Source organism: Bombus affinis, chromosome 7 (genome assembly GCF_024516045.1).
Source record: "Bombus affinis isolate iyBomAffi1 chromosome 7, iyBomAffi1.2, whole genome shotgun sequence".
Taxonomy (NCBI): domain Eukaryota; kingdom Metazoa; phylum Arthropoda; class Insecta; order Hymenoptera; family Apidae; genus Bombus; species Bombus affinis.
In genome coordinates, this window is record NC_066350.1 from 9,436,546 (window position 1) to 9,890,219 (window position 453,674).

General features: G+C 39.5%; 27 protein-coding genes, 5 long non-coding RNA genes, 1 other non-coding gene and 1 pseudogene across 76 annotated transcripts; 24 read left to right on the forward strand and 10 right to left on the reverse strand.

Annotated features, from left to right (window-relative positions):
- The first annotated feature begins 777 nt into the window (after nt 1–777).
- Nucleotides 778–9,593, forward strand: LOC126918318 (uncharacterized). 6 transcript variants are annotated; one of them, XM_050726061.1, is made up of 5 exons: nt 778–955; nt 2,820–2,910; nt 7,405–8,020; nt 8,972–9,247; nt 9,348–9,593. In XM_050726061.1, the coding sequence occupies exons 3-5, from the start codon at nt 7,418–7,420 to the stop codon at nt 9,429–9,431; spliced, it is 963 nt and encodes a 320-aa protein (XP_050582018.1). In that variant the 5' UTR covers nt 778–955; nt 2,820–2,910; nt 7,405–7,417; the 3' UTR covers nt 9,432–9,593. The 6 variants fall into 6 exon arrangements, with proteins under 6 accessions (XP_050582018.1, XP_050582019.1, XP_050582017.1 ...); XM_050726060.1 differs by having other exon boundaries at nt 779–955; nt 7,418–8,020; XM_050726062.1 differs by lacking the exon at nt 2,820–2,910 and having other exon boundaries at nt 7,418–8,020.
- Nucleotides 9,594–9,689: 96 nt separating this feature from the next.
- Nucleotides 9,690–14,696, forward strand: LOC126918320 (uncharacterized). Its single transcript, XM_050726067.1, has 6 exons — nt 9,690–10,027; nt 10,677–10,963; nt 12,181–12,252; nt 12,319–12,405; nt 12,678–13,041; nt 13,546–14,696. Exons 2-6 carry the CDS (start codon nt 10,907–10,909, stop codon nt 13,854–13,856), a joined length of 891 nt encoding a protein of 296 aa, XP_050582024.1. The 5' UTR covers nt 9,690–10,027; nt 10,677–10,906; the 3' UTR covers nt 13,857–14,696.
- Nucleotides 14,697–16,111: 1,415 nt separating this feature from the next.
- On the forward strand, nt 16,112–24,561 carry LOC126918319 (uncharacterized). Its single transcript, XM_050726066.1, has 10 exons — nt 16,112–16,294; nt 17,909–18,092; nt 18,814–19,118; nt 19,707–19,775; nt 19,861–19,945; nt 20,282–20,508; nt 21,025–22,078; nt 22,207–22,237; nt 22,822–23,703; nt 24,335–24,561. Exons 1-7 carry the CDS (start codon nt 16,193–16,195, stop codon nt 21,079–21,081), a joined length of 1,029 nt encoding a protein of 342 aa, XP_050582023.1. The 5' UTR covers nt 16,112–16,192; the 3' UTR covers nt 21,082–22,078; nt 22,207–22,237; nt 22,822–23,703; nt 24,335–24,561.
- Nucleotides 24,562–25,629: 1,068 nt separating this feature from the next.
- Nucleotides 25,630–28,756, forward strand: LOC126918325 (uncharacterized). Its single transcript, XM_050726074.1, has 3 exons — nt 25,630–26,308; nt 27,918–28,271; nt 28,523–28,756. The coding sequence occupies exons 1-3, from the start codon at nt 26,129–26,131 to the stop codon at nt 28,607–28,609; spliced, it is 621 nt and encodes a 206-aa protein (XP_050582031.1). The 5' UTR covers nt 25,630–26,128; the 3' UTR covers nt 28,610–28,756.
- A 331-nt stretch (nt 28,757–29,087) lies between these two features.
- On the reverse strand, nt 29,088–42,292 carry LOC126918321 (tetraspanin-9). 2 transcript variants are annotated; one of them, XM_050726068.1, is made up of 5 exons: nt 42,124–42,292; nt 35,283–35,394; nt 31,200–31,391; nt 30,929–31,111; nt 29,088–30,534 (listed from the first exon to the last, which is right to left on the reverse strand). In XM_050726068.1, the coding sequence occupies exons 2-5, from the start codon at nt 35,343–35,345 to the stop codon at nt 30,199–30,201; spliced, it is 774 nt and encodes a 257-aa protein (XP_050582025.1). In that variant the 5' UTR covers nt 35,346–35,394; nt 42,124–42,292; the 3' UTR covers nt 29,088–30,198. The 2 variants fall into 2 exon arrangements, with proteins under 2 accessions (XP_050582025.1, XP_050582026.1); XM_050726069.1 differs by lacking the exon at nt 42,124–42,292 and adding an exon at nt 36,528–36,747.
- Nucleotides 31,387–35,401, forward strand: LOC126918329 (uncharacterized). The gene is made up of 2 exons (XR_007711309.1): nt 31,387–33,940; nt 34,225–35,401. It is a non-coding gene; the product is annotated as an uncharacterized LOC126918329 (long non-coding RNA).
- Nucleotides 42,293–42,696: 404 nt separating the features above from the next.
- LOC126918323 (protein THEM6) lies at nt 42,697–44,817 on the reverse strand. Its single transcript, XM_050726071.1, has 3 exons — nt 44,421–44,817; nt 43,171–43,385; nt 42,697–43,038 (listed from the first exon to the last, which is right to left on the reverse strand). Exons 1-3 carry the CDS (start codon nt 44,563–44,565, stop codon nt 42,802–42,804), a joined length of 597 nt encoding a protein of 198 aa, XP_050582028.1. The 5' UTR covers nt 44,566–44,817; the 3' UTR covers nt 42,697–42,801.
- Nucleotides 44,818–44,962: 145 nt separating this feature from the next.
- Nucleotides 44,963–49,264, reverse strand: LOC126918322 (protein THEM6). The gene is made up of 4 exons (XM_050726070.1): nt 49,108–49,264; nt 47,885–48,099; nt 47,227–47,412; nt 44,963–47,070 (listed from the first exon to the last, which is right to left on the reverse strand). Exons 1-4 carry the CDS (start codon nt 49,262–49,264, stop codon nt 46,960–46,962), a joined length of 669 nt encoding a protein of 222 aa, XP_050582027.1. The 3' UTR covers nt 44,963–46,959.
- Nucleotides 46,921–52,124, forward strand: LOC126918326 (uncharacterized). The gene is made up of 4 exons (XR_007711306.1): nt 46,921–47,066; nt 47,220–48,851; nt 49,089–51,338; nt 51,551–52,124. It is a non-coding gene; the product is annotated as an uncharacterized LOC126918326 (long non-coding RNA).
- Nucleotides 52,013–54,783, reverse strand: LOC126918315 (probable tyrosyl-DNA phosphodiesterase). The gene is made up of 6 exons (XM_050726054.1): nt 54,609–54,783; nt 54,450–54,533; nt 53,267–54,371; nt 52,631–53,173; nt 52,356–52,560; nt 52,013–52,288 (listed from the first exon to the last, which is right to left on the reverse strand). The coding sequence occupies exons 1-6, from the start codon at nt 54,631–54,633 to the stop codon at nt 52,157–52,159; spliced, it is 2,094 nt and encodes a 697-aa protein (XP_050582011.1). The 5' UTR covers nt 54,634–54,783; the 3' UTR covers nt 52,013–52,156.
- A 30-nt stretch (nt 54,784–54,813) lies between these two features.
- On the forward strand, nt 54,814–154,137 carry LOC126918312 (transient receptor potential-gamma protein). 9 transcript variants are annotated; one of them, XM_050726048.1, is made up of 20 exons: nt 54,814–55,182; nt 75,534–75,587; nt 93,433–93,475; nt 129,053–129,309; nt 135,139–135,269; nt 136,469–136,730; nt 137,922–138,070; nt 138,563–138,758; nt 142,141–142,311; nt 142,813–143,047; nt 145,830–145,950; nt 146,397–146,675; nt 147,699–147,832; nt 147,922–148,051; nt 148,616–148,811; nt 148,885–149,079; nt 149,199–149,424; nt 150,489–150,863; nt 151,098–151,565; nt 152,129–154,137. In XM_050726048.1, exons 4-20 carry the CDS (start codon nt 129,169–129,171, stop codon nt 152,290–152,292), a joined length of 3,573 nt encoding a protein of 1,190 aa, XP_050582005.1. In that variant the 5' UTR covers nt 54,814–55,182; nt 75,534–75,587; nt 93,433–93,475; nt 129,053–129,168; the 3' UTR covers nt 152,293–154,137. The 9 variants fall into 9 exon arrangements, with proteins under 9 accessions (XP_050582005.1, XP_050582006.1, XP_050582003.1 ...); XM_050726046.1 differs by lacking the exon at nt 54,814–55,182 and adding an exon at nt 57,366–58,150; XM_050726047.1 differs by lacking the exon at nt 54,814–55,182 and adding an exon at nt 58,174–58,500.
- A 721-nt stretch (nt 154,138–154,858) lies between these two features.
- LOC126918313 (spondin-1) lies at nt 154,859–166,547 on the reverse strand. 4 transcript variants are annotated; one of them, XM_050726053.1, is made up of 12 exons: nt 166,388–166,547; nt 160,897–161,085; nt 160,049–160,233; nt 159,622–159,813; nt 158,633–158,922; nt 157,477–157,880; nt 156,839–157,010; nt 156,419–156,668; nt 156,109–156,292; nt 155,505–155,668; nt 155,278–155,442; nt 154,859–155,169 (listed from the first exon to the last, which is right to left on the reverse strand). In XM_050726053.1, exons 2-12 carry the CDS (start codon nt 161,075–161,077, stop codon nt 155,089–155,091), a joined length of 2,268 nt encoding a protein of 755 aa, XP_050582010.1. In that variant the 5' UTR covers nt 161,078–161,085; nt 166,388–166,547; the 3' UTR covers nt 154,859–155,088. The 4 variants fall into 4 exon arrangements, with proteins under 4 accessions (XP_050582010.1, XP_050582007.1, XP_050582009.1 ...); XM_050726050.1 differs by lacking the exon at nt 166,388–166,547 and adding an exon at nt 164,642–164,856; XM_050726052.1 differs by lacking the exon at nt 166,388–166,547 and adding an exon at nt 164,089–164,259.
- LOC126918328 (uncharacterized) lies at nt 158,380–158,816 on the forward strand. Its single transcript, XR_007711308.1, has 2 exons — nt 158,380–158,507; nt 158,570–158,816. It is a non-coding gene; the product is annotated as an uncharacterized LOC126918328 (long non-coding RNA).
- Nucleotides 166,548–166,682: 135 nt separating the features above from the next.
- Nucleotides 166,683–175,484, forward strand: LOC126918316 (uncharacterized protein KIAA0930 homolog). 2 transcript variants are annotated; one of them, XM_050726056.1, is made up of 9 exons: nt 166,683–167,171; nt 169,226–169,545; nt 170,404–170,667; nt 170,747–170,846; nt 170,938–171,243; nt 172,122–172,313; nt 172,663–173,223; nt 174,900–175,049; nt 175,302–175,484. In XM_050726056.1, the coding sequence occupies exons 1-9, from the start codon at nt 167,051–167,053 to the stop codon at nt 175,340–175,342; spliced, it is 2,055 nt and encodes a 684-aa protein (XP_050582013.1). In that variant the 5' UTR covers nt 166,683–167,050; the 3' UTR covers nt 175,343–175,484. The 2 variants fall into 2 exon arrangements, with proteins under 2 accessions (XP_050582013.1, XP_050582014.1); XM_050726057.1 differs by lacking the exons at nt 172,122–172,313; nt 172,663–173,223 and having other exon boundaries at nt 166,686–167,171.
- On the reverse strand, nt 175,473–180,593 carry LOC126918317 (arylsulfatase B-like). The gene is made up of 9 exons (XM_050726058.1): nt 180,342–180,593; nt 180,119–180,271; nt 179,365–179,538; nt 178,544–178,756; nt 177,726–177,975; nt 177,033–177,212; nt 176,674–176,940; nt 175,962–176,235; nt 175,473–175,859 (listed from the first exon to the last, which is right to left on the reverse strand). Exons 2-9 carry the CDS (start codon nt 180,227–180,229, stop codon nt 175,691–175,693), a joined length of 1,638 nt encoding a protein of 545 aa, XP_050582015.1. The 5' UTR covers nt 180,230–180,271; nt 180,342–180,593; the 3' UTR covers nt 175,473–175,690.
- Nucleotides 180,594–180,614: 21 nt separating this feature from the next.
- Nucleotides 180,615–187,073, forward strand: LOC126918324 (uncharacterized). The gene is made up of 5 exons (XM_050726072.1): nt 180,615–181,789; nt 182,542–183,094; nt 183,652–183,985; nt 184,750–185,116; nt 185,657–187,073. The coding sequence occupies exons 1-5, from the start codon at nt 181,679–181,681 to the stop codon at nt 186,173–186,175; spliced, it is 1,884 nt and encodes a 627-aa protein (XP_050582029.1). The 5' UTR covers nt 180,615–181,678; the 3' UTR covers nt 186,176–187,073.
- A 466-nt stretch (nt 187,074–187,539) lies between these two features.
- On the forward strand, nt 187,540–188,695 carry LOC126918170 (uncharacterized; annotated as a pseudogene).
- A 302-nt stretch (nt 188,696–188,997) lies between these two features.
- Nucleotides 188,998–358,127, reverse strand: LOC126918311 (AF4/FMR2 family member lilli). Of its 15 annotated transcripts, none has more exons than XM_050726027.1 (19): nt 357,792–358,127; nt 353,181–353,719; nt 294,817–295,003; nt 259,573–260,115; nt 256,206–256,265; nt 246,123–246,218; nt 242,892–242,928; nt 218,519–218,552; nt 202,787–202,841; nt 202,533–202,585; nt 201,587–202,103; nt 198,792–199,564; nt 197,770–198,655; nt 197,547–197,686; nt 197,252–197,449; nt 197,087–197,194; nt 196,913–197,009; nt 196,530–196,824; nt 188,998–196,437 (listed from the first exon to the last, which is right to left on the reverse strand). In XM_050726027.1, the coding sequence occupies exons 2-19, from the start codon at nt 353,240–353,242 to the stop codon at nt 196,328–196,330; spliced, it is 4,251 nt and encodes a 1,416-aa protein (XP_050581984.1). In that variant the 5' UTR covers nt 353,243–353,719; nt 357,792–358,127; the 3' UTR covers nt 188,998–196,327. The 15 variants fall into 15 exon arrangements, with proteins under 15 accessions (XP_050581984.1, XP_050581989.1, XP_050581988.1 ...); XM_050726032.1 differs by lacking the exon at nt 357,792–358,127 and adding an exon at nt 357,477–357,574; XM_050726031.1 differs by lacking the exon at nt 357,792–358,127 and adding an exon at nt 356,944–357,085.
- LOC126918327 (uncharacterized) lies at nt 357,426–360,633 on the forward strand. Its single transcript, XR_007711307.1, has 2 exons — nt 357,426–357,522; nt 357,600–360,633. It is a non-coding gene; the product is annotated as an uncharacterized LOC126918327 (long non-coding RNA).
- Nucleotides 360,634–361,108: 475 nt separating this feature from the next.
- LOC126918631 (cytokine-like nuclear factor N-PAC) lies at nt 361,109–382,989 on the reverse strand. Its single transcript, XM_050726734.1, has 10 exons — nt 382,861–382,989; nt 382,727–382,763; nt 381,743–381,831; nt 381,537–381,663; nt 381,240–381,341; nt 380,870–381,061; nt 380,070–380,243; nt 362,605–362,715; nt 362,067–362,511; nt 361,109–361,976 (listed from the first exon to the last, which is right to left on the reverse strand). Exons 1-10 carry the CDS (start codon nt 382,893–382,895, stop codon nt 361,777–361,779), a joined length of 1,512 nt encoding a protein of 503 aa, XP_050582691.1. The 5' UTR covers nt 382,896–382,989; the 3' UTR covers nt 361,109–361,776.
- Nucleotides 369,905–377,585, forward strand: LOC126918630 (leucine-rich repeat and immunoglobulin-like domain-containing nogo receptor-interacting protein 2). The gene is made up of 4 exons (XM_050726733.1): nt 369,905–370,922; nt 371,320–373,121; nt 373,415–373,697; nt 373,924–377,585. Exons 2-4 carry the CDS (start codon nt 371,329–371,331, stop codon nt 374,572–374,574), a joined length of 2,727 nt encoding a protein of 908 aa, XP_050582690.1. The 5' UTR covers nt 369,905–370,922; nt 371,320–371,328; the 3' UTR covers nt 374,575–377,585.
- Nucleotides 382,990–383,410: 421 nt separating the features above from the next.
- On the forward strand, nt 383,411–385,822 carry LOC126918644 (NEDD4 family-interacting protein 1-like). Its single transcript, XM_050726764.1, has 6 exons — nt 383,411–383,588; nt 384,014–384,160; nt 384,222–384,362; nt 384,458–384,581; nt 384,664–384,849; nt 384,919–385,822. The coding sequence occupies exons 1-6, from the start codon at nt 383,562–383,564 to the stop codon at nt 385,020–385,022; spliced, it is 729 nt and encodes a 242-aa protein (XP_050582721.1). The 5' UTR covers nt 383,411–383,561; the 3' UTR covers nt 385,023–385,822.
- Nucleotides 385,823–386,014: 192 nt separating this feature from the next.
- On the forward strand, nt 386,015–386,086 carry Trnaq-cug (transfer RNA glutamine (anticodon CUG)). The gene has a single exon. It is a non-coding gene; the product is annotated as a tRNA-Gln (tRNA).
- Nucleotides 386,087–386,448: 362 nt separating this feature from the next.
- LOC126918636 (peptidyl-prolyl cis-trans isomerase D) lies at nt 386,449–389,139 on the forward strand. The gene is made up of 7 exons (XM_050726746.1): nt 386,449–386,586; nt 386,656–386,808; nt 386,940–387,077; nt 387,156–387,454; nt 387,535–387,669; nt 387,744–387,998; nt 388,064–389,139. The coding sequence occupies exons 2-7, from the start codon at nt 386,724–386,726 to the stop codon at nt 388,280–388,282; spliced, it is 1,131 nt and encodes a 376-aa protein (XP_050582703.1). The 5' UTR covers nt 386,449–386,586; nt 386,656–386,723; the 3' UTR covers nt 388,283–389,139.
- Nucleotides 388,894–394,915, reverse strand: LOC126918629 (uncharacterized). 3 transcript variants are annotated; one of them, XM_050726729.1, is made up of 13 exons: nt 394,797–394,915; nt 394,407–394,558; nt 394,080–394,238; nt 393,898–393,999; nt 393,637–393,833; nt 393,312–393,395; nt 392,902–393,197; nt 392,648–392,740; nt 391,941–392,141; nt 391,268–391,870; nt 391,053–391,185; nt 390,751–390,970; nt 388,894–390,670 (listed from the first exon to the last, which is right to left on the reverse strand). In XM_050726729.1, the coding sequence occupies exons 1-13, from the start codon at nt 394,807–394,809 to the stop codon at nt 390,092–390,094; spliced, it is 2,832 nt and encodes a 943-aa protein (XP_050582686.1). In that variant the 5' UTR covers nt 394,810–394,915; the 3' UTR covers nt 388,894–390,091. The 3 variants fall into 3 exon arrangements, with proteins under 3 accessions (XP_050582686.1, XP_050582687.1, XP_050582688.1); XM_050726730.1 differs by lacking the exon at nt 392,648–392,740; XM_050726731.1 differs by lacking the exons at nt 392,648–392,740; nt 392,902–393,197; nt 393,312–393,395 and having other exon boundaries at nt 393,641–393,833.
- Nucleotides 394,916–395,129: 214 nt separating this feature from the next.
- LOC126918647 (probable RNA-binding protein EIF1AD) lies at nt 395,130–399,904 on the forward strand. The gene is made up of 3 exons (XM_050726790.1): nt 395,130–395,288; nt 399,266–399,538; nt 399,608–399,904. The coding sequence occupies exons 2-3, from the start codon at nt 399,272–399,274 to the stop codon at nt 399,806–399,808; spliced, it is 468 nt and encodes a 155-aa protein (XP_050582747.1). The 5' UTR covers nt 395,130–395,288; nt 399,266–399,271; the 3' UTR covers nt 399,809–399,904.
- On the forward strand, nt 395,295–399,259 carry LOC126918624 (DNA polymerase subunit gamma-1, mitochondrial). Its single transcript, XM_050726723.1, has one exon. The coding sequence runs from the start codon at nt 395,398–395,400 to the stop codon at nt 399,061–399,063; it is 3,666 nt and encodes a 1,221-aa protein (XP_050582680.1). The 5' UTR covers nt 395,295–395,397; the 3' UTR covers nt 399,064–399,259.
- Nucleotides 399,905–400,508: 604 nt separating the features above from the next.
- On the forward strand, nt 400,509–407,076 carry LOC126918632 (neuropeptides capa receptor-like). 2 transcript variants are annotated; one of them, XR_007711382.1, is made up of 7 exons: nt 400,509–402,028; nt 403,896–403,986; nt 404,067–404,266; nt 404,353–404,604; nt 404,684–405,008; nt 405,109–406,414; nt 406,498–407,076. XR_007711382.1 is itself a non-coding variant. In XM_050726735.1 (6 exons), the coding sequence occupies exons 1-6, from the start codon at nt 401,743–401,745 to the stop codon at nt 405,350–405,352; spliced, it is 1,398 nt and encodes a 465-aa protein (XP_050582692.1). In that variant the 5' UTR covers nt 400,509–401,742; the 3' UTR covers nt 405,353–407,076. The 2 variants fall into 2 exon arrangements, 1 of the variants encoding a protein (XP_050582692.1); XM_050726735.1 differs by having other exon boundaries at nt 405,109–407,076.
- A 117-nt stretch (nt 407,077–407,193) lies between these two features.
- LOC126918642 (neuropeptides capa receptor-like) lies at nt 407,194–413,605 on the forward strand. Its single transcript, XM_050726761.1, has 4 exons — nt 407,194–409,925; nt 411,360–411,450; nt 411,557–411,753; nt 412,287–413,605. The coding sequence occupies exons 1-4, from the start codon at nt 409,667–409,669 to the stop codon at nt 412,598–412,600; spliced, it is 861 nt and encodes a 286-aa protein (XP_050582718.1). The 5' UTR covers nt 407,194–409,666; the 3' UTR covers nt 412,601–413,605.
- On the forward strand, nt 413,309–414,284 carry LOC126918171 (pyrokinin-1 receptor-like). Its single transcript, XM_050725808.1, has 3 exons — nt 413,309–413,366; nt 413,500–413,845; nt 414,023–414,284. Exons 1-3 carry the CDS (start codon nt 413,309–413,311, stop codon nt 414,282–414,284), a joined length of 666 nt encoding a protein of 221 aa, XP_050581765.1.
- A 1-nt stretch (nt 414,285) lies between these two features.
- On the forward strand, nt 414,286–421,390 carry LOC126918626 (germ cell nuclear acidic protein-like). Of its 2 annotated transcripts, none has more exons than XM_050726727.1 (10): nt 414,286–414,612; nt 414,688–417,568; nt 417,653–419,187; nt 419,286–419,344; nt 419,441–419,639; nt 419,715–419,890; nt 419,962–420,323; nt 420,390–420,502; nt 420,568–420,675; nt 420,792–421,390. In XM_050726727.1, the coding sequence occupies exons 3-10, from the start codon at nt 417,659–417,661 to the stop codon at nt 421,084–421,086; spliced, it is 2,841 nt and encodes a 946-aa protein (XP_050582684.1). In that variant the 5' UTR covers nt 414,286–414,612; nt 414,688–417,568; nt 417,653–417,658; the 3' UTR covers nt 421,087–421,390. The 2 variants fall into 2 exon arrangements, with proteins under 2 accessions (XP_050582684.1, XP_050582685.1); XM_050726728.1 differs by having other exon boundaries at nt 414,725–417,568.
- A 266-nt stretch (nt 421,391–421,656) lies between these two features.
- On the forward strand, nt 421,657–429,739 carry LOC126918625 (ubinuclein-1). Of its 2 annotated transcripts, XM_050726724.1 has the most exons (12): nt 421,657–422,003; nt 424,017–424,136; nt 424,233–424,334; nt 424,411–424,674; nt 424,749–424,908; nt 424,986–425,418; nt 425,482–425,643; nt 425,747–425,827; nt 425,981–426,016; nt 426,537–426,650; nt 426,925–427,104; nt 427,182–429,739. In XM_050726724.1, exons 1-12 carry the CDS (start codon nt 421,809–421,811, stop codon nt 428,473–428,475), a joined length of 3,141 nt encoding a protein of 1,046 aa, XP_050582681.1. In that variant the 5' UTR covers nt 421,657–421,808; the 3' UTR covers nt 428,476–429,739. The 2 variants fall into 2 exon arrangements, with proteins under 2 accessions (XP_050582681.1, XP_050582682.1); XM_050726725.1 differs by lacking the exon at nt 425,981–426,016.
- Nucleotides 429,740–429,881: 142 nt separating this feature from the next.
- LOC126918639 (REPTOR-binding partner) lies at nt 429,882–450,895 on the forward strand. 6 transcript variants are annotated; one of them, XR_007711383.1, is made up of 8 exons: nt 429,882–430,858; nt 431,017–431,283; nt 431,360–431,564; nt 431,651–432,276; nt 432,359–432,638; nt 442,154–442,362; nt 443,554–443,647; nt 448,577–448,698. XR_007711383.1 is itself a non-coding variant. In XM_050726753.1 (7 exons), exons 3-7 carry the CDS (start codon nt 435,558–435,560, stop codon nt 449,657–449,659), a joined length of 366 nt encoding a protein of 121 aa, XP_050582710.1. In that variant the 5' UTR covers nt 433,113–433,834; nt 435,349–435,418; nt 435,497–435,557; the 3' UTR covers nt 449,660–449,754. The 6 variants fall into 6 exon arrangements, 5 of the variants coding, with proteins under 5 accessions (XP_050582708.1, XP_050582711.1, XP_050582710.1 ...); XM_050726753.1 differs by lacking the exons at nt 429,882–430,858; nt 431,017–431,283; nt 431,360–431,564; ... (1 more) ...; nt 432,359–432,638; nt 442,154–442,362 and adding exons at nt 433,113–433,834; nt 435,349–435,418; nt 435,497–435,578; nt 449,444–449,492; nt 449,580–449,754; XM_050726751.1 differs by lacking the exons at nt 429,882–430,858; nt 431,017–431,283; nt 431,360–431,564; nt 431,651–432,276; nt 442,154–442,362 and adding exons at nt 449,444–449,492; nt 449,580–449,733 and having other exon boundaries at nt 432,490–432,638.
- On the reverse strand, nt 431,335–434,184 carry LOC126918648 (uncharacterized). Of its 2 annotated transcripts, XR_007711386.1 has the most exons (3): nt 433,986–434,184; nt 431,813–433,113; nt 431,335–431,707 (listed from the first exon to the last, which is right to left on the reverse strand). It is a non-coding gene; the product is annotated as an uncharacterized LOC126918648 (long non-coding RNA). The 2 variants fall into 2 exon arrangements; XR_007711385.1 differs by having other exon boundaries at nt 431,335–433,113.
- Nucleotides 450,896–453,674: the final 2,779 nt, after the last annotated feature.

Below are 453,674 nucleotides of genomic sequence, written 5' to 3' on the forward strand. Positions count from 1 at the left end.
ATGTCACTTAAAAGCTAATTTTGAAATAATTAAAATATTTTCTATTTCTTTTTCCACTTTCATAACAATTTTGTTATCTCATTAAAATTAGAACTATCAGAATAGTGAAAATGATCAATTCATAATTTTTCATAGAAATTTGATAAATTTGCAACGTCGGATTTTTGAAGATTTGAGTACTTTTTTTGTAAAATATTAAGTTGATGTGTATATTCCTTCCGCCTCCTGGTTCATCCAAGTAAACTACCAATGTTGCAATAAATATAATAAACGCTTTTTAATGATAAATCTGTAGATATTTACAAAAGAGGCACAATGTGCCAGCACATGGATGGATCTTGTAAACCAAGTTTATGGAAGACTTACTTTGACGGACAAAACTTATGTAACAACTTGGCATTCTTTCGTATACCTCTCGAATTTGGTTTCTTCGATACACGTCTCATATTTCACCTGTCGGTAGATCTGCTACTAATATTAAAATTTGCAAAACTAAAATTATTGCTAATAGTTTAGCCCCCGTTTACGTAAGAATCGTTTGTTACCTAATTTTCTGAGAAACAGGTCTAATGGACTTGTCATAGAGCACACCGTCATCAGGGGATATTTAGGTGCGTCATCATGAGAAATTGTCCTTCATGCGTAACGCGAGATTGCTGGAGAAATGGATAATGGAATGAGGGACGCTAAAATCTCGAAAATCTGTTCCGTTGCGGTGATACACGCGAGGTCTTTCGTAAAAACGTGAACGACCTTCGGTGCTGATTCGAGATATTGAAAGGAGGAGAGACTCATCTCGTTAGTGACGGGTCTGCCGTCCGACAAGATGCACTTGTTCTTACGCGTTCGATCGCCACGTTATATTTCTTCGCTGTGCCACGAACATCGGTTTACATTGCAGAGCTGATACGGATCTTGCTGCTTAATTGAACAAGTTTGAAGAACTATTGTCAAGGTAAAGTTGACAAGTGTCTAAACGCTTTCATCCATTCTTAGTTTTTGATCTTACCGTAAAATACCATTCTACTTTTGAGAACTAGTGTCAAGGAATGACTGAAAATTGTTTCGATATAAGAGATTTTTAAATTTTACTATTTTGAAAATTGTAGTCCTGATAGGATTGACAACTTTTTATATTTAACTCTTTCTAATTCGACAAATTTTAATACGCTTTAACTAGTGACTATGGTACACCTGTACAATGAAATCCTTTGAAACGAAGGATTTTGATTTGAGAAGAAAAGAGTTATAAATGAGTGCACATTTATTTCTACAGTAGCTTTCTTTCATTTGTTGTTTTTCGTCGATTATAATAAGATACGATTTTCACACGACCAATGTCGCTTTAGCAGTGCTAATGGAATGTAAGAGATTAACAGATTTTCACTAAATGTCACTAACTATTCAGGGTGCTGTGAGCTTGTAATTAGTACAATTGAATGCAGAATTTGTCAAATTATTCACTCAGTAATCGCTTTGTATTTGTTTATCAAATATTAGCTATGTATTTTTCAGTGTCATAATGGGTAATTTTTTATTTATCAAATCACTTCCACCTAATTTTTAAAACGAACTATCACTGTTGTCGATATACAGTATTAATATGTAAATGAAAGTGATATTTTTCAATTTTCCTGTTTCCTTCGCATTTTCATTCGTTATAGAAAATAGTTATACCGAATTCCTAGACAGGTATCGAGGTCAAAGCACCTACGATCACTGTTTCGTGAGCAATTACGAGAACGTTATGTAAGAATAGATTTGACCACGCTTTATTATACAACTTGATAGCCAAAATACCGTATAGGTCAAATTCACGCAAAGAACTGAAATCTTTCTTCGTGGCAAACACGTTGTTTCGTAATGTTGTAGGCCTATATCTAAGAATCAAGAATCGTCTTGATAACCAGTTGATATTTCTCTAATTAGTAAGAAAAGATGCATCGATAAACGGCTCAGAAGCTACGTTGATCTGCGTCAAAAATTATATAATAATCAAAAAAGTAGAAAAAACTGTGATTTTAAAAAATATCAGTTTTTAAAATTTATCTTAGAATTTGTTACTCTTATTTACCACATTGATCGGTTCTATAGATTGAAAAATAGGAGGAAAGCGATGTTGTTATGAACATATTACTTAACGTTTTGAATGTTTATCTCAAAATTTACTATTATTCATAGGCACTATTTACATATTTAGTAGAATTTAGTAGTATTATTTGTTTCAGAATTCACTGCAGTATTATTTATGTTAATTATAAATAAACCTACAGAAGTAAGACAATTGTGGACTGCATACGTATATGCAAATTCATATTGAAACTCATAATTAAAAAATAGGAAATACTATTACGAGTTATACGTTAGATATTATTACGAACATTATCCTTCGGATTTTTATCTCTTCGATTATATGTTTGGTGCGTTTTATACACCGTTACGCTTCAAATTTCTCGTAGATTCCTAAACATTCAGAATCCACTTGCTTCGTGTACCTGTGTCACGAAACTGAGAAATTTATCAAAAGTGGTACTGATCGCATATAATTAAATTTTCTGAGAGACTCAAATATACCGACACATGAGTGACACGATAAATTGCATACTTATTTTTCCACGTTGCACCTTCGTGTCACTATATTCGGCTGCTGCAAAAGATACCAGACTTCAGTTCGTGACCAGCGTCCTGATGTTCTCTATATCGAACTCGATTCCCGTAACTTTAACACAGCGTGTAACACTTGTAATTCACTTCGAGCTTCGTGGTTTTTTCCTATTGTGATTAGAAAATTATATTAGCCATTTCCTGTACATTTCCAGGTACGTAACAGGATAACAAGGAATTGCATAAGGGTTCGTGAAAGAAGACGGTCAAGATTACGCAATAAATATTTGTACGCAGTAAATAAAAGTAAGTAGATAGTTCACCTACAATGGTATGTTAACTTGGACCAGTGAAGAAAAGTTACAGGGATATTTCCTGTACTTTTGAAAAAGGAGAGTTTTGTTGATCTTGTTGTTTCGAATCGACGCTCTTGAAAAATGAAGTTTAACGATTTAGGGTTACTTTCTATGATTGCAGCGAAAGATGTCTAGCGTAATTCAGTGACTCTCTGTCATTTAATTCGTTCGACTTAATCTCCCAAAAAATTAGATTAGACAATTTAAAAAAATTTTTTTGTTACATACAATAAAAATAGAAATGAATTTTGGCGTAATTAGACTAAGGATGTTTATGCAAATTGATATTTTCAGAAACACGATTAAAGAATTAAAAGCTAAGCACATATTTGTTTCGGCCAGTAAATTTATTATAATTACAAAACGAAGATTAGAAAACAATCGATAAATAATATAACGAGTACTATACCTCGAATGCTTTACCTTTGAATTTCCCATAAATGCATAAACATGATTGAGTAATTATACGAATCGATTGAAATACAAAGCACGATTTTTAACACACAATTACGTTCCGTGGTTCCATAATTCATTGACATTATTCTCACGATTATCGAAATAATATCGCTGTTCTCCGATACGTTACTATATTTGTTCCCTCGCTAAACAGTCCGCTAATCGTAGACGTCTGAGCTCGAAAAATGACGGACGATTGTAAAACTAATTTCCATATAACTTCAAACTCCGAATCTAATTTACTCTAAATTTTTGTCAATTCCACGCATGCTGAAGACCGCTGACTCATAACGGGTGGAAACCGCGTTGCGTAACGTATGTACATATATAGATCCTTGGATACATAAGAGAGATTTAAAGCAAACGTTGAAACGCTTGCTTACATAAAATTTGGAACGATAATCTATCTTGAAAACAAAGCTTTATAGGAAACCATTTCGATTTACTTTTACGCAAGCAACTATTTGAAGTAAAATAATAGAGTTACGAAAGAGAACTTTATGGTATACACCTTGTAACTTGTTGACTTACTCTCATTATTAGTTATCAATTATTATGCAAGAAAGTTGTAATATCCCGAAAATTTATAACCGCCAGTATGGAAATACACAAAATTTTGGCAATTTCGATACTATTTCGCAGTTTATTTCCCATTCTAAACGTTTCGTTTCCTAGTACGGTGAAAGAAAGACGCGTGACAACTAGACCGTGGAAAGAATAATTTGACTGGAAATTGCATCGTATCCGCCCTCCTCCAACATTTTCTTCCGCCAATTTATTAACTCTGGCGTTCTTTTTTTAAAACTCGAACTCTTAACTTACGATAAATAATTCACGTTCCGAATCAAATATACATCACTCGTCAGAATCTCATAATTGAAAAAGCACTGAAAAGTGCAACCAACTATAATGGTAAAAACGCGAAACTTCATCAGTGATAATGTTCGAAAATAATTACGTCCGCGTGGATTTCCATTATCGACGGTAAGAAAGTGCATCGCGGGCATAATAAAAATGAAGTAACACGTCGAGCGAGGCATTTACCATCGATTTATGTTCAAGGAAACACGTGGTCGCGCGACGGCCAAGAGTGAAAGTGAAACATGATCTGTGATCCACGTGCTTCTGATGCTCGAGCGGGGCTAACTTACAAGTACCGTATCGACCGAACCTCGGACAGCACGTTTCTGCTCCAGCATGTCGATCGTTCCAGTGAAAGAAATTTCGTAATCGCGGACGAAAAGTGGCGGATAATTCGACGTGTGTGATTGAGTGGCATCAAGCATCATTGAACGAATGCCAACTCGAAGGATCGAAGTTGACGCGAGACAGTGGACTCTAATAGAACCACCATCGAGATTTTTTGTGTTTGCTTTGTTCCATTATTTCCTCGATATATGGGAAATTTGAAATCGGAATTGAAGATTTCAGAGGAAGAAAGTATTCGGTCAATATTGGGAGAATTTGAGGAGTAATCCTTTAAAGTTGATTATATCGACTAAAGTTGATTTCAACGATTCGGTTTATCGACCGAGTCCTTTCGCGCGATCGCATAATCGACAACGCGATAACTCGTGCAACTTCTGTAGAAAGTCGATCGTCCGGTTTAATCGTGATCACGGCAAAAAGGAAAAAAGATCGAGGAGCAACCTTCAGAAATTTCAGAAACTGTCAGAGACCCGATCAAACATCCATAGCGTCGTGTGTAGAAATATACTATTGACTATACGTGCCGGGACATCTGTTCATATTTAGTATAAATTCAGTGCTTTAATTTTCTATTTATTTTATTGTAAATCTGTTATGTCATACGCGTCATGTTACGGTCAATAAGCCTGAATAAATGTAACGATTATGTGTGTTAATACTTTCGGTCGACGATGTAAGTAAACATTTCTGACAAATCGATCAAGTTGAAATTAATGTTTGTTTATACATATTAGTTACATTGTTGATACAGAACAGCTATGTAATTAAATATATTCTATATAAGCACGGTATAATGATACTAATTTAGAAACGTATTATACAAATTATTCTAGAATGTCTCTATTTGTATGCTCGCCACCTGTATTTGTCCTCGGCTGTCATTTACATGTCTGCAAATCAGTCAAACAAAAAAATTACTCAAAAAATATTCTTCCTGTTCGAACATAATTTCCGTGAAAGGAAGTTGTCTACTTCGTTATGATAATTACAGCCATCTCACTGGAAGGTTATTACTTACAATTGAACGACATATATAAGTATAATCACTCGCGTAATTTAGATGCACCGACGTTGCTTCATAACCATTACGACGATCATAAGGTACTACGATCTCGAACCAATTACTCGCTCGATCAACGAACAAGTGTTCCGATTTCACTTAGCCCAGGTGTATGTTATGATTACGTAACTGATTTTAGACTTCCTTAATCATTTCATGCATCGACCCGTTACAAAATATAGAGTCCAGAGTGTAAACGATTAGAAACGATCGAGAGCAACGAATGTTCGCGAAACGTAAAAAAACTTGACGGCCTCGCGTTCAATTTCAACAAAAATAGACATTCTCCAACTATCTCGTGCCAGTGTTAACGAAGAAATAAACTGGAATGATAAGAACAAACAAGAAATACCTATCGGTTAAACGGCTTTTTCATTGGCGCGGAACAACAAAGAACGATGTCTGTTGCATCACATTCGAAATTCGTTGGTCAATTGATTTCGAAACTGTCGAAATATCGCTGCTAGTGAATTCCCTGCACGCGTCAACTCGAGGTTGCGTCGAAATGGAGCACAAGGGGAAGTATCTAACCAAGGAGTCACGAAAAGCCAAATTCCGATCGTCGTTGGACAGTCACGCCCGATCTGGCACAAAGGTTACAACCGTTTCATCGTCGAATCGAATCTCACTCGTTTGATCGATCAAATAAAACACATAACCGTTGTTCGATCGCATTTACCGGTATCTTCGGGAGTGCAAGAAAGACTGGAAAGTGCAAGAAGTGAAAGCGCGAGGAAGGTTCACGGGCATTCGGTATTTCTGAAATTTTCCACCGACTTCAGACACAAAGCTTCGCATTCTGTTTTCACGCGTTAATTCTCAACGAGGTTTATGCGTGACTCATAATCGTACGTTTCAGTAAAAACATCGCGTACGATTTCCCGCGTTTCTTAAAGACGTACCCCCGTTTGTCAATCGATAGTACCTTTTAAATTGAATCCAATCGTATCACGAATACGAATTGCTTGGTTAGTCGTATTATTGCTATTTCCCTGACGACCATTCGTGCCACGCTTACGTGATGGGAATCACGCGACCGATGGAGATTCGAGTTTTTAACGACTCGAGTAAATAGCCAACCTGTTCTGGCAGTCGCGGTTTCATCGCTTTTCCGATTCTTTTTCTTCTTCACGAAAGTTTCGTGGCTTAAGTGAAACGTCGAATCGATTCTCCTCGCGTGACACCCAACGAGTTCTTCGCGAAGAAAGTACGTGGCGTAATTTCGCGGAGAAGTTGTTCCAAGTCTGTCTACAGAGTGTACCTTAAAACGAAATTTACATTTTTGATAGCCTGGTTACGTGTTGCGGATGAATCATTCACAGTGAATATGAAAGGTGAATGGAGTATTTATTAATTCATTGATTGAACTCGTTTCACTGGTTTTCGAAGTGTCAGAGTTAGCATTCTCTGTTACAATTAATTACATGGCAAAACAATGTTACCTGAACGGCTGTGTACTTGTTGCTGAATGATATTAGTAGCGTCAGTGTCGCTTCAGCACGAATCGTATCGATATCGTTCATTCGATTCATCAAAAGTAAAGATCGACTCTACTTTGTTCATTGATCGCTTTGGATAACGATTTTGGATGAAATACAGATGAAAACGATCTTTACTTCTCTCGCTGTGAACGAATCATCCACGATACGTATTTAAAGCGTGCAATCTAGATTTTCCTTTAGACATTTTCCACGTGTAAATTCTGTGACCGATTAACAGCGTTTAATTGCAGATGCAGGCGTCGTCGATGAATTTATTGGCAGCCGGCTTATCGCTATTTTGCTTCGTGCATCCCCTCCATGGCGACCCTCAAGGATTCTATTCGACGAATTATGAGTCCTACAATCCTGCATTTCACATATCAGACCCGGTGCACCGTGTTGCACAATTTCCTGAACGATACGATCCTCCGAGCACTCGGAAATCTTCACTACGCGTGGCACAGTATAGAGAAACATCCGAGGCCACTCCAGAAGAAGATCAGTTTGAAAAACCTTTGTTTCTGCTGAGTTACTCTAGAGGAATGACAGAAACGGAGCAGCCAGCAGTATATAACAGGTATAGTGATTTTGGGTCGGGCGATCGTGAAGAGAAAGCGAAAGAAGATAGAACAAACGTTGAAGACGAAGATAAAAAGAGTGACTTGGACGAGGAGGCAATTATAGAAAAGATGAGGATTCTAGATCGACTGTTGTCTGAGGATTCAGGTGAAAAAGATTTTGATACGAATGTAATTGGAGACAAGATCATCTCGGAAGAATCGAAGAGGGTTGTCAGAGAAGTGAAGAAGAAGAAGCCGGGATTGTTTTGGTCCTTGGCAAAAATCATGTTCGAGGTAAGGCATTTTCTGTCTAGATATGTATAGTGTATAGTGGTTAGACTATGGATATTTGAATTTTCCGGAAGACAAATTTATCGACGCCACTTTTTGTTAATTTCACAGTATTATCCAAATGTATGATTAGTACTTACTTCTTCAAAGGTAGACCAGAAATAGAATAAATGTATATTTATCAAGGGAATGAAAACAAATGATCGTAAATCTAAAAGAAAATTAAAAACAATAATTTACGTCACACATCGTTGCTTTCTTTCGTTTCTCAATTTACGAAGTTGATCGATATCGATCGATTTATAACAGATAAAGTATACTTGTGTAAGAGTGTATTCTACATCCAATGGTCACGACAAGTTCCGAGTTTCCCTCCAGGATAAAATCGTACGCAAAGAGATTTTAATAGATCGGTGATGACATCATGGTAAATCCACATAACCGGACCATTCAAGTTGCCTGGTATGCGGATGTGCATTTTCCCCTCCCTCTGTTACAAGGAAGAAAAAAGGATAATGTGCACTTAACTACGTATGGTCAGTGAAAGTGCGGGTGAGATTGTGCAGATGACCACGATAGCTAGTGACTCGAAGTCACGTAACTGTCGAGTGTCGAAGGTTTGATCGTTGGGCGTGAGAGAGTTTAGAGGTGGCAAGCAGTCCAATGCACAATGGACTGAAATTGTGAAAACATGAATTGTATTCTCGCAGCGCTATCATTTATACGTTATTCGTTTATGCGTTATTTTACACCATATATTCCGATTCTGACAGTATTTTTTTTACTAGAAGGAAGAATTGTCTTTCTTCTCAAGTATATATGTTTGTTTCGTTGCGCGAAAAAATCCTAATCTGGATCATTAAGCAATCTGGATAATTCGCTAAATAATGAGTTATGTTTTATATTTACCAGTAACAAAAGCTGAATTGTAAAAGAAATTCCTAATGCTTGCAGGCAATCAGCGACACGACATCAGCGATCAAGGAGATCGCCACCATCATCAATAACAGCATCGCTCCGGATTCGGCCACTGCTAGTAGCATGATGAAAGGATCCCTAAAGGATGCAGATTCATCGAACATGACCAACGTCAACGGAACAGAAACAACGACATCAATACCCACGACCACGCCCTTTGTCTTAACTAGACAAACGCTACAGAGTTTAATCAGGCGAAACGTCTTGGGGCTCGTTAAACTTTTTAATATCGAATGGAAAGACGCATTAAACGTAAGACGATTCTTTCAAGTCCTTCCAATTTGATTCTGATTCTAATGATCAATTTATCCAGCCATTTGACCTATTCATATTTTGTCTGTACATTTTCCAGCAATCGGAAACAAATGTGAAAGAGTTCCAGAGGGATCTAGGAAACCAAATAGGCAGTTTCTTTCGTGACAGAAGGGACACTTAAAACGACTGATCGCATTAGGACATTTCTTATTCGATAAAATTCCTTCGACAGTGTACATCCTCCAAGCATGTAGCCAAAGATCGAACATAAGTTTAACCGACTAGTAATACGTGTAAAAGACCGTTTCTTTTTATAATTTGAATTAAAGAGTTGAAAGCGAAAGCGAAGATGTTTCATATTGCCATAAAATCATCTCCAATACTATTTCCAATAGTGCGTCTCGTAAAAGAGCCAAGGACAAACGAGGCTGTTTCAAAACGCACAAAAGATCATAGGTGTTTATGCTGGTTCAAGTTACATCACTTTCAAAGATCATCGTCCGATATTTATGTAACGCGGTCCCACACGACCTACGCGCTCTCGTATTTGTACACAGGTAATCAGTGAAACGGGGTTTTAACAGTTCTCTTGTATAAAAATCAGACGAAAATTCGAGAAGAGGTAAGTAGAAAGCTCGTTTGCCTGAATTCGATTGGTTGACACGCGGCGTGGGACCACTGGGTTCGCCCTTATATGTGAATCAACCAGACGGATCAAGAACTACACGATCGGTGCTGTTCCATGGATCACGAACAGTAAATCTGTTTACAATAATTGTAAGTAGTATTCTTAAAACGTTTCTTTGAACGTAATTTCTTTGAACGTATTTTTACATATTCACGATTGATAATTTCGTTGGCATACTAAAACAACGTGTTACGAGGTTCATTAAAGGTTGATTAAAACAGGAAGAATTTAAAGTTTGCTTTCATACATACATATGTATATTGATTTTATATCGCTCATTATCTTGTATTGAAAATACACAACAATATTTACTTCTTGCTTCTCTTTCTTTAACAATATTGGTTAAAATTTGTTTAAATAATATAAAGTGAATACATTACACACATTATAAATTCATACACATTACAATAACATTTTCTTAAATTGTATAAAGCAAAATATGATGTACGTAACGAGAAATTTTTATTCACCATTGTAAGATGATGATCTTACTTGACTTTCTTCAGAATCATTTACAATTGCTTCGCATAATCCTATGTTTCAGAGTAAAAAGAAATAATAATTCATCAGCTGTCCTTAATGCGTTCGTAATTTTCGTTTGATCGTCGAACTTCTATGAGAATTTAGCTGTTGCATCTGTCTGTTCGTGTTCATACATGGATTTACTGTTGCTGTTACTGTTACTTTCATGTAAATAACTAATTCCGCTTACGTTGTTGCATGTGCGTAACACGATAGCTCGGTGAAAGAAGACAAAAAGGAGGGGCTAAATCGTGTGTAAGAAGATTACGTAGAATAGAAAGGACCACTGGTCAAAAGGTATTGGATCCGTGGAATCCTACATCGTGATTGGTTGATACTTCGCGTGGGATCTTGCAATCATCCTTATAGATCGGAGGATCGTCGACCTGTTCTGCAGTTTGCAGATCACGAAGATTCTTTGACGGTCGTATCAAAGTGTTAGAACAATGCTTGGGATAATCTGCGTTTTCAACGCTATCTTGTATGTGACAGCTTCGGAGACAGTAAGTTCTGTGCTTATTTATAACAATTTGTATCTTGTTATTTTAACACGTTAAAACCTTCAGACCTGTTCAAACGATGGATTTTACATCGTCGTTTTTAGTATAATAAACATACTGATTATTTTCACACAAATCAATATTGGCTTTCTTTAGACTTATCTTTGTTATCATGACATTATAGTGTAATTGCAATAATAATATAACTCAAATATTTTGGATCTTCGATAATAAATTTCAGATCTTTCAAGGAACATTGAATCGCAAGCGGAATTTTACTCAATAACATTAAAAAGAAATAACAATTCTCTTGAAACATTTTCTCATTGGATCTTCGACTGCTCGATTCTTCGGTGAATTTTACAAAATTCTTCCGGTAAAGACCTCACACGCACGATACACATTTTTAACACGTACAGTCACATCTTCAGTTGCCACTATGCATGCTAAATCTTCACGTGCATTCTCTGAATCGTTCTTAATACAAAACCAATTAGTTAGAGACAATACAATACAATACAAAACAATCGTTGGTTCTTAATCACTTGTCATCTACGCGAATTCTCATTTAACATGGTTTTTATATTTTAATTCACGTATTAATAGGTAAAGTAATAATAAAAGAATTTATCTTTCGATACTGTGTAACTACTATAATTTGAACCTAAACTCGTTGATATTTTCAAATGAAGGAAGAACATTGATCTGTGAAATTTTCAATCTTCCGGTATGCGATAGTAACGCAAATAGAAATGCAACAAAAGAACAATAACGTCTGTTCAGAAGGCACTTTGGCATTTGCATTAACACTTATCGAGCAGAAAATCGTTTGACGCTCTATATGTAGAAAAGAGAAAGTTACTATGTAGGCATAATAGCTGTTTAAAAGTAATTCAATACACATTCTCGTACGGATAATTCTACCCGCATTTGCGACTTTATAACGTGTGGGATTATCTTTATCGTATCTTCCGTTTACAGCACAGTTCAAATGTCAAAACATACTATTATAAGAACAACTTTAGTGAATTAAAATGCTACAAAATTTCATCGAAAGTTAGTTCCCTCTATACTAAGATGATTAAAAGTTGTTTTATTGTCGTTTTATATATCGACAAACAAATATGTTATTCTACGTCATTATATATTATTTGCTTAAATAAAAATAGTTTAAACATAATATGGAAGCTTGATAATTGAATTTAAATCTGTTATTTCAGGTGATCCTTCAACGAATGAAACGTCAAAATGATCCGAGTGAAAGTGGTCATGTGATAGACAGTATTTTTAACGTGAGTATTATTTAATCTCTCTTAAGCTTCTCGGTGATCCAATAAAAATTGATTTTAACGCTTCAGATCCCAATTACGGCGATCAAAGAAACAGGAGCCGCGGTGCAAACTTTTAGCCCAGAAAATTCTAAGGCCATCGATAGTATCTTAAAGGTATATTTATATTCCGCTGACTTATATAACACGTACTCGTCGTAAATACAGTTTTCGTAAAAATCCCTAAAATATAGTTCTTTCAGTTTCTTTTAACAAAACAAACTTTCGGTGTGCATACATATTCGTGGATATTCATCAAACAATAAAATTTTGCTCTCGCATAACACGCTCCCGATATGACACAGTTCGAATTTTTGTGTTTTATCATGTTATCTATATATTATCCCAGTAATTTCTTTGAAATACAAATCTTTCTTTCTTTTTCATAGATCCCTGTTTCGACCTTAGAAGCTGTTGGGGCTCTAGTAAAACAAACGTCTGGACAGAGACTCCAGAATGCCGAAGAGTTGCAACGAATACGCCAAGAAAGAAGAGAGAGAATATTAGCTCAAAGGGAACGACAAAGGTTCCAAAGAGAGCAACTTCAGCAACAACGTTTCAAACAGCAACAAATGAAGAGAAACGTTAAGAACAATAACAAAAATCTCTTTGGTTTAGACGCCTTCTCCTTCCTGGTTAGTAATCATGGTATCTTAGGTAGTATTCAAGGTCCGTTTGGCGGGCACAGTGGAAATGGTGGTGGACATGGTGGTCATGGTGGTCATGGTGGTCATGGTGGTCATGGAAATCAAGGTATACATTTACTAGTATCGAGTATATATCTGTACTACTTGACTAGGCAAAAGCGAAATCTCTGAAAAAAATTAATAGAAAAGGGAAAGACAAAGGTATATGTACGATATCTTTAACTATTAATCGAACAATTGTAATAGGAGATTTTTACAAAGAGGCGCGTTTTTCTATCGTTAACGAATTTCTTAAAATCGAGATAATAAGAAAGAATAGTGAATTGTGTGTTGATATATGCGATTTCTCGTTTTAATGTTATGCCAAAATTTTTCTGAAATATCTTAAAGTACAAATTTTACGGAATTGCTAGAGAATATATTGTGGAAAATTCTGCAAAGAAATTTTATTGCAGTTTCTGATGAGAGTCATTATATAGAACCAGAGAATGATGTGCTGCTTTTTTTTACCGTTTATATATTTGTTTATAGGTCTTAAAAACTTCGTTTTTTTCTGAATCAAACAGTACAACTATAAATCTACAGATGGTTCGTATAGAAATCTTTATAGGTATCCATGGAGGACAGGGAAGTACAGGTGGTTACGAAGTCCACGAAAACGTAGAAGAAGATACAAATTATTCCTGGCATGGGATCACCGCTGGGTTTGGTACGATTTCTGGCTCTCGACCAACTAGCACGCATATTTCCATACAAAATAAAGTCGCCCCTAAAGATAAAAGACCAAACAAGTATTACGACGATTTTCGAATACAGAACAAAATTGCTCCGAATAAAGAAAGTGGACTCGACTATGAAGATGATCCTCCACTGCAGAACAAGATTGCGCCCAAAAGCAGCAGAATATCGTTTCAATCATAGAACAAATTTATCAGACAGTGAAATGAATTCAATCTTTTAGTTTTCTATCACGCGCAACATACACTGCCACTTATACTCGTAGATAAGTATTAGGAATTAGGACATCTACTTCTAGTATTTATTGGAAGAAGCAAATTTTACTTTGTCTAATATTTTATATTACAAGGCTCGTGTAACGCAATTGAAATGACAGATTTATAATAAGATAAGTAGAATATAGAATAACAACAATGAAATGAATTCGATTACCAAATGTCCTAATACCTACATACATGCGTATGTATGTCTAGCAGTGCACGTTACTTTAAATGTTCTACCATTGTAAAGCGAAGTGACATCGAAGAACAGCAGAGTATCGTTTGACTCGCAAAAGAAATGCAAAGCGAAATGAATTTGATTTTCTGAATTTTCATGATTATTATATAACTTATATTCATTTTTATATATCACACGCTCGAAAACAGTTGGTCGATAAGTACGTGAGTCACATCGCATCGTTTATGTAGATAACGAATGACAAAGTGTCGTTGCTTAGAGAAAACCAGAGTCGTTAAAGCAAACCGCAATTTCATCGTTGGGACGATAATTGGCGACCGAACGACAATGACTCGTTAGATTTTCACGGCAGCTGCGCTGTTTCGCCCACGAATTTCGAAGTCACGTATGTACCACGAAAGACTCCATGGCTACTACGTGGAATGTTAAACGAGTCAATCCTGCGATACGGAAAACATTTCGAATGTAACACCTCCCATGAATAACGAAAAGATGCGAGGATAAGCAAGCAACCCGTGTATCCATTATGTATTCGAATAAAATACAACTTCATTTTGTACATAATTGATATTCCACATCCTGCATGAATCCTCGTTATAGGATAAATATTAAACGAAGGAAACTAAATCTCAGTATCTGATGATAGTCGGATTTAATGAATAATGGCGTGACTGGTAGTCTTGTTTTTTTATTTATATGGCTCGGGCGTCATAAGCACATAAATGCATATAAAATAATAATCAGTCCACGCATTAACGTTAAATCGTTTCGCTGTATTAGCATATGTATAAATACAGCGTTGGCAAGGTTGAATGATTCATACGATCGGTTTCACATCTATCATTCGAAGGAATCAGTATCAGAAATTGAAAAAGTATTTCTAAGTAGTATACGAGAGATTTTTAAGCCTTTTGTACTAAACTGTGAATTAAATACCGCAAACGCTCAATCATTGGCATTCTGAAAAGTATTACAAGTTGGCATTGACAACGATTATGCTGGTTTCGAAAACGGAAGTTCGTCGAATTATAAGATTGAATCTTAACGTTTGAACCATAACTTTGGATTTGTATAAACCACCTTATTATTCAAGCAAATAAGGAGAATTTTAAAAAAGCTTCTGACATTAGAATACTATTAGTCATGTAATTTTATGTTCTTAGATATTTATTCGAGGAATTATGTTTACGTTTGATTCAACTTTGATCTGCTGTATCAATGTCTAATTTTCCTGCATCTTGTTATACTTTTAATTAAGATCGTTTTAGCGTCATCCATCTATTTCGTCAAGAAAATAATCATTTATAAAAACCTTTGCTTCTTCTTCACCTATGTGTTGAGTCATTTTAGCGGAAATTTCTCCATCACACAAGTGCATAGTTATTTCACGATTGCAGCATTCCCTTTCATTAAATTGTGAAGAAATTACGAATTCTTTAACCATGAACACGTTAATTGGTAATTTATTTTCGACGTGAAACAATGCAAATTTCCAACGCTAAACTAAAAGTGAAAACAATAAATCGAGAAACCTTCCGAAAATATTTGAATTGCTTTCTAAAAAGGTACAATACATTTTGTACCGCACCAACTAGCAATCTTTTATTATAAAGAGATATTCAATTATTTTCATTAATAAATCGAGGAAGAATTTGCGTATTAAAACGTTGAAAGCCTATTGAAACTTCTGTTGAACTTCCCCCATTTGTAAAAATAAACAACGTACGATACTGTCTTTTCGGGGATGTACTTGTTAATTAAGACAACTTACTGAAACTTATACAAATGCCAGCGAGACTGAAGAAGGAAATGAATGCGTGGTGATTGTATTCAGATTGTCCTTAACCCCGGCGTAATTATAGTTCATTCGGTAGAGAATCGTCGTATAAATTAGCTATAAATTTACATTCGCAAAACGAGTTGCTCGGCTACTTCTTAAGTCTACGTCAGACTTTATCCCTTCCCGACGAGAAGGTGAGCCAGAGATGTCTTCGAGGTCTTTTTAGAAGTCCGTAGTAAGTGCGTTAGGTAGCCAGTTGTGCGACTCAGTTGAAAGAAAGATGCTGTGCTGCAAGGTTGTTTTAGTGTTCGTAGTTAGTCTAATTGCATTGATCACCGGAATGCCTCAAGATAGCGAAAATAGCGCCCAGAGTTCATTCTCGGTGAGTTTTCAACTTTATCGAATTAATTATACAAATTTTCATTGTATTTGCCTAGGAACAATTCACGTTCACGTTTGCGATACGGACGGTTGTGAGACAGCAATTTATCGAATTTTGCATTGTAACTTTGCTTGGAATTTTGAACGAACAAGTGGAAGTTTAATTGGCAACTCGCGGAATTGGTGCGTTTGGAAATTTGTAAGAAAACGAAGCTTTGGAAAAAAAAATAGGAATAGAAATTGAAAAAAATTGTCACATTTTTATTGAAAAGTTCCTGTTCATGCTCGATATCGATATTTACAAAAGGATTAAAAATAAAGAATTTACTCTAATAGGAAAACAAAATTATTCAGTTGTTCAACCAGCGAGTATAATTGGAGATGATAATCAAAGCTGTACGATATTTACAACCTTTGCACATGCTTAATTGTATACCTAATGAATTGTTTTAAAAAATGAGCAAATAACTCTAAGCGAGCAGCTTTCTAATATTTCCAACTATAACGTAACAATAATTAGACAACGTGCCACGACGTCCATTGAATCTTTTTGTTTGGACGGTCATAAATGGTGACGAATGAATGACAGCGAATAGAATGTACAAAAAAAATTTGTGAAAAGGGGAGAGTACGGGTCACTGATGGCGGAACAATATTAGGTAATCAGCAAACGCAACCACGATCAGGGAAAAGATTGCGGAAGTATAAAACCGAGTTAAAAGTTTGCGATGGTTGTATGATTGTTCGAAAATATTGTTTAAATTTGCAAATAATTGTAGTGAACCAAGGACTAAGTTAAAGTTCGTTATCAAGCCGACAATTTAGCGAATTTACATAAATATCGAATAATCCTGAAAAACTTAGAAAATATACAAGTGGTATAGAAGCAAATTGTACTGAGCTTGTAATTGTTTAAGAAAATTGTTTCATACTAACTACCACCTATTTGTTAAATACATAGATAATGTGCTTAAAAGCCTTCAGTAAGGCTTATCGGTCTAATTATAGTGTAAAAACGTTTATAAACTTTACAACGAGGCATTATAAATATAATGTAGATAGTTCGATAGCAATTATTAAAATGTTAATACCTGGAGAAACTTATCGCTGTAATTATACAAAAATGTTAGGTAAACTGCGAATTTTGATGCACCCTAGTGACTAAACATGTTAGTAAAAATGCATACGATGCACTGTACATAATATGCAAAACTATATATACAATTTCCGAAGTACGGTATTCGCCATAATATTTAATAAACAAACCAAATCTCTGCATAGGTCCTCTAGCCGAATTAATAAAAATATGAATTTACATATTGCACCCTTTAGTTAAATTATCCTATTTAGTACTTTTCCATTCTTCGAGATATGTTTAGATGTACAAATTTCTCCGCGTATTTCATCTATTAAGTAAAATTATATTAAAGTATATTATCCAGGTTGTTCATTGAAACAACTAAATGCCTTAAATAGTATGGAGAGAAACAAAAAACATTTTAGTTTTCATTACTTTCGAAATGATCGATATAGGATAATTTAACTATAGACAGTAGCATAAATATTCGCAGGCTAATAATAAAACAATAAAAAAACATCCCTTGTTTCTTCGCAGCTTCCATTCGTTCAACTTACAAATGGTGGAATCCGATTCAATTTGGGCGGCTACCATGCCCAAGCTGGACTGGGCGGTTTACTAGGCGGAAGCAATGGACTTCACGCTAGCGTTGGAACACCCTGGGGTGGCCATGCGTCCGCTGGTTTGGGTGGCGCAATCGATGGCAACAATGCAAATCTTGGCTAGTACAATTCCATCGATACGTCTTTCTACTTTTCCAGTAGAACTTGTAAATCTGTCGCCATAGACGTTTATACGAATTTCATCTATTTGAACGAAACTTTAGTTAGCGCTCGATTAATCCGTCAAGTGGCATAAACGAGTCAAATTGCCATTCGGATTGCCCATCTCTCGAATATAATAATTCCTTTATTTACAGATTCCCTATTTTATTACGTCGCGTTACTTTCTACTAAAAGTACTTTGTATTACGACTATAATTTTTCCAATTTCATAATTAACATCTTTATGCGCGATGTTGCATACACGTAACATTGTATTTTAATACGATACCAAATGATAAACGTTAAATTAACTAAACGATAAATCCATTTGCTTTCGATAAAACTGATCCATCATTCTGGTGTATCTCGTCTTCTTTTCGACCATCTAAAAAGACAATTCTCCTCAGACGATGGAAGAGGGATATTGACATTTCGAATTCTCTACCTTATGTAAACATGGACTATGATATTAACAAAAAATCACAGAGCGTAAGAAGTCAGCTCCTATTATATCATCTCCAATTATATACAGATATGATTTTTTTATTTCTTGATAGATTCTCAGAAATAGATATTTACCGTATCATAAATATACTGGAAGTTGACCTCTGGACTTCCATTTTTTTTCTCCATATAAGAAGGCGAAATGAAAAGTTCATGTAGTGAATCGATCAACAGGAGGGGGTCTGTTCGCGAGGGCAGGCCTTGGAAACGGAAGACACGAAGCTGCAGCGGGATTAGGCGGCTTGATAAATGGAAGTGGAAGATCGGGTCCTGGACTCAGAGGAGAAATATTTGCCAACACGGGAGCTCATGCGGTTGGAACATCACCAGCGTTTCCTAACAGAGGACCAAGCGACAGACAAGATGATGGAAATAATAAACCAGGTGAAGATGAAGGCGATAGGGGCCAACCAACCAGAGGACGTTCGAATATTCAAATAATCTCTCGTTCTGGAAATAAGAAAGAAAAAGTATTGGAGGTGCGTTAAATTATTATTAATTGTTCATTGAGTCGTAATTAAGATGTTTGCTGTCAGAGTTACAAATGTGCGACGTTTTAAAAGTAATTCAAATTTAATTGTAAAATGTGAAATAAAGAAATATATACAAAATGTGTGCAAAAGTTTCTGGGCAAATAAATCTACTTTATATTCGTATAAAGGAATAATTAATTCGTACTGTATATAGTATAACTGTATAGTCTTATTTATTTATTATACTGCTTTCTCTTATTCGTCATAATCCTGTACCTAATATTAGTTAACAATCTTTTAAATATCATTACATTAGGTAAGATCACTAGATGATCAAGTACATTGGGTAAATATCATTACCTTACATTAGGAATATAAAATAAGAGACTGACCTGACCGGGAAGTCTTGCACACCACAGTATATAAATGACGTGCTTCGTTAAAAAGAAAGAAAAAGGAAAAAGAGGAATAAATCTCAGACAGTAAATATATAGTACGAAAGTACAAGAAAAAGGATATGATTAGTGGTGTACGATTAGCAAACAAATTATGAAGTGTTGAGATATGGAGGGTAAAATTATCGTTAATTTGTAGACAGTGGCTGTGCCGGCGGAATCTGTGCCAGTGGCTTTTAAGCAAATTGACTCCTCGTCGAAAAAAGAGGTAAAACACAGTTGAATTAATGGCATAAATTTGAAGGTTGTTGCTCTTATATCGAATTAATAATCTGTAAATACAATTACATCAGATACAAGAAGCACTAAACCTTAAACCGCTATCTATCGCCGAGGTTAATCCTGTTTTGTCCAGCGAGACGAATGATATACGCGTTGGTGAGAACAATCTTAGTTAATTAATAATCTTAACTCATTAAGGATCAACCAACGGTTTATCATAATGTTATAATTATATCAATTTCTTTACGTTCCATAAGGTCGTAAAGTCTATGTGAAAAAAATAACTAGGATAAGAATTTTTAGAATTCTCGTTCACAGTGACGTTGTTCGAAAATAGATTTCCGTAATGGAAATTGATGGAAAAAATAACGCTGATAAAATATTGCGTCAACGTAACGTTGCCCCTTAATGAATTAATACGATACAATACAACATAATACAACACTTGTCCATAATATGACACTTTTTATACATTTGAGATTTATTTTTTAGTTCGACTAACAAAAGTCCTTCCACGTCACCGTAGAAGAAAGTTATGGGAATCGAAGAGACAGGTTAATCAAGAACATTCAGTCCTGATAGAGCCGCAGGGTAATGCCGATTCAAACGTTCAAAACATCCAGAAGCGTCAAGCGATTTATTATTCCGACCCTACACCTACGCGAAAAGTAGCGGTAATGAGGACCAAAAGTCCAGGTTTTTACGATGACGTATTTCAGGTAAAGAATATGATTATCCTTATTTTTCTATCTAAAAGTATTCGGACGCTTGTTTGTTTCTTACACAAGATGAATTTTAATTACTTCAATGATATTATATATATAATCAGCATAGCAGTATAATAAAATATTATAACGCGATTAAATTGATTTTTAAGAGCCAATACGTAATACCAAGACTGGCATTTATAATTGTCGGATCTTGTAACGCTATTCTGTCACTTGGTAAACATTTTATATTTGGATTCTATCATTTTTAAATTATAAATTACATTATGAAAATATCTTTCAAGCGGATAGGATGTTGATGCAAAAAGTGATATCTAAATAATCAATTTATGGGGTAAATAGTAATACATATTGCTTTTGTATTGTTTAATACGTAATTTGAATTTATAATTTGTTAATTCCTATTATTAATTCATCAACATCAGTATGTTCGGATACTTATAGAGAAGGGTAATATATGATATAACGAAAGCTTCCTTTATTCACTTAAGTGTTTCCTTTTCACAGATACCGATATCAACGCTGAACGCTGTTAATCAACTGTTGAATAATAATGCCGGCTAAGCAATGTCGTCATGTCGCGTCAATTTCCTAATCTCCATACATACTTTTACATTGTAAGACTTACTGGTAGTGGAAAGAGCTATTCATTAAAAAAAGATATAGATGCGTTGTGTTTAATTCGTCAGAATTTTCTTAATAAAGTATTCTAAACTGAACTCTCCTTCACTGTTTATTCCCATCACCCCAGATCTACACTGCATTAATAAATCAATCGAAAATAATCTACTTTATTCTGTAAACATGAAACCTATTATAGTATCGTGAAATAATCGTGCAAAACTCGATGAACTTAATAAGACAAAGAGTACGAACTGCAGTGGAGGTAATAAAAGTAGAAGTGCTGAAGGGATGAGAAATCCCCATGGGTCATCGGGCCCATCGACGTGCCCGTGGCCCTTTTGGAAAATCGAGTACTTGGAAAGGCGAACGCGACCATATTTTGGAAATGGTTTTAGTTAAATAATTATAATTTTCTGCTCTATCATTTGTAAGTAAATATACGAAATAAAATTCCTATATTGCTAAATTGTTGCTTCTTTCCTAAACGTGTTCCCAAGTGAAGAGTTTCCAATCGCGAAAATTGCCGTTATCTTACTTTTAGGCGCTCATATTCGATAAAAATCGCAATTATGTTATGTAAAAGGCAAAATATGCGTGTGTTCAGAAATTTCATGGAACATACAAATAGTAGCAGTAATGATGTTTGACAAAGCCAAGGTCGAGTTTTTGGATATCAATGCTAATTTCCGTACAATGACAGCTGTTATGAGGTATTTACTGTTAATGATTAAACAGTGTGATATCGACCGGCTGATAACTATTATATAAATATGAACGAGTCAACCAAAAAAGCGAGTACTTTCAAAGAGCCGCTTTCTGTATTTTCGTCGCAAAGTCATACGAAAGAACACAGCTCGTCAATATGAGAGTTGTACTGTCTTTATTCCTCTCTTGCATCCTGCTTGGATTCTTGGCCGGAGTAGGCAATAGTCAGCTGGTAAGATTTCTTTGAAACAAAATAGTTACTATAACGAAGACAATTGCAAATTGTATTTCGAGATTTGTGTATTATTTCTTTTTGATGCTGCTTAAGAACATTGTCATTGTGATATATTAATATTTCAGACTGGACAGGGCATCCTTTCTCCTGTACAAGGTAATGGCATCACTCTGTTTAATAAATAGGATACTATTATTTATGAGCTGCTTCTTCGTAAAGCAATATATGTATATATATATAAATATATGTATATATATGTATCTTATTGATATTGTTGGATGTAGCGTTTATTAGCTTGACGCATCTGAAACGTCGTTTTTTCAAAAATGTTCGCATTTTACGGATCGATACTATCTAACAACCAATGATATTTTACAATAAATGTTAATCGAATCGAATGATTATTAATTTATTATAATATTACGGATACTTCTAAATGTTGAAATTTAAATGTGCAGAAATATACAGAAGCATATAATATACGGGAATATACTGAATATCCAGATAAACTGCTACGATAGTTATGAGACGTGCCTCTATTTAGATACTACTCCTTTAATGATATTCGTAAAAATTTAAATAAACATCCAGCCAATTTATACGCTTTTGTGTATTACATACTGCGAAAGCACCCGAATAGTTATAAACAGTGATATTCGAACAGAGACATAGTTAGATTTAACTAAATTAATTAATAGGCAATAAATTAAGCAAGAGGAATGTTTTAAACAATTTTTTAGGAGTCCTTGGTAACACACTATCCGGAGCCCCGACCCTCAACGATGCCCTCACTAGTATCCTTGGACCTCTTTTGGGTGGTAACTCCAGCATAGGTAATAGCTCTGTGCCTTTTAATAAACTATCGAGTTCTAATAAAAATTAAAAAGAAATTCTGAGCTTTTCGTGCATCAATGAAATTCGTAATCTTAGCCCCTTAATAATTTTAGTCCACTGTACACGATAAATTGTTTCATACATCTTAGTATGATTATTAAAATATTTCGGAAAACTAATGAAATCAAAATCTAACATAATAAGTTATCTTCTATCACGTGTAAATCGAAGCGTCGCTATCCATCATTCATGATCTAACTATAGTTAATCGTCAAGAGCTATATACGTTTATGATATTATAAATGAAATTTCACTCGAATACATTATTTTACCTTAAATATGAATAAAATCAAACAAATGCTATTAAGGATTTTATTATTATTTAATATTAAATACAAAATAAATAAGTTATTATTTGCAATAGATATAAATAACACTATTTACGATAATATTATTAAGGGGTGATAATATTAAAATAAAATTCAATTTCTCTTCATAATCAACTTTAAAGGAAGTTATATAAAAGACTTAGAAAGGTTTTCTCAACTAATACGTTAATATAATGTTAATGTAATGTTTCATGATCACATCTAGGAGACAGTAGCCTCATCGGAAGCCTGACTAACCTCTTGAACAGCCTTGAAAATGTGTCGCTCAGTTCATTACTTCAAGGTATTTTGAATGGAGATCTTTCAGGACTGGAAAAACTACTTGGACCTATAATACAACTCTTACAAGAATTACCTATAGTTGGCCCACTCATAGTGCTCCTATCACAAGTATTGCGCGTAAGTTTTGTATTATATTTCGTAAATTTCTTATAATCTTATTAAATAGTCGTTTTTAACATGTTATTCACTTTGATCATTCTTATTTTAATAAGCGAAAATGACGTATTTTCTTTAAAAATGTGTATTCGTTAACAAATATGGCATTGCCCACCAAGTGTTTGCAATATGATTGCCAAGCTTTTATGGGTTTATTGCACACTAACACAAACTGTTCACAAACTGTTATTAAATCTACTAAAATATTTTCTATATGTACTTCAGTGTATTTCGTAACTTCGAAGAATTATAATCGTCCATGAAATCGTCTTCGCAATTTACATCTTACAAAAATGGTCATTTTCATTGAAATAAAATATATAAGATGTAGCCATATACATATTTGTTTATTATCATATATAAAACAATAAGAAAATGGTGAAAAAATACTTCGCAATGAAATTTTCTAACGTTCTATTTCATTAAAAATGACCTTTTTATCGAATGCAAGAAGAGTTTTTGAATGACTGTACGTGTCTTAGGAATATATTCACGAAAAATATGCAAAACGAACGAGGATGAGATGTCGAATTATTCATAAACATCAGTGAGCACGCACCTTAACCGTAATTTTTGTTTTTGCATGTTTCAGATTCCACTAACTCTTGTCGCAAGTATAGTCGCTTTATTACTCCAGCTCTTGATAATTCTCTTGAACGTAACGAGAGCTACGAGTGGTTAATAAGTGTCTTACACATTAGCATTCGTATAATTTAATTTGGATATGCATATTCATATATTATACATGTTACAATAAAATGTGCATTTTGAAAAATAAAATTCTATCTCAAAAGTAAAAAATAAACATTTTCTCTCCCATTTTCCGTTCTAATATCTTCTTGAGGACAAGTCGTCCAACATCGATCCTTTAATTCCTATAACTCAGATCGTGATTGTGATATAAACTTTATGTTACTTCTTCTACTTCTATCCGTATTTTAACACAAAGGGGTTTATATTAAAATATGTACAAAGTGCATTGGTTTCATTAATTTCAATAATAAACGATACAGTGGTACGCGAATGTGTCCGAACACTTCGACATAGAAACCTTCTATAAATATATTATGCGAATTTTCTGTAATTTTATTGGTACTGTAATAACATCTATCATGATTATATTAATGAAATTCTAAAGAAATTTGACAATAATACATATACGGAAGCTTCCAGATATTTATCACAAGCACACGTCATTTCGCACAAGTCAGCAAAGTATTCGGAACAAACAATTATTTATTAAACAATACTAGTAAGCCACAATGGTTTTGGTAAAGACACGTTCAGCACTAATTCTATGTTTAAAACTACTACGTATGCGTATGTATATTAATTTTTTACTAAGTGTACATTTACAAGTAATCGGTCGATATCGCGTACCTCGAATGACTTAACGCTCAAGGTGGAAAAGATTTAATAGATCGAGTGTTAAAGTAATCTAGCACCGTATTTGCACTTGTTGTATAAAAGTAAAGTGTGATGTTATGAACACTGCAGTGGTAAGATCTTGTTGGGAGTGAAGTATTTGACCCGCACGGTACGCTGTCTGATGATGAACTGTCCTCCTACGTTGCTGATTCTCCCTACCAGCCGTTGGGTTTCGTCTGTCCAACGTAACTTTTCGGCTGGGTTTTTCCCAGAGTTTTTTTACCTGAAATCAGAGTCATTAGGTTTACAGCTCGGGGAGGACATGTAATTCAGAATTTCCTAAAGAAGGGAATGGGCCTGTCCGAACTCAAATTTCGCACTCAAAATTCCGAACAGTAAGTAAGTTGTAACTCCTATATAGGCGATCAGATTGATTTCAGATTCTATCAATAGTAATGAAATTTCCCTAAGTTTTCTATGATACACATAACGTGTTGAGAAAAATCTTGGTAAAAATAATGTTAACTATAGAAGTGTTTTCGTGATTTACTATACGTATTGCGAAGAAATTTCACTTATGACGTCATTAATATAATTTTCGATGATAGCTTTCGATAGTTGAATGATTTTTCTTTCGATATCGAATTATTTGATTGCAAATGAGCTTTCGAAGAAACACGTACATACACGGTTGACGGCTGTTTGTGTGCCTTGTTTCTAGATTGTGAAGCAGATCAAAAGAGAAAGTAAAAGTCTGTCGTAAGAGCGTAAACCAACTTTATAACCGACTACAACGTAATGTGTTAGTCGCTGGATGACTGCGATACAAGGAACGTCCTATGCGATAAATCTTCAGTTCTGTTCTAATTGTCTTCGTTTCGTACACGGTAAAACGATTTTCTGGCAAGAAGTAGAAGAAAAATCGCGTCGTGAGTATACTTCCGCAACAAAGTATCGTCACTTTCATTTAAGAAAGTGGAGTTGCTAGTAACGAAGAAATTTTCTTTGCAGAACAACGATGTGGGGGAGTCTTGGAAAACGAAGAACCTTGAGATTTTGTATTTTGATACTTGTCTGTTGGTTCGATTTATCGATCGGATTACCCGTGGAACAACCAACCAGATTCACCTTAAATACGGGAGATACGAATTCGAGAAATGTTGCTACAAGGATAGTGTCTAATTACGCGCCAGGCGAGGTATGTGCGTTTATAGTTTTTTAAAGGAATTTCACGAAGAAAGGCCACTGACCATTTTTAACATAGAGAGAGTTTCACATTCTTTGAATAAATTACTCAACTGTAATCTAAAATATGTACACAAATGAAAATGAGGAAGGTATGTTGTATAAAGTTTTACTGTAAACGTTTTATTATAAAATTATATGCAAATATTGAACACAAATTGGAATACAGATTTATTATAATAATTGATGCTATATTTTCAAACAAAAGTTTCAGTATTCTAAGCAATCAGTTTTCTAAGTAGTAATAGTAATAGTATTCTAAGCAATCAAAAGTTTTAGTATTCTAGCTGTTGATATTATCTATCAATCACTACGAATTATATTATGCCGCATGTTGGCATCATGCCAATAAGTATGATATCATCTATGTCACATAAGATTTACTTTTCGTATTGTTTAACTTAATTACAGCTTTGTAATGAAACGTTTAAAGCTATATTTTATATCGTTTACTGTTCGTTCTTATTTCTACTTGCACAGATTGTCCTATATTTATTTATCTACTATAATTTTAATGCTAGAAAAATAGTATGCGATAGTAGTAAGAACACTCGCGATAATCAAACATTGGATTAAGATTACAAAATTTGGTATAGAATAGCGGTTAGGTAAAAATTGTGTTTCGGTTTTTGTAGATTTTAGGCCGTATCGCGGACGCGATAAGAATTGGCACAGGCAGATTTGTGAATTCCGTCACATTGGCCCGAAACATCATAACCAGTCGGGCGCAGGTAATTGGCGCACTGACTTCGATATCGCATATCATCGAATTGTCTCCCATTCTAATAGGCTTTTTTAATACTGATCGATATAAAAATTCTATCAGTTTGTTCCCTAACAGTGCCCTCAGGCGATTAATAATATCGTCGATATTTCTGTCAATAGTCCTCATTAAGAGTGCGATTTGTCGATAAATATTGACGATATTATTAATTGTTCGAGGGCACCCGAAAAAGAAAAAACTCATTTGTCTTAAGCAATCAACATGAAATTTAATTAATAACCTTCAATTTGATATTATGATCGTCTCTTCGCCTATCTCATCTCTCTAATTACTGTTATTGAAACATACTCTCAATCCAATCGCAATCTAATTTTCAGTACTCTGATCATTTCTCCCGACGAAAGGTTCGTCTAGATCTTTATAAAACTTGGGTCAGTAAATAACCTGTTTAAATATCGATAAAACTATCGCTGTGTCTCGGAAGAGAGGAAAAAAGCATAAGACATGTACGTCGAATAAATCGATTCATCTCTCGATACAGTTTCACCATTTATCGTAAGGCTATTTTTTTTCTAATCGCATGTGGCAATAACGAATAACAAATCAACCTGACTCGAAGAGAAAATCGAGGTTGAATCGCGCGTAGAACTCGGCTAATTAGCACGAGAAGCGCGGTAATCCGTGAAATATGTCTTAGTATATAGGAAAATATCACTGGAACGTTCACATAACATTCATGCTATCATTAAACTCGAGAATTGAGAAATTGTAACAATATTCTAGCAAGTATAAAATATTCGAACGATAAACACGTTCCATAAAATACTTTATGGAACAGGTTTTGGCCAGAGAGACACAGACCATGGCGACAGTGGTAGTGCAGAAATCGGTGGCCTTGAACTACGAACCAATATCCTCGGCAACGACCCAGTATCCGCCAGTTACGAACACTCGACCAAACGCGCGCGAAACTGTGAGATTGGAGAACGAAAATGCGCAAAGTCTATTAGAAAAGCCAATTTCGAAACCTATCGCGAACGTTTTGGAATCTTTCCTTAATCCTACACCATTGGTCGATGGTATCAGAGAGGAGGAAAAATATGGAAACTCTGGAGACAAGTTTATCGGCATTGGTCGGACTCTGGTCGATGGATTCGAGAAGTTTAGCAATTTTCTGAACGGTGTCGTTGACGTACGTATATTTAAATGTAGAATATTAACCCTTTGACGAAGAAATATATTTAGAGAATAATTAAGATTTCTCGCGTTTTTTTATGTGGAATTAGAAAAATTTTTAACTTTCTATAGGGAATAAATATTAATAATTGCGTGTAACGATATATAAGAAATAAAAAGTATTAAGTTTGGCGGTATGATTGAACGTAATAATTAGAGAAAACGTTAACCTCTTCTGAATAATAATATATCGATAATTATTTTTAGTTTCCACGCAAGACTGTCAAAACGAGTACCCAGGAAATCACAGACTTTTTAAATAAAATAGGAGCTCGTCTGGTCGGATTAGAGTAATGTAAATATCATAATTTATAAGATCGTCTTATTCGGTGTTCTAATTGTTTTTTTTTTTGTTTTGTTACTCGAATAAACTTGTTTGTTTTTTATTGCGTCGTTTTATGAAACACAAAGTGATTTTCCCGCCAGTTGATTAGAAAAACACATTAGACAATGTTAACGTTGTGCGATATGTATATCTATAGACTGTAGATATTTATGCAAATTCGTATTTTTATAAATCCGCATAATGACTTGGGAAGTTTGTTTCGCCTACTAAATATGTTAGCAAATATTTTTAACTGTTTCATGCATTCTGCACGTATTTACGGTTGTAAATTTCGCATAAAATCTATACATATTTGCAGTTTGGTAAATGGAAAACGAGAATGTGTGATCCGTAATGTAATTGATAGCACAGTGCTTGAAATCAATTAGCAAGAAAATTATCTTGTATCTAACGTGAAAGATGGTTATTAAAAATATTTGAAGAATATTGTCGCATAAATATATTATTTATTATTCGAACGATATAGGTACGTACAACGTAACGTCGTGTCGAACATTTTGTAGCGTGATGCAATGTAAACGACTTTTGCAATATCGTAACAAGCTGCACTCGAAACCACGCTTCTTCAAAACAAATATTAGACTTCAAGTGCTGTTAAATTATCAACTACGCGATGATGTTTTATACGATCAAATACGGTAAAAACGAGCTATCAACACACCCGAGGATTTAAAGCTAAGCGAAAGGAAAATCTTAGAAATTGCAGGTTCCACGGGTGTGTCGATTCGACCTTAAACGATAACGAGTAAAAATAATGCTCACGTTCGCACAACCAGGCAGCTTTTTAACAAATAGAAGGTAATAAAATATTGACAAAAAGATCATCGAACATAGCCTCGTTGTACGAAACGTAATTTTGGTAATCTCCGCGTGCGATCAACGTTATCTCTAATGAATAAACAGGTTCGCATGCAAGGTAACATAAAACATTCGCATTCTACGATATAAAATTCTCTCACATACTAACGATCTAACGTTCTAACGATCGAAAGTCGATTAAAATGATGTGATAGTAGTCACTTGTCGGATCGTCCTCGACAGTATGTCGTCGTTATTCCTATAAATCGAAGGTATTTTGTTAAAAACTCGTCAAGCTGGTCCTTTAGGAAAAGCAATCATTCATCGAAAGTAACGAGTCAAGTAATGGCGCATCTTGTGCATCTTTGAAGCCGTGCTCGTTTATCAACTCGTCCTATTATCTCTTTCGCGGATTAGCAGAAATTTCACGACCTTCGTAACGATCTTTAACGCTTACGCAGAGTCGTGATGATTCGCAGTGATCACTGGTCCTACTCAAATTCTACGATAGAAAAGGAGTCTTTTTCGCCTCTTAGCATTACGGAATAGCATCGAAGGCAACGAAGGAAATTTACAAGGATCCATATCTCGCTCGAGGAGTAGCGCATGCGACAATCGAAATCTTCTTCAGACATATCACGAAGAAGATCGTGATTATCGCGAATGTAACGTGTAATATATAATTGGTTGAATTCGATGGATCTTAGACACTGGTTTCGTCTAAGATCCATCTGAAATTCTAGGTGTTCGCAGTATCGTAACTCTTGTACGTGTGGGATGATCTCTTGTGTCTGACGGTGCAGAACAAGATCATGCTGGCCACCTGTCCGAATAGCTGAAGGAAAGCCACAACAAGACCAACGGTTCCGACCACGTGAAGCCTAGTAACTAGCCACATTTGAATAGCTGTTGCGCAACCTTCTTGATACCAATGTTCCTTGTTTCGTTCCCCAGGGCCAAGACGACCGCAATATCGTTCCCTCTGTATGCAACAGGAATCGGGTACGCGGTCTTCCGTCGGCCATGCGTCGATCCGGAACCAGTCGGTATAGTCTCGTACACCGCAGCAATGGAACTAAAATTGTCGCAGAAGATCAATGAAAAATTAGTGAGATTCGATGCAGTTGAGAGAAATTGTTTATATAGTTTGACAGAATAATGGTATGTACACCGGTCATAATAAATATTGGTACGCTGTTATATTTATCGTACATACATATTACATATTAATTAATTAAGTTCAAATATCATTCAAATGTCATATCATTTAGCAGTACTTTCATGGGAGTACAAAAATTTAATACTGTGGAAGTGAAGCATAGAACCTGATAAGAAATGCTTTGTTGGTATGTGCCAATACTTTTTGCAACCACTGCAAATATGGCTTTGAGAATAATAAATATTTAGAATAGTTCCAGTCTCGAGTCGTTAATCGTAGCGTTAACGTAGACATACTTGACTGTCCTCACCTCTGTATGTATGTGGTCCCATATAGCAGGAAGAGTACCAGGTTCCCTGGTCAGATTATAATGTTTTTCAATACCGAAAAGAAGCTCGTCCTTCAAGCTTTTCGATAAATGTTCTCTAAAGATGAAGGCCAGAGTACCCAACATGGATTCACCGAGGAACATCAGTATAACCAAAAAAAAGTACTACGAAGAGAGAAAAATTAGAGAATGAATATCAAAGCAAAGGTGATACCCGTAGGAAAGTGGGGACGGGGTATGAGAGGCTACGAACCGTGATTAACATGCATCTCGATTGAAACCATGCACCACAACATCCGAAGAAGGCGATGACGAAGGTCACACATCCAGCGGCCAACAGCAACGAATCAGCTGACGCGAAACTGTAATGCGGCACCAAGGTCGTGTATCCGGAGTAAGCCAATCGTAGCCACAGGCCTGCACCCAAAATTCCACAAGCGCATAACTGTAAAAAATGTTAAACGGGTCAGAACGACATTCTGACCTGGATGCTCTCCACCATGACACGCATCTTTCTACGTCGATCATCCTCGTCGACTTTACATTTTTACATAAATTTAAAATTAACGTATAACTCTAGAAATACCAAGATATGACCGTAAAGGTCATCTTGACCCAGATCGAAGATTGCAAAATCGCTAGTCGTTCTTCATTAACGAGTATCGAAATTGATCTTTTATGCAATTATATTGATTTTATATGCAATAGAAAAAATGCAGCGAATCATACGGATACGCAGATAATTATTTTCTAGATGATTATTCTGCATACATTCTGAATTCAGAAAAAAATGTCTCAAAGCGAGAATCAAGAAGAAAATATCGTTGACAGAGCGGCCTCTTCCTGACGGTTCGACGCGCAATTATGCAGGCGATATGATCGCGTGTGCTTCCGTATGAACGTTGCACGCTGTTGCGAAAGCTCTTAAATCACGAGGTCGAATGTAAGTTCCAGCTATGCGTGCTCGTTCGACCTCCAACCGCTGTGTGTAACTTTCAATCCTGTCGTTTCTGACACCTTGGTAGTCGCTCTCGAAATCGGCAATCGATGAATTATGTAGAAGAGAAGGAAGATCGACGGTGGAATGTCGACGTTAGTGGTTTTCACGCTTGGTGAGAATCTCGATTATTCAGCGGGTATACATAATCGCGAGTAAAAAGTGGGTCGACAACGAGAAAGCACGCTCGTCTTGTATTATAACGTTAATGAAACTCTAATGCAACCAGACGACCCAACAACGTTTCTTTTCACTGACGAGACATCGGTGTGTATCGTGGACAGCAATTGAAACGCCGCAGCTCGATTTACACGCGTATTTCCTTCCTTGTGCCGGTGGCCGTCTCGTGGTTACTGTCTCAAAGGGGAAATTGCCATTCTGGTCAGGTGAAACATAGTTTCTATATACACGTATAGTATACGTCTAGCTGACGTATTCGGTGACAGCGAGATTAGAAGGTATATTGACCTTTCCTCGGAAATTGTTACGGTTTAGTAATTCACCCTCCCTATACTGCCCTCCAGGCGAGATTAAAGCCGTCGTTGTGCCGAGTGAGGCCACCCGTCATTTACGATTTCTACCGTTCCTTTGTTCAACTGGCTCAATTTTAGCTCGTCGTCTGTAAATCTCCATCCCATTATATCTATCTGTAAACCTCTACCCCATTATACCTGCCTGTATTGTTCGAATGAATGGTGCGGCAGCTTTATTACTACGCGGTTCAAAGCTAATATCATCCTGAATCAGACGTATTTTCGCGCTTTCACAGTCTGCGTCTTTGTTGAGATTGATATTGCTATTTCGAACGATTAGTGGTATCGAAATTCTATTCCTTCAAATGCTGTGTTCAGCCTTCATTTTATACATTATTTTGTCATTTAGAGTATTATATTTAAGTGCAAATTGTAAATGTTCCAATATGCTAACAGAACAGACTACGATACGTGTATCACGCAATAATAGAATGTCCGCTAGTAGCAGATATCTGTTCTTGTCAGAAGTAATATTATCGTAATCTAAACAGCCAATGAAAATGACAAAGATATGGCTTCTCACAAAGTAGCACTCGAGGCATTTCAAAATTGACTCCGACAGTTTCACATATAAGAAGAACGGAGCTTCATAGAATTCTTTATGTCATCTTCAAGTACCAAAACAAACCAACGATCTTTTGAATCTCTATTTGAATAAATGAAATCTGGCATCACAAAAGTGATCATTTTTATCTTCAATAGTTTGCAAGTGGAAGACTCTATTGCGCTTATGAACAGGGATGTACTAAGATCGAGCCAAGTCCAGAGTCCAGATAGGTAAACTGGTTAAATAGAAACGTTGTCGACAGAATATTCGTCCTCGCTGCGATATATGGAACCGGCGTAAATTAACATCAGCGTGGTAACAACGTGCCGCATTATCCAATATAGTTAAATTAGTTCGAACGAAGTATCTTATGCGTCGTTGCTCAGGATCGAGACGAAATCGACTGATGCTCGACCGACCCAATATCCCAGCCACGGTTCGTCGGCGAACAGCATCGCGGCCAACAGATCGTGGCCGCGTGGAATCAATGGACGAACGGTCCAGTCGATCGAACGATTAAACTCCCTTCGATTTACGTCGTCCACGAAACGAGTACCGTTAAGTATCTCTCGTGGATGAAATGACCGTGCAGAGTCTCGATCGTCGACTGCTGATTAGCAAACCGACTGCGTGCCCGCGCGAAATTACAGACGCAATTTCAGCGCAGACGCCTGGAATCGTTCGAGTGTGCAATTAAGGACACGAGATACGTAATGAGACCCGTGGAACATTGAAACCTAGTACTTCTCGACTACACGACGGTACAGGAATTTAAGATGAGACGACGACGTTAAGGAAAATAGCGTGTACCTGAGATATAGGTCAATTGGGACGTGCCTCGATGTTGCGTACTAGAAACAATACTTTAATCTTTAATCTCAACCAGTTGCCAATTATCTTGGGATATCTGATATAAGGTTCAATAAGATTTCACTACCTGACTTAGATTATGAACTTGTCCTAATTTTTCACAAATTAACACGAGCATGCTAAAAGGACTAACAAAAATTAGTGTCCGATAAGTAAGATCATACGGTAGATATCTATCGACTTTAAGAAGTATTAACATTCCACTTTACTCGAGGTCCCCCTGTTCATTTCGAGCACAAGTTTTCGAATTGAAATCTCCCATTCATTAATAGTATCTCATTCATTAGGCTTCGGGAAGGTAATACGATTTTTACGACGTTCTTTATCGTAGAAATGTCTGGTGTACGTCTGTGTAAATCCAAATGTACCTCGACAGTAATGAAGAAACGTACGGCAACCGGTGTGCACAAGTTGAAAGAATTACAAGGAAAAACCTTGTCGGACGAGCGTCTGCGAGCGTCTTCTCGGGTACCGTAAGTAAGTTCATAGCTCATAGAGCACGGTTCAATGTCCTATTTAAGAGTGGCGTGCGGCGGGGACGAGCGATTTCAAGTGGCACAATAAATTCGAGAGCAGAGACAGAGTTCGTTGGAATGTACCGAGAATGACAATGCGCATCGATTTAATCGCATGCGTGGGCCGTTCCTCCTGTTTCTGTTCGCGGTCTTCTGCTCTACGTTGCGCAGCATCGGCACGAATAGCGATGGAAATTAACTTGGTCGATCGTGTTTCTGGGTTCGCGAACGTGACACGCTTACGGACGTGTTTGAACGGCGTTGTTTTCGCTTCGCGCACCGTCTCGTCAGCGGAATCGCGAACAATATTTATTTTTAACTGTGTAACGAAAAGAGAGAACGCTTTTATGAACGTGACGAACGATGACGATAGAATAGAATCGGATGTTGCATGCGGTAATTATAGTTCCATGAAATCTGAATAAATCCCGATGATGACGATCAGGCTATGAATGGAATATTACGTTATTTATTACTTTGTATCAGATTGGTGCATATAAATTGCCAAGTTTTTTAATGGAAACATATAACGAGCGTTGAAGATAATCTCATCGATTGTCGAGGTTTATTAGTACAAATTACTCCTCTATCCTTCTTAATATAAATTATTTCAAAGAAAACTATAACAATTCCATTCCAAGAATATTTAGATTCGTAGAAGCAACGATCCACACAAAGCTAAAGTAATAATTGAGATAATCACTAGTTACTTTGTGGAAATATACAACGAGTCGTACGTGAATTACTTTGATTAGACGCACGAAGGATTGATGAAACTATGTTCAAGTTTTATTTGAAAAAACACGTTACAAGCACCAACTTATGTAAGTAACTTCTACTTGATGGATTAACAAAGACAGCAAGTGTTACGTACCCAAATGAGAACGTTGAGGGAGCAGAAAACGTGCCTGATGCACGTGTATCCTGTGCGGCCCATGCTTCGATCCCTCGCAAAGTCCTCGCGACGAAGGGATTGGCAGTGTTTCCTAGAAACACGAGGAATGCGTTGATTCTCACCTGAGAACTGTCCCGAAGCAACTTTTACCGTCGCTGACACCTGTTTCAAGGATTCAAAAACACGAACCCACAAAGACAATCGCGAAATCGAACATGCGAGCGTTTGGTTAGCGCGCCGCGAATTTTAATTGGGCTACGCACGTATTAGCATCGATCGGGTCGTTAGCATTCGTATTTGTTGGTCGTTAACAGCGCTCAGGAAACTTTCGCTGTTTACTCTCGCGTGAGTCACGATCGATCGGGATCTCGATTCGCAAACCACGCTCGATCGTGACCGGGTAAACGTTTTAAACGAAAGACGCGGGAAGATCGAACGACGAGGTTCGAGTCCGGCCAGGAACTGAGCATCGTTTTGGATTACCGGGAAACGCGTTTACCACCAACGAAACAAAGTAGAGCAACAAGAAAGAGAAAAAGAAGAGGAATGGCAGGCGAAGATAAAGCTTTACGAGCACGGGCGACGATTACATATTCCTTGTAAAGTCTGACAGTTAATGCCTATGTTCTACTTATGTTAGTTTATTGCTGACTTGATGCTCGATGTATAATGAATTGATCCTTTCAATGTTGATTAAAACGAGGATGTGCAGTAATAGTTGTGTTGCTGCGTGTATAAAAATTCATCGGTAAAATCAGTCTCTGTGGATTTTACGTGTATTATTTTTATGTACGGGTTTAATATATGAGATTGATTTTAAAATAGAGAATAAGTTAATTGTCCATATATCATCGTAACAGCTATAAATAGACTGCGGATGTTTCTACGTTCGTAAGAAGTTTAATATAGAAAAATATGCAAGGTATTCAAAATATCGAATGATATTTAGTGGATAAGGAATACTAATGCAACTATCATTTAAATTCTACATTCAAAATTAGTTACTCATTATAGTATTTCACCAACTCGAAAGATTCTTATTTATAGCCTTCTTTAATTCTCTTTGTTAAAATATGAAATTGCGGCATAATAAATATCGGCAATTTAGCTATAAATTTAAACAATAAAACAATTTATATCTTTTGATACGCTCGTATAACGTGCAGTTTCAGCTTGAAAGATTTAAATATGAGGAAAGGAAAAGAGAATCGGATATCAACTTACAATCAACTTTCGCCGTCAAAGTTCTCATCCTTATCACACAACGATGATTTCAACTTTTCGGCATACTAGTCCGGAGTATTTTAGCTGAATTATCAACACAAAAAACACACGTGAATCAATTAATAGATCGTACCGGTTGACTGACCAGCCTGACCGGTTGTCAGGCGATCCTCATCGGACGAGGATCCGTTCCGGTGTGTTCGGAACCAGGTTGATACGATTGGCTGTGGCCCCTTCTGGGCCTTCTAGGTCCCCTAACGGGACACCCTGCCGACAGCCAGGCCTCTTACCTATACACAATCCCGATCACGATCGCGCGGGTCCACTTTGTGGTGGAGGTAACATCTATGGAAAGGTATGCTCACGCGAAGACGTCACTTTCCTACAAACGTCCACTGAGTAGCAACCGAGACGCTCAAGGTCGTCGGAAATCTGCGATCGTGTTTTCCTTTCGATGCCTGTCGCGTGATTGATATACGTAACCAATGTTTGCAAATGATCAAACGATATTTCTACTCTCACAAATTAATACGTTAGCTGTTAAGAGAATTGTGTTTTATAGAACGATATATTTTCACACCAATGATATCGAAACGTTTTTACAAAATCTGATTGGCATAAGATTTGAAGCAGATTAAATCAAAATCACTGGTAATCTAATTTAAAATTCGAAATTTGAAAACAGATTATTTAACACTCTCGCTGTCATTGACGTATACATTGTGACAATTCACAAATTACGTCGATAATAATGCGCTCTTTTCAATTGTGTTTATATTTTCACTGAGTATTCATCACTGTCAACAGGAAAAGGAATTGTATCGCAACGGTAATTACATATTCGATACTCTTACTCATTAATTCTTGCCAGTTACTCAATTCTAGAAAGAATATATTGTTCCTGGGAGAGAAAAAATCAAATTTCAAATTCGACGGATTCCTACGGACCGTCGATAGTCCATGTGGTGTCTAGTGTTGATCACCATCTATTCTCGCAACATTCAACGTATTAACCGTCGTTAAAAATCGATTAAGACCCATAAACCTGATGCTTGCCGTTCGATTATTACGTTTGTAAAACTGTGGAAATAAGAATCTCTATGGCGACATCGAAAGGCAAGTTAGAATTGTAAAAGCACATAAAAGATTCCACTGAATACGGTCACGGTATCAGAAATTGTGATCTCGGAAGCATAGTGGCAGCATGTTTGACGCATTTTTTTCATCCATTAAACATAGCTCGTCGCGCGCACGTGTAAGCAATGGATCGAATAGCGCACGTCCTCGACCATTAAACAAAAGATCCGCGCCGCGATTTTCCTCTCGACACTTTGTTTTAATTAATGACAACGAGAAACTGACTTTTTCCCTGGTAATTAGCAGTGACCGATTTCACTGATTTACACGGAGTTTCACCGGCCATTTTCATGCAATTGTGCGACACGCTAATACCGTTAAGAATAGTACAGACGATTTATCGAACTCTCTAATCTAGCACAAGAAACGTTGCATTTATCTACGCGTGACGATAAACGATTTAACTGTACGAACATTGCGACGCGAATTTCTCATCTGCACGCGTTCGACTGCGTTCCTTTGTACAGGTGAGGCGTTAGTCGAAGAACCGCGAAAAAAGGGAGACCGTGACACAGCTTATCTCAAATGGTCGAGTGTGACATTAATTTCCCTCGGTTCACCGGCTTCTGCGTGTCAAATCGCGCAAATAACGCGGCAAAATAGAATTCTCGCGCGTGTAGAATTGCGATGCATTGTTTACCGAGCGTTCCACGCGCGTCGAAGAAGGAACGCGTAATTTATGTTCACAGCGAGAATGAATTTCACGATCGTCGATTCGATTTGTTTTCTTGTCACCGGCGATGTGCATCTTAGGCTCCTGACTGTGCGTTTACAATGGTTTCGACTTGGACGACTGCCACTTTTCGTTATTCGCATAGTTTTGATAGAACGGAAAAATCCCCACTCCTCCCTCTTCTATTTGAATGTCGTTATCAGCATGGGATAATATTGATTCATCTTATCGCGTAACCGAACTCGCCGTGCAATACAGGGTACCGTTTGTTGCGAATGGCGCCCGTTAAATAAACGAGAATTAAAAACGAGTTCAGGGCTGGTTCGATGTTTGCAGCGATAAATCCTAATATTCTTCGTAAGCTGTATTCGAAATAACTGTTGCGAAACTCGCTTCTCGAAGCAGGAAGAATTTCGAAATTATAGGTACAGATGGTAAATCTGAAATCTTCCTCTACGAAATTCGCGACGAACATCGTAAAAGAATTCGCTGTAGGTATCAGTTTACGAGAAAAAGGCACATCTGTGACGATAGAGTGACTTTTGTATATTTGAAGAATTTTCATAAATAAATAGCATCCTACTGGAAGGCTGTTTAAGATTTAAAAATCTAAAGGAATCAAGAATTAAACGATGAAAGATGATCAAATTATAAATTTCTGACTGTCGGATAATCATTCGAAAATACTATAGACATCATTACGATGGTATAGTAACATAGTCGTGAGATTCGACATTTTCGATATTAAAATCCCACGTTTATACGCATCGCGTCATTAAAGGTACGAACCTGACAAATCGTTTCGTTAAGTCATCCTTTCGAGATCAGAGCGTGAAAATTTGCCGAAGATAACGCGTTCGGTTGAGATTCGACGATAATTCTCGAAGAGCGGGGTTGATCTCGTACTTGAAATCAATTCGTACGAGCGAAATGGACCCGCAAACGCCGCGGCTAATGAACAACGAAGAGAGTGCGAGGGGGCGTAGGAACGGTCCCCCTTACCACGACTTCCTGCCAATTGCGGACAATTTGCGATCATCTATGACCCTCCCCGTTCGTCGCCCCGTCGACGTGAACGGTGTGGACGGTGCTTAAACCGTAAAAGTTAACGCGGCACGACTCTTTATCTGTCGTTCCCTTTTTCGCATGGTGCGCCGCTCTTTCTCGCTTTACATGATACGTGCCATCGACGACGGCCGCGCATTAACGCGTCCTACGCGGCTCACTTCCCACGTGACGTAACCGAGGAAAGGAACGACGAGCACGTTGCGTTTCCAACACATCGCTCTATCATCAGCTCTATCTCCGTTCGTGCGTGCAATTTCTGCAACGAGGTTAGTGCCGATCGCGATCACTATGCTCGTTGCATCGAGGTTCGCGTTTTTCCGTGCTACGAACCACGGCAATTCGTGATTTTCCAAATCGAGGCCTTTCAATTCGCTATACGCCACGCTTTCTTATTCGCAGATGAGTTTATTTCGCAGGTTTCCTACTGTTATGATGTATTATTAGATGTTTAAGCCGCAATGAGAACGTGTAATGGTTTAACCGAAACTTTACGTTGTGTATAATCGCTATTAGGATAGAAGGTGTAGCGCAGTTGTCGAATTATTTGAAACGAGGGGATCGTTAAAGAAAAAGGCGGCGCATCAATTACGGGAGGCGAAAGGTGAAACTGACAGACCAGCGTCGTTATTCCTAATTTATTACGATGTGCTTGTTAATCGCGAGTTGATATGCGTCCGCGTATACGCTTGTCCTCCCACGTGATACAGCGGAGGATCGAACAAAGGACCGCGTATAGGCGCCATCGTCGTTTCACATCCCCTAATCCTCCGCAACCTAATACGTGATCGGCTCGTCGAATGTAGGTTTATGTATATGAACGGGCAGGATTAAAACTTTTCTCCTTCGTAAAGTAAAGAAGAGATTTATGTTCCCACGAGGGTTCCGTATTTAGATTTTTAAACTTGTTAAGAGATATAGATCTTCATTTACATCACCTATAAGAGGTCTCGCGTATATGTAATGAGAAAACGAACGAACGAATCGATCGAAATCGGAAGTGATCTTTCTCCATTGTTTTCCGCGGTAAATGACAAGTGGAAAGCTTCTAGTAGGCGATTAAAGTGAGAAAAGATTTCCCACGAGCGCGAAAGAAAGCGGAAGATAACAGCGGAGGAGCGAAAAGTATCCAGTGACGATTGTTCCGGGAAGAGGAACATGGGAAGAGAAATCGACGTTCAGCCGGTTCGCACGATCGATTTCCTTGGTGGCGCGATTACATCGCGCGGATTATCGAAACGGTCTGCTGCGACATTTAATTAACTGTTTCTAATCCCCGAGTGCGGAGAGGATTACGGTCCTTGATCTAGAAACTTGTTCTAATCGGGGATCATTAATAACAACGAAGGCTTTTGAACGTGTAGTTAACAACGCTGACGCGCGTGTATCATCGGGACAACCATCGTTAAATTGGCTTCACATAATGATTTTCATTCTATAATAAGAACAGTAGTTTACAAATTTCATGAGAATGGTTGCGAAACTAAATTTCAGAAGTGTAATGATGTCAGACAGCAATTACCGAAGAAGATTATGTTTAAACGCAATAATCTCACGATTATCAAGCAATTAGGCTATAAACAAATTGAGATAGCGTGCCATGAACATCAGGTAGCAATTTGTGCATAACCGCGGGGCAGTGTCAGTTCGCTACTCGGTTAGAGAAAATTGTTTCTCATATAGTCGCTTAGGAGGAGAAACGTGGGGAGGTGCGACGAGAATAGTGTCATTGGACAATTCGCATTAGCATGATTATAAGAATCGTTTATAATCATTATTATGTAATGCATGATCTCGATTGCCTTACGTAACACGCACGAAACTGCGTGTTTTGCCGTGTTTCACAAAAACGCTTGTTCCCTAACAAACTGTTTCTTAAAAGAAATTTATTTTATAGAAATTTTATGAAAATTGCACGAGTTAATTCCACGAATTATATCATTGAGATGCCACAGTCCAACGAATAAATTCTACCATGCTTGTAGATGGTGTAGAAGCATTCCTTATCTAACGTAGAGTTCGCGACAAAATTTCTAAGAGCCTTGACGGGGCTACCAATTTTCTGCACGAAATCCGGCAAGAAGAATTTCATAGAGAACCGGTTGTCTCGAGAGTTTGAGAATCAGCGTTCTAGAAACAGAAGTGAAGGAAGTCATAAATTTTATTTTCCATGAAAAATATCTTATGAAACGAGAAGAAACAATAGAGAACGTATTAGCGTAGGAATTTTCCTGACTGAATTGCATAATGTTATCCGTGTGGAGTATGATGTCTGTCGCAAAAGATATCGTAAATGAAATGCGCCTTCTATGTGGAGACGCAGATTTTTTTTAAAGTGCGTACCTCTGACTGAACGAGTCAATGGAACTCGTTAAACGTAGAATAAAAAAGTGAATCAGGGCAATAACGCTTTACGATCGTCACGATTATTCACCGGTCAGCGTCTTATTTAAATTATGCCTGTCGTGCGAAATTCTGTAAAACGATACATTCATTCGGGTCCGCGAAACGACGCGATTCTTATAGACAACATGTTAACTACCACTTTTACCGCGATATAACAATAAACCTGAAAAAAAACGCCCGTTTTATTATTTATTTTCATGCACGGAATGGAATAAATATTACGGTAACAAGTTCAAGAGGGTTGCGCGTGAAGTTCAAAAAAACGGAAGTGTCGAGGGCCGGAAAGCGATACGAAACACGAAGAATACCACTTACAGGTGGGATGAAAGTGGGAACGGTCCAGTACTGCGTTGTTGACAGGACCTGTCACGAGCTCTTCGACACTGAATGAATCACGAAAGTTCATGGAAAGTGGAGTCAAAGGTCGGCTTGTGTTCGCGACAGGTTTCGAGTTCTCGGATCGACTGCACGTCAGGAACGCGCACAACTCTCGCATATCCGTTCTCCATCGGGCATCGCGAAACGAAAGTCGCCATCTGACGGGAGCCGAAGGAATTGAACAATATGAGAGAACAGTTTACCCGAGTAGAAAGAGCCGTATGACGGTTATGACACGCGGATAAAGGGATGTACTTTTTTGATATTATTATCTTTCGTTCTGATAATTATTCCTGTCATTCCACTAATGACAAAAACAGTTTACGTATTACTTCCTAATTTGTTGCTTATTTACAACGCTTCAATTACGCACAATCGAGAGAAACAGAAAAATAAGCTTGTAAATAAAGTTGGGTTGGCAACTAAGCAATACTTGGCAATACTATCACAGAGACATCAAACGATCAATTAACGTCTAATTGCATATGAGAATTAGCGATTATCATATCGTTAACAGAGAAATTTGTTTATTCAAAACACCTTAATTCAAAATAACATAAAAAATGCAGAAAGTACACATTGAGCAACAAGGGTGTAAAACGAAGAAGGTCGTCTTCAATTATCCTTCTTATATCTCTGAGAAGACTCTTCCATAGAACTGAGCCATAATTCTAAATCCTTGGTCAACGCGGGCCGTTGCGCGTTTGGTTCGATTTCAGTGATTATTTCTGTAACTGGAATCTTCAAACCTGTGATAGTTTGTCTGCTAAGAACAACTGCACGTACGAAGTTATCCGTCAAACTAATGAACTCGTGTTCCAGATAGAAGTGCTTATCTTCCCAATATATTAGCTGCGAAATTAAAACAGGTTTTTCATTTCATGACATTACAATACATGTAATTATATGTATATTAATATACAATTAAGGCTAATTTATATTATATTATATTATTTATATTATATTGTATTATATTCTTCTAACCTTCGTGGTAACTTTATAAGGCGTAAAAATGGGAAGAGCTCGACGATACCGAGTCGACGAAGCTCCTTGCACTGCACCTCCACCTCTTTTTGCAATGGCTGCGTAAATTCCAGTGCGATCGTAATAATGGAAACGTGCAAAATCCAGTTCACGAAGGTATCTGGCATTATTCATGTGCTTCAAAAACAAATCCACGTCTTGTGTTGTACATATTCCTAGAGAAATGAAGAAAAAATTCAATCTGCTCTCTTTCAATTTTTATCGATAAAAAAGAAATATTTACATACTTGTCAATCTATTCATTTGAATATATGTATGCAATTTTATATTTTTACACATTACCTAACTACATTGTATATGTTTGTTACACATCATTATTTATTATATCATTATTTTATTATAATCTTTACGAATTACTAGTATCAGTATTTATTTAATCGGATTTGGCGTTTGGGGCAAGTAAAATTGTAATTTGATGCCACGATACCAGAAAAAGTAAAGAATAAAAAAGTAGATAGGATAAAGTCATTCTTCATATTTTACTTATGACCTTTGATAATAATTTAACATTTGAAATATAGTGCGATCACAATTTCATTACAAATTTTTCTTGTTATAATAATATCTATAATTTTCTAGTACTATATAATTTATCTATAATATATAATATAATTTATATATATAATTTATACGTATTCTGCATAGGCATGAAATAAAGAATATCTGAATTTTCAAGTATGAAAAATGTCTGGACAATCATACTTGAAAAATGCTTGCCTTTAAATTCTTTTAAAATGGTGGGGGTCCCGCTTTACATTCACCAAAGATCATTCATTGACGTAATTTCCATTATTTTTATTACATGTCATGAGTGTGCCTATTAAACACGCGACCGAACGCGCGTTTATCCATGCTTATTAATACTTTACTTTTCATACAAAAAAAAAGTATTTCATCGAATAAATATTATCCTGTATCTTATCTTGTACATTGTAATGATCAATGAAACACTTATTGTTATATCATCAATTTCGCCACAAATCGATACCAATAATAATCCAAAGAAGAATACCCATTACTAAAGGATGTAGTTCTAAATAGATCGAATAAAAAAATTAAATATAAAGAAGAAAATAGTCGCGAACATACTATCATAACCTATAACCTATTTATCATAACCCATAGTAGCATCATAAAACTGTTGAAACTAGAAAATATAACCGATAGAAAAGATGTTATATGATTATTACCATAGATAGTAGTAGTATCGAAAATCTTCTTTTTCTTCTGTAACAGCCTGCCCGAACCTAACGTAAACAAGATCCTGAGGAAATAATTTACGTCAAAGAGCATGTAGAGAACAAGTAAGATCGTGACGAAGCAGGCGCACACCATTTTTCTATAATGCTTCCGGAAGACGAGACGTGAAAGGAGAACAAACAGTTCTTGACGTTCACAAAGCCACAGTCCAAGCAAGACTGCGTGCGGTTACCATGAAATTCCAAACTGCGAGGTCGCTTCTTACACTGTAACCGGTTCCTCATTCTATGACGTTTCGTTGTAATCGGAACGGTCTTTGTTCGCCGCATGTACGGAAGCATTCCAAGCGATCAAAAGACGATAACGAACGCCCAATATTTCGAAGATTATGATATTTTGTCCTCTTTTATTATAGTGAATTTATAATTGTGAACAGATGACAACTCGATGGCTCGTTGTGAGAATTTAATCGATCGATCGTTGATGATCGTAACAAATGAATAAATAGGTAAGTCAATAAATCAACGATTAATATGATTTAAGAGACTATGCATATATATCAACAATTCTTATATAAACTATATATAAACTGAATTAACTAGTGTGGATGGAAATGAATATTCTTTGGCTGCGCTAATCAGCATAATCTTCATAAGGATGATGTCGCGTTTAATTCAGAAAACCGAGTAGATACGATTTCTAAAAATATATATGCTATTCCTTTTATATATCATTATATCATTTCTCGGACACATTAGCCGTGAACATGTGAATGCCCTGACTGTTTATGATATGAAAATGAAGTACACGAAGTCGTGAACTTTGCGTGAAATATTCAACGCGACACGCATGCATCGCGTGACCTCTTTTTTAAATTACAAAATTTTCGATTCAACTTCCGTTGCCAAATTCTTGTATCGTCAACAATTACTATATCGTTTTGATCGAAATCGTTCTGAACAATAAAGAAGAAAATAATATGTGCTTTCCAACGAAGAAACATTAGCCATCTAAGGAATATTTAATATATAATCCTGGGTAATGGTATTTTCAACGACATGATCCAACATAGTATTATGTGACAAAAATGACATTATTATCATCTAGAATTATAATAACGTTTTCACGCATAGTACGTGCACAATGCTATTTAGCTGTTAGAGACTCGCTACGTCGTCGGCTACTTAATAACCATACTACGGATACCAATTTATTTCGAAATTCAAGTGGGATACACTTTATGGATTCACTCATGCAAATGGCGTCGGTAATACGGATTGTATATAAGGATTTCAACAAATCGATCATATGCGAGCTGCTTACAACCAACTCGCAATTTCGCGGACATTCTATATATTACTAGAAACATAATAATAACAAGCAAGTGAAATATATAATAGAATCACAACAAACTGATGCATGGCAAACACGGTAACCATATCGATAAGCGAATGTCACAGTCTGAGTGCTCGACAATCGCAGGCGCGCGAATATCCACCATGATTTATGTGAAGGCACCTGTAATACGTTATAGAGGTATAAACATTCGCCGCTTAACGCGCTTGTAAATATATTGTTGTTCTATCTCTACCATTCTGCAGCAAAGCAGCTCCTCGGGAGAATTCTACATTGTTTTCTCGTGGAAATCATTACCGGCGCCAGTCGCTAATTTATATACATATATTTTTGTATATACATACGTATATATTTATATATACATACATATATATTTATATACATACGTATACATATTTATATATATATACATATATAATATATATTATAATAAAAAATGTAAATAACATCACGCGTCTCGCGATTACTTTCAACGGAGAATATTTAACAAACGGTGCTCTTTTTAATTTCGAAAGCTCCTTTGAAGTGGATGTAATCGGTCTACAATCTGTAACCTTATCCTTCTAACAATCCGTTCCACGGTTGCTAGTAAGACTTTTGGTAAATTATTCTCAAAGTCATTGAATTCATTGGCATACCAAACAGGTTGTTAGCAAGTTCCTCCCCGCACGTATGAGGAATTTAAAAACATCGTGTCCGATAGTCACGTATATACCATTGCCTAGTAAAATAATTTTCGCGTCTCTGTTTGGCCTTTGTACTGTAGATTTCTATTTCTCATCGAACCGAAAGTATTTTCTTTTTCTTTGACATTAAATACATATATACGATTACGCATTCGAATTGCGTTGTAAATAACGCTGAGCCAACTTTTAGGTAGACAAGCATCAACTTTTAAGCTGCCCGATCATTCACCACAATTCTCAACCGAACCATCGGGAATGCAATTGGTAAAAGCTCCAAACTTAAGTCGTAATTTGTTCACCAAAAAAATTGATTCGACGTTATCACGCGCGTCGTTCGAACAAGAAAGTAACTACTGGAAGATTCCATGAATGCGTTCACGACCAACGAAAGCTGGCATCGATCGAATCTTCGACCTTACACGGTTGTAGTCGAATAGACGGAAGTGGACACGGCGCCATTTGCGGAGGACGCCGTATCCTCCTTTTGTCAGCAATTCGTCGTTGCTGCTGAGTTCTGACGAAGCATCGCCGAAGAAATTTCGTTACTTTCCAACCACCTGGCGACTTCCGGTGGCATCTGCGGTCGGACATGAGGTATCTATAACATGTATGTTAATTAATTTACATATTTGCACTCCAGGCAAATTATTCAATTCAATTATTCAATTGTAGTTACTCTTTCAAAGATTTTAGGTTTTCTTATTTATAATGAAGGGGAAACTGAAAATTCGTTAAAATGTGTTAAAGATTTTACCTGAGTTACACCCGCCTCCACGTTACCGTTCTGCTTGACGCCTCGTTCCATAAGGGAACCGATCACAGCCTCAGCGCTACAATCCAAAAGCCTTTGTCTGCACATCGCGATGGCCCTGACGAATCCGTCGCTGGGAGTGATGAACCGATGTTCCATGAATACGGACTTCTCATCCCAATATATTATCTGCAAGGAAACATGCCACGAAAACATCGAATGGTTAAATAGGCAAAGTTACTTGTAACAACCTTATGGGCGCAATTAACTCTTCTCCTTTATAATGGAAAAGTGTAACCGGTTTTGATTTGATATTCCACTTGCACCATGATAAAAGTGATAGCGAGAATACATTTTGGATACAATGCGTCATATGATCATCGGAGTGCATACAAAACTATAGTGGCGAACACTTGGACAGCTTCGACTCTCTAAAATAGTACCAGCAACGATTTGCACACTAAGTGTCAACAAGTTCGTTTCCTTCTCGGTCTTATCGGTTTTCCTAGAAGTTATCGAGAACAAATGTTGATAATCGACCGGATACCGAGATCTCTGTGTCGAAGAATCGTAAAAATTTTCTATAGTTTCTCAAGTCGATCAGACAGAGAATAACGAACGTGACTCTGTAATACGATTTTACGTGATCAAACTCGCATACCTTAGAAGTTATTTTGAAGATGGACAGAGGTTTCAGAAAGCGGCGATAACGAATGGTCGACGCTCCTTGTACAACACCCGATCCTTGTGAACAGATCTCGCGATAGAGGCTCGTCCTTTCGTAAAAATCCGCCCTGGCGAAGTCGATCTCGCGAAGATATCTCGCATTGTTCATGTGATAAAGTAATGTGTCCACATCCGTTGTCGTGCAAATACCTGCGAAAAGTAAACTAGTACAACTAGAAAAGTAAATTAATACAACCATGAGAGTAAATAGAATGAGATAAACGATGATTATTCTTTTATTATGTATTTTTCAAAGAACAAAAGGTTAAAGTTGAAGTTAAATAGGAATTTTCAAAGGTTCATCTTATGAATTGTTTTTGACACGCAATTGCGAAATGTACGTTGCGATTTTTCATGACGGTCAAGAGAATTAAAGATGCATAATTTCAGCCGAATAATGACTATTCGCAATCGCGTATCGTGCCTCCGATTAAAAGAATACTTGAGAAAACTTTTCTGATTTAACTAATACGATTAAAAACAATTAACTAGAGATTTAAGAAGGTAAGATGGAAGATATGGAACAGGGAATGATGAAAAGGTTGCTTGAGTCGAGTCGTTGCAAGGACAGATAAATAAAAGATCAGTATTTGCTGGAATATAATAAGCATATTAAGTATCCCGTGTGTTTAATATTCTTTGCTTGTTCCGCGTGTCATGTAAGTCCTGACAAAAGTGTATGTTCTTTCGTAGGTAATTTCTGGAATTCAGACCACCGTGTATAGGATGAGAACGCTACTGAAAGAAAAGACGCATACTGATAAAACACGTTGCAAAATTTACGTCGTTTACATTTCGATCTGTTGGTCCAGCTTTGTAGAATTTCGCAGCACAGTACTGCACAATCAATACTCGTACGGATTTGCGACACGAGCAACCAACCGGCCAACTGATCGCGCATGGTAGGTCAAGGTTTACGCGAATGAGCCCAAGATAAGTCAGTAAATTGTAAGGATTCTGGACTTACGTAGCGACAAAGATGCATAAAATGCATTTTCACGGAATCTCTATATTCTTTAATAACGTTTCAGTTGCGTCCTATCGATAATACTAGCTTGAACGAAGCAGCATTGTACACCAAACATTTAACATCATTTAACATCAAATCGTTAATCATCGTTATTTCTAATCTCATTCAGGGTTAAGCAGGCAACGTACCGTAAACGGTGGTCTCATCGAGGATATGGACCTTCTTCTTACAGAAACGTGCAAGGAACACGGTCAAGCACATACGCAAGAAATAGTGAACTTCTATTAGGCCATAGAGCAGCACGATAGCTCCAAATACACCAGCCAACACCCAGCAGGTTATCATCCTGATTAAGTTCGCGATTCGCACGTCCTCAAATTCGAACAGGAGTATGATCCCCGCGTGGACAGGCTTTGGAATTCCTCCACCGTCGGGAAGCCACACTCCACTTTATCGATTCGTCGTCGATTCTGACTGCGTTTCCTGGCTCGCTTCTCGCCGATGAAAAGCCAAGTTGCTCGATTAGCATGTCAAAGGATCGTAGGTGGATCGACGCACCATGACGATCAACCTTAGTTCCAAATACATCGGTACATGCCGGACGACCATTGAACACATCAAGAGATAATGCAGCCCGTGTCCGGCGTTCTTTTATATACGAAGCACCTCGGACCTGAAATGCCAGAAGCAATACCATTTAAATATTCAGACAAAATGTATCGAGTGTCACGTTTCCATGGAGTGCGTTTCTCATTGTAATCGTGCACATGGAATATTCCACTCGAGTCGTGCGATGCGACGTTTTTAATGCTAGGAAGCAAATATTCAATAAGCAAGATAGTGATTTGATTATCTTCTTCTTGACAACGATCACTCTGCGGAAGAACTCGGCAGGCGAAGCACTTTGGAAACTAACAAAGTAATAGAATGTCCGAAATGTACACTCACTAATTAACAGTGTAAATATTGAGAATACGCGTTTGGTATGATCACGCGATGCTTTCCTGCCAAGTGGCAGGGGATCGTTGACGAATAAGCGGCACATCAAAAATAGGCATCCGATGAACCGCGCGCGTCTTGCAACGTTGCTGATCGTTGTACGCCGATGAATAAACGGAACGGTGACGAATCGCAACCGTGCAACAACGACACCATGTAGTAACATCCACTGATGTAACGTTTAAACGTAGAATTTCTGGCAGTACGAATATACCGTGGAGACAATTCAAAATTCCCAGCGAAAGCTACTTTCGATACTTTCCCCCTCAAGAGGTTGTGCGATTGTCACGCGAAGCACGTTTTCATTGGCCGCGTTCTTCCAAAATATTGTCCCGAAACGTCGGTCTTCTCTGTTGAGGTTCGCAATGCGTCATTGCGGTATTGCTTCTTCCGAAATCGAAGGTGTTTTCCCAATTGATGACAGATAGTTCTTCTATATCACAAGATTCTTATTGTTTAGATCGGTGTTTAAGCTTCCGACGTTTAAGCGCTCACTAGCTTTCGTATCGATGCTCGCTTCGACCTACCTAGCGGCAGTCTGTCAGGTGGAATCGCCGAGGACGCCCGATGACTGTCCTGTGCCTGACTATTCACGGCAACACGAATCTGCACATGCTTGTCTACTTATACACGCACGCACACAAGAAACACACGTACACAAGTACAGAGCTAAGGAGTATGCGTTCGAGTCGACGACATCTCACAAACTGCTGATCAACGCGTTCCCGGGTTCGATGTCGTCGTCGGCGTCACAGGCGCCGGAACGTCCCTTTCCAGAAGTCGCATCTGCGCCGAAGACTTCCAACCATGATGCCGGTTCCTAGTGGGAGGCGACACTTCGTTGCGCGTTGACGTCAAAATCCTTGCCGCTTTTCTTAATGGCAAACCAATTTACAGGCGTGTGTTATGCCAGGATGACGCCAATCTTGCTATTTTGAACGCCTCTGCTTTTACAGGGATTTTAAAATATAAATTTGAAAATTATAACATAAACAAGTTTCTTTAAAACGGTTCTTCTTTACGATTAATTGAAATGTTGTACATTGAAATCTCCAGTTTTGAAAGCGAAGATAAATTATAAGATTCTATATAGTGGATTTTATAGTGGAAAAATAAAATATCCTTGAACTTTGAGTCTTACAACGATGATTAAGGAGACAAGCGAGGTTTTCTGTTATATTCATTGCTAAATCATATTGATTATATCTACGTAAAAAAAGAACGAAGCGTATCGACGCAATTTTCCCAATATCTATATTAATAAAGTATAATAATTATAGGACACTAAGGGACAAATATAATGTTAAATCATCAGAATCTATCTAGAATAATGAATCTTTCTCTTTTTTCTCGTTTCTATGAATTGAAAACTCACCTAAAATTTGTTTATTAATATGGCACAAAAATGTATACAATATAAGTATGTATTTGCGTCATCGTCGAATGTATTTATGAGTATAACATACTTTATGACGTATTAAAATCACGGATAATTCAAACGATAATGTTCATCATGAATCATCCTTTTTTAGCATTTTATGCTTTATTTACTTTCTTCGTGAAAAGATTATTTCTAAATAGAATTTTTAATCTTTCATATGTAAATCTTTTTCTGTTATTCTTTCTTTTTAGTAAATTTCTTAAGGAGTATAAAGAATTCGTTTCGCTATCTTGTGTGACCTCGTCTTACGAAATCAACATATGCCAACTATATGTAATTGATACGGGGAAGAAGAACAAGCAAAGCTTCGTCAAACGTTGTTTGAAGGCGGGGCATGCACAAGCAATACGATGTTACGTCGACAAGGTGCTGGTCAGGAAACGCTTTCCTGCTGATGTTTTATGGAAAACGCGTGATCCACGAACGAACAATCACGAAATCGGCACGAATCACGAGCTAATCAATAAATATCTCACGTACGACGTGGGAATTTCAGACGTCGTAAAATTTCTATTAGCCTACCAGAAGCCTCATAGAACCATTACATTACATTCTAAACTATGTTTGCAATGGGACGACGAAAAGCAACTTATGAAGCAAATAAAGTGTAGTTCTCTTCTTTTTTTGTAATGTCAAGTTAACATATACGTGTATCAAAGCAATTATTATGATGTTTATTCTAAAAACAGTTATTTGTACAATAATGTCCTGTTTGATACTCTGCTTAACGAAAAATATAGAGAGAAATAAATACATGTAATTTTCGTGCTATAGTATTCTTCGATTTTCAGATATTACTAGCTAGAAAAAAATTCAGTAACAAATGGTTTATCCTCACTCCCGTACCGAGTTAGAGGTAGATCGTACGGAATAGGGAAAACTGGAACACCAGCTTCTTCTTTTTTGATAGGAAAGGTAGTTGATCCAGTCTGTAAAAAGATGATGTATACTTGAAACGTGTATAAAGGATATGTAAATAAGAATACGTTTACGTACAACAAAGTGCGGAATAAATATAACGCCTGCTTCGTAATTCAAAATATGAAGGGAGTCGACCCTGACTATTCCCCATGCGGCTTTACTTAAATTAGCACTAGTAAGAACGAACCAAGGAATCTTTTCTAAATTAGGCGAAATTCTTGTGTATGTTTTTATATGAGGTATTGCTTTATCTCTAGCGGTTCGTGTAGCTTTCCACTGGCTGAAATATTTTATATATGCAGTATGTACATGTATAAATAGAAATATATAAATAAAAATTAAGAACTTACTACATATAGGATTCTAGCCATTCTTGTTTAGAATGTGTTTCAATACTGTATGGCAAACAACAAGATCCAACTTGACAATCAAAACTTTGTTTGTAATTGTTTATAGAGGGATAAATGAACTGAAAGTTCGGCTGGCTCTTCAAACCTGGTGGATTTTCCTTTGACATTGAAGATACTATCTCTTTCTGAATCCAACTTTCATAATTAGGACCGAAGCTACCAATACTCGAACTCTGAGCAACTAATGTCCATTGTGGTGCATCAGGAGGTAGTTTTGCATGTTTAGAAAGAACTTGACCTAATTTTCTATAACCCCAATAATCATATTCCACACCTGTGTGTTTCCCAGGAACAGATGCCAAGAAGAATACATTTACTGAAGAAAAATTTGCTCTTCTCACAGCAGAAATCCATTCTGTTAAACCTCGTTGTTGGTATTTGTGCAAGTAACGTTCTAAATCCCTCTTGAATCCTGTTGGTGATTCTCCATCACTGGGGTTTGCAGATTCTGCCAGCAGTGGAAGATGTGGCGATATCCAAACTCTAATCAATAACATTGAAGCAACTGTTTATCGATTAAAACAACTTTTCTCCTTAAAACAAGGACAAAATGACTTCTAAAATTATTTAACCAACCCTTGTGTTCTATTCTCCCAATCACATGAATATAAATTTGCGGTAGAAACCACAACCCGTATTCCATCATCTTTGTATTTTAGGATCATGACTTTAGTATGATGACAACCAAACTTTGTTGGTATCCACACAGGTATCATAGTGATATTCAAGCTTAACTTTTCTTTATCCACTCTTGATCCATATACAATAGACATATCTGTGCGTTGTCCAGCCAATAAATATTGCAAACATAACCACCCAACATCAACCATAAAATTAATATGCAAACTTTTTACAATTTCCCCTAAACTGATGTCTAAGATCTCAGGAAACGTTATAGAAAACTGTTGATTATATGTTTCTTTTGATTCTTGGATTCTTGTAAGAAATAAGTGATATGGAGCTGATAAGGCATATTTCATACCAAAATTTCCTGGTTCTACCACGGATACTTCAAATCCTTGTTGTTTCATCATTTTAATTGCTCTCTCTCTGACTTCGTTCCTAGATTTTATAGAATTGCATAATTCAAGTCTTTCCACCAAAGATGTGCCTTTTGAAACACTAGAACTTTCCATATTCTCTGAACTACTACTTGTATCTTGACCACACTCTTGTACCTGTCTAGTATGATTTAACTTTAATTTCTTTCTTTCCTTATCATTGTCACCAAGGATACTACTATCTCTCTTTTTATCTTGCAATCTAGGTTTGTGTATAGATTCTTTGGTTATCTTTAGATTATCCAATTCTTCTTTCATTTTTGAAACTTTTCTCTGATTATCTTTTTGATTAGAAGACATAAAAAGTGCCTCTGCTTCATCATCCATATTTTTCAACTTATTTTCTCTTCTCTGAATCATTACTTGTTTATGTTTTTCCACTTTATCCTTTAAAGTTTCAGGAACTGGTTTTCCATTAGTGACTTTTGGCCTCTCACTATTTATTTTGGAGTTTGATGCTGTGTTTGAAGAACTACTTTCATCACTATTTCTGTTTTTTCTTAATACCAACTGCAAGATCTTTAATTGGTCTTTCAAAAGACAACGATCAGAACATTCAAAATCAAGTTTCTCGGGAACTCGTATTTCGCCTTCTAACTGATTTACTACAATTTTTTCCACTAAAACAGATCATATGTTTTTCTTTGATCACGGTTGAATACTTAAGATAAAACTGACAAGAAACATATGAAACTTACAGTGTGGATGTGACATCTCGTTGAAATGAATTGGATTCTTGCGATAGCATTTTTCCATGTAAGGACATTGTTTCTTGACTGAAACTTACACAAAACAGTGCAACTTTTTAAATTGCACAAAATTAAACCTTAACCTCAAATCAGTTAATATATGCTTACCATTGTTCATAAAAGTTGTTGCCATTTCGTGATATTATTTAGTTTGCAAAGATGATAGTACGAAAAAGTTATCCTTTAAATGTTACATAAAACAATAACGTGTAATACTATCATAATTTGTTCCGTATCCGATCAACTTCTATTTCAAATTATTGACGAGAACGAGCAGATGGCACTGTAATCGACATGGCGTAAGTGTAGTTCGAATTGAAATTAGTTTCGATTTAAACTTCTTCACGTCCGCGCGTCTTAAAAACGTGGTTTTAAAAACATGTGAAAGTCAACGTAAAACCAATAATTTGTTAACACTACTCATTTAAATTACATTCACTAGTTTATACCAGGATGAGACAACACGAGTATTTAGTATTATTTAATTAATCCTCATTGTTAAATAATGATATGCCATATGAACTTCAATGAGCGCCAATTTCATTAATCAAGATGGAAGACATACAACACGATGTACAATATTCAATACGATCGCCGATTGGCAATATTTCATACAATCGATCTGTAATCTGCTGTAAGATATTTCCAAACATCATCGAACAAGGGATAAGGAACGAGAAAGGTAATTTGATAAACCCATTTAGTATCAATATAAAGTTAAGGTATTAATAACATCGATATAAAGTACAACAAAATGAATCGTTGTTGGAAAGCGATTTACATCGGCGCCATTAATACGTCTCAAACGCGACATTGAGAAATAGCATCTTAAATGCGATACGAAATGTTAGAAAGCGAGTCTCAATAAAACGATCGAAGGAAAGCAAGTGATGAAGGAGAACGAAAGACGTAGTAGACGGGGGGACGATTAACAGCGTCTCGACGCGTAACAGCGCGTCCTTAACCGATGCAACGTCGAGCACCAGGGTTAAGTTTCAACGAGGAAACTTACCGACCGCATCTCAGCGCGCTCGACACTCAGCGAGCGCCTCTTGGGAACAAATTGCGAAGACGAATTTCCATTTTTTCCAAGAACAATTAATAGCCGCGGAAAGAATCAGGATAGCGGTCTTAAAAATCGGTCCGCTTAATATGCATGCGCATAATTTACAGGGCGCCACTGCTATTGGAATGATTAAATTAAAGTCGCCGCCAGGGGGTGGAATGTTTTTCAACCGACGTCCCGCGCACAAAGATGATTTGTCTGGGGAAAATATTAAACAAAAACATTGGGGAAGCGTCGAAAAATTTGCATCGTTTGATTAAAAAATGGGAAAGTGGATATTTTAAAAACAGATCACGATAAAAGTAGGTGATCTTCCCAAAAGAAGTTGGATTTTTTAAATAAATGTTTTTATATATCTTGTCGAAAGTTCTTCAGATGAATTAACGTTTAAGCTTCGGTTCTAAACGTATCTATGCGATTAATAACAGTTTCTTTTACTTGAAAATATTAAAGAATAGTATACTTAAAATAATTTGCTACGAAGTACATAGAGCGTATAATCTTATTCAAAATGATAGTATTTCTATCGAATATCTACCCTATATTGTACAAGCTGTTAAAACACTCTAAATTAGTTGTGTACTTTATCAAAGTAAACAGCTTATCCTTCGTTTCGAGTCGCTTACGTTTCGAGACAACGTTCACGGTGATAAATCGAATGAGCGAAATAGGAAACGTTTCCGACGTCAAAATACAAGCAATTCGTTCGTAAGTCACCAGGAAGACGAACAGGCAGCTCGGCGAAATTAACAGTTTGCTCCTTTAGTCGTAATTGTTTCTGGAAACGTTTGCTTCTTGGATTATGGCTCGATCAAGTGGAGAGTAATTGGAAGGCGCTTCGACGTCGAGAAGCCAACACTCACGTCGAATCGATTCCTCGTCGAACATTTTATATTCGTTAGACAGTACATTATTTCCAGCCAATACTTGCATGCGAATATCCTGAATTCTGTAATATGAATTTTTCTAAATATTTTACGAAATTCTATTCCCAACACGGAAAACAGGACGTTCTTAAAAGCGATGCGGGTGGAATTAACGAGTGAACGAACGAGGACAAGCTTATTCAAAAGATACGACGACGACTGTCGACCTTTTTTTAGGAAGAAAGAGCCAAGAAAGGAGTGGCAAAATAAGCGAAGATTGGATTATCTACCGTCAGATTCGATAGTTATCAAGTTCCAGTTGAAACTTGTTCACGATTCGTACGACGCCGTGGCGGTGCAGCGAACTGAAGCTTTTTCCCTTGATCTCCAGTTTCTACTGTAATTTTCATTTTATATATTTTTATATATTGTAATAATAAATGGCCATAGGTTTACCAAAAATACACATTGAAAGGAAAGATAGGAAAATAATAGAATAGAATAAAATAAAATACAATAATGTAATAAAGAATGAAATAAAACAGAAATTATACAATAAAGATACAATGAAATAAAAGAAGACCGTGGATAGATATAGAAGTGGAAGCGAAAAACCGAGAAATACCGTCAGTAAGTGTCCGAACAAGAATGAGATTAAATTCTTACAAATTATTAACCGTTGTAATGAACTACTTGAACCCGTGAACGGGAACCGGATAAAAGATCAACCGTATTCGCAATATCATTGGCGTAGTTACATATTCTTGAAATGAGATCGGAAAACTTCAGATTCGTAATTTCACCTTCGTATTGTCACAACTTCGATACAAATTATTAATCAAATATTTAACAATATTAAGCGATAACGAGGTACCTTATCAGGGGTTAATAGCTAGCGAGAAACATCGATATACGTACATACCCTCGTAAAAAACGCGGTGAAGCGCTAGTCATAGTCTTTATCATCGGTCGTTCGGTTCTTGTGCGCATCGTTTTCATCCATTTTCTATTACGTTCGTTGAAAATGGACATCAAGAGACGGAGGGATAATCTGCCTTAAAACTACCACGAAACACGCATCGAGACACGAACGAGTCTCGCGACGAGTCCATCGAATGTACTTCGGTACCAATAAATAACAACACAACACCGTCGAATGTCACGCGGCAAAGGCAGGGGCGAACGACGGAGCAACCGAAAAGTGGTATCCGTCAGGCTTGCAGGATGTGGAGAGAAGGGTGGGAGAGACGCCGTGCGTCGAGACGCCTCGGTCCGCTCAGTCACCGCCCAGACCGCGCCGCGAGCGATTCATCCGTCGTGACTTTCGCGTGTTCACGCCGGATCTCGTGTCAGTGACTTTCGTTGTCTTTAATTGTCACTTAATCACCGTCTCTATCTCGCGAATGAATCTTAACTCTCGGCACTCCGATATCGTACGTTTTAGCCACGTGTTGGCGCTTTATCGTCGATTTTCATTCAAAGATTGCGGCTACCGGTGGCCCCGGTTAGAACCGCGTTGATCCAGGCGTCGCGTGACCGTGTGATCTACCCGCGTCGAACAGTGATTCCCTCGCATCGATCACGTGAACTGCAGTGTAAGTTAGAAGTGGTGCCGTGGTGGAGTCGGCTGGAACGCATCCTGCGGAAAGCGGTTTCCTCTGGAGGCACTCAGAAAGCAATCAAGATCCATCGCTGCCCGGAAATGCCAGAAAGTCAAGGTCGCTTTATTTACACCGTTATATTACCGATTCGTCGTTAACAGTCGGTTTCGCGCGAGCCAAACGGAAGTCGCCTCGTGAATCACTCGTTATTTTCGATCGTGTTATTGTACGCTTGTTTACGCGCCCTTCGTATCGTACATTGAGAAACTTTTAAAGTAGTTGGATCGAAAGTCTATGATACGTTTAGTGTATTGGTCGTCGCAGCGACAGATTATCGTTGTTGTATTTTTTTTTTCTTTTTTCCTTTTTTCTTTTTTCTCGAAACTCGAGGAACGACGAGACAACTCTGAATGGTAACGTTGAGACCATAATGAATTGAATTCCACGATACGGCGAAACTCGACATGGTACGGAAATTTTAACAAAATTATCATTCAGAGCATGAAAGACGTAGCGATTCGGTAGTGAGAACGTTTCTCTCGACCTCGGTATTGCTTGTCATTTTCGGATCATGCCGATGTCAAGTTTCGAAAACGCGGATACCCTTCATTTAAAATACGCAACAAATTGTTACGAGTTTCAAAAGTTTTAAAGTATAAAATTCGTAAGCAAGATTTATAACGAGAACGAAGTTCTCTGAAAGAAGAGAAAGTTTAAAATCCATCGTTGTTGCAACGTTGCAGTGAAAAGCTGCGCGGGTTTTTACAACACACTTTGTAATTTCGAATCATTTCACCTTGAGAACTTACATCTGCTCGTTATCGATAAATCATCGATCACGAATGAAATTTTTAGACAAGTGATACCGTGAATTCTATTTCGCTCGAATAATTTACAAAATATCGAATGAACGATAAGAATGACTGGAGAATATATCGATACTTTCGTCCTACATTCTTCGGGTTTTCTTCATTTTAAACCTGTTCATTTTACGAACGAAAGTTTGACACGAGGAAGATACAAAAAAGGTCTATCGTGTTGATTGAACTGTTACGGTAAGGGGGATGACGGGCTAAAGTGATCGAATAACTTTAATTAATTTTGACCGGTTAGCAATGAAGTCTTGCCAAGGCTGTCCGGATCGTAGTAACTGCGTGGAAGTTTATAGAGCGTAGAACGATTAATCACGGATATCGAAGGAATACGGTCCATGCATCGAAAAACGATTCGACGAAAGTTTCGTTACTCAAACTGTACTTCAACTGTATACGTCATTGTTTATATGAAAGTGTATCGAAATACGAGCGAAAGGGAATCGTGTTATGCCGCGTGCATGCGAAAATAAATCGTAGTTTCCGATGAAATACCGCTCCAAGTTCCATTCGATAGTCGAAACGTTAGTATTTGAGTATCCTCGATCGATTAAAAATATTAAAAATATTATTAATGATATAATCGAAAATCCTTGCTCTCCGTGATTATATAATAATTTAATTCGAGGTCGACATTTACACAGGCGCCCAAAACGTTGTAGAATATCAAGGTACTAATTAATGCAAATTATGCAGCATTAGGTGATTATTTCGTAAACAGATTGCGATAAATCGCAAATCTTTTACTATATTTCGAATAAATATATTTTTTAAACGATAAATTATCTGCTCTGTTTGAGACTCATTTCGCGAGATATATTTCCGTCCTTCTCTTTTTTTTTCGCGATTGTATTTTTCCGTCATACATACGTGGATTTATCGAACTGTTTATTTGAATTGGTATTTATTGAACGAACAAAATGGAATTTATATTGGTACACGTTATACCGCGTTTCTTACTGGACTTGGTCTGTGTTGCACAGTGATGCATCAATCGATAACGATACAGAGTATAAAAGTTACAAACATGTCACAAATCATAGTTTGCATTCTCTTCTTTTACAATTTTATCATGCTAAGTCAAATAAGACAATGGGAACACTCGTAATTTAGAAAATTTATTTGCAAAATTTCATTTACTTTATCAAAAAATTTGCTGATTTACTATCACGCCAAAAAATTGATTAATTCTTGTAACTTCTTCGATGACTATACGAATTTGTTACGTGAACGAGGAAATTTATTAAGCGATATATCGTAAGAAAAAATGTCACTCGGAGAAAAGTCTTTGAGATGAATTGTGGGATATGGAGTGGTTCTTTAGTTAAAAAGTTCCAACTTGAAAGTGGCCATTGTAAACGTTGCCATTGAGAAAAGCAAGCAGAAGGAACGCGTTCGATAGAGACACTCGAATCTTCATTGAATGCTCTAAGCGGATCGCTCGATCATTTCATGAATAATCGGCCGTAATGGCAACTAATTTTTGTATAGGCTGCCGATAATTCTTCAGCCATCTGGAGAATTCCGGCATTAAACCGGAGAAACGTTGTAGATAGTTCACGTGAAGTGGACTCTCGATCTTAAGCACGAAGCTACAAATATCCTGCGATGTTTTCTTCTTCGAAACTTGTATTTCAAATAAAGTTAACATTTAATATCATCGAACGGTTGGAGAGAAAGCGAATACCCAGATATTGTTAAGTTATTGTATAAAACAGCAAACAAGTTTGGAGTGAAAGTTTCCGAAATATTTTTCCACGTTGCACTGTAAAAGGATTAATATTTTAATATTCTAATACCACAGCGAGAACTTGGTCGGTGTAACGCTTACTCGCGGACTTTTACTGTCTCGAAACGATATTACGATCAACATCGTACTGATTACAAAAATGTTTGTTTACATAGTATGACAGGGCGGACATGAATTATGTATATTCAACTTTCATAGATCATTCGGTTGCGAGTTATTTTTTGTTGAGAGGAAGAAATGCGAGCACCGGTATTGCGCCATGTGGCAAATTGTTACGTAATCCACGCGGATTCATCCGTTCGCAATCCTACGAAACACAAGGGGCATCTCATTCAAATTCAATTATGAAGTATCTTTAGATATTTTCTTCCTTTTCTCCTAAAAACATTTCCGTACCGAGAGTAATTTGAACGTAAATGTAAATAACTCTCAATCGACAAAGCGGAACAAGGTAATCCTTTAAAAAGCGTGGGTTATATTCGTTTTGTTAAGAAGTACAAGCTTCTCGTTTTAGTACAAAGGTTCGAACACCTGAAACCTGGTTACGCTGGTCTTTGCGTGCATTTCTTAATCGACCTGCACGATCTCGAGTTTAACCCGAAGGATCTCTCCATTGTCTGATGAACTACCTCAAAGACGGCACGCCATGAATAAATTCATCTTGGTAATCACCGTCATTGTTTCGCTGTGCTCGGTACAAACAGATCGAGTACACCTACATATCTCTGTTTCTCGGCAGACTTAAATGGTATAATTAATCACGTTAATTTCGACAGTTCTCTCTTCATTCTTTAGACGTCAGGTATTATCGTAGATTTTTAACCCGCTCGAGCTCGTTAAAATTCGAAGCATCGATGAAAGGAGAAATTGCCACTGAAAATTTTCACAAGAGAAGTCGAGAGGCACGTTGAATGCGATAATGGAATTTCGAAAATGGAAAATGTCACAAGGAATCACGCACCCAAACTGACATACTCTTGAATCGAAATCAGATGCACTTCAAATCCATCTTACGGAAAAGTGGCCATTTGCATTTGTACCGTACGAAACAGGCCGAACTGTCTCGCGTCGCAGTACCATCGTTCCAATACTTTTCTCTAGCAGATACTTTTCTCTAGCCAGAGTCAAATTTTATGGAAGTACGTATTATAGAGTTTTCAATGGCCTAATTCCATCAGAGGGGAATTTAAGGCTTCGATAGACGTAAGTTTGCGAAGTAATTTCTGTGAAGAAAATCGCAACACGTTTCCTTGGACGCACTCGTCAATAATTTCACCGTCATCGTGTCGACAACGGCGAACCAGTTTATCGAAACCCTACGTTCCCAATGTATTTTATCTCGGTTTTCCCGGTTTTAGTTTGTTTAAAGCATTACGGCGTAACTTGAACTTTTGATATTTTATTTGACCACACGCCTGCCCATTTATATACAAACTTCAATCTCGAGATATGCGTTCGCTCTGATCGACTACGACATGTTTACACGAATTTACCCGACATATCCCCAGGTCGTCTGACCACGTTACGTTCCTCTGTATCTCTGTCGAGCTGCTACGTTTGCGAAACTCGTTTCCTTTCAACTCAACATCCACAACGTTTAATTCTATGTAAGCTTAGTTAATCGTGAAACGAACAGCTCGTTGTTTCTCTCTCTCTCTCTCTCTCTCTCTCTCTCTCTCTCTCTCTCTCTCTCTTTGACATTATTCTCTATATGGAAAGAGCATTTGCATAAAATAGTAGTAATTTAAAATAATATATCACTTGGTTCATGACATTGCCGATTACGAGAAACCCATATAGAACTGTATACTTAAGCTCCTAAATCTATAACACTTTAATTCGTGAAACAAATTGTGTAACATTGTATTTTTTAAGTGCCTCCATGGTGAACATACTTGTGAAATAATTGAAGTAAAATTCAGAAGTTGAAACATGGTACTCGAATTAAAATAAAATCTCTTCTATCGTCAGTTTTGACTCGTGAACGATATAAAAGAGTGTAGGATATTGCCCTACCTACGTCTTGTCTTTTGATACCCGATTATTTGCTGTAATTTGGCTGTACGATAATTTTTTAGACTACAGAACGAGCAGGCACAACTTCGTACTTCCTTTTCAACGTCGTGCACAAAAGTGCTCGTTAAAATACCATGAAATGACGAGCCGAGGAAAGAGAAAAGGGGGAGGACACTCAGAGGAACTTTAACCGTAGCACCTTTTCTTCGTCTGCTATCTTCTTACCTTATTCCTCTGCCGGACTCTTACTATCCTATTCTCATTCTACTTCATCGGTTGAATCGAGGTTATCGGAGCGCTCAATTATTTGGGTCATTCGAGACTACCGTTTTCCACTAGCATCGAGCATATTCCGTCGTGCACCGAATACTTTGATAGAAATAGGTAACGTTTCTGTGATAAAACGATGCCGGAGCATATTTACCTAGGAAAAATTTCCGAATTAATTATTTAATATTAAACAGTGTTACGAATTTTTCGAACGATCCTTAAAATTCTTTTGTATCTATTTGCAGTGAAGATATAATTAACGAGAATGTGTCTTGAACTCGTAGTAACAAATATCGTAGAGATGTCTGGAAGTAGATGTTTAATACGACCAAATGATCATCGTGCGATATATTATGGGCGATTTCACAAGGGGAAGAAACGCAATATAATTGATTAGTTGCCGAAAATAACTATATTTCGCGTAGGATAGAGGATTGAGCCATGGAACACCGTATCGTTTATTACGTGTAAGTTAAAACCTGCGGGATATAATTTAACCGCGCGTCTCTACGCTTCGCTCTCTAACGTCGAAAGACCTTGCGTCGATAGATAAAGAAATGGTACCCTTCAGACTTTTCTAAAATTACCGCGACACGCGTCGCCCCAAAGAAATTTAACGAGCAAAATGATTTGTTGCTTAGAATTGGAGCAACACGTATTTACGAGGCACAATTTTCCTTTCATTTTTCTCGCGCTCGTATCCTATAAAAGCTTCCGGTGAATCGTCTCGTGTATATTGCACGTACACACGGCGATATTCCCGTTTTCGAAGCACACATTTTTGTCGCACTCGACTTTTCTCCATCGTACCTACTCGTTCTTTCTTCCAAGCGAAATTTAAGAAAGTTACAGTTCGATCGAACTCACTTGACCGATCTCTCGAGCACAGCTGGCTACCAACGGGGTCGTTTCAGAATGGCAAAACGCCGTCTACCATTGCACCCGGAAATTAAATGCCACATACAGGTTACAGGAAGATGATTGCTTCGTCCTTGACACGGTGCGGCATATACCGCTTATTTGCAGCCCTACGAAATTACGAGTCACATGATCCAGAGATGACGATTAGTGCGAAATAATTCCGGCGCTTGAACATGCCCGTAATAGATGCTCACGGATCGTATGAGCACGACGCATGTACGTAGCAGTGTGTACATAGTGTAAAACACGGATAGGTACACGTACTTACGCGTGTGCTATCTATTATATCGACACGAAGCTTCGATACACTTGTACGTTCAATGTCATGGTGCTCGCACGTGCATCTATCGCATAGCTATGTATTTGCATGCGTGCAATTTACAGGTAGCAGTCGATGCGTATGCAAATTAGCAGTCAGGGTAGTTTGTTACAACGGAAATTTAAATTTTCTGGGTGGGAGGTCCGGGAAATATCATCATTGCGTGGCGTAAAATCGCAAGTGAACGGTGAACCACGGGGTAATTCTGAACCGCTGAAGCGAACTTCTGCCGCTTTCGCGATGTTTTACACAGTGTTGGAAAATACACGTGTACTCGATAATCGGTCAACGATATGTTTCGATAACAAGCTGTCACGTATGAATTAATTTTGTGGTAGCAATTTCGCGTGATCATCAGCCGGAAATCGTATCGAGCGTCGCACGTCGTCGTTATAAATTTTATTTTATTCGCCGCTCGTGCAGCGAGTTGGTCGAGACCTCTGAAACCATGCGATTGCAAATTACATTATGCCATTACATAAATTTCTGAATGCAGTCAGACTGGAATCGATGATTTTGCGACAACAAAAATTATTCATCCGCTGTTTCGGCGTTGACGACTGTACACAATAGAAGTAAAATTTCCAATGTTCTAATTACAAAGTCTCGATTAACCGAGTTAAAATTGGATAGTCGTATTTCTCGGATAATTGAACGACTGAGATTATGACACTATCTTTTTTTATGAAAAGTGATAATTTATTGCTCGTTATTATATAATTTCTTTCCAATCTTTCTGAGCTATACGTGGCTAAATATTGATATCCTTTTACTTTTAATTAACGTAAGCCATGGATATACAGAGTCCAGATGTATTTATTTCTCAATTTCACTGAAATTTGTCTACTTGTTGAGACACCTGAATAATTTCCAATTACACCTTTAATTTTTGGTGCCACTAATCGTAAATCTTGCAAGGGTTATAGATTTTTGCAAAATTTGCGACAGTTTCTTATTTCTTCTCAGTTTCTGAAGTATTCCTTGCTGTATTCCAACACTCAATACGATACGTTTCCTCTTTAATGCCATTGTATGATGTGAGATATTAACATAATATCATAACAGAACAGGCAAGATACGAGATCGTAGGACAACACGAGTAAGAAATATCGTTTAGTTGATAGGACGTTCGGTTGGAGGAAAGTTTGCGTACTGAACATTCCATTGTATTATAGAACTGTTGAGAATTGTGTATCTTAATTACCGAAATAAAAGTAAAGGAACACTAAGGTTACACTTAGAATTCATATTAAAATAGCTTTAGATTTATTTAATAAGCGATCCCCAGGATCTTCGCCGATATACATTTGCACGTGTCTCAGCACTTTGTCTCACCATTATCTGTTTTTCGAGACGCCGCGCATACACATACTTGCACACACTCATATTCATGTACGTGTGTCACTACTACGCGGCCAATCTAGTCTAGCACACAAAATTAAACATATCTGAATAAGAACGATTCTCGATAAAATCGTATGCGTCATTAAGAATGAACTGTACGATGTAACGTGACGCGTGACGCCTTCCGATCTTGTCACGAGTGATGCAAAACTTTCTATGGAATCCATTAACGCGGCGAAAGATGCAATTACGTTTGCGCGCGGAGCAACCCTAAGAGTAACCGCGATCTCGTCTATTTCATTTTATTAAGGTTGTCGCGCGTGTTCTTCCCCCCTCGAACTCTTGATTCATATTTAACGGTGATATTAGTCATTTGCAAGTTCAAAGAACCGTGCCGCCTGTTCCGGTATCTACAGAGTGTTTCAGAAAGTTGCAAGAAATTATAAATAAGCAAACAAAAAGCTTTAATAAACTTAGGTATCTGTATTCATACTCGAGCGTCTTGTAACTCCAAAACTAACGATATTTAACCCACGTTCGTTGGGACCTTTTTGCTTGTTTTGATGAATACTCAGTGCTCCTGATGTTTAGCACCAATTACCAGAAACAGTTTGTATTCTCCTAATTAGTTACACAATACGACAACGCAACGACAGTTTCAATGAATTTAACGAGTTAGTAACGCAGAATTGTCCCACGTTGCAAACAAACTTCCTCAACTTCACTTTGGATATGCACGAGTTTGAAGGAAGAACTTGGATGGAGTTAAACGTTGCAATAATCTAAACATCGCGAATCCTTTCTGTCCTATCGTTTGCCATCGTATCCTAAACTTTAGCAGTTAGCGAACCGTAGGACGAGTTTCGGAAAAGAACCCAAGTTATTTTTACTCGAAATAATGAAATTCTCTCGAATAGAAAATTTCTTTGAATTGTCTCGATTTTAGTCGAGGTTGAATTACGACGGTTCGATATCCAACTCGATCAACGACTCATTCAACGAAAGGGTAATAAGGTAATCGCTGTAATCGAACGAATTCCCTTTCTGTTTACCTTCTCCGTGTCGAATGTTTGAGGATGCGGAGGAATCTCGCGAGGAGTCGGCAGCGCCGGCGAGTAGCTAAACGTCGACGCCCCAGAGCGACGCCATCCTCATTGATTCCACACCAACCATTTCACAGCCCTCTCGCCGCTCTTCCTTCAGCTCGTGTCCTTAACTGGTTTCGTTGCCCGCAACCTGCTCCTTCGTCAGCCGCGGGAATCCCTTAACATCGCTGTAATGCGTTTTGAATTGGATCGATGGGTCGGGGAACTTTTCCGGCTGTTTGGCCGAACTTTCTCAATTTTCATGAAATTCTGTCCTCCGTTTAAGTCGACGATCAAATCGCGCACGCATGGATGAGAGAGACGAGGCAGAGATGATTCTGAATTAAAGACGAGCAAACCGAACGATTCGAATTTCGTCGTGGATGAATCATAGGAACGACACAATCGTGTTCGAGCATTGAAAAAAAAAAAGATAAAAAAATAAAAACTATTATCATCCCTCATTCTAGTGGTCGCGTTACTTTAAAATCAGTCTCTGGTGAATCATCCAATTTGCATTTGTCGTTATATCGAGGTTCGTTCTCTGATTCTGGTCACGCGTTACCGCGTGCTGACGAAATTTCAAAAGGAACATTTTCGTTGACATCGCGGTCTTCTGTCAGAAGGAAGACTTCGAGAATTGTCAAGGCGATGAATAATAAACGAACGGGCGGAGTTACGAGCGGGATATTTGTAAAATAAAAGACCGGCGATATTCGGGTGACTGTAATTAGCTTTGACTCTACCAAATAACGAGGTCTGTTACAGACAGCGTTGCAGGCATAATTGCATTGCATTGGTAAAGGGAAATTATATGCAAACCTGAACTGGAAATGTAGTATCGGGAAAGACGAAAAGAGTTCTCGTTTCATTTCGAGAAATTTAATTCGAGTTTCATATATATGGAAACGAGACATCGTTAAATAATAAGTCGTGTTTCTATAAAATACGAAAAGTCTAACTTATTTCTTTCTCTTGTGATCTTCGTATAGAATTAAGTATAGTTATTTTAATTATAGTTATATAAATACATTGAAACGAACTTTATGAGTAAGACAATACAAGCTCTTACGAAACATTTCGTTAAAGAGCGGTACGTCGACTACTCGAAATAGAATGCTGTAATTAAATAGTTTTCTCTCGTTAAAGGACTGATCCTATTTATCGGTTGTTATCAGAGACGCAAATAATATAACGTTCGTTGCAATTATCGGTCTTCGTTTTTTGCATCGTTGTCGCTGAGTGGGAAGCGTATGCGACGCGTATCACACTTATCTAATAATCAAAGATAAATGGCCATCGCGACGCATTAGCAGCGATATCGATTCTGTAAACGAGAATCAGCAGCGAACATTAAAGCAGTCGGTCTCTCATGCTGACTTTAAAGCTCGACTTCCTAGTAGCAGTTATTCATTCTGCGAGCTTCATCTCGAACTTCGTCACTGAATTACCGATTCAGCGTGGGATCGACCAATGTTCGGTCGCGTGAACCGGGATAATCTCGGTCGGAATTCCGGACAACCGAATTCAAAGCGATTTAGAGCTTAAAGTATTTAATCCGACAGGTGACGAGCGTTTGAAATTTCCGTGAAATCAACGACGACGCACCGTGTTGATTCCTAGCTGATTCATGAATATCTTTTCTTTATGTTTTTTCGAAACATCGCCATCCACTGCAATTCAGTGGCACGCAACAAAACTTGTTGCTCTGGAATCAGTCCAGCCAGACAACCGCAATTACTCTTTCAATCGATCACGCGTTCCGCCGCGGACAGGCCGAACCGAATACACTTTGAACGCGACGATCGATGATTTCAACGCGATTCACGAACTCTCGGAATTTAAACGACCGCGCAACCGTCCCGGAAACACGGTCCACCGATCTTCGGAAAAGGTGAAGCTGTCACTGACGAACGAAAAATAAATCGCTTCTCGAATTTCTCGGGGTCAAGGTTTACGCAGCGATCGATTTTCCCATCGGTTGTAGCATATTAAAATGAGAAATTCGTACATAGTAGAATCGCCGTGATACGAATTGTATAATGATAATTGGGCGACAATACTGTTTGGATAAGAGAATTTTTCATAATAATATGATATAACAACAAGCATTTAGCAGTCGGATTAATCTAATATTTATGACAAAATGAAATGAAATAAATAGGTATCTCATAGCTTATAATATTCATTTTTAAATTTCTTTTGCTTTACTAATAAGTATGATTTTAATAGTCGAGTCTCGTAACAGTGTTGAGGAAATTTCAAAATGTTTCCTATAGTACACGTAATGTATTCATAAAAGCTTTCTACGTACATTCGAATGCCTTCCTGCATTTGCATACCGTGTTCTAATAGGAAGTATGCTGTTGAAACAATAAAACGTCCAGATAACGGCTGCTTCGGTAAAGAAGATCCTACCGTATTCACAATTTTTCTCCTAAATTCGCATCAGTTCGATAGAATGTATATAAATGTACGTGACACGATATATCGTAATTTGTTGTCAAATATTTTACAATTTCAAGTCAGCTGGAGATATTTAAATATCTTATTGATCTTCCATTGCAAATTTCCCTGAAATTCACACGCGCCAATATGAATCACGATTTATCCTTATTCTCGTGCCAGTAGTGCAGAAAGCACCATTTCCGGTTGTACGCGTCGCTCGTTTGTTACCAAGTGGACTGTAGTGATGCGAAGATTTTCGGCAAGTCCTTTCCCATTTTATTTTTCAACTTACTCAAACGCACACGCTTCTTCGTTTCGGTTTGACACTGACAAAAACGATACTCAAGTGTTCGTCAAAGTTTTGTTACATTGCTCGTTGTGCAAATCTGTACGTGCAAACAGAAATAGGAAATGAAAATTCTGCATTAGTTTCTGTCTCTGGTATATTCGAAGAATCGGATAAATGTGCACACGTATTGCGTGCGTGTATTTATGGATGTGCCAGGATAGCACCAGGGGGTCCCACGAGCGTAGAACAAGGGAACCAAAGATTCGAAGAAGCGGAATACGTCTTCGTGAAACATACTCGTGAAACATGGAATCTTGTTTGTTCGGAATTCCAGAAAATATAGGTTGCCGTGTCTCATCAGTAATGTGAATAGAAAATTCAGCGACCGTGCAGCGACGGCCCAGAGTATCGAAAACTATTCGTGGAATGTTTGAAAATGAGTACGCATTCCGGCTTTTTCCTCCGACCTTCGACTCCGATAATGAGAAGATCAAGAGACGAAGTTTAATCAATGCAAACCATACGATTTTAATCACGCCTGGAATCGTTCTAGGTGGGAAGTTTGTCTACAGGGTGTCCCGTATACCTAACCCCTAGTACTATAGATGGTGATTCTACATACAGAAATAAGTTGAAAATATAGAGTAACATTTTGTTTTCGTAAATGGTGTTTCCTTTCCGAGAAAATTAAATTTGAGAATTTATCAGTCACGCATGTACCAAGGTAATCCTTAATTAAATGAAAAAAGGCTATTCTACATTTTTTGATTATTTTCGTGTGTAGAATCACGTATAAATGGATAGCGAAATACGTAATATTGTGAACGTTTTTTATTCGCAAGGTGAGAATACAAACACCTCGTGCATGTCTTCTCCAAGTTTATTCTTCTATCCCGTTATCGATCGCCCTGATCTCGACCATTAATTAAACGAAGTTTGGACGAACAGAATGAAGAATTCCTTTAACAACGTTCCCTGCGGCTCTTTTGCTAGAAACGTCTCTTTTATCAAGCAGCCAAGTGTACGTCTTAATCTAGGCACTCTTACTGTATCTCTGCTGGTTTTATGAAAATAAAATTTAATATCGGTGCCCGTGTAAACACAGTTTCAAGTCCCGCTGACACTCTATGAAACATGCTGGTAATAATCCTTGTACGGGACCTCCTGCCGTGCCCTTCTTGTCTACGACGACATTGTAATCAGTCATTTAATATCCACCAGGGAGAACCTAATTTCTGGGAGTCGTGATGAAAGATCTTGCGGCGCGGTGTTGTCGATTGATAGGGAGCCTTTCTCGATCCTATCGGGTTAAAAGAGAATTTTCTTGTTGTTCTCTTACCTCCTACCAATTTTATATGAGTAATAAAACCAGCGGCAGAAATTTTATCGAGAAATTCGGAGTATTCCTCGTGTTTCAAAACGTTCCACTTGATTGACAGAGGTCGAATAAAGAGAATCGTTAAAATGTTATTAGAAGAATCGCGTTGATAGACGTTCTAATTACACGTTATTATATCTGCCGAGAAGATTTAACGTTGACGTTTGAAAAACAGTAAATTCGACTCGATGTAAATAAAACGGACGTTCGCGTGTAATATTATATTTAACGTTGAATCACACGAGTTCTTTCTACGGATAAGTCACTCTTTCTCTCTCTCTCTCTCTCTTTTCCCATCTCTATTTTCCACGGTGATATACTATACGAATAAATGTTGACTATAGGACGTTGCATTGTATCGTCACGTTTGCACGAATTAATTAAACAGCTACTTACAATTGCGCAATTATCGGCAGAACTGGAATCGATCAGGGAAATGAGTCGTCAGCGTCGAAAGACGGAAATATACGTCGCATCCGTGTCCGTTTGATTCGTTTCGTGGCGCCGGCCGGATCGATTTTTCAATCAGATTGTCCCTCGTGAATTCGTAAACATTTGTAAAAGCAATAATTCCGATAAATCGTGCGCGTGTTTCATCTAAATGTCAAGCTACGTAGAAATTGGATACTTGTTCCTTTTTCTTCGTTATTTTGTAAACTTTCGTCGCCTTATTAGTCGCGCTCGTTTCCTCCATTGCAATCGTATTCTTAGCACCGAGCAAAAAACAACGAGCTCGATCGATTGGTTCTCGATGTTCTTATTCTTCGCGAGAATCGCAAGAACTTGGCTGTTTCTTGGGCAAACTATGGCGCCGACTAACAGTAAGACATCGAGCGATCTGCTTTTTACGATTGTCACCTTTTGCACTGGAGAGCCAGGGGATTAGAACAACGTTTCACTCGGCTGTATCGGCTATTTCTATCTGGATACTTCGCAAACAGTAATACACTTAAACGTTTCTTGAAACAAGTCGCCTGAGTATACAGGACGATTGGAGTCTTGGTACACAGAACTCGTTAAATCCACGTGTCACACGTACCTACCTTCCTTTTCTCAATTCTCCTTTACTTTTATGGCAATTGTCCGCGATCTTTCGCAGTAATTACGGTTTTTCGAATTCTTGGTTACTGATAAAAATTAAGCTTAAGCCTGTCCACTCCGTTTCATGGTATTTCGAAATCGCGAAGATTCATCTAAAATTTTCGATATCTTATGAAATATCGATTATCGAGATAATACAGAATAGCTTCTTTTATTATGCTGAGCTATTTAGAATCTCAAGTAGATTTTATATCCTATACGATCTGAAATTCATTCGAGCATCTACTTGAAGATATCGTCGTGGATCATGCGTTTCTGTGTACGTACCAACAAAGCTTGTAACCTTCCAATAACACTCGCTACAACAGTGCGTTTTATTGGCTAGCACAAATGTTTGTCGTGAAGTGGAACTTCTCTCGGACACAGTCGGCCAATTTTCTTCGCAAAACCGACGAGACCTTAAGGGTAACTTATGGGAAAAATCGTCTAATGGAATGGCATCGCGACATAGCGCCATCTCCGCTAACAAAACAGCCTCGTTCATCTCTGTTGGATACACAAGAGTCAGGTGCACGATAAAAATCTTTTGATACACACGGCATGTATCTAGTTTCTATGTATACATACACATTATTATTTCTCTGGCTGATAAAAATGCGACAAAGTTTTTCATAAACGTTGTTTCATTTAATGAAGAGTTTAATAAAAGAAGGTTATTTAAGAAAGGATTAATTATGGGAATTTCAATATCGACTTATTTCTTACATATTCTACAACGTGTAGAATGAGATACATGACATGTTTCCATAATAATTTGTCTTATAATAATATTATCTTTGTGCAAACATGTTCATCGACAAATAAAGTCAGGCAAAATAGGTGGAGTACCTTTTTCGTCTACGCAATGTGCCTGAACTCGATATATATTTTTTGTCCGATTAATTATTGCTCGATCATACATTTCCTTTGCTTTGGCACAATACATAGTCGTATAATCAAATAACTGTATTACGTGTGAGAGATCCTGAACATCTCTGATCGTGAACTATCTTGAACGAGAAGGAACACTTTAGAATAAAAATGTAATAATTTCTATTCTGCTTTTCAAAGAGATCATCGGAAAATTTTTAATTAATCGAGATTTAGGGATAAGCGATCGCTCCGTACTCGATATACTAATAATTGACATTCCACTGCAATATAATTCTGCTTTAACAAATTACATCGACATTGAAATCTCTATAAATAATAGGCTGGAAGGAAATCCAGAAATTCTTTATTTATCGTAGCCATTCTGTTAATATTTGAAACGTTCTAGCTCTCAGACGATACTTTGTTTAAACGATCTCGGATTACAAACGCTTCAATGAAACACTGTTTTTGAGACGAGTAGCTTTTCTTCAAGTTCGTCACGCTCTCAATAATGAATCTTACGAGCTCATAGCGACGCACAGTTCTTCGAGTGTTTCTCCACCTCGAATGCCTGCAGCAACGTATATACAAGCGTTAAGCTCGGTTTCCTTTCTACCTTTCCTTTGTTCTGCTTTACGTTTAAGTGCTCATATTAATATATCTCTATAACCTCAATTTTCTTGGAAATGGAGAAACGGGTTGGTTATTTCAACAAAGTTGTTCTATGTGGTTAGGTGCACCTTGCAAAATTTTGGATTTCGTCAGTGAATTTCACTAAAGTAAAATATAGATTATTCGAAGTGTTATATGTACGTTGTATATCAACGTGCTGTTCCAAGCTAAAATTATAAACCGTAATCTTTCACTTTTATGAATTTACGATGGTTGCTATAGTTCCTGGGACTTGAATCATTTCTTGTAAAATATACGAACGGAAGCTTGTTTTCGTCATACGCTAGTAATTTTACAAAAATACTTGGTTTCTGAAGTCGCCTTAGTTTCTTAGTCGCCTATATTTTTAATGTTCATCGTTGAAAATTACAATCTTTTCTCGCTCTAACAATGGTATATGCATTATTTCATGTAAAATTCTAATTTTAAAAAATACCTACATTGTCTCTAAAATTTTCTTCTATTTTACTACGAACGTTACGAATAATCTAATATCTTAGTCGTAGCTGTAAATTAGAATTTTTGTTCGTAGCTTACGGTAACAGAAAGAAATCACGACACGTTGGTGAATCGACATCGCTAATTTCGTAGACGTTGCAGAAACATAATGGCTGATTTGAGAGAGTAGGTGAAGGCGTTGAGGAGAACCGTTGAATGAAACACGAGAGCTTCACGTGGGCGCTCGTGAGTTCAACAACAGCTGCGGACCATCCAGCAGCGTGTACATTGGTTCAGCCCTCGGTGGCTGAAATTGTTCAGCACGAAATTACCGAGCTCCGTTTCGTCGTTGGTACTTCCTGTTGCGGTGTAACGCCGCTATTTCCACCGAGTTTTGTTTGGCGTGGAAAAATTTGGTCTAGAAAAGTCGCGTGAAGTTTGTCACGATCCGATTTCTATCGTAATCGTAGATTACCACGTTCCAAAGCAGGACAAATTTGATTCTTTGAAAAAAATATACAATCGTTTCTTTCTTATCTTTCTTCCCTTTACGTCATTAAGAAATTAGGCAAAGTATTTTCCTTAATTACAGCACGATATTTTATCGATTATCATTGTTTCTTCGTTTCTTCCTATTGCCTTTATTTCCTCAAGAAATTAGGAAGATTTATTGGAGTACGCCGATATATATGGTCATAAAAGACACGGACATATTTTGATCTGTGGATCCACTGCGAGTGATGCGCGAAAGAATAGTTTAGTCTGAGAAATTATTGAAAACACACCGTAGAAAGTACGTCAGCTTAGCCACAAGAGCGTTATAATTCTGTCTAGTTTTCACTTCCTAAAATTAAGCTAATAAATACGCTGAATAATTAAATAGTTTAGCTAAGAAACACGAAGCGTTCCGTTTCTTTTTGTACACTGGTACGCTTGTTCTCACCCCTTAATCTTTTAAACAATTAGGGAGGAACACCAGCGGAATCGTTTGGCTTAAGTCGATGTTTTGCCGATTATTATTCCTCGTTAAAGGGATGATCAGGGAAGATTGCTAGATGGAAACTCAATGGTGTTCTCGATAGTTTAGGTTATCCGGTCGGTCATAGGGCAATAATTTGGTTGAATCTCGGAGTTCTGTAGTTCGTGATCCGAGAATACAAGCCGCTCGTAAAGTTCCTTTGGTATCCCGCTAGCAGTTTCAAAGCCTTCGGCTTATACCAAGTGCCAGGCAAAGCGTAAGATATAATCATGAAGAATCGACGAGAAGAAATGAAATGCAGCTGCATCCATTTTCCTGCACTTCGCTCCTTGATTCGCTACTTTATCTTCGTTGTATTGGTAAACGTAAAAATTTCATTTAGATTCTATTCGCTAAGAAACAACGAAGATAGGTCTGGTGGTGGCGAAAGACCGGTCGAACGAAAAGAAAGTTTTGTGCTCCTTCTCGCGTCCCGATACTCCTCGTTTGTCTTTGCCATAACGAATCCTTGAAAGGAGCGTAAAGCAAACAGAAAAGAACGAAACGAGTGTACAATAGGGAATCGCGAAGCTGTTATTGTGTCGGTTACTTTAATTCCGTCGGTGGATAAAAGTTTCAAAATAAAGAGTCTCGAAATAATGTCGACTTCGAAATTGGATATGCTGCAGCACGCGGCTTGCTTCGTATCCTATCGCCTCGACTGCATTCCCTTAATTACTCGCGCGGACGGTGTACTAATTAACAGAAACGCCGTTCTCTGTTCTAGGTGAGACGAGGACGTGAGGGCTGATCCGATGAATGGGGCTCAGCTCTGGCACAGGTATTGTCTAGAAATAATTTCGAAAGGCAGCTTTCCTCGTGGAGAGGTAGCGAGCCAATTTGTATATCGTGATTACAGCTTAAACTCAGTTCCTGGATATTAGATTCTTACATCGATATCCTTTCGTGCATCTATTTCGTCGTAGTTTAGAGAGTCGATGCAATTACGCCAGCAATATAGGTCACATCACCCTCGAAACACATGTCACTTTTCCATTCGTTTCGTCTCCCTTGACGATGATATATTATCACGCGAGAGACACTTGATTTTTAAATTTATATTCTTTATAATTATCAAACATAATGCTCTTACCATTTAGGTGGCACGAAATTTCCTCAAACTTCTGCCGTACGTTGCGTGTAGGTTGCTGTGTAAAAAATAATCGTGCGCGGGTGTCTTACTATCGCACGTTAGCCGATCGCTACGCGATTCACTGGATCGAACTATACATTAACAACAACGTTACATTTACATAGCCACGTACACACCAGTTAATAAGTATTGGGACACGTGCTGATTTCATACGAAGCATGTCAGTCGATCTAAATTATCAAGAAACCAATTGATCGATCAAAATTCTATTTCCATGCAAAGTTGTGATTTAATACGTGCGCATAGCAAGAATTTGTCAAAACTATTTCCAAGCATTGCAGCAACGTAGTAACCATTTAACAATTATGCGTCGATCTCATAGTTTTTCCATTCTATCCAAATCCTGTTGAACAGATTTTACGTGAACCGAAACGTTTTTGTAAATAATCACGATGCTTACTCGCGGACACGACAAATCAAGTCAATCTTGATGGAATTTCCTCGAAGATTCACGGATCGTGAAACAGTTAGAAACGGTAGACACGGAATTCAAAGAGATTCCATTGGAGATTGCGACAGAGGCATACATATCGAGTTTTGGTTTACGAACTAGTGGCACTAGCCAGTATTATTCTCTCCTACTTGAATACAATGCTCTGCACAACAGGGGTGAGAAACGTATTGGACAGTGGGAAGAAATATCAAATTACGGATGACACGTAGCTCTTGCCAAGTGGAACGAAAGTCAGGTTCATCGAATCGATCAAATACATATGTATGTGCATACATATGTATCAAGCAACGCGGTCGTTTGAAGTGATCCAAATCGTAATCATATTTCACCTTAATTCCATCGCGTCGCAGCTTTTCGAAATGTTTGTAAATTCAATCGATTTCGGTAATATAACGTTTTTAATGCGGCTTATTCGTAACCCTTTGACGATGCGTTACTACACGTTCTCTTTGATCAGTTGGAATTTCCAATTTCTTTAATCCGATCGGGGTGAAAAACAAATAGACTGTAACAAAAACGTTCTATCTGCATTATTCCAGGAAAACGAGATGCGAATCGGAAGGAAAGAAGGCCAGGTACGTTTGGCCCAAATCACTGCGAACGGTTCTAGCGTAAAACAGCGAATAGAGGGATGGGGGAAAGGGTGGCGGGATTTAAATCTAATTTGCGATATATGTATAAGGATGGCGACGAGAATCTCTGTAAAAAGCGTGGCTCGATGCCTCTTTTTCCGAACGACGTTGTAAGAAGTGCACTTGGGCTGTTTTTTATTAATGCGGAAGCAGCCTCAGACCCGAGGCGTCCCTAAACTCTCTTTAAATACACCGCCTCGGGTTGGAAATATCTCGGGTTGGCATCTCTAAAACACGCTCTCGTAGCGGGATGCCGTGACCGAGCGTGTACTTTGAAAAATTAAAAGACCGAAAGTTTGCGGTCGTTGCCGTAACTTTCGTATCGTATTGTCATTTACATTAAACGGACTCGAGCTTCTGGCATATCTCGAGCACTTCGTCGCATTTACAACGCCGTCGAAAGAAGAGTCTTTCCCCATCGCACCTTCTCGATTGTCTTAGAAAATAAAAGAGTAGCGAAGAAAGCTTTTTACCTATGACGCTCCCTTTCTTCCTTCAGCTTCCTGTGTTCCCTCCGTCTCATGTTTTCCGTTCTCCTCGTTGTTTTCATCCTTTTGCCTCGGCTCTTTCTTCTTTCGTCGCGAAAAGCAAAGGCGTATAACGCGCGATACTCGAAGGAGTTACAGGGAGAAAAGGGTCTGGATGGAACAGAAAGAGAAGCACGAAGCGAAAAAAGCTGGAAAGGACGGGGGTACGTGGCTTATCTTGAACTCGACACGCTGAAAGCGTTTCTGCTGCTTTTACTGCGCCGCTAGACAAAGTTGAGTGGCAGTAACGTAGTACGTGCTATGGGTTTTCTCCCTTCCTGCGTTTCCTTCCAACCTTTCGGAAGACGCGACGATTCAAACTCACCGCTGAATACGAGCCTAATTGGAATTGAAAGCCTCGTCCGTGATCCCGTATTCTAGTGGCATGCGTAACGAGCGTTCTTCCTCGATGAACTGCCCCATTGATCGATACGTGCGAAACTATATGATCTTACGTCAATGAAAAATCGGCTTCCTCAAATGCAAGGATACGTGTGATCGATCCATCAATAGCAGAGTACCACAATGATAAAAATATTGGATTGCCGTTAGTTTTTCATTCGTATTAATCCCTTGGTACCGATACGAACTTCGTATCTCGTCTGATTTATGCGTTTATGTACATCGTATGATACGTTTTTTAATTCAACAGTGTTGAATTTAAATATTATTGAAGTATTTCGAATATCATTTCACTTATACTAATGCATTTCGTGCTGATTATATTAAAAATATAATCTTTTCTATATTATCACTTTAACGGAAATTTTATAAAAATAGGCCATTCGTTTTATACGACGTTCTTGTATTTCAATTTAAGATCGTTTATTAAGAGAATTGCTACAACCGAGACGGTACTCGATATCGATATCGATAAAAATAAGGTGTACTGTTACGTGACCGATGCATGGTAAAGCGATTTCACGAAGAAGATGTATTTTCAAGTGATTGGCGCGTAATATATTCGCGGAGAAAGAGCTTGTCATTGTTCTGTTATCTGAAAATTGTTACCCGAAAGTTTGCCACTTTGCAAGAGTCTCGCAGTCGCTGACATCGAGGGAGTTAGATATAAAATAAAGTAGTAAAATCTTTCTTTAACGGTAATATGATAATGATGGATCTCGAGTTTTCAATGATACTCTCGGCTCTTCAACGATCCCCAGAAGACTCTCAATCGTATAGCAATTTTAAAGATTTCACACGCACGACACACATTCTTGCCACGTGCAGCCAAATGCCCACGTGCAACTAAATCCCCACGTGCATCCTCTCAATCGCTTCTTATTTTAGCATAACTCACCTCACTAGCATAAGTCGTTCCATCGTTAGTCATCTCGCACGAATTCTCAGCCTCTCGTAATTACGGATTGAAACATTTCTTACATAAGCGTTGTCGATATCTTCGAAGGGAAGAAGGCCTCCTTTTCTCAACAATAAGCGTGATAAGCGTGACAAGCCGATTAATTACGCAAGGACCACGTTTAAACGTAGGGCGCCGAGTCAGGAACAGACAAGCGACAATAAGGACGAATAAGGACAGAAATTGCAGACTTGTCGTTTGAAACGATCGCGAAGGGAAGATTAATTAGCGAAGTATAACGCGGACTGATTTTCTTGATGGTTTCAATTATTCGGTCGCAGGCGGTCTCTCCTCATTGTCCCGTCAAACTGACGGAGAGTTCGAGAAGAATAGCTGAGAGAGGGCAAAGTTCACTCGTCGAACGGTTTCCGTGAGAAATCGAAGTCGATTCTCGAATAAACAACTGCTGGCCACCAACACAAATCCGTTGTTGATTGCAGCCATTGTGTATTCCTGAATCGTGTCCTTCTATCTTGTTGAACGCTATTTAACTGAAAGGTAGTTATTGCCGTGGCTCGATAGGAAATCAAATCGGAAACTGACAGGTTTGTTTCGTTTTGATGTTTATTTTTCGGCAAATGCTACGAGCACGTGCCTTCCGGCATAGACGAGCGAGCAACTGTGAAACGAAGCTCCGCAGCGGAATCTTTCTTCTCGTTTTATTGTAACCATTCGTTTGGCAGGAAACGCCGGTGAAACTTGAACAAACTCAAGCAGAAAACAGCCATCTCTTTTCACCGGAAATATTTCATAAGCCTAAATCTGCGCGGATCTTGCTTAAAACGCCTATTTATGCAATCCTGTAGCTGAGAGCCAGGCTTACATAACTGTCATTCTGTTAGGTCTCGATAGAACAGAAAAAAATACGGTATTCGCGTATTTCTTGTCGTAGAAATGTAGCGTAAACTGTATAAAAACTGGCAGCTTTTCATAGCATAATATTTTGCGATGTAATATAAAAATTCACGTATTTATATTTATTTTATGTGTATTCTCGTAACTTTCATCCTTTCTTGCTCCAATACCAGTACAAAATGCGTAAAACTTTCATTTTCCAAGCTTCACTGTTTTCGAAGTATGTTAACTGCGTCGCACAATGTAATTAGAATTCTATTAACTTAATGTTAATGTAGCATTTAAATTCGTTTCTGTCTTGATGCTCGATTTGTTTGCTCCTCTATTTTCTATTTATTTTAACTACAAACATTCCAGTTAAATAGATGTTTGTTTTATCCTCTAAATTTTACAACGAGCACTTGCTTTACTTCACACAGTTTGTATACACATTTTTGTATAAATATCAAATTTCTCACAAACGTATAATTAACCGCGATTTAATGACTCTCGATTCACCAGCCGTTAATGGGTTGCAGAAAGTTCCAAGATCTTGCTAAAAACGTATGAATTTATATGTGCCAATGTTCTCCCAGTAAAATAATAATTTTGTAACTGAAAAGAATGAAATTTGGAAAGATTCGCAGAAAGAAAGTTCGAGGGAACGAGATTGTAACAGAAACGCAAACTCCGTTATCGCCCTTTGTTCCTGTCACACTGATAACGATATTCCTCATCCATCCGCATGTTTCTTTTGGTGTACGTCGAAAAACACGTATTTCCTTTCGTGAAAGTTGAAAATAAAAGGGGAAAACCAATTGGGACAAGTGTGTATGGCTTCGTAAAGTATTGCGGTTAAACTCGGAGTTGTCGCCGAAGGATAGAGGGTGAACTCGCGCACGATTTATTAAAGTCGCTGGGAAGATTTCCGCGATGTTAACTTGCCGAGTTTCTTCGTTTATGCTATACGGAAACAGCATGGTTCGTGTGATAGTTTCTTGAAACTTGGACAAGAAAGTTGCGCGCATTTACCAACCGCGAATACGGTGGCGACTTTTGTGAAAGATCACGCGCGATTTCTGCTCATTCAGCGATGATCGTAGACTCGCGATTTCGTTTCACATTCTTCGTGTTCGCGGTGAATCGCGAACTACGAAAACGGTTATTGGCATCGTTCCACTGCTTTTATATATTGTAGTAGATAATAAACTTTATTACTTAATAAAGATATTCATGCGTGACACGGTTTAGAGTATTTCTCGTAAAGATCGTGTTATGTTGGATCGATACGAGATAAAATTTGCTGAAATTCTGCATACTACCGACGATAAATTTAACGGCGTGTAATAACAAGAAATTCCACAAAGTATCAATAACTTTGATATTTCTATTCCCGTTTATTAGATCGATCTCTGACTCTATTCTGTGAAAAAAAAGAAAGTAACTTTATCTGAAATATGTATTAGGAATATGATAATACTTTAATATTGAAAACGATATTCGTTGTTACTTATCATTGCCTTTCATCTGGCCATATATTTATTTCGTTGTACGAAGAAATCTTTTTTTTTTGTATCCGATAACTTTGTCAAGTTCGTTGTAAATGTAATTTCTTCGTCAAACGAAACTGCGAAGGGCATTGTGAAACTTGCCATTTTTTCATCAAAAACTAGTATTCCAGTTTGTTTAAGAGGAAGTTCCATAAAGTGTTGGTTATCTATGCTGCACCTCGTTCGTAGTTACCTAAACGTCTAACGATGAATCGATAGTTTGTGGATGACAGTTCTGGCTGTAATTTATAAAGTAGGCGTCGCCAGGCTGGAATAATTATAGGATGACTGTGACATTGCATGAACCGCGTAATCCGATGCAATCTGCGTCGTTGTACTTTTACTTTGTCGTTGAAAGGATCGTTTAAACGTGACTCGAAGATTTTCGGAAATTTCGAAGCAATTCCGTCTATCTATATCAAGAAAGAGAAAGATAAAACGTAATATTTGTTAGTTCTTTACTTCGATTCTTTCGCGTAAAACATTTCCATAACAAGATCACGATACATAAGAAAATACGAAGAGATGAACGATAAATCATTGGCGACGCGCCAAGCTCACTGCAAACCTATTTCTTTTACACCGAGAGTCGGTTTAATACCAATTATATGGAAATTATACCGCGACCATCGAATTTAATTATATTTCAGCCGCGTCGCGTTTTACGATCGGCCTGTTCGTAGAAAATCGACCGACGATACGCCCTCCAGAGTCATCGTCTTGTGCTTTACGACGTTTCGTTAACGTAGTCTGAATGTCCCGCCAGTCTGGCTCGTAACTTTTCAGTTTAGGTACATTGCCCTGTAAAAGATGGAAAAGGTTTTATGAAATGAAGCGTCCTTGGAACTGGAATCATTAAGACCGACGAGAAACTTAAAGATAATCATGCACTTGTAGAAATGTTGCATATATTATATTACGTGTTACACGCGATTTTAAAATAAAATAAATTTTATATACGACACACAACACTTTTTTTTTATTTGGAGATAGTTTACAATCAATTCTCATTGAGAATTATACGTAAATTAGCTGACTGCTACTATAATGTGAATAATAAATAATTATCGTATGTTTGATTTTAGCTGAATCTAATGTTTAAGTCTGAAGGATAATGTCTTTTTAGCCTGCGGATCTGATCCGTCGTGTCAGGTAATTGAGCAACTAGTTGGTTTTGGTCTTATGTTATATCTATTACTGAATTTGGATATTTCTTCTTTAACTGTAGGTATCTTAAACTCGCGATTGTTTCGTTGGTTTCATACCAAGGTGTATCTATGAAGGATCTTAGAGTTTTTGATTGGAATCGTTGAAGAATTTCTATGTTGGAATTACTCGCTGTTCCTCATAGTAACACACACATGTATAAAATATGGATAATTCATAGCGCGAATAAAAGTTTTCTCTGTTAGAAATCCAAACACTTTCGTTAGCCATTGTAGATAACATTATTGCAACGTTATCGCATTCTGCTTTTGAAAATGATTGCATCGTCGATAGGTCAGTGCACCGCTTTTATTTGACGACGGATTTATTGTCCCTGTAGAAGTACACGTGAAAACGTGACGTGACGTAAGTACATTTATGTATTTCACATCTATGTATTTGGTTCGGTCGTGTTTGTCTTCTATAGAATCCGTTTGAGAAAAGCTCATTAGCAGCGAGTAATCTGTTCCGTGATGAACTACGCGAAAAGTCTGACGACAATAGTAAACAGGAAGACGCGTTAGATCGTGGAAATTTAACGCGTTTTCGATTGCTCGACAAAGCTTACGAGATCGTAAAACGCCTCGGTTTTATGTTCCACTCGATTAATACTCGGTAGCGCGAATTTAACACGGTTGACACGATCAGTCGTAGAGAATGATTTACGAGCAGCAAGAAAGCAAATCATTTCATTCGTTCGATTTACACGGTTGAATATTTTTACTTCTCTTGTAACTGTATTTGCGTGTATAACTACTGCTCAAAGCTATGTGGACGTCCGTTTGTATTTTCAAATAAAATATCATTTATTTACACAATTACAAATAGAAAAACCGAGGACGATTTTATTCTTCAACCCTTTGCACTCCTATGTCGAATGTGACTCGACATCAGTTTTTATCTCAGGAGTTCCTTTGTCAAGTCCCACTCGACATTCTTTCAGTTCCACCTTTTTTGTGAAACGTGCGAAAGAAAACCAGGACTGCATCCTGGAAATTGTTTCAAGGTATATCATACACTTGAAAATTACAAAATACAACAATAGTGTGAATAAAACTGGTAATTAAGTAAATTCGTTTCTTCCTTTATTTATTTCAATTGCCTTATCTTTTAGTTAAAGTAAATTTCAAATAAAACACTTAAAAGCGTTAGGAGCTGTTGCTAACGAAATTGAAATAAAATTCGGAGTGCAATTGGTTAATAGAATCGTCATAGAAGTAAATTCTTCTCGCGTGATCAGACACTCGATGCATTGGTACCATTCGGACGTTTCTTCTGAACGAAGCGTTCGCGTATTTAATTTTTTATAATAGAAGATTTATTTGTTTGGTTTTTAAATTTAAAATATATTTCATGTATCTGTGATTCCATAAGAAAATAATAAATGTTGCTTTAGATCGTACTATTAATTCATATATTTCAGTAACATTCATACGTATCGTTAATACAAATCAGCCGTAGTATCCATATTATGAATAGAATTCGTATTCACAGGAGTTTCCGAGAGAATCGACGTTTCTTTCTTTAAAGATATCGAGCATGCATTGTCTACGAGGAAAACGTAAAGATAACATTGTTGCACGCAAACAAGTTTAGCGCATTGGGGATTCGTTGATGGCGGTACAAACCGGATATGGAATTTACGGATAACAACGTTGAACGTTTCTCGTATTCAAAGTTTCGCGTTTTTTACGATTTTCCTCGAGAGATTTCTCAAGGAGGATGCACCAGCAGGTTCTTTACTTTTCGTGTTTAAAACCAAGCAAACAACCTCTCAACGTTTCGTAAAAATTTCGATGAAACGAAATATTAGTTTATCTTGCTCTTCGTCTCTGGCGACAATATTTTTATAGTATCTACTATTTTATAAATATTTTGTTAATATTTTCAATAGCTAGCAAGTTTCGGAAAATTGCATTTGAAGATAGACCGTTCCAAATTGACAATCTACAGTAACATTATTATCCAGTAGAATAATTCAAATAGGATTGACTTAAATGAAGAGGTTTTAATGCAAATGGAAAAATATAATCGTATTTTTCCTGTATCATATAATAGACAATTTGTGCTGTATTTCGCCTATGTACACGGTTGTGATTGTACATGTATATACGGCTATACGTGTATACCACTAAAATGATTAAGTATAGGTGTCACTTCAGTAACAACAAAAATCGATAATAAAATATTTCTTTCGTTTCATCGTACCGTACGACGACACGGGTAGTCTTTCAAAATTTATCATTGGCGACTCTAATATCATCGTTGTAGTTCTATACCTGAGCACCTCTAATATCGACCTACTGCCAGGTCCAGTCTCGTAATGTTAACTTACGTCCACTTCTGGATCGCTTTACGTTCTATCGTTTTTTCACAAAGCTTAGACACGTGGTTCGATATGAATATCCAAAATGGTTCGCATGAAATTAATATTCAGATCGAGGTCTAGCCATCCTTAGATTCGAGCGGGGTTTTAGCTTAACCGCGTCTAGCTACCATCTGAAATCCACTGGAATGCAAAAGGTGCGGCCGAATTCTCTGCGGAGTTATTAATTCTCGCGTTTCGATTCCGCCGCCGTGTCTGATGATGATTACACTGGAACTGTAATTGTCCTAGCAGCGTCGGTAGAATCCATTTCGAGAGCGGTGTAAAAAAAGAATTTGACCTAGATAACGTAATTGATAGACGAGTCCCTACTTCAAATGAACAATATTTTCCATGCCCATTTTCCATATATATATATTTGTTATCTTAAAAATAAAAATTTCGATCGTAAACGCGACAATAAAACAATTACACGCATCGGCAGTTCCAGTTTTTAGATAAATGTGTTTTCGATGAAAAAATGACTAACCGATACGAATAACTCAGCGTTCGCATATAAATGTAGACAAATAAATTACAAAAAGTACTTCCTGCGTTGCTGACATCTCGAATTTCCTTCGTTTCTACCACGCACACGTGCGAATAGATAGTTGTACGTGCGAGTTCGTGCAATTTCCATCCCATACGATAAAGGTTCTTCCGCTGCTGGCGAGCACGGCTAGCAACTCGAGATGAAGACGTTGAATGCTTAAGATGAAGTTCACGAGACCTTCGGCTAAATAAGCCTGTCACTGCATCGTGAAGAATTACGACCTCCTTGTTAAGCCACTGGCTTGCGACCTTATCGTTTACCCATCGTCTATAATGCTCTTGTTACGACCCTTAATATGTAACCAGAATATGGACCAGGGCAGATAAAATATCACGAGAAAATATTTTCTACTTTGAAGATGAACGAAAATCAAAATAAAAGAAGAAGATGAAGATTTTGGAATTAAAAGAATTACAAATTTGGTTATTAACATCTGATGATTACACACCTGCTGAGAAGTTTAAAAATCTTCAGTTTCTTGTTTGTAACAAAACTTTAGAATTTAATGTATCATAAATTTGAAATTTCATGCATTTCCGAATAAAATTCTTGATATACCAACACATTCTACCTTCTCTTTCGTATAAGCTACTAAGTTAAATGATGTTCCATCGACTATTTCAATGTTAATCTAACTTCTCTTAGTTTTGAATTTCGAATCCGTTTTTGTCCGATAGTATTAATAATCGTAAATGCGTTACCATTTCTGTTATACTTGGTACGTCTCTTGCAATTTTTAGATAAAACCACAAACAATCTATATTTATACAGAATACCCTGAAATATCTGGGGAATATCTATATGATCGATTCTAAACATATAGAAATATTCAAATATTCAAATATTCAAAGATTCAAATATTCAAATATTCAAAAATTCAAATTTTCAAATTTTCAAAAACTCAAAAATTCAAATTTTCAAATTTTTAAATTTTTAAAAATACAAATTTTCAAAAATTCAAATTTTCAAATTTTTAAAAATTCAAATTTTTGAAAATTCAAATTTTTAAATTTTTGAAAATTTGAATCATTGGATATTTGAATATTTGAATTTTTAAAAATTTGAATTTTCGAAAATTTGAATTTTTGAAAATTTGAATTTTTTAAAATTTGAATTTTTGAATTTTTGAATTTTTGAATTTTTGAAAATTTGAATTTTTGAATTTTTGAAAATTTGAAAATTTGAATTTTTGAATTTTTAAAAATTCAAATTTTCTGATATGTTTCAATACCGTTTCTTGGAAATTCAATCTTATAGTCTTGGTATCAATGATTCGAAACGCAGAAGTCTATTTGTCTGACTAGTAATAAACATAGTCGATGGACGATGGATGATCCAGATGGAAACTGTACCTCAGGGAAATTCTCGACCGCTCGAGCCACCGAATACGTCGATTCATCGAACGGTTCATAGGCGAAAAATTCGTTTCCAAGCGATAAATATCGCAGCGATTTTCCAAGGTGCACGTTCCACTGGCTGCAACACTTATCGAACGAACCGGACGATCGTCTCGGTAATGTTTGATTTATGGCAAAGAATCCAGCTGTACGCGCGGTATCTCGGCACGAGGCTGCGTTTCCCTATTGTTGCGATTCCATTGTATAGTTTATATTACATCTCTGTCCATTCTTCACCGTGCCACTATCGTTTACTTTTATCCCTCGTTTTTTCTTCACTGACAAAAGATCTTATTTTCTGAGAACACTGATTGAAGGGAAACTTCGTTTACATTTATTTATTTATCTAACCATTTAATTTAAACCTTTGGTGCTCCCGGTGAGAATAAACAGAGCGCAATAACGTGGCATGCGGTTTATTTTTGAAATTACGATTAGTTATAATTGTAATACGTTGACGACATCTACTAACGCTTTCATTTATGTATTGCGCGTGTGTGTTATATAAATCTTGAAATCTCTGCGTTGCACTATGTAATAAAGCACGACTGTCATAATTATATCGATAGAATTTCAAAATAAATCTGAAAATGTATATACAAGCTGCAACATATTCACTGCGTATATATACTTGTATATATACTGGTATTTGTAAAAAGTTAATATACAACGGGGATGATCGTCTTAAACATACGGCGAGTGTTAAAAATAAATTTATATGTTAAGACTGACTTACGATTAATTCCAACTTTACGAGTCACCTACGATCTAACAACGATAACAGTTGGGAGTTGATGTTGAGACGATTTGTAGGTTGTTAGCGGATGCAGAAATCAGACCTTGGCGAATGCCTATTAAACTAAGTTCAGGGGAATGCACATTACTTTGATAAAGTGAAGGAAAAGATTATACGATGCGAAATATGACACAAAGAAAATTCCAAAGTTGCAGCGACATGATAAATCAAGATTCGAGATTATTAACGTCCCGGTTACGTTTGTTATTCGGTTGATTTTATCCAGAGGATCCGGTGAAGAGACGTTCGGTAGGTTAGGCTCGTTTCTCTTCGTTTTCGTGTCTCTTTCAGAAATACCCCTCACGGTGTCCATTTTCGACTACTATTTTCTTCGGGTAGGACGTATTTCATGTGTCAACGCGAAAAGAAAGAGAAATGTTCTTTGTCAACTGCAGCCACAGAAAATCTCAGCTTGGAAGGATAGAATCTTGGGATATTCAATAAACGTTCGTTTATTGAATATATTCTGGGCGTTTGTAAATCGTCTGGCATCGTTATATGCCGAAATGGTCTTTATCGTGAATCGTCCTACGAAAGAATGTCGTAAACGTGTTATATCGTTTATATCATCGATAGAATAATAGCCGCGTAGATTTCTGTTTGAGTGGATGAATTGTTGCGGTGGCGCCAAATATTCAACTGTAACACAGCTCTCTTGCACAATAACTTGCCAATCGATAATATCGGTGAATTGTTAAAACGAAAATTCTAGATTATAATCTTTTATTTTACAATGTTCGAAATTGTATTTATACGTTTTATAATTTTACGTTAAATGGTATAATCAGTTGGCTCGCAATTTGTAAAACGCATTGCACGTGTGAAATTTTATTTGTTTGATTACCAAGCTTGTTATTGTATCATACCGATAACTTGTAATTTGCTAGTTGTAAATTTTCACTAATTATTAAACCGTGGATGTTTACGCGTGTTAAATATGCAACAGGTATTTATCCATGAAACGCGACAAATACGCATAAAAAATATGCAAACGATGTCAGCAACATGTTCAATATACAAATTATAAATCGAACAATACCATGTCGAATATTATCTATGATAAAATCTTTCTTTTACGAAAACTTTTGCAAATACCTCGGGTAGGACAGTATAATGGAACAAAGGTAGAAATTTAAGCTTAATGACGAAGCAAATGAACCTGGTGGTGGTTTAAGCGTAGACGCCTCCCTCTTCGATTTTAGAACGATCGAAATTCCAAGGATATTTTAATTGCGACCGAATAATGACTACAGGATTTCACGGTACTCGGGACCGTGGTGAAAAGCTTTACACGCAGTAAACCGCATTTCTGCGAGTTCTCGTCGGCGCTATCGCTCGATCTATCGACACGCTCGTTTGAAAAGCTGTCCGATAACAAACGTTACTGGGAAGAACAAAAGATCGAACGAAGCGTAGGACGTGACGACCATACTCTTCCTGTAGCAATAATTGTACCTTGATATACGGTATGACCCAATTAATGGCGAAAAAATTGCAGTCAGAGGCAATGGTATGGCAACGAATGATATATGTATATCGAGTTTCTCATGACCATCGCGATGTGAAATAAATATCAGCACTATCAGTTGCCTCTGATATCCTACAATTTTCGTCTGAAATATTTCCCCATACCTTTCATATCTTCCGAGACATTCGATCGTCTCTATTTATTTCTTTCGTGAGAGTTTTAGTCCATTTTTCTTTGAACAATAGACGCGACAATGTAATATTGGATCGTTCTAAACTTCGTAACATTTATAGCAGTCGATGTATTCAATATTCATATCGTTTTAATCCTAATCGTGTATGACATATTTAAACACGCATTGCAGATTTCTACCAAATTTTGCGAAAACGAAAAATCTGCTAGTAATCGCTTTAACTGGTTCGACATTTTCACCGTTAAATGTAAACTAGTGGATGTCACTGTGTAAGAAATCGCAACAAACAAATCTCGAGGGGAATTTATTCGATTTCGGTAGCGCTATAAATCTCGATGTTCCGACATTCGGTAAGTTCTCAAACAGTCGAAAGATCGGAGGTAATAAATCCCTTAAATGTTTCACCTATCAGTTCCTTGCTTTTGTGCCGATTTTCTGTCATCGTTATCGGCACGTTCATTTTCTTGAAAATGTTGTCGGACCGTGCATGATTAATGAGAAAAGTTCACATCCTGTCAATCGTCAACAGTCGTCCTCGGAATAAGATAATGTTCGTCCCCTTCCTATCCATCGAACGTACAACATTTAGCAGATAAAAATGACGAAGAATCGTTATCATCGCTCGATCGATCGTTAAACTCGAACGTATGCTATCGTCAATTTCGCGCTGGATGCTCCATTACGATTCGACCTTCTTTACTCTCCGCTTTTCATGATCGGTAACTCGCAATTAAGGATAATCGATCGTCGAACTGGCTTGCAGTTTGTTCGCTAGCGAGTATATCGCGCTCGAACACAGTCCAAATGAAGAAGAGGCTGGAAGTAGAAGCTTCGTTTACACATCGTGTAATGCTGATGTTTAATTAATCATCGATCCAATGAGATTTAATAACTGATACTCGTCAAGAGGATTTAGCTGAGAAATTATTAGTTCAAGCACCGCTAAATCCATAATTGGCGTGCGTTTAATATTTCATTTAATCGTCTCACCGCTGCTTTCACCGACGTTCCGCGGGTAATTTTTCACAGTTATCACGGAGACAGCCGAGACAGATAATAGCCAGGTGCTGTATCTACGATCACGGTAATGAGGGTCGTCGGTGATTAATTTTTAAACGACATAATAGCCCTCACTTCCGATACAAACCATCTCATCCGCTGCTACTTCAACTCGGTGGAAGACAGAAAACGAAAATGAAACGCATACTTTCATCCAACGTTGGCGTTAATGCGACATATCATTTATCATTTCCTTTTCGGTTAATCTACGTTGCCAAATTACGCTTTCCACCATCGTAGTTATAAAAGAGAATCTCAAAGACGTGCTTAACATTTTTCCTTTTTTTTTTTTTTTTTTTTGTCATTATTTTTTCTTCCATCTGAACCATACAATTTTATGATGTTTGAAGTAATCGAAGCATCTTGCAGCAATATGACATATTTTCCCTTCAATTGCGGAAACTATTTTTTCCCATTCGTGGGTTTTTATGGAATATCTATTATTTTAACGTATTTTCTGTAGCTTAATAAGATAATATGTAAGCCACTGTACGTTTCTCGGTAATTTTGCGCGTATACCTGGTACATTGCCCTAGAATCTACGTATAACGTTTATACATTACTTTACCGACTGATCCTTAATGAGTTAACTCGTTCTTATACGATATAATTACTCACACAGAGCAATTAGATCGATGTCTCGATGATTCGAGAGTTATCTAGCAAAGTGACAAACGACGTGGAAATCGGGCTTTCTGGGTGGATTAGCTTGTTCGGTATTTTCACGAAGGGCTGTACAGGACCAGACGAGAGGATACGGTCCTAATCCAAGGAAACGACGAGACTCTCTGGTTAACGGTCATGGAAACGATTTCTTATTGCCGAAACCGGTGGGAAAGCCTTAAGGAATTATTCTCACATAATACCCTGTCAGGGCGGAGCACTATTCAACGTAATCGTTGACTTTCCACCGAAAAATACTCGACTACCATTATTTCATTGTCAAGAATAACAGAAAAATTATAGACAGAGTACTATCAATGAATTTTTTAGTCGTTTCAGTAGCAAGCAGTTTTTGGAAACGCGTTTAGAATATTGCAAACTAGAATATTGAAAGAACAATTTTGATCTTCCTTGTTTTACTTTATCGGCTATTTGTTGTACTTGAAAAAGAGACAAAAACGTACACAATTCATAGCGTTAGGATTTCACGAGACAACGTCAACACCTGAATTTTTGCGAATAATTTACTTTGCATCTAAATGACAACATTTGTCTGTGACACTCGTCGTTCGCGATCCTCAAGTCCATGTCTGCCAGTACAGCCGGCACATGTCAGCCACCTTATCGCGGCCAATTTTGTTGTATACATTTTATCGCTGTTTCTTCCCCTTTGTCGATTCGCGAAAAGAAACGCGTCGAATTTTTCAAGATGCGTCCATCGTATATAAAAAAGTTAGCTTGCAGGTGGAAAAGGAATTTCAAAGACGCGATCGCGAAGTAAATATTTCATCGAATCAACGTAGGAACGTGCTGTGTCGATATTCCTTTGCTTTACATCTTCGTTTCCCATTTTATTTACGAAAGATATGTATTTGCAAGAATTCTGCTCCGTTTTCCATAAATTCGCGTTCTATCGTCTACGATGAAATCCTCTCCTCAAAGATAATTTCGAAGATAGTTAAATCTACGATTTTCTAATGTCTATCGAGGTAACGAAATTATTTTACAAATTGACACGCTCGCCGTGGATCGTATTATTCTATATAAAAACGGGTAACGAAATACAAATAAGAACAAGACACGATAAATTTATGTTTATCGATTTTCTATTTTTTGCATCGCTCGATTACTAAAACATGACTAAATCTCTATAGACATCTACGATATTTATACAAACGGAAAACCCAAAGCCAGAGAAAAAACAATATTTGACTTAATTAGAATAGAGTGCAATATTTGCATAGAGAGCACACAGACATTTTTTCCACAGTGTTTTTAATTTTGAAATTGCGATTCTTTGAAAAGTCGTAACCACACGACCAAGCAAATATATCACGTTATAAACTTCATAGTTTGTACAACAGTATTAATTTAAAAAAGGTATCCATTTTATTCGTTCTACGAAGAAACGAAACTAACGAGTCGATCAGGATTCCTGGGAACCTTCGAAACTTTAACACGCTCGATTTAGCCGAAAGCCAAAGCTGATCGATGCTCCGGATACGATACTCGGAGCTCTAAGGCGAGGGATAAAACCGTGTATCGATTGGCGGTGGCTTCTTTCGGCCACAGAACAGGAAGCTTCTTTTTCCAAGAGACAGCGCTCCTTCACTGTGCACGAGCCAGTCAGGAATTTCGCACGGCGGCGCACGACTTCGAAATTCCTTTCTGCCGGCTTCTATTTCCTACCGGTGCTGGCTCTGAATAAACTCAGTTTACCTTCAGAACCCGAGGGATATGTTTTGTTTGAAAGAAACGTTTGCCATGGAACACCGAACAAGAACCGCTCGATGGAAAATTTTCTTTCCTCTCTTTACGTTCTTGCCGGTGTTAACGAGATACGAGGTGCAGTGTGATTCAATTGCAGCAAGTAACGATGTATTTTACGCCCCCGAAACGGTCACAAACATTTCAAACGTTTACACGCGTATTTATCGCTGCTAGTTTCTCTGTTCGCGAATCCGATGATTACAATAAATCTGTTTACAATTGTATCGGGTAAATAGTTTGAGTAAAAAATAAACATTCGCGGAACTTGCCCACAAGGTCGGGTCGGGGTAATCAAACGAGGAAAAAAACGGTCGAGCATGATGAAAAATATTTGACTATCGGCGAAAATCGGTGCCGCCATTAGGAAATCGATAAATTTTCTTCTCCTCGTAGAATTCTATCGCATGGTAAAAGCATTTCCCCTATTCCATCCATTTGCCTTCTCATCGAGAGGATATTCCATCGAACGTAGTCCATTAACAGGGAAATATAAAAAAAAAAAAGGTTGCTGTGCAGCCAATCACGCGTTGATGTGATTTCTATCGCGGAGAAACGAGATGGGGAAGGTGTTTTTGCTCGTGGCGATTCACACGAATCGTTTGATACGATCGTCGATGTTTAACCCCCGTTGTTCTTTCTGTTTCAGTTTTCCACCGAGGGAAATCATGACAGGAACATACCGACGATCGGTGAGTACGCACAGTACATCAGATCCTTTTCATACGTTGCACGCATTAGTTGTTGTTTACCGGGCCTCCCTACAACGTTCTATATACGTTTCGCGTTATACGGTTCCCAAAGCGGAAAAAGTAAACTGGATTATTTCTTGAAGTAACACGATTAATTCCATATGGAAATAAGTATCATGGAATATGCGAAGTCTTCCATATCGTACAATTATAATTAATAATTACAGTAAGTTATTGTCGTAAGCGAGTAACACGAGCACACCACGATAGAAAACTATTATAACGTAACACGACATTCAGTTTGGAAATATACGCTTAAGACGAAGTACAACGAATTCAAGTATTCTCTGCAAATTATGATTTTCCAAACAATTGAAAAGGGTATACGTTTGCATGTTAAATGTGAGTGAGGCCTGGGACAAAGTGCTGGAGGCAAACGCAGCAAAAAGTGACAAATACCGCTCTTGACATATTTGGCATTCTTCGGCTTTCAGATGTGTTATTAGTACACTGCGTTTCGTTTCGACGTTTCCTGTTCACCTCTTCGGAGTAGGTTCGAAATAGCCCATTTTTAACGAAACGTAACGCACTGGTAACACGATTCACATCCGAGAAATCACAAATGCATCGCCTAATTATTATCAAGGTGTAAAATCTACAATACCGTTCTTCGTTTGTTTATCTCGCAACAATATGCTTCTGCATAAAGTCCGTTTAAGTAATTCTTAAATCGCATTATACGCCGATCGGAGTATGAATTTTCCCATCGCCTTATACGACGTCATATTACACTTATCTCGGTCTTTCGCATACGTACCCTTACTGTAACACTTCTCGAACTCTCGACAGCACAGGGCACGGTGGTTTCCTCGTGGACTTTGTTTCACGTTGCATGTTCGGTGGCCGCGTTGCATTGATTTTTCCCTTAGTTCGTACACCCTCAGCGATCCCTAGTAAATTCGCACGATGCACTCGGGGAACGCCCACTAGCGCGAGGCTGCACTGTGATGTCGACCGTGCAAACGTTTTATCGTCCGAAGGAGTTCGAACACGCGCGTATATGCATAGACGAGTCTCCTGGAGCGTTGGCTCGATTCTGTTCGTGTGTCCATAAATTACAACGATCGACGGAGGACCGAGGTAAAAAATCGTGGCACGTTCATCCTCTCGTGTTACATTTACATTTGCATCTGGGACCCGTTGTATGGTTCCCACCATTTGGCTAAATTATCGTTGGAAATTGGGTGTGCGAACGAGGACGCTAAGAAGTCGACGCGAATTACCTGTCGGCACGAACGATCGTCTGAAAATATTATCAGAATATTTCGACCGGTGCTGTTTCGCCGATTCAGTTTCCTCCGACGGGTAATCTCGATCGACTTGGACGTCGACGTGGCGAAGAGCGGGAAAAATGATTAATGAAAACCAGCCTTTCAGATGCAACGTTGCAACGATTCGAAAACCTTCCACGAACTAGCCCTTATCTCCGGAAGCCAGGTCATTGCCTGAGGTCACGCAGCTTTCGAATTTTCGACCGATGAATCGCGTACTCTGGCAATTTCGTCCCGTTATCGTACGAACCTATTCATTTACTCAGGACGCGTGAGGTAAATCTTCGAGCGAGCATAGAGCAACCAACACTTTTTAACCGAAATCTAGTTCTCTCGTGAAACAGTCATAGAAATTAACAATAGAATCTCCCACTGTATTCCATTTTGAATTCTCTTACTTATGCGGTACAAGCGAAACTGATGAGAATCGCTTAAATGTTTGGAATATCCCTCTACTATTTACCTAACCTGCCGTTTCATCTTTCCCTCTCTTTATCTCTTTCTCTCTCTCAGCGTTACGTTTAAATACAATTTCAACGCACCTCTGAAGACTCTGAACGTAGCGTGTGGCTATGTATCGGGGGCAAAGATTAGAGAGACTCGAGCAGAACATCGAGGTTGGAACCACGTCGGAAGAGACATGAATATTTGGAAGTTTGTGCGAGAATTCGCGGAGCACGGCATCGTATGAATTTTCAACAGTGAAAAACATTGCATATTCGATTAGAGACGGGGTAGATCGATAGGTTGGCACAACGCGGCCGGCATAGTCACGCCGTGTGTATTTGATACACGCCGTTGATCAGAATGAACGATCGTTTCGACAAGAGAAATGGTCGCAACGTCTTATGATAATATTTACGGCGCAGTATACAACATATGGAATGGTCGATTTTGAGCCCGGTTTAAAGAATGCTTGCCCAGGAAATATTTCGACAGGATGATTCCTCTGTCTGTGAAAATAATCGTGCATATTCTTTTTAAACGAACCGGCCACGGTGTTCATCTATTATTAAACGTTATTTATTAGAGGATGCAAACCATTTTATGTCAACGAAACAACGTTTTAATTGTTTGCCGCAGAATTTAACGACAATCGCTTTATCCCTCGCCACGCCCACGCTATTCTCACATCATTTGTTTTCTATCTGCGCGTAGCTCCGAGCGTCGATATGATTTTCCCAACGTCGCCATATAAAAGAAAAAGCAGAACGTGAGGGATATACGGTGACTCGGTTGTAGACACCTTTTACGAATATACTATCTGTGCTATACGAGACTCGATTGTCACGATCGTATTGGTAAGGTTTCAAACGAATTCTTATGCAAGTTCAGTGAAAACCAGAGATATACTCGTCGAGACAAACAATATTTTAACGAATTTAACATCACGAACGTAATATCATTAAAAGCAGTATTTGGGAAATTTTGTTTCAATTAAACTCGTGTCAAGCTTTTAAACTAGATATAAAAACAATTTCAGTAATGTAATATTATTCGATCGACAATATACCGAAACTTGTAAATACGATTCATTATCTTCTCTCCTTTTAGTTTTCATATATTAGGTTGTCCGAAAAATGTCTTTCTTTCGTAAACGTGTTTTTTTACAACAATGCACCTTCATACAAATATGAAACTAAGTCTGTGAAATGTCGCGGTATTTATCTCAAGAGAACAAACTGGGTCGTACGTAATTCGACAAAATAATATAAAACAAAAACGCTGTGTTTATTAATTCCTCATAAAACGAAAGGAACTTTTCGGACAACCAACTTCGTCGGATCGTTTTAGATTTTTATCAACATAATCACGACAGCCTCGTTACAATGTTAACAAAATGTCACAATGTTTTATATAGCACGCACTATGTACACATAAACGTATTCTATAATAAGTGTCCAAATGGTTTCGTGAGCCGGTGTATCTATAGTTGGAACGTTCGATGTTACTTGGGGCAGTCCGAAACTTTACCAGGGACGGTAACTGAAAAAAGAAACGGGGACAAAGGAAGAAGGTTCAACGATGACAAAGCACGAAGAAGAGTATCCTGAACGCGAAGTTTCGTCGGTGATTTAATTTGGTCGCAGCAGAACGTCGGAAACTGAAATGCAACGGGAAAAAAGAAGGATATAATCTAGTTGGTTTCCGGGGAATTTCGTTGGCCTGTTAGTAGCCAATACCGAGCTACTTCCTCGGGGACTTCGATCACCGAGGGCTGGTTAGCGTTACGAACGACGGAAGACGTTTAAGGGTGTTGAACTCTAGAAAATATACAAAAACGAAGAACATTGGGGCGCTGGGTTTCAAAACAGCGTTGCTCGAAGACACGGTTAGGTCACCTACAGCGCAGAGGATACAAATTCATGGAAAAGCATTGCGTAACTTGTTTATTTATGCATTCGTCTCTTGCGAGCTTGCCGCTCGATAGGAATAATCGGTTGGTAGACAGTCGACGGTTGTTTTCAAAGAATTTCGGCTTTTTGCTTCGCAGGATTCTGTTCCAGTCTAAAGTACAAAACATGTTTTTTCATATTGCTACTTAACTCAATAGAAGTATGTCAACATAGACATATGAAGGTTTGCGAATATATAAAAATAGGTGTTATATTGACAGATACTTTGTTGAGTAGGTCATACGTTTTTTGGGGATTTAGAATAACTTACGATTCCGCCTGTCACCGTGTGCTTACCTTGTTTTTTACAACGTTTCACAGTCTGACAAGAACAATCAGTAATTATAGATCGCGTATCTATTGTATACGTTTTTGTATAACTGAAATGGAAACAGTATACTTAGCATATAGTGTCGTGAAATATTCAGAATGCTAATAGCGTGATGGTCATTGCAGAAAAAATACGTAACATTATCAAGGGACAAGCGTTTGATTACCAATGACAAAAATTCAGTAACAATCGTACACAGGATTTTATTCGAATATCTTTTTTACGAAGACAAATTCTTTTTGCATCAAGAATTAATTGCAAAAAAATGGGAGCAAATGATAATATATCTAATAATGTAGGATAAACGAAATTATTCTGCGACTTTTTCGAAAGACGAATTAAGTGTACGAATAGATTCTGAAAATATTTTATTCAGAAGAAACAAGTTGGAATAAAATTTCGAATATTCGTAGTAATCGTTCTAATTCGAAGATCAAATCACTGTGAGCTATAAAAATACGTGCGAAACCCGGTACGGTTTCGCAAGTCGCAACTTTGGAATCAGAAAACATGTACCCCGGAATTTGACGGCTGCGATCAATTAGAAAACGTAGAAGAGGGTTTTAATCCGTTGATTACTCGATTATCGATTTCTAGCTCATGGTTGTATTTCGAATTCCATGCTCGCAATTCCAGCAGTTCGCTTCGACAAACTTTCGCGATCAGCCTTACGGTAAACGAAATTGTGTAGACGTACCGAAGAATATATCAGGCAAACGTAACGCGCGAACGAACGCGGCAGCACGACGGATCGATCTTGCGCAAACGGAATTCGAAATTCCCAACGCAGCTGCCTTTCGAAATACGATAAGATCGCGAAGCATTCTTTGGATAAATAAATAGAGAGTTAAAGCGGATAAGAATGCCTGTATATTTAGTTGAAATTTCCCATAAATCGTCGCTATATGTTTCCGATGCTCACAAAAATATCTCGAACACTTGTAGAAACCTTCTACGATATAGACACGACACGCGCAATTATATTTATATGAAAAAATGAAATTTTTCTATGATGCGCGTACAAATATAATATCTTCGCGAAATATTGTATACTGGATGGTTCATTTGGTAAATTAATGGCTCGCGAAATACATATATATAGGAGAATGTCAGTGAAACGGAACAGTGGGCTAGCGTGCAGCCTAATTTGCTGCTAACGGACGCCATCGATTTTGTTAAACTACCGTTTCGAGGGAAATAAACCGTAATTGCTAATGTATCTAAATATACTGCTGTCGATTACTTCATTATCTCGTTGCAAAATATTGAAACGAACGAAATTGGATGAAAAAACACGATGACATGATCGATCACCGCGATAGATCATCTGAGTAGTCTGGTACAATACACAGATAATGAAATTGGTAATCGTAAGTCGCACAACAGCTGCAAACCTACCCATAGGCTTATTAGTTAATTGCCGAATGATTATCACTTCGCGAGCCACGTAATGGCGTTGCCGCTCGATTAATCCTAATTAACGGTAACAGCTTGCGTGGGATAGTCTGACCATGTTTCTCTTGCCTTGCCGTGAAATAATCCCAAGGTTTTAATTGCACGCGAAGCGAGTCGCGCGTTCGGTGAAAACACTGTTCCAACGAATTATACATCTTCGACTAAAAGAGAGAGAGAAAGAGAGAGAGAGAGAGAAAGAGCTCCTTTTTTCTACCTACCATATTGCTGGTCCTGGTATTCTCGTCTACCGTCGCATCTAGGCGGAGAGTGTGCAGATTTTTAGCGATGCGTCGCGAAACGTGACGACTCGGTTAACCAAATTCACCGCAGCATCTAATTAAACTTTCAACTTAAGTGGTTGGAATTCCGCCAGTTACTTTACTTCTAGCAACGTTGCGAGACGCGTATGCGTGAATTGTCAGTGAATTTCGAATTCGCAAAGCGATTCGATCAATAGCAGGAAATGAAAGCTTAATACTTGTCGACGAAAGTCATAGATTTACGTCAAAGCGAGAACGAAACGCGTTAATTATTTCAATCCTATAGCCAACATTGTGTGGCGTGTGTTACTCAATCATTAAATTGTGATCAATCACAACAAGCAGAAGCTTAATATTTACCGAGGAAAATCACCGGTTCTATCGTCAAAGCGAGAAAGAGACGCGACTATGTAAATGTAATTAAAACCACTTTACGGACCTTCGTTAGCAAGAAGTTGCTTAAAAAAATCACTGTTTCTTTGGCCCATCCTCGTGTACTAGAACACGATCGTGTTGGAGCATCCGGAAACGTGACGTCGCACCCGGAAAGCTCCAAAGTTCGTATTTTAATTCGAAGTTTTCGTAGTCAGCTTTTAAATCGTTTTGTCCTACGACCTGTTTAAATACCCGGGCATCGTCCAAGCGGTAACTTTTTCCGCGAAAAATCGGTTTTTCGTGAAATCAAATTGCGAACTGTGCCACTGTTTGCGCGTGATTAAGAAAGAATTTAAGATTTTTAAATGGCAAAAATCAATTTAGTTGGCCAATGACGAGTTGCTGTTAGTTTTATCTGTATATAGTATTCTAGTCATAATTATTCGAAAGATACACTTTTTATTTATTGAAGCAAGGTTTAAGTCGGTTAATCTTCGACGTCCTTAAATTCAAGTTTGAACTTTACATGGAATGTTAGAGATCGGTGTAGATGATAAAAGGCCATTAACTTGCAATAAAATAACGAAGAAATGAAGAAAGATCGTGTACTTTAGATCCAACAAGAGAAGATATCAGAAGCAAGAAAATGCACAGCGAGAAGAGAATTATGATATAGAAATGAATAAAGTAAATACCAAAATGACTTTCGCAAATACATATACGCACACTATCGAATTCCGATAATTCCAAAAAATACCGATAGTGGCTGCAAATTAACTTCATGATAATAAATCATATTCTCATACAAAACTGTGCTTGTTGAGCTGTCAATGTACACAATGTATTTTATTGGTTAGCACTCCAGTAATAAGACAAATAGTCTTTTCGAGTTTTATGTCTTTTGTTTTTTCAGATAAAAATAATTTATAACTAAATTTGACGATTTACAAATTAAATAAGGAATTTTCCCTATTGTTGGCACATACGATTCTTCGTTGCAACAATGAATACTGATATGATTGTGACTAGAAATCATCAATTCTTGTTATCGCTATGAACGATTCTGTATGATTTATGAACGTATATAATCTACGTAAAAGACAAATACGCTAATGATGGTTACTAATGATGGCAAACGTTTCGCAAACACAATCGGTTTATAACATCGTTGTCGTCGCGATTTTTCTTTCACACAAAGGTAGCTCGAATTTCAAAAAGGTATCTCTGCGGTCGACATAGCGATATATCGTTTTCTCTATTTTTCTCTCGTCCATTTTTGGCCGCGTTGGAAGATGAAGAGATACATAAAAGTTTTTGTTTCTCTGTAGTTTCCGAGCAAACAGTACCGAGCTACACGCGATCTACAACCAAAGCTCTTAGGAATTTCCGTAATTGAAGCAAGTGCCTGCAATTTCTAATAATACAATGTACGCATAACCATTTCTCGTAATAGTGAGTTAGTTAGTCCGTTGTTGATTCCCTGATGAGTTACAAAACTTTTGTTTCTCACCTTTTACCCTTTCGTTCTTTTATTACGACCTAATATAATAATAATAAACCGATATATAATTTAATTTATTCCTTAGCGTAACAATAACGAACTGACACTGTAAATGAACATCGATATTACAATATATACATAACAATAATATTTTATAACGATATAACAGAAATATCTCGCAAACTATCATATTCTTCATTCAATGTGTAATTATTATACCTATTACAAACAAGCGATTAAAACATAAAGAGTTTCTCAGTTAACGAAATAGTTGTGTAAGCCTTGACAATTACAAGCACCATTCTTCTTATTACACATTGGCCTTTTCATCGTTCTAAATAATAAAATCGTTGCATTTCGATTTATTCGTGATTATGCAATCGAAGTCGATCTTGTCAGAAATAATCAAATACCCTGGTATTTTCGAGCAATAATATATCCATTTCGTGTAATATGATATATTATAATATAACCTACTATAATGTAATATGCAAATTATTGAATTAATGTCGAGTGACTTTGAATTTGGAGTAATAACATACAACGCGGTGGACATCTTGACGCGACGTCGAACGATTTCGTCGCGCTTGCTCGTGCCAAATCGGAAATAATAACGATTAATCGGGGTCGTTCTCCAGGCAGGTGAAATATGCGAGCACGAAGGTCTCCGCTTCGTTGACGTGGAATATATATCCCGAGGGAATTATGCTTCGAGAACGTCTGCAATTACTATGCCGTGCGAAACATCGCAGCAACTGAGAACGACCGACAGCAGAAAATTCGTGATTCGGTTTGAGCTGAAATTCGGTTTAGCTCGTCGCTTTAACAGCGAAAGAAGTAGCTGAAATTCCGTTACATTAAATTGAGTTCTGGGAAATGTTCACAACGGAAAAATCTGCCGCGCTACTCTATAAATTTTTATCAAACATCGAACGACACTTTTTAGAACCGGCAGGAGGGATTGGATTAAATCTTTATTTTCGTGATGTTGATGGATACGCGAATTTTTTAGTCTCGTATTCTTGAATGACTTTGCTGTCTACTTTCACGTAAATCGATAGTATCGATACAGTGTAATATCTCTAGTAACGATACGATATATATAATCCATAAAATCAATACTAAAGGAACTTCGTTATTAACGTAGGATAAACTGATTGCATAAAATTAATTTTGTTGCTAGTAAAAAATGATCCACCATTGAAAAATACGATTTTGCTTTTGAAACTTTCTCCGAGTATTGGTTTTCCTCCAGACATAACTCATTTAAAATAATATGCGATGTTTCCTTAAACGTATTACACGTGTAATGCGATATATTTATCATTGAAACAACATATAACACTTTGTAAAAATATTCATTGAACAAAGTGTGAACACGACCGCAAGATTACAGCTGCAGCTTAAATTTACGTAATCGTGTCAATCGACAGTTGAACGTTCATTTTTTAATTGTGCATCGAGATTTAATTTTCTATAATTTTTATAGTAATCTTGTAGCATTCCTTTTGTCCATAGGAAATTTGTAATATATTTAATCTTGGTATCTTTTAACGCTGCTACAGTAACAAATTGTGGTAAAAATTCTAACAACAATATTTCTTATATATTATTTGTTACATGATCGATATAGTAGCAACAATAGTTAAAAATCTATGAATCCTAAAATCACGGTAATCGAAGAAAGGAGTGTTGAGAAATATCCGTATTCGGAAAATCTCCTCGATTCTGTTATTTTTATATATGAACACAGAGAACAACTGGAAAGACAGTCGGGGCACGAGTCACGTTCGTTTTATTTTCTCTATCCTTCGGACGTGACAACCACACCGAAGAGGAAAAACAGATACATACAGATCAAAGATATGGGTAAAAACGTTTTTCCTCCGTTCGCTTTTCGCTTCGAATCGATAAGCCACCTGATAGATTGAACCGTAAATTAAACGCAAAACGGGAGAGGAACCAGGCGAATCGAAGCAAACGCGATGATAATTGACCGTTCTATTGCCAGGGTCGCGCTCTCGCACGTTTAATTAGAAAAGTTTTGCCTGGTTGCGAGAGACTAACCAAGGGATCATAAAAGCGATTAAAAATTCAGGTTGGCGAGAATTGTAAAACACGATCGACTTTAGAGATCGGTAAGAATGGTCGGCGTTCTATTAAATTTTCAACGATGCCATCAACTTGTTAGACAATCGTTGATTCAGTTAGTTAGAAAATTTCTTTCTCAAGGTAATTACCAAACCCGTTAGAAACTTGAGCTTGTAGGTCTACAACTTTTTAGTTTACGAAACAAACTGTGTAATCAAAATTGTTCCGTCGCGTGAAACGGTCCGTGCGACGTCCTTCATTGTCTGACCGTTAAGGCCCAAGCATCACTAGACAGACCCTCAATAAACCTAAGGCCCCGCCATAAACCGAATCTTATTAGCTTGCAGGTAATTGAAATAGAATTGGAAAGTTCACTTTTGAAAACCGTCGAAAGTAAGGTCAGAACACTTGCGCGTGTTTTATAAAAGAAATAGTCATCGGATAGCTGTTGGTATTTTTGAACTAATTATGCAGACTAATTATGCAGATATGATTATGGTTTTATTCTGTAGACTCTCACACGGAATTTCCAAATATTCGCTTAATTTTCGAAAATTCTGATTGTTCGTTGCGAATTGCTGGTTTAACGGAATTTTACGATGGACAAATGATCGCCGCTTGTTAGAAATTCGGCACGTGGTGAATCGGGTTTTAATTGTAGAAACGTGACAGGGGCGGACTGGTGGCCAAACAGTTGCCAGATCACGCTATTCACTTTAGCAATGCTGGCATTTATGACGTTATAATTATAACGTAAACCGGACTGCGTGCTTTTGCAACCGAATAGAGCAATTCTCGCGTGGTCATTAATTTTCAAACTCATTACGCCTTTTGACGATGGATTGTCTCGTTTAACCTGCTCCCCACAGTCGTACAAATAATCGATCGAATTCCATTTAGCACCGGTGAAACTAGCAATCCTAAACATTTAGATAGATATTTACGTAAAGATATTTACCAGAAGGTAATTCATCAGTTGCGTTATCTTCGCCCGGTAATATATGACGATGACGCGATAGTTTTGATAGCTTGGAATTAATGTTCGGTTGAATTAGGTAAGCACGATTCGTCCATTACACGAGATGTTACTTCGTGAATGTACCTAGCCCACGTAATGCATTTTCCATTCGAGGATTGAATATACGAGATGAACGAACGATTCCACATACTCCGCCGATGGGAATCGTGCACCGAGCCGCTAATTGAACGAATAATTTCGTAACGCAGACGACGATTAATGGAAGGGCCGTGTAACACAAAAGGTTAGAGCGCGACGAGACGCGGCCAAGTGGAAACAGACGGTGACGCGTCAGACGTGGGAACCGAACGAGACAAACAGAAAGGAAGTTATCGAATTCCTAAAAGTTTGTTTCTTCTCTACGTGAACTGTTGTTTCGTTGCTGGCGCACCGGGGCTGCTTGTAAATGAACGTTAAACAAACTGTTCCTGGGGAAGAGAAACCGTGTGAAAGCAGCTTCGTTGAAGAATAACAGCGCGCAGTAGAAACGAATAGCTTGTAGTCAGACGAGCTTCCAAGCATTAACGCGAAATACCAAAACGCATGGCGAAAAAGCGTATTCAAAGGCATAAAGATTCAATCGCTACATTCCTCTCGCTTTTCTCAGAATAAGCTTTCCTATTCGAATCGATCAGATTTTCTTGCAACGACCTTTGTCCTTTTTCTCCAAAGTACGAAAGCTGCTTATAATCTTTCCTTTTGCGAGAATGAGAGCCAAAGATTAAACAGCGAAGACTGTGTCTCCGGGGATAACCAGGGTCAGACGAAATAACGCCCTACTGTGTTAAACTTGATGAATACCTTTTGCGTGTCGACGGAGCAGGTTACAAAGGGCGTTTCACGACATTGGCTCTTTGCCAGGGCATAATCGTGCATCTACGGCCACCAACATGCCACCAATGCTACCAAGCAGAGTGCTTCGATGACGTGTATATACTTTTTCTCCGATATTCGTTGAGTGCATATATTAAAAATAGAACGGAGGAAAGCGTAAACTCTGGTGAGCTAGTGAATCAGTACAACTGGACAGTAGGAAGGAAGGGAATTGCGATGCGACAGGATGCAGCGGACTAATCGATGCGAGGGCATTTCCTAGGTCACCGGTTGTGATAACGTGCTCGTACAGGCTAAACCTACGCGCGTTTCAAACGTGTCTCCGCATCAATCGTCTCGATGATAAGTAGCCCCGAAATTTCCGCCACTATACGCTATTCAAGCTTAATATACGATTCATCGATTACCTTTGAGACTGATATTGCCTGTGAAACATCAAATGAAGGATTTCCCTGAATCAGCAAAACGTCTGTCTGTCCTTTGTCACCGTGCGTTACGAAGGCGTTGCCGATCGAAGTAGAGTTTCGGAGTTTAGCACCGCCACGGTTTTCGAACTTGTACGTCCAAATTTCGCCGCTGTTTCAACAAAAAACAATATGCAATCGAGACAAGAAATCGTGTACATTATCTGATCGTAGGAAACTTATCAAGATGTAAAACAATTTAAATTTTCATCAGTACTGTAGTGAAACACGGCTGTCATGGTTGTATCGATAAAATTTAATGGCTATCTGGAAATGTATATAGAAGCTACGCAGCAAGCTTAAACATAATCCTACTTTAAATTTGGCGAAGATATTTATTTTCACGGTAACCCAGAACTCATAGACAAACGTATATTAACTCGGTCGAAAAATTGCCCCTCTTTTCACAAACCTTGACTATATACGCAAGCTACCGTGTTCTAATCCAATTAGTGTACATTCCGAGTCTTTTATCACGTCCATCTGCGTTTATCCGAAAGGTGTACTCGGCTTGGAGCGTCAGCCCGTATGATAAGCGGTTTCCCCAAGTCACGTCTTATTCGTGTCCGGTCTGGAAAATTATAGTGGTTTCTGTATGAGTATATGTATATATGTATGTTTACAAGCGTAACACGCAGTGGGACGCAGAACAGAGTTCCCCTTTAAATCTGTCCTCTGCTCAGGTTGCTAATTTTCAAAATGAAGCTGGCTACAGGAATCGTGGGAAGATCCTTGGCGGATGTGATGCTGGGTAGGTCACGTACTAAGCTAACTAAGAACGAAGCAGAATGGTTCGTGAATGGATAGACGTTAATTCGAACACAGGATCCGATCATTAGAGAGAGAAATGGTAACACTTGGCAAGACGAGGTTGGCTATGGTAATGCCTGGTGAATCTGGGTCAATCAGTTGATCGTCTTTAGTTAAGGGGATACGAAATAGTGCAATTAGGCTTACCTCCCTTGCAATTAGGCTTACGTCACGCGGATGTCGAATCACGTCTGCCGACAGGATTTTCGTGGCACTCCGCTGCCGGCAGCAGGGAGAAGTTAATTTGCTACGAGCGAAGTATAGCGCTGTATTTCGCTTTATTCGTACTCGAAAACAAAGAAAATGCAAGAAGGAAAGCGAAGAAAGAGGATGCAGAATTCTTTCAGTTCAACCGCGGTACAGTGGGTTTGTTGATTTAATTGTTTGACGTTGTTGAAAACGCGTGAACGACCACCTCTTTACTCGAAGCGAGAACCAGGAAAAAGAGAAGAAGCTTTCTTCCCTCTGTGGCGATATAAAAATTTCAAGCGTTCCAGACGATCTGTTAACGAACCGCGTGGAAACGAGGGATTTGTACGCGTTGGGATTTTCAATCCCGATGCTCCCTTTCTTTCTTCCCCAATATTTACACTCGTTTCAACACAGCGAATGAAACGGAACGATGATATTATGTATTCGTCGTAGCTGATTTTCATTTTTCAAGAAGAGACGAACATTCGGTTTCCTAACCTCGGTGACTGCATCCCATTCAGGATAGAACGAATTTTCTCGTCGACTCGGTTCGAGCGAAATTTATAGCTCCGGACGTGAATCATCATCGACTGAGAAACGCGGCTCTACATTGGCATGCGTAACTTTAGCAACTGATCGTATTTCGCTCGTCACTCTCAACTACCTGGAATCAAACATCGCTTCGACTCTGCCGCAAACCCGTTGATCTCGATTTCTGCAAGTGGCAACCGGGTAAAACCGAAAAAATTACTTTTCCGGTTGGTATCCTCCGTCATCTGTTATCGGCCACTGTTTACCATTTTAAATCAGATCTCTGTATCCACGGATATGAACGGCCGATGTCCTGTGGAACTATTGGACGCGATAATCTACGGTGACATGATAAGTCGCGGAATATCAACCTCCAGAGCCAATGAATTTTCTGCTTATCTCGGCGCAAACGGCGCAGCGTGAGAGATTAAACGCCGTTAAAAGGAATTCAATTAATCTCGCGACAATAATGTTCGTTAAAGAAGAATCCAAAATGAGATTTTGCTTTACGTTGCTAGGCAGTAGTAAATTCGGTTGTTATGTTCCGTGTAACGACACTTTATGAAAATTGCTTCGCGGAAACGCACGCTGGATTAAATTTGTAATTTCCACGTACCTCGCATTACGGTGAAAGTTTTGTTGATTCCTGTCTTTATTGCCATGAAACAATAGCTTCAGAGAGTTTATCTTTGAATACGCGTACAACTTTGTTTTTGGTCTCGTTAAAAACAAAAAGCTTTCTGCCATATTTCATTATTCAAAAGTATAGCTCTGAATAGGAAAAACAATTCAACGAGGTGAAATAGTAACGCGATAGAATTACGATATCAATAGGTGCCATCTTTGCCACCAGATTTCGATTCATATAAAAATTTCAGTACCGGACAATTATTATTAAATTATACGATCGATTTTACGTAGATCTTATATAATGACATAAACTCGTAATACGACTTATATCTACGTTTCTCTTATCATCTTATCAATAGGAAACCTGATTAACTCTTTCATCGTTGACAAGTATAAATTATTAAGACTTGTAATCGTTACAACTGTTATCTATTATCTATTTCGAAATCACACGGAGAATACATATTGTGCAAAAGGTAAATAAAAAATACATAAAATCCACATAAAACGGCATTTTGTAAGTTTTATAACATAGCTATTACAGTACATCATCGTTTAAATAGTAGAAGGGCTAAACACCATGAAACACATTTTCTATCTAAAGTTGCAGAAAATAATTAAAAGACGAACGAAAATACCTGAAGAATAAACGAAAATAAAAGTCCTGGCGAACTACGAATATAACATATTACACAGATTGCAATATAATGGCTGCTAAAATTCTATTTCGATGTTGCTAAAATTCTCCTCTTAACAACTTTTACAATATCGCACTTCGCAAGCTTTTACTTTCGAAAAGTGTTTATTTCAATGATATAACAATATCGCACCTTGATTGGAATCTTTTTACGATCGTTGTAAATATTAATCGATCAGAGTGCAGTAGAAGCTATGAAGTATGGATTTGATTGTTATTTCTATGAAATTAAAAAAGGATGATACCTGTAGATACTTAGAGAAATTGACGGGTTCAAAATCTGGTTTCGTGGGTTCCGCGAGTTTATATCAATTTCCAGATGGAAGAGGATTAAGCTGGCATCTCTCTAGCAGGCTGGCACAGGAATTGGCGAAGTTTCTCGAAGATAATGGAGGCAGCTGGTGCAGCTCGTATTTCAGGCCTCTATCAGCGCCAGTCATCCATGCGTTCCGTATTTCAGAATGATTCTTCTGGTAACAAGTCAACGAATTTCGAGAAGCTTGTCACGCGTTTCGAAATTTTAATTGGTCGTTGACTAACTGAAAACGACTCCGCTTCTAGAGGATGTTCCCTCTAATTAATTAACTTGACCACGTGGAATCGAAACGGGCGAACGCGAACGCCTGAATGAATTTTCCACGAGCACGTGAAAGAGTCTCGCAATCAGCGCGTTGTTTCAAGAAGTATGAGGTGAAATGCACCTCGAAAGTAATAACGAGGCCTTTTCGCAATAACAATATCCTCTGAATCGATGTGATTAAACGTACAGCTGTTTGACGGCAGATTTTGGATTATTTCTGCTTAGAAACGTTTTTTAGGAAAATTTTATAAATATTCGTCAGATTAATTTGCAACTTTCGTAAGTTTACTTCACTTAAGAACGATAGAGTCTGATGAAATTAATCAGTTGCGTAAAATTGTTCGTCCTAACTTTGCCCGTTCTTATCAAGATGTTCTTAGCCTGTTAATCGGATCGATTCTTAATCGATAGTTTCTATAATCATGGAATTAAAAGTTTATAAAGGCGACTATATTGCAGTTAAATTCAGATCTTGGCAATATTCGAGTAAAATATCTGGAAAATAATCATCTAAATGATATTTATCATCGTTACTTCTGATTATTCACTCTTATTACAGGTTAGTTAATTTGAGTAAATAAATTTCTGTTTGATTTATTCTATTTGGCTGTGAAATGAGATAATTCCTTATTTTATTTGGCATTCCGCATTTGAATAAATGTTTCCTGAAATAATTCTATTATGTCAACTTTATCAAATGCGTCAGGCATACAAATTTCCTCACAGCACAGCTCGCATATGCTTCATTCAAGAATAACCGAAGTTAAAATACTTTTGAGAGGAAATACCGTTAGAGTGCAAAATAATTTGGCTACATTGATTATGATTGAAACGTACGGAAAATACGGTAGTTAAAGTTGAGATTAATATTAAAATCTAAATTATTTGTTGCTCGATTTGAAAATTCATTATATTTTGATATTTCTTGATAATTTAATATTGGTTATAATACTCGATGGTTTTGATATTTCAATCTAATTTATTTAAATTAATTTCATTTTAAAGTAGTTCAAGCGATTAATTATTTCAAATTAAATAGATATGACAGATAGAATTTAACGGTAGTGAAAAGACTCGTAAAGGAATAGAATATCTATGAATAAAAAATGTATTGCTCTCAAGAAGTTGGCGATCTGCATAACGAGATAGCTCATCTTCTCCAGTTAACAGGTTAATCAAATTAAACTCGCGCTTTAGCTATAGTTGCCCCGAACTATAACATCTCCCTTTACTTAAACGATCATTAATTAACTGGTCTTGTACCAATGTACCAATTGTCAGATGCAAAGAATTCGTTTCCAATTCCAGGACGTGTACACCCAACTATCAGGTCTGTAAGTATGAAACCGGGATTTGCCTATAGATGGCCCTAGCTGATAATGTAGTTAATAATGTAGTTAATTAATTAATGTAGTTAATTAATAATGTAGTTATCACTAAACTGCGTCATTGATGCTAATTGATGTTTTTGTTGACATCTCACAAACATTTTCGACTCAGAACAATACAAGTTTCATACAACAGCATAGTTTGTAATAGCGTTGAACATGTCGAATTTTGTGCCTGGAAACTACGATTTGCGGACAGCATTGATTTTCTGTTACCATTTGAAGAAAACTGCTGAAGAATCGCATCGAATGCTTGTCGAAGCTTACGGTGAGCATGCTCTTGGTAAATCACAGTGCTTTGAGTGGTTGAAAAAATTCAGAAGTGGCAATTTTGACGCGAGGAACGAAGAACGTGGAAGACCACCGAAAAAGTTTCAAGACAACGAATTGCTGTTAAAACCTGGCTGTTGAAACAACTGCTGAAACAACTGAAAAATTGCTGTTGAAACCGTTAATACTGAACGCTACCGACAACAAATGATCGATTTGAATCAAGCTTTGCGTGAAAAACGACCAGAATATCAAAAAAGGCAACACAAAGTAATTTTGCTTCATGATAATGCACCATCACATACAGCAAAACCGGTCAAGGAAACGATTGATACGTTCAGTTGGGAAATACTTTCGCACGCAGCTTACTCACCAAACTTGGCTCCGTCCGATTACTATTTATTTGCATCGATGCTTCTCAACATTTCACGAAAAACCGAAACGCCTTAAAGCGCAGAACACATCACATAACTTATGCATAAAATAACACGGCTGCACGCTTCTCAAAGAAATGCCTAATTATCAGGCGCAATTGTACAGCATTCACGAGAATGAGCCGTGTTTTCCAACCAACTAGCGTTTTCTACGTGACGATCAACGCTACGATTCTCAAGGGGAAAAGAATAGGATCGCGGATGATCGATCCATTTCCCACCGGATAAGATCATCTTACGAGTGGTGAAGCTTTCAGAAAGTGAAAAGACCACTATTGCTCGAGCCAAATATTGAGACGCTCTTGAAACGTTCCCGAACACGGAACCACGGTTAATGTTACGTATACTATCTCGAGAACGACAGCTTTTAACGTTCCAGATTTTCTAGTAAATCCATACGGCGGAAGAGATCGTTCTTTTGACGACGCGTTCTTTATGTTCTTTATTTACGAATGAACATTTTATTTCATCTACTACGAGCTGTGCTCCGATATACATACACAGGCTTGCTGTCAAAGAAATAATGCAAACGCAACGCAAAAACATTATCGTCTCTTCTGATCATCTATTTTCTTCCTCCCCTTTGTCCTCACTACTTCAATAATAATTGGACACGTATTGAATTTATACAGTGAACTCTCTATTTTTAAAACATTGGAACAATTACAATTTTTCTTCTATACTCGGCCAGGATCTTCAAAGTATCAGGGGCTATTTGCATCTTGTCAAATCCAAGGAGCGATATATGTATTTTATTACAATTTCCATGACTATTGGAACAAATTCTTACGCAGTTACATAGTAAGCAATATATACGGTCGTTTCATCAGATTCTACGTTCCATTTTTATGGAATCAAATTTTTGCAGTCATAGGAAATACCGCTGTAAAATGGTGTGAATTTTAATATACTTGAACTTAATTAATTGATGTGTAAATGCCATAATAAGTACGATAATGAAAATAATTTCGAAACGGTGCATTTGTATAACGCGAAACGAACGCTCTTTCGTAGACTTTTCCAGACAGTTGTCCGGAAAAGATTCGGCAGCATGCAAAAACACAATTGTACGCGTGGATTAATAGTCAGGAAATTTTGTCATAATTCCATCCCTTTTCTTCTCGTTTCTCATTTTCCTTGGTCGAGGACACCGTGCTCTTGGAGTTTTGCGAGATAAAGAACCATCCGGTGGTTCACACTAATCCTTTCGAGGCTTTGCAGCTGGGGAATTCCAGCTTCAGACGTGAAATTAATTTTCAGCGATGGAACAGAAGAAGCGTATGATCTGTTCTTTCTTTCGTCGGGCTGACCTGTGTACGTTCTAATTTCACGAATTACTCGTCGAATGTATGGCGCGGAAAATGAAACATTGATAATAAGCTTAATAATTGATAACGAAGAATAACGAAGATTCACGAACGATATAGATCGATCGAATTTCAAGCGACAACATATGTACGTCATAGAATAATTTGACGAGAAAAATCGACAATAATATGATTAAAATTAATTTTTTTAATTTTTAAGTATGACGCATATAGGCACAGTGAATCCTCCTATGACACAGTTAATTCGTTCCGCGTTGTATCGACATCGTATTAAGCGAATGCAAAACAGCGTGATGCAAACGTTCACGCTGTATGAGGGTTTATCCGAGTCTATTAATGCCGTGGTATATGGAAGCGTGTAACAATTTTTCCACCGTGTTTTTATAGTACCGTGCTGCAATTTTCGAAACCGTGTTTTCGGAGTATCGTGTTATAAAAGGATTGAGTGTACTGTTTCGTTTCACCTTCTATATATAATAATGTCTCTTTCACTTTCACTATTCTGTATATTTGCGCATATTATGTACATTATATACAGTTTTGCCTTTTGAAATTTATGATATATATGTATAAACATCAGCAGTCTACTAATGAGCGTCTCGTTCGTCGTTGATTTTTTCTAATTTTCTCTAAACAATACTAACTTTAAAGAAGAAAAACAGAGCAAACCTCGAGAAGATTATGCAAAATCCAGAGCAAACGATATTTCCTGAAAAAAAAATACTAGATATCGAGATAGTAAGAAAAAAAGAGAGAAGTAAAATAGTAAAAATAGTATTGAGAAAGAGCGTATCTCGATATCAAGAGTGTATGGATTCCAACAATATAATAATAAACTCGCCCTAATGAAGAACATGATATATTTATTATAATCAAAGAAAACGAACGTCTCCTATGTTACAATTTAATAGTTTGCACACACACGACATGCGTATATTCGTAATATACGTACACGAGAATACCTTGTATTTCCCTTGACGCTTAAGCGGATTAAAAAAGCAAACAGATGGATGAAGTTGCCGAATCGAATATATAGAGCTTCGGGATTTTTTATCGAAGCGATCGTTTTTGTTCGCATTCTTTCTCGCCAATGAGACTGGATATTGGAAGATGCGAAGAATCAGTGGAAGGAAATAGTCGGAAAACTGTCTCGCGAAGCTGTTCCTTCCCGTGACAATAACGTGATACGTAGCGTAATGGTTTTGCGGTTGAAGGACCAATGAGCCGATACGGAGAGAAAGAGAGACGCGTAGTGGTTCTCTGTCTCGCGAGAATTATTAGAGACTAAGTGAAATTTATCTGCGGTACAAGCCAATAGAAATTGTACCCTGATTGGAGCGCAACCAGCTATAAAAAAGAAAAGAAACGAGGCTAAAAGAGGATTAAAACGAAAGTCAATCGGAGCTTCCGCGGAGGTCTTTTAAAAATTAGATGCTCGTGCTCCTGACGTTTAGCGGGACATCGATATTTGACATGCGGCGGTGATTTGAAATTCGTCCACACGGGGATAATCGGTCAGCTTTTCGTCGATTACGTACCCATCATGTTTCCGTCGAACAGTGACCCATTTTTGGACATCGATGGGAACAAGGTAGGTGACCAAGCAACAGCAAAAAGTGAAGCAAAACTACGCTGAATCTGTAACGAAATTAAATTAACTTCCAAACCTGATGATAGTGTGTTCTAGCAGTGCTCGGTAAAAACACAAAGCAATTGCGCTGTTCCCTTTGATATCCTACAACGGGCGTCCGATTAAAATGCAATTTACGACTAAAAGGTTAAAAAAAAAAGAAAGAAGAAAAAAGACAAAATTCGGTGGTTATATCTTGTTGCGCGGGAAAGGACATTTTTTTCAGAGGACACAAAATGGGAAACGAAGAAACTGACAAGAAATGAATGCGTGGTATCAATACGCGGACACGTCGAATTTCCACCGATACGCTGTACAATAATCTACGCTGTAAAGAAGCGAGATTTATCTTTCGGCGAGGTTCTAGTTTGCATTTGGGCAAACTTGGTGGAACATCGTGGTCCGCCGGAGAAAAAAAATTGTTTAAGATAAAAGTCACATGAATCACAAGCCGTTCCATGTACCGGAAATTCCGCGAAATGGAGCTTCTCCCGCGATAACTTGGACGTTTTAGCGGTGACACACAATGGGTCGACGATATTCCGGTTGACGAACAGTTTCTGAACTTTCACGGTCGCGTGCTTTTCAACGCGCGGAATTTCGAAACGGTGATTTTCTACAATATCGCGGGTACACAAAGTCGTGACAGCACTGGGATGTAAATCGAATACGTTTCAGCACTGTGGCGAACACGATACGCGAGATAAATACCGGTGAACAAGCTCGAAAGAATTTATTCCGGTTAATTGATCCATGAAAGTAAAAAGCATATTTGATATCAATAAGTTAATCGCACGATTGGCGAACTCAACGTTTGGAAAAGATTGGATTATTCACACAGCTTTCCTATCGGTATAATTAGGTTTCCTCTGCCTTTTATTCCTGCTAATCCGATTAGCGTATCTTTAGCTAAATGCTTGTTGAATTTCTCTTTCACCAGGAGAGGGTTTCCAATGTGTCGTTCTCCCTCTTTCCTGGCGATACACTCGTGCATTAAAATGTCTGTGCAGTATTCAAACACATCATACGCGTCATTTATACATAAATACCTTTAATGTAGGTAAATAATATTCCAATTAATTTTCCTTAAGAATTTAGAGACTTAAGAAAAATAAACGTTTTTTAGACGATAGAAAATTATCAAAACCATAATTTTTATGCGTTCAGAGAACCAGCCTAAAGCACTGTGCCGCTTTTGAAACGTACGATATCGAGATTTCTCCGTTTTTACGCCAAGGAAAATCAATTTACTCGTTCGTCGACACACACGCCGCTTTCCAAATATGATTTATCCGCGAGCCATCGATTCTTCATTTGCCTCTCAAATAAGCCATTTTACTGCTTCGCATTTTTCCTCCTCAACGTTTCTTATTACATCTGTGGATTTACACGAGTTTCGTTCTCTTCTCGGCACTCCTTACGGATGAGAGACAAAGGAAATAGAAAATAAATTGGAGCTCGTTAAACCGATAAAATTTCTCGACTGTAATGCCAACTGTAAAAAGGATTCACGCGAGGGATTTTAGGAAAAAAAAAAAGAGATTTTGGCTAATATGCTTAGCTCGTTCGGGACGAACGGACGAAACGAGGGCGCAGCAGTGAATAAAAAGAGAAAAGAAAAGTACATCGTCCCAAAGGTTCGAAGCTGGCAGAATTTCAATTCTGGGCGGACATTTATTGACTAGTGACGAGCGCGAACGCGCGCCTCAAATTTGGCGATCCCACGCTCGTGACAATGGGAGAAACGATGAAATATATATCGTGTTCGTGCCATCTCCATGCGGAAAACTGTACAATATTTGTCACACATAAGTCACGATTATATTATATCGTGCTGTTAGGAAATGTTGAAGTTGGAGTTCCAAAAAAATTCTTTTTATTGAAAAAGTCCTCATAAAGATTCAATATAAATTCTTGAATATACCACGTTTCAAAGACCCGATCATTTTCATTTTTTAAAGGATCATCTTCGCTTGAACGAGCACTTTTCGATGATTTGTGGGATCAATAATTACTAGATAATTAGAGACCACGGTACTGAAAACTTTTCACTTCTACACCTTTCCAACAAGTGTACCTACGAGACAAAACACAATCAAAAGAGCGAAGAAATTGATACGAAGAATACTAAAATTTCCCTTATAATTCTATATAAAAACGCTATTACTATCTATTAGGTCGTCCGTAAAGTTTCTTTCGTTTTATAAGAAAATAATGGATGCACAACATTTTTCGTTTTATATTATTTTATCGAATTACGTACGATCCATTTTCTTCTATCAAGATAAAGATCACAACGTTTGATATATTAGGTTTCATGTTTGTATAATGATGCATCGTTGTAAAAGACGTGTCTGTAAAAGAAAGAAAAATGATAAAATTGGAACAATCGTTCTACGTGTAATCTATGAAAAAAGGACATCAAAAGCGTTCAGGTATTTCGGTTATCAGACGAGCGTGAATATTTTGATTGCCAATGCGAGAGTTAAGCTGGAAAAAGAATGAAACGAAAGGCCGCGAAAAGCCTGGATTTTCGAATCGTCCAACGTAGACCGAGGATTTTCCGCGCATTATTTATGTATAATTTCGAGCGTCTCCGCAGGATCAGGATTTCATTACGATATATCATCAGCTTATACACGTCGGAGAAGAACGTCCAGTTGACGTTCGCGGACCGTAATCCGTCAACAGTAATTCGTATTCAAATAACACGGCGTGCGTGCACCTAGGTACACGCGAGCGCTTCGCAAAAATCGTTGAGAGCCAGAGGATAATTCGCATTAATGATTTTTTGCATGACGCGCGACCATTTTATTTTCCCACGGAACGACAAAAAAATGTCAGACATTTGAACGCGCGTGCAGTCTTCCGTTTTCCGGGAATTTCATTTCCATGCAGATTTCACGGGAATTAAATATTCTCCTTTATCACAGTGATAATAAAGCGTCGCGTCTATTTCTTTGGCTACGAGCTAACGTCGGTTCTGCCCAAATGCATCGCGTTTATTTTATCGATGCTCGTTATCACGGACTAATCTCAGTTCTGAAAATTCTATAGAATTAACAGCGCGAAACCATCGATTGCCTGTATAATTCAATGGATAGAACGTAGTTTTATACGCAAACCAGTTATCCATCAATTAACTTGTTTTTAACCCGCCACTCTGACACTTTAACGTCCAAAACTAATTGCGAACTATAATATTATAAAAGCTATAGGTGAAAAATACGATGAATATATCTTTCTAAATCTATGGTTTTTTATTTGCATATTTGATTAAACTGGAGATGACATAATTGAAAATCTGTAGGGCTTTGATATAGATTTAAATCTTTTAGAAATAGCTGACAAATTGACAAAGTTTTGTTGATAAATAGTAAATTGTCCAGTCTGTGTAATACTGAAATTCTGTGTTAATTCCTGCGACGATTTACCGATTAACCAGATTTAAAGGAAGAAAGAAAAGTTGGAACATAACTCAGGAGAATTTATTAAGCGTATTTTATTCAGTCGGAATGACGTTTCGAAAGAAGTTGTATAAACGTCGTAACTATAGTTAGCTCGACTCGAGAAGACCGTGCACTCGGTTTACGCCCCTTCTCACGTAATTTCCTTTAGCAAAGTAATAACTGTACCTCGTAGACGCTTCTTTTACCAAGTTCTTCATCTTTCAGCTTTTTCTTCGGCCGACATTCCACTGAAACATACCGTCGGAAGTCTTTTGGTAAACACAAAAACGATAGCTCGATAAATCTCGCAGCTTCATTTATATTCCGACGTTCTTTGAACCGCTGCACTGCCTCATTACGATGGCTCATACGATGACTTTGACTGTGGAAACGTGTCTCGCTTAACTGACGGATGCTGATTTACGCGAATAACTTTGGTTTACGGCGCGAACGTCGGATTTCGCTTCAAGGGGACCGTAAAACGGAACAGTCGATGTTAACTACACAACTCGTCGTTCCGTAGACTGCCTTTGGGGGTAAAACCATTATTCTGTTGTCGGTTCCGTGATGCGAGCGATCCGCTGGATACACCAGATGTTTACGACTGCTTAAAGATCAGAGACTGCAGAAGGTCGAAAGAAAGAAATTCCGAATTATTTTTTCTCGTCCGAGCTTCAGCATTGTTTGAAATCAAGATGAGTTTATGAACTTTCAGAACTTGTTTCTTGCGTTTTGACACAGCAAACTCAGTGAGATCGATATAGAAATGATAGATAGATAGACAGAGAGAGGGAGAGAGAGAGAGAGAGGATGCTTAAGACAAGCAAGCTAATTAAGTACGTTAGTTTTATCAAAATTTTCAATATCGACATAGAGAGAATATTATAATCGAAATTTCGGTATATCTCGCACACAGCTATGTGTCACACATAGCTAAAAAAAAATTATATAATAAATATTCAAATGCTTCCGTAAGTTACTGAACGTAAGGCAGATACAACTAAGCACATAGTTGTTCTTTGACTTCGCTTCAAAGTTTCAAACTCATCGCTCTCCGAAACTTTCTGCATTTCCATTATTCTCTACTGTGAGAACTCCGAACCATTTTGCTTTGCTCTACAATTTTCTTTCCTCTTATACAATGTACATACTATCGTTATTTGTAACTCTTAGATCGTATATATATAACGAAGCTAAAATCCTCACCTCGTATTTCTGTACTGATAATATGATAACAATTTTAATCGTTCCAATTTGGCGCGCGTGAATTTCGAAGCGCAACACCGAAAAAGATTCAAACGCGGATCAATTTTGTGCACTTCGCAGCGGTAACTAGCGATTATGACACGAAGCAACGCGATGCACGAAATTGGCAGCTATTAGCGAGGCATAATTAGCAACACCCTTACGGTTCGTCCGATTACTCCATCGCTTTCGTGCAGAGTATTCGTTCGCGTGCACTCACGCTGCTTCATTTTCTCTATGTAGCCAGACACGCACACGATCGGCTAATTACAAGCGAATTCGCCCGTGGAATCACACACGAATGGATATGCTCGATCGTTCAGCGGCTAGCAAGAGACCCTTGTAATGCCAATTTTCTCGCTTACGAACTCGCGTGCGAGCGCATCTACCAAGAATTATCGCATAATTCGTCGAATTCTAAGAGTAATATCGCAGATGGCTGGGTCTCTCAATTTTCACCCATTACGATTCATCGTATTATAATATTAAGTCGTCCGAAAAGTTTCTTTCGTTTTATAAGGAAATAATGGATGCACAACATTTTTCGTTTTTTTATTATTTTATCCATAATCCATTTTCTTCTGTCAAGATAAAAATCACAACGTTCGAGAGATTAGATTTTGTGTTTGTATAAAGATGCATCGTTGTAAAAGACGTATCCGTGAAAGAAAGACACTTTTCGGACAACCTAATATAAGAAACCAACGAGAAAGTACGATTTCTTGGTAGTGAGAAAATTATTAATGAAGTGGAATCATCAATGAGTTGTTATTTTTCTAAAAAGAAGATTCCTTTGTATCGATCTGATCGACAATTTCCTAAGATTCTACGTAAAATTTGTTAAATAATTGTACTTTTTCGAGTACTTCCAGAGATTCCCTTCAACGCTACAATGTGATAACATACATTTGACAACAAGTTGGCCAAGTAATGTTTTATTTTTATGATTTTATCTTAAAATCAAAATATGAAACAAAAATAGCACTATATTTTCTATTTAATAAATTTTCTGAATATACAAAGTTCTACGCAGCGAATCGTAGATTCCAGGGAGGCCAAATATTTGTTTCGCGTAGAATACACAAACAGTTTGTTGCAACTTCTTTTATTTCTTATCTCCAATTGTAAAAGCGAGAATAATATTAGACACAAAATGGATCTGTAACGCTTATTGGAGGTAGTTCTACGTTGACATATTATAGAGCCCCATGGATTTACAATGTTCCGTTAGGAACGAATAAACTTAATAATTGTAAAAAGAGAGCGTAAACAATGACAGATCTCAATGTAAATTCTAAAAAATTATGTTTCTAATCGTTACGTTTCTCCATTCGTTTCTCGATTCCTGGTGTTGTTAAAACCACCAATGTGGCTTCTGAACGATTTATACACAAGTTGATAGGGATAAAAGATTTAACTAGAAACCAGTGGTGTTGTACAAAAGTAGATTTTCTGATAAAGAGGAAGACTCGAGACGGTCGGTCGAACTCTCGTGCTTGATACGAGATAAAGACTTTTCAACCCTGTGACGTTTCCCAGAAGCAACGTCAACGTACACGCGAACACAGTTTCCGTGAAACGGTACCTTGCTCAAGTACAGGATGTGCAACAGGTGCAAAACACGTAGGCTCAGTTACTGCATAGGCCAATCTGCAGTTCCGTCCCACTTCTGATCGCCGATTAAGTGGCAGATTTCGCAACTTCGACGACGCGTTGCCATTAATCAATTAACCATGCATTCTTGATGCTCGTACTACACGTTCGCGCTTCAATATCGTATCGACCACAATTTTCTCAAATTCACGTTGAGATGCTCCAATCAGTAAATGTTTCAGTAACGAAACTTGTTAAATTTGAAGACACACAGGGGAAGAATATGATACTTCCTCTATCTTCTGTAGAGCAATTTCAAAACTCAATACCCTGGCGACTAATTTCATATTACTGAAAAAGATTAGTTTTTAATTTAAAAACTAGATACGTGTACTTGTTATCTATCTACGTGTATTTGAATTTATTATTTCAAAAATATTAACAGTAATAGTTATTGTTGAGGTTGAGGTTGACTGATTGAAGAACGAGTGAATGAATTTGTAATAGAAAAGAATATTGAAATAATTAAAGGTATAAGTATAATGTATAAGTTTATGCTGATTCAAATCCTTGCCCTCCTAATGTTACCAGACAAAAAGAATGATAGGAAGCACGTTCATATATTTATAGCAAAGGGACATTACCAAAAAAGTTAAGCTTATAACTTTGACTAGAGGCTATAGGGAACATAAATAGAAATCTGTTTATCAGTTCTTTTGCTCTTAGACCTTACAGCACCATAATATACACTCAAGGATACAATAATATGCACCGCTTCTTATTTAGAATATTTCTGTATAATAGCAGTCTCCAGGTCATGAATGTACATAAATAAAGGTGTAGAGTTTTTCTTGAAGTAGTTACTTCAATAATTATAATTATTTATATCTATTATGACTATATGTATAAGAATAGTTTTATTCCACTGTGGTTTTATACAAAGATTCTTGAATTTTTCACTTATTTCCCCGAAGAAATATACCTTTTCGAGTAAGAAATTATTTTTCTTTTCAATTTATTGTTTGTATTAAAATATCCTCTTCTCAACTTCAAATGATCCATAAATCGGAAAATCGATAAATACAAGGTTTGTCATGTTTCTCTTCGCGTGGCCTTCAATTATTAGATACGATATACTAACGTATACGAAACACGGTAGAAGCTTGTTAAAATAATCTTTTTCTTCGCAATGAACAGGTACTATTTACTAATTAAGATGTCAAAAAAGTATGGGATTAACTTGTTTAAATTGTTGCTGGCGACGGCTCCCCGAGTCACAGGAAAAATTAGTGACCGGAAGACTTCCTAGAGGTACCGAGGGTGCTCTGACCGCGAAATGTTGCGAACCGAGTAAAAAACGACCTCATACGTAATATCGCGTCTTCGTGGCTCATTTCGTGTGGGGAGAATTTACTGCCACAAAATTCTCGTGTATGAAACATACAGGATAATAGTGCTACGACCTCGAGGGATAGCTATGAAAAATACTTGCACACACGCGCGAACACGTATGCATACATTTCGCGTAATGTGGAAATCTCGAGAAGAACTTATCGATCATCGTTCTCAAAAATGATGTACCAATTTGTCGGTCGAAAATTCTTCTTATTCTTATTAACGCGACGAAGCATCGGCACGCCGACCAATTATTTTTGATCCGACATACACACATCGTCTCTCATTCAACGTGTTCACGAAAGTCACCTATCCATTACGGTCCTGTGCATGTTCGTACACACAGGTTTATCGATCTAGGTCTCAGTGGAAACACGCGATTCACGGTAAGCTCAACGACCCGTGCGGGTTCGAAGTTCCAACGTCGAGGGAACCGCGCGCGAGATAACCACCCTCTGAATCATGTGGCTCCCTGTTGCCCCGCTTTTAAATGATATCTTTCTTCTTTCCTCCTCTTTTTTTTCTTTTTTTCCCCCATAATTACGTAGTTTAGTGACTTTTCACAATTTTGACTTCGGTATATCTTTTTAAAACTTTATCTTGCGGCTGATTTTGGATTTATCTTCTTATGACTTTATCCTCAGCATATTATGGCTGAAATTTTACCAAATGCGAATTCTGTTGTAACATTATCATAGTAAAACGTTTAATTCCATTTATTAAATTTTTAATTACACGCGATAAGGGTGAACCCTTGTCTAACCATACTCTTTAAACGCTATATCATATCGTCTTCCCTCTTTCTTTTCCTTTTTTCTTTTCTTGAGCGGAAAGAACGACAATTTGAAAGCAATTGTAACCATAGAAATAAACAGCATCTTATTCAGAAAGTTCATCATTGTCTGTAATCATGGACCAAGCATCTCCTCTTCTACAAATAGCGTCCTCGTTGCATATAAATCCGATCTACGTTCTTCCGGGCTTCTTTCCAACGGGTTGAACGCTTCCAAACGTATTTAAAAAGTTGCTATTTCCTCGAAGTTTCCACTCGCTCGATCCGCACAGTACGAGAACTGTTGCTCGAGGTACGTTTTGTTCAGAGTATTAAAAAACTACCTGAAACTTCTCTCCGCTATTTAAGCAGACTGTCTTTCCTCAGAGGGAAGTACACAAACGTGTTGGACGATTAAAGGTTTGGAAAGCATGCCCTGTCTCTCTTTTCGCTGGAAAACCGAGACTATGCAATCTCATAGGCTTGGATTTCCAAGAGCTGTTTACCTGTTTAGCTGTGCTGCAGATGTTCCATTTTCGATAGTTACGCAAACTCATATTCGGCATCAGGTATTTACGAAATTACAGCTACCCGACCTCCATACTTCTCATTATCATTTAGACGTTTGTAAAACCTAATTCTGAAGGTGAGCTATCTTCTAGGATGGGAGTATCATTGTTTTGATAAAAATAAATTATATCGTTTATATTATTATTAAAATACTAGTATTAAACATTATTTACCAAGAAGAATGTCGTAATTAAAAATTTGCTTTAACATGTTCTTTTAAATGTAAACAAGGGAAATCTTTTGTATCAAACACAATCTAATTTAATTTGTAATTATTACTAATTATTAAGAATAAAAATTTGAAGGAAATATTCTATGTATATAAGTGGTTCAAATTATAAGAAATTCAAGATAATTCAAGATAAATATCGAGAGAAGGAAGATAATTTTATCGTTAAATTATCAATGATCATTTACTTCAAACTGCCTATGTCAGATTGATTCTTTGAAGAATTTACTCTTTAACAAACCGACGATATATTTGTTTAATGTTCTTCTATTTGGGGGAAATTATTTTCGCAAATTAATATTCACAGTATGAATGCGACGTTTCCCTGAGCCAGCAATTAAAATAAGCTACGGGCAGAGGAGCACAATGATCATTAAGAACCTCTGGTGTAAGTTATCATCCATGCATAATGCCGGTGATAAAATTCACTCGACTGTGGTCAGCGATCTTGAATCAGTGAAAAATGGGAGCAGTGGGAATTATCGTCGAGGAAGGGATTCGTTCTCAACTAATGACTCTAACAGTCGGTGGAAAAACAATTTTCCTCTGGTGGTCTAGTCGATCGAACAGGATCGAACATGAACGGATGAGGCAGCGATCGAGTAAATCTTCAGTTTAAAATAACGACGTGTTTTATTTCTGTTTGGGTCGTTAACGAATTAGGGAGGATTTCGACGAATGTAAATGATATTTACATTTCGTAACGACGCGCAACGCGAGAAGATATTTAGTCCGCCCTTGTAGCTCGTCAGATATTTCACTATTATCTTCGTAATTACGTCGAACGTATGAAAAATGTTAAATTATGTAAAACAAACATATGGACGTAAAATTTCACGACTAAATAACGAGAGATCTTTTACTATTATTTTAATTCGAATCGAATTTCTACTATTTTAACCTGTTTACTTAAAATACCCTATCAGGTATCTTTTATTTTTCTGATTATTTTATTTGAATATAGAAACATTTTTAATCGAATCGAAAGAAGCTACGCATAAATAATAATAAATCTTTATAACAGGATATTCTAAACCTTTTGAAATTAATGATACAGTATATGTATTTGAAATTATGATAAATTTGAAATTATATAGCAGAGCAACTCTCGAGATATGAAATGGATAGGCAATTTTTGGGAGGTCGTTGCTTCTCGATTTCGATTTGTTTCGCAATACACGCACGGCCATCGTCCTGAGATTCACTCGCATGAAATACAGTACACACATACATACACAAACACACATATCGTGCCTTATGTAAATCATCGGTTTCTAACGATCTCGTTGCGCAACCCCGCCGCAATGGCGCGACGCTCGATAAACTCACGATGAAACCTCGCCGCTCTCATGTGATACATATTTACCCTTGAGATTAATAGCCGCAAAAGGAATTACTATTTCGATCACTCTCGACTGTATATCCTTCCTCGGTTCAAAGATTTTAGTTATCCTTCAAACAAAATTGAAGATTAAGATGAATCGATCATTTGACAAGCCACGTTCGATATTCCATCGTAATTAATTTACATTCAATGGATATTACAGATATACGTAAAAGATGTAAATAGTTTAGATATAAAAGTAAAATTTTTGTTTCTTCCGTTATATTAGGTTGTCCGAAAAGTTTCTTTCGTTTTATAAGGAAATAATAAACACATAATGTTTTTTGTTTTATATTAGTTTATTTAATTATAGACAAACGTAATAATAGGAATAGAACGAAATGGATCATAGCTAATTCAATAAAATAATATAAAACAGAAATTGTTGTTCATCTATTATCACCTTATGAAACGAAAGAAACTTTTCGGACAACCCAATATAATTCTTCATACACATATCGATCTAATTTCTTTCATACAAATTTCACACTTGATGAAAATATCGTTTATAACGATAGTCGAATGATATCTTAAAAACAAATGGGATGGAAGCTCGGTGAGAAACAGGCAAGGAAACGGTAGATTCCGCTTTCTCAAGGAGCACATACTGTCGAGCAATCACGCGTAAATGGACTGGAAGAATTAGAAAATCGTTTGGTAACGATAACGCGGTATTGAAAGCAAGAAAGCCGTTTCGTTACGACACACCACCGACATAAAGCGAAATGGCGCTATTTTATCGAACAATGCGTTTGTTAAACGCAACCGAAACACCATGTGACGATCCTCGATTGTTTCTCCACAATGGATCCTGTTCCATGTTTGAACAGCCGACGTTATTTTCGTAAAACATCGTTCCATTGAGAAGAAACGCTACACGTCGCAGCCGAGCGACGTCGATTCATCGAGCGAATCGGCATTTTTCATTCATGAAAACGTCACACACCGTTCAGGATAGCATTATTGCGTCGTAATCGATGTCTCTCAGCAGAGAGCACGAAAATCCAGAAAATTACGTCGCAATGCTATCGACGCGCAGCTAGTACGCGTGTATGTTTGCGTATAACCAATAAGGGTGAGTGTATTTCGCGATCCATCATCCGTTCGGATTACCAACAGGGCGTATCTAGTTCCGTTGCGTCGGTTGGTTCGTCGCTTTGCTCACCTCCTCGCAATTGTCTGGATAGCGGTATTTCGTGCTCAAATTAAGAACAGCGTTTCATCGATATTTTTAAAGAAAAATTTATTGTATGTACAGTAACAAACTTTTCAAAAAGTATAGATTTTTATTTTATTCGAAGAAGGTACTGTTATTTTACGAAGAGAAATAGTTTCTATCGCTGAAATGATGGAAATTTGTATATCGACTATTTGATATAAAACTGTATTTTTCATCATAAAATTCGATTATATTTCTCTGTAGTAGCATGTAGTTTTATTTATAGTAACAAATATTATTCTATAGAGAAAAGGACGATGAGGAAGTACTTGAACGTCGTCGTGATTAGGCTGAAGACATAACTACTAAAACATATATCTACGATATAATTAAAAACTATAGAAATGTAATTGCTATAGCAATTATAGTATTGGACGATATATAGGATGAAGCATTTGAAACAAGTCACCTGAATATCTCGCTTTCTTTCGATGATAAAAATAAATAGATATATATATAGAGAGAGAGAGATACGAAAAATTTGGAATGATTGTTACAATTGTTTCGCCTGAGTAAAAGTTCGTTCAGTAAAAGACTAATGCTCCAAGGCTGACAACTTAGATAATAAATAAGGTTTATGAAACGAGAACATTTGGATAACTTATTGAACTTAGCGTGAGTTAGATTTTAATTCTCTGGTGACAAAATGACAAACTACCGAAAGTAGGTCCTTTGGCTTTTCTGTTCATTTATTCGAATCGGTTGATTTATTTGCATTCCAAATACTCAGTAACTTTTAAGAGTTTTAAAATCTTTTTAATTGAAAAAAATTTTCTTTGACAAATATTCTATTTTCTTCTCCTCAAAGGTTTGTATAGCTGTTGATGTGCTTATGTACTAGGCTTTGTATTAATTGAAGAGCTTGGAAGGTTGACTGATGGAATCGTTGTGTTCTTCAAACGATGCATGCGACTATCCGATACGATTTCCTAAAAATCATAAATTATTTATGATTGCAATAATACTAAGCGATTTCAATAAAATTTTCAACATGTACATAACCGTCATAAATCTTGAAACCGTATTGTTTAATTTAAATTTCGATTAAGACCTGGATTAAAAGGTTACAAAAACTGACCTATACTTTTTTCTTCGCAATTCCGACCAATGCAATTTTTCCAAAACATTTTTGCACGTCATCTAGTAAGCTAATCCTTCTAACTTCAAAAAAAAAAAAAAAAAAAAAAAGGAACAGTTTGGTCCAATTTTTAAAAATTTATTCTGTTTTTAAAGAGTATCCGAATATATGTTAATGCCGGCAATAGAATTTTACCTTTATTTTTTCTAGGACAAAAATTCCATCGCGTAAATTTTTATAGCTATTTAAACATTTACATGACTCTTATTATGCCGATCGATCCAATTGTATTAAAAAAATTTTAAATATACATTTTCCACAACGTTTCTCGTCCATTTAATCATTGGTGATCATATAGATACTTTCAGTAGTTTAATTTTCCTGCACGTAGTTGGCTATCCGAATTCTCGTTTTTCCCATATCGGAAATGCCTGTCAAGTGGCTGCAACGAATACGTTCGGGACACTAGAATACTTCATGCGACCATTTTTCAAAATCAGTGTAGAGTTAAAAGCGGCAGTAAGTGGCAGCCTAAGTTTATATACTCTCTTTAGTAATAAAAAATGAAGTTTCTTATAAAAAAAATCCTACATTTGTCACCCTTAAATATTTGTGTAAAATCTTTGTCGAAGCTTAAATAGTTATAAACTTTGCGCTGTTTAATAGGGTATAGGATTTATAAGGATTACAAGATGCTCGCAACGCAATTAAACAATGGAAATACGTTGATCGGTATGCGTAAAACTATAATTCAAATCTATTGTTTGAAGTCCTATAACGACTACATGGGACAATCAGTTTCATTTTGAATTTCAGGATTTTGGCTCGAGAACGTTGCCCTCGATTGCACAATTATTTGAAATAATATCGTGAATCTTGAAGTTTCGAAGGATTGTCATTTCAAAGGAAACGACATTTTTTGGGAATGTTGCACTTGAATAATTGAATTTGAACAAAAGGCGGATTTTCAGGCCTGTTGGATCCCCGCCATTCTTCCGCGCACGCTTTATTTGTATTCCCGCCGATATAGCGATTATGTCTGACATAGTAAAATTAGTAGAAACGTTCCACGTACTATTCTGCTTAATGTCGAATACGTAAATACATTCTGGGATCGAATGTTTCCATTTATTGGATATAACATCAACTCGAACACTGGTGATGTTTTATTCATACGTAGAAATTCGTATTTTTGCGAACATAATTAAAGACGTGTTTCGTTTAATAAATACAAAACAGAAACTTGTTTTAATTATTATATCCCACAAGGAGCACTTCAACTGGTGAAAGGAAATCCAAATAAATAGGGGCCTGTACCATCTACTAAATACATACCATAACGAGTACTTTATTTTGAATTTGTTTTGTATATTTTTGCATACTGTGTACATTCTATATGTTTTCTACATGAAATAGTGAGATAGCTGAGATAGTGATTTCTAATAGGAATGATACTATTGAGATATGTATAATTTTGTGTGCTAGGCTAGATTAGCTGTGTAGTAGTGACACACGTATGTGAATATGAGTGTATGGAAGTATGTGTGTGCGCAGCGTCTCGAAAAACAGATGAATGCAACTGTTCCATTAGCAGTGTGGTATAGAAGATGGTGAGACGAAGAGAGTGCTGAGATGCGTGCAAATGTATATCGACGAAGATCATGCAAATCATTTATTAAATAAATCTAAAACTATTTTAGTATAAATTCTAAGTGTAATTCTAGTGTTCCTTTACTTCTATTTCGCCGATTAAGATCCACAATTCTCAACAGATACAAAGTCAATATTGATATTATTGTTCTTCTCAACGGAAAATATATGTACATTGAAGTGTTAGGGATGGAGGGTGGAGAATTTATTATTGTCATCCATGAGTCATCCATGAGCCTTTGGAACGATAGAGATAAAGGGAGAGCAGGCAATCTGTCACTGATGAATTTCTGTTTTCATAGACTTCAAAGTTAAAGCAAGGATACTTGACGTTACTTTTCTTTGCAAAATATAAAGACGAATTTTGGTAAAATTGGAGAGACGAATTTGAACGAATTAGATATTCCAAATTACAGGGAAACGAATGAGTCGATTTGTCTGTTTCAGAAAGCGCGTACGAAGATGAGGAGCATGGCGCCAGGGGCGCGAGATCCCCTGGTGAAAGTGGTCTCGGCGAAGAAATCGGTGCTCCTGACGATGATTGCGCAGATCTACCTTTGAGGATGGATATTAACACGATCAGGGGTTGGAACTCGGGCGCCAGGAGCGGTTTCCTACGGGGCATCGGGCAGCGCGTGAGCTTCGACCCCGAGGCACCGCCGCTGCCGCCGCAACCTGCAAGAAAGGTCGATGAAAAGGTCAAGGTAGGTATCTCTAACGTTACACAAGAAGCTACTGTTTATGACGAACAGTAACAAAGTATTCTGTTCAACCAACGAATAAATTAATGCTCGTGATGGTAACCAAGTCTCCATCACTATTTTTCCTTTAACACTTTTTTTAATTAAACCGGCACAATGAAATTGATGTATGGTTTGTCAAAGTAAATTTCAAACGTTTATAATTCGCGATACAATTATTCACGAGTATGTAAACTAATTAGAAATCGATCAAAGTTAATTGGAAATTATTTACGGTCATGGTAGATTAATAGAGACAATCAATTTTTTAATTAGTTACGTGTAAACTAGGTGACCATGTCGATAACCTTCGTATTGAATTAATATTAATAAAAATCTACGTTATTGAAGGAACCACGGTCTATCGTCGATCTTGAATAAATTTTTTACGTTCGTGCGAAGATGTCGCAGAGCTTTTATGCAACCCCTTTCTCCATTGAATAACGTTTTAAATACTGAAGCTTAAATATATTTATACCTTTAATTTATAACTACGTTAATACTATTCTAATATTTTTATTTGGTAGGTTCTCTTTAACTTGCCTAGAGACATATCACCATACAGAAAATCGAAGAATTTTCGAGAAGAACAAACGTAATTCATATTAACATACATAGAATTATATTATAGTTTCAAATAACTTTTCGTCTAAATTCTATAAAATAGCACTTGTTTGAGTCACACAGATAAGAAACTGTGAAAATGATACCATCGTTCTGTCTAGTCTACAGAAAGACTACACCCAAACAAGGCTGAATATTTTGGCTGTCAGCATGAGGGTTAATGGAGTTGCGAAATGTTCAAAGTAGAACGAGCGTTTGACAGAGGAAAGGAGGTGAACAGGCGAATAAAAGGAAGCAGTCGGACGATAACTGCGTTACGACGTCGACCCAATTTGCGGAAGTCGCTATTACGAATCAGAAGTTCCCTTCCCGTCGCAGTCTACCTTTTTATTGCCTTCTCGAAAGTCCTCTCGAGAGAGACGATTATGTTCCGAATCCCTGCGAACGAATCAAGCTGTCGCTGGAACGTTCTGACTAGTTCCTCGAAAGAAACTCCTACGCTATTTCGATGATCGTAGATAATCGGATTCGACCGATCGACAGATGTAATTACGCTGTAAGGACAGAACAGAAAGAGATCGGCGCCAAAACTTTCATTCTTAATGCGTCCCTCCATTCCATTTCGTCTGTGACCTCTGTACCACTCAAATCATCCATTCCAACACTGTAGATCGGAGATCAGAGAGGAAGATGAGCAAGCAGCAAAAAATTATTTTATCGACGCTACAAGCAGCTGAAGATAACGCGTACGCTTATACGCGCGCTTTTACGAGTGGTCCGTGAAGCTTTTGTTTTTATTGCGTCGTAAAATCTCTATCGAGTTAATTTCATGGCGGCAAGCGGTATGGTAAATGTACTGGACAACTCGTATTTCGTGAAATCAAACATCCTCCTAACAATTCCAGTCTGGTAGTTCCAATACGCGTTTTCTAATAACAGTTAGATAGTTGAGTTTCTTAAACGAAATCGCCGTCCAAAAGCATTAGGACACGTACGTTCTATTTCTCATTCTTCCATCGATAGCAAACGAAATTTCGCAATTGGTTTCTGCCTTTTATTGGTTCGTAAACGTCTTCGATGAATCTCTGCTCGTCAAGCTGCTCCACCAAAATCCCGTGGTTTTACCCGATCGAAACCAATCTTCCACACTTTTGTCTCATCTTCGTGCTATTCCGCACACCAGCGATCTATCATATTCACCTTTGTTTCACGGGACAGCGTTTGATTCACGGCGTGGACGCAATGCATTAGAATCTCCTGCCTCTCGCAAAAAAAAAACCACCGGGAAGCCGCAAGTAAATCATACGACGAATACTTGAACATGACCGGTCGACACGGGAATGGAGCTGCTTTAAATACAGGTCAGCAGAAGCTCGTAACGACTACGATGTCCTAGTCAGTGATCGCTAAGAATAAAGGTCTTCGTTTATTTAAAAGTACAGCGCATGTGTATTTAACGTATAAAATTTACTCTTGCCTCATTTAATTTTAATTTTGAAATGAAAATAATGCCAAAAATGAGAATGATGAAATAATGCATCTTCTGACGGGTACACTGGAGCAATCAAACATATAGACTCTTATAAATGTATGCATTTCGATCTTCAGATGTTTCATTCATCAGAACCGCAATTACAATCTTAATAGAATTACGGAAGAAAATTCTTGATAAAAGTTGGCTGAAAAGGGGCGGAGGTTGGAAAATAATGAGGCTACCAGGTAACGGAGGGATGGAGGTACTCGGCGGAATACGCGTGAGCTCGCGATTACCCCTCTCGGCTTCAAGAAGATGACATACTGTGCCAAGGGCCGACACTGACAGCGAACGAGTGTTTGCCGGGGCGCACCCTAATTGTCGAGCCGCCACACCCTCAGCAAACATTGTCCATCAACCCTCCTCCTAACAACCATCTCTCTATCGGCCCCTACCACTCGACCCTTTTCCATCGGGACCAGATATATGTACATATATACGCACATTGCACGTATACGCGGTGTCCTTGGTGCGAAAAGACGTGGATAGCTGTATGATTAGAAACGGAGGGTTACTTAATTGCTGGAGACGCCGGCATTAACCGCAGGATCTCGTCTCGCGTTACCCCCCACACTATTTCATTTCCGCCTCCATTGTACATGTGTTTGCGGATCGTCGTCGTTCAGCAAATATCAGAGTTCTACGTTTAACGTCTTTGATAAACTTCCTGACTCTTGCCTTGGCTCCTTAACACACGGTCGATGTCGTATCGGTCAGCTGATAAATAAATAAAAAATAAAGAAACCGTTGGTAAAAGCTCGGTTATTGATTTCTTGTAAGGACGTCAAAGAGTTGTATCTTCGAGTAATAGGGAAGTCTCTGGAAGGAGACTTCGTTAGGATCCAAAAGTGGAAGATTGGAGGATTTGTAAGACGTCTTCAACCGTAGATCGATTTATTGTAATGTACTTTATGGTAACAATCGATTAATCCTACAGCATCTCTTGGGTCATGCCCCATATAGTCGTATTTCTCTGTCGTCATGAAATTTCTTAAGCTTGAGAGAAACGCGAGAGACGCTTCTCCTTTTGATTTTCTGGGTACAAATGTTCTAGAACGCTAAAATCAGAGTGAGATTGAGATATGAAAACTCGAGGACCGCAGCAGAGATAAGTCAGTGAGAAGGCGCGAAGAAAAGTGGCTTAGTTAAAAATCCTGTGTGGGGTTCATAGAATAGCGAAAAGACTGATGTGTCGGTGAAATGTTGTCTATGTGCCTAGTCATGCTCGCCAGAGACATAACTTTTTTACTCGGTCAATCTCTAATGAGAAATACAATACTTTGTCAAGCGTAATGAGAAACCTGTGGGAGGAAATATTAGGTTATCCCATAAGTAGCGTCTTGTTTTCTGGAACTATATTCCAACTTTCTGCTAACTTTTTAATTCTCTCCTTGAAAAATTGTTGCGATCTCGATCGAAATATTCAGTTATCCCTATGAAATTTTTCATTAGTATCTAATTATTATTAATTAGGTTAAGCGAATCCAATGAAATAAAAAGCTTGTTATGCTAAGTACAGAGAATGGTATAATAATTTTCAATTATACCTTTCATTTTTATTCCAACTCTTTCATTTATTGAACCTAATATCGTCGATGCTGTTAGGTTAAATTAAATTTCACCAGTTCCCACACTCTTGGCATTACCTTAGAAATTCAAAACGCAAGATAAAAAGTTACTCATGTATTTAATTAATATCACGCCGATTAAAGGATTTTGTAGAAGAGTAGAAGTTCTGTCGATTGAATTTACCCACAAACATACCATTTGCGGTCGCACAATACCTCTTGTTCTGAACAGTATAATTGAAGGAGCGATAATAGCACTGCTACGAACAATTACACCGTAATCGCTTGACTATCCAGTCCTGGCTTTAGCTTACATATGTCTTATACTATCTTATCTTATATATTAGGATTTCATTAAGAAAAGCTCCGAGAATACCCGGTTTACAAGAAAGTATACAAGCATAGAGATTAACTCTTCCTTTGAATAGGCCGGTGTAGGAAGAAGGCATTGTTTCCGCTCATGTTTGATCTTTACGTGTTGTATCTGATATTCTTTCCTCGTCTGCAATCTAATGACAAGCATAAAGAGAACTTGCCTCCTAACGAGAGGTTTCCACGATCGAACAATGAACGGCTATCCGAGTCGCTAATTACTCCCCTTGTTCTTCCTACGATCGTCCCAATTTCAGCTGAATCTTCGATCAGCCTTTCCATACTCACCCACGCTCCTGTACATCCCTCGATCGACGCTACTGTTCCCTTTCGGTCATTTTCAAGCGAATCGTATTTCTCTATGGTTAGAAAATTTCTTAAATTTGAGAAAAATATTAAATTATTTCATAACGTCATGTTTACACGTGGCCGAACTTTTATTTATTCATAAAACTATTACCCCATTAGTTTCACACTTAACTAAGTTAGAACTTTACATCTGCACACATTTTTATGATTAATAACGATTTTGTTAATGCCAATTACAGTTCTTTTTAAATTATTGTCACGTATAAACTAAACTTTTTAGAGGTAAGAGACGACATTACGTACGGGATGACTTAATATACGAAGCGAATCGGTATTTTTATATCGATACACTGCAAATATACACAGAAAATATACTTTAAAAATAAATAAGAATTTTTGAAATTAAGTTTATACCGGGAAGGATAGGGAACACGAAGAAGTAGAAAATTGGAAGAAAAACTAACCATAATCCTTTCACTGCCTCTTAGGAGAAAAACTTTCAGAATCCAGTTAGCTGTTACCTCTCGAGAGTATCGAGTTTAGGGTTAAAACTTCAAAGTTCCACGAAATTTCCGAAGTGTCCGATCCCCAGGTAACACACTCAACTCTGCTCGTACCCCGCTAGTTATTTCATTATATTCGCCTAGTTCTACATCCAGAAGTTCGATGACGTCGTATCGGTTTAAATCACGTCGCTTCTCTCGATCCACGATGCAGATCCATTCGCGCGCACGTCGTTCACTTGGGTGACTATATCCAACGTTGCGGTACATTTATCATCCTAATTTCATCCATCTTTCATCAGAGTTTCGTCCGTCGATCAATAACCCGTTACCCCTCGAGTTTCTTGAGGAATCGATGGTTTTTGTTATGAAAAGTGGGATTGGGGCAAAGTCCAGCAAATTCCACTGAATAATATATTATAAGTAGACGTGTATTAGTACTATATTGGAAAATATGGTACGTCGGTGTATTCAGTACAATATCGCTTGTGGAAGGTGTGTAAGAAAAACAGTGGACGACGGATTTTTATGCATTTCTGGGAAATTTGAAGGTGCACGTAATATGAAAAAATATATAAAACATGCAAAGTATATACTTTGTTAAATTACGTTCTGAAAAATATGAATTTGCACAAAAATCCGCGTTCTATTGATAACGTTACCAATTTATGAGAAATAAGATCGACTTCGTTACATTTTTCACACACCATGCGTATCGTAAATGTTCACAAAAAATAAAGAAAAATTGTAAATATAATACCGAAAAAAAGGATGTATCGCGATACTGAACGAAAGGAAAACATTGGCGGGTAGCGACGTGTTTTGATTAATCCTGCCGCGAGGATGAATAGCACGGCGGATGAAATAAAGCTACGAGAAGCTTCATTTTCCGAAACGTGGACGCAGCGACGAGACTATAATAAAAAGTTACGACGGTTTGCAGAGGCACAGTATCCACGGCATGATAGAGGAAGAGAACGTGGTGAGACCGCATCAGGAAATGGCTAGTCTGTCCTATCAAGAGAAGAAGTACCTTCTCGCGGTGGAACGTGGAGACGTTGCTTCTGTCAGAAGGTGAGACTTTGGGAAATCAAAATCGTACGTGAGCTGGCAACGTATATTTACGTGTTAATGGAATTATATTTGGGGAGTGGAAATTTTGGAGGCATGTAGCGCGCGTGGATTATGTAACAAGAATAACGAAGGGGAGAATCCTTAATGTCGCAAGACACTCTGGAAAAATTCACTCTCGTACACGTGCCAATTTTTTCTCCTCTGTATATATATATATATATATAAGAGAATTTTCAAAGCCCTTCGAAATCCTAGTTACATCATCGAACGTTCGTATCTCGTGGTTAATCATTCGCAAACAAGACACGTCTTATACCAATTATATCCAAGTCTGGATGTAACTGATCTTTTTTCCACGGAGAGTTTCAAGAAGTTAGGGTCAAACTTTAAGAGTATCCATATAAACGAGCAAAAATGTCTTAATAAACAGAAGTCGATATATCGTTATTTTCGAAGTTGTAAGACATGTTTCGAAGTTGTACATGTTCGTAATATGAACATATGAAACTACGGATACAGATAACTCGACGAGACACTCGCATAGATGCATATTTTTGTATAGAAAAATTTTCATTCCCAAATATACATCCGAAATATGAATGTTCAGCGGGCTAGAATCGGCAAGAAGCAAGGTATTGTTTCGATCACTTTCAACGCGACTACAATGGTTAATTTGAAAGGCGGGAAGAAACGGCGCGTAAGAGTATCGCAATCGTGGCTTTTGTTCAAATGAACATACACGCGAGCTGGTTGAAATCCGTTGGATCTAGAGTTTAAACGTTAAACAGGACAAGAGATCTCGCGAGGGAAGGTCAAACGCGCAGCGTATACACATATGTATATCGCGTCAGTGTGCCAACAAAGGATCTAATTATCCTACGAACAATCGTCCCGTGATGCTGAAACTTCTCGGAATTCTTCACGGCGTTGCTCGTTTCGGCGCAATTAATACCGATTGCGATGTACGAGAAAGTTTCAGCGGTCGTGGAATTCTCATTTGGCTCGGTCTCGGGAAACAGGACAGCTAAATACGATTGCCAAGTCGATCCGTTCCGGTGAACGTAATGGGAAAATCGTGAGCTTCGTGTTTGAAATAAAAGAAAATAAAAAAAAGAGAGAGAGAAATAGAAATGGTAAAACGAAAGAAAAAAAATAAATAGGAAAGTTAGTAGGTAGGAACGTGGTGGATGTTGTTTCAGGATGTTGCAGAGTGCTCACGAAACCGAAATGAACATCAACTGCGTGGATCCATTGGGACGTTCGGCGCTTCTAATGGCGATCGATAATGAAAATCTGGAAATGGTGGAGCTGCTGATCGAGCATAAAGTCGACACGAAGGATGCGTTGCTTCACGCCATCTCCGAGGAATTTGTCGAAGCGGTCGAGGTACTTCTGGAACACGAGGAAAGTCTTCATCGAAATGGGGAGCCACACGTTAGTCGCTTTCATCGTCTAGTATATGTAACTGTATCGATCCAAGAATTTTTTATGCTTTTCTCTTTATCAATCTGTAGAAACTAGTCGCGCGCGTATAAAACGTTCCTTTGAACATTTTTACGGTCGTGTATAAGACGTTCTTTGAACAATTTTTCCTCATCTCTTCCGCTCGAACTTTCCTTTACTCTATCGGAGACACTTTGATTTCGTAGCAACAAGCTTCGCCTCGCAATTAAGCGGTGATTGCATTTTTCCGGCTAGGCAATTTCGTTTCAGTTATCGAAACTCCCCCCTGCTCCGTAATTTTCACCGTTGGTTGGTTTCGTTCCGCGCTTAGGCGACCAACTGCGGCGACCAGACGACTCAGCGCTACGGTTAAGTAGATTCCATCCGAGAAATAAGTCGACCCACATTTTAATCAGGTAATCCGAAGAGTTTTCCGTCGTTGACCGTCGCTCGCAACAAAGCGTGTCTCGATGAAAGCATTTCTCGATGAAAGCCAGCTGACCGAATCTCATTTCCGTCAGAGCTTGAAAAATCGCTTGCACCCGTATACAGGCCAAATTCACGCCAACTGGACATCGGGGAAAACGGGAAAATAAAGACGAGAGGGTCGCGGAATTGTTGACGAGAGGAAGCTTAATCAGCTTTTATCCCTCTTTTCCAAGGGAGGAATCGGCTTACTTTACCATCGGAAATAATTATCATGGTCCCCCTTGCCTCTATCGCGATGTTTTATTAGTTTGCCAAGCGCGTCGATTATTAAAGAAGCAGGGCAAGTACGAGAAAGATGATCTATCGTAGTTATTTCAGAATGGAAAAACGAAATAACAGTTTCATTATCGTCGCGTGTCGCAACATGAGACCCATTTCGTTTATTTGTTTCAATTAATCTATTAACCCTAATCTCTTGAACGTAATCTTCTTCTTTATGTCCTTGCTATTAATTTCTAACGAGTTGTTTCATTCCTACGAAAAAGAAAAAAAGAAATAAAATATATTACATATATTTGAAAGAATTCAAATCAACTTTTTCAATCCACGTAACATCTCTCTTGTGCTTACCCTGCAAATTTTTTATTATACATTTGCTCGCGTATTCGTCGTAAGATTAACGTAAATTCGCGATCTACGAATTTCTTCTACGCTCTATCTAAAGAACGATTGCTTCATATTGCAATATATATAATATAAGTTTATACGTTTGTGTTCCAGAGCTGGGAAGCGCTGCCATCGGACACCGCAACCTTCACACCAGACATTACACCCCTGATCTTAGCCGCTCATAGGGATAACTACGAGATTATTAAGATCCTGTTGGACCGCGGATCCACGTTACCTATGCCACACGATGTTCGTTGCGGGTGAGCAGTCTTCAAACAAAGCTTCTTTCATCCTCCCCATAATTACGAAATTTTCTTCATAAGTAAATCTGACGCGAGAAGCTGTAGACGTGAGAAACGTAACAATCCCTTGTTAAGTATACGTTTCACGTTGATTAATTTCCCGTACTGGTTTAGCATGGCATGCGATATTCGAGCGAAGCCCGCGTATACCAATCAGTTAGGCTATCTACAACGCAACCTTTACGCAGCCAAACATAATCCCCAATTCCTAAGCATAGAGTGAAATTTCACTTCTCTCAATAATATCTATCGTAAATACTACGTCTATCCTCTTACACGAATTCCTAAGCATAGGGTGAAATTTCACTTCTCTCAATAATATCTATCGTAAATACTACGTCTATCCTCTTACACGAAACTCAACATCCGAAAGTTTACAAACAGAGCGGAAAATCCCTAACTAGAGTCATAATAATATTGATTACGATGATGGCATTTATTCATGAGCAGGTGCGACGAGTGTGTAACATCGAGGAGAGAGGATTCTCTGAGGCATTCCAGGAGCCGAATAAACGCATACAGAGCTCTAGCATCGCCGTCCTTGATCGCTCTTTCCTCAAAGGATCCCATCCTAACTGCGTTCGAGCTCTCTTGGGAACTTCGGCGACTCTCGTTCCTCGAGCACGAGTTTAAGTGCGAATACCAGGTGAGACAATTAAGTAACGGTGTGTATTGCCTCGGTAAAGACGATAGGGGATAGAAAGTCGATATAGGAAAAGAAAGGAATTCAACGTTTAATAAAACAATGTTAAAACGATGTTATCGACGTGTTTTTTTATGCTTTGGAAAAAGAGATTAAAATCGATATACTGGAATTCTCCTTCTAATAGTAAGGGTGAATTGAATCGTGGCATGGAACAGCGTAACTTTAACTTGATGTAAGAGTGCAACTCTAATGGAAGAGTGCCACGACAAGATAACTTGCCTCTCCTTTCAAAGGATTTCGTCTTCGATAAGCAGAAGGCGATGTTATTTTGTCTATAGTCTAGTTACCATACTTTCGATTTTATTTGATGTTCGTTTAAAGTACCCGATTACGCCGGAAAATAGAATCTAACGTTCAATTTAACCATGGAAACGCGACGCTCCCTCCCCCCGCTTGGAGAACGTATCCGTGAAGCCACAAGGGGAAGATTACATAAAACAACCGTTGAACTTCGGAGTTTGCTCGCTTCTCAACCCTTTTGGCCCACTTTCCTCGTCGTTCAATTACTTCTTCTGCAAACCCATCTACGAAACGAAATTTACCGTAGCGTATCTGCCCTACGTTCTTTGCGCTGCTAATGATCGGAAATATTTAAAAAAACCTGCTTATTTTTAACAAGTTATATATTTCAATTGTACGATTATGGATAAATAGAGGTACGATGATATTATCCTTTAAAATCATCACAGCTCCGTATAATAAAATATTATGACGCTATTAGGTCGGTAGGTCGAACCAATTGGTTATTATGGAATTATCTATGTTACAATTTTTTCATTTCTGAATTGAAAGGTAAATTAAGGTGGGTCTTCTAAACCTAAAGTAAATACCATTTGTGGTTAAATAATTTAATTAATAAAATTTGTGGTTACACGCTATTATGACGCTATTAGATCGGTTGGTTAAACCAATTGGTTATTATGGAACTACTTACAATTTTTTGGTATCACAATTGAAAAGTAGATTAAGTCGGTCTTCCAAACCTAAAGTAAATACCATTTGTGGTTAAATAATTTAATTAATAAAATTTGTGATTACATGTAGACAGTAAAATATATACTTTATCGTCATGTTTTTCAACGAGCAATTTAGTGTTTTATAGTCTGACGACCGAGAGATCGACATTTAATAAATATATATCAAATACACGTTTTGTAATTCGATTCTAAAACAGTATTGCTGATTCGTCATTAATTTGTACGCTTCTCATATTGATACCATAAATCGACCAGTGTCCAGATACTTATGAATGTGAATAGTATACATACTACATGATACTATGTGGCTAGAAAAAAAAAAAAAAAAAATACAAAAATATTTTCCCAGATATTATGGGTAGGATCTTCTAAAGATATAACGAAAATGGTGCACGAAGATGAGAAAGTTAGGGTTGACATAAGCTTGCGAAAGAATGTGGCGCCACGTATATGTATTCCTCCGACGTAGATTGAAACGTATAGGTTTCTTTATAAGGTCGTATAAGTCGTATATTATTCCCGTCATTTATTTCGTTTGTTCGCGCGGGAAGGATGCTTTTGCCCCGTAGAGATGTTCCAGACTCTCAAATGGAAAATTCGCAGATCACCGGAATTCATGAATGTAGAAAGGAACAAAATAAATCAATATAATGCAAATCGATGCTTCGCAAAGATATCTATACAGGTCTTGTACAAATTGTTTATTCGGGATCCTTCCGGCGAATCTGACATTTAAGCTGGCAAATATCGATGTCGACACGAGTCGGGGCACGCATGAAAGGAAATTAATACGAAGAAACGGCTCGTGCATTTTCCAGTACGACGCGGTCTGCTTATTTCTGTCGGCCATCTTTGTTGACGCAAAGCGTCGTCTTTCTCGCGTTGTAAACGCGATCGTTGTTAATTCTTGTAAACAGCTCGAGCGCACGTGGTCGTTTTCGATTCACGAAAGTCTCGAAATACTCGCGAGTGTCCTTCCTCTAAACTACTCTAGAGAAAACGAAATAACACTAGGCGAAACGTCTCGATGAAAGTTTCATGGTCGACGCGACGACGGATATTAATGTCTCGTTAGCTTGATCTCGAAGTACATGGCCACTCGCAGATATTAGCGAACGTTTGAACAGTTTGGTATGGCGCTTTGATGTCATAAATGTTTGCTTTGGCGCGTAACTCCAGGCGGAACAGGGCTGCACCGGATTCCTGTTCGTTCGCACGTTTCTATCTTTTCCGAAAAACGCGCTGTATTTTCTAGTTACCAGACAATGAAAATTTCGTCGGATAATGAACGCACAATGAACATTACTTAGAAATACTTTCAATGTTTCTTTTATCGATCGCGAAAGATTGCGCTTCGAATTTCGAATAACGATCGAACGAAAATAATTCATCGTCGTTGGCGGATTGATTAAGCCTATAATGAGATTGGCAATCGATTAACGAGAATGAATTATAGACGACCAACCCTCGTCCAACTTTCCTTTCTCGTGGCGCGATAAAAACTTCTCGCTTCTCTTTTCGGCCCTTTTTTGTCGTATCGAGCGACGGTCTATCGTTTGCCGGCCATCTTGGATCTCCTTTTGTCAAACTATTATTTCACGAGAATATTCCATGGAACATTATACGGAATGTCTCTGAAATCACAATTCTTTTATTCTTACTTTGTGTGATATAGCTGAGTCGCTCGTTTCTTTCAATGTTCAACATATTTTCTTCTTTTTTGATTGCCTAGCCGATTAAACACACCCGTCACTTTGTACCTATCAATTTAAATGCAATAACGTTCGAACAAATTGCTGCAGATGATCGTTTAAATCTTCCAAGCGATCGACGAGCACTAAAGGGAAATAAATTACCGACCGATTTCTCCCTATCCTTCGTTCGCGGGAATAAAGTTTCCACGAGATTACTCCGCGTTTTTTCGAAGGTCTCGAATCGCGCCGAATGGCCGATTGTCCCCCGACAACTCGATTGACAAACGACCTGTCTTCGATCTGAATCTTTTTATCGCTCTTATTCATGCTTCTCTTCGCAATTTCCCTCGAAACGAACGATACGGGCCTCCAAGTGTCCTTAAAATTCGATACAGCTTCTTTTAAGAGCCGTTTTCAAGAGCCATCGTTTTCGAGAAAAACGGCGTCACCCGTATACGTTTGAGAAAAAAGTTTCGCTAACGAGGTCGCAGCTTACTTGCAGAAGCACCGCCGAAGAAACTTCCGTCAACGAAAGTAGCAACGCTTCTGTAGAGAAACACCGGCGAATAATACCGTCCTTCCGCGTTGTTGACAGAACTTGTTTCGCGCCTCGCGTGCTCGCTTCTCGAAACGGCAATGTTGCGATTCTAGGAGCTTAGAAGACAATGCCAAGACTTTGCTACTGCTTTACTGGATCACACTAGAAGTTCCTACGAGCTGGAGGTACTCCTAAATCACGATCCCACCGGGCCAGCGTTCGAGCACGGCGAAAGGATGCACCTGAACCGGCTGAAACTCGCTATTAAACTTCGGCAGAAAAAGGTAACTGTTCGAACTTTTATATTTCTCAAGCGAATCGTAAAAGAAAAAATTGTATATTATCGAAAAAAAAAGATTGCTTGAATAGAATCTAACGCGAATAATGCATACGATCAAATTGCTTTTAATGTTACCGCGATCCTCGAATTTTAATGTCTCAATTAGACTTTCGTCTCGATCAGTGAAAAATCTTTCGATGTTTTAAGAAAATCTTTATACGTTCACCGATGGAAAAGAAGATATTATACAATCCATAATTATTCGTTATTATTTTTTATTATTAACCAACAAAAAAATTCCAAAATATCAATATCTCTCAACGCCAGTAAGGTACAAAAGATTAAGAAGATTGCACAAGAGCGAAGTGTAGATATAATGTCGTTAGATCCTAGATGGATCATTCGCGATGAGTCCTAATTTCTAAATTAGACCTTAATATGTACAATTTGCTAGTTACATGACCGGAAACTGTCGACCGATATTAGATTATCTCGAAATTTCCAGTTCGTGGCGCATCCCAACGTGCAGCAGTTACTCGCATCGATTTGGTACGAAGGTCTTCCAGGCTTCCGAAGGAAAAACATGGTCCTCCAGGCGCTGGAGATCGTCAGGATCGGCGTCCTCTTTCCTTTCTTCAGCGTTGCATACATCATCGCGCCCCACAGCGTGGTCGGCCAGACCATGAGGAAACCGTTCATCAAGTTCATCTGTCACTCGGCCTCGTATTTCACTTTTCTTTGTAAGTATCTTCCTCCTTTCTACCAAGTTTTGCCTCGTCGAAACGCGAAGACATGGCTTGTAAACGTGCGAACCTGTTCTGCGAACGTGCGAACGTGCGAACGTGACGAACGTGGCCAACGACTTTTGATTCTTGAGCCGAATCCTCATTCAAATGCCGCACTGTGCGTCGCGTCGATCGACTACATCTTGCTTCATCACTGCTGCAAGCTGTTTCCAGCACGTTCTAAAATTAACCTCGATCAAAGTTGGTTCATGACTTTCTCTTTTTTCCAAACAGCTGGCTCGCTCGTTTCCTTCAGGCGTACGAGAATGCGTTCAACCTCGTTCCTCTCGGAAACGTATTTTACCTTTCCTCACGTCAGCGAATCAAACGCAGAGACCCGCTTCTAAACAGTTTACAAATACCTCTCATGGCAACCGCGATTCGCGAATACCTCTCACTACCAATAATAGCAGAGTGCGGTAATGCTCTAAATTTGAGACATTAACCATCATTACGGGGAAACGATAAACATTTGAAAACGGGAACACCCTTAATCGAATTAAAGCTACCGAATCCCACCGCAAAATTATAGTATACAGCACTGAATCGGGGACACTCGGGACCTCCGACATTCTTTATTTCCTTAATATGATAATTAAATGGCACGAATGTATTCCATAATGGTAAATTTTATTAGATACGAGAGCGTATCTATACTGTTACTTTGCCTCGCGTTTTTCTCCCCCATTATTCAAACTTTCGAGTAAATACTCGGAATTTTTATCAAGATGTTTCGTGACGAAAATGGTCACAGGTTTGAATACAACAGCAGTTAGAAACTCGGCCGGGGAGATTCAGTTAGAGAACGGTCTAGAGAGCGGCATTCAGATAGCTGAAGCAAAGGCAGCAAGTTCCAGGCCAGGTTCCAGGCATTCGCGAAAAGCATAATTGACCTCGAAGTTAAACTAACGATATTTTGAGTCACGGGAAGCGCGGCGAGATAATGTACTCCTCGAGGACGCGACCAAGGCGTAAGGAATTTCGAGAGATTATTCAGGAATAAGCCAAGTTAATCTCGTCGACCGTAGTACGTGGTTAGTCCCGCACACATACGAGGGTAATATTTGACCCGATGTGATCGTGGAGATTAGCCTGTATGTAAATCGCCGAATCCAATAGCTGTTTCTATCGTTTTTCGATCGGTAAGTGATCTTCGAAGAAGATCAATCTACGATGTTGCACATCTGTTCAGAGTGATTTGGAGTTTCCAACACTATCGTACGAAGTTGTCAAGTGCTTTAAGGCGACATACAGATTCGATACACCGCATCGTCCCTATTATCGAGTTTGCCTGAAACAATGTTACGCAAAGATGTAACTTGAACCCATTATAGTTGTAAGCCTCGCAATTACAGCAATGTCTCGTAGAATTCTAATAGACCAGTTTAGAGTTACGTCACGTTGCTAACACATTTCGCTGCAATTACATAAAAACGTGTCTTTCCTGTATTTCCATTTTTCATTTTAACTGTCGATTACATACGATGACTGTCGCAACGCGATGTACCGAAGGTTTCGTTAAACCAGCTTTATTTTTGAGAAATAGAATTGTAGCACTACGACCATCTACGAGCCAGCACTCAGACGGTACGTGAGTAATTTAACGGATTTTCGATGCCATGCATTTTTAACTTCTCCGCGACACTTTCCCATAGTTCAGTAGCCGAGATCCTGTCATAAACTTTTCGCAGTTTCCAAATGGTCATGCAACGACCAACCTAATGGTTTCCGCCACATAACTCGTACCCCCTCGAATATTCCACAGAGGTGTACGTTCCCACTTCCTCGACGAGCATCCCCACGTAACACTTGGTCAATGTCCCCTTTGCACGAGTACAACGTACGATGGAAGATAGATACGAGGTACAAAGAATACTGAAACAGCGCGCATCTTCGGTAAAATTTCAGTCATACCTCGGAAAATCCCAATCATATCTCAGCAGAGACAAGTTAAATCGCTATCTCTCTGTAAATCGCTTCGCACGTCGCGAAACCTTTTACGTATCATGATAGCATCACTATCTCATATATACCTATATATATATAAGCATGATGCATACATCACTTGTACGTAAATACGTTCGAAAATCACAGTCAATCGATCAATCGATCTATCTTGTGTAATCACGCATCACACGCGCAAACATGATTGGTTATGCCATTTAACCGAATATGCACCCTTTACATGCTCGATTATGCGACATAATTATACACACGAGTTGAGAAACGGTAGGTACAAGTTGGAAAACCACACTTTGAGATATTTGAAGAAATAGCTATAATATTCATGGTATGGTATCACCGATTCCCAATTTAAACACGGATATGTTCATCCAGATAAACGTTCGCATATGTTGAATTATGGTATTACATATATTTTTCACAGAATAAAATAAAACTCGAATTTGCACTGGTTTTTTAACTTAACCCATTTTTGTTGAAAGGAAGTGTAAGAAATAAGATAGTTCTTCGAAAACAAATTTCTTCGTCGATCCTTGTCTTATGATACACTTCACTAACTTATTATACAAAAGATTAAACATTTCCGACTTGTATCGTTTAATGAGTTTTTACAAAAATTGGTATAACCAAAAAGGTACCCTTCGTATCAAAAAAAAAAAGAACGTGATTTTGTGTAACGAAAAATAAAACGACAACATTAAATAGTCATATTCTTATATGACCGAAATGAAATAAAATGTCATTATAAATAATATGAATTCACATTTGTCTGCAGTCATGTTGATTCTGGCTAGTCAAAGGATAGAAAGCGTGATCGGGAACTGGATGGGTCACGATGTCATAGAGCACGAACCAGCACCGACGAAAAGAGGCGCTGCTCCGACGATCGTCGAATGGTAAGACAATATTCTTAATCAATGTTTCTCTGCGTTCACGTGGAATCGGACAAAGCGATGCTAAATAAAAACGCGGCAGATATCGATTGTTATTTTTCCTAAGAATATTTCCTCGGTGCGCTGGAAACTCAATCCACTCGACGATACCTTGCATCATCCTTCCACTACAGCTCTAGCTTCTACTAAATTCTAGTGGCGCAACCCAAATAAAACTGACTTCCCAAAAATAAACACTCTCGGTAGCCACCCGTCCCTCGTGGCACCTCTTGAAACGACTTCTTCTCCCAAACTGACAGTATATTATTCCCTGTAAAGGGAATAATATACGTGAAATTGGGAAACGCATTTCTCGAAACGCTTTTAAGTTGAGCCAGCGATACTCCCAGGAGAAAGCCGATTTCGAGAAAATGGGGAGAATATCGACAAACCTGTACGACGTATCGTAGGTTCATCCTGGCCTGGGTATCCGGCCTGATTTGGTCCGAAGTAAAGCAGCTGTGGGACGTCGGCCTCGAGGAGTACGTGAACGACATGTGGAACGTGATCGACTTCGTTACCAACTCCTTATACGTAGCTACGGCCGCGCTCAGGGTGGTCGCTTACTACAGGGTGCAAAAAGAAACCCAGAAGTCCGGATCCATGATCGAGCTGCAACGCGAACAATGGGATACGTGGGATCCAATGCTCATATCCGAGGGTCTTTTCTCCGCCGCCAACATATTCAGGTCTTCACTGAATTTATTTTCTTCATCCTATTCTTTCTTGCTAAAAACATTTATTTGAATTATTGTTAAAATTTTCACGTAGTTCACAGAGCCAGATATTTAACGAATAATTGTTTGATGATGGATTGTTTGGAAAATTCGTAGAGAAATTTGGACACAGTTTGAAAATTGTACGTTATAGAATATATCATTTCTTTTGATAAACTTTTAATACTAAGTTTCTTGTAGTGTCTGTATACGTAATTCTCTCGGCAAAGAATTTATTGACACAGTCCTTGCGTAGGCTTCTGCAATATTTCTTTTCACAGAATAAATGTCCTGTAAAGATATGGTTGATATGTAGAAAACGAGGAAAATTGTCGATAAACGTTTAACTAATCCATTCGATGCACAATAGGAAACAGGATTTTGCAAAATTATATAACAAATAGTTTTCTCCAAACCTTATCAAACGTACGATATATAGAATAAAATAAGTTAAATCGATTGCCAAAAACGCTACGAATTCTTCAAACAACCCAATACCTACTAGCCAACACTGACTCAAAATATTATATTTGAGCACAAATCATAGAAAATTTTTATAAATATATCAATTTTGTTGTACGAAACTTTCTAAAATATATCATGAACATTGGTAACCAGGCACGACTGTCATAATTATATTGATGAGATTTCCTGAGCCATTGTTCATGTTCAATAGAAACTAAATATGTAAGTCCTCAAATTAGCAAGTATTTTCGTTAATACCACAACTTTAGAATGTTCTATTTCAAACAATTACATTATTTGAAATGTCACTTGGCGCCAGCAATTTTCTAACGCATAAAATTTCACGGTTACGTGTGAAAAGGGTAATTGAGAAGTACTCTAGTACGCTTTGGAGAGTTCTTTGCACGATATCTCGTGAAATCCCGAGAAATGTAATTAGGCAGCACTCTTTCAGCATAAATTTCAATTTCACGCTCTTCAGTCGCACATACGATCAAACGCAACGCGACTGGTCTATCGATCTACTTGCAGCTCTCTGAAACTCGTCTACATTTTCTCCGTAAATCCTCACCTCGGTCCACTGCAAGTCTCCCTGTCTAGGATGGTGATGGACATCATGAAGTTCTTCTTCCTCTATGTGCTGGTGCTATTCGCCTTTTCCTGCGGTAAATCTCCGTGTCAATTCCACGGGTCGATCCGTGTAAAAACCATGACTGAAATAACTCTCACGAAACGACGTTATTCGTTAACTTAGGTCTAAACCAGCTGCTATGGTACTACGCGGATATGGAGAAGAAACGGTGCCCGACCGCGATGGCTTATTCTGGTAACACCAACGTCACGACCGATTCGAACGCTTGCATCGTTTGGCGTAGATTTGCAAAGTACGTGCTACTTTTTGATATAGTAACTTCTAAATGAAGATTATGAATCTTGTTAAGTATAGATGTATTAAAGAAATATGTTGAGTATAATCTAATTGATCTTCCGATTTTGATGTTATTTAACGTTTGTTGGTTTACAGCTTCATATAACATAATCGAAAGGGGGAGCAATCTTTCCGATTCAAAAATATAAAATCTTCAGTAATAAATGCAATTTTGTAAAAGGAAAAGACACTAACCGCAATATCTTCTAAGTAGCAATGAGCAATACTTTCGAAATCGATATTTTTGATGTAAATATTTTTCAAGAGAACCGCGTAAGCAAATTTAATGAAAAATCAATTTCGGTGATACAAAATTGATTGACAAGATAATGTATTGTACAGAAAATAAAGAATGCGATTTATCGTGTCTTTCTCTACAATCTACGAATTTCTTAATTAGATGATAAAGTAAAAAACGTGGGAAATTATATTATACCCCACATTTGGGGGGCGACTTAAGAAAAATTATATTAATTAAAGTTGAAAAATCATTGGGACATGATCGTTATTCTTTCGTCAGTTTGTTCGAAACCGCGCAAACGCTATTCTGGGCCGTGTTCGGACTAGTCGACCTCGAGAGCTTCGAACTGGATGGCATTAAAGCGTTCACCAGGTTCTGGGGCATGCTGATGTTCGGCACGTACTCGGTGATCAACATCGTCGTACTATTGAATCTATTAATCGCCATGATGAACCATTCCTATCAGTTGATCTCTGTGAGTTAATCTTTATCTGTTTGATCGTCGTTGTGACATAAATAGAGGACATTTCCTTTGTCATTGGAATCAGGAACGTGCCGATATCGAATGGAAGTTCGCCAGGAGCAAACTCTGGATCAGCTATTTCGAGGAGGGTGGCACGGCTCCACCACCGTTTAACATCATCCCGACTCCGAAGAGCGTTTGGTACATGGGCCAGTGGTTGTATCGGAAGCTGTGTGGCCATAGCAGAGCTGCCAAGAAGGAGCACATGAGAACGATCAGAGTGAGATTAATTCGAATTAGCTTTAAATCAAAACGTTGCTAATTTCATCACCGGATATTCGATGGAACGTATCATGACCACAAACATTTGGTAATTTGGTAATCTTGTTTGTCTAATAGAGAAAAGTTAAGCAAGCATCGGAAAGAGACTTTAGGTATCAAAGTATTATGAGGAATTTGGTGAGAAGATATGTGACGGTGGAGCAAAGGAAAGCGGAGAGCGAGGGTGTGACAGAAGACGACGTGAACGAGATTAAACAAGATATCAGCGCTCTGAGATGCGAATTGATCGAGATTTTAAAAAATTCCGGCATGAACACGTCCACAGCCAGTGGCGCTGGAACTGGTGAGCTCAGTTGCACGATTGAAACAATATGATAACTTTATAGACACTAATTGTGTATTTCGGTTTCGTGTGATAGTCTTGTAGAATTTGTAATATTTCATGGTATCCTACTATAATCTGTAATATCATACATAGTGTTGCAATATATATCTATGATGAAGGATACTTATAAAGTCGATTTTAGACGCTAAACTAATAGTTAAACTGTTGTTTGAGGTTTATTCTTTATGTTATAAACAATTTCGTTTTACGCCAGAAATAGGACTGGCATCGATGAATCAGCTGACGCATCTTTCTTTCTGTCTCAGTTACACTATCAAGCGAAACACGAGTTTCTCACTTTGAAGGAAAAGAAAGAAATTAAATATAACATGCGAAATTCAACTTTGATTTATTGTATCCTAGAGTTATGAAGTGTAAGAATGCTAGAGGAAATCTGTTTATATCATACGTATTTTTACACATATTTTTAGCGTAAAATAAAATTATTTACATCTTAAAAGATATGGCTCAAATAATAATTTTGTACATGAGTCTTTCTCGCCGTGTCTAGAATCGACCCTCAAATAAGTATCCTCCACATATTTTGTGACACTCTGTGTAGTATCCTATGTTTTCATAGAATTCTCCGTTTCTATCTTATGTTCCCTATGCACGATCCCTTGGAGTTATGTTCGTAAAGCGTATCAAGTTGGTGGAAGCCTTATATCGTGACACGACTACGACATTAAGAAGGGGTTTGCTAGCTTCATCCTTCGTAAATGAAAGTTTCGAAGTTCGTTACTGGAACGCTATTAATCATTCGGTGAACCCCGGCGGTATAATTAATGCAATCAAGGATCGTTTGGCGCGAATATTGTTTCGTAGCTGGTTGGTTCGATTTAATGTATAACGGGAATACTTGCCAAAATCCAAGTTACGAACAGACGCTTATCGCATTAATGTTGTTAACGAATGAACGTAATTAATCGGTAACACAGACACGCACAGGCATTTGCCAAGACCCTTTCAGTTTTTTGGTAGCTGCTTCAGAGTAGTCTTTGGTTTTTCTCTCTGCCCCATAGACGGTAGCCTTAAAGAGCTGTCCATAGGTGCGGGGGGTAAGAAGAATCGTCAGAAGGAGCGACGTCTAATGAAGGGATTCAATATCGCCCCTCAACCCAGTGGAAGTGGCAGTCTACCGCCGGTTGACGAATTTACAGCGTCGCTGCAACAAGTGCAACAGGAAAACTCCCACGAGATATTTGGTTCGACCTTGAGCGGGATATTTGGACCAGGCGCCACACCAAAGAAGAGTCCACATCACACCAGTACTAACAGCGTTCCGGGACTCGGTACGAGCAGGCAGAGTCGCAGAATTAGGGGAAGTTCCAAGAAGAAGAGGTGGGAAAACCTTATCGAGGCAGCTAAAGTTCGAGGAAGAGTCTCGAGGCTAATTGGTAAGTTACGTGATAAACTGTATATTTATAACCGTAAAAATAATTATAACAAAATTTCACTTGGTCGGTTCATGATTGTACACGGTTAAATTTTTTAATTAAACTGTCATTATACCAATGTCTATATATTTATGAGAAATTTAGTACTTTTTGTTGTATTTAGAGAATAGAATGAATCTCGATTTAGAGTATGTTTCCATAGTTTGCGAAAAGCGACTCTTTTTGATTTCTCAGGTAGATCTCGTTCAGAGGATTCCGTGTACTCGCCTGCTTCTGAAGATGGCGGTTCAAGATCGGAAGGATCGTCGGACTCAAAATCATCATTGGAGACCCCTGGACCCGAAGTCCAGGCCACGCACCATTCCCATCACGCGCATCATTCGCATCATCACGAAGGACATCACATGTTCGCTCATGGTCTAGGCGCGCTGGTGGCACTCCGAAAGAAACGAAAGAACTTCTCAGACTCCAGGGCGTCTTCGGGAATGAGGAGCAGCAGCGGTACGAATCCGATGTACCCGATCACCTCGGTTCTCGTTTCGAAAGTATCAAAGAAACAACAACTACAGAGAGCCAGCAGCGTACCTACTAGAGGACCGGAATTGGGTCAACAGCCGATTCCACCGAGGAGACACGAAGGCACGCAAAGTCAGCAGCCTAGTATCGACACACCTGAGGGTGTCAACGCTAACGAGCAACCTGGTGAGTCCCTATCGTAGTTTTAACGTTTAACATCGTTTAACCCTCGTCCGGTGGTGGCTGGATCGCTGTAGTCTTTTTTCAGAAATCTGTAACTTTGAAAAATATCGAAAATTGGCATTGGATGTCTTTTTACTTTTGTTCAACGCTGCAACATTATCGTATATTATTTTATGGGGAAGTAAATCTACGGAATATTTTTAAAAAATCCCAATCGGAGAAAGGGAATTTTTACCTCTACAATGTACCTAACTGTACTTTGCAAAGAAAGTTACATATAACTCTTTATCTTGAACGGTAGCAAACATGAAATATCTCTATATATTACGATCGACTCAGGACCAGTACGATCGACGAAGGTTAAATAACCTTGAGCCACTCTTTTTACTTTGATACTTTGACTTCCAATAATCTTCAAATGGAACAAAGTCGAAACAATTCAGATTTTTACGTATATCTGGTAAGCTATCAAAACGATAAGACGATGCTAGAGTATATTTGCACAGATACGAGCATAAGTGAATTCTAGCAACAGCTAGAAGATGTTGTTTGTTTGTGTTGCGAAGTGGTTCCGGCTGCTCCGCTGACACCATCAACGACGGAGGAGAGCGTGGTCGCGAGCAGTTCTCTCCCAGCGACCATGAAAAGGAACGGATCAGCGACGCAGCTACAGCGGCTTCCGGGTATCGAGCCGATATCCGGCCACGATGTATCCGGAGGATGGCTCTGAGGAGATTCAACGATCGCTCCGCAGCAACGTATCACGTACTGGAATCGATATTTGCGCGTAGGCGAGTTGCATTTCCACTGACCAGCAAAGGCTGGAACGACGACATCGATCGCGAAAGAGGATCGCGTAAGATCGCGTGGTCGTCGGCACACGCACAATGATGCCTTTTTGGCGACGACGCATTTCGCCGAGACAAAAAAAACTATATAGATATATATGTACATGTATTATTTAATAAGCGACGTCGCCCGTGAATCTCGAGCAACGCGAATTCGTCGACCCATCACGGCCCCCTTTACTTCGATGTTTCGTGGGAGAAGAAAAGAATGGGAGAGAGCCTAACTATAACTTTAATACGAGCGTCTTTCACCTAACGCGCCAACTTTCTCGTTTCCGGGGAAGAAAATTAACTTTCGCGGCGCTTTATGTCGCTCTGAGAAACAAAGTTTCTGAACACGTTACAGACCGAAAACGCGCGGCGCTTATCTTTCAGAGAAAAAATGTTTCCCCGAAAAAAACATCGCGAAGATTTTCATTAAAATTGTCCAAGTTTCCTCGCGTCGATCACGTCGACCTATATCGCGTTCCTAATGATCATACCAACGTAACTTATCATTTTCACGTGCTCGCGCCATCGGAGTTAATCTCATCGTTGCCCGTGCGTAAACATTATCACCGATGATTTTATACCGTGAGAACGACGATCGGAACAGATGATACTTCCACGGAGATGATTTCGATCCGTTCCGTATCGTCTAACGACCTACTATTACTATACTGTTATTACTATTGCTACTACTGCCAGAACGGAAGGGGCAAGTGGGTCGACGATAACTAACCTAGTCAGCACTAGTCGGACGATCTCATACGAAAGAAGAGGATTGCGACGATCGGTAGTTGCGTTAACATTTTACGGACGATTATAATTAACTCAGAAAAACTGGAAGAATCGTTATCGTCGTTCACGTTAATGGACTGGCGAACATGTCGAATTTATGCATGCCGCTTCAGGAAGCTGGTCTGCTGAAGATCGGTGCTCTTTTACAATCTTCTCCCATTTTTTCATTCAACTAGTCATCTATTACTGCTTTATTTTATCATTCAACGAACTCTAGTCAATGATCCGTACTCAACCGTATAGTGTATTTTTTTTTTCTTTTTATCTTACTCTTTTATTCTGACGAAGAAGCGATTATCATAAGGGAAAGGAAGGAAGTAATCGAAATTTAGGATACGTTTCTCCCGGTCGATATTCGTTTCCGGAATTTCTAACAACTATTGTAGAATCTGCTGACAACGATAAAACGGACGGCAGAATTGCACGAATCGAAAAACTTCGAACACGACGATTTCTTTTCTTCCCATTGACAAAAGGGAAGCGTATCCTAGCAAAGACGATTTGCTGCGTCCGCGGTAATCCTTTTTCCTTTATTAGCGGTTTACGAAGCAGGGAGGACGAGATAAATGTGTCACGACCAAAACAGAACGAGTCGTAGCGTAGTCGAGTAGAGGCCTAAAACAGATTAAGATCCGTACTACTTCCTAGATATTACGTGTACGTATGATAATAATTGTAATTAATGTGAAGCCGGTGTCAGGAACGCGGAAGAGAATCTCGTTATCCAAAGGATCCACTCGAATTTCCATCGTCTTCGTATCCTATTTGAGTTCGCGAGCCTGACAGACCGTACGTAATTACTATACCGCCTACGTGTATTATTTATGAGATTATTATTGTAAATGTAAAGTTAGATGTCCACTTGGCAAACGTCGTAGTGAGTGTTATCTTGTGAAGCGGTTATCGTTGTAAAGAAACAAACAAACAAAAAAAAAGAAAAGAAAGAAGGAGACAAATAGAAACGCGAAACAAGGTGAGAAAGAAGCATGCAGTGGAACGAGAGTACACGCAAAACGGAACCAACGTTTTATTAACGACCTAAGCCGGTTGAAACAATAGATCGTAACTCGAAGACGAATCATAGAATTTAGCGGAATTTTTTAACGATCGAAATTAATATCGTTTCCGATAGCACAGCATTCATCATCAGAAGTCAGATATTTTATAGAGAATACGCGATCTGTTAGATCGGGGGCAAGAGTGCAGAAGTATAGGAGACCTCGAGATTAGCCATTTTGCAGCGTTATCGTTTCGTAAATATTTGTTGAAGCTTGATTAAAAATATTTACAAAAATTATAAGAGTTTCGTAAAGATATACGAGTTTCTATAACTGTCAGGGTACGATTCGAATTATTGTATATCGATGTTGAAGAAAAAGAAAGATATGTTTAACAGATAAACGATTATTATCGAAACTAATTGAAATTAATATTGAGAAAAGCTTCTGTGCTTGTTTTTGCTACATGGCCTACTCCGGACGCGCGTGAGTTTCCCATCGGACGTATAAAACTCTTTCGGTTGCGAAAGTTTCGTTTGGCGCTGTTTGTTAAACGAAGAGAGAAACATATTTGAACGCAATACGGGAGGTCCATTTTTCGATTACGTTCGTTTGCGATCATAGCCCAGCGTATTTGAGAAACTCAAACTGAGAATAGAGAGATCACGAGTGACCATTAATAAAATACCATTTATTCTGATACATCGGTTTCTTTCATACCTGTCATATCATATACAAGCTAATGTTATAATCTGCCACCAGAATTCATAATTTTAGAGGAGAAGCAATACTTCTTTACAAAATTTTTTATATAAAACCGACAACTTTTTTTACGCGAAGTCCCAAATACATATTTCATCTTTTATTCGTCGCCAAAGTTTATCGAATTTCTTCAAAGTGTTACTCGCATGGCGCTAGCTGGCATCTGTATCGCCGCTGAAGCTTCTTGGGACAAGGATTTCCTCCGTTTTGCGGCTCTTGCTGGAAATTCCAAATATCAATTAGTAATTACTAATTACAATACGATGATAATAATTAATAATAATAGAAGTAAATATTATCATTTTATTCAAAGTTTATCCGACTCACCAGGATTGTACGATAACTGGTAACACGGCCTGTACCACATGTAACGCTACAAGGTGACCAAGGTGACCACTTGCTCACACGACAATCGACAGGTTCTGCGTTAGGTATCAGGCCATTTCTAGCGTCAGCTTCACTGATGGGCTGCCCGCTAAGAATGTCTCGTACCTGGAATTAAATGAAGATTTCGCTTTAAGAATCGTTCACACCAAACTAATAAAAATACTCACAATACGACAGGTATTGTTGCACTCTTCGGCAGTCAAGAAGTTGTTCCTGTTACCACGACAACCTCCATAGCCAAAGGGTACGCACATCAGTTTCTGAGGAACGAACGCCCACCTCTGGAAGTAACCCCTGCAGGGTCCAGGATCAGCTTGTTCCATACAAACCACTGAAATACAATAGTAAACCAATGTAAAATTCCATTCGTCCAAACTGCTCCTATTGAAATGAAATTTTGGATAGAACGCAATTAACTCTTAATGTATAAATCCCATTCAAAAATATTTGGAAAACGAGTCTTGCAAAATTATTCGAACTACAATCTCTAGTTAAAATATCCTATTTAATATATTTTTCGTTTCTCAATATGTACTGAAATATTTTAAGTTCCCTTTACCCTTTTTACTTTTTAGGTGAGATTTTATTATACAAACTGCGAAATAATTATTAAAATATTCTAAATTAGGCAATGAAAAACAAAGACGCAAAGAATAATAAACTTTCAGTTTGCTCGATTATATCAAAATGATAGATAGGATACTTGAATTAAGGAGAGTAAAATACTGCACCCGATTTACACGCCACTTTCGAATTTTTCTAACATTTTACCTTTTGCAGTCGCCATGTCGAAAGTACAGTCAGCCTGCTCCAAACACGGACGTTGCTGCAGCAATTCCAATTTAGAGGAGCAATGTTGCTGCTGTGACGGGTCTACCATCAACAGTCTGGTTCTCAATTTTACCCCCTTTCCGCAAGAAGCGCTACACGGAGACCAATCGGACCACTCAGTCACCTGAAACAAATGTTACATCTTACACACGAACTAACCATGATTCAACGTTTGAATTCAGTGCTCAAGACACGCTACAGGAAGCGCTAAAGGAACTAAATCTTTACAACCAGGGCGCAGGTAGCATACCTTGCACGTAGGATCGATCTGTTCCTCTAAGCCAGGCACGCACGCCGCTTCCATACATTTTTCTTTCTCGACAATGGAAACGTGAGGACATCGTTTACGACCCATACTATTCTGGAATCGTCTTGTTCTCATCTTCAGCCCCGGACCACACGTAGAGGAGCACTCGGACCAGGAACCCCAATCAGTTGTCTCGCAAAAAGGATTATTAAGAACCGGCAGCAAATCAGTATCGTCTGTCTCCTCCTCTCCACTAAAGTCAGTGAAATAATAAATTTATAAAAGAGACGCGTACAATTTATAATTTAATTGACTAATATCATTGTGCAAAACTGAGGAAACATCGAGGAAATGTTTACTAACAGTAATTTCATTGTTTGTTTAAAACATATAGAGTTTCCAATATGTTTTCCATATACTTACGGGCATTCCGGGATCGATGAGACACACATTTCCTTTGAAACTAATTGCCTGTTGCACTTGAACATTGCTGCTTTTTCAGGCATTAGGTATGACCTAGTACGCATTCTCAGTCCTTTGCCGCAAGTCACCGAGCAGCTTGACCAAGCTGTGTACTCTGTAGTCTGACATTCGGCTGAAAATAATAAGAAAATTAGGTTAAACGTTAAAAGGCGTAAGTAAGTATGGTTTGTTAGAAGAGTGACTTAATTAGGAAGAGTAAATTTCTCATGAAATTAATTTGAGTTAGAAAGAAAATTATTAATAACTCGATCATTTAGCGACGAACAAATTTTATTTCTTTTACAATTTAAACAATAATCTTTACGCTTTGAGGCACTTTATTCCTAATAAAGTATCGTTTATGTATATTGCTTATTGTCAAACGAAAGATTAAGACAATCTCCGAATTCTAGCATTCTTTTTATTAAATAGCATAATTTTGTTAGTTGACATAATAACATTCTCTATATTCTAGAAAATAATTTACATTTAGCGTTAATTATCAATATTTCTAAATTAACAATTTTTCTTAAATATATCACTCTTCTAGCAAAACGACTATACTGCAATTAAATAAGAGGACATCGAATGTCGCCTACGTCTAGAAGTATCCTCGGTGTTTTCAGCTACCTCGAGCTGCGTGACTTGTTGCTGAAGAATTTGCTCGTCGCAACCCCGCGGAATAATTTTCTCTCTGTTCAAATACAACCTGGCTAATGGCTGCATGGGCCTTCCAGTTGGGTCGTAAAACGGTGATCTGGGATCTTCAGGGTACAGAGTGGTGATTGGTTTCATCTTCTCGCGCGGCTTTGTTTCAGAATTGGGCGACATGTAGGAGATTCCATTGTCAGTGCCAGCGTCCCACGGGTATAAATCGATTATCTCGCTTTTGGTCCAGGTACAGTCCTTTCTGCAGAGATTTAGTTTACTAACACCGACGACCCAATCTGGAGAAGGGCCAAGCATGGAAGCTGCAGATATCATGGGATGTAGCCTATCCACTCTAGAATAATGTGAAATAGAAATAAGATTAATTAAAAAAAGTTTTTAAACATCAAGGTCTTCATGGCCCGGGTTTCTGTAGTTAATACTATTTGTATTCAACATAATCGTGTCCAATAAGAATATTATTTCAACGTTTCGCTGGTATTGCAGCCACCTTCTTCGTGTCAATTCTGAAATTGTCATATTTTAGTACCTCTACATAGCTGGATATTCTATATGAAGAGCGTACGGAAAGATAATAATAAGCGTATTTTTGTTAGCATTTTTATCCTGATGTTACTTATTTATATTTAATGAGTGCTTATCAAGATCATCTTTTAATTCCTTGACTTATATTTAAAACAAGCTTTGCTGATGTTTCTCTTTCTACAACTAGGCAAACGAATATTATATAGCATCTTTAATTTCTGTTCAGTACATTTCAACTTCTTAGCAAAATATTCATTATATAACACAATTGCTGTAAATGTATTTATAATTATGTCGTAGAAGAATTATGTTTAGTTAAACCATAAAGTTGTAGAACATTAATAATACTGATTTCAAAATATCGTAGGTGAAGAAGTGAAAAAATCTGGCATGGATCATTTTTGTTACGAGCCCCTCAATTATCCAATTAATCCAGGTAATATAGTAATAACTATTGAAGAAAAGTTTTTCCATTTTTTTTCATCTTTCTTTTCACAGAAATTGTTACAGAACACCAAGATACCGTGCCAACAATAACAGCCAAAAAATGCAAATAATTACTTGAAACTGCTGGTAGTATTGCTGTTTACGTTTGGGTACCACAATCCAGCAGCTTTGATGAGCGTTTTTAATTTATTTCCGGTCTGAGCCCTGAGCTCAGATTCTACTCCTGATGCGGATCCCCACTCAGCTAACTGCCGGAAGCCATCAGTTGCGATGTGGTCCTTACCCCAGAAGGAAAATGTCGGCACGTGAGAAGCACCGATTAGGTCACTGAAGTGGGTCAACCAAATAGAAAATGGAAAGTCTTTTGGATGAGTCACGTTTGACCAGAGTCCTTCCATTGTCAACTGAAACGCGAAGGTAGAAATTGCTGAGAAGCCATCTAGCTTTCAAGCCTTTACGAAGTATTACGCATCGATTTTTACGAAATTGTGTATGGTATAAATACCGACTGATCTCCGTGAGATCGGCGCCAAGTGATTTACAGCACAATTTCTCACGATGACAGTTTAACGTACCATTAAGTTCCTTTCTTTTCTTATCACGTTTAAACGTGTTTACAAGAAGCGCAATTTATCTTTATTACGAGATACGTGCTGACTATATCACACATTGTTAACTATCATACAGTATACTGAATACAATTTTATGAAATTCGATGCTTCACATCTTATGAAATTCTTCTTGCATCGGTCAAATTTAGTCTTTAATTAAGCTCTGTTACGGTATTAAATTTCCTCAGTTTTTCAATTAAAAAATAAGCAAACTTCCGATGTGTTTGAATGTCAAATTTAAGCTTTCGAATATTAGCTCCAAATTTGAACAAATGAGTCTTGGCAGTCGTCAACATAATGTGTTACTTTAGAATTTGTAACTAGTTGCCGAAAACGTTTCAAAGTCTTTGGGTAGATACTGATTGCAAAATTTAAAAAAGGATAAAAAATTATCCAAAGGACGTAACAGGGTTAAATTCTCGCAATTACACAAATTAAAACAAAATTTTAGTTTCGAACCACGTTTGCCAGATATTCGGCCAGCTCACTCACCGAGTATTTTGCCTCGTCGCAGGCGCAGCACTTGTCCACATTGAAGGTCGCGGTCTCGGCTGCTTCCATTTCGCAGAAGGTCTTGGTTAGGCCAACGTCCTCGGCGTACCATCGCACGCTATTCTCCAGTACCATAGCTGTAAAGATAACGCATCCTGATCCTGACGGCGGTGCCTTCCACATCACTTGGATCTGTGCCAAGGTAACAACGTTTAAACTGTCTCGTTGCGGAAGCTCGCGGACTCTGGCCACGATAACGCGATGGAATCAAACATCACCGACCGTTGGCCAGTAGCCAACCAGAAATTTATTTGTTATCTATCTCTGTACATTTTCACCAACATAAGGCTAGGTACCAGACGTTTAAAAAAAGGAAGCTAATTCATATGTACGCATAGGCATGAAGGCTGTATAAAGGCTAATTCACCTCTGTTTTCGGATAATCGGAAGCTTCCGAGATGGTGTTGACACAGTCTTCGTTGAACGTGGTCAAAGAATCGGAAAACAGTTGAAAGTATCCTACTCGAGCGTTAAGATTATTTGGAGCGTGTTGAGAATTCACCGAGAGCGTGAAACGCGTGAACTGTTGCAGCCTCTCGTGCGTTTGTGATCCTGAAAACGATTCGAATTTTTAGAGAGAAACGTTAAACGTGCGGCGAATTCCTTGAAGAATGACAAACGCTATTCCGATCAAACGGAATATCTATTTGACCGGAAACTTTACCCAAATATTCTTATAGACTTCAAGAACTGTTCGTGAGTTTATTACAAGCAGGAAACGATCGTTTGATCATAAAGCGTTTGTGAATATCTCGTGAATATCTTTGTTGCTGAGCACGCGCCTTCCAAGCGTTCATTCATGGCAGGTCCAGTGCTCAGCTGTTCACACTTTTCGGTGTAAACACTGTAGGATGGATGAGTGGTGCTGAATATTTCGAGATTGGTAAAAGACAGAGTTAGATATGATCGTGGATGACACAACGAACTCGATTCATGGAGATCGACGATCTACGCATTACTATGCAGTTACTACTATAATACGAGGCTACATGCTTCTGTTCAATCTCCAGGCAGCCCGTGTACAACTCATAGAACAGTTCATAAACATTTCTGGTTAGTGTGGACCCAACTCTAGAAGATTATTTACTTTCTGGAATGTGTAGATGGTTAAACAAGAAACCTTGGTGGTCGAGCAGGTTAAATTATATGGTTGTACGCTGTAAATATCGCGATCTTTGAAAGGGAAGCCAATAAACACGGGGTAAACGTCGTTACCTTGCAAACTGATCGTGTAAACAGCGTTGGGAATATATTTGTCGGCCTTCCCGCTAACGAGTATCCTATAGCCACCGTCGCCCGTAGTCCTCGGAGCGGAAGTTTGTTCCGCGGTCGGACGCATAGGACATCCGGCCTGTACCGCCATCACCAGACACGTTGTCACGGTCAGGAACAACATCGTGCAGTCTGAAATGATGGATGCGTTTCAGATCGGTTGTGTCAAATACAAATTCTCACGCTGGCCAAGTGTAGTCATGCTGACTCGATAACTTGCGGTATCGGTCATCTGGTAATTATCGTTCACATAGAGACTAATGAGGTATATTAATAAAATGTGTAAATAAAATAGATAGGTCATTGAAACTCGTATCGTTTATAACTATATCAAATCTTGTCTAATATGAAGTATACAAAATTTGAAGATAGTAACGAGTTAGATGTCTAAGAATATACCAAATACGCGCGATGAAAAATACCGAAAATATTCAAAGTAAAGCGTTCTTTAGAATATTAAAAGTGTGAAAGAAATCTGCGTTTTATTTTTATAATCACACTGATAAAAAAAATCGATTTACATAAACATGCACAAATTGTTTATCACAATAGCACAGTGTAGGTGCATTCTCCAGAACACGTGTCATAACACAATCACAAACAGGTTGGTGCCTCTCTTTTGTATCGACAGGTTACAGAAGCCTTCCATTGAAAACGCAGCAGTCGTTAGAAAACGAACGCACGCTCGGGTAATCACCTGTGCAGATTCTAAACGACAGGGAGATAGAGATAAAGGAATCCCGCATGGAAGATACGCGCGTGTTTAAAATAAGAATTTTAATTACAGTACCCGCATCGTACGATTACGCGATAATAAACTCAATAGCAGTTATAATAAAGCAACGATAAGTATCGCCGCTAAAATGTAAATAAATATGCAAATATCTATGAGCGCTCCCGAGCAATTAGTTTCAAGATATTACAGATGAACCGTAGCGTTTACGGTAACGGTATCGTTCTGGTGTAATTGTTGTAGGAGGTTCAGACGATAAAAGGTTTAAAAAAAGAAATGACACGCGTATGCCGGAGAGATCGAAGCGAGCACAATGAGCGGGCGGCTAATGATCGAGCAGAGGACTAGAGAATCTAAAGATGCATCGGATTACGCGCCAGCGTGTCCGCGAAGTGGGTCGGGAGTTCGAACCGGCTCTCGAGATCACCACTCTCGACATGTAGGTGTAGGTTTCTAGAACGCTGGACTTGCTGTGGATCGCAGAAACAGGGACACGCGAAAACCGTCGCGTGTCTCTGTTTCGGGGCGGGTTCCACCTTGTAGATTTTAGAACATCGATCTTCAAATACTTTCATTCACAGAGAGGTTGCCAAACGAGTTACAGAATGGAGGAAGAGATCAAGTGTGGAAAGTAAAAGTTGATGAAGAACTAAACGTAAAAATTTGAATGCAAGTGCTGGGCAACGAAGAAACTTTCAATGTACACTACAGTTCAAAATTATTTACATACTTATTGATTTCTGACAAGATTTATCTTCATTATGGATATACGTATGAATTGAAGCGGAATTATTTTATTCTATATAATTATGTCTACAGCGGTTAAGGTATAAAATATAACGATAAATATAGGTGCAACGCAAGTCCCAAAATTACTCGTAAAATTCGATTAAAATTGCGTAGTGTGACATTTGCTAAAATTCAAATGTCGTCAAATAATCAACCAAAAGCGACGAAATAATAATGAACAGTAGTGTGTATATTATTAAATCGAAGTAGTTGATGTTACAGAGAAGAAAAAAAATGCAGCGATAGTCAGTCTTTAAGCTGAAGTAATTGCCAGTTAGAACGAGTTAGAATAATTTATGGCTCGTTCTGTTCTTGTAAACATCTACGTTAATATTCTTCACTTAAAAAAATAAATTTTTTGAAACTATGAAAATTATAATGTACAATACTATGGATGATATCAATGCTATAGAGATCCTATAAAAATTTACGTTTAATCGATCCGTACCTTATCGCTCGATCTTTTTAATCCTTTTTATATCGCAAATTTTTGCTCACCTCCAAAAACACGATAAAAATTAATAATAGATTCCTGGATCGCTGATATCACACGTTACTGCCGTACGAGTCGTGAAAAGAAAATGATCCGCGCCTAACGGCGGCGAACTGTAGTTCACCACCGCGAGCTCAACGCCCCTGACTGATTTCGTCGTGACTCACGACGTCCATGTGCAATTAAAAATAATAATCGTCGTGAAGTCACGTAATAAACGTGAAACGACGTTTTTTGGAACCTCTGAAAATTAGTGAAATGATCTTGAACCATTTAATCTGCTTGGAACTACTTAGTTATCGAAAACGAAATTGGCGATTACGCAAGCAGCTCGTATTTGTAAATTACTTGACTGTCCTCATGCCGCAAATATAGCAACCGAAGAAAGATAAGTAGCTGATTATGTAACGGTTGTCGTCTTATGCGAATATTAAAAAATTGTATGCAGTAAATAAAAAATGAAAGAACTATACGAGATGTTAGATATCCAAATGGAACAGGAAGTGAGGGAGTTATATTAATCAACAGAATAATACAATTATTCAACGTAAATATGAAAAGAAGGGAACAGTCAAATCTATACAAGACAAGATTTTAGAAAGTGAATTGTATATACGTAAAATTTGTATGGACATAACTAAACAAACGAAACACAAGCGCAGATTTCTTTCATCTATTTAAATGATCTCGAAATCCATTAAAATCGGTCGACCGAATTTTACGTATGTTTAATAATTTCATGCATTTATGGGAAATTTAATGGTGCAAAACGCACAGAATATCGAGAAATATATGCAACACGAAAAATATAGTACTCGTTATCATATTGAATTAGCAAAACAATTGTCCAGTTGGATTTAATATTTTCAATTATATTCATAAAAGTATAACTTTGAGTAAATATCTGCGGTCTGATTAGACTATTTTACTTGAAAAATAAGAAACGTTTCTTGAAATTGTTTATGCAATATTATCAAATCCTTGTATCTTACGTTGCACATTTAACTATCTCATAAATGCAATCTGGTTATCACTGAGATGAACTTCTATATCGATCAACAATCACGTCGAACGATTGAATTATGGGACTAGACCCAAGGATTTCTCTCAGCCAATTTACCCGAGACTCCAGAGAAATTGCGAGCACAATGAAACTAGTCCTTCTGAAACTTGATTACACAGCTTCACGAAAATACGGAACACCGCGTAAGGTTAGGACCGATGAACTCGGTACGTCGAATGAAATTAGAACGATCGAAATGTCGGAACAGAACGAGACGCAACTTCTTTTATGAGGCTCGCCCTTTCACGCGCGCTCACGATTCCGCTTCGGGGTGTTTCGCTTACGGCAAAATTCGAAGTGGTTTACATTTCACCAAGAGACGATTACTTAACGATGTTCGGATAAAAATCGACGTATATGTAGCGGACGTTTCGTAACGAAGTTGCTCGCAGCTTCCACGCTCTTTTGCGATCAACGAACGGATTTTCTAATAATTAGCAAAACTATGAAAATTAATAATTATAAATGAGAACGAGCGAAAAAGAGATGCTTGGAGTTAATAGAAATCGTTCGAATAAAAAATATCACTTTACGACGAATATCGCTGGAATCAGTGAATTAATTGAACTTGATAGAAACGAAAATAAAAAGAAAGCGTGAAGCAACATACCTGCTATACCACTGCACATGTTGGTGATTTTCTGACACGATCACGCAATCTTTTTTCAGCGGACAGACAGAAAGAAGCCGAAACTGTAACGCGTACAGCAGAGCAGCCGAGATGTTAAGTAAAACGGGAGAACGATCGGACACGACTAAACGAGATGACGAACCGGACAGCCGGTATCGCGGGCCAGGAAAGTTAGCAGCGACGATTCGAAAAATATCAACTGCGGAAGCTCGCCCGCGTGTTCGACTTTGCTGATGTGAATTCTGTGTAAATCAACCATCGCTTTTCTTTGTTTTCGTAACTTTTCTTAACTTTTTATTCATTAAAATAATTTCCTAACTTTCGGTTTGAATATTTTTTAATTAGGTAAATGAAAAAGGACAAAATGAAAATAAATTGCTAAATAAATTTCGATAATACAGACATTAAGAGATGTTTGACATGTTCAAGATCTTCCATATGGATCAGGATAATTCCTATTCAAACATTGATTGACCCGTTTATGGGTAAAGCGCGTCTCCAAAAATCATATTGTAGGTACACTTTTTATGGACAATTTTTTATGAAATGATCATGAATCTCTTTTCCATTTATTTGTTATTTTTAAAACAAGCTCCAAAGAACGTGAACAGTATGTTTTTCGTAAATATTGTTTGTTACGTATAATTATGTCACTTGCTTGATCGATAAGGCACGTGTTTATGTTTCTTCTATGATAGATAGATAGACGTATATCGCTTTCCTGCAAACTCCACTTTCATTTCTAAAATCTAAATATATCGAGAGTGAAAAGTCAAAAATCATGAATCTTATCCTCCAACGAACGGTCACGTATGTGACGCATTAAACTGAAGGACTCTAATCGGCAGGCATTATCTGAAGTCATGAGGTCAGTTTTGGGTCGTCGTATCTTATTAAAAACAGCTTCCTGATAACGTGTACCAGATAGCCACCCACGTCTGCATTTATCAATATTTTATTCTTCTAGTTAACTAAAATTAATCTTTAAACACTCATTCAACATCTTTGAAACGTTTCATCCCTCGTGTGAAATAAATCAAGAAAAAGAAATTCCAAAATCTTGATTATCAGAGCACTGATTAATAGGACGATCGATTATTAGAACACTGATTAATGAAAGCGAAAGATTTGGAGATGATCTCTTAGAAAGAAAGCATTGGCAAACAACAACGAAAAATTGAAACAAGTCATTATACTTTTATTCGAAAGTTTTTCTTCGATATTACTATTTATGAGATATATTGAACAAATGATCGGCCATATGAAGGCAAAGTTATCCAATTGTCCGAAAAATTCGATTATACACAGAAACATGTGCCGTGATTTTCATGCACTTAAGGGAAATTCAAAATTGCAAAAATGCATAGAATGCGGGTGATGTAGGAATATACATAAAATATTCTAAATAGGATACTAATAATAATATTCAACGCGTTAAATAATTTTCTACGTGAGTTCCATTTTTCTAACAGGGTTCGTAAAAATAAGAATTGAAGCGTTTGCAGCGATAGAAATAGCAGTTCGAATATTTAGATTACATTTATCGAAGAGATAAAAGATACAAGTTTAGAGAAGGACATTGAAAAGTTTCACATTCAAAGGTATAAAAGCTCATCATTACGATCGTTAGTTGACTACGAATTTATACGTACATGTATTCATTTTAGCAGGTTTTAAAAAGTGATTTGATTTTGCTTGATCATAAATTAGTTTACGTAGGCTTACCCAAATTACTGCAAGATCGAGTTGTCTCCTTATTGCAATAGTTCCATCAATTTGCATAAATATACGCGGTCTAATTCAATGGCCATTTTGATGACCAAGTTTCCACTCTACCATAGAAACCTCTCCGTTTCTCTCTTCGAATCACCTGCACGTCGAGTTAAAAGGAAACTCTATTTGAAAACAGCGCGTCGCTAGCGCGAGCAAGGCGTCACCGCTGCTCGCATGCGCGGAATTATCGAGCGGCTGGCGAACCGAGAGCGCGTCATCGGGTTTGCTGGCTATTCATCTGTCGTAGAAGCGTGAACTCGAGCGTGTGGTAGAGGTGTAGTGCAGCAGCAGCAGCAACAGCAGCAGCTTGCCACGCGAATCAACATCGTCTCTACTAGCGCTCGTTCCTCGAGGAAAGATAAAAGCGTGGCAGTATGGCATCCTCGAGAACATACACGGAAGAAGCGTGGATCTAACAACGAAGAAAGACGCGATGCCGATTGTAGCCGGTTCGCGATGACCTCTACATTTCCGTTCGACTCGTACGTGACTGCGTCCCTCGATCAGCCGTGATTCAACGAAACGCGCGCGTCGCGACGCGGTGCTTTTCCGAGTGTGATCGTGGCGACAGCTGGAACCGAAGAGGAATCGCTGCTTAAACCACGAGGGCTAACCATGGCTACTCTGGCGGGCAGCTCGTCGTCGGGCCTCACCAGGCCACCGACAATGCTGGAGCAGCTTCTCGAGGAGATCAACTTCCAAAGGACCAAGGAACTCAGGCAGATGCTCAAAGATGGTTCGTACGAGTTCGTATTTAAGTTGAAGCACTACTCGTTCGGTTTAAGGGACGTTTAGGGAGGTTTAAGGCGATAAGGTTGGGGAAGCGGGTGAATGCACGCGACGAGGGTGTGTTCCTGAAGGGACCGGTGCCTTTGTTTGACAGACGCTGCCAGACGAGGGTGATTCCACGATCGATGAGTGTGTGTAAGGGGAAAACGAGCGAAACTGTTTTGCGTATGGCTTGCCTGTTTCGTTGCTAATCGACGATTTTTCAAATCTATTTTGGGAGACTCGATTCTTTATTTCGTTCTTCGCTTAGCACGCATGAGTACTTTGCTAGGTCTAATAGATAATATAGGTGCGTTTAAGTTGTTATAGCGGGGCGGAGGAATAAATTTAAATAAGTTTGCATTCTTAATTACGATGAAGCGAGGTCGAAGGCATTTTCAGCGATACGCGCTTCAAAGCATTCTCGCAACGTTTTATTCCATGCACGTAATGCTTTTTAGAGTCTAGTATTGTTAGTTTCTCTTTGTTTCCCATTCGAAATCATTTATTTTTGGACCGACGATTTCCTTTTCATTCGTTTCTTTTGTATCCTCGAACTTGTACACTTTCTTTGTTTTCGTTGCCTATTGTTTATCGGAAGTTGACGATCTCAAGCTACGATTTAGTCGTGCGAAAGATATACGCTAGGAACGACAAGTAATTATTGCATATACGTTCATTCTATAAATGTAAGATGACGCGACACGGTATCAATGAGCAATTAGATGCACGCTGCGTATATAACTCGATTCACAAAATAACAAACATCGTGTCGCGAAACATGATTAGATTTTCTATTTTACGAATAGGAAAGATGTTTGAAGTGGCGTGTAAACGTACGTAGCTAGGCACTCGATATCGACGAGGATGTTGTTAATGAACATATTTATATAGGATCATGAGCTATTTCCGCTTTAGCCGACGATCGGAAAAGGCCAACTTTCATCCATGTTTTTAATAAAAGCTCGTACAGCTTTAATAAAGCAGATAGGGAATCGGTGAGATGTCAAACTGCCAATAGAGGCTGCGATTAAGTCCTCGAGGAACATTCTTATCGATTATCGATTGCCTTTAGCGAGATTCGTTCGCTCTTAGTTCCTGCTTAATCGAGGATTATTTTATCTCGTTGCACCTTCATAGATAACTTCGAATCGCTCGTTTTATCCCTGTTAATCTAAAGTTCTACCCTTGTTTATACGAACTTTCGCCTTTCTGTTTCCAGAGATACATTAAATTTTTTAAATATATTTCATTCTTCTAATTAATCAACTTATTCATTTTAACGCTACTTTAGCTAGTTTAATCTTCCTAAATAGTTGCTTTATTTATTTTTATTAATTTTATTTTAGTTCTTTTAGCCAATATTAAATCATTCTACAATTTTAAACCGTTTATTTCAGAAGGATATAATTCTTATCAAATCGAACAGTTCTACTTAAAACAATTTTCATAATATCGGATGCACGATTTTTGCAACGTATTACAAAAACATTGATCCTTTTCCGAATGGTCTGTGGGAAGTTTAAAAAACATTTTTTTTTTTTCATACACAAGTTATTACTTGGATTTTGAGAACCGAGAATATTTCAAAATTATTCGAAAGAAATACCTTGAGCTAAGAAGCTTTAAATTCCAGAATATACGATATTGCAGCGTGTGGAATCTGAGGCGCATAGTATGAGTTACAGACGACAAGTAGGTTAACGATTCCAAATGGGATCCCGCGACCGCGAAGAGATAATTGCATATATTATACGTAACAATCCAAATCTCTAAAGGAAAGATATTTTCAAAATATTCGAACGTATTTTCGAACTACAACGATGTTTTCGATATCCTTGTTATTTCCTGAATCGTTTTTCTATAAACAACTTATTAAGTGAAAGGAAGAAGTAGAAATTAATTGGCAAATAAATTAGAGGAATATATTGCACTGATATAACCGTAAAGTCAGCTGTCTCTTTATATTTTTCATGCAGATTTTTAGGACGACTTAATAATTTCCTGTTTATATTCCTGCAGACTCGGGTTTCGTGATACTTCAAGGTACAACCTACTGGACGGACCTGTTTGTCAGGCACTTCCTCTTCCAGGCGGAGCATACGATCGACGGCGACGATCTCCTTTTCTTCGTGCGCAAAAAACACGTGAAAACATCGTCGAGATACTTACCAAAGTTCGAAACGGAAGTGGACGTGTTCCGAAAAGACAGCAAAAAATTACCGATCGGCGATCCTGACATCGATTGGGAAGAAACCGTGTACCTGAACCTAGTCGTGCACCAGTTCGACTACACGCTAACGTTAGCGATTTGCACAAGGACGAGTCCCAAGGAATTGCAAGTGAGTCGTTCTTTCGTTCCTTGCGTTAGAAAAGGAAAGGGATACTACGATATAGCAGAACTTTATTCGTTGCAACGATATTTTATTTGCTGTCCCATTAATCTTTACGTAGAATTGTTATTACATAAAAACCGTTTCCTCTCCGATGCGCCCAGATAGATGAAACTCTATCGTAATTTATAAGCAACATAGAATATTAAATATCAGAAGAAGTCATACAGGAATTATGTACTCTTCTGCTCACAGAGTTTGTAGAACAATGTCTTTACTGTTATCTCAGAAAATGCTACGACTATTTGGTAGCGACTATCTATGAATAGATTAAATTTCGCCAGTCTACGACATACTGTTTGCTTATATGGCAATGTCTTTGGTATAGTTATGTTTCTTTCGACGCGTCTTAAACAAACCACTTACAAATGGGTGAAAAATCTCAAGAAAAAAGGGAAGACATGGTAGATGATGCTCGCCAGGGTTGACCTTCTACCTGGCATACCGATGAGAACATTGAACGTGTTCATAAACTTGTGCTGTCAAATCACCTTCGCTGATCGCTGAAGAATTTAATGTTAGTTTAGAAAACGTGTATTCAATTGTAAAAAATGATCTAGAAATGCGAAAACTTGGTGCTAGGATTGTCCCGTGGTTTGCTGATGAAACTCCGATGAGATTCTTGAACAGGGTAGTATTTAGTCTAATTTGTTCTCTCTTTGTTATTTTACTTGTAATCTTTATTTATTTACTTGATTTCACATTGCAATTTTATGCCAAAGCTTTTCTTAAAACGTTATTGCGTCTCGAAAGCAGGGCGAAATTGGCTCATAGAAAATCAGCAGGGTTAACGAATAAATATTTCAGGTATTACGAAGACACTCGCAAAAGGTTTACGCAAGCCCGAGTCGGCGGCGAATGGACGCGAAAGGAGATCTCGAAGAGATGACGTACCCGCATATATGTTTCATGGTGGACAATTTCGACGAAGTTTTCTGTGATATTCTAGTCAGGGATGGGGAGATGGTGTGCGTGGAATTGGTTGCGTCCGACAGGGAGGGCGCCATTCAAGGTGTCATTTTTCTCGGGTCTATCAGATACGACGCTTTGAAGAAAGTATATGACGCAAGAGTACGTTTCATTAACAAAGTCATGCTAACCAACTCGTTACACCAGCTATTATTAACAAACATCGCATTTTGACTTTCAGTCCAGTCTCAGTACCAAAATGGCGCAGCGTATGACCTTTGGCTTGTTTTCTGGCGCGGCTTCCCAACGAATAGAATTCGTTCGAATGAAGGGACCTCGTGGTACGATTATCAATAGGAAACCCTTCAACAAATCGATCGATCGCTTCTAGTTTTCTATGGAAACCTGAAAACCTTCGTTGCTTGTTTTCAGGCAAGGGGCACGCGGAAATGGCTGTGACGAAGCCAAAGGGTTCAGGCGCGGAGACACCAACTTCGGAACCTGGCTACTGTGCCACGGATTCCCTCTGGGACGCTGATTGGGACGACGCCGAGGAATTATTTATGTATCGACATCAACGAAGGCTATCCGACCCAAGCGCCAATTTGAATAATTTCGTCCGGGGTGGTTGGAGAACGAAACCAGACACAGCTGCAACGAAAGCCAGGTCAGAGAACGAGGGTCTGGACTCGATGGCCAATGGACTGAACGAAATCGAAGCTGGAGACGTTCGAGACGGTAACTACAAACTGTTATCCTTTCATGGTGTCTAGTCCAAGTTCGACGAAGACGGGACGGAAGTCGCGGATGAAGATAATAATCTTACTTATTTACCTTTTCCCTGTTCTTTCTAGTGCCTGTACCTTTCAGAGTCGACTGTGCATGCTGTTGTGTTACGTATCTGTGTATTCTGCACATATTTTTCTTTCGATAGTTAGTTGATCCTCTTAGGAGTCGGTCTCGATGATACATCGATCTGTGATTATTATTCGAAGAATTTTTGTTTGATCTTTTTTCTTTTTCTAGATTTCCTTTTATTTAGTTTTTTTAGTTTAGATGATTACGATCGAGACGCAAGAGTTCCGTGTTTCCAAGAACGCTTTTCTTTACCACGTCTCTGAATATTTTTGGATTATTAATACGAAAGGTGTTCGTTTAAGATCGCGTACGTGATGATCAGAGGCACTTTCATCTTCGTGATTGTTTTTTCTTGCTGCCGAGACGCGAAGCTCGAGATCGGTTCGAAAGAACCTAGTTGACCCATGCTCTTGTATTCCTTCAGACCACCAAGTGCCACGAGACGCAGTGGTTCGGTACATTTCGCAGATAAGATCGTTCGAAAATCTCTGAGAAACGAACAGAGATAAAATACGTGAGATTTCGTCGAGAAGAAACGGCTGTAGAGCACCACCACCAACACCACCACACGCGAATCTCGTACGCTTGTCGCGAAATGGACGATTGAGCTAAAAAAATCAGACAAAATAGAGCCAATGAAAATTCAAAGATAAAAAAAGAAAACAGAAACAAATCGAAAAAGAAGCCAAACTGAAAAGATATAGAAATACATTGTCTCTAATCTGTGTCACGTGCCTTTCCGGCTCTTTCCTTTGTAGCCGACCTACAGGATAGCAGCTGGGGCGGCCGGGGCTCACCAGGAAATCACAGGAGTCCTCAAGTCAGGCGACGAAGATCCCCTTTCCTTTCTGGCAGGCAACAACGTCCCAAGCAAAAGCAACGTAACTCGTGGGAACGTACCGAAAATGAGAACTCGTCGAATCACAAGGAGGCCTATCACGAAACACACGGTGAGCGTGCTCCTGCGTGTTCAAAACGATTGTTCTTCGTCTCTCGCGTTTCTCGTCTTCCGAAAGAACTAACTCGAACACCAATAAACCTGAAAACAATCTCGATATCAACCAATCTACGAGAACCGATTAAAACGATAAAGCCGGCAAATCTCAAATCAATCTGGACGTCGTCCAATCTATCGTACAATAACCGATCGAATAGAGCCAACGAATCCCAGAGCAATCTCGATATCGTGTACTACGTTATATAAGAACCAATCAAAACGATTGAGACGAAGGGACGAAAGAATCGTGAAAACGCGACACGAGCGCGCGCACAATGTCGAAACGAATTATCTGGTGGCAGGCCTCCGCAACCACCAACACAACCATATCGAAGTGGGTAGCGAGATACTCGTGCCAGCAGCAGCTTGTTTGACTGACGACAACGTGAGACAGAAGCTGGACGCGGGCGCGATTCTGGTGCATGGCAAGGAGGAACTACCGTACGAGGAGGACAATAACCGGAAACGAAGGCCATACAGCACCGGTCAGATTAATCACGAGCGGATCAACAACCTGGAGAACGACGAGGAGCATCGACGACTCAGCGACGACGAAGTGGTCAGGGTACGTCGGACCGATGGTCGCCGGCGTCTTCGTTCGGCTGGCTCGGATCACGAAGAATACTACACTGGCCGAAACAAGAACAAAAACGACGAGCAGATGAGAGATAAAAACGCGAACGCCCGTATTACAAGAGGCAACCTGACCACGCACAGACAGAGCGCCACTCTGCCTAGAAGGAGGCGAAGACGAGCATTGTCCGGCAGCTTCGCAGGCAACCCTCTTCCGCCGCATCGAGTCACACCAGACGGCACAGCTATCTACTATTGGTGCGAGCTCCCGCGCCGCCCCGGCTCACAGGGTAAATTCTTCTTCCCCCTGCCCGACACATCTCTACACCCGATCACGCGCCCACGCGTACAGGACACGGGTCTGCTCTGTGAACGACCGCTTTCTTTTGCGGAATTTACGAATTAAGCCGAATTATTACGGAAATACATGGTTAGCATAGATAGGTGGGAACGATTTTTTGGTTTCCCTAGAGGTAGCTAAGTTCCGTTTGATAAGCTTGTGTAACGCTAAGGTCTGTTTGAAGCGCTAGAAGAAAACGTTGCATAACGTTTAATAAATGTAATAAGACAAGGAACTTAGTATAACAGCCCGTTTGTTTAGAAATAGTTATTTCTAGACAAGAAAATTAGATTTGTGTTGAGAATTGAAAGACTGATTAAAGGGGAACTGAAGAGTTGCATAGAAGTTAATACGAGTAGCTTTGTCCAGAAATTCTTACTTCTAAGTAGGAAATTAGATTTGTATTGAAGATTGGAAAACTAAGAAGCTAACATCGGAGAGAGAGATTTAAGAGTTGCGTAAAAATTAATAATAGGAGTAGCCGCGTTATTAGAAACAATTATGCCTACACTGGAAGATTAGCGATACGCGTCGAAAACTGTAAAGTTAGAATTAACAATTTACACTGGAGAGAAATTCAATTTTTATATGCAGAGGATAATGGTCGTTCATCGAGCAGCTCGTGCAACACCAAAAAGCAGTCATGTTGTCCATTGTACTCAACCCGTATTCTTGTACATTCATACATTCCTAGTTAGGAAGGTAAACTTGTACAGCCATGCTCAACAAATGACTGTGTTTATGAGGATGGTGAAATAACAATGGCAACGGGGGTGCGATCAATCGACTATTATTGTCGGCGATTATTGTTGGAACAGTCGTGACGGTGTTCACTAGTGCTGGTGGTGGTTTCTAACAGTAATTTATAGGGTGATTAATTTTATACCTCGCGGCTCTAAAAATGTCGCGATGGTAACGAATACGAAATAACGTGAAAAAAATAGCGACCGTTTTCGTTACGCGAGTTTCACCACCGGTATAAACATAGTCATCCACGATGAGGGACAAGTATTCACTGACACCGATAGAGTCGAGATAGAAATCGTAGAATGCGAACTGTCCGTGTGGTAGTAACAACGATTCACCCTTTCTTTCTGCTTCACAGCGTCCGATCATCTTCGGCAGTGCGCGAACAAAATATAGAAAAAGAGAACTACCGAATAAATAAACAAAAATGAAACGAACGAATAATACAAAGAAATGAGATTAATAAATTAGCAACAAATGCAAAAAGAGGAAAAAATGAAATATCGAACGTTGTGCGCAGAAAGAAGAAGCTAGTGCATCCCTGTTTCGTATTTATTTATTCTGCGCACCTGTAGCTAATGTGCATCATTGTAACACCTCTACATATTTTCGTGCTACACCTTTTCACCTTTGCGAACAATTATTTCAGCCATTCAACGTCACGAATTTAAACAGCTACCCGATCCTCGACCCCACATCTGATCCTTTAATCTTAATTCACTTTTGTCGATCGTCTAACCAGATTTATTTCCTGCGATTGCTTTCATATAATTTATCGACACGAATCATTCCAGGATCTTAATCGTTGATCGAGCCTCTGACCTAGTTCGATATTCAGAGTTATTAGCAATAATCGGTTCGTTCTCTGTGTGTTAACAGAATTGGACGACGGCGCTTACAACCCTCTGTGGACGATGCGAGGATTCACACAGACCTTCCATTTCTGGAAAGAGACCAGACGGGCCCAATCCGTTCCCTTGAACGCGTTTCTTACTTATATTACCCTGCCATGGTGGAGTATTGCCAAAGGTACGCTATTAAAGATACGACAGACTCATAAAGGAAAGAAATTCCCTGGAAGGAATATGGAATTGTTTGTTTGTTTCTGATAAATCCAAGACAGTCATAAAAATAGCATTGGCCAAATAATTCACGCATGTAAATAAAATCGTATTAGCATTGCGTATCAGTGAACTAGAGAGGGAAGTAAGTAGATTCCTTCTCAGGGAACATGTTTTCAGTTCCGTGCAATAAATAACGCGTGTTATCGTGTATTTACAGATATTCTTGATCATCGAGAAGGACCTATTCTGACGTTCTAGCCAACACAAGGACGTCCCATTTTCATTTCGAACAAATTTCCTTTTCCCATTTCGCTCCCCACTTTATACACACTTGGATAGAACTGTGGCCCGACAAGATCGAAGTGTATAGATTAAGGAATAAACGAGATACTATTTATAATCCCGCACCTGTTATTTTATTATCTCCATATGGGCAGGATGATGGTCTAGGGCTGACAAAGGCGACCGAGGAAAAATCATTAATAAAGATTTCCTTCGAGATGCATTTACCTCATAGTCCTGCGTGTCTAAAGATATACGAAGATACCAACGTACTTTGCCAAACTTTAGTCCTTTATCCGTTTTCTTTCTCCTGCTCGTGTAGCTTCAGCTGACATTATTCGCGAATACGTTCAGATAGTCACCGAAATTAGTCCACGTGTGATCCCAATAATCTGGATTCGCTTTGTTATCCCATGGCAGGTTGCCAGGTAATATCGCAGTGGCGTTTAATTTACGTAGCTTGTCTTGCAGCTCGGTCACGAGGGAAGGATACCTTAAATCCCCCCAAAAATAAGCAAATCGCATCATTAAGCGCGTGTCATCGGTAAAAGAAAGACGTTGAAAACGTTGATATTATAGAAATTGTCTCACTCACTTGTTTATAAGATTATTATCCTCGCAAGGGTCCTGTTGGACATTGAACAGACAAGGCGCCTCCAGTGGTTTGCATAGTGGCAAACTATCATTTTTCGGAGGACACTTAATCATAGCATCTTCCCGAAGCCTGCGAATAGCGTCTGCAGACAAAGCCAAGCCGGCGCTGGCCACTGCTCGACCAGCTGTACTTCCGATCACGCCTCCGATATCATAAACCCATTCCCTTCCGGATGGGCCATACCAACCGTCCCATTGACCATTATAGGTAGACCCTTAGAACCCAGAAAATATAATAATTAAATAAAACGAATTCGGATGAAATTGAGAAGTAGAAACCATAATACACGGTAGTTTACAAAATTTTCCGGCCACATGGATTTTTTGTATTCTAAAATATAATCTTCCAATATTTTCTAAATCGAAGTATTGTGATATAATCTACTCCAATACTATAAATATATGTATAATATTTATATTCCAATATTTTCTATTCTAATAAAGAATTTTAACTGATATTATAAAACCATATAACAATGCTTATTTATTCAACTGTTTCTTTTTTTTTAACTTGTAACGCTTATATTATATTATTTCGAAATTTCTTCAGGTATCGTTCTGGAATATAAAGAGAAAGGATCGATCGACCGGAAACTTTACCACGCCATTGCAGCTCCCAATTTCCTGATGATAAAGCTACAATTACTTTTTACCCTGAATGTACTTCCAGTCTCCATACGTGATTCCTGCCACTCCAAAGATATCGTCGATATTATGAAGAACCATTTTTCGTGGCGATTCTGTGTCTTCACTCAGCGCGTACCATAAGTCCATCCCGTCGATGCTCAAATTAGATGGATTTCCTCCAGCAGCTGTTATAAGCGTTGGCAACCAGTCACTGATGTGAAACAATTGTCTACTCACTCTCCCAGGACGCACTAATCTTGGTGACCATAATAAACCGGCTCCCCTAACGCCTCCTAATAAGGATAAATTGGTCGTTCAATTCTATATTTGCTTTATTTTCTCGCATTGGAAAATCGTATACAGGTGAGTGTTCTTTCAGTAATACCTTCCCAGAGAGTGTTTTTTGTGCCTCTCAGAGGCCAATTCGAAGCGGCGTTTAAATTGAAACCGGCCGGTGGCCCGCCATTATCCGTGGAGAACACGATCACGCTGTTTTTTAGCATCCCCTTCTTGCGAAGCGCTTCGACCACCTGGCCAACCGACTCGTCTAGCTTGCTCAGCATACCTGCAATAAAGTCATCATATCGTTTTCTGAAAAACAAGATTAACGCTGCAATTGTCAGAGTAATCGAAATAACGACTTATAATTTGGAACAATGTATTTTCAAAACTAAGCATAAGTGCAAGCATACGTGAACGCTTTCGTCGATTTGTATAGCAAAAGAAAACACCAAGTTTCAACACATTCGTCTCGACCGGCAGACTAGTTACAGAGAAAATTCGGATTACTACTCTTCCTTTTTTTTTTTTTTTTTACTTTCCATATCGCAATATTATGCGATAGCTCCAGCGAAGAATAAAATGGTCCTGAGTCTTTCTACTAGTAATTTTCTAATTAAAGAAATAAATAAGTAATTTTATTTCTATTAGAAATAAGTCAGTGTCAACACACTTAAGGACGGTAATGTACCGTATTCTCATCTCTCGTTTTATTAGTACAAACTTCATGCCTTGGTCATCGATAATCGTAGTGTTAAAATTATACGTGGATTGGTAAAAGAAAGCGTACTCTAGTTACCAGCAAAGCGCCTACGCTCGTAGTTGAAGATATTGGTGAACTTGGCGACATCTTGGTCGGGTACTGGCAGAGGATTGTAAGAATTTCCGGAATGTACAGCCGCGTGAGATAAATAGAGGAACATCGGACGACTGGCGTTATGATCATTGATTAGTTTCACTGCCTCCTTCGTGAAAATATCCGTGGAATATTGGCCGTGGAGATCCCAGGCTGAATTTAATCCCCTCCTCATGTCTAATCCCCAATATGGCTGCATTCAAATTAAATTGTACAGTATTCTCCTCCTTTAACGATTTAATTTAACCCTTTGGCGGCGTAATTAAGTTAAACGAAGAATTTAGAATGAACGATTTAGAAAATAATTGAAATTTCTTTCTCCTCAAGATTTTCCACGTTTCTACTATCTGATACAAAGATATCATCTGTATCTGATATTTTCTATCAAATACAAAGTACGTAGCTCAATCTTTTACAAGAAACGAATGCGTTACTTTTAATGACGTTTAAAATACACAGTGACTATGGAAAGTATTTGTACTCCACCGCATTTATTCATTATCGTATTCGTATGATAGTTAATTAGATCCAACAGTAATAAATTTCGTATCGTTTAATAAAATAATAATTTCGAAACGTAGAACCTAATATCAAAAAAAAGATCCTAGAAAATCCTTCCTTGGGGAATTAGGATATGTAAAAATACTTTTGCAATCATTTTTCTGTATACGTAGTACATTAACGCGTGTATAGTATATTTGACGGTTTGTCCGAGTCTCTGTCGGGATACGCTGTTAAAAGATGCAAATTAAATTACTTACACTTTCCACGGCACTATGATCAAAGTAATCATGATGACCGCTCCAAAAGCCAATGTGCGAATCGAATCCTCTATACATAGGCGTGTATTCTTTCGTGTAAAATCCCAAATGCCATTTACCAACGATGTGCGTGCTGTAGCCAAGTTCTCGAAGATATTGCGGTAAAAGCTTCTCGTGAAGAGGGAGTCCTCTCGGCTCGGCGCACTTCAGAACCTAATTCCACGCCATATAACTTTAATTATACTCCGATTTCTCGGACTTTCATAATTAAAAAAGGCGAACCTTGTCTCACCGAAATACCAATTTTGTAAGGTTCCGTAATACCAACAGTTAAAGGTCAGCCATGCTTTCGTCGTAAGTATGAAGTCAATGGAAACAAAGTGAGAAGTAAGTGAGATCGAATAGTTGGTGTAAATAATTTGTAAATATAATAGCGAAAATATAACAGCGTAATTTTCATAAAAATTCTATAATCCGATAATTAATATCTAATTTGTCTAAAGTCAAACAATTACTGTCGATAAAGTTAATTATATTATCTTTCGTTTCACTCGACTGTCAAGTATTCGATTTTTAACGCAGATCAGACAATACTACAACTGACTCAATTTCGTTATTAAAAAAAATAATTCCGGTTCAAAAATTGTTACAAACACAGCAACGCGATGTTCTCTTCTCTTCATGGAACGAAACTGGTATTGTCGGAGTGCAACGAACCACAGTGGAATTAATGCTTGCGGTTGTTAAATCCTCCTTAGCGCAACATCGTTTTATTTACAAGCCGATTACGCGCTTGAATAGTTAATGACGGAGCCGCGTACCCCATGTTGCATTCCTGTGTGAATGGGATGCTTGCCGGTCATCAAAGCGCTCCTGGACGGTGTGCAAATTGGAGTGACGTAATAGCGGTCCAACAGCAAGCCCGAGTATGCCAGAGCATCGATATTTGGCGTTGGGATTTGTCCCGATCCGTGAAATCCGACGTCGTTCCATCCCTGTTCGACGGATTTAATTAGGCGCGACAATTAAAATATTCATCGAACTGTTTCAACGGTAATCGACGTCTTTGATATATCGAAGTGTTTGTAACTTGTATGTTGGCTTCTATAAATTTCGATAATACAAAAAATGTACAAAATGACGTAAGTTTTTCGAGTTACATATCCTCGGAATAATTTATAGGTATAAATAAAAGAACGAGTAAACGAGTATACTTATTAGCATTGGAATTACATCGACCTTCAATATCTAGATGATTGTACAGGTTTCATTACGTAAAAACACGATTAATATTCAATTATCAAGAGATTAATAACTTACTTCTGCAAGTTCATTTATTACAAGATGACGAGATAATAATCGTTAAGGTGATTTGAAGAAATAGTTTTAAGACGAATCGTTGCCATTTTTCTCTACTTTTCACGTTATACGGTTCATCGATGTGGTTTCTTTCTTTTCATTCTTTTCCTATTTTATACCCATAGAGCAACGTGAGAAAGTCTCTTTGATAGAAACCTGAACCACTCTGTACATGAAGCTTATAATAGCAAATGAACGAAATGACTGACAGCTCACCAGATCGTCGGCCAAAATGAAAACGATGTGGGGCTGTACTGCAGCAGCCACGTGACAAACAACGAAAACTGTCAGGTAGAACCACGACGCTGTTCCTCGAATCGCTATCATCCTGTCACGATGCCGGTCGTCCACTCTCAGTCTTTCGTGGAACTGTAAACCGGTTTCCTTGAAGATACTATTTTCGTTCTCGACGATCCAGTTCGCTAAAGAATCGCCTCACGATCAATGTATCTGTCTTCCAATAATTGACTCGGAAGTTTAATCCTCGTGTCCAACGACTTGCTATCTACACGTAGGGAAAGTTTCAAAGCTTTGCACGACACGGCGCGTGTATGACGGAGAAAAAAAGCGCGATAAACGACAACCGTGGCAAACTTGTGATAACAGAGTGATAAACTCGCGCGCGTAAATGAAAAACAAACAACTCCCTCTCCTCTTTATCCGGAAATCAGCTGAAGAAGCGAGCACTCGGGCCGACGACCGATGCAAAACTGTCCTCGGCTCGTCCTCTTCTTAGCGACGATGGTGGGGTTGGCCTCCCACTTTGCAAAACCGTGTTCTTCGTCTTTAAAACGTCCGCGGTTGCACGACGATTTCGTGGGTTAGGTCATTGACACGCTCAGGTTGAAACTACATAGAAATTTCTAAGCAGAGCTCGGTCATAACTCGGGGTTCTACCCTTTAGCCGAGTTTTCTTTATTTGTGAAGAATGGTCGTGTTGCGTTGTAATTATATGCGAAGCTTGGAGAACGGAGATATCGTAGAAACCATCCTTGTTTCTCGACATGACTAAGTGTCAAGATATTTCTGACAAGAAAGTTCCTGGAACGGGAAGTGCAATCTTTGAACAGTTAGAAAATCATACAGGAGGAGAATAAATAAAATTTTGCTAATAGACGAAGTATTATATGATTTTTTTTTTTTTTTTGTAAATAAAAGAGAAAAGAAACAATGGAAAGCAGAAATAAGAATTGTCTCTAGGAAGAAAACGTTACATTTTACTATCAGTTGAATTATTGTGTAATTACAACGTGACACGGGCATTTTTGGTAAATAATGGAAACACGGATAAAAATGCCACGGTCGAAAATTGTGAGTGATCGTTATCGAGCCATTATTATATGTGAAAATGGACACAGGTCAATTTAGATGACTATCAGATGGAACAATTGTTAGGAAAATGGTAGGTGCCTAACAGGAAAGGGAATGCTATTCGGTGACGTGAATCAGTACATTGTTTGTCGTTGTACCGTAACGATTAATCCCGTGAGACATTGGGACGTATTAAATAAGCACGTAACACGATGTTGTAAAACAGAATCTATTAAGTTGACTCGTGATTTCGACCGATGGGAATTATACAAAGTTATTGAATGAACAGTGCAGTTTCATTCTTAGCGGCAACAATTAAGTCCGATTAACGTTACTTGACCTAACGTTGTAAAGTGCAACTCCGACTTTGTTTGCCTCGTGCAGTTCGCGCATGATTTTGCAAAAAAAGTAAAGAAGCTTCCGCGACGACCAACCGTGTGTTATTAACACACGAACACGCGAACTATGGCTTTGCTTACTTGGAAGTCTTGGAACATTGTCTTATCAATCTCTACGGTGACTGCCAATGCGACCATTGGAAATAAAGTCACTTACAACGAGCTGATTGATAAAACGGTACTCAAGTTATAACTGCAATGAAAAAATAGATTGAAGCTTATGAAATGTCCATGTTATTATAGATTGATGGCTTTGCCATTAATTGAAAAAAATGGACATTTTGTATGTTTCAATATCGATTAAAGTGACGATGTTGGCGACTAAAATGCCGCAATAACTGCTCAGCAGAACTTGAGAAGAAATATGAATCAATTGCCTATACCGAGCGTTCACGGATTTATTAGCCAGCGTTTGTCTCGTAAAAAGCGTGACGAGAACGACCAACGGTTGAAAATGAACTACGTATTTGCGATAATATATTTTTTCATTTTGTAATTGCATTATTTTTTTTAATGGAAACCTTCCCTCTCTTCGCATCGTAGGAATCCAATCCTCTCATAGTTCTGCATAAAAAAGTATTAAAGTGACATATCGATTTAAAATGCAGTTGAACTTTAATTTTGTAGAATATTATACGAGAAACGACGTAATGCAGAACTCTTATATTTATGTTTTCTTCATCTTACACGTGATAAATTCTTTAACACTCTGTATAGTCTTGATAGTTTATATTTTTCAATGTCATTATATGATACACAGGCTCGAAAGATAAAAGGAATGTAAAAGGAATTTCTCTTCAAAGACGATTATACATAACGAAATTAGTATGTTACGCGTATGTTGGTCTATCAAAAATACGCGATATACGATATCATATATCATACGAAAATAATCATACGTATATAATCATACGAAAAGTGCACTTTCAGATGACAATCATTCGATCATGTACGATGTTCCATGCAGACGACGCTCTTCTATTAGCTGGCGAATACGATGAATTCTTTCAACGATCTCTACTCAACGATCTACCGGTTGCTCTAATCTCCGAATCGAAATCAACGGCATTCGAGATGTTCACTCTGGGCAAATATTCGTACACGATATACACACAGTTCTCTGTGATATATTTGCTTTGGAAATTGAACCAATTCATCGTGGTTGCATCCTCGCAGCCAATGCTTCAATTGCTTCTGCAAAGGATAAAGGACTCTGGTTGGTCGAACTTCCAGGGTTTCCATATTCTGATAGACAGGAAAACCGAGCAACGCGGCTGTGTGAACGCTTACAATTTCCTGTGGACAGCTTGGGAATACGACAGACTTTCCACCATATTTCTGTGCATCGATCCGATCGAAGGAATCGTTCTTTATACTTTTAATCCCTATTCGAGCATGGCGCCTGAAGTTTGGAGCAACGTTGGACATTTCCATGGGCGCAGTGAACATCCTTGGATTTTATTGAAAAAGAAATACCACGATGGTGAGTCGCTTAACTTGTAGCTAGATCGCGAACTCCGTGTACAAATTCGACGCTATCGACGCTACTGAAGAGATAGCATTTATTGTTAATTAGACATTTGCCTCGTTCTCCATTTTGAATATTTTCACACATATTTATTAGGTCGTCCGAAAAGTTTCTTTCGTTTCATAAGAAAATAATGGATACACATTTTCCATCTTATATTATTTTATCGAATTACCTATGATCCATTTTATTCTATCAAAATAAAAATCACAACGTTCGACAGATTAAGTTTCGTGTTTGTATAAAAATGCATCGTTGTAAAAGACGTGTCTGTAAAAGAAAGACATTTTTCCGACAATCTAATACATACTGTGTGCAATCGGTACATTCTTGCACGTTTAAGTACATTCGTCGATATCGCGATAAAGCAACAAACTAGAGAATAATCTGGCGATAAACTATCCAAACAAAAATTTTTATTACTACGCGATAATAAAATTCATTAAGAAAGTAACAACGTTTAGAAAATAGTATGAGTAGATTCTAAAATGATGATAAATTGAATGTGAAAGATTGGAGAACATGCGAGGACTTGATGTTCGACAAAACGAAAGATCTAACCGGGTACGAGGTGCGAACGAACGCCATATCCTTCGAGCCGCATCTTCAAATAGACTCAACTAAACGAGGCTTGGAACAGTTCTCCGGTGACAATAGCGAAATCCTGAAAATAGTGTTCAAGAAGTTGAACGCGAGCCTTCGCGTGCGTGTGTACACTGGGTCTCCGTATAGTTTAGGAGGAATTGGCAGTCACGGAACCATGGTGGGAATGATGGCTGACTTGGCTACTGGTGAGGTGGATATAGGAATGAACGCGAGGAGCCTGTATAATACATGGAAGGTCGAGTACGTGTTCCTCCAGTTTTAACCCTCCGTAATGCTATGTGACTTGGAATGATAGGCACGCATACGCTGCTGTTCATAAGTACGTAGAAGCTTCGATGAATTTTTATTAGCCCTTTCAGGGTCGTGTCTCCTTTTAGTCTGTGAGAAAAAATTAGTTTTTTATCTGTTATCGATAACGCAAATATATTGCGTTATTCTATATGTATAGCATATTTATGGCGTAACAATCGAACAAACCAAAGACGACGAAGACTCCTGCAATCGCCAACTATAAATAAACTTTAAATAACGAAACTTATATTAGGTTGTCCGGAAAGTTCTTTTCGTTTTTTAAATAGGAGGTAAGTATAACATATATTTCCTTTCTTAAATAATGTATGATTCTTTCTTTTCTACTACCATCTCTCCGTCATCATCTTCTTTTGCCATCTCTCCGGAGGCCTCATAATGCCATTTGTCCAAAATTCTCTTGGCCTACTTTTAAAATATTCCTTGAGATCGTTTTTCACTTCGTTTTTAATTTCCTCGTCGTATATTAAATTTTAAATTAACTCAAAGAAACGCGATCGATCATGATTCTTCTCTTCCATAAATTAGCAAAATTCTATTTATAATTTAAAGCACGTGAACGTTGTACCGAGAGGAACGTTCGAACGAAAGAGATGCATCGAATGTCTGACCATGTCGGAAGAATCTACTTGAAAACGAAATGCAAGGAATTCTCTTTTATATCGATAACAAGATTGCCATGTGTTTTATTGCAGACACACGTATCCTCACGGGGACGACGGCCTTTGCGTGTTCACGCAACGAGCAGGAGAAATATCAGAGTTTGTCAAGATCATGTCCTTCCTATCGCCAGTTATACACGCGGCCAATGCTGTTGTGTTCGTGATCGCCCTTCTGGTTCTTACAAAATACCAGGGGTTCGTAAAAGCTAGCATGAATATAATACGTTTGATGACTTTTGGCTCCGTACATAGATTACCCGGAACCAATTCCACCAGGATCTTCTTCAGTAGTACGTTCATATTGTACTTGATAATGAACGCGCTGCACCAGAGTCATTGGGCTTCGTTTCTTACTATTCCTGTTTCTCTACCAAATATTAGAACATCGGAGGATCTTAAGGTACTTGTATGATCTTAAGCAAATTAGGAAAACCTACGGTGTACCTTGTATGGATACTTGAACACCATAATTTTCCAGCATTTTAAAAGAAATATCGTAACTGGACGAAACACATACTTTATTTATTTAATCCTACAGCCACGGATGATTCACATATTTTCCTGTAAAAAAAAAAAGAGATAGTGCACGAAATTTATATATTATAAGTTTATCACAGAGAGACTCTTAATGCAATAGGAAATACCTCGCGGCTAGAGAATTAATCACGTACTTTACTAAATAACTAAAAGTAGTATTATTAATGCGAATATTAACGCGAGTCACTGTATTTATAATTGAGCCGCTTATTTACGACAACGACTGACTACACGAGACAGAGTATAAACGATATCGATGAAATCATATAACCGGTGCCTTGGCATTGAACTTGAAAAAATCTCGCGAAGTGGTTTTTGCATTGCATTAAGGAATGAAGTATTTTAGCCTGTGAAGAGCCTCGGTTTTCTAGTTTTAATATTAACGAAGTTTCATCGTTCGCAGAAGTCTGGCTGCCAAATCTACGGATCGATATTTCACGGTCAAGAACTTCAGGATCCTGAACTACAATCACGATTCCACAAGGACACCTACTATGCTTGCAAGGAGCACGTGCTTCGATCGCAATGCGCCGCCTGCTTAGGTGACTGTCTTCATCATTACGTGAGAATCCAGAATGAAGTGCGCCTTTATCGATCTAAAAAAATACAGCAGAACGCGCTAGTGTTCAAGACCAGAGAGGACTGGCCACTGCTTGCTTCTGTAACGCAAATGATTCAAAGAACGGTCGAAAGTGGAATTATAGGAAAATGGCAGAAGGCGAGTATAAGAAAAACGCGTTGGGCGTGGAAGAAAAGGCAACTGAACAAAAATAAAAGCTTCAAGACTTTGGAGATGCATCATGTCTTGTTCAGCTTCTATATACTGGGCAGTGGATACCTTTTAGGGACTGTGGCTTTTGTTGTGGAGATCTTTATGGGAAGGAAACGAATTGACAAATCCTCAAGAAATCGAAAGCATTGAACGAAAAGTAGATTTTCGATGTTAAAATTGTTGTACGCAGTGGTCTTGAGATGATTTTGTATCGGGAGAACATAATATCACAGGAGGTGGCACAATTTCGACGATTCTTGGAAGTGACGTCACATCCCAGGAATTTTTCGGAATTTTCGAGATTTGGTTCAATTACAACTATGTATCAGAAGGACATGATTTCATAGGAAGTGGCATTATTTCGATAAATCATAGAATATCATATCATTTCTCGAAATTTTAGAAAGCTATCTTGCTATCTTTGTTATATTGTTAGCGTGACCTTATCTATTTCTCATTTTTATATTTTTGTTTCTTGGTGAATTTTTGTGAGATTGGATAGTAAAGCGGATAACTAACGAGACTGTGGAATGCTGCTAAACTACTCTGACCTATCGAAACTCTTTCCAAATACTTTTTATATAATTTTTTCTACGATAAATAATCTCATTTTTCATTGTATACTCATTTCCAAGAAGATCGTCATTGTTGGTTGCTGTTGATTGCTTTTCATTGCTTGCAGTATCCTCATTGTTGTTTTTATAATCGATACAAATAGAAACAATTTATTTCTATTACTTAATTACACCTTTAAGCAATCTTTACGTTTTTTGCTCTTACCTTTCACCGTTCGAATGCACATTTCTTCTCTTGTCGTGCATATACAGCAAAAGCACCGGAGAAGACAGCACATAAAGTCAAATATCTGTAGAATTAGTATCATACGCAGCAATTTCACCTTTCTAAATAAAATGTGTCATACACGGACATGTTCTATCACATAAATGGCGAATTAAATTTATTGGTATAAGTTATTACTAAATATATAGACGACAACATATATAATAACTAATTTTATAATTGTATCATGTAATAGCACTGCTTAATAAAAGAATTATTTATTAACTTTACTATTACACATCCGATTGTAAATTCCTTTCGCGCTAATATTGATATTATTAATTATTTCAATACTTAGAAAAATTTCTTTAGCGAGTAACCAGTAAATAATTTAACAAATTGGAAAGGACACAAAGGAATTTCTTCGCAAGAGAACAAGATCTTTCGAACGACTAAGTAATATGGGTAATTTTTCATCAATTTACGAAGGATAAGAAAACAAAATATTAATTGATAAACTTCGCTTTTAAAGTTCTCTCGTGTTCCCTAATTTTACCATGAAACGCAAAAATATTAAAACTTTCAAAATGATTCTTTTCATGACAACCCGAAACTAGCGCGGTTCCAGCGAATTTCTAAGTTGAACAACCTACGACAATTTCGACTTGGCAAAAACCAGAACACCGAGGTATTAGAATTGAAGGCAGTAAATGTGCACAACCCTTCGACGCTGACAATCGATCTTGAACAAAGAAGAGACAAGCGTGTTAAGCGGCCTAAACGGCATAGTGGCCGAATTACATTTGCCGAAATTGTACGCCAACCTGAAGTTAACCGGCTACGCGAACAACGCTCATTGCTACAAGTTGCTGCCCCTGGTGGCGAACGGTGAATACGACGTGTTACTGAATATTCAGTACGCCTCCAACAAACCGAACATGACCACCACCTATCTACACGTCAACTCAGCAATCAGTATTCCGACCAGATAACCAGATAACGAGACAGTCTACGCGAGGATCTTGAACTTTATGAATTCTATGTCGTACTGCGAGCTATTTATTATCGTACGGTATAATTACCGTGTTTATTTTTAAATGTTTTACAAATCGAGGAATAGCACTGGCGAGTTTAAAAGTCGTACGACTGGCGTTAAATAATTCTATGTCACATTCTCGTGAACGAGTTCCGTGGAAGGTTCGTCCGATCACGGCGTTTCTTCTATTTACGTTATCTTCGATTACGTTTCAAAGTAATTTATCTTCTTTGTTGATTTAGCCGATTCTTGCATTATATCCGTAGATTCTGTAGATTCTGTAAATACTTTAAGGGCAGCTCAATCTCAGTCAACATCTACGGATATGTGCGAATATGAAAACGCCATTTTTCACGATCTACTGTGTGTACTCTCGGATCATTGGGATTCGTATCATGTGAAAAAGCAGAGGAACGTGACTTCTGCTGCGGATAGGTCTTCGAGGTTATCGAGGATAGCTTTCGGCTTGGAAGTTTCACCTTTCGAAACACGGGACAAATGCTTCGTACTCGACGTAGGCGGTGCGATCTGATCGAGAGACGCGTTCAACTCGGTGCTGATGCACTTGTCGCGCAGTGGATTAATAGGATCGTCGGTGGGGGACAAGGTGATGACCAGATACGTGCGCGAGTGCAAGAACACTAAAGAGGATGAGAAGAAAAGTTACGATGCGATGAAACTGAAGCAAGTCGGAACTCTGCGCTTTATATTGTGACTTTCGGACGGTGTGCTTCGACATAGGCATTTTTCATGAAGATCTTCTTGCAACTTGGCGACTGAGAATAGCACAGAAGAAGAAAAGGAAAAAAGAAATTCCCATTTCTCCATTCATTGCTCGAGGTATTCTTAAATAAGTTAAACGAGTGCTTTGACTCGGTGTTGATCACCTTGAATATTTTCGGCGCTTTCGATCGCAATGGAAAAGTTATTTTTTATGGGTAAATGTAGTGTTTGTAACGTCCTTCTCTGTTGCGGATTATTCGAGGCCAACTTTTAGGGCTCCGGTAAGTATGATCTTACACCCCGAAAATGATCGCTGTTTATTATAAAACTTCAAAGACGGACAAAGTATTCGAATGGCAGAATTTCGAATTCGTTTCCGACAACAAACGATAATAATAACTCAGGGGTTTGAAGGGATATCAAAGAATGGATCTTAATTGGTCAATATTGTATTTATTTCTTCAGTTTATTTTAAACAATTTGTTCATTCGAAGGACCTCGTAAATCCCCCGTAAAATGAATATGTTATATGTTTCTTTTTACAATTTATATCATATACACAATGATAGCAATAATAATAATAATAATGATAATAATAATAATAATAATAATAATAATAATAATAAAATTAGTAATAAAATTAATAATAATGATAAGAATATAATGACAATGACGGTGATGATGATGTCAACTAATAATAATAATCAATAGTCAATCATAATAATAATAATTATCATTATTATTATAATAATCAGATTAATTGTAATGCAAGCCAAAGGCGCAAAACAAACAAAACGTAGAGTATACGACATAGTAAAACCGTCATCACTTTTCTTTTAGTCAACGGTTATTTATCTATCTTTTATGTACGCAATTTACAAACCGTTTGTCAGCTGCGCATTATATCTCTCCCCCCCTCCTCTCCTATCCATTTTGTTGCAATTATATTCTTCCTCCCCTCATTGTCTCTGCATTCCTATTTTTCTCTCCATTCTTTATTCTCTCGTTTGAATCGCCGTGTTTGCGTTTTCTTTTGTTTCTCTCGTTTAGCAAAACAATCTCACTCTCTCCCTCTCTCTCAATCCGCTTAAGCTGAGATTACTATAAAATAGATAAAAAAGCCCTGCTCGCAAAATATCTCGCAAATATATCGATATATATATGTATATATATGTATATATGTATATATTGTCACGGTCTTTCTTCTTCCCCGTTCTGTTTCATTCTCGTTTCCTTTCGTTCCCTTCCTTTCTCCCCCGTCCCTAACCGTAGCTCGTTAGCGCGTATCAGATCAGTCTCGAGGCGAATCTGTCCGACATGAACCGATATTATTTCGGTTCGCAATCGCGATCTTCGCGTTTTCGTTCGAACAAGATCCAACAAAGCGGAAAGAAAGAGAAGACCTCTGCCCTCGAGTCGCGCGATCGACCATAGATCTCAGCCTTCGTTCCCCGAAGTTCGACCGAATACCGCGAACACGACAACCTGTACAATTTTTCTGTCAAAATTTACTAGCCAACTTGTTCTTTATTTCTTATCCTCCGACGCTTTCTTAACATCGCGTTTTCTCCGTCGTTTTCTCTCGTTCCCGGAAAGATTCTGTCGATTGAACCTTTGCGGTTCATTTGCGAAGCAATTGGAAAGCTTCGCTGCAACTGCGTCGATAATATGCAACGATAATATTTCGAAACTGTGTCTTGTGTATAACAGTCCTACGTATAATTTTCGCTATCTGCAAAGTGTTAACAAGGATGTTACGATCGGTAAACGAGAAAGCTAGAATCCAATCTGGTCGATCGCGGAATTGTGCGTGGCAGTTCCCCACAGATCGCCTGACAATCGTGAACGTCGTTCGTCGAGACCGGAAAAACGATGCTGCGTACGTTCACGAACCGTACGGGTCAAAAGATCGAACGATCCGATCGACGCATTCGCACACCCACGTAACACGGTCTCACTGCCCCTCGATCCTGTTCTTCAAATTCATTTCCATTCCTATCAAAGCGGTAAAGGTTAAGTGGTTAAGTTAGCTTAAGTAACAACTAAAGGATTCTTCAATGGTTAATGCTCTTTTGTTTTCTTTCATTGCTCGTATTAAGCCTGTCGATCAGTCCATTCTTGTGTTTCGTGGTTGGGGAGGGTGGTTTTGGATCGAGTACTTATGCTAGATCGATCAACGTATTTTTCTTAATTTCTCTCTCTCTCCCTCTCTCTCTCTCTCTCTCGCTCTCGCTCTTTCTCTCTCTCTTTCCGCGAATCCCACCGTCTCTCAGCCTTCCGCGCCAATAAATACAATAATTAATTAATCGATCAATCAATCAATATTTAATAATTAAAATAAATAAAAAGCAAGTAAGTAATTAGCTTTCGTTAAGCGAATTTGGTCTCTCCTTGGTGCGGTTGCCATTCTATGTCTCTCTCCCTCTCTCTCTCTCTCTCTCTCACTCACTCTTTCTCTCTTTATTGCTTCGTTCTCCACTTTTTTGTATCCCTTTCTCGCATGATACACTCTCATAGACACACTCTCTCTTTCTCACGGCCTCTCTTTTCTGTATCCATTCACGCTCTCATTCGTCACTTTTCCCTTTCGATCCTACGAGTCTCTCTCTCTCTCTCTCTCTCTCTCTGTCTGTTTGCTTGCTTGCTTGTTTGCTCGTTTCGTTTGCTCGTCTGTCTGGCCGTCTCTTTGAGATGATCTCTATCAAATGTGACCGATCGACGCGCGATTTCAATTTCTCTGGCAGCCGAGCGGGACCCTCACGAGTGAAGGGTAGAGTCTACTTCGGAGAACGAGACAGACTAGAGTTCGCTAGAGTCACTAGAGCGTCGTTCGGAAAGTAGAGGCGAACGTTAGTGGAGGTTACTTCCTTTCTCTCTTTTTTTTTTTTTTTTTTTTCGAAAGAATTATTGCGACGTCGGCTCACTTTGGAAGACTACCCTTCGAATCGTGTAAAGAGTCCATCCTGTCACGCGTCGATCGTACTACGCGGTATGTTAACTAATTAATAAATTGCTTGTGCATTGCTCGTTACTACTTAGTAGTGTTCGGCTGCTCATCACCGTGAACGCGAACTCTCCCGCCCTCAACGCGTCTCTCTATCCTCCGTGTCGTATCAATGTGTATCATACAAATATAGGAATACGGCTCGCGAAAGACGAAGATCTGAACGACATTTGAAATGTTCTCTCGTTTTCTCTTGTTCAGCCGCATCTTCCTCTACGCACTGGTATCTCAAGGTGGAGAGCGAATTTTCTCAACCACGAACGTTCCTGGAGGACCAGAGAGTTCTCCTGTGAAACTGGAGCAACGCGTTTACGGAATCGGAATTAGGTACTACACGCGATACGACCGTATACGAGAGTATAGTAAAATAATGATCGTATATTACTATTAATATAATAATATAATTATGATTGCATGTCTCTATGTTTACATATATGGTGGTAAGTGGATTTTCTCCTGTACGAGTATGTAAATGTTGTATATTTGTGTGCGTGCGTGCGTGTATGTTTTCTGTGTGTGCGCGCGCGCGTTTACATGTTCGTGTGTATGTTTCGTATGTATACATGTATATAAATATATTACAGTTTTACGGCGTAGCGGGTAAAGAAGACAGAAATCAAACAGTTTTAATTAACAGAAACATTTTCGACATTATTATATGTATATCATACATATGTATATTATTATACGCTCGACATATCATCTTTCAATTATCGAATAATCGTTTCTGCTGCTGTGGTATGTATAATATACAGTTGTCATTGCGACATACGTTGTTTCAATCGGTTTCCTCTTTTCTTTTTCTTTCTTTACTTTTCTCCCCCAAACTCACCATCTCTCGTACGCGCACGCACGCACGCACACAAGACACGCACCTCTTTCTCTCCTTCTCTCGTACTCTCATACCCCATTCATTCCTATAAATACCTCAAAAATTAATAACGATAATAGTACCAATATAAATCAATAATAATATAATATAATATAATATAATATAATATAATATAATATAATATAATATAATATAATAATAAAGATATAGATAATAATGATAATATATAATAATATATAATATAATATATAATATAATATAATATATATAGGCGACGATAAACTTTCATTAAACCGTAGTGACAAAAGTTCATGTAGTCCCATATATAAATCGATCGTTATTGATCGGTTCAAAAAGAAGAAACTAAAAGAAGAAAAAAGAAACAAAACAAGAGAATGGATGGAGAAAAAGTGGAACCACGGAAGCGCGCGTAGACTCCGGATACATAATCTCTGCCACCCATTAAAGGAATACCTAAGCGTGGCGATATCAAAACAGCAGCACCATTCGCTAGGTTTCTTTTTATCTTTGGAGGTCGGTAGGAACGTAGGACTTGTCCAAAACGAACATTTCTCTGCGCGACGACCGTTAAACATATCTTAATATAAAATAATAAAAAAAGAAAGATACTTTATATTAAAGAATATGAAAGACTTATACAGAAGAAAACTAATCGTAAAAAACGCGATATTGCGATAAGAGAAGAGAAAACCACGAAAACAAATCGGCGAAATAAAACTTAGTGTTAGAAAAACAAAATTTTAAAAGAAAATCGTTTAAAAAGGGATTTAAAAAAAAAAAAAAAAGGAATTTTTAATTAATAATGACGCTTTACGCCGATCGACAGACGTTGCACCCTGCAGAACATCCATCCTCACATACAACTAATTTCTCGATAAAAGCGCGGACACGTTCGATTTCATTGCAACAGTCGAATTATACGTGTTGCAAAGTTCGTTCGAAATTTTCGACCTACACATCTGTATATATGCGGTTGCATTGTATCGCGTACTCGTCTTTACGTTTTCACAGCATGAGCTGACGAGAGCGAAAGGCCTGATATTATACGTATCCACTATAAATATGTGTCTCGAAAATATCAAAACTTTTTTTTTTAATAGACCTCTTTTTTTAGTTTCTTTTATCCTTCAGTCCGTGTGCACGCGCACACGAGGTATAAAATTGTATCCCGTGAACCATTGGACCGCGCTTAGTAACTCTATATGGGCCCCCCTGAGTCTCGTCAACTCGTGTTCGATCCCTTTGTCACGGTTCCAGCATTTTTTCCGCCGTGTTTGCTTCTTTCATTCCTCTTTTCTTTCTTTTCATTCGTCCGTTCATTTATTTTTCCCTTTTACTTGCACCCTACTCGTAGGAAAGCGTTAGCAATTAATTGACCGACAGCGCATTATGATCAAACGTCTCTACGGATTATAGATTGGTCCAACATCTCTCACGTTCCGTATTATTATTAGAAACTCTAACGGAAAGGCTCCCGGGAGTTTTGGAATTTAATTCGATTCAATTTCGATATGTTTTAACTAATTGTCGAGATAAATTGCTCGTTATGATCCTGGTCCGAAGAACGATTTATTAACTCCCAGTTGAATGCTCGCTCGTTAGTCAATTGACTGCTAACACGTTTCCACTTGCTATTTTCTTCCTGTTCTCGTCTTGTTACAATGGTCTGATCAAATCGAATTCGCCGTTTTATCGAGAAAAGTAAAACGTTTATCTCTTCACTTTTTTCTTCCTTTTACACTCGATCCTCGTATACTTTTAAGCCTACATTCTCATAGCTGCGAAAATATAGGAAAAACACTAAATTGCGTGCGTATCTTGCGACATAACGGTTTTTCTTCTTTTCTTTTTTCGTTCTTTTGTTTAATTTTGTCGGTGACGGAACAACGAAAAGAATAACCGATTCGCGAGAGGCGGATGAAGGGTGGTCAATTGAATCGAACGTAAAAGATACAACAGTAAAAGAATAATAATAATAATAGTAGGAGCGATAATAAAATGTATATATGTACAAAAAAAAAATTTAACATAATACAATCATTTCTGAAGAATTGGACTTCGGAAAAAACTTCTAGGACAAATTCGGTGGACATGTAATATCTTGTGTACGTGTATTTTAATATTTTTATCTTTTCTTTTTACCAGAAATTTCTTGATTTTCGATAACATTTGTGGTAGCAAAAATTGGGGCGGGCCGGCCTGTCGCGTCCGATTTAAACGTCGACAGGTCACCCTCAAGGCGGCGGCACTCGCAAATACCTATTTACAAAAATATACACATGAGCAACTTACTTATCCATTACGCTTGGTATATTTTTTATCTTTTGTTGTTTTCTTCTTCTTACGTCTCGTGTAATGAGAGTTACGCGCTATTTTTTCGTTTGGTGTCTGTTCTCGCTTTCTTTGTTTCTGTCATTTCATTTTTTTTTTTCTTCCTTTATAATCGCACTATTTATAATGTAGTGTATGCACTATATATCATTATCTGAATATTCTTTTTTTTTCATCTCGTCACTAGAACCTCTACTTATTCCCCGGTTAATTCTAAGTAATGTAAATAATATGTATTGGTTGTTTTGTTTTTTTTTCTGTTACCGTTTAACTTTGTTTTTCCTTGTTGCGTATTAATTATCTAATCTAGATTATCTTTTCTCCTTCGTAACCTATCTACAAAAAAGTGTCATGTCTTTCGTTCACAGACGTTAGACATCATAATAGTAGTAGTGTTGTATCGGTTTTGGATCAATCTGTTGATCTTGTTGCTCGCGGTGCATCTCCACCGAAGAGAAATGCATCATTACACTAAATTGTCCCGTCTCTGTCTCTCCTCCATTTTCTTCTCTTTTCTTCTATCTCACCTAACCATCACGAATCTCACGATCGCCATATTCTTTTGTTTTTGTTTCCTTTTTATTTACTAAAAACGAAACGCCGACGCGCGTGACGCGATGGTTCTCTTTTCATTAAATATATTCGTATCTATATATTTATAATTATTTATATATTTATATAGGTAATAAACTATATGCATATATATATATATATATATATATCCTTGTGTATTCGTCGCATTCGAATCGCCAGGACGAAACTCATGCTTCAGGTAACGTCGGCTGCGGCGCACCGTAAAGCGAGAACACACGGGCGCTTCTGTGGCACTTCTTATTCCTTTTCCATCATTTCTTTCCTTTTCAGTTCATTTGCTTCTTTTCCTTTTGTTTGTCGATCTCATCTGTTAACTTACAAAAATGATTTACTCCGAAAAAAATAAGGACCAGTATTTCGCCCTCGTTTCTTTCTTCGTTTTTTTCGAACGTATGTTTCTTCTATTGCTTCGTTTCTCTTCCGATTTTACATTGCTAGTCCATTCTCATCTCGAAAATAAGTAACGCGTGCTATACACAGGATACATGGGCTCCCTCTATGACCGATCACGGATCCTTATTGATCCTTCTTCTTTTAACTTCTTTCACTGTTAGACGAATAACTCTGAATTGACTATAAAATTGGTGCTAGGAGTTTTAAAAAATGCCAGGGCGCCCATTCACGAACCCCCGAACGAAGAAACATAGTGATTAGAGCTATCGAATATAATTATATCGAAGACAACGGTCTCTTCGCTGCTCCCCAGACCACCTTCAATCCTTGCTCCCCACCAGAATAGTCCTTAATCATTGAGAATATACTCGACGTCTCCCGCTGTTTTGTTTTTTTTCTTGCTCGACAATTTTCTCAACGAGCGTTACGTTACTATAATCACACGATTGCCGATCTTCCGTACGTCTTCCAAGTCCACAAAGATCGTTTTATATATCTTTACGTGTACATCGTTGGGTACGTGGCCATGTTTTGTGGGAGAGAAGTAATATAATTAGGGGTGGGCGGTCTGGGGCTATGCCACTGTGGTCAGAGATCTCGAAGCTTCTTTATACCGGCTTGAACATAGCGCACCAGATCACGCAATGAACTTTTCAATGTGAGGGGTCCCAATTTTTCATCCAGCTCGATGAAGAAATCTGCAAATACAAAACAACAATACAGACACTTTAGCTATATATCCCTTGAATACGGAAATATGTATATGAATGATCGAATGCTCGAAACTCACCTCTATGCATATCTGTCACCAAAGCGTTTGCCTGGTCCCACAGTTCGAGACAGTTCAGTAGCAGGTTAAATTGGTAATTTTGCTTATTCATAGCGTTATAAATAATATATGGTACACTAACGTACGACGGAGCTGCCTGCGGTTGACCCGAAGCAGCTCCCCGATTTGCTAGTTCGCCGCTGCTATATCCGGAACTCTGACTGCCGACAGAACCCACAGAACCAGCTGGTGATGGTGTTGGGGATAAAGAAGGCGTTCCTTGTCCTTCTGCTTGTACCGGTGTTGCCTGAGCAGCCTAAAGATAAGATAGTAAATATAAGTTTTATTACATAGTCGAATAATTTGTTATTTTATGATGAAGCGTTCGAGTCCGGCACACATACCTTTTGATGGTACTCGTTGAGAATTCTTTGGGTCTCTTTGATTTCGTATTTACGCATCCTGTACAGCTTCAAATATATGAGGGATTGACAAAAGAGACTAAAACAAACGAGACAAAACAATGTTTTTGAAACACGCATCAAGATAGACGAAAAAAGCTCAAAGTGCGTGCTCACCTTAGAATGACCAGCTTGCTATGTATATTACTCTCTGTCGAGTTGCTCTGCTGGCTCTTGAACTTAGAGGAGATGTATCTAAGTAGAGCAAGCGGAAATCGGAAATAACTTTAATTAGGGGATACTCTTTGTTCTAGTTCAAGGCTAATTTTGCGATATACTCACTTGATGAGACTAAGTGTATCCTTGTACATGGTGAACGATGCCCTCTCCGTGAGAGCATCCGCCTCCATGGCATTTCCAGTGAGCAGGAAACAGAGAACGGCTTCTAGGTAAAGCATACCCTGCGCCGTGAGTTCGCATTCCTTGTCAGCGCTATGCTTTAGCCGCTTCGCTTCCATCAGGTACTGATTCTGGTCCCTACTAATATGCAAACATACGAAGTAAATTAAGGTGTCCATCCTATCGGTGCAAGTTTAGCGCACGTGGTTTTAACCGAGGCAATGTAACATTCACTTACCACCTCTCCTGGTCCTCCAAAACTTCATTCTGAGGATTAAAGTAGGAATAATATACTCGCTGAGGCGGAGGTGGTGGCGGTAATAAACTGGTGTCAATTTTCTCTTCCCGTTCGTGGTTCGTTGGTTGTATTTCACTTTGCTATTCAACAAAAATGTCATCGTTTAACAAACTTGAACGATGTTAAACGAAATGGGAAATGAAAAATGTCATTTATTTAATACCTGACTCGAAGATGGCCTAGGTGTAACTGCTCCGGCATCAGAATGTTTCCTCTTTCTCTTCTTCCGCTCTTTGTGTTCTCCCGACTCTTTCGTCTTAGTCTCCGTGGAACACACAGTACCGAAACTGGACACTGAACTACAACTCGGACTACGTTTCCTCTTGGACAGGCTACCCGCACCACTACCACATCCACTAGCACCTGCACAGACGACACCAGCCCCGAGACCGATGCCGCAATTACTCTTCGTGTCCGATATAAGTTCGCCCTTGATCACAGCGCGATTCTTAAGGTCACCGTCGACCAACAATGAATCACCGTGAATCCTCGTGTCGGAGGCTAGTTGTTGAGGCGGTGGCGTATCGACAATCTCCCCTTCCTCCGGCGTAGGCGCTCGAGGGGGTTGTAAAGTCAGCGTCGAGGCTTGTCTCGACGACGGCCTCGTGTCCGGAAGTTCCGTGCGTTGTCTCAACTCTTGACCTCTCGACAACTGTGATACATGCGGAAGTTTGCTCAGGTCGATCCTGCAGAGCAAACTTGGCACACCATTCACGTAGGTGAGCGATGGGAAAGACTGAATCAAACTGGACGCCTGTGACGATGGTCTCTTGTACGGACTGTCTCCTCCTGTCGGTGTATTCGCAGAGGTGTATTCCTCCACGTAGATGCCACATTTTCCTCCGCCTTTACCACCTTTCCCTCCTTTACCTCCGACCTTTCCTCCTCCCATAGAAGATGAAAATACTTTCCGAAGAGTGTCACTCTTCTTCTTGTCTTGTACATTACCCGCGTCCTCTTCTTGTAACTTCGAACCTGGGCTGTTATCGCTGTCTGAATTTTCCGGAGAAGTAGCTCTAGTCGGTGGTGCCCTTGGCCTTGGGGGTACTCTATATTCGCAACAAATCAAATTCATTAAATCTTTTTACTTAATTCAATTTTATCGTACAAGCCCTCTTGCACAATAATTTATCACTCCTTCACATGTGCAAGAAGATCCTGTTCCATAATATATAAGACACTTACCTGGCAACCTGAATACGATTTCTCACGGACAACTCAGACTCGCTATCAGAATCAGACCCGCCACCGACATTGGTCACCCGTGAGTTGGACCTTCTAGGTTTCGCCTTCGCGGGACTCTTTCTCTTCTCTTGCTTCTTCGGCGAATCTGCCAGTTTACTCCTTTTGATAGGCATTCTTCTCCAGCGTGTATTATCATCATCGGAGGCACTGTTGTTTTTTCTATTTGGCGGACGTTCGTCTTCGCTGGAAGACGCACTCAACTTGGATTTTTTCTTTTCGTTTATAGGGACTACTACGGGTGACACCCTGGTCGGTCGATCGCTATCCGAATCGCTAGAAGCTCCCTGTGATCTGTCATCGCTTCCATCATCGCTGGTAGTTATGGTGGCTTTCGAAAGAGGCGCCTTCTTCTTGGGGCTACCCACTCCTCTCGTTCTGCTGCGAGATTTACCACTTTTCAGATTTTCTTCTGGTGTTGGATGACTACCTTTTGCATTCTTGTTGGTAAGCTTTCTAGGACGACCCGGAGGTCGACCTGGTTTCCTGGTGTCCGCCACCTTTGCTTTCTCTGGCTGAACAAGATTTTCCTGCGCTGGCTGACTTTTCTCTTGATCCGAGGGACGATCACTGCTGTCACTGTCCAGTACACTGATCATTGTGGCGTTACGAGTGCTTTTCAGGGCCTCGTCGAGCTGCCAATCGTGAGCTGCCTTTTCCCTGTGCGTTCTAGCGTCGGTCGTTGCCACCGGAGAACCTTCTCGCCTATTGCAATCCTGTAAAAAGTAATTCTCTAATGTAACTGTCCTGATACCAGTGGGCAAAAATATATTTAGATGGAATGCCCTGACTCAAAAAACGAGCCAGTCTGTTACGAATGTCCATTGAAGTCCACAGCGGGACTCAAAGTTGGACAAAGTTTGATGAGGTACTACGCTGAACTCGGTTAAAGTTTCAGAAGATGATTATGCTTCGTATTTCCATGTATTATGAACTTGCAAGCATAATATAAGTTTATGATTATGTCTTAACGCACACATCCAAACACCAACCACTGTGAATTATATCAATTAAACATGAAACACTTAACCTCTTAACAGACACATCTTTTTCGTTTTACTAGTGGAAATGATTAAACGTTTTTATAATGGAAATGAGGATGAAAATGAGGATACATATCTGTCGTTAGATGTATACATACTTTGGTAAGGATGTCATAGCTCGAATCGATGTAAAGATCATTAATTAAAGAAATCAACTAAGTTAAAGATAGTTCAACTATAGTAAAAGTATTGTAACAGATGAGACTAGGTTTCACAATGAAACACAAATGAAGCAGCAATACCTATAACTCACAGGATAACTCTCCAATTTCCAAGAACTCTTACTGAACTCGTACAACTCTCTCACCTCTTCAACAATTTTTACAGAATTCTTCGGGTTCTCAATAATACCGAACTTTTAGGAAGATAACATATACAACACACATTCCTGCCACGTGCAGCCACATTTCCACGCGATACTCACCTCTCGATCGATACTCTAAAATCTATAGTCTAGATTCCAGATTTTGAGTTCCTTACTCTAGAGGTTGCAAAGTACTTTTGAAAGATCGTTATGGCTTTTTCGAGTTGAAGATTTTCGAATGTCTATATACCGTTATTGCGTACGCTCAATAATCTTAAGGAATCATCACAAATTTTGGCGTTGTCATAGTTAGGATCCTTCAGAACAAACAGATATCTTTTATTTCAAGTGTTCCTTAAATTTATTGTCTGTTTGAGGAAGATATAAGAAAGTTGGGTTTTCCTACGTTCGGTATATCCTGCTAGCAACTTTCTCTCGAGGGCGGCTTAGACCCTTCCTTGTCCAACAACCTTATTTCTATACAATCAGAAACAATGACTATTACTCTTCATATACCTATCCAAAATTGTCATGAACAAATCCGATGGTCCTGCACGCTAGACATCCATCACTAGCTTTCATCCGCCACAGCATTGTCACCGAACTTCACTGGTTTTACATCTTTAGATCAGTCAATATCTCTAGATTAATTTTCTATCTTTAGTACAGTCACATCTCTTGATCGAGTTCTACCCTTAGTTCAATCGTCTAGTTAACTTATACCTAAACGCACCGAGCGTAACTATCTGTGTCTACAAATTGTTGGAATAAACTGCAAATTGTAACCCGTTAACTTAGTGTATACTCAATTCAATCTCCTCTATTATCCTAATCGAAATAGCGGATCGATCATTTCGTAGCGTCGATTGCATAATCGTAACGGGAATTTACGACTCTTGTTGATGCGCTTCCTCGCGATCGCGTCTCTCCGTGAACGGTCGAACAACCATAAATAAATGTATTGCGCTTATATCAACAAGAGAAAACGAGTTATCTCATCGCTTGGTAGCTAATCAACTAGAAATATACTTTCTTTATTGAAAAATTCCCTGTTTTGTGTCTGGAGTCTACTAAAGATAAAGCCTGTTAAAGATATCATTGCAGATACAAGCGCAAGGACTAAGACAAACCTAATTGAGATAGACTTATCTTTGTTGACTTTTAACTCTGTGATTACACCCGGTTAATAAGACGAAAATATTTCATTGAGAAAAGAAATCCAGTTGAACAAAAATCGAGAAATTCTGCTCTAAGTCGAACGTTCGTCATCCGCTCGATCCTCGTTCGTTCGTCATTCCAACGAATTCTCACTTTCGCAATACGAAAGCATCATGTGTGTTAAGAGGTCAAAAAACACCAACATAGATGTCAACTGCAGATGAAAACTATACCTGAGCTTGCTTGTTTTCCGAATTCTGTTCCCCGTGAGACATGTTGGTCTTATTGAAGAACGAACTGAGATTCCATCTCGGTTTTGATTCCTCGATCGCAGGCGGCGGTTCTTCGATCAAATTTTCGTTCTTTGGTGATACCGATGGAGGAGTGGAAGGGCCTTTGGTAGGTTGGGTGCCGGTTTCATCCTCAGAATCATCGCTGCTGTCAGATCCGGAATCAGAGCCGGAATCAGAGCTTGAACTGGCGCTACCGGAACTCTGTGGAGCCTGAACGGAAGGACTGGGTGGCCTTTGATGCGTCGTTGGACTTGGAGTGCCTTTCGATTGCAACGGGCTCACCGGTGGAGGTGAGAGCACTTGCTCAGGAGTTAATTGCTTCGGCGGTGACGCAGGTCTGATTGGACTCAGTTGTCTCGTGGGTGACAGAGGACCCACCGGTGACGGACCCATGGGTGACATGGGTGCCAAGGGTGGCGGGGCTGGTGTCATCGCTGGTATTAGGGGTGTTGATAAACTGTAAACATTAGTAATAATATTCTAATAAATACAAATTCGTGAAATGTTCAACTTTACGTCTGAGTAAATAAAATTTGTCGGTTCTAAACTTAAAACTTATTATTGTTATTTTTAGACTAAAATATAACAAAGCAGTTGGAATTATTTGTTGTTTAAAATTGCTCCTTTTCTATCTTTAATCTAACTTAGATTCCAAGTTCTGTTCGTTAATAGATTGAGTTGTTGAACGTAATAACATGGTAAAAATAGCGAGAGTAATAAATTCAAGCTGAGGAATAATATAGTCCTTGTATACCGTCCTGGTAGGATGATAAAATAAGTTGATAATTAGCTATAAATAGGTGGGCGCATTAATTTTGGATGGAGATAATGGAACCGTATAACAGGAGTATTAATTAGCGATCGTATTGATAAACGGGATACTTACTCGACCGTGAGGTCTGGGCTTCTGTTTCCCCTTGCCGTTCGCGATGACGTTTCCTGTGGAAGAAAAACGGAACGATTACCAATTAATTTTATAACATCACTGTGATCGCGATCTTCAGCCGCGTTTCTCTCTAACCGAACTTTTAATCCAACAATTGTTACAAGTACGAATTAATTAATATAAATGCTACAAATTCAATAATAATCCCACAAAATAGAATATTATGGTATTCAATAATTTAACGATATTATTACCTTGTTTGTCTCATCGTCGCTGTCCTCGGATAAACTCAAGTCCCGCTCCAAATCCCTGTAACAAGAATGAACAAAGATTTTTAGTAAAATACCAGAAAATAAAAGAAAAAAGAAATTAACGACTTTATCAAAAGCAGCATACAAAAAAGAAGTCCAATAGGGCCATTTTCATCCATTAGCGAGTGTGCAAAGATCATTATTTTTATAAACATCTATAATTATCCAAGTTTTTGACTTTTAAAGAAAATAAATATATCTCAGTGTCTTGTCTAGAACAGCAGCAGATTATACTGCAGTTATTGTCGTTTGAAAGAAGAACAAGCTTTCACACGCATTTCCCAAAGAAATTATTCAAATCCCCAGAAATACACTGTTGCAAATCTGTAAAATATTGTATGTAGATTGACGAACTGCTTAATCATTTTAACCACTGTTTTAATTAAGGAAAAAGAAATTTTAGTATTTCTGATGTTAAATAGAATTGATTGTTAATCGTTCATCCGCCGAGTAAGGCTCGTTAATCGCGACAGCGTATTATACGAAATCATCGGGAGTGGAAACAGAGGCGGAAAAAAAACGAATCGAGCCGGTTCTCTTCGAACGAAGCACTTTCGATTAGAATCAACAAGAAAAAGAACGCGGACGCGGAGAAGAAACGCGTGCCGAGTTCACCGACGCGCGGTGCAACCTGTAGAACACGAACGACGCGAGAGGCTTAGGTAGGAAACAATCGTTCATTGATCTCTGAAACCGCTGTTTCACTTCGCCTCTCCGCCGTTGGCTTCTTTGTCACTCAACAGCCCGCGTGTTTCTTGCTTTCCCTGCTCACACTTTCGCTTTTGACTTCCATTAACATCCGATCGGTACAGTATTCGATTATGTGGTACACATACCATTATACGATCTAATGCAATGTATGATATCATATCATTGTACGAAGCGGAGAATATTCTATTACATGACACGTTATAAATTGGAGCGATATTCGAAAGACGAGGTAAAATTTACTGGATGTGAATTCGTAGATTTTTATAGCGCGATACCCGTGTACTTTCTATAACTTTCGTTTTAGTGGACGCTGGATTATTCTTGTTATAAACGACGAATATTTCGTTTCATAGCGATGGAAATACTGTTACCCATATGAGATAATTAATATAATATAATTATAAATATAACTGAGAAAGTAGGAAACATGAAATGCTATACATTAAAAAATAGAATGGATAAAAGTTTGATGCATTTCTACAGATACATCGAAAATATTAAAACAACAAAAGATGTGAGATCACAATACCTCGTTTTATACAATGCGCAGCAAAATACCAAAATTACTGTAGTAAGTTTAGAATCGTGCTTGTAGATTGCAGCGTACATGATGTACGTGGAACGAGAAGTTTGACACTTGCATACCAATGTACGTAACCAAAGGTAGCAACATTCTAATTTAACCGGTGAATCGGTGAACGACAATAGCAGTGCGTCGTCAAGCATCGTAAACGCGCATCAGCGAGCGTAAAGAAGGAGAAAAATAAAGAAGAGGGTCCTTTCACCCTCGATCGGCGAGGCACGCGAGAGGCGGCGACGCCACTCTAAGAACGGGTAAAGTGCAGCGAACAGGGGGGGAATGGAAAGCAGCGAGAAGAGTAGCTATGGGGAGGCAACGAGAAAAGAGAGAAGACACGGTCTGCGAGATAAAGAGGGAAAGTATACGCGAAGCACCGAACGCGGATGTACGAAGGTTCATCGACCCTAAACACGCTGTCCTGCGCGTCCTCGTCGATGCCTATGGATATGGCCGACTAGCCGTGCCTAACCTCGGGTTTAGTCTTCTCTCTGCTTTCGTGAATTTTTCGTCTAGCGGGAAAAAAAGCAAAAAGAAAAGAAAAGAGAAAAAAAGACCCTTTTCGTTTTATCGTGCCACGTCCTCTCTTCCTTCGCTCAACAGGCAACACACGGAATAGTAGAAAATTGTCGAATCGTGAGATCAAACCGGAATTCCATTCACCCTTGGATTTTATTGATTTATTAAACGAGATTCAGTTAGAAGTTTTGATTGACTTTGAAACTACAACGAGCTTCGAAAGCTACGGGTTGGAAATGGTGGAATAGCAAAGGAGAATAAAGTGGCAAAATCGGCGAACGAACACACGGTTTAACGATCGTGGATTGCGACCTCGTGGGAACCCTTTCAATTTCGACGCCATGCCGTTCGTTACCTTCGACGGATTCTTCGCCTCCCCCCCTCGGGAAACGACAGCCGCTTTATCTTCTATCGGAGCGCGAAAGAACCAGGGAGGTACAAACTGGCGTTTAGCAAAGTTCAACGATCTTATTCTCCGCAGATTTCTTCTCTTCTTCTTCTTCTTCTCCTTCTTTTACTTCTTCTTGCGAACGTTCCGCGTGTCGGAACGATATGATAGTCTGAAGATCGGGACGAGCTGCTTTAAATTGCTCCAGGTAGCGAGCCAAGGCATATATACATGTACTATATATGTCTGTAGAAATCAAATTAAACATTTTGTGATAATATAAATTTAGAACTTTGTTTATCGGAACTTTGGTGGGTACAAGCAATTCGTACAGCTAGTTTCTGTAATAACGCACGACTTTGATCAAAAACGAGATGTTTCGATAAGAATCAAACACGCTACAAAGTCCAATTTAATTCTAGCAGATAGTGGAGAGTTTCCTGAATACATCGGTGCAAGAAAAGTTGTCAAGTTTTCTAGATATCGCAAATCAAAATTCATATTTGGCAATGTAATATTGATACGTTCGCGTTTAGACAAGTGTATTCAACCTGCGGGAGTTCGTTTAAAATTCATCCAAAATTGCTGTACGATATTGTACCAAGAGGAATTTTTGACGGCTATTCATTAGGAGAAACTGAAGTTCGAATAAGGGATACATGGATGGACCGAGTTTATAGCTCGGGAAGAAGAGTTCATGACCATTCAAGGTTTAGAGCGAACGTGACAGAATGCGTGCTAAGAATGTCTACGTAGTTCGTTTGAAGTGAGTGAAAGAGATTGTAAAACAGAGGATACAAGGACATAGATACATTGCCGAGTTAGTTCTTGAACAGCAGTCATTGTGTCGGAAGCTGATGGCAAGGCGAGAAGGAAAACGGTACTCGCGGTTGGAATCCATTTCCATTTGTCAGCGCGTTAACGCGGCCCCGTCATTGCGGAAAAGGAGCAGAACCTGTTTGCCTGAACCCGGGGAGGCAGACCTTCTTTAACCTCGCGTGATCCGCCGCGAGTTTGCAACGAGGAACAGGCCAGCCGCGTATACGCGCGAGAACAGCGAACCAGCAACACAGTGGCGACGTAGTCGCGTTACGAAAAGGGAGCGACATATCCGGCTCCTTTGGGAACCGGCGCGAATCATTTCCGGAGGAAAATGAAAAAGAAAGGTCCATGACATTATTACGAGGTCGTCCTTTCATCGAATTAAACGCTTTGACGACGGCCCCGTGTAATTGGCAACGAAAAAGAGACCGGAATTTCTCGCGAATCTCTTCGGATCCCTTCTCTCTTGCTGGCTGCCGTTCAATGGAATATTTTATTCGTACGGGAAATCCGGTTATCCGGTTTCGTTGGGATTTAAACGTTTGGTCTTCTCGACGAATCGCTGGGATACGATCTATTTTCTATCGCAGGGCCGTTCGAACCAGATTCGTCTCGGGCCTCCGATCGATTCTCTCTCGGAATTCACGCAGAATGGACACGCCACATTGTTCGGAGGACGAGGCTCTGAAGATAGGCAGATAGAGAGAGAAAGAGAGAGTCACGCGTGTCCATTGTCTCGATAATTGAAGCGTCGCTAGACATTTACCGGGAACGAGACGAGAGGATTTTAAAAAGAGGTAGAACGCGATTCAAGTGCACGAGTATACGTGAAGAGAGGCACGAGGCGCCCATTCGGATCGCTCCAGCGAACAATCGTTCGTCGGTGTTCGCCTATTATCCATTAGCTCATCTGCCAGTCTCTATCAGTCCGCTCTGGCGACGGCACGTGCTCCTGCCTGCCTGGAACACGCTCGATGAATCTCGGCCGCAAAGAGTGCCACCATTGCGAGAATTAATTAAGCCGGGTAAACGGCGAGGAGCACGTAAGCAAACGAACCGCTTAGAGCGCAGTTTACCTAATTACTGAATCCGAACGGTTGGGAACCGAGTCGGAAACAGGTTGGAGAGCAGACTAGCATCGTGTCGCCGACTCAGGAAAACGGTGATTTCGCGGATTTACAGAAATTTTTTATTGTAGTTTTTAAGAATGGTTAGTTCGAGCCGTTTAATCTTTAGAGTGTTCCGGCTGGATATATAAATTCGACGAAAATTATCATTGGCACCTAAGGACGAATTTAATCGCTTAGACTGATATAACTTGAACCACGATATGGCAAGATTGTCGATCAAATTATTGAACGATACTTTGGATTACAGGTCTATTTAGATTCGTACATTATACTTTGATACGAATGATATTTAATGAAATATGCGTACAAAGTATCATTTTGATTTCTAATAACGTTAAACAAGATTTCAAGCTGTATACGTCTTGCGGAAGAGATTCGATAATGATCATCCGTAATCTCAAGATTACGTTACAAGGGAGAGAGATCATCGAAATCGACGACTCAGCGAATCCAAAAGAGAACTACAAACAGTTCGTAGAAACAGTAGACTATTGCAATTAAAGCGATTTTCAGGTGAACGATGAGGCTCACGCGGCGCTTCTCCGTGTTGCGTAATAATTAAAGCTAGGAGTGCGCCTCGGACGAAGCCGTGGATCGCGATGCGCCTGGTAGGCAATTCGTAAAACGGGAATCGCATTCCTCGTTCCATGCGCATTTATAGACGGTGGCGGTCGCAGACTGCGACAGTAAGTTCTGCTAGCTATTAAAACAGGGACGATGAGACGCAGGAAATATGGAAGGAGGTCGCCGGTGATGTAGAAGGCCGATGGAGGACGATGGAGGGTGAGAGCGGTGGAATCGTTGGAGGTGGCGATGAAGTATAGAGGGGAGAGACCAGAGTGGATAGAAGAGAGAAAGGAACGAAGTCAGTGGTAGTGGCACGTAGAATTTCACCAGGCAGACTAGCAAGCTGCCTGTTGCGAATAACTTCGGAAGTTCCAGCATGTATACCAGTGTGTTTCTCTCTCGGTCTGCTATTTCCTCTCTCGTTCTTGTCGCGGCAAAGCCTTCTGTCTCCTCTTAACTCGACCCGTCTCTTTTCGTCCTTCGACGCCTCATTCTGTCTCTCTTTCGTTGCATACTACCTCCCTGCCTGCCTCTCTGCCCGCACCGCTAGCTCAGTTCCTCCTCCCGTATCTCTCCTCGTTCGTTTTTAACCCCCTCTGTACGCGTTATCCAAGCCTCGCCACAGATATATACTCGTTGCGTCTCCGTCACCAAAACCTCCCCTCGCGTCTCAACCCCCTCTAAGCTCCCTTTTTAACCCCTTATTACTTCCCCTTGCTCCACCCGCGATTCGATTCCGTCTCTCTTTCCTCCGCTCCCTCCCCCACACAGCCCCCTTCTTCACCGCATCCTCCACACGGTTTCACCGGTTATCGGTGTCTCGTTTCGGCTCGCCTTCAACCCCTTACTCGCTTTTTCCCTCGTCCGCTTTACCTTTTCTGGTTACACGCTATCTGCATCCGAGTTACCTTCACGAGCTGCAGTCGCTACACACGCTACCTTACTCCCACCTCAACCAGGACCGCCCTTTCTCACTTTGCGCGTCACGAACGTCTATCTCAGCGTCTTCGTCCTGCGTCTCTGTCCTTGCTACCAACCCTTCAATTTCATTCCCTCCTACCACGTAGTTTCCGGATACGCCGCATGTGCGAGCACGCCGTCTGCGAGAAGCCACCACGCATCTGTCGACCGTTTTTCGATGGGGGAAAGCACGCGTACACCGACGACGTCGAACGAGGAGCCGCGTCGACGATAATTTTGGTGCGAGCAGTTGTTTAAGCAATTGATTTCACGATAGGTGCTTTGAGACGTAGTTGTGTGTTGGTAAAGAGTAGCGACTTTTGCGGGGAAATTATTTTACTTGTGTTATAAGAGCACGATGGATTACATGGGGAAATACACACGAACAGGCTGACGAACGATAAAAATTGACGCGCGGTTAGATCTCTAGAACGTGACCTTCACAGGGTTTTTTCAGAGCCTTCGCTGGGTCGAATAAATGTCAGCATGATCTGTGCCCTTTCTCAACTACCATCTCAAACATTTTTATATCTTGTACATCTTTCCAGTTAAATTGGATATATTAAATATACAGTATGTATCCATGCACGATAGTCATATTGCCAATCAAAGGGGTTGTTGCAATAGGAAACAGCTCCCACAGGCCTTTCCAATAATTTAAGTAAATCAACAAAAAACAATTAAAAATCAAGTACATAGATGCTGCTTCTCAAACATGTTATAAATTCGTAGTTAATATTTCTAATAATAAACTTTTGAACTTTTGAACACAAAACCTATCCTTTCTCTTCCAATAAATACGATTTCAATAACGATAAACCGTTCCATGTGCCAATATTATTAATTGGAAAATTATTGTGCAGGAGGATTTAGTTTGTAAGTTAATATCGTGTATTCGATATCGCGCGAAAAGAAATCGTTTAAATCGAGCCTAGATCGTTAGAAGCAACACGAAAAGGGATGAGTATCAATGGTGTCGGCAGATTCGAGGCGATGCGGTAGAGAGAGTCAATGAACGCGACGAATCCAAGGTACATAGGATTAAACGATTAGCCTTTAATCGTCGAACCATAGAATTGTCAGAGGAAGCTACGAATCTCGTCGACTATGCCTGGAAAAAGAATCGCGGGACCGACCGCGTACAATACACCGGGGGAAATTGAATTTTTCGCGTAGGATAACCTTCTCAGAATTCACCACCAGCGTCAAACGCAGGCCACAAAACACCCACTGCTTTTTGTTATGAAATTCTTGAATGTCGTGGCTGTTCAAAGTTTTCGGGGTGTAAGATGTGTTTGCAAAGAATTTTATACCAAACGTTTCGCTAATATCAGTGGATATGAAGCCGTGGAAGCTACATATTGTAGCTGCTGTGCTATCTAAACGACGATATGACATTTCTTAGTTTCGCGAATACTTCTAATATTTATTTATCGTCGATATTTTCAGAGACTTAAAATTACAGCAGTTAAATTACAATTGTTAAATTACAGCAACTGCTGAATCAATTGTCAAGAAAGATACCAATATCTAAGTCAAGTCCAAATGTTCACGTTGTTTATTTGATAAAAGAAGATAAGTGTTCACGAATTAAGTGAATACAATTATAGATCTTTTAGATGTAATAATTTTTTCTTTAGAGATCTCCTATCTTTCTACGTGCTTTTTCGATTCTTTTCAAAATAAATTATATCGTATGTACATTCGAAGAGCACAGGAAAAAACGTGATAAACTTTTGTGTTCTATAGTAAAGTAATCTTAAAAGTCTACGCGCTATCAATCGAAACCGTACTTCTGGTACTTGTCTTTTATTTAATCTTGAGAGGATTACAATGAATATTCGCAAATTCAAATTTTATTACGTTGAATCAGAGGATCTATCGAACGCGAGAGATACCGATTAATGCCAATATCGGCGATAGCTGAAGTATTTAGATAAAAGAACAGTCACGTTCATCAAATTTTCAATATACTTTCAACATAAAGCACCTGAACAATTTGATTATCTTATTAGTTGCATATGAGAACGTATTGTGCCGAAATAGGAGACAAGACACGAAATTTACCTAACGCGTTAAAAGCGAAAAGTTGGAGGAAAAAATCAAATTTAAAATTATCGATGGTCTAGAATCCAAACTAAATTTATATTACTGAGAAGTTTCAACGAGGCAAACGGCGGTCAAAAGTAATCCGGTAGCGAGAATTGCAGCGGAGCTTCTTTGCTTTTGCAATTAGCAGTCGATAGGATTTAATTCTCTCGTTGTTTGTGACACGCGTGTCGCTGGTCCGTCGACGACCGAGTTAATTTCGTGCCGGCCGCGAAAATAGACGCGCGCGCTGCAAATCAAACGGTACCCAACGCCCCAAACGCTGCGCCGTCGATCGACGCGACGTCGCGACGGTGAAAAAGTTGCGTCCTCGCAATATCAGCGCGAAACCAACTATCCACCTGTCCCTCCGCCCTTCTATTAATAAAACTCGGTCGGTTTTACGGGAAACCGCGGCTCGTTTATTTCAACGAGGATCGTTGCATTGTGCAATTCTAACTTATCCCGCTTTCATCCCCTTTTCAAGAAATTTTTAGCGAAATCTGTTAAAAACGATGACATTCTCGATCGCCAGATAGATATAGCGTGAAAATAAATGAAAGTTTCATGGTAATTCGTTCTAGTAAGGGAAATTCGTTTCTGACAAAGATGATTAATTGCTATTATTTGCAAGTAATTTGTGAGAATTCTTTCTCTGTGAATAATTTCCTATTATCAAAAGTACGAGTCAAACGTTCTAGGATAGGATCTATAATTTAACAAAAATTAGCTCTTGTTAATTATTGACGTTGTCAAGCGTATTTACGGGAAAAGTGTTAATACGAGCCTTAGAATAGTCTAAAAGCGTCAGTTATAAACGTTAGTATGTGAAATCGTCAAACGTTCTAGATAATTAGATAAGATTGTCGTAAATTTGTTAACAATAATTTGTTGAAATGTATTACCGAGTAAGATACATAAAGTACAGTGATTTGAAGAAGTATCGCGTGCGAAATGGTTAACCCATTAAGCAACATTTCAATTGCAATATGTTTTCGATCAATTTACATTATCGGATTCAGTTTTTCCCGTAGTGTGAAGGGAAATTCCAAAGATCGATCCAATTAATCTTTATCGTCACTTAGATTCTATTATTTCCTTCAACTATATTCTACGATTTAATGAAATTTAAAGAAACTAAAATACATAATCGCAACGATGAAATATTATGAAATTGCTTGAATCTTAAGGGATCGGATAGATCGATTCCACGTTTATCGGAAGTCGAATCGCGAGAAGTTACAACGTAAACACTGAGAGCAAACGAATCGACGTACGGAGGGTCGGGAAAATGGCGTGCATGAAACGCGAGCGTATTTCGCGTTTCCACGCGAATCGCATAATCAACGATGCGCATCGTCTGTGTATCGTCGGCTTAAACGGCTGGATTCCGTGAGAACGAGGTTCGAGATAAATTGAATAACGACACGCTTGTTCCAGTGAAATTGCTTAGGCGCAGCGTTCCGCATGGCTCGATTTAACGCCAATAAAACGATATCCAGCAACGCGACCCATCGTCGTTCCACTTTGTCCTTCCTTTGTCCTCGATGCCCGTCGACCGAGAACTTTTCCTTTTCCACCGCCCTCTCTGCCCCTCCACGGTGAAAAGAGACAACGAAAAGAGTAAGAATTTCGGGGTGTTCTCTCGGTCGCGAAGAATAGCGTGACAGAGAGGGATAACGAGATTCCTCCGACCATCGATGACGGCTCGACTGTTTTAAACGGAGCCGGAAAACCAGTTAAGAGCGAACAAACGGAGTTACGGGCCGCTGGGAGCCGCTGCTACTCTATCAACGATCAGGCTAATCCGGTTTAATCCGCGTCTTAGTTAACACCATGGAAAAGCCGTGGCACGTCCTTAGAGACAGACGGTTAAAGCTTCTTCTCCCACGTTCCATTTGCGCCCTTTCTCCGACTGCCCGCTTCAAGTCACGACCTTCCACGCATACATTACAACCCCTAGGGATTTCGTACGACTTCTCTCAAGAGTACAAGTGGTGGGAAGAATATAGAGAGGTTACGAATTGAAGCGTTAAGAAGACATAGATATCGATTGGTATAACGGTAGCTAGACGTTTGTACACGTGTATGCGCGTAGGTAGATACTATAGAGATATGTTTATCAGATGTGAATCAGTGCTCCGAAGAGGAAACGTATTGAATTTCCGATTAGAAATGTCATTTGTGAATCGATATTTAAAGCTTCTACTGACTTAAATTTCACTGTATTAATTCTCCGTTGCTTCTTACTCTACGGTAACTATTGTATCGCAGTTGTAGACTACGTGTACTCGACTGTACTACACTAGTTGTAGACTATGTGTACGTGTATTCTATATCGGTACGTAAGTAAGTACTTACACTTGGATTAAATTCAAGTTACTGCAAAATCTAACAGTATCCGGATACTTACGATCAATAAGTTTTCTTTCCGGTAGAGGTACGAGTGATGTTCGTAGAGAAAAACTACAATTGGAACTAGTATCGAAAGGCGTCGGTTAAAGTAAAAAGATTAATTGACTCTATCCTCGGAACAAATCTTTGCGAGGAACAAATACGAGACGAGACGAGTGTTAGTTTTGCTAAAAGTCATTCTTACGAGAGGTAACAAAGACAGTTAATAGAGGGTGTCTAGAGCTTTATCCCATGGTTAAGTAAGTATCACGGAGTTTATTATTTTACCTGATAACCAAGATCGACGAGCAACGGAGATTCTTTGGAAACTCGCGCGACACGAGTATACTTTAATCGAGCCAAGATCCCGGCCCGAAAGGTCAGAAGTTAATTTGATAATTTCGATTAATTTTACGAGAAGAAGCTTATCCCCAGGGTAATGATCGTCTATCCCCCCTCAACGCCTTTGCTCGCATTTCCTCGGCATGAAAATTGAATTTAAGGAATTACGCGGCGTCGTTTCCATCGAACGACAGAGTTTCCATGAATCCCATTAGCCCTTCCTGTAAACGATACTTCTAATTAACCGACTCCGACCGAGTCGTCACGATTGAACGTCGCAGATCTTCTTCCATGGGTTCGGTGATTTATTAACATTTTCAGCGGTAAGTATTGAAAATGTAGGTGTGTGAAAAATGAAGTTTGTTTAACGAGGTAAGAATTTCTCCATTAGATGGTATACTGTAGAATATAATATAACGTTGAATGTAACATTTATCAAACTATGGACGGAAATGGAATTTGAAAATTGTTGAGATTACGTGTTAAAGACAGTAGTAAAATACAATGTGCTAGGTTAAGCCAGAATTTACATCTTAAATTTACCGCCAGTAAGATGCAAAATTTCATTTTTAATTTTCTTTCTACGACGATATACGTACTACAAGACACGAATAAGCGTAATTATTACGATATAATATAGCACTTATAGGTAGAACGTAAACTCCGACGAATGGACTTGGACACTTTCTATATTGCAAAATGTCATTTAGTTTCTATAACTGGCGAATACTTATAAAATTCACTGTTTTGAGAAAACGGAAATATCAACAGCAAATAACTATGTATCTCTATTTGTACGACCATGTCGTTGAAAGTGTTAACAAGTAATCATACAACGTATACCCACTCGAATCGCGGTAGTGATCGAGTTTAAAAAATAAAACGATGATATCGATAAGTATTGAAGTTCTATGACATCAGCTGCGATTCCTCGAAAGATCGAGCGGATAGCCGCAGATTATCATTTTCTAGAGCCATAAATATGCGAAACATGTTTATCAAGGCGAAGTCTACGTAAGTATGCGAGTAGCTAAACCAATAAATCATTTGCACGCAAACGTGATAACCGTCTGGCTAGAAAAATAAGAGAGATCAGCGAAGGAAAAGACAAAGATGGGAAATAAAAAATTGTCGTTTTATCACGACTCGAGGCAGGCAACGAAATCCCTTATCGTTTTGCACAGAGTCAGGAGCCCAACGTTATCGGAATTGGACAAGGCCGTGGGCCGGTTGACTGATAATGCACGAACCTTATTGCATATCGTCGTTCTACTACAAATATCGTCTCATTCCTTGTTTCGTCTTACCGCGTAACGGGAATCTGAAACGTCACCGAATTTCTATCCGGCAACAAAATTTTATCGTGAGATTCGTAACAGAAAAAGTTCTCGTCGAGCTTCACGACTATTTGAATAGAAACAAACTTAGCTGATCGGGAACTCGCAAAGTGATTGAATAAATGTTACGCAATGTTGTTTGGCTCTGTAAAGTTATTCCATAAAAATAACTCTTATCGTGATTTCACAACTTTGTAATTTAATTAAACACGTCGAGGAACGAGATTGAAAATACACGTCAAGATTTATAATACACAGTGTCACGTGGAGATTTAACTGCACGTGGCAAGAATACACGTTGTACGTGTGGAATCTTTAAAAGTGTGGTACGATTGAAAATGTCAGTGAATCGTCGATAGTTCGGAGACTCGATTCGCGTTTGAAGTCACTTTCTATTTCTAGCGAATTTTTAATTACTTGACTAGTGTAGCTATCAAATGTAGCACCATACATTTCACGTCTCAAATGCCATTATATTCGACCTTATTATTAATATCTATATTCAAAGACGGTTAAATATATCGTTATATGTATTGAATAAGCTTGCAATCCAACGTCTAAAATTTACCGTATACTCGCTGAAGAATTGGCAACGAAACAAAGTAAAAGAAAAAATCAGCGAAGCACCTGTTTATATAATAATTCGATCTTAGAGAACCATCGTAGAGACACGATGGCGATTATGGCCCAGGAAGTAATTAGGGCCGATGATACACGTCCGACTACTATATCGCGTGCATACAACCGATCGGAGCCCTCTTAAAACGAGGCGTCGAAACGGCGTGTTAATTCGAACGAGCCGACGCGTTCGACGATTCACCTCTTCCTGATTGCCATCGAACCTTTGCGAAACGCTTCATCGAATTCAATCCGCCAATCTTCATTACTCTTTGCGATTCTGACACTCTTTGACGAACTTTAACGCACCGATCGTCGCAAAATTCACTAACGAAGTTTAGTTTTCTACTACGAATTTATGTTCCGTCTGATATATAAATCACGAGACACTAAAACGGAACAAATTTATAAAATGAGAAAAAACGGAGGTTCGTAGGTGCTACGATCCGTTGAAAACGGACAGTACACATTATTTTTGCAGTTAGTTGTGGTTTTCGATCAGTTTTGCGTATTACAAAAGCTACAAGCATTTATTCATAATTGAAGAGTCGATACGTGGACGTATCGTAAAGGCGTTGATACATGCAAAACGAAAAAAGAACATTATTCGTGTTTCTATACCTTTTACTCTGTATCATATACTGAGTGGTGAAGAAAATATCGAGCTTAATTTTTCAACTATTTTCGTGCGAATATCAAATCGTTTAATGAATCATACACAAGGATTAACGACGATAGAAACCACTACGAAGAAATTAATTGTACCATTGCTTGAAACGATTGCAATTAATAACTCCTTTCGTTACACCGAGTTATTCGATGATTTCCACCAAGGAAAAACCGAATCTATTATTTTAACGACATTGGCATCACATTTACATGCGTCTTAACGTTGTAAACGATGAACTTTGCATGGTGCAAAGTTTAACCGTTAAGAAGATGCACCGTATGTAAATCTCCCACATATGTAGAAATATAAATATATAGATATACTACCACAGAGCATCAAATTGCACATCTGGCACGTGTTAAAAGACTTTAGATACGCTTTGATTTATAATTATATTAAATTATATTAGGACGAGTTGGCGAGCTCGCGAAAAATAGAGAATCGCGTAAATAACGAATCGAATTTTGTTTATGCATCATCGAATTTCGATTGTGGCGAGAAAGTCACGTCTATCGACAAGGATACGACCCAGTTCTCCATCGAGGAAGCCTGGTAGTGTTATTAAGGGCAGTTACGGTGTTCGAAAACTCACGACCAACTGTGACGCAGCGGAGAAAGAGGGATGAAAGTGGGAACGTGTCCTGCCTACCGTTCCGGGGATCGTTAATTTTCTTTCTGCCTCGATAGGAGGATGAATGCGCCGATTTCAGGAAATTGTCCCGCCTGATCTATAAAGATACCGTCCTACTAATCTTCCGCGATATTGCCCCGATTACGCTGACGCCTAATGCAGCGAGAGTTTTCACGCGTGTACTCAACAGTATATCGAATTGTATTTGTATAAACTACATATAATATATATAGTATATCATATTGATCGCATACTTTTTATCGGTGTTCAATGACATCAAATTATCGTATCATTGTACTTCATCGAAAGTTATATTTTGCGAAAGAATTGAACGAAAAATTGTGAATGTTAAATGTATGCAAAACTTTGACAAATCTAATCTACTTTATTCGTTATTTTATATATGTATACTTATGCAATATGTGTATAATTGTACACGATTGTCACAAATCTGGCGACGAGCACTATTTTGTCGCTACATATGCATTGCTCGTTATTCAATAATGTTGTGCGCGCACTATGAAAACATCTGCATCGAGCATAAACGCGTGTGGGTGTCATCGCGCGTTTTCCTCCGATTCTAATTCACATTTGCCAAAGTAATCTTCTACAAAACATGTTCCTAGCTTCGGCAACGTTATGAAGAGTATTTTCAAAAATTCTATTCTTGCTTATATGACGAAGGATCGCGAAAAGAATATCGAAAACATTGAAAGTTAAAGTCTCAGTCAGGCGACGACGTAGGAAGCTACAAAATATGGTGCACTTTGGTATGCAAACACAACAAGTATATACAGCAATATACAATTCTGATTAATCATTCACGAGGTTACCGCGATTGCATACTGCCAGTAAATATTACGTAGTCGGCGATTTCATCTCGGATTGTGGTTAAGAACCGACTCTATCTTCTAGGGTCCTTGTCACGAGTTTGCTAACAATATTTACTGTTTACGATAGAGTATATCATAAATAGCTGATCGTGCGTATCATTCGAAATAGCATGGTTCACGAAGGACAGAACAGAAAGGAAAAACAGTCGATTGCACGAGGAAAATGCATTAGACGGCGTTAGCTATGCAATCTTCGTTAAACATCGACGGTGCACTGTAAATTATACTAAAGAAACGCTTATGGAAATTCCCGGTCGAAAATCGTGTTGATGGTGAAAGATACGCGAGACTGCGGAGCGGAAGTTTCCAGGTGGGACGAGAAAACGGCGACACAGCTTCCTGTCGACACGTGGGAAACTTTCGAGCATCTTCGTCGCCCAGTTAACTCCAACGTACACGATTACGACGCGTCTATGTTCTTCTTTTTCCCAGAGTTTCGCGTTGCAACACTGTTATCGTTTACCTCGACGTAAATAGTCCGGCCGTGTTTGCCTTAGCACGCGAGGTCCCCCGGGAACCGTAGGAAAATAGCGGAAACTGACGTTGGATGCTAATCAAAAAGCAACGAGGAGGTATAAATATTTGAATGAAAAAACGATGCGATCGAAGGATGGATTTAATTGAAACGCGCCGATAAGATGGCACAGTACGGGCGCGCGCATAATTAATCTCGTCTTTGACGGATTAATTCTCGTTAAACCGGTTCCAGAGTGCGCGTCTCTAATATCTGGCGCCATCTATGCTGCGCGATATAGCGTAGCGCGTCGAGTGGATTCGTTCGTTCCTGGTCTCGTTAAACACGTCCTCGAGTGGAACGAGATTCGCGAAAAATCCGCATCATCCATCAACGTTCTACCGGCGGCATTCGTGATTTTCTCGTAGATGATTAGCTGGCAGGAATCGATAGATTCCATAGAGAATAATAAAATGCAACGCGGCGATTTTAATGCCACGACATTCTGACTGCCGAACGGATGATCGATCAAGTATTCAAGTATAAACGTTCAAGAAATCAATGGAATACTTACGCCGATAGCCTGCTGGCGGCTTGTCTCTCGCGCTCTGAAACAGAAAGAAAAAGGGATGGTAATTAGCATCGGCTAAGTTAATTAACGTCTGATTATCGACGACCAAGGACAAGCGACGAGACGGAGGCAACCAAACCCGATCCTATCGTTTTGTCTAACATAATGATATCGTTATGTGGATATACGTCCACAGTACATCTGACAAGAAAGCGATAACCGCTCCATTTGTCGATAACGGATGCAGGAAAATAGAAAAAATGCGGTCGCTTACGCGATCGGTCAATCGTTTACCTTGTCCTTGATTTCCGATAAGCGTGACTCTGACGCGAATTTTCTGACGTTGAATTGAAAATAAGTACGCATGCATACATTATAGGTGCACAAGTTCGCTGGAATCCGGTGCTACCTTGCTCTTTGCCAGCGATGCATCTTAAATCAATTACTTATTACGCAAACGCGCGCAAACAGCATGCATAATCACGCTCGAATCGTTGAATTATAACTGCAACGATCGTTTCTAACTATACCACGGCAATTTTCACATCTACCGAGGGAAAAATTATTTTCATACGACGATCGTCCTCGACGACGCTCGTGATAGACGGCTTCTTTCATCTTGCTCGAACTAGCGGACATCAATTGTGGAACTGTGAAAGCAATGGTGCGCGCGAGGGAACGTAAAATTTTTCGAGAGATCCCCGAGCGAGGATCAATTCGTTCGACGTAACTTTTCTTGATGCCGTTGCACGACCAGCTAGCTCTCTTTCCCCTCTTAGAAACGCAACGAGCCAATGGAGAAAGAAAAGAAGAAAGGAGCTGTGACGAGCGAAGAGAGAAATAGAGAGGCAAACGCAAACCCGGTCGAGGAGGCATTGCGTAAACAATGGAAAGCGGCATGCACGCACGCACGCACGTATGAACGCACGAAGGCAAGCAAGCACAGCATGGGAAAGGGGCTACGAGCCGAGGACAGGCTGCTGGGACTGGGTCAAAGAGAGGGAGGGTGCCACCAGGAAAAGGGGAAGCTCGACCTCGACAGAGAGGGTTGCGCGTCTTAACAACAGAATTGCCACCAAATTCGATCGTAACAAGCTGCTTTCCACTTCGATCGAATAAAATTTTATTTCAAGATGTAATCGAGAAAGTGAAGATTTTAACCCGTTTAATTATTCATTTCATCATTTGCATTTGGATTATCAATCTATTAGACGTAATAATTTTTGTTAAAAATAAGTTTCGTTATATTTACACAAATACTAAACGTAATCTAATTAATTTGTTTCTTCTAACTCTTATTAAGTTGTAATATATAAAATGGCCGTTTTCTTCATTTCAGATAAATAAAAATTAGTGCTTTTCGTTCGAGTAATTGTATCAAAAGAAGTATTTCATAGAGATTGGGGGTGTAATTTTATGCGCGATTGACATTTATAGTAACGAACGTAACATACGTATAAAGAAGAACACTTCGTTTACATAACTCGTACGCGATATGCATTATACTATTCCTATCTAAATTAATAACACTGCGCCGTGGCATAAAACATTCGCTAAATCGTAATGGATATTCAAAGGCTACATTGCATCGTCTGCAAAAATAGACCTAAGATACGTCCGAGCATACGTGAGATACGAAGAAAAAAATAATTTCAGTTAAATTGTTGCAGAAGCAATTTATAAATGCACCAGTACTGATAGAATCCAGACAAAGACTCTGAAATGTTCGATCTGCCATTCCAAACGCTACAATCTAATAATTTATTTCTAATTATAGAAGATTCTAGTTAAAAGAAAATTCAGCTGGCAGATTAACGAGGAAAATAAACGTCGCCTTATCCGCACGTAGAAATATTCTTGACGGACCAAATCCTTCGACTGTATGACGTTTCATAGATGCACGCATGTATGTTGCGTTAATGAATTCCATATGTAACGCGATTAATATACGATTACCAAGTTAGACGCATCGCGATGTCCAATTAGAGGTATGATTTATCACACGATCACTGGTCGAACGAGGGACGCGCTCGCGCGAGCCTTACAACACCGCCGATCGTCATAACTCTCTCTCGTTTCGAACAAAAGCTAGGAAATTCCCTGGCAATGTTCCACCGGCTAATTATCACTGTTCGCCGTGGTCGCGAACCCCCCGTGAACTATTCGAACGGATCGCCACGATTAATCAATGACACGCGCATATCGTGCTCGATACTCGCTCGCGAATAATTAACGTCCAAGTATCGCGAGGATGTTGCATAATTCCAGCGATAGCGTCACGTGCGATGAAAAGTCGTTCTTCTTGTACGTGTTATGCATCAATTACCTACTCGACGATCTTCCTATCTTTAGTCGTTATACAAACTTTAATTTAACGTTTATCGACGATGCAATTTCTACTTTACCTTCGATGATATACGCTATTAATCAAAAGTTCCCAAAGACTTGCTTACTTTTGATAAAATGTATTTTAATTATGCGATTAGGAAGAGATCGAATTGCAATGGTCTTATTCTTTACGATCGCCATAGCTGCGTATAATAGCAACGTATCGTGACTTGATCGAACGTTTTTGAAAGTCACGGCCATTGTCAAATTTCATGCAACTATTTTGTTACTTGGCAAACTCTTTGGATTCGGATTCTTGAATATCTAAACTACGAACTGTGCTAAGAAAATTTTTCTAAACCGATACTAACTATGACGATAGTAGTAGTAATAGAGATATAATATATTCAAAAAATGTTTCTGTTGGAAAACTATGCATAGAAGAATGCAGAAATTGACGTCATAGCGTATCACGTGAAGTACATCAATTATTTCCTTCGTATCATACACGTTGAAAAGGCAAACATTCCTCATGGCGCGATAAGATGTTCGAAAACGCAAGTCAACGATGCGATTCGACGATTCACACCTGATAACAGAAAATAGTTGACAGCGTCTTGAAGTAACTGGAGCTGGAATCCAATGAGCATGATTTATCGTCCAGGTTGCTAACGTTGATGATGGTTCATATTGCTCACGATCGTGCGTACACGCGCGTTTCACGCACCGCTTTTCCACAGCTCGCGATCAATCTTCCCTTCGCTCGCTTTTCCCCCTGCTTTTGTCCACCGCCCGATCGGAAATGACGGCAGCGCTGCGTGAAATCGAACCGACCGCGTTCATTGATTGGCGCGTATGCAAATCACGTCACTTTCGACTCTACCGCACTGTTCCAAGGTCGTTGCGTCTATAAACGCTTATTCGATCCGTACATCGCTATTCGACATCGATCTTAATAATACAGCTTCGCGTTGATACTACACGCTGAATCTTCTCTTATTTCCTTATTTTTTTAACCTTTTACCTCTGTTGTATTTTTATTTCTAACGATAAAGTGATATTCAAAATGAAATCGATCTTTTTCGAGATTTACTTATTAACGTTTGTTTTAAACTTGTATTGGACCGTGTTTTCGCACAAAAGTATGTGACGCGAGTCGGTATAACTCGAGGGGATGTTTCACTACGAATATCGTGGTAGCGGAAGCGTTTGATCGACCGCGTACACTCGCAGTGACGCGCATCGGTTGACTGAGGCTCGGCTCGGGGCCCGCTAGGGCCTGGCCCATCGCTGCCAGTTGAATTAACTGCTGCTTGCTTTTCTGCCTGCTGGTAGTCGCACACGCGCCAACCCAGGACCTCTCAGCCCCGCAGCTTGCTGAGCAGACGGTCGCTTCACCTGCGTACCGACGCCTTTTGTTCAACTCATCCCTCTCCCTTTCGAACGCCCCTCTTTACTCGCGATCTTTCGCGTTCTTTCTTAACTACCAGTCGTTTTCGTCCACTACCCTCGTTTCATGTGTCTCCTCCGAGCACACTCGTCCCGTTTCTTACCGCGCTTCTATTTTCTTACGTAGTTTTCGTTAATACTCGAAGCGTTAAAACGATCCTACGATAAGAAATCGATCGAAAGTTCCAATGATCGAGAATGATTCTATTTGCTGCCCACAGCCATCCTTATCTCCTTTTTTGCTGGTTTAACACACTCGTTCGCTTGTATATTGGTTCAGTCAAAGCGATCAATCACATTTTTTCCATTTCAATCAATTTCATTACACAAATAGACGATTTTTGTTCGATTCTCCAGAGACAAACAATTCCAACCATAATCGTCAATTCTCTGCACTTTTTAAACCATGGAAATGATCTATGCGGCTTCTGAACAAGTCGCTAATGCCCAATATGTTTAAACGATCGTACGATACGAAATCGATTGAAACTTTGAATGGAAAACGATCGGCAGCTTTCTCGACTTCTAATCTCGTACATCGTAACGAAATCATTTTTTCATTTTATGCGCTTTTACCAAGCACCGTGAGTTCGACGTTCCATCAGATTGCCATAAAAGCAACTATCGATCAGGATATAGCGCACGGTCTGTGTTTATGGAAATGTGTGCGTGCGCACCATCCGTAAAGGATCGGAGCGTGTGTTATTAAGGTGTTCAGTTAGCCGGCACACGCCTCGGCGTATGGCAGGCTGGTGCACCTGTTTCAGCAAAAGGATCTGGTTGGACCACCTTACCCTTCGATTCTCTCTCTCTCTCTCTCTCTCTCTCTCTCTCTCTCTCTCTCTCTCTCTCTCTCTCTCTCTCTCTCTCTCTCTCTCTCTCTCTCTCTCTCTCTCTCTCTCTCTCTCTCTCTCTCTCTCTCTCTCTCTCGTTTGCCAGAGAACGCTTTCTACCCCGTTGTTTCGTCCGCTGCTCCTCCGATCTATCTCGATCAAAATTCAATGAGACGATCACGGTCGATCGTATTAGCCGAGGCCAGAGAGCGCTTACACGAGAAATTAGGTTTTCCTGTGCACCGTCTTGGGTTCTGGATAGACGAGCCGGGTCATTTTTTTCCAGCAAAAAGTCGATTCTCAACACGACAACGCAACGGTCGTGTTGCCCGCGCTGTCTCCAACGTATCGTTCGTTTCGTGATTCGAATCGAGTTGCTCCAAGCATCCATTTCTCGATCCATCGTGATTTAGTCGCTCGCGAAGAATGTGTAACGAGTGCCTTCGTATTCGTTCAATCTTGCTACAGTATATGTATTATTCGGTCGGTGTACGTCCTTGTAGAATATATAAAAGGATGACTTTATACAGAGAGAAATATATCGTAGGGTTTTATAATGAGTTTCTGTCGTGATTCGAATATCGCGTCGCCGAAGAAGAATCCACGGCACCGGCTAACTGCGACGATTATATTCCTTCGTAGCTTCTAATGAGAGTCCGATTGTATTTGCAAACGCTTGTGCAACAATGGACGATTGTTCTGCACCGCGGACGGATATAATTCTCCGCTGCTCTAATCCTTTGACTTTCGTTCAATTGATTAAGCGTCAGGATCGGGGAACAGCGTGATCGAAGCGACTTACAATTAGCGATGTGCTCTCGAACGCTTTGAGTCGCTTCGAACATGCGCGATCGCTCGTGCAAGTCTTTGTGTAATTCTGACAAATTATTGTTAGTCAAATTTCATCGAATTTCACAGCAAAATTAATTTGTTATATGCTAAGAAGGCCAATTAATAGCCGTCTTATAAGTAAATCTAGGTTCCCACGAAACATTAACATAATGTGGGTATAATTTGGAAAAGTGAGATTACACACGAGATTGCACAAACATAATTCGTCTTCTTCCTATTTGTGCAAATGTTTCTGGAAAATAATAGCTTCTGCTATAAACTAGTTAATGTTACTTCGCGCGTTGGGAAACACATATTCTACTGCAAAAAGATATTACACCAATGAATGATTATACCAATGGCGACCTATCACTACCGATCATGATCTCTGAACGTGATTCGAAAGGATGATGGTACGCAAAACCTTCGAAAGATTAGATAAATCTAAAATGTTGAGTTTTTAAAGTTGCAGCGAGTCTGGAAAGTCTTGATTGGTCTAAGTTTTGAAAGTTTAATGACATTCAAGACTTCTAAGATTCTCGAGTCTTATCGAAACTCCAAAGACTCGAGATTCAAGGCTTATTTAAACTTCCAAGAAGTATAAATATCGAATTATGTTCGAAATGATTCGACATTTCACACTATCGTAAACTTCGAATCGCGCCAGAACTAACATTCAAACAACCATAGCTGCTTTCGACTACACTTGCACCCCTTGCTACAAAATCTTCTATCTAATATTTTCTCATCTTTCGGGATACGTTGAAGTATTCGAAACTACCATGTTTTTCGTGTTTCAATTAAATTGCATCATACAGGCTATTACGGAAAAGCGATTTAACGTCTTAAATCAAATGAATAGAAACAAAGATAGCACGCAGAAAGTGATAAATATGAAACTTCAGTTTTCTTCGCTTGCAAACTGGTAGATATGACATTTTAACTAAATAAGGTAATACACCCATCGTAAATTATTCAATCATTTTCTAGACATCTATTTCGGCTACGATGAAGATAAAATTGTTACTGGCGTCAATGAACCTCCGATTTGGAACAAGGAATTGAAAAGGTTTCGTTGGGAAGAATGAATCGGTGATGACACTTCCGGCAGCTACGTGTCTTTGGTTCGGACGATAACGAGATTATCGAAGTAAAATGGTGTGTTTTAACGAACGTAGACGAACGAGTCAGCCGCGAATAGAAATTCTCGTGGGCATGAACGTGATGTGTCCGATAGGACAAAAGACGCCGAATAGGGAAACGATGAGATTGATCGTTAAGGCGACCCAGATTCCTTGAAACGCAACAATGTTCTGGCTCGCTTGCCACGTTACCTGGAAACACCGCCTCGTTGAAAAGTCAGCGTGAGGCAATCGTTCGGTTGCACAACCGATCGATGACAGCCGGGCTTCTCTCGGTTATGACGGTTAATTTGCATCCGTCGAAGGATGTTGAGAAGACAAAGGGAATCGAAAAATCGAAGGCGAGCCTCGATCGATCCCTCGAGAACACTTCCAAAGCAAACGTAGAAAGAAACTTTAAATAAACATGTTGTGGCGTCACGATATCGAATAATTTTCGATGTTATCGAAAATTTATGAGAGAAAGGAAAAAAGAAGGGGAGGAAAGGACACGTGAGGTTTTGGAATTCTCTCTGGAGAAAAGAAGAAAATCGCAGGAGAAACGAAACCGACAGGTGCCAGAGACAACCTCGACCCAGTTTAGGGTCTCTGTAGGATTGCCCTAATGCGAAATCGTCTGAAATGAACGCTACGACAAAGTATCTGATCGAAATCTATTCGAAACCAACTACGACTGTGTGTCGCTATGTCCCTCTATTTACTCAACGTTTACATAATTAGTAGAACCGATAACCTCTTTATCTGTGACAAACTCGTTCAACAAGGTTGTCATTAAAATGGAAAAACGACGAAAACAGCACACGCAAATAGAACGTATGTCCATTAGAATTTCTAGTAGAACGAAAAATCGTCACAGTTAGACCGCAGGTTGAAATTCGGGGAAAAATGCAGTTCAAAATAGAACCGTGAATAATGGAGCATTATTGCGATACGGCTACGTCCGAAAGTCCCGCATAACGAAACAAATTGTTGGACAATGAGCAACGAAAAACGACAGGATCGTTAGATTCATGGTTCCGTAAGCTTCTACAAAATGTCAGTCACAGTATGTAAACGCGACTTCCTTCAAAAGCACGCATCGACGTATTTATTAAGGAGGTCGACCCCCGGGCGTCGGAGGATCTCGTAGGACGGAAGCTCCTTTCAGTCAAAACCGGAAGTTGCTCGAACTCCGAGAGGAACTTGCCGCGAAGGAGAACCGCTCGCACTTGCGGCTAACTTTCCAGTTTCTCAACCGAAGGGAGTTCCGAGACGAGTCCCTGGTTGCGCATCGCGAATGAAGAGCAAACATTTAACTGGCGCTTGCAACCGCGAAAGCCTCTGATATCGTGAAAGAAATCACGCCGTTTAATAAGACTTCCTCTAGGATTCGTTCCGGTGTATCTTTTCTTTAGAATTCTAGAATTAATTTAACGTTAATTACAATACGCTGGAAAAATAACTCGCTAACGTGTAACTTATCGAGTTTAATAATTGACGTGTGTACATTGCTGTTCAAATGTCTCAAAACAATTATTACGTCGGTTCCAAAATTAAAAAATATTAAGCACGTAATGGAAAAAAAGAAACAAAAAATTAGTGATTTTAATGGGACATACGTTGGCTACAGAAAGTATTTGCGCACTATTGTTTTATTACAGTATCTACCCATTAACTAATTAGGCAGGGGTACATTTTTCGTCTAATTTACTCGTGTCTTTATATAATGGCAGAAGTTCGATACGGAAATGAAATGTACGGAATCTGATTAAAAAAAGAAGAAATGCTTCACTGGCACAGATATAGAACAGCTTGTTTTTTCGACAGGTTCGTATAAATGGACTTCTGCTATAAAATATGCAACATGGATATACTGGTGATATTCAGAGCATAAAATGAATCTCTATTCAGATTTCATTTCTGCGATTGTCTTCATAAAAATACAAATTTACACGAACACGTGCACCTAGATACAACCGTGACTACGCGCCATACTATCGCCAGGATCACGCATACTTACATATATCCATTACAGGATACTAGGAGAAAAGTCGACTCATGCCAAAGGACTCCATGAAAGTTGACTCGGCGTTCCGTTCGGTTAATAAACTCGTATTCGACACACGTCAATGCCTCCGTTTGCCGGCTATTCGGCCACTATTTTACCCCCGTTTACCGCGCCAACCACTAACCAACGGGTCTCGGTGACCGCCACGCTCCGCCACTTCGAGACTCGATATCACGGAACTGGGTCAACCGAATGATGTATTATCGAATGCGCCGTTCCATCAAGCCGTGCGTTCCACGGGGCAGCCAGGTAAAAAAATAATGCATCCCCCCGCCCCTCCCTCAATCATATACATACGCGCCTACGGAACCAATTCGATCGATCTTAACGCTCGCGTCCACCTTCGAGTTCGTTTATTTATTTGCTTGGGACTGAATGGATCGTTGACCTAATAATATATTGATTTCGACCGCGTGTGCACGCTCGATTGACCAGCAATTGCTAATCATCCGAGCAAATCCAATCGAAGGGGTAATACAGCCAGCGATATTAGATTATAATCCACATAATGGGGTTAACGTAACCATTCAGAATGTAGTGTAAATTGTTCTTGGAAATGTAGTTGCAAATCTACCGATCTCGTCGGATTTAATTAAATTTCGGACGAACAGACATTCGAAGGACTGCACTTACGTAAATTAAGACACCTCGTGTAAATCAGAGAGCGGGATTTCCCTCGTTCGAAATCTGAGAAAAGACGGGGAAGAAGAGCCTCGACGGAGTGAAAAGTTCTGTACAAAGAGTTTGTAGAAGTTTGCTCGGAGTCCCTTGGTTCGAGAGCCGTGGCTCCAAGTCGAATAAATTAAAGAAGCACGTCGACGCGAGTGTTCGCACACGGATTGATGGCACGCCAAGCTGCGGCCGGATCGCCGGATTGCTTTTGGTTTGGCATTGAGCTTAACCCGCGCTTAATCGATACCACACCGAAGGTCGTACGCTTCCGTGGCGTCTCCGCTTTCTACCTTTTTCTCTCCTGTGTTCTATCCTCGTGCCGCGATTCAACGGGCACACGCGAACCCGTCGCGTGTCCGCTCCTTTGATATCGCGATACGAGATTGGCGTCAAAAGCCGATCCGTGACCCGTGTTCGAATTAAGCGCCCGTAGATCATCGATTTGATAGCAAGGACGAGAAAGGTTTTTTTTAATTAATTACCGAACGTTACATTTAAATATCCGGTTATCTTGTTGAGCAAAATATGATACCAAATTCTCCTAGTTCCTATCGCAACTGTCATAAAATTTGTTTGATGTCAAGATATCAAATATTCTAGAAGACTGTAAAAGCTGCGCGAAGGAATTGACCAGACAGGACAAAAAATTTATCGAAACTCGTCCTATTCGATGAAGTACTAATTCTGCAAGGATAAACTGTAAATTCTTTCTCGATTTCGCTATAAACTTTTCAATGAACCCGATATATCCAATAAAAGCGAATGTGAACTTGAGGTCTGAATGAAGTTATTTCCAAGTCCTGGAGCCTTCGTCATGGGAAACGCGTACCAATGATCCGTAACTCGCCATTGAAATTCCATCGTAACTTTCGCGCATATATTCTCGTCTCACCATAGAATTGGCCGATTGGCTGAAAGGCAAACCGAACTACCATGAGGAAGAATCATAAGCTAAGCGAAGGGGGAAAGATTAAACGAGCCTGAAGAGTTTTAATCGAGCCGTTTTGCATTTCCTTCCTATTCTCTACTTCGTTTCGTTCCCCTTTCCTATTTTTCTTTTTCCCTTTCTCCCTCGTTTTTTTTCTTCCCCTTTTCTTTTTTTTTCTATAAATCTCCATCGACGACGGTCGACGAGGAGAAAAACGAAGATGCTCGTCGTTTCGACTCATCGTTGACTTCCGCTCGATTTGCATTCGAGAGCTGGCTCGATATCTGCCTTATGAATAACCAGCCCGGCTCGGGTCAGATCGCCGGCAAAGGGTGAACATCTCTTGCTCGTCCTGCCCTCCCTTTCCCCCTTCCCAAACTCTCCGCGCGCATCTTTTCATATAAGATTTCCGAAGGAAAATCCTTCCCGTAGACAGCATACCGCGGCGAACGAGAAACGAGCGCAACGGTTCGAAGAAGCAGAAAGGATCTCAATGGCTCGTCCCTATTCACCTAAAACTGGGGATATAAAATAAATTTTGTGGGCTTAGGCAGCCGGTTGCCGGCAAACCTTGCCTGAATGCCAAGAACCGCGGCGAAAATACAGAAAGCAAGAGGCCAGCAGCCACGGGTGAGGAAGGGTTTCGCGGGATGTTCTTGAAAGGTTCGTTTATATCTTCGTAACGGCGAATTATTAAGAGAAAAGAATTCCCTTCGCGTTCTAATTGCTAAAAGAGCCCTCCAATTAAGACGAAAGAAAAGGAGAGGAGTGCTCGCCCTCTCTCGTTTCCTTCTCTCAGTCTCGCTCGCTCTTAATTAACTTCTCGACGCATGACAATTCTTCCGAGCAAAAAAAAATTCATTCGATAAACTGAAGACGCTTGAATCGAGCCGGGCCAAAGCGACAAAGAAGACGATCCACAGACAGTTAGTTAACTACCTTCGTTCCAAGCGTGCCATTCGTTGTCGAAACTTTACCAGATGTAGGAGACGATTTCTGCTACCGACAATTTTTGCCACTGTGCTTCGAATGCTAGAAATTGGTAGACGAAATATTCGAATATACGAATCCAGGAATTAAACTCATCAACCGTTGAAAAGTTGAAAAGAACGACGTTACTTTATATATTTTGTATCATTTACTTTGTTATTTACGACTGTTTATGAACTTGTACAAGAAAGTGATTCATCTTTTTCCTCTGTTCTTTAATTTATTCGTTTCAATTAAACACCAACCACATGTTCAGATAATAAGAAGATTGAAAAATTTAAGAGGCACGGGATTAATCGGCTTGGCTTTCGAGAGGATCGCGCGACAAATATCGAATTAGCGGCGAGAGGGCAGATCCGTTTGACCCACGATTACGCACGAGAAAGTCGCAGACGTCCGTTTCCGTGGCGCGATGCATGTGTTCTGGTCTCGTGTGCAGTCTTCTCCGATGGATTCGTACAGGAACGGGAAGGAGAAGGGAGAAAGAGAAGGTAGAAGAGGAAGAGACGGAGGTGGGTCATCGACTTCGTCGACGTGACGCAACATACACCATGCGTCGAGACGCTTCGGCCAAGCGTATCGGCCTGGTAACCTCTTCCTTCCGGAAGTGGCCCCTCCCGTGTTCGCACGTTCGTTTCTCCGCGGAGAAAAGAAACGCGCGAACGCTCCAGATACATTGCACAGCGAATTAAAATCCTACGGAGCCCACTAAATCACAATTGTAAATAAGCCAACTGGTCAGAAGAATATATATACTTGGTCGAATCGAAAACACCGCTGCATTATTCGTTTCCAAAGCTATTATTGAATCGTGACGTACCGCCGATGATTATGCGTCGAAGGTGCGACCCGAACGCGACTGTGTTTCATACGAAAATCGTGATTCACCATTTTCGTTGGCTCACCAAACTATATATAGATCTCGAGAAGAAGTCTTTTCTTGGCGGAAGTGGCTCCCTTTCACGCCATTTCTTACGTCGTTCGAATAGGTGCTCGAATCATCGAGACAGCGATTAAATTTTAGAAGGATACGATTCGGGCGCGAAAAGTGTCGTTGAACTTCTCAATTGAAACGATCGTACAATACCTCGACTTTTGTCTGAAGGACTCTTTTGAAAGAACGATCGATTCAGGTAGAATAAAAAAGGATGCAGGAATCGATGTATTACGGTGAAAGAAGGAAAAGCGTGGCGGTCGATCGGTGGAGAACCGTGACGCCGGTATTCCTTTGGCGGTGGCCGCGAGAAAACGAGTGCATCCTTTTGAAATAGCGATGGATGCGACGACTCTCTCCCTGGCGAACACTCGAATATCAGTGAATAGGTTAGCAGGGTTAAGAGTAGCCAACGATCGAACGCGTGCATTCAGAAGCGAAAAAAGGGACGTTGGAGGTGAGCGCGAAGGCCGTTTTAAGCAATAAAACGCGAACAAGTAAACGACTCGTGATCGAATCCGCAGGAATAGATCAGCTCGAGGATAAATAGGGCGAAGAAAAGACCGGAGGAGACGAATCGACGTGGTTCGGGTATAGAGGGTGCGAGAGGTAGAGGGCCGTGGAGGTGGATTTAATCACGTTAAGTAACTCGGAGCTGCTTGCTTGCCTGGTTGCTTGCTTGCGCGGAGACTGATTCGAGGGTGTTGGCGGGCAGAATAGATAGGAGGCAGAGGAGAGCCGCTAGGGTAGAGGATGGATATGTGTTATCGACCCCTTTCGCTTCGCCTCTCTTCTTCTCGTGTCCCTTCGACTATGGCCACCCTTTTTTCCGCGCTCTTCTGCCGCCACTGTTCGCACCCTTTCTTCTCTGTTGCCGCGCACAAAATCGTTCTCCCTTTTTTCCTTTGCCGCCGCCGCCGCTTGTGGCTCGCGCTCGATGAAAGACGAAATGAAATTCCGCGCGGATTTCGCGTATAAATTCCACCACCTACTCTCCCACTCGCCTCCGCCCACACTCTTACCATCATCGCCATCGTCAACACTCTCCGACCGGTCTGTGAAAAGGAGAAAGGAATCCTCGAAACTCTTTCTCGTTTCGACTCCGTGTTCCTCTCCACACGATCGTTAACGATCCTTTCTTCTGCCATACTGAATGAACGGCCCCCTTTTAGAGAGGCGTCGCGTGCCACCCTACGAAGACCGCGTGATCGATATCGTATAAACGCTTCTGTCTCGTCTTTCGCGGTCGCATTATGCGCACCGCTCGCAGTCTTATAATTTATCGGGAGCAAAGCGGTCGCGAGAGTCTCCGCAGTCTTTTCTCGCAAGACCTTAGAAAATTTGAAGAGGATGACGATGGAACAGCGGGAAACGGGTCGAAGGGGTTGAAAAGACGGCGTTCGTGTCACGGGACTAGCGAAAGGGCGCGCTTAACAAGAGACGGGAACGCCGGAGAAAAGGAGAAAACGAGAGTCGACGAACCTAACCTTTTGGTCGAGGCCGAATCCGACGTTATTAGGAAAATGGACCTTCTCTCCTTCTTTGATTCTCTCTCCTTCTTTATCCCTTAAACCCACTCGACAATAAACTCTCTTTTCCTTACTAGCGTGTCTACGTTCGAGTTTTTAACGTCTGGCTCGGCTCACCGCTGGCAATTTGCTCTCGTCGAAGAAACCAGGCAAAGGAACAACTTTTCCACTCGATCGAAGCAATCCGCAACACCGTATACGTAGATCGTACGGCCGTGTTAGTCGAATATGGTTAAGCGGAAAAGCCGTCGGTTAATAAGAGAAGCACGGAGATACTGGCATACGCGGATGTCAAAGGAGATGACGACGTCATTTGCCGAGAATCCGTCCACACGGATGAGCAGAAGTAACGCTGGAGGCGCGTCATCCCGCAGTTACGCGATCAAACACTACAAATTAGCAGGCATCGCTAGCAAACGTCATCAGCGTGACAGAAACACGATCTAACCGTGATCGAGATACGCCAACGTTCCAATGACATAACCATCGCTGCAGGCTGCGACGACGGTCGTAACGCGATCTACCACCTTTGTTCGCGTCGACGAATTAATCTCGCGAATCCAATATTCCATTCGAATAGTTTCACGAGAAACGACTAACTAACGGGACCGAAAAAGGAACGCAGAAATCACGAGAATCGAGGAATGAAAACAAAACACGCGATTCGTTCGTCGTGATTGTTATTAAAAAAATAGATGAAATATGTATAAAACGGGATAGGTTATATCTCTAGATTTCACCACGACTTTTAATCGATTAATGACCCTAAGGAGAATCGCGTCGAGATTGAGAACCAATAATTTTCAAACTAGAGTTCCGTTACATTTTAGGCTCAAGTACTACGAATTCAAAATATCGCGTATTTAAATTCTCGCTAATTTTTATTTCAACAGCTTTTCTACCGTCCATAAAATAAATTGAGACACGAAAAAGATACGATAAGCCCATTTCTGTTCATTTTCTGAGTTTTACGTCATTCGTTAATTGGAATAACAGGAAGTCCTTTAATATGAAATAATCGAAGAAGGGGATACTTTGATATATTTGCAGATAATAATCCTTATGAAATACACGTCCATTCGTTTCTCTTCGTCTAAGAAACGAACTTAATCGTTACGTTAACTTAATGTAATTAATATTCGTGATATCTCTTAAATGTTCGAAAAGACGGCAAAACCACATACACATGTAATCCCGAAATCAAACGAAAAGATAATTTTGTAGTGGAATTACTCTCCTATAGAAAGCGACGTATTTTTCACTCGAAAATGAAATCAAACGAAATGAAAAAAATGTAAAATAGAATAGACGTGGAAAAGGATGCATTGAATTAGTCTTAATCCGGAGGCCGATCGATAGTGGAGATAACAGGAGGACGTATCTTTCGGCTGGCCCGAAACTCATGATTTAACGACTTCATGTCGCACTGTATAGCATAATTGGACAAGTAGGTCAAGCCGCTCGATAGTATACAGAGGTAACTGACAGCGCCGTGGGGAAGAGGGCTCGATATTCAATATTTAATTTGGCTCAGCACGTGTACAACCCCTCCGACGTAAAGCTACCCTTCACGAGGGTTTGTCCCGACGCTGGTTAACGCCGCTTACGCTCGGAAGCGAGCGAGGACTTGGAAAGTAATTCCAAGACCGAGTCACGAACTTTATTCGCGGCTCGTTCCCTCGTGAATCGACCCAACCGGAGAATTCTCGAGAATGGACGCGTTTATCGACGCGTAATCGCAACTTTAACTACTGTCTTAACTGCAGTACACGCGGCCGTTTCCCAAAGAATTTCCTTCTACCGCTCGGAGGATCGATAATCCTCCAAGGAGCAGAAGTAAACGAAACCGTGGAGAGGACAGTGGAGAGGACTTCTTTTCGCTGCTAGAAATAGAAATCTCCTATAATATTCTAGGATCTGTCTCTGATTACCTCGACGACGACACTTTTATCGTGGACGCGCGTGTTAGCTGCGTGGCACCTGGCCAGATTTATCGGGTCGATCGAATATCCCGCATTAAACCGTAATGGCTGTTACACGCTCGTAATCGACTCGACGAGCACGCACACGGTGTATCAATTTTCGATCCAGCCTAGTCGAAGTGGCGCCTGCTTCCACCGTGTAAGTAACACACGTCGCTAAATTCTTGGACGAATCGACGTCGTAGATCATGTATATTATCAAGACAGAAATTAGACCTATTTGGAAACTACGAGTAAACAAACTCATGGTTGATTGCTGTAATTACGGGTCTTTTATAAGTCTCGCAGCAATCAACCTCTCGTAAAATTATTCCACGAATGTTCTGAATAAACCTGAGACCGAATGCCTCTGTTCGATCGATGCGGTGTATGTCAAATTGTTGTCGTTTCCTGTTTTTTTACTTTTCTCGCCATAGCTCCTACCTACGTGTTTTATATCTCCATGTTGCTACCTGGTAAAAGACAGAAAACATAATTTATCCCCTGTCTTTCCCCTACGTTCTTCGATTGTATCCATAGAAATATGAATGTGCATAAATGTCCACGATCTATTTACTACCCGTTAATCAGCGATCTGACCACATCAATCGAGGATTGACATTACGAACGTTTGCCATTTCTTATTCGAGGTCAGCCGAATAAAACCGACTCTCGATTAATGGAAACCGAAACGAACCTGGCGCATTGTTCCTCGTTACAATCGCTGGTTAATAATTCGCTCGATTATGCTCCCGTATTTCACGGGGATACTTTATCGGTAGCAGCAGGCAAACGTAATTGCGATCCCGATTAGCCGTCGGCGAGACGGGTAATCGAGCGACAATCGGGGCAAAAACGCGCGGTATCGATCGCTCGCGGGACCATGAGATAGATACAGCGTGCATATATTCATGAACTGACATAATGATACACGCACCGGGCCCGTGGACACGTGTACACCGCTTGTAATAATACCAGCTGCACCAGCGGGCCGTACGACGCCCGACGAATGGCTCAACAGGTATCGATTCAGGCAAATGTCAAAGGTGTGCCACTCGCTGAAACTGCATTTTCCCAATAAATTAGCCCGCCAACTGGTCATCCTTCGTTCTATAGACTTTTCGAATTTAACCGCGAACGAATCGCGTCGTTTACACGCGATGCATGGCATCCGCGTGGCTTTATACCGATCTGTTCCCTTTTCATCGATCCACCAAAGTATTCTATTTAGTTATTAACGAATAATCGAGCGAAGTTTAGAATTTTTTTTATCGCGATGAATTCGTATCGAAGGTAATAAGACACTAAAGAACGCAGGATCTAATCTACTTTCACTGATCGAATACAACGCGATACGTTATGATTGTTTTTATCGAAGCATACGCGCAAAATCTCGTATTTTTCATCGCGATACGCTATGACACTGATAAAGCGCTAAGAAAGTAATAAAAAGAGATTCCCATCTTTTTCATTCCGACAAGTTCGTATTAATTGCAAGACTACACGCGCGATTATTTCTCGACAGGACACATAGTGCCATCTAACAGGGAGCAATGTTCATGGTCAACTGTTTCATAATCCTGTATATATATTATAGACAATAACGATGAGAATTATTGGCATAGATTAGACTGTCCTCCAAAATCCTGCTTAAATATCCATGATTTACGATTCTTTCAATATTTTTGTAAAATATAACTCGAACGTAATGTTTAGAAGCACGTGTACATTTAGCAGGCTCCTGAAAGGAAGAAAAATAACGCTGACCTTTTTCCACAACTACCAGAAACCCGCGTATCGATAAATACTTACTTTACGAGGCCATCTTGTCGCGAGGAACTACGCGTTTACGATCATGAAGAACGGATAGACCGGTGTCGTGACGAGCTATGACGATAAAAAGGAGCGTGTAAAAAGCGGGGAACATGGACGATGCAGCTGGACATCTAACGGCTATTCTCTGCTACAAAGCAACAACGTCATCGGTTAATGATTCCCTAGCGATCGTCCAAGATTCTCGAGATGTCTCCTCTACCCCTGACTTTATTAAGAAGCGAGCGAAGTTCCGTTCATAGTTCTCGATTGCGTGTGCAACTTCCTCGAAAGCTGTTTTGCTCCCGTCGTAATTACGTCGATGCGTGCTCGTGACTGTCAACGATACTTCCTTCGAGGGACGTAGAATTGGCGGAACGGATTACGTTGCTTGTTAGAGTTTCGTCGTCGGCTTGGTATTGTTAGGGGCGCGTCTTCGTTGATGTAATGGTTAAGAATTATGTCGGATCGTGCAAGATATATTATATCAAGATGAGAATTATCGCGATACCACGGTAGACAAACTCGAAGAAGCTGTCATCAACGCGATCCGTATAATCGCGTGCTCGAGTTGAGATAAAGTCGTTCGCCGAGCTTGGTATTTCGTCCACTTGTCTCACAATTTTCTCGCTACTTCCGCTCCCTTACGAGCATCGTAATTTGCAATTTGAGCTATTTACAGCTCGAGCATCGATAGAGAAACGACGAGCATAGGAATGGTCGAGAAGAGTGAGGAGACAGAGACAGATTGTGCGTTTAATTAGAAGAAAAGAAACGGCGAAGGGTTTATCGGATTCCAAAGACGTGGCCAGTTGGCGTGACGCGTTTCAATTTGTTGGAGCTGGCCGATTCTGGCGGCTGGCCATTATCGTACAGCTTTAATGCCGTTAAAGCAACTTTCCACGCACAATATTAAGCAGCCTTCACATGGCTAGATTGCGATCGTTCTGGCAACGGGCAGATAGTCCAGGAGCACGCGACCGCACACGAAATAAAATAATCGCATGCACTTGGCGCAACTAAGGGCGCGCACTCTCAACTCGAAATAACACCGTAATAAAAGACAGAATGGAGTAAGTGGACTTTATCCTCGATCGAGATCGAATCACCAGATACGCGATATTTTTTCCAATACGACGAATTCCATCTCGCCTCCGTTTACGTTGCACCGCAGTTTCGATTTAAAGTTTCATCGACGGAAGAATGAAATTCTACGTCGGTACGGTGATGTATAATAAACGTTACGTATATTCGAGAACACCGTATCACGAGCGACGAAAGCAACGAGACGGATAAACGAAAGAGAGAAGAAAACCTCGATCAGCGATATTAATTTATTGGTCTCGTTTGTTCTCGTCGCGATCCACCGGCGACAAGACGGCTGAGCGATTGAATATTAAGTGACGGAGCTTCTGTCTGCTTCTCGGCGAACTTCGCCCAAGGGACTTCCTTCGAACTAGAAAACGAGACCGAGAGCTACGACAGCCGCGAGAGGTGCGCACCGGGTACCAGACCAGTCGCCAGGGTGGAACGAGGACGAAACGAGGACGAAACGAGCAACGAAGATGAGACAGAGCAGAGAAGGGGAAAGCAGGCAGAAAGAGACGGCGCGATCGAGGGACGGAATATATACGAGGAATGGAGGAAGAGAAAGAAAGACGGAGAAATACGGAATGGAGAAGAGTGCCGGGGGCGATTTCAATAATTAATGTCACGGGAATTGCCGTACACCGGCGATAGTACTGGCGGAGTTACTACCGCAAACTTGAAATTCCCTGTCGCGGTATTCGAGGCAGATCGGTCCATGGATAATTACTGCGATTATCCCACGGACAAGCCGGCAAAGTCTTCGCGAGTTTATCGGCTCTTACTAATGAAAACTTCGCGAAGTACTCGAGAGTCCCGTGCACGCCGCCTTTCAACCGCTCCGCCCCGCTAATAAATTTCTTTCGAGCAATTGGCAGTTTTCGCGCCAAACCTCTTTGCTTTTTTCCTTGATTTATATACACGGTGTTAAAAAATAGCCGCGTTGACTTTAAAAGATTCTCTTCGAAGAGGCACTCGTTTCGATACGATATCAACCGTATTTTACGTCAGAAGGATTACTTTTACCACCTATCATCGGTTAGTCGTTTTTTACCCGTTTCTGTGAATATAACAAACTTTTAAAGTATGGAACCCTTTTTTATTTTAATAACACACCATACATCGTCGTTTGAGCGCGACTGAACGAAATTTCCAAGACATCGATACCATCGATTACAATTCACCGGTCTATTCGAGCAGAAGAAACGGCAACAGAAGAACCAAACGTTTCGACGTTTCTCGAGCGTTGACAATAGTGCAGCGAGATATTACTTGACCTAGGACACGTCGATAGACAGAAGAAAGGCGTCGATCGGCGAGTGTCCTGTCTCGATCCGACGATAGAACCATGGAACGGTTCGTTCCCATGGAAACCACTTCGTCTCGTCGTTCTCTCGCTTATTCTTCTCGACGTATCGCGGCAGACGAAAAGAGGAACGCCAGAGAGGAGCCCGCAGAAGGACCAGGAAACGAGGGAGACGCGCGAAAAAGGAAAAATATCGTCGGAAAGCGGGGGAGGGGGTGAAAAAGAGGGTTTACACAAAGAAAGAAGAAGACAGCAACCACCGTGGCACAACCAGACCACGACTGAAGGTGTAGTTGAAGAAGAGCCGAGGCGCTGCTGCGTGGCTATTTGTTAGGAGAAGCTGTCGTTGTACGTTCACCTTCGTTCTACGAGCTGTCACTCGCGTACTTTCGCGTCTAAATGGGGAAGAGTTCGTGACGCAACATACAGAAAATACGATGGTTGTCTATTTAACACCAAACCTTCCGACGATCAAAATATAAACCTCGTATCAAAGAAATCAAAATGAATTGTTTATAGAAAAGAAAATACATAATATTGGGTTGTCCGAAAATTGTCTTTCTTTCGCAAACGTGTTTTTTACAACAGTGCAACTTCGTACAAACGTGAAACCAAGTCCGTGAAATGTCGCGGTGTTTATCTCAACAGAACAAAATGGATCGTACGTAATTCGACAAAATAATATAAAACAAGATACGTTGTGCGTCTATTATTTCCTCAAAAAAGGAAAGAAACTTTTCGAATCACCTAATACATGAGAAAAAATGTTTGTCCGTATTCTTTACAATCGTCCAAATCTTTAAAAAATACAGCCCTCCAATCTTATACAATTTCTACGAGAAATTACGAATTCGCGATCCACCACATTGATAATTTCCAACATTAATTGTGCCTAAATATGCTGCTCTCGAAATCGAAATTGGTCGACTCGCACTTTCCGCTAATTTCTTCGTTTCATTATTCGATTCCCTATGTTACTCGAGCTAATATCTGGCCAGTTAGCAAAACACTGCCGTATCTCCAAATCTCTATACATTTCAAAACGGAGATTCAAACGAGAAGTTCAAGGGTGGTCGAGGGTAATTCGAGCGTTTGCTGAAATCACGGAGGTGCATCGAAAGCCAAACGTTACGGTCGAAAATGAACGTAGGAACCCGGGGCCTTTTAGCCGTAGCGGCGCGCTGCCTAAAAGGTCGTCGGTCACGCGATCACACCCTCGCTCGTTAACACCTATACAGAGAAGAGAGAGGCATAGGCGGGGAAGAGTACAGGTGGATGAATTCGGCGCGGAAGCGTGCCGCTGGTAGGCGGTTGGAAGCACGCGCATTACAATTCCGACGCGGTTAACGCGTTCCCTCCTCTTAATCAGCTCGAGACGTCCTCGAGTCCGTTCTCCCTGATAAAGAGGAAGCCACTGGCACGTTCGGGGCAAGAGGTTAAACGTGGCCCGACCTCTCTGCCGTGTCGGTGGGCGTTTCGCCGCTTGCGCCGACAGGGCAGGAAGTGGCCGCGGAGAAATATACCGGCCACCAAGGTAAATTAGGAAGCTAAAGGGGAACCGGAAGCGGCAGATTCCGAGATTAGATTCTGCCAGTCGTCCCGTAAAAGTCTAACGTTCCGCTGGATAATCCAAACGATTCTCGTCCATTCGAGGTACAGCGGTGCGGTCGCTTAGCAGTGGCGGATTTGCAATGATATTTCTGCAGAAATGCAGATATCCGAGCAGGTGGCTTGCAGAATCCTTTTGCACATTAATTCACCAAATAGTGGTATTAAAGAAACAATTTACGAGTCGTTGGTTACGTTTCCCATTTACTATTTCACAGAATTACATGATATAAGATTATTAAGAGACTCGCGATTTGTAAAATTTGCTTGCAAAAATATCATTTGTTCCCTTATCATACTCGTTACTCTTATGGAAGAGAATTTATTAACACCATTAACTTCTAATTAACGACTTGTAAAATTTACTAATAAGTCGGTAAATTTAGTTAGCTTAATCGTGCAAGAAAAATTCATCGATGTTATACGAGAGAGAGAGAGAGAGATTAATATTAATAATTTGCGATTTTTCGCGAATGCGAAATTTAGCGATGAAAGAATCGACCAGCTAATTAGTTCAAAGGAATAAAGCGGGAGAATCGAGAAGCGTTGATTTTCGAGAATTTGATACGCGGGATGCGTGGAAGTCGCGAGGTCGGTTTACCGCGCGCGATGAGGCAAACTCAAATATACGAAGCGAAAAGCAAATTCTCAGCCCGCGGCCCGCGAGGGACATGGGGTGTAACACACGCGCGTACACGTTCGTAACGGCGACGATAATAGGCGTCGCAAAGTGGCCAGTGTATATTCGAGCATCGACGTCAAACGGAAGGGAGAGCCGCCACATCGAATGGTTAATTCATGAAACAGTATCCCTTGCTGCTCCCTCGCCCTCTCACGAGTTTGAACGCCCCCACCAGTCCGCGTGCGCATCGTTTAGAAACATTCGAATATCAATGAATCCACAGGTTTTTGCCCTGGACCTCGGACAATCTGGCGCGACGTGATTCTCCATTTTTGACAATGGTCTCCGTTATACGCGTGGCAAGTCGTGACGTCGGCCAGCACGCGAGTAGTCAGGCCGAAAGCTAACTAAATATTTGGATTTTCGTGAACAAACATGGGATCTGGTAAAAATTTTGTGGCGCGCGCCTCGCATTTCACGAACCGACGGTTACGTAAATCGGAAATTTGTAAAACGTGACCATTCACAAATATTTTTTTGCATCTCGGTTGATCTTCTGTCGCGGTGTGTCAACTATCTATCGGCTCTTTTTCAGTTGATTTTTATTTTGTAATTGTTGAAATAAAATCTAAATTTGTTGGATTGTCGAAGCACTATAGCTGAACAGACAATGAGTCATGGAAATATTCCATCACGCTGTCATCGTCGCCTATCGGTGGATTTGTTCATTCATGAAAATGCGTTTGTTATGACCGAGCAGCGAATATACCGTGAGAGAAAAATTTGAAATCGCTGTATGTAAACGATGTGTCGAATTGAAAGTAATTGTCAAAACGCAATTGTGAGTTTGCCATCCCCGTAATATAAAATTTCGATTAACATTACAGATTAATAAAAGGTTAATAGAAGATTTGGAATAAACGTAGTCGGAAACAGGGTTTGAAATTTTTAGTCCGTAATGCATTCATCTATGCGCATAATAATTATTATTTCAAGCTTAATATAGAATTAAATGAGATTCAATCAGCATTTAATTTCGTTCCGCCTCATACTCGATCAGCTATCGACAACCGCAAGGAAAAATTTACGAACGAATAAAGAAAAAACTGAACCAAGTAAAAATATGTTACGCAGTGAATGGACAACGTTTCATTTTATATCTGATACTCGATGAAGCATAAATCACACGACAGTCAGCCACAGCACCTGTGTTACGTGCCTCTAAAAAAGTTCTAGATGTTTAAGGTAAACAGTTATCGAATCAGCTGCTGTAACGTAAATTTTCCGCGCGTCGCCAAAATATATATTTTCCCACCGTCTGTCCGTCCGTGCGCATATAAACGCGTATAACCGTGTATACGAAACCGTCGGAGTCAAATATAAATTTCCCCGGACGGTGAGTTAATGGAAAAGGTCAGTGACTGCGAAACGCGGCTGCAAATTGACGTTCGGGCTTTTTGCGGATCGCAATGAATCCACAGGTTTTTCATAGGCCGTGCTACTTTGTTTCCAACGGGGGCCGTCACGCAAATAATTCCTGCGGTTTTATGAAAATATTTCACGTTGCAAAGAATAATACGAGATTCGCCGGTTGAAAAGGACCGACTCGCGAACAACGCCGCGTGCAACGATTAAATTAGCCCGCGGCAGTTTCGTCATGACCATTATCGTGTCTAAAGTATAAAAGCAAAAACAGTAAATAAACTTAAAAAAGAAGAAAAAAAAGGGGGAGAAAGAAGGAAAAGAAGAGCGGAAAAGAAGAACAGGGGAAACGAAGTTAAACTGTTCCGAAATATCCGTTTCCGAGCATTCATCGTTGTCACGCACTGCACCGCGGATAATCAGACTCGTTTCGTACGGTAATAAAAATCTCTTGTTTCGCCAAAGTTAATTACGTAATGGACTATAAACGTTAAACAGCCGTTGACGAAATAAGACCACTTTTTCTGCAAGCCTCGACCAACCGTTTACAGACCGCTGCTCTTTTAAAACGGAATCTACTTTACGTAAAATCTCGTATGGAACGATCGAGAGTGTTTGACTAACGCGAAATCGCGTAGAAAACGTCGTAGTCCGTTCAAGCATTTCCAACGAGGGGATAGCTGGTAATACCGAGAGGCTTGTTATCGTCAGCCTCATAATGGGATAGCTTTTTGGCGCATCGGATAGACTAGAGTCGCGTTCGAATGGAACAGGTAACAGGATTGCCGTCTTCGATCGCGCCATCGAGCATTTCCACTCGACGGGGGATTAGCCCGAAACACGAGGCATGCAATACACACTGGAAACTTTACTTACGAGGCTTCGTGGCTTCCTGCGGCGTCACCTCGGTCAACTGCAAAGAAAAACACCGATTATTCAAAATTGATAATATCAAACAGGAAGGGCGACCTACAAACGTAACTTCACGATCGAACTGGCCACGTCAAACAACGATTCGAATTTAACTATTTTCTACTCTATTAGAACGAATTTGGTTACAACTATGGATACATCGTGATTATATGATTATATATTTATGGCATACATTTTCGAACGAACTTTCCAACTATTTGAAGGATTCGAAGATCGAAATGAGACTAACTCATCCAAGATTTTGTGAATTTGATAGGAAACTGCAGCAAGTATATTTCAAATCATAGCGTGGAAGTAACAAAATACGATAATAATATTAATGTCGAGATTGTTGAGATTATTACTATAATTAGAGAAAAAATTACGGGTGTTTCGTTATTATTACTTTCATAAATTACTACTGTACTCCTAACAATTTGTATATTCGTTTTATCTGAAGAATTCGTCGGGACGCTGATAAATCTGACCAGTGTAACCATAGACTAACGTACAGCTCCATTTTTGTGTCGTGAAAGATATTCCACGTGAAAACGTACCGCTTTAATGTTTTTGCCAAGACTTCGTTTACGCTAGGCTACTATTGATCGATCGATCGACTCGATCTACCTTAACTTGTTCGCAACAGTCCGCGTAAACACAATGTCAACCAAGTTGAAACGGCTTGTAGCCATTCAACCAGAAATAGCCCATTCCTCTATTTTTGGTTGAACGACCTGGTCATCTCAACTGTAGTTGCCTAACGTAAACGTGGTTTTAGCACGTCGCCATGTTTTACGACTATTCCGTGGGAGATAAAATTCAAGAAGCAAACTGGTCGCGGCATACGTCGGGAAATTTCGTCGCGCGAAAGCTGGCTGACCGTTTTGATCTTGCGAATTTCAATTAATCGCGTCGCCTCATAGCTGTCGGACGAATGTCAGCAGTGTGGAAAACCGCGGGCGCCCACGCGATTCGGCATCGTAAAAAGGAAAACACGAGCCTCGAGAAATTAATCCGCTTTTCACCAGAGAAGCTACTGATATCTCGCGGCTCGTTTTCCCCTTTATCCACGCTGACTCTCGCGCGCTTCTCTTTCGTCCTTCCTTTCTCCGTTTCTTCTCTTTTTTCTTCTCGCCGGCAACGACGGAACGAAACGAAACGGCATTCGGCAGCGCACGAAACTCTTGACACGAAGCCAAGTGGCACGAAAGCTACAGCTTGTTCGACTCGAAAACGCCGGCATCGATCGATCGGACTCGCGTTCTTCGCCGAGCGTTTTCAGCGGCCGCGAGCGTGGCCTGTGGACGACGAGGAAACCGAAATTCCGCGTTTAACAGGCCGCACCGGTCGTTTTCTAGAACGGACACACGGGCATTGCGCGAAAGCCGATTTATCCGCAACGAAAGGCGTCCGTCTCGGTCGAGCGCGAGCTTCTTGACACAGTGCCAAGTGGCACGAAACACTTCTCGGTCGCTCGATACAATTCGAAACGTTTCCACGATCGATACGCGTCCTAAGATTTGCTACGGCTTCTCTGTAATCAACGGGAATGCGATCGCTCAATTTCACGCGACTCTATATACCACGCTATGTTCACACAGCACGGCTCCTAAGTATCGGGGCAGATATAATAATCTAAGTAAACTCGAAAAATCATTGGGAATTTATCGAAATCCTTGAGAATTATTATTACGCCTAAAACGTTAAATTATGGTTTAAAGATGCACGTTATTCAATACTGTAATAAGAATGTTCGCAATTTCATATGTCGGATTAGGGTCAGGATTATGGAGAGGGGCGTTTGATGAATTCTCATTACAATTAGCCATTGCCGTGATACAATAAAGAGTTTACTAGCACAGGCTTATCAACAAGATTAGGCACTCGTAGCACTAGTAACAATGACCTTAGGTTCGAAACGAATCCGCGGTCACGGGATGATAAACGTATGTTTTCGCACAGTTCAAGTCTAACTCTTTGTTAACTAGATGTGAGGTATTCGCTGGTTGTAAGGTGGTACTGTCATGCGTCGATGAGATCGTACGAAAGAACGAATCTCCGTCTCGATGATGCCGTCGAGGAAAACTATAATGGGTGTGTCTAAGGACATGAGATCCTCGGATTCGTCAACGAAAGCTTTCGTTCCAAAGGTGAGGGAAATTAGCGCTGTTGCTAATTGGTCGATCTCCATATCGGCGTTTTGAAAGAGATGCTGGCCGCCCTTGAGGGGAGGTTGCTGACGGGGGGCATCGTTCGTGGAAGATAGGTTTCTCCTATCTTCCCGTAGTTGCAACAAAGTCTATTTGAAGGACTTCGCTTGACTAAATCTTAAGATCTATAGCGGGTCCTCACGTTAGCTAAACATACACTACAAAGGCATGCCGACACCCGGCGATCATCTTACCCGGAGGACAAAATCTGCGTGTGGCGGGCCGCGGGATAGAAACTATTGAAGTATTTACTGCCACGTGTCGCTACGACTATTTCTTTTAAGGAGAGATATAGAGTTACTCTGTGCCTTTGTTAAATAAAACGTTCATCCCTTTGACCGCGGCTACGTTCGGCGACTGATTGTCGCCTCGAGCCCAAGCTCATGATCATAAATCTCGAATAATCGGAGCGGCATTTGTTTAATCTAAGTTACAACGTTACGGTATTCCCGCGAATCCAAGGAGGGGTTCCGGTGTTCTTTCATCTCCGACACATATAATAGAATTAATTCTCTTCTTGTCTATGTATATCTGTCTATATAATTTTGATATTCAAATGATACGAGTTTTTTTTGTTATTTGGTTCTATACACACTGTAGACGACTTTATCTTGAATTTAGTAATTTCGTGTACGCTTCTTGGAGTTTCCTATTTCATTCGTTCTTTAATCTTAAGATTTAAATTGAAAAATGATTTATTATATCGTTGCGATTCTTCGAAATAGTTGTAAGAAACGTATGCCTTTCGCGTGTGCACGTTGGATCGCGACTCTGTATGAATATAAAGCTCTGATCGATTAGTCGTTCGCTTGATATTTTACGCTCATTATCATGCTTCGTACGAAACTAGCACGTGTCTCGACAATACTTGCGCACAGATCTCTGCGTATATATAGTGTTTAATGATGCGCAACAATGGGAAAAAGAGCGTTTATCTATACTGTAGCAAAATTTGTTACACGAACAGACAGAATCTAAAGCTCACCTTTACTAGCACAGGATTGAACATGAACTTCGACTCCGGCTCCTTTCTCGGCGTCTGGGCGATAGCCGACAGAGGCGTGGGCGGCATAGTCATTTCCTGAAACAGAAGCGATCGTACGTCGATTAACGTTTAAGCCGACACACGAGTGTAATTCATCCTCGACTCTCGTCCGCAAAACACAATTCTCAACATCGACACGTACATACTCGGAAGAAACGAAAGAAGAAAGAGCAGAGGGAAGATATGTAAACCGACTCGAATGCAGAGAAAACACGTCACCTTTTCTTTCGTCCATTGTCGGAGCCGCGAAGAAGGTGACCCTTTTCCTTTCATCGCGGCATCGCGTCAGTGGTCGTGGGCTTGTGCAAGTGGTACATCTCGAAAACGAGTACTTTTGCGTAAGACCGAGCGCATCTGGGCCACGATTACGTCAATGGGCACCGGACCGAGGTCCACGAATTCCGCGTATGATCAGCCGCGACGACCAGGTACTCGGAACTCGTGTCTATTAACGTAGTGGGCCGTGGTCTCGAGTTCGTGAACACGTGCGCGCGCGTGAGCGAACGAACGAACGTCCATACGCACGCCGTGCATCACGAGGATGGAGTGGAAGTCGCAAACACGCGAACAATGCAGTCTGGTACATCGGCATGGCGCGGCCTGAACGAAACGCATTTCCACCGGCGAATCGTCGGGACCGATTCATTGACCCGTCGAGACATCCGTCGACGCGAACAAAGACCGACGAGACAAAAGCCTCTCGTTGGTGTGCTTATATTCTTCCTACGATCAACGACAGAGCTTGTTTACCGGCGTTACACGGCGAATTATGCAGCCGTGAAAATTCGACCGGTTCGAGTGCTGCTTCTTCGTACGAGATTCGATCGGAACGCGAGACGATTTCAACGCGTTACCCGGAAGTCCGATTTCCGTGTTATTCCCTTACTATGGTAATGAAAAATAGCCAAAGAGAATGTCCATCTTTTCTACGACTCGAACTTGGACATGATGATAACGTACGTCATCAATTCTGACGATTTCTATATCAGTAAACCTTACGCTTACAACTTGCTTCGAATCTCGATATCTGAATTTTGGATAGATATCGCTGTTTGGCGTCGATAGTGGGACAGTCGAAAAAATTGCAAATTTCCTCCTATCGAATAGAAAGTCTACGTTGTGTTTCTATTTTTATCACGTAAAACGACATATTTACAATTGCATCAGTTTTGCGTCAGAAGGATATTAAAGACAACTAGACATTGTAAAATTGGGAAATACAAAACTATTGTTTCTGCGTTATTTCTATACGCCTTCTTACGAGACGTACGTGTAGATATCTATCTTCGCACTTATATGGTAAATAACATTATTATAAAATGTCCGAATAACCGAGTGAATCTCTTCATCTCGTATTATTAGAGTCCGACTAATAAAAGTTAATTCTCGGGAAAACTGAAATCGAGTATGCTCGTTTATCGCTTTGTTTAAGCTATTCCTATATCGCGTTCAACTATTTCTTCCTTAAACGTGGAATTTATTCATGATACAAATAAACGATTGCATATATTGATTATGACGCATTGATCCATTATAAGTACGCCTATTGCTGCAATTGTAATTACGTCCGATAATAATTCCGTTAACAGAGGCTCGGCTATGAATCTCCATACTCGAAGCCGAGTATTAACTTGTTCGTATAGCCAATATACGATAGGACAAAGTTCTACCGTTCCCGATACAACTTTGGAAGACAAGCTCGCGAAAGTTCGCGCCTGTTTGTTCCTGCTTCGATGACAGAAACGTGAATATCGAGCTATCCACGGTTCGTCGGCGTCTACGTGCACGTGCACGTTGTAACCGTGACACGGCTTAGTCGACGTCGCAATCAAAGTCGCTTTTAAACACTGCCCACGTGAGAATCACGCGCTATGTAACGCACGTGCGTCGAGAAACGTGGACGTGGATGTCTTCCTCGTTTTATTCAACGTGGGAAAACGGACTGCATCGTCGACGATGTCGACACGAATGTGCGTCCTCGTGCGACGTTCGTCCCAACCGACCAAATGCGCGACGCGTGCGATGTGACGAGAACTTTGAGTGCAGAGACGGAGAAACTGTGTAAAGTAACGTGAGGTTTTTTAAAGAGTCGCATTAGCGCAGAGTGTGCGTTTCGACGAAAGATCTCCGGTTTGAAGTGGATGTTCCAGAGGGTCCTGTATGTCGTCACAGGTTCTTGAACATCTCTACCGATTTGACGCGCGATAAATTGGAAATCTGGCCCGGCTGCTTGGCACCCACGCGTATGAATCGAAACAGATCTTCGACCTGATGGTCCACACGTTTCCACACCAACGAGGTTTCTCCTTCCAAGGGGGCAAAGCGATTCGATTGAAGAAATTCATTGTAAAAAGCAACGGTTAGTTTCTTATCGGTCCAAGTTGCTTTCGATCGAACGATCTCCGGTTTGTTTTTATCGACAGTTTCACCGACAATTTTATTTTATCGATCAATCTTATCGACAGTAACAGCGAATTATTATTATTATTATTACGCATAATGCTAAATTACAGTTTATCGGACGCTCAGCCCTACTGCGATCCTTGAATCTTTATACTTGGAACTTGTTCTCATTTTAAATCTTAATTAAATACGTCTAATATCTGTTGATTGTTCGGAAGGCTGATAAATGTTGTTTCTGATCATCGATCTTTCATTCGTTTACACATTTTGTTAACTTTCATGCATTGTTGTTACAAATCGGCTACATTGTCCGAATATGAATGGTAATGCGTGTACATATGTATCAGCGTATTCCAGCAACGTTGAATAGGGTTTTCATCGTTTAGCAATCGAGTTGGGAAATATGCAGCGTCCGCGGAAAAACACGGCGCAACGATACGCGAAATATTGTATATCGCATATACACAGAGATATATAGATTGTCCTGCGAAAAAGAATAATGCAACCGCGGCGGGATCGCTCCACGATCATGCATAATGTATCGCGGCGCGTCGTGAATATAACGGTGAACGGCAATGGCAGCGTTATCCTTCGAGCGGAAACGCACGGCAGAACATCGTTACCAGTTAACGTTCCGATATTTTTCCGCTCCACATTTTCCCACCAACGAAAATCGCGTCATCGACCGTCCACACGAGTGTTGCGTTAATTGGCGCTGTTGCATTTCGATCATGCGTATCATCGACCGACATTCGCAGAAAGGACAATGGAAGACCAAATCTATGAGACGACTGTATTCTCTCTGATATGCGTATGTTTACGCGTTTCTGATTGTATCAAATTTTTAAAGAGAATAGATGCCATTAAACCTTTGATAATATGGTAGAAAAGATGAACTACGATCGTCAGCAATTTATCGAGAGAAGAAAGAAAGCAGCCATCGCCACAGGCTCGTTTTCCTTATTTCGTGGAAAACAAAGAAACAATTACGATTTTCAACGATAATTGAATATCTGCAACGAATAGATTTAGTATTCGCACGCTATACGATTCTCGTATCATTTTGTATCGCTATTAAAAATAATAATAACAGGAAACGTGTAACTAAGTAGCTACCGATATTATCATAGTGTACCGGAAAGCGTTAATTAATCGATTTGTACAATGAAAGGCCGGTACGCGAATGCTCACGATCTACAGAAGAGAAAACAGGAGAGAAAAGTTGGTGAGTTAACAGAGAGAAAAACGCGGTCGAACCGAAGATGCGATTCGCATGCAGAATCGTTCGCGGCTGTCGATTCAGGGATGCGAACAAACGAAGAAAGAAAAGAAAAAAGGAAGAATGGAGAGAAAAGAAAAAAAAAGTAAAAGAGACGAAACGAAGCGAACGAACTGGTGTCGTTAATCGCGACTTATTATTCTCGCTCGGCCGTGTGCAGCTCCGAGACACGCGTGACTCGCGTACGAAATCGTCCATTTGCATCCCGCCGCTCGACGACCACGGGCACGACGCCGACGAACGACACACAGGGCCGAACGAAAAAGGACTCGACACGTTTGCCAAGAGGAGAGAATTCTCCGGGGGCTGAGTCACCCTCTCCGCGCGACGTACCATTTCGTGCGAACCAGTTACATTCGCGGCCAGCCGCTTTATTCCTCGTGAACACGAAACGCCACCGCGAGTTATGGGGATTCCACGAGCCATCTAATGGATCCGTGGGACCACGATCGATGGGATCGAAACGTTGAACCCAAGTCGAACGCAGTACTTCCCAGAAGAAAATCGACCGTTCCAAATTCAATTTCCTTTCCTTTTACCCTCGCGTGGAACATCTACACACCGTCCTTATCCAGATATTCCAACTTATACAGCTCAAAACGATATTGCCGGTTTACTAATGACGTTTAGATTAGAATCGCCGAACGATCGAACGAATAAAACCGGTTGATGCGAAGAAACTTCCGAAAATTTCGAGAACAGCTACGGCTACGATAAGATAATCCGCCCTCCGCGACAGTCGCTGAATTATTTATTCCTAACAGGCGAGAGAACAAAGGGGTTCGATGATCCGTAGCGTGACTACGAGCCGGCCAACAAAATCGCATGTATCGTCACAGCTAGGGCTATTTACAAAAGCTGCGCCTCGACAAGGGGTGAAGGAACTTGAATCAAGAGGACGAAGGCGACCCTCCGCTAGTAATTTGTCGAACGATAACGAATATCGTTTGTTTTATTATTGACCATTCAGTCTTTTCGAAATCATGATCGTAGAATGGGGATACGTACACATTCCTGTTCATAAGTACCAGGATATCTATAAGACGTAATATTTGATCCGGAGAAACGGGGGAAAGAATTAAAAGATTAGACTTCTGCATTCATCGTTGCGCAAATGGCAGGCAAAAATTTGCCCAAACTACTTGCGTGAAAATGGTAAATATAACTGTTGTTTTCGGTTCCTGATCCTAATGAACGAGGGTGTATTATTGGTGCGTCGCACGAGCACCGTAATGCAGTTCGATAATTATGCTGGGCACGCGAGGAGGATTGAAAACCCGTTAGCGAGTGGTCGACGCTCGATGCAGTGGCTGTCGAAGGAAACTCGCAAGATCGCATTTGCGGGACCTTGAGCTACGAACAGTTTCCCTGTGCTCGCCTAATGGACCAACGGGAAGACCATGGAATCGAAAATGCCGATTCGCCGTTGCAGATCGATCGTCACGTTCAACGCGTATTCCATTTTCACACAGAGGATATATCGCGCTGCAACTTTTATTTATCCCCCGCGATCAACCCCCCTGTGAATTTACGGCGCGCCATCACCATTCCCGATGCAATCCTTTATTTCAGCCATGGTTTTTCCAAACGTCGGACAGCCTGGCTCTGTTTCTCGGATAAATATTATCCTTGTCGAATATTCCATTCGACGAACGCGACGGATTTTTCCAGGGAAAAGAGGAATACGGGCGCGTATTTTTATCTCGTCACGCGACGCAGTCGTAATGGCATTCCGTGAAACGTCTCTTCCAGAGGTCCCGTGAGATCGTAGGTGAACACTTGCTGTTTCCCTTCGAAGATGCACCCTAACGACCGATGCGACGATCAGTTTCATTCCATCAGGTCAGATGGAAGCCTCGTTCAGATTAGTCGAGCGATTGGAATTCAGCCATCTACCGAAACCAATTCATCGGTGCCACCTTGTCGTATACTTGAAATCCTTTCGAGTTTCTATTCTTCTTCCTGTTTACGATCTTAGCTTATGATCGTCGGATTTAACAGTTTCGTTCTTTATGAAAATTCTATCGTTCTACGATATCGAAAAAAGACGTGTATGAATATAATAATAAAGAGTGACAGATTATTCAGTGATAAACAATGTCAACGTGTTCGTTCGGCTTAGCGGCTTTATACATCCGACCTCTCGACATCTGCTCTTAGAATCTTCAACAAAGACTACTTTTCTTACATTATTTCTTGGTCTTCTCGGGGAGACGACCCCCATTACGCTCGGATCACGCCACCGTTCGCGCCTATGATCACATATGCCGCATTCTTTTGAAACAAGCGACCGAAATCGACGTTTCTAGAAGTCGCTGCTTGGATGCGCTCGTCGATACATTGTATGTCCCTCGTCGGGCAGACAAGGTGATCCGCCTGCGACATTGTAGGACTACCATACTAAAACCTCGCAGCGTAACAAAACGCACACCTCTCTCTTTTCGATACTACATTAGTATAACGGACGATATTACGAAAAAATGTTAAAGGACGAGGAGAGACTTTGTACGTTTAAATCCGAAAACGGACAATGTTGATAATACGAGTATTTCGAGTAGCTTGAAATAGACTAACTTGACTAATCTGAACGAGTGTATGGCGTCGTTAGAAGGGTAACATTTCCATCGTGAAACCAAAATGAAACTAAACGGTACTTCGTCGCGAGATGATCTGGAGGGTCGGGCGTTGGGTATCGAGTCTCGACTGCAAAGCATTTGGCTGCGAGTTAACTCGATCAACCTCGAATTGACCTTATTAACTCGGTCTAATTGTCTTCTCCCTGCGTGTACGGTTAACCAACCGATCGTGTTCCGGAGGGGGATGGAAAAGCGAAACCGGAGAGAAGCTAACGGTTCACCAACTAACGCAAAAGGGAAAAAACGTAACGAGAGGCTGGAAGCTGGGAATCGGCGATCGAATGCGCGGAGAGAGCCCGACGAACCGTGCGCGTGGGCCGAAAACTGGATTAGCCGCGATTTATAGGGGCTACACGGGAATCGAATTTAAGCTGGAAAAAGCTCGAACGCGAGATCCTGCGGCAATGGCGATCGTCCGGCAAGAGTTTGCTCCCTAAATATCGCCGTGGGCACGAGGCCGTCTAGTCAACCGTAATGGAAGCTGAAAATCTCTCGATTAATCGACGAACAGAGTAGAAAGAGGAACACCGCAGGATGGAGGTGGCTCGCGGAGTCGGAGACGGAGGCGGACAATGTCCGATATAGGGGTTGAGGGTTGGGCGAGGGAAAGGGACGATAACGGTGGCGAAAGAACGCGATATTCAGGATCCACGCTAACGGTCGTCGTCGGCGAGCGCAATTAGCAGCCGCATTTACGATGCCTACTGGCGCAACTCTCGTATTTTCCCACGGGCAGAGCCGTGAGAATAATTCATGGGCCTCGACGGTGCTTCTATACCAAACGGCTAGGCCGGTCTGCAGGAAGGAGGATACGGCGGGAAAAGGGGGCACAGTTGAACCCAGCGGAGCTACAACGTCGACGACTGCCCGGTAGTATCGTCATAAATTCGCGCTGAAAGTGGAAAAGCTCGGAGAACGGTAACGTCGACTCGATTCTCTCTCTCTCTCTCTCTCTCTCTCTCTCTCTCTTTCTCTCTCTCTCTCGTTGGAAACACGGAGCGAACGGATGTCCCGTTTCGCCGACGAATCTGCGAGACTTTCGAGTCCCTGCTCCTCTGACGCTGTTGAATTATGCAGACGTATATCGATTCGATGATGAATGAAAGAAACGCTGGTCAAGAGAAGGCTGAAACGGAAAGCCTTAAACGTTCTACATTCGAGAGGATATTCTTGTTCGAAGAGATTAAAAAGTTCGTTTCGTTTCATTGCGGTTTCAAGGAAACGACGCAATGCTCGAAGATGTATTGTTGGAAATGTACAGAGTGGTTGTCACGATTGCTCCATGTCGAATGAATAATGTTTTCCGAATTTGACACACATGTAAAATACATGACCTTTCTTCCTCCGTACTACAGATATATCGCTCTTTTTTTTTTTTTTTTTTTTTTTTAAAGATTTATTCCGCACTTCGCGGTTGTAAAAACGACATTTTGTCGAAATACACTTCCTTCTTTTTTTATTCTTTTTGCTTTTCTCTATCGGAATGGATAACGACACTCGTACGGATCAAGATTTCCTTTGACGTTACCGTTTCTGATGAATGTTTAAAGCGACACATCGCAGAAGATTACAATACCAGCATGCATTTACCTAGTGACTTAGTTAATTTACTTAGTTATTAACAGGAAACACGGTAAAAGTCCCATTGCCGACGACGCGACGTTCAAGAGTGAATTAAGAGAACGTAGTCACGAAAGTTTCTACAATCGGAAAACGATCTATTGTATGACAGCCTGATAAACGCTTGCCTAACGATCTACACGAACCAACATTTCCCCAATCATATCCTACAACGATTTCCATCAAGAAACATACCGTAATGTACAATGGCTACAAAAGATATTTGCATACACCCATATTTTCCCACGAAGTGTTTTTATATCAGATTACATTTCATTACAAATCTTCGTAATCGTACGAAAGTTGCACTACGTGATAAGAAACGTAACTTGCTTGAACCTAGTTAATTGGTATGTAAATACTGTAATAAATACAACGGTGTGCACATACCTCTTGTAACCACTGTACATTCAAGAAACACATGGAAGATACACGAGAGAGGCGTATGAAGAGGAAATTAAACGACATCTTGATCGAAAGGGAAAACGGTTACCGCCCACAGCGACCAGGTATTAATCGATCCCCATGGATGGCACACGGACAAGGACATCCCATCGCTGCCACCATATTTCGATACTCGATCAAGCGTGTCACAGTATTGTAGCTCCATAATGATATCAATTCGCTGATAATCGCTGTTAAGCCGTGTCCATAAATTAACATTGGAGTTGGGGCGAGCTTTTATCGGTCCCGAAACCAGAACATTATAACCGAAAATCTCGTTATAGGGACGATGGACGAGTTAAAACGATGGGCGTTCCGAACCGGACCAGATATTTTGTTCGTGTCTCGTCGAAGGCAGTCGGGAAGATCGAATTCCTAGACTCCCACGAGCGAGCCAGCTATTCCCGCGCCATCATTATTCTCTATTCACGAATAGAACTGGGTCAGCCGGCAGTTTATCAGCCCGATTGCAACCGTGTATCGAGTCCAGCTGTCTGCACCGATGGAATCGGGTTCACGAAACACGCGGGGCAAATTGTTTCGGGCCAATACTCTGGCTTCTGTCTTTCTCTCGATACTGTCGCGTATATATCGTTTCGACGAAAAATTGAAATCTCGAATATCACAGCCACGTCGTCGATCGAACATCACAGGAGAGCGGAACCAGACTTCGTACACTAGCAACGAAGCATCGTCGATTACGGAAAACTTGATCCAGAGGATCACCGGAAACCTAGTCTCGCTTTGCGGTGTTGATTTAAACGGGAACGCGATTGCGCGTCGATGGAGACTGCCGGTAAGCACGGCGGCACGTGACTCGAGGACCTCTCGAAAGGACGAACAGAATTCAGGGCTTTGCTATTCCCGAGAACCTCCTACATTCCATGTCGCTGAAACGTCGTTCGCCGGCTAGTAAAAGTGCCCCGAGCGACTCACCGAGGAATCCTTTGACTCTCTCGTTCCCTGAAATCACGATGCGTCGTTTTCGAGCGTAAGCGCCGAACGAGGAAAACAAACGACGTCTAGTTACCGTCTCGACCAATCAACCAACTCTTGGCTAAATTTTCGATCAGTTTCACGGCCATGTCCGCGGATTTACGAGCCTGAAATAGCTCGAATCGAACTTATGCCTCAAGGACACGTTCCTATAAATAGACACGTCGTTTCGACGTTGTACGAGGCGGCCCGGTTCGGCTTCTTTTTCTTTTCCTCGAAAACGCATACCTCGTAGTCTCGATCGATCGATCGTGGGTTCTCGCGGTGGAAAAGAAAAAGACTGGAAGGTTGGCCGATTCTATTAACGACCGACGACAAAGTTCCCGTTGCCTGTAGGGTGCGAAAGTGTATGCCCGAGCAGCGGTGACGAAAGCCGATACGGCCGAACCAAACCGGTGGGTCGATTCGGTTGAACGACAGCCACGATATGACCGCGAATGAGATAGCGTTGTATCGGCGAGAAAATTGGCTTATCGACCAAGCCGAACTTGCAACGATGGTCAGGCTAAAGGCAAAGTTCGACGTTTGTCGCGAGGAACGCGTACACCGGCAGTAGCGTTGTTTCGTAATACCGTGCTGTCGTTTCGATGTTCAGAAACTATCAGATATCATCAGTAGGATAAGGTTAATTTATCGACCTCTTACCTTTAAAATATTCTCTACATCCGCGGAGCTCTCGGTTGGACCAGGCCTTGAACTTGTTCCCTGAAACAGGAAAGAATGGTTCGATTAACTTTCGTCTCGTTAACCGGTCACCAAGCTGCGCGTGTTTATGCAAATTCATATTATTGATGAATTCATTTTTTAATTAAGATTCAACTCCTTTAAGATTAAAGAAGCAGAACCAGACAAATATTTGTCTCGATAGTTAAATATTATAGCGAGTGTTATAATTTCGGTGTCTTGCATATCGTTTACTGACTTTAATACGTTCTTCTATCTTTAAACTTTGAAATAACAAAGTTAAACTAACGGTAGAATCAAAATGGAATCAATCGGAAGATCGATAAATGTATTTTCTATTCTTCCTGCAAGCTTTGCAACGCTTGCCTTTCTGGGCCGATGTTTATGGAATTAAACGACGATAAGCAAGTCGGACGCGGCACATTCCGCGCGACTGTTAATTAAAACGATTCCAATTCGACGACACGGTGGCCGCTCGCCCGCAGCCGCGCCGTGAAACTCTCATGGAGTTGTTCCCGCGATTTATCACGAGCTCTCGAGCGATCATTAATCAACACTCTCTCGCGGAAAAAAGACGTTGAGAAGAGCGGCCAGGACGCGCGGCGCGTACACCCATTACGAGCGGAGAACGAGTCGTCGAGTAGTCATTGCTGAGAGGAAAACGCGGAGACAATGGAGAAAATCCGTGGACCTGGATGGCTAAAAATGATGGCGGAGAAACGGAGCGAGAAGGGATAGAGTCTGCTGACTATTAGCCGGAGGACACGGCGACGGTGAATCCAAGGAAACGGGATAGTCGCAAATAGGGGATGAAATACGAAAAATTGCGGAAGAGGGTGCTGACGAATCGAAAAAAAAAAAAAAACGAAGAAAAATTCGTAAAATGATTGGATATCGTTTACCTTGGCAACTGTTACATTTTCACGCGCGATAGAAATGTCGTAGACCATACTTTGACGTGTGAAGCACCGATATATGTACACAATATTCTTTCGTACTAGAGCAAGGCTCTTACAATTGAATATAAGACGGAGGTGACTTTCTTGATGTAGCAGACGTGGAATATACTCATGCTCCACTCTCATGCAATTACGGAGGAAAGCTCGGTGTGAGTGTGGCTTTTTGAACGAAGAAAGCGGATTTCTTGCTCACACTTCTCCTTAGTAAACTGAGGGTAACCGATCTGCGATGGCCATTGGTTCTAGTCAAGGTTAAAGAGTGATGAGAGGGGAAGAAAACCTCCTACTAATGTTGCCAATGAGTGTCGTTGTTTAAGGGAAAATATCACGGATTTTCCGTTAGATAAATATTCGCTTATTCCATTAGGTCGCTACCTATTTTCTCCGTAACTTTTAAGAGCGAATAACAAATCTAAGGACCTTTCTAAAAGCCAGCCATAAACTGAAAACATTTCTAGGATTAGAAAATCCTTCAGGACAAACAGATTAATTGACAAATATGTGTTGAAACAATGAAGTTAGTAAGTGGATGTTTTACGATGGGTCCTCTTTGGTTCATTGAGGGTCGGAATGACGATAAGTGGATCGTTGGCTGTCAGACAATGAGGGATGGAGTGCAGATGTCTTACGCGACATAACAAATATCGTTAGCGAAATTTTACGAGTTACTAATAATAATTTACCGATGGTATTATCGACAAATTGTCCTGCGGAACAATACGATCGGCGCTAAAACAAGCGAGGTTTTAGCAGAAAATTTTACAAATCGCGAGGTGTCTGACACGAAACCTATGAAACTGTAACAAAGAAATTTTTAATCTGTAAGTTGTCGAGTTCATTGATACCAATGATGGACGACAAATTATTGCGAGACACTCGCTGATATACAGTACAAATTGATCTTCTCGCGATAAATGAGTTTACGGAAGCAAGTCATTCGTTGCATAAGAATCGAATATTAATAGTAGGTATACTTACGTAACAAAACTAAGAAATTGAGAATAATCGAAGTTGGTCGGCTTGACTTTTAAGAGGCTCGTACACGTCTTATAATACAAAACGTTAAATAAAGTAAATTTCTTGGTAATTTTCCAAGAAATGTAACTCGTGTCTTAATACTAATGACCGGTAGTTTATTTCTGTCTTCGCTTCCCACTTCTCTCGAATGTCACGTGTAATTCCAAGCTAATTTCGCGGATGAAAACGAGAACGACCGGATAAAAGGAAAGAATGGGGGAAAAACGAAGGACCAATAGGGGAATCAATTATCTCGACTATGGCAGAGCGAAGAGAAAACGCCGGTGCTTCTCCGGCTAACTCTAATTGTATAAGTAGAGCAGGGAAGAGAGGAGTGGTACTTCCGGCGTGCTCGAACAGAGAAAACGATAGAAACACGGTGCAGACCGGATCGGAGAAGACTCGATCGATAGTCAATCTGAATGAAATTTGCACCTCGAGGAGTCACGCGTAATAGGGCTCGACCAAACTCGCCCCCTTCTTCCCATTTCTCCGGGTTGTACCCTTCTCCCTATCGCGTGTATTCCTCCAGCGATATTTCTATTGAAAAGCAATTCGTTTCCCGTCAACGAACCTGTCGCCGCGAAGCTTTCATCGAATACCGAGATTGAGAACGTTTCGACAGCAAGACGGGTGGAAAGCAAGAATCGATAATAACCTCTTTATGATTGCTTCGCACCGATTAATGTCCGAAGAATGTTTGATCTCTTGCTCAAAGATCGATAATGGAAACAACTTTTTTGCATTATGATTCTACGCGAAGATTCTCGACTGGCTCTTCGAACACGTAAAATGATATGAACTGTCGTCAATGAATATGCAACTGGGACGTGAACTCAAAATTACAGTTACTGGAAGCACAGACTCGCAACAGAGGAGAGAAAAATCTTGTCGACTAAACGGCCTCTGCGCTATACTACCACAAATAAATCCTTGTTGTTATCCACGATCATAAACGTTTTAACGAGCAGCTCCAGTATTCGATGAATACTAATCGTGCAACAAGTGCAACCGCAACCACCCCGATTCAGTTACCTACCCGCCGATTCGCATTCCGGATTCGTTCAGTGATAAATAGAAAGGGAAGCACGAGATAAAATAGCTGATTAACGAGCGTTGATAAAGCGATTAGAGAAGAAAACGCCGAAGAAAACACACATAATGCAATACGTAGACGTATCCTTGTGCAACGACGACATTTTACTCGTGTAAACAAGAACGAGCAGAAGGACGAGAGCGTGGTACAGAGGAAAGAGAGAGGGAGAGAGAGAAAGTGAACGGGAAGCTATGGAAGCGGAGGAAGAAGCGGAGGAGGCGGCGATGGCCACGAAACAATGGAAATCGATACTCACGTTATCGAGAGGTAACCTGGACAGTCTGCTGCCGACAGAGTGAAGCCTGCTGCCGCTGGAATTCCCGATATTCGAATTGCCAAAGAGCGTACCGTTCCCGGGTGAATTCGTGGGCGGCCCTTTGGCGGGTAATAAACCGTGGCTCCGATGATCGTTGCTGTTACCCCCGTGCTTCACCGGCTGGCCGGGGTAACTACCCCGGCCTCCATACGGCGGCTTTCCATCGGCCGGTTTCACGAAACCGCCGCGTTGATGACTCGTCGACGAGGACGACGCCGAAGTCGACGAGGACGAACCACCAGCATCGGTCCTCGGTCCTCCGGGTTTCTTGAATTCCTGAGAGGAGGGCGAGCTCCTGGAATTTGCGCCAACCGAACTGGAACTCAGTCGAATGCACGCGGCCGAAGGCGGAGCAGGGCTCGGCGGTACACCCTCGATGCCGATCAGCCGTTTCGGCTCGTCCAGAAGATGCTTCACCAGAGAATAGTTGCCTAGTTTCGATTGAATTTGCTGCGTCGTACTGTCTCGGGCGTCTGGACTCACCTGAAATCACAAACATTCCAATTATTAGCATCGGACATTTTCTGGTAATAATTGTTCGAAAGGTTAAACGATCGTGGACGAAACGAGGCGCGTCGTTGAACAAAAAGAAAAATGTCACATATTATATATTAAATATAAATATACGAGGCGCTTAATACAATCTTATTATTATTATTATTATTATTATATGACTTCTATGCGAATACGCGAGGATTCCGAAAGTAGTTCATCGAGTATGAATCAGTTAGGAAGAAATGTCAATTGCCTGTTAATCCCTGGAAGGGGTTAAGAAGTTAAGTGCTACGAAACTAATTTACATTTGATTCCATGCAGAGTAAAACTCTACTTCGGACGAAAGGGATAAAAATAGTACATGATATCACCATAAAGTTTCTGTTTGTTTAAATGTTTTGTCTGTACATTAAATTACGAAAGTTGATCGACGATGCTACTACGTTCGATCATACGGGTCGTAATTATATTCTCTCGTCACGCAGTCGTTGTGAATAGGAAGGAAAAAGTATCGAGCTAGAAAGGACCAGATGATCGTACGACATCCACAAGATTAATCCGTTTGAACGATCCTCCGTGTCTCCCGGCAAAACTGTGCGAACCGCGTGTATACGGAAACTCGGCATGTATATACTATATACAAGCAATAATAATTAATGCGGCGTAACAGTGGCTGGCAAGTTTACGACGGTACCGGAGAGAGGAGAAATTCGTGTTCGACCGGTGCGCGCACCGGTTACATTGTACTGCATAGACGTATACAATATAACAGACAGGCAGCTTCTGTACGCGTTTATGATCCACCGCGTCTCTGCCTTTGTCTTTACGGACAATGAGATGAAATCGTGGTTTAATAAGGAGGCGGAGTGGGCCGAGGAAACCTAACGTGATTAATGAGCGCGCTATAAATCACGTACACTTGTTCACACCGGGACCCTTTTTCTGACCGAGCGCCGCGCGAGCATCGAGTGTGCTACCAGCCGGTTCTTTAACGAGCTTCCGATGCATCGTGCACCTCGCGGAGAGTGCAATTTTCGAAGAAAATCATTAATTCGAGCTAACGCGCGCCGCGAGTCTACCACTACTTCCTTCCCCCTTTCCACCAACCGGATTTTAACCGACAACGAATCTCGTACAGGCGACCAACGAGGAAGAATGGATCGATAAGAAGCGACCGATGAAGAGACGAGGTAACCAAGAAAATAATTGCGAACTGAGACAACTTACGAGAAGGAAGCGTCTACGACCTATTTATTTATTTATATTTTCAAAGTCTTTTAAAATCCACTTGGACGCGACGCGGTAGTCGAATTTGGTAAGCTTTAATTTCTATTCATTTACGGATCGAAATCTGTTACGTGCAAAAATATTACATAAACGATAGACTTCAATTACAGTGTATATTTGTGTAATTAGATCACGATCGAATATAATAGAAAGGAGACAACGACAAATTATATTTTCTGAGCTTTATAGGGTGACAATTTTAAAATTCAGTGCACCGTTAATTAATTATTAATTATTAATCAGAGATTAGACGTAGGTTTCTGTTATTTGAGTATATTTCAAAAACATCGTTATGTTTCTTCATACCACTGAACCTGACAAATCGCTTTCATTTCAAATTGTATAACATCGAAGTATTTCTTCTAACCTCCGAGTAGCATAACAATCAGAAAATCAACAAAAATGAAGTTATCACATATATACATAACATAAGTGTTGAAATCTCTACAATTCTTAAATACGAATACCAAGAAATTACTAGTTTTCTATATCTTGAATAGATAGGTCTGTTAAATGACAGGCTGGAATTTTTTTCAGATGATATTTCAAAAGGATCTCTGAGGTTAGGGTAGTCTTAATGTCTGGCTAATTACGCGTCAGAAAAGGGGTCCAAGCGCAGAGATGACATAAACGTAATACCACAAGAAACTGCGAGGTAAACTCGCCGAGGAATGAAAGAGAGGAACGCTTAGGTGACCAGGTCAGGGACTTCCCTTCCACCCAGACCTCGCTCAATCGCGCCACCTCTTTCCCTCGCTGGTCTCTTTGTCTTTCCTCTGCTCTCTCCCTATATCTTTCCCTCTCTCTCTCTCTCTCTCCCTTTTTCAATCCTCTGTCAGCTTGCTTGCTCAAGAACTCGTCTCTTTCCAAGGAGCTCTCTCTAATCGTGCTCGTTCTCGTGTTCATCGCGACGCGATCATCGTACACGCGAAGCGCCGTAAAACCATCGCCGAAAACGTCGTAAAACGGTGAAATATACGCGGTCGTAACGCGACCGGGCCCCGCGTCGTTAACAAGAAACGACGCGCCATGACGCAAATATTCCCGCAACCACTGCTTCTGGCTAACCAGCCCCTGCCTAACCAGACCCTACACGATCTACTTTGCCACTTTTACTTCAGTATTTTTCATATTCGATCGGACCGTGGGAGAGAGAAATCTATTAATCAGCAACGTGACTTGAAATCTGTTCTTTCGCGAACCGGTGATCAATCGAGAAGAAGCTTGGTAAAGTATCACGGGGTGAGATGGTGAACTTGAAATATGAAATCCTCTCGGCAATTTATGATTTCGGAAAATACCGATCTCTATATACAGCATGAGGCACTTAATATCCCAGTCTTGATTTATATTATTATTTCTAATGAAAAATGTTGCTAATCAAAGTCGAACGATTTCAAAGAAGACTTTGATGTTATTGCTTCGTTGTAGGCTAAATTACTGGGTTCTTTGTTAATTATGACAAAAAAATATTGACTAATTTCTATTAAAATATCATTAGTTTAGTTTTTTATCGCCATCGAGGTACCATTTAACGATAGAAAAAGAAAAAAAAAAGGACCGTTAGAAAATTAATATTCATACTTTTCTGACTATAATGTCAGCACACGATATCGACATTATAATATCGTCTTTTGCAAACCAACTTTTACGTTTTATACAAATATATTAATCAGAACACATAAGAATCGATACTTTTATCGTCCCTTGCTACTATGTACACGCAAACCTAATCTCGATGAGGCGCCAGTGCAATTGGCAAGAATATCCCAGGCAAGTTTCAAGATCTTGAAACGACTTGATTTCCAGGGAACAAGTTCTCGGATGGACGATGAGCTTTGAGGTGATTTAACGCGCAGGCGACGGCTTCCTTTTGCACGCATGGAACCGTTTAAATACCTTGCGACAGAGCAAGCAGAGGCACGATCTCGTATGAGAACAAATCCAACGAACACGTACGAGGACGCACACGGGCTCACGCACGCGTTCTCGGTTCGTGCAAATTCCTCCTGTGAATGGATAAAAGCGATTCACGGGACGAACTATACCGCTTTGATCCACTTACGGCCATGCCACCGTGTATATCCCTTGGCTGATCCATTTTCGAGATTTGTTCGGCGAGTGAACGAGCGTGAACTGCGAATAAGCAAGGACATCTGTCGTTGGGTATTCGAAAACTGTTCGCCATCTCCGAATTCAACGAAAATTCTCGCTTTACGGCAAATTCTTCTCGTTGGCTTTTAATTGACCGTAAATTAACAATTTCGCAACCAAACTAGTGAAGCAAGAATAACGTGTGGATCCGATACGTTTTTGAATAGCACATAGCCTATAGAGAAATAAAATATTCACGCGTCTTCAAACATCTCAGATCGAAATCATAATGTTCTAATTCATTAATTATTCATAGTTATCTAATATCGTAAACTTTTCCAAGTACGTTAAATAATAAATAATATGAAACATGTCGTGTATAATATCGTGTTCGATAACTAACCGGAATCCGAAAGGCTCGCGTTTACATAGTGAAATTTGACTTTACAAAACGAACGAGTAAAAAATAACTTCAACGATAAATCTCGATGATCAACAGTCTCTTTTGCCATATCACCTCTACTACGAAATAATATCTGTACTTTCAATAAATTGTACTTAAATTTTCACGGCGCATCGGTGACGATGCCGGCAATTCTTGCCACTAGGATAAGAGTTAACGTTACCTGAAACTCGTTATCGACGCGTAAAAAGTTATGTGTAGCGATGCAAGAAGATTAAGAAGAAAATATCCGATGAGTTTTAATCAAGGCCACGGCATAGATTTCTTCTGGGAGCGAAAGAGGATAAAAAATATGGTAGTTTTATCTCGTTCAAGAGAGAAAGGCGTAGTCGGTGAGGAGGAAAGACGAGGGCTGCCTGTGCAAGGGTGAAACTTTATTTAACGGCCGCCTTATGCGGCAGCAAAATAGGAGCAAAGCGAGTAACATTGAAAGAGGGAGAGAGAAAAGAGGAGAGAATGGAGCCTCGGCAGTTGGCAAGCGGCGTGCGACGAATAACGCGCTCCTACGTGTGTAAAGCATAGCCAAAGATCGCTTACCTCGCGTTCTGACGAGAAAATTTGCTTTCTTGCCTACGCTATGAAATTAGCAACCGGTCCCGTATACTATTAGCGTGGCTTTAGCTTTCCATCGATTATGTATGAGCGCGCTGCAAGATAATAGCTACGATAATCGAATCGTATTGTCATATTCGACTAATCTGCAAAACTATCGAGTACAACGGTATCTCTTACTTCGTTTTAAGGAACAACGTTGCGTTGAAATATTTCATCTATGATTTCTTTCCAATCAATTTACATCATCGAATGGAGATTTTTTAACGTTGCCACTTCAAAAAGGAATTCCAAGAATATCCGTCATTATCTTTTGTCCATCTATATTTTACGATAGCCTGACGTTTAAAGAAATTGCAATATCGGCAATATGCTGTCGCTCGAGGGTAGCTGCAATATCGAAACCGTGTTTATTAGCTAAGAGAAAGATAGACGCAGTTCAAAAGTGCAGGAATTTATTATTAGAGATACCAGTTGACAATGAAATTTAACACGTTTGAAAAACTTATTTGTTTGATTTATTTTCAGCTGGTTTTTGTTGCCTCGCTCAAACTACTGGCAAATGGAACTTTCTTCCAACGGCTTGCTATCTCTGTCCATATTTCAACGATATTGTCCTTACCTACTTGGAAAAGAAGAGGAAACGAGGAAGCAGGAAAAGATAGGAAAAATATTCGACTCCATCTTTTGTCGCGATATTTACACCACTGTCTTAAGATTCGGTAAGAAACGAAAGAATCTAGCGACGCGCCAAGAAAAGAAAGCACGCCACAACGTCGTCCAAGTACGATTTCTTGTCGGCTATGGTTCCGACCAGGCCAGCGAATCTACCGGAGAGTTATCAATCTTGCCGGTGGCTCGGCATGGCCGGAGTTCAACGCGACAGAAATTACCCCGGAGGCATCTATATTGCCTTCGCGACTGGCAACCGTATCGCGCGCCACGATGTCTCTATAAATTACGCGCGGGAACTCCGAACAGAGTCGACTTTCTCTCCACAAATTTTCATCGAACTTCGTCGAGCTTATTTACGAGAGATTGTAGAAGCACGACAGAGGCACGAAGACGATGAAACGTCGTTGCTGGACATTTGCAAATAGCTTTTCGACGTCGTGGTCTCTTCTTGAACCAACTACCTCTATTACAGCGACAAAGAATTCCGAGTGGCACAAAGGAACGACGGAATAGGTGTTCCTTCATCGAAGGCCGGAAAAACCGGGTCGTCCGAGTTAAGCTCCTTACGTCGGAGGAAATTCAGACGAAACTGTCCAATCCGCTTCGTCGTCGTTGCGCGATTGTCCATGAAGGAATTTAGAGTGTTGATACCGTAAAGTCGATTCTTAATTACTGCTTGTCGGTCTATTCACTGACGTATTTGTCTGTGCCAACAGAATCTACATCACGAACGTCTACTTTCTAAAGGGAACGAGAAACGAACGATGAAAACGTTAAGACGGTTGATGGTTTTGCACGTGATTTTCCACGTCGAAAATCAATTACACGGAACGTCCTGGTAATTATAGTGCGATAGAATCGGAGAAGAATTTGTTGGGATAACGCCCTGTTTTCCAGGAAACTGGTCGTGAATACTCAAATATGCGCGGCAATTAAATTTACAGTTTTGCATTCGACGCTACGAATAACATTTCACATAATTTCTGTTGTCACTAACACGAATTCTAAAAATTGAATAAGACCGATTACGTAACGAGAATAATTATCCGTAATGTTAACGTTGTTCGTAATTGACATAATTAAATGCGCGTTTGTAATTGACATAATTAATTAATCGAATAATATCCAAAACGAATTTCCCCGCAAACGAAACATCGCAGAAGAAAATTTACCCCATATTATCGAGTCATTTACCACACAGGAGCACCCGAATGATATTCGAAAGCAATTTTCTCGAGAACGAAATCTCGTGTAAGAGAATTTATTCCACGTTATCGAGCCGTTATCCTTCGTGCAAGCACCTTCTTCTTCCTACAACGCTATAATTTCTACCATAATTACGGAAAAACAGCCGGTGTACGTAGAAAGAAAAACAAGCTGTTGCTTGTAGCCCCGAAGAAGACCTTCAAGCAGTAACCGACGAAATGCCGCATCGGAAATAGCAGGCAGGGATACGAGAGGTCAAAGGGCGGATAGATAGTTGGCCGGAAAATCCAGACGACCGATGCGCGAGAAGAGGAGTTTCTTGCTCGGGAGGATTTTCGACCGGAGTCGTTTCGTTCTTTCGAGCTTTCCAGCTTCCCTTTGATATTATGCTTGCAACGGCTGCCTCGATACCGCTAGGGATGAAATATCGTCGGAGTTGCGATACCACGACGGATGAAGAGGGATTTTAAACGACCTGCTTCTGTATCCTTTACCTTCGTGCCAGCCACTGCGTACGCATACATGCAAGCGTAAGCGGACACGGCCGAGTCGACGAAGCCGGACGAGGGGAAGGAAGAAAAGCGTACGTAACGAGTAAAATGTCATCCTTTGCGGTGCTCGCTGAAACCGCAGGAGAAACGCGCGTCGAAGGACGTTTACGATGGAACAAACGCCACCGTTGCGGTCAAACGATGGAAATTTCTGTCTGGAATCGCAGCGGAGAAGCGAGAACCGGCTAATGGATCCGCCGATCGGTGGCCACGCCACGGGAAATAAATAGCGATGAGAATCGCGTGTCATTACCGGGCGGACAATGCTCGCGATGGGATCGACACAAGTAATAAAATGACGAGGGAAATGATATACGGTAAATCGAGTCGCGAGTCTCTTCATCGGGTTTATATTCGAAACGGGACGCTGGTTTCTGTTTTCAACCGGAGGATCGAATAAACTCCAATCGAAAACGGCAATCGAGTCGATTGCCGGTGAGTTTAAATAGAAACGTCGGATTAGTCGAGTACCGTTAAGTATCTCTAGAAGCGTCGTAACGCGAGAATAGTTTCGCGGTCGAAATGGAAGTTGGGTGAACGTAACCAGTGAAGTGGTAACGAAATTGCGAACCAAGCAAAATACCCCTTTAATATCGTACAATTTCTCTGTAGCTGACAGCTATATCGTGTAACCCTGAAGCGGCAGCATAATCAACAAACAAAATAACAGAAAGTACCTGGCTATCTAATTAATCTCTTCCATTTGTAATTAACCAACCGGAGAGCCGATATAAACTGGAAAAGTTACCAACTTCCAAGGGTTTGAAAGAGCCTGGGACGGCTCCCTGTCCCAAGCACACCGAGGGGCAAGGAAAAAACCGCAAAGATTTCAACGAGGCAGGTGGATGTCTCGTTTGAGGTTACGCGAGCCACGTACGCCCCTTCTTCCTGCCGGTGTGCTACTCGAGCACGGCCGCTTTCAACGAGCAACAAAGATACTCCCGGGGCTCGCATAGATGCAGTTTGCCGACGGTTCAAACCGACTACTGGCTCCGTTCGCCTCTCTCAGAAATTCTCTTTCCAGTCGGCTGCTTCCATCTGACAGCTGCTCTCCTCGGTCGAAAACTCCGTTCCACCGCGAAATAATACACACGCCATGATAGTAGTACGTAGATTGTAGGCGGCGGAATCTTCGTTTCGTCGGATCTAATCCGAAGCAAAGATTACGTCACTTTTCCCACATCGTCCGTGGTACCATTTCGTTTCAGCGTAACCGCGAAACGATTTTCGTGTATCGTACGTACGTTGCTCGTAGAATCATCATGGACTGATTTTCCTTTTATTTCCAAACACAGAATCTTTCTCGTTTCGCTCGTCTCGCGAATTTAAAACCACGGTATACGTATAGGTATCGTTACGATCGGCTCGAGCACAGAGGTTCGAACGCAAATCGTCTCATCCCGTTCCCACCAAACCACGTTTCGTTTCATCGTTGAAACACCCTTCTTTCGGATTTCCGCTCCGACGCTTCCGTGTCGTTCGATCTGCCCGTCTCCGCGTGAATCGTCGAGCTCGACGTCTCGAATAGAGGGATCTCGTCGAAGCTCGAACGTCGTATCTGTGTATTCAGCGCGCATTGACAATCACGCGCGGATAAATTTCAGTGCTCGATCATCGTCGCTAATATCGGGGGACGAGGGAACACAGAGCAACAGAATGAAAAGCCAATAGAGCGGATCGTTTCGAGAAAGTCGCATCGAAATTAGCTCGAAAGGAAGCGTCGAACGACTCGACCACCTCGTTCGGGAAACTTCGCGTTCTAATTACGACTAACAGTCGAGAACGTAAAAATTTCGTCTACAAACGTCCGCTATATAAATTTAAGTCAACGTACGATCGCGAAAGAGGAACCGTACGTCGTATCACGTTGCTAACGGTTGTTGTAGATAAACCAGTTGGATTTTTACGTCGTTGAACGCAGCCGATCGATCGCGATCATCTCTGAAACTCGCGGTAGAAGGACGAACCGAGTTATATACCGGTAATTAATCAGCGGCCCTTGAGAGTCCAAGGTCCCGAGGCGAAGCTCGCAAACCGTTCGATCCGGTGGCGGCGGCGCGCGTTCGTCGAAGCGAAGCGTTAATTAGCGTTTTATTAGCGGTAAGCTTCGGATCGAAGTCGCGAAGCAACGCTCGGCTTCGTATACACCGGGCGAGGAACACGAAGAAAGCACAGGTGTATGTGTGCGCCAGAACGTAGGTAAGAAGTGGCAGGAAAACACGACCGGTCGAGCTTCGATTCTCTCCCTTTTAACCCTTTGGAAGTCGGCTGCTTGTTTCGCGGTCGACGCCATTTCGCCTTGGTTTTTGCGGGATTAGACGGGGAAATTTATATGGCGGGGGATAGGCGTCGCGGGCGATATACTTTGGCGAAGAAATTTACTGCCTCGCCGGGCCCTCTCTTCTCCTTGTCGAGTCTCGTTCCCACCTTCCCTCGAAACGAGGATCGCGTTCCACACGCGACACGATCAGCCCAGCGACGAGAAGATCGAAGAGGCTCGCGACGACGATCGCTCGCCGGATTCGACTCGATATTCCGCGAGCTCGAATTTATCTGCAAGCTTATGACGCTCGGTCGGTCCCGTTGCTGCGCGATATTAAAAACGCCACGGTTTGTACGCGTTGTTTGCTCTTCTCTTTCGCGCATCCCGAAAGAACGAAAACGCGGTACAATCGAAAGAATGGGTGGAGAGAACGAGCGACGACTACGAGCCAACCAGGCAAGGGTGGAGAACGAGGGAAAGAAAAACGGCGGGAAGAAAAGAGAACAAGAGAGGCTATGGAAAAAAGGGTACACGAATAGAGCTTTTACGCGCGCCAAGGACGAAACACCGTCGTCCGCGCAATACGGCTCTCCTCGCCTCTTTTCCATTTTAAAATGCTACGTGCCTGGCATCGCTTCCTGCGGTTCCCGTCCGCTTCGCTCACCCCCTTGCCCAACCTTTACGGGTCACCCTTTTCTTCTATGCATGTGAAATTCGCATTAAGCGACCGACGACTGTGTCTCTCTAAGCTCGTCGAGGACCGACTCGCGAACATAAGCAACCACTATTCGTCCACCTTTTCTCTTTCCACTCGTTTTTCCTCTTCATTTCTCTCACTTCGATCAAGCTCCATCCATACATCCATCCTTCGGAGCTCGTCGAGTTAATCGCGCATCCACCACAAATATCTTTTTCTCTCGTAACGAGGTGCAAATTCAATTGCAAGTGGCGCGCGCTCTTCACCTCGGTTTCGCAATTCGCTGGCGGAAACGAAAACGGAAAACGCGTAGACGTATCGAAAGGTCCGTGCCAGGATTGCAAACTCCTGAAAATCGTACAAACACGACTGCACGTACACGTACGTTGGCGGAAAAATGTTTAAATCGACGACGATGCGAAATATCTAACGCGCGGTTTGAACGAGCGGAACGCGGCACTACCTTGTTCGAAAGCTTTTCGCATTCTTTTTATCCGTTCTCGGTTGTTGTAACATTGAAAAACGCTTAGAAAAATAACCGACAGATATTTAGACCTGGCTGGGATTTCATGGGAACGGGCCATGAAGGTATTACCTGTCACGCGTCCAGAAGTAATCAAATTCGACCGGTGGCGAGAGAGAAGGACGAAATGTAAAAACGCGATCGGAGGGGAGAAAGCGCGACGAACGCTTTGGGGCTATTTGCTGACGCCCGACACGCTATTCCCGATAGCGGAACGTCTGGCCAACATCGTCCAGACGTTTCCATTTGTTTCCCCGAAATGAAATGAACGCGTTCCGTTGAAATCCTGCTCACCGCCAACCATCGGCCACAGTGTTCTGCGGCGAATAAATTTCCACGCTTTAAAACCTTCGTTTCTCCCGATATCACTGCCGATGCGTCCAGTTTAAACGAACATGATTTTTTCCTCTGATGGAATTTTAGCTATGCTCGTATCGTTCCAGCTCTTTTCTCCCCTTGCTGAACAAATATTTCACCGTTGAACGAATAAATAGAGCCGTCGATAAACACAGATGCGCGTTACGATAGTAAGTTCGTTATCGAGTGGCGAGGACATTCCGCGCGCGATTTACGTCTGTTCCACGACGCCGACACCAGGAGGATCCAATAAGGACCCGTCTGAAATCCGGTGTTTGGACGGGATCACCTTGGGAGAGGATCTTCTCGCAATGACCCTCCGTCGTGATAGCACTTGGAGACATCTCGATACGCGGGACAAGCTTCTCAAACACTTCCATAGAGAGCGAGAGCTCGATGCACGTCATCAAACTGCATTACGTTCGTGTGGGGCTACTAGTACCACCTGTTACTATGCACACCTACGTACAAGCGACTCCTACGCTCACGCGAGAAGCGCCATCGAAAAAAGTCGATCGGGCTTCGATCTCAGGATCAATTTAATTCGTGTCGATAAACACCATGAACCGATGATAGATAAGTTACGTAATACGAGTGAATCTTTTAAACGAGACGAACTATATTTTTTCCTGTTCTTCCTTCTTTTTCCCCCCCAAAGTGTCGTCGACCAGAAGGAAAGACACGACGACGACGACGTACGTTTTGATTAACTTTTTCGCGCTCCCTCTCTAACTTTCGAAGGTCTGTCTCGCTATCCTCCCGGGGGAAACATCGGGACGACTAATTAAACGAACGAGGCAGGAAACGTGACGCGACGCTATTGTCGAGGATATCGGGTTTTTTCGTAGTCGGACTTGTTCGAAGTCCAATCGTAGAGGCACGAGCAGCACTGGTACAAGCCGGCCGATGAAAACTACGAAAAGATTATGAATAGGACATGGGCTCGGTGCTCGCGATCCCAACTACGAAACCGCCTATAGGCGGACAGATAAATCACTCGGTTGCGTCGAACGTAAAACATACGAGGGATCCTACAAGGTCGGTAATCATGGACCAAGAGAAACAAACGGGCCACTCATCATTATGCCACCGTACGGTTGCTGCTAAAGTGGTGCAAACTCTTGCCACCGGCAGCGTCCGTGACTTTAACTGCGGCCTTTCATCGAACCAGAGGCGCAAGGCGCTCGCGTGGTGCGATCGTAGCCGAGTAATCGCAAATCACGCACTCTTATCGCCGATCGGGACGATAACGACGAGTCTCGGGAATCCAACGAGCCAGGGAGAAGCAAACGATCGACCAACGGGCTTGAAATCAACGGGATCGTGTTCGATCGAATCGTGAAATTAATTAGCTTCTAGTTAAGTTCACCAACTTGTAACGCCGTTCTCGCTGATTCTTCGTTGATCCACGCTTCTCGGTTAACGCACAGACGAACGGAAAGTTCGAAACGAGCCGTTTCTTTCCTTCGGTTCGGTTCGCACGTTCGCGCTAGCATTAAAAGATTAAATATTTGCCAGCCGACATCTCGTTTTCATCGCAGCCGTAGCCGGCTTAATTCCCGAAAAAAAATTACGAACGACAGAACGCAACCGAGTAGCGGAGTTTACTAATCACGGTAATGCCAGGATGAAAAGTAAGCGTCTCCATCCATCGGCGACGCTTCGCTCATCCACGATTATTTTTCATCCCTCTTTCCTACGCCGGTCTCGTCAACGACACCAGTTCGCTCGCTCGCTCGCTCCTCCACCTACAGCAGCGACAGCTTCGTTGGTGCGCGCCTCCATCCGCCCCTCGCGTCGGTCCATGACCGGCCGACGTTCTCTCCTCTCTCACGACGTCCTTCGTCCTTTTTTTCCCCCATCCCTGTTAACTCGTTCCATCCTCTCCCGCTGCGAGCGTCGCCAGACCTCTTCGCCACTTCCAACCGTCCCCCCTTTTCCAACCGCGCACAGACACGATTCTTCGCTCTTTCCCTTCCTCTCCTCGCTTTTCTCCTCGTTTTTCATCCAGTCTATCGCTCTTCTTATCCTTCCTCTCTCCTTCACCATTCTCGTCTCTCCTGTTACGTCTCCTCCTTCGTCCCGACCCTCGCCGGAGTTCGTTTCTATTCTCCGTTAACCTCGCGCGCCGCCCTCCTTCGGTCCTCTCGAAATCTTTCTGCCCCGGTATCCTTGCGTAACCCCTAGACGCCAGACATCCATAACTAAACCCGAAGAGGACGAGGGACGGCGAAATTACGCCGGGACCGATCACGCGCACACTTCCCTTCGTATTTATAGCGGCGCAACGCTCTCTTCGGGTCTCGTGTACGACCGAAATAGAGTCATTCACATCCTTTGCATCGGCTTCCACCACGGCAACGTACAATGACATACTTTATAATTCGCCCCGATACCCGGCCAATAAAGCGAATCGACTCTCTGCGGCCCGCAAACAGCCGCGCTCGAACACACGCGTTCTCCTTCGTTCGCTCGACGCGCGACCACGTTTATTTTTACGCTCCAGCGACAACCATACGATACGATAGGATACGATACCTCGCGCGTCTCTCCCCTTTCGTCTCTGGATCGACATTTCGACGATTGCACGGACAATTTCCTGTCTATCTGTCGCTGATAAACGACCAGCCCGCTAGGATGATGGACGTACGAACGAATCTAGTTACCTAACATCGGGCCCCGATGGTAACCAAGGAAGCCCTGCCCTAACGAGAACGTTAAGTAACAGGAATCAGTCTCCGGAACTAATGGGCTAACGTGCACTTCCGCGACGCGCTACGCTCGCTTGCTAATTATTTGTAACGCGGTTTCATACGGCGTTCTGTTCTTTCTCCTCTATTCTTTTTTTTCTGCGTTTCTCTTTCGCGCCTCCTGTTTCCCCTTTCGACGGCAAGTCCCATTCGAGGTCCTGGCGTCTCCTTGCAGAGATGGCCGCGAAACATATTCTTTTCTTCTCGCGATGATCGCGTGTCAGTAGGTCGATCGATACTGTAGGACGCGAGCAAACTTGACACACTTAGCCATTTCGTCGGTCACGTGGACGAACCAACAATCGAAATCATTATGTATCGCGTTTGATGGATACCAAACACGGAATACACCCTGTTGTGGAACGCAGTCATCGGAATTGACCAACGGCAGTGATCGATTTGGTACTCGGTATTGACTGATGGCGGCGGCGCCGGCGCCAGCTCGGTGAAATTACAATTTCGATCGAGGCAGTTTATATATGTAGAGGGCCATAACAGAGAGGGAGAGAAAGAGAGAGAGAGAGAGAGAGAGAGAGAGAGAGAGAGAGAGAGAGAAAGAGAGATTCTGCCATCGTGTTTGAATTTGAACATACATCGCGTTTGCCTTTGCAAGTGAGTCACGGCGTCGCCGTAGGTCGCGGTCTCTTGCTTCGTTAACGGACCTCTCGTGGCTTTTGTGTCGGGCATCGGTTGTTAAAGCAACATTGACAGCAGCTTCTTCAACCCCTCCCGTTTACCTGCTCTTCGTGTAACTGTCTGAAATCGTCGTACATTCACGCGAACGGTCTATCGCGAGAGTCGCTTTCTCGTTCGATCTTTGTCCCACCGCGCGCGCGGTGCGAGTGCATTGACTCGCGATGTCTTGCACGCCTTTACCAACGAGTAAGCGAGCTGCACCGATTCTAGCGACTAGTAGCTAACCTTCCTCGACCACCAACACCGAGGCAATGGTATTGGACGGCGAGATTGGCGTGGAATCGATTGGCTCTCGGACAGAGGGAACATCGTTGAAACGTCGGGAAGCTAAAACCACGAAGGAGACGATGGTGCCGAGTTTGTCGATGTTGAAACAGTGGATACGCGATCGAATCAACGACAAACAGCCATTACGAAAAATCGTCGTTATGCTCGTGCATCTTCTAATCTTTTCTTATCAGTTGTCACGCTTACACGTTTACAAGCTTGTGCGCCTCGCCTTGATCTTTGTACCCGCCTCACTCTCTTACTTTATACATTGTTTTTCTACCTCGTATATGTGTAATACTTCGCATCTCTGTGAATCTTTTTACACCAACGAGTCTCTCTGGCGATAGATTAATCGGCGTAATACGATAAAACGAGGGGAAATAATCGAGAGGATAGAAAAAGAAGGGACGGAAAAGAAGAACGCGTGGTACGAAGCGCGAGAAGAAACAGGGTAGTTAAACGAAAGGGGCGCGTGTATCCGGGAAATTACCGAAATTCACGGTGGACATTAGGGAGGTTAAGCGGGTACTACGACTAAATTCGAACGGTGGTCTCGTGCCAAGGGTGCAATTAATTAACCCCCTAGCATTCTAGCCCTCGACCTCCCATCGGGTTCCCATCGAACGGGACGCGCATACCGAGGAAAGGGGTTCGAGCAACGGCCACCACCGATGTACCAAACTATTTGGGTCGAAGACGAGGCGAATGCAGCGTGAATCGATCCACCGATCCGGAAGAACAAACCGATGAATAGAGAGGAAACGAAAAAGAGGACGAAAGAAGGAGAGAAAGGACGAGCTATTACTAAGCGCAGCCTCTGTAACCATCCTCTGTAACTTGGCGGATAGAGAAAAGAAGGGGTGAAAAAAAGGAACGAGAGAACGAAGAAACTAAGATATCGTTGGATTACCAAGCTTTATAACGAACCGGAGGAAAAAGAAACGAGATTGCACGCCGATGAACCGCCGCAGGAAATAAAGAGATGGAAAAGCGCGGAAAGAGTTTTCCCCCTCGGGAACGGGGAATTATTTGTATACGGTGTGCAAGCATGCATTAGGACAATGGTATTGCCGTTGCAATTATAGTCCCGGCGGTATCTTTTTTTTCTATCTTTTTATTTTTTTTCTTTTTTTTTTTAGTCTCGTCGAGAGAAGAGAAACGGGATGTGTATACCACGAGCCAAATAATTTCGCCGCGAAATTAACGTATTTAGGACGAACTCCCCTTTAATATGCGGCCACGAGGGCTGTACATAAAACGGAGTACGGCCGGCGTAATGCGATTATTATCGTTGCCTCCCACAAGGAAGAAAAATAGCTGGACACCGACCAAGGGAGAAATCTCGCGCGTCGCGTATAGAGGGAAGAAGGGAAAGGAACGAGGAAATTATAAAAAGATCGATCGGCGAGAGCCGATGGCGAAAATCTATTCGCTCGCTGTAATCTCGCGGTCTTCCGCGTAATTTCTTTCCCCGCCGCCGAAATTAATGCCTCGAATAGCCTGCCGTTTAACGCTCGAATTACGAACAACGTTCGTTCGTCCCTTTCTGATGTTCCACCATTGGTTGTCGCGTATTCCCTCCGCGGTCGCGAGCGATAGCCAACGAGCCGGAGAGGTCGCGCAAAAATGGACCGTGCGCCGCCATAATGCTCGTGATTATTACTTGCCAATAAAGATAAAAGAGCGAGGAAGAGAGAAATAGGAAGGAAAAGAGAGGTAAAAGCCGAGAAGAATGGCTGCACCGATCGCAGAAGGTGGTTACCACCGCGCGGCAGCTCTACCACTCTTCTTTCTCTGCATTATCCGGTATCGTAGGTAATTTTCCAGCAACGTGTACCACCGAACGTGGGTTACCAGCCCATTGTTTATATCCTCGGCTAGTTCTCGACTTCGCTCCTCTCTTTCTAGCTCGCCCTCTCTGCCACCCTTTGCCTCCTTCGTTCCGCCGTTTCTTCCTTCTGGCCCACCCCCGCCACCCGTCCTTCTCATCGGCTTCTCCGCCTGCTCCTCCACCTCCTCTACTTCCACCTCTGCGTCCCTCTTGCCTCTCCATCCCCTCTGTCTCTTTCCTTTCTCCCTTAGTAGCTACAACTCTCGTCAAGCCACCGCATTATCCCACCCTCTCACACACCGGTATTGATTCCGTCATACCACCCCTGCCGTGAAAGCCAGAGTTGCTCTCTTTGTGTGTGGCCGTGTGTGACCCGTAGTGTACCGTTGTGTTCGTGTGTATTTTAGCCAGCGTCGCTCCACCCTCGCAAACGGCCCACCACCCCCGCCGTCCCGCTACGGTCGAAACGAACCGGAGAACCCGTCGGAGGCGGTTTCATAAATTACGCTAAATACCAGCGGGTTACGCGACGATACCCGCGTGTGACCGCGCGCGTGTATCGCGGTCACGCACGCAGCCCTTGTTACCACCCTCCTCCCCCCAACAAAGTAGTTTTCCAGCCGATAACTGTGGAACAGGCCGCAACTAGTCGAATACTCTAAGCGATCGAGTAATTAACGACGCCGATGGCGCCCTCGTGGGCGCCAACGTATCCTAAGGAAAAAATGCACGCGGGTTCCGCCTGACGTACTCTACGCGGTAACTTCCAGCGACCAGTTAACCAGAGCTTCCTGTTGAATTATCGCGAACAGCGTGAAATAAATTTTAATTTCGAGCGTCTGCCGGGAAGTTGCGTGCGGGCCGATCGACAGCCAGATAACGTTGTTACGTGTATATAGCTATCCATCTTAGGCTATTACAGTAACCAGCGGAAAATCGAACGTGTGCCAATCGTCACATCGAAACACTTTATTGCCTTATCGTTCTTTCATCCAGGATATCTTTGAATTACGCTGATAGATGAACGTAAATTCTCTGGTGTAGCGCACGCTTCGTGACAACATAGTAAATTGAGTAAACTACGTTAGAAGTTGTAGCCTCTGTAGTATTGGCAACGTTCGAACAGATAATTGTAAACGGCGCTCGAAAATAAGAGTTTCGTAATAGTTCAACGGACTAGAAAATTCGTTCAAACAGCTGCTCGGTTTATAAACTAAATTATGCAAGCAAGGTTCGCAGATGAGAAAGGATAAGGCGTAAGAGTCTAGAAAGAGCGAGCGAAACTAGACACCGCGCCGCCCATTCGGAAGCAACGATCGCCACGGCTTAATTGCTCGTAGAGACGCTTAATTAGTAATTTAATTAGCGATACGGCGCCACAGATAGCGTCACGATAACTCGCGTACTGCGAATACCTTGCAGCTGCGTTGATAGGAACGTGACAAAGCTATCGATTATGGATTACAGGATATGGCTGTCGACAAATGGTGCAGCCACACGAAAACAAATTTACGATCGACGAGGATCGGTGGAAGATCGCGAAACGAACGAGTCGACGACGGGCAATCCTTGCGAAATCAGAAAAGACGAGAGAACGAAACGAGGAATGTTGGCCGGTCTTCGACTTGCTTCGCCCCCTTAAAATTCACCCCGGCATTCTTCTCGCGACAGATTTGAATAATGTAGTAAGCAAAGGGAAAGGGGTGAGGAAAGAATCATGCTACCAACTCTTTGCCTCCATCTCGTCTAGAGAGTCTTGGAAATCCAAAAGTTGGAAGCCGCGTGAGAGAAAGCGACTAGAAGTGGTGGAAGAGGGTAAGAGAGCGGAAACGCGTTTCCGGGATTCCTGGTCGTTCCCCCACGGGACATTAAAGTCATTAAGAGCGATCTGGAAAGCCCAACACCGGTCTTACGAAGCTGTTCTCGGTCCATCGACTCCCCGTTATCTCGAGGATACTCGATTTAACTCGGAGCCGCGATTTACTGCTACGATTACGCGTGTGGAACGCGAGCGGTGTTTAATAACGTTTTAACGCCCACCGGTCTTTTCTTTTCTTTCTCTCTCTCTCTCTCTCTCTCTCTCTCTCTCTCTCACTCTCTCCCGTACCCAGAGGGAAGACGTAAAAAGATTCAGAGCAGACCCCTCGCTTCGACTCGACTCCCGTTTCTTCTGCGATCTTCTAATTTTAGAGGAGCGAACAACAACGTCTGGCCTAGTAGCAAACCTTGGTCGTTTCGTAAACGCAAATAAGGCTATGGTTACGATAAACTGTCATTGCGATGGACGCGTCTAAACGATCGTAAGATTCTTATCGCGATACGGTAACTCACTCGCAGAAATCTGTTATGAATATCTTACGAGTGTCGGATGTAACATTTCCAAATTTTATTAGGAAAAAACAATTAGTTTTATAATGTCGTAATTTATTATCGAACAATATAACCAAGCTAATAATGGTTTGATATTTGTAGAAAAATATCTTCTTTTTCAAACCCGATTTTTAGTTATCATCGTTCGCGAACATTTATCGACGAGGGTAACTCGTGGCCTGAAACTTGTGAAACTTCATCAATAGCACTTCCTTCGTGCGAGGAAACCCAGATGATTCGTTTGTCAAAACATCGATTCGTCGGAACGCGTATTCGTTACAGTCGCAGTCTGAATCGATTTCCCGCAGAATGACGGATCTGTTAACGTTATTCACGCGCGATACCTTGACACGTAAGTCGGGAGAATTATCTTGGGTTAACAGCATTGATTCCGGTGTCTGTCCGGCTCGAGATTCCAACCGATTTTACGGAAAATGACAAACGACCAGTATGGGAAGTTGCGAACGCTAGTTGTATACCGTCGATAATATCGTGAGAGACAGCGCGAGCTCCAGACGTTAGTTTTCCTGCCTTTCGTGGGAATATCTCCTCTGGTAAGAGCGAAAAGCGCGCGAGATTATTTTGCTTCGACGGCCATTCTACACAACTGCGCCTTTCTACGCAACACGGTCAATATCCCCCTTCCCTCGTTGTCTTTGTTTTTTATTTTTTAATTCGCCATGCGGAAAGGATAACACGCGTTTCTGTGTGCCCGATACGACTCGACGAATTGCACGAACTGGCTTCGCCAAGCATTTCCCCGCCATGTGACAGCCCGTTATCGTTTTTGCCTCGGAGCCGGCTGATAACAAGCCTTCGGAAGGACTAATTAATTCCCAGGAAAAGCCCGGACGTTTTTCCCCGATTAGACCGCTACCGACGAAGCTGTTAACTCGTACTTTCGTTCTAACGTGTGCCACGAAAACATCGCCACCGATCTTGTCGGCTAATTAATTTACACCATCGGCAAATAACCGGCCCTGTTGCTAACCGATCTAATGGATATCCGATTCGAGCTTTCGTTCGTGACATTCGATCGAGTTGTTCGAAAAGTTTGTAACAAAATCTAACGAGATTGCGAAAAAGATAATGTATTTTTATGGAACGAGAACATCCTTTCCGTGCGAGGATCATAAGGAGAAAATACGATAGGTTTACTCGTATCGGTTTTTCGATATCGATGTCACTTGTGATCAAAGAGATATATCTATAACACGGAGATGGAGAGAAGTGTCGTGGAACGACACAGGGGCAAGCCAGGTGATGCTCACCGTCACGCGATGCTACATTGTTTTGTTCGAATATGTGACACTTTCCAGCAATACGCGTGCTTAACTGCAACGATTGCGTTGAGTTTCTAAAAAACAACATCCATCAAGATTTCTTGCAGACTTCTTTCCATCTCTGCACGGTATAACATTTTAATGGGAAATAGTGAAGATGGGGATATAATTAGACCCATCTTGCACGAGTTTACGTAAAAATCCCATAACGTTGGTTTACCATCGTAAGTCTAATTTTACGACATTCGATATCTTTGAAATATTCAAGGATCTAACGAAAACTTCTTCCTTAATCCTTAAGAAGGCTAAACAGGCAAATAAAGAGAGAATTCGAGGACTGATCAACGATATAAGACAATTTTTCTATTGTTTTCCCGTAGCACGAGGAAATGTGACTTATCGTAATCCTTCCCCATATTCCTTCGTTGTCAATAGGCATTTAATTAATTTCTCCTCTAACGCACAGTATCGTATCGTACTCTTTCGTCCGCCTCATCGTACGAGCATAATGCTATGAATAAGAACAAGGACAATCTAACTCGGGTGCTCCGCTTTCCGACGAGAATCGACTAGACCCTCATTGGCGAATAATCAACGTGATATCGAAGGTAGTGCGGTGGTGGCGTAATTTTCACGTTATTCGTTACAGCCACGGTGGTTCGTACGGCGATATCTTTGTTACGAAAAACGAGCGATTGCGGCGGTCTCTGGGCGGAAAGTCGCCACGGTTGAGCCGCATTTCCGTCGAAGCGCGCGCGTGTCGGTGCGTGTAGTAGGTGCTTGCTTGCTTGCTTGGCTTACGTGCGTACGTGCGTGCGTGCGTGCGTACGTGCGTGCGTGCATGCGTGCGTGCATGCATGCATGCCGCAGTGGCCGTCTTTGCCGCTCGTTCTCGTCTCTGACCTCGTTTTCACCGTAGCTGTCGGCTCGACTAATCGGATGGCAGACGTCGGAACTCAGCAAGTTAAATTCCTCGCGGTTACGTCCGCTCGCGTCGGCTTTTCTGCGCGAATTTGGTGCAGTTTCCTTGTTGTTTCTTGTTTAAACGAAACAGCGTTTGTTTGTTCCCGTAAGCTTGTAAATATTGACCGTTTCTGTACGTGTTATCAGTGTTCTGTTGCACGAAAATGTACCAACTAATAACATCAGTGAATCGACAAATTACAAGTTGCAAATTGCACACTTCTCCTTTACGATTTTGTTTTCGTTAAGTTTTCGTCGAACGTCATAATCAGATAATTTGCAATTTACGCGATTTACTAGTAAAATTTCATTCGTCTCGTTGCCAAACTTGTTAATATCGGCCAAAGGTATTTATTAACGCTGGTAATTTTCGACTTTCCAAGTTTTGTTAATGATGTTACCTCAATTATGCAAGAGCACGCTTTATGAAGCGTTAAAGCGTTGAGTGGGAAGTTCGTAGCGTTTTCCAAATTTCAAAGTTATTAGACTATTGGGAAATTACGTTAATCGGGAAAGAAATGAATTAAACGCCTGTTAACATTTCTTCAGGCAAATGCGACGATTAAAATACTCGAATCCATTAGACCGCACAAGGTGAAACGTTGCTCTAGATACACAAACTCCTCTGCAGAGTGTCCGTGCCATATAAATGTCGCGAATGTCAAGTGCGATCAAAGGTCACACTATTAGCCTATATTTGTTAACGCGATAACGTTTCGCAACGCGTATTTTCCAAATCATGGCAAAAATAAAAATTACCCTTTCATAGAGTTCGTCCTACAAGTTCATCCTTCAACTACGATGTAAAGCGATCAATGAAAAATTTCTGTATTAAGAATTGACTATTGTATTTTTCCTCGGATGTTTATCATCCAACCATACCTATTTTCCACAATAATAAAAAATTGGTAAAGAAATTCGTGAATAGAAGAGAAGAGGAGAATTCTAGTAAATCTTGCGAGAACCTTCAAGTACAATACCAAATCGAAGAGCACGAGTCAGTCAGACGAAAAGCCGAAGGAAGTCTGAGGAAGATTGAAAAGTGAGAGAGAAACGAGGAAAGCGCAATCGTTGTGGATCTAGCCTAATGTATAATCTCACGTATATCTAACATTGGCGCGCCACTACGATACATACATATACCTGCGTACATATGTGAAACGTGCATTACAATATACGTACGCAAAACAGATAGAGAAGAGAGGACAGAGAGGGAGAGAGAGAGAGAGAGACATGGCATGCACCAATGCAACTACACACGAACGAACATTGGGATTACGTAAACCACGAGGCAGGCATAATGCGATCAAACGACCTACAAATCACGGGCTTCGCTTTCCGCTTAACGCGAGAGCACGACTTAATCCTATAGACGATTGGTAGACGATCGGATGATCGCGAAAGGTGAATCATCCTTTACTCAAATCTGACGACAAGTTAACTTGTCTTTGATGTGTTTGACAATCTTTCCTGCCCATTGATAGCACCTATCGCGTATTTACGATCGATTCGTGATCGCCCTTCTGTCTCTCTGTGTTAGACCATACATCGTCGTCTTTGAACTGAAGTGTCCAGTATCTTCTATCTAAATCTATCGGATTGCGGACGAAATAGCTGTAGAATTACCAATTTGCCAGATCGATGAAATATGTATTGCGAGTGACGATTAGGAGGTAAATCGAAGAATCGATGGGTTTTGATTTAAAGTGGATTGAGAAGTTAGTTGTAAAGAGATCGATTTGGCTAACAGATGCTTCTAATTAGACGTCGAAATAGAAAATTGAGATACGCGTTCAAGTTGATATAGCTATCCGATTTTTCCATTTTTCTCGGCAAACAGATAGATATTAAGGACAAATTACGATACCTGAGATTTCATTGAAGTTCATTGCCGCAAGAAATTCATGTAACTCGTTTCTTCGGTATACCATCGATCGGTTTTCGATGATTGAACGCGGACAGAGGGGCGTAATGAATTCCCAGCTGCCAAAACACGACACGAACCACGGGCAAATGATCGCTATTTGTCGTCGTTCGAACGGCACCTCGTCGTCGTGAGTATCGTATCACGATCCTCATCGTCATCGACACGCAGCCACGCGCAATCATTAAAACCTCGTGGCGAATTACGTAACCCGATACATTCCACGTTTTTCCGATATATTCCGATTTATTCCGGCGAATCGATATATTGCACGCGACGCGAGCTTCCATCGCGAAAATGTATCCAGCTGTTACGCTGATGCGTATGAAAATTCGTTTCTTCAAAATTGGAATTATTACGATTGTTCCTATTGTCTCTTATCGATCACATTAAGGAACAAACAATTCGTTACATACATATATTCAACATTAAAATTTATACAGAAAATATAAAATCCACGTTATTGGTTTCCTGGCTAATTTGGAATAATGGAACTAATCGAAAGTAAGTACTTGGCGATTGGAGAAACGTATTAAATTACTCGCAAAATTATTTTGATTAAATGTCCGACGTTCCAAACTAATTGCACATAACTGAAATTTTATTTGTAGCCCTGTCACTTTCTATACGCCAATCTAATAAAATCAATATTCCGCCGTTGATCTTGCTGGAGTCCTCAAACTTTAATTTCCATTTGAATAAACAACAAAATTTTTAATGTTTTAAAAAGATATTTATACTCAAGAGTAAAACAATAAAGCACACGTACCGATAACAATTTTTCTTCAAGTTTTTCAAACTTGAGGCCCGTTTTAACAGCAGAATGATACAATTACGTCAGAAGCGATCCGAACAACGTAACAGGTTTAGGTACGAACGTTAACGTTCGACTAATTGATCCGTTCCAAACAACGGAAAGACTATAAGATTCCTCAACGAAATAAGAAAGCCAAGATAAGCGAGCATTCTGTTACGAATGTCGACGCTTATATCAAAACGGAATAATTGGAACGTTTCTTCGAAGAAGTCGAGATACGGGAGGCGAAAGTTATCGCGTTAAAAGATAGAGAAACGGAGCATCCTCTGACCATTAGCGATTAAATAATCGAGTTACCGCTTTCGCGAAGATTCTACCGTCCATTCGAGTTACGAACGTCGGAGGACAAATTGTTCGCGGTGCACCGGCACCGGAGAAAAATGGATTGCGCTCGTTCCTGTTGGCAAACAAAGAAAGAGCCGTCGGTTATATGACTCGTATAAAAAGTAGATCGTAATTCTTTAATTGTCCGGCACGTTCGCGATTTACTCTTTTGTTCGTTACGTAACGAGGAGGAGGAGAACGATGAGAGCCGCGTGCACCATGTCGCTCTCGTCCGTGTCTTCTGTCTTGTTACCTTGCTATTATTATACGCCAGGCGTTGTTCATTGACATCGGTCGTTCGACAAAAAACGAACCATTCACGATAAACAACGAATCCATATGTGTCGCTTCATTCTTCGCTAATTACGTATCGCCAGATTCTACTCAGATAAGTGCTAGATTCTTAATACGACCTGTTCCGGTAAATACTCTATCGGCCGTAAGTATCAGGACATCTACCTTTTACATATGACGCGAGAAACTAGCAAATTTGATTTTATTCAGTGTTTTATATCGTATGGATGGTTGTACATTTATGGGAAATTTAAATGCGCAAATATGTACAGAACGCGCGTAATATACGCGAGTGAAAAAATATACTACGATAAAGAATTCGTTAGGATATTTAGAAAGTCCGAGTAATAAATCTGAATATAAGAATGCGAATTTGTATAGAGACGCGCACAGTCCAATTATGATTACGATTTATAAGGCGAATAAAACATGATGCGAGTAAACTAAAAGATTCATAATAAATCGACGAAACGATATAAAGGACGAAAAGCGTTCAATTTGAGCCAAGTATTGGTAGATATTGTAGCAGCAGTATACGTTAACAGGACAGGAAAAAGAAGGAAAAGAAAGGAAATAAAGAGAGAGAATATCGTACGGGCGTTCGATATACACGGTGATTATTTTTGCGGAGATATTAAAGAAGGACCAGGGCAAATTCCGTGCAACAATTTCCGGTAAAATCGACGAATTGCCGGTGGGCGGGCAACCAGTGCTCGGTCCCTAATGAGTACGTGACGGTAGCTAATTAGGTTAATTGAAGGCGTGAGGCACCGACATACTGTCGACGTTGTCTCTCGTATCTTCCTCGTAAACGATCATGGAACGCTCTCCGACCTGCTTCTCGCCGATTCTGATCTCTACAATCCTTTAATTATTTGTTTAATCAAGGGACCGGCTCATCCAATGCCGCACGAAACGCAACTTGATCTACATTTATGTATCATATCTGGATACGTAAGCTTTTCAAATATTAGATTCATCAAATATTGGATTCATACCAGGTCCGATACCTCACGTTAGAATACAAACGTAATTGGGATATTAACAAGAAGAATTAAAAAAATTGTAACTACGATTTATCGTTAAATCGTCCTTACTTCGTATTCACAAAGAATATATAGGCTGGGCGGGAAAAGAAGAATTCCATCGAATTCATTAGGTGACTTATAGTAGCGCCAAGTTAACACTGTAAGCACATGTTACACGTAGACCGTGTGGCGTCGATCTTTTAGAAGGCTACTTGCTGCTATCTATGTATGGAGTGGAAGACAAAGTTTGTCAAAATCAGTGAATGGCACTTAACACGATTTCTAAGCTGTAGGTATTCTAGTTTCTATAGAATCCACGGCTACTATATAAAGCATCGTTAAATACTAAAACAAATGACGTCGATCGAGTGTCTATTTTTTGATTTTAATATCAAAGCAGCCCACTGTTTTTTCAGATTATTTTCCTTCTCGCTAGTTCCTCGCATATATTTTCCAATCATTACCTTTCGCGATCTACGATCTTCGTAAATATATATGTTACTACAACGTGTTACTATTTTTGAAATTTAGACCGTTTAGCAACTCTATTACGTTGCCGTTATTTATCGTTTGACTATCGATTGCTGAAGAAAACGGTCCAACACGATCCAAATATTTGCCGATAAAAAGTGGTATAACGTGAAAATGCGCGAGTCCCGGGCACGCGATGGGGTGTATTCCGCGAAACATCCATCTCGCGTGTAATTCAAAATCGCCGTTTCACGTTCCTACACGCGAGCCTGTCAGATTTCTTCCCCGTCACTGAAAATTCCATTCCTTGCCTTCCTATGGCTTTTCTTCCATGTAATCCGCAATGCTACGACGAACTTTATCGGAACGCAAGGTCAACGAGGCGAGTAAAGTTCCGTTTCGAACTTCGACGACCACGCGATTGTTCGACAAGATCTGTCGAATCAAAATCTCTCCATTGACGAGAAAATACTCTCCTAGTCGAGAAGAAACAGCATCGTTATCCAACTTTCGATCCATTTCACATACCATTTATACAATCCTGGATATTTTGTTCAACTTGCAGTAAGAGTATGCGAGTTCCTATCGATTTGTTCAAATTAACAACGAGTCTTCTATTCGTCCTTCGTGTTCGTTAAAGAGAATTCATGAGAAATTCGTGTGTCCTATTTATCTAATTACGTTACGTCATTCCAAAAAGTAGCATGGGCCAATTTTCACCATTAGCATCAACGATTCTGAAACCAATCTACCGTACCGTTACGGGTAGCCAAAATAAATTTATATACACGTATATATACGTTAAAAAGGAAGATGAAATATTATCCTATATATATGAGAAAACAATAAAGTAATAAAGAAATAATAATAGATGATTAGATTCGAAGTAAATCAAGCGATCCTACCGTAAACTACTACATAGCACTCAACTGTGACCGTTTTAACATTAGCCTTCTCATACCAGTTTCAGAAAATGCTGAATATTTTCGATATATCTTTCGGCACATTCTCGGCGATTCGATGCTTCTTTGCCCTTTAGCTCGACAAAACAGCCACAGGCATGTTTCAGACAGCTTTCGTAGGCGAACGAACGTTCCGCTGGCAATCCACGGTGTTCAAAACGGATTCGTCGGAATATTTAAACAGTCGAAACGCGGTAGACGCGGCGTTACGTAAACGGCGTTTAATCCAACGGAGATAAGCGGCGGAAACATCGGAATCGAAAGCTTTCTAGCCGCGTCAAACGCCTACGGAGCCAAGTTCTTCAAACGAAAAGGGCAGAAGTATGTCCAGATTTGCAATAGGAACGACTCGCGGTTACATCTAGCGAACGTTGCCTCCTCTTCCGCGTGTCGTAGGAAGGAAAGTTGCTGGAACGAGATTTCTACGATCTCGAAAACTTGTTCGTTACAACCCTTGTTTACGACATATCGGAAATATATCCAACGAACGGTCGTCGTAACCGACTCGATAACGTTGACCTACTGCGGCTAAAAGATTCACGTTGCGACTAATCGCTTCTTTCGAACTGGGACAAAGTTTGTTTACTTCGAAACAGTCACAGAGTACCCTGCTTTGATACCACGGATTTGCTGCATCTTTTATCAGAGACTTTTACATTTTTTTTCCATTCATTAACGTAAAAGTAAAAGATTTAAGACGAAGATATTATACAACGGAATAAAGCTCTACTTGAAATAGCAGCAATATCGTGGTATACCACGAACGAAAAACTTCATAGATCTTCTAAAATATGTCTATACACGTCTATAGGAATTCACTTGAACAAGGTTTCCGTACTTCGGTCTTCGATAGTTTTTTGCAGTCTTAACATCTCCATGACTTCTCACGGTATCTTTTGCGTTAACGAACCACTTCCTCGCGAATAAGATGTCGATTTCGTATTTCGCGTACGTCGAACCTTCTAACGTGATACGTTTAACGTGATCGTCGTATTCGTAAATGCCAAACGAATCGAATTACCGCCAAATTGAATTCGCAGTATCCAGGTGACGACCGTTTGATGGCAAAGTTGGCTCATTAGCGTCGCGGTTCGTTTCAGTGTTCGAAAATACGCGCGTTACGGATCGCGAAAAAATAAGAGGATGAAAAAAGGAAAAAGAATGAAACGGGACAGAGATAAGGACAGGCAACTTCTCGCAACTCGACACCTGTACAAGGCGGTAGTATTCTCTCGGTTATTGCGGCAGCTTTCAAGGCGGCGAAGGAGACATTTCCACCTGCTCGCTTCTGTAAACACGTCCGTGTATGCCAGGAAAAAGAAGAAAAGCAACGAACAACCTCTTATCTGCTGCGCGGAAATAAAATGCACCCAGACAGTTGTCAGAAAGAATGCTGTTCGCCTCTAGGACCGTGACGCAACCAAGCTTTTCCGACATCCTACAATCGAATTCAAACGTCTAGTTGCGGAAAGGGCGGACCATTTTTTACTTGATTAAATTTCAGCTGGCGAAGAATGGGAAAACACGACCAAGGTTCTTGTTCGTAATCTTGTTCGCTAAGCACGGTAATGTCACGCTAATTTGCCACCATCGGACCCATCAGTTCTTGAAATTGATTTCATCAACCGACTTCGACCAGATTGGAATGATCCTCTGCGAGTCTTAAATTACGAATTACCAATACATTCTGCATAATTAGCAATGCATCGCTTTAACGCGTCAACCTATCGCTATTCTTTGATCTTACGATGAAGTTGCGACACTGGCGCCGTATTCAGCATCGACTATTAACGCGTAATTTACTTATTTGTCTATTCTCTTCCTTTGGGAATATCCAAAGTTACCGAACGTTGCTCCAATGCTTCAATGATTCTTTCCGCGTTACGTTATTCTAGCTCAAATTCCTACGTTTTATCCGAGTTCCTTTGGAAGGATTTTATTCGAGTTACGTTGGAAACTAGTCGATCGTCGTAACGTTAAGCGACGCCAGAGAAAATCGTAAAAGGCGCAGCACGAAATCTAGAAACCCACGACCTTCGGTCGCAAGGAGCGTTCCATTAATTTGCCAAGCCGGTGAAGCGACACGAAGGTGCGCGCAGTTCCTTCCTCTATCGCGAGTCGGTCGGACTACGAGCGATTTAACGGAGAACGAGTGGCGTATAATCGGCGGTGTGGCGGCTCCGAGCAAGGTCTCCATCTAGCTGGAACAGCTCGTGCGCCCTTCGTCCGGTTGTCGTCGTTTCGCGTTCGTGCACAGCCGAGTGCATTACTGCGGGACATATCGGTGAAAAAGCGAGGCTCCATTCCCTCTTTACCATTTACCCCTTTCGTTCTCCTCGTCCCTCCGCTCGAAAGCATCTCGTTCCCTCGCGGCGCGTTGCGACCATTGCTCGCTCTAAATCACAACTTTTCGCCGTGCGAGCCAGGCTACATGGAAATGCAAATGCACGCCGTTAATCTCGGCAATAAATACGCGCCTGCTGCTTAAGTTCGCGTACGATGTCGCGACATAGTCTCGCCACAGGCGTGCACGCGTCTCCTTTTGCTCTGCCTCTTCGTCCTCGCCATTGCGTCCTTTTCCTTTCTTTTTTTTTTTATTCTTACGCTTCCACTGTCCGGCTTACATCGTGTCTTTATTTCCGATCGCGAAACGCTCTTCCCACTTCCGATATGACGCACAGTACGTTGAAACGACTGACTAACAGTGAAAGAGTCAGTAGATACCGATATTCCGTTAACGCGACGTCTTATTTCTAACCTTCTGAGTGACTTATATTTATTGAATTTATCGAATTGTATTAAATATTAAGAAACATCGAAATAGCATCGTAATCAATCTCCGAGGGTTTGAAAACTTAAAGAGAGAGACAGAAAATTATATAACAAAAGATGGTGAAAATTACGACTTTTCCCCGATCGCGTAACTATTCTAAGAGATTGTGCGTCGCCGAAACCGCACGCGATAAACCGATAAAGAGCGTTCGCGACTTTACGATCTCTTCTCGAACTTCGATTTACGATATCCAAGTCCGTACGTTCCCTCGACGCTTGTCCCCCTTTCTTTTTCGCCGAGATCGTCCTGAATTCTACTATCGAACTAAACTTCGTCGTACTCGTTGCGTCGAGCACTCTGACGTTGCACACTGATTGTCAAAAGTAGCATCGTGTCTGTATACGTTGGAGCTCGCAAGCAGCTTACAAGCAGAAGATAAACAGGCTCGTCGGGCACAGGCGCTTTGATGTAAGGTCGGTGCGAATGATATAGGTAGACTGTAAAATAAGGCGCGAAGTAGTGACATCGACCGATACGGCCGCAACTAGGGTAGCGAATGTGACTTTGGCGAAGAGAATGTAGAAAAATCATAAAGTTAAAAACAGGCTTGAAAATGTACGAGTTTTGAACGGCGGGACAAAAATTTTAGATTTTTAGTGAAAGACAAGGAGATCGAGTTTCCTCGGGAGCGTAAAATGTCGCTTGTTTTACATGTAACTGCAGGTTCGTTTCTACCGATACGGTAATTGCAACATGTGGAATAGGAAACGATGCAGTAGGATCGGTTCACTGTAATTTCAGTGAAAGGTTACAAACAGGAAGTTTAAGTTTCGATTGATAAAAATTATGTCAATATCCTACAATTTAAGACCAGCTAATATTAGACTTGTATTTTTATATTGGACGAATCAATGTAATCGAAATATACAGTTGACCCTTGGACGACTCCGATCTTGACAAATTTTGAATCGGCTGCGTACTTATCTCGAATCGTATTAATGTCTCGAAAAGGATACCAGAGTAGGATGTCACCCTCGTTGCAACAACTATTACAAAATTCGCTGCTGGCGGAATGTCGGAGAAACTGTGTCTTTCTGCCAGCAGTTCGTATTGCGAATCGCGTAACGCATGCACAACTTTTCCGCGTTTCGTTGTTGCGCGCTATGAGTGCATCTAAAATGATATAATTATAGAAATATGACAATAACAATGAAATAAAAGTAAGATTGTCGATCGACGGTAAATCGTTAGAATGAAATTTTCGGCAACTTAAACGTTGTATGTGCGTTATATGTTTGATTATACGGCTCGTTCTACCACGTTCTTCGAGGCTTTGTTACACCGTCGAGACAAATGCAAGCTTTCGTGAATCGGTTCCGGTAGCGAAATAAGAGGCGCAGTCACGTTCGTGGTCGCGAGTGCGCGATCTGGCTGACGAGTTACGTGACGCTAGACTTTCAGATTCGCGAGGAGGAACACGAAGGCCGATTGAACCGATAGAAAGCTAGAAACTTCTCCTTACCGTGTATCTTCCCGTTTTTCCCTCTCTCGCCTTCTAACGTTGCCTTTCTAGAGTTCTTGCGCGCACCTTTTAACGATCCCGTTTCATATCGCGCGAAAACAAGGTCGCAGCGACGTACGCGGGGTGAAAGTTTACTTGGAGTTTCTTCTTCGATTAATCTATGAATTATCCGTGTACTTGGCATCATGCAAACGATGATTAAGGTTATGATTACACGATGGACGCGTGCTTCTGACTGCCTAACGCGTCGCGACGATCAAGTACACGGACCCTTGTGAAACAGGATCCTAAACAGGATTAACGAAAACTCCTTCAGCCAAGATACAGCGAGGACAAATGACTCCACGTGCGGTGCCTTGTATAAACGTCTTGTATAAAACCTAGAAGAATTAGACCAAAGAGAAAAAGCGAAATGTACAGGCTTAAATATAACTGTTACCTACGAAAGAATCCTGGTCCGATTAGGACTATCAGCAAAATTGAATGTATGGTAAACGTGTAAGGTATTCTATATCTTATTAACAAGAACCTAAATCGTAAACTGTGCAATAGGAGCGAAATGGATACAGTGGAACGTATCGTACTCGAGTGTCCTCGATACAGGCAACGTAGACCAGCATCCTTAAAAAGTATAAATATTATAAGTAGGCTTTCTCTTCAAGAAGAAAAACTATTAAGAGATATATATATGTCGGATTAGGGTCAGGATTATGGAGAGGGGCGTTTGATGAATTCTCATTACAATTAGCCATTGCCGTGATACAATAAAGAGTTTACTAGCACAGGCTTATCAACAAGATTAGGCACTCGTAGCACTAGTGACAATGACCTTAGGTTCGAAACGAATCCGCGGTCACGGGATGATAAACGTATGTTCTCGCACAGTTCAAGTATAACTCTTTGTTAACTAGAGGTGAGATATTCACTTGGTTGTAAGGTGGTACTGTCATTCGTCGATGAGATCGTACGAAAGAACGAATCTCCGTCTCGATGATGCCGTCGAGGAAAACTATAATGGGTGTGTCTAAGGACATGAGATCCTCGGATTCGTCAACGAAAGCTTTCGTTCCAAAGGTGAGGGAAATTAGCGCTGTTGCTAATTGGTCGATCTCCATATCGGCGTTTTGAAAGAGATGCTGGCCGCCCTTGAGGGGAGGTTGTTGACGGGGGGCATCGTTCGTGGAAGATAGGTTTCTCCTATCTTCCCGTAGTTGCAACAAAGTCTATTTGAAGGACTTCGCTTGACTAAATCTTAAGATCTATAGCGGGTCCTCACGTTAGCTAAACATACACTACAAAGGCATGCCGACACCCGGCGATCATCTTACCCGGAGGACAAAATCTGCGTGTGGCGGGCCGCGGGATAGAAACTATTGAAGTATTTACTGCCACGTGTCGCTACGACTATTTCTTTTAAGGAGAGATATAGAGTTACTCTGTGCCTTTGTTAAATAAAACGTTCATCCCTTTGACCGCGGCTACGTTCGGCGACTGATTGTCGCCTCGAGCCCAAGCTCATGATCATAAATCTCGAATAATCGGAGCGGCATTTGTTTAATCTAAGTTACAACGTTACGGTATTCCCGCGAATCCAAAGAGGGGTTCCGGTGTTCTTTCATCTCCGACATATATATATATATAAATCATGCATGAGATTAAAATCCTTCTACTTAGAAGAATAAATAGGGAAGCGAGCGAGGCACTACAATCGGAACAAACCGAGGTAAACTAATCTGTCGAACTAGCTAACAGCAAGAGACCACGACTTTAACGAAACATTTAATTCATTGTAGAAACCTAGAACATGATTCATATCTTCGCGCATGTGCACACTTACACGTACATACACCAAGATTGTACCGAACGTAAACTCCATACAAGCTACAAATACTACATACTACTACTACTATATAGATTCTTATGAGAGTGGTTACGTTGCATGCATTTTGACTTAAACGTGTAACCACTGTAGTAATCACAACTCAACAGAATTAACAGAAAGAACTGAGGAGCCAACTGTTTATTCTTAACGTAGTACGAAGACCCGACTCTTTAAAATGAATGTAAAGGGAGTTAGAAAATTTGGTCGGGAGAGTAAGGTGCGTCGCATAAGGCTCGTAATGCGGTTATTAGAGAAGTTTAAAAGTCGTGGAACACCTGTTGAGCAGCGAAGAGAGGTTCAGAGGCGAGAGATGTTCGAAAGGTCATCCACATGCCGTGCAAGGAATCGCATCGATGATTGCCGATCGATATCACAGAAAACACTTCAAACGATACTCTCGTTTCTAAAACACCATCGCAACTTCCCATTTATCTCGATTTATGGAATTTGAACGAATTTGGCTATCGAACGGCACGTTCGTAGAACCTTTCTATCGTTTTTCCTACTTCGACTCGATTTGTCTGATCTTTGATGTACCAAAGGGTTGGAAATAAAAGCGGAGAAACGACGTGAATAGAAATTCAGGTCGGGCTCGAGCGAAATGGAAGAAGCGGCTGCCGATGTTTACGAGCTATGGGAGTAGCTGGACGAGCTTTTTGGCATCGTAACGATCGTATGGGATTTCTCTGTAGACCCTTTAGGCAGCTGCTACCGCTTCGGTATTCATCTTTCGGGGATGAAATCGGAACACCCTGAGGATCCGTTCAAGAAGCGGCCAAATGTTTCCTCTTGACTTGCGTGGGCCAGCAAGAAAAAGGAGGGCAACGCCATATGGCACCTAAATGTGGTATCGAAGCGCTAATACTCTAACGAACCACAATACTAAATCTGGAAGACTGGAGGTAAGTGAGCGACGATATAATCCTCGGCACGAGCTGACTGAATCGTGACTAGGTAAATATCGTATCGGTTTCAAAGAGATGCTATCGATACCAGGCGTTGTAATTAGAAACTTGAAATGGGTTTTACAAGCTACTATGTCGTACGTACATTTCGTAGATGTAAAATTTATCAGATTATATTAAATTGTTCGACAAACGAAAGGGAGTCAGATCGAATCACTGGATAAACTAACGTGTAATCTGTCACGCGACGCGTGACACGCTGTATAAATTATCTGAAATATGTATACATGTTCGTTTCTATCTTTCCAATTATATTTATTTCTATAAATCATACACGATGGACAAAGGCTATGGAAATGTATTGGATGTGATAACATTTTGCGGTAATACACCGCTGAAAACGATCATTACGAAGAATTTTATCGCATCCAGCGAGCAAACAAAAGCGTCATTTTATAGGCTTGATAAATAAACATGTTGTGTGTATGACGCTATAACGAAAGCTATAATTTTTTAGCTAAGCGATCAAAATGTTATCGTAGTCCAAGTGTGAAAGTAAATTATTTAGAATTCATAAAACCATAGTTAAAAATAAATATAGAAATGGATACCCTAGTAGCCGATAATATTTACAGAGCGAGAGTAACAACAGGAACGATCTTCCGTCTGTTTTGATCAGTATATTTACATTACGATCGTCGATCCTTGTTCCCATTCCTTGTATAAAACACATTACCATAAAAGCCTACGTCTAAAATCTAAACTATAGAAATCTTTATCCTTGATTTCGTACAGTGAAATAAGTTGCGAAATAAAAGTAGCAAAATCAACTAGTTTATCCTTACATCCTCCGACCAGAAACGCTCTCGCGAGGACTTTCTCTTGGCGCAAATAAGTAGGTATCATAGTCGATGACACAAGGAAGGCAAAGAAGGAAAATAAGTCTGAAGACTTACCCTGACAGGAGCACGGAAGAGCGGAGCGGCGACAGCGTGTGGATTAGCATGATGGTGAGCGTGGTTGTGGTGGCCATGGTGATGGTGTCTGGTGTCAGGACCACCTCCTGCAGCCGCTTGTTCGGCCTGGACCGACATCGCCGCGCGGGCTTGTCGTTCCCGCTCCCGAAGCCGGTCCCGGTCCACGCTGTAAGTCAAATATTCCTTTCGATTAGTTCTCCGTTGACGTTTCGGGATAATCGACGGATTATCGTTTCCGATTCCACTTTACTGTCGCTTACGAATCATCCATCGACATCGCCGATATGTTATTTTGAATTTATACGTGCGCTGATTGCAGGGTTATTTGCACAATGTTGAAGTACTTTAACGTACGCGTTGGAATATCTAACGATATTCAGTATAAATCGAACGCTTTCGAGTATTTTTATTTCCCACTTTCTTTACTATAAACGTTACTTGTTAAATATAACGTAAAATACTACACAGAGTAAAGTTCAGATTAGTTAAAATTCTCCATTAAATGTAACGACTAATAAATTATACTTATGGTTAACAATGTATATCCGCTTCAATATACAGTACCACGGATTACGGGACATTTAACTTATCCAAAACAGACACGAATATGTGTTGTAACTATACATAATGTAAATGATATTGACACGTATTTGATAACTGTATATATTATAAGAAAAACTAAAAATTATACTGTTCCGAAAACTGTATACCAAATTGATTTTATAGCTCGTGTTTAAAGGTGATTTATGACCGAGCGTGTGCGTATTTACAGGTTGTTTTTATACCAACGAAAAGACAGATCGAGTGTATTTAACTAGAAAATGAGAAGATCGATACAGGAGACACAAATGGACTTCTTCAGCGAACTAATGTAGATACAAGACGCGGTGGAACTGGCGTGGGTCGCGTTGCGTGTCGATGTTCGATATCCGTGACATTGGCTGAGCAAACGTTCTATTTTAAGTGTGTCTTTTTAAAGAAAATTCTATCGCGCTTCTTGCCACTGTCGACCGCAGATATTATCGGCGGAGCGATCGATCGATTTGTCGCGCGAGCGATCACCGCGGCGAGAATCGTCCGTCTTCCGACCGGAAATCGGCAGAGAGCCGGTGTTTCATCGCACGTGTGACACGTTGTCGAGAGTAACTCCCACGTTTTAAAAGAATACCGACAACGATGAAAGAAACTAGGCAAACAGAGACAGGAGAGATTCGTGACGAGCCATAGAGGGAGCAGCTGCAGCTGGCGCAAACACCTGTTTAGTCGCGTTTCCGGCGACGACGACGTCGGCAATTGCGTACGAACGAACCAGGCTCCAACATGGCTCGCGAATTATCGATTCTGTCAGGATCGCCACCAACTGCCAACCGATGGAAAGCTTTTTCCTGTTGCTTCTTATCTTCCACCGCGAAATCGAATTACGCGTTACATTAAAGAAACCCATCGTTGAGAATCGTCGATCGAACAATGAAAACTGGGTCAACGAATCGCTTTTCAATCCCGATTCGATCCGCCGGCCAACCAACCAACGTATTTCCATACGATGGAAACCGGCACGCTCGCAAAGAATTACTAATTTCCGTCCAACGGATATCGATCCGCGCCGCTAATCCTCGTCGCCGCGTTCATTAACGAACACGGTGCGGCTCGTCGGTGCGGTGATTGTTGTCGATTTTTCGCGACCACCGGAAATATCGAGGGGACGGGACAAAACGCTGCAGGAAGATCGCCTCGGGTCGATAGCGCGAGATCGGTGCAAAATTCACAGGACCTGGGACGAGTCGCGACGTCGAATTCACGGTTCAGGATTCAGTCAATGGAGTCTGGGGCCATTGGCCGACGAGTCGGCGACGGGACAGATATTACCGGCGGCGTAGCATCTCGCCTCGTTCCTCCACGCGCCTGTATCTCTCCCCATTACGAGTCCAGATACGACCGATTCCCTGGTTACTAAAATCCATTCCCTTCCTTTTCCCCTCTGCCGATATTTTTGCCAGGCTGAGGACACGTTGCTCTCGTGATTGCTAAAATTCTCCGATAAAACGACCATGCACGCCGCTATAACGACCACCAAAATCCGATACGAATATCCGTGCGCGTATCGCACGCGTACTGCTATAGCGTTTAACGTATACAGAAGACGATAGAAATGCGAGACATAGCGACGAAGTAGAGTCATCGGAATCGGTTGAGAGTCAACATCTTCAAATTCAACGTTGAACTTTGCACGGAGTAATCAGGCTTGTTGTATATTACGAGACATCATTAATCTTCGATATGAGAAGGAATGCGAAAATATTCCGTGCTTCGTGTTCAGCAAGAACGCATATATTGTTAGCGATCAAGAATCTTGTTGCTACTATCGGGAACTGTGTATTTGAAAAGTACGATTATTATGAAACAATATATCGGCATCTGATTTGTTGCGAAATCACGAAATGATTCAAGGTAAATTTCACTTCGATTTACACGCAAAAATCTTACAAAATCTTTCAATCGTAGGTGAAATAAAAAATTTCGATTAAACGATCGAGCAGCGATAAACGATAACAGCTGGTGAGAAAGGATATTACAATGTTCATGATACTCAATTTCCAACCATTGAAGATATCGGTATAAATCAAAGTCGAAAAAATAAGTCAGAACAGAGATCCAGGTTAATTAATAAAAACTGAATTTCTCTTTTCAATCGTAATTTAGTACCCTGTTCTACGAACCTACTGTATCAGTATGCGTATAATTTTACTTATTCGTTTCTTGGAAACTGTGACCTAACGGTGTAAGGAAATAATAATAATAATAAATTTCCTAATCGCAGTTGTAATCTTTGTAACGATTCTACCTTATCTCGCGTTTCTATCTTCTCCTCTGGCAATAGCTTTGGCTGAAAGATTTCGTATCTGTATGGAACGTTCAAAGCTGTAGCGATTTTCAAGTGTCGAGAACTGTTAGCACTGTTTCGACGAGCATTCGCTCATCTCCCGCGCTATAGTTTGCGTTCAAGTAAAATTGGGGCAGTTCCACCAGGCTGCAAGTGTTCAAACCCTCGACGACCTCTTCTTTTTCACGCCCACGCATCCGGCAACCATTTACGCGATTCTATCGTTAAGAGATTTTGGAAGACGATTGCAACGAGAAGCACGGGAAGCCAGCCATTTTATCGAGTGTTCGACAGGTCACAAAGCCGACAATGTTCATCGTGCAAACGAAGCCTGCGCGCTTTCATGATTAACGCCTGGGTAAATGGAAATGGGATACGCCGCCCTCCAGGATTCATGTTCGCTCGGCTGAATTTCCGCCGGTCGGACAATTTTCCAAATTTTCCATCGGCAATTCGGCACGATCGTTCTCGTCGACCGGCGACGTCCATCGACGTCATCGAGTGTCACGACAAATCATTTCGGTCCCGCCAGATTGATCGCCGACTCGATGGTGTCCGATCGTTTTACGAATTAAATAACGTTGCGTGCAGGAAAGAAAATAACGACTTAATGAGTTAACGACTGAAAGAAAACGACTCTGATCAATATCGAATTGTACTGGGTTAGTGCATAAACTCTGTCCGAGTCTTTATTCATATGTAATGGCTGCAAAATGTATTTACATATCGCAGTGTATTTGTTATAACGTTTCCATGAATAATTAATTAGATCCAATTATATTAAATCTCGTATCATTAGGTGTGCAGTATTTTCGCACGACTATAAAAATTCAATGCTGTGTAAATGAACTGCCGCCTGTAATACAATTATATTACCGTAATTCTATATGATTTTTTCGTTTTTTTAAACGAAACGCTTTAGACGGATAAAAAATTCAGGAAAGAAGAAATTGAAAGATGCGGCGTCGATACGATACGATCGTGAATTTTTTAAAAATCCAGCAGCAACATCCTTTTTCCAACGGTACGATCAAATATCTGCCAACGAGTTTTCCAAACGAATCACTTAGCGGCGGATCGATCCGTCCCGGGGCGGAATATCACCTCCGGAGATAATTAACTCGCGTTAATCGCGGTCCGTTAGAAATGGTAACGAAGAAGAGACGATTTAAGAGAGCTCCTGCATTTTCTGCGATTCGCGATGAACAAACGGGAAGAAGGAAGTCGGCTAATCGACAGAGAGTAAAGCCAATAAATCCAATCTTTTTTTCTCCTTCGCGTATCGTAATTACTCGTGGACCGATCGAAGCAATTAATCGATTCATTGTTGATACATTTCATCAACGATAATTATATTCTTCAAGTAAAAATAGCCTTCCTTCAAACACGTAACAGATGTCTGATATCTAATAGAAAATATTGTTAGAAATATTCATTGGACCTCGATCGTTGGTTCCTGTCAAGCAAAAATCGATAGTGGAGCCTCGCAGAAGCCAAATCGATCAACTTCGCCTTTTATTAATTTCCTAATTTCATTACTTTTCTCGTTGATTTCGCAAGTATTCGCTTGATGTTCGATTCTCAGGGAATAAAATGATAAGTTCGACCGTAAGTTCATTTATCGCGGGAAGATGACGGTAAATAACGGTAAATTCTAAGCTAAACTCAGAAGACAACGATCGTAGAACATCGTCATTTTTCCGTACGTTTCAATTTGCCAAGTTGAACGACGTCGGTTTCTGAATGGCTTAGTTGTCTCATAAAGATGTAAATAAATTTCTAACAAATTTTTTAAAAATTCTTCGAACTATTAACTCTTTACCGATGGATTTGCGAAACGCAACCACGAAAATGGGAAATCGGTCGAGAATATTTATCGAAAAGCGCAGGGTCAGAAATCGACCCACAGAGAACGCAATCGGATATCGAGTGGCCGTGCAAGTGTGTATTTTTAATTAAAAAATCGTACATTCACGTCGGTAACGATGACGAATATGAACTGTAAATGGAAAACGTTCCCCAGTTCGTTTCGCGAGAGCGCGTGGCTGGGATGCTCCTCTTCCTCTCTCTCTCTCTCTCTCTCTCCCTCATCTCTCTCTTCCTCTCTCGTTAATCAACTGGAAATTCCAACGGCCAGTCCCGGAATAAACATTTCGTGGCGTATATTTGCGAGTCTGCACGATAACGAGGCGTCATCCGATTTCCCGCGTTCCGCAAGGCACGAACACGGAGACCGTCGCGTCAGGTAGCGATCGATCTACGTCAGCGCAGCGGTACTCGAGCAACCGGTGACGTGCTAACATGCACCATCGTACATAGTGCTCTATTCTCGCGCGAATATCTCGGAAACCGAGCACGTCGATGTTTAAATTCGTACCTGCGCGTCTACGTTCCGCGTTATTTCGGATATCAACGTCTTATAAATTCCATTAAGCGTACGATATCTTTCCTATTGATTCACCAAAATTGGCTGAATGAACTGGTTTTCGATTACCTGACCGCGTTGCTGCGGCGATCGTTCTATCGGTTTGCTAAAGGTTTCGTAGCCTAAATGATATTTTAGGAAACACGTTCGAAGCTTCCTAAGTTTCGATGGTTTAACATTCTTGAAAAACCATCTCTCATAAGAAACTCGTTAACCCCTCGCCCGTAATATCGAGTCACATTTTTGCTACTACATGTTACAGTTTCAATTTAACAAGGATTTTCTCACTTGTCGATAACCGAGAAACCATTCAAGACAGAAAGGGTTGACTCGCAAAGACCGCCGAGAAAAATTAACGCTATCGCGAATGGAACATCGCGTCGATACGCTTGTCCTCGTTTTTGAAATTAATGAAGGGTCGAACAAACGCGATTAAACGTTTCATTATTATCCGATATTGAACGGAGAGTAGAAAAGTTGGTCTTTGACGCAGTGTTTAATTAGCCCTCTCGGTAACGTCGGTTACACCTACGTGACGCACTTCAGTTGCTTTCTACAGCCTGAGCGTCACACATACGTGACGTATTCTAAAACCTATTCGGATCGCCTACTTATATTTTTCTATTACAATATGTGCAAAAATATATGTATCGTATTACGTAACGCGTCGACAATTTGAAACTCAGCCTGACAACAGCGACGTCTTCCTTAGACCGCGATAGCGAAAGGGTTAACACGTACTTGCGACGACATCCGGACGAAAAGGTTACCGTTAAAACAACATTCGCGCGAGGTGAAATCTCATCCGTGGCAACTTCCTAAGAACAGAAAGCATCTGCACGTGACGATGTAGAAGTTTCTGGTGGAAACGGACGGTGAGATTTCATCGCTTGGTTCCACCTTCTTTTTTGGCGCGAAACGTAACGCTGCCCACCGCTACTCTGTTGGGTGGTGAACGCACGTCGTGCTCTTTAGAAGTCCGTCGGTGTAGGCGCGCGCCCGTAACGCGAAGTGCAAACTAGCACGCGAAAGAGTAACGCACACGCGCTCGCGTTCGCGTTCGTCCGGCTGCGCGTGCACGCACACACCGAGTCCTCTACCGCCGTTGCACGCACGTGGCCGTACGTGTGGCGAATTAGATTCGAGCTTAGTTAGCTACACCGGCGATAAACGACCGAGACAGCGAAAGTATCCGCACCGGGGATAGGATGGGAACGACGAACAACCAGCGACGAAGAGCGTACGCTCGCGAGGGAAATAGATGCACGAGAGTACGGAGAGGATCGACAAGAGATAAAGACCGATGAACGCGTATAAGAGCGAGACGAATCGAAAGCGCGAACCGCAGAGGAGTGGCAAGGGGAATCCCTGAGTTGTCGCGTTTATTTTGAGCCGACGAAGGCTAAATGCCGGATTGCGCGGCCGCAAATTCCCAACGATTCGACTACTTTTTCTCTCTCTCTCTCTTTCTTTCTCCCTCTCTCTTGTCCTCTGTCATTTCTTTTTTCCGAGTATCTCGTAATCACCCTCTCTATCTTCATTTTTTCTTCGCACGAAGCCACGCGACGTTAATTACTAATTTTGTCAGCTTAACCATAGCCGAATACGCGACAGAAATTGATTCGCAAACATCGACTGGGAAAATTCCACTTCCGTACAAGGAAATATACCGCGAATCAGCGGCAGAAATCAATCCGCGATCAACTCCGTCGTGTTTACGATTTCCTTTGGAAAAATTGAATCGTTCGAGACAAACGATGAAGACTTGTTGTACCGGCTGGCAAAAGTATTTGAATATGCATGTAACGAACGATATGTATTCGTCGTAGGAATTTTTCAGCTACATATGTATCATACGTGTTGGTTGTTTACAAAGTTATTTATTGCAATACGTAAATTGATAGAAAATTAATGTATAACGTAGCGTCTTGGGCATATAATAGGCGTCGAAGCCGATTCCAAAATAACAGGGTTTGTTAACATAACGAACGAACGACTGTTTAAATACATTTATAATCTCTGCAAAATATGTACTTCTGGTGAATATCTCGCAATTTTTATGTACATTTGCAGACTTTGCAGTCGTAATAGTCCAGTCTCGTAACGGTGCTAATGAAATTTCAAAATGTTTAGCGCACGATATATTGGTAAAAGTTGTTCGAATATTTTCGCGAACCTGTGTATATTTGTCGCCGAATTGAAAACACGTCTGACAATAAAAGGAGGGAACGTGGTGGAGAGACGTTTCTCGTCTTTCCTCAACTGTCATGTCGTCGCAAAATCATTTCTTCCCGTTGAATTGCAATCGGCAAACCCAATGACTCGGTTCCATTGACACTGACACACTGACATCGTTTCACGGTACGACAACCTTCGAAAGCCGCGTTTCGTTCTACGCTCGTGCGCTAATCTCCTTGAACGAATTGAACGGCGCCTCTTGAACCGCAACACGCCTTCTCAACGCCATACACTCTCGGCCGTTATTCCGATCAATTTTCAACCATCTCGAACGCGTTATTTCTCGTTCCTCGTTTACCCGCTGCAAGCTCACGAATATAACACTTTCGACTATTGTTCCGCCAAACGTTCGCATAAACAAACACTCGAAGGAAACACCAGTTCCGCGAATCGCCTGGCTTGAATTATTAATTGCGCGATAGATAAGATCGATCGATCGCGGTTACGTCAATTTTCTAGAAAACATGCATCTTGCGAATGTCACATGGCGCTCGATCGAATATTAACGTCGAAACGCTGGCGAATTATATTGCCTGGAATCTCGAGGATATCGGCTAAACAACCTTTCGGTTCGATTTATGCAATGGCAGTTGTATGTTAATAACGAGGCACGATAAGACAGCCTGCGCATTCAAATTTAGATTTCCACGCGTTCGCGCGTTCCAGCATCGTCGGTTTTCTGGAACAACGATGAAACAGACAAAGAAAAATATATCTTCCAGGAAATCGGTCTCGGATAGGAAGTTTAAGATATTCGAGCATTTAACGACGCATAAATTATTTTCTTGCGCGATTTGGCTAATGTTTTACGGATTTTTAGCACCTCTGATAAAATGTTCGCGTATATTCGTACCTTTTACTATTAAATTCCCATGACTTTGTGACTGAACACTTTTATGGGACAATTACGACGCTCCTAGTACGTATATCCTAGCAAATGCACTACCGCTCGTACCTATTCGAACGACTCGAAAAGTCGACGTGTAATTGAAATGAATAATTGAAATTTAAGCCGCGTGTAGTTTCAAAACACTGTCCATTGTTCCAATAAAGTAGCTATCACGTGCGTTAACAACAAGAAACGTTTGCTTAGCTTTCATCGTAGAAACGAAATAAATCATAAGAGGTGCGTTGTTCGAATTCGCTTTTACGATCAATTTTTAGACATTGTATAAAATCGAAGACCTTCTAAGCGTGTCGTTATTCCGACAAACCGACAATGATTACAGAATACAGAGTATATCGACTCAGTCATGAATAAATTTAAATACAGACGCAGTACTTAAGCTGCTTTCTGAAAAAGTCACCCATTGTTTTACTCTTCGTTATTCACTCGTGAGACAAGTCCGCTATTGTGAAAATTCTGGCAAAACGGTGGTCGACGAGTAAAAAAAGTTTGGAAATTAGTCCGGACGAGCGGACAGTCGGCCGATTAATAGCACGTAACTCGGTCAAAGTTCAAGAACGGTCGGGGCTCATCTTCGCCTCGAATTTTCTTTCCTGGCATTGAACAGAACTGACGGTAATGTCAAGTCCAGGCGCTCGGAAAGCTGAAGTCGCCGGACAGAGAAGCTACGTCTTAACCATTGTCGATAACCATTACATAATGGTCGCTCAATAGCATCGTCCGTTAAACAAAGATGCGAGAAAATATCCACTCTATATCGTTGGGATAGAAATTGTCATTCTCGAGCGATAATAAAATAATAATTGACAGCAAAAAATGTTCATTGCAATTGGAAATATTTAAAACAAAGTTATTTCATCGAACGGCTGTATCGATCTCTTAAAAGAATGTCTCGTACGCTCTTTTCTTCTTCGTTGTTTCGCAGTTTCATGGAATTTTTATTAACTTCGATGACAAAGAGAAACAAGCTCGTTGCACGTGTACAGTACTCACGTTAAACGTTGAAGTAAATAGCTTAATAATTAACGCAATTCTGAACGGTTAAACAGTTACGATAAAAAATTACCAATCTTGGGTCGACCTTCAAGACGAACGATACATATATAAGCATTTGAAATGTAGATTATGGTTTTAAAATGCCGATTGGATATAGCCGCGCTGGTTAACACGTGTGAACCTGATAATTCGTATACCACACTTTGCGGTGTAGCTTAAGTAATAATCGATTAATACAAAAAATTAGGTGTCGGAAAGGTAACGGGGCAACGAAAATATTTGATATTACACGCTTACTATTCGCATTTCTCGGAATAAGAAATTACCATCTCGAAACGTCGATATTCCAATATTTTATCGTCGTTATCGTTGATTAAGTCTGCTATCAGAAATTATCGCGCCTCTAATCTCGCCGCGAAATATGTCGCTACATTCCGATTTCCTTTATGTGTTTTTTCTCTTCGCGATTATTTTGAACAGCCGAGGAGGAATCGGGCAACAAACGCTGCGGTCTTGAAAACCCAGTTTCTATGAAATTCTAGAACATTGCTATTCAATAACGACGTGCGTCCGTAGCGTCGTATCAAAGTTTCTCCTTCTGTGTGTGTGTGATTTCGGTACACGAAATATTATCTATTCATTCGTCTGACAACTACGCCGAGTTGTCCTGAATGCACGAATCCAATATACATATCTACCGATAATACCTCTATCGTCGCATTGTATACGCAATGGGCGTTGATAAAGAATATAATGGGGAAACCTTCGCAATATATTCGCGATTTATGCAATGATAAACGATTATTAACGGCTGATTAATCACCGTACAAATCATCGTCACTGATCGTCGAAATACGAAGAGATACGTGGTAAGAATGAAAGTACGAAGCAATACGAGGAGAAATACTTTTTTAACCAAACTGATGAAAGTGGCGTGACAAAAGAGCAACAGATACATTTTCCCTTTATTGTTAGCCGAAATGTAGCATTTGTTCGTTGTTCAAGACACGTTTGTGGCTTCCCGAAATTTGTCACCTTTGCAATTACGTGCCTATCTTTTATACTACGAATGGAGGTTTTTGAATGAAACGGAAAAACCAAACAAAATGATAAACTTCAATCTCGGAATGGTAGATAGAGCCATTTATCTACGGAAAGTAGTGCTAATCGTTGATAAGAAATACTATTCGATCGCTGAGAGAATCAAATAGATTTTTTTTTTATTAAAAGAATATACGACAAGAAATATTTTAGAAAAATACAGTCTTATCTTTGCGAAAAATTGCCATCGAATAGGAATTGGAAATTTTACGACTTTGTCCATACGAATATTTTTAAACGAATATACAATGCGTCAAAAAATATATTCGATCGCGATTTCTCGACATGTAGTTGCCGCGCAAGATAAGCTCTGCTATAGATACGATAAACCAATTGCCAATGACATCTTCCGCCAAATATTGTAAGTTTTGAAGTACATTTCTGCCAATTCGTACCAAAAAAGTTTATTCGATCTTTAAAATTACTTTCGTGTATATACGGCTTCGCAAAATTTTAAACGTTTCGTGCACCATTTTCTACGCATTATGTTCTCTTTCGGTTCCTTAGTGCGCTTTCTACTCCGCCGCGTGATTATCAATTTGCAAACGATTGAAATCCGACAACGACGAATCTTTAAACGTACTACTAAACACGTTTATCAGCAATCGCATGGACGATCCCCGGTCCAGTGGACCGGCGATAATTTCGCGGAAATCGAGATCGCGGTCGAGACGCTTGATCCGCAAACAGAGCACGCGTGTACTCCACCACTGCGACGCAGAACGACCGATGTTTTCGACACGAGATGATGTTTCTCGGACCAGTGGACGGCCATTTTTAAAAGGAAACCAAGGCTCTTTGGTAGCAGCGTTCTCTGTCACTTACGTAATACCAAGTTAGCGCGCGCCGAGTCGAAAGAGCGAGGGAAGAGAAGCACGAGAGTGGAACGGTGAAATAGAACGAGAGACATCCCGTTGAAGAAGGACGTCGAATCGTGACAAAGTTTCTCAACGATGAACCGTAAAATTTTGCCACTCCACTCCCCGCTACTTCTAGTCATTCTCTATAATCTGCCTTAGTTGGCGATCGACGTCACCGATCAACGGCAAAAATGCAGGAATAGAGGAATCTACCATGTAGTTCGATAAAGATAAGGAAGTCACGATAGGGAAATCCATGACGTATATAACCGCTAGTGAAATAAAAAACGATAACGCCGACTCATCGTCACAGAGTCGGAGATTTATGTTATTTCCGCGCTTTATACACGCGTTCTGTACAGAGAACGTCGCAATTTTCTCTTCTTATTCTTCCTTCTCTTCCTCTTCTTCTCTGATTAAATTAAACGTAAATGAATCGAGGTTGGTAACGCGATCAGCCAGTTCGATCGTTCGAAGGATGCGAACCCGACGACGCGTCCCCGAGGCTACGAACGATCAATCGCGCATAACTTTGGAATCGAAGGTAGATTCAACGAAACGGAGATTTCGTACGGTGCGATACTTGGCGTTATTCCGGTAGCTTGGTAAGTAGGTCTTATAAGTAAGAGAGAACATGAATCATACCTTGGCACGGGCACGTTCTAAAACTGAAATGACGCGTTACCGTCGTTATCCTGTGTGGATCCAGGGTAAATACGTCGAATAAATACCAAAGACCGTTGCGTATCAACGTAAACAACGAGGCGACCCGACCAGCACGCGATGTCAGTGACGACGAAACTAAGAAGGTAACGTGCCGTTTGAATGCGAAAGAACAAAAATATGGCGGCACGTGGTATGATGAAATCGCGATATCTCCGCGTCCGAGCGCTCTTGAAACATGGCTGCCAACAAACGTTTTCACGCGCGACCGTCCGTCGATAATTTTCTGGAATCTACACGAATACTGGCACGAAGGATCGACTGCCTCGATGACCGTGCATGGTACGTTAACGACGCGCTCGTGCCTCTGGTATTTATATCGCGCGGAATCTAGTTTCGTCCGGTGTCGCCGGTCGAAAGTAAACAGACCAACACCTCGAACGTTCTCAACCAAATTTCCTGTTAATTCGGAGAGACGTTCGGAATCCTGTTGACAAGAATTTCGCCGCTATTGAATCGATACACGCGTCTAACCCGTCTATATTTTCCCCACGTGTGCCGCGCGCGCTTCTGTCACGAAACACACCAGCTGGTCACGAAAGTCGTGTCATACTTTCTCCAAAAGTGCTATCGGAAAACTAGGATGTACGATGAGGAGAAAAAACTTGGGATAACACGCGATCGAACGTCGGCGTAGCGCCGACTGCGTCCCACGGCGCGGATATCGTGACGGGTTAATCATTCGTCTTCTTTTTCTTTTCCGCTTCACCGTGAAAAACGTCCATCCCACGCGCAATCTATCGCAGCACCGCGGCCACAGTAGGTACAATTTAATTTATCGTTTGCACGAGAGCAAACGGAACGAAACACGATCGTGTCGCATTTACTGGGGGATGTTTTATTTACTCACCGTGAGTTCAAGAAAGGACCAAGTGCCGGCTAATCGCGGTATCCAAAAATAATCCTAACAAAATTGACTTGTCGCTAGAACTGCGATCACCGGAATCACTAGAAATACCGAGAATCGTGCGCGAGGAAACGGCTCGATAGCCCGCCAGTAACGACGAGATGCTTGCGCGAAAAAACACTCTCATTCTTTCGCCGAACGCTCAAACGATTCCTCGAGCAGAGCGTCGATCGGCATTTCCAGAAGCACGAGAGAGGAGCGGCTAATCCAGAAGCGCGCGCTCCCGCTCGTACAACACACTGTGCAACAACCCACCAAGATAAACGCACCAACACTCTCCTAGGTCAACACCTTTTTCCATTCGACCGACGTGAAGAGAAACCGAATCGCGAACGATGTCAATCGCGAGAACGAATGGAAGAAACGACGAACGACGCGAGGACGTAGTCCACTGATTACGAAGACGAGTCCCCTTCGCGCGGTAACATTCTTTATTTACTTGCACTCGTCGGCCGGACACACGCGGTTCGTTTCCTTCGAAATTCGAATAAGGGTCGCGACACTCGTAATTTGTTTACATGACGCGATTAAAGGTTGAACGTTACGCGGCGACGGCAACGTGACGGCAATGACGAGGATGACTGCGATGACGAAGGCGATTACGACGAAGACGACTACTACGACGACGACGGCAACGACGACGGCGGCGGCTACGTCCGAGAGGTACACGACAATACACGAAACGGCGACGACGTAGCGCGAGTGTGCACGAGACGATCGTCGACGAGAAACTGGCACCTTCCGGTCGAGACGAGGAGAGGGAGAGTAGAAGGAGAGAGATAGCCATAGATACACACGTACACGAGAGAGCACGTACACCGTGACGTACGTGTGTGTGTGTGTGCGCGCGCGCGCGCGGTTGTACCGAGAGAGCGGGAACGAGAGAGAACGAGGAAGAGCGAGAGAGGAAGAAGGGAAATCGCGACACTAGCGACCATGGGGGCGATTCTCCTGCACACGCTCTTTTGCCGCAAAAGCTCGCGCACTACGAGCACGAGAGAAAAAAAAAGTACGCACAGATCTACTGTGTACGAACCTCCTCTCCCGTCTGCCTCCTCTACACCCACGGCAAGCCGTCGTCATCTTCTCGCTCCAACGATTCTTTCTCTTTTTTTCGACCCGTTCTTCCTCGCTCTTCCTCTCCTGCGCGATCTATGTACGCGTGTATGTCCGTGTGATCATCTACGTGTGTACGTTGCACGTATATGCACGTCTATACCCGTTACGTGTTTAATACTCGGTGTGCGTGTACACGCGAGAGACGGAAAGAGAACGAGCCGAACAGAGATGAGGAAGGGTTGACGCGCGTGTGCGAGACAGAGAGGGAAGCAGAGAAGCAAGGAGCGCAGAGCGAAACACTGGAGTGGGAGATTATCAAAATGGCCGCGCGCGCAACTTACTCCACCTCCTCTACTCCTCCGCCACCGCCGCCTATTCCTACGCTTCTATTCCTCCTCTTCGGTCGACCGACACGCCGCGCCGCCTCGCGCGGAAACCGCCAGGCGCTTCGCCGCACGATATAATAGCAATGGATTACCGTGACACTCGTAACGCTACTGAAGCTTCTTACTGTTTGCGAACGTCGTTGACAATACGCACAAAGCGCTGGCGGGAACTTGGCGACGAACGCGCGCAACGATTTATTTCTTCGTTTTTTTTTAAAGCTCACCGAATGGAAACGAGATCGCGATACCAGTCGTTGTACTGTCTTCTATCGTTTCTGATTCACTGACGCAACGATTACGCGTCGAGTCGTCGTACGTCAAAAAGTTCTGCCTCTAAAACGAGAGATCGTTACGCGGAGTTGATACGTTATAAACGCGACTAGTACATCGTACACGCGTCACGTTTGACATTCTCAAAAAAATAAAATCCTACGCTCGAGCGTGCAAATCTTTTCAGTGGTATTAACTCGTGCGGATGCGATCATAATTTAAAGTTTACCTGCGACCGAGCAACGATTCACGAGACTGGTCAAGGTATGTACGTATCGCGTTTAAATCTCTTTGACATTCGAAACAGGCGTTCCCACACATTTGACTAATTTTCGAACAAAGGGCGTTACAACGGGCGACCCCGGCTACGGGGGTGAACTCGTGCCAAGCCGGTTTTCGGAGGAAATTGGCATATTAATTTCCGATAGGTTTTACAGCACAAAAGCCACGCGTATGGAAAGCAGCGAACGGAACCTTTATGAGAATTTTTATCGGCTCGTTTCGAAATCCCTTTTACACGCCCGTATGCCACACACGTTCCCCACAGCACACGCCCATCTGGCTTCCGTCGTTTAAAATAATATCGCGAAACGGTGGGATTTTAAATTTAATTTAATCAGCCCCGATGACCGCTTCCGCCTCCGCGACACCCTCGATTGCGTGTAAATAGTGTAATAACCGCGGTCGCCTCCGTACGGAGTAATTAACGAGAGAAGTCTGCTAGCCAGTTGGGACAGTCGAGGAATCTGGGTTATCGTGGAAACGCATCGGCCGAATTAACTCGTTGTCGGCGTTCCTCAAGTTCCGACTACCAGGTCAGACTATAGCCATCAGAAACTGGCGTCTGTCAATCACGCCGCTAAATTGCCGTATCGGGGCGTAATCCCAATGGTTCCGCGACTCAGCTTCGACAAGCGCCGCTGACAATCGAACGCTCCACTCGATCGACTGGTTAGCTACACTGACCTACGACACGACCGACCACGTTGTTTTTCAAACGGACGGGGATACTACACTACCACGCTTCAACCAGAAAAAGATGAAAAAGAAAAAGAATACGAGGAGGCGTGTTTGTTTTTCCCCGACTCATCGACTCTCTATATATCCCCTTTCTCTCCTTTCTTTCGTCTTCCGACTACTCGACGAAATCTACTCGGTTTATGCTTTCGACCTTTCTTTTTTTATACACGTCCGCTCCATCACAGGGCGACTAAGACGACGTTACAATTTCGAAGACGATGAAACAACTGGTAATCAAGAGACAACGAGGGAAAGAAAGAGAGAGCAGGAGATAAAAAAAAATTCGGTCAGTCAGCGGACAGAGTATCCGAAAACGGAGAGACTTGGCGCGATCGTGGAACGCGTCTCTTCGGATTGCACGAGGCCGCCGCGTCTCGGAAGTCCGTGAAATTCGAGCGAATGCAACGCGGCGGGCGGTCGTCGCGGATGTCAGCGAAATCATGGTTCTCCAGAAAACGCAACCACGCGAGACGATCGTGCTCGTCGTTGACGATTTCGCGGAAATCAAGCTCCCGGAATAAACGTAGCAACTCCGTGGAAAACGAAAGATAATGTCTCTATGCGTGTATACGTGCGATTTACCGTACGTATATAGCGTATACACGCGTCTCAATCGTTTTGACTGAGAGAGAACGTTTCATTGGAATAGATGGAATAAATGGAATACCGAGAACGCGACGTTCGATAGAGAAGAGGTTGGACCGTGTCGAAAATAGAAATACCGACAGGCGGTCGTCGCGCTTTTTAAGAAATCGCTTCTCTTTTTCCCCTCGCTTTCGCTACGATCGAACTAGTGTCGTTCGACATTTCTCCTGTCGTCGTAGTATTTCTTTTCGGCGTTCTACGTTCGGCTAAGAGATACGTGGTAATAATAGTCGTCGAAGCCTAGATGTTAGTCAGTGGATTATTTTTATCGTCGGCTCGCTGACGGGACGATTCGCGTTTTCTTTCTCCGGCTTGCGAGCCTCGATGTTTCTTGAACGATCGCGGCGCACCGACCGACCTTGAATTCAGCCAGTTAATTCGACGAAGCGTGTTCGATGCGCTGGAAGAAACATTCGACGCGCCAATCTGTTCGATACGCCATTTATCTATGTTCCGTTCACCTCTTCGAGCCTTTACGAACAGCATCGCGAGAAACAAACACTCTCGAAAACTTTTCGAAAACAACTGGAGGATATTTTAATCCGGCATAGATGACACGAACGTTGATACTTTGAGGCTGGCGCCTCTCCGCCCGCGTTTTATAATTAGACCTCGAGGGTGTAGTTCGCTCGACGTTACCTCGTAAGCCGGTCCAATACCACGAAAGGGTCGAACGAGAGACTCAGAGGAGCGCGATTCGCGCGAAAGAACGCTGATAATAAGACGAGGAATAGAAGGCAGCAGCGGTGTAATTGCCTTAAACTTGTCCAATTATTTTACACGAGATAACCGAGGAGATTTCCGCGCAGCTCAAATGCACAGCAGCATTTTACCGATCCGATGTCGACGAGGGAACAGGAGCACCGCGCGAGGTTGCGTTCCATTGGCCCAGATAACACCGCGAGTCTCCTCTTCTCGGCCTCTTGCTTCTTAAAACTCCGCCAGTTCTCATTTCTACGGACCCGCGAGGAGACCTCGCGCGCGTCTTCCACTCTAACGGCTAGAATCTAGCTGAAAATCACTTCTGGTCGCTCTGCTCGCTCAAACGAACTCTTGCGTCAGTGGCGTTAAACCGAAAGCAAAGAAGAGAAAAAGAGAGGGGGACAGTATAATCTGCGATTATACTTAAATACATCAGTGAGCGATACGGACGGAAGATTTCGCGGCACGCGAAATACGCGCGCTATCGACCCCGGAGACGGGAGGACTGCAGACGAGGAGTGGCTTTCGACGATACCGCATTGGCAACTCTCAAAGGAGGGAGACACCGCTTTGATGAAATTCAGGGAACAGCGTTCACGGTTCAAAGGAAAACCGTAGGGTAATGTCAGGTAATAACTAACGCGAACCAAGGTAGCCCGTGAGAACCGGGGGCGGAGGTGGCACACGGCAAAGGGAACCACCAGCAGGTTCTCCTCTCTTCTTTTCCTTTTTCACGTCAGCCCATTTCCTGTCTGCCGCCATCATTTTCGGCGAGGATATAGAATCTCTCGATGACCTACTACTCCAGCGGGCGCGCTTGTCTGTCCTTCTTCTACCTTTTTTAGCCGAACAGCAGAAAAGGATGGCCGAAGGTAACGCGAACGGAAGAGATCTCGGTGTTCGCGTGCGAAGTCGATATTCAGCGAGGAAGGGGCATGAAATCCCGTGCAACGGAACGAAACGTGCGTTATCGAATGAACGGTCACCGATTACTCCACGCTGACTCACGATGTACTCGACCGGTCGAAACCGAAAGGCGACTGACTACCGTTCACCGCTCTGATTCTTTTTTTCCAAGACCAAGAAATCGTCGATCGTGTCACTCCCGTGAAACTCTCTTCGATTTTCCCCCGATAATAGCGGAACGAATAGCAACGTACTATATCATCCATATCTGAATTACCGAGTCGATGTTGAACAGTAAACAACTTTCACTTTGTTAACGGTAAACTCGTATCGGCGACGAAAAAAGGAAGAATCGTCTGTCTGGTGACGAACACGAGTTGCAAAATTATAAATTATACAAGGTGCGAATTAAACGTAATACCATCCACTAGGGATTGATTCCACGTACGAAGATAAAGTGGAAAACGTAGAGTAAAATTTCTCCATTTCCAATACCTCGATTTCGAGAAGATAAAATTTAAATGTTCTTTAATCGAGGATTGTGCATCGGTATACGCGTACTTTTGATAAACCTTTTTAATTTCCTCGAAAACGAAACGTTCTACGTAAAAAATTTCTTTTACATTTTCGTCTTATTACTCTCATTCTGTCGATAATTGGAAAACGTAACGTCGCATGAGAAAATCTTCGACGTATTCTTGCACGTTCGGCATCTAGACGACTGTATCGCGTTACGCGAAACATCCTGTACAGCTATGAGATGGTTTATCGGTAGCGATGAATCGACGATTCCATGCGCGAAGAGAGACTCTCTGTTTCCTCGATTACATCTAGACAATGTTCAGCCGTATTTGCACAGGTGCATCGTGCACACCGATCACCATCTTTCCGCGAGACGCGAGCTATTTTAGACGTCGAGCATTCATTAACAAATTCTTGACATTCTCCAGCACGGAACAAAGAGACAATCGAGACTCATTTCCTTGAACTTTCTTTCAAGAGAATTAGCGTTGCAGCTAGTGTCACAGCGTCCCAGACAACGGGATCATCTGACTCGTCGTTTTTACATCGCGATTACGCAACACGCGCGAACATTCCGTGTGTTCGTCCACGCGCGACCGTCTCGTGTTCTCGACTAGTCGAGGATCGATGATAATTCACGAAGAAACGTCGTTGAATTGGTCGTCCAGCGAAAACACGATACGGTCGAACCTCGACGACTCGAACCTGTATAACTCGCAAATATCTATAAGACCGCGATTTTATTCATTCACTTCCGTTTCGCAGTAAAAACCTCTATAAATCGAAGCATAAATTTACTTTATCTTGAATTATTTGCCACGTGTCTACGTGTATTACGTTACCTCGATAACTCGGATCCAAAGAATCCTAACCTCTATAAGTCGTAGTTTGATTACCGCTGCTTCAACAAGTAATGTGTATGTATGCGTATCTATACTTTATAACGAAAGGTCGTATCTCAACCTACACCCACTATATGTTTCTAACCTTTACACTACACGCGTGTCCTTCACACCAGAGCTATACGTAAACTCTCATTCATTATTACAAATAAATGATCGATCTGTAAAAATGAAATTTAATTTTCCCCGAGCTGTTACAATTATAAAAGCATTAGTCTTCGTAAAACGTCTGTTTCGATCATTCTCGTGTGTTAAACCTTCGCTGCTCGAGTAACTCGAGAGAGTTGAGAAAAAGTCTCCGTAATTCGAAGAAGCTGGTCCCTCGAGATCCGAATTACCGAGGCTCGACTACATCATACAGAGCAAACTTATTAGTTCTACAAACGAAGGTAAGAATTACCGTGCGAGAACACGCGAGCCAAACACTCGTCCGTTTCTAACAAACGCTACGAAAACATTAGCAGTTATACGCACCCTCGACGTACGAGTCACCCCGCAGTAGCCGCAACTTTCAAACATTACGTACTTACATAGTTAGGTATATCGTTAGCATTAGAGATTTCTCTGTTTGGTTATTTACGAACACTCGGTATTATCGCGCGCGTTATCGGTGCACGCACGCGCGTAACGACGCCTCGCTCGCATATTTATAACGGCGCGTAACGTGTTATCGACTGGATATCATTTTCGAGGCACGAGTTGTTGCAAGGAGCTTCGTTTTATACTTAAGTGTACTCGTTGCGCTTACACGTGCCACGCGAACACCGTTCCACGCAGTTGCCCCTGTACTCTGGCTACTTAACGAGCGATCGGCACTCGAGAAATCGACGCTGTTACCTCTTGGTGATTTTTCACGCGGATTATCGTCCAAGCAGCCGGGCACCGGGCCAATTTTCAGCCAGTGTGCCATCGGTTCGAGACGATTTAAGCACGTTCGACGTCAGGAATTCGGCAACGACCACTATAGAACCGCGTGACAAGAAGTGCAACCGAACTGTATGCCTAGACAGTGAGACGCGAGCCGAGGATGAAATTAGTGGAAGAAAGCGTGGTCGAGCTGGCTTAACGGCGGTGATCGTTTTGCGATCTGTTTGCCGAGTCGATGATTTGCCAAGTGGAGTACGTGCGGTTACAATGCCTGACGTCACTTTGCTCACAAAGATAATCCGTCGAAGCCATGACTAATCTCGGTAGAAAAATTCCGGATAAACATGACCCTTCGCTACGATTAGCTTCTTGAAAACTTAATTTACAAAACGGAACGAACGTTTTCAACAAAGAAATATAAGCTGACCGGTCGAGACAGTCTCTTTCTAATCGTCGACAAACGACCCTAATATTTCGCAGTTAAAAGGAACAACAGGGTGTAAGGGGGTTTACAAGTCCAAAGTTGAGTCAGGGCCAGGTAATACCAGCGTTGGACCGACGCTACGTTGCGTGGTCCGCATTGTAGAAACGCACCTACACAACGCCTAAATGCAGCCGTGTGTGAATGTATTTCTACGACGCAGGCCACGCAACGCAACGTCGATCGAGAACGCTCGTGTAACTTCGGCTTGAGGGTTCGACAGGAACGCGTATAACAAGCGTTGGACGAAAACGATGGTGAAAATTTAGGCGTCCGTAAATTGCTAAAATTTAGCAACACGAGGAAGGGAAAAGGAAAATAGAAAATTTTACGATCTTCGGAACGAGGAAATCGCGGCTCCTATTAAACAGAGATAAAGAATTATCTAATTGCTCGGTCGAAGGCAATTAAGGCAACCGCTATTAACCGTTCGGATTGAGTGTCTCGTTGAAAGTATCGTTAATACCGAGGAGGAAACAGGTTTCCATGTGGGCGATCGGTCGGCGCGAGCATCGTGTATTTTTCGCGACGTGCGTTCCCTATACGGTCAACCAACGCTAGGATAGGTCCTAAACCGTTTTACTACTCGTTTTTACTCAACCCGTATCTTCTCCTTCTTTGAGCCGATCGAGAAAACTCAAGTAGCCGCGATAAGTTTCGTACGGCCAAACTGTTGCGCCTGTGGAACGCTCCATTTCCGCCTACGTCTTCCCTTCTGTTTCCCTTTCGATTGCTATTCCGCCATCCTAGGCGTTTCCATATTTCCATTAGACTGCCTCTACGAGGCTATATCGTTCGCCGTTGACGACCACGAATCGAATAGTTACGGACGTGGAACGGGAATCGTTGGCAAAACTCCCTAACGGCGGCAAATATCGAATAAACGGTGGCGAACAACGCAACCAGAATGAAAGGATGGGAGGAAAAATTCGTAAACAGAAACGACGATTCTATCGCGGTCGAACTCGAGGTCCCACAGCGAAGGCCTGCTCTTTTCTTCCCTCGTTTTAGTCACAACCTCTCGGCTACGCTCGTGTGGAAACGAATGGAAAGGTCGAGTGTAGTGTATCGATTCCTGGGCAAATATTCGACCGCGTGCTACCGACGATTATACCAGGTGTTTGCCAACATTATAAAAACGAAGGTCGCTCGAGTCGCTACCCTTTCTGCACGTTCAATGGCCACGAGCGTTACCTGAGCGCAAAGTAAAAAGATCGAAACAGGTAAATCTCGGTGAAAGCAATCTCTGAATAACGAAGCGTTTAAGCGGACCGTCGTTGGAGCTGGAAAATTCTTTTCGACACGAGGGCGCGCGAACCAATTAACGGATCTCGAGTACGCGATGCGCGACGACGAAACGTAGGATCGAGAGTTACGATCTTGAAAAGGGACCACCCAATTTCGACCAACTGAGCCGGCCATGAAAGACATCGTTCAACTAGACGACAGCTTTTCTACCTGGTCCCGATGCAGCCGGCCAACAACCAACGAGCCGGTCAGTCTCCGTGAATCATCGCGAAAGCTAAAACGAACAGCGTCGGGGGCCAGTGTACCGGCCAGCCCTTCCGAAAAATTTCGCCACGATACGATCTCGCTGCTTTCAATGGACCAACGCAACGGCCGGACGTTAACCTTCCCATCATTTTGGGTTGCTTCTTACTTTCCACGTCCCTTCGTCCCACCTCCTCGCTCTCTATCCCGTCCTTTTGCCCTCCTGTCCGCCTGTCTTGTAACGTAATATCGCCAAGTGCAAGCAGAACGAGTTCATACAATTGCCTTTTGGCGTTCTTCCCCGCCGATGCGAAATTATGTAGAGACGCATGCGTACACCGTGATTTTGCGCCGATCTTTGCCGCGCTTTTTTCATCTCGTTCTCTCTCTCTCTCTCTCTCTCTCTCTCTCTATCATATACTCACTCTGTCTCTTATATGTAAGTATTATACTATACTGCCAGTTATACGTTTTCGACTATCTCGTAGCGTATACGAGCTGACAAGTTTCCAGCGAACGCGCGTCTCTTCTCTCTTACATCGAGGAGGGAAAAAGTCGGATCTTGGTTTCAAGCGAGTCGTGGCACAACTGTAATTATACCCGTTAATCTTCTAATTATATTCTCCGACATGTCGCTACGTTCCACGCTTCTACGTATGTACACTGTCGTTCGCAAGTAAGAGAGAACACTTTGATCAGTAACATACAGACAGCAACAGATATGCGAAGTTTAGCAAAGCGTAGAAATAAATGACAAATTAGTAATTATACGCATGACTTGCTACATTTTCTATACAATTATCGTAAATCTAAGGTATCTGCCGAGATGTATTTATTATTGACCACGTACGTTTAACATCCTCTTGCGCGTTTATAAAATGTCGATAACAAAATGTTAGTTACGTACACTCTTGTTAATTAAATTAAACCAAGGCTATTGGATTATAACGTTTATCAGTTATTACGCGTTAATACGCTGTATTTTAGCCACCGAGTGACAAAAGAGACGTAGAATCGACGAAAATGAATTTATCGTATTTTTCTCGTACGATCTTCCATTAACATTCTGGCGAAGGATAAACAAGTGCCCGAACACGTTCGAACGCTAGTGTACGAGAGTTGACGGGCGCCTGCAGCAGGCAACGACTTATCCTATTCATCGAACGCGCACACGCGAGCGGATTCTGTTGCACGGATAAGAATTTAATTACGACATCATAAAATAATTGTTCCGTACGCGGGCGAACGGCAATTACGTACAGCCGGTAAGTACAGGTAAACGATAATTACGGTCATTCGGCGTATACGAAAACGTAAGACACGCGGAACCGAAACACGGTGACCTTCGACTTCTACCACTATGATACACATAGGTCTGCACGGATCGCGTGACAGAGGGAATTACAACCTCGGGATGCTTAAAATTCGACGCTCTTGCGGTTAATTTTCACTTACGAGGAAATCGAGCGGCGCCATCTCCGTGGAAGATGCCAGCGCGTCTCCAACCTCCAACACCATGTAAATTGCCAACGATCGAATTAGCCCGGCGAGCAAAGCAAACCGCTCGTTTACGAGCATCGACGGCAGCTGCGGAACGACTCGCGATCAATTTCCTGGGAAAAGTACCGCTGCTGTTCTGCAGCTACCGCGCAAAGATTGCAGGATCGAAACGAGCGATTAAGTCGATGACTTTGCTCGCCACGGAGAGCAACAATGTTCCACGGATAATCGGAAATCAGTCCTTGTTGAAGCACGGTCGACGTTTACCTCGTAGAAGATGCCCGACGAGCACAAAAACGCGGTGTAAGTATAAAAATGAAAATCGTAAGCCTTTACCCGACGATCACGATAATCGATCCCGATTAACAAGGCAAAAGCAAGAAGAGCCGAACGAGATCATCGAGGATTTTGCTCGATCGCGGAAGCAGCAAAAATTTTCTCACTCCCATCGAGCGCATCCGTTGGACGATTGATGGTATTCGCTTCGATATCCGAATGAGGTGATTAAATAGAATAAACGTATCGTAAATACAAACGGCAGTTCCTGCGACCATTCAACAATTTCATCCATTGATACGTCGAACTGTTTAATGAGAGTAATTGTAGTTCGATTTTGATAAACGTAATAAATAATAGGTATGTAGGTACAACAAGATACGCGAATAAAAAAGAAAGATACAAAAGGTAAAATACGAATCTCTACGTTTCATGCTTTGTATTTCAATACTATTTAATATCTCGACGATGCTCTTATTTTAGCAAATAAGAAGAGTTTGTAACGTTTAAAGGAGATGTTTATCGTAACATTAAAGAGGGAGATCACTCGTAACAATCGGAATTTCTTCGTATTTCTTTCGAGACTGTGATGTTTTTTAACGTTTAAAAAAATACAATCGAATCGGAGATGACTGAAAAGACCCAACAGGGTTAATACGATGTATCGGAAGAGTCGTACTAACGGTGTGCGAACGATCGACACTGTCAGGGTTCTCCGAGCTGTTTCTCGTCGTTCCTCGTATAAAATCCAGTCAGCGACAACCGGCAGAAAAGATTCAGCCGTGATACGATACATCGTTTTCGATTGGAATTTTCTCGCGATCTCCGTTAACATAAATATCGTCGAAGGAAACGAAGCAAACCAATTTACAATTACAAAACAAGACGTTGGACGAGCAAATTTTCAATGATGAAAATTCAACTTTCGCGGAAATCTATATTCTTTTTTGAAACGCAGGAACGATCGTTCGCGGCAAAGCAAATACGTTTGATCGTCGCATGAACGACGCTGTTATCGAGACAAAGGGAAAACATGATTCGATAAACATTTCCTCGTCTCCCTTTTTCGCGTCCATCTGTCCTGGCACAGGGACACGCGCGTGACACGCGAAAAATAAGCATCCGCGAATGGAAAAGCGATACGAGCACGTTTTCCCTTCTTTTTTTACCATTTCTCTTTTTCCATCGACTCTTTTTCGTATCCTTCGAACGGGACACACGCTGATAGAACGCGGCGAGCACGTCGCGTCAGCTGAACCATCCCCTAAGTATCAATCGTAGTTCGAATTAAACAGCCGATCCAATTAAAACATTATGCATCGCATCGCACGAAACGGCTACGGTACAAAAGGATAACGAGACTTGTCACATCGCAGGCCTCTTTCCAAAGTCGGAGAGAAAAATCCGACTGGATGGGGAAAAAGGAAAATCTGGTTGAAGAGCGTCTCTCCTAGCTTTATCACGAACCATAGTCCCTAGAACCTCGTCGAGCCGGTCAAAGGAATCAACAGACGATCATGTCAAACAATTATCCGAGTTCTAGTTTCAAAGGCGCTCGATTGAAAATTGATCTAACTTTTATTTGTAAGTTTAAACCTATTCGACGAACTAAGATGCAGTTATTTAAATCGTTTGAATATTTTAAAATTCGATCTTGAACTTTGCACGGAATAATCAAACCTGCTGTGTATTACGATCAGTCATTAGTCCTTTATACTTATTATAACAACGAAAGAACGACAAGGTATCGTGTACTTTGGAAAAAAACGCATTAACGAGACAGCGATTCGATCAACCCTGTGTAGGATTTGAGACAACGAACACGTATTATGTACGTAAGAGTTGATAAAACGAAGAACAAACGTCGTTCAGGCATGAAACGATATAGATACGCTAACTGAATTACTTATGACAACTACGACAGAGAACTTCTTTCTTACTTGAATTTCTTTGCTTTTGATAAGTACGTAGAAATTATATCCCCGGATAAAACTATGGCCATCGAACTGTACACCGTGTATCTCGTTGCTTATCACTGCGCCAGCAACGAGTCAGCCTTCTATCTTCAAACGTAGTCGCTTAAAAATCGATAGTAATCGAATTACAAGGCAAATTACTTAGCTTGTCTCGAACATCTTATCAACTTAAATAACCCTATCTCGCAGTAACTACTTCTTCTTCGTACATTTTTAATTATGAATAATTTTAAAAAAGAGGGCAGAGACAAGAAGACGTAAAAACTGAAACTATGTCAGATGGTAACTACTTGGAAATATGGTAAACCGGCAGTTAGGTTTAATAAATAAACGATTCCGGGCTAGCAACGCTACAGACGGAGGTTAATCGACGGAGAAGATTGCTATGAAAATATTTCAGGCGTGCAGCGGGCACGGTCGGTCTCCCTCGTCGACGACGTTCTCGAACGGACGTCGAGTTTCTCTACCCCCTTTCCTACCCAACTTCGTCGCTCTGGAATAGGGTGGCGAGATTCTAATCCCGCTTCCCGAGGCGTCCTTCGCGATTCTCGATTATACCCTTCCTCCAGCCGCTCCCCAGCCTCGACCAACGGTACTTCTGGTCAGAAGGTAAATGAACTGGGATAAGATGTCTCCGAAGAGAAACCTTAGAAATCGCGAAAGACCTCGGCAGCTTAAACCTGGCTAACGATCGGCGAACAAGGATATGGTCCTCGACGATATCGCGAAACGAACGACGATCCACTGTCATTCTCGGCTAAGTCACACGTACGTCGTTTGGAGTAGTTCAGACGCGCGCGTCGTCTACTTTGTATTTTCAATGGGTAAAATGGTCCCATTTCTATAGCTTACGACACTACCGACCAACCAGTCCATTCGACGAAATAATTATCGGTATCCGTATCGGTCGGATCAAAATCCCAGTGACAAACGCGTTTCGAAGCCGTCAATCGGGCGGTGCATCGTTATTTCTCGCGATAGGCGTCGACAAATTTAAACCACATTAATTAGTAGCTCGATCGATAATGACAAGGGACGATAATTACGATCAGGCGCTGAAGTGTAGCTCGCAAAAAGCCAGTAGAGAGGGAGAGAGAGAGAGAGAGAGAGAGAAGCAAGCTCTATCAGAGAACAAGGGGTTTCGCCAATGAAATGGAGTAATATCGATTTCACGCAAGCCGTGGCCATAGAGAGCAGGATGATTTCGGTGGCGCTCTCGAAAACGTCCAACCAACGATAGACCACCTTGCTGCAACCTATTCTACCAGCCTTGGAACCGTTTCAACTACGTTTGACTTAAAGGTTACGCTTGTTCTTCTCCCCATTCACAACGCTTCGTTCTACTAGGATCAAATGTATCGGGGACTACTGGAATCGACTCTGATCCAAGATCTGCCCACGTGTAACGAGCCACCTACGCTTGATAGCGGCTACCTGTTTCTCAGTATGTTCGTCTCACTCGAGAAGAATGGAAATAAGAAGACGGGGAAAAGGGTAGGGACCACGATGTTCGCAACTTCACCGTGCAAAACGACCAGCTTACGCCGCGAAACCCTATGTTTCCGTTTATCACGGTCAGATTTAAGAGGCGTTTTTCACCCCATTTCTACCCACGCGAAACACGACCTACGTGTACACCATTCTTGCGATCGTAAAGGAAAAGCTGAAATCACGACACCTTCTGCGGGCTATTGGATCGTTCTCAATGGGGAGCTCGTTGATACATTCATTACTGAGATGGAGAAACGCGTTTAACAGGGTTCTCGTGGAACACCCGAGGAACGATGTTCCTACGCATCGATGTACAATAATAATAAAGTGGAAAGTGTCTTGCAGTATCGAGTAGTCCGAGGAACAAAGGGACACTCGAGAAGTAAAAACACGAGAGGAAATAAAAAGTATTCCCTTGGACGGTATGGAGAGACTATAGTCGTTCGGCGACTGGTTCGACTAAATAAAATATAATCGGTATGGTGTGTAATACTCGGTAAAATCGATATAGGGTACAACCGGCGCGTCTTCAACCTTTCATCTTCAACGTCTATCTTCCTCCCGTTGCTCTTTCCATCGCTGCTCTTCCCCTTACGTTTACTCTCTCCCACGCGCGAAAGAGGGAAAAATCGTCCACTTTGGCCGCCGTTCCATTATAGATTCATCGTGCACGCGTACAAGCATCGTAAACCTTTCACGGTCTTTGTTTACTGGAATGGTAACGGAATTGCTCCGTTTCCTCGGGAAATATCCATGAATAATACCAGCCACCTCGTATCTTACCCACCACCATACCTAGTATCTTCCTCGCGAATCACATCGTGGATTACTCGATCACGTTCTCGAAGATTTTTAGCAATTTTTCACGCGATTCCTGCAGCATTTCATCCTTAAACGTGGAAACTAAGAGAAACACCAATGCAACTCTCTGACTCTCAAACTGGTCTTCTTTCTTTTTCTTTGTGTTGTTTTGTTTTTTTAACAGTGTACAAGCAGGTGTACTATTTGATTAGTTTTTAGATACGTACGCTCATATTCGTAAGTATCAAGACATCCGCTGATTTCATATGAAACATAATAGTCAACGTAGTTCATCGATCGGAATATCGCGTATCCGTGCAATCTAAATCAAATCGAAATCTAAATCTAGATCTAGATCTGATTAAAACAGCCATTTGTAAGAGTTACGGTAATACATTAATTCTAGTAATAATTTCTACGTACATTTTCCAATTTCAAAGTTTACCAATATAATCGTAATTGTCGAGTCTCGTAACAGCGCTAATGAAATTTCGATATGTTTCATATAATACACGTGATACAGTCATAAAAGGTGTCTACAAGCGTTCGAATGCATTGGAAAACTCGTACAGCTAGTTTTCTATAGTCGTACAGTAACTCTGCGATGGAAATTACCGTATTTTTTTTTTTCGTACCATAACAATTCTAAATGGGGAATTTTATTCTGAAAACGCGTACATATCGTTGCTTTGTGTTTCTCGTTTGGTCCGAGCATACAATAGTCGTGTAAAACTAATCAAAGGTTGATCGACCGAAAAACTACAATGGACAAATCGTCGAGCAAAGGACAACGAACCAAGGTTCGTCGGATCGATTCGTTCTCGTCGATGCGTAATCCGATTGTCATTCGAGTGATGGTAATACCCCTCGAGGTGTATCTAAGCAGAATAGACAACCGGTAGCTTTCAGTTTCCGAAATTGCAAACGACGAGGGCAACGACGAGGCGGATGAACGAGGTTCCGTTTATCAGAATGTCTTGTCAGCCACAGCCTTTATCGTCGACTATGGGGAGGAGATCGAGAAGGTCGTAGAACATAGGAAATCGAGGTGGAAGGAGATCGTCTGACGACCGTACCAGAGAGCTCTATCGTTGTTACACGAGCATTGTGCGCGTGTGTCACGCGTGAAGATATACCGAAGCGGACAGAGGAACGAATACAGCGAGCAACGTGCGTACAACCGCGTCGAATAAGACGGATTTTATCCCAGTGAATCAGTGTCTCGGGTACAATGCTTCGGATCGACAAACAAAAGGCCCCGTTCTACTTGAAAATGATCAATTATTAACGGTACTCTAAGCGTTTCCTCCCATTGTACTCGCTAATAATAACGCTGACATCCACAATGTTCGAGTAGCCCTAATTACGTGGATATTACACAGATCAGAAACTTGCAAACGCCTGTTCCAAGAATCTGCAATTCCTTTCGAAATCGAGTGGCATTTATTCGATAGAGGCGTTTACGAATTCCCCGCGAGTCTTTTCGTTGGAAGGTACAGGCGACGCGAGCGCGCGAAGCCAGGGTTTTACACCGTAAATTTGTGCTACAAAGAAAATACGGTATATGCGTTGCCTGTGTCGCGACCATCGAGTCAGAATCCCCAGCTTCTCTTCTAACAGGTTTATTATCGATATTGTTGTGTGTTAATTACCCAGCTCGATTAACCCTGTTAAATAGCTAATTTAATAAACGCGATAGACGTCGATTTCATCGCGACCTGCCGATTTCCAACATTACCCTCGCGCTATAGATATAACTTTCTACTCGATCGTGGCCGAGCTACGTATAATCACGCTCTGACAATTTCACCGGCGTTTACGCTCCTGTTTACGATCCTCGGGCAACGCGATAAAGTCGCTGGTATCGCTTGTTCCCCCGGAATTCGATAAAACGCCACGACAGTCTACTGACTGCAATAATTATTAGTTGAGATATCAGCTGGTTGATCTGCTCAACCGGTGCCCCATCCATTCTTCCACTTTTCGACGAAAACTAAGAAAAGGTAAGAAATAAAATCGCGTGTAACGCAGGTCGATGAACGTATTCTCGATCGATTTTACGCGATCATGGTGCGTTTCGATCCCTATGCACATCGACCAACGACGTTTATGTCCGACACCGTGTTTGCAAATACAAAGGCAGGTAATGCGGCCGTGCTGAGCGACTGAACACGTTACACTGCATTACAAATCGCGCGGAAACACGGCTGCGCTCGCACGCGTGTACACGCACGCATACGAACGCGATCGGTTGGCAACGCTGCGAATGCGTGCCCTCCGAACTGATTCTTCCTCTTACTCTCTCTCTCTCTCTCTCCCTCTCTTTCTCTTTCTCTCTTTCTCTTTGATTGCACGCTTTCGTTTACCTCCGATGCATCACCTGGCTTCTTTTCTAACTATATAAACCCGTACGCGACACCGCAGGATCGCATAAAGAACGATTCTCTCGGGTCGACGTTTGTCCCCATCGCCCAGAGCTTCCGCGAACGCAACGACAAACGAGCGAAACAAGTATATCCCGATAATTGTTCTTCGCCAGCGCGCTGTTATTGCTGGTAACGGGGATCGTGATTTTTATCAACGTTCGAGGCCACGAACGGTTTCACGGACTCGAAAAACTACGAAACAAGCGATGAAAAGGAAAATAGACACGGTATTTACCGTTATTTAGGGTGGATTAGAGACGATGAGATAGGTAGAATGCGATCAATAAGGAGATCGATCCATTAAGGAGTAACGTTGCGCTGACACAGCATCTCGTTTACCACTTGAAGGAATTCATTGGCGAAAATGAGGATAAACTTTTCAAGAAGGAACTCGAGAGATCGTAGATGGTACAAAGTGTAACTGCAGATAAATCTTTCTTAACTTTCGTTACAGATTTCCTGAACAACCTGATATTGCACGTCCATTTACACCGGTAGCTATTTTTCATTATAAAAGAGTGAAGTACAAAGGAAATTATTTTTAAAAAGGGATTGATACATCGTGGAAAAATGTATGCGTGAAGGGATTAATCGGAAACTGGTGACATTATCGAGTTGGCAACCCATGAAAATGGATGCCATACGCGCGAAATCACACGTCGGACGCCATCCCTCGCGGTAATAGTTTACACCCTGCGGATCTTTGTGACGTTAACGATACCGTGGATCGAGCGATCGCGATTTAATCGCGCGGTACGAGCAAGCGCGACCACGAAGACGACGAGCCGTGAAATTAGACGCGAAACAGAAACTGGAAGAAGTACGAGATGATTCCACGAGATTGAATTAGATCTCCGCGAGTCGATAGCGGCTAAATTTGCGATAATGGTTCGCGGGACTTTATGGCCATCGAGCGTTTTTCCTCTCTCACCCTCGTACTTCTGTAGACCAATAGGAGAAGATCGACTCCAAACACGTACGAGAGGGCAGGCATCGTGGCTATACGGGGTGAATAAGCAATAAAATCAAGCGTAGAACGGTGCTCGTTTTCTGCATACTTTATGTCCCCTACGTCGGCTCGCTAGGCATTCGCTGGCATACTTCAAGTGTTCTAAAGGTATGTGCAAGTTTTAGATCGGATCCTGAACACGCTCTGCTGTAGGTACGAGCTAGCGAACGCGCGTGCGCGCGAAACCGTGACGCGCGCGTTTTGAAATTACTCACGCGTCGTATCGTTCCGATTCGTGATCAACTTTTTGTTCCACGTTCCGACAGACTGGCTGATATCGAGTGTGACTTTCGTACGAAGGATATACTGTAACGAAGAAGTAGCTACGTTTTTCAGTAATTTAGGTAAAGCATCAGAAAATCAACAGAGAATCGACCAAACTCCAATCAGTTTTTGAAACGTGTTATAAATTTATAATCAGCTGTGTTGAGGTTATTCGGTATATAAAGAGAGAAAAACGCGTGGATAAAGTGTAAGATACAAAATATATATTTAATTTAATAGTGAAATATAGGAATACAATTTGAGCTGGTCCAGATCCGCACGCTGGCAGTGTTACTTTATAACTGAAAACCCCGAAGCCAACGTCGCCTGTCTACTGTTTATGGTCTGCCTCCCTGCTATTCTTTTGTCTATATGCTGTCGATGGCTTCAGCGCTTGAGAAAGCTAAAAAGACCAGATGTGGAGTTTTCCTAGAAGTGGTGACCACTTCAACAAGCTGATATTCGTATTAATAAACTTTAACACTTTTGTATACGAAACTTGTATCCTTTTCTCTCTTCCATTAAACACGATTTAAATATTGGAGCTGCCTCCTCATTACTGCAAGCTCTTAAATTACGAGTTTTGTTACGTTTGTAGGAAAAGTCACGATAGCTTGGAATATTTGAAGAGTAAACGTGTATACTACGTACTAATAATTAACATTCCCATGTAGCTAGTGTCGCGTTAATCACATTTCTTTGTTAATACACGATTCGTCATATCGTTGAACAGTATATTCGTCGTATCGTTGGAAAATTACTCGAGTTTTAAAAAGACACGAAAGCGTTTCTCTGCATTGAAATTAAAACCGTCGAAGCCAAGTAATTCTCATATTTCTAGTTTTTGTCGCGCAGCCATTGGATCGACTAGATATAAATTTGGTTATAGGGGAGGAATAAAAATGAACGAAACAGATTGGACAGGTTACGAGATCCAATATCAAAAGAAACGAACACACACTCGGTGGTGCATGGCGATTGAAATTTCTCATCGCACAAACTCGCGTCCAAACAAAGTAACTTGCACTGGGATCCGGTGTCGAGACAAGTGTCAGCTGGGAAAACGGGAACGCGTCAGAATCTGTTGCTGTGCTGCAAAAACCTGCCACTGGCAAAGCGACTCGCGTACCACCTAGTCGACGCTAATAAGCGATAATTGATTTCGAATCGTCGTTCGATCGGTGAAAACGTGAAATCCAACGAGATTGACGCGACATACGGTTTTGACGTTTAACGATTCTAATTAATGTACATTGATTACTTGCGGATATTTATGTAGTTATGAGAAATTTCATGTAAAAATGTACACGGTACGTAGACAGGTAGAAAATATTCGAAGTACTCGTTATAGTATTCTGTTAATAAAAGAAATTTTCCATCGACACGTTCGCTATCATTGTGAATTGAATCAAAACGTTCATCGTGGATAATATTTTATTTCTTGTATATCTGTACGATATTTGTTGAAAATGACAACGTGAGTTCGTGCTCGCCATCCATATGCAAATGCGCTAGTTATAATAAATAGTAACTAGAAGATAGTTCTAGATACAATCCATAGATTTAATCTATAGGTTTAAGACGTTCTTTTGTTTTTATCTCTAGTCCGTGTACATGTGAAAGTGCAATAAAGGTTTTTCGACTCAGAACGGTGTGATAGATTTATCCAAAGAATAAAATAATAGCTAATATGATCCTACCTCTGAATACAGAAATAACAACAATATTTAAATCTAAAAGCTAAAATTTATATACTACTCTCAAATACTAGATTCTGAATTAAATAATTATAAATTTTTTTTGATTGAATTTGTAGAATGTAAAATCTGTAAAATACCTCGGGAACACATTTGATTCTCGACTTTCAATTCAAATTAATCCCAGATATATTTACACGTGTTAAGCTCTATTTCTTTAAGTATGTTCATAAAGATATGATTTTGTATAGATATCCGCAGTCAAGTAATCAACGATCGTTTGGCCATTGTTTAAATTGTCAGATTATAAGGAAATTGTAGTTTGAATCACCTAATTGCGCGCACCATAGATAGTAACATTGCGAATGTTTTTCTCGGCTCAACAGGTAAGAATCCTATCCTATGTAAACAAGAACAAATCCCCGAATATCGTCGATAACCTCACCAGTTTATTACAAACCATAATACATTAGATGACTGTTGTTTTTCAGTGTCCCTGGACTGCATCATGTGTACAGTTATATACAAACAATGACTAAGGCTTATGGTGACGCACCCTCAAATCGTCTTACAAAACGAAAAGTCTTTTAGAAAGACACGTCTAAAATTACGAAAGCAAAACCTTTCTTGACTTACGTAAGAAATTTTTCGAAGCTAATATACATCTATAACACAAAAGAATAATTTCGTACGTGTTAGGTAGCTGTGATTACCATGAACAAACAGAGATGAGTACATTGTTGAGTACAATAGTGACGGTTGTAAAATCACGACACAAGGGTCCAAGTTCAAAATCACAAGAATCGTTCCAAATCGGAGAGTCGCCAAAACGATGCGATGATTCTTCCTCTTCGATTAAATATTTCCTCGTATCCTAGATAATCTATCCACATGCGCAACTCTCAATCAGTCGGATTGTCGGCGACGAAGAAGCGGCGAGACTTGGAACGTTCTCGTCGTTTCTCCACTTCGTCGCTCGAATTCCACACGCGATACTCCTCTCCGATGGTCGATGCTTCGCGCCACAAAGCACCACACATACTCTCAGAGAGAAGCACGCATGTCTTTCCTCTCGTCTTCCTTCTTTCGTTACTTGCCGCGTCGATACAATTCCCGATAATACTCGAGATGTTTATAGCGTAATTGTGATCGTCGTCTAAACCGAATCAACTAGAATCAATCGTTGGATTGCGAACGTTCGTGGAAATTTATGTAGATTTATAAATGCGATCTAAGTAGAGATTCGCTTCGTTCGCTAAATATTGTAACGAGTACCGTGCATTGAATAATTTATATATCTTTGTGTATTCTGTTGCGCTTTGTCGAGCTGCTATATTTTCTGTAAATTCACGAACATCTATAGTATATCTATTAATTATTAATAAAGGAATGTTTGTAAAAATTTGCGCTAACTTTACTTCGATACTATGTATTCCTAACGTTATTTAATCGTTTAATCGTCGATTTTGTCAATCGTCAATCAATCGTCAAAGATCGGTAAAGATCGGAAAAAGATATTTGGGAAAGTTTGCGAAAACAAAATGGAGGAAGAGATCGGTGAAAGAACATGGATTGCAGGGAAATGCGTATCTAGCGACCCCCACGCGACTCTCAGCAATAGCCGAGAGATAATTAAGTAGGACTCGTAGATGCTCCGCTAAAAATAGAGGCCGTCGTCGGAAGATGAAATCGTCCATGAATTAATCGGCAACGAACAGGCCCTCTCGTTTCACAGCGAGAAGCCCGAAGACAATGATGTACACAAAGAAAAATAATTATGTGGGGCACACATTTCGACAAAAAGATCGGCGTTCGTTTCCAAACGCGTTATCGTAGTAATATTGATGCGATCAACGGGCATCTAACCGTGTCAAGATCGATAAACAAGACGTCAATCTTCTGACTCATCCCCCATAATCGCGTCATTTTACCACCACGACGTGAATATACCTGCTCCTGCATACAATGACGTAGTCACGAATCTAAATCCCCCGACAGCCGGAAAATTCGCTGACACCCAGCACAGCGCCAAGCTAACCCCTATTTACAGCGAGCTGCTACGTTAAACGCGCCACTTTCCGTAACGTATAGAATATCTTATCGGGATAATAGGATATTATCGAGCCAATCTTTTTCGTGTTTTCCTCTTCGTCCATTGCTTCGTTTAGAAAATGTATATACATATCATCGCCGAAATGAAATAATTCTTTCATTTTGAGATCGAAATCGTCATCGCGAGCAATGAGAGCAGTAAAACGCAAAATACAAAGTAGCGAACGATGATTGTACTGTATAAACTTACCGTGGCTTCTTCATGGCTTGTCGATCGGCCTAACTCGGCGTGTCACGTGTTTCGTGTGTACGTCATTGGGAGTCGTCTCGTGGTGTTCACGAATCGCGACAAACGAAACTTGGGTGCGAAATCGACAAATCCGACGATCGAACGTAAAAATTCCCTAGATCGTTTTCGCGCGACTCACGCTACTCGGTGTAATACCCTCCCCCCTGTCTCTGTCGCACTCGTGTCTCTGCGCTGGCTCCTCGCACTACTTTTCTCTCGCTCCTTGTCACATTATTCTCCGTTTCGGTCTTCCTCGTAGCACACGAAGGGACGTGCTGTACGGTAGGGAACGCGAGAAGGAAAACTCTGGCAACGTCGCCTGGCTCACTCGCTCGCTCTTTTGCCTCTTCTTCTCTCTGTTACGTCGTCGTGCTGCCCGTCGATGTACACCCTGTGCCTCTCCACTCTTTTTCTCATTCTTCCACGCTCGTCCACCCGTCTGTCTATCTTCTTTCAACGTTCAACACCGAAAGATTGCACGTACACACGGAGTCAGGACGATACGGCGTGTACGGGACGTAACATACACCGGCAGAGCCACGCTTTCGACGTATGTGTCGAGCGCACCGCGCTCTGAAAGATTTGATACTCCCTTTTTTTCCCCGATTACAACATTCGCGTCACCGCGTCAAACCGCGTCTCGAGCACGACCGAGCTCACGGAATTCCGTGCTTTTTCAACCGATACACATTCGTGTCAGAAACCTCCACCGTAACGAACCGATGTATCACACTGTCACTCTATCTTTCTCCAACCAGAGGCCCGTGCGTGCAGTTTGTCTCACTTCATCGAGACAGAACACAGTGTCTCTCCATCTCTCTCACTCCTTCGGTAATGTTTTGTTTTTCAAGCATACACGCTATTTCCTCAGCACACGAATTAATTCCGATGATGCGAGTTACGACAAGGTCACACCAGCGATTTTCACACGCGCGACGATTCGCGCACCCTTAAATATTCCACCATGTTTCGATGTCACCTTCGGAGGTACTGTCGCTTGCTGGCGGTGGCGGAAGCCATATTGAGATCGCTGTTCGTGACACCGCCAGAGCGCCAATCGGTAGATGGACAAGAGGGACTGCGCGCACGCCGATTGGTCGAGTGCACCTGTTCCGTAGTCGCCATCTCCCGGCATTTCTCGACACCGAACCGTGCACCTTACTTATCGACGGATTGGATATCAGACGAATTTCACCGATGCACTTACTGTGATTAATTTTACGAATTTACATAGAGACACAGACTAACGAATAAAAGTATCGGTTCTTACGAATCAAACAAAGTGAATCAACTGCTTAAAATAGATATCGTAATTTCATTAGACATCTTGTTTTCTCAAATAAGGTATTATTTAAGTAGCAGATGAACAATGATAGGGTATTAGGTAATTTCTGTAATTAATAATTTTTCTCAATATAGACGACAAAGAAACATTTTGACAAATATCGAACTTGATTTTCCTATGCATATACGTATCTTCAATCGTGTATATTGAACTTTATACATCGCGTGATTTTAGGATCGAAAGCTTCTATCGACACGTTTTGTTTGACTGCTAGCAATACGATTTAAATTCCCACTCGTACACGACCTTACCCAACGACACGAATCGAGCATAAATGCATTACACGCGTGATGATAAATATTAATCGTATTCACTTCGAGCCGTTACTCGATTATGCAAATAATCGAATATACTTTGTATACTTTGTATCGTATCGTACGGTAACGGAGTCGCGACAGCCGATGCATGTTATTTTTCGTTTAAACCAATTAATCATGTTGAACGTTCTCAACAACCAAAATCAAAATATTATTTATTAAAGAACGCTAAATATTCGCGGTTCGTCATAAATTTTATAATTTGCATTAATATAACAGTTTAGTTTACGAGAATTCGCGTCGTACCATCGTTTATATAATCTATACGAGACAGAATGAACTTTATCGTCGTTGGAAATGACACTTAATGATAAGATTACATTCATTAATTTCTAGTAAATACGTGTGCAAAAAGCCGGTCTATCGACTAATAACGTACGTGGTACGTAACGTACGTTCTGTTCGGAGTAACGAAATTTTTATTTTCCTTGTTATACAGGAAACGCGTTAAAACCGTACAGAAACAGAACACCAGGAAACATCGGCATTGCGGTTGAATCCTGTTTCATGACGAGAAGTGAATGTACATCGTATCGAGCGTCGTTTGAAAAATGATCATGCTTTCGATAGCAAGTGGATATTATGCAAATGAAGTGGAAAAACCGCAGCCAAATTTTAGCAAATTTAAGATATCTTCCCGGATATTCGTAACTCTGATGTACCTAACGACAAACATATTTCACACTTTACACTCGCTATGTACTATTTATAAATATCCGGATAGTTTGGTTGATCTGTAGCAGCAATGTGTAAATTTCACTAAAATGTACAAATTAATAACAAAATAACAGAAGTATAAATCTAAATCATCTATTAAACAAAACGATAATAATATATTTTACCGTTTAGTACATATATTGGTATTTAAGTATCATTAATAATATTAATTTCGGAAATGTTTCTATTTAGAAGATACTCCTTCTTGATCTGTCTTAGGATTAAGAAAATTTAAAAACTTAATTTATTACTGGGATTAGAATTATATTCTGCTATAGGTACCTAAGACGATTACAAGAGACGTGGTCATTACAGTTCGATTTATCCATAATTCTGTACTTAAAACGTATCTCGTCAAAGACAAACGAGAGTCCGCATACTTTTGTGCGGTAGTGTACTATCTGCCGAATCGATAACTCGTAAGATTATTCGTACGTATAAAATTCCCGTTATCTGATATGTCTCTGCGTTTATTTTCGTGCTTTCGTTTGTGTACAAATATTCAAATCGTGTCGCGGAATCGCTTTGCAACGGTATCGGGGAAAACTACGTTCGAAGCCGCTTAGGAAGATTTCACGCGGTAATAGATCGTCTTTTCTCCCCTATTTCTTATCTGAGAAATAAAAAAGGGAGAAACAGGGAGGATTATGCAAACGAAGATCACAATGTACGTTCTCATTAGGCGACAAATTACTCATTTAGAGGCCAATGGAATCAAGTTAATCGTGATATCTCGTTTGTCTCACGTGACACTAAACCAGGCTATAGAGAGGTGGTTCGATTTAAAGGATACAGGCGCTTGATTAAAGCGAAATTAAAAGCTACTTTTAAATTTCGTAGACGCGGAACGGTGGAGTTGCCAGGGAAACGCCGTGGCGCCAAGTCTTCGATTTTGTCGATTCGAAAGCAGACGCTTCGCCGAGTCGCATAGAACAACGAGTACAGCTTGAAATTCGTGTCAGTTCGTAGGCAAATCGCGTTTGAGGGACGCGCCATCCGACCAGCCATCAAATCGATCAAGTAGGATTTACGCCCTCGGTTGTCGTAAAACACGACGACCAACTTTCCCCATTTCCCCGGCCTACCGCGACACGAAGATCCGAGACACACATGCGCGAATGGGTATGCAACAAGTCTACGCTACTTTGCTACATCTTACGTGCTCTCTACTCTCGACTGCTCGAGAAACGTCGAGGAAGGAAGGCTCTTTCGCGTAAAACCTTCACAACGCGCAAACCTAAGTCAAACCAAATCTAGAATTACATTCGTTACGTTAATCCAAGGACTGACGGTAGAATGGAAGAAATATCGTGAGCCAGGCGGGAAAAAAAGGTACGCGCAACAAGTCTACGCTACTTAGTTCCGTCTTTGCGCGAGGGAATCTGATCTGATCAGTTCGAACTTTGGACGAACGTTGACAACACGGTTTTACGATAAAGAATAAGCGTTTCATTCTGGAGGAAAGATGAAAAGGCGAAAACAGCTTGATTTTTCCGATTGAACTCGGAATTACATTTATTATGCTATGGTTGTACCGGGGACAGGATCGAGAGACGTCAGAGATCATGTAGAAAAGGACATGCAACAAGTCCTCCCGTCAATGGCCTCTTTCGGACGTTCCTCCTCTTTCGATGTTGCCTACGTCACTGGTGACGCACGACTTCCGCTACGTCACGCGTACGCGCCGCCCATCACCGTGTACTATCTCTCCTTTCAGTCCCCGTGTTCACCTCGGCACACACGCCGACCAGATAAAAACGAAATTCCGATTTTCACCGCCCACGAAGAGAGATTCCTAGGCGTCGCTTCTTCTACTTCTTTCATCCTCGAGAGCCGAGCGACATTCTCGCGCAGTTGCTTCTTGCAACGATCGCCCGTTTACGTGGCGATACTTTTGTTTTGCTTTCGGTTCACCGAGCGACTCGAGCAGACCGTATTTTGACGAACGCGAAAGTTACCGATCGTCTTTTTATCGAGACACGTTCAAAGCCGATAAACAAGAGCGGCGGCTCGTTCACCGGTCAGACATCGATCCATTGTTGGCCGGTATACGGCGTCGTTTCCGTTTAAAGGGCTACAGAAAAGAGGCGAGCCAGTGTAACTCGACCTCATTGAAGAAAGCTACCTGAATCGTTTTAAAAGACTGCCACGAACCAGCCTGGCCAGGTTTTTTTTCGGCAAAGAGGAAAATCGGTTTCGACAGGAACCCTTCCAGTATCTTGTTTAATCCGGCGATATCGATAACCTTTGATCGAATTACCTTGACTCCCGCGTGGAGAACACAAACGTTTGAGCCGGCTAACGATTATCTCTGTCAAACGAACGAGTAGATGGAGGCTGTTCGAGACATTGATCTATGTCGTTCCTGACAGGAGAGAAAGACAAACAGCGATCGAATAGAACAATCGTTTGAACGTTTCACGATTAGTGCCGATCGTGATAAGAAGAAAGGGAGAAAAAGAGAGGAAAAAGAAAGGGAGAAGGAGACGCGACAGGGACAAACAAGGAGCTGTTTCTAAAGTTCGAACGGTGCCGCGGCTACGCTAGAAAAAAAGAAAGGGGAGCGCAAAGAAGAAAGGACAGCGAGGTGGAAACAGAGCTAGAAAGAAGGAGAGAAAGAGAACAGGGGGCAGGAGGAGGGATGGAGCGAGTCCCTCTCTATTGATTTCCTGCCGAGGGTGGGCCAACGAAGGGAGGATTAAGTATCGGCTCTCTCGTTGCTGCTTTTCCCTCTCTGTCTCCCGTTTTCCCCTTTCCCCTTTTTCGCTCCTTTACCGGCTCTGCAGCAATTCGACCAGCACTTGCCCGAGACGGACAAAGAGGGACGAGAAGAAAGAGCAACGATCAAGCCGAAAGGAGGAAGAGGAAAGAAACGAAAGAACGAGACGGAAAAAGGAACAACTGTGCGTATTCCTCTTGGCTACGACTTCCACCTTCTCTTTCTCTCTCTCATTTTCCCTCCCACTCCTTCTTACAGCCTTGTCCCTTCTCTCTTCGATCCCACCATGTCCATTCGTTTTTCTCTGTCCTTTCCACGTTGTACACGCGTGTACCGAATGTCGACGACTTTGTGGTGGTAAACACAGCCGCCGTAATGCAACATGGTACACGCTGAAGCGCGAACGTGGTGGGTCCCCGTAGCGCTGGCAGTGGCGACTATCCGATGGTGGAGAGTGCAGTCAGCGTGCTCGCAATAGAATGGTGAGAGTAAGGCAAACACACTGACAGTCATAACGATAGCGACTGCGGTAGGTACGTTGAGAGACAGCGACATCGAATACACGTAGACATAGAGTACATACGCAGATAGATGGTGCGCCAAAGGATATAAGTATTGGTGTCACAAGTACAGCCTCCGTCTGACGCTGTCTACGTTCGATAGTAGCGGCAGCGAAAGTAGTAGTAGTAGCAATAGTATTAGTAGCAGTAGTAGTGGAGTAGTAGTAGTAGTAGTAGTAGTGTAGCGAGTACCATAGTAGGAGTAGTAACACCAACAGGATAGGTGCTGGTAGTAGTAAACTTGCGTACAAGCGACGTGACGTCAGAACCCGAGCAGCGTAACCCATGAATCCGCACCTCGTCCACTCCCTCCCACTACTCCGGGCCACCCTAACCGCTAACCTCCCTCGTGCATCCAGATACTATCGATATTACTCCACTACGCGTAACGTAGACAAATTAATGGAGCAAGCTCGTCAAAGGGGCGGGCGCGTGGCGCCTGCTAAACCGTGATTTCTTCGGGATTTACAGGATCTGCCTCGCGACTACCTCTTCCGTATTTACACGTTCGGATCACACGCCAGCCACTCCGCAAAGATTATCCAGATCATTTCGGTCGATTAAATCAGTCGGTACATTACGTCACGGATATTAATTCTCGAATCCGCGTAATTTTATCCCTTTCTCCCTTCCCCCTCCCCTCACCCTTCCATCCATCCTTTCACGATCGGTATCGGCGATCGGGTTTCACGAAAGATCGTTAGATATATCTCGCGACAGCTTGCAATGAATTTCATAGGCGGCAAAGTGATTTAAACCATAATTCACCGTCGTCTACTTTCCGTTCTATCACCTACCGCCTTCCGCCAACCTAGATATCGCCGATATTAATGGACCGACCGTGGCAAACCAGTTGACGCTGAGTTACAAGGTATCAGAGATTACAGCGATTAGTTTGCACCGTGGTTACCTAGATATTCCTATCCGCTGCTATCATCATTCCCGTGTACAGCGAATTAGTTGCTAACGCACAGACGTCTCTAATAAAAATCTAGCGCTATCGGGTTTGTAATTTGACAAGGACGATTGTCTGGATCGTGAAGGTATCGAAACACCTTCGAATCTACATGCATCGAACTGCATTTTTCCTAGCACCCGGTATATATCGTTGACGTAACTTACGCTACACGAAGAGTCAATTAACGGGAACTGTTTTATCGGATCAGCGTCGATCAAGTTCCGACCACAATGGCGAGGAACGCGAACAGATCACGGCGTAAACGTTGGCACGTGGGATTACGATGACGTTTCAACGAATATTACATTTCATTTACAATTAATAGGGTGTATTTATTTGCGTGGCTGGCGCGCGCACACCCCACAGTCACGCGTGCCAACCAGACGTTATCGATTCAATAACACGCGGCCGAACAATGCCACAGGATCTAACGCGATTCCGTCGCTCCATTTAATACGATTTATCGACGATACCTCGAATTATTCAGCCAATACGCGACGAAGGACGAATTCTTTTGGTAAACTAAACGAACGATTAAATCACTCTACAATTCATCTGTGTTTAATGGGTAATATTCTCACTTCGTTTAACGTAAAATTATTCCCTCCGACTCTTGAAATTAGTTCCACGGTTGAAATTGGAGCGAGAGTTGCCGTTATCATTGACCCGTGATCTTTGACTCGATCGAATACGAAAAATAAAATTGCTTTAGGTATTCGTCCGCTGAAAACTGTGACATTGTCATAATGAAATTGGCGAGGCTTCCCTGTTTCCCGTGAGCCATGAAAATGGCACCAAACATATAGATCTATTCAAACGGATTTGAATTTACCTACATATATAACTCTTTAACATTTTGGTCCGATAAACGACTAAATATAGTACTAGAAATTGTGCGTTCAAAAAGTCATCGCAGTTATAAATGTTAATCTCTCACAGAAAGTTCAAAATATATCATTTTTGTAATGTAAATAAGACAATTATTTTCTAGCACGTTCATTCTGAATTCTCTATCGTTTTATCGCGCGTTCAAGGAATTAATACGAGCATTAGATTCGCTATTTCAATTCGTATATCCAACGTCTCTTATACTGGTCTGCTAATACGTTCAACAAACAAGAGTACTCGGGAGAAATACGTAAGAATCCGCGATTTCTATACAGTGTAGGGCGTTGCTCCGTAATAGACGCGTAGCGAACTCAAACGCGAATTTGCCAAACGAGAAACTTTGCCTTTGCTACAATTTTACTAGCCCGATCTGGCAGTAGTTCCATCGTTACATCGCTTTGACATCGCGCGTTTTGATTCGCCGATAGGTCGTGGACATTGGTTTATCGCCAGCGTCATAACCCTTTAGACACGAAGGAAACCAATTAAAGCAACTACCATACATCGAGGGACGTAGGCCGGAACCGCGGCCATGAATTTACGAAGCATGTTGCACTTACGGTTTGCACGCTCGTTTCACGTCATCCGCATTCTCTGACGCTTCTATTTTTACCTTATTATTATTTTCTCTTTTCTCTCACGTTTCGTTTAGCAATGGACAATAGCGACAGCACGATGCGTCAAAGATGCAACAAGAATTTCGATAAGGGCAGCTAAGGAAACGAACGGCGAGTATCTACCGCAAGGGCTGAACTTTCGAACGATCTTATCGATTTCCAGTGGGAACACGGTCACGCACAGATGCGCAAAATGAATCAAGAAGAAAGGGACGAAACGATAATGCACCGTCGTCCACGATACTGCACCATTGATTTAGTAGTGGTTATCCGAGCTCCCCTTGCACACCGACAATGACTCATAGTTGCTCGTCTGTGTCGTTAAACACGATTCTTCGGCCGCGAATGCATCCACGCGAAGAGATGCTCTTAGAAATTTAAACGATAGCCATTCTGCGCGTCTACGCGCTGCTTTTATCCGTTGCCCCGTTATTCGAGCAACTGCGCGAACCAATCGGTCGACGCTCGAAAACATTCAACGTTGATTCTGATAAGAGCGCTATCTTTGACATCTGACGAGTTCGCTTTCATTCGGATCGTTGTCGATTTGAAAAAAACCTATATAGCGCGTATGTTTTCCCTCGTATAGCGTAGCCACTGAAGCAACGAAGGTAGCCGCAACGTTTAGACGTTAAATAAAGAAATTCCAAGAGAAAAAGGGAAAAGAAGAGATCAACGATAGGCTGTTAAAAATCAAGTAACGAGAGGTTGCGACGTGATTGTGTCCCGAGACATCGATACGTCGAAGATGACAGATGGAGAATGAGGAGGATGAAGAGGAAAAAAGAAGCAATGTCTTTGTCGTGGGAAAAGACAGTGGGATGACCCCACGTATACGAGACATTCTGCCTTGCGACGAGTATGTGGGTCGAGAAATGCCGTACGCGCTAAATATATATCGGGCGCGTACACGCACGCAACTTTTGCGTATCAAGGCGTCCAAGAAGTCAGAAGAAAGAGGGTCATCAGAGGCAACAAGAAAGGATCGTTTCTTTCTTTCTTTCTTTCGAGCACGCGAGAGAAGAGAAAAACAAGATCGTGCTCTATGTCAGATTTTTTCCTCTTTCTTGGCGTTCGCGCGAAAGAGAAAGGAGTTGAAGGAGGAGACGACCGAACGCTGGGTAAAGCGACTCTGCCGCGGAGAAATCGATTCGTCAATCTGTCATGGCCGGGACCTTTGCATCCTTTGCCGGTATGCGTGTTATTTACGTGCCTTCCGAAAATCACGTTCGAGTAACTTTCCAGCCACCACGTGCACCGCTTCCACGAAGCAATCGAAGAGTTCGAAACAAAACGCTCGTCCGAACGAAAACGTACCGAACGAAATGTATTCGCCCCCCAACCATGGTTACGAGCTTTTAATAATAAGAGCATCGCACGAGCTTCTTTACGGTTTCTCTTTCTCTGCTTTTCTCTTTCGCGTTGCACTCTGTCTAGCACGGTGGTCCTTTCCGAGATAGATAGCGCGATTATGTAGTGCGTGCGGCGTCAACGTTTAATTATACAACCCCCGACAGTTAATTAGCAAGTTAATGGAGGAAAAGAGGAGAAAGAGAAGGAAGAGAAGCGTGGAATAGGACGAGAAGGTCATAATCAAGCAGAACGAGCAAAGAAAACAGTATAGAAGCGAGCAGCGATCGTTGGCTCTGAACCTAAATGAGGGAGCCAAGGTTGAGCGCGAAACGATGCCTCGAACGACCGACCGAACGAAACGAAAACTCGCGCAGCTACTTTTAACGTTCGACGGTCCTTTCTCGTTTGTTTACCCGAGAATTTACCGACAGCTGGTAACTGACCTCGTGCAAAACACGAATCACGTTGCTCCGCACAGGGAGACCACGCAAAATTGATACTGATGATGCAATCTCGAGCAAACAGCCGACTACGACAGCGAGACGTGGAAACTCTGTAGGAAAAAAATTTACGTTCTATCCGACTGGAAACATCTGCTTCGATTTTTACTACTTTTCTTTCTTTTCGTCGCATCTGCATTGGAAATTGAAACGATAAATTAAGCGAACAACGATAGACAGGAACGTTCGTGCCACGGATCGTTTAGCGAACGCAGGCTCGGTTCTCGGGAAAATGGACGGCTATAAGCAGATTCGAAAAAGAAGAGTTAAGAGAGACGAAATACAAGTAGCTCTCCTCTGCGATAGCCTGCAACGAGGGTGAAGGTTTACGGCGGAATTATAAACAGCCGAAGGTCGGTATTACTGGGAAAACAAATTATAGCGCTTTCACGCGCGAAAACGCACACTCGCAAGATCGTTGTCCAAATATAAATTGGTGCTTTTTTATCGAACCGCCGATATCGAATTCTATCGATCGCAAAAGTCTGGCAAATACGAACAGAAATCTCAATTAGACGGACGATGAATATATTCCGCGAGATCTACTATTAGCCAAATACTTCGTCGAATACTCGAATACCAAGTTTAGGACAAATATCGTTTCTGATTCGAAAAAGAAACCGGATTAATTGATAAGGTTTCATCCACCCAATTCGTTTTATCCAGTAAATATAACATGGTATCGTAATCGTTCTGTTCTTGTTTTTATCAAACGTTTTCAACGATAAAATTGTTACAGTTACGAGGCTTGGAAACTTGCGAGAAATACTTCAATAAAAACATTTATGATACAGCAATCATGGAAATCGAAAACAACAAAACATTTTCTTCTCTGGCAATTTCAATTTGAAATATTCTCGACAAACAGTGGTGGTATACTACTCGGGATAGAAGAATGCGATGGTATCAAAGGTCAAACACGAGTTCGACACGATCAGGCGTAGCAAGCTAGCGTCATTTGAATCACCTGTGTTTCAACATCTTAAAATTCAATTCTGAACCGTGCACAGAACATTGTATGTTATGTAACATCGTTAATTTTTATACAACTTGTATATTTTAGGGAGAAGAGATATGAAAATCAGGCAAACGATTCGAATAACTTTACGATGACTTCAGTCAACGAGAAGGTATTGCACGTATAAGAACTAATATATCTACATACGCTATATACACGTACTTATGATAATTACAATTGAGAATATTAACATTAGCTAATAAGAAACAAACTGATTACCGTTTGATAAGCAAAAGTTACATGCTTGTAGAAAATTATAGTCGTAAAATTATGTGTCAGTGTATAGCATATATATTACTGTTTATCACAACCAACAATAATAAGTTAGTTTATCTTCAAGCGCAGACTACTTAAAAATTGTTCATAAACAAAGGCATATTACTTAACTTGAATGAAATATTCTTTTGAAACGAATAACCTGATTTTACCTCATGGGACATCGCTGGTCGAATCGACGGTACGTTTGATCGTGGAGTCCAGGTGAATCGAAACAATCGTCGGATAGTTTAACGCAGAGGAGTTGGTCGAGCGGTTGGTTCATTGGCCAGACCACTTGTCGCCTTGAAGGCAGTCTCGCCTGGTGTTACATTCGTATTCCGCTCGTAACGCGACTTGCCCCGAATGCTGATAATTTAATAACACGGCCGTAATTTACGATAAACCGATTTTCTCTTAATTGCTTTATCATTCGCGTTACTGCGTCACCGTCTGCGATCGCTTGCTCGGTCTTTTGGAGCGGAGAGAGGCTCTCAGCCGACCCAAAGTAGGAAACCTCGGAAAGGAGAGAGAGAGAGAAGAACATCCGTGAAGAGTTTCAGAGCGCAGAGACTGCTTCGAAACGTACACGTTAGAGCGTACTTGCACGCGCAAAACCGCCTTACCCGTTACCTGACGGAAACTTTCACTCGCCTAAGCAACGTAAACAAAGCACGCTCGCAAATGACCGTGCAGATTAGATACCTTCAATTACTTCGTCCGAATAGTCTTCGTTCCATTACTTCGATCTTTCCACTGGTCGCTAAAATTATCAAAAGTCTGAAAGTTTAATACCGAGGAAAGCGCGTACGAGGAGTCGAGATTAGATTTGTAATCGAAAACGGAATCGCGAAAGAGGAACAAAATATTATTAAATACGTAAAGTGCGACGTAGGTTTAAGTAATATTTGATTAAAATTAGATTCTCAAAAGATTAACGTTTCCATGTCACGACAGACGAGAGACGAGATTAAGAAGAAACGATAAACTTGCAGCGAAAGGTCTTTTCAATGGTATGGTATACCATAAAGCGTTCTATACTCGGAGTTAAAGGGATTTTGCGTTACTTCCGGACAAAGAAGTTCTCGACCCGAGAACGGAAGGAGAGGGACGGTAAAAGTCGTAACGGGTACGAAACGACTATGGTAGCCCATTACGGGCTTCAAATATTTTCGTGCAGGCGACGCGTCTGAAATAGCCCAACGACCAGGAATTTATTGGGCATTCTCGTTCCAAGATAGGAACAGCCTACCGATGATCCTGTAGATCGAGCGGAACGGACAACGTGGACGGTATTCGCACTTCAGCTGGTTGCAGTGCGAGACTCGCAGAAACGACGAAACGGGCCGAGGGGACCAAAGGCAAAGGGAGAAGGCGTGAAACGGAAAGGGTGCGAGGAGAATCGAGACGAAGAGAATAAAGAGAAGGGTGGAAGCATCCTGAGAACTTGGATCGATGCCGTGTTATCAAATCACGTCCTTCGCTTTCCGTCTCCTTTGCTCCTCGCCTTTCTTTCTCTCGTTCTCGATTGTTTCGTCTCCTACTCATCCTTCCCCCTCTTGCTCATCCCCTTGTTCGCCCTCGCCTCGGCCTTCCCCAACCGAACGTCTACACGAAGCTGATTTATGCTACCACGTTTTTGTATTTCCTCGTGCCTGTTGTAAACTTCTCGAAATGAGCGTCTTCGGCAAACTCGTTGAAAGAACTCGAAATAGAGTGGAATATGTCGCGAGTTAACAGTCGTATTTTCTTTGACAAAGGAACCCGTCTTGTATGCAAACGAAATTCGGCCAGGGTCCCCCAAAGGTAGGTACCGCTCGACAGATGTAAATGAGGGTAATGCCGCGCCTCTTTGCGACCAAGGTGTAATACCTACAACGCGTTTAGACGGTCGGTGAACGAACAGGAAATGAAAATATTCACGAGTCGTGAGACGGTCGAGTCTAGTTTGTTATATCGATCCGTGAGCAAGTAGCATGAGAGGATCGTTAAACGAGTCGATGAAAATCGTCGATTTCTAGTCAAAAATAATGTCGCGCCGATAAAAAAGCTGGTCGATCGACGCGATAACATCGAACTGATAAACAAAAATTTGTCGCTATCGGGTCGATGTGAAGCGTACGGTTCCATCGTGATTCCTAAATCACAACGCGTCAGAGATAATTTTATTCTCCGTTTTGAACGGCAATGAATTCCAACGACATTATGCAATGGAATGCGCGAAACGTGCCGACAGGAGCAACAAAAGTAACGTTTCCCGTACTTGACCCGGATCTTCGACCGCCAATCCAAGGACTTTTTGCTCGTGATAGCCTGTATACGTGTCTATGTGAAACGTATCTTGGGTAACGAGACCGATAACGAGAGACAAATAAACGAAAGACGGGTGTTGGTAGGTTGTTGAAAAGCAGGTGAACCGACTAGCGCAAGAGAGACTGGAAACCGTGGACGAGAAGTCAGAGCCACGTTGCTCAAACCGGATGATTCCCGCAACTCTTCAGGGGCGGGAGAGACCTAACGGAACTTTTCTACGCGATCCTGACGTCACTGAAACGCGAAGAACACGAGAGCCTCGACATTTTTACCGCGCGAAACTGTAACGCCTAACGCGGTGACTCTGTTTCACATGCTTCTGTGCACCGGACATTTCCAATAGCTATCCGAAAATAAATAAGAATGACGCAAAAGAAAATAATTATAAACTTTAGTACTCTTCGATGTCAAACACCTCGATAGGACGTTTTATTTGAAACCTGAAATTTCTCTCTATTTTATAAATATAAGAAAATCTGTATAAAAGAAAAGACATTTTTCAACTTTCAACCAGGTCGTCTCGTAACCAAAAATTTCTATAATCAATTTCAAATTGAAAAACAAACTAGAACCAAAACTTCTCTAACGCGCTCTTTTTCCCGAGAAGAATTCTTCCATACCTTCGTCCCCCTACATTTTCCTAGTCATTCTTCCTCCTTGATTTCTATCTTTTCTATTCTTCGCTCCCCCAAACGACGTTCTCGAAGGGCGTTCAACCAAACCTCGGTAATTGCGTCCTACCGTTATTTAAGAGAAACAAATTACCGGCAGGTAGAATCGTTGGGTAGCAATCTAAACGTGTCGTCTATCGGTGAATCGTGAAATTGCGCGGATTTCATGCAGCTACACGATTACATTTAGAGATTCGGCCGCTAATTGCACGGTGAAGAAGCAGTTGTCGGAGAGGCACGATTATAATGGCGTAATCACGACGAAGCCATTGGGTAAGAAACTATAATGCGGCCGGCTGAGTGCACAAAGAATTACGCAGAAGGGAGAAATAATAATATTACGAAGACCAGACCCAGATAACGTGCTCTAATAACCGTCCACTTTTTTTACCAACTTATCACTAATGCCCGGTTTCATTCGTCCGTTCTCCATTCGATTACAGCGAGTCGATCGTTCCGCCGATCGATGGATAATCGATTCTTTTTCTCAGCCGAAAAGCTGTAAAGATTTCATTCCGCCATCCTCGATTACCTCTTGACATGCGAGAGACCCATTCACCTCGACTAAAGGTAACAGTAAGATTCTAAAGCGTTCTCCGTTAAAAATCATCGCGTTTTCTTCGTTCTTTATTAAACAATGACTATCCATGTATATAACTAGATTTAAAATTTGTATGCGTCGTTATCTCGTACATGTACCTGTATATGTACAACGACCGACATAACGCTGCATTTATTATCAACTTAAAAGCTGTAAGAACAGATGGCTCGTTCTAACGGCGCACGGAAGGCACTTCCACTACTTAAACTTGCAAAGAGGGAAGAAACAGTTACACCTTAAAAGTGGCCCTAAAGGCAAAGCTCGAGGAAAAATGGAGGAAAAAGTCGACGGGAATTGACACACTTCGGCAAAGCTAGCGTTTAAAAATTCGTTTGTAGTAACACGCGTCTCGTTTCACCCAGGCTGATATCTATAAAAGCAGCGAATCGTAACATATTCGGCTCGCGAATAGCAGAAAATTATGAATACACCGTTGAACGGCCGTCAATCCCGGCTAACCTTTACGAACGTCCTTTCGCGTCGTTCGTCGGTGGATCAATCATACACGACGTATAGCTGATAGGGCCTGATATTTTCACTGGCGAGAACGCCATTATAGAACAACTCGGAGGATTTTCTCACGGCAGAAGAAACAGACTGATGAGATCTAACTCGAGAGCTTTTTCAACTCCCTCCTGCTCAGACGCCAGCCTTCTCGTCAACGGTCCATTCAGGGTATATCGTTTATTTTTCAAACTTCCCTTAAGAATTCATTCAGGCATAATAACTTTGTCTCCTCGTATATATACCGTGAAAGGAAATGTTAAACGCAGAAGAATCGACGTTTCACCTTTTCAACCATTCTATCGTATCGTTTTGATTGAAACGATATTCAAACTTCAGAATCTGTTTGCCACTGAAGAGAAAAAATGGCCAGAGAAAAGGGGGAGAAGAATTTTCTTCGGTGATAAAGATGTTGGACGATAGTTGGCGGAGTATTAAAACACCAGGGAATTGTTACCGCAAATCCTGACAGGCTAGGAGGTATATCTGTGCGCGTGTCTATCGAGGTAAGACTAACTCGTATTTTCCCCTTCCTGTGTTCCCTTCCTTCGCCTTCGTTGTATCTGCCAGACATAGAGCGGTGCTCCAGTGCAGTCGCGGCGAAGCGCAATGCTACTGTCTTGTATTAGGGGGCGTTCACATCGCGTCGATAACAGACCAGAGAACGAGGCCATGCACCTCGACACTCAAACTTTCACCGCGAACGAAACCGAGCCAACTGGCGCTCGTTCGATGCTCACCAAACGCGAGAATAATTTCTTTGTCAACCTTCCGTTTTATCGAACGATTAAACGATACCGAAGCTAGCGAAAGAATTACAACAGCGGCATCGATTCTATCGAAGTGGACATATTGGACATATTGCAACTGATGCCTGATCTTTTATTGAAATTTATGATCTAATATCCGGCGTAACGCGCAGGATGATTTAATATCTAGAACGACGATATTCTTTATCGTATGGAGGCGGTTCTTTTCCCTTTTTCACGTTAAGCGAATTTTCAGCGTTATTTTGGACGTACGGTGGTCAATATGAACGTGTCTGAGGCGCAACCGTCGCGTTAGAAATCTGTCGGTGAAAGTGTTAGAGTGCATAGCTTCTTCTACCTGAAAGCCAGCGGCCGTTAGAATGTCCGAGAATAAGCAGCAATGCTTTCTGCGTAGTAAATCGGTCGAGCGGTCGGCCGATAGTCAACGACCAGAGAGAGGTAATATAAACAACTTTTGAAGTTGCCTGACTTTTCACGACCGTGTCTCGCTTCTGGCCCGCTAGATGGAATAGGGATAAAGACAGACGCTGCAGAAGAATCGAGAATCGAGCATAGTCAACGGACTTATTCAATTGCTCGCACATAGTCGCAAAATTTTTTCCGTTGATGATTACAGAGAAACGCATATATACGCAATTGGTTCGGTTGCTTAATAAACGTTCGGCTCATTTTGTCGAAAATGTTGATAGGAATATCGCTTGTATCGAGCAACGGTTGCTTTCTGGCGTACGAATGATTTTGCCTCGAAAACGGCGCTGTTCACGGTACCGTGGGTAAACACCAAGGCTGCCCTCGTATACACGCGAAGGAAAACGACAAGAACAGATCGGTGAGGAAATTCCCTGACAATCGCGATAGTTGCGTGGACGTTGGCGTACCGAGCAATTCTCCTTTTCGTCGGAAGGGTGAAAAAATTTCGTACGAACAAAATCGTTTGTACGGATATCTATGCTTCTATCTTTTCGAGCCTCGCATTGTAACTAAAGTTGGTATAAATACGATTAAGCCAGCGGCGCTCGTTGCGTCAGCAAAAGTGAAAATAAACGCGCCGCGATCTTCTCTGAATTTACCGAAAGTTCATGAAGATAGAGTTGCTTCCGTTTTTTTCTTTCCTTTTTTCTTTCTTTTTATAACGCGATTGCTCTCCGACGATTTAAACGTTGAAACATTTGTTCTCGTGTTGCGCGCGTATTTCTCCTGATGGAACTGCGCGCGTCGCGTATTTAAAATTCAATTATACGACACGAACTAGCACACATTAACTACTCATAACGATGATACACAGAACCATTTCCATTAATTATACAAAGCTATTAGCATTGATTGGATCGTATATTCGAGGCAAATGTAACGCGTGTCGCGTATTCGTTACATTCGCGAACCGCTTGGAAACGAGCAAAAGAAAAACAGGCCGGCAAATCGTTATAGATTTTCCCTACCGACTTTTACTCGCTGGATTATCAACAATGTCGTTATCGTGCTTTCATTATCAACCGTTATCGTGCGGCCAAAGTCGAAGGATCGAGACGAGTTCTATCCGAAGACGAGACTCTCTATTTTTAAAAGAGAGTATCGCCGTGTTCTTTGGCCCATTACAACGTGGAGCCAACTTCGACTAAACAGTTGGCGAAAGCGCTTCTACGGCCTTTCTCTTCGACGAATTATCAAGGATGGCCAAGCTCTCGTTTCCTCCGGTCGTCGTCGTGCCTGTCTATGAGAACTAAAAAAAATGTCTCCTTTTCGCACGTACAGTTTGCTCGAGTTCTGTCGACTTTGTACATATTAAATATTTACGACAATCGGAATTAATAGATTTTCGATCGAGTAAAGTATTACCTCGAAAGTGTGATTTTCGAGATAAGATTATGCGCGAAACGTTTCTCATCGATCGGCACTTTTTAGATTTAACGAAACGACTGATATTTTTAAAAGGTGTGCAATTTTCGAAATCAACGTTCCGAACGAAATACGATAATTTTCGAGACACAAGTACGTCTTAACGAATCATATCGCCGCAGTTTTTTGTAAAGGGAATTTATTAAACGAAGAATAAGAGGTAAGGGGAAAAACAGGTTACTGTATCAAGAACGTTGCATACCATAGGTACCCTGTGGTTAAGATAATGAGAAAAGAAATACGGCGCCATCGGTCGTCTTCCTACCCCATCGGTCTCTCCCTTCCCTTTCACCTTGTTATGTACTTCGCGAACATCACGCGTCTAATATACGACACGTGTTTGCAACGCGACACAAATTGGTAACGTAATAACTTTTGCTAAAGGACGAGTAATTGTTCGAGCCTCCGCATAGCATCATAGATTCCACATATAGAATCGTAGCTTTTGTTTTACGTTTCAGGGTAACAAGGCTCGATGTTCGAGTGACAGACATTTTTGTACCGCTCGAAGCGTTCGACTATTTTTAGAGAGAGTACAGAAATGATTCACCCTGCGCTTAAAAATAGCAACGGAGAGTCATCAAAATATGAATGGTCGAACGAAAATTGTTAGAATACGCATGATATCGTGCGATCTTCTTTTCTCTCGATCAAAGTATCGGGTTATCAGCGTGCTAATTAATTATACTTATCAACGCGATTACTTCGAGTCTATCGACATTCGCGGGAACGAAAGCCCGGGAGGCCCGCTTGCGCGACTTTCCGACGTCCTCTAACCCCAATAATAAAAATAAAAAGACACCGTTACGTTCTGTCCTTTCCTTGCCTAATATCACCTTTCCTCTTTACCCTTCTCCCCCGTGCTCTCTTCTTATATTATTTGTACTCGACCCGGTCGTTCCACGCGTTTGACATCAACACCGACACTGTCAACACAACGGTCATCGCAGTTGAAACCGTTCGCAGTGTCATACGCGGTAAGTACCACAGCTGTTGCCGAGAGGCACGCGACTAAACGCGCCGTGGCAATTAATTCGATTACGCTAAACCAATTTATTTTCATCGGCCAGGAAAATTAAACGATGTCGAACGAGCGTCGCGAAAAGCCGTATCCTTTTTCCCGGAACTCTATGGCTGGCGTGAGATAGCGAGAACACAAAAGGGCGGTGCCATCCAGAAGCGCAGTGTCACGCGTCCCTCTTTCTCTACCCTGTCTCTCGCTCTACGCTGTCCTTTTCGACCGGAAGCCTCCTCTCTCGCTCCGTTAGTCACGCATATAGACGCGCGCTCGCGCAACCCTTCGCGTGCCACGCGCGCGCCAAATCATCGAAACAAACGCGGCCGCGAAAGCTCGTTAGTTGTGTTGGAGAGAGTATACTCGAGCCGGCTTTAATTTCACCACCGAGGACCATTACCGAGTTACGCGCCCCGGGCCAACCGAGTATCATCGATAATACGATAGCACGAGGCACGAGTATCCAACTAACCGTAGCAGCGTGTATACCTACGCAGTGGCAGCATTCTCCGCGCGTTGAAATTTACTTACGAGCCGTACAATACACGTCTGTGAGAGGAAGACGCGGAAAGAAACTTCTCTAACGAATCGACACGATTTAACGAGGTCGCCGGATATTTTGGTCCCGAGGAAATTGTCGCGTTAACGCGTTCCTTATCACCGCGTGTCGCAAGTTCACCAGAAATTTCAGTAAATTCGTCAACAACGTTTTTCCACTCTTCTGTTGTTTTTCTTATCAACCATCAATTTCCTGAGATAAATTCGAGAATCGTTATGGAACGATTAGTCTCATTCGATGCTATCGATGACGTCATCTACCTTCGCCGACTTTCTGTCGGGTGCCACGAGATTTCCTATTCTCGAATCTATGTAAATGCCACGAAATTGTCGTTATCGTTTCGTACTTTGTAACGTACAAGTAATAAGCATCGAGAATATACGAACAAGAAGGTATACGATTTGTTCGTCCATTTCGTGCAACCTCGTCTGGTGCTTGAAAAGGCGGAAATACGGCGGCACAGAGAAGCACGATCATTTTTGCATGGATGACCTTGTCCTACATTCGCGCAGTCCCAATTACGAAATATGTTCCGATCAAAATTCAGTGCTCTTTAATCGATTCGCAATTCCGTCGAAATTCGTTGTTGCAAGTGGGGTCAAGAACGCTATTCTAATCACGCCGTACTTGTTGCGCGTTTATTCGATTCCGCTTCGCTCTCTCTCTCTCTCTCTCTCTCTCTCTCTCATGGTTATGCTTAGAACCGTCGCGTTTCGAGATTTCTGTATCCTCGTTATTCACATTTTTCGAACCAAGCAACCGTAAAGAAATACACGCATATAGGATAATGTCAAACAACGAATTCAGTCGATTTGATGGGGCGACTATATTTTTTTAGGTCGAAACGAAGAAAAACGAAGAAAAACGTTTTACCTCGCTTAATCGGCCTTATTCGCAGCCGATGCGAAAATTGAGATTCCTAACTAATTTTTATGTCATTGTCAATCAACAAATGCTTACATCTGGATGATTTGTACGCCTTCAATTATCTCCGTATTCTTTTATCATAAGCCCTCTAAAAGCCTCCCTAAATTCGTTTGTGCTCGTCCATGCAATTAGCATTTACGACTCTGCCTGGTACCCAGTATGATTCCTTCCACTATTAGCCAAACCGTTTCATTTGCTAGTGTTGCTACCGGATGCAGGATAATCTGTAGTCGAAGCCTACATCTAGCAATAAACCGAAGTACATGTAGGAATCGTCAAATCTTTATTGTTATTGCTTTCTTATAATGTGTTTATGGCAACCTAACCTTGAGGAAAATACCCTGAAGTTTTAAATAATTTCAATGTCTCGTTTGTGGTAGAGGACATCAGTTTCCAATTTTAACGACTATTGGGTTTCTTAACTCAGATCGTTTGTATCATTGGGTACCACTGGAACCTTAAGTCAAAAATAGATGGATATATATACAGTAAGATTTCAGTTAATTGATAAAATATCAAGTAAATAAATAAGGACATAATATAACCAGGTTCCTGTCTCGGTAAAAATAAACATTAATATTACCAAAAACGGTTGCATCTTTGTTTCAACAAACGAAACATCTGATACCAGTCATTTTGATTGGTTGGATAGTTCTAATGTTAATAATTATAAAAATATTAGTATTTATAATATAGTTAAAAATAACTGATGTTCTCTGATATGAAAGCAAAATCATTCAAAGCGGAGAAAGAGCGTGGCCGAACAACGTATATATTTCGTATGTTGATAGCAAAAACCTCGCAATTAACCAAGTGTAATTTGCGTCCACAAACGCTACACTTCGCGACGCTGCCAGTATCACGACCGTCTAACCGCATGCATGCCACAACAAAAAACAAATTAGCGCGATCAACATGCATTGAATGTGTTAAACGGTACACTTGCACGCACACGCCTTGGGAAAATCGTTCGATCGGTTTTTAACGTAAAAGTGAATTCGCGACGGAAATTCGCGAGAGAAACAGAGAGAAGTCGATTCTGACGATCGTCCTCACCGATATTTCTCACACTGTACCGTCGATTGTATCCGAGGAGACATTACGAATTACGATGAATTAATCGAGCAAATTGCTGTTGAATGTTAAATTGATGTTGGTAAGAGTAAGCTAAACGCTGACACTGCATTTCGCGCGATGAGTGCGTAAGCAATACGCCTCGGTCGACATAGTACCCTTTCTAGTTTCGTGTTCAACGAACTTTGTATCATATAGAGCATAGACAATACTTTTTCAGTCGATAATATTATCGTTTGATCGTTATTTATGAATTTTGAAAAATATGTGAAATGTTTAATATTTGAAAGACTAAAAATATTGTCAAATCGCTGATATTTTTGATTTTAGAGGAACGAATTATATGTATATGATTCAACTGTAGCAACGCAGGCTACACGATCGGAGACAGTCGGTCGAACAGAGGCCAACGTATTTAAAAACAGAAGCGAACCAGCAGACCGGTTAGACACCAAGGAGATCAGCCTCTGGTCGAGTAATCGAATAAAATGAATCTTTCATGTCACACTTTTCTCCGGTCATTATCAACGTTCAAGCGAGACACGAATTGTTTATAGTCGTTGTGTACTTGTTCTACGAAGCAACGCGATCCAAATACGTACATAGTTGGGTAAACTGATCTTTAACGCGACTACGTAAATTACGAAAGTCAGATAAAAGTAGGATAAGGTTTGAAAGAGAATCACATAGACTCACCTCGATAAGGTGCCCTTGAGCAGAGGATTCCTGTCGTCATAGTATCCACCGGACAACGACATCTTCAAGTAATCCAAGCAATGGGCACGTGGCACTTTGCACTGACACTACGGCACTGCATCACTGTCGCGTGATCTGTTAACTTTCCATTCACCGTACCGACATTATACTCGATTAACTAGGTGCACGACGCATCGTTTTCCAAAAAAAAGAAAAAAAAAAAAAAGAAAAAAGAAAGAAGTCAAATTCACCAATAACTAGAAAATAATTGACACTCGCGTAAACGCATATCACGGAAACGCGTTACATAGCGGGTTGGGTAACCATGTTTTGTATGTTACGTATAACGACATACTTCACAACTATCCGGTGAGATAACAACCACCCGATACCGTCAACAAGTTGCTAGTACTTCTTGCGATCTGAATCTCACCAATTATCTAGATTGCTTTCTTACTTTTCCTCGGTAGGTCGATTCAATGTTCAGCATCGATCGTCAGATGACACTTTCCGGCGGACTTCCCTCAACTTGTGACTACCTAAACACAGAAATTTTCGTTTAACGAGTTGCTATTTTCAGTCTCTTTCTACGCTACTTTCAAACTACGCATGTTCTTAGTTTTATCTACACACGCACAAAATGCGAACATCGTAGCGGAAACATGGCTACCTATGAAGTAACCCCCATCCCTTTCGTAATATATGATTCAGTTCTATTCCAAATTATCGCTAAAATTTTCACGAAACTGTGTCGAAACGTTAATGGTTCAAAACAAATAGTCGTCAGGTTATTATTGGATCGTCTGTTTGTCGCATTCGACGGTTATTTTCCATTCGGACAGTCGAGGTCACCATTATTACAAACAGTTGGCGCCAAAATCCTGCTACGTTCAATCCGCTCGGGTGAAAGTCCTTGCAGCAAGTATTCGAGGAAACATTGTAGTAGGTCGCTGTGAATTTTCACGCTTCTCGACGAATGCACCAAACTTAACAAACTAGACCAAACGATTCATCGTTCTTACTTCGTCGATCCAGTAGAGTATATCGTTAGGGATACGTCTCGCGATGATGCTCCGTAAATGGTCGAAGAATAACGATCCACACGTGTCTTCCAGCGAAGAAACGTTAAGATAAGTGTCACGGTTGAAAGCGGAACGTGCCAGGTGAGTCCATCGAGCACGTCGTTTATTTATAAACTAAGGGAACTCGAGAGAGAACGCAGGAGCGAGGGAGACCAACGGAGTGTCCCTCGCGTTTCGTTTACCGTTCGTAAACTACAGTCGGCGCGTACTTCGAGGACCACGTGTTACTTATCCGATCTTTCGATTGGCCGTGCGATTTCAAGATGGCGCGACTGTTGACCTGTCAATGCAAATTCATGATCCTGTATGCATTTCTTTTTTTGGAAATTTTAAACATCATTGCTCCCAAAAACTTTCATTATTCGTTAATAACAAGTAAAATTAGTTGAACCGTTCTTTTTTCTCATTTTACTACAACGGACGAGAAAATATGAAACGTTAGGATAATATTAGAAGTCAAATATACATAATATTTTGTAAATATATCGCATTTGCGTGACTATTTAATATATAATTATTAATATGGAATAAAAATATATAGATATGTATATGTAAAATACGTTATTCAGTACATGAAGGATCATCCATTGCAACAGTATGTCATAAGCTATAATTATTCCTTTCTCTCACAGGTTCTGACTCGTCTATGCACTTTCACTGTATCTTCTACGACTCTCGAGTCAAATGCGCGTTAAAATTGTCGACACAATAGCAAATAAGACATATTTTTTCTTATCTCTGAATCATTATTCTTTCTAAGGATTATCTCTTAAGAAATAATTCATACATTCAAAGTATCAATAGAAAGACTATATAGAACATTTCCGATTATTAAATTTTTATCAAAAGTTCTAGTATATTGTACTATATTGAATTGTATATAGATATATAACAATGGCTTTAGTAGGAACGCACAAACCACAATCCTTTTGCGAACCGATGTACCGTTTTCACCAACAATTCAAATGAAAAATATTTGATACAACAAAAGTAAGTTGCTACTCGTCAGTTCATTGTCATTTTTAAACAAATTATTCACATCATTTACACTAACTTTTTAAAAACTTTAAAACAAAAAAGTATAAAAACCTTTTTCGTAGTCTAGAAACTCAGAGTCCATGTTAACCGGATGAATTAAAAAAAATATGGTTGCACGATTTTTTCAACTGTAAACTAAAAGACGTTTTTGAAGGATGGGTAACGAGGCGAAAAGTCGAGGAGTAAAAGCGTTACATGATTCAAGGACGTACGCTAAGTGGGATCGTGATCCAGTCGATAAGCAGCTGTAGGTGCAACGAACGTTGTACCCTTACAGTTCGTGTACTTGTACGCGGCGCTGATCGAAGTAGAAAAAGCGCCCTCACCAACTATCCTGGTCTACTCACGAAAAAAGAACGACAGACTCGAATGCTTACTGGAAAATCGGTACCGTAAGCGTTCCACTTCTCTTTCATTCTCTTTCTCCTTTTGTCTCCTTTCCTCTCTCGCTCGCTCGTTCTCTCTTCCTCTTACTCCTTCTTAAAAGAAAACCGCTCCGGAATCCGCGTCTTGGAATGCGAGGCGACGAGACTTGGCTTCTTAGCACGAACGCAACCTGTCCACGCTATTTCCCCCACTGCGGACCTGCTGATCCTCCTAGCTCGACATGTCCATCCCCACCCCAAAGTCTGAGCGATGCAAACATGATTGCACTCACACCAATGAATATGCCATTTATTTGCTACTTCGTATGACCGAATAGATGCGTCGTTTGCCAGCGCGTCTCGGGTTCTTGTTCATTTACGTATATATACGACGCGTATGAATTTACCAGGAGTAGAAATTATTTCGCTGATTATCTATACACAAGAAAACGATATCCATATGTTGTTTTTCCATGGAATAATACAAAATATTTTTAATTGCATTTACTTCAACAATTTTTTCCTCTTTTTTTTTGAATTCATATACGGGACTCTGAATAAGAATTTTCGTTTTCAAAGCATGAGAAATGTTAAAAAAAACTTAAGATCAATCAAGGACATCGAATGTAGGCAACATTTTGACAAGAAACGATGTAAAGTTCCTACTTAAAATACGAAGGTTCTGCCGAGCACAAATGGAATCTGTCCACGCTATTTCCTCTATCATCTCTCCTACCCGTTTCCCCTTCGCCTCCTTTTCTACGCTCTTCTACCTGGTATAAGTGCTCGTACACCAACGACGCCTGTATCTATATTTGCCGGATCCCCGTCTAAGGTGTGTGAATACTAATACTTTACCGGCTATTGTAAGTACGTACAACACGGTTTTACTTATTTACCCTACACATGTGCACTCGATATGTGTAGATACAGCACGCGTCTTATTTACCGAGCGATAAAGAGAGAAAGACTGATCCAGAGAAAAAGAGAAACAGAGAGATAGCGCCGCGACACGAGCTATTTTTCAAACTCAATGCACGTCTAAGCGATGATCAGTTTTAGCGACGAAACGATCATTTGGTGGAAAAAAAATATATCTATATCTATGAACAGCTCGAAAAAAGTTGGATATAATCTATCATGAATTCTTTTAAAGCTATCGCTATTCTGCTTTCTTCTCTTTTTTCAAAGCAAAGAGTAAAAATCCCAAAACATCAGCGACAATTAATTTTAATCGCTAAAAATAAAAACACGAATCCAACGATACCGAGTACTTACAAACGTATCAGTTTATCCCCTCGATTTCTCAAGTGAAAACGAGTGAATTTTGGCGTCGAAACTATATAAAACAAAGATGAATTTCATTAGAGACTGCCTGTGTGCCTCACTTCACTGTTACAGTACACGAGAATAGGCGCGATCACAAACAGAAATTCTGAAATCTTTTGCTTCCGTGAACAGTGCGACATACGTTGTGAATACACGCGCGAGAAACATACCCCTCCGCCACCGTTTCGCATTGTCGAGCATACAGGCCACGTTCTGTTTTCTTGTGCACAGTCGCAACACCACGGATCATTCCCTAGGAATAAAGTCGTTCACAAGATCGTGCCAAGAAACACTACCAAGAAACCGATCGTTATTTGTGAACATTCACTTCGATCATGCTTAAACCGATACTTTGTTCACGTTCGTTTGTAACGTATCGATATTACCAACATTGATAATTATTCAGATTTTACGAAAAATACGAATACGAATATCACATACGGTGAAAACATAAACGCGCCATCAATTATTCGTAAACGTACCGCACGCGACAGTTTCGCGATTTCTTAAAGATACATACAGCAACTCGTATGTACATGATTTCAATGATCAAAGTACTTGATCGTCTAGAAAGTAACGTTCTACATCGACGACCTTGTTCCTAGGATCTACATAGGCGTCAATCGTAACAAGCATCTATCAACACCAGAATCAAACGCAAAAGCTTTGCTTAAAATGGATAGAGGGAGCTGGCTGCAGTTGTCAACGGCGTACGTGAACAGAAGGCTGGTCGATATGGGGAAAAAAGAATACCGAAAGTGACGATTACCGAGTAACACAATATTCATGATACGTACCGGGAAGAACGATTATTCCATGCGTTCCTCTTCTTTTCTATCTCGAACGAAAAAGAAGCACAATGACAGTTCACTCGCGATAATGGCAGATGCGCACGACGGCCTGTCACGTGGTAAAGGGTAAAAATTATCCGTTTGCACGTGTGCGCCTACTAACGTTTGTATGCATGCTTATACACGTGAATCGCGCGTGCAAGTGTACATTCATAGACGTGTGAATGTATCGCGTCGTTGAATATATGTGAACGTATATGTGTAGGTAGAGCGGTAGGTGTGCAAAAACGTTGCAACAACACGGCGCGTGGACGGTCGCGTCTGGACTGATCGTGGGGGTCGAGCCACAGGTGTCATCAGACGGCGGCTGCTCCACCCCTCTGCCCCCACTCGGCTTCCTCACCCGCCTTCAATCCCCACTCTCGTCGTTACTTTCACGCACACGTCTACTCGTGCCGGAGGAGACGCGTGCGCACATCAACCGGCTTCCTCTATCCTCTATAATCATGCAATATCATTTGCTCTACCCATGGCGCCTATGAACTGACCGAACGGCGGCACGTGCTTTGCATTCTATCTTACAAATGATATGGACAAGTTTTTCAAATTGATCTACATCGCTATTAGAATTAATAGGAACCATTAAGAACTTATCGTTTAATTATTCACCATGCGTTTAGAAATCTGTTTAAGCATCGATAATTCGTCAGTAGCTTGAAATATTACATAAGGTGAAAATCAGTAGATAACCAAGCTATTGTGGATCGAGCATTACTTATCGTATACTGTAAGCACTTCAGAAAAGATGGATACTTGAATTACTTCGGAAATACACACAAAATTATGACAGAAATAGATGAAGAATTTAGGCGGGAAAATAAAGGATGTTAAGTATTACTGAATATAAATGTTCGTAATTCAAATAGATATTTATTCAAAAACCAGTGTATTTCGTGGCAAAATGTATAACGTCAATTATTGACGCGGGAAAATAAAGGATGTTAAGTATTACTGAATATAAATGTTCGTAATTCAAATAGATATTTATTCAAAAACCAGTGTATTTCGTGGCAAAATGTATAACGTCAGTTATTGACGCAATGCTCATGACGTATTCTCACTCACCCAGTCGCACTCATACGAATTCCTCCCTCTCTGTGATTTATACTCTTTACTACTTATATGTATATATATTTTTCTTTATGTTTGCTTATAGAATATTTAATATTTTTCTCTCTATTTATTCATCATTTCTGTTTCAATTCGTATCTGTACACATAGTATCACTGAATTTATCCCTAACACATCTTGAAGAACTGTATTACATACATAAACATATGCATAAAATCAATTTGAGACTAGTCATCCGACACCAAGCAATCTTAGTACCAAAATAGTAACATTTATCTGGTATTGGTAATTTACAGTTGACGTACCAAAATAAACACAATGGGGTTTTATCTACACGTATTACCAATCCTTGGTGTAAAATTGTACGTACCCATACATATTTTAAACAGTACATATAATTATTGATAATAGCGACATAATTGAACGACTTATACATTTCTTGCATATCATGCGTAGGATCATTATACGCATTTGTATTAACAAGAATGAATGCAATGACGCTATGCGTACAATATATCATTGTAATGTTAGAATTATCGATAGTCTAATTACATATACAGTATGTGATATGGGTGCTTAGCCACTGTTTCAGCTATGCGGTACGTAATTTCCCACGCACCCAAATATTTGTTTTTATAAACGAGCTAATAATACGAGTTTTCCTTTCTAATTCGTAAAAGAAATCGCACAACAAATCACTCGTATCGATTTATTAAATTAAAATTAATAATCTGTTGTATAATTGTTTTAACGTTTCTTTGTACTATTTTTATAAAAATATTTACCGATCTTTAACGGGAAAAAGTTTATAAGTAGAACTATTTTCTTAGTTCTTACGAAGAGAAGGAGAAACTTATCGATTTCTCATTGCTAGCAAAGTCAAACTCGTATGATTGGCTCCAAAACAAATTGGCAACCTTTCAGTCGCCCTCGACTTCGTCGCGTGTCACTTGTGAGACTCGCACGACCGTCCTGGGAAACGGAAGCGCCACTCACTTCCTTCCTCATCCAAACGACTTTTTTTCTTTTTCTTAAAAGGATCTTAAGTATATGCAAAGTATGTGCAGATGAGAGAGAACCAGGCTACGTTGTTGTGGAAATTGTTCCAAAAATCATTCCGACACATCCAACTTCGTTAAACACGTGTAATAACCATAAACTATGAAAGTCAGTAAAAAATAATGAATAGTAGAAAGATCTACGTATTAGAAGCGGTTAATTTCTTTTTCTATCGCGTGAAACAAAAACATACTGTGAAAATTGCAACAATATAAAATATATATTCGTGATTGATTAATATAATTTTTTGAAGTAGTAGTAAATAGAAAATATAGCGCATAATTATACTTCGATTCAACTGTAAACACATACATCATGCTCTATACCATTGCTAACATTTAATGCAAATCTACGTCGCATAAGTAATTGATTTAGTCTTAAAAGTTAATGATTAAAGGGACACTCGTTATGTCCGAAAAGCCTCTTCTATATGTCATAATATATATACTATTCAACATGATATCATTTTTTATTTATTTTTATATTTGTAATGATGCTAAGATAAAATAATCTTGCGTTGTCTTCGGCTTAATCTGTGAAGAGCCACGTCGATAAAGAACCAAAAGCTACGGCCCTGTTGGGCGCCGAAACATCTGTAATTTCTAGACGAGACTGAAATTTTCATGGCGATATATCAGAAGTTTCCCAGGACGAATAATTCGATGACAAAAATTGGCCAACAAGTTTCTCTTCATTTTCAACGAAGTTACATTTCGTAAGAGTAAATATATATATAAAACGACATGTTGTAGAAATTATTTTTATATATATATATATATATATATATATAATTATTTTTATATATATATATATATATATATATAATTATTTTTATATATATATATATATATATATAATTATTTTTATATATATATATATATATATATATATATATATATAAAAATAATTTCTACAACATGTCGTTTTATAAACACGTATAATTAAAATGTACAATTTGTCCTTTAAGGCAAAAGTAAAATAAAAATTTGAAATCAAAAAGATAAAAAATGCTGGCCATTCTTTTCTGTCATCTGCTCGCTTCATTCGACGGACGCTTCTAAAATACTGCCAAAATTTCTCTACAAAAGCGAAGACCTCATTTCGGTTAAATTGCACCAATAAAGCATATGATCTACCTTAATCATCCTTTTTATTTTTAACAATACATCCCGTTAATTAGCAGCATAAAAACTTAATTTAATTATGTTATATTACTTAAAAAGAATTTAAATTTATTGTGCAGCCTAATCAAGAGACAAAAAAATTAAAAGCCTTGCTTCCAATAGTATCGTAAGGCACATTTTCGACACGTCCCAAGTCTCTCAAGTTTTCAAGCGGGGGATGTATTTTACGGGGACGAAGCCGGGAAGCGACTCGATAGATTGGCTATTACCCACGCTGTTATCGAGAAAAGTAGTCGCCATGCATTAAAATAAAACGAAACAAAAGATAAAGTCATTCGCCTATGTGTACTCAGAAAGTATTCTTGAAAAAACGTGTAAAAAAAGTACGTCTATATTTATTTTACATGTTCGTCGCATTAATTGCACGACAAAACTAGCATACATCAACTTTACCGTTATTAGCATATGTTCAAATCCATTGGATTTGATTGCATTCAGTTAAGAAACAACAGAAACTTATTCTGCTTCAACATTCTAAGAAATATCACACGACCCATAGTGACTTTTTAGTACATCCTCGACAAATAGCGCACTACTCTTCTCGGGTAGCGACAGGAAACAACGTTAGATATTGCAATAAATATGGTATAGTAAAAGCTTGAACGATGCACGCTCCGTTAGAACCTGGCTCTGATGTAAACAGCGGAGGCATCGTGTTCTCCGTAACCAAGGCGTTTAGCGTGTTTGTAGACTTCATTCGCTGCTGCAGCTAGCGGCAATGGCTGTTCTAATTGATCGCTCATACCTAAAGAGAGTCTTAAGTCTTTTTGCATGTGCTGAAGTGGTAACTGCGTTGGGAAACCACCCTCGATGATAGCTGAAAAATTAAACCACATTGTAGGTATCGTTCAACCAGATCTAAATCTCAATTACGCTCGATCAATAAAGAAAAGAAAGACCGTAATACCTTTCCCTTTGTCAAGAATGGCAGGACATGCCAATGATGTTAATTCCAATACCTCGAGGACATCCTTTTGCTGTAGACCGGCGCGATCTGCTAGAGCCATACTCTCGGCTAAACCAGCAAGAGTTACACCAGCCATCAGCTGTAGCACGAGATTCATTTTAGAAGCATTTCCCACCTCTCCAAGGTAAAAACTGTTTTTCCCCATTGCTTCAAAACATGATTGACATTCGTCGAACAGAGTTCGATCGCCAGCCGCAAGGATCACTAAAGTACCCTCTTGCGCTTGTGTTTTGCTACCCTGTACTTGGGCCTCTAAGTAACGGCCACCCTTTGCTGTTATTGCCTCGGCGATATCTTGAGATGTTTCTGCATCTATACCAGTCATCTCCACATATCCTTTTTCTGGAGATATTTCTGTAAGGACTCCACAATTCCCAAACACCATCTAAAAAAGATTATCCATATTTTTTATATCTGTAATAACGTCAAAAAATCTTATATAACAGGATCTGAAAGATAAGTCACGTTTTTTACTTACGTCTTTGGCAGCTTGAGGATCAGCCACACAGGAAAATGTAATATCTGCAGCGAGCACCACATCGGATGGCGTTAAACCTTGTTCTGCTCCAGCTTTTACAAAATCTGCACACTAACAGAAAAAAGAAATCGTTTAATGTAAATTTTCAAATTTTTTAACTTGAATTTGAAATTTTGAAAACTGATGGTACCAACCGATCGATGTCAAAGCATGTAAACATAATTTTATGTAGCACATTTTCTTGTATAACGAACTAAAGTGATGTATTTGAGTGAGAAACATTCTTGTACTTTACTTTTTTTTATTAAAAAATTGGGGCCCTATTGTTACGGCCTTGATAAATTTTGATTTAGCATCTTAGCGACATCGCTCGGTGCGACATGAGACTACGAACAAAGTCTAACGATAGCGGCTCCGGTAGATGTCGCCACAACGAGCCACTCGCCATTTGCACCGTTATTCTGGTCACGTAGGTTGTCTGAACGGCTTCGAAGCTAAACGTTTCCAAGCTTGCTTGCCACATCAGCAAACGACGCCATTGCATCATCTAAAGATATTTCCCGCATACGGCCAAAAGGTGTATCTACATATTTATTGAGATTTAAAGAATTATAAATTCGTTTAGTTATTCTCGTAACCTAGAAGGAATTATGCTCTGATGAATTTCTAGAAGTTTCGAAACATTCCAATATGTCGAGAATGTGTGATAAATCAATAGAAACCGTTAACATCATATTATCGAAGCAATTATGAAAACATTCATCACATGTAGATATATATATACATTACGATTTACTGACGACAAATGTGGTGATATCTGTACCTTTATTTTGTTAAACTTGACCAAAAACTATCATATATAATACTACATTTTATATGCGAAATAAAATTCTCTTTTAGATTTTCAAGCGTAAGTCGACGCCATGCCTTTACAATATGTAATGGCGTCATTACTCTTTACACGCGATCCATATTTTTCTATCAAATATATTTATATTGACTATTAAATCATATTTAATCGTATTAATATTACATTAGCGTAGTATATGTAATTTTTGTCTTAATTAATGTTTCTTATCGAATTTCGTATAATCATTAATGAATATAAACTCCAGTTGCTGAAAGAATATTCCTGGCATTAACGATTACGTATCTCGGCATTTCTGGATGTGACCAGTCATAAGTCAGTTGTGTTGTCAACAAAGAAACAAGGAACATAAGTAGTTTATTCTTTCGTTCCGGTCAATAAACAATCTTTGATTTGTGGAAGTTAAAATTTTCGAGAGTGGCCGCAATGAAGGTTCGTTTACTCTTATACCAACGAAGCAAATAATTCCGAACAAATTTGTCAGACGGCACAGAAGTAGCATCGACTATGTGAAACGAATATGAAAACTGATTTGCGTCTTCTATTGTTTCGTTGCACGTGCGCAAGAGTAATCGAGCAGGAAGTGTACATCGATCGTATTTTTGACCTGTATTATCTTGCAAATCCAATTTATTTCGGCAACTACATGAAATTATTCATGTAGTTGTTATGTAAAAACATATATAATAAGAAGATAATTTATCATTCAATTGATGAATATAATATGAACATATATATATATATATATTCATACAGTCAAAATATCATGAAAGTATTATTTCTTTTCTATACTTATGGACGTTATATCGTACATATGATTCAGTACGTCTCGGCCTATAGGCGATGTAGTTAAACCGTAAACGATAGAGGACAGACACTGAATAAGTATTGATGAAGAAATAGAAAAGAAGAGGTGTAAAAAATATTCCTGGTCAAGGAACTTTTATTTTTTCTTTCTTTTCTGTGGCATATGTATTGTGAGGCAAAGGTACGTCCACGCGTTCTCAATTGCTTGCATCGTTGCCACGTCCACATTACAATATGAGCCCAAATTGCAAAACTAAAAACTAGATGTGTATCTAAAATAGTTTTTGTTACCAATTTTACTATTTTAAATGTATTTGATCTATGTGAATTAAAATATGCTACTAGTATAGTTGAGTAAGTTGGTAAAAAATGTAAATGATTCTATTTTATAATTTTTATTTTAAACCTGAAAAGTTGTTACAGGTAGAGATATCACTATTTACGCTTAAACGTACCGAGGAATCATATAACAGGCTCAAGTTTATGCAGCTATACATATATACCAATGAATAACCTTGGAGCTTCAATCAACTTGCTTGCTTACTTCTACAAAGCAAGAAATTCAATGATTTTCAAAAACGAATACCATCGATTGAAAGTCCTCAAATTTTGATAACGCGATATCATAATTTAGATAATATTCAAAGCTCGCACCATGAATACATATGAATGATGTATTTTAGGTAATAATGATGTATATGACGCGTAACCGTATATAGATAGGAAAACATTCACTATTCTGCGCCATGAGCGATCATTTCAAATCTACGGAAATTCGTGGGTGGATGGTTATATACGCTAAACAGATTGCTGGTTTATTTAAACGACGGTGTGTAACGAAATACGATGGTACGCTAACTACAGTACATTCCTAGAATTCGTTTAAGTATTATTCCTGCTCGATTCATATTTCGCTAAAACTTTTATCACTCGATTCCAGATGTGCTTGGGATGATTCCAATTTACCAACCTAGTTTTTTCCCTCGTGTATCCAAGTGGCGCGCTTTTTTTTCAAGAAATAAACTGGGTCACACGATGGCAGCAAAGTGTGCGTATACACGTGTCCATCGACGAAGAGAATCGGACGAGTGAACAAGCACGAAAGCAACGTGCTAGAATATAAGTTGCAAAGGTGGCGGATATAGACGCATACAAGCAGTGGTAGAGAGGTATAACGACCTTTGCGGCTCACAGTGAACGTGCGGAAATCATTTGTATAAAATTTCTAATCGCAAAGTTCGCGCTATTGTTAGTCGGTACGCGACGCACGATCAGGAAATAAAATGGCAACAGGAGGAGCGTGAGAACTCACGTAGAGAGAAACGATTTGTAGGTGGAAAGAACTCCCACAACGTTTCAGCAATTACATATCTCGGATAAGTTGCATAGTTGCATGCATGTTTCATGTTGCTTAATAACAAAGAGTGACGAGTGTTTTATAGGTATATTTGTTATTTTATTACTTTTTTAATTATTTTGGAATTATTTTTAAAATCTCAAATGTGTCCTACACCGATTATTATTATCAGCGCAATCAAACCGGAAACTCGGCTAGCAATTAATTTCACCGAACTGCTGATACGACACTAGCAAGAACGAGCATGTCGAGACTAGAGGACCAGAAAAGCGAAGTGGAAGAAGGGTACCGTTTAGTAAGGGAGTAATTAGCGAGTCCCTAGGTAGGTTCTCGTGCAACTTACTGTGGAAATTCTACGGCTTGTTAAATGATGTAGTAGACAGGGTCCAAAATATTTTTGTGAATATTTTAAGAGTAACAAAAAAACTCGTAGAAACATGATATGATCTACTATTCATAATTTAGAAACTTTTAAAAGTTCTCCTGCTTATTATTCAAGGATCCCAGTTGTCATAGATTAAGAGACAATTTTGAGGAGAAAGTTACTTAAGCTTTTACAAAATTCTATGTTATTAAGATAGACATTATGAAGATAAGATAACATTCAAAATGTCGCGATCATATCACAAACAATAGTATCTTTTTCAGATAGAAACGATGCGCATCCCGATAGCTCGTGAGCCATAGTACGGTTAAAACGGGCGAATAAAGAGAACTTGAACGACACAGCCGTTCATTCAGACTATATGTATCTTGGGATACATTGTACTTGGTGTTCGTACGTCCCTGATCGTTCCGGTCTATATCTACCAATCCTAAAAATATTTATAAACGGTAAAATATAATACGAGCAATAAGGTACTATTATCGAGTACCGAACGACTCCATTTTAGTCCATTTATTTGGCTTTCCAATTATGCATATACTTGCAGTCAGATGAATAATTCACCTTTTAAAAATATCAAAATCGCGGTAGACTGGTAAAGGCCAAGGGAAGGAAGGCAACGAAGGACAGGAGCGACTAAAGGAAGCTTCGAAGCGAGCCTGCGCCGTCTAACCGACACGTATAAATAAAGAGTTGGATACCTGCGAGGTTGCCAGATCTCAGTAATATTGATCCACGAACCCGACACAGCCGTCAGCCGGGGGTCATACAGAGACACGTGGCAACATCGTCCTGTTCCCAGCTGATCGAGCTCTACTCACGTCTGCTCAACGGTCGACCGTGTCTCTCCGTTCCTTGGAGTTCTCTCGCTTCCGCACGAGCTCTCCCTCTTTCTCTCATAACTAGCAACCGGCCACTTATCGCCTTGCCTCAAATCACAAGCCTTTCCTTTCTTACATCGCTGCACTCAACCATTCCACTTTAACTCGAATACGAAGCGAATGCTTCCTTCCACTTGTTAACTATACATAGTCGCGAGCGATATTATGCAATAAAGAAAAGCGTTACGCGCCAAACGGACAAGTACACGTTGTGTTTGTTCGCAAGAATAAAACATAGGAGAACCTCTAACGTATATCTTCGATTCTCCTCTACTCCATTCTGCTTTCATCGCAGCAGACAATTTTATGCCAATTTTATACCCGAGTCGCTACCATCGAAGTCGAAAGAACGTCCTTTAAAATAGCTAGTTCTCTTTTCTTCATCGTTACTATCCGTCCGATACCTTTTGACCCTCCTAAACACCATGTGCCAACAGTGTTACGTAACAACAGTACCCAATTTGATACTAATGTAATCTTTAGTTATTTAGAGATTGAGAAACCGGTTCACGTAAATTCGTAAATATATTGGAATTGATGAAATGTTTTGAATCGATGTTTTCACGAATAAAATAATGTTCCGCTTGATATAAAGCAACTCTGTTTATCTTGCGCGATATTCGTGTTTCTCGTTTCGTGATAAACACGATTTATAAAAGCTCTGTAAATGCCATCAATCGACTTAAGGCATTTCCTTTGGAAGGATTCCTTCCTCCACTTTATTTATCGGTGTCATTACGTAACATATTTTTAGTCGATAAATCCATATTTATTTTCCATTTATGTTATCTTCCAATAATATCGAAGAATTATTAATATTGAGCAGTACAAAGATCAAGTGTCACGTTTCGCTGATGGGAAATCTTCTTTCATATTTTTTCTAATTAATTTACTATCGCAATATCACATGAATCGTTCTCTGATAATGGCACTTGGAAATAATAAAAGAATTTTACGTTTCTTCCAGCTGAAGAAATTATATAATGGAAACTAACCAGAGACTTAAGAGAGTAGGATAAGAAACCAAATGGCCCTACCCCTACAGTTGCCTCCCTTGGCCATGACCGACGAGAGAGAGAAAGAGTGTGTGTGTGTGTGTGTGTGTGTGTGTGTGTGTGTGTGTGTGTGAGAGAGAAGTCTTCGCGCAAGCTATAGAAGTTTAGCAATCAAGGTCAAATTCAATCTCGTTACGACTATGCACACAAATCAAGTTTCGAAACAAATTACGAAAACGATCTACAAGGTGTCGCACGAATTACGCAATCCCTATTAATTCTGATTCAAGCTTAGGACATAATTCAATCAAACATTTGCCAAACTCACTCGCTTTGTTATATTTCATTGTGATAAAGCATTCCGTGATTTGTGACCTTGTTAAATTCTGTTTACGAGACACAACGAGGTGAAATTTGAAGTTGAAGCAAAAAAATAAAAAACGAAGTAAGGGAAGGAGAAAGCAGCCAAGGTAATCAAATATAATATACACAAATTGAGGCTTATCTAACATATCTGTAACTGGAGAATATGATAGAACTGTAGTTTCAAGCATTTGTTATCGCGTCGAATACATACATAAGCATATACGAGACTCAACTTCTAAATGCGTCATTAATATCGTTTATGCGAGCGAGTTTGTTTGTTCAAAGGTTTTTTTCATGCGCATCAATAGCGCATAATATTATATATGTACATTTAAATTTATATTTTTTGCTAATTTTAGAACACTGTGTATCTAGGTTGTGATGTTGTTATTAGTGACATTTCTTGCGTACTACACTATGGTTAATTTGAATACCTTTGATATTCATAAACGCGAAAAAGAATTTGTTAGAGATATAGGATTAGCATGCGATTGTTCAATCTACCCGAAGACCGTTCTCTAATGACTAAATTACATCATACTCCTCTCTCTCTACGCTATGCTTTTCTTCTTTACATGACGTAGAAAACTCGCTCTTATTGAGCCCTATTCAAAATTGAACGTTAGCTACCGCTGACGGAGCTATCATACCAAGGTCAATCTGGCAATTGTACACATGAACGGTTTAAACAAGTGATTTACAGGTGTGCGGTGGTTTTATTACGATAACGATTTTCGCATACTTTTGCTCCTTGCTCTAATGTGATTAGTTTTCTTGATAAAATGGAACTACAAACTTAATGATACTTTGCTCGATATCAATTGAAATTTGCATTGTCAGTACGTACAATAATTTGCAACAAATAGTTAAAGTAATGACAAATCGTTTTGTCAAGGTAATTAAAAATAATAAGTATATACCTAGCAAAGGAAAGAACAGATTTCTACAATATGTAATTTCATTACGTAAATGATGAGTAGCTCCTAGAAAAAAAAGTCCGAGTTTTAACAAAAATATCGGTGTTGTAGAAATCTGAAAGTCACCTCTGTTTTATAAATAAAGTGCTATATTTTTCCTATGGTATAGAGCAGACAGTTTTCAATAAACGTTCAGTGAAATATTTTTCTTCAAGCATTCTCTCAGTTGGAGCACTTTCGTTTCATATTTGCGTATCATTTTAACTGAACGCGATTGGTATACAAACAGACACGCTTTCGAATGATCTTTGTAATCGTGAAAATAACAATTATACTGCAAATACATAACGATGTTCTTGCATCGAGTAAAAACTGGGATCACAGATGTATACTAGATCGGTGTCACACGATAACCGAAACGATGCTTGTAAGATTCCAGGTGAAACTAATACCACGAATCTTATAATACTATATAAAAAAGATTCGTTTCGTTCCACGGTCTACTTGTATACGTTAATTTCTATGTTACCCGGAAACATACGTAAGAATCATACTTCATTGTGATTTCATTGAAATTTCCAATTAGAATTTCAAATACTTTTTTTATACTGAAACTGAATACCAAACTAAACTATAGACAATACGCGAAGAGACGAAGGAAATCGTATCGCACGTTACGAAATAAAAATTTCTTGAAAAAGAATTTGAAATTTTTTCGTTCGAGCAAAAGTAGTAGTAGTGACGCTGTTCATCAGAGTGAAAAGATGGCAGATAAAAATGTGTTAATTAATGAGCGTAAGAAGAATACTTAACGAAACCATAGAAGAACATATGCAGTAGAAAACACGTAATAAATAATAAGATTATAAAAGCACGTATCTGAATAGATGTAGTTGAGAATAGATAGAAAGAAATAATCCTGGTAAAGCTAGCGAGGATGTGGGGACAATGGGCAGGAATCGGGCTAAAGGGCTGTGTCTGGTTGTGATCGGGTTCCCCTGATGGGGCGGTTCGTTGAGCGCGGTGCAGAGCGGTGAGGTAGGTTTCGCGTCGGCGCGGTTCTTGGAGCTCGCAACGTTGCCGGTTTTCCGAGACGATGGTTACCACGAGGAGCAGCCAGAGTCGAACGAATCTTTCACAGTCAGTTTTTGCCTTTGATAGGCGACGGACGACGCTAAACGTGTCGCGATGCACGAGTGTGTCATGTGACATACGAAACAACAGTAGAACCTTTGCGTTGCTGTTGCAAAGTTTGACAGGGCCGGCACGTAGAAACAAATAGAGTAACTACACACGAAGAAATAGAAAAAAAAAAAAAAGAAAACGCAACGGAAAACAGCGTGTTATATGTGTGTGTGCGTGTGTGCGTGCGTGCGTATATGTGTGGCTCGTTTGAATGTGTTATCCATTTATATGCGTAGCTGGGCGCGCGCGAGTGTTCCATAGCTGTATAGTTAGCTGTGTGCAACGGTTATTGTATGCTGGCGGATTACCTTCCCGTCCAATTTCGGAACTCTGCAAGTCGTTCCATTAGAGCGCGCACAATTATGTTACCGGCTCAACACGGCAATAGCAGCAACACCACTGCCGCCACCATCAACAAATCCAGTAATTTCAGTACCTCCATAAGACACTGGGCCGGATTTTTTGCAAACGGTTAAGGATATACTACCAGTTAGCTCGTCGCTATCTCAAAGCCGAGACACTCGGTGCTTCGTGGCTTGTCCATGATCCTCGCTTAGGTACGTAACACAATAGAGAAAATACAAATAGGAAAAGAAAAGAGAAGAGAACAGAGAAAACAATCTAAAAAGAAAATAAAGAATAATATCATGTATGTAATAAACACGTTTCATATATTTTTGCAAAAGCATGTGTAATGCGTGCGGAAATCTCATAAAGAAATGACAATGTACGCTTTTACGTTAGCAGACCTGCTCCTCTTCTTGAGAAACTATAAATAATAATCATTGAACGTATATATCCGTTATTACTTGCTGATTCGAAAATAACGCAGAATTTTAAACGAATTTAACAGAAGAGCATTAAAGTCGATCGATTGGTAAATTTTGGATTTCGCGAACATACATCAGGATATGGGAATTCTTGGTTGTATGCGTGGAAATCGTCATATTACAGGTCATAGGAATGAGGGAGCGAGTTTTCACGTGGGACTCGTGGTGGTGGTTAATAGTCCTTCTCTTTGCGGTGCACGTTACGGATACGCAGGACGCAACGTTCATTACGGAAAAAACGTCGCCGTCCTCGCGTGTAGAATGTGCCACGGGTTGCGAGTGCTTGGACAATGGAAAAAGCCTACTGTGCCGGGAACGAAACTTCCTTGGACTCGGTCTGTCCAGGCAAGTCACCAATGTCGTGTTGAGAAACGTCGGAGCCGCTACCATACCCGTTTCCGCCCTCGAGCCAGCGATTCGTCTCAAGAGTCTCGCCTGGACATCGAGTGGAATCGAGAGGATAGAACCTGGCGCATTCCTCGCGACAACGTTCCTCGCACATCTCAACTTAGGTGACAATAGGCTGACGGAATTACCGTCAGACGTCTTCCATCCGCTGCAACAGCTACAGTACCTGAATCTCACCGGAAACCGGTTGACCACACTCCCGCGAGCATCATTCCAGGGTTTGGATTGGCTCGAGGAAATCGACTTGTCACGCAATCGACTCTCAGTACTTCCCTATCAAGTGTTCGCTTTATCCAAGTCTTTGGCACGGTTGGATCTTTCCGGTAATTTGTTGGTATCCTTGCCGGATCACAGTTTCAGGCCCAACAAAAATCTCCAGGAACTCGTCCTGTCCGCCAACAGACTCACCAAACTTCCACCCCGTTTATTTTCCGGCTTGAATCAATTGAAGATCTTGGAGCTGGCCGATAACGAGATCGATACAGTTCCGCGCGGTCTGTTCGGCGATCTCGTATCGTTGCAGCACCTCGATCTTTCTGGGAATCCTATCACGCGTTTGACAAGCATCACGTTCCACAGCCTGTCGAATTTAAGATGGCTCAGCTTGAAGAATCTACCGGTCACGGTGCTTCCATACGATGTATGGCGACCAGTGAGGAAACTACGCACTCTATTGCTTTCCGGGACAAGACTAGAGGCCCTTCGCAACGAAGACTTGAAAGGATTAGATAAATTAGAGACATTGGAAGTGAATAACAGCCCGTTACGCGAGATCTCTCGATGTACCCTGGATCGTACACCGGCACTACGTAAAATCGATCTACGCGATAGCAATTTGACCTTCCTACCGGCAAACGTGGCACAGCTATCGTTTCTGAGCGAGCTGCAACTGCAAGGGAATCCATGGGCCTGCGATTGCCGTATGTTCTGGTTCGTAAAGTGGGCCGAAAGCAAGGAGCACCTACGAACCGTTTTTCAGAGTGGATTTCGCTGCGGCGACGAAATCGACGGTACTGCCGATATCCTTCAAACTCTTCGTTACTTGAAATGCGCACCGCCAAATTTGATATATGCTACGCCCACGCAGCAACATCTTTTATTAAACCCCGTGCTACTCGAATGTGAATTCAATGGCAATCCCACACCGTCATTAACATGGGTTACGCCGACGCTTCAGGTACTGCATTGGAATCCTGATCCAGCATTTCCCGACGCTTTTGTCGAACATCCTCCCGTACACGGATGGGAACAAAGTGTACCGTTTGTTGATGATGGTCGCATACGCATCCTCGAGAATGGATCTTTGTACATAGCGACGTTGCTCAGGCAGGATGTTGGACAATACAAGTGTTACGCGGTGAATCCGATTGCCAATGCCACCACCTATATTAGTTTGCAGATGAATCCAATAACATTAAACAGAATCAGGATCATGAGCATATTGGTAGGCGCTGCCAGTGCGACGGCCTTCCTTCTCCTAACGCTTCTCTTGCAACTGCTTCGTTATCTTTTGCTGAAGTAAGTATTTTCTCCCGTTTCAGTGCAATTCAACACCGATTATTATTATCGCTTGATGCATAAGTGCCATTGCGTTCGAAAATAATAATGCGCAGGTGTGCATCACCTGTGCTAGCTTCGTTACCTCGCGTACCTAGTCGATACTTTTTTTCTCTTCTGCCTTGTAAAATACATAAATGCATTGTATTCGATATATTCAATTGTAACTGCGAATTCCTGTGAAACTGATATCGTACGCGAATTATGCAATTTCTGTCGCTGTATATAAAATCGTTCGTTTCCTCTCGTTTCAGATGCGGCTGTCTAAACTGGTGTATGTGCTGTGGACGGGTGGGTTCCACACCTAGAGCAAAGCAAATTTACCAAATGTTGGATAATATCGAGCAATACAAGAGTCAGCAACTCGAGAGACTACGCGAGAATTACACTCAACAAGTGCATAGAATAAAAGAGAACTGTGCTCAACAAGTAGAATGGATTCGAGACAGCTACGAAGGTCAAATGAGACACATTAGAGACATACGGGACTACGGAACGAGCCACCTTACGGCTCTCAGAGACCAGTATTATGATCAGGTAACGAAACATTTACCGGAAAGTTCGTTATTCAACGTAGAATTATTAAATATCCTCCTCCTCTTCGCATTCGCGTAACGCCATTAGAGATTACTTTGAAACAAAGTTGTATGAGTTCGTCAAGTTTTAAATAATTTCCACAAAGAACGAAAAATATGTCAAAGGAAAGATCAGACGTCATGGCGTGAAAACGTTTCACAATGTTGTTTTTCTGATCTCGAAACAGGTGAGAAAAGTACGGGATTACTCGACGAGTCAGCTCAATTGGGTGCGAGAAAACTATGTCTTCCAGCGTAACAAGATAAGAAAGTTCAGCGCCCATCAGGTGCTAAGACTACGCGAGAGTTACAAGTATCAACAGCAAACACTGAACAAGGTACTAGAGAATCTACCGAACTTGTATTTCGATAATTGTCGGAGCGGCTCTTGCGGAAAGAGCGATTCGATGGTATTTGATACAAAAGACGATGGACCGATCCGTATGGATACTTACTTCAAGGCAAAGATCGACGATCTGGCGAACGGCGTTAGTTTGGAGGATGTCAATAGCGAATATTACACGCCAACGGAACTTTCGTCGACCAGTCCTCATGGAAATATAATGGAGGGGATCCATATAAACTACATCGAGGAGATGGGCCCACCGATTCGATTTGATCCGTTGTACAATGTATCGCCGCATTCGATAATTCTGCACAGTATCGACGAGGACGGAAGCTCACTGTCGGTGTACAAAGATGCAGACAATGCCAAGTCGGTTTTCAAAGGCTTGAGCAGCGAAGTCTTAGCCAAAGAGCCTAAAGAAACGCCAGAAAGTTTTGGTCTCCTTGCACCTAGCTCCAGTTTGCCTGACCTACCGCGTGAAACCAAACTTTAGACGAATTTGATGACAAGTGTTAACACAAAAGGGTACTAACCTTTCTTTATATAGCAAGATTACAATTAAGACGAGAATGTACTGCCACTGGATCATTATGTGAGAAAAATATAAAGAAGTGCCTCTACATCGGTAAGTGAGACTGTATTCGCAAGAACGAACGGTGGTATCTTTCTCTATCGTGGGACTTGTTGAAATCCGATTGTTCTTTGTTCGTCTTTTAAAATGTCTTTTTTGCTCCCTAAAAAATGCTTCAAAACAAAGATATACCTCGATGAACTATAAGAGAAGAACGCCTACGAGTATCAAAGGCTGCGAGTGTCCCTTTGCCAACATCGATCAAGCCAATGATTGTGTGTGCGTGAGTGTTGTTTAAGGAGAACTAAAGAAAAGACAAGAAAGAAAAAAAAAAATCGCGGACAGTTGCCAAGGATTTTTCTGTGATTCGATCGATGACCTTGTAATCTGTCCGCCCTTACACTTTGTGCTTTTTATCATTGTTGTTATCATCGCTCAGCACAAACGATAACAATCGACTACCGTTAGACAAAGAAAACGCTGGAAAGAAACGCAAGATGTCATAGTGTTACTGCCAACCCTGCCGTAAGCCAATTTCAAAATAAAAAGCTAAAGCTCACAAAACAAATTGAGAAAGCAAAAAAGAAAATAAAAGAAGGAAGAGACAGAACTGACGCGTGTATAAACGGGTCCGTACTAATTTTCGCCTAATTGTCAATTTCACTCGAAGGTCAACGATTTTGAAGAAATCGATCGATTCACTTTTATTCTTCTGTAAATAAATGTGCGTGTGACTTTATCAGTTTGCGGAGATGTGTGACTACAATTTTTATGAAATATCGAACTCAGTACCGGTATACACGATCGCTGAAGACTATTCACTGATCGAAGTCCGACGAAACCGATACACTGTTTGTTATTCCGTCTAGATTACATACTCCTCTTCACTTTTTTCTTTTCGCTTTCTATTCCGAAAAATTCGAGCGTCCAGACATTGGAACGTATGTTATCTTTTTCTTACTTCTCCAATGTCCGCGGATATTTTCGCTCTTTAAACCTATCCCCTGTTCGGTAAAATACAAATTGTTCGAAATATAGAAATATATAATGATTTAACAGAAAAAAAATTATCTTTGTCGAGAACAACACAAATACATGTACTTAATTAAATATCATCAGTAACACAGTTGTATCAATCTCGTTCCGAAAAGAAAAACTTTCGAGAAGTATCAAAGAAGATAATAAGTGATATTTCTAAATTCTTTTATCCAATCAAGCTTTTGTTACCACAATCCAACTGATACAAACACGTACAAAAAATTCTAGCAGATCTATAACGAAAATAGCCTTTTCTTAAATATCATACTCTCTATTTTTATATTATCCGCGTCTTTCCTCTTTAATATGACACGTGAACTGAATTTTAAATATCTAATTAAATTATACCGAGTTAACGATTTTATCTCGATTTTAATTATAAAGAGATCATAAAAAATTTGAGGATCCACATTTGAGATATTTGATTACTCGGATACACTAGCTAAAGTGGTTACGACGAGAGAGATCTGTAACCACAAGTGTTAAATAGAAGAATATCCTAATCACGATAATCATAATCAGCTCGAGAACGGCCCTATTATAGGCTTCGAACATCAGACCACTCCTTTTTCTTCGTCTGCTTTTCTATGTGCAAAATCCAAACGATATCGATCGCGGAAAAGAAGAACCGAGCATAGTTAGATTCTCATCATTGGTACGATGTTTTAAATAAGCTTATTAGATAATGCATGTTCTATGAGCTGTTGTACTTCCCTGACAATGTTTTACTCTAATTGGAGAAACTTGGAAAGATAGATCTGTAACCTTTTATATATCCAGAGAACCGTTCGTTGACGTTATATTATCTATTCCGAGTCCCTACTTTATCTATGTGATTAAAGTAACAAAGAAAAGAATAATACAATTATAAAATCTATCAATGTATTTGAAAGTTATAAAAAATTATTTTTTCAATCGTATAAACGATTATCTCCCTTTTCGTACGCATGCCACAAAGTGGTTCGAACGTATATGTACATCGAATTATCACTTCTTGAGTCGTTAGGAATATGCAAATTTTTTTTTTTTTTAGAATAAAATACGCTTAATTTGAAACGGGAAAGTAGAATAAAATTTTTCCCCTGCCATTAGATACAAAAAGTGTCTAAAGGTCACCCCAATTATTTTTTAAATTCACACTAAATTTATCTTGCGTTGTATTCTAAAGTGGATTCAATTGACTGTATATGATCGCAAATCAACCCTTCCAAAGGCACGGTAGTCATAAATTTGCCACCGTTTTCCGCGCCGAGAAGTGGTTCTCAAACGTTACAGTTTGACGCTGTACCGTTAATTCAACCGAAGAAATTAATATCACGCGTGCTATTCGATTTACTGAATTTCACTTTAGAATTTCTAACAAAACTGTGACGATAAAACTATACGATGCCGCAAAAAAGAATTTCATTCTATTATCAGAGTTCTCTTGTACAATAATTTATCAACTAATAGCATTAGCAAATCGACAAGTTACAAACTGTGGATTATAAACTTTTCCTTTACAATTTCAGAATTTTCGTTCACAAACGATAATCGGATAGCTATCAGATAGATTTTTCAAATTCACTTGTAAAATTTCATTTCACGTTACTATAAAAATATTTCACTGTCGTACGAAGGTATTTATTAACATTAGTAACTCGTAACTTGTCAAATTTCACTGATAATATTAGTTCAATTGTGCAAAATAATCTAGGTTACTCCTTTCAAGACAAAACGACTTTCCTGTAACGAATCACGTTCGATAACTGAAAAGATGATCGGACGCGTATACGTAATCAAAGTTGATGTATATATTGTAAGTTTAATGCGTAGAAAATGCTGCGCGCATGCAATCCCGTTTCTTAAGCAGTAGAACTTGCAGTTCGTGGTAATATATGTACGTTGAAACGCAAGAGATCCCGATTTTCTTTCTTTTCAAATCTTTTCCCTCTCTTCTGTGCGTTGAATCGCCCCTCACGGCCCCCACCACACACGTTGCATGCCGGCGAAACGAATAAGACAACTAGCTAACGCATGTAACGGTGCTCCGCCGTTATTTTTGGAACGCTTCAGCGACTTGAAGGAGATAAAATTTTATCATCCCTCGAAAACGGGGACGCGACAGAACACGGCAAAAAGTATACATCACGGGATACAAAGCATCGTGCTGAAGCAAGAAACTGCTGTTACCGTGAATGACGCTGCGGGAAAACAAATTCGAGTCGCGTCTCATGACAGAACGAAGGAAAGCAAACCGATTAGGTGATTGGTGTGGCCGACGTGGATCTTAGCGGTGGTATGGAAACGTGCCACACGCGAGTCGGTTTTTAATTGCCCTTTCCGTATACCGATGCGCGCGTGCGCCGTCATCTTATAATTACATTACGTTTCGTACGAAAAGTATCGCGTCACTCGAATCTCGTGGCAACGTTGTAATAAACTTGTCATTGTAACATTTCGACAGTTTGTCACCTTCGTTATCTAGACATTTTCGTTATCAAAAAACCGGTTTGAACGAAATATAGTTTACATTATACATCGACGTATAATGTTAATTTTTCAAGGCGAAAATCAATATTTCTATTATTGAAAATGCTTTTCTCATAGAAAATTTCATCGAACTTCGATATTGTATATATATATATATATGTTAAAATTTCACTTGTTATCTTCGAATAATTATTCGCTGAAGCGCACGCGATCAAAACCCGTACGAACGTACGTTAAATATATCTGTAAGATCGGGAAATCGAAGAAAAGTTACTTCTATGCGATGAAAGTCTGAATGTTTCTCTTTTAAGCAAAATGTCGTAATACGAAATAACGAAGACTTAATTACGTGCTTTTAAGATTTGCCCAAACGAAATTACGTTAGGTATCGCTAAAAGTTGTTCCTTAAACGTTTATTTTCGATGATGAAATCGGAATTTATATGTCATATCTATCGATCCAAGGAACTGATTATAGGATTATCCATTAATCGTTAAACACTCATTAACGTTCTTAGATATACAAATTAGGTGGCTACAGATGTACTTCATCGGAACAATCACTCGTCAAAAATAGGCTGTGGAATACCACGAGATGATTCGTTCCACGATACGTATTATGTGTAGCAAAATGAAAGATAATGTAAATCGCGCGTGTGCACTATATTTTGTTATATTAAATATTCAAATTGCGCGTAGTTTTTCAATGAACAAAAGTTCCTGCTACGAAAATACGATTTCGCGGTCTTTTCAGTGCTTTTGGTAGTTTGTATTTTTTTGCATATTTTATGCCTGCTACTAAAAACACGTGTTACGAATGCCAATAAGAATTTGTGAAATATTTATTTTTGGAACAATAATACTTGTAGAAAAAAAAATTAGAACATTTTCTTGAAAAAAAAAAAAAAGATTACTTCCACTCTCTTGTTCCTGTATATTTATATATATATATGTATTCCTTCCTTTTCTACACTTAAATCAAAGAAATTACAAATCACCGGGAATATATATATTTTTTCAATATTATGGATTTCGTAACGATAAAATGCAAAGGAAGAAGTCCCAAAAATGTTTCAACTGATACATATCCCACTTCTTCCATCGAATATCACGCGATAGTCAGAGTTATTGAATTACTTTACAATTCAAATAAGTAGGTACCTGTGCCCCTGTAGAATTTTTCATTTTTCGCCTGATAAATAATTTAGTTTTTTGTTACCATCTTAATATTTGTTTTCAATAACAACTTAAGTAGTTTTAACCATAAGCTGAACATGCAGCATGATCAATAAACGAGATTGTTTATCAAAATATCTTCTTTTTCTTTTTTCCCTAACTTCCACAAAACCATTTAAACATTTTATTGAAAAAATAAACATCATTCGCGAAATTTTCCATGACAGAATTGAAATTGTCAGAGCAATAACATCTTGTTAATTGAAGGTAGGATACGAAGTAGGAAAAACGAAACACGGCCATATCATTTTTGCTGACAATGCAACAATAAAATTGATAGCGAAGATCATGTTTAGAATTTGCATAAAATTAGATATATTCAGATCATATATATTCTGCCGAAAAATGAAATTTCAATTTTTTCTTAATGCAAATTCAAATTTTATGTAATTATATGACTGTTTGAAATTTAATTTCAAAATAAAAAAGTATATCAAATATATCTATTTTTCAATTGGTAAAAAATAATTAATATCTTTTAATAATTTTATTGCCTATTGTTCGTATTCAATTTATCATGTTAAAATAAAATTAATCTTATAAATTAGCGTTAATAATTTATATGAAATGTGACCTCTTTTTTTATAATTATGAAGATATCACTTACGACAATAAAACAATCATATTGCAATTGTAACTGCATTACAACATAAGTAAATGAATTGCACATACCTTTTCCTGCGTCCGATTCCATACAATCACGCTGTGTCCACTGTTGATTAGGTTTTTTACAATACCACTTCCCATGATTCCCAAACCAAGGAAGCCAAATTTCAAGTTTGAAGGAAGGATGTTCTTTTCTTTAAGTGTTTGCGACAATGTTTCCACGTCCAAAGGAGGTGTCACCTATTGTATTAAGTAATAACATATTAACGATTAATATAATTTCAAGTACCTATGTAACAGTAAACTACATTTCGAGGTTAAAAAATAAGAATAAATAAACATAACCATCTTCTTTAAATTGAAAAAACATTAAAACTCCTTTAAGATATTAACAAAATTTAAACACAAAACAAATTACTTTGAAATACAATTTAGAACTTGACTGTAATACATTTTTTACAGTTTTCATAATATGATATAGCTTTACAAATACATAGATAATGATAAAAATGATTCATGTATGATTAAAAAAATACATTACTTCATAAAAATAAGATTTTTGTTGATTAAAAATCTGGAATTTGTGTTAAATGATACTAGTTTTATATCGATGGAAAGGAATTAAAGAAGGCGTAATATTGTTGTTGTTTATTTATTTACATGAATGGGTAAAAGTTGTTGGAATTTAGTGCTCTAAAAGACGCAAGTTCCTGTTCCTAGTGAATATTCAATTAAAAATATTTACTATTATAATTTAATCTTTTTCGAATTAAGAATAGTTAAACAATATCATAAGAGAAAACTTCTTTAAAAAAATATACTTTTGTATATGCCAATCGTGGAATAATAAAGTAAAATATACTTACAGGTCTAGCAATATTCGCTGGCCTGTTAAGGAGAGTTGATCCTGATTTTCTGAGAGGGGTAGAATGATTTAACGCAGGACTAATGCTGCCAACTCTATTACTATTACTTGTACTTGATTCTCTCCGTTGCTTTTTGGCTGGACGACGGGTATCACTTGCACCAGAGTCCAATCTTTTAGTTTTTGGTGTTTCCTAAACCAATGGTTTTGTGTCATATTTTGTACTGCATATTAATTCCAGAATATGACGCTTTATATTCATATTAATAGCATGATTTATTAAATTTAATTTATTAAATTGTAATTTCAACGAATCAAAATGCATATATTTTAATTCGATTGTTTGTTATAATATGTAATATAAATCTAACCTTACGAGGTTTGGATGTTTTTACTATATTTTTCTTCTCAGATATGCTCTCTTCTTTAAGCCTATCGAACAAAGAGTCTGGATCTAAGCCATCTTCAAACACCTAGAGCAAATAATACTATAATGAATAATATATAGCTAATAATTTTTTATAAAATTTTTTTTTAATATACTGTAGTAAGCAATAATAGTTATAAGATATTTATAAAACATATCATATTTTTATAAATTTCACTGTATCATATATATCACAGAAACATGTATATTAAACAATTTTCATTATATTCATATAGCTTACCTCTCCATTAGCAATAAATTCCTCTATTGCTTCTACTGCATCTTTAAATGCACCAGACTTACTAGACTTTACCAGAGTATCTTTGTATTCTTGATATGGTTTTATATTAGATTCTTCTATCCATGCGCTACAATAAATATTTATGTAAATTTCAAAAGTTAATATATTACAAAACATGAAAAATAAGTAACTTCATCCAAACTTACTAATTATTTGTTCCAAAGAAGAAAATACATTGAACCGGCCCCTTCTTAGTATTTGTAGGTTTCTTCAAATCCTTTGAAGGATTAGACACCTTAAGATGTCATGGAGAAATTAGTATTTAGAATAAAAATGACAATAAACGTATTCTCCATATTTGGTAACAAAATAAAAGTATAACATCATATTTGTAAATAACTATTAATAATACTCATAAATCTGTATCTCATGTGCATTATATTTCATGTTTTATAATAAACAATTAGATGTTATAAACATAAAAATGCAAATGTAAATAAAATATATATTGGTTTATTCATCGTAGTAATGTACTTATTCAATCAAATTAAATATTTGCAAATACGTAAATTTTAAATGTGTCAGTATTTTTCATTTAAATAATTTAAATATAAATACTGGATAAATACTACATGTTGAATATAATTTAAAGGATAAAATTATTCAATCATTTCAGATTTTATTCATAAACTACATATAAAATAGAAGCAAATAATAAATAGATTATTACGAATAGACATATAATTTATAATCAATTATATGATTTACTCAATTTGCAAATGAAGAAAATCATAATTAGCGCGCGAATATTTTAGAGGGACTGATCTTGCAATAAAACCAAATTATTTGTTTCTAATAAGAAAAGAAATAATTTAAACAATAACTGCTTGGATATATGTAATGTAAACATAAAATTTAGCTTATCTAAGAACATCATGGGTAAATAACATAATTTAGGTTATATTTTTGTAGTCTGCGCGCCAATTTGAATTTAAAGGACGGATATAGTGGAAGATATGCAATAAGAAGTAACAGGAGCATAAAATATATCAATTTATAATAGTATGGTATACAGTTAAGCGGAGCACGAAATGTTCCCGCCAAAATGATGGCCGCGTTTGACTTCGTGGCGCGTACAACCAAGCAAAGTATAGTTAATATAGAACCGTTAGTAGTTAACTCTAACTTACCCGACCAGGCCAAGGCGAAAATCCTTTCATCTTGGCCCTGAAATCCATAAAGATATCAATTATTAATCACCGCCATTTGGATTGCACTATTTTTATTGTAAACATCCATTGATTAACACATAATAAGTACACACCATACAAGATCACCCAGCTTAAATACCTCCGACATAATAAACCTTCCCTATTGCTCTCACAATCGGCAAGCGACTGACTGAGGAGTAGAGCGTCGTTTGTGCATGACGACGTGATCCAAATACCCCCACCAACGTACATGACTCAAATGAATATCTTATTACCATTTTTGGGTTTAGTTAACCAAATAAACTATACCAATATATATTTATGTATTATTTTGACCAGATTTAATAGCTTTGTTAAAATAATAACATTTAAATAGTATTAACTTGTAATTGCTTACTTCCGCTAACAGGAAAAATTCAGATTTGTTAGATTCCCGTCCTACAACCTAATTCTCAACATCGTCTTATGAATAACCAATCAAAATTTGTCTTCGAACTTATAATTATTTTATACAAAATTTGAAATAAATGAATAAAATGATATCTAAAATTAAAAATAAAAATTCTATCAATAAAAGAAATATTTATTAACAAGTAACAGGAAAATATTCAGTGTCTGATAAAGGTATGAAAATGATAGACGTGAAAGTATAAGGAAATCTAAGGTCACGGCGATACAGCCTTGCCAGCTGTCAGCCATCGATTGTAAGAACTTTTGCTGGCTTAGAAAGCAGCAGTACGTACGAAAATAGTATCTTTGATTTCTTCTACGTAATCAAAATAATATACCGCGCTTCGAATAAATTTCACCAGGAATGGATAGTAATATTCATTACAATATGGTATGTTTCATAAATGATGCTGATCGTAATAAATATTTCAAAGGCTCTAATGAACAATTTACAATTTGTCTCTGATTGCCAGTATACCTTTTATTTGGTAAACATATTTCACATGCGTAAAATAATACTTCTATGTATTATAATACACGTTATGCACAAATACTGACATGAAAATGCCGATAAAAACATTGTCCGCAATGATCCTCATTTGTTTTTAAAGAGTGATTTAGAATAAGAGATTAAATAAAATAAAAACAATAAAATAAAAAGAACCTTATACTTTGTTATATTGTTTTAATTACCTCAACACTGGAATTATATAAAAAATAATATTTTTAATCAAAATATAAACAATATTTCATATCTTTAATTATTTGAAATCTTTTATTGATAAAGAATATTAAAGATGAGTAATTTAATTTTAGCCTCCACAAACAAACAGTAACTTAAATGAGGAACCATCATCCCAAAATGAAGTACCTGCACTAGCTGTGTCTGTATCAGTTATACAAAATGATACAATCAATTCGGGAAACATTGCTGCAGCACAAACTTCAATTGAAGACCGTATGGTACGATACAAATTTTGTTTTACATTATGGAAAATTATTATTAAGGAGATTATGATTATAGACTGGAGGAGAAGACATTCCACCTCCAAAGGCAGATTTTTCAGCGCCACCACCTTATGAAGTTGCCACAAAATTACCTAGTTATGAGGAAGTACAACGTGAGAAAACATTGCAAGGAGAACCTTACCCTCAAATCCACATGGTAATTGATTTAATTACATGGTACTGTTACTAATTAATTATAATATCCTTTTAAAAATCAAATGTATATTATACAATTGAATAACATTTTTATAGCCTGAAAATATTAGAACACCAGCAAGGCCTTTAACAATATTGGCTATAGATACTGAAGTTGTAGAAGGAGATCCAGAGAGTACTTTACTTGGCACTGATTTTATGTTCTTTACAGCATTTTTGGGTAAATTGAATAATATATACCTGCATATTATATATATTTTTCTATTACACTTATATCTAAATAATGTATATTCCAATGACAGTTGCATTTTGTTTTAATTGGATCGGATTTTTACTAATGATGTGCTTCTGTCATACAATTGCATCTCGATATGGAGCACTGTCTGGTTTTGGTTTGTCTTTGTCAAAATGGACATTTATTGTTAAACATTCCACTGATCTTGCATCACGTGAAAATTCATGGCTATGGTGGTTGATAATGGGATTTGGTTAGTATTTTGTTATTGACACTACTTCTAAATATTTACATTAATATATGTGCTACATTTAATTTTTAGGAGTTTTGATTTGTGCACGTGCTATTATTCAATATTTGAACATCAAACGTGGTTGGAGACTACTACCTGGAAGTGCTCAGGAACGCTTACTCTTTTTTTATTAAGCCATTAAATTTGCACTTTTATCTAACTTGGCTTTAGAACAAACAGCATTTCTATCTGGGGTTGTATTTATATAATATATAATCTACACCCTCTAAAAATATATATTACTTAATATTGGCTACGTACTATTCTATTATTAGAAAAAGAAATTAAAGTTATTAAGACTATTTGCCAAATTTGCTTATGTATGTGATAAACAGTGCAAGGTAAAAACAGAAATAAGATAACTTCTGCACACTATTTTATGTATTAGTATCACATAGATAAAATAAACTGTAAATTTTTATTGCTCAAATAGTATGGACAATGCTTTAATGTGAAATATTATTTACATGTTGTTCATTTGTACGAATAGATATACATAAGAATTGTTTCGTGACATCTGGGATATATGTAAATTTATTACATATAAAATTGGAATTATGAGTAAAAGAATTTATTTTCTAAGAAGAAACATATAACCATTGTCCGTAGACAGATATTGAAGTATAAAAATTCTAATAGTGATATTGTGTAATACCTTCTAGTACTAGGTAAGCTTCTAGAATTTTGAATATGATCTATATATTGATAATCTGCATTGCTTGTTTGTATATTACTATAATTTATAGAGAGGATCCTTATTGAATTTAAAAATATAAGTTACTCATAAATTATACATATGTGTGGTTATGTATATATGTGTGTATATGTACACACATAAATGTATAAAAGAATTGCTGCGAATCTATATACATTATATGTTATATTGTCAGAAACTTCATTGTTATATACTTATTACAACAATATAAAAAGCTAATATGTCTTATACTTTTTTATCCATTGTTATGTAAATATATTTTTCTGTATTAATTTTTAACTCAGCTTTAAATTATTATAAAATATATTACGATGGTAAAATATACAAAGCAATCAGTATTCAGATACAACTAATTTTTTTTAATAAAAATATTTAACTATTATATTATGTAAGTGAAATAATGGTCTCAGAGGTCCCATGGTGTAATGGTTAGCACTCTGGACTCTGAATCCAGCGATCCGAGTTCAAATCTCGGTGGGACCTAAGTTTGTTTTTGCTATTATAGTGGGAAAAGAATCCAATAGATTTTTTTATGAAATCTTGTAAAATGTTATAATAGTTCTTCATAATATTTTTCTAAATTTTGTTAGCTAAAATAAAAAAGTGAATATTAGAAATTTGGAAATGAGATAACGATAAGTGATACAAGAATTGTTATCGACAGAATATAATATAGTCATATATAAGATCTGATGTAGATGCAATACCACAGTTAAAGTTTTAATATCTGTTGATAAAGGTGCATGTGACATGAAAATAACAAGGAGCTCAAGTGACTCCCCTAAATCGTAGGGCACAAAAAAATGTCACGCTTATTCTGTATCTTTGTGTAATATGAATAAAAACCTATATATTCTCTTAATCTTCACTTTAGTATTTCAATTATATCTAGTAGTCAATTTTGTTGATAATGCAGAATATAATTTCTAAATTCACCGTTTTGAGTTGTAGGAAGCGCCAACGAAATTGATGATTTTACTAAGGTCGGTATTTCAGTTCGTATAACATAAAATTTCATACGATGTTAACTCTATGCTATAATTCATTTGTAGAATTAGAATTAGCTAGCAAACGAAATTTTGAAAACCCATTTTATATATGGATATATATTAATTAAAATATGGGAGATTCGCTAAGGAATCAGAACAGTAACTGTAAAAAAAATCCAATCGTGTTTTTAGATATAGCAATTGAATCAGAAAAAGGTAATGTACGAAGATTAGAATTATAAAAGGATATTAGTCAATTTCTAACTTTCAGTGTTTGTATTATTGTTCTGTTTTACATTTCATTTCATTAGAATTTTAAAAATAATTTATATGATACTATGATACAGCTGGGAGAATTGTGATAGAGCTTTTTAAAGATGTTGTACCTCGAACAGCTGAAAATTTTCGTGCACTATGTACTGGAGAAAAAGGTATTGGAATCAATGGCAAAAAGTTACATTACAAAGGATCAATATTTCATAAAGGTATAACAAAAAGAATTAACTTTTTTTAAAGGTAATATAAAATAATATATTTAATGAAAAAAGTTTTGTATCGTTCAGTGTTATCACAGTTCATGGTCCAAGGTGGAGATATAATAAATTTTAATGGTACAAGTGGAGAAAGTATATATGGAACACAATTTGAGGATGAAAACTTTGTGCTCTCTCATTCATCAGGAGGATTATTGAGCATGGTAAATGAGGGTTATCCAAACAGCAACAGTTCTCAGTTTATAATTACTGTTTCAGCCACGACACATCTAGATAATACTAATGTCGTATTTGGTAAAGTTTTGAAAGGAATGGGTGTTGTATTAGAAGTATCCAGAGCTAAAACAATTCAGGATGTACCAGTTCAGGTTAGCATATATGTTTTACGTAGATATCTTTTGTACCTTGTTTAAATTATTAACAATTATATGAATATTTTTTATTATAGAAAATACATATATTTGACTGCGGAGAGTTGAAACATAATCAAAATTGGGAATTGGAAGAGAATGATGGTACAGAGGATGTATTTACCCCATGGCCAGAAGATTGGGATTATTCTAAAAATATTAAAAGACAAGATGTAAGGATCTTATTATAGGCATATATGCTTAGAAAAGAATTGCTTTTCTAATGAACATTCATGGATATTTATAGTACAAGTATATAATGGATGTTATTCAGAAGATAAAAGATTCGGGAAATTATTATTTTTTACGAAAAAATTATGTAGATGCAGGCAGGAAGTATAAGAAAGCATTACGCTATTACAAATGGATGATGAAGACAGTAGATGTACCAGATTCTTCCAATGAATCAATAGTGAATACTAAAGTAACTCTATTACTTAATCTTGCAGCTGTTAAATTAAAGCAAAAGAGTCATCGCGAAGCTTTAAAGCTTTGTTCAGAGGTAAGATTTAATTGAATTTAGTATAAGTACTTTAAACTATTGTTTAATAACAATTTTTAATTTAGGTTTTACAAATAAATCAGAATAACAGTAAAGCATTATTTCGTAGAAGTCAAGCGTACATGGGACTAAATGAATATGATTTAGGTTTAGCAGATTTACAGCAAGCATTATTAGAATCTCCTAATAATAAAGATATTTTGTTAGAAATTGATAAAGTTAAAAGAGTTATGAATTCCTATTTAGTTATTGAGAGAGCTTCTTGCCAAAAAATGTTTAAATGAAAAAAAGTATTTTATAAAAAAATGTAAATATAAAATTTTTTATATATTTAAAATCATACATACACACATTTTTATATACAATAGTAATGTTGTCTAAGAAACTTTGTAAGTAATTGTAAAAGTAATTGTATGCGTGTTAGCTAAAACTATTTAAATATTTTTTACATAAAGATAGTAGTAAATTTGAACATAATGTTTAAATAAATACTTGTACTTATTTTTAGCTTTCTCTGATTTAAGTATTTTTATTATCCAATAACAATCTTTGTGTAATGTGTACAAAAGAAACAAAACCATAGTATACTGTAATCACATGTGTTGAGAATATTATCGTGAACATTGTTCTGTTAAAAATATATTATTTTCTATATGCCTTGTTGAACGTTACTAAGTATGAAAGGAACATATGAAGCATACTTATATCACATCAAGTATCCGTTTTGTATAGCAAACTTTCTTTATATAAATTCGATCACATTTAATTATTTTTTTCATAACTTAAAATAATGTATCAGATGCAAACTTTTATGACATTATGAAAAAAAATAATGCATGTATAGATTATATACAGAAGTTAATGATATAAAAGTAAATATTGTTATAAACATGTATTCAATGTATATGACTTATTTATTTAACATTTATATTAAGTTCTTAACAATTCTGAGCATTGAAGTGTCTTATGTACGTGACACCTAGCGGACGTATGTCACACAAAATAAATATAAGATATAGTTTTAATAGGAGCTCACATATAGTTTCTTTCATTGTAATAATATTCTTATAGTAGCAGCGATTTATTGTATTTAAATGTTTTTAATAATAAAACTCAAGCAATATACACACATTTAAAAGAATTATTACAGCGCTCTTTGTCATAAACAAAAACTCACGCCTTTTAACAAGTACTTGTTTTCGTTGAAAGATCTTATTTGTTTTAATAACACTGTATACCTATGTAACAAGTTTTAGTTAATATCTACAGTAATTATATGCAGGAGCTTTTGCAGTGACTAGATTAAAAATGTTTTCATTATTACCTACATTTTGCAGTAATATTAATTTTTTCTAGGGTTCATAATTTTTAATAAATAGATAAATAAATAAGAAAATAAATGCATAAAAATAATAGCTATCTAGGTAACATTATCCAAGAAATTTTTTAACAAAACTTAAAAAATGTTCTACTGTTAATAAGGAATGCACTTATATATCAAAATTCTCTCTTGTATTCTTATAAATACTTCAATCTGAGAATTGACGAATAACTTTGGACTTCATGACATTGAATGCATGGTTTTTCCTGTACAGTAATATTTCTATGATGATCTTTTAAAGAAGGAGCAAAGCTTTTTGTGAGACATTTAACATTCTTAATACACACTTTGTACATCGGTGAACTTTTTAAAAGCCAGATATGTGGACGGAAAAATTTCAAAATTGCTTCAATGATCACGATGCACATCATATAATGTATCAACTTAATGACATGATTATTTAAAATTGTTTTTGATGCTTTCTCTTTTTTAAATGTATTTCGTGATAATCCTTTTAATTGTGATGGATTTGATTTTAAAATGTTAGAGACATAATGAAATTAAAAGCATTCAATTTTGTTACCTGAATATAATTAAGACTAGTCTCTGAACCTATGTACAGTGAGTATTTTTAGTTAAAAATGTATTAATTCCATTCATGAGTTAGACTATCTATTGGAATTCACATTTGTTTCTTCCTATTTTTGTTCAAGTCTTTCAACTTTGCACCTTCATTTTGTTTTTGCTTTTTCTATGTCTCCTCAGATTAAAGTTATTCCTTTTCAATTTCTTCTGAATTGTTTCCCGTTTCCAAATTTGCACAATTTTCTGTTGTAATTTCTGTTTCAATAAAATTGTGTAACTCTTTACATAGTGTTTCTTCACAAACTTCACCGTTTATAACAGCATTATCAATTACATCATATTCATGTTTTACATCATGTTCCACTATGTCCTTGAAATCAGGTTCTATAATCTCTTCACAACTTTTAAACATGTCAGGATGTTCAGTTGAGTTCAATAATTCGGGATTTTCATTAGAGTTTAAGATGTCAGTATTAACTTCATCATCTGTCGTATCAGTAGACTGAGATACTTTTTTTAACACATTATCAATTAAATTAGATGCAAAACTTTTATTCTCATTCCCTTCATGAATCGTTTGATGAATTGGCAAAGTTTGTGGTCTATGTGGTCGTGCATAAGGAAACATATTTTCTTCGCCCGCTGGGGTATGAACTGCTGATATTTCCGTTTGTGTTGCAACACCGTTATCAATAAGATTGGCTTTTGTTTGCATATTCGACATACATCGTTTTATTTCTGACATAGAATCTTGTAATTGTTGAACCTAATCATATATCAGATTTTTAAATAACAGAAATGTTACTAATATTCTAAAACGGATTATAAAGATATAATTGATGTTACCTGAGTATGCAACAAATTACATGTTTGTGCTAGATTAGTTACAACGTCTACATTTTGTGCAATATTTTCGTTATCAGTGTTCGTAGAATCTCGATTAGCAGTAGGTTGAAGACTAACAACTTTCTTCCACAATGCATTAATTGCTTGCATTTGTAATAACTGTAATTTATGTTCACTTTCTAACGCAGTTCGAGTAGCTTCCATATCAGTAGAGAGTTTCCTTAAAAAAAAGAAGATTCATAAATTATACAATATTTTGAAAACGGTATTACATTTATTTAACGAGAAAATGAAAACCATACTGGATATATTTATTCGTCCTTATCATTTCGATAGTCTTCAATATAGTGGTTGCTTTTTTATTAAGATTCCTAGTATGATATCCTCTCCACATCCTTTGAATACATATTGCTGCTTTCTCAGCTTCATCTTGATCTATTTTAAAAGTAAAAATGATTAAGCTTCTTAATTTATTAGGAAGACCTATTTTTATAATTATAAAGAAAAGGAGGATCACCTTTATTATCTTCCTGTCTTCTTTGAATAGCTCTATGTCGAATGCTATCTAATTTCGCTTGACATACTTCACTATCTTCATCACTACTTTGAGTAGCATTATCTGCATCGCCATCTCCATTGCTTTTAATGACACTAGTTTTAATTTTATCATTAGCACTCTTTGGCCTTGGTATATTTCTGCCTAAGTTTGGTGAATTTTTTGTATTTCGTTTTGCAGGCAATGTTTTGCTTTGAACATAATTATTGATTTTCACACTATGGGGACATTTAGTACTAGTATTTGTAATAATAGGCTTTGCAATATTTGGTTTTCCAACAGCACAATTTGTTGCTGAACTACTTTTTACAAGTGCATTCGCTTTTATAGAAGTAAGATTTGTTTTAGCCATTGGATTTACTGTATTTATTATGGGAATAGCCTTGCCATCTCCATCAGAAATGAGCTTGCTTGGCATTGTAATTTGACAAGGTGATGTTAATTTGCTTGGTGGAGTTTTTGCTAACACTCGAGAAAGACCAGATGGTGGACGAAAATCTGGACTCATTAAAGACTCAGGAACTGGCACTAATTTTGTTGCAGCTTGCAGAGGACTAGATGTTTCTGAAAAGCAAATGTTTAGTTAATACGTTTTTATTTAAGGAATGAAAACTCAGCAATATTCATTACTTACCTTCTGTATCTTGCAAAACAACCGTATTTGGAGTCTTATTAGCTAAAGTACCACAAAGCATATTTGGATCTAAACTCTGAGTCATCAATGATTCCTGATCTTCACTTAATAAAGTATGGCATGAAGAAACTATAGCATCAGTGTGACAACTAGATACCATTCTATCAGGTGATCTCATTCTCAATGAATTTCTTGATGAACCTAATATCATACCATTCATTTGTATTTGTAGTTAATTTCATGTATTGTTACATATTTTATTGTATTTGAGTTCTTTATGACTAACTTCAATAGCAGAAGCATGCAAATAATATCTGACTAAGGACAAACAATATAAAAAGTATGTGAACTATGTGAAATATATTTCCAAATCGTCAAATACTAATTTGCTAAACAAATTTTCTAATTAGCATCGTTATCACAACATTGCTTTTTTTCATTCTCCAAAGTCATTTGCGCTATAAGCTTAAAAACGTAATCACTTAATAACGTACTATATACTAGGCACAGAAGACATAAACATGTGCACGAATCCAAGACAAAATGTGTTCATAACATACATTTGTACATAATGTATTACATTATTATTTAACTTTTATTTTTGATTAGCTTCCTAAAGTACAGATGATATTTGTCTCAAATTTTTACACATGTCTACAATGCAGTTATAGCCGTGTATGATTAATTTCGATTTTGACTTTGGATACCTTTACAAGGCGAATGGCACACACAGTACTTTGCTTCATAAAATTTTGGTGACTGTAAGCATTTATCTTCATAGTATGTCAACATTGGCGCAACTAGAGAAAATACATTATAACTAGAACATATAGGTGCATGACGACTGGAAAGTGTACATCACTACTAGTCCACGTTTTATCAATGTAACAAGAAAAACTGTACAAAAGTTTATATTATACTTGCAATAATAATGAACGAAATGGAAGATTAATTAACTCACTGGTACGTCTAGGAGAACCTGTCCTGTTATGACTAAGTCTACGCCTAGTAGCCGGAGAAGGACTCATTCCGACGCTACTTAAGCTGTGCACACTTCCAGTATCACTTTGTTGATTTAATTGCTGTTGATGATGTTGTGCTTTACTCAAAATTAGCCTTAGCTTCCTGTCAGTTTCATTTTCTAGGGATTCACCAGAAAGTGGGCAAACAGATGCTAAATACTGTGCAAGTAATGCATGTTCGCCAACACGGAATTGTCTACCGCGTCCCTGAGAATATAGCCACTCTGCTTTTAAACTGAGTGGCCATCATTTCAAGTAAATTTTAATTCTTCAAAAACTGAATAAAATTATACATGTCTCTATATAATATTATACATGAAATGACCAATATGTCTAGAAAGACACCCACCTTTCAATAGGATCAACATGATAGCCATCAATTGATTTCAAGCTCATACACCAATTGATAACAAAAGGTCGATAGTCAAAACCACTATAAGCTATTTGTTAAGAAGCTATAGCTGTAGGTCTACAGTTAGTATGAATGATTTTGTTTTATGTGTACCTAGCATTCTACAAGCATAATATTTTATTGATAAAGAACAATTCTATGTGATGACATTCAGAATAATAAGAAAATATTTTGTAAAGAAGTTTTTGCTATGGATCACTAATTGACTTCTAAGATCTAAATGAAAATATTAACTTAAATTATACAATTATAAAAAGGATACATACTGTTACCTGTCATACTGACACATGGATTATTAGCAATTGAAAAATTGACTACATTTTTCAAATTAGCTAAATGTGACATTTCATTCAAATCTGTAATGTTATTGTTTGACAATGTAAATGTTTCTAGAGAAGTAGGTAAATAGCGTTCACATTGCCTTAATGTTATTATGCGATTGTTATGTAAAAACAGTTCCTAAAATACCGTTAGTTTTAATAATATTAGAGTTAAAGATTACATAGTTTCTTATCAATATTACCTTTAAATTTCGTAGATAAGATATGTCTGAAATATGACTGATGCTATTTTCAGATAAATCTAAATGCTCCAGCTTGGTATTTGTGTGCAGGTGTTCAATAGACTGCAGATTAATAGAATATTATAAAGATTCACCAATTCAGCTATTAGAAGATATATATACCACACTTATATTTATTATACCTTTATATTATTGCCAGCTAAGCAAAGTGTTTGTAAATTTATCATATCCTTTATGCCTTCTATGGTCAAGATACCATTATTTGCTAAATTAAGAGTTACAAGATTATGTAACTTTGATACCCCATACATACGAAGCAATTGATTCCTTACTATTGATAGCTGAAATAAATTAATTATAAATCTTTTAAATAATCGTTTGTTTACTACCTTAAGAAGTATGATTGAAATGTATAGGGTAGAATGAAAGAAGAAAAGTATAAGGACATATATATATAATACAAATACATAAATTTAGTTTTACATAACATATTATCACAAACATATTACCTTAGTAATTCTATGATAAGAATCAAGATTATCGAGACGCTGGAGCTCATTATCGTCAATGATCAATGTGCTGATATCTGCATCTGACGGACAACGAGGAAGTTTCTTCAAACCTTGACCGCTTAGATCGAGTGTATCGCATACTAAGGATTCTAAATAAATTTAATTGTTGTTAATTTAATTAATTAAATATTTAAATTTTAAATAACATAAAATGTCAAAACTGTGCAAAAGTGCAAGACCACAATGAAATTGTACTGTTTTTACGCATATATCAATTAAATTTACAAAACTTGTAAAAAATCGATATGTTTTAAGAATATTTAGGATATTTGTAAGAAAATAGTTTGTATAAAAATTGTATAATACAAGTATTAAATTTTCACTAACCCGTCGAAGCCATGATGAACACAAAAATCTGGTAGACGCTATGAAGATGTCGTCGTAATCACTATAGTATTTAATAAGAACAGATATTTATAAAGTATAGCAATATTAATTTTAGTTTGTATATATAATTTTATGCAGGTAACAGAGGAAATAATACCACACTAATATTTTTTTTAATCGTATTTATTTCCATTAATAATATTTTCATATAATACAGATTTAATATTAATCATGTAGAATCAATTCTTACTTGATTAAAAGAAGATGTAGTTAACATATAATAATATTACGTTTATAAAGTATAGATTTTTCAATCACGATGAACGGTACTTATACGAACAATTTTGAAATTGCGCGTACGAGGATCAAATATGGCGATCTAAGAGTTCAAAATACTTTTGAAGCTACTTCATTAATTTTGTTAAATTTATTGTTTAACATTAACTTGCTTAAAATTTGAATTATCTTCTAAAATATAATTATTAGCAATAGGTAAGTTTTTATTTAATACAATTAGTTAATAAAATTTTTTTGTAACGATAATAAAGTCACGTGTTAACATTGCTATGAAATTACAAAAGTTGCACGAAGTAAATTAATAATGAAACGTCGCATAATTAATATGTGTAATAGACACAAATCTAATGTTATAAATTGTAACGTTAGTGTTACTAAAGGCAAGCAATTTGAAAAAAGAAATATTAGTATTAAGAAATGTGAGCCGCTTCTAACCTTACCAGAGAATATTTCTACGTGTAATCAAAAACATGAAAATGATGTGAATAAAGATTATATAGCTAAAAATTCAGTTGTTTTACCAAATAAATCTCAAGTACGTGTGGAGTACGAAGATTTATCCGTTATACCTAAAAATTTTGAACAGAGTTTGTATCCATTAATAGGTAATGCAAAAAGTAATTATAAAAATTCTTTAATAGAACATAAAGATATACAAACATTAGAAAATGAAAATAATCAGAAACAAACTTATAATGAAAGAACTAATGACAGTGATATAAGAATTAACGAAATCAATATGCAAATGCTTCCAAAATCATTATATGAACAAATATTTAAAAATTCTTCTAAACAAGAAAAAATATCAAAGGAAGAAATAGAAGCTATAAAAAAAGATTTACGTTCGTATGGGATAAACACTGAAGATGCAAGTAGACTTCCTGATGTTAATATTAAAATACCTCCTTTAGAAGGAGATAATATCGAAGAACATTTTTATAATATTTCAAATACACAGATTAAACCTTACATAAAACTTATAAAAAATATTATGAAAGATATTCCTCCAATGCCAAATCAATGGTTATTAAATGAAGGTTGGACAAGATATAGCGTTGATGGAGTACAAAAAGTAGATCACCCATTAGAAGATGCTATTATTTTTGATGTGGAAGTTTGTATGAAAGAAAGCCCCCTACCAACACTTGCAACTGCAGTAAGTAATGAAGCATGGTATGGCTGGGTATCAAAACCTTTAATAAATGGTTTAAGTAGAAATTTTGAAGGTAAGCAGTTTAGTATAGATGAACTAATACCAATGGAAAGTACAGCTATCGAAAATGGTAAAAAATTAAGTTCTTTCCATAAAAAGCCAAAACTTATAGTTGGTCATAATGTATCATATGACAGAAGTAAAATTAAAGAACAATACTGGTTAAAACAAACAGGATTAAGATTTATTGATACAATGTCTCTTCATATATGTGTTGGTGGAATTAATAGTTATCAAAGGACAATTTTAAATTCTAAAAAGGATACAGATGAGAAGCTGAATTTACAAATACAAACATCACTGAATAGTTTAGCAGAAGTTCATAAATTTTACTGTGGTTCTGAAATAAATAAAGAATTTAGAGATATATTTGTAAATGGGACTTTGATAAAGATCAAAGAAGACTTCAATTATTTGATGAGTTACTGTGCAAATGATGTAGTTGCAACTCATAATGTTTTACGCCAATTATTTCCTATCTTTGAGGAAAGATTTCCTCATCCTGTTACTTTGGCAGGGATGTTAGAGATTGGTACAGCATATCTGCCAATAAATTCTAATTGGCAAAAATATTTAAATGAATCAGAGACTACATTTGAAGATTTAAATTATGAAACTAAAGTTATTCTTGCTAAAAGAGCTAATGCTGTTTGTGAACTTATGCATAATGAAAAATATAAAGAAGACTTATGGATGTGGGATGAAGATTGGAGTACGCATACACTTAAAGTAAAAGCACAGTATTCAAAAACAAAGATTAGGCAAGTATGTAAAGCACAACAGACAAAAGAGAAGAAAAAGACAGAAATTCAGAGCTATTTAACAGATGACGAAGATGAAGAAGAAGATCCTTTAGAGAAAGAATTTGGTTATTTGATGGAAACAAGAAAGTTTTTACCTTCAAAGTTACGACATATGCCAGGATATCCTGCTTGGTATAGGAAACTTTGTCCTAAGGTAAATGATGAAAACTGGTCTCCAGGCCCTCAAAACATAAGCATTTCTAAACATGTTGTTCCAAAGCTCTTAAATTTAACATGGGAATGTTATCCTTTGCATTATGTAAGAGATAAAGGTTGGGGTATATTAGTACCTCATACTAATAATTTAGATATCGAAACTAAAGTACCATTAAGACAGCTCTTGGCACACTGTTCCTTTTCTAAAATGGAGGATTTAGTTGATGAAACAATGTATACGACGTTAACCATTAACAAAGAGGTGCAAAATAATCTGCATAAAACTGAATTTTGGCGTAACAAAAATGAGAAACCTGTACCTGAATTATACAACATTTATAAAGGCAGCGCGTTTTGGTGCAATGTGGATATAGATAACTGCTGTTACTTTCTTAAATTGCCTCACAAAGATGGGAAAGATAATAATGTCGGTAATCCTTTGAGCAGAGATTTTCTAAATAAATTTTCAGAGAATGTATTGGCTAGTTCAGATGCCAGTGCTGTAGAAATTTTGAAAATTGCGAGGATGGTTTCATATTGGAGAAATAATAGGGATAGAATTATGTCACAGTTTGCAGTATGGTTTGAAAATTCGTATTTACCAAGTACTGTTAGAAATTCCAAAACGTCCATGCGTTATGGGGCAATTTTACCCATAGTAGCTGTGTGCGGGACATTGACTAGGCGAGCAGTAGAACCTACCTGGATGACTGCATCTAACGCTCATCCTGAACGTGTCGGTTCTGAATTACGAGCAATGGTTCAAGCGCCCCCAGGATATTATATTGTTGGCGCCGATGTTGACAGTCAGGAACTGTGGATTTCATCAATAATAGGAGATGCTTATTATAAAAAAATTCATGGAGCTACGCCGTTTGGTTGGATGACGTTAATTGGTACCAAATCTAACGAAACTGACATGCATAGCGTTACTGCTAAAGCAATTGGAATTTCCAGGAACCAAGCCAAAATCATTAATTATGCTAGAATTTATGGTGCTGGTCAAAAGTTTGCTGAAACACTCTTGAAACAATTCAATCCTTGTATGACGGATAGCGAAGCTATTTTAAAGTCACGAAAAATGTTTACCATGACCAAAGGCAAAAAGGTTTATAGATTAAAGCCTGAATATATTGACGAATTTGAAGACAAAGATTATTCGTCGTACGAGGCATACAAAGTATCAAAATTATACGATAAATCACTGTCGAAGGTATTTGAGAAAGGTAAATGGGTCGGTGGTTCGGAATCCGCAATGTTTAATAGTTTGGAAGAAATTGCTCAGAATCCTCATCCTGTTACACCTTTCTTGAACTCTAGGCTAACTACAGCTTTAGAAAGTTCAACAAACAACGAAAAATATTTACCCACTAAAGTAAATTGGGTAGTTCAGAGTGGAGCAGTCGATTTCTTACATTTAATGTTAGTCTCGATGAAATGGCTCATGAAGGACAATATAAGATTCTGTTTATCATTTCATGATGAAGTGCGGTACTTGGTACCGTCACGGTATAAGTACAATGCAGCACTTGCTATGCACATTACGAATCTCTTAACTCGATCTTTTTGCGCTTCAAGACTTGGAATGAACGATCTGCCGATGTCAGTAGCATTCTTTTCTTCCGTAGAAGTAGATACTGTTTTGCGTAAAGAACCTGATAATGATTGTATTACGCCGTCGAATCCTTATGGCTTAAAAAATGGTTACGAGATTCCTTCGGGAGAGAGCTTGGACGTATGGTCTGCTATAGACAAATCTAAAGGTTCTTTAGGATCGTGGCACGATGTAAAACAGTGAATAATTGTACCGAATAAAAAATATAAATCAAAAGAAATTAAACCAAAGACTAATGAAGCATAAAGTTAATAATCGAATGAAGTAAAACATTACCAATTATAACGATAAATGATAAAGCCCAGAATTAAAACGATTATATTTTTCATTTTAAAATGAATGAATGAATATAGATATAAAATTCCTATTGCGTTTGAATTTACAGGTTAAAATGTCAAAAGCAACTAAACGTAAACACGTTACTAATGAAATTCAGGATTTCACCATCCCTACCGAGATGCAATCGATTGTTCGAATAATACAGTCGCGCGGTAATAATCTTCACGAAGTTGCTGATCCAGCTGGATCTCAATACCTTGTATCGATGCCGGTGAAGTTTAGGAGAAACATCTGGATAAAACGGGGAGATTTTGTCTTGGTAGAACCAATATTAGAAGGGGATAAAGTGAAGGCTGAGATCGTTAAGATATTAACGCGAGTATGGTTAACTGTAAATGCATTTGTACATTAACTACGTAACTTTTTGAGAAACAAATTTTTTTACTAGGAACATAAAAAATGGTATCGACAACTAAACTGCTGGCCCAAAGAATTCGATGAAATTCCCAATTCAAATCAAGAAATAACCGATGGAGAGAATGATAACGAAGAAGACGATCTTTTTGTAAACACAAATAGATTATTGCATAATAGTAATAGGATAGATAAGAATAGTGATACGAGTTCCGACGAATCTGACTCCTGTTAATATTTTTATTATGTTATTGTAAATAATAAAGTAATTTATATGTAAGAAAATGAGAATTTGTTTATTGAACGACATAATAAAGATTTTCTAAAGATATTTGACACGTTATTGTGATATTTGTTGCTAAACGAATTTTCTTTCACCATAATAAAAAAAATATGTCTCCGTTTGACGGAGACGTGTGTTATCGCAAAAATTATCGTTGCATTGTCTGATTAATCTTATCGAGTAGTATGATTTTTGCAACTTGATGCGTGTTCTACCTCCTGTCACAAAATGAAGAGTCCTATTTATTTTTAGTGTTCTTTCCTCTAATCAATATAGGGAAGCTCTCCAAAAAACATGTTTGCTACCGGAACGAATGTTTTATTGCTCCTGGAATCTCAAATAAAGGAAGTTTTAAACGCAAATACATATCACGAAAATGATTATCTTTTTTTACCGCTCTTGTAAATTTTATAAATCGCAAAATGCGTCGTATCTGACTACTTCTCCGTAAATTGGAAATTCTTTTCCTACTAATGACTCATGATCATACATATTCGAGATAATACGATACATATATGCATATGATACAATAAATATGCATTTCTTATGAATTTCTGTACATACAGGAACATGCTTATACATCAACATCTTTCGAGCTTAATCCTCCTTATTCTTTTGTTTCATATGACACTCTACAATGTTAAGAGTAAACTTATCTGTTAAAAAAATCGGAGCTATTATACGTTATTCGAATCTGCCATCAATCTCGGTAAATCATTTGCAAACAATTGTTAGATCATTTTGCCAAATAAAAGGAAAAAGAAATTTTTTCGATTTAATAAAAGTTACATTTACACTATATGATTAGACACAAAATATAATAATAAGGTACAGCTACAAACTCGATTCAACTTCTTAAAATCTTAATAGAATAGCATGGAACGTTAGAACGACTCTCTTATCGCAAAATCAGGAGAGATGAGATTGTTGGGACGAAAGGTGTTCAACGGTATCGTTAAGAATGTTGCGTTCAGTCACGCTGTACAGTAGTCTGCTGTCGACAGCGACGATTGGCTGATATACCGTCCTCCCCTTCATTTCGACCATTTATTTTGATCATTTGTGTTAATGATAGCAAGTTACGCGCTCAAAACACATATCTCTTTCTTGCTTCTCATCGTGCACATGGTTTCCAATTTCTTTCTCGCATTTCTTTTTTCATCTTTTGTGTAGCTATATATTTTACGAGCATTACCAACAAATTATAGACATAAATATAAAGAAAATATAAATATAACCTGTATTATCAGGAGAAATTATAACATTTTGTGGAATTGTTCTAGCGATGATAATTAGTAACGATAAATAATAACGTGTTTCTTCCTTGTTCGTTATGTGAATCGTGTATGTTTGTTTGTGAGAAGATTTGTATCTGGATGAAAAAGAATGGAAATATGTGGTGGTTCATTAACAATAAACGGTCGAGCAAACTTACACCGAATCAAATTTTCATTGAAATGACAAGTTGAATGTCTACGATTAAGTTTAGACGGAGTGAATATTTGAAACAAGTCTACGATATTTTATTATTTGAAGTGAAACAATTTCGTGGGACAACAATTTCGATAAAATTATTGAACTTTCTTCAATTTGTCTTAAGCTGATGACCTACTAATGGTCGACCGATCGTGGTTTGTTGACTCGACATCGAATTATCGAGCCTCGTAGCAGAATGTTTTGTTTATCGGTGATCATTTCGACGATCACGCGTAATACATTTTTAAACTAAATTAAACTAAATGAAACGTGTTAAATTCTAAACGTGTTTCTTCAAGAACACGCAGGTTTCGTTTGAAATATTCGGCGATCGAAGTACAACTTCTTTCGCGAAAGATATCCTTCGAGAACAGAGGAAGAAAATTTACTTGGCCACCTTAAAAATCATCATGGAAACGTTGAATAACGATACAAACGATCTCTACGACTTTTGGAAGGATTTGGACTTGAAGAATTTAACGGAAGACGAATATTTGGCCACGGTACTTGGACCTAAGTATTTGCCTTTGAAGATGGTGATACCATTAACGATAGCGTACGTGACAATTTTTGTGACTGGTATTTTTGGGAACGTCACGACGTGTATCGTAATTATAAGAAATCCTTCGATGCATACGGCCACCAACTACTACTTATTCAGTCTGGCTATATCTGACCTTATTCTACTTGTGTTGGGTGAGTGGCGTTTACGTTTGCCTGTATCGATACTGTTTGTTGCTTCGTTCGGGTCACGTCAATTCTCATTCTCCCCGTTCGTAAAAACAATTTATGAAGGAACATGAAGATAATGAAGTTCGATAGACGTTTAATAAAGATAAGCGTGGACGAATACACGCAACCCCCTGTATAGGTATATCGATTTGCTTTTAATCGACACGAAGAGAATCTATAACTGTATTAGATTTATGTCTGATCTCTGAAATAACGTATACTCGATTAAGTTATTAAATGGAAATAGCATTTCTATTGGAATTGCTAATATTTTTATATATCGATGCTTGATAAAAATAGATCGATGCCAATATACAGGGAAACGTATGGACAGAAATGATATTTAATTTAGTTTATATGTATGATAGTTATATAGATATAATATATGATCGTTTGATTTAGCGAATTTATGTTCGAGCGCATTGCCGATATACGAGCGATTAACAGAAAAAAGGAAGGCAAAAAGGACTGTATCGAGGAATTTATCTACGAACGACGCGTTTAAATTCAGACTGTTTTACCATTGTTTCTTAAGTCGATGATAAAGGCTTTAAATTAATCTTCCTCTAATGTGTACACGAGAGATTGTTATCTGCTCGGTTGGTTGTTTGTTGATCGTAACGTCGTTTATATTTGCGTCATAGCGCGAATTTTTCAGGATAAAAGTTGTGGACGTGCGTGCGCCGGTGTCAAAGTCACCGTTGAATTAACAGATTTAAGATGATAGGAATAAACGCTTTATACGATCATTTATATTTTGCATCGAAATTAACCTGGATGTTCGTTGCTCGAATAACTGAAATTTAAGATCAAGATGACGAGACGACGATAACAATATCATATACATAATTAGAATGGAATTTGACCATCGAGGTGTAGCTGTTGAGTGTTCAACACGTTGAGTTTTCAATCGCATCGTATGAGAAACTTTCCGTACGAATCCTTTTCTTTTTTTTCGAAATAAGGATACAATGGCAGAAATGAAGAGGTCTGTACGCTGGAAATCGTAGACGTCAATATACCGATTAACTTCTGATAAAAATCTTACCTTTTTAAGTTCCGTGTATTCTGTTAAACTTGATAGTGACGTCAAAATATACAAGCATACTTTGTTGTATCTGCTACGCTACGAAAAAGAACTGTTTTCTGTATGTATCGTTGGAAAGATAGAAAAATGTCGAATTCTTATCGATAGGTATGCTGTTCGCAATAGCGATGAAAATCAGCGATTAAAAAAAGTTATGATAAGACGTTCAATGCTTACGCACATTCAGTATGATCGGTATCTGATATTGATTTTGTGAAATACCAAGTGTGACTGCATAGATATTGCTTCTAATTAGCGTTTTCTAGATGACATTCGTTTGAACTCGGAGTAATCATATCTTATTAAATGATTCATTTTCAACGTTTCGGTCCTCTTTGTCCTCCATTGTGAGCGTTTATTAGGAAATAAGTCGTCACTAGATAATTATATCGCTGCATTAATACGCAATTCGATGTCTGAAAGGTTGAAGCAAATAGAAATAGTTTCTCAGACGATGTAATAAATATTGAAGTTGGTTTAACACGAGAGATACAACTTCGCGTCTCATTAACATCGTCATGAAACATTGCGACGTCTGTGCGTTAATTGCCATCTGGGCTTAAGGCAGTCGTAAATCTACTTTCGAGAAAATGAGTTTATGCATCACCGAGAGACTCTTGTGTCTTTTAATTGTTACGGTGCTCGTCGTTCTGGTTTGATACGATTGAAATAAAATATCTCGATCGATCGATTATTATTTGCTTGTTCTTCGATCGTTATCGCGCTCTGTTCGATCATTTTCAGGATTACCTAATGAGCTGAGCCTCTTTTGGCAACAATATCCATGGGTTCTAGGAGTTACTCTTTGCAAAATCAGGGCATACGTATCGGAAGTGTAAGCAATCTATTTTCTAGTCAATTATAAACAATTATATTATAGAAATTTCTCTCTAAAATTTATCTTCTGCTTAATAGATCCTCCTACGTATCGGTTCTTACGATAGTAGCCTTTTCCATGGAAAGATATTTGGCGATTTGTCACCCGCTCCGCGTTTATGCAATAAGTGGCCTCAAAAGACCAATACGTTTTATTTTAGCCGCGTGGTCGATTGCGTTGGTTTCTGCCATACCGTTTGCAATCTACACGAAAGTCAACTTAGTCGAATATCCACGAGGTTAATTAAAAGATTTCATCGCGTTTCTCCGAACCGCTATATATACATGTATATAAAGGAAGTAACGAAAATGTATAATTATTTAGATTCCGGGAATTACTCGGCTAATTCCGCGGTTTGCGGAATGTTGCTGCCATATTTGCCTAATTTCCCTCTCTATGAGTTGAGCACTATTATATTTTTCTTGATACCGATGCTAGTTATTTTGGTGGTGTATACCAGAATGGGTTTAAAAATCAGAAACAGTACAAATCATACTTTAAACTCTGTGATGCAGGGCGCTATTCATGGAGACTCGAGGCAAACTCAGTCTCGAAAATCCGTGATCAGAATGTTAAGTAAGACGTCTTTTATCTTCAATTTTTTACATAATACTTATATTTTCGTCAGATTCGTAACCTATAATCGCTGTTTTAGCTGCTGTGGTTATTTTATTTTTCATTTGTTGGGCACCGTTTCATGCTCAACGATTGCTTTATATCTACGCGCAAGAATCTGACTACTATCCAGACTTGAACGAGTGTCTGTATATCTTAAGCGGATGTCTCTATTACTTCAGCACAACTGTGAATCCAATTTTATACAATTTGATGAGTATGAGGTATAGGAAAGCGTTCAAAGAAACCATCTTCTGCAAAACGAGAATGACAGGCAGGAGAAGTTGGACTACCAGAGAGTCTCAAATATGCAATAGTAATTCGAGCGGAAAAGCGCAAAGCTCAAGTTTCAAGTGTTCAGTGAGGTAGCATGTTCAACATAGTTTTATAAAAACTGGGAATTTCAAAGTGGCAATGCTTTTTCACTTTAACGCCATGTTCAATATCATTGTAATTTTTGTTTAGATATACTATTAGTCAAGCGAAGGAGATGTTTCGATTCACTGCAGGTCGAGAAGGCGTGAATAGAGATGGAAATATAAACGATAATGTCGCTCGTAAATCATACATGCTCAAAAAGGAAGATTTCACGTCGAAGCCCCTTCTCAATCGAACGCACTCAGGACAGCAGGAAGAAAGAAATAAAAGAGATCCTGCACGTAACACAGAAGAGAATAAGTCTGGGTCTACAACCAGTAGCGTTTTGTAATTTAAGTTGTACGTTGTTAGTCGTTAAAATTATTGTACATAATAGTTTTCAGCTTGTTGTATCGTTATTGTTTATCTTATTTATTTTCTGACTGTATTGTATAGTTGCGTTTTTAAATTCATTTTTACTCAATTGTACTTAAGGATTATGTACTTAATAAAAGTTCTAGCGGTCAATTGTGAAAATCGTAATGTACGCAAGTCAAATGTAAATAAGCACTGTTTACCGAGTGACATTTATTTTATAATAGCACGTACAAAAGAGTAAAAATCATGCGAGAAAGGCGAGTACATACTTTAGTCAGTCTGGAAAACTCCGGCAAAGAACGGTATCTTGTGACAAGGAATGTCGACGCTATTAATTCTCTTTATCAAAGGTTCGAATCCTTTTAATGAAACTATTTTAAATACGGTTGATATAAGAAACTGTTTAGAATCTTTTAAAGCTTTCTATTGGGTACTTTATTACTTCATTGGGTATCCAATTTTTTTATTAGATACATCTTGCAACTTGAAAACCTTTTTCTTAACAACGAAGGAAAATTCCCCTTAAAATCTCGCACTAACAATGCAGCGCTATTTACTTTATCTTATTTCAGTTTATTTCCTTTTATCTCATTATTTTTTATAATTTAATGCAAATCAGAATTCGCGCGTCAAAAGGAAATGAATAAAATAAACACAATTAAATATGATCTCTGGAGATCGTATTTATACATCCAACAAATATTTTGATGCGCCACAAAATTATTCGACACGAAATTAAAAATAGAGCAGAAGTTGAATGTGGAGAATAATTGAATAAATAAAATATATGGAAATTATATTATGAAATAATGTATTAGTATATCACAGTATATGAATATTTAAAAATAATAAGTTTCTGATAAAACTTGTCCAAGAATTGTTTCACCAAGGAACGGGTTGTAATTACTTCCTGAAGTTTCGAATTGATTGACACCAAGTTCGAACTTTTAATGAACATGGACGAAGGAAATGTGATAAGCTTACGTCTGTAACTGTGTAAAGTTTGTCGGTAGTCGAAAATCAAAGTTTCGTAATTGTAAGATATCTGCTCTTCGAGTTTACTTATGATCGCAAAAAACTAGCGTTCGTGGTTTATTAAATAAAATTCCGTATTTGCAGGAACAGAAAATAGTTGCTGTAGTAACAAAACTTTTGGTCATCTCATTACGTAATGGAATTAACTTGATCCGAGCTTGTTATTGACTCTGGTAATAAAATTCTATATCCACGAGGTGATTCGAAAAGTAATATATCCAATAATATCTCGATTAAATTGATCTAGAAAATAATTTTGTACCTGATAGCCAAATCAGTTCAATTCTCAACAAAGCAGGAAAATAGCATATTCCTCGTGTAAAAAATGTATTAATTTTTGTTGTATAAAAAATTGTAGCATGCTGAAGTAACGAAAAGTTATTGTTATAGTGGACTGTTGTCAGTTTGCTGCGTTATGTAATATACATTCCATTCTTCTGTTATGATGGAAAAGGAAGAATTGGAGAACTGGAAAGTAGAATAGAAAAGTCTCCTCACCAAATAAATTTTATAAAAGCAATTTCTTGAAACTATCTTTGTAAACTTCTATTTAGAAGACATTTGAAATATAAAACAGCTTGTTTGAAACAAAATTGTTGGAGACCAGAAAAATTCAAGTGTATCTGATTTTAACATTGTAATTAAAATAGTTTACATCATTAAGTCTTTCTCGTTTATGATATAGCGTAAGGAGATCCCTATTATCTCATAAAATAAAGGAATAATAGTTAGATACATGATAGAAAGAAAGCTAAGTGCAGAAATAAAGAACAGAGAGGATATAAAATAATACAATTTCGATAAACATTAGGGTTTTAGTTAAGATATTTCACAAGTATAGAATTTTGTAACTGAACAAAAGAACGAGTCAGCAATTTCTCTGTTCAAGTTGTCAACATGAATGGTGTAACATGAATGGTGTAACATGAATGGTGTAACCTGAATAGAAGTTTCCATATTCGTTTATTATATTCCACCATTATCAGATAATGTTAGAAAGAATATTTCAAGGCCGTAAAAATGGGGACACGCGTCTTATTAGAATATTTGTATTGTGTGACAGAATTGATTATTTTCGTGATAGTTGAATGCTCGTATTCGATGTATCAGTGCGTGTTTCGGACAGTTTTCACACAACTAATGGGCCAGAAATCATTGCAATGGGTAACATTGTTTTCTTAAGCGATGGTAATACGGTTAGATTTCATTCATATTCTGCAGTGCACGCGATTTTATTGATTTTCCTCTTTCCTTTTCAGACGCAACGTTTTCTAATCCACTGTTTATCATCTAAAAACTGAATAAGGACAAAAACGTGGAAACGTAACGCTATTATCTCGGTACACGGTAAGAAGACGTTAAAGGTAAAATGTGAAATATATGTACGTGATGTAAAGAAAATAGGAACTCGCTACGTGTACTAAGTTTCCGTTTTTGTCCACGTTCATCCACTGTATTTAACGATACTATATTTTTAATTTCTTATATTTTTATTAAAATTCAAATTGACGCGTTAAAAAAATTTTTTTAACATCGTGTAATCATCTAGCAATCCATCTAAATACCATACTGATATCGTATATTTTTCAGTTCTCCTTCTACATTTTTATTCTTGGCACGTTGATATTAATCCTCGACTCGTACACTCCGCAAATACAAGAAGTACATTTCGGCTATGAAGAAGCTTTCTTACTCTGCCATTTCCGTCAGATACATCTTCCGAAACAAGCAATTGAGATTGCTCGTCTTGATAGCCATAACAGCGAGCGATATTTGTTTCGGGAATACCTAACTTACAAATCAAAGAAATGCGTGATTCATTTTTTGTTTCGCGATACCGATAAATCCAGCTATCGAACTAGAAAGATATAAAAGAACACTAATTACGGCATTCCGTCATACTTCCCGGAAGAATGTGCAAATGTATGTAAATCATAGTCAGAGACGAATACTTGGAGACAATAAGACGGGAAAAGATTCGTGAACGATTGCAGGGTAAAATGAAAATTCTAAAAACGCGAAGCAAGATTGATAGAATGAGGAAGCAAATTCTTGGAAACAAAAATTGTCACTCACCCATGCGGGAACATCAATAATTTGTCGAAATTAAATTGTATGAAAAATATTTGTACTTAATACGATAAGAATCGAAATAAATATAGCCACGCTTTGATGCCGTAGAGTAATAGTGTTTCCCACCGCTGAACTAGATAAGCAACAATTTTAGCGGATGCCAAAAATACGCATCCTCCGGTACTCGTATTGTTTTCATCGTACAAGTCGACAGTAATTACACGTTTTAACGTGATTTAATATCACCCCTAACTATCCAAGTACAGGATTTTAATAACGATGACATTAAAGCCCCTAACGAGGTTACGTACAACTGGGAATTTTCCTCTAGTAATATCAAATAACATCGGAACTATACAATGTCTTTGAACGACAGCGTTGTATCGTTTTTATTTGCTCTAACTTCTGACGTGGAACGATCGAGCGGCTAAATGTTGAGAGTATATCGAATTATGCGGAACAGACGAAGCGGATAGAGCGAAACATTCGAAAGAACTTCATTTTTCGCGTTAAATCGTGCGACCGTTTATCGTGTTGTCGCGTAGTTCAATTTATCACGGCATTAAATCTCGTTTTATGCTATGCCCTCCTGGTCCTGTTTGCGAAAATATTAAGACGCATCTAGGGGAGAAGTAAGTTTTCGCAGGTGTTACAACTCGTGAAATATGCGTATGCGCGAGCAGAAATTTCTCTCGGTAATCAGAACGATAAAATTGTCGTTAAATATTTTGAATCGTTGATTTGGCGAGATGCGCGTGATTTTATTGGTCGAGTTACGATGCGGACTGGTTTGCGGGGGTTAAAGTGGAGTGTTGGGTGCGTAGTAGATGGGCGCGTGGTGCAAAGGTGAGCAACTCGAGAGACGTCACTCGTTCACGATCTGGCGAACGGTGCGCTTTTAAGATCATCCCTCGCATGGGGAAGGGAGGCGTCAGCGTTATTATCGTTTTCCACACGTCATTGATTTCGGCTGGAACTGTCGAGATTCGAGCAACAGATGAATTTATCCTTTGCCGACGAATACCGAAGGGATTTCTATGAAGCAAATATCTGTCATTTATGAGAAGACCATTAATTGTTTTCGAAGTGAGGGAGTACGATTATTGTTGCGTGACTTAAAAGGGAACTGAGGGCAAAGTGATTTATTTTTATGGCAAACGGTGATTAAGATTCGTGAACGATGGATGTGTCGGATAAGTATTCGTTTTACGAGAACATTAGCGACGAATTGGAATACTTGGAAAAAATACGCGGTCCCAAATATTTATCTTTAACGTTGGTCGTGCCTGTCACCCTTACGTACGTTATCATCTTCGTAACTGGATTTATTGGCAATGTGATCACTTGCATCGTTATATGGAGGAATCCGACCATGCAGACACCGACGAATTATTACTTGTTCAATTTGGCGGTATCCGATCTGCTGTTTTTAATATTGGGTAAGTTTAAAAAATGTTCGTTACTCGTTGTTTTTTCTATATTTTTTTTTCTTTTTTTTTGATACTTTATTCATCGCAGTTAATGCCGATTCGTAAGTATAATCGAATATAATTTACGATAACTGCAAATCGAATCAAAGCGAATTAGTTTAAAGAAATATTCGGACGAAATGATACTTTAATTAGAAACTTAATTAGACATACAAATTGTGTATAATTTTACGATTGAGAAGTATTTTAACATGGTATTAAAAACGTTAGAAATTGTCTGTTTTTAACTGTTTTACGATAGTCGTGATTACCGTTGATTACGTGCAGTGCCGTTGCAGCTCGACCCACGTGTAGATAACTTATCGAATCCATTAGTTGTGATTAATTCATAACTAGTCGAGACAAATGTGATTCATGATTCATTGATGAAAAATTATGCTCGCGTATTATATATTTCCGGTGGAAATGGCGACTGATATACGTAATGTAAGATAAGAGGTATATGTATCTATGTAATATACATTTATACTTGACATACTATTCAATCCCTATACTTGCAATCATAAGTTACATTTTATTGACATTTGATCACATTTGTTATCTACTAGAATTGTATTAAAAATAAGAAAATAGAAATAATTAGGACTTCGAGAAAATTATGTAGTTAAAAATTTTTTAGTCGTCGGAATCTCTGATGTACAATGTCTTTGCCAGCGTACAGTATAAATTAGAAAGTCTATTTAACAAGAGTTTTATGTATTATTGCCGGTTGCGAGGCGATATTTGCAAAATAGTCACGTATTAGATGTTAATTGTCGGTTAATGGGTTGTTCGATGTTCCTTGCTGTGATTAAAGGTTCCACTTACGATTCCATTCGTTATTCGTTACGATTTCATTTGTATCTGGTGCTGAATCGCGATTCCCCTGAATAAATTAATTTGCATCGCAAGTAGCCTTACAATTAATTTACGTTCACTGATCTTTGATTTTCGTCCGATGTCACTGTTTTATAATTTTGTATTCTCTTGTCTCTTTTTTTTTAATTCATCGAACTAAAGCGGCAATTGAATTCGAATCATTGCAATTGTACAAACTAACGTATTTCGGAAAGGAATTTCATGGATAAAATCGTGAAAAGAAAAGAAATAGACTTTGTTGGAAAATGTTTTTCATTTAAATTATCGCATTATTGAATCGGCAGTTCGTAGCATCCCGTGTTCTTAAGTTGTGAAACTTTCAATTATTCGTAAATAGGTCGATCATGAAAGGAAATTGAACGAATAAACTCGATATAAAGGATATTTACTTCACGAGCACGATTTTATCTTCATTTTGCAACATGGCAATTTCGGAAACGGGGCGTGTAATCAAAGAAAAGCACGAATCCCTATGAAAACAATTACAGTACGAGGGTAAGCACGAATTTTCCAATTGATTTTCAGGTTTACCCTTCGAATTGAGCGTATTTTGGCAACAATATCCATGGCAATGGGGGCTAGGCATATGTAAACTGAGAGCGTACGTCTCCGAAACGTGAGTCGACATAGCACCAGTCAAAGAATAGCATACTTTGAACGTTATACAAGATGACGTAAAAAAGTCTTGTTTTAAAGCAACTACAAGAATTTTCTTTTTAAAGGTCCTCTTACGTGTCGGTACTAACTATAGTGGCATTCTCAGTAGAAAGATATTTGGCAATTTATCATCCTCTTCGTCATTATGGAAGTGGTCTGAAGCGTTCTATACGATCTATATTTGGTGCATGGTTGATATCTTTGATTTTTGCTATGCCATTCGCTGCTTACATTGATATAGATTACGTTGAGTACCCACAAAGTGAGTTCTTGCAAAGCTATTTGTTATTCTGCATTCTTTGTGGCTTTCGCAGGCTTTACTATACCGCTTGTAAAGTTGCTACCAGAAGTTTCAGCATTTTCTAGGAGTTCTTTAAAGATTTAAACAAGTAGATATTTGAAAAGGTATCGATTTTACATTTGAATTACAAATCGTATTAACGCAATTTTACCATATATTATTGATACGATGTCAGGATAGATATTTACTCAACGTACACTCTGTAAACTGTATTCATGCGTTCATGAACCGAAAATGTAATCAATAAACTGATGAACGGTTTGGAAAATCGGAAATGTCAATCGAGCAAATGAGAGCAAGAAATTCGAGTCAAAAGCACTTTTCGACATGTACATGTATTTTGTGCGCGTTTCATTAATTTTCGTATCGTTCATTTTCCATACGAATTTGCTGATACAAGTAATTAAATACGCGAAATTTTGTTCTTTCTATTTATTCTTCTCTTAAATGGTTACTTTCTCTCGTTGAAAATATCGCTTGGTTTTGATTTCCAGACTCGAAACGAAACTCGGAAGAATCCGCGATTTGCGTGATGCTGAAGGAAAATATGCCAAATTTTCCTCTTTACCAGCTTAGCTGTATCTTCTTCTTTCTCATACCCATGGTGTTTATCGCGGTGCTTTACGTGAGGATAGGGTTACGAATACAAAGTGATACCCTCGCGCAAAACGTCGAGGGATACGTTCATGGTGAAACCAAACAAGCCCAGTCACGGAAAACCATCACACGGATGCTGAGTAAATGTTCTATTTTAAATAAACATCATCCCGTCCTTTGTTCCTACGAAATGTTAATACGCCCCTCGTAAATACGTTAATCAACTTCGTATACCTTTGTCGCGCGTGTAAATATATAGAACGAACTGATTTACCTATGAAGACAGCCATTATTCCGTATAGATGATATCCTATCAAGGAACGTGTTCAGAGATTGATGAGGAAGCCGACGTGGATGTCAAAGTTTCTCGACAACGCGAGATCATCATAGCACGAGACAATTTTCACCTTGTCGATAACACGTTACAAAGGTCGAAAGTACTAACATTCTTGCGAGTTGTAACGTAGTTGAAAATTTCATTACCTCGTTTATTTACCCTCTTCCTGATCTTTCTATTTAATTCGTTTGAAGGAGAAGAACACGATAAGACATATTTCTCATTTCTTTCTTCTTTTTTTTACAGAGGAACAGTTTTATAGACTTTCGATGAATCCCATGTTATCGAAATTGCTTTTTAACTGGCTTTAGAGTTAAACGTGTGTTTTTCTATCCACTTAAAAATTTTCAAAATATTTCTCGTCATCATATTAAAACGTTGAAGATAGTAAAATATATGCATTTAACTTGCACGAGCTTCCGTTAGCTTATCAGCTAGTTTTAATAGAGTTTAATATTTGTTTAATAGATTTTAATAGTTTTAATCTCTAAACCTAACAGGTTGTTTTCGCTCTTGATTCCATTATATTACAATTCTTTCACTCGTTCATAAAGCGACATTAAAATTCGGGAACCAACAGGAATGCACTTAGATTTTTGGCCGGTGATCTTCATTCATAAACATTGCTACATCTTTCACGGTTCGTTGTAAGGTATTAATATTTATTTATAGTTATTATATTGGGAAGAGGAAAAGAGAAGGAGAAAGAGGTATCAGGTAGTATCAGTAAACATCAAGGTGGATAGAAATCGTGCTTCGACTTGGTTCTACAGGTGCCGTAGTGATCACATTTTTCATCTGTTGGGCGCCATTTCACATTCAACGATTACTATACGTGTACGAAGATTCGACGTACGATGACATAAACCAATGGGTGTATCCGCTCACTGGTTGCCTTTACTACTTCAGTACCACCATCAATCCCATCCTGTATAATGTGATGAGCGCGAAATATCGGAATGCTTTTAAGGAAACATGTCGATGCTCCCCTAGTAATCCATCCATTAGCAGAGTTGGCCTGAGTAGCATGAGAGATTCCAGTACAATTTGTGGTGTCAGGCCTAATCAAGCATCTCAGGTGTTTCGAGAAAGAAGCGTAAATAGCCAACGACATGGGATGTAAGTCAAATTTGATTAATACTTGTTAAAAGCATCTCCCTTGCTCGTCGTTAGTTTTGCATCCATTTTTGTGCTTGGTGAATTGTTTGCCGTACGAACTACGATTACGCTTTACACCGTAAAACTTTGTAAACCAATTGACGCTCGCAGAAATTGTTGTTCCCGGCATATATGTAGGTACAGCGCTTCGGATCCTGTGGAAAACAAGCCGCACGAGGTAGCTCAATTACAGCCAGACGATGGAGAGGATGAAAAGCGAACGAATAACGTACCTGCGAACTATACTTTGATAGCAGACAAAGACACTAACGAAATCGGTGCTTCGCGATATTTGCAACAGACAAAAAGATCATCTATCCTAATACACGCGAAAAGTAGACGTCTCAAATATCAAGTGTCTGACGAAGATGAGACTCTCTCGAATGAAACGCACATCTGATCATCGTATTTTGGAAGAACAGTATATATTTAAGGAATATCGCACAGAAAAGTCAATGATAATTTCAAATAAAAAAAGTTAAGAACTTTGTGATATTATCGCGCAAGCTTCGTTCGTTGTAATCCTTTAAGATCATCCTTCCAAAGTATTAATCCCTGGCTTATCTTGTCAAGGAAAATGGCTCACATGTTACGAATTTCCCGCATCCATGCACATTAGCAAGTAACGGAAAATCGGAATTTACGTGTTTGCTAGGATCGATTGAAGATATTGAAAAGTACTTTGAAGTTCGTGTGGGAACGTTTAAGGAAGATTGATCGAGTGTAAGGTAAGTGTGGTCGACCAAATGTAGCTTTCAAATATATTTACGATAGCGAGACTGGAATAAAAATTGATGTTCCAGCTTAAGAATCGTTGATACGAACAGTTGAAATTTATAGGCGGAAGATAATTTCCAAACGATAAAAAGGACAAAACTTCAGAGGCTTCAAGAGGACAAAACTATAGACAAGTTATTAAATTGTACACACGTAGAATACGATTACGTTATCTAAAAATGTCGAATGTCGAAAAATGCTGCGGATTGTATTCCATTTCTAACATGATATTGATATGACTTTTGGTGACCCTCGGTATTTTGTCAGACTTTTGTGCTGTCACGTACGGACAAATATATAGGATCAATAGCAGCTTTTTTCCAAACCATGAAACACAACATTATCAATGCATTCATTGTGAATCTGTTACACGTGTAAACATCCCATTAGATTGTAGCCGGCATATATTATCATATTAAATGTCGCTTTATATAATTGTTAGTAATTTCAAAATCTATTCGACTCCAATTCCTAGTTTATACGTATAACGTAGTCTAGGATATTTTCCTTTCTTTTAATATATTTTAGAAGTTCGAGTTTTCTCCTTTTTTTATTTGAAACGCATTTACAGGGATAGTCTGGCAATTTTAAGACTTTGAAAAAAGAAATCAATTGTATTCACTTATCTATCATCTAAAATAGAGCTTGCTTCCCTTACCCTTACTTCAAAAATCCCAAGAGCTTTTTAACCATGCAAAACATGGAAAGTCTTTTCGAGCGAACTAACGAAAAAGATCTTCATCGGTATCTTTTCGTCATAAGGATGGAAAATATACGGTCGAACGGATCGCCAAGCTTAAAAGTTTTCGCAACTTCATTGTTAACATTTCCAGGATCAGAGAGGTTTACAGTCGAACATCAAGAAGAAGTTTCATCTTGATGAAAATCTTCGAAAAATATTCGACGATACGTTTGGCGACGTTGAAATTTTGTATAATCGAATACCGAAAATAAAGAAACGAATTTCTATAAGATCTGAGGTACAAAACATGTATATATGACTGTACTTATTGATGAATTTTAATCTTTTGTTCCTACAAAGTTTTCACTGTTCACCTTCTATTAATGCAACTATATTATTACATGTTAATGAGAGCCAATTCAATCAACTTTCCTTAGTAGTTATTAATACTTATCGAAGGTATTGATCCGCTTTCCTTTAACAAATTTTCCTCGATACCCGACAGTTAAATTAATTATTTCTTTTGAAATTGTTGAAACTTAAAACTTGTAGTGAATTTCGCGATATCTATTTGCAAAAGTTAGAAACAACACTTTCCAACTTCGATTAAAATCTAATCAAGTTTAATTTTAGTCACGTATTCGATTACTATCTTTGATATAATGAACGATTATCAATAAGTTTCGAATATAACACGCCATAATGAGGAGAGACAAACGTAAAATTGTTAAAGTACTCAAAGAGAAATTTCAAACGGCTATGATAAATTATGATTATGGATCACTCCATTTTCAACAAGATCTCTATACTATTTGATCGCACTTCTGATTGTAACAAGCACGCCATTAGTATGGTGTAATTCTGAGCCATTAAACTAACGCTCGAAAATCGCGAAAACACTCTCGGATTAACATTTTGATTGACGCTAAATCTTTTCTCGGCAAAGAAATGGTATTTCTTGATCAATTTCGTTCGCTTCAAGGATACGATAATAAATGGCAAATTACTTACAAAATTAATTTCATCGAACATATCTGTTCCGAAAGTTGTAATAAAACATCTTTCTGGAGAACTGAAAGATTCAATTTTCATTTCTAGTTTCACGAACATTTCAGACTGTATTTCTTCGTAAAATATTTTTACATATTCATCAAATGTCTATTATGATATCTGGTAATACCTATTCACTGCACATGCGATAATGGTATTGGTTTTTGAATCGATAAACGTCATACACTGCATAGAAATCAATCGCTACTTAGCTACAATTTTATAAATAAGTCTATTTACTAACAATTGCGATAAATCAATAGGAAAAATTTAATCGTCATTATTTTATGTTCTTATTAGTTGTTCGTTATAAGTACTTAATACATTTCCATTTCTATTCCAAAGATTTTCCTTGGTATTGTATTTTTCTTTCGTTTTCGTGCGATTGAATGTATAAAAATTAAATCCGTCAAACTGAAATTTAATGGTTTGAGAAACGTCGCTGTTCTTCGTGTAAGGTTCATGAATCATTAAGGAGAAAAACGAGTGTTTCTTTATTTTTGTTGGAACGTTCGAAAAAGTAATTTCATATATCACGGACGATAGATTTTCTATTGATTGATAATTGTAATAATCATGTAAAAATTTTTGCAATTTTCCATCTTTTAAATTTGAAAGAAAGTGACATTATAAAAATATAACATTTTCTTTAGGAAAATAGATAAGTAAATAAATCGTAATATAGAGTGAAAAGTGATTATACCATATACAAATTATCTCATATAATAATTTATCGACATTGTAATGTTATCAATATAGATCCTAGTAACTTTCTAGTTCTTTTGTAATGTAACTAGCTGCATATACTGATTCCAAATTTTAACGGTCTCGTTCAAATAGTACTGGCCACTGGCCTGATAACTTTGACTTTCAAAGTTATTATAACATAATTTATGCAAAAATGCAACGTGATTTCCTACATTATGATGTAATACAAGTTTTAATGTAACTGTTTTAATATAACATTTTCTTACTTTCGTCATGTGCGTGTGATGATTTTATTGTTTTGTGTTGTACTTGTTTTTGTTTACATGCGTGCCCTTCATTTATATTGGGTGCATTTTAAATGAAATACGAAACGATAGTAAAATATCTACTAGGGTCTGGAATATTATTTTAAGAGAATATTATTTTAATATTTTAATATTATTGTTAACAAAGCATAATTAATTATGGTAAGTAAACATATTTTGTAATGTTTAAACGTTAAATATATTTCTTAATGTGATACTTCTTATAAGCCCGTATATTAATTTTAGTAAGGGATGGAATATCTTATGATGCAAAATTCGAAAAAACAGAATGAAAAATATATTAAATATGATAATATGAAACTACAATCTGATAAAGAAATGGAAGAATCTCATTGTAGTTCACAAAACTTTCATTTGAAGTTGTCACAAGATTCTACTATATCTCATTCGCAAGAAGTAAGTGATGATGAAGATATAATAGTAATAAGTGATTCTAGCTCTAATTCAACTTGTTCTGTTTCTAAGTATGCTTCTACATCAAAAGTTGCATCAAATAAACATATTCCAACAGACAATAAGATTTATATTCTAGATTCTTCAGATTCTGAGTTTTCAGAGACTACAGATAAAAAGTATTTCAAAACATGTAAGATAAATGAAAAATTGCAGTTTGTTAGTAATTATAAAGAAAGAGAAGATATTGCAAAAAGCAATGAGATATTATATACATCTGATGAATCTTCCAGTATTGAGTATATCAAAGAAGATATACCTTCTATATCTTCTAATAAAACTAGTAGCACTTATGTCAGTTCTACTACAGAAAACATTGTTAAAAGCATGGCAGATACAAATGTCAAATCTCATGGCGATACTATTAATAATGATGTTAATAATTCTAAGAATTCTGGTAGTATTGCTCGATCATTTAAAACTGTATCTGCTACGAATAGGAACTGCATTGATTTTAAGAAGAAACTTTCACGAGAAGATACTAAAAATATTCTAAAAAATATAAAATCTTCACGACTAATATATGAATCACCAAAAATTAGAAAAGAGAAAAATGTTGCGCTGGATGAGGAGATAGATGACAATGTCATACATCCAGCTATTTCACCAAAAAATAAGTTAAAAGCAAACAATATAGTTATTGATGAAAGTCCAATAGATTCTGAGACTGATATTATTCAAGGCTCTCAGGTGAATCTAACAAATCCTTATAAAACCCATGTTAGTAAATTTTTGAGTAAAACATGTGCAAAAGAAGATCAAGTTCCAACATATACTGAACTATCAGAAAGGAAGAAAAAACAGATTTCACAATGGCTCATGGCTAATTCACAAAGTGATTCCCAAAGTGACAGTTCACCTGGTATTGTGCCTCTTACTAATACAAATGATATAAGTTCTGGTAATAGTAGTCTGGAAAGATTAGAGATGAATTATGAAACTCCAAATAATAGAGGAAGAATACATCAGTTTCCTGTAAGAGAAAGTAAAACTACAAACCCAGATTATAACAAAACATCTTACCATACAGTACCGCGTCAGAATACAATAAATGAATTTGTCCAAAGAGCAAAACATAATGATCTTGAGCTCCCTACATTAAAAAAGAGTCATATTGATAATAATGTGTCAACTCCAACGAATTCTACAATGAATGTACCACGAAACATAGATATCATGGATTGTGCAGATATATTAGATAAATTATATGGCAAATCTTGGCGCAATAAAGCCGATGTATTGTTTCCAAACTCTGAACCACGTAAACAAATAATCAAAACAAAAAGTAGAGCAGTTCAAACTGATAGGTACTTTGCAAGTGTTATAGTAAAAACTATAGTATCATAATATATAATTAATTAATAATAATCTACTAATTAATATTTATAAATACCAACTGTTACAGAAAGATTACAAAGAGGGAAAGATTTTACATACCAGATTCAGATGACGGTTTTAACCCATGTAAGTAATTATACTATACTTTTTATGAAACTAAATTTTATGTTTATTTTAAAAAGATGGATAAAAAGACAGTTTTAATTATTTTTAATTCAATAGCTTTAAACGATTTGAAATTACGAAATTCATCAACAAAAAAGGATGTGTGGAAAAATACGAAGAGGAGAGATAGCTTTATTAAAGATGATACATCATCAGAAAGTGGATGTGAAAGTTTGTACTATACTGCATTGACGAATCCAAGGGTATCAAAAAATAGTACACAATCAAAACTGACAGTTCCAGCAATTGCACGGCGGTACTAAACGATTATACTTTTAGAGTAAATATCTATAAAAATGAAATTTTTATAACTGTAACATTGTATTTTTAGAGTTCTTGCAATATGTGATTCAGATACTGAAGATGAAGGTAATATACACAATGATAATCAAATATTTAACATAAGAAGAAGAAAATTGTCATTCAGTAATGATGAAAGTGAAGGCTCAAGCACTAGTGAATTTGATCCTGGTGATGATGTACCACCAAAATCTACAAATAAGAAAAGTAACGTATATTCACGTTATTTACATAATATGTTATGTATGATGTATATAATATGAAAAATATTTTTATAGCTTCTACTAAAGCTAGACAGCAATTATTTAAATTAAACACTCAAAGCAAATTAATTTCTGATAATTCAAAGTATGAAAGATGTACCAGCTTCCTGGCATCTTTGGCTCAAAGTGTTTCTCTTGCTAATGTACATCCAGATGCTAAGAAATATAGATTAGATTATAAAAATAACAAAGAAGATTTGTGCAATTATTTGTATAAATTATATAATGAAAAAGTATTTGATAATGAGTTACCAAAAGACATGTCAATAGAGTGGAATGTTCGTATGAGAGGAACTGCTGGTTTTTGTTATAACAAAAAATCAGTGAGAACACTTGGTGGTATAGTAAGATCTTCACGAATAGTTTTGGCAACAAAGGTATAATTATATGTTTTTTAAGAAATTTCTGAGATATGTATTAATTAAATAAATTTTCATACATAGATTTTAGATACTCCAGACAGACTTAGAGATACCTTAATTCATGAAATGTGTCACGCAGCTGCATGGTTGATAAATGGGGTTTCTGATGGACATGGTCCATTTTGGACAAAATGGTATATTATAATAATTAATTATTCACATATTCACTAAAATATTAATTTAATTAATTACTTTATAGGGCCAATAAAGCTATGAAAATATTTCCTGAATTACCTCCGATAAAAAGGTGTCATGATTACGAAATTAAAACAAAATTTACATATAAATGTATAGGCTGTGGATACAGGTAAAATGCATTGTATAAGATTGATAACATATACATATATAACTTATCTAATTATAAGTTTCGAAGATATATATATATATATATATATGTTTGAATTATTTTGAACTTTATTACAGTATTGGTAGACATTCCAAATCTTTGGATATCGAAAAAAAACGATGTGGTCATTGCTATGGAAAATTCGAATTATTATTAAACAAGACAACAAAATCTGGGACTGTACAAATGCAAACTCCGAAAAGAGAACTTTCGGCGTTTGCGCTTTATGTTAAAGAAAACTATAATTCTGTAAAAAAAGAACGTAACATAAAACATGCTGAAGTGATGAAAATTTTAGGTCAGCAATTTTCGGAAATTAAGATTGCAAAGAAACAAGAAAATTTTGGAAATAATCCAAATACTTCTAGTTAAATAAGTGACCGAGAACATATTTAGCATTTATGTAAAATGCTTCTTATATTTTATACAGACTGCGTATTTTATAGAACTTAATCATTCTTATTTTATGTGAACATTTTATGATTGGCACAACTGACATGTTTTACCATTGCAGGCATTGGAGTATAAATAGTAAAACGAAATGTTTATTGTACACAAGATAGGGTTATTATATTATAGTAAACATGATCTTTAGATCGATGAATTGTATAGACGTGGTGACAACTTGTAAAAGTTGTTAGCGAAAGTTCTTAATAAATGACGTATACAAATTAAATCGCTGTAACTTTATTTCAATTACTAGGATATTATTTATAATCAGGAAATGAATTGAATTACTTTTTATTTCAATAAAATTCATATACATATACAATATTAATGTATAACGTGATGTTAAAGCAATTAATTAATTTGATAATCTCCAATAATTTATCGAAATAATCGGACTTGTTTCCATGTAAAGTATCGCGATTATTGAATGGAAACGCTGTTTGAAGTTATTTGCATTATGAGACGCATGCGTGAAATTCACGGTGTGGCGGCGGCATCAACAGCGCACTCTAAAAACAGTCGAGCCGAAGATGGCGACGTGCGAGTGGCGGTGTCGATGCGGTGTTTGAGAGAAAGGACCATGTTGTTACCGCAGTGTTCGCAGTGTTTCCGTAATCCGCGTTAAGTTCGGTGCAAATGTAGGAATGTCAGAAGCTAAAAGGGTACCTTTGCAGACCTTGGAGTTACCGGAGTCCTTGGGCTACGTCGCGAAAAAGGAGAAAAAAGGGGAAAAGGGCAAACAGCTCGCGCCCTCCTTCCGCTTTACACTTACCCTGCCAGAGTCGAACGAGAAGGCATGTCCTGAGTTCAACTATGCACAACTCCTCAAAGCAGCCGAGGTCAGTTCTTCCTTTCACTCCGTTTATCTGTCCAAGGGAAAATAAAGCCCACTATGCCTATCCATACGGTCAAGTTTACCAACACATTTAGTTTTACCTCAGACACCGGTTATGATTTCGTTTCACGTACTCAGTTTGACAAGAAACTGCAAAAATGCCAATGGAATCGCCCATTTTCAGGCTGCATGAAACGCAGAGTACTTGTATCCGTTACTCAAGTGAATTGTCATGTCGTGGCTACCGCGTGAGCTCCGACAGTCCCACAATATGTGCGCTATTCTTATTCGCATACATCTTCTACTAAAGAGGATATACGAATATTATGTCTAAACTGGTAGAAAAAGATGTGATCAATTCGAAGCCATCGAATAGAAACGTCAGAACGCATTGCCGGTGGATGTCCGCGTTAACGTATGCTAACATGGAAACAATGTCTGTTCAATGTTTCATTTTAAAGTTATGAATAATCGTTTAATACTTGTTTTTATGGTAATCATTTTTTCATATGCATATGTAACAAATTAGAGAAATATTAGGATACAATCGAATACTATCCAGTATCGTGAATTCATTGAAACAGCCGTTCACATTACTTCGGGACGTGTTTATTTTGTTTTACTAAGCATGATACTTTCATTAATAGCTTTTTTTTTATGTGTACGTAATAGTTTAGTCTGTATCTTATCTCAGTGATCTTATGCATGTACGTAGAGTATATCATTATTAGTTTTATGATCGATGTATCGTAGACAACTCGTGACTTTCGGCTTAAAACAGTTAGAACACATTGATTCGCATTATATGAATATTGTGCAATAGTGTTATTCGATCTTCTTTTCTTTTCTTTCGTTATTTTATTTTATATTATATCAATTATAATGTTATTTATATTATATATCTTACATATTTTAACATTTTATTCTTCTTACATTCACTAGAGTATAAAGCACTTGCATTATTCGAGAGAAGTAAAACACTATCCTGTTTTAAATTCACAAAATGTATGTTATTTTAATATATCTATTACTTTGTGTTAACTTTCAACGATTTATGGTTATAACCTATTTGATCAGATTTGTACTGAAGCCGAAAGTTAGTGACTCATTTTTATATAGCTTTAGATTCAAAATTATAAAAAAATTGTTTTAAAATTTGCATTTTTGTTGGTACAAATATTATAAAAATTAATTAAATCTTGTATGCATTGAAAAAAGATTTTTTCAGAAGATCATTGTTATTTATTTGACAATGTAACGTAATATTACATATAAGATAGAATCATTATTGTATAGAAACGAAGTAATACATAAATATTAATAATAAAATTACATAAATTTAAACATATATTTATCATGTGCTATGTTTCAAATCTTTTAATGCTAAATTTTTTTGAAACTTACATAATTATATTTGTTCGATACAATTTATTTGAAATATTGTTTATAATTTAATGCATTTAGTTAGAATTTACCGATAAATGTATTTTTTTTTGGGGATCAATCACTGGTTGTAGCGTCTCTAGTACTAGGAGAACAGAAGATAACAGGGAGCTGCGCGTTTCAAAAGAAAGAGCAACAGTGACATTCTACACGTAGTATGTGCTCCTAGTATGAATGGACGGTTTATGCCCTCTTTTGAATCAATTTATCCTTCCTTTTCGTACTTACGTTTCTTAATATTCATTCTAAATCTACTATATTTTATCAATATTTTATCAACGGTATGGATCTTTGTTTAAATATTTATTAATAAACAAATTGCAAAACATTAATTTACCTACATGATCCATTTCAATATTTGAATTTTATGCATCGAAATCTGCTTGTTATGAATGTCATTGATGAACGCGTGCGCAAAGTAAACCATTCTTTAATGTTTGTTAAAATAGTGAAAGCGCGCGACGAAATTGAAATGAGCCACGATTTATCCATGCGTTAAGAGTTAGCGCGCGAATAACATCCACGAATAGTTCATCTTATTCGCATTAAATAAATAAATAATTTTATTTTACAGAAAAAACGTAGGAAGGAATTAAAACGAGGAGATGAAAATGCAACCAATGGACTGTCTTTTGATGACGATGACGATGATGATAAACTACGAGACATGGCAAGACGATTTGAAGCAAAATATGTATGTGAAACGTAATTTTTAAAAAATTTATGACATCGAATGTATGAGAATTTATTCATTATTGAAAGAATAATGAACATTCTTTGATCCTTACAGGGAACTTCTACCATGGGCAAAAAAAGACATAAATATGAGGATTATGTGGATTTGGGAGCTGGATATGATGAAAATGATTCTTTTATCGACAATACTGATGCAGTATGTAATATATTAAATATTATCATGTTGTTTAATATACATTTTATAATATTTGTATATCATTTAATCATTTTAGTATGATGAAATTGTACCAGAAGAGATGACTACAGCACATGGAGGCTTTTATATCAATTGTGGACCTCTTGAATTTAAATCAGCTGATAGACATGTATTAGTTCATAATAATAATAACAATAATCAGAGCAATGATGAAGAAAGCAGTGAAAGTAGTGAAGAGGATACAGAAGATGTGGATAGTCCTAAAAGATCAGACAAACGAAATCTTAGTTCATCGGATGAGGATGATACTGAAGATATTACTGGTGATCAACCAAGAAAAGTAATTGGAGTTATGATATAATATTATTTATTTCACTATTATTCTATATTAAAGTATTTTTGTTATTCTTTTAGAAACAGAAGATAGACGAAAATGGGGAGAAAAAACAAACTCATGAAAATATTATTAAAAAAAAGAAAAAGCAACAGAATTCCCAAGATCAGCAAAATTTTCAACAAGATGGAGACACCTTAAACAGACGGAAAGAGAAAGGAGAAACTACAGATGCTGAAGGTAATGTACTTACATAATATTTGTAACATAATTACAATATCATTATCATATAAAAATTACAATAACAAAAATTTTAGTTTCAGAAGATCAAGAAGACAAAAAGAAATCTGATAAAGTAGATACACAAAAAACTAAAAATACTTCGGATAAAAAGTTTGATATAAAAAAATGTGAAAAAAAGACCTCGAATACTAATGGTTTCGATAGCAAAAAGTTAGAATTAAAAAAATTAGGTGGTAAGGATAGTAACATTGATGATGCAATAGAGAGTGTAGTAAATGCTGCAAGAGTTGAAGATGAATCAAGTAGAGACACAACAGATTCTGGCAAATCTCGTTGTATAGGTACTGAATCTGAATGTGATGATATCGATAAAGAAGAAGCACCATTACCTGATTCTCTTCCAGAAAATGTTGTAGAAATAGTTAATAACTTGAAGGCATGTGCCGAAAACAGTAAAGAAGGAAAAACTAAATTTTTCAATGCAACAGTAAATACATTATTGTTAAGGTAAGTAATTACAATATAATAGTTTATATTTTGGAAAAATAAACCTCAGAATTTTTATTTCAGTTTAGAGAAAGGATTGAGGGCGCTTTCGCCTCCAAGCTTGAGGCCAGAAACGTACGGGCATCTTGCACGATTTTTACCATGTAGTAAAGCAGCACTTCAAAATAGAGCAAAGAAATTATTTGTGCAGGATCTCGATTACAAAGCTAGAGATCTTATACAAAGGTAGCATTATACGTTATTAGAAACTTAACTTACATAGTTTTTATAATTTGTTTAACAGTTATTGTATTTTATTTAATAATGATTTTCATTAATATTGGTATAGGTTAAAAACAGTAATCGACGAAATAATGCCATCTGTGACATGCAAATATGTAGATGAGTGTAAAAAAGTTGCTGAAGGGAAGTAAGTATTCCTTTTAAACATTTTTTATAATCAATAAAGAAATAAATCCGTAAAGAGAAAATTAGAAATTATACCATATTTGTAATTTTAAAGTATAAATTAAGCGCCAACGTAATTTTGGATGGGAACTTACAAAAATTTTTTATTTCTTAGTTCTCATTTATACTGGGATATATATCAGTACTGTTGGTAAGGTGTCCCTCATAAGAGGAAACCTTTTCTATTTTCACCTTCCAATTATCTTCTTTTTCTTTGATCTTTCTAGTTGCCCCTATACTTTATTCATGCTTACATACATACATATATATATATATATATATATATATACATGCTATCTCAATATTTCATATTTTTGAAAATAATCTCTATATTACAAAAATTGAAAAAAATTGTTTATTGTTTTTATTGAGATAGCGAAAAGGCGGGGCTTATCATCAGTATCAGTGTTTAATTTATCATAAGCATTATTCTTTTTATGACACAATAAAATTTTAAGTTTACTGAAATTTGATTTAGTGGTTACATGTACACTGCCTTGTACATTTTTTTATCTAGGATTTCACATAATATGTTCTTACACAGAACATTTTCAGATCACGGTATTTTATCACAATAAATGCTGATCATCATTCTTTCATCATTGCCGTATTATCAATTTCTTTACAATTCTTCCATTTTTCTTTATTGATAACTGATATATCTATTTCAGGGAAGTAGAAGGGTCACCTGAAGATGTTGAAAGTTCCGACGATGAGGATATATGTGAGGATATAGATAAACCGAAAATTCCTAAGAAAGAATTTCCTTGGACTGAAGAAGCAAAGTAAATTTTCAGAGAATTTTATTTGCGTTAAGCTTCGCGCGGACTATTGACAAATTGTCGTCCTCACCCGCATTGATTAAAAGTTCAATTTCTTCTCCCTCTAACAACAAAAATGTCGTCATGCAGTTGTGTCGTCAAATACGTGCATGTCCATATAAACGAATAACCTTTTCGTAAACGACAAAACTGTCAGATGACAAATTGTCACTAGTGCGGGCATAGCCTAATATTATAGAAAGTTATATATCAAATTTCTGCTTTTTTCTTATTACAGAAAACTTGTATCTGAGATTGCAAGTATAAAAAGTCATTGTTACAATGTTTTAAGACCAAGGAAATTAAGTATGTATACTTATGTTGTATCTTTTATGGTTCGCCAAGTGTTACCATTATGGCCACCTGGATACATGACAGCACAGGCATTGCTGAAGTTTGTTGATGAAGCTGAACCTACGTAAGTAGCATTATAAAAAGTTGGGACGTGTTTCTTTTAGAAAATCTACATGCTGTAACAAAATGATTTGTTTCTAGCACGAAAAAGAAAACAAAAAAACTGAAAGAAGTTGGCAATGGTAATACTACTAATTCTTCAGAAAATGTGGTGTACAGCTCTACAAGAATTGAATCATCAAGTATAAATGCCGCTTCTTTACAAGAAAAGGTCTCAGCAAATGCATCTAAAATTCAAAACGTAATAGAAAATTCTACTAGTTATGTAAAACAAGGAACTACAAAATCAAGTGATAGTATAGAAAAAAAACAACATAGTATAAAAAATAAAGATAGGAATAAAGATACTGGTAGTTCGGGGCAGTATCACGAGAACTCAACAGCAACAGCTAATAATTCCAGTGTAGGTAAAATTTCTGTTGTGCCTACAGCTCAGCTAATGGCTCAAAAGCCGGTTAAAAGTCACGTAGAAAAGATTAATTTGATGGACCTAGTTAATAGTTCTCTTTCTATTACGCCGGTTAATGATTTTCACAAGCCATCTACGAAGATAAGTGAAAATAAAAAGGATGTAGTTTCTATTACTGCTTATCCTGAAACTTCGAATGTTCTTCCAAATACAAATGAAGTGCCTCAAAGTGGACATCATTCCGTACACAGACAGGAAACTTCATATTCATGTGCACAGTCACAGCATTCTAATTATTCCGCATCGAATCAAGCATCTTCACTTTCGAAAGCGGTATCTTTAAAACACAGACTGCTACATGAGAACACTGACATAAAAAATAATAAAAGGTTAGAAGATAAAGATATTGATTTGGCCAATAAGACTGAGAGGAAGGACAAAAGGCGGGAGCGATGCGCAGAAAGTAAACATAAATCGCATGATGTTAAAAAGAGGAAAAAGGATCAAAAGGTATTAGATAAACAGGTAGGGTATGTTAATTCGGATGTAGTGCCTATACAACAACAGCAGCAACAGCCATCACTTACGAAAGAAGAACAGGAACAGAGACAAAATGAAGAAACAATTGCTGCTACTAATTATTTAAGTCAAATTTTTAATGACGATGCATCATCAAGAGGAATATCAGACAAACGAAAAGATATTGGACTTATTTTGGATGATCCAATAGGCAGTGCGGTGCAGCCAACGGAGCAAGAAAAAGATGTTCAAATGGTGATGAGGTCGTTAAAAGAACTGCAAGAATTACAAGAAATGAAGTATTCACCAAGTAATTCACCAATTAGTAGTAATATACAAAAATCTAACAAGTTGAACACGCAATGTACTAATTACCAAGATGAATATTCACGCTTATATTTAAAAAAAGACATTAAACTAAAGTCTAAAGAAGATACGCAATGGTAATATTATCCAACACACATGTGCACTATAGACATAAATTATGTTGAAGAGAATGAAAATGCCAGTGAACAGATAATAATTTCATAGAGATCTATAGGCGGATTTTTGAGTAGATCTGTATTATTTTTGATGAAAAACAAATTAGTGTGAAACTAATCAGAACTTCTTCCATTATTACAAGTCGCGTTATTATCGACGACCAAAATCATATTCAACAGATAAATAGCGTGCCGCGATCGCATTGATCGCACCAATTTTTAAATATTTTAACAAACCGCCAAATTCTGTAAATATATTCATTCGTAGGGATTTGAAAAAGCGCGTGTACAGAGTAAGCATAAATTATGGAAGTATATTAATCCTATAAACCTTTGTATATAAGTTGACGTCCATTCATCGCCGTGAATGGGGTGGTCTATATAGATACATCTTTTTTATTGGACGGCGTAATTGCTTAACAATTTTAATTACTTGCCAACAATTAAAACGATAAACGATTACAATATTGTTTTATCTAAAAATCGAATTACGAAGCGTTTCGATTAATTTTGCTTACTGCCGGAATATAAAAAATGTGGGATAATAAATTTATTTTTTCATAATACCTAATAAATATGTAATAAATACATAACCACCCTAAATCACAAAGCGAGAAAAATATATTTGAAAACGGTGTTCCTTTTGCGCACGAACGGTTATCATTTTGTGAGCTAATAAAAAGGATGATGGAGATGTGTGTATATTTTTCGATATATACATATTCGAAATTAAAATCATTGACTTCCAATTTAATTTGGACGTACAAGCAGATCATATAATTTGCTTGTTAAATATAAAATAAAAGATGTTATGGTAGAACGACAAACTACTGTTAACATCGATGCGCAATTTATAAATGCAAGAAGAAGGAATGGAATCAAATGTGTTTAATGTATTTAATACTGAACACTTTTAGAAGCTTTAGCTAGAACAATTATTAAATTGTGTTCAAAATTATAAACCTGTATAATTGGTATGAGATTTAATTATCTTGTTGATTTTAATAATCAGAGTGTAAGAGCGAATGTGCGTGAAAGTACTGTTTAGAAAGAGCTACAATATTTTTGAAACACGAAGATGATTAGTGATTGTATTATATACCACACCTTCTTTCCCCTCGCATCTTACCTTTGCGATACTTAGAGTATGATTAAGCGTCTTGTACAATTCTTTATCGAGAATTTTCACGAAGACGACTTAAAATATAAGTTTTGAATATTTTTTACAATACCGATATATTTCTTACCTTTACCTTTGTCCGACAAGTATATTGTAGATGTGCCTCCAACAACGTTTGAAAGTTGTAAATATTATATGATAAACGTACCAGTAATTTATTTCAAGCTTTTTTTGTATTATTTGTAAGTTTTAATATATTAAAACAGTAAAAGATTTTAAAGTAATGAGTGTTTCAAACAGAATAAATAGAAAACAAACAAAAAAAAAAAAAAAGAAATATGTAAGAAGATAAAACACATTGTTTCTATTCTTACAAATTTTCAATAAAATGCATTAATTATTTGTTATACAATGATTTCGTAAAATATTTGTTCCGCTTCATTGATCGATGGGTTAACTTCCTAATGCGTAGTGCCGAACAAAAAACTCGAAGGCCATACCGATTTATCGGACCTACGGATCTTTTAATCCGTGCATACAGGATGCGTTTAGTTCTGTCACTCTTAAACAAGGACATTTGCCTCTATATAATTGATTAAACCGACTGGAACAAACAAACAGTCTACTGACGCTTGCTTTTTAACATGTCTTTCATTTCTTATATCGCGCTCTTTTTCTTTATTCAACGCAGCCTTTGTGCATCTGACTTGATTGTCCCGCAGAATAACGAACAATCAAGATCTTCTTTGTCAGATTCTGTGCAAAAAAAGATCGATGAAGAGCATGCAATTTTCGACGAAGAGAAGACAAGTAAGGAAAGTAGTTCCATTTATAATAGGGGGCAACTAGGATTTAATGAACGTAAGCGAGATGAAAAGAGATACGGTAACCAAGATACAGCACGCAAAGGGCATGACAAAGGAAGGCATAGTTTAGGAGAATCCGAAGTCGTCGATCACGAGAAGAATTCTTTTGAACGGCATGGTAGTGGATATTACAAAAAAGGGCATCACAGGACCGGTTTCAGCAACAACTACCATAAAGACGAGTCAGGAAATAATTCAAGCTTTTACGAGGACAGCGATGACGAAGGGGGGCATAGGTCGTCCGGGAATACCGGTGGATATTATGGGCAAAAATCGCAGAACTCGTTTAGGGACGGTTCGCGCGATGTATCTTACCTTGAAAAAGATAAGGCACAACAGGGAATATATGACAATAGAAAAATGTAAGTGTACTAGCAAGTTATTTTTATTTCGTTAACAATTTTTAGCAAAGATAATATGCACGTAAATCGAGCATATAAAATAATACTTTATATATTTGTTATTTATCTACATAAAACTAAAGTATGAATAATTAAAATATGATTTTATTTCACGTTAGTATTAACAATTATCATGGTCATATCAGAGGATATAACAACGATCGATATATAGATGATAGAAGAAATTATCTGAGGAACGAAGCACGACATTATTTTGATAAAAATAAGGGAGATATATACAATCATAAAGAAAGGTATTATCCAATTACTTATCGTAATAACGATCGTGTGCCCTCGTTCGGATATTCGCATCATTACGTGGATACATTACCTGGAGGATATTACAGAGAAGATCCGTACATTATACCTTATTCAAAAGATTATAGGTAATTTAATATAATTTATAAGATATTCATTGATATGAATCAGGCTATTAATTATTAATAATTTGTTTATTCTTAGATATTTTCCACATCGACAAAGAGATTACGAACAAGAAATATATTACCCTTATACAAGTGTTTACACTAAAAATAATCGAGACGATTTTGATGATAACGGATACTCAAAGAAATATAGGAATGATTTTAATAATGCATATCACGGAATTTAGAACTTGATTTTGCAACGTAAAGTATAGATGTAGAGAGCGACGACTAAAATGCAAGTTTGTACTTTTAGTAATAAAACTATCTTTTATATGTCCATAATTATTTTAAACTGATTCGATTTTTAATATTCATTGCAATATAGAGTACACCAGAAGGTCCACCACCATCATGAATAAAGGATACGACAAAGCTTCTGCAACTTTATTAAATTCATTATAAAGACGGTACTTTAACTTTGATAATTTTATAGCCATTTTAATTTTTGTATGAAAATATCTTTTCTGCGAAGTCGTCTGCTACTTACGTGTGATGTTTGGTTGCATATTTACGGTGTTATCGTAGAGAGTAAAATGCAGCATAGTTAAATATACATTAAAAGCATTCGTACAAGTTCGAACGATCCAGTTATATTCAGAGTCCAATTGAGAATTCTCGCTCATATTACATGTTTCTAAATCTTCTGTGACGATAGCGTTAATTTTCATTAAAAATTTTGAAACTAAATAACGGATTATACAAAAACATGTTTTGTATTAAAAGTGATGTTAATCGCATTATTTTCGTGGTTATATTCATGGAATCATCTCGGATTTGAAATTCATTAAAAACATCAAATGTCTGAATTTTCAAAAAATTGAAGTGTGTTTCGTCATAGATGAGATACAATATATAGATTTAATATACAATGCATTTATGTATCATATAGTTTAATAGGAAATAAGTTTTAAAGGAAATAAGAAACATTATAAATGGATGATTTCATTGTAGGTATGTATATATGTTTTCTACGCTGAAACGTGCTGAAATTTGTTCGCGGTTTGATTACTTACCGATAGTCAATTTTGAATAGGATCCCTTCATAACATTTTATGGTTTCGTCGCAAGAGGCGCTATCATCCGTCATCGTGACGTAATATGAAATACCCGACAGTCAGAGGTCTGGGGGTCTGCTGTATGACCTTGCAGTGTTTGTAAACAGATACACGTTGCTATTGCAAAGTGTTGAGAATACGATAGAATCAAGATTTAACAAAGCGTGTCACGAAAAATTTGCTTGAGAAACAACGAGAAGGAGCAAATCCACGGGGATCATGGAAGTGGAGCCTATGTGTATCGTAGAAAATGAGACGGTGAGTCGACAATTTGTGGAAACGATAAATTGACAACGTGCTCGTGTGATGCAAACTGCCATGAAAAGCAGGCAACAACATTACGCGCGTTACAAAGATTACACCATGTTATGCAAAGAGGGCGCACGTACAAAATGTCAGCTTTTTTGTAGTAGTTATTATTTTCGAACCGACGACAAAGGGCGTTGTTTCTTTCGCTTGACGTCAGGATCTCTGAGATTGAGGGTTTGTCAAGGGGTCGTGGGGTAGGGGGCAAGCAGTTCCGAAGGGTGGCTGTTTGCTTGTGTGTGATTCTTCTTAGTGTTCGTATACCAAAGCTGACGTTCGATGTCGCTGTTTCGTTTTTCGCATTCTTGTCGACTGATCGCGCCACGTGTCGTTGGTTTTCTTTCTTTCGTTTATTAAGAGATGTCTCTGCCGTCTTTAGATGGTCACATGATTTTCAGGCGCGGATATACTGGAGTTCATGTTGCGACTAGAAATCGTTCGATCGTCAACGTTCGTGTCTAGATTTATCATGCAATTACTATTATGAAATTCGCGGTACTTTGATAAACATTTGTTGTGTCAAGTTTAGCATGATTTATCTACTCAAGAGATAGTGGCATATCATATCGAGGGAACTTATTATTTGTTTTCATTCGAGCGTCGTATTGTAACGTATTTGACATGTCATCGTAGGTTACGGTTACTATCTACGTATATCACATATTAAAACAAGAAGAAAGAAGATGAAAGTAATCGAAGAATAGTTATTTGTGTTTGATTAGTCAATCGTAATTACTACCGTACATACAAGCAACTGAGTATTCAATTCTCGTGTAATAAGAACGTTTCATTAACCAATAGAAATTGAAAAAATACTACGCATAATTGAATACGTTACAAATGTCAAGTATTTATGACATGAAAAATTCTCACACTCTATCTATAGACAACTCTGGAATCGGAAGTCGTCCATTTCGATCATAACGAACCAATCGATGCGTTCGAAAAATGGACCGCGTAACTTGGTTACGTGTAAGCGTAATTTTAAAATCAGTGCCGTGTGTTTCACTAAATCGCCGATACGCGTCGCGTCAGTTGTTTAATATTACCGGTTGTTCGGGCACCGGTACCGAGCACCACGTCCCTGACCACAGCGTTTTAGCTCATCAACTGCGCAGTTGACACAACTCGCACGTCGCGTAGCACCGGTGAGTTTTTTTACATACAAATTTAATACGCGTTCCCGTAATTTCCTAGTCTTTAAGAGTGTTCTCGCTACCATTGTAGCTCGATGTTTGTTTCTTTTGAATTAGCCGTGAAATTAGCTACGCTTCTCGAACGCCTGATATACATACATACCATTTCCGAACCATACCCTGTTGATTCTGTCTTCGTTCAGTCGACAGTACGTACGCACGCTTTTCCGCCGGCATACGTTTAAGTCGGTGATGCACAGTCGCGCGGAATGTTTTAAACTCTATGAGTCTCGCGAGATCCATTTCGACATTGTTACATAGTTTAAAATGCCGGTCGATCGTTCTGTAGCTCTACCGTTAGACTTGGTCGCCCACACGCGACGCTACTGCGCAATTTAGCGGTGCATATCTATCACGAGAGAAAAAACTGTCCTATTAATCGGAGGAACTTTGGTATACATGTAGGAATTTAAGGGAAGACCCGTTTCTTCACTGCGATGTACATATATCGTACCTACGATAAATGTGTTTGCGTTTTAACGGTTTTGCGCGGTCTTACCCGCGTATGTTCTTTCTCCATAAATCGCGTAAAATTTAATCAAACCCAACCGATGTGTCGAATACAATTTAACGCGTATAATTTATTCGCGTTGTTTAATTCATGCGTCTAATTGGAGTAGAATGTTATTTCTACATTTTAAGACGCAATTTGTAATTATCAGTTTTCTTTACTTTCTTTCGATCTGCTTCGATCGAAATAAAATTTCGACGCATCGTAATTTATCGTTTCACGTTCACGTTTAGTCGAAATGGAATGTTATTCTAAAATAATTGACTTTGATCGAAAGAAATCTGTTTCGATTCTTTTCTGAAATTTCCTTCAGTCACCATCGTCTGTTACGCACTGGGAAAACTCAATGCTTACGTTTAATTACGAACAAGTAGAAAGTAGCTCACGTTTTGCATCGGCATGGCGTTACTTTGTTACATGTAGTCATCCTCGAAACTTACGTATCGATACCGAGCATGTTTATAAACACTTTTCGTGTTCGAACGTGCTCATTTCGCTGCGAGAAACCCGATAGGAGGAGCCTTTGTGTTTACTCGTGCCTCTGATAACCATTCGATGAATTGCGTTTACGAAATCAACGAGTATCGCGAATTCGCAGCAAAAACATTTCACAGCGCGGTAACGTTACGTTATTGGGATACTCTGGAAACGAAATATTTGTCAATACGGTTTCTTATTTCTAAGACGCGTTAAAGGTACGGAACGAGCAACGAAATTTTTCGAACGTTATCTGTACGTGTTAGGACTCTGTTTATCCGAACTTCATTCATTGAAATGTTAGTCAATACTTGTTTGATCGGACTTACTTATCTTAAGGCGAGCCTTTATTACGTAAACGAAAATGAATAGATAGCGAAGAAAAATGTTGTACCTTTATTGCATGAACCGTTTGTATGAGTTTAGGTAAATGGAATTGTACTGCTGTTAGAGTTATCATTCTAATGTATCGTTACAGAAATCAGTCACAGCTGTAATATATCGTGTTGAAATAAGCAACAGCAATCCAGTGGGACATACACGATACGGTGAATGTGTTAGAAAGCCTTCGACTGCTAAAAAAGTAAAGTATGTACTACGCTCTAACATACGTTCGTTTAAAATAGGTCGATGTCGATAGGATTTGAGGGAAACATCCTTGGACGCATCTAACACGATCGTTAGAAGATGAATCGCAGAAGGTGGAAGGTATTTTGTAGGCAATCTCGCAACTCCCATCAGGCAATCGCCCTTCCATCGTGATCTCGATACGTTTGCGATGCAATCGAAGCGTGGTGAACGGCGACATCGTCACGACGGATGCTCCGCGGTTCGTAAATCTCTTACGACGGTTCCTTATCGATACGAGGTCGCGTTCACTCGATAGGACCTCCTTGTCGATTTCGCGAATTCTATCATTCGGCGGCGATGATTCGATGGATGTTCCATCCTTCAATTTCCATAGCCATACGGCACATTTTTCTAATTTTTATGGAACGTTTCAAGTGTTCGTTTCGAGGTAAATGTACGAACATCTTCTTTCTTATTTTTATTTGAAATTACACAATTTTTTCTATCGTATTACATTGTTTCAGCGAAACAGAGAAAAGCTTATGTTTCTGGTAAGAAAAAGTTGAATTAGGTAATAACATCGGAATCAGAATATCAATATTTTATTAGCGTAGCGAAGGTTCGCGCAATACCCAAGGGCAACTATCGAGAAGTTTATTTATCTTGAAATTGGAGGATTAAGGAGAAACTAACCGTAATCGTCAGACGTCTGGATGTGGTTTCGACCAGGCAGACGTAGCGTTAGTAGATATTTCCCATCAACGTCAGACGTTTGTGTATTAATGCATCGAAGATGCACGCTTCTGCACGATTTTCAGCTGTCGCTGTTCGGTTATCGATTTATAAGAAATCCCACCTTTATACTAACTTGTAAATGGTGGTGTAGAGAAACGTAGGTGATATAGCCATTCCCTAATTGAATCATTTCAAGCGCGTTGACTTCACTACTACGAATTCATTTCTGCTCTTTTGCATTTTTAATCTAGGAAATTACAAGCAACGAATTTAATTCTTGCGAGGTAAATTTTTCTGTTAAAAACAGAACAATATACGTATAGTAGGTAACAGGTATTATTTAAATTTGAAAGCAACATGGCTTATAGTATTCGTTGTTAGAAAGCGTAGCTGCATTGAAATTGCACATTTTTTTCGTTACAAATGTCTTCATCTTTATCGCAACGTATTATGTCTAACGCTTTCTCTGTTTTTCTAAGCCATATTGCCGAGACGCGTATAAACTGAAAAATGCAGTAGTCGTGCCAGCCGCATTTACTCGAATAATTAAAGCGTGGTAGCGTATACATCGTTAGCGATGAAACGAACGATATGAAATAATAATTTAAAAGAAGATGATACGAATAATAATAAATTCGACGGGATATTTTAAAAATACCATTTCATCAGTCGCATTCTTGTATCTTTCAATTTATGCGATCGACCGATACGATATCTGAACCACTTGAACGTTCGATTCTCAAGTTCAAGAGATTGGTAATCCTTGAGTCAATTATTCGTTTAACGGGTTAAAATAATCGTTTAAACCTCTGAGAAATTGATCGAATAGAAAAATACGAGTAATCAGGGTAGGAAAAATCCAGCGTGGCAAACGTTAGAGATACTCGGTAGCGAAAACAAAAAAGTTTGTTCGGCGGTTGCGAATTTAGGGCGCGAAACGTGGACGGGCGTCGAGCGTCCCTGAATTTACGGGATTTTCGTCGGCGGGCGCGATTTCACCGTGGCGCTTTGCCATTGTATTCGCGGAATTTCTCTCGTTCATTGTTACATAGCGGCGTTGGTGGCGCGGTTGGAAAATTACGAGGCTCCCTCCTCCACTTCCTCTTTCTTCGTCTCTCGTCCGGCCGCGTTATTTCTCCGGCGTACAATGACGTGGAAAAGCCGAAGAAGGCTTTCACGCGCGTCCTTGTTGTCGCCTCGTTTTTACCTACGTTTTTTCCTTCCTATTTGCACCTGTCCGTGACGTCCGGTAACGCGATTATATCTTTCCTCATAACGATACGTAGATTCGCTTTGTTAACCCTTTTGCCGCTTTACCCTTGGGACTGGCAACGTTTTCAATATGAAAAAATATGCGCCTGAATACATCGTTGTAAATATCAATTATGGTGTAATTATTATTAATCGTTAATTACGATAAATTCTGACATAAGTGGAAATACAAATGATTGCGTTGTATCGTAGACGAGTATTTAAGGGTTTCAGCGAGTCATTAAATGGTCAGTAGTTGAGGGCTCAGTGAACAGACGCATTGAGGGATTCTTTGAGAAAGAACCTGGATATAGTAGTTTTTTAATTCAATAGGTGACATTTTTAATTCAACTCCAAAAATAAAAATTTTTGGAATCAAATTACGCGTTTAAACTAACATCGATGAAGGTGAATTAACGCAATAACTGAACGAGTCTTATTCGTTCCTTGCAAATTGTGCATTTGTCACGTATTTCCTATCAGATCACTATCTTTCTCGACTATATTATCTATCGGAGTACTTCTTCTCAGCCATCGACTGCAATAAAATCAAATAGAAAATGAACAAGAATTGACCTATCATATTTTTTCCATGTGACGTTCGATTAGAAAAAAGAAAAGTTATAACAAAGAGAGTACACGTTGTTGGCAAGTGGTTTGCCACTTTCAGAGTTTTATCATTCTACGTCTTAGATCGACTAGCGTAAGTAGACTTTGTCTCGTTCGTTAAGCTCTGCACCAAGTCGTGCTTCCTCTTGCGAGATTCGCTTTGTAGGCCATGGATGAAAGAGCGTGTGGAGAATCGTGCAACCTTCGACGAACAAAGGTAATCATAAGGTTGCGCGGCTTGTGTATCCGGCAACTGTGTTTCACGTTCACTCGATGCCTAGCGTTTTATAAGCGTGAATCGCAGTTACGTGAAGCGTGAGTAGCGTTTTTCTGTGACATTACGGAAATACGATAAGAACGGACGGACATCGCGGTAATCCAATCGTAGGCCGACACTGATTTTATTAACGGTAGCGAATACCGACGACGATCGTGTTTAGTTGGTTCTATTCTATGCTGCGACAACGTTGATCATCGTTTCCACGAACGGCGGGAACGTCTTCATGCAGAAGCATTGATTGAATTCATGCTCGGCCGGATTTCTCCGATTCGCTTGCTCGAGCCTGGAATAAAGCGTAGATTGAGAAACGAAGAGGTAAAAGGAGCGGCGGGTTTAACGCGTGTAGCTTGCCGAAGACAAAAAGGGACGTCTTCCGCGGTGATTTTCAGTCTCGTCTTTATTTCGTGCCGTGTAAACGTTGTTATGAATTTCCAGAGGAATCACGGAACGGCGTAAGAGGATTTCGCCTAACTCCGTCCGTCTACTGAATAATTGAACCTCGCGGCAATCTCTGCCGCCCTGTTCCGCCAAGAATGAGACCGACAAACCTTCGCTTCGGCTCGATATTACGGCCGAAGCTAGGGAAATTGCTTGGCTGGCCGCGAGGCACAAATTTGCATGGCCATTTTCACGATCGCAATTGTACGGTTTCCAATGGTTTTGTAATCGTACAAAAACTCCACCGACCATTTGCTCTTCGCCCGCGTGACTCGCTCTCATCCGACGACGAGAACCATCGCTTGGCGACGAAGGGTAGACGCTTTGGCAAATTTCGATACGGTATAAGGTTGGGACCGCGTCATCGAGGTCGATGTGCTCGTGGAAAATGGACGAGGAGGAAGGGTTTCGTATCGAAGTAAAAATCGACGAGAACGAGACGAGAACCAGCTCGAAGAGGGAGAAAGAACGTCAGAGTAAGAAACTGAGCGACAGAGACGGTAGAGAGATTTTTGGGGTTAATAGGAGGTATCAAGGGTTGGAAAGATGGCTAACGCGTTTAAGAGAGTCCCGCTAAGGGAGCCTGGAAGTAATTCCATTAATAACGAAAATTAATTGAACGACGAGTTCTTTCCGTGGAATTCCGCGAGTGGTCTGACTCGTATGAAAGGAACGAAGTTCGTGGCCGAGTTAAAAAGGTAGGACGAGCTAAGGACGTTTCCCCAATCCTTTGTAATTAAAGACTTTCCATTCGAGAGGTGATCGTCCCGGAAGTTGTGCCATCAAGTAAAAGAAACAGAGCGTACGTTAACGAACGATATTTACCACGTTCGTGGTCTCGAATTAATCGCAGATGCTCCTGAAACAAAGAGACGTTATCGGCCTCGTTTTTATCTCCATCTATCGTTTATTTTGTTCTATTCCAATCACCTGGAAAAATCTGTACGGTAACGAGAAGAAATTTGAGCAAAAGAGTGGAAGGTTCGTGTAAAACGAATCGAATGGAACGAGAGTGTCGGACGCGATGTACAAATACTTCATTAGCGCGCATAGAAATTCACCGAGTAACCCAAAGGAATTTTTATCGTATATTTTAAACGACAGGACAATGTCCGTCGATCGGCTTCGAGTGAGAGTTATTTATATTTCAACTTTATCCTCGCGCGAGTCCAGCTTTCGTTCGTGAACCTTCTATCGAGAGGAGACGCAGTTGCTCGTCTCTGGTTTTTATTCTCCCTTGATGAAATCTATTCACGGAAGCAGGAAGATGAATAAAATTTCTGGTATACCAGTTAGGCGGTCTTATAATAATGGCAGGCGTGATTAAAGCATAATAGAATACCGATTACGCGAACTATTAATAGAACGATCAATTATCGGAATAACGATTAACGAAAAATTCGATGACCACGAGTAAGATTGGGAAATATAATAAGATTAGAAATAGAGACAGCAAGAGATTACGATACTCTTACTTAAAAAAATATTGCCTTCTCTTTAATATTAATATTTATAATTCAAACAAAATTGCTCGATCATCTAGTCTGTGATACGATCAATTCGGATAATCAAGACTTCGTCGTATAATAAACCTGTAAAACGTGTCAATTTATGTACAAAGCCGAACAGAAAACTAACACGTCACGTAGATTCTATTTTACTTCGTTTATATTTACTTTATCCATAATTTTCTGCTTTGAACGGCTTATATCGTCGTTTATACGATTCTGTCTTATAAGTAGGATTTTGAGTAAAATATTAGGTTGTCGGAAAAGTTTCTTTCGTTTCATAAGGTGATAACAGATGAACAACAATTTCTATTTTATATTATTCTATTCAATTACGTATGATCCATTTCGTTCTACTTCTATTATTACGTTCGTGCATAATTCAATAAACTAATATAAAACAAAAAACGATTATAAAACAGAAGAAGCTCTTTGGACAACCTAATACGATGATCAACTATATCCAATTGATTTTTATCGGGAATAAATAATTTATAAATAAACGCAGCGATCAAAAACGAAAGTATCAGTCGACAGGTGTTGCGCCGCTTCTGCAACACGCCCTAATAGCACGTGCAACATCGCCTTTGACACGATCACTGACCACGCATCGGTCGTCCGTGTATGCTATACCTATAAACTAAACCGTATATGCCGTTGCAACGAATCGTGCGTTCGCATCGCTAGATTAAATCACGCTTCACGCGGAACGAAGAGCTGCGGCACGAAGCGAGCCGCGTAACCCGGCCTTTGCGCTCGAGAAACACGCGTAAGAGGGAATCGGCCGACGAACTGCGAAACTACAAAGCCCCTGTGCTCGATTGTGTACAGTGTGGTCTACTAGCTTCCGGTCTCTGGCGTGCAGCAGTTTACTATCGAGCATCCGGCTATTCCGTCCACGCAATCTCTCTTGTCTATAACCTGCGCGAATCTCCGAAGCGTAATCCTCAAAGTATAGAGAATAGAGAGCTGTCGTTACTTACGAATTTCAATATTTTCCTCTCGATACGCGCGTGTGTTGGTGGGAAGGGAGATGAGCCTAAGCGACGTAGGTTCGATCGGTTTCTAACGATATTGCACCACTTTCCTTTGAGATCATTTTTAGCAACAAGGTACGTACTCGCGTGTATCTTCGTTATTGGCCGAGATGGTCACGTTTCGAAATTTGTCATCTACGTTGTCAGATAGAAAGCCGAACGCAACTATACCGGTGTTTTTACTATTGATCCTTGGGAGAAGTGTCTAGCTTTTATTCCGCTGGAGATCGGACAGTAAAAGCGTCAAATATGTACGCGGAGACAGTTGAAATCGACGGGAGATTCGAGAGGTTGATGGTCGAAGCGCGGAAACGAGCGAATCGTTCCCCTCTGCGATCGGATACACGTCAGAAATGCGAGTGGGATTGTCAAGCGCAGGAATGATGGTGCAGGTAGCACGGCATTGGCGATAGGGGCGTGCAGGAATCGACGGAAGTGTCAGTGACAGTGTAGGGATTTAACGAGTTTTCCTGCCCTTCCCCTATAGGGTGTACTCGCGTCGTCGACCGACGTGTGTCTCAAATAGCGTAATATAGCGGCAAAACGATGGAAATCTAATTTCTCTCGATTCAGCCACGTTGTTCTTGCGTCTGTCTGCTCGCTGACAACATGCAGCGCGTGACTTAATTATATTCTTGATTCTGAAACCGGTCAGAATGGCATAAGGCACACGACAGGGTCTTCGTGAACAGACGCAAGTCGGAATCCTTACGCGAGCATGCTGCTGTTTGTCTTTCTCTCTCTCTCCCTCACACACACACACTCTCTCTCTCTCTCTCTTTCTCTCTCTTTTTGCACGTTTCCTGTATCTCGCTACTCATCGTGCAACATCAATTCCATTTTCTATCTACAAAGACTGGCGCGTGAGAAGAGTCACGAGACCGAGGGAGGATGAAAGAAGGACAGGGAATCGTGGAGAGCCTCACAGCGAGAGACAGACAGAGAAGAGACGAGCTAGGAGGATGGGAAGTGGGCGAAAGAAGTCGGAAGCGGTCGAGGGAAAGAAAGAGGATTCGAGGAGATTTAATACCAGATAGGATTGAGAGGCAAGGATAGGGCCGAAGGTAAACATCTTCCTTAAAAGAGGGTTGAATTTGTATTTTGTCACCCGTGAGCACATGCATAGCTAAGCCTGCGGCCTCCTCTACTCGTCGCAACAACCGTGCCCAGGGGACGTCTAAATTTTAACGGGTCGTGTGGGGTCGCTGTCGTTCGGACACGCCTGTATCCTCGCGTGCGTTATATTCTCTTGTTTGCCTTCTTTATCTCTCGAGGGGGCAGAAGATCGTCTTTTCGATTCACCCCTCCGGTGCTACGATCGTATTCTTTTTGCTTGGCGCGTTAAACAATCCAAGCAACGAACGATGGTTCTTTTTAAGCAACTTTGACTATCGAGTGGCGGTAAAATGGGCGGCGACCGCGTTCCTTTGGATTTACGAAACGTTCCATACGCGTCAATGGCGGGTTGGAAAGTTAAGCGGATAACGATCAGGAATAAAGAGGCGCCGTCTGGCCTTTTCCGCAACGACAAATTACGTTATTTGCCGTGGTTATCCTAACGCGAGAACTCGTCAATATGGTCTTCTGTAAATAGCCGTGATGCGCTTAGGGTAGCGTCGATGGGAACTTTCTGTCGAGGTTCTAGCAATTCTAGTCAAGCTGTTCTCTTTCTCACTCTCTCTCACTTCCTCCCTCGCTCCTGAATAAGCTTTTGTTCCCATTGAAAACGGTGGACGTTGTTCTCCGCGAGCTCGAACTAACTCGTTTGAGATATTAATCAGCGGAAGGAAGAAACAACGGATCAAGCGGGTATTACGTCGCCGTAGAGACTCGTATCATCCGCTTTCAGATCTTCCCACTAGCCGTTTCGTCGCTGTGATGTTCTGACGTTACGATTCCCGATTTTGCTCGATAACCGGCAACGGTGCACAAAAGTGCTTTTTACCATCGCGTTATATCCCGAACGCGTCGCGATTCTTGCCTGTTTATTTTAGTTCTCGTTGAATTTTGTCATTTTTTGTGACCGGTAGAAAGAATCCGGTTGTAAATGTTTTTCGTAGCAAGTTAGGACGCGTTTTGACCATTTTTTTTTACTATACAATTTCAAATTTTTCGGATATTCGCAGAATCTCAGGGTTTGTTGTTCGTTTTCTGTTCACCACTGTATTTCTGGCTGCAAAAGATAAATTCTCCAGTTTACGTTTCTCCGTTGTATTTCTTCAGTTTACTAAGTCTGTTTTCTTTTTTAATTTCAGGAGGGATCTCGCGGTGATCGGAAAGAGGGGGGTAAGAGGGGACGCAAGCCTGGAAGGAAGGCGTCCGACAAGACGGACATGAAAGCCAAGCTCGGTAAGAAGCTTCTCTATGTATTTGTATTATCTGCTTCAATTTTACTAGTCCCTATATTATTCAAGCGTGGAGATTAGAAACTCTCAGCATTTACGGTAGATCGCGAAAGAATCGAACGGTAACCACAGGAAATTATTATGAATATATTATACGCGTTATGGGAAATTTATCGAACCTTCATTAGCATTGAAACGAAACACGTCTATCGCGACTATATTGGTCAAATTTACAGCCAGTGCGAATTTGCAGGACTAGGGGTTACGAGACATTTATTACGAACAGGCACTCGGTAAAAAATTATTATAGTATTCTATAATACAAATATGTACTTTCATGAGCCGATGTATATCGATATATACCTTCGCGTTACCAAGAAAAAATGTATCAGGCAAAAATTGCCGGATAGGTTAAAAAAAACGCTCGGAAGATTTTATAAGATAAGAAGATTGCTTCCTTTACGCCTTCGGCTATCCAACGCGAAATTTTCCGCCGATACGACGATCATGTAAATCAAGGATGGTAATTCCGGCTGTCACCCTTTCTCCGCGTATTCCCAAAAGCTCGTCTCATCGTGAATCGTTCTTTTTTCGTGGCCGATGGCTAACGATATTTGCGCGTCAACCTTAAGAAGCCGAGTTAGCCCCGATTTGCATTTTCGCCGGTGGTGTATTAAGTAGGAAAACAAGATGTAACCGCATGCGTTGCACAAGCCACGTGAGAAATGCACGCTGCTTGATTACGAGGCGTCGAATAACCGTTCTCGAGTCTCAGACCCATGACACCGTAGGAATATTTATCCTTCCCGAACGAATGAATATTTATGCTGGGTCAACTCGGTGGCTGGAACCGATGTTCCCGATGATTCCGTGCCACGACGAAATGGCAAGGTGTGCTTTGCAATTCCGTCATCTTGGCAGTCAAGACGAGGACGCCCTGGCAAAGACATTGACGAGGAAAGCTCGAAGCGATGTTGCGGAATATCCGCTGCAGCCATGCTGCTTCTTTTCCTTTTCTTTTCTCGCGTCATCCTTTTTTAATTTTCCGAGCTTTCCATCGTTCCGCTTTGCTTTTTCGCGCAGCTTCGCTAGAATCTTTGTACATACGCGTTCACGTATAAACTCGCGGGGTAATCACGCGAGAGAAACAATTTTCCCCATGGATCCAACGTCTCCCTTCTTTCTATGCCTTCATTCCCGCAGCTTTTGCTTCTACGTGCATTCGAACTAGTTTCTAAAGGTTGGGCGGAAGCAACACGGACAGGATCTAAGCTCGTTTTACGACCAACTTTCGCGTTTGCAATCCTCGCAGCTCCGTGGTTGAACCACGCTTTTCCTCTTGCCCGTATTTTTCTTCCTTTTGTGATTTCCTATCCATCCAGCTTCCCTGATCTTTGCTTCGAATCGACGCCGCACGACGAATACGCTGGTTTCGTCGAGTCTTTCGACAGCCGTAATTCGTGACGTTGCCACGACCGCTTCCGGTTTCGCTCGGTCAGCGTCGTAAATCCAATTTTCCCTAATTTCATTCACGCGTGCGCTCCCTCCGGGCTTCCGATCGCTTGTTTTCACACGGATTTCCCGGTCAGATCTTATTCGACAGACTCGTTTGATTTCGTCCAGATGTCAGCTCCGAGCTACATCGTAAATGGAGCCGCAAATTGACTGCGCGAGAACGTTTAATTTCCGTGTCGAGATGGAATCGATCGCGGTGGCTAGCTGCGTCACCGACGCGTCTACCGCGCGAATTCATTTTCGATAAAATTCTCCTTGATCCGACTGCTTCGAACGTCTCACCGTCGTCGAGAGTCTCTTCCCGCCTGTTCCCCGGACAGCAGCTTCCTTTTAAAAAAGAAAGGCTGCGACACGAGTGCCGGGCAAGAGACGTTTATTGCCGCGTAAAAGGCGGGCTTAGTGAGCCGTAGACGCGATAATAGCCGCGACCCTTGATCGTAAAGAGCTTTATCACACCGCGGTCCCAGACCACCGGAGAAATTTGCAATATCCTGCAACGGGCTATTAAGATCGATTTTATCCGGCGCTTCGTCTTCTTCGCGAGTATTCGTGGCATAGCGGAAATGTTACGCGCCGCGCCATCAAACCAGTGACGTCATTCACGGTTCGTTTCCTTTATCCTTTTTCAGTAGACAATGCAATATTGTTAATTAATACAGAGATCCAGGTTATTAATTAAAATAGCAAAATCATGTAAATATTAAAGCTGTTTAAATCATTTTAAATTCTCGCAATAAGATTTACATCGGCGAATCGTGTCATTAATTCCTTATTTTTTCATAACTCTTGTAAATAATTTTTAAAAAGTTTAGATCGTTATTTCGTACGAACATAAACTGCTGGCCGATTAATCGTTTCCGTAACAATCTGAACCAACTATGATGCTCTATACAAGCGAAGTAGGTGCCCTAATACTTATATACGGGGTTCTATATATCGTATCAGAGTTTCATCAGTACCCTGTGTCTGTGTAGTACGTATCGTGGGTACGCCAGTACACGTGAAAAATAGCGCGTCACATTTGAGTTACGCGAATTTATCGCGCAATGGTTGCGTACACTGCGGATGCCCACGTCCTTCACCTTCGTTTGTAATTTTTACCACGACAATTTATGGCAAATCCCGCGGATGCAGCAGGCAACATTTATCGATGCTCGTTTCTCGCCGCGCACAACAGTCCGTTTGTATACCTTGTCTAAGTTTCGTATTTGTTTTACGTAGCACTAGGTCTATTTAGTTTCGATTTTATGGCAGTTGTTACGTGGTAGTGCCATTTCGTGCAGTTGCTGGCAGGTTAAGCAAGAAAGCTATTCGAATCCAGGGCTGCACATACATATAGGGCGTAACGGTATTTGTATGCGTAGTCAGATACGAGTGGAAAACTTTCCTGTTTTCGATTCAAACAGCTGACGTTTCGCGGTATTCTTGAGTTCGTCCTTTCTTCCTTTCGTTTCTTATCTTCAGCACGAAAGATCTTTTCCTTCTTAAACGATTTCCATAGCCGAGCTGGATTTTAACATTCCAATTTCATAGAGCTCAGATCGCGACGCAATATGGGAAATTCAGTTAATTCCTACCTTCATTGATGTAAACCAACGAGTCACGAAAGTTTATTTTAGAATATATTTCTTTTCCTATTCTTATTCAAAATTGCAAGCTTACCAATTAGCGTATCGAAGTACGTACGAAAAAAGTTGCTAAAATGTTTTAGAAGCTAATAAAATTTCAATTTGGGAATGTTATATAATAAACAGAAGGTAGATGTACTTGCAGCTGTTGCGAGTGTCGAAGAGTTCAAAGTGATTCGAAATCTTACTTGTTCCGTATTTTTCTTCGATGCCATAATCTTTTCGCACGTGCACGATTCCTGTCACATCGTCATACACGACCCGGAAAAATAGTATCGCGTTACTAGTCACCGTGGTATCGAGCAGACACTAATGCTCGTATTAAGCTTAACACGTTTCTGGGTCTCATTAAGCCGCAATTTTTTTCCCTTTTACACGTCTCATTATGTTGCTCGTGTTTTACGCGGGTCGAGGTTCGGAGCAAAACTTGTCGCAAAGTCGCGTAAGAAAGCAGCATTTCAAAAATATTCTGTCAACCGTGGTTAGAATTTTACTGTTTTACTTATCTCGCGGGTGGCAGACCTCGAGCGACAGATCTATTTTGAATTATTAACATCGTATTCCATTCGTCGTTGGATTCGATTTCGCGTGAAAAATTTACCAAAGGAGCATCGGTGGCGTTACACCGGCTCGTTTGTTTCGCTTTCCTTCTCGTGATCCTCTTTTCCATTACTTCTTAAGAACGCCTCGTAGTTGTCGGAGTTTGAATTTCGAGATGTAAAGGTACGAAACAAGTTGGGTATAAAATTGTTCAGAAAATTGAGTGGACATGAGGACAAAGCTATAATACTTGTTTATATTATACTCTCGTCTTCTCCTTTCTAAGCCGAGATGTTCTATTTTGTGTTTCCATGTTTCAAGATATATTTTAAGCGAAGTTGTGTTATACAGGTTATTAGGGAATAACGAATATATATTTTTAACGCTAGAGTTATCACACCAGCCAAATTGACTGGTTTTACAATTTTATTTTAAAATTCCTAATTCATGTTATATATTTTTTCAGCAATGCTGTAATGACTTTCGCAATAATAACTAAAAAAATAATATAATGAATTTCATTTTGTTTTTTATGTATTCAAGCTCAAAATAATTTTGTATCAAAGCTAATTATACCAACAGCAGTCAAAATGGTACTTGTCAAAGCGTAAAGGGTCCTGCAATCTGTTTATCGAACCCCAATTAACCAGTTTCCTCGTTTCGTATAACTACTCACACGTTTTCATAATTTTTACTGCGTTTCATTCAATATGACGATATCAGTTATCAGGCAAGTTCCGGATCGATCGCTAGGTACTAACACTAGAAATACCACACCAGTCAAAATGATTGGTTCTACAATTTTATAAATGTGTCAACCCTCGTTTAGGGGTTATGGTCCCAGATGGGTTAATAATACCAAAAATGTACTACACAACATGGAATTCCTTCTGTAATCAATAAATATAAAAATATTCTACTATTTCGTATTTTTTTAAGACCAGTCATTTTGACCGGTTTTGGTAGAAATAGCTTGGTAGTTCTAGCGTTAATTGAACGTAGAGAAATATAAAATTGCCGCAATAAATCGATAACTTTCCTTCCATTTCGAAATATTAGATAGAAATGATAAAAAGTAGTTTTATCTGTAAGAAAAATTCACTGCTCAGTGTATCCCGTATGTGAGATACGGCAGCGAACGTGTTAAGCAGTAAAACGTTACTGAACGTATACGACACTTTACAAGACCTTCCCTAGTTACATCGTCGCGAGTTTCTCAGGTTTACACTCTTTTGCGTTTATTTTTCCAGAACGAAGTCGACAGAGCGCGAGGGAGTGTCGTGCTCGGAAGAAGCTAAGATATCAGTATCTTGAAGAGCTGGTAGCCGACCGCGAAAAGGCTGTGCTCGCACTTCGAAGAGAGCTGGAGATGGTAAGTCCTTCTCCATGGGAATGTCTGCTTCTTATCCTTTATCATCTTATTTCCGACGATTCGTTTCTCCATCATATTTTGCTCGTATATCCTGTAATATCCCCCTGGCCGTTTCCTATGCAACGAGACGATAATAAATCCTTTCGCTCGGAAGAAGTTCTCGCGGCTTGCAAAGTGAGTTATACACCTATTATTCCGGTGCGCCCCTTCACGGTGGATGTTTTTAAAGTCGTACGTGTTCTCGATTATGCAATCGCGGGCCATTTTATCCAGCTCGTTCGGGAAAGAGTTACAGCTGTCCTAGAATCGTTGCGGAGCGTTGCGTTTGTATTTTCTGCGTGCGTTAATATCGTAAATTCCCGGGGCAAGGCAAGAGGAACGAGAATACCGGAGGACACAAAGTTTTTCCGAAGAACCATAAACATGTCGGGGATCCTACCTCCTTTTTCGTCTTTTTCCTCTTTTGAACGGATTAATGGGCGTCCTGAAGTTTCCAGAATTAGTTCTGCTACCTAGACAACGATAGAGCGCGCGATGCAGGCATTGCAAAATCTCCTAACATTCATTCCCAGTGATGTTTCTTGGTTGTTCACGAGCCGAGCGTATCTTAGTTAATTACCCTGTGTGATTATCTAACGCAGTTCGATATATATATATATATATATTATTACCAGTAAATCGAGGATAACGCATTTAGAAACGTGACTATCGGATCGTTGCTAAATCTCGCGTCTGTTTGCTTTAGATTCTCATTGTCGAGTATAAAAGAATCAAATCCGATAAGAGTTTTAAAGGTACGTACATTTAAATTGTATGATGATGGATTAAGTAGAACGATGCGAACCCCACGAGCTTTTCACGTTTTAAGCTTTTTCTTGCAGTTGTATCGAAAAGAATCTTTCCACACGTTTATCCTGCACGTTCAAATCTACCGCAGAAGAACGACTTGTCGAGCGAATAGAAGAGGAAAGAGCCTTTCTCGCATTGTCTATCCACATCACCACCCTCCAACTTTCCCAGCTTCCTTAAAGTTCCCGAGAACTGTTTGAGTATAAGAAACGACGTTCGATCGCATGTCAGCTGGAAGCACGTGTAACCGCTATCCCGTTATTTTCCTTTCAGTATCGGCAGTGGGGACAGGAATTGGACGCCGGACGAGTTCCCGAAGGGCTACAAGCGATGCTGGAGGAGCTCGGCTCTCTAAAGCGGGAGAAAGCGGTCAACTAACCGAACAAGAAAGACAGAAAGAGAAACACGAGTCAGAAACATCGAGCTCTGCCATCTTTTTTAGCTTTTATTCATTTTATCGCGATAGTCGAACTTCCTCCCGTATTCCCGGTTATTCTTTCGACCGAAAAAGTCCGCACGGAAGAATTCAGATTCTTTTCAACGACTCGTTCGAGTTCTGTCTTGCGTTTTTGTACGGAAGAAGTCGTTGAAAAAAAGAAAAAAGAAAAACGAAAGAAAAAAGAGAGAGAGAAGAAATTCTATCTCGTCCAGACTTACGATTCTGTCCCACTTTTACCTAGTCTTTGTACGTTCTCCTCTTATCGTGTTCTTCTTTGGAGGAGAAATCGATTTGGCGTCGTTGTTTCTCTAGTTATTATTATTGTGTTTTGTGTTTGATACTTTACACAGAAAATTCGTTCGTGCCTCTTGTTATTTGTGATCGATTAAGTTAACAAACTTATTGTCCTTGTTTTATTATCGTTGCGACTCGACGATATAAAAACAGACCCGGTCAACGGTGACCAGGTACTCGTTGTACCGAAAAGTACCTAAAAGAAGTACCTTCTCTAACGATTGTTAAGAAGAGAGAATGAGAAGAAAATTATATATCTTTGTTACGCGTCGATGAAGAACGGCCGTTCTGTATCATAACAAAAAGAAAGTGATGAACTACATATTTGCTTGTTCCGAGACTCTGTCATATATTATATTATAGTAGGTGTACTTGTTGAGCAATCTAGATCTCGTTCTTTTCAAATTATCTTCAGGTGCGTTTTTTTCTATTCTGATAACATAGCCGTGTGTACACGACCGACAAAGATTATCTGTATGGAAATAGTATTTTTGTACTGTCGTATAAAACGCTATTATTTTGTGCAGATTATTGATATTGCGAGGAACTTGTTCATATACATATATCTGGGAAAAGAAGTCTAAGGATTGAATAAATCGAATATTTTTAAACAAATCCGCCTCGTTATTTATTTCATTGTCTTTTTCATTCTTTCGTCAAGATTTTTCGATCACGAAATCATATTTTATTATTCATTTACAGTTCTTTTGGTCGGACCACGGAGAACGCAGTTTTATCGACGTCATTTTGGAATAATATTTCTCACGCCATGACTCCGCGCAGCTGTACACGAATTTGCATATTTCGTTGTGAAATACGTTCGACAACGAAATCTCTGTTTCGATTTGCGTAGATTGCAACGCAATCTCCCATCCATATTATCCAATGCGTCGAAACGACGTTACTGCTGTTCGATAAAAGAAGAGATTTAAAAAAGAGAAGAGAAAGAGAGAGAGAGAGAGCGAGAGAGAGAGGGAGAGAGAGAAAGGAACTATACGTGTCGGTGTGCCCGGCCACGTAAAATATTTACGAGCATATGGAAAATGTAAGTATCGAAGTCCTTTCGGACGAATCAGGCTGTCAGGTCAAACGGTAATAGTGCCGATAATAATAATTGAAAGAAACCAGCTGACCTATATACTAAGAATAAGATATTATTTCAGTCTTTGAACAGTGTGCCGTGTGTTATTTAAACGCCACCTTGGAAGGAGATTCTGGTATCGGCGAAAAAGTATTTAATATCACGACGCGAAAAAAAGCCAGGAAAAATGAATACCACGCTTCGTAACTTTCTGCTGCTCTTACGCTGTAATTCTTTTTTCGTCGTTTAATCGCTGAAACTTTAATGGACAACGTCCCACACGTAATTTTCCCTAAATCTAATTATCCTTCCGCAAAGCAGTTTAATTTAAACAGCTTACATCCATTCCGCTGTATGGAACACGGTATTTCAAGTATAGACAAAATTCAGTCGTAAAAACGTGTGTAATTATACGAACGTATCAAATGACACCCTTTTGAAAAAGGACGAAACGTTTCTTAATAGGTTTCCAGAGTTTCTCATGAATTTAGTTTTACCGCAGCTGCCTATCAGTCGCACTTGCGATGATCGTAAAAGCAGGGGCGCATGTGCACGCTGTCTTCCGCATCGGATAACGACGCACAGTTCCTCGCAGTCGTAAACTATGGCCCATTCAATTTCGTTTCCGCGAAAAAACGCGTTTCCACCTGACGCGCGCGCTGGACGCAGTCAGTTAAAAAGGCGCAACACGGGGCGCGGCGGTGAGCGAGGGAAGGAAAAAAGAAACGATGGAAGTAAAGGGTTGTCGTTGAGAGAATATGGAAGCGGGAAGAAAAAGTATATGGTAATTCGATAATGCTAGACAATGGTCACGAGTCTCCGGCATGATTTACCACGCTCACGCGAGTGCATACTCGTCCGCGTTCTGAATTTCAGCCGCATTAGGTTGAATGGAAAAATTTCTACCTATTTCCAGTGAATTAAGACGGTTTAATATCGTTAAGCGGTGGCAACCGTGGCCCTGGAAACGCTGCTAAAGAGTCGCGAGTAAAGCGCCGTTTCATTATTTCCTCTTTTATCCTCTCTTATTCGCGGCTAACGCGTTTCGTTTCACTCGTGTTTCCCCATAAAGTTTACATTCTATTTTCAGGGATTGCGACGGGCGGTAGCGTCGATTATATCGCACGTGCACATATTCTACCTGTGTGCAAGGAAATATGGAAAACGCGGCAACACACAAGAACGATGTGCAAACGTATCACCTGTCCGAGTGTCGGAAGATTGAAGTCCGGTGAGTATCGTTTCTGATTCGAAATTCATAAAAACCATTCTTTACGCTGTAACGGCTGTTTACGTTGCAATCTTGACAGATATTGCGGGCTATATTACCGGGTCAGATAGGTTCTTCCGTTTAATCTGTGTGCTAATGCCGTTACCGTTACGAGCGGCGTGACCGGATTTGCGTTTCATTTACTTCGTAATTTATTCAATGACCGACACTTTTGTTTCTCGGATCTGCGCGAGCTAGTTCGCCTCAACGTCGCGCAACAGCAACGCGAGAACACGCTGCTTGAAACTTGGCGTGTTAATTCCGAACCGTCGCGCCAGTCTTGTATTTTCGAATACAATTTTTACTCTTATCACGTTTTACGGTCGACGTTCGCAGAACCAAAGATATTTTTTCACAGCAGCTCAAAATTTGTTATTCCGTTGTTCCGCTCTGCAGTAGCTTCTGAAAGTATTCGAACATTTGGAGAAACCTTTTGTGAATATACCATGTGTGTTATATGATACATTTCGAAATTTCACTTGATTGCTACGGGTGTATTTGTAAAGTTCGAAACAAACCTGAAAATGTACGTAAAAATTGCAAAAGATTTGATACGAACGTATATCTCGCAGAAATCACAAAAGTGTTTAAACTATTGAATTGAAATCAATTATTCGTTGTAGCAACGAGCCTCCATATTCCATGGGACCATCCTGACATTCGTTATAGTTTTAGAAGACAAATGGATCAATTCCATATATTAAAAAAGAAGACGAGTAATAAAGTCAGAAATATCATTTATTCAAATTTACCTTAAAATTTACGTGATTATGCTCGTGACATTCGTATTTCACTACAGTGAAACCTCAATACTACTAACTACTAATGAAACTTCAATATCAAATACTTTCGCGTGCCACTGTATATAAGTTTTCATCAAATTCAAAATATAACGTTAATTACAAAAAGGAAGCTCAGTCTGCGCTTCTCCAAGGTGTAGATCAAACAAAATCCAAAGTAAATTTGAGGTAGCAGCAGGTTGAGGATCTTAATCTCGAAGGTTCCAGCTCGATACATATTTTATACGGTTGCTCGTTTCGTAT

Coding starts and splice junctions, on each gene's coding strand:
- LOC126918318 (XM_050726059.1), top strand. CDS start 6,014: ATGATAAGAACAAACAAGAAATACCTATCGGTTAAACGGCTTTTTCAT. Junction 6,281..7,417: donor ACGCCCGATCTGGCACAAAG/GTTACAACCGTT, acceptor GTTTAATTGCAG/ATGCAGGCGTCGTCGATGAA. Junction 9,248..9,347: donor AATGGAAAGACGCATTAAAC/GTAAGACGATTC, acceptor TACATTTTCCAG/CAATCGGAAACAAATGTGAA.
- LOC126918647 (XM_050726790.1), top strand. CDS start 399,272: ATGTCAAAAGCAACTAAACGTAAACACGTTACTAATGAAATTCAGGAT. Junction 399,539..399,607: donor TCGTTAAGATATTAACGCGA/GTATGGTTAACT, acceptor TTTTTTTACTAG/GAACATAAAAAATGGTATCG.
- LOC126918639 (XM_050726750.1), top strand. CDS start 435,649: ATGCAATCGAAGCGTGGTGAACGGCGACATCGTCACGACGGATGCTCC. Junction 435,700..443,553: donor GTCACGACGGATGCTCCGCG/GTTCGTAAATCT, acceptor TTTTAATTTCAG/GAGGGATCTCGCGGTGATCG. Junction 449,493..449,579: donor ATCCGATAAGAGTTTTAAAG/GTACGTACATTT, acceptor TTTTTCTTGCAG/TTGTATCGAAAAGAATCTTT.
- LOC126918624 (XM_050726723.1), top strand. CDS start 395,398: ATGAAACGTCGCATAATTAATATGTGTAATAGACACAAATCTAATGTT.
- LOC126918629 (XM_050726729.1), bottom strand. Junction 394,239..394,406: donor CTTATCATAGAATTACTAAG/GTAATATGTTTG, acceptor AATTTATTTCAG/CTATCAATAGTAAGGAATCA. Junction 393,198..393,311: donor CATGTTGATCCTATTGAAAG/GTGGGTGTCTTT, acceptor ATGGCCACTCAG/TTTAAAAGCAGAGTGGCTAT.
- LOC126918321 (XM_050726068.1), bottom strand. CDS start 35,345: ATGGGCCGCACAGGATACACGTGCATCAGGCACGTTTTCTGCTCCCTC. Junction 31,112..31,199: donor CGAGATGCATGTTAATCACG/GTTCGTAGCCTC, acceptor CTCTCTTCGTAG/TACTTTTTTTTGGTTATACT. Junction 30,535..30,928: donor GGGACCACATACATACAGAG/GTGAGGACAGTC, acceptor CGACAATTTTAG/TTCCATTGCTGCGGTGTACG.
- LOC126918630 (XM_050726733.1), top strand. CDS start 371,329: ATGAGGGAGCGAGTTTTCACGTGGGACTCGTGGTGGTGGTTAATAGTC. Junction 373,122..373,414: donor CTTCGTTATCTTTTGCTGAA/GTAAGTATTTTC, acceptor CTCTCGTTTCAG/ATGCGGCTGTCTAAACTGGT. Junction 373,698..373,923: donor GAGACCAGTATTATGATCAG/GTAACGAAACAT, acceptor ATCTCGAAACAG/GTGAGAAAAGTACGGGATTA.
- LOC126918325 (XM_050726074.1), top strand. CDS start 26,129: ATGTGGGGGAGTCTTGGAAAACGAAGAACCTTGAGATTTTGTATTTTG. Junction 26,309..27,917: donor CTAATTACGCGCCAGGCGAG/GTATGTGCGTTT, acceptor TTTATGGAACAG/GTTTTGGCCAGAGAGACACA. Junction 28,272..28,522: donor TTCTGAACGGTGTCGTTGAC/GTACGTATATTT, acceptor AATTATTTTTAG/TTTCCACGCAAGACTGTCAA.
- LOC126918625 (XM_050726724.1), top strand. CDS start 421,809: ATGTCAGAAGCTAAAAGGGTACCTTTGCAGACCTTGGAGTTACCGGAG. Junction 424,675..424,748: donor CTGGTGATCAACCAAGAAAA/GTAATTGGAGTT, acceptor TTATTCTTTTAG/AAACAGAAGATAGACGAAAA. Junction 426,017..426,536: donor GATATATATCAGTACTGTTG/GTAAGGTGTCCC, acceptor TATCTATTTCAG/GGAAGTAGAAGGGTCACCTG.
- LOC126918313 (XM_050726050.1), bottom strand. Junction 157,011..157,476: donor CACCGAGGATACTTCTAGAC/GTAGGCGACATT, acceptor TATTATTTTCAG/CCGAATGTCAGACTACAGAG. Junction 155,443..155,504: donor GCAACAATACCTGTCGTATT/GTGAGTATTTTT, acceptor ATTTAATTCCAG/GTACGAGACATTCTTAGCGG.
- LOC126918319 (XM_050726066.1), top strand. CDS start 16,193: ATGCTGTGCTGCAAGGTTGTTTTAGTGTTCGTAGTTAGTCTAATTGCA. Junction 19,946..20,281: donor GACGAATGATATACGCGTTG/GTGAGAACAATC, acceptor TTTATTTTTTAG/TTCGACTAACAAAAGTCCTT. Junction 20,509..21,024: donor TTTACGATGACGTATTTCAG/GTAAAGAATATG, acceptor TCCTTTTCACAG/ATACCGATATCAACGCTGAA.
- LOC126918324 (XM_050726072.1), top strand. CDS start 181,679: ATGGCTTTGCTTACTTGGAAGTCTTGGAACATTGTCTTATCAATCTCT. Junction 181,790..182,541: donor ACGAGCTGATTGATAAAACG/GTACTCAAGTTA, acceptor GTGCACTTTCAG/ATGACAATCATTCGATCATG. Junction 183,986..184,749: donor TATAATACATGGAAGGTCGA/GTACGTGTTCCT, acceptor GTTTTATTGCAG/ACACACGTATCCTCACGGGG.
- LOC126918636 (XM_050726746.1), top strand. CDS start 386,724: ATGGGAGATTCGCTAAGGAATCAGAACAGTAACTGTAAAAAAAATCCA. Junction 386,809..386,939: donor AGCAATTGAATCAGAAAAAG/GTAATGTACGAA, acceptor ACTATGATACAG/CTGGGAGAATTGTGATAGAG. Junction 387,455..387,534: donor TTCAGGATGTACCAGTTCAG/GTTAGCATATAT, acceptor TTTTTATTATAG/AAAATACATATATTTGACTG.
- LOC126918311 (XM_050726023.1), bottom strand. CDS start 342,440: ATGAACCAACCGCTCGACCAACTCCTCTGCGTTAAACTATCCGACGAT. Junction 218,553..242,891: donor GCAGGAAGCCACGAAGCCTC/GTAAGTAAAGTT, acceptor TTTCTGTTTCAG/AGCGCGAGAGACAAGCCGCC. Junction 196,825..196,912: donor TCAACGAGTACCATCAAAAG/GTATGTGTGCCG, acceptor TCTTATCTTTAG/GCTGCTCAGGCAACACCGGT.
- LOC126918317 (XM_050726058.1), bottom strand. CDS start 180,229: ATGATAGCGATTCGAGGAACAGCGTCGTGGTTCTACCTGACAGTTTTC. Junction 179,539..180,118: donor TCATTTTGGCCGACGATCTG/GTGAGCTGTCAG, acceptor TCCGTCGAACAG/GGATGGAACGACGTCGGATT. Junction 175,860..175,961: donor GATAATAATCTTATAAACAA/GTGAGTGAGACA, acceptor GGGGGATTTAAG/GTATCCTTCCCTCGTGACCG.
- LOC126918626 (XM_050726727.1), top strand. CDS start 417,659: ATGGAATATCTTATGATGCAAAATTCGAAAAAACAGAATGAAAAATAT. Junction 419,188..419,285: donor AGAGCAGTTCAAACTGATAG/GTACTTTGCAAG, acceptor CAACTGTTACAG/AAAGATTACAAAGAGGGAAA. Junction 419,891..419,961: donor AAAATCTACAAATAAGAAAA/GTAACGTATATT, acceptor ATATTTTTATAG/CTTCTACTAAAGCTAGACAG.
- LOC126918322 (XM_050726070.1), bottom strand. CDS start 49,264: ATGATAACCTGCTGGGTGTTGGCTGGTGTATTTGGAGCTATCGTGCTG. Junction 47,413..47,884: donor TCTTCAAAATAACTTCTAAG/GTATGCGAGTTT, acceptor GTTTCCTTGCAG/ATAATATATTGGGATGAGAA. Junction 47,071..47,226: donor TGGAGGCGGGTGTAACTCAG/GTAAAATCTTTA, acceptor TACATGTTATAG/ATACCTCATGTCCGACCGCA.
- LOC126918631 (XM_050726734.1), bottom strand. CDS start 382,895: ATGTCGGAGGTATTTAAGCTGGGTGATCTTGTATG. Junction 381,832..382,726: donor TTTCGCCTTGGCCTGGTCGG/GTAAGTTAGAGT, acceptor TGACATCTTAAG/GTGTCTAATCCTTCAAAGGA. Junction 381,664..381,742: donor TTCTTTGGAACAAATAATTA/GTAAGTTTGGAT, acceptor TATTTATTGTAG/CGCATGGATAGAAGAATCTA.
- LOC126918316 (XM_050726056.1), top strand. CDS start 167,051: ATGGCTACTCTGGCGGGCAGCTCGTCGTCGGGCCTCACCAGGCCACCG. Junction 169,546..170,403: donor CGAGTCCCAAGGAATTGCAA/GTGAGTCGTTCT, acceptor TAAATATTTCAG/GTATTACGAAGACACTCGCA. Junction 170,847..170,937: donor TCGAATGAAGGGACCTCGTG/GTACGATTATCA, acceptor GCTTGTTTTCAG/GCAAGGGGCACGCGGAAATG.
- LOC126918312 (XM_050726041.1), top strand. Junction 150,864..151,097: donor AAGAGTCTCGAGGCTAATTG/GTAAGTTACGTG, acceptor TTGATTTCTCAG/GTAGATCTCGTTCAGAGGAT. Junction 151,566..152,128: donor CAACGCTAACGAGCAACCTG/GTGAGTCCCTAT, acceptor TGTGTTGCGAAG/TGGTTCCGGCTGCTCCGCTG.
- LOC126918315 (XM_050726054.1), bottom strand. CDS start 54,633: ATGGCAACAACTTTTATGAACAATG. Junction 54,534..54,608: donor AACAACTTTTATGAACAATG/GTAAGCATATAT, acceptor GTTTTGTGTAAG/TTTCAGTCAAGAAACAATGT. Junction 53,174..53,266: donor TGGGAGAATAGAACACAAGG/GTTGGTTAAATA, acceptor GTTATTGATTAG/AGTTTGGATATCGCCACATC.
- LOC126918642 (XM_050726761.1), top strand. CDS start 409,667: ATGGATGTGTCGGATAAGTATTCGTTTTACGAGAACATTAGCGACGAA. Junction 409,926..411,359: donor TCTGCTGTTTTTAATATTGG/GTAAGTTTAAAA, acceptor ATTGATTTTCAG/GTTTACCCTTCGAATTGAGC. Junction 411,754..412,286: donor TTACGTTGAGTACCCACAAA/GTGAGTTCTTGC, acceptor TTTGATTTCCAG/ACTCGAAACGAAACTCGGAA.
- LOC126918323 (XM_050726071.1), bottom strand. CDS start 44,565: ATGGTGTGCGCCTGCTTCGTCACGATCTTACTTGTTCTCTACATGCTC. Junction 43,386..44,420: donor CGATACTACTACTATCTATG/GTAATAATCATA, acceptor TCATTTCTCTAG/GAATATGTACAACACAAGAC. Junction 43,039..43,170: donor CTTATAAAGTTACCACGAAG/GTTAGAAGAATA, acceptor TTAATTTCGCAG/CTAATATATTGGGAAGATAA.
- LOC126918644 (XM_050726764.1), top strand. CDS start 383,562: ATGGATAGTAATATTCATTACAATATG. Junction 384,582..384,663: donor GTTCTTTACAGCATTTTTGG/GTAAATTGAATA, acceptor TTCCAATGACAG/TTGCATTTTGTTTTAATTGG. Junction 384,850..384,918: donor GTGGTTGATAATGGGATTTG/GTTAGTATTTTG, acceptor TTTAATTTTTAG/GAGTTTTGATTTGTGCACGT.
- LOC126918320 (XM_050726067.1), top strand. CDS start 10,907: ATGCTTGGGATAATCTGCGTTTTCAACGCTATCTTGTATGTGACAGCT. Junction 12,253..12,318: donor TGATAGACAGTATTTTTAAC/GTGAGTATTATT, acceptor TTAACGCTTCAG/ATCCCAATTACGGCGATCAA. Junction 12,406..12,677: donor CCATCGATAGTATCTTAAAG/GTATATTTATAT, acceptor TCTTTTTCATAG/ATCCCTGTTTCGACCTTAGA.
- LOC126918171 (XM_050725808.1), top strand. CDS start 413,309: ATGCACTTAGATTTTTGGCCGGTGATCTTCATTCATAAACATTGCTAC. Junction 413,367..413,499: donor ACATTGCTACATCTTTCACG/GTTCGTTGTAAG, acceptor TTGGTTCTACAG/GTGCCGTAGTGATCACATTT. Junction 413,846..414,022: donor AATAGCCAACGACATGGGAT/GTAAGTCAAATT, acceptor GCATATATGTAG/GTACAGCGCTTCGGATCCTG.
- LOC126918632 (XM_050726735.1), top strand. CDS start 401,743: ATGGAAACGTTGAATAACGATACAAACGATCTCTACGACTTTTGGAAG. Junction 402,029..403,895: donor CCTTATTCTACTTGTGTTGG/GTGAGTGGCGTT, acceptor GATCATTTTCAG/GATTACCTAATGAGCTGAGC. Junction 404,605..404,683: donor ATCCGTGATCAGAATGTTAA/GTAAGACGTCTT, acceptor TCGCTGTTTTAG/CTGCTGTGGTTATTTTATTT.